General features: G+C 39.6%; 11 protein-coding genes and 1 long non-coding RNA gene across 30 annotated transcripts; 5 read left to right on the plus strand and 7 right to left on the minus strand.

Moving 5' to 3' along the window:
• The first annotated feature begins 1,162 nt into the window (after nucleotides 1-1,162).
• On the plus strand, nucleotides 1,163-9,586 carry smad4a (SMAD family member 4a). 4 transcript variants are annotated; one of them, XR_006106932.2, is made up of 12 exons: nucleotides 1,284-1,635; nucleotides 2,598-2,953; nucleotides 3,058-3,232; nucleotides 3,360-3,389; nucleotides 3,478-3,681; nucleotides 3,911-4,018; nucleotides 4,432-4,482; nucleotides 4,576-4,759; nucleotides 4,920-5,088; nucleotides 5,446-5,584; nucleotides 6,886-7,292; nucleotides 8,275-9,586. XR_006106932.2 is itself a non-coding variant. In XM_088071298.1 (11 exons), the coding sequence occupies exons 2-11, from the start codon at nucleotides 2,714-2,716 to the stop codon at nucleotides 7,095-7,097; spliced, it is 1,512 nt and encodes a 503-aa protein (XP_087927424.1). In that variant the 5' UTR covers nucleotides 1,163-1,277; nucleotides 2,598-2,713; the 3' UTR covers nucleotides 7,098-9,586. The 4 variants fall into 4 exon arrangements, 3 of the variants coding, with proteins under 3 accessions (XP_087927424.1, XP_042364953.1, XP_042364954.1); XM_088071298.1 differs by lacking the exon at nucleotides 1,284-1,635 and adding an exon at nucleotides 1,163-1,277 and having other exon boundaries at nucleotides 6,886-9,586; XM_042509019.2 differs by having other exon boundaries at nucleotides 6,886-9,586.
• Nucleotides 9,587-9,635: 49 nt separating this feature from the next.
• Nucleotides 9,636-32,904, minus strand: rfx3 (regulatory factor X, 3 (influences HLA class II expression)). The gene is made up of 17 exons (XM_042509018.2): nucleotides 32,757-32,904; nucleotides 27,779-27,891; nucleotides 27,549-27,637; nucleotides 22,363-22,621; nucleotides 19,878-19,952; nucleotides 19,413-19,594; nucleotides 19,063-19,182; nucleotides 18,851-18,975; nucleotides 18,617-18,732; nucleotides 17,548-17,663; nucleotides 17,272-17,426; nucleotides 17,080-17,177; nucleotides 16,828-16,977; nucleotides 16,511-16,719; nucleotides 16,271-16,424; nucleotides 15,966-16,008; nucleotides 9,636-15,529 (listed from the first exon to the last, which is right to left on the minus strand). The coding sequence occupies exons 2-17, from the start codon at nucleotides 27,884-27,886 to the stop codon at nucleotides 15,249-15,251; spliced, it is 2,280 nt and encodes a 759-aa protein (XP_042364952.1). The 5' UTR covers nucleotides 27,887-27,891; nucleotides 32,757-32,904; the 3' UTR covers nucleotides 9,636-15,248.
• LOC121959610 (uncharacterized) lies at nucleotides 16,628-121,264 on the plus strand. The gene is made up of 15 exons (XR_015775224.1): nucleotides 16,628-16,761; nucleotides 16,902-17,016; nucleotides 17,564-17,750; nucleotides 18,822-23,821; nucleotides 24,975-25,033; nucleotides 25,731-25,855; nucleotides 26,072-26,189; nucleotides 33,637-33,748; nucleotides 41,323-41,492; nucleotides 42,981-43,051; nucleotides 47,318-47,452; nucleotides 67,486-67,583; nucleotides 73,745-73,798; nucleotides 101,032-101,129; nucleotides 120,665-121,264. It is a non-coding gene; the product is annotated as an uncharacterized LOC121959610 (long non-coding RNA).
• Nucleotides 37,441-59,131, minus strand: glis3 (GLIS family zinc finger 3). 2 transcript variants are annotated; one of them, XM_042509016.2, is made up of 11 exons: nucleotides 58,911-59,131; nucleotides 57,451-57,857; nucleotides 56,377-56,539; nucleotides 55,153-56,290; nucleotides 48,412-48,573; nucleotides 48,186-48,296; nucleotides 45,455-45,584; nucleotides 45,303-45,375; nucleotides 42,001-42,161; nucleotides 41,312-41,485; nucleotides 37,441-41,130 (listed from the first exon to the last, which is right to left on the minus strand). In XM_042509016.2, the coding sequence occupies exons 2-11, from the start codon at nucleotides 57,815-57,817 to the stop codon at nucleotides 41,009-41,011; spliced, it is 2,601 nt and encodes an 866-aa protein (XP_042364950.1). In that variant the 5' UTR covers nucleotides 57,818-57,857; nucleotides 58,911-59,131; the 3' UTR covers nucleotides 37,441-41,008. The 2 variants fall into 2 exon arrangements, with proteins under 2 accessions (XP_042364950.1, XP_042364949.1); XM_042509015.2 differs by having other exon boundaries at nucleotides 56,377-56,542.
• A 15,951-nt stretch (nucleotides 121,265-137,215) lies between the features above and the next one.
• On the plus strand, nucleotides 137,216-315,192 carry unc5cb (unc-5 netrin receptor Cb). 3 transcript variants are annotated; one of them, XM_088070682.1, is made up of 17 exons: nucleotides 137,216-137,885; nucleotides 218,966-219,196; nucleotides 229,071-229,214; nucleotides 236,130-236,233; nucleotides 252,189-252,369; nucleotides 256,033-256,200; nucleotides 256,470-256,634; nucleotides 261,355-261,411; nucleotides 265,174-265,365; nucleotides 267,760-268,122; nucleotides 272,014-272,101; nucleotides 272,259-272,430; nucleotides 276,125-276,358; nucleotides 277,699-277,848; nucleotides 277,940-278,104; nucleotides 279,559-279,737; nucleotides 313,255-315,192. In XM_088070682.1, the coding sequence occupies exons 1-17, from the start codon at nucleotides 137,774-137,776 to the stop codon at nucleotides 313,412-313,414; spliced, it is 2,865 nt and encodes a 954-aa protein (XP_087926808.1). In that variant the 5' UTR covers nucleotides 137,216-137,773; the 3' UTR covers nucleotides 313,415-315,192. The 3 variants fall into 3 exon arrangements, with proteins under 3 accessions (XP_087926808.1, XP_087926809.1, XP_087926812.1); XM_088070683.1 differs by lacking the exon at nucleotides 261,355-261,411; XM_088070686.1 differs by lacking the exons at nucleotides 256,470-256,634; nucleotides 261,355-261,411.
• Nucleotides 315,193-315,263: 71 nt separating this feature from the next.
• Nucleotides 315,264-384,611, minus strand: bmpr1bb (bone morphogenetic protein receptor type 1Bb). 3 transcript variants are annotated; one of them, XM_088070689.1, is made up of 14 exons: nucleotides 384,442-384,607; nucleotides 377,282-377,351; nucleotides 374,481-374,644; nucleotides 337,421-337,730; nucleotides 323,084-323,249; nucleotides 321,950-322,052; nucleotides 321,548-321,650; nucleotides 319,821-319,917; nucleotides 319,584-319,728; nucleotides 318,949-319,141; nucleotides 317,712-318,009; nucleotides 317,422-317,597; nucleotides 317,180-317,310; nucleotides 315,264-316,310 (listed from the first exon to the last, which is right to left on the minus strand). In XM_088070689.1, the coding sequence occupies exons 4-14, from the start codon at nucleotides 337,506-337,508 to the stop codon at nucleotides 316,185-316,187; spliced, it is 1,626 nt and encodes a 541-aa protein (XP_087926815.1). In that variant the 5' UTR covers nucleotides 337,509-337,730; nucleotides 374,481-374,644; nucleotides 377,282-377,351; nucleotides 384,442-384,607; the 3' UTR covers nucleotides 315,264-316,184. The 3 variants fall into 3 exon arrangements, with proteins under 3 accessions (XP_087926815.1, XP_087926813.1, XP_087926814.1); XM_088070687.1 differs by having other exon boundaries at nucleotides 317,180-317,597; nucleotides 384,442-384,611; XM_088070688.1 differs by lacking the exon at nucleotides 377,282-377,351 and having other exon boundaries at nucleotides 317,180-317,597; nucleotides 384,442-384,611.
• Nucleotides 384,612-385,141: 530 nt separating this feature from the next.
• pdlim5b (PDZ and LIM domain 5b) lies at nucleotides 385,142-431,437 on the minus strand. Of its 5 annotated transcripts, XM_042509566.2 has the most exons (15): nucleotides 431,280-431,437; nucleotides 425,021-425,126; nucleotides 412,658-412,809; nucleotides 401,218-401,248; nucleotides 398,047-398,066; nucleotides 397,159-397,179; nucleotides 397,009-397,035; nucleotides 396,589-396,743; nucleotides 395,233-395,260; nucleotides 390,984-391,147; nucleotides 387,853-388,033; nucleotides 387,057-387,237; nucleotides 386,385-386,505; nucleotides 386,174-386,289; nucleotides 385,142-386,058 (listed from the first exon to the last, which is right to left on the minus strand). In XM_042509566.2, exons 2-15 carry the CDS (start codon nucleotides 425,117-425,119, stop codon nucleotides 385,969-385,971), a joined length of 1,386 nt encoding a protein of 461 aa, XP_042365500.1. In that variant the 5' UTR covers nucleotides 425,120-425,126; nucleotides 431,280-431,437; the 3' UTR covers nucleotides 385,142-385,968. The 5 variants fall into 5 exon arrangements, with proteins under 5 accessions (XP_042365500.1, XP_087926854.1, XP_087926855.1 ...); XM_088070728.1 differs by lacking the exon at nucleotides 397,159-397,179; XM_088070729.1 differs by lacking the exons at nucleotides 397,009-397,035; nucleotides 397,159-397,179.
• Nucleotides 431,438-438,547: 7,110 nt separating this feature from the next.
• opn4xa (opsin 4xa) lies at nucleotides 438,548-480,132 on the minus strand. 2 transcript variants are annotated; one of them, XM_042509297.2, is made up of 12 exons: nucleotides 480,091-480,132; nucleotides 476,153-476,198; nucleotides 456,560-456,611; nucleotides 451,179-451,314; nucleotides 443,106-443,239; nucleotides 442,060-442,263; nucleotides 441,776-441,947; nucleotides 440,432-440,593; nucleotides 440,054-440,161; nucleotides 439,796-439,970; nucleotides 439,009-439,140; nucleotides 438,548-438,856 (listed from the first exon to the last, which is right to left on the minus strand). In XM_042509297.2, exons 4-12 carry the CDS (start codon nucleotides 451,310-451,312, stop codon nucleotides 438,683-438,685), a joined length of 1,395 nt encoding a protein of 464 aa, XP_042365231.1. In that variant the 5' UTR covers nucleotides 451,313-451,314; nucleotides 456,560-456,611; nucleotides 476,153-476,198; nucleotides 480,091-480,132; the 3' UTR covers nucleotides 438,548-438,682. The 2 variants fall into 2 exon arrangements, with proteins under 2 accessions (XP_042365231.1, XP_042365232.1); XM_042509298.2 differs by having other exon boundaries at nucleotides 438,681-438,856; nucleotides 439,004-439,140.
• Nucleotides 480,133-480,628: 496 nt separating this feature from the next.
• On the plus strand, nucleotides 480,629-489,752 carry gdnfa (glial cell derived neurotrophic factor a). 2 transcript variants are annotated; one of them, XM_042509963.2, is made up of 3 exons: nucleotides 480,629-482,451; nucleotides 483,391-483,621; nucleotides 486,192-489,752. In XM_042509963.2, exons 2-3 carry the CDS (start codon nucleotides 483,417-483,419, stop codon nucleotides 486,743-486,745), a joined length of 759 nt encoding a protein of 252 aa, XP_042365897.1. In that variant the 5' UTR covers nucleotides 480,629-482,451; nucleotides 483,391-483,416; the 3' UTR covers nucleotides 486,746-489,752. The 2 variants fall into 2 exon arrangements, with proteins under 2 accessions (XP_042365897.1, XP_087927500.1); XM_088071374.1 differs by lacking the exon at nucleotides 480,629-482,451 and having other exon boundaries at nucleotides 483,089-483,621.
• Nucleotides 489,753-489,821: 69 nt separating this feature from the next.
• On the minus strand, nucleotides 489,822-543,890 carry wdr70 (WD repeat domain 70). 2 transcript variants are annotated; one of them, XM_042509961.2, is made up of 19 exons: nucleotides 543,795-543,890; nucleotides 542,274-542,333; nucleotides 542,076-542,159; nucleotides 541,883-541,988; nucleotides 541,571-541,757; nucleotides 540,663-540,722; nucleotides 540,005-540,138; nucleotides 538,652-538,805; nucleotides 535,605-535,681; nucleotides 525,681-525,855; nucleotides 512,794-512,893; nucleotides 512,270-512,354; nucleotides 512,026-512,164; nucleotides 501,953-502,053; nucleotides 500,470-500,549; nucleotides 498,687-498,803; nucleotides 495,220-495,382; nucleotides 494,441-494,571; nucleotides 489,822-490,624 (listed from the first exon to the last, which is right to left on the minus strand). In XM_042509961.2, the coding sequence occupies exons 1-18, from the start codon at nucleotides 543,817-543,819 to the stop codon at nucleotides 494,484-494,486; spliced, it is 1,935 nt and encodes a 644-aa protein (XP_042365895.2). In that variant the 5' UTR covers nucleotides 543,820-543,890; the 3' UTR covers nucleotides 489,822-490,624; nucleotides 494,441-494,483. The 2 variants fall into 2 exon arrangements, with proteins under 2 accessions (XP_042365895.2, XP_042365894.2); XM_042509960.2 differs by lacking the exon at nucleotides 489,822-490,624 and having other exon boundaries at nucleotides 492,845-494,571.
• LOC121960300 (calcium-responsive transcription factor-like) lies at nucleotides 543,831-547,235 on the plus strand. Of its 2 annotated transcripts, none has more exons than XM_088071373.1 (5): nucleotides 543,831-543,977; nucleotides 544,968-545,106; nucleotides 545,195-545,341; nucleotides 545,965-546,069; nucleotides 546,229-547,235. In XM_088071373.1, the coding sequence occupies exons 1-5, from the start codon at nucleotides 543,971-543,973 to the stop codon at nucleotides 546,944-546,946; spliced, it is 1,116 nt and encodes a 371-aa protein (XP_087927499.1). In that variant the 5' UTR covers nucleotides 543,831-543,970; the 3' UTR covers nucleotides 546,947-547,235. The 2 variants fall into 2 exon arrangements, with proteins under 2 accessions (XP_087927499.1, XP_042365896.2); XM_042509962.2 differs by having other exon boundaries at nucleotides 543,832-543,977; nucleotides 545,195-545,342; nucleotides 545,969-546,069.
• A 75-nt stretch (nucleotides 547,236-547,310) lies between these two features.
• Nucleotides 547,311-568,158, minus strand: cplane1 (ciliogenesis and planar polarity effector 1). 3 transcript variants are annotated; one of them, XM_088071371.1, is made up of 50 exons: nucleotides 568,040-568,158; nucleotides 567,552-567,705; nucleotides 567,316-567,451; nucleotides 567,111-567,230; nucleotides 566,584-566,816; nucleotides 566,355-566,458; nucleotides 566,119-566,275; nucleotides 565,907-566,010; nucleotides 565,306-565,488; nucleotides 564,479-564,728; nucleotides 564,194-564,376; nucleotides 563,202-563,989; nucleotides 562,543-562,733; nucleotides 562,325-562,405; nucleotides 562,074-562,238; nucleotides 560,956-561,120; nucleotides 560,643-560,874; nucleotides 560,408-560,541; nucleotides 560,099-560,316; nucleotides 559,849-560,013; nucleotides 559,486-559,630; nucleotides 559,290-559,399; nucleotides 559,050-559,199; nucleotides 558,838-558,949; nucleotides 558,155-558,470; nucleotides 556,958-558,070; nucleotides 556,431-556,582; nucleotides 556,267-556,352; nucleotides 556,114-556,178; nucleotides 555,253-555,523; nucleotides 554,806-555,162; nucleotides 554,075-554,704; nucleotides 553,800-553,981; nucleotides 553,633-553,720; nucleotides 553,451-553,535; nucleotides 552,682-552,816; nucleotides 552,434-552,496; nucleotides 552,245-552,330; nucleotides 551,695-551,932; nucleotides 551,312-551,571; nucleotides 551,097-551,196; nucleotides 550,751-550,930; nucleotides 550,564-550,606; nucleotides 550,316-550,447; nucleotides 550,049-550,226; nucleotides 549,905-549,960; nucleotides 549,662-549,829; nucleotides 548,738-548,874; nucleotides 548,056-548,327; nucleotides 547,311-547,951 (listed from the first exon to the last, which is right to left on the minus strand). In XM_088071371.1, exons 2-50 carry the CDS (start codon nucleotides 567,630-567,632, stop codon nucleotides 547,796-547,798), a joined length of 9,756 nt encoding a protein of 3,251 aa, XP_087927497.1. In that variant the 5' UTR covers nucleotides 567,633-567,705; nucleotides 568,040-568,158; the 3' UTR covers nucleotides 547,311-547,795. The 3 variants fall into 3 exon arrangements, with proteins under 3 accessions (XP_087927497.1, XP_087927496.1, XP_087927495.1); XM_088071370.1 differs by having other exon boundaries at nucleotides 560,956-561,123; XM_088071369.1 differs by having other exon boundaries at nucleotides 550,049-550,229; nucleotides 560,956-561,123.
• Between the last annotated feature and the right edge of the window lie 5,057 nt (nucleotides 568,159-573,215).

Raw genomic sequence — 573,215 nt, forward strand, 5'->3', positions numbered from 1 at the left:
TTCTATGATAACCTTCTGATGACAAGAAGAGACCTATTTGGACATGTAGGCCTATATAAAAAAGGCTTCAATACATGCCATCTGACTCTATACTGCAATTTCACAATTAGTGTATATTACTCACAACATTCCACTATGCATTTTTAACAGGGAATGAATGACAGGAGATATTAATGTGATTGTATAAGGGTAATGCTTTTTAATTTCCTAGATGGTGAGCACTAACTATATTTGACTCACAGCATTGTGCTCCAGCTGTGGGTTCTTATTGCCTCCCCATTCTCACCAAGTCTTTAAGTATTGTACATGTCATCTTTAATTACTCACCAGGTACAGTTTTCACGGCTGATTATTCTGTACAGCTTTCAACCCCCAAAACCAGCCCATGGTGAAATGCTGTGATGTGGTTTCACCAGCTTTAATACCCATATCAATTCAGTGGATAGTCTGCTTAAGGGTAAGTCTCTTACAACCACAGCCAACTACACTGTCAACCTACAATGATTATGAATTTAAAAACAGTTTCAAAAAGAACATAATGAAGGGATGTAGGATGGTTGAACAGACAGGGAAACAGGCACAGTAATACAGGGTACAAGATATGTCGTTTTTTCTGGGTGTGTTTATTTGGATTGATCTATCCTTGTTTTGTTTTAATTCTAGTTTGATTTTATCGAGTTGTGTATGGTGAATACTGTGGCAGAAACAGGACACATTCACGTTTAAAATTAAGCTTTTTTGATTAAAAGTGAAAAAAGGGGGCTTAATAATGAAATTAAGTCCCCTTTTTTCACTCACTTCCTCCTACTCTTTTTATATGAAATACTTATGTTTTTGACTGAATATGTCTATTGTGAGTTTTCTTACTTATATTTTATTTATATTCTCCCATATTATTTTGCATGTTAAGATCTAAACTAAATCATGGGCTTGTTTGGTGCTAGTAAGTAATTGTATGGGGCCACTGAGCAGTTGCTCAATTAACCCACCTGTTAAATCACCACTTTTTGGTCACTGTTCTTTAGAATTTAGGTATTTTGATTATTTGACTGAACGTCATGGGCCCACCTTTTCAGCATTACTGGAACATGCAGTGAGGCAGTTACAAACAAATGAACTGATTCATTACTGTAAAATTGCTATCATTCCGTTTATAGTGTGTAATATATTGGCAAGGGCTTGCAAATCGTAACATTGGTCGGCTTTGATTTTTTTTTCATGATAACAAACAGCAGCGCCACGCCTGTCACAACGTGTGCATGCGCAGTTGGAGCGTGGTGGGTGGAGAGGAATTTTTTGTTTATTTTCGTGGCCAGTTAAGCTGTGTTGTGAAATTATTGTAACTCGTTTATTCGGGTTTACTCGGGAAAAAAAACAAACAGATAAGCGTCTGAGTGTTTATCTAAAGTGTTATTTTTAAAATCTCGTGAGGTAGCGGATTTGGGCCAGGTTAGCTCGCGAGCTAGCGTGAAGTTGATGAGCGTCTTGTAGCGCTACTTAGCTGTTAGCTTATGTGCTAGCAGGCTATCCACAACATTAATGCAAGCTAGATAGCAAATGACATTAAAGAAGCGAACGCCACGCAGTTATCATCTTCTACTACCCGAACTAACGCTTCTGTGCGGAGAAATCACTGTAAGTCTACTATTCGGTTCATTTTTGATTCAGATAACGTAAATGGTGGGAGACGAATGCTTGCTAAATTAGCGTTAGCTGCATACCGCTAACAGTATTCTACGGCAAGTCCAGTGTTGGCACCATTAGCGATACAAGGTTAGCGTTCTCAATACTCCTCTACAATTATATATATATATATATATATATATATATATGTTAGATATACATATTTATTTGATTATTTATTAGTAATACTCGGGCATTGTAATATAGGTCAGCTTGGGTTGCACACTACTGAGGTAACGTTATTGCAAAGAAAGATAATTGAGCTAACGTTACCTGTGTTTTTTAGCTCTGCTACACATCCTGGCTAACGTTAGCTACGTATGCTTTGAAAATGCTCCGAAAATCTTTACGCTAGCCTAATGCTTATTATGTCTCTCCCCTGATATGGTAAACGTTTTATGGAAATTTAGAAAGCACAGTTTTGGTACCATTATAGTGTTTCGTTTCGCATTTTAGCCTAGACTTAATGGTAATATTTGCAAATGACGACCAGTGGGAGTTTCTGCATGAGTGACCGTGAATTGTAATGCAGTGGTTGACAAGTTGTAATGTATACGGAAAGCAAAACTAATCATCTTTATGAATACATGTTCACAGAGTAAAACATTGGAGATGACCGTACAGCCTAAAATATGTATCTGTAGAGGTTTTGGGAGTTGACTGAAGTCTCCTTTCTCTACCAGCTGTAGCTTGTTGCTGAAGGATTTTTTTTTAATGTCATTTGTCATTTTAAAGATCAAAATGACTTCAAAGAGGGCTGAACAATGATTATCCCCTCTCTTTCTACATCTGACATTAAATGAGGGAGATAAACAGATAATACACCCAGTGCCACTTTATGTAAGTCAAAATTAATATTGGTTGGCATATCAATCTGTACTCTTATTCATAAAATACTGCTCTTTCTGTTTCAGGTTGCTAAGCTTTGGCAGCATTGTATCAACAGTACTTCCACCTTGACACTTCAGCTGGTAAAGACATAGAGGATACAACTTGAAAGTCTCCTTGAGGTTGAAACCCAAGAAGCAAGATGTCAATCACGAACACTCCCACAAGCAACGATGCCTGTCTGAGCATTGTGCATAGCCTGATGTGCCACCGCCAGGGAGGAGAGAGTGAAAGCTTTGCTAAGCGAGCGATAGAGAGTCTTGTCAAAAAGCTGAAAGAGAAGAAAGATGAGCTGGATTCCCTTATCACAGCCATCACTACGAATGGAGCTCATCCCAGCAAGTGTGTAACCATACAGAGAACTTTGGATGGACGCCTACAGGTATAGTCACAGATATGCAGTAACATCTGGTTTAATATTACACTCTTTGTAATTGTAAGAGTTAACACTACCTATCTCATTTGATCCTCCTCTCTTTGTTTTAGGTTGCAGGACGCAAAGGTTTTCCCCATGTTGTCTATGCCCGACTGTGGCGATGGCCTGATCTACACAAGAATGAATTAAAACACGTGAAATATTGCCAGTATGCCTTTGACTTGAAATGTGACAATGTTTGTGTCAACCCATACCACTACGAGAGAGTCGTCTCTCCAGGCATTGGTAAGTAAGAATTACAGATGTGTTAGTCTTGCATAGGTCACATTGTTAAAGGTTATTGGGAAATATAGAATGATATTACAGGCACACTGAAGGCACACAAGTTGATGTATTTTCCATGATTTTGCAGATTTATCAGGGCTGACCCTTTCAAGTTCAGGTAAGGATGAGCTGTAGTTTTCCTGTTTGCTTGTTAAAGATTTTATGGATGTGCATCAGTCTTACCTATATCTATTGTTTTCACGTAGGTCCACTCTTGGTAAAGGATGAGTATGACTATGACAACCAGCAATCTCACTCAAGCTCTGAAAGCCACCTGCAGACTATCCAGCATCCCCCATCAAGACCCGGTCCACAGGAGACCTTCAGCAGCCCTGCTCTGCTCCCCCCGTCAGAGGGCAGCAGTTCAGCTTCAACCTCTGCTTTCTCTACCATCAGTGCTGGACCCTCAAGTGAGATACTACAAAGGAGCTACAAATATATGTGAAACATGCTGGAAAAATTTAAAAAATGTGTTATTGTTAAAGTAGGTTTAGGTAATTTTTTTTTTTAAGTGCCTATTATTTAATTTGAAATTTTAAATCAAACTAAGTTACTTTTAATGTATTAAACGTCTGTTTTTAGAATCTTCAAGTTGGCATGAAGTTTGCATCACAACTTTTTAATAATTTGTCTTTAAAGATCCTCCCCCTAACTGGAGCAGAAACGGCAGCTTCCCCCCTGCAGTGCCTCAACATCAGAATGGGCATCTACAGCATCACCCACCTATGCCTCACACAGGGCATTACTGTGAGTAGATGAAAGCAGAACTTTTCTACAAAACTCACTTTAAGCCTTAATAATACTTAATATGCTTTAAAAAAGAAAGGAAAGTAATTAACCTTTCTGAACTGATTTCCTTATATTAAGGTACTTTACTCAATGTAAAGGTGATTTGAAAAATATGTAAAAGTCAAATATGTTGTGTAGATCCAAACTTTCTTATGCTGATAAATATTAATGCATGATATATTTCTAATTATGTGACAAGCTAGCGCAAAATGCCTTACTGTGGTTGAATGTAAGCGCCTCCACCCCTGACCTTTTAAGAAATCTCGACATTTTCAGCACAGGCACTGAATGTTCCGTGCTCCTTTCTTCATAACATGTCACATTTTAAGAACTGGTGCAGATTCAAAATTAATATTGACTTGTTCTTGCAGGGCCTGTCACCAATGAAATTGCGTTCCAGCCCCCCATATCCAATCACCCTGGTGAGTGTAGGGCTGCAGATGGAAGACAGTCTACATACTTAACATAGTCAGTGTAACCGTTATAACCTGAGGTTGTTTGTTGGTTTGTTCCAGCTCCAGATTACTGGTGCTCCATTGCATACTTTGAGATGGATGTTCAAGTTGGGGAGACGTTTAAGGTGCCATCCACATGCCCAATAGTGACTGTGGATGGCTACGTTGATCCATCAGGAGGGGACCGCTTTTGCTTGGGCCAGCTGAGTAATGTCCACAGGACAGAGAACATAGAGAGAGCCAGGTACTCCTCCTCATTCTAATAAAGCATTACCTTATCCCATTAAACAATTATTGTTTACCGTATGTCTCCAGGTATGATAAGTAGTTGAAAGTAATGCAAAGTGTTGGTAAAGTCTCAATTTTCTGACAAACTGCTTTTCCCCCCTCTTTTCTGTCCTCAGGCTTCACATTGGCAAAGGCGTGCAGCTCGAGTGCAAAGGTGAAGGAGACGTGTGGGTGCGCTGTTTGAGTGATCATGCAGTGTTTGTACAGAGCTATTACTTGGATCGAGAGGCTGGACGTGCCCCTGGAGATGCAGTTCACAAGATCTACCCCAGTGCTTACATCAAGGTGAGATAGCAGGACCACAGCCATACAGCACAGACAAGTATGTGTTATTCAAATCTGCAAAGTCCTGATCGCTCTTGGCACTGACTACATTTACATGCACACCAATAATCCAATCATTATGCGATTAAGGCTCTAATTTGAGTAAGATTGGGCTATTGTAAAACCATGCCCTTATCTTAATGCACTTATTCTCAGAGTTGGAGCAGCCATAATCAAGCTAAACTGTACAGAGCATTCTCCTTGAAGTGAATTTTTACCATATACTTCCAACTCTGATGTGCGTAGACAGTCAAAGTGCGTAAGTGTCCATTTACTGTCTTGTCATCAGATTGAAGCGTTTTTCTCATCCCCTGCCAGGTGTTTGACTTACGTCAGTGCCACAGGCAGATGCAGCAGCAGGCAGCGACAGCTCAGGCAGCAGCTGCAGCCCAGGCAGCAGCAGTGGCTGGGAACATTCCCGGGCCAGGCTCTGTGGGAGGCATCGCCCCTGCCATCAGTGAGTGTTTCTACTGCTGCACTTACCCTTCATAAATTGTATTATTATGATTGTTTCATGTCATCGTTTTCTTTGACCAGAAGACTAATATCAGGGACTTTCTTGTTGCACAAGAATGCATAGTGTTGTGCGTGAGAGACCAGCACTGTCTGATAATGATGAAGAAAAGAAAAACTGGGACACAGGCTGTTTTCTTATTAGATAACTGTTCAGTCAGCAGTAACTAAATTGGACCTCAACCATTTGAATTCAGTCATGCTTATGGCAAAAGTGTAGCCTGTGCAACTGTATAATGTAGGAAGATAAAAATACTGGGTCAAGATGTGGTATTAACATATATTCAATATGAAATGAACGTGGAAAATTTAGAAACATATAAAGGGCAGTCTGTTGACCAACCCACAGTGTTTGTTTACAATAACTTAATTGTAGTGAACCGTGCATCATGTACATGAAATGAAACGGTTTGTAAAGTAATTGTTTGAAAATAGAAATATAGCATACAGTTAAACTGATATTGATTTTTTTGGTGGCTGCAATACTGTATGTTTTGCTGTAGCCCCTGTCCTCCGCAGTATATTGCTTAGCTTCTGTGCAGGTAGATTTGGTTTATCAAAGACACAAGCACATGAAATAAGCAAGCAGAAAAATTAGATCAGTTGGACCACCATGCATAACTAAATATCTTTAAACGTTACAAAGTTACAGCTGAAAATGACAACAGAAATGAACAAGTTTGTCGATTTCACATATCGTAACTGAAGTCACTTGCCTATTGTCTTCCTTGAAATTATTGTTTTTGATGCCGTTTTGATTAGGTCTGTAGTCCAGAAAGAACCCAGACCTGGTTGTGGAAAGTATAAATTGGCACAAACGCAGTATTCTTTTGGCTTAAGAAAGTTGATTGTTGGCATTGTGATATGCGTTTGATAATAGAGTTTTGATAATTGCATTTTACACTTTAGGGGTGGGGTGTCTGGTGGCTCAGTGGATAGAGCAGGCGCCCAATATATGAAGGCAACGTTCTTGCCGCAGTCTCCGTGGGATGGACTCCAGCTCACGGCCCTTACAGACTAACATTTACACACTGAACGTGTTCTGTGGGCTTTAGCTCAAATGCAGTAAAACATGTGGCCTGATCAGAGTGGTAGATATGCATATGGCAGTTTTCTCCTTAGTTGTGTCTGCCCTGTATATATTAAAACTTTTACTGCAAGAGCAACTTTGCCAACATGTCTCTGCAAGCTTTGGCCTATAGTGCCACATCGATCTAAAAGTTGCTGCCTGTTATTCCCCTGCAGGTCTTTCTGCTGCTGCAGGCATTGGGGTTGATGACCTGCGCAGGCTGTGCATCCTGCGGATGAGCTTCGTGAAGGGCTGGGGGCCAGACTACCCGCGGCAAAGCATCAAAGAGACGCCCTGCTGGATTGAGATCCATTTACACCGAGCTCTGCAGCTACTGGATGAAGTTCTGCACACCATGCCCATAGCTGACCCCCAACCCCTTGACTGAGTTAAAAGACATGAACTGTACAAAAAAAGAAAACAATCAGACTGTACTTTTTTAACAGACCACTCCACTTATAGGTCCGAAGTGCAGATGGAGGACTGTACGAGTAGGAACAAGGGCATAAAGGCCGGCAGTATACTCCAACCTGCTTTCAAATCCAGCGCTGCAAGCAGTTTGCCAGTATACATGAGGCGCCAGGTCAGTAAGTTCAGTGACTTCCAAACAACAGCTGGAGGAACCTGTAAAGCACACTGGGAGGAGTCGTTGCACTCTGGAAACATGCTGCCACGAGGATGAAAAAGGAAGCCCGTATTCTGGCATTTGTTGTCCAATTAAAACTTAATTACAGCATGAAGTGAACAAAGCTGTGTGTCTCTTAAATCTCACGTGGATTCAAAAATACTCACACACTGATGTGGACTTAAGAATGTGACCACAGCAAGATTAAAAGATACAAAAATCCCATCAATTATTCCATGAGCTTTGGTGTTACACAATAGAAACCACAAGAGAGCGTAGGGTGTCAAAAACAAAAATGATTTATGCTCAGCTGTCATCTTTTTTTCAGGGAGAATATTTCCACATTTAAGAGTGTAAGCTGTACGAAGCCCTTGTAACTATTTAGCAGTCCCTCCAGGATGTTGCTATGACAACCGTTAACTAAATTCATCCAATTGCTGTGAATTTTGCATGACCTTGCAATTTTGTGCAGTCACAACTTTTCCGCAGATTTTACAATATAAAATGGGTAAAATCTCATGTCACTGTAGATCTACACGCAGCATATTGATTTGAGGAGAGCAGCTTGTGGAGATGGTTCTTTAGCGCTGCATCAAACAGCAGCGACAGCTGATCGTCTGCTCTTGTCCGATTCTGTTGGAAACACTGAATGCCTCAAAGCTAGCTCTGAATCAGTATTAGCATCACTGCTATTTTTGCAATTTCACTTGCTGCCACAATTTTATTGATAAGCATAAACATGCACCATAGTTTTTTGAGAAAGCTGCCATGAAATCAGACATTTCAGGCCGCAATAATCCCCCCAAACAGGCCTTGAGATCCTGGAGGGACTTATTTAGTGAGACAGCAAACTGTTAAACTCTAAACCAGTTAAGCTGAGCGCATTGTGATACCTTGTATTGGATTAATACCTGTCTGAACACGCTGCATGTCATTTCAGTTGGAGTATACTGCCGATCCAGTCCTCCTTCGCTGGCTCTTCATGCTTGTATGGCTTCATGTAAGTGGAGTTTTTCACCTCACAAATCAGGACATTTATGTAAAATGCTATTCATTACTTATGTTCTTGTAAGCTGTAATCTTTAAATATTTTTCAATGCTGATGGTCCTTGTTTGATGTTTTTTTGATTTATATACCCCTTTTGAATAGTTGTTTTTATGATGTAAAGAGCATTTGAAAAGCCTCTTTAAGCTGACCTCAGCTTCTCTTTCAACACCATAAAATGTCCGTCATTTTACCACCAGTCAAGGCTGTTACGATATTGAGAAGCAATGTTTATGACTCAAGTTTTTCAGACGCCAAAATTATTAAATATTTTCAAAAGGAAAGGTTATTATAACACATCATAATATTATTTGTAATTGTAATTTTTTTTAAATTAGATGCCCACATAGTGTCCATTAGCACTTTATTAATTTGCCTGAGTATTTTGTCTTGTTTCATAGTCTCATGCGTGGTTACTTGTATCCATATAATTTCTTAGCATAGTTAAAAAGTTATTCTCGCCAATGACCTCGGTGACATCCATTAAAAATGAGCTTCAAATTATCTGCCTAAAAATCCGTTTTCAGTATCAAACACTTATCCACAGCAAATTATACAGGTGTATTCAGTTGTGGCGTAACTGTGGTTTATGAAATTTGAAATCTTGTCTATTTAGGATTAAAACCACAGTTAAACGGCCACCTTTTAAACCTGCAAGTGGTCAATCTTTGATACTTGAAAGTCAAATTTTGGGTGGAACATCACTTTAAGATGGCTCACTGCCACCCATTTTAACTTGAGTATTACTTGGATGACACATACCATAACGTATTCTAGACAACAGCTGAGTAAAGGAGGCAAGGAACGAACTGTGAGAGGAAGTGTAAGCCATATTGATGCCAAATATACATATAAGAAAAGTGAAAAGGTTATCAGACTGCAGTCGGTTGTGTTCCGTCGCTTGTAAAGCTTGGTTTTAATTGTCAACTGAATGATTTCAGTTTTTGCTCAGCACAGTTGATCAAACAATATTTTGGTATTTGGAGCTCTGTTTACCCACAGCTGTCGCAGTATTTTATACTCTTTTGCTACCTTTACAGTAATGAACCACAAAAAAAGAAGAATGCTGTACAATTTTCAGGAAATGCAAGTTCATGCTCATCTTAATCTTTACAATTGTGTCATACATTCTGAATACGTACCGAGTTTGAATGAAATTGGTGTTTATATGTATGAGTATGGTTGAATAAAACTCAATGGGCTAACACTATTGTGTTTGGAATTGGATTAGAGACAAAATTACAAGGACACTTGACTTTGAACAAGAAAACGTTTATTACTGCAAAGACGAGTCACAAATTTTAAGAAAACAACACTAAGAAGCTAGCCTGAGCTGAGATCTGAAATATTCAGAAAACCAAACTACATGTGTCTTTAATAGTTTCTATATTCATCAATACGACACACTAAATGATAATGTCTTTATAAATATAAAAGTCCCCCAATTGTCCTCATTTTTTTATGCAAAATACACAATACAAATCACCCTACACGCATTGGTTCGCTTGCCAATTTGAGAAGAAAAACTTAATGGCACACAAAAAGAAAGTCACATGAAGTTTGTGTGTATATATTATATCAGATACTATACATTATCCAAAAAAAGAGGAGAAAAGAAATCACAAAAGCACTTTAGCCAACATATCTGATAAAATGTTCACCAAAAGAACAAATCAAATAATTAAGACACAAATAAATATACCTTTTTTTCTCAGTTTTTGATATATACATACTTTTGTCTAGGGTGAACCAAAATAAGAACCTTCCCCAAATGCCACTGCCAAATGCTTGTGCTTGCATTAGAGCGTGCTACAGATGGCCACGACTCACTAGACTGTCAAATGGCACTTGAAAACATCCAAATACAAATCTCAAACAGGTCACAGCATTCAGAAAATATCATTTGACAAAAGAAACCACGATCATGAAAAAACAATTCGCAAGAGAGCGGTTTACTTACAGTAACTCTCCTTGTTCATTTACCAGTTCTGTACAATAAAAAGCCGTCTGCAGGTAATCTACCATGTTTAAACTACTAAGTATGTGTGGTGTCACATCCAGTAAATAAATAGTCCAGTTTGAGGACAGGTCTTTATGCTTTCCTGGTGTCTTCTCAGTGGCAGCACCTGTGCAATGAAATATCTGCTCTGATAGCCTCGATCTGTAGCCCACCAGAGACCCAATAGTCACCCAGGCCATCTGCTCTGGCCAGGGCGAAATTAAAGGCACTGGAGTCTGCTCTGGGTCAGTGAAGCTGCCGTTTTGTCCAGTTGAAGAGGCATCTCTTAGCTTTCGCTCCTATGACAAGTTAAGGAATAGCTTATGTCTTTTTTTTCTGGTTTGAAACGGGCTCCTTTGCAAACAGCTGTTACAAAAACAATCTCAATTTTTAAAGACACTGAGAAATAAAGTACAATTATGTTGGCAGCATTAGCATCAGTCCAGTCAGTATTAACCAGGCAGGCTTTAAGATGCAGAAAGCTAAATCACTGTCTGGCACGTGAGTCTGTGTAGAATTTAAAAAAAAAAAAATAAAAAAATAAAAAGTGTGGGGGGGGGGGGCAAACTTGACAGAAAAAAGTTTCTAGCAGCACATGGTAGGTGTGCAAGACCAGAAAGCACTTATGATCCTAAAGCACACAATTAAGATTCAAAGAAAACATTTTATAAGCCATTTTCACTTCAGGCACAAAATAATACAAGTTTACATCTACAAGGGAGCTGAGATTCATATATGAAAAGAAGATCATTCAGAGAACAGAAGGTAAAAATGCACAAAAAGTACCCAGCAAATTCCTCATTCCTCACTGATACACAACTATCCAGATTTACAACATAATTTTAAATTGGAAGTCTCAGACAGAGCCCCATCGCTTTTTACAATGCCATTCTCAAAAACTGAGTGTGTGTTGGAGTCAGTCAAGCGAGCTCGTAGGAATGGGGTAGTTCATTCATGCTGCAGTTATTACAAATTTATGTGCAGCTCTGGAGAATGTAGAAGATGATGTAAGGTTTAGGTTTTTGCATGCATCCATTTTTGTATTGGACATTTTCATTACGGTACTCAGTGTTCCCCAACTTCCATCTGACAGTTTAATACCAAAAGTCAGGGAGCAAGTTTGTTACGGTCACACTGATGTAAACAAAATACCTCAGACCTTCAGCTTTCAGCTACTTAAAGATAACTGACCTTTTCTTGCAAACTTTTCAAACTGTTCTTAACGTTTATAATAATAATAAGAAAAAGACAGATTCGTGGCCGTTTAATTCTTAGATCTGGTAAGCCAGAGATTTTAAAGCAGCAGGCTCAGGGTAAGGCTACAAAATGACATGTGTACCTTAAGTTTAAAGGAGCAGTTTGTTCGGATTTAGTGGCATCTAGTGGTGAGTGTTGCAGATTGAAACCAGCTGAAACTTCTCTTGTGTCATGCGTGAACTTGCGTGTGGTTAGAATTCCTTATTGTGTTCATAGTTTAGGAGGTTTTGACTGGGAGCCAAAATATGCGCAGAGATCTCTTGATCTCCAAAACAAACTGAAGTGGTAATTTAAACCGGTAAAAAATGCTAAATAAAACAATTTCATATGACAAACCAGCACTGTTTGCCTTGTTGCAGATGGGCGGCTAGCACAGCTCCCACTAATGTGTGCTCAACTTTCTTCTCTGATAACCTAAAATTCAGATTTTCAGGAAATTTTATGCAGGAGCCTAATTATGCACTGAGGTCAATTCCTCTCCAAAACAAACGGATCCAGTGATTATAACCAGCAAAGACGCTGAATAAAGCAGTTTCTTGTTCCAAATCAATGACATTTGGCTCGTTGCAGCACCTGCTACTGTGTGCTCCCTTTCGTCTCTGATTACTTAAAACCCAGACGCTCAGGAGGTTTTCACTGGGAACCTCTTTCTCTCCAAAACAATTAGACACAGTGATTTAAACTGGTAAAATAAAGCAGTTTCACGCTGACAATCTGTTTTTCTGATGCTTTGCAGTTTGTCGCGGAGAGGCTGCTAACTACGGTGGTCGACCCTATCTAGAACCAGTGTTTGGTTTGTCCGTTATGGGCTACTGTAGAAAAATGGCGATCTCCGTGAACGAGGACTCCCTCCCTGTGTTGTAAAAACAGCTCATTCTAATGTAACGAAAACACAACAATACTTTTTTTTCAGGTAATTAAACACTAAAGAAAACATACTTTAATTAAATTCCAGTTCTGCCAACATATCCCCCTAAATCCTACACATTGAACCTTTAATTGATAAAGATCGTGTCTTTGGGGATGCCGGGATTTGCTTTTTAAATTCCCAAATGTGTCAGAAATTATTTAACAAAACATCTGAGTCCACTGACCCAGTAACCGAAATGACACGCTGTATTTGCACTCTCCCACTCCGTTACTGCTAGGCATGATTTCTAAACGGACACAAAGAAAACAAGTTGGCAAAGGTCCTGTGCGCTAGTAAGGAATCATTTGACCAGTGATAGAGCCGAAATAAAGTGATTAGAGCACATTCAGTGCCAACCCTTTTTTTTTAAAAACCTAAATCAACCTACATACATGACTTACAAAGAAAAAAAAACAAGCAGAACAAAAAAATCTTCTGGTCCTTCTGTACAGTAGGTCTGCCATTTGCAGTGGTATAATTCATGATTCATTATCAGGACCCATTATAATATGCTGTAATGGGTAAGCATCTAAACCAAAACACAATAAATATCAATAAATAAACATTTCTGCAGAGAAACCGTGCAGACCATTTCAACAAGCATGAAAAAACAATAACAAAAGTCTTTTTTTTAGTAACAAAATCTTCCTATTCAGAGGATTAATCTCAATAATCTCCACAACATAGAATGCTATAACAGTTCAAGTATAGATGTAGTCTAATGAATCCAAAGTTAGTCCCCATGCCTTTCCCATTTCACAGTCTATGAACTAATTACAGAGGAGCTACGAAAAGAAACAATCACATATAAAGCAACAAATATATGTAGTGTATCATCATTATATATACTATACATATATATCTATATATCTCTTTGAATATCACAAAATATCTACTTTTGGTCCACTGTACAAAGATGATCTTTAAACAGGGAACAAAGGATGAAAGCATTTTTTATGGGCTAAAAACTGAAATGGAAATGTATCAGAGGTGAGAGAAAAAGCAATGCAGCTTTTCTCTATCGCGTTGAGATTTGTGCAGTACAGTGGTGTGTGTGCAATAAGGTTTGGTGACTGTGCTGCACGCGTCAAAAGGGCTGGCACCACTGGTTTGAGGTAGGGTGACTGATGGATGTGTTCCAACACATACACACAAGCACACAGACACACAGGCTTATATACACATGTACAGAAAAAAAACAACACAGTGCAGACCTATGCATCCGTGTCTACACTCTCGCACATACACACACACACACACACACACACACACACACACACACTTCACCCGACAACAAAGGTGAATGCAAGAATAGGCCTCAAGAGGGCAGAGTGAGGGCAGGAGCAAGGCTAAAGACCGTGATTCTAATAAGCTTAGCAGAGCTGATCCAGAGAAAAACAACAGGTGTGTCTGTGCCTGCATCCCCTTGGTCTTGACACTGATGAGCCAGCCCAAATCCAGCCAAAAGTCACCAGAAAGCCAAATCTGTGGCTGGGACAATGCAGAGGGGCTGTGGGCTCTCTACAGCACACAGTCAGGACTACAAGGACAGCTGCATTTAAGGATAAGGCACTATGATAAAGCCGAGGTACATTAAATCCCTGACATTCCTTCTGCTCTGCAACATGGCACTGTGGGACAGGAAACAGCTATCGGGTGGCCCCAAAGTGGCTCACTCTCAGCTTCCTCTTGTTGGTTTGTTTTTGGTCCTTTGTGAACTTAAGAAAATTTCATTAAGACAGAAACTACAAATAAAAATAAAACAGGGGAACATGTCCAGTAGGTTGTTTCCAAGATTACAGCTTTCAACCACACTACAGAGCCATCTAAAATGAACAAAGGCAAACGTTATGCACCGAGCGCATTGAAAAGCTAGCACTGAAGAAGTGGTTTTTGTACAGCCAGTCTCCTCAGTCTCATTTCTATATACACAAGTAGCAGCACAGATTCTTTAGGGGTTTCTTTTTCTGTGGCTGAAAACTAGAAGTGGTTGTCAGTTGGTGGCTACCGTATCTTTTTCAATCAGAACAGACAAACTGCCCCATGATCCTTTTTCAAAGTCCTCTCTTTTTTTTGGCTACATACAATTCTCAAAATATTTTGTTCAGCCAGACGTTAATCAGCAGTTGGAATGTTATGTGGACAGAAATCATGCTAAAATTAGGAGGGATAAATGGAAATAAAACAAAAACACAATGATAGCACCATGAGTTTTGGGTAATACCAATTAAAAGAACAGCAAAACTATTTACAATAAATGAAGGTCTTGAGTCAATTGATGACTTTGCTCCGCTGGGACTAGTGACATGGATTTGAGCTCTGAGACATCAGTAGTTTGAAAGAGTTAAGATTTCCTTCAAGACTAAACCCGTCTGAACAGACAGACAGAGGCGTTAACATTTAACAGGTCAAATTAGTCCTCCTCCAGCTGCCGCATTGCGATAGAGCACAGACTTATGGGATCACACCACATCCAGAATCTAAGCAGTCAGACACGTACAGCACATCTTGGCCACAGTATCATCATTTCAGCACTTCCCCCCACTGACCGGGCTAGACAGGGAGAGGACAGCGTGTCCACACAAGTGCAGACAGAGACAATGCATGAAAAAGACGGACACATCTAGACTTACAGAGAGAAAGATATGTGGAGAGTAAGACAGCAAAAACAGGCCAGACGAGGCTGGCCGTGCCCTCGGAGCCTCAAACGGAGGCGTAGGTGTTGCCTGTGGTGCTGCAGTGGCGGATGGTGGGAGTACCGGCAGAGGGGGTTAGGATGTGCTCAGCGTGGTCTTGCGGGGGCTGGGGCAGCGAGTGAAGGACACTAGGCTGGACGACCCCCACCACAGGGTGGGACCCGTCCTCTAGTGCCCCGACCTGGATCACCTGGATCACCTCATGCTCCGATTTCTCTCGCTTGGCAAGAGGTTCCCCTGACTCCTCCGTGTCGTCTTCTAAGTCACTGTCCATCCCACTAGTTTCATCTAGACAGGAGAAAGCATCACATATGTAAACAGGGGTATAGACTCAAGAGCTCAATTAAAGGAATAGTTTGGATTTTTTTTAACTGGGTTGAATGAAGCAGGGTCCATAGTCAGTGTATTACATACTGTAGATGTCAGTTGGCCCAGACCGAGTTAGGAAAAAACAGCTTCAATTTCGTGTCAGAAATTGCTGTCTGACAGTGATGTTATATGTTTTGCTGCTGGCCTGTCCACTGCAGTACGTTGCTTAGCTTCCATGATGGACTGCTCGTTTAAACTGGGATTGTGCCGACTGACATCTACTGCATGTAATACATTGTCTGTGGATAAGTGCCTTTTACAACCCCACTTCAAGAGATTCGAACTTTACTGGAAGGTTTTCTAGAATACTGGTTGATTTCTCAGGCTATAGAGCTTTATACATTTTATCACATACCTTTATCAATGTTAGTGAGGGACAGGGTGTTGAGGCTGTCAAACTGAAAGCAGAGACAAACATCATAATTAGTGTGCGCTACTAGTGATTCACGTAGTTTGAATGTGTTCCTAATTCAAAAGAGATACTCCATTATAATAAGGTAAAACATGTCTTCTGGAGTGATTTTATCAACATACTTAAAATGACCAAACCAAGGTAATTTCACTTCCAATATTTAGTTTATCAGTCATGTACTGTAGTGTGGTGATGTGGTGGTATGGTGGTATTTTAAATACTGTGAAGATAAGATGCCACATTTATACCTCCCCCATGACCCCAATGGGTGTCTCTCCAGTAGCTTGGGCCACACGATGCTCCACTAAGTAAAACATGTATTCGTCGTACAGCAGGCGAATCAGGTGGAAGGAACCAAAGCTGGCAGCGCTGCGCAGGGTCAGGTCCCTGATCACCATCGAGCTGCAGAGACATTGAAAAGCATTGTGAGTGTTTTGTCTCCTGCTGCACACTAACAGACGTGTCTCAGTATTGTTTTTTTTGCAGACCTGTAGAAGGACCACTTAAGCAGGAACTGTCGAGCTGCCCTGGGGAAACTGGGCCGGTGCTCGTATGGCTTGAGCACCTGAGTGACCACATTTTCCAGCCAGGCTGCCCACTGCTCCAGGGAGCTCTGCTGCTGTAGCGTGGCCTTGAAGTCCTGCTCCAAGTGTTGAACCACTCCCTCCTCACACTGGCACACCCATGATGCCTGCTCCTATACAGCAACAAGGCAAAACAGAATGGCGTTATAGAGAAGGTATGGTATAGTACAAATAACAAAAACACCACAGCTGAATATCCCAAAACAACGAGCTGTTCTGACCTGTACGTTGGCAAAGTCAACACGATTGAGATCACTCAGCATCTGGTTAATCTGTGATGTGTTTTGCAAAACAGCACGTGCCGCCTGAGCCAGGTGGTTCAGAGATGTGTATCTGCGCAGTGTTTGCGCAAAGGCACTAACAGCGGCAATCTGTGGAGAGAGCACACAAAAGGCCAGGTGTTACCCACTGTAAGTATTTACACCTTTTAAAACCTTTGTGTAGCATTTTAACCACGAATACTGATAGCTTACCTTGGTCTGGATCATTCTCTGTGGAATGGCATTCATGGCATTATTAAGCCAGCCTTCCAGGCTTTTGGCAAAATTGCGAATGGCTTGAGTCAAGGCACCTAAAAAGCAACAGCAAAAAACACTGAGTTCATGATTGTGATGTTACAAACATTAACGCAGCAATTTTGACAAGTGTTTGCGACTGTGGCTCACTGGGAATGGGTCTCAGGACATCAGGAATGAGGATCTCCACAAGGGCCTGGTACATTAGATGGTCACAGGTGCTCATCCATTTGAGTACAGCCTCATTTCTGCACAGTTCCAACAGCTGTGAACGCGGCAGCCGTGCTTCAATCTCACTTAAGCTGCTGTTGAAGGAAAAAAAACCCCAGATGAGTTCAGCTTGCTAATATGTCTTTTAATCAAAACACTGACAGACTTCATCTATAAAAAAAAATTATAAAAAAATTATCATCAGCTTGACCTCACCTGTTTTCTGTTACAGTGGCACCATCTACAGAGTCAGGGGGGGAATAACGCCAGAATGTCTGCCACAGCTTCTCAATTAGACTGAACTGGAGGTTGACAACCACGTCCAGGATAGCCTGAAACAAAAGTGAAGAATAAACAAAAAAGTGAAAAGCTTTCAGGGGAACTACTTTCTGAAAAACGAGGAGCCTGTTGCCAGCGAGGTCAGTATTTTTTTTTTCTTTGGTTCCTAGAACTATGAAAATGTTCCTCAGGTCTGAAAATGCCCAAAGTCTTTTTTCAATCCTCTTAGGAGCATAGATCCATACATCTCAAAACCTCAGCACATCAACCCACAAAAATCTGCATGGCTAGCCATCACGATGTGAGGAAATCTGTGTGTTTTTACAATTTGAGCGACTGACCCTTTAATCATAAGAGGTGGACAGCTCTCTGTCAGATCACAAGGCCTTGGCCATCACCTGTGTATGACCTCATCCTTAGTTTTCAGACATTAAGCGAGCTGTGATTGAAAACTTCATAAGACGAAGAGAAAATTCTGTTCTAAAATGCCAGCAGTTGGCATTTACGAATCTCTGTCATTATAAACACACATGACCTTTACCAAAGTTTCTAAACTCTGATTCCAACCAAAGTTTAAATACATATTCTTTTTCAAAATCTGTAAAACTTCCATTCAGTATTTTTAGTCTTAAAATTAGTTTCTCATTAAACACAGCTTAAATAAGATTAAATGACTAAATTACTGTAATAATAGATACTAGCAGATATAATAATAAGGAATAAAAACATGGATGAAATTGAGATCAATGAGAATCATAACAGAAAAAAAAGTGGAATAGAATTGAAGGGTGGTCAAGTCCAGGCAGATCAATAGATGAAAGGACAGTCTCAATGCCTGTATAGTCATGTTGATGATGTTTTAACAATGGATACTACAACATCGAAGTAGATTACTTAGCTTTCTTTGAGCATTGAAGAGGAACTTGACCCCCTGTGAAATACACTTGTGTGGAAGTGTGCTGCGGTGCTGACATCGCAGTGAAAATGAAAATGTCCTTTATCTAACCTCACAGTGCTCTCTGTAAAGGGACTGGAGAGCTTTCACATCCTCCGGACTGATGTTCTCTGTATTGCTCTGTCCCAGGTCCAGCTCTACAAAGTCAGGGAGTGCACGCGATGCATCTGTTGGAGCATTAAAAAAAATTAAAAGTTGAAAAATTTGGTTATATTCAATATACTTCAGTGCATCTGATGTGCTGTTGTTTTTACAGACATTCAGATAAAGAGAAAAGCAGCTGACCTAGGAACTGTTGGTGGTGTTGGCTCTGTGCGATGACTGTCTGCTCTGCTGCACCAGGATGGTGCTGGCCTCCACCTGAGTAATTCTCCCCAGAGCAGCCATCAAACTTCTGCACTGGCTTGAACCTTAAAACACATGTTTCACATCACTATCTATACACAGATGTGACTTTTGTACTTCATGTCTAAGTGCATGTTTAGTTGCCTGTGTACCTCTGTTTCTGCTGAACAGGTTGCTGTCTCAGGGCCATATACTGCATGTCTTCTTGGAGTCTATTGAGCGGGGAGTCTGGCTTCACACGTATACCATAGTAATGATATTTGGAATTCCCTCTGCAAGACAAAGTAAACACACATTAGCACACTCTCAATGTGAGGTGTACAGAAAAGTTCATATGGATGGCAAAGAGGGGAACATGAGAAGAATGGATGAGGCTTTTAGAGTATTATGGTTATAGACAAAGGCAAGCAATCAAACTGCAATTGGATGAAAATTTTGAATCCCCAAACTGACAACTTTTCTTCACTTAAGAAAAAAATAAATCTGGAAAAAAAAAGCTAACCTTGTCCCAAGGCGCCTTGTACGGAGTCCCATGAAGATGGAGCGGATGAGTTTGCCAAAAGAGGCTGCATTTACAGGGTCCAGTTTCTGCTCCTGGCAATGGCGCAGATAATGATTGTAGAGGGTGGATCGTGGTAGACTTACGCCCTCTGCTGTTTCGTAATTGTCCAACAGCCACTGGAGCTGCAAAGGAATACATGCTTTTTTTACTCAAGAAATTCACACCCTGCTCCACGCAAACTGTCTGGAAGGACCTCAGACTGACAGTCTGTAATCTTGATGATGTAGCATCATCACACCTCTGCGAAAGCATTTCTACAGCAGCCAGTAAATTCAAAACAATAGTAACAATTAAAATCAGCAACAAAAACAGCAAGCACATCAAACTCAAATGTTTACAGAGTTAAGAGAGGCAGAAGTCTAGCAAAAGTAAAGCGAGGGCAAGCACTCGTAAAAAGCAACTTACATGGCTGTTGAGCAGCGAGCTTCTCTGACTGGATAAACCCTCAGATTTTTGGAGCGTCTCAATCGCCATTTCAATCTGATAAACCATGAAGCACAGGACAACAAAATGTAAGAGGAGGAAATCAAAAACAAAAGCAGGAAAAATAAAGAGATGTAGACACGTTAGTATCCACCAGCAGAAATAAAAATAATCTAGAAAGGATCCCAAAGCAAGCACCGCTAAACCCAAGCAGAGCAGACTCCCTGTCAGTAAAGGAAAATCTTTGCATCGTTGAGAAAAGTGGACATAAACTCAACACGATCAACTACAACATACATCAGTCGTGGGTAACTGGCAGACGTACAACCCTTTCAGATTCCACTAGCACAGATCCACTTATAACAACTACCATGTGCAGAGAAAATGCCAGACTCCATTATAAAACAAAAGGCTAGGGCAGTGTGCCAAGACGATTTAGTAACACCTGTAGTCAAACTCAAGAGTTATGCTGAAAAGCTGCTTCTTGTGCCATGGGAGGGAATCTAATTGGGCACTGGCACTTTTACAAAGAGCCTACTGTCTCACAAAGATACACAGCAACACAGGCTAACAAAACTTGATGTGAAACAACAACATACTGTTTCTGAGCAATGCTGTCCACTGATTATCCATCATTTATGCTTTTGATACATCTCAAGTTGTAGAGATTACCTCTTGTGATTTGGGGTATGTGAAATTATGGAGCAAGAAATGGACTGAATACCTTGGCCATTCTGCAGCAGTAAATGCAGCCGATTTAAGGGCCTATTAATCTTGTCAAAAACATCATTTAAGCTAGGCAAGGATGAGCTGGTATTTTGCTCGAGCAGTTAAAATGCCCTTGCGACCTTGCAAACATTTTGATTGCATAAAAAATGTAAAACATTTATCCTCTGCATAGTCATTAATGGATGTTCTAAACTCTCTGCCGTGACTGATATCCACATAATGTAATGTCAGTTGCCAAGCATCTTTGCTACATTACTGGCAGAAAGCATCATCTTGGTGGACAATGCAAAAATACCTAATGGGGTGTTTAGACTACAGCAGAGGAGTGGGGCTCTTGTGTTGCATGCACCACTTTGAAAGGACTCTCGTGAGGAGATGGTGAGTCCCCTCCCCTTCCTTAATACACCTGTCTCAGGTTTAAGCCCCCCTTTTCTTCTATACACTAGAAATTAGGTATGCGTGATAATATTGGCCTGTCATTGGTATCGGCCAACATACTGATTTCTGCCAATACGACAAACTTATATCTTTATTATTTACTATTTTAATTGACAAATTGAACATGTTGAACTCCAGGTTGAAGTATGTTTCTGATTTTGCTCAATGAATGAATATTACATACATTGAAAAGCTTTGTATGTTATTTCTCCATCTGCTCGTGGGCTGTCACAATAGTAGAATGCCAAATTATACACTGGCTCATCTGCAAAAAATATCCAACATCTTGCATCCCTACCAGTAATACTCAGCCTACGTCCCTACTATAGGGTGCCAGGTGGTTCATCGACCATTTTCTAATTTAAATTGAAAAAACATTAATACACATTGGGAATTTTTTTGTAATTTTAATGTAAATAAGGTGTGAGAGTGCATGAAAAAGCATCAAATACAGCTTGTTTTGAAAAAAAGTGCTAGGGGGAAGACACAGAGGTCCAGGTTAAGCCCCCAAAGTCCTAAAATCCCAAACACCCCTGCCTACACTTGACCTGTGCTTTGCTGCTACGACTCGAGCTGCCCCTTGGCTAAGATGAGTGAGGAGAGCAAATGTAGAAAGGCTGAAAACAGGCAATTCATGTATTATATACAAATACGAATTTAAAAATGTTTTTGTATTAACTGGTCCCTGGTCTTCTGTCATTTTGCAAAAGTGGGCCCACGGGCAAAGCAACATCAGTATCCCTGTTCTTCACCAAAGAGTGCAAACAACAGATAAATGAAACGAGGGATGGAAGCAAAGTCCTGCATTGCTTGAACATTAAATATTAAGGGTTACAGTGTGAACACTGCTGGCAGTAGTTCGATCACTGCAGAGACACAGCCTACGCAGCGCATCGCATACATCAGCAAAGGATCATCACCAGAGATAAAACACACCACCACACACACTCATGGGCACACTTAAGTTACCTCTCTTTAATGTGACATAATATACGTACTATGTGTGCATGCTGGTATTTTGAAAACATGACTAAAATATTGAGTTTAAATATGGAACTCTGCTGGCGTCCTACATTTTGGATCAAACTAGTGCATGGATCAATAAAGTATGACATAAACAGAGCATCTATGTTGATAAGAGGAGTCTATGCAAACTAATAGCTGTGTGGATCTGAACAGGGGGGAGATAGACTCTACTACAAAGTCACGCTATTCTAATGCTCTATCGACAAACACACAAAAAGGAGGCAGGCAAATGTACAGTAGTGAGGGGCCCAATTAGCGGCTGCTGTGGACTTACAGTAGCTGGGGAAGCTCGTGCCGTCTGGGTGGCAGGGTGGGGTGCAGCGTTGTCCATGATGTAAGCCCCAGGACTGGTGCTGATTACCTGACCACCCGCCAGATTCATGTTCATTCCTCCACTGCCCCCTCCTCCGTTGTTGGTCATGCCATGAGATGTCACCACAGTGGACACTTGTGATGAGCTGCCCTGTGTGTCAAAGTAGCTCCCTCCGCTGTTCTGGCTATACAGCTGCGGCTCTGAGTACGAGTAGGTTCTTCTGTTCAGAAGAGAGGTTAGCAGTCAGTCAGTGGGCCTGAAACTAAGGGTATAGTTTTATAAAAATAGCCTAAAGGATTAAGTACCTCATTGCATCTTTCAAATTAAGTTGTATTTTTTTCTTGGAATTAAGTTTTTTTTAAGTCAAAGTATGATTTCTTAGTTGTGTAAGACACCTGTTGAACCTTTATAGTAACAGTAACACCTCAGTAAACGTATTCATTTAACACAATTTCATCTTGTCAAATAACGATGTTTGGTCAGTGGCCTTACATGGCAAAATTTGTCGCACAGGTATCCGTCTGTGTCAGTTTTGGATGCCCAGGGATGGTGTGTCAATTTACACTTTTTAAATATGCATTGTGTCTATAGTAAATGTATAGTCGCTTCTCGCTAAATGCATACAGTCTTTTTCAAAATAAACATACAAATAGGTAAATAACCTTTTAACTTTTGTTTATTTAAAAAAATCTCATCTTTATTGTTTTTATGTTTAGTCTTTCTTTGTACATGTTTATTTTTTCGTGCTGTTTTAATGTTGCTCTGTGGAGCACTTTGGGCTGTATGATTGTATGAAAGGTGCTATATAAATAAGTGATATATAAATATAAAAGTTTGATTCAAAGTAACATTAAATATTTAATTTATATATTTGAATGTTTGCCTTTCACATAATATGTTGACACAAGCCTGGTGCTCAGCTCATGCTTACAGTTGTTTGTTGTATGTATGATTTTGTATACAGTAAATACAAATGTCACAGTAGAAACAACACAAGTGTAAATAACGAAATGCGGGATGGCTGAATTCCATTTAGCTGCTTTGATTTCAGGATCCTGGTATCGTGCATGCTTGCTGACTGTCACTCTCACTGGACTCTTGAATCGAACGGAGCCAATCCGAGCCTCGTTAGTAACACCTGTGCTTTTCCTGCTCCAAGTCAAAATGTCTCCTGTGAGAAAGTCGTATGCTCCAGTGTAAAATGTGCAGTGTCAAAGTTAATCGACGAGTCAACTGTTATTAAAACAACAGTTGGAGTAAGAAGCTCCCCAGCTTTTATGATATTTTTTGTAGATAGAAAACGCAGTTTGAAAAGTACTCTAAAGAGTTCCGTCCACATCGGTTGAACCACACAGTCTATGGTTTGAAGCGACCAGGTACTTTCCTTCACGTCGCCTTTTCTCCTCTTCAGCAGACTCTGGTGAGTTTGTCATAGTTAAATTTTTTTTTTTTTTTTTTAAAAAAAAGGTATTTCTACAGAAACGGCACTTTAGAGTAGCTTTGCATTGTTGTTAACCACACACCCCGGCTAACACGACCGAGCCGACCGCTAGCTTACATGTCAAAACAACACTGATGTGAATCCAATTAATGCTAACTTTATCTAGCTAATGTAAAAGTAGACCATCCGACAGGAAGTAACGTTAATGTCATTAATGTGGAGGAGTAATGGTGTTAAGTTCTTTGTAACGTCCATGATTTTCAGTAAAATAGTAAACTGGTTAGCCTAAGCTTAGCTTTGGTAGCTAAATAATGTTAGCTAACATGGAGACCTGCGGGACCAAACGCATCTCTGCCGATATTACCGTGGTTAACGGGCTGTGGCTATCATGCCAGGCAAGCATCTTCTCCAGCACTAAATTGACATTGGGCATTTTTAAAGGTTGGCTAACTAGCTAAAGTTAACATGAAATCATTGTTCCCGTCGGTGTTAATCTCGTGTTGACGACCTGAAAATATACCTGGTAAGAAAAACCGACAGTACCTATGTTTGGTTTAAGACGAAACCAAGTGGTTATACTCATAGCCACAGAGCAGGTAATATAATGCAGGCTCTTAAGGATAATAGCAGATAATACCTTTATTTTTACCCATCTGCAAAGTATGATAGACTACTAAGGACTCTGTGAGAGGAAATTAGTTTAAACCTCTAGATTAACATATTGCACATTTATAGAGAATTCAGGCTGAAACAGTTATTTTTCTGCTACTTCAGTTAGCTTTTACAGTGAACCTGGGTACAAATACAAAATGTCTAGTTGTCTCAAATTAGTAATTTGTGGTCTGAGTTTTTTTAGACGACAAGTAGACATTTTGTGCTTTGAGAAATTCTGATCAGTTAGTGTTTGCTTGTAAATCATCCCTTGAAACTGTCATAAACGAAAGTATGTAAATGTATAGAAATTTATCTTTTTTTCAAACATAACTTTTCTTCCATGCTCTCAACATTAAACAAACAAAACATTTCTTCCATGCTTGTGGGAAACTGTCACTAAGTCACTATTTATGAAGTGCCATTCTGTAATTGTCACTGCTCTAAACATTTATTTTAAACAGGTATTTATTCATTGCAGATGGAGTGAGACTTCATCCTGCAGTGTGGAGAAGATATAGCTGTCACGTTTTTGGAGAGGTAAGTCCTAACTCTGAATTAGTCCTTGCCTAAAAATATAGTTTGTGGCTTTATGAGGTGGTTCTCCCATAGGCCTGTTTGTTGTACTTTTATTTTCTGTATACATCGTTCACTTTTTATTGTGATACTCCTGGAAGTAGCAGTATTTATATTATGTCACTCATCCACAGTGTTGGGCAAGTTACTGATAATTAGTAATTAATAACAATTACTAATTGCAATTACAAAAAAGTAATTAAATTACTGCATAATAAAAGTAATGTTTGCATTACTTTTTTTGTTTCCATTGATACTTCAATAATATATGTGTTGTTTTGGCACAGTAGAGACAAGACTGTCAAATTCTTTATACTCTGGCCCCATTGCTAAAACGCTGCTAAAACACTGCATGTGTGAACACCACAAGCATGAAACATGCTGCAGTTCGGCGAAGCTGAAGTCACTGACTGCTGACGTGTGCTGTGTGAAACGGGCCCTAGTTGTCTGCTTTTCACGGAGTAATGAGTAACGAACCTATTAGCATTTAAGTAATTGTGACTCCGGTACCGAATATCAGAAAATAATAGTTCGATTTACATTCTTTTGGGCTTTGGCTTTTTCCTCTTTCATTTCTCTAGCTTGAAAAATTTGTTTGAAGAAAATAAATTGTAAAATCATAGTATCCTAAAATACTTATTTCCTTTGGTTTTGTGTACAGGATGGGACAGTGATCTTGCTTCCATCTTCAATTATCCTCATCCACCTGATTCCTCTGGAAGCTTAAGGCTGGAAGAGACCAGGCAAGGTGTCTGCATCCCTGAGGTGGATCTTCTCATGTTCAAGGTTCGTTTTGTAGTCTAGTGAACAAATGTCTTATTAACTAATTAAAATAAATCAATTAATTAATTAAATTATTGATTTTATTATTATTATTCTTTATCTCCAACTTACTCGTGGCACTTTTTGTGAATGTGTAGTGGGGGTTACGATTTTGAACCACAGAGAATTAAGTCATGTTAACTTGTGATTTTCACAGTGCCAATTTTTTTATCCTCCAAGGTGAGCAAACATCCAGGAGCAAGTTGATGCCACCAGTAGCACCACTCAACCCTATCCACTAGCCATTGGGATGAAGAGGAGTAACATCCATGATTTCTTCATTTTTCTGGACAAGCAGGTTGTACCATACAAGTCAACCAACATTGTATTAAGGCGACAGATAGTTTTCCAGAATTGACTGGTAGATTTCACATGATGGTGAACTTTGAAATAAGGGTTTGCAATGAAAAGATAAAGAAATTGTACATTTTAAGTTGTTTTACTATGAGAGGAAGTATAAAAATCTGTATTTTTCTTACATTGAAAAAAATGTGGGATTTTTTTTATTTAATTCAATTTGTATTAAGATATGGCTATAATGGTGTTTATTTTTCCCAAGTTAAGTTTTATTTGTGTTGTTAGGAATATGGTAAAGTAGACAATGTAATTCTATTGAAGAGTAAATTTTACAAAACATTGAAGATGTTGGGTAAGAATAACACTTGTTGGGAGTAAATACATGAGTAAATGGTGTTTAATACTGCAGGAGTCGAGTAAAAATCAACTCTGTGTGGAGTTAATGTTAAGGTTTAACACTCATGAAGAGTTAATAAGAATAAATTATGATTAACACTAGGGATGGAAATTAGCACCAGCCACTAGCCAAATGCTGGTAGAGAGTGCAAGTGGCTGCTAGATTTGCTTCACTCACCTGCTAATAGCACAACAGTAATCTACTGAGCGGCTGGTAGATTTTATAGTCTAACTGCCACAGTGGAAAGTGGACAAAAAAGTTAATTTCCAACCCCAATTAACACTAAAACTCTTGGTTTCAAATGTAAATAACACTTTAAGTGTCATTTTCCTCACAGTGTAAAACTTGATTAACACTTGTCAGTGTTGTTTAGTGTGGTGCAGTGTAAAATGTTAACTCTTGCCAGAGTTAAATTAACTCTGAGAAATCAACAGTATGATCAGTGTAAGTTTTACACTCTGTAGAGAAGGCCCATCTGTCAGTGACTCAATATCAAAATTGACTCGTTGAGTGTTAAAATAACACTGCTGAAAGCACTTACTCTGGCAGTGTGCCTTATATGAGTGTTTCCACCAGTAACTGAGGTCACACAGTATGTTTATTTGTGTCTGTGCAAGCGCAGATGTGTGTATCACAGTAGGACAAGTTGGGCTTGTTAGTCAGGTCTCTATGTAACCCCCCACTCCTCAGACCCAGGAGACCCCCATGTAGCATCAGCACTCAAAAGACAGGCCTACTTCTGGTCATGTTCAGGTGACTGAGCACAATCAAACGCATGACTGCAGACCCCTTGTATGAAAAAACAAAAACGCAAAAAACAAATGCAGTCCCACCAACATCATGTGTTTTTGACATGAATGATGGTTTGAAGAGACTTAAGAGGAGAAAGAACAGGCTGCAGAGACGCTGCACTAATATTTGTGAAGTGGTGTAAGAGCAGAGCCGGGCAGTAGACTGACTCACATGTTGCCATTGGTGTAGACGCCACTGTTTTCCTCCACATACTGCACCTGTGCTGGGTAAACATGCTGAACCTGTTGAACAGTCTGGGCCTGGCAAGACAAAATGCAAGAGTTGCAGATCAATTATCTAATTGACTAAAGGCACACATTGCTCTGGGAAGACACGCACATACAGTATGCACACACGTAGGAACATAAAGATACAAACACACACAAACATGATGGATGTACCTGTTGCTGGACAGGCACCTGCTGGGTGGAGCCGGTAGGCTGGACAGGCACGGTGGTCTGAAGAGGGACAGTGGAGGTGGAGTCAGCGCCTGCTTCAGGGGTCTGCATGGCGCCTAAATAAGACAGAGAAAACACAGCATTACTGTAGATAGATAATGGGCACAATCAGTGAATACACTCTACTGGTATAACTGGAAAAGCAACTTTAACTCAGTTACAACAACATAATAATCATAATGCATCATTGAGCCAATACTCATGTGGAATCAACGTAGAGATGGCTCACAAACATCACTTTGTGTTACCCCCCTCTTATTATAAGAACTGGTAGAATAGTCATAAAATCAGTGACATTACCTCTAATATCCCAACAGGTAAAAATTTAGCCTCAGCATGTTCAGGACATATTGCATTTAATAACAAAAAGACAAATATATCAAAATCTTTGCATAGAGGAAATAATTATCTCATGATTTGGTAAGCCCAGGACATAAAATATCCCTATATGAGAAACTAAGCAAGGCACAATAGAAACCACGACATTTCACCACAAATCAATGCTCCTAAAGCTGCTCAAGAGCAATTCTGCCCGAGCACCTGTTTCTGCCTTGTGGTACTTAATGTACTGAGAGCCTCATGCATCAGTGCCACATGGTCTTGTCTCCATGTTCACAGCCATAAAGCAAGTTAATATTTAACAAACTCCAAATAGATGCTGCTTCTTGTTGCTCTGTCAGTTCCCACTGCTACAGGTTTAGGAGTCATGGATCAGTGCTGAAAAAAGAACAACTGAAAAGTCATTTTCAAGTATCTTTACCAGATATCGTCATAAGTAGTAATTTAAAAAAAAAAAAAAAGCTCAGCACGTCAGAGATCTAAGACTACAGTACTTGCAAAACAAGGCTAAAGTGAACTATTTTGAAGATAAGGATAAGAGTGTGAATAGATGGTGAACCTGTGTTTGTGAGTTAATAATAGTATGGCTACCACCACCCATTCCTTCCAGGGGAAGGCCACCTCCTCCCCATCACAGTTTCCATCAACAAGCCTCTCTTGGTTAATTAAGTTGGGTCTCCTAACAGCTTTGACTCTCTCCAGAGACGGTCTGCCCCTTCCCTTTACCTTCAGTATCATACTGGCCTTTTTCTTGGGAAGAAGGCCATCACTTCATGTTGAGGTGTTGAGGTGATCACCCTCATAGTTGGGCTAAAGAGGAGTCAATCTGTCTCTGTGCACTGAGAGTGTGAGGGACAGTAAGGCAGGTGGCAGGAAAAATCTGCATTTTCTTTAAACATATAGGGCTGCTCTGAGATTCATTAAAGCAAAGCCGTCTGCTTCCAGCATGGCTATTTTCAACACCTTGGGGAGGGGAATATGAGTATATACTATCACTGTCAGACATGTCAGCAGGCTGTTTGCTAGACAGGCTGCAGCCTGGCTTGTGGAAAAATAAACTATCCAGTTCAAATATTTATATTCTACGATTTTGATGCAAGAAACTGTAAATTATGATGATCAATTCCCAAAAAAAGCCTTTGGTTGCAGGCTTCCAAAGTGATATAATAATGTCAAACTCACAGTAAAATTGTAGCCTTCAGCTTTTTTTTATATCCCGATGCTAAAAAAGGATCATGAAGAGAGGAGAATGTAGACTTTTAGTCCACAGTGCAGTTTGAAAGCTAAAGTATACAGCCCCAACTAAGCCCACCTAATCGTGAAAAAGCGCCCCTGCATCACAACACACTCTTGTTGCCTCACCCCAACCCCCTCCACAAACACACGCACACATATACACACACCAACACACCTCCTGCCTCACCATTCAGGCACTCCCTTGTGGCCCACTTAAATGCTGTGCTCCACTGAGCAAGTGCAAGCCCTACAAAGACACAGAGGAACAAAAGCCACCAAGGAGGGCAACATTTTGCCCTGCCTTTTCTCTCCTCTCGCTAACATTACAAGCAACAAATGATAAATAAAGACTGCAAGGTTCATAGTCACAGCTACCGGAAAATACTAACTATCATAATTTGCATTTCTAATGATAAAGGTGGAGTCTGATGGAGCAAGTAAAGAAATAAGAGCTGGTGAACTAGGTTGAAAAGTACACTCTACGCAAAATCTCTCCCTCTGTTGCACACATACATCACATGTAAACCCAGGCAAGACAGGAGCATGATCAGGTGCTATTACAGCAGAAACATAGGTGGAGGGAGATGTTATTTAGAGATGACACAGGGGGGTGGTATGCAAAATGTTTGAGGAGTTTTCAGACTATATAGAAAACTGAGAACGACTTATATTTTTAAGGACTGCTAATGTTGATTTTGATGTCAAAAACATTGCATCAGTATTTGAGATAATGTAAATTGTTCCCAAAAGAGTGAGTGAAAGTCAGTGTTTAGTCTGATTTTATTTCAGGGCAGGACCACAGAAAACAAAATGTGTCAACATTTCCAGATTCATCATGACCGGCTTCGTCATGACATAGGTTACAAAGCTAGTGTAATTGTGCCTGTTCTGTTATTGCCTGATGTGGGGTTAGAAAAGAAAAAAAACAAGGGCGTTTAAGTCTCCTCTTTCATCAACATTATACATTATTGCAGGTAGGCTGGGGAAATAACAAACCAAACATGCTGTATTTAGCTAAGCCATGAAAATGGATGACTGAATAATTGAATTAATCAGCCCCTCTTTAAGTGATTGGAAATGTAACAGGATCCAGGCAGCAGGTGGCATGGTACTATTTCTGTGCTACTGGACTACAGGTTAAGTGGTAACATGATCTGATAACTAGCAGTTCCCAACATCCTGTTTTCTGTGTTATGTGTTGTGGGGGAGTGGGTTTTATATGCCAATAGATCAATATTTATATTATGTTAGGCTTTACCTATAGTACGTGTAAAAATTGTGCCACTGGTGTTTTGATCTAATTGGTTCATCATGCCCACTTGTTACATGAGTAGTTAAGGATTCATAGCTCAAAACTAACCTACAATTGAAAAGAGAACCAAACACCAGGGATGATGATGGACAATTTGATTTGATTTATGTGTGGTGAATAAATAGACAGACCTAGGTGGTCCGGAGTCCCACAACTACTAGAGGTGCACCTGTCCTCCATTCACCTCTCCACACATACACACACCTGTTCTCTCCCCTTACGGGAATCAGAGGTCGCAGCTGCACAGGAGACCCAATGGACCCAGAAATAATTGTGATGCAACATTAAGAAACCAAGTCCACTGTAAAATCTTACAAGTTGATTTTACTTCAAAAATTTCTAGGAAACCGACTGCCTTGAAAAAAGAAAGTACATATCACTATTATCACTTATCACTTATTTTATGTTTACTTTATATCTAATTGTAATTGCAACTTTGAAATGACAGGTTTAATTAAATCAATCTTTCTAAGTTTTAGCAACTTCACTAAACCAAGATTACTGTGCTTTATATCTGTATTCTGCCAGTTACAAACTAGTCAGTCACAGTTAAAGAGAACTCCAGATCTCCAGATGTCATAATTGGCAAAATTCTCTGTCATGACTGATTTAAGTTGGACTAACTTGGTTTACAAATGCTGGTAACACTTAGAAAGAACAATTCAATTTCACTTGTCATTTTAAGTTGCAACAACTTCACAAAATTGTGTAGAGCCGAATTTCAAAAAAACTTAGCAGTTTGATATAAAGTAATTATGAATTACGTTTGAAGTTATTTTTACCATCCTTTTTGCAAGGCAAGCGGTTTCCAAAATTATTTTTGGCAAGAACGACTCTGATTTTACAGTGTGCTTATATGAACCACCCACAGGATTAAAAGAAATAAGTTCACTCTTCTGTTGTGAGCAAAGGGAATATAGCACCTTTGTTTGAATAGATGTGGCTTAGTGTTTTCACCCTATTTAAATGAACCTAAAATTAACCTGGCAAAAATTAAGATCAATTTAAGACTAAGCTTCTTACCCCTGCACAGTGTCATGCTGGCTTGAATACCTTCCCTTTCTTGCGCAGACCAGAGAAAAACAACATGCACACATAAAACAAAAATTCCAAATGTAATATTTACGCTGTCAATAATAATAGCTTTAACGCAGAATGGGTGAATAAATCGACGTTACCAGCCCAGTTATAGATTGTGCATTGCAAATAACGAAACGCTTCGGGGAAAACGGGTACTAACATTGGGGTATTTAAATGTTAAATCGGGCAGGTGTTTTTCCTCAAAGCTGCAAACCACTGCAAAACTTAGCCTTGTGTTATAAACATTGCTTATCACAGCCATCTGATGCCACAAAGAGGGCAGATGGAGAGCTAGCGAAGCTATCTTGCTCCCTAAGACAAAAGGGAAAGTAATGGCTTAGCTATTGTCAATAGCAGTTAGTGTAAGGAGAGCTAGCTCACAGCACTTTCCATTCCTGATCGACGTTATTGATTTAGTGAGATCAAGAACATTTGAACCACCCGAAACATACACTTGCAATATCACCGCAACATTAGCTATAAAAATGGGATGGCAACAGTAAGAGGGCAACGCTGGCGTTAGCAACCTAGCAACAACAGACACCTGCTCCTGCTCCAGCTGACCAGCTAGCATCAGTGACTAGCCCAGACCTATGCTACCACCCAGCATGGTAACTTTCAGCAAATAAGTTACACGGAAACCGGTTTTCAGCCACACACACCCACATTTAGGGTCAGTTTTTGCTACAAAGCAGCCTTTGAGAGGACATAGCTAGCCCCTGCTAACGATCAGGACCTCTCACCGCTGTGGGTATCTACAGGCAACGTTAGCAAGCAGGCTACCACGTCACAAAGAAACACCCTCGCTAGCAAACTACCCCAGCTATTCACCGAGCCTTCATTCAGCAGCAGACAAAACATACACCACAGCATTAATATCTCCTTCATACAGTGATCCGCTGAAGCGAGATCGGACCTGAAATCGGGCTGAAAATAGTATAAAAATATTCAAACCTGAGCTGTGGACTGGTTGATGAAGATGAGGATGGTGGAGGAGGTGGTAATGATGGAGCGAGAGGTTGTTGTTGGTGGGTTACAGTCGCCAGGACTACGGTGACTATGGCGCTTCCTCACTGGGCAACAGTTGCTATAAAACTCACCGGGAGCGCGCAACCTTACTAGGCAGGTGGGAGGAGATTAAAGCGCACTTAATACTGTCTGAACGGAAATAAAACCACACCAAAATACTAATATTTCTCACTATATTCGGGAATATTTTACAAGGATAGCAATTGTACCACAGCCCATGCGTTTAGTCTGATCTATTTAGAGACATTTAATGAGTCAATTATGAATAACATGTTATAAAATGTTATAAGAAAGTAAAAAATGTGTTTCAGTTATGGTTCTTTTATGTTCAAAGACAACAGCTGTAGGCATACCGGTATTCTATAACCAATAGCTTCAAATCTCACAACTCGAACTTCAATATCCTACAGTAAAAAAAAACACTTTATTTTCAGCATAGGTATAGTTTGAGATGCTCTGAACTCAAATATTTCAGTTATTGACAGGAATTATGGAGCAATGTTTTTTTTTTTTAAATAGCACCTTGATTTTCAGATTTTAAGTCATTTCAAGAAAGAAATGTGGTACTTTGCTTTGGAATATTACTAACATTATACCATAAAAAATATGTCATTTTTGTGTCTGTATATAGTCTGAGGTGACCTCAACTGAAATGTACCAGTTAGTGTCAGGATTTATCCATTTAATTTTCATTTCCAGCAACCCCCGAAAAATCAAAGACTTTTCCTCACAATTTAGTGGTGTTTACTTATTAATTTGTCGGACTATAATATTAATGGCTTCTTTGGAATTTTACACTTTGCAGAGTCAACCAGCTGGCTGGATTGGACCCTTCGGCAGGCCAGTTCTGGCCCGCGGGCTGTTTGTGTGACACCCATGATGTAGACAGTACCCTCATCCACGACCCTCATAATGTGGTAAGGGACTGTACTTTATCAGTTTTTCTTTATTTCTTTTTAATATATATATATATATATATATATAGTTGTGCTTACCCTGGAAGAATTTTCAAGATGTGTAGACTACTATTTCTTTTAAAGAAATCATGAGTGATCAGGCAAAACACATTTCTCTTATATTTAATGGGATTCAGATTAAACTATAAGGCATCACAGAAAAGCACAGCCATTAAACTAAATATAATTGTTTCGAAAATACTGAGATAGTCCCCATTCAAAAGTTTGCATATTCTTAATCTTCAACCCTTTAAAACATGGATCAACATCATTTTTCTTGTGCTTCCTGCATAGGCCTTTCACAAGTATTTAAACCTTTAAACAATGAGCAAATTGGTTCGTTTTTTTTTTTTTTAAATAGATAGGAAAAAGGCAATGAGCACCTTCACAAGAAATGTCTTGCAAATGGCAAGAAATGAATAGGTTTAGACAATAATTTAAAATAATAATTAATAATTTCTTGTGTTTTTTGTGCTGATTTAATTAGCTTCCTTATAATGATAATAATAACAATTATAATAATAATTAAAGCTGCATTAAAGCAGCAATGAAAGGGCCCTCGCACCCCCATGCATGTCTGGGTTCCTTGCAGGACTCCGACTGATGCAGTCTCTTTTCTCTGTGAAAGTCAGATAATGCACACAGAGAGTTTGGAACCTGCTGTGAGATATTTCACATGGTGTAGTACTTCCAGTGGCCACTAGGTGGCAGTGGAGGGGACATAAATTTCACGTCACCTTGGTGTATCATTCGTAGACCAAACCCTATATCATGTAAATCCAATCATAATTGTCCCTCAAGATTTACTTCCTGTTGCAAGTAGGTGGCGCTATTACTATTAGTGAACGCCATGCGACGGGAAAACCGTAAAAGTTTTGCCCAGACCTGTGATAACTTTTCATAACCAAGGGGTTGAGAATTGACACATCACATTTGAAATCAATCGGAATAATCCTGTAGGACAAGATTGCAAAAGTTTGAGGCCTGAAATCACCAAAAATGAGAAGAAAATTTAAAATAGCCGACTTCCTGTTGCTCTTGCTCCAAGAGGCATTCTTGAGCATTTGGGCATGATACATCAGTGTACCAAGTTTCACAAATGTAGGTGAAACTACCAGGAGCATACCACTTTTCATGAGTTTTTGAGCATGCTTAGACCTCCAAAAATGCGATTCATTGGGGCTAAAAATGATAATAATTCGTTGCATTCCAAGAGGGTCCTCTCATCGGTAGATGCTCGGGCCCTAATAACTTTATTTATATAGCACCTTTAGAAACAGAGTTTACAAAATGCTTTGAAAAACAGCAAAGCAGAAGCAAGAGGAGCTTCTTGCAGATGCACTATAACTATAAGAGCCAAACAATAATATGCACAATAATAATGCTGAACTATGGCCAGACAAAATTTAAAGTAGAATTAATCAAATGAAATGGAATTAATTAATATTTATGTATATATTATGTATATATATGAATGTATGATTATTTTTATTTTGCTTTTTTACCAATTTATTGCTCATTTCTGTGTCATTTATTTTTGGTTGTTGATTGCCATCTTTCTATGTTTTGCTTAGGTTTCAAAGGGTGACTTTGTATTGCCCCTTTTAGTATTAATGACAGCTTGCAGTTTGGTTTACCTTCTCAGGTGGTAAAGCTTTCCATTTTTCTTGGCAGAAAGCCTCCAGACCCTATAGATTCATGGGCATTCTTGCATGAAACCACACATTTGGGATCCATAACCTTGCCTTTTTGCTGCTGTAGCCACTGAAGTTTCGACTTGGCCCTGTGTTTGGGATCGTTGTTGTGTTGGATGGTCCAAAGGGTTCCCATGTGCAGCTTCCAGACTGATGATTGCAAATGGTCCTCTTATATTTTCTGATAACATGCTTCCTTCTTTCTGCCATCAATGTTAACTAAATTCCCTGTACCTCTGTAGGCCCCCTGTTGTACTTTTCATCATAGGCTTTGTCGACTCCTCTCCAAACATAGCATTTATGGTCGTAACCAAAGTAAAATTGTGGTCTAATGATTTTGTCTTGGGTGTTTTGAGGCCTTTCTAGGTGCTATTTGGCATATTGTAAGTGGGCTGCATGATCATTCATCGTATAAAATAAAAAGTACTGTTTTTCACATGGTCTACTTGGGGCATTGTACATTTATGAGCACAACTGTTTCACGGCCCTCACAGCAGCTAGGAATAATTTTTCTTTCACCTCCCTGAGTGACTGGGAAAATGCATTACCCTACTTTCACCATAAATAACCATATTTAACCATTTCTGGCTGTGATAAATGGTGTGAGTTAGGAGACTTTTAAGGAAAACATGCCTTTCAAACCCGAAATATAACCATTTAAAGTTGCATGTCCTTCCTTAAGGCAAATCAAAAAAACATACTCCCTCCCCAGTGCTTAAAATATTATTTGAAGTGCCTTCCATATTTTGCACCCACCCCTATAAATAACATAAAGTTCATGATAATTTTGGAATGACTTTAATTTCATACTGTGCTAATTATGATTAGACACGTAATGATTGGTGGTGATGCTTGAGCTTCTATTTAAAATGATTTAATGCTTTGCTGCAGTGATATTTGCTTGCGGTGTGAGATTCTGAAGATGAGGAGTTTATTTATGTCTTAGCCATACAGAGGACAAGGTTTAGATATTGTTTAATATGTCTGTCATTTGCACACAGGGGGTTAGAGGAGTCTTCAAGTCCAGCCACAAAGAGAAAAATGTGATCCTAAAGCTGCTGTGTTATTTCATACTGGTCTTTGTCTGGGTCTCAGCAACATCTGGGCGTAGTCTTTTCATTTGATTTTTTTCTGGTGTAATGAATTCAGTTTGCCCCTGAGATATGTTTCTCTTGATGTTTACTTTTCAATTCCACAAAATCAAGCACAATTAAATGAAAACATCAATTGTTTGCCTTCAAGCCACTCACACCCACCTCCAGAGTGTTTTAAATACAGATGTAGGCCATAATCATTTGCATTCATTCAGTCATGTATAGCCTCAATTCTCAGAAAATATTGAAATTCTAGCAGTAAAGGATTGCAAAACATTTCACTTCTCTTCTTATTTCTTAGATTTGAGAGACGTGCATATCTCATAAAATTTTGTCCAGATGAACACACGACTAATTTTTCTGTTTTCCCACCATGTGTTAAAGGCAAGGGCTTGAAAAAAAATGGGGCACTTAAAATTAATGTGGACTGACTTGCCATGCATTAACCCTTTATACATCAGAGTTTTTGAGTGAATTTGCAGCCACAGGTGTGAGCAGTGTCCAGTATTCACAATGGCAGGTGACTGGATAGGCCAAGAGTGAGCTTCTGTCTGTGGTTTATTGGCCATTGTGTTGCATTGGCTATTACATCACTTTCCTACATTGTTATCGGAAAGTTAACCCCTCCCTATGAATACGTATTTCTACCTGAACGATTAAATGTTATCATAGTAAGTGTTACTGGCCTGTTACATCAGCTGCCTCAGGGCTTTTGAATAAGGCTCTCATGTTGCATTTAAGATTATTTTAACGGATACTTACCAGCTTAGCATGAATGGTAATTTTGGCATTTCATTTTTACTGGAAAAATGTAAAATGATGATGATGTGATTTTTGCTGGTGTCTATGGCGTGGTGGACAAAAACGAAGTACATTTGCTTATGATTGTACTTAAGTACAGTTTCTGAGTATTTGTAGTTTATTTGAGTAGCCTATCATTTATTTGGATCTTGTTACTTGTTACATTTGCTTTAAAGTTAGCAGAGGATTTTTTTTCCTTTCCTAAAATGGAAAAGTCTGTACACTGTGATTATGCAGCTCTGTGTGAGGTTTGCCATACCTCAATTCCCTGTTTGATTTTTTTGGGATGACAAAATGATTTATATCATTTCAAATGTTTGCTGTGTTTACCTCGCACAAACTTAATCATGGCCATGAATTCGCCATCCAACCTGAGAAAGCTTGGCAAGGTTTTAAAAAAAATGGAAATAACAAATGTGGTCCTTTTTGTGAATTTGTGTTTTTCTGAGGATTACTAGAGGTCTTGCAGTATATTCAACAAGATTTTCATTCTACAGGTTTTACAAGCAAGTCAGTGCATACAGGGAGTTGTTTTAGAATCATTAGTTTCTGTAAATTTATTGTGACAACATACAATGCATTGAGATAAAAAAGTATAATTAAGACTTAATTTTCTTTTGGAAAGCAAGTATTCCAGTACTTCAACTTCAGTGATACTTTCACTCAGTAACTTTCACTTGTATTGGAGTCATACTTAAACAGGAGTATCAACATTTTGACTCAAGTAATAGAAATGTGTACTTTGTCCACCACTGTGTCTATGCCAGCATGTTACTTTATGTCTAGAATATAATTTGTATTCTGTGGCACCGTAAAGCCTCATTTCTTATGATATATTGTGACACATTATACCTTTATTAAGAAATTAAAGCTCCTGTAATTTGAATATTGTGCGTGGCACTTAGTCACCTTTGCTTGACAAGCAATTATTGACAATAATATTAGAGCCTTAAATTATTGCCACACTACTTGTTATTTTCACATATTGTGCAAAAGAGGTGGATATTACTATATACTATTTATCTATGAAACTGCTACAAGATTAAATTTTTTACCATATGGAACAAGTAGGGCTAAAAACATGCACAACTTGTAAATTGTAAACAGTGACTAAACAAAGCCAGCATTGTTAAGACGCTTCCTACTGCATACAGAGCTTAACCAACCACCTGTGTCCATTGCGCAGCACTTTTTTTGGTAAGTGCTACTAAACAGATGCTTTTTGGAAAAGCTGTTGTTGTTGCTAGGCAACTAGCGAAACCCCCATCTAAAGCATGACACTCCTTTGCTAAAAGAATTATTTCTCAAGTAAAACAGTTTGTCCTTTCAATTTCAAATAAGAAAAATACACTGCTGTGAAGATTTATGTAAGCTTATTGCCTTCAGACTTTTAGTGTGTTATATTTACTGCTATGGTACCATAAAGTAGCTGCTCTGTTGTGCCTTTTAACTTAAATGTAAACGGAGAAAGATAAACTGGTTCACTTGATGAGTATCAAGTTTTTTCTATAAACTGAGCAATTTGGCTTGATTTCTGTCAAAAACATGAAAAGAAAGAAATGACCAATGAAAGGCTAAATAACCTAAAAAAAATAACAAGAAATTAGTTAAAAGTACAAGAAAATTCCCCGAAAATAATTTTTAAAAAAAGACGGTAAAAACAAACACACAAACAAGTAAATGACCCCCCAAAAAGCACTTAAAAATTATAAGTCTGTAACATTTTAAATATGTAATTATTATAATTTGAAATAGTTATTATAGTATAGTAAATAGCCTAGTTTCTCCCTTGCTTTTTTCCCCTAGACGTTTTCCCCTAGCTTAAATTTCTTTTTTGCAATTTGTAGAACATTTACTACTGAGCTTTTCATTGCCCTTTTTGAAAGAAATCAAACCAATTTGCACAGGGTTCAAAGGTTTAAATACTTGTAATAAACATCTGGGAGCAGCACAAGAAAAGTGATGTTATTCCAGGTTTTAAAGGGTTATTTGACAAAAACATTTTTAAATCAACACAAACTACTTGTTACATTATTGTTGAGAGCAGCAAAGATATCAGTCTATCATTTTGAGTGGCTCTTGAGTGACATGACAAAAAACCTTCCATGATTCTCTCATCACATGCATATCTTCTTGATCAATTCATCAGCCTATGTGTAGGGAATTGTAACCATGTGTGGGGAGCTTTAAAAATAAAATAAAAGAGATGTTGGTACAGTCATATCACTAATAGACACGAGATATGACAAATGACAAACAAGGGTACAAATCATTCCAAATATATTTAAAAATAAAAGCACCACAACAGTGTTTTTGCATATTTGAGTCCATTTGCTACAAATTATGTCTACTTTACATTGCTGCTGATCATGATGAATAGTTTTTTTCAACACAGAAACCAGAATAGATGTTGGCACTGTATGTTTTTCAAACCACAGATTTGTCACATTTGTACCATATTATGTAACAGATATGGTGAAGCTTTATGTTTCTTTGTGAGGATGTTGTTAATGTATGGTTATGTTTAGGCATATAAACCACTTGGTTAGACTTAAAAAGTCACAGCTGGAAATGCTGCTGATGTTTTACTACAAAAACAGCTACTTTAAGGTGGCATAATTCCCACTGGAAAAAAACAATGTCTAGCTAACAAACAACCAATTTTGTTGTTTTGTTGGTCTTGAATAGTGGTCTGCAACTTAGCAGGCATCTCGTCTATTTGTCACTCCATCCACCATCCTCTGCTTTTTTTATCCTCATTTCACTACACTTGCAGAGACTTTAATCCTGGTGATAATCATGTCTGCTTTTTTTTTTGCACTGCATTAAAATGCAATAATAACTGTTAAAATATAAAAGCACACATAATCATTGTGATAGTTTACCTATCTCAAGTCTCCACAAGTTAACTGGAAACTAAAATTAATTTAAGAAAACAGTCTAAAAATATACAACAAATGTCATGCTATTAGAAAATCTTGACTGCTATGTGAAGTTTAAGTAATTTGCCAGTAAACTAAAATAGGCAAAATCACTGGTATGGCTACGGCCTCATGATCTTGGCACAGGAGCAATCAGACAACATCACAGTACTATACTCTAAACAACAGGTTACGTCTATGAACATTACAGTGAAGTGGTAAGGCTGTCTTGTTACTATAGTTACAAAGCCACGGTTTCTAAGAAAAACCTTAATAAATGATCCCTTGCATTCTTTGCTTTGATTGCAGTGTTGACTATTGTGCAAAATGTCACCAGAAACTACCTGAAGTAGTTACAACATTAACATTGTTATTCACAAGCTGTATGAAAGTAAACATTAAAATCCTGTAGGCTCAGTCATTAGTATACAGTGATTATGGAGGCAGAAGCCAGAGTGTTGAGTCAGCTAGTACATTTATAGAGATTTAGAGAGAGAGAAAGAAACTGAAAATGTGAGTCAGTTCCTTCCACACCCAGGGAGCAGCATCTTAGATTTTTTTTTTTAATCAATCAATTAATCAATCAAATATTCTTTTGTTTTGCTAAATGAAGCTGCCACCAGGTTGCCATCTAAAGTGTTCTTCCTGTTAACCATTTGACTTAAATGGAACAGGGACACAAAATAGTGCAATGGAACAAAACTCGCAACGTCATCCCTCTGTATAGATGCAGGAGACTTGGCTTGTGCAGTGGTCCATCCCACTGAAAAAATCCCCTCCATGCACTTCTTGATTAGGAGCCCCATCCTGTGCCTGGCTGTGAACATCAAATCCTGCAGATACACACACACACACACACACACACACACACACACACACACACACACACACACACAACACACACCACACACATGGAAGTCCATAGATGCATGTATGGACAGTGAGAGTTGTGAAATCCAATGTCAATAAAGTGCTCAACTGTGAGTAATTTACTTTAGACTATATTTTCATTACCTGTAATGCAGGAAAGAGCTGTTTGTGAGGCGGCCAACCCACTGGGATTATTGACTGCCGGAGCGAGGCTGTCACCAAAGGCATCAACTTGTATCAGGTGACTCGAGCCGGTCTGTGCTGTGATCCCGCCATATTGTGGAGGAGAATATAGCATCTTACTCTGCCCCGAGAACTCTGCAAGGTAAATAACAAAGGCTTACTCTTTTATCCACATTGTAAAGAACTCAATTAAAGGTTATAGAACATTCTGGTAGAAAAGCAACATTAGGCTTCATGAATGAAGAAACATTTAAGACATTTCAAACCCTGTCTTTATCTCAGTGGTTAAATCTAAATTGCGTGTCTCTGAAAACCTTGTCAACATCACGGTGGCTGTCAAGTCCACGGGGAAAATAAGTGATATCTATTTAAAGATACACAGAATGTCACTGCCTGATATTGTCGAACAAGAAAAATCACCAGCCACCTGCTACACATCATAAAGATAAACTGCATCATTAATGTGCACGCTAGAAAATCTGGTCAAACAGATTGTCAGACTACCCAGACATTTGCTAATAGTCTCCTCAGATGTTAAACTTACACTATAAACCCCCTTTTTTTTTTATTTAGAGGAATCTCCCCTCTACTCAACTGTATTTACATCAGTTTGACAACCTCTAAGGAAACAATGGTGATACACCTAGTACCTGGATTGTGATCTGCTACATCGGGAGGCCTGCTGGGCTGCTTTAGATCTCGCTTGTTTGGCAGCGACGTCCCATGGGGAGGATGAGGGAGGCAGGTGGGAGAGCAGGGCCCACACTGGTCCCCAGGGGGGCGCTGCTGGTGAGGGGAGGGATCAACAAACCTGTAATATTTCAGACTGAATGAAATACTCTGTAGAATTAAGAAAAACAACCAAAAACCAAACAAAACCACAATTGTCAATTTGTCAAATATATTTAATTGTCATGTGAAAATAGGTATGTATTTGGTATTCGCACTGTAAAACACGATGCACGCACGCACGTGCGCACACACACACACACACAACATTATTATTATTATTATTATTAATGATAAAACAAAACAATTATCAATAACTTCCTTTTTGGGAAAACATGCAGAAACATCCTTCTGCACGAATGAATCCCAAAACAAGCGCAATAAAGAAAGTAGAGATTTTTTTGAGATGTGTTTCATGACTCAAATTTATGGCTCATTTGAGGGTCAGACTTAGGTTGTTAGGGGGTAGGGTTAGGGATATTTCCCACATAGTAAAAATGATTACCCACTGACTGGAATCAAAAATGACTGTATGCTTTGTAAACTTTTGAAGATGCAGTATTTTTTCACATGTACTGTAGTGAAATGCAATACACTGTACAGGTTTTCCCTTTTTTGTGCCTATCCTCTACACTGTATATGATTCAGTGGATGGTATTCTCCTTAAATGATTTAGACACAAGGTTATACTACAGTTTGTAAACCATCACCATTATATTTAAAACAACTTCCTCTAGATGATTGTGGCGGTTGGCTGCTCCCTGCTTACATTGGGCGAAGGTGGGGTAGATCCAGGTCACCAGACTATCACAGGGATGACACATAGAGACAGGCAACCATTCATAATTTCCTGACCAAGTTAGAGGCACCGATTAATCTAACCTGCATGTTTTTGTGTTAGGAAGCTGGAGAAAACCCACAGTGACACAGAGAGAACAAGCAAACTCCACACGGAAGGGCCCCAGCCGGCCGGTGAGTTCCAACCCAGAACCGTCTTACTATGAGGGGACAGCGCTTCCCACTGCAACACGGTGCCGCTTATTCAATTAAAAAACATTCAAGATTACATTATGATTTTTAGTCAAATGTTGCATTTTAACAATTATCTTCCAAATTCCATATTTCACCCACTTTCACACAAAGGCATGATAACCAGTTAGCCGGCAAATAAAGCATTAATAAATCCATTATACGGTAATGACAAGGAGATAGTTTCACACAGTCTTTGTTAATTAGACACAGACTTTCAGCAAACATTCGCCTTAGATAAACCTGTCATTGTTTGCGATTGTCCTCAGGCAATCGTTTACTCGCTTGAATGGTGCAGATGAGATGCAAAGCATGACATTTATTTGAAATAGCTACGAAAAAGAATGCATAAAGCCCCTCTTTCAGCTTTCTCCATCTTTCCTACATCTGTGTAATGAGGACAGAATTACAGCTTTCATGGATTTCTCTGCCTCACTTAGCATGGTGGCCTCCTGCGCAGCTGATTTACTGATAGTTTCTGGATAGTACAGGGAAAAAGCGCAACCCAAGGTGTTTCAGTTATTGAGTGCATGACTGAAAGATCAATTTTCAGTACTTGGCAACTGATATCAGAAGCAACAGAGACACTATAGAGACACCTTATGATGTATTACTGACTGTAATACTTTCAGGGTGACCATAGCCCCCCTGAACCCCCTTAGGGTCGCCACTGTATAATGGATCAAGACTGCTCCTTCTGTCTTCAGTGTAATCAGCTAAAAAAAACCTTTAACTTCACTGGAAGTCTCTGCTGTTTAAAGCTGCACAGTAGTTCAAGCCCACCGTAAATTATTGCCTCAATCTTCGCACCTCTGTTGCTCATTGTTACGACATTAAAAGAACCAAGGACATTACTTTCAGATTGGTGTAACTCATTTTTAATTACAGTGGATTAAACTAGTAAATGTAAATATTGTTCCGTGGCCATGGGAGCTGACACCCCTGCTGTTCAGTTTGGCCAAATAAAACATTCGCATGTCTACTTGCCAATAACAAGAATACTAAAGCAGCCAGAATTTGCTGACAATATTCAAAGACTGAAAGGGAACCGAAAGGAATCCCAGAAAAGTGTACAGAAAATGGCAACAAGGATTTTTCAATCGATTTAACATCTAAAAAAAGTAATTACAGTGTCTTTCTTTTCCCACTGGACCTTAAATTGTATTTTTTTGATTTTACGTTTCGCTTATTGAATTCCTTAGCCGCTCTTGTCGGTGGCTATAGCATCCATTAATGCGAGTGGTCAAGACCAATGAGCCAAGGCAAGGTCTGCTCTTGCAGGCCAATTGTCTGTCCGGGATCCTGCAGTGAATGCTTTGGCCTACTGCTGATATGAGAACAATCGCAACCAGTGAGGAGCCTTGAGCATCTGGCTGCCCAGAGCCACAGAAATACTTTATCACATGCTTTGAAGTGTATAGAAGTGTATAGAAGTGTAAAGAGATTTTTGCTATGGATTGACCATGGAAATGTGTATTGGCCATCTCCAGACGTGCCCGTGTGCGCGCGCGCACACACACACACACACACACACACACACACACACACACACACACACACACACACACACACACCCACACACACCAACAACAACAAAAAAACAACTCTTTCATGAAGGTACAAAATAGTGCTTTCTTTTAAACTGATTATTCTAATTATGAGCTTATAGTCTTGCAGTCATGACAACCAATGTTTAAGCTGATTGTTTCAGATCATCAAAAGAGAGGAAAAAAAAAGATTTGTGAAACATTTAAATCAGTCATGGTTAAAGTTGTAATGGTGCCAATGGGAAAACAAAATCAAAAGAAAATACAATTTGGCTCGCAAAAGTAAAGCAAACGAAACAAAAAGTAAAGCTAACAGCTCTGACTGTTATGTTACTTCATATGGCGATGTTCCATAGTATTTTGAAAAGAACAATGTGAAAAAGCTTCTAAAAGGCCTCCTAATTTCCCATTTCTGGAGTCACTTGAATGCATCACCTGACCTGGCTGAAGATGGAAGGAGGTTTACTGTAGTTCATTTACACATGCTACTTACAGTGTTCAGATACACTGCTGCCAACCCCCCCCCCCCAAAAAAAGTAGCTGGAATGCCTGTCCTGCTGTATACATACATTTAAGAATAGTAAAGTAGTTTGTATGATTTTGTAAGATTTTAGCATTAATATATATTTTTTAAAAATCCTTAGTACCTGTAATTATCTTGTAAGGAACACAACAGAGCCAGGTGAGGATCGCTGGAGGAGTCTTGTCCCTGTGAAGCAGCTGAGGAACAGGGATGACAAGGGGGGCTTAAGTATCTAATTTTATATCAAACATATTAAAGCAAGGAGACAGGACTTACCCGAATATGACTCATGGGATGCACCAGGGGAAGAGTCTATCCTTGTCAGAGGAGAAAGGCTTGATTGCAGGGGGTGGATGGTTAAACAGTCTGTCAGCGTGTCCTGAGTCACATCAGCCGTAGATTTCATCTAGAGGCGTGGCACATAAACAGTAGTGAACACCATGGGATTCTGGGAGAGTTTCCTTTTAATTGGATTACAATTTCAACAGTATCGTAATAGCTCTATCTACAATCTCTGCTTCTCATTGATAGTGAAGAAGTGTCTTCTACCTTTTTGCCTTGATGTTGTGCAACGTATACGTTTTTTAAAAAAGAATATAATGGCTATAGTAGAATAAATGTAAGCCATATACGGTAATAAACGTGAAACTATCAAGCCCATTTTCTACCATTAGAATTATTTGAAGACAAGACATGAAAGAATGTATGCTTTTTAGGGTTGTTTTACACTATATATAGTTATGATTTTGTGGTGGTCTTGATATAAACATATATATATCAGATGCCCTCCATCTTGAGAAGCATCAGTGACATCACAACATTTATCTGAGTATCAGATGAAAGAAGTCATGCATGTGGGAGACTTTGTAAAATGTCACTTTTTTTAGTAACTACCCACCTTCTTTGTCCGTATCTATGGTGACATTACTCTCACCAAGAGCTAAAGAGCACAATCTTTCGCATGCATGCAAAAAACTCAACTGCAGTGCCACAATGTGAAAGTTTGAACCATAGTCGCCCTGGGTGGCGTAGAATGACAAACAACACAATTATGTGTGGTTTTGTGTGACCTGGCTCTGTCAGTGTAAGCGTGAGTGCAGGTGAGTAGATTTTCATCTGACTGCGCGTACACTTACATGTCAGTTAATGGAAGTTAAAGTAAATTACTTTTTTTCTGTGAGCAGTTGAATTGCAGAGTTTAACAGAGTGGGATGGAGAGTATGTCACAGAGAGAATAATGCTCTCTGTCAGCTAATTAAGGCAAATGAAAGCACAGTGACATGTGAGATGTGTTAAAGTAGCTTTTCTTTTGTATACTGTATGGTTGTAAATGTTGAGGATGTGCCGCTGTCTACTTGCAATCATCACTAATGAGATCTGGTCGAGGTGGAAAGTTATTTTTTGAGTGCAATACCTGCAGAAAAGCTAATGTTTGTGGGCTGCAGTTTGGCATTTTGTATGTTGCCATCTTGGATTTTTGGAGCCAGAAGTGAGCATATTTAGATGAGAGTCTGAGAGTCTGGAGGAGTGGATGAGTGGGGGTAGGGTGGCATGGGATTTCACCATTGCCCCCCCCCCCCAACATGCAGTTTTTCCTCCCCACAGAGGAGGAGAAACTGCAAGTAGTACTCTATGTATTAAAATTTCTGTGGATAAACTGAAGGACCTTATCACAATGTTTTTTTTCTTGTTACACCTTCAAAGTGAATATTTAGACTATTTCTTTAGTTTTTCTTTTTTTTTAGAGGTTTCTGTTATTGACATGATGACTAAGCCTTTTTTTCAGCTTTATTCTATAGGTGGGAGGGGGGGATGAGAGGGGGGATGACAGGCCAGAATTGAACCTGTGGTTGCTTCCGCAACTTTGCCTTTGTACATGGGGCGCCCGCTCTACCAGGTGAGCTTGTGGGTGCCACAACTAAGCCCTTTGACAAGGAATGCAGTGTTAATAGCTGCAAACTTCACAGAAGGACTCTGGCTTTGGGCCCCCCTAAGCCCTTGGGACCCTTGGCCTGGGCCCGGTATGCCTGTTCTCTAGTACATCCCTGGATCTGACTCATAAGCCCTTTTTACATAGAGATCGCACTATAGAGCTGCTATTAAGTCCATTCTTTATGCCTCCTTTACATTTTTACACAGAACCCAACGACAGCGGCATCATCCCTCTCCAGTGTGTGATTATAGACTGCATCCAGCATCGTAGAAATAAAAAAGACGTGATGGCCGTGATGTAAAATACAACAGCATCGGCCTCCCATGTCCTATGCTCGGAAGGTAAGAAGCTCCTGAATCTCATTGTTTTCCCAATTTACTGACATTTACAACTGGGGTTATTCTTCTTTGAGTTGACTGATTTTTCAATCTATTGAGGTGGGTCGCATACACACCATGCTGTCAATATGTCATACCTGTACCATCCATGATGCAATCCTACTGTTTTTACCTCTTGTGGCAGTGAGACAACTCTGTCCCCCCTTTCCACTGTCATACCTAATATACAGAATAGCAAGACAGCATAATGGTATGTAAAAGAAGCTATAGGCTGTGGTGACGCCTCACAGATAACCTGTCAGTCAAAGTGTCTGAGCCCTTAAATTTGCGTTACTTCAAACCTTAATAAAATTTAAACGTTTTATAAAAATATATCCCCCATACAATTGTCATGAATGGGCAAATTGGCTTCAGAGACCAAAATTGTTTTTGTAACAGGGTGTAAACGTGTTTATTTCTGATGTAAAGTAGGACATTTTAGCACAGCGATCTATGGAGATTTACCTACTTATTGAGCCAGCCCCACGTGGCCATTAGAGGAATTACAGTTTTTGGCACTTCTGCAGCTATGTCATTTTTCAGCCTTGGAAGTTGCTGCTTGGCGAACGGTTTATCCTTGAGTTGTATGTATTTGGTATAACATTTCTAAGTAAAATACCATCCCAAGGACAATGGCATTTGCTCTGAAAGAGGACCAGCTTGTGAATTGTATTACAGCATGCACAGTAGTATGTACCTTCTTCCGTAACTGCCTTTCTTTAGTAGAGTGGGATTTCACGTGTTTCCTCAACGAGCTGGGATCAGTGTATCTCTTTGCACACCCGGGCACCTGGCACGTATATGGCTTCTGTACAATCACAGACAAATGAAAACTTAGAGGACTCAACATTAAGGCACGCATGCACATTCACAAGCTTTTAAGTACCATTCATAACTGCACGCATTTGTACAAGGCCACTCACTGTGTCCAGGTGTGTGCGCTGGTGCTTCGCTCTGTCACTTGAGTTGCTAAAGGCCTTGTGACATCCTGGGTGCTGACACACATAGGGTTTCTCCCCCGTGTGGCTTCGTAGGTGAATCTTTAGGTTTTCTAGCCGAGAGAAAGCCTTCTTGCAGCCCTCGAACTGTAACCACATGTAAAGACAGTAAAATGTCAAGTATTTCCACTACATTTAAAACAGGCCTAGGAGGCATGTATTTGAAGTCATTTATGTGTTTGTCTTGTGGCTCCATTCAGTGAAATTTGCAATCAAAGCTCTACAAGCATCTCCGACCTGATGTTACGCATCTACCTGGAGCTATGAGCTTATTAGCTGAAAGTCGCTGCAGACAAAGGCCTGCTGACCTCGATGTGTGGGAGGGAGTGGAAGAGGAAATATAGAAAGCTTTTTCAATAGAAAAAATACTGTCATTTAATCTTAACCAACACTCAAATAAGACCTAACTGCTCATTGCTGTAGTTTCACGGTTGACAGGCGAGCAGCGACAAAGCAGAAAAAGCTTTAGAGGGAAAAGATTTGGTAGAGGCAGGTACATTTTTGTTTTATGGCAAGTTAAGTCACAATTGCAACTTCAGGCTATTATTATTAGTGAGCAGACTGTATTGCTTGTCTTTATATGTGTAATTATTATACAAACACACTGCTCTCCAAGACAATGCCTACTACGCTGCACTTATTTTGTAAATTTGCGCTACACAGTTTAGACGACTGTGCCTTTATTATTATTATTATTATTTTTTTACACTTTTTGGTGCTGGTGTTATGATGCAGTTTAAAGGAGAGGTCTGATTGATCTATTTTTAAAGAATCAGTTACATGTGATCTTTTAATCCCTCAGTAAGGACTTCCTTCTGCCCCAAAATAATGTGACCAAAATTTAAGGGCACAACAAAATAAATAAACTAATCATTAAATCATTATATAAATAAAGTCATTAATAAAACAAGAACAGAAGTAATAATGGGTCATCTCTATGAGTTCACTATTAATAACTCAAATTGAGTGTATATATTACTCAAATAAATATAAAGAGACATGAACACATGAATACATGATTTTTTTCTCACTTGATCTTTTCTGTTTTGTATGCAATCCTGTTATGAAAGAAGCAATGTTGTTACTGTGACATTATGATCTTATGTCGAAACTGAGTGAGGATTCAGCTTATGGGGTTTAATTGCAACAATCTAGAAGTTTTACTCTGCCACTGTTTTAAATATGCTATTACACTTTACACGAATACTATCATAATGTAAGTAACACATTTTTGATGGTTGTGTGTGTCACCAGCAGGGGTCAGTGTTTATACACACATCACTGTATTGTCATTTGTGTTTTGAATCTTGCATCACCTTGACAGCGGCTGGAAGCTATCAATTACAAAACAAGCAAAGTCACTTGTTGCAGATTATTTGGAATACATTTACAGCCAAACTCAGACTGAAGAATGACTCCATTATATACATAACAGCATTATGAAGGCCTTTGTCTTGTACCACTGCTTGGCCTTGATGAAAAATACTAACACTGCCGTGATCCAAGCCAGCAAAACAGCTCTTTTTTTCTTTTTCTTTTTTTTTGCAGTATCATGCAACCACAGTTACCTCAATGCTAAAATATGTCTTTCTTCTTTGGTAAGAACAGGACTTTACTCTCCCTCTTCCTGTTCACAGGGGAGATGGAATGTCCCTACTAAGCCTTATGGAGAAAACAAGAAAATACACAGACCATGTCCAATTTTATCATTTTTTTCCTCTAAAACTAGATTCCTGACATACTGATACCCCTCAGTCATCACTGCCAAAGCCAAATTAAAATGCCCCTGCCCATTAATAGTTCACTAATAACATTCCTCCGCATTCCACAGTGCCTTTCTTTCTCATCACGACACAGCTGTTTCCTGACATCTATTCTTAAGAGCCAGCTTACTTCTTCTGCAAGTGAACTTAAAATAAAGATTTTCACATCACTTTGCTCAACTTTTTTTTTTTTTTTTTTTTTTTTTTACATTAAATGAGTCGCGGTTGTATTCTGGAAATTGTATGAAAGCACAAGATTGATCAGTGCTGAATATGAAGAATTTGACAAATAGACTAAATTGGAAGAAGAACAAAACAGCACAAAATAAGAAATGCTTCTCATAACCTCTTCCCACACATTTCACTCCGGCACTTTTTCCAGTTCTGCTCTATTACAATAAATGCTCCTTCATAAGGGGATAGTTTTCCAAAGCTGACCAATCCTAAATATACTTTAAAGAAATGAATTAACAACAGACCCCTCAGCTAGAATACCACCAAAAAAAAAACAGCACAGACAGAGATAAATAGTCTCTCAGAACCAAAGTGGTTGGACAATTGAGAACCAGCATAAAATACTGCCAAGACTCCGGACTAGCCAGGGGTGGGTAACTGTGTTACTCTCTCTCTCTGTCTCATAAAGCTCTCATAAAGCGCGGAGGGCTTTTTAGTTTGTCGCGAGGGACGTTTGGGCTGAAAAGAAAGCAGCATGGCTCCTCAGTGTAGATCAGTATTACAGCCAGCTTCTGACAGGTCCTGGCAGGTACTCATGCTCTGGCTGAACAATGACAGCCGCAGTCTGTGCCAGCAGAGTCTGTCCAATGCCCAGTTTTAGCCTGAGGTCAGTTCACTCTGAATTCCACTCTTCCCTGTTTCGCAAGTGGTGGCTCTACCCTCTTTGCTCTTTTTTTGTTTCACCTGTTTCCTTATACTGTATATTTTAGCTTTTCAGTCGCTGTCTCTAGTGACCTTCCTCTTACATGAAAATAGTAGTTTTTGCCACAACCACAGTAATCCAAGTGTGGAGCAGTAAACAAAACACATGAACTTTCAAATAACTAAAACCTCACATTGTAGCAAACTGACAGACGTGGCAGGTGTGTGGACTTTACGTAGGCTCAAGTCAGACTTGAATCACAAACCTAATAGAGCTCGGACTTTAACATCGGCTCGTGACTTTACTTAGACTTGAGCCTTTTGACTTAAAAATAGTTAATGTCTTCCTCCATGCCCAAAAATTAAAGGTAAGCTATTAAGACTTTATAGTTTTGATTTGGGACTTGAGAGAAAACACTTGTGACTTGCAAAACAATGACTTGGTCCCCCCTCCAATAATTGGTATCCACATTTAAGAGGACACCATGTGGGACTTTTCATGTGACTGAGAAGGGTGTTAAGAGTTCTGAATCAATATGACTTTGTTTACTAATGCAAAATAATGACAGAATCTGTGATGTGAAAATGCATTCCCCATACTAAAGTATTATTTCCTAGTTTCCTCCAAACAATTGTACTGATGGCGCTTAAAATGTTGTCAGACCTGAAATCTTGTCGGTGCTGCTTTCATCAGCAAGGCTTGAATTACAAACTGCTCGTATGGGAAAAATTTAGTGGATTAGCAGAGAACTAAGGTTTCATTTTCACTCTGGATCACAGCATGAATAATGCATACTGAGAGAAAGAGGATGAAGTCAGTTTTGGCCAACTTTGCCAATAACTGATGCTCACAGGGGCCAATTTTTGTTTGACTGAACAACATCCAGTAGATTTTGAATTGAAAAAATGAAAACACAATTCATTCATTACAACTTAATTGAGTTGAGTTTTTACAATGTGCTTTTAAAATCTGTTACTTTTAATAACAGTGACAGGTACAGACTGGTGAGTCAAGGATATGTTAACAAACCGCTGAATCGTTGTTAAACAGATTGTGAGATGACAGGTACAAGCCTGGGCCTGCCCTACATGTTCACTGTGTAACAGGAGCTGCCTCATTGTTCTGCTGCTGCAGGCACACACTTCATTCATCATGCATCAGTTTATTCACCTGCCAGTCATGTCCTCAGAAAAACTTTGCACTGCATCTTCAATAATTCTATACATTGAAAGGTGTGCCTGTTCAAGAGAAGTTAGCTTTCACTTAATATTAAAGTGCTTTTAGCTTTTCTACCAGTTCTGTGAGATTAAGTGTTTTCTTGTTTAGCATTAAACGCCACCTTTCAGTCTAAGAGGGAGTGGATGTCATGACATACACTAATGCAAACATCTATGGGAGTGCACATAATGTTCGGCTTGACCTGAAAAAAATCACATGATCGAAATGTCTCATTAAAACATAGCGAAGATGAGTCGCGTGTGCTGGCTTTTTTTCTCTTCAGTCAGAATTAGCCAGTACTATAATTACTGTACCACAAACACAATTGGCACTCCGTGCCAATTCTGTTTTTGGCAATGGGATCTGACCATGAATACTTTCTTCATTATTGAACGATTACATGGAACACAGGCCCATCCAATGTTTGCAGCCCCATGGCAACAGAGCGGGCTTCAACTAATAAGTGAGTATTTTGGGACAAAAGGTCGACTGCAGGTATGCATGCCGTTAATTATTGACTTGTTGAAAGCAGTGATGTGAAGCATGTTTGGTGAGGAGTTTGTCAATTACTCATCTGCGTCTCAAGAATTTTCCCACTGGGAGTGAGACGAAAACAAAGAAGGGAGTTCAGACTGGTTTACAATCCATACATATTTTTTATCCATGTGAGCAGTGTGGCTTCATGGAATTGCAATGTCTGTCTGTCTGTCTGTCTGTTGGTTGGCTGGCACACCACTTTGGCCCAACCTTTAGTTAACCATCTAACATTTCATCTAACCCCACCAAGGTTAAAATGATTAGTGTCCAATAAATACCATAGCTACATAATAATAACTAGATTCCAGTCTAGTTGCTTGGCTGGTGTATACGCCAAAAAAGTTTTGTAGCTTCCAGATTCAGTTCTGCAGTATGCAGCCAACTGAATATGCGCAGTAGTGTTTCTCCCGCTGGCTCTGCCTGTGAGTTCCCACTTGTGTCATGGACTTTACAATTTGATGACATCTTTTAAATCGCTTTTCTCAGCTTGAGGTAGGATTAACAAGTATAACGCCACCCTTGCTTGAAAATCCAAAAAAAGAGTCATACCCTGACCTTGTTTGCAGTTTGAGGTGTGCTGTCAGTGGTCGCACAGACTATATTGTTTTGTGACAGATTATACTGTATTGTGCAATAGTGGTCAATGGGGTAAATGCTTTTTGGGCTGCAGGTATTGTTTTTTTTTTTTTTTCTGCAATACTGCAGGTGGCGTCTGAAGAAAATGTGGCTGCGAGGCTGAGTGGCTTTCTGCAAAGCCAATGACATTCCCATAAGCCTCAGTGGCAGAGTCACATGACTTGACTCAAGTCAGACTTAAGTTGCAAATTTGAGAACACTAGACTTGTTTGACTAACATTGATAAAAAACCTTTCATTATTTTTTCTTATTATTCTTCACTTGAGACGTGACTTATACTTGAGACAGATGACTTGAAATGACTTGACTGTTTATCACATGTTTTTTTAATTGTTATGGTTATGTTTTGGTTTTGAAACATGACTGGGTCATTTGTAGTGCAATGCACGCAAACCTGGCAACCTAACTGGACACAGTAGACCAGCAGAAGCCAATGCATGAGGTGGATGTCATGGAGGGGGCTTGTTCAAAAATATTAAAATTCAGATTAAAATATAATATTATCGATGTAAGAAGAAAACAGTGTTATTCAGCAGCTCCAAAATCGGGGACACTACCTCAACAACATCAAAGTGTTGCCATTGCAGTTTTGCAAAACATGGCTTTTTTGAATCACCTGAAATACCACCTCAGGTGAGCATGAAAACTTTTTTTTGCAATAAACGGGAGCTCTTTCAAAGTGGACATGCTTCCATTAGGCATATTTGATGTTTTCAATTTCAGTTTGTGCAATTGGGTGGTTAATGGTAACCAACCTATTGTCTTTGTGAGCATATTTGCAGTCTGACATAAGCACTGAACACAGAGTACTGGTGTGCCTCAGTAAGGCTGTAGACTATTGTTTCTTATATTCTCACAATGCATTTAAAACTAATAAACAAACCAAAGAGGCCTCATGAAATTGCAACACATAAAAAAGAACAAGATCATCAATCTTGGACAAACAAAGCTACTAGTTCATCAATAATCCAGCCTATGAAAAAGCTCCAACTCTCTGGCCACAAATGCAGACCTGCAGAGAGCCAGACTGCGGGGCATCACCTTCCCAGCTCGACGGCCAAGTTTGTCAAACGGTGGCCTGGCAAGCCCTGTGCTGCTGACAGGCCCAGTAGCAACTAGAGAGCTATAGTACCATGCCAGATCTAAAGTGCTAGACATCCTTTGTGCTGATTTAATAACTGCATAATTGAGTTAACTCCCATGTCAATTATCACAGAGCTCTGCTAATTACCCCATGGCTAAAGTTAAGAGGAGAGGGAGGCCATATTTTTGATCTAAACCTTGGCCATGAACAAAGAACACATGAAGGCATTTGCCCTAAAAAAGCTTTTTTTTTGTGCAGCCTGAGGCTTGAAAGCCTTCAACTAGATACTGTGGCTTTGAATGGAACATTGAGAATTGAACTCAGTAAGCCCCTGACATTCATCATGTTCCTGCTTTGACTGCATTCACTCATTTTTTTCTCACCAAGTGGTAAGAAAAGATTAATCTGACAGAGAGAGCTGTGCTATGTGTGTATTGTTAGAAGGGGAGATGGCAGATGAACTTTTTAAGAGGCACAGAAATAAAGTATGAAAAAATACATATAGACTTCTGTTGCATGAGAAGAGCAAGGCTGTGATCTGCGTGGTGTACCGTGCACTTATTGGGTTTCTCTCCTGAATGGACCCTCATGTGGATTAGAAGCTTGTATCGCGCATTGAAGGGCTTGAAGTTGCGTGGACAGCCCACCCAGTGGCATGTGAAATCCTCTGCCTTCCGCTGGTCCACATGTAGTTTCTCTATGTGCCTTACCAGCTCCTCCCTTTGGTCATATACGGCACTGCAGTCCAACCATCTGCAGCAGTGGGCCCCATAGTCCTCCAGCTCTCCTTCTTCTTCCTCCAGCATTGGGACCTGGGGCAGAAAGCTGACCCCATGCCGGGTAGGAGCCATGGGAGGATGTGTATGAGGGTCCTGAGAAGGGGGCTTTATTTTGCAGTGACGTCTAGTGAGTTGGATGTGCTGGTGTGAGTGGTAGGGTGGTGGAGGCCCCTGTGGAGTAGCACCTTCCTGGATGGCAGTCAGCAGGGCTGGCTGTAGTTGTGGAGGAGGCAGCAGGTTGTTGACGGGTTGGCTACAGCTCTCTGAAGTCTTCTCCAGTGCCCTCCCTTCCTCTGGGAGGCACTGCTGGTCCACCACCATGTTAGCCATCTGGCTCTCTAGACCCCCTCCCTCTTCAAGCTTCTGCATACGGGCATAATCTGTGTGTGGGGCCAGAGTCTGCGAAGAGCCTGGTGTGCTGTAGGGATGGGTGTGTGGGATGCAGCTTCCTCTCACACCCAGAAAGTGACCGTAACCTTCAGATTGGACAGGTGAGAGTGTGGGGTGGGAGGCTGGAGAGCTGCGGGAACCATTGATATAAGCCACAAGTGAAGTAGGTGAGGTGCGTATGATTGAGTTGAAATCAATACCCATGACATCCGACAAAGGCGACATGGAGAGAGCTCTCTTCTTAGCACGAGACTGTCTGGGACTTCCGGCATCGGCTGAAAAGAGGTACGAGGGCAGGGAGGCAGAGGTGCTAGTGCCACCTGATATTGTCGTGCCGGACATAGCCGTGCCAGGGGGGAGGCTGAGCTGCTCACCTCCCTCACTGGCCTGGGTGGAGCACTGACCCAGTGGAGGAAGCACACGGTAGCCGTATGACCAGTCCTGTTTGCCACTAAACACTGACTGTGTTTCAAACAGACTGAGGGTGGTGGATGCCAGGGATTCTCTGGATTGTAAGGATCTGAAACAGATTGTTGTTATCCACTTTAGTACCACTCTTAAGGGTTAGTGAGCTCATCATCACATATTGTTATTGATATTGCCCACCTGGCATCAGTGTGGGGAATCTGCACATTGTGAGGATGTGATGGAGGATGCTGTGCAGTATACCGATGGCCTGTGAGAATGGTCATTGGACTACTGGTCACTGTTAGGTTAGCGGCAGCTGGCTGACCAAATACTTCTATTGTAGGTCCAGACGCAGAACAGCCTGCTGGACACAAGCCCAAAATTCAATCAACAGAATATCCAGACACAAAATGAACAAATGTCCAAAAAAAGACACAAAATAATTACAAAGAGGAGCAAAACAACTGCAAAGAGACACAAAATTACCAAAAAAAAGACACAAAACTACCTAAAAGAGCCACAAAATGGCTACAGAGACACAATATTATAAAAAAAAGAATCAAAACTACCTAAAAGTGACATAAAATAACTACAAAAATAGGCAAAAAAGACCATAAAGACAAACAAAAGTATCAAAGAGGACATAAAATGACCTAAAGGAGCAATAAAACGACTAGAAAGAGACACAGAAGGACACAAAATTATCTGAAAGAGACACAAACAACTGCAAGGAGACACAACATATCTATCTGTCAAATCCCCTTGGATCAATTCAAAATGTTATCATAATATTACACCGCAGTCTGGAATACACATTAACGAATGCAAATAAAACTCAAATGCATGACATTAAGTCTGCTGCAGCTAAAGTTTATACAGCAGATTGCAGAATTTCCAACCTGACACTTTCTGCTCTGTTAATCACTAATGAGCTTTTCACCTCCTTCCACTTCTCCCCTGTAGAAAATTTAGGGACAAGCTTTATGCTTGGTTAATTATCAATAAATAAGAACAAGACGTCTGGCAGGAAGACAGTGAGGTCGTGAAGAGCACACTGGGAATAAGTGAAGTATGAAGATGCTAATGGTAAATCACTTGCGTTTTTGTTTACAACATCGTGCTGTCAGACTTATTATTTAATGGGATGTGTGCCCTGATGTCTCACTTAAAATTTAGTCAGTTTCTTGTAGTTCCTGAATGCAACACTATTGAAATACTGTTCCAGAAAGTAAAGTTACACATGAATTTTTTACTTTTTTTTTTTTTATTTACCTTTGAAGCTGTTATTAGAGGAGCAGCGTCCCGTCGGTAAGGTTACTGTTTTAGTTGTAGGATGATGTGTAGGCAGTTGCTGGTGTGGGGATACAGTTGTAATGTTTAGATGCTTCCCGTTGGTGAGCACCTGTCTGCGGAGGCTCAGGCTTGGCAGGACAACATGGCTTCCGCTCTGTTTCCCAGAAGCAAAGGAGTGGATGGCTTCTCTTTTTACTTTTTCCATACTTGATGAGGGACTAAAATCTGACCATTGTGGGGAAGACATGGGCATCCTGATGGACTGGGGCTGGTGTCCTCTGATCATGCTTAGTGACGGGGACACGCTGCATGGAGACACCAAAAGCTGGCAACCCTTTCCACTCATGGCTAAGAAAAAGTTTTCAGAAGCTCATGAGGAAGCTGACCTAGGAAATGATGTAAAAACAACGAAATATGAAACCAAAATAAAAAACTCCCATTTATCGCAAAAAACATTTTCATGCTTACATGAGGTGGTATTTCAGGCGATTGGAAAACAATAAGTGCCAAAATAAACATTTTAATATGTAATTAAAGCAGCCAACACGAAACAAACAATACACAGTCTTTTTACTTTGAACCTCAAACCTACAGAAAATCACTCAACCACTAATAACTTGCACCATGTTTATGCTTTTAAATATACAAATTATATAGATATAACAAAAAGGCTGTGGCCATCAAAAAATATTAAAATATCATCACAATGAGTTAGTTAACCCTCTGAAACTTGAAGCGACCTACTTTTCTTGTGCTACTTTCAGACCCCTTATACAAGCATTTAAACTGTTGAAGCCTGAGCAAATTAGTGTGATATCTTTCAAAAACATGTTAAAAGGGCATGAGTAACTTGGTAAGAAATGTTCCACAAATTGCAAGAAATTATTCTATTTAGAAAATCATGAAAAAAGCAAGCGTAAAATTATTAGTGAACAAAGAAAAAAGCTATGGAAAAAAAGTATAATTATCATAATATAAAGAAATTATGTTACACGATTATTACAATTTTAAAGACTTTAAAGTGGTAATTTACTTATGTTTGTGTTTTATTTAATACAAAAAAAATCAGATAATTTTCTTTTTTTTCATAATTTCTGGGTCATTTCTTCTGAAATTGCTCATTGCCTTCTTCCCACGTTTTTGACGTCAGGCAAAATGGGTTCACTCAGGTTTCAGAGGGTTAACATAATGGCATCAGCATTATAAACATACTTTTAAAGTAATAATTTTGGCTGTAAAAATCAAAACAAAACAGTGTTTTCACTAATTCATATAAACAGCAGCTAAACTAAATTTATCTACTCAGACTTTATCTGAGAAATACTGATCAGAGTATCTTCCAACAGTAAACTAAGTTTTATGACCTTTTGCAGTCTTTTTTCATAATTTTTCATAATACCACTACACTATACCACTATATCAATGGCGCGTTCACTCACCTATTCCTGTCGTTGCGGACACTTTCCCCAAAATGACATGTCAGGACGAATAGCTCCTTCAATCCGCCGATCTGTGAATGTAAAGTGGATGACAACAAGAGATCAGTTTGCGCAGCGCGCAGAGAAGTCAAGCCTCTGAGGAATCGCCGAGTTTGGACCGCGGCAGCGTCCCACCTCACTCCTCTGTTGTTTCCAGGAACTTCTTTTCTTTCACCAGTTAACCCTTTGCCCTTGACTCTGCTTTATGTGAGCGACGTCATTTCAAACTGAGCGGACCTTAACAGTGAATAATTACAGTTTTTTTTTTTTTTTTCTTAGTTAAGGTTCTCCTGTCTAAGTTTAAGTGCGTGTGCGCAAACAAGTGCTCCATGATGCCACCGCAATACTAAGTTGCGCATTGTCATAGAGATATTATTTTTTAAAAAAAGAGTTAATCAATATGTTTAGAACGAAAAACAAACAAATGACGCCGCTTTTAGTTTTTTAAGGCTATTTCAAATTAAAATACCCTTAATCCCTGAGTTTTAAAAAGTGAATGTCTTTTTTAAAGCAATATGTAACCCACAAAATGACCATTTATATATCACTTAGTCATACTGTGTTACCTTAAATTTGTGAAGAGAACTTTATTTTTTTGATGTGCCCCCACAGAAGAAAGTCGAACATGTTGATTTATTAAGAGATTGGGATCCACTTTTGATAACAACATAACTATATCAAAACATCCATTTACAGTATATTTCAACTTTTATTTATCCAGTCATATGCTCAGTACTTCCTAAACATGGATTTTCAACATGTTCTCATCTCAAGTATTCAAATATTGCAGTTGACTTTCATGTCAACATATTACATGCCAGGTATCCCCCTGCATCTGCTGTTGATGATCCTGGACACTGCAACAAAATTATGATGTAAAACATCATGGTTTGACTCTACTTTAGTACAGGAGGCAAATATCAGGCTCCCAGGTGAAGGTCCAGGATTTGTTGGACCCATCCACCACCCCTCCTAGCTTCTTAAATTACATTGTTACTGGCAGTATTTAAACCTTACACTGTCCATATCATACAGCTGCAATTTGGTGCTGCAGCGTATCATATCACTGTGAAAGGTTCTGACTGCATTACAAACTGACACCGCCCAGTGGCGTATCATGCCATTGCAAAAGGTAGCTTTTGGTGTTGGAGTCTGACGCTGCAATCAGTGAGGAAGCGGTGTGGTGTTTATTGACTTTAGAGTGAGAATGGGCTGATATTTTCACTTGAAATTAACAATTTAAAGCTTAACTGAGAGTGATATTTATCTATGCTTTCTTCAAAGTTAGACTCCAATACCAAGGTCTTTGGCGAAGGTCTTTCTTCACAAATTCAAGCTAACACGGCATGATTAATTGATATACAATTGGTCATTTAATAGGTGAAGTATACCTTTAAGACAGCTTCAGGCTATCTGTTTTATCCGAAGCATTAAAAGATGAAGAAGAAGAAGGGGAAAATGTCTATTTTTTGAAAAAAACAACAGACAAACTAACATGAACACTGAACATGTATTAATGGTGTTTATGTTGTATTATAGAATGTACTGAGATTGTTAGAGAGAGAAATTATGATCTAAGAGTAAGGGCTGAAACACAGTCAAATTATAAGCACCAAAACAAAATAAAAACATATTGAAAATGCTGTTCTGAAAAGAGCAAAAAAAAAAAAAAAATGCTGTCAAGGTATTTTAAATGCGATTAATTTAGCTCATAACAAACTGGACCAAATTCAAAATTCTTTAATTGCTCTTTAGTATTTCTGTTGGTTTGATAAGATTTTCCTGCACAATTTCTTCCTATTCTTCATGCCTCTAGAGCATTCAATTGATATTTAAACCCCGTGACTTTGAGTTGCATGAATCTGCTACCTGCTCTGCCCCCCACTAACGCTTTCCTCCTCCTCCTCCCTTAACCCTCCACCTCAGCTCAGACTCCATGGTTAGAGCACTTTTCTCCCGGCTGCTGGAGTGTTTGCTCTGTAGATCCTGCTCCAGGTTGCCATGGAAATCATCGTGTTTATAGGAGGGAGGACGGTAGCTGTTCTTCAGGAACATAACATGGAAAAGGTGCTCTGCTCAACAATTTATAATAATGATTGACATGTTTGACAGACAGCGTACACTACATGAAAATATATATGTAAACAGGGTGTGCCGAGTACTGCGTCTTGAGTCGTGGATTACTAATTGGAGTCTGCAATCAGTCATAATGACTGCTGAGAATTTGCATTGATCAGAGTGATGCATACGTGCAGCGACTTCTCTTGGCTTGTGGGCTTTTTGCTGAATTTTTTAAAATTGGAGGTCAATTAGGATGCTCTTCCTGTCTGTTATTCATAAGAGATACCTTTTAGATTATTTGCTGAATAAGAACCATCATTTTTGTGACAGGAAAACTACTGAATAAACCATTGAATTTTGCTGGCGGTATTTGATGCATTAGATTGATCACTTGAGATTTCAGATAAAAGAAATTATGGTTTAGAATATAAAGCAGCAGTGACCTCTGGTGGGGTAATATTTAATTACTACACTCCCAGTCTGTGGAAACATGGCATGTTTTCAGCTTCAGTACATCAAAGTATTACTTTCTCACTCTTTTTCATAATCTGATTCCTTTAAAAACATTTCACTATCTTTTTAAATAAGTGCTCTACTGCAGGACAGAAGACTTTTCTATTCCCATCTGTCTTTATGGAAGTGTTCCCTCTTTTGCCAGCAGGGGATACTATTAGTACACCAATAGGGTTGCTGCAATCTGTTCAATAGTGCCACAAATGTTCAGATACAGAAAAAAGAATTTAAAGGGAGGGCATGTAAAGATGTAAGAAGGACAAAATGTGATGCTTGCAGAGGTCATGGAGATCACACCGCTCCTTGTTTACATGTTTTATAAAATACTCTACATGCTACAGGGATCTCGCTTGCTTCAAGCAGTGATCCACTGGCCCTGCTGTGATTTGGCCTCCTCCTCTTCCCTCATCTAAGTGAGTCACGGTGTGTTTCCAAATGTCAGAGTGTAACTGGATGGTAAAGCATCCAAGCTCAAGGCAGAGAGAGCCACATCACAGATGTAGCCACTCACTCTTCTTCTTCTCAGCGACCAACACTGACACTTGGAGCAGCGCTTTCATGTTTTTGGTCACATAAAAACATGTACAGTTTTTAAAATCTCTTTATCAAACATTTTCACTCTTTTTCCGACAGACCAAGGCCTCCTCTGCATTCTCTAAACAGAAACACAGAATGTTTTAAAGGGACAGTATACCCCAAAATGAAAAATACATATTTTTCCTCTTACCTCTAGTGCTTTTTATCAGTATTGATTGTTTTGGCGTGAGTTTCTGAGTGTTGTTGTTAATCAACTAATCACTTCAGCTGTATTTTTAAAAGTGGGTATTTTAATTTATAATAAAACACATTTTATAAAGTATTCAGCACGTTCGTCGCTCATCCATGGCTTCTGACAGATCAATACAGTGATATAGCTGAAGGGTGTAATTCGGAAGAGAGTGCTTATGATGAGGTCTGTGGATCATTTTGAGTAACTGGGTCATGATTTCTTTAAAGATACATTGATGTTTAGTTTTTCAAATGTATTTTTTGGCACTTTGAGCACCACAAGATGAATGGCATCTAGTTCCATTATATTGGAGAGAAGGCAGACATCTCTACGAATGATACCTCTAACACTTTGTAACTCACACCAAAACAATCTACATCGATAAATAGCAGTACACGTAGGAGAAAAATTGTGTATTTTTATTTTTGAGGTGAAATGTCTCTTTGAAGAAATTATTTGATGAAAAGAGGAAAGGTAGACTAATAGGTGCAGCAGAGTGGAACAGAAGACCAGATGAGATGTAAGTGTTGACCACTTGAGAAGAGCTCCATTTGTAGCAGAATTAATGCTCTAATAGACTCTCCACCACTTACAGAATCCATTCGCCCCCTCTTGATGACAGCATCAGCACTCCTGGAAGTAGCAAAGCATTAATTCTGGTGTCAAGATGAGAAATCATGGGTGATTTCTCTTTAAGTTATATTACAATAGTCACTTAAGGTAATGCACACCCCGGTGGACCTGTGATTAATTAATCTGCTTTTGATTTGCTAATGACAGTTCAAGTCAAATACAAGGTTAGTGAAGGCTGAGTCAATCCTTTTAACTGCAGCTGCAGAGAGGACTGTGGTGAGTGGAGAAGATATCATATTTATTGGTATCATCCCTCATTATAACGGCTCCTATTAGCCTGCGGCACTTTGCGTACTTACTCACGGCATATTAATAGACAAATACACGCAGGTATCCAAGATTGCATTAAAAGTTCCCCATTAACGTAAAATCACTTGTGTTGTTTTGTAGCTAATAGTATTGAATTAATGTTTTGTATGGCGACTAAACTAAAAAGGCTATAAATAGTGTGCTCTTGGAGATGCAGCACTATTCACTGTACATAAAGTACAGTGGGGAGCGAGGGCCCATCCATCCATCTCCTCCTCTGCTCCTCTACTGTCAGTACCAACACCCGAGATGAAGATGAGTGTGAGAGAGATGGGCTTCTGAGCGTCTTCCATCTCCATCCATCAATCTTAGTTGACTTCTCTAATAACCTTTACAGAGAAGTGATGTCTGATGAAAAAAAAAGAAAGGACAGCAGGGAACACAGGTGCCCATATCTTCTCCAGCAGGCTCCATCTCATCCCTTCCTCCCTGCTGCGTTTTTTCGAACAGGATGACTCTAATAAAAGACTGCTGACACAACAGCCCCCGTGTTTAGAACCGCCGTTAGGCCACGGGCTTGTTTTTAATTTGAACGCATGTTCGGGGTGAAGCCTAAGGGTGTGGGTGCTGTAAGCTCCCTCTTTCCTTTTTGTATATTATTAACACTGCAGCTCTGGAGTGGATGATGAGGCCTAAGTGCTGGTGCGTAATTGCAGGACTCTGCCAAATAAACAGAAACATTTCCCAAGACTTCAATATAAACACATAGTGAAACGAAGTTCGGACAACAAAAGATGCGGATCAAGAGGGAAAGGAAATTTATTAAGTAACTTGAATCCAATTAGATCTGGGTTACTCAACCAAAACATGACATGGCTTAATGACAAAGCATATAAGGCAATAATAAAGACCCAAATTATTGTGATGCTTGTGGAGAAGAGCTTCATATAAAAAATGTATGCCCAACCTTGGACCTTTTGAACATCTTATGTGGACCTTAGCCACATAAAATGAACTTATTGATGAATAACCCCTTTAGAACCCGGATCAACATCAGTTTTGCTGCGCTATGTTCAGATGCTTTTCACAATCATGGAAACCTATGGAACTTGAGAAAATTAGATGGTTTCTTTGAAAACATGAGAAAAATGTCCCAAAAACTGAAGGAAAAAAAAAGTAAAACGTGACATGTAAAAGACCTGAAAATTAAATGTGGGGAGATTATTAGATATAGTCCAAAAGAAAGAAAAAATGACCAGAAAACTGTATTTATAGTTTGTATAACTATATTTAAAAATGATCTTACAGAAAAAAAAAAATCTTTTTCATGTATTTTTTTTCTTGCTTATTTTGGGTCATTATTTGTTAAGTTGTTTATCACCTTCTTCCCATGTTTTTGAAAAAACAAAAAAACAAAAAAACAAGCCAATGTGCTTAGATTTCAAAGTGTTAAAGACATTAGGTGTCACAGCCTACAGTGTTGGAAATTAGCACCAGCCACCAGCCAAGTGCTGGTAAAATATGCAAGTGGCTGTTGGATTTGCTTTATTGACCAGCCAAAAAACCCAACAACAATGGTAACTAGTTGGTATATTTTGGAATTCATCAGTTACAGTGGCATGTAGACAAAAAAAAAAAATAAAAATCCCAACCCTGCTAGTGTAGCTACTCTGCTTTTTAATAGATAAAGTTTTCAAGTTGCATTACTCATCTATTGTATTGCATTTTTTGAGGGCTAAGAGCCAAAGGGGTATAAATGGCATGTTGGGTAAATGTGTCTAATTGAGCCATTTTGAGGCATTTAGAAAAAGCGAATCAAATCGTATCAGGGCAGACTTTGTGATTTTGGTAAATATTGTATTGTATCCTCCGAATAAATATAATATTGTAATGTGATGAAACTAGTGATCTACATCCCTATCTCTTAGTATTTGTGTCTCTATGTAGGCGTTTTATATTTCTTTGTGGTTATATTTAGTCTCCATGTGGTTGGAACGTGTCTCTTTTAGTGGCATTTTGCAGGTGGAGGTCTTTGGGCCCCTGGGAAGGCCCCACTCAGTAATCCATCAAGGCAGAGGAATTTTTAGTAAGTTCGATGAAAGATGAAATAGATTATCTTGATAACGACTTAGAGCCAGAAGGTAAATTTAAGACAAAAGAGATACTGAAAATCGAAAAAAAAAAAAGCCTGCAAACTTTAGGCCAAAACTACATGTACATATTTAGATTTGTATATGTTTGTGTGCCAGCTAAACAGGTAAAGGAGAGGAACTGTGCTTCTTGTCATTACAAATGCAATAAGAATTTCTCTGAGTCAGACAGGTTAAATATATTTCAGCATTTTGAGTCTGATATAGTGAACTTATTCCCTTTTGCTCCAAACTGTCATTTTGCTTTTGAATGCCCCTCATGCTTTACAGTAACAGTTTTATATTTTGTTAAACATTGTGTGAGTGTGGTCTTAGTTTAACTAGACTCATATATGACTTCCTCAGCTGCAGTTAAGTGGTCCAGCACATGCTTGTGGGTTTATGTGAGTACTTTAATAGCAGTGGTGCAGCTTCAAGAGGCTAGTCTGAAATTCTCTGTGTCAGTGTGTTGGTGAGGGCTGACAGGGCACGTAAGACAACCTAGAAGGTCCAGACATGCAGGGTGTGTCATTAGACCCCTGCCTGGAGCCCCCTGGTCAGATCCTCCCAACATCCGTCTTCATTAAAAAGGTTGCTCTCTGAGCAGATGGTCATTAAGAGCACCCCCCCCACCCCTCTTTATTTCCAGCACCCTCTATACACTACTAGGACACTACCTAGAGGACACCCATCATCCCTCAGGAATCCCAGAAAACCTCACCTAAGAAGGAGAAGAAGTGTTGCCAGACAAGGCCACCTGGTAATGATCACTGAGGGGTCTTCATAAATCTTTTTTTGAGATCTTTCAAAATAACAGCTTGAAGTATGGAGATGGCGCATGCAGCAGTATAATCAATATGTCAAACCCTGTGGCAAGAGATAGAGGTGGTCAGAGCGACAACTGCTACAAATGGCCCCCAAAATTTGAGTAATATCACCAGTGCTTTCCTGCTCCCTGTATCCTTTTTCCACTTAAGTGTGTTTGTCCCTGTGTCTTTTATGTGACCGGCATATCAATGTTGTTTGAGACTGCGCTGTCGTTCAGACAGGTGTGGCAGCCGGGGATACATGAGGACACGGTCAGGTTTTTTAAGGAAAGCTGGTTGATAAACACAGGATGTCAAAGTCACCGAGATCCTGTTGCTTCACTGCATTCACCTTTTGCTGATTACAGCAAGACTCTGAGGGAGGGGGGCTTTGTGAACCTGAACTAAACATGCTGCTTTTTTGTGTTTTTGCTAATATTTAAAAATTGCAGCCCATTTGCCTGAAAGATGTTGATATTGTACATTTTTGGAAACCACAAATATGTTACATTTACATGTTATTATGTAGCAGATGTATTGAATTTTTGAGTTTCAGCAATACTGTGGTTAGACAATGTTTTATATAAAAAAAATTAGGGATGCATGATAATATTGCACATAATCAGTATTGGCCGATATTGGCTTTAAAATGAAAAATCAGAACTGGCTGACATGCTGAGTTATTACAAACTGATTATTATATCAACTGATATTTTTTATTATTGAAAAAGTGAACAAACATGTACAAACATGTGACATATACAAAAAATCAACCCTAAGTTTAAGTATTTTTTTTTTTATTTTGCACAATGAATGGATATTACATGCATTGAGAAGCATTGTATTTCATGTCAGGTCCCCAAAAACACCAATTTTGCTGCTGGCAAAACTGCCATGAGTCCCTAAAAACCACCCACATTTGGATGCTAAAGAGCCTTCAGAAATACAGCAACATGCCTCTTACAAACACCCACTTTTGGAGGCTAAAGAGCTGCAGGAAGTACAGTGACAGGTTCCTGAAAAACATTTGTGCTTGGAAGCTAAAGAGTTGCAGGAAATACAGCAATGACTTTCTACATTACAAGGGGTTTTGTTGTTTGTTGGTCTCAATCAGTGGTCTTCAGCTTGGCAGGTGTCTCACCTAAGTTTCTGGCCATTTGCCATCCTCTTCACCTCCTGAAGACAAAGTCAGTTCATAAATTATGTCATGGCAACTTTTTCCTCTGGCGAGTGGGCTTTAAAATTCTTACACCAACGCAAATATACAGCAAAACTTCAGTAAAACAGAGGAAGAGGTCACATATTGTCAGCTGTGATTTGTGAAATTGTAACTCTTGGGTCTAATATGACTAATGTCAATGTTATCTACATTTCAGTTGAGACAGCCTCATCATCAGTATCTCCGGCGGCAGCCACCATGGATCCCAATTACAGCAGTAATCACTCCCTATCTGAGAGCACGGTTTCAGACAGGGTAAAGTATTATCCATCTTCATCATATTCATTATCAGGCAGCAGACGCAGGTGTCCTGGCCTCCCACTGCTCCACACCATTAGTGACTGATAGACAGTGAGACTATAGAGCCTTTACTCCATGGAACACGCCCACATACAGCAAGAATGTCATTTAAACAAGTTGTTGAAATATGCATTGCATTTTCTGATTGCCCACTATCTGTTCTTAATCCGTGCAGTAGTTGTTGTCACAGATATCAGGTAGACAGGCTGCTGTGTCTACAGTACGTGCATGGTCAAAGGTCACACAGCAGGGGGTTTGCACATCATTTTTTTCTCTCCTGATTATCCTCTGCTGTCTCTCTAACAAGGAGGGTCAGTGTGACAGACATATAGTATCTCTGTTTTAGACTACGGCGGGACAAAAAGGTGACAAGGAACGGTGGCGGATAGCGGTGGCATGTTTGTCACCCATCTATCCACCTCATACTGACAGACATGGGTGAAAAGGGCAGCTTGCTCCCTGCTGTAGGTGTATGTTTGGGCACCCTGAGCCATGAATGTGTAGCCTGTTGTGGGTGCTGTGCGGTACTCTCAGTGTAACGCAAATAAATCACCTCATTAGCCTGTTCTCTAATGGGTTATTGTAGCACCAGGCTGACACCCTGTTCCCGTAAAGGCTCATGAGATTTCAAAATTCAAAAATGCTTTTGGGTGGGATCGTTTTCCTATCCTCTGGCACCTGGTCGAGGTCATTCTATTAGGTGGATTGATTTACATATAAATTGAACATGCAGTATTAGGCACCTCCTTAAACTCATCTGTTTCACTACTGTATCCCATTATCTGCCTCGCATACTTCAACAAGCATTTAATTTCATCTTTCATATTGTCTTATGTTTCATTATGTCTCGGTGTTATTTATTAAAATTCATTTAGCTAATAACGCCCACATGCACTGCCCCTTTTCCTGCAATGCACCTATTCTAATGTGTTCTGAGCGACTGTGTGTCCCGGGGTAAAATGGGAAATGTTGAAAATTCACTGGAATATGAAAAGCAATCATATTTTCTGTATCAGTAAGCAGGTCTGTGGTAGCTGGGGGTCATTCTTGCTCTCTGCTGTTGCTTGGGGAGGCATTTTGTAAGAGCCCCCAGGGCTCACCTAGTTAATTAAGTTTTTCAGCTATTAGAACGATGTAACTTGTGATTTTACTGCTCCACAAAGCTAATTCTCTACTACCGCTGAGGGTTTGATAGACGTTACTTCTCTGTTTGATGCCCTGGTTATAGGGAATACATCACCAACAAAAATACATTATGGTGTGACATGATACATCAATTATATTATGACTCTTAATTGAGCTGAAATGATGAGATTATTTGTTGATACATGCCATGAGTAGCATCTGGTCCTTCCACCAGAAATTAGTGTGTGAGTGAAGCGGAGAAAAAGTATCTAAAGAAAGTGAGAGAAACTTTGCCGAGCACATGGAGTTGTCTTGGTGATATGGACTTTGAATACTCTGAAGAGGTGGAAGGGAAGATCCAGATATAGAAAAGTGTGGGCGTGTGCATGCGACTTTATCCACTGCAAAGAAATAAATTAAGTGCTAACATTTGCTAGGTGAGGCATTTATGAAGAGTGAAAAGACAAATTGATTCAAACCTATGCGGAAAAATGTTGTTGAACGCTTTTCTGCTGCAACAGTGCTAATCCTGCACTATTTTTGCACTCCTTGAGCAGAATCGTTTGGGAATTATTTTTCACATTCCTCAATACTTATTCACAAGGTGAGAAGCAAGGCCTCACAATTGAAGTCTTAAAGAGGTATTTAGAACTTGTGAATGCATTTGTGTTTTGCATTGATGAAACACATTCAATAAAATGCAGAGAACCAGAAGTATGTTCAGTATAATTCCCTAAAACAAGCCCTGTAAACTCACAGATTGGTTGTCTTGACTATTTGATGTTTGTCTAGATAAAAACACACTGATATCAACAGTATGCCTGCATGGTTAAAACATCGTGGGCAATGGTCCCAAAAAGAGGAAAATACATGGATACATTTGCATGCAGAATTATCACTCACCTCTGCAGCTCTACAAAGCTTTTGAGCCTCTTTTTTTCCATGTATGATTGAATGGTTTTACCACTCTCATCAACCCCTTTTCCAGCAGTAGCCACTTTCAGAAAATAAGCTCTGATAAATGTTTTGTATGCTGCCTGCATCACAGCTAACAGCAGACACCTAAATACCCAGATTTCAACTACACAAAAGTATTTAAAAGGTCATTATATGTCAGGACCGCACGGGATATATCAGAGATGACTATAAATCAATTAATTCAGCCTTATAGAGTAGATAGAGATGATAAAATGGAGATAAAGATAAGATAGAGATGGAAACATTGGCTGACATGGTGAGCATCAGGCTAGATTTTTGTTGAAATTAGATTCTGTCTAAGAAAATCATAAACAGAATAGCTGACAAGGCATGACCTTGGCAGAGTCCAACATCCACTAAAAATGATCTTCCCTCAGGTACAGACAGAGCTCTCGCTACACAGACCAAATCAATGCAACAATACTCCTGAAGCACTCTCTCCAAAGGACATATGGGGGTCGTCCTCATAAGCCTGCGGCATGCCCACAAAACATATGGACTACACTGGCAGACTGCCATGAACCCTAAAGTATCCTATCCTGAAGTAAAAATACTCATAACTCATATATTACTTTAACACAGACTTGAGTGAAGAAAACAACAGGCGTTTGGTGACTTTCAACCAATTGGTAACTTTCAGATATTTAGAGGAATTAATGGACCACCCTTGTCTGGGCCTAGACTGAAATCACCAGACCAGATTGCAAATGTTAGTTAAATCTAGAACCTCTTAGTTCATTTCCAAATTTTAAGAGGTGTTAGCAATGGCTGCAGACCAAAGTGCTTCTGGACACAATTGAATAAAACTAAAATCAACCAGGGCAATGAAACAACACTACGTGATGGACAAATGTAAACAGACTACAGCATGCAGAGATGAGCTGTGATGGTGTAGCATCGATATATCTGTGAACGAATGTTTTTTACCATCAGAATTTGAAAACAGTAATACAAAAGGAAGTTTCATAACAGCTGCAGCCATCTTGATTGTGTGCTGTAGTATACCCTGCGCAAGGATGCATGAGTCAAAAATGACATCATCTTTTGTGTGACATTTCTGCAAGCTGTCAGTTATCATCTGAAATACACCCTATATTGGATAGATGGTTGTAATTGGTCTGACCCAGGCCAGGTCGGCTGGACATCTGGAAACTAGGAGGGGGACCAGACATATCCGTCATAGAGCGTGTATTACCAACAGGCCAGCGTTGGACAAATATTTAGAAATGACTGGGTTCTGCCTAATTGACATGGTGCTTCAAGTTATTTTTAGTGAAAATGTAGAGAAAAAAAATATGGGCCCACTGTCTGTGTTGCTGCGTATTGTTATTTACACGACAACAAGTAAATGCACTCACTCACTCAGCACCAAGAGCTAATGTATGGACAACAGTCAAGGGGGTTGCTTTTGGGTTGAGAGACGCAGTTCCTAAGTTTTGATGCCAAATGTAAAACTGTGCAAAACATAGTTGGATACCATAAAAATAATCTCTATCAGCCCAACAGTAACTCACATCGCAAATATTGGAGAAAGCTGCGACTGACTATTCACATTCCAAACTTCAAGCAACAATGCATTTTTCACCAATCAACCTTTTCTTTGTTTGCTGTGAATATGGCTTCAGGCTTTTGCTGAGTATAAAAGTGTGGCAGCAGCAATTTCAGATGTAAGTATGTAATCAGAACATTATGTGACTGGCATGCTGTAATTAAGCAGTAACACATGACACTATGTAAATGACTGTACATGGTCTGAATCTGAATGCAGATTGTGTGCTTGATGAATATTCTCTGCAATGCGGCCCAATTTATAGTACACCTATATTACATAAATGTTCTCATGACACTTAACTTATTTTCTTTTGTCTTAAAATGACATTGCAGTGAGATACATCAGGATAGAGCTGGCTTATTCTAAATGCCATGCATAATATTACAAGTAGCTCATAAAGTGTGTGTTCGATGGGAGTTTGGACTGTATGACTTACCTGGTTCACACACGTTAGCTCCATCCTTTTTCAGGTCTGTCTTCTTTTCTTTGCTGAATATCACTGATGAAGCAGTTTCCATTTATACTGTAAAAGGGAGATGCTTGTCAAGGAGACTGAGATCGGTGTCTCTTGACCTCCAAAAATTTCAATCATGCCTTGCCAGTCTGCAGCTAGAGACTATATTTATAGAACAGACTTGAATATAAGACCATTTCTTTATATGACATGCTACCATTTAATGAAAATGTCACCTCAGACCTATGAGTAAACAATTATATTGGCAATTTAGCTTCTGCCATTAACACTCAAGAAAGTTTACTCTTTTTGCATTTCTGGTCCAGTTCCTCTTACATGATAAATATGTGCACGACAAGTGTATTTTTAAGCACATGTTTTTTTATGATGAGGTGACCTTGAGTGTCCAGAAAGGCGCCTATAAGAAAAATGCATTATTATAATTATTATAAATATTGGGCATTACCAGAGGTGTGGACCCGAGTCACAGATCTGATGACTTTGGAATCAAGCTTACAAAATAACAAAAAAAACACCGATACTCATGACTGCACTTGGACTTGAAACTTTTGATTTGAAAATACTTAACTTCCATCAAGCCCAAAGATTAAAAAGTATTTTATTTTCAAAGTGTACCACAAACAAAAAAAACAAAACAAAAAAAAACATTTCATTTTCTGAATCAATTAATGTTAACATCATTAATTTCCAGCATGTCAACACTTGATTCCCCAGATGCACTTTTTTTTTAACCAATCTGAATCGAAAATGATACCAAAGATAATTTCATTGATGTACAAGAACTACAAGGTGGTGAACAACAACAACAACAACAACAGCACCAGCAACAGCAACAGCAACAACAACAACAAAATCATATAAAAATTACAAATGAAGACGCAACAACTTCCAACTTTGATCGATATTTGAAGTTGCACAAACAACGAAAAGTCGAGGCTAACATAACATAATTTGTGAGCTAATACTTAACTAACATTATCTAATTAGCCAGTCAACTTCTTTACAAACTTGTTTTAACAAATAAATACACATTTTAAAAAAGCATTCATTATTGTTGTAAATTCAATATTGGAATTACATTTGCGAAAGAGTGCATTATGACTAGTTTAGGACTCGAACCTCAAAGTTTAGGACTTGGGATTTGACTTGGGACTTGAGTTCAAAGACTTGAGTCTTATTTCTGACTTTCAAAACAATGACCCACCTCTGGGCATTGCAGTATTTATTTAGTGAGGAGTCTGCTTCCCGCTTTGTAAATGAGGCTGGGGGTCTACCTGACAATACTGTAACTTATTCAAAATAACAATGGCCTAGAGAGGACCACTCATCACACAGGCAGTGCTTTTTATTTTCTTGGCTGGGAAAAAGCTTTGACAGTAAGACTGCACTTAGTGTGACTTGATGTTATTCATTGTAATTTTGTACTGTCCCAGTTTGTTTTGTCCCATTATGAATCACTGCGCCTCTAGTTCAAGCCATCTTGTCTTTTGCATTTGGCAGAGGAAATATGCAAGTTTTTCCTTCTTGCTGATTAGTGGTACAGTAAGCTGAGGGAAAAATATTCCCTCAATACATAAATTGAAGAAATGAGACGTGACACACACTGTATTTATTAGAAAATGAGCCTTGGAACAATCCTGATTATGTCATTCTATAAAGATTTAGAGCATATCTGCATTGGAAAGTCTGACAGAAGACAGATAACATTTTCTCATGTATGTTATTAATGAGTCACATGTGGATTCTGGCCCATAATAAATACTGTACAGATCCCAGAGATTAGCCCCACACCTCAAGTTTCAAAGGAAACTGCACATTATACACATACAATACAGTCTGTTACATAATGTTGTTTCTTTGATCAGGGTGGTGCACACCAGATCCTGTGAACTGTGAATGTTAATGTAGGCTGTTATAAGTCAAGGTGTTGACATACTCCTCTACAGCAGGACATCTCTCATCATCCCATCTATCTCTCCTCAACAGAGCGAAGATCCACAAAGCTTTGTCAGCGGAATAACGAGAAGCCACCACTACAAGGTATTGTTTCCTTCCCCTGCAGCAAATAAAAGCAGATTTAAACACCTCTGCAACCCGTCCTTAATGTTAGGCTCTAATAGAAGATGCAAGCTGACATCACATGATAAGTGTCTGAAAACAAATATGATAGACAGACAACCCACTCTCAGTTTTTTTGCTCTGCTAAAGCCAATAATGAGGAGTGTTATCAGGTCTCAGTTAGGCCTCACAAGGAGAAAACTCCTCTGTGCTTTATTAAACTCATATATCAAAGGCCATAGATTACAAAACTTTGCCTGGTTTAGCTCGTCTTTTGTTTACACAATGGCATTAATAAGAAAAACGAAAAGAAGGACAAGTCTTACAGGGATATTCTTGAGAATTACACAAAATAATGGATTTTTTGGGTGTTAGTCAGCTTTGTTAATCTATAACCCACTTAATGGGTGGACACATTTCCATGCAAAGATGTAGCTGCAAGCACACACACATTTATGGTGTTACAGAAGTGGCAGGTAGAGCTGTTGATCAGTACCTTGGATGGGAGTAATAGATCCGTTTAGCGTTAATCAATGTCGCTCACAGGCTCATTGAGCAGTGCACTCAGCATCCTGCTTTTGTGTCAGAGAGCCTTTTAATCTAATTGGACATTAAACTCCTGTCATTATTCCTCATGCTCTGAGACTTATTTATGGCTCTCCTGCTTGCTTGTCTTTTCCTTTTCATTACAGCATGCCAGTCTACATCAGCAAACTCATTAAAGGGAATGAATCAAAGGAGAAAGCTGATGTGTGGCTGAAAAGTGTAATTTAATAAATGTGTGTTGGGCTGCAGTGCTCAGCACATCATTCATGTTGTTTACGGGCTGTAATGTGTTAGCAGGTGAGGGCACTTTAATAATAAAGGGTTTTCACAAAGGCAAACATCAGCGCTGCATTTTAATACATGGACCTGTGGGAAGTGACAGGATTATCAATGCTCAATGCAGTCAGCAGGAATCTTGTGGTGATTGTGATTCAGAAATAAGAAGTTCTCCCAAACATTTTATGTTTCTCAGTCTTACACAGTCTACATAAAAAGCCAATCAAGTTTCATCAAGTTTCTTTATTACAATAACACATGTAACTATAAATTTGGCTGTTGTTGGTATGACTGGGTGATGTGGCCATAAAATAATATATTCCAGGGTATTTTTGCTATACTATATTTTTAACAATATGAAAAAAATACAGAGATTTTTTCATGATTAATTTTAAGAACATACAGCCCTGGAAAATCCAGAGCTGTTCATAAAACATTCATAATGTGTAGGCCACTGATTCCACACTGCTCCTGGCTGATAGTAATTTCGCTTTTAGCCATTGCTGAAGTTGCCATGTGTAACGGTATGATGTGGTGTCATTGATGCCATTATGGCATCGAGTGGAAATATTGCCATTATTTATGACATTCCTGTCATATTGAAAATTATACTGGTATTTTTGTGGACAACATGATATGGCACACCCCTAATTGTTAGTATTTATGTATTTTTGTCTTAAAGTGACATTGTTTGACTTTTTAAAGACAAAATAGGATATTCTTTGTTTTATAGCTGATAAGTTGAATTCATTAGCAATAAAATGCAACCTTGCTGAAATCAGTACACTCAAAGTTTTTGCAGCTACAGCCCTAATTTTTCTGGTATGACAAGTAGCTTATGGCGGCTAATGTTTGGATAGATATTGCTGTGTAACTGACATTGCCGTGTCATTTCAATGACTTGATGACTCCTCTCTTTTGTACTATTGTTATTATCACCATTATCCCATAATTGCCACTTGTAGTCATGGTGGACACTGCTGAGCTAGCCAACTATGTCTGGCTTTAAAGCTGTAATGATGGAGTCTGAAATTAGCACCCGCAACACACCAAATGTGGGTAAATGGTTGGTAATGGTGTGTAAAATTGTCAGATACTTTTGAGTATGCACAGTAGATGATGCTCCCATGAACATCCCGAGCCCCTCTTCAGACATCATGTCATTTTTGTGTTTTTGTATCTAACTTTGTTCTGTCCAGCACTTAGTGTTTAATCACTTTTTGTAGTGCGCGCTGCTAGACTTTTTTTCTGTGTAAAATTGTCAGGCCAGCCACCACTTAGTTACTTTGTAACTTCTATAAAAGCAATGCGTTTGGTTAGAGAACCTCATTATTTTGATTGACAGTCAAACTTTACCAAATTTTAACTTACCATCAATAAAAGATGTGCACACACATGCCATACATGCCTGTTTGTTACTGCATCAACCTCACTTCCTCACATGTCAGTCTCATCTGAATAAATGGCTCCAGGTGTAGTGTGCCAGTGGAGCAAAAGAGAGAGAGCGAGGGTGATGATGGCTGTGCTCAGAACATCGCTGTTGGCGATCAGGTCAGAGGAGAAATTAGTTGTCATGTGGCAGTAAATGTAAAACATGGGTTTCAGTTTGACCACAACTGCAGCTCCTAGCACCCAAGTAAAAAAACAGTGTCTTGCTTGCCAGTGTAGGTGCTCTCATGTATACGTGTACATGCACACAACCCCCCCAAAAAGTGCTCTTTGCTGGTGTGATTTGAACACTGCAATTTACCAGTTGGGAAAGACGTACTGAAGTCTTAACCTAAGTAAATGTAGTAATACTACAAAGCAAAATGACTCTGTTGTAACTTGCAAGTAGCTGTCCTGCATTTAAAATCTCACTCAAGTTAATCTACATAAGTATTAGCATCAAAATATCCTTAAAGTACCAAATGTAAAAGTGCTCATAACGCAGAATGGCTCATTTGAGAATAATATATAATATAATATTGGATTAACAATGGATCAAATGACCGTAATAAAGGGCTTATACTGACAAACTGACAAAAAATGATCACCAACTGCACAGTTACTCTCAGCTTTTAGGTACATTTTAGTGTCTTTTGCTTGATTGTTTTGGCTGTCTTGCCTGTAACTTTGCTGTTTGTGTTCCCTGTTATTACTCTCATGAGTCTTGTTTTTACTGGAAAAGCTCTAAAAAAAAACCCACTGTATGCTACCTGCAAAACAGACAAAGTTGGCCACTAACTAGCTAAAGAGCCATTTGGTGGAGACCAAAACAGATAGAAGGAGAGTGAATATTAAATTTACATTTACCAGGTGGCCAGAGGCATGACTTAAAATGAATGAATCTGTCTGCTGGATGGGCTAACATGTTGGCCATTAACTTAATGAGATAATAATAATATTTTTTGTTGACTATATAGCTACTTCCACTGCCCTCAAGTAGCAGAAGGCTGTTTTAAAGTGATTTATGTAGAATAGTATGTGATAATAGTATTTTCCAAATTATTCTGATTAGGTTTTTCTAATCCTGATGGAAATTGGTGTGTTCTCTGCTGTTTTCAGGCCATTCATCTCAGTATCCTCAGGTAGTGGGTCCATTGTTGTCCACCACAGTGCGGTTGTAAATTTTTAAGTTGTACACGTAGTAACTTTAAGGTGGCATTATGTCTGAGGGGCATCTGGCCCTTGGTTGTGGGTCTGTTACAGACACAATATATTGTTTTAAGGCTGAGGCAGATGAGGCAATGTGTTGAGGAAGAGAGTGACAATTGCACAGCTTGAGGGTTTAAGGAGACTCCCCAGTCATTACTGTGTGCATAGCAGCCAGAGAACACCTCTTCATGGGTGTTTAAGCAAGCACTTTAAATGGAAATGTACTTGACATGTTAAGAGATGTAATCATTGGGTATTTGAATTTGACTCAGTTCTCCCCTAAATGTCTCTCTGTAACTCCCTATCTCCCACCCTTGTCATTCTCTGATGCTTTCTCACCTTTTCTCTGTTTCTCTCATGTTCACGTTATTTCTTTCTCTCACACCACCCACTCGTTCCCCGTTCTGAATTATTTGTGTTGCTCAATGCATCCTTGCATTTTATGATCTGAAGGTATTGTTCTTGATCTGTGTTCATTTCTGAATTGTCAGAATGTGAAGGTGGCATCTTTTATAGTTTGGAAATTTATAGGAATTGTGGGTATTTATTGGAAATTACTAGACTGTAGCTTCTACTTACTAAATGAAGCTATTTTTCTATTTTATAAATAAGAGCACTGAGTATTTCATGCTCATACCAGGCTTATTTCTTGGTTTTTTAGAAGACCTTTGGCATGTTCAGAAATTGTAGGTGAATAGAAAAAAAAAAATAAACGAGTGGGACATTAAAAAAAAACAAAAAAAAAACCTGCATGTTTTTGTGAGGTAAAATTGACTTATAATGAACATGATACTGCCATCTCATTTAGGTAAAGGTTATGTTTAAAAAATATCGCCCATATGTTCTGAAAATATTACCATTTTTTGGATATGTTCATCTCAGATCATAATTGTCTTTTATGGTTTCCTCCAACTTTTTTCTTTACAGTATTTATTTGCTGCTGCATCTCTCTTGTCCTTCATCACAATCTGTTCACTCATTACAACAATTACAGCCTGTGAACATTTCATTAACCTAATATGTCTTGGCTGGGGCACACAGTATTATTGTGCTGAGCCTACTGTTTTCATCGCACTCTCATTGCACTAACCCCTCCCCTCCTGCTAACCTCACCCTGTGCTGTCAACCGAGAAGCAGCAAAATTAATAGTGTGTTTGTCCTATGCCTTCTTCACAAATTAACTTATGAGAGTTACCTTGTATGGCCACTAAAGACGGCATTTAGATTTGTTCTGCATTGTATCAGTATTCAGTTTTTGAACTATGCCCATTGTGTTTAAAGGGACAGTTCACCTCAAAATCAAAAATACATATATTTTTACTTTGACCTGTAGTAGCTATTTATCTGTCTAGATTGTTTTGGTGTGCTGGGTGTTGGAGATATCAGCCATAGGGATGTCTGTCTTCTCTCAGCTATAATGAAACTAAAAGTTACTCAGCTTGTTGTGCACAAAGCACCAAAAATAAAATAAAATAAAAACTAACTACATTTAAAAAAAACTCAGCAATGTGTCTTTCCAGAAATGATGACCCAGTCAAGATAATGATGTGAGCAGTTTCATGTAGGAACTATTTTCTTCTTATATCCAACTACACCTGTCAACCCTATAACCACACAAAATGAAGCATGCATCTACTCACTGACAAGAGTCTCATGCTCGTGACAACCTAAGGTGTAAACATTAATGGCGTTTCCTCGTCTGAGCTGTGCTTTTAGCTAGCTAAGGTGTGCTAGACGCACACTTCTTTTTGCACAGTGATACAGTCGGTCGATGCAGTTTGGTAGAAAGAATGCCGAGTGCTATCTGGTTCAATTGTATTCAAGAGGAGGCAGACATCGCAATGCCTGATATTGTCACCACGCAGCAACTCACACAAAAACAACCTATGTGGATAGATGGCACTACAGGTAAAAGGAGAAAAAGATATTTTTGATTATGGGGTCATCTGTCCCTTTAACAATTGCACACAAGCTTTCCTTGTGCTTTAACATTGTTTATATATTATTTTTCCTCATTTCTTGGCAATGATGTACTGAGGGGGCAGTTTCATTTGGAACAAAAGCAGCAATGGAACAGAGAAGACATGGTTATAGAACAAGCAATTTGTAATCAAAATGTGGGTGGGAAACAAAGCCAGGGGAAGAGTCATATAAACAAAAAGAATAGGACACACTTCCTGTCTGGATCAGAAAAAAGCTTTTAAAGCTGGACATACACCTCTTTGCTCCATGTCTGTTACCTTTTATTCCCTGCCTTTATAAAACACTGTGGCCATGCAGCGATGAATGGAGTTCTTGTGAGACCTTCCTCTTTCTTTTCTCTGTTTTTTTCTGTGATGGCCTGTCATTTGGACTTGGCTTTGCCGGGAACAGTCTGTTCCACATTAACTGCATGAGAGGTCAAACCAGCTTGATCATTAGCCCTTCAAGGAGCTCAGTCTCCCGCCCACATCTTTTGCATTTATTTCAAAGAGCTTTTCATATTCTTGTGCCTTTTCCCCCCATTTCTTTTAATTTTTCTTTCTTCCAAAATTAAAAAAGGTCACTCAGCTGTCTTTGCAACATTTTTAGTTTATCTGTCTTATCTGTCTATCTATCTTATATATATATATATATATATATATATATATATATATATATATATATATATATATATATATATATATAATCCTCATGGAAGTAGTTACACAATTAAATGTAACATATATTATACACAATGTAATTAAAACAATAGATCATCTTAAATAATGCTATTATCATTATTTCCGTCATAAATTCATAAATTTAACAGTATGGCTAACTGCCTGCTATTTTCACCTCCTCGCTGGAAATTGAGCCTGCTCCTTCTGCTCCTTGTGCATGGTCAATCATATACACTTTGCATGGGAAATTAATTCCATTATTAAACATGCTGCACTTCAGAAATTTCAATTACCGACGGCAGCATAAGGAGGAGAAAGAAAGTAATGCATGCCTACTCTAATGCATGAATATTGTATTAGGCCAAGAGAGTAATCATGGCCGATAGCTACAGAAGTCAAGTGTCTAGAGGTCCATTTATATACATGACTTCTGGCCAGATGGTCACCACAGACAACAGGTTCATTTATGAAGTCTACTTATGCAGCCATCAAGAATTGTAATGTATTAAAGTGGTCAAGAGTGTGACAACCAAGAGCTCCAAAACGAAATGGCCACTCTGCTTAATGGGGTTAAGAGGTATAATGGTAAATGCTACATGAGTGGGCAGAGCTCTGTTCCAGCTGAATTAAAACTGCTGACCAGTCTGCTTGTTATAGCACGAATTTGTGATACAGAGCAACGTTTTGTTTCCACAATCTCACCGTCTGTAATCATAAAGTAAATTCAATTCTTCGCCAGAACAAAAAATGTTGAAATAAATGCTCAAGGTTTTTCAGATGTCTTTTGGGAAATTGGCAAAGCATAAACACAAGGGAACAAAGTAGTGTGTTTTGACCCCGTAGAGGACAAACACTTACCACTGTTAATTTTCTCGCTTGCCATTTCCTCATGTTTTGCGGACTTGAGCACTCTTTCCAGTTGGGTAAAATGTCCCTTGTTGCCATCGAGCCATGAGTCTGAGAGGAAAAAAGGTCAAAGCAATTTATATGTGACACATAGAGTTTGATCGCTTTGTCATCGCCTCGGGGGCCAAACCTGCCACTCTCATAAGTACGCCCAGTACACACACACACACACTCAGGCACATACAGAGAGGCACGCACACACAGTAGCATGCACACATGCATGCATAACACACACACAGAACGACCACCATCTGCATGAGAATGTGAGGAAGCAATGGTGGTTCAGCCTGGTTGCATACCTTTGATGAGTCTTTGTGTTGTGTGTGAAACAAGGCAAAATCTTCATGGCGCAGAGGTTGAATAAAAGACTGATTCAAGATTTAAGATATTTTAGTTCATAGATTTTCTAGATTGATCGATTCATTTTGTCAAATTTCTTATGTTTTTAAAGGCAGCTTTTGACAGTGAGTGAAATTAAAAAGAAAAAATGTATTGACTTTTACTTGAAATGTAAATTTTAACCTCAGCACAGATCTAATGAGCCACTGGAGAAAACAGATGTCACTTTTGACAGATAGTGACACCTGGAAAATATTTCTTCAGCAAAGGTGTTTTCAAAGTTGAAGTTTTAAGCAGTTGCAACTATAACATGTAGAGAACTATATTAATCCTGGGAGCATCTGGTGTCAGTTGTTAAAGGAATAATTTGACATTTTGGGAAGGACGCTTATTCGCTTTCTAGTAGAATGAGTTAACTTTGAAGATTATTAGGTCTGTACCTGACTCAGAATTATGCCAATTGTTTTGTTTTCCATACAAGGCTTCTAGTCTGAATGAGGCTCTGCAAGACGTTCAAGTGGCATTCACGTCATATAGTAAACAAGCTAACGATGGATTGTAAATGTGGAACATTTTTTGATATCAACAAAAGCCAGTGACTGTATCATATTAAATTGCTGTGAGCGGTAAATTCATCAATTCTTCACCTTACAATGCAGTCTCTCTCTCCCTTCGTGAGTCCTGCATGTTGCAGCTGAACAGAGTAGTGTGAAAGAGCACTCACTTCGCAGCAAAATCTGGGGACCAAAATATCATCAGAAGTACACTGCACAGAAAAGGACTATTTGACTTGAAGCATTCTCAGCCGACTGAGGGTCTTTGACTGATGATTCGATTCTCCGACTTTCAGGGGCAGCCCTAAGGATTACACCAAATCACTTCATAGCTGCTTTACATTTTAAATTAAATCATATCAGCTCTAAATAATGAAGTCATTAATAGAAATTTAAGATGTTCTAATGTTCATCAACGTAAAAACGGTGTAAAGTTTGGTCTTGTCAATAGGATTAAAAGTGCTTCAGTAATGAGTCCTAAAACCTGGAAACAAGTTAGTATTTCAGCACTCCCGGTTCCATTGTCTCAAAGTCAATGGTTTTTTTTTTTAATTTTTTTTTTTTTTTATTAGTTTTTGGTTAGATGCCTGGAATAAGGTCTTTGGTTAACACAAGCTTGAGAAACTTTCGTGTTTTGTACTACAACATAAAATATGGCAGTAAAAACCCCACTTGTGAATTTTAAACTTTTAATGCATCTTTAAATAGCGTTTGCTAACAAAATACTAAATGAGACTACAGAATGTCATCATGCTGACATTCTGGGGATTGCATGTAGGCGTCAAAAATCATAAAAGGGGAGTCCATTTGTGAAGATTATCTTGCTTAACAATACCTGTAATTGACATAAACATTTGTTTTCCACAGAGTGTATTTTCTGCAATAGTCCAAAAGTCAATGGAAAAATCCTAAAGGCTTTTTGATGAGGGAACCAGGGTGATGGTAACTTCTGTGTCGGCTGACAGAAAAACATTATATTGTAAACAAGCCGTTTCTTGGTTGAGATACTGGTTCAAGCCTTATTTCATCCATCTCTGCATCAGCAGACTGTAGATGTTGACTCCTATAACTCAATTCACTGAAATGTCAAGATACTGAAGGGCAGAAAAAAAATGAAGACCTCCGGTAGGATGGTGGCCATGGTTTGTCTGCTGCAAGTGTACTGTAATAGATGAAATTGTCCAGATGTGTCATTATTTATCGTGCACATCTGCTTGGGTTTTGGGCAACAAGGAAAGGCTTGATGATGGGGAAAGACCGGGGGGCAGTATAGCTGCCTCCATGAATACCCATCATTCCAATTCCACAGTGATTTATGGAGAGTCTTGCCAAAGCTGGGGACAAATGACCTTCACACATACTTATCAGAGGAAGATATCAGTGGACAGGGATTTCTGTATCACATCCCTCTTTGCCCCCAGGACCCCCGTCCAGGCTCTGTGTGTTTGTCTGTGTGCAGGTGTGTATGTGTGTGTCGTTGACTGAAACTGACATTGAGCTGGTCCTCGGGGCAGAGGAGCACTGCTGGTCACATTTCATGTGTGTGAGTCTGTCTTTGTGGAAATGCCAGTGTTTACGTTGTGACAACTACAGATAAGAGTCTCTGCATAGCTAGCATGATGTGGAAGTCTAACTGGCTTTGCAAAGTAGCAACCTAATCACCAGTAAAATGTTGGCATTGTATGTTTCTGCAAACCATCACATTTCCATAAACATTTCCCATTACATTATGATACATTACATTTGTATGTTACCATGCATCTGATATATTGAAACTTTACATTTCAGCAATACTGTGATTAAAAGGTGGTTATGTTTAGGCTTAAAAGGCTATGGTTAGGAAAAGATCATATTTTGGCTTGAAATACCTTCTTTTAATTTCACTATCCTGGCTCGAAACGCAGCAGTGTCAATGCAAAAAACAACCGCAGGCAGGAAACACAGCAGTGTCTTAAAAACAACCACTTTTCATGGTGCTATCCTCAGGGGAAGTGTTGTCTGCATATGAAAATAACCACTTTCTGTGGCACTATCCCAGCAGAAAATTCAGAAATGTCTCCGTAAAAAAACAACTTCTTTTTCTGGTTCTATCCCAGCAGAAAAAGCAGCAATGTCGCAGTAAAAATGGTCACTGTTTTCACTATTATCCCAATGGGATATGCAACAGTGTTTCAAGAAAAAAACAACCAGTTTTCGTGGCATTATCCCCACTGGCAATATAGCACTGTCTTGGCTAAAAAAAACGGTTATCATGGCATCATCCCAGCAGGAAACGGAGCGATGACTCCATAAAAAAAAGAAACCACTTTTCAAGGCACTATCCAAGTAGGAAACAGCAATGACTGTAGAAAACAATTGCTTTTTGTGGCAATATCCAGCAAGAAAGCATGGTGTCTCAATATAAAATTAACCAATTTTTGTAGAACCATATTTGGAGGAAACACAGTGGTGTCTCAGTAAAAAATAATTACTTTATGTGGCACTTTCCCATCAGGAAGGGCAGCAGTGACTCTGTAGAATCAACCACATTTCATGGAAGTATAATGGGAGAAAGTACAGTGATGTCTCAGTATAAAAACAACTGCTTTCATGTAGCTGTGTTTCCATAAAAAAACAACAGCTTTTTGTAGCACTATCTCAGGAACAAATGCAGTGAGGTCGCTGTAAATAAACCAACTACTTTTTGTGACACTATCCTGGCTAGAACAGCGGCAATGTCTTTGTAAAAAACATCTGCTACAACAACAGTGAAAGGTTGCTATTAAACACCCACGTTTGCAGGCGAAAAATCTGCTGGAAACACAGCAGTGACTTGTTGGTCTTGAACAGTGGTCTGCAGCTTTGCAGGTGCCTCACTTTGTTGTCATGCCATTCACCATCCTCTCCACCCCCAGCTGACAAAGTCAGCTCATATATTATGTTAAACATTGGTAGGTGCTATTATGATTTAGTACAGAAATCCATTTGTTAAAGGTTCAGTTTACCCAAATCATGAAGTTATATCTGCTAAAATTTTGAGGTATCTGGAGATTTTTTGCCACAATTCCAACTCAATCAAAATTGAACTGAATGATATGTGGTGCTCAAGGCATTAAAAAACAGCCTACATACAAGCACTTTGAACAGTGCCCCCTCTATTCATAAAAAATCCAAAGACCTTGAATTGAAAAATCTTTTCAAATGGAGGTCTGTGGAACCACTGTAACCATTAATTGAAGTACCATATTTAATGTACCACTCTCTGTTTATCTTAAACCTCTAATTAAAGTTGAAAAGTTCTTTTTGTAACTTTTTTCTACATCTGACCTTTTTTTTGCACAGCCCCCTCTATGTGACTGGCAGCATGTGTGGGTTGTTGGTGTCTCTTGGACAGAAACTCTCGTTTTTGTGTCAGTCTGTTGCTTAGTGATCCTGCTGGTTCTTGGCATAGGAGTGCATGCTGTTTCCCTCATGACTCCAGATGTTTTGTGTCATCATGCCTCTGATTGTTGCTTCTGCTATAGCCAGTCCAGGCACTCTGACTCTTTTCAAAAATGTTTTCATTTTTACTTTCTTCTCTGAGAATATCAGAGCACTTTCATACAAGTCAACATAAAGGATTCACCATTTTTTCTTTCTTTTTAAAAGGCATGCTCCAATAAAGGCTAAGATGGTGATATTTTACAGACATTTTATAAATATATTCCATATCCTATCCAAAGGTAAGTCTATCATTAAAGTTTTTGGACGTTTCCATTCTCAATAAGAAATAATTCTGCCTCTCTTATTGGCGACTGGGTTTTGACTTGCTATTTTATTATGGCATAGAATATTTAATCAAAACACACATCATTTGACCCAAAATCAAGATAGCATCGTGTGCAGTTTTTCAGGGTGTCAAATTACATTTCTTTTATAATTCCTAACAGTACACATCACATTCTCTGAAGCCTACTTTTACTTACATTACCAACATTGTGTGAAATTGTATGCTGATGACAGAACTTTCTCTACTCTTTAGTCCTATGCAGACTAATCTGTTAGCCAATGTATTACTTGCAGCAGTCTCATAGCAAGTATGCAAGTAAACATGGCAAACATGACTTAACATCAGACACTTTTTTATGTCATCAACTATTCCTTTGATGAAACGACATACTGTAGGGAGGATGTGGATGTCTAGTGTTGAGTTCATAATGGATGTGGAAGTGCTGTGAAGCATGCTGATTTTCTTTGGAGTGCTGCCCGCTTTCTCTCTGTGCCCATGTTATCCAGTTGAGTTGTACTCACAGGATGCACCGTGGCCTCGAGCTTTGGAGCCAGCTCGCAATCTGTAGAAATAGTTTCAGCATTTGGTCTATTTTCTTACACGAGCCGCTAGCGAATGTGGCAATTGTCTTTTATGAACAAAGTAAATGATATATTATGATATGAATGATCTGATCATGATAAAATATTAATTCCATGCTTTCACGCAGTTGTCAGTTAAGTCTAAACAGATAGCGAAAGAGATGAGCAGATTTAAGAACATAGATCTCAGGCCTTTGTGTCATTAGAAAAGAGCAAAGGAACAGAATTGCTTGCTAACAGGTGTGGAGAAATGTGCTTCTGGTGTGAACCGCTATGTGGCTGCTGACAGGCCATTTCGTGCCTTAGGTGGCACTGTGGGCAGCTGAGCAACAGTTTTTTGGCACTGGAATTTGCTTCCAGTGAGAACATGGCATAAAGCTACCCTGCAGCATCTACATGGATGTTGAGTTTCTGTTTACATCCAGTGTAACTTACCAAAATGCACTATATATATTAGGAGGCTTAAAAATGTACTGAATTCATTTCTTCTCTCACAAAACATTTACCTCTTTACAGTTTTCCTTTTCCCTGCCTTTGGTGGCACATTGCTGCCTGTCTTGCTCCATTGCCACCCCTTTTGTTTTAGTGGAATATTGTGAAATCACATGGTGATGATATACCTTAAAATTGTCCTGTGTTCTTTGACCTATCCACTACCCCAACCTGTCTCTTTCTTTACTCCGTCAGTGAATTGGTGTTGTGTAGGGCTGTACCTGACTCACAATCACACCAGTGGAATTGAATTTGACTGCTCAATACAAATATCTGACGATTAATTTTCTTTTCATTACAAAGTTTTAAAGTTTAACAGGGCTCCGTTCGGTTTAACAGTAGCAATAATGTAATATTGTTAACAAGCTAATGGTGCTTATGGCAGATTGCAAATGTGCAACATCACTTTTTGCTGACACTAGTTATCAACAAAAGCCATAGACTGTATCATATTAACCTGCTGTAAGCTGTAAATTCACTACTTCTTACCCTTATAATGCTGTCTCTCTCGTCCTCTGTGCCACTGCAGCATGTCTGCAGCTGCAAAGAGTAGCATGGAAGTCAAGAGTACTTACTTCGCAGCAAAATCTGGAGACCAAAATGTCTCCAAAAGTACACTGCATAGTAAAAGAATGCCTGCCTAGTCACGTGATTGCATTCTGTCTGATTACTTGGGTTATACATGAATTACTGACTCATGATTACATTGGTGATATAAGAATTATGGTGCATTACTTTTCATAGGTATACTTAGGAATAGTGCATGAGTACAGCCTGATCATTTTCACTCGCGTCCATGCTGCTTTCTACAGTTTACTAACCCAGTTTTCTAGCGCGTTTGTGATGTTGAACATGACACACCAACACAGAAAGGCATACTTGTCTAGTGGGAATGGTAAAGGAGTCTATCACCTATTTTTTAGCAGATTTTCCCACCTTAAAAACTGCATGTAAGCACTATTTTTTAGTGTAAACCTCAGTAGTCCCCATAAGGACTGCTTAGTCTTCCCCATCCAGGTGATACAAAGCATGGCATTGACTCCACTTCTGTCTCCAGACATCTACAATATTTTTTCAGTCTTTATAACTGCATTAAACGGTGCTGGAAATCAGTGTGTCCCATTTGTCAGGGCTTTTTACTAGAGGCTCCTGACGCTTCAGTCCACAGATCATGAACTCAATTAAAGCAGGCAATTTGTGTTAAATTTATTATGCCAAGGCTGCGCAGCCATTGGCTCAGAGCTCGTCAGGCCTCACCTTTATCACCCTTAGTAGTGCAGCCTGGTCCCAGAGAGGTCTCCGGTCATTTTTGTTATTGTTCCTTTGATTTATTTCCCTCATAGAACAGAAACTGGCCAGAGACTGCCCCACTGCCCACTGAGAATAAAATAAATTACTGCTCTATTATGAGCTCTCTTATCCTCTGATGACAGTATTATGAAGGAGGAAGATATACTGACATATTCAACTGTAGAAACTTGCTCTATGCTCATCTGATAGCAAAATGTATGTATAGAAAAAGCCAGTGGAAGAGGACACATGCTATGCAAAACATTTTTACCTCAGTTTCTATAAAATATAATAGACTGTCATTAATATCTCAGTCATTAAATATTCGTCCCATTATACCTTTACCATGTATTTCCACAAAGTATGCATTAATCATTCTGTATGCACATTTATTTTACTTGTAATTTCACATGTAATGGGCCAACGTTTTGGTCTGAAATAAACACATTAACAGTAATTTTTCACATTCTCTTTGATTGCCACAGGATAGCTTTAGAGGCAGTGCTGGGAAGCAATCTCATGAATACAAGAGTTATTTAACAAATACTAAAACAGTCTGCAGCCCAGGAGGGGAGGAGACTACGGTATTGTTCCATTTCAAGCCTGTCAGTCTGACTGATGACTTCTGGGCCTCACATCATCCCTCTCTTTCTTTTCATTGTATTTATGATTTGAAGTAGAGGAATTACAACACAGAAGGTCTGCAGAGTCTCCTGCATTTATTTTAAATCCTCCTTTCACTGTCAACCGCAGGTAGCCACTTCTTTCGTCTGAAGGACATATGAGTTTAAACTAAAATATAAAAACACATGAAAGAGCTATACAAGCACTTGTGCGTTTTAATCAGTTTTTGTAGTTATGTATGCTCTACAACTTCATAAACATTTCAAAGCATGCCACAGTTAGATCTTTTCCCTACCCTTCAGGCAGTGATTCATGCTTTTTATGCAATTCAGTAAAGGTACTGCACAGAAATCAAAGGCTTGAAACTTGCTTAACATAGCTAAATCCATCACAATGAGCTTAATTTCTGGTTTTGTTTTGCTTAAAGCTTCACTTCCTCATTGTGACCATGCATTGACTTGAAAAGTTTGCAAGTGTAGTGAAATCACAGCCCTGCAAGTTCTGAAATCTCAGAGCTGTTTGCTGAACAGCATTTGATATCTTAACTATGGTGACCCAGAATGGCATAAAATAATCTGCCATATTGAAAGGTATAGAATGCAATATTTTCAGGTACTGTTTTTAGACAGCAAAAGGGGAAGTAAAAGCCAACCACAGATTCACTCCTGTTTGAAGTTTCGCCTCGCTTTTGCATTGCTATTTGCTTTTTTTCAGGTGCCTCTTGAATACCTACTATTTATGGTCTGGCAGCTGATTAGTGCGTTTTCTTAAAAACCTCACCTCACATGAGTGTTCTGGGAGTACACGCCTGTAAACCTACCAAACAAAGAAAGTAACAAATACAGGCAGAGGGCAGAGTCTGTGCAGAAAAATACACCACCACACACTTATAATGGGTTTTAAGTTATGATTTAGAGAGATTACTTCTGTGTGAGTAATTTAAATAGTATAAGCATTTAATGCTGTGTAAACTGTGTAGCTTTGATGCATTGTGGTGACAGACCTCTCACAACCATCTTTCATCTGCATTCCTAACATTTCCAACAAAAACACAACTTTCTTATTCATTGTCCACTATAATCAATTACTGAACATAAATGAGTTTCATCAAGTGATTTTCTTGCTTTAAAGAAATTAATTGATGCCCTCGGCTGCCTGGAAGTTTGTAAAAATTCAATAATCCATCATAGACATTGTAGTTTGCTATAGGAAATTTCTTATTGCATGTGTGATTTATTAATTTTACAACCCAATTGGCTGATTTTTTTTTTTTTTGCACATTGTATATTTTTGCACACTATGAATATGTGTGCAAAAATGTACATTATTTTGCAGCAGATAAGTTGAAACAAAAATGGCTTGGTTATGGTTTGGAAAAGATCGTGTTTGGTGGTACAAAAGCTATTGGAAAAGAAGGGACTGGTCAGTGAAAGACACCCAGGTTTGGTGCTACAAACGGTGTAAATGCCATGATGGTTTGCTAAAAAATAACTGGTGCTGTTGGTTTCAAACAGTGGTTGGTAGCTTGAATGGCATGTATAAAGAACATACCATACACAGCCCTGTCCTTTATTATTATTATTTAAAATTGTTAAAACGCTAACTTAGATTTTCCTTAAAAAAAATGTGCTGAAAATAATATAATGCATTTAATATTTTGCCTTTTATCAACACTCATCATCAGTCACACCTACAATCTTCCCAAAGTCAGTCTGTCCCATGACAGAAACATGACACATAATGATGTGCTCTTTAATTTTTCCCCAGACAACATTAATGGGATGTGATGGTCCATCGAGTTCTTGTCCTTCTAATTATCACCCCTTCAGTCCCTCCTTCTTCAAGCCAAACTGTAATTTGTTCTTCCGAGGGGGAAGCCTGGAAGAATAAATGTACAATATTCAGTATAAAGAAAAAAAACTATCAAACTGCAAAAATACTATTTTGTATATTTTTTTCTCTAAAGCTGTATAGATAGAAACCCAAGTTTGCAAAAACAGGAATGCAAATCAGAGCAATCCCCAAAGTCACAGGGAAAGCATGTACTCTATACAGAGCTGTCAAATGAATGATCACACATGAGCACACACATTTACTTTTTTATTGGCAAAATAAATAGAAGATGTTAAGTCATTTTAAAATACGCAGGCACACATGCATGTTTGCGTGCCAACATGTGTGTGCACCCACCCGTTCACACACACAAACACACATGCAGACTGAGGCATTGCATTAAGGGAGAGACCCATCTGGTAGCTTGTGCAAGTGTAGCACTCGGCGGACCCTGATTTCATTATCTCAGCGTGTTCTCCGTGACCCGGAGAAAAGTGACATCTGATTTACCTCAAGATCAATTTGTATGTAAATCAGTGAGAAACTGGAGGGCAACAGAGGGGTGGCGTAACAAAAGCTGTTTTTGAGTCTGCGAGCAGGTTTGTGAATTTGGTCGACGCAGCGGTCCCCACAGAGACACTAATAGAGCTCATTTAAGTAATAGGACCCTTTGGTCCACAGGGCAGAGTCTCTAAAGAGAGCCCTGCACAAACTATACTGTCACATTACATTCAAGACCAGCATGTTAGTGTAAAATTCATGTTATTTGCCATTTAATGCTCACATAATAGACCCATTGCAAGGACTCTGCATGTCAGTACATTAATAAAAACCTCCACGGTGCCTCTCAAAGTGCAGAATCTGTGACCGTCTTATAAAAATGGATGGCATCGGAGAGAGGTCACATGCTAATCACTCCACTGTCTTGCCAAGTGGTTGCGGCGGCCGTGCAAACCAGACATTGCCGACACTAAAGCCCCTCTGTGTGGCTGTAAAAGATTACAGCCACATTGAGAGGACACATTATGTCTTTGGTGATGAATGTCTCTGCCTCACAGATATTTTGGTCAATTTCCTCCTCTTTGATTTGAGACCTGATCAGGCTCTCCTGAACTTTAATGGTTCACATAAGAAGTGTCAGTCGTTGCCTGGAGGCTTGTGCTCTTCTCCGCCACCTGCAGACAGTATCTCATTAGCTAATATTTTCATGTTATTGTTTAAAATTCCAATAACATTCAATACAATAGTCATGGAAAAACAATTAAATTTATATATATATATATTTAATTCAATTCATTTTATTCATTTCAGTTGATTCAATTCCTGCTGCTGGGTTGCTGGCAGCTTGTTCTCTTCCTCACTACTAAATTCTAAATCAATCTCGGTAGAATAATGATTGAATTCATTTTGTAAATGGGAGAAAAATGTTTGAAGAAAATATTCACTATAGTAGACTAAACATTGTAATAGCTTGAACTTTATTGCAGCTACTATTATTAACATTATCTCAGTTAATTTGAAGAGATAAAAAGAATTATGATGACTGTTATGCATTTGGACATTATATAAACCTTAATACACAATACCAAAAAAATGTCATGATGGGATTACATAAATGTACAGTGTTGCTTCAAGGCAGCATTTTAACAATTTTGTTACTTAATTTTAAGCATAATAACTCATGTTTGTTAAGTTATAAGTAGCCTATTATTATTATTTTTTTCCCGATTGTAAAATGACAGAAAAAGACATTTTTAGACCATTTCTGTGGAGAGAGTGAATGGAGCTTAACCATGTAAGGAAGGCCCCCAAAAAGTGATGCAAAATGGCCTCCAGAGAATCATGTGGCAATATAAACAGTGCTATTGATTTCTTTAAGGCCCTGGTATGGAGCCAGATTTTTCATAGTACTGCATCATAATTAGAGTGTATTGTGTGAGTGTAAATTGCCAAAACTGTGTTTGTTACCTGGAGGCAACATGGTACCGTAGGAGGTTAAGTAGTGACCTCTGTTGACTGACACAGAGGAGACCAATAGGAAAGACTGACTGCAGCAACTCAACAAGGGGAATTAGATTGACTGTATATAACAACGGGTATGAAAATATCATTACAATCTGACTTTAGAAAGGTCGTATGAGGTTTAACCTGCTCTGTCTGATACCATTTCTTACAGATCAAACAGACTTTCAAAAAACTATAACTGGCTTAAAATGTAATATCTGTATTTATAACTCTTTTACATGTGGACGCGTGCACGCACCCACACATCCGCCTTCAAATTGTCATATCAAATATGAGCTCAGGACTGCCCCGCAAAATTGCATCTATAAATTATGTTGAAGGTAGTTTCATTTTATCTGCAAAGCGAAATGGTCTTGCTGGCCAATCAAAATCTGCCAATCCCAGGGACACAGTCATATAAAAGCTCTTTCTATTATTAAATGGGTATATCATCTCTGGCCGACACTGACAGTTTAGATGACAATGGCTGCATCACTCACAAAACACCGTTAATTTCTGGGTAAGGGAGAGTTGCTTATAGAGCTTTGCAATGTTTTGCAAAATAGAAGTTGGTTGGCTTTAGTAACTGAGCTGTCCATGCTTTTTAGTAATAGCAATAAATTGGCATTATTCTTTGAGTTAGTCTGAGTATCAATTATTATTCATCATTAGTGATATGGATCCAGCTTACAGCAGTTGTGAACTAAGAGAATTTGGGAGTAGAAAGAGGCTGTTAAGGGAGTAAAGTTAATTAAGGATGGGAGATTTTTTCCAACATCTCATTTTGTTCATCTCAAAGCTTTTTGATGCACATTTGCTTCATTTAAATATCTGCTATACTGTATATATTGAAGTGCACCTTGGATGTGTGTAATTGTAGCCTACACACATTTTCAGGCCCGAAATGAAGCGCACCCTTTCCTCTACCATTGTATTAGACTGTTCTGTAGAGCCTTACAGAATACAGGCACAGCGGACCATGTCCTCCTCAGGCCATTTAACTCCTCAGATACCACTCACTCTCCTCCACCCAGGGGATGTACCAGTGCTCCATGGCTGCCCTCAGCTGAAAGGAACATACTGTCGCAGTGACGCGCACACACACACACACACACACACACACACACACACACACACACACACACACACAGTGAAAGGGCTGAAAGCTGATGATGACCTATTTCACTTTATATCTTCCATAAATTACTCCATTAACATCTCTGTAACAGTGCTAGTAAAGGCAAAGGATTCAACAGCTACTTCTCAGGACTGACCGAGCACACAGGTTATGGCCCATCACACAAGAGCGACTAGGTCCAACCTCTGCATCGCCTCTCTCTTCATTTTAGTATCTGCTCCCTGATTGAGAGAATGGACTCTGTGCAGTAGCTGCGTGTGTGTGTGTGTGTGTGTGTGTGTTGAACTGAAGTTGCTTCAGAGAGAAAGGAAGTGATTCTCCGTGTGAAAATGGATGGACAGTATTAATCCAAACCAAATAGAACTGAGTTCAACAGAGAAGGATTTTGTCTGGTTTATGCAATAAAAGTCACACACTGTACTTATGTGGAAGTAATTTATTGAGACACCGGTTCATAGTGGGTGGGAATAGGTTTAGAAGTGAAGAAAGATGTGATGGTTAGTATCAGTATACAAGACATAGAGCTGAGAGAGGTTGCTGTGTAGAGTAAATATTTGAATATCTATGGGATTTGTTGCACTCACAAAGATTAAGAAAACATAAAGATACTGGGGCAGTGTATTGGCAAGAAAATTGTGATTTAATTTTTGTCATGAAACAGGGGTTACAATTCAATATGTTGTGATACTTTAAGCAAGGCGATATATTGTGGCTTTTATATGTAATTTTGGGAGAAACAGAATAAAGAACACACTATCATATCCATTAAATGTAAATTAAAATGGAGTTTACGTTTTCAATGCAGTCAGAATAGTTGGATCTGCTTTTGTACTTAATGCACCACAGTCTCTGTTACATACTAATGATATGTTGTTACACTGCAGTCGGGGGTTTAAAGAATAATGCACTGACGTCACCCATTGGTTTGTGAAATCCTGTTTTGAAGCCTTGAGTTCCAAATTTTGGCTGTTGCCATCTTTTTCTTGGGGCCACAAGTGACTATTTTTGGATGAGAGGTTTGAGTGGTGGAGGACCAAGTGGTGGATCTGATTCATAGACTCTGGCAACAGAGACTGTCTGTCGTCTGTCGACCTGTCGCTCCCTTATTTTTTCCAAATTTTGAAATTAACTATAAAGACCAAACCTTTTTGTACCAGATAAACATGTTTATCTATGCTGTAAAGTTGGCCATTTTAACATGAGTTTTTATGGATTGACTGGCTTTTGGAGTCAGCCTCAGGTAGCCGTTCATTATTCACTATTTTGTCACTGTCATAACTTTGCCATATTTAGTGTGCATCTGACATGTCATTTTTAGAATTCATTTTGTAAGAATATGTAGTACTTAATTATAAAAATGCTACATTGTACTGTGTGTTTGATTTTAGTGGAAAACTGTAGAACAAAGAACAAAGGAGAGAAACAAAAGAAGAGCCGACCTATACATTTTTCTCCTCGACACTCCAAAGAATTAATCTCTCAAACTGTTTTGACAAGTGACCCTGTGGGGGGCTGCTAATGTTATGGCAAGGGACCCTATTTAAGTAGCCCACATCTTCGCTTTTTTTTTCCCCTCTCCAAACTGAGTGATCTAATTATTGCATGTTAAATGGGCATCTGGTAAATGGTGCATATAATGATGCGCTTCCACAGAATTAAGTGCCTGCCTGTCCTGCTGCTGGGGCTAACACACAAATTGGCCTTCTTCTGTTCTCTCCTCCCTTTTTCTCCTCTCATCCCTCATTTGAGTTCTGGGGGTAACCTCTCGTAGAGACATGCCTCAGGTTCTCCCTGGATTAATGACAACAGACTGAGGTGAGTTTTGGTCTATAACCCCCGTCACTATGGCTTGGGCAGAGGGAAGAAGTGCAACCAAGTGCAAAAGATGAGTGAATTAAATCTAGTATAAAAGACATTTATATTTATTAGTTATTTTGCAACACTAACAATTATTTAAGTCTGATACTTAATTTGCATGATAATGTAAAGGCACTTATGATTCAGATCATATTGATTGACATTTGAAATATTTCCGTTTGTTTCTGGTATCCAACTTTCTGGACAAGAATTACTGTGAGATCCAGTTTTGTCAGCAGGCCATGCCTCCCCCCCCATCCTTCAGACTTGGCTCTGCTGTGTAAATATCAGCAGCGAGCATCATGTCTGCTCTGTTTCAGTAAAGCCTCAGCTACGTTGCTGACATTTATCTATATCTGCTGCCAGAGAATAACCTTTCTGAGTTATGAGAGGGTGTCCAGGCCTGCCTGTTTAAATGTCGTAACACATAAGTTCATTATAGGGCCTCTGGGGACGAGGCTTAAGGGCCCAGTCTGTGATCCAAATGTAAATAAAAGCGTAGCCCCCCCCCAGCACCACCGCCGACATTCAAAACACCAGACTGGAACCTGCTATCACTACCAAATAGATCGACAACAGCAATATTGATGTTGTTAAAGGATCAGTGTAGCAAAATCACAAAGAACATATTTTCACACTTACCCTTAGTGGTAATTTTGGCACCAGATAAATGGGCACACAGCTGTTTGAGCTCATCACTGAGTGGGTGTGCTGTGCTGTGGCTTTGTGTGGAGACATGCTTTGTCTTTTTGATTTAGATCCATAATTCATGTTTGTGCCTTCAGGGGGTGCTATTTTACCAATCACTATGGAGAATGGCTAAAAAAAAAAAAATCTGCCCTCTCCTCATGATAGAGACAAGAAGTGGCAACATTTTAACTATCTCAGTACAAATTTTTATAGAACTGTTTCTCACAATGAAAATATTAATTAAATTCCTAAAGAGAAAGCTCCACACTTTCCTCCTCACTGCATTATTGTACAATATAATGGCAGTGTTTCCTCTTGCCTGCATGCCCTGCCTGGGCCTCTTAGCTTTTCAGAATAAAACCAGATCACATGACCTTCATCTTTGTGATTGATGACAGGCAGTGAGGGATTTTGCGTATGCTTATTGTCTCATTATTGGACATGACCATTAATCACAAGTCAAATTATACATCATTAAATATGACAAGATGATAGGATAAAGAGTATCAGGGCATTTATTAACATGTATAAAACAGATGCAGTATGTGTTTTTGTCCGTGTGCATGTAGAAGAGAGATTAGATAATAAATGACAGCTACATGCAATTTAAAAAAAAAAACATTATTTAATCTTCATAACATTTAAATACAAAAGAAGAGCAAATAATTCAAGTAAATAGACTGGTAGCAATTAATTTATATTTCAATAAGAGGTTCATACGTATCAGTAAATTCAAGCACTTACAACTGTGCCCATGGCAGATGGGCAATAAAACCTCCCATAAAACACTAAGCATACTATAAATGTTTCACAGTTGTGTTTCTTAACCCCCGGTATGTGTGGTTCATAACTCGGTGGTGTCATTTCCACAAGAAGTTCCAAACTGACCACTTTATGGAATAATTTGTGTTCTGACCCCACAGTATAAGCCATCTCCTCAATCATTCTATCACTCTATGAAACCTTAAAATATACAGCTGACTTATCAAATCATTTGGAATGAAAGTGATATCATCAGAAGTAAATACTTTTCTTTTTTTAACAAAAAGCTAGAGCACTTTTAATTTTTGAACAAAAAGCAACAGCCGGGTGACCAAGCCTGAGTCGTGTGGTGCTTGTCGTCTGTCTTGTGCCATGTCTGGCCTGGTTGGCGGGCCCGGGAGCGACTGGGAAGCGAGTGGGGCCGAGGATGGGCAGACTGGAGCTGTACACTCCACTGCCTCTGCATGCTGAGGACAGCTGACAAACGCTGGTATTAAGACAGACACATCAACGGTCCAAAGTTACGGAGAGGTGAAGCTGCTCCAAAAACCTGCCTGTCCCCCGCTACATGTCTCACCTGTCTCCTGTATGTGCAGCCAAGTCTACTGGCAACATGCTGCATTTGGACCTGCACGAGTGCACAAAGACAAAAGGATATACAAAGCTAAAATGTACACACAAGGAGGTATAGCAGCCTAGTCGCAGTGTGCAGTTTCTGCAAACCAGGAATATGCTTCATTTGCATTTTTCATATGTATCATGTCAATGTTTTTAAAGTGATGTTGAATTTGAGCTGACTTTGTCATTTGGGTGTGCAGGAGATAGTGTATGATGTGACACTTAGTAAGCAGTTGCCAAGCTGTAGACTGCTGTTCTTGACCAACTAACAACAAAAAAGGTTGTGAAAATGTTTGCTGTGTTTCTGGTGAATTTTTAGGCATTAAAGGCCGCTTATCCTGCCGGGATAGTGGCATAAAAAGCATATTTTTTTGCAGAGACATCACTGCTTTTCCTGTCATAATTAAACAAGAAAAGCAGTGTTTTTTAGACATCACTGCTTTTACTGCCAGAATAGTGGCATGTAAAGCAGTTGGGGGTTTTTTTAAACTTTTTTTTTGCTGCTGTTTCTGTTGGGATAGTGGCACAAAATAGTAGATAGTTGTTTTTTTTTTTGCAGAAACATTGCTGCTTTACTGTCAGAGTAGTGATACAAAAAGTGGTTGTTTTTCTACCAAGACACTGTTTTGCCTGCTGGGAGAGAGACATAAAAGTGGTTGTTTTTTGCAGAGACATCACTGCTTTTTCTGCTGGGATAGTGGCATGAAGGTGGTTATTTTATTGCTGCTTTTCCTGTCAAGATAATTGCATTAAAAGCAGATGTTTTTTGTTGTTCTTGTTTTTTAGCAATAACATGGCTGTTTTTCCTGTCTGGACAGTGGCACAAAAGCAGATGTTTTTACAGAGACTTTGCTGCTGTTCCTGCAGGGATAGTGCCCCCTAAGCCAGGTATTTTAAACCAAGACATGATCTTTTCTTAACCATAACCAAGTGTTTTTTGTGCCTACTCCTAACCATGCGTTAACCACAGTGTTCTAACAACATAAAGTTTTGACATATCCACTACATGATAAGGTGCAGATGTAATGTATGCATTGTGTGCAATGCCAGCGCCAACATTTTTTCTGGCGAGCTGGTTGGGTATAGCTACAGACGAGCAGGCAGGGAGGCGGCCAAACACACACACAGTTAAAGAAAAGAGTGGTACACACCAAACAGCCTATCACAAAGTCTGTTAGTCATGGTCCAATAGGACTGTTGTCCTGACCACATGTTCTGACCACATGTATTGACCATATCTGTTGACCTGAAGTGCTGCTTGCATGGGGTTCACTGACTGTGCTGCCACACTGGAATGGATTAGGAGACAGCAGGCCTAACAGCTTGCTTTGGTGCTATCCTGCATGGCTGCCATCCTGCCTTGAGCACTGCAGATGCCACCTCACTAGTGGGTATTAGGAATGGGTTGTGAAAGGTGATGATACTTCACTGCTAGCAGACCCCAGCTTTAAAATAAAATGTAACTGGTAATAATAGCCTTTTATGATGATTATAAAGCTTTTATCATGTAAGGCTGAACTATACTATACAGTGAAGGTTAAATATGAATGTGATACAAGTTATATTATGTCACAGTTCAAATATGCCACATGCAAAAAGCCAGCAAAGTATGTTTTTACCGACCTAATAGATATTACACAAGCATTATATTCCACAAGGGAACGTCTTGTGGAAGAATTCGGAGCTCAAGGTCGTTCAGGTTTACAGCACACACAACAATAACCCACAACAAACAAACAAGTCCAACATAGTAACCGATGCTCCACTCCTGCCTTTGATACTTCCTCATGGGAGTCTGTATGTTTGCACGCACGACCGGTAAAGATGCCTTAGCTGTGAAGGTCACCTTCACTGGCTTCCCCAGGTTTTTACCTGCGCTCCACTAGCGAACATGAAATCCATCACCTGGCACCACCATGGTAATAGACTCATTTTTTTCTGGCGGCTGGTTGTCGGGGAGATTCACGAGGGACACAGGTGTAGTTCCCGCGCAGTGAATAATTGACCCGGTGCCAGGGGGGGAGATGGGGAGGTCATCACTGCCAATGACAAAGAGGACACCCCTGAGCCTGGACCTGTCTTTGTGAATGGGAGGGAGAGGCAAGAGGGCACGGGGCAAAAAGACTGAAGGAGATCATTAAAGTTGGCATGGAGGGGGGAAAGAGAGGAACTTGGATGACAGGAAAAGTGTTATTTAGAAGAAAACAGGAATGGGAATTGACAGATTACATAAAACTGGCTAAGTAGGAAAGAAAAGAGACACAAATGTTAATGGTTAACATGATTTTTCATTTGATTGTTATTATATAGTAAGCTTGCAAAGTCTTAAGTGTGTGAAATTTGTGGTTATTTAGGGTAATTAAATGTGTGATGCCAGCGTGTATAAAGACAGAAGGCAGAATCACTTGCCAAGCAGCATTACTTTATAACTGCCACTGCTGAAGAAAAAAAACAAAGCTGCATCCACCGTTTATTTGATTTAGCACATTACACAAAATTGCAATGGCTAGAATCTGCCTTATGAAAGTTTTATCAGTTCAATTACTCTTTTTATCTCACCAGTGACTAAACATCAAGATGATGAAATTGGCATTTTGTGTTGCACTGTTTATTAAACAGGCAGTTATCAGTATACAGCACTTAACCTTGTACAGTAAAGAAGGAAAAAAAAGCACAAACTTGCAGCCAATTCAAAAGTGGAGAGTCAACACAGTTATTTTCCCAGCAGACCAGAGAGCGGATATTACTCGATGTGTTGTGGATATTAAGGTGCAGTCTGGTCTTACAGTGTATTTACCCACAGGGCACGGGGTCCTTGCATCTACACATGTGATGTTTGAGCTCCAGGGCCAGGCAGAAATCTGTGCATGGCAGCAGAGCTGGCACACCATCTGAAAATGATGTCAGAGCCACGGTGCTGTCCTTCTGTTCACATCTCAGACAGCCTTCTCCTGTCTTTCTTTTCTTCCTTTGTTTTTTCTTTTCTTTTCTTTCATTGTTTTCTTTTTTCTTATTTTGCTCTTTCTTTGTTTCCTTGTTTCTTCCTTTCTGTCTTTCTAATAATGATTAACTCCTTCAACAAGGTTTTAAATAGATATGTCCCTGCGACCCTGCTCAAAGACATTAAGTTCATCTCTTATATAAATACAAATGTAGGTGTAGATTTTGGGTGGGACACAAGAGACACATCCCCCTCAATATTTAGGACATGTGCATTTGCACCACTGCCCGTCACCCCTGCCCCAAGAGGAATTCGATTTTGACAGATTTAAAGGTATTTACACCAGACTAATGCAGAAAAGGCACAAATTGGTGCTTAAAAGTTTGCCAGAATGCAAAAAATTAAAGGTTAGGTGGATAGGATTTAGGGGGATTTATTGGCAGAAATGGAAAATAATATAATGAGTATGTTTTCTTTTGTGTATAATCACCTGAAAATACAATGCTCATGTTTTTGTTACGTTAGAATGAGCCAATAATATCTACACAGGGAGCATGTCCTCATCTACAGAGATCACCATGTTGTACCATCATGTTTCTACAGTAGCCCAGAACGTACAAACCAAACACCGGCTCTAGACAGGGCCATTTGTGTTTTTGCATCACTGTAGTTTGCTGCCTCTCTGTGATGAGTAGCTTCAGAATATCACTGATTTTTGTTGTGTTCTGTTTTTACAGGTTTAAATCCCCAGGACCATTTGTATGGGGAGGAAGAGACATCTGTGGATAATTCAGCTCCTGGCAGAAACCTCCTAAAGATACGGATCAAGAAAAAGGTGAGCACACATTAGCACGCGCTGGGCTAGCGGCCCCTCTGAGACAGCGTCAATAATTGAAACTGCGTTATTAAGTGTTTTTACCAGTTTTAATCACGTGGTCTGTTTGTTTGGAGAGGAAGAGACCTCTGCAGATAATTTGGTTTCTGGTTAGAAAAAAACCTCCTGAACAGTGAAGACAGAAGGAAATCTAACCAGTAGATGTTTCAGCTGCTTGCAGTTTGCAACAATCCTCACAGCTACATGCCACGGGATCTCCCTAAATCTTCCACATTGGACCTGTAATTAAGTATTTCACCGATATAAAGAAGGCCCTCACATAAAACTAAGTCCCAAGTCTCTTGATCCAACTCTATACTCATTGAGTCCACAGTGGGAGGCAACAAGAAAATGCAGTACAGTACAGCCTGTTGTTCAAGCAACAACCTGGGAGCTGGGGGGGTATGAGGTACATCTAGGCACTGGTTAGATTGAGGAAAGTTTACCACTGAACCAATGAAGTGTCCTCTTAAATGTTTGATGCTCAACATTTTCTGTCGGAGAACCCCTAAACCCTCCATTTCATCTGCCCTCCCAAATGTTGTAATATAACCTACGGCTCTAAATTCAAAACCTGTGATGACCTTTGCCTAAACCAATGTCATGAAAGGGCAAAATGCAACAATAATGACACCGTTCTTATTATTCTGGAGGTGCAGGTTTATTGTCGTAGCGAATACTTGTTGAATCATCTCCTTATCTAAGTCAGAGCAGGCCCCTTCTGCCCTTTACCTGCATCTAAACACCTGAGATGCTCCAGTGTGCACTCCAGCTACTGTAAGTAGATAACCGCTCTCTATAAAAGGGCTTTTGGGGAAAAAATAGGAACTATTCAAAAATAATGATAGCAATATTCTAAAAATTACTTGAGCTCAGAATTGCCCCTCTTGATTTAGGAGCCACAATAAAACCTGTGATTAATGGTGCTCCTAAATCCGTCTAGATTTTAAATATTCTGCGACTATTAATCAGTCTGAGAGCCAAATAAAGAGCTTCTCTTCGGTGTTGATCTACACCTTCTGCTGCTGTTCCCAAAGGTGTTATAATATAATTTGTTGTCCTTTCCTCCGTGTATTTTCTAGTATGCTGTTGCTGGAGGGGTTTTTTGGATACCAAGAGTTCTCTCTTGATTAAAACACCGGGTACATCCCTGCACTAGCTTATTCTCACACTGTGTTACATAACATGCTGCCCTAGGTAACTGAAACCTTCCCAGGTACATAATTGCCTTTGATAAGGAATTTGTCTCATCTGTGAGTATTAAAAGAAGTCAGGTGTTGGACATGATAATGAAGTGTTAAAGAATCACAGCTGACTCTCAGAGGGAGCGCACGTTCGCTCATCTTGATATGGAGGAAAAGCCTTGCCTGGCTGCCCAGAAGTCCTTCAGGTATCTGAATAATGATGATTAAAGTGACACAGAGTTTGGGTATTTTCTTTTCAGAGCTGTGTTAATGGTGTTTTTACATAATTGAGACCAAGGTCCTCCACTGCAGAGGCTTCATAATAAAATGTTCAATGTGTGCGGCTTTTCAAGGCCTGCTTTTCGCTCACTAATTCATCTTATTGTTGCAGTATATGTTTTTGCTGCAATGACTCAAATCTTCAGGGAGTCAAGTCTCACAGCCACAACCAGCCCAGATCCAGGACTGTGTATAGGCAATTCTCATGCACTGTTTGTATGTATACCTACAGAAATTAATGCACGAGAATTAATATATAACTGACGCAATCGTGAATCAGTAAGTCATGTTTATCCCACATAATCGGGAAGGCTGCGAACATGTGAAGATTGCGCTGATGCAAGTAAAGTTGGAAAGGTGTACGGGTCAAACAAACACAGGACTCTCCCCCAGGAGACTTGGGTTTATATACATGTGAAACCAAGTGAACTCTGAGTTATTTTAAGGTATGTCATCTTTTACTTAACCTAACCTACGTAACCTAACGTTAAGTATGTTGCATGACAACACCGTTTGAGGGGTGCTAATTTCACTGGATATCACATTCAGAGTACAACGCTGAAAATACAAACTCATCAAATGGCAGGAAATCTTTTGAGCAACAAAGTGTTGTCTGTTAGAAGCAAACAAGTATGATTTATTGTGATAGAGACAGGTCTCTTTCATTAAGTCAATGCCAACCATGTGAAATCAAAGACTCATTCCTTGTTCACTGACTGTGTGCTGCTCTACACCCAGCTCTGTCTCCTAGAAATTATCTTTATATACACCTAATTTGAAATAGAAAATACGTTTTTGAGGAAAACATAATACTGAGCACGTTACATTTACAGTTAACATAATGAGGAAATATTGTTAACCCTGGTAGCCAAATGACCTGGCCCAGCATCGGCCCAAACTCTCATAAAAAATAAGTCGAGCCACACTTGCCTCATTTCACTGAAAATCGGTGTGAATGATGACCCAGAATTGGGCTGAATAAACTGGCCCAATACTGGCTGGTGACAATGCCATCACTGGGCCATTGTCAAAAATGACCTGGCCTAGCACTGGCCCAAAATCAGCATGCCAGAAGAGATAAGCTGGGCTGCATCTAGTTTGCATATCAGCTGAAACTTAAATGACACCCCAGAATCGGGACAAATAAACCGACTCGATTCCGGCTGCCGATGCTGTCATTACTGGGAGTTTACGTATCTGGCAAGTTGCAAAAATGTTGACACTCAATGTATCAGAACAGAGGTAAGTGGGTCTGCATAGTGTCACTGTCTCAATCACTCTGCAGTTATTACCCAGTCATGTATGTGGGCACTCTATAAAGGGAGGTTGTTTGCTGTACTGTACTGTACTTCCACAATTGCAGTTTCATGTTACAGATCAGTGTTATTCTGACACTTTTCGGCTAATCATGAGGGGGCTGCTAACTATATTTGCCAACGTGAAAACACAAATGGTCCAATTTATAGCCAGTGTTTAGTTAGTCCATTGTGAACTATTGTAGAAACTAGTGGCGGTGCAACATGGGGCTCTGTGGCTCCCCTACATCCTTGTGTAGATATGAACAGCTCATTCTAAGGTAACAAAAATACAAGGATTCTTATTTGCAGTGGATTATACACTAAAGAAAATATACTAGGCCCCTAAATCCTACACACTGGACCTGTAAGTCCGACTTGATTTTAAATTTTAATTGTGATCTCGACAGACCTGTCAGGCACTCAAAACCATATTATATAGAAGTGGATTCTAATTTTTCCTCAAATTTATAGATTTCTGGTGCTTTAAAATCTGTTATCAAAAGAAAATAATGGCTCAAAGGATGCTGGGTAGTTTTATAGTAATCTTTATCACACACAGCACTCTTTATCATGTCCTCAGCTGTCTGTCTGATCACCAGCCACTATCTGCACAGATGTGTTGCGACACATACATTTGGCTCTTTTTCTGTGCAGAGCTGCTGGAGACCTCACACTGAGACAGCGTATGAAGAGCACCATCTTAGCTCCCCGCTTCCACTGAGCCACCAGCTGTAGAAATGAGTGAGGCAGGCTCTTCACAATAAGCTTATTCCACATGATTCTGCCAATCCAGGCCTGATAGTAATGCAATCTTTTTTTAAGAGGACGATACTGAGCTGCTGCTCTGTGGATATGCAGCTCACACGGGACAGACAGAACTGGCGCACTGTAAATTGGCCTGATCCTGGCTGCAGCTTTATCATGTTTGGCCACAAAAGCCGATTAGTGGATTTCACCCCAGTCTGGTAGAGCAGGGACAGTGTGGCTGTCTTAGCTCTGCTCCCCAAAGAAGTTTCTGGAAGAATCCAAAGAGCCAGCGCTCTGTGAAGGAACTGGAAGATGTGTGTAGTATCAGGGAAAAATGATGAATGAGGGAAATGAATCATTCCAACCAAACGGATGAAAGTGTTAGTCCTTCAAAGAGTTCACACTGATGTGCCACAACTGACTACTGAGAAATATTCTAATTCAATAACACTCAAATAATGTCAGTGTAGATATGTAGACATGCCTCTGATTATTTTATGGCCCTCTAGGCAGCCACATGTCTCTACACATTCAAAACAGTCTTGAGTGACTTACATGTGATAGATCATCACTATTTTCATGCTATTGCAATTAATCACAATACATATCTACACCCTTTAATCACTCGACATGTCATACGAAGTAAATGTGTCTAAGATATTAAGATATATGTTTTTAGAAGTAAATTTTAAACATCTAATGTAAAACAATGAAAATTAATGTGAACTTCCCTGGAAAAGTGGAAAATGCATTTTATAAACACTACATCATCTTTGGTAAATGATCAGCAACTAGAGAGGTGCAGATCTCTGCTAGGTGGCCACCTGGGCTGATCCCAACCACTCTGCCTTGTCTGTTTTTGATGGCCCTCTATGTAAAATATAAATACATGAGGATTCATGTATTTTTAATGACTACGACATAACCAAAAGTCTGAGATCCGTGTCATTCATAACTGGACTTTAAATTTCCAGTAGGCTACAGCCCAACAAAGTATGCAAAACAACAATTAACACAAATAGACAAAACACAAGGAAAAATGTTAATGCCCACTCACTTACTTGTAGAAACACAAATATTACATAAAATGACCAAATAATAAAAAAAAAAAAGACTACAAAATTGTGCAGGCAAAACTCAACAAAACCGGGTTGCAGCTGGTGGAATTGTTCTTCCAAGCCCCCTAAGTCAAAATGCCAGTGAAGATAACAACAAACGTACAAAAACAAACAACAAATAAACAACAAACAACCACCATAACAAACTAGGTATGGAATTAATCTGCAGATGCTTTGGTTCAAAATAAAAACAAACTTTTCGATGTTTGATTTGAGCGATGACAAAGGCCAAAATGTGGCTTGCTGTTTTTAGTAGAGCCGATTTCCGATTGGTCCAGTAGTTTGCGAGATTAGCTGCAGACAGACAGATGTGCACACTCACACACACATACACACTCACATGCACACGCACAATAGTAAATGTGTTACAGCATGCAAAAACACCAGTATAATCCTTTAAGTTCCCGAGCCATTTCCTCATCATTAGCATGTAGACCACATGCACACACACTTAGTCCCCACTGGCGCCTCAGCACTTGCTTAAAACCATACTTAATGGCATAGGAAAATATGTAATTCATTAGTAAACTTTGTGAAATAGAGTCATAAAAGTATTATTGATTTGCATCTTATTTGTTTGATAACAAAGCATTCCTATTTTTAACCTGTCTCCAGATATAGTCTCTTTGTGGCTACTCCAAACACATCTCAAACTGTTAAATAATACTGCATTTGCATGCAGTTTCTGCCCATGCATTGTAATTCCACATTATAATTAAATTGTGGGTTGTTTATTACTCATTATCTATGTGCCTAAATGGTCTTTCCTTGTTCTTAATTTTAATGAGGTGAAACAGAGTCTGAATCGCCCTTGAACTGGCCCTCTGTGATGGAGCAGCGTTATCTTTGGTGTGACTCAGACTAACATAGTGCGTCTCTGTGCATGAACATGAGCAACAGCTAAGACAGTTAAATTAACTGTGAAAATGCACACCCGAAAAGTCTCCAAAGAGTCTCATTATGTGAAACAGAGAAAATGAAGCTATTTACATGATTAGAGCTTGTTTTGGGTGGTCTTATGTGTCGTGTGCTTTGCAATACCTTTGTCTGCTCTGCAGATTATACCAATAATTAAAAAGATTATTTTCTGACTTTACACAGCTGTATTCCCATCTGCTTGTGCTCCCCAAAGAGCGGCTTTAATTGATAAATGCAATAAATACATTAGCTATTCAGACAGCAATGACCTAGCTCATCTGCATAAAAAGCAATGGTGGTATATTTAACCCTTTGAAACCTGGAGCAACATTACCCATCTTGTGCTGCTTTCAGACACCTTTCACAAGTATTTAAACCTCTAAACTCTGAGCAAATTAGTGCAATTTCCTTTAAAAACATGGGGGGGGGGGGGAGCAATGAGCAACTTGATAAGAAATATTCCTCAAATTTCAAGATATTAGTAGATTTAGAAAATTATTTAAAAGGGACAAATGTTATAATTATCATAGTTAAATATTTAAAATAATGTTACAGATTTATTTTAATCTCTAAGCACCCCTCAAGTCATTTCCTTGTTTTGTTTTTTTTAACAATGTTTTCTTTTTTTGTTTTTTGTTGTTGTTTTTTGTGACTCATTTTCAGGTCTTTTTCTTGTACCTTTTATAATTTCTTGTCAATTTGAGAAATTACTTCTTTCGCTGCCTATTGCATTCTTCCCATGTTTTAAAGAGTTAACCTCATCATTTGATTGTCTGGACTGATGTCACAGTCACATAAACATTATAATTTATTGTAACCAGTCAAATCAAAGAGGAAAGTCCACTTTTATGATCTTATTATGATATTACTTTTTCTACCCTGTCATTGTCTCCATTTCATTTAATTTACTTTCTTGACAGCCCTGTACAAAACCTCATGGATTAAAACTGCTGTTTTCATTGCTGCAATTATACAATAATTGCAGTTTTTTAGTATCTTGTGTATTATTGCCAAAGCTTAAGATCACATCAGTGCAGTCAAAAGCAACACCCATCTTTTATATTTCAACCATGCAGACGGATCTGTCCAACCAAGGCACTTCCTGTCCACATCTCGTCTGCCAACAAATAGACCTTCTGTAGATCTTGTGAGCATTATACTGCATATCATACTGCTGCCAAATATATGAGACTGTCTGTCTTACTCCTACTCTGGGAAGAAGAGGCTACAGTGCTGGAGCACAACAGAAGGGAAAATGTCAACTAAGGGCGTAGGTTTCGTTTCAACATTTTGGGAGACAAATACAAAGTTGGGAGGTCTGGGGTTGCTTCCCCAAATGTAAGCGTAAGATATTTCCTGACTTCTTGTGAAATTTTATGCACCAGTTTGTTCCTTTTTGGCACTAATTCATGGTACTTACTGCTTCAACCTTACATAGTTACTTCATCTTTTTTCTGTTTTATAGCAGATTACAGCCCATGTTTTTGAGAAGTAGTAATACTGTTATTCTTCATCTTTGAAATAGTACTACTATAATTCTTCACCGTGGAAATACTACTACTATTATTCTTCATCTTGGAAATAGTACTACTATTATTTCTCATCTTGGAAGTAGTACTACTATTGATGTTCAACTTGGCAGTAGTAAAAATTCATTAGTTCTTCACTTTAAGATATAATGCTACAATTGTTATTCATACTGGAAATAGTACTGTTATGTGTGTTCATTTTGGAAATAGTACTTGTAATAGTTGATCAGCCAGTTGGTCCACCGTTTTGATTCTGACTCATATTCTTTTTTAAACTGACATTCATGGTTCCCCGAGAAGGAACAACTTGTATTGAATTACCATGAAATTTGGTATGGATACTGTATTTAATGTCCCTTGAGGATCAGTTCTAACGATGTTGTTGCCCTGATTCTTTCTCTATAGCGACATCACACAGTAGCAACTTATATTAAAAAACTTTTCTTGGTTTAACAGCACATTGACTTTTTCAGAATTAGTTGCTTTAATAAGACATGTCCATGTTGCATGCTATTGCAGTCGGAAATGTATCTAGTAAAAGCCTAAAGTGTGTGTAAAGCGCTGAATGTGTGTGTGTTTGGGTGCCAGAGGAACACATAATTTTTACAACTAAAGAAATACACACAGCTTTTTATTATCAATTTATCTTCCATAAAGTTACAAACAGGTCTGCAGCTTTTAATGCTTTTATGTGTTGATGAATTACACTTTTATTTTTATTCAGTAAATACAGAAAGCTTTGAACTGTGCATGTAATGTATGTGTGTGTGTGTGTGTGTGTGTGTGTGTGTGTGTGTGTGTGCGTGTGTGTGTGTGTGTGTGTGTGGTTTTGGAGGCACTCACTAATTTGTATTTGTTTTAGTATTGATTTTTTTCCCTACTTTTTCATCTATTAAAGAGATTTACTGAGCAGTAAATGCTTTTATAGAGCCTCGGTGGGCAGCACATTACAATGCATCATATGATGGCCACTCCGCATTTTGTCATCAACTGGAAGTAAACAGTTACACGTTTTCAGATTCATACACAGTTAGAGGAGTGAATAATTTCAAACACTAATGCAGAGAGAATTACAGAGGAGAATAAGTGTTTCAGCATTGACATGTCCTTGAAGTTGTGCAAGACGTCGCGTTTTGTCGCATAGTGTTAAATTATCATTTGCATCGATTTTTCGTTGCCAGCTACTGAGGTTTTCCAGATCAGCCAAGTCAAGGACTGATTATAATGCTCAGACTAATAGTTTCCTTTGTGAAACGCTCATACATTTCAAAATTATTGCTGCAGCACTTAAAAGAACAAAAACTCATTAAATGATTTGTTTAAACAAGTCAGACTCCTTTTTTATATGCAGTGTCTTCTATTTAGACTTTGACTGATGTTTATCTTGTATGTTAACTCATTAACATCTATTTAACTTGATTGAGTAAGAAAAGCATCTTAATTAAACAAGATAAGATATGTTGTTTTAACATGAAAGGTTTCTTGACACAAAATAACTGTGTCTCCATATCTCTTGTGTTTCCCACCCAGCTGGCCACCAACATTATTAGATGTTGATATTTGACTGAATTTAGGTTGTGATGGCTTACTAAAATTCATTGTCAGTAAATGTCGGTTTAAACCACAGCTGAAAAGTCCTCATTGGGTGAGTGCAAGGGGTGGTGGATGTATCAAAAAACTCCGGACCTTCACCTGTTAGAAAGACTGCATGCATCTAACAAGCACAAACTTTACATTTCCTTTGAAAACAAAGTGTATTTTAAAAAGACACAATGTCTTTCACAGGCTTAAATTGACATGGCATCCCAGAACGCCAGTGCACCCATGATACTTCCACTGAATAGTGCACTGAACTTAAGTCAATATGTGACGAGTTGGAAGTGACAATATATTGCCAACATCAATTTGATGCAGAATACTGATGATGAATGACGTTGATATTTTGTTTGGTTTAATTTGTGTTGTTAGTAACCAAAATCCAACGTCTTCCAAATGTCTCATGCTAGCGTTGTTCCTGCCCTGTTCTTTACCCAAGTTCTTTTCAACAACCTGGTTTGTTTCAGTCTAGTTTTTGTTCATGTTTTATTTGTACTTTGTATTTTTGTGCTTCTTATATAACGTTTTTGACGGGGGCGTTTTAACCTGACGCCGTCCTGCACAAACAACAGGTTCCGTCCAGCTGTGTTCTTAAGTCACGCTGCCCGTTCATGCATCAAGTGGATGCACCACGTGCTGGCATATAATAACGGCACAGCGTTCCATGTGAATGCAAAAGTTGCCTTTTGGCGTTGGGCACTTCCACCAAATGCACTGACAGCGCGGCGGTATTTTATGTGTTCAGAATGACGATGATGTAAATTTTGGCCTTAATGTAAACGGGTGACTACATTTGTCATAAACAAAGAAATTATTGAGAACAAAACCATTTTTTGTAACAGGATGTAAACATTGTTATTTCTGCTTTTAGTAAGGTATTTTAATATGGGTGTCTATAGAGATTTACTGTATTTTTGAGCCAGCCCCAAGTGGCCATTTGAAAAACCTCAGAGGTTGACTTTGGCATTTAGAATGCTGTCAACTCAATTTTCATTCACTCCAAAATGTATTTTCTGTCATGAGTCCAAAGTCCAGATTGACACTCACAGCACACTGTTTGGCTTTAGGTTTAGTCAATCAGGCTCTCTTTTTCTTAATTTTCTGTCTTTTTTGTTTTTACATAAAAGCTGTCATACATTGAGACACATTTTTGATCTGTTAAACTTGTGCTTCTTTTCCTTGTAATGTATATGGAAATATATCATATATAGAAATAGCATGACAAAAGCAATCTCATAACATAAAAGCATCTTATTATAACAGAAACATTATCACTCTTTCCTCAGTGCCTTTCTGGTCCAATGTCACATTGCTGCCAGTTCCTGCCGTGTCACCTCCGCCAAATCATTTCATCACCACAGAATAAGCTTTCCATGCAGCCTGGCTACTTGTTGTACCCGGAGAACGTTAGCCGTGTGTGCACATGTTAAAGATCCTTGACACTGATTGGAATAGAGATAACAATCCATCTGATTGTCTGTATTTTTGCCTCACTGACAATATCCGGAGAGCGTTACAATCCCTCCTCTCTAAATCTACTCCATCCCTGCTGCCATTCAAATGTATGGGCCTCTAATTGATTCCCTCTTGCTGGCTGGTCCCCATATCAGGCCGACTGTCAGCATAGGAGATGGGGAGCATTGAGAGGTACACTGCTGCTTCAGCAGATCTGATGGATAGCACAAAGTGTATCGTCTTCTCCCATACAGAAGACGTGCAGAAGAAAGAGTGTCATTGTCAAGGAACTTTTTCTTTCACTATGCAATATTGTGTTACTCACAGAATGGCTTATTGGATCTAGTATTTCAGTCTACGTCGTCTTGAGTTCATGTCGTCCCATCTGCACTGCAGCCTGCAGTAATTGAAGCCATCTTGCTATGTTGACAAAGCCACACAATGTTTACTGTGGAGAGGAAAGAGGAGCTTTGTCATATTAATCACATAGCTCTATAGATGTGCAGGCTATAGTATGCGACTTTTCTGAACATATTACTGTGCAGAAAAATGTTTACTCAAATGGCAACCTCCAGGCCTAAAACATGAAGCCAACACAGAAGTGCCAAAAACTGCATTTCCTTAAATGGCCACATTAGGCTGGCTCCAAAGGAGAATAAATCCCCAAATGCTCAACTTTTCAGCAGAAGTAAACATGATTATAGCCTGGTACAAAAAACGGTTTTGGTCTCTAATTTCAACATTCATGTCAACTGCGCAGGTGCTTAATTTTTATATTTTATATTTTATAAAGGCTTAAAGTTACACATAATTAAGTGTGGATATGCTTTGAGTGACAGGCTTTCTGTGAGGCATCACCACAGTCTGTGAATCAGATCCAACTCTGACTCCGCCATAGCTCCAACCTCCTGTCCAAATATGATCACCTTAAGGCTCCCAGGAAGTACACTGGCGCCCATTTTCGTCGTAGCCAAAAAGTTGAATTACAACTCCTTAGTTTCAGTGGGGCCCAAAAACCTCTTTCAAATAGACTTGAGTAACAGATATCTGTAAATATGTGGATACATTTTGTTGAACATTGCAACCCCTATGAAATGACCTTTCACTATCAGGATTTAATCCATTCTTTCCAATAACATTTGGAAAGTCTAGAAGAGCCACAAGATTAAATCATTTTATCCACATTTAAGTTAGTGGAGTGCTAAACTGGAAGTAACAGGTTTGGTCGGTGGAAGTCGCTAGTGCAGCTGCTTCTAAGGGCCCAGTGATGGAGAATTAGCTCTGATCATCTGGGTAATTTTATTGGCGTTATTTTAATGTTTTTGGCTTGGGCCACTGAGCAGCTTCTTGAATAAACAGGGTACTTCCTCCGTTAATGTATCCAGGTCTCTTAATGCATCCATGATCACCTCTAAAAATCTGTGATGGCGACAGCCACAATGCCGAACACAGAAGGTCACAATCCAGTGGTGACGTCACAGTGGCTCTGTCCATTATTTTTTCATCTTTGGCTTTAATTTTGATTTATTTTTTACTTTAATTTTAAATTCAGTTGAGTTCATTGTGGGGGTTATGCGAATAGCATCCATGCATTATGCAACATCTCATAAAATCAGTGAGGTATGTGTTTTTCTGAGTAATTTGTATACTAAAGTACCACTTATCATGCACTGGAAAAGGCAATTCTGCGTCATAATCACGTTCATGGAGCATTTAAATTATCTTTTGCATATATACTTTATTGTCATGTGTATTGCTTGGACTTTCTGAACTTTCATTTTTGAGGATTTTATTTGTGTGTTTAGGCAGCTGATTTAAATTATTTAATTAAGCTGAAACATGTCAACATGGAAAAACAACTGCCATAATTCTTAATTTGTAGACTTGTTCCCTCTCGATAATAACATCTGAATAACAAGCTTTTGGGGACCATATAATGAATGGCTGTGACAGCTAATTTTCCCTTTAAAAAGCACATTGCATTATCAAGCATAGTTTGCTAAATGGTACTTAAATAAATGGGAAAATAAGCAGTAATGAATACACAGAATTGGCACAGTGATTAATGTGTGTGGGAAAGTTTCTGTGGAACAATAACAGAAAAACAGTTTCTCCATCCTCAAGTGTCACCTCCTAAGTTTCATTTTATATCTTATATTTTTTGTGAACAGGTGATCCATAGCAGCTCAAGACAGTTACAATTCGTCAATGTCCCATTCTTCCAGACTCTTCACACTGCAGCTGATGCACTGCAGGCTTTATTAAAGTATGCAGAAACAATACCGTAAAGTCTCCACGCAGTGAGCCAAATGTATTCTCATTCTGTGAGCTATAGAGCAATAAGCATCTTCAGAAAGCTTTACTGTACAGCCCTAGTGGCAGTACATAAATTAGCAAGAGAGCGCAGTGTTCACTTTAGGATATTATGCAGAGAAGGCGTCATGGGCTGTCTCTACCGCCACTGCAGCAACATTACTGTGATTAATGCCGCGTTTCACCCATCCCAAAGAAGAAAAGTCCTGAAACTGCCTCTCTTGTCCTTCTACTAATGCACCAGCCAGTCTGACCTAATTGTGGCTCATCTCAAGCTAGAAAGCTGCTCACCGAGACAGTTATTAACTATCCCATTCCCCCCGTCATGAAATCGCAATTGCATCAGAGCATTTAATGTTTAATACTTCCATAAATTTGCCAGCATGTGTCCTATTCGGTTGGAGGCTGAACTGTCGATGCATCTCCACTGTCTCTAACTGTGACATACAGCCGGCCCTCTCCCATCAGCCCTCACTGTGTCTGGCACAGAAGAGGGTGAAGAACATCTATAGTGCATGATGCAGTGAGTGCTCTCTGGCTTCTTATGGCCAAACAATAATGAGCAAAGTCACTGAGTTATTAAAGCTGGGAAGATATGCTGACCACTTCCAAAGACACTGGCATTTAAAGTTTCCACTTTCAAAATCAAGCCAATTCTAATGTTAAGCACAAAACCTACTTTAATTGTTCTCAAATTTAATCTTGAGCAAACAAATATATAAAAATGCAGAAATCATAACCTCTGATTATGAGGATGTCTGTTTTACAACCAGAATTTTTTGTTATTTATTAGCTATGACAAAATACATTTAAATACATCTACAAACCTCAAGGTGGCAGTCCAGCCACTGCCTTACTTCCCACTGAGAAAATCCCATAAACAGTTAAACCTCTAAAAGACTTGTGTCTGCCAACACACGCTGAATCACCGCTCCCAACAAGGCAGTTTAGTGAAGCACATGTCTATGTCCTGACCAAGTCTGTTTTGCTCTCTGGTTTGGAATAACAGCGAGTCTTCAAGCATCAACTAATGTATAATATAGTCTCCAGTGCTCTACACTGCGAATCAGTGGATCAAGCAAAGTGGCAAAGTGTTTTCTTTTTGGATGCTTCCTTCTCTGCATCTGAGTTCCCTTCAACACCACACTCCCGGCCAAACACGTTCTAATCTGTGTCCGAATGCTGTCCAGCTGCCTGTTGTCTCCTGTCATAAGAGGTTGATGAAAGGATCCCAGGCCCATGATGAAAAAATATAACCCATGCTTATATCTACATTTAAGATAATTTAAGAAAAACCTTAATCAAGTCTTGAAGCTGTAAAGGCTGGCCATGTAATGAGGAAATGTCCTGGTGATACATCTGTTTTGTTTTCCAACAAAGGAAACTGGAACATGTCTTCTTAAGCACAGTATATAATAGTCATTTTTAATTTTTGTTTGGTTGCTTGTGTGCCCATGGAACAGAGAGTGTTTGACCTGGCTCTCTTTATACCTGTAGCTCAGCAAATCATATTTACATTGATAGAAAGCATGGACATACACAGGAGCTTTGTAGTTTGGGGAGAAGTGGGGCTGATTACCTGGGGCCCCAGTGGGAGGGGGGCTTCAAAAAGCTCGACATATTCTTATCCCAACGTCAGTGCCCTTCATGTCCATATATTATGCGCTAGGTATTTTCCTGCGTTTGTTGTTGTTTAAAAATACATTTCCATTTTCACAGAAAATGTACTGTTTCTGCTCATTAGATGCATACAGTCTTTTTCAAAATAAAATTACAGTGCAGATTAAATGCCTCGTATTTACGTTTATTTCCTTGTGCCGTGAAAGCACATGGTAAGGATCCTGTCACAATCTCTTATCGTTTTGTGTTGTATTGTGGACTTTGTTTTGGGAATTTTCTGTTTGTGTTTTCCTTGTTTCTCGATACTCATGTTTCCTGTTTAATTTTGTGTTATCATTCCTCATGTGTCATGTTTGGTTTTATTTCCTGTCTTTTTTTCCCACCCTTGTGTTTCACTGATTAGTTTCACCTGTTGTTTCCCTTGGAGCTTGATTAAGGTCAAGAGAAGGTGGGGGGCCTACAGAGACTGCTTTTGCATAGGGGACTACGCCCCTGGGCGTACACATAACATGTATCTTTTAATGTGCTTATGTAGCCATCGAATTGCCTCTTTCAAGTGAGTGTCTGAATGTTTTCATAATACCAGTATTTCACATCAACAATACTAAACCACAGCTCCACAACAACAATACTATCATCAGTGGCTGCACATCCACTTCAATACAGAGGGTGACAGATAGGCAATACACTCTCTCCAAGAAATTTCACACTTTTTTTCCCCTAGAAAATCCAAGCTGGCCTCTCATCTCAATATTCAGTAGGGTCAGACTGCCAAAAAAGAACACACAATGAGCCATCTGGTAAATCGTACTCCTCTCATCAACTCCGTCCAATCTGGAGTCTCGAAAAATTGACATCAATAAGCTACTTTGACCACAGGGTAAAATCTTAAATTGATATTGAACAGATTGTAAAATAAATTTAAAAAAAGAACAGAACAATGGCATTTTTTCCCCTTCAAAATTTATAAATTCCTTGTTAACTTTACAAGGAAAGTACTGTGTTCAATTGTCTCTTAGGAAACAAAAAATATTAAATATTTGAAAATAGCTGCTGAACGGGAAGCTAGTACTCATGCAGGAGAAATGGTGTTTGCTGATGTGTGAAAAGGGGCGATCACAGCCACGCTTGGCTTCACTCCAGTGCTCAGATATCCAAACATGGCGTGTCTCTGTCTATCCGTCTGCATTAGCTGGCCACCATCCTGGATTCCTCTGTTCTCGTTTTAGGGTTGGGAGATTTAAACATGACCCATAATTGGATGCAAAGGGCACAGGAACCCTGTTTTCCCCCGAGCTGGTCCCCGATGAATGAGCAGGCGGACTGGACAAACGAGGGGAGGGGGTCTTTTCACTTCACCAGCATCCACTGGGTGGAAAAAGCGTGACTATGGTGGATGCAGCTGATTTACATTTAGTGCTTTTAATTGCCCACTTTTGAGTCCTATTACTGGAATTTTGTACCTGTTTATGTTGCCAGCCCCGTATGTTCCACTAGGATTTGAAATTCATGTAGCGTCAAAATCGTCAATCAAACTGACAGCTCGAAAGAGGGCTCCAGCTGCCATGGAGGCCAAATGCTTTATGGTTACAACTCTAAATATTGCTTAAATTATAATTAATAGTGCGCTTATAAAGAGGAGTTTATGACCAAAGCGAATAAGAGAAAATAAACAGAGAAAGATTAAAATTCTGTATTTTGTGCTATAATGTCAGTTTTATTCACAAAATCAGGAGAAGATAGGATTTCTTAAACAAGATCACAGACACGCACACATACATAAAATATGCTCATCCGACCCCAAGCCTTTGTAGCTGTGCCGCCAAGTGTTGAGTTTACTGTCTTCTCTCTCTTTGGTCCCTTTGATGTCCCAAGACTCACCTCAAATCACCTTAAGTCTCAACATGCTGTGGCATGAAATATACAGTAGTTAGGGCTCATCATAAAAACCCAAATATTATCCACATGCTTCTCGAACACTCGCATTCTGACTTTGTGTCCTCTTTGTGGGCCCAGTCATCACGGAACAGAAAGCTGGATCAAAAGACTTTTCCTCTACTGTACTTCAGACGCTTGGACTTGTAATGATCATTAGGTCTGCAGAGGATTCACAAAAGCAAGGTGTCATTAAGGGATGTTTCATATCAGCTTTGTCTTAAGTCAGTCTGTGATAAAAGGAAAAAGACAATAACATCATTAGTCTAATGTCAAAGTCTGTTGGGGACTTAATAAAGCCCCTTTCCCACCAGTGAAAAAAACCCCACTAACACCCACTAACATCTGGCTTTTGTCTTTTTTTTTGGTGGGGGGTGCAATTGGCATTCATTCCCAGAACAAATGACTGCACTTGTCAAGAGTAGAGTTTGGTTGGCGTTGAGTTTTGCTGGTCCAGTCCGGTGTAGAAGTTTAAACCAGTTTAATTTCTGCAAACCCGCTTGAACCGACATTTGTCATTATGTCACCTTCTGGCAATTTTTAATGTAGCCTAAGTCAAGTGCACACATAATAACAGCATCAGTAAAGCAGTATGGCAATGTGATTAATACAATATCATTTTTGTAAACTTACTGATTGAGCAACTAGTGTCCAACAGGTCATGTGTGTTTTACTGCCAAACACTGGCGTCAGCAACATGACAGAGATCAAATTGAAGTGGAGGTGGGAGGGGGGAGAGCAGCGCACGCTGTTTGTTTGCTTTTTGGGGAGATGAGGGGAAATATGGTGACATGGATTTATTTTCAGGAGACTAAAAATTAGCCAGTATGACAACAGTTTGGATTGGAAGCCGACAAAAGAGTTGTTCTTACTGGCAGCAAATGCTGTTGTGAGCTAAACTTTTGCGTTTCTATTCATTCCTGTCGCTCGCTTTGAAAGCACTGCAATGGACGAGGACCAGCTGATTCATAAAGTTGAAAACAGGAATTACTTATACAAAACCTACTTTTTTCCTTTCTGTAAAAGATGTCTGAATGCAGCACAAGTCATGTTGATCCAGGTTTAATCATGTATGAATGATGGAATGTGGACTGTGGACTGGAATGTTGTAATTTTTTTGTATTGTTTTGTTATTTTTTTGTGTGCATTTTTATTTTTTGTTTTTGTTGAAGGGAAGAACATACTCTGCCAGAAAGGTCATATGATCAATCTGCATTCTGTAATGTGAGTGGCAGTATCACCAGTGACATGCACAGGCATGCAGACCCACAATCCCTGTGTTTCTATTTCAGTAAACCTCCTTGTGCTTTCTCACCTAAAGAAAACAGCTTTTTAAACCAAGCTGAGGTCAAACTTACTGGCTACTCTTATAACATGACTGATGTCTCTAAATGCAGGCTGTGTACTGCATGAAGGGCTTGGTGACTTTGGGGCTAGTTGTACACGTTGAATGACATACAGCAGATGAAGAGAAAATGTGACTGAACAGTGTTTCCCCCAGGACTTAACATCAAAGCCTCACCAACAGGAAACATGCTTAATCTCCCTCGTCTTCCTCCCCAGTGAGATACTTGCAGCACAATGAGGGAAAATAGGCCAAGTGCACGAGGCCTATAGACGGATAAACATATATGTGCACAAACAAAAGTGAATCCAAACGCGTATACACAGGGAGACCAAAAATATAACAGTCTTCAATAAGTTGATTGTGTTTACAGTGATACAGACCAAGCCTTTCATGTCACTGTTGACTTTTTTGTTTGAAATTTCTACTTCAAAATGCTTCACTCATTCCTCCGAGATTGTAGATCTCTGACAAACCCTTGTGGAGTGTTTACTGGCCCAGTGAAGAAGAAGAATAAATTTCACCTTTCCATATATCAGTGCAGTATCCAGCCATGACACAGTGCTCTGCAGTGAGCAGAGAGAGAGAGTTAAGGACCCAACCCAGCTTAATGGCCTTCCTCCCCTGAAAGGAAGCTATAATTAAAGTTAAGTGAGCAGATGCTGAAAGAAAAGCTTTTTTTGTGATGATAAATGTGGTTTTGAATTTAACACCTCAGGGTAGAGGAACCCTATCTAAATGACCCTGAGGCCCCTGCCACTTCTACAGTATGCCATAATGCTGTAAAGTGCGGTGACAACACCCTCCTCCACTTCCACTCAGCGCTCCTCCCCTCCCAGCCTGCCGGCTAAGGTTGAAACCCTTCTGTTTCCGAGGGGATTAAGTTACTGCACTAAAGTGTAGCAACAATGTCAATGAAATTGAGACCAGTGGTGTTTGCATTGTACCTACAAGACAGATAACCCCAACAGAAGAAAGAGGTGTGGGAAGAAAAAAGAGGGTTAAAATTGCAACATGTTCACTGCCGCTTTATAATTATCATTTTTGTGTTGAAAAATCCATGTGCCACACTGTCAAAATGCAAATTATATGTTTGAAATGGTTGCAAGCAAGCATATATTTGTATTTTAATTTTTTGAGGGGAAAAAGAAATGACAGACTTTTGGATTTTTGCTGTCAAATGGAAATAACAATTGTATGTTTGTTGTAAAAAGCGGTTGTAAGATTATTTCCACCAGTATTGTTGCAGTGTATTGACTGCGATTGAAGCACACTGGACTTTTGTGATGTGAAACGAGAAGATATGTTGCACAATGCACAACGCGACAATGTTTGTGTTTTATGGCAACACAAATAAGAATGTAGCTCTGTTTTTTTTCTATATTTTCTGTTTGACACATGTAATTTAACCTTGTGAAATCTTGAGTATCATCACTTTTCTTGTTCTGCTTTCAGATGCCTTTCACAAGTATTTGAACTTTGGACATTGAAGAAATTGGCTTGATTTCTTTCAAAAACATGGGAAAAATGTCATGAGTAACTTGGTAAGAAATGTTCCATGAAATTAGTAGATTTATAAAGTTATTTTTAAAAAGCTAGTTGCCTTGTTTGCCTTTTAACTTCTCTTATCTTTTCTTTTTTTCTGTTTTGTCATCTCTCTCTCCTTCCCTTGCTCATTGCCTTTTCCCATGTTTTGTAAAGAAATCCAGCCAATTTCCTCAGGTTTCAGGGGGTAAATCCCCTCCAATAAATGAATAAATATGTATAATTTAGTTATTAGATTACCATAATTTTATTAAATTGATCTATTCTGAACACACAACATCTATTACACATTTGGCCACTTGTAAAAGTTCCTGCTTCTGAAGTTTCTGCCATTTTTTTCTTGTTAAAAGGGTTTTTTGGGGGAGTTTTTCGCTCATCCACTGTGATGGCCCAAGGACAGACTGATGTATGTTTTAAAGCCCTCTGAAGCAAATTGTGATTTGTGTTGCTGGGCCTTATAAATAAAATTGAAATTAAAATTCCACATTAGTACATAAGGCAGGATTCAGGTATTGTAGTGCACAGTTTGGATGAAATGCAGTTCATCTTTGCTGCCCTTGTCAGGGCCGGCTGCTGAGGTAAAGTGTTTGATTTCAACCTTTATTTAATTGAAGTTCATCCAGAGGCTAAGAGGACCCTTCAGGGACTGCGAGAGGAGGACCCCCTGCTATAAACAGTGTAACCTGGAGCAGAAACAGAGCAGGGGTCCTGAGATATCACCCGCCTCTTGCCCAGGAGGGACCCCACCAGATCCCGTCTCCTCTGTTTCGGAGCCTGAAGTGAAGTCTGTCTGAAAAGCCTGAGCTCTCCTGCCACAGCCCATCTCAGCAGGGGTCTGGTGGAAAGCTCTCCGGGCTCCAATCTGGTGCAGAGAAACAACAAAAAAAATGCAATTAAATCCATCTTTTGTTTTTTCATCAGCGCCCCCTCAATGTCTGCTTTCTTCTTCTATTATGTGATCAATAACATGATCTTTTCATTTTACTGGTTTCTGCTCAGTATCCAAAGCAAGGACTGCAGGTGTAGTTTTGTCTGCAGCAGTTTTAAATATGCTGCTCTAAAACATCCTGCCTAATTGTTTAGGCAAATGGGATTTAGGAACATTTGCTTTTTACTTTTTATGGCTCTTTTTTATTTGTTCATTACCCAAGCAAGCGTGAGCACAGTGTTTACTCATTGCTGTGCATTAGAACTCACTCCTAAAACTGATTTGTGGAACAATACACAATACGTACAAGGTACCAAATAAATCCCCACCTAATATACAAAATCTCCCATTAACAGTTGCTTACTTTTACATGAATGGAGCAGCACAAACAGCCAAAGAAATATGATGAAGTGAGTCTCGTCTCTCTTTTGGTAGCACATGTTTATTTACAAATTAAATCTTTACCTATCAGGACTGTAAGTGCTTTATGAGCTGAATAATTTACTGTGACTGTGAGTGTGTGATTATGTGTGTGTGTGACCATGGAGGACAGGAGGGGGGGGAGAAAATATTTTGATTTCCATTTTTCCTGCTTGGTTTGCATATTGTTCCCCTCTGGCAACAACCTATTAATGAGACAAGCAGGTCATTCCCAGGAAAGGATGCTTACCGTGCGACTACACACAAACACACATGCTTTTTGCCCTTTTTTATGTTAAGAGTGCACACACACACACACACACACACACAACTATGCAAAGACACACATTTACCACACAAGAAAGGCAACTTCCTCCAGAGAGTAAATCAGCTGTTATTCGATTGATTTGACCTTGTGCTGACAGTTTGTGCCCATGCCTACGTTGCAGCAGTAATAGCTTGCACTTTACTTGCACCAAGGATGTCAAAGCTAGTTCTCTGTGTCGTCCTCTTAGGCTGTGAATTCCTCACTGTTTGTGTTTACATGTCCTCCCCCCTCTTGCTCTGCATCTGTGTGGATCATGTGGCTGATACATTAATGGGGTCTATGCTGAGTAATGGGCTAGGATTGGAGTTTGACACACTGACCCCACCCATCAGTGCCGCTTGCCACTAGGAGCCCCACAGGATGCTCTCTGAGAAATGTCCATAGTGCTTATTGGAATTTCTTTGATGCGTTTCGGGTTACAGAGCAACATGATCCTTGCAACAGATTTGAGGTGAATCTGTCGTGTTGGTTTGAGCATCGTAAGAGACTTAGACATAGACTTTATATAGTATTTTACAGTGGCAACATATTTTTTATCATCCATATTTTCTTGGATTCCTCAAGGCAGTTCACATGTACAGTCAGGATTGAGCATCTCTGAGATGTTGAAGTGGCCCTTTGTTGTCCTGAAAAAGCAAGTTTCTCATGCAATATCATAAGAGTGGAATGTGAAAGGGTGTAATGGATTCCTGTGTGAGCTTTCATTAGATGTCACACACTGTGTTTACAGTAGCTCTCTTAGTCTGACTGCATTACCGCAACCCGGCGATGCTCCCCCCTCAAGCGTTCATAAATCATTGTTAACAGACAGACCTGACATCCTGCTCATACATCACCACGCGGGGCCTTTAGTCCTCCGTAATTCAAACGCTGGATGTACAAACATCCCTGGCTGTGTCATGTCAGTTCAGAACATAGCTGAAACTCACACCCTAACAGAGAACAACAGGCGCGACTCACAGGCGAGCCAGATGAAAGCATCTTAAAGAAAGTGGAGTTTTGCTGCCTTTTCTTCTGTCATCTAGCAGGAATTTGGATTTTTGCATGATCCTGCCAAACTGAGAGTGCCAAATGAGAGTGATTCAGATTACTGTGAGACTATTAATTAGATGGTTGCTGAATGGGAAAGGGCAGTGGAGAAATAATTAGAAAAAAAAACTACCCAAAAGTTTTCTCTGCAAAATGATGTTGAAAACCATTTATTATTTTTTGATTGTAGTGTTGAGTACTGTAGTTTTATACAGTGGAAACTGCTTATAAGGATTTAGATTACATATATCAACAGCCTTTAAGGATCAAAAAGCTTGGCACAGTTTCACCTATTTGCTAACAGCAATTCATGTAGTCCATTTACAGTGTTCATTGTGGGTCTTTTCATACATGACAAGGTATGGAAAAATATTTTAAAATATTGAATTAAATTAATTTTTTTTTCTCATTTTATTTCAATGACACTTTGTCTGGTGGTATGCTTCTGGCTGGTTATCTAAGGCTGTTCCTGCATGCACATTAATCATGCTGAAAAAAGAAAGTATATTTTCTGTCAATGGAAAACTCCAAGAAGCTTATGACAAACTGTCAAAAACGAGCGTACGAGATGAAGCAGCAAAACTTGTAATGTAATGCATTATTACTCCGTTGTTTAAATTGCGTTATAGTTGGTGAAGAGTACATTAAGACTTGTTCAGGGATCAAAACTCAAATTAAAGGACTTGGGAATTGACTTGAGACTTGCCTGTCTTGACTTCAGTACTTCAGTGCAAAGGCTTGAAACTTACTCGTGACTTGCAAAACACTGACTTGTCCTACCTCTGGTGAGAGGTTTGCACGATATATCACATTAGACTGTGTACTCCTGTGGCTTACTTCCAGAATGGCTTCTGTTCTGCATAAACATCAGAGACATTTGAAAAACCCAAAACATAAAATGTTCAAAATGTTTGACAGCTTTATTGAGCTTTAGGTTATTAAAGACATGAAAGATAAATTTTAGTATCAAATCTGCTTTCCCCCTCCTTCCCAATTACATCCAAACATTGCTTGGCAGCCATCTGGCTGATTGTAATCAGAGTGTTGTTCCCGCTTTGCCAACTCCAGTTGTTGCCCAACTGTCACTTCACCTAAAGCAACTTCAATGCTGCTTACTTCCACAGTGATATTAAAGCAAATATTGGTGTGATGTGTGATCTAATGACACGTTGTACTCATGTACTTATAATCAGATCTAAATATAGCGCCACAAGTGAAGTGTGTTATTGAGGGTGAATCATTTGAATCATGAAATGTGTGCAGCAACACTTTAATGAGGACGTTTGGGAGTAGTTCTTTAGGAGTTTCCATCGGTACAGTTGTCCACCATACTGCCATCCTGAAAAAACAGGGTCTCCTCATTGATCACTTATTAGCTGCTTTTAAACCATCAATACCTTTTAAAGCACCACTTAAGATGAGGAACATCTGTCTCCCTGCTGTCTCGCTGAGTGCTGTGCTTGTAACGAGCTCGAGACCAACAGAAGCTCTAATGGCTTTAAAACGTGCAATAGACTTACTCACAAAGCTTAACAAATAATGTGCCATGTAAATAACATTTGAAGGATACTGTAGGTTCATGTTTTTTTCAAGTCTGCCTCACATGTATGGTGAAACTGTTTTTGATGGCTGTTACTATTCTTTCTGCTCATACTGGCCCAGAGGAGATTCCTGTCTGATTCTAACGTAAGAGATGTAAAGTGTAGGTGACAAGAGGATAAAGTAGGTATCCTCCAAAGTTGCACAAAATCACCTCTCTGTGAGGGAATTTCACACTACCAAGACTATAATTTTCTCAGATACCCTCTTCATTTTTGTCTATCCCAGACTGCTGAAACCACATTTTAGCTTCAGCAGTTTATTAGAATACATTTTTACTCAAAGTGAGGGCTTGAGATTTTGTCCACCATTAAAAGGGAATCTCTTTAGGGTCAGTAAGGACTGAAGGAATGATTCTAGTGACCAAAAACTTGGTTTAAACGCAAAAATATGCTAACCAATTCTTTAAGAGGAATGTTCCAGTTAAATTGGATCTTCTTTGAAAGAGCACATCAATGGCATGGAGAGAAAGGAAAAAAAAATTAAAATAATCTACCAAGTGTGCCACTTGGTAGATTATGTACTGTCTATATCAGATTATAAGCCATCACTCACTTTAAAATAATACTAGAATAAAAGTCAGGAGTCAGTGTAGTAGATGTTGAGATATTTCAAAAGATTCAGTCTGGACCAAAGTGGTACACCAACTGACTGACAGACTGACGTTTTACTGTATTTACATTTTTTTTAGTCCTTGTAATACGCTATGTTATGTAATACATGATATGTTGTTACAGTGGAAAAGTCAAATGGCTGAAGACAGATAACAACACTGTTACTTAGCAGTCAAGCATTTAAACACAACACAAAATAATCACTGCTACATATCTTTGCACATAAACATCATGTATTAAGTTAATACAAATTCAATACAGTGTTTTTGAGAGTTGACACAGTATCACATAACATAATATTGCAATACTCAGATGTATCATTATTTTCTTATACCCAAAGTAGCTGAAAACTCAACTCCGTAAAGAGCAATCTGGAAAAATTGGGACAAAATAAGATTACAATTCTTTATGTTTATTAGGTTTGAGAGATGAGATCATTTTTTGAGCAAGGGAATGAAAATAGTTTGTTAAGAGCCACTCTGGTATGTGGGCAGACTCTGGCCTTAAGTTGAAGAGAATTAAAAGGCAAAAACATCCTTTCATGTAACTTTATCAGAGTTTATGAAGCAGTTCTTGTTTTTCATTATCAAAATTGTCCTCCTCAGAATAGTCTATAGGCTTTGGCTACATTAACAATAAGAGGAAATTGAAAGAATTAAAAAATAAATAAATAAACACTGTTTTGCACCATCCTAAACATCACAGAAAATCAACCTCAGTCATCTCTAATGTGATGCTTTTTCTGCCGATTTGCTGTTGAATTTCTGTTGTTAAAAAGTAAATTCATTGCCAGTAAAAATGCCACTTTAGACCTTCATGAATAATTCTCACAAAGCTGTCATTGGACTGGATAATACTGGATTCATACAGTAAATCTTGGTTGGCAAACAGTGGGGATTTTAATTAAATAGCAGATGATCATAATGAATGACAATAGTCTGTGGTCGCGGAGCAGCATGTTTATGCCACAATGTGTCATAAAACATGTCATGAGCGTACTAGAACTAATTAGCTGAGATTGGTAATGTCAGCGATAGCTGGCTAGTGTCAGAATATACTTGACTTAATTAACCCTAACCCATATTTTGGGTCTTGATAGGGAGAACAATGTGTGTAAAGTGCAAAGCTGTCACTGTTTGTAGGAAAAATACACAAACTGAAACAGATTTTATGATTTAGTGTCTCCAAACTGGTGGGTTGTGGTCTAAAAATGAGTTGCATGTCCATCCTGAATGGACCACAAATCACTTGTGAACATGCCAAGATTGTAAAAAAAATTCTGGCACAGAGCTTTTATTTTGAAGTGCCGTGTATTTATTCTTGCAAGATTTTTTTTTCTTTGTGCTCTGTGCCAGCATATTGTTTTTACATTTTGTTAAAACATTTTGAATACGTTGTAATTTATTTACTGTGTGGACCTTTAACTTATGACTAAGGAGAAAACTAGACCCTGTGGCTGAACCAGTTGGAGACCACTGTTATAATTAATAACACAATGTTTTTGGGCTCATATAAGACTGTAAAACAAACAGCATTAGCATTCAAGAAGTTTTCTATCCATTTGAAAAATCCTATTTTATATTATTCATAAAGCACTATAAAAAGAGACACGGTTAATGTGGTCACTCGAGAAGAACAAGTAATTATGATTCCAACGGCAATCGTACTTGCCATTTATGATTCATAAACTGTGTTAGATTGTGTTTATCATCTGTCTCAGAGCTAATGATGAGCGCAGAACATCAAAAATTAAGAAATCATGAATATTTGTCCTCATTTCCTTGTCGGGGCTTTACATTATTTTTAGGTTATGCCCAAAAACCTTCTGCTAAAAGTAGATTTGTATCAGAGATCTGAAATGTCACAGATTACAAAATCATACTGCATCCACATGTTAATTTGGTAGGCAGGAGTGAAAGTACACAGCTGATGTTTTTCTGACATTTACCAGTGGAAAGTGTGTGATGTTTTTTTTTTTACTCTCTTTCTCATATTCATGACAGATCATTCATTAATTTATGCTTATCCACATGTGTGAACTCCTTGTCTTCTTGTTTAAAGGCGAAAAGGGAAAGAAGAAACAATGATTTTTAAAAAATTTTTTGTCAGCCCACCGCTTTAGTTTACAGCAGCGAATTTCACCCACCTCCTCCTCTCGCTGTCCTTGACACACTTACCCAAGGTGGACACGCTGACCCCATCAGCTGGTGCTGTACACGTCCCACAGGGGGCCATAACACCCCGCACCCCTACAGCATCTATCTCCAGCTCCCATGTGCCTCTGTGTGGCCCCCTTCACATGCCTTGGGCTGTCCCTCAGACAATTCCCTCTCAAGGAGTGATTAATGCCTGTTTACTTCAGAAAGGCCAAGCCATTTCCCCGGATGGGAGGTTGGGACTGAGGAAAAGGAAAAAGTAGAAAAGAGGAAATGATGGGGGATGAAACCCATGTATGGACCGCAGACTGCAGGATGCTGCAGCGCTGCACTGTGTCTGGCTTCTGAGCCGAGGTGGGCAAGAGATAATCAGAAGCTTTTATATAGTTAGCAAAAGCCATGCAGGAACCTCTGTGGATAATTTTCTTTAAGGATTTGCTCAGTGTTTATTAACCCTTTCAAACCGGAGCAAATTGGTTTGATTTCTTTTAAAAACTTGGGAAGGAGGCAACAAGCACATGGCTACAAGAAAATTACATAAAAATATGAATGAATGAATAAAATATGAAAAGTAAAAATCAAAAGAGAAAATGACCTTAAAAGGTGTTGAAAATCCAAAAAATATGTTTGTATTTTATTATATATTTTTTTCTGTAACATAATTTTAAATATAATATTATTTTAATTATATACATAGTTTTCTGGATATTTCTCCCAATTTTTAAAAAATAATTTTCTAATAATCCTCCCCTCTTTTCACTAACTAAAAAAGAGGGGACGACTAACTAATTTTTAGGAAACTTTTTAAAAAACAAAATTTGCTCAGGTTTCATACAGTCAACTAGCTTGTGAAAGCCAACCTAACGCAGCACAAGAAAACTGATGTCTATCCAGGTTTAAAAGGGTTAAACAATGAATCACAGACCCTCTGGATCTGCCTTGTGGATATTGTTGTGCTGCTCTCACAGTGAAATGCCACCAGTCTGGGCTGCATGTGTTATCTTTTTTGAGTGAAGTGCTTTAATGAGCCTCAGTTTCACAGTAAAACTAACATAAGTAACTAAGCACAGAGGAACAAAAATGAATGCATCCTACTGTATATAAACATGCAGTTCTATGGAAAAAGGAAAAACAACTAATTTATTTTTTTTTCTCCAGGAATGAACTTTGCACTAGTATTTTTTTGCATGATGCTATCTAGACTTAGTAAATTGGCGGTGCATATGTATGAGCGCTTGGCTTGTGTGTGACCTGCTTATGTTTGGCACTGCGTCTTACATCGTGTTTGATGTTTCTGTGATAAAGAAATGTGCCTGAGAGGGATTATTGAAGTGCTACTACTACTACAACTACTACTACTACTACTACTACTACTACTACTACAGCTAGAGCTAGGCTTACTGCTACCACATCAGTAGCTATAAATCTTTTGGTCACCTTCCTGCTCAGATTGTGATATCCGCTTGGCTCAGATCTGATCTAGGAAGTTTTGGACAGATACTAAACAGAGTGAAAGCTTGAAGCTTTGATCCAGTAGCCACAGCACAGCCGAATAGGGCAGTAGAGAAGATATAAGATGTGTTGAGGGGGGATATCTGGTGCGTAGCACAGCAGGGCGCTCACCTTCCTCCAGGCAGAGTGTTCAGATGAGAAGTCTGAACTATCAGTGGCTGATGCACAGGGTCGAGGTCTGGCTTGTGTCAGCAGTCTCACTTGAGCAACCCTGGTGGTCTAAGGAGCTGCAGTACTCCAACATAATCAACCCCAGCTCTGTTGTATATGTGGTGATAATAAACAACATTAAGGCGCCTTCTTCAGGCTTCTCTAATTGACGCTCAACCGATATTTAATTTTAAGTAACACTGTTCAAACTTCAGGTATATTATATAAATTTCCCTTTTTTTTTTGCCTTGAATCATTCTCTCAGTAAGATACTGTACGTCCCATGTTAAATATTTAAAACCCTATGCTTCACTCTGAACACAATCTGCAACAAAAAATAATGAATAAATAAAACATTTTCTCATGTTGACATGTTCACTGGTTGTGTAGGGCTCATTAATTTTATAAGGTCAGCAAATTATTTTAGGATTATTCCTTGAAACCAAGCATGCATGACACACAAAAATCAGTCAATCATTTATTTGTCACATGAGCAGGGGCGTGTCTAGGGAGTGGTGTGGGGTGGCACGGGCAACCCCTGAAATCTGATTGGCAACCTCAGGTGCCACCCCTGGCACCCCATTATGATTGGCTATCTGTTCAGTCAGTTTGAAGTGTTTGATGAGTAAACTGAATTTTTGTTCATAGGTGTAATTCAGTTTTAAACCTTAAAGGCAGTAATGTGCCAGAATAGTTTCTAGCCTTCCAAAAAGACACAAGTGGAAGATCTGTTTTGATTTGGAGTGGAGCAGAGCTTTATTTCATATTTGTGTGGTGTCACTCAGTTGTGTTGTGACTATTTATCTTTATCTTTCTATCTATTTATCTTAACTAAACTATAAACAGGAATGTAAGACACTGAAATGTTTGTCCAAAGCCAACTGCAGAAAAGTGCCATCAACACTTTCAAAATAGACATAATAGCTGAAATTTAGCACAAATTTAGTGGAGCTCACGGAGAGGCAAACAGAAGCATCTGCACCTACGTCATAAAGAGCTGCAACAATTAGTTGATTAATTGATTATTTAATCAAAAGATGAATAACTGATAAATAATTTCAGTCATTTTTCCAGAAATAATGGACCATTTGCTATTTTTCTTTTTCGTTTATTAAATTAAATAAAGCGTTTGGGGGTTTTGGACTGTTAGTTGGACAAAGAATGCAGATTGACATATTGAGTTCTGGAAAAATTATACTAAGCATTTTTATAGACTAAGGAGTTAAATGATTAATTGCGAAAATAGTCTGCAGTTTAGTCGATAATGAAAAAAGTCCTCAATTGCAGCCCTATACACTGGATAATGGAAATGATAATTGTGTGATTATTTTTTACTTCAAAATTGCAAATGACGAGTTGTGATGATGAGTAATTTCTTATTAAATTAAGTCTCATTACATAACATAATTACAGTGATGGGAAAACACCCTCATCATGCAAAAAAAAGAAAAAAAGAAAGCTTGTGATTGTGTAACTGTCATGTAGAAACACACTCCTGGTGGCAGCAGCGTCTTTGGCTCTGTGTGTTTTACAGGATGACTCACAGCCATGATGGACAGGCAAATCGATATTTTGACTTTGGCCACTGGTTTTTCTCTTACGGGAGGAGCGACGGTAATGGAAGAGGACTGTAAATAAGTGGAAGGTTCTTGACAAATGAATCCATTAACATTTGCCTGTGTCGCCTGGCGAGCAGATTTGCTGTTTTATGGAGCAGGAAAAAAGAGCTAGTAAATCTGAGGGCGCTGTAAGGGTGCAGAGCTGAGAGCAGGCTGGGGAACACATCTCCCATGATGCAGCACTTTATCTCCTTCCCAAATGGCATCTTTATCTGCCTAAATTAAGTTTTGATTCCTTGCCACATACGGAGCTGCAAATCACTTTTAATACTGATATCAAGAGCAGCAGTAAAGTGTGCCCAAAGCGATGGAAAGCAGCTTTATTGTGTGGCACATACTGCCGTCGCCACCATTCACTGTGTCTCTGTGGCTCACAGTTGTAAAAAAAAAAAAAAAAAAAAATCAGCCCCAAACCACTGCTTTGTGTGCAAAACATATTATGCCATTTGTCATCATTCAAATTCCTCTCTATCCTGCAGCTCTGCACACAGAGTAACTTCAGCTATCTACCTGTAACTCCGTGGATGAGGAAGAAGGATACCCCCAAAGGTGACTTAATTTATAGCTGTGATTAATTTCCAATTCCATTTTCACTCAGTGATGTTTATCTTTAAAATTAGAAAGAAGCTGAGGCCTATTTGTGTGTGTGTGGTGATGGGAAGGGGGATGGGTGGTGGTTGGGGACTGGGTCTCACAGAGGAACTGCATTACATAGCCTCTGCATTATCATCAGTCTGCCTGCATATCTCTGTTTGTTTGGCTGCCTATCAATCTGGGTTGCAATCTGTCTGACTGTCTGTCTAATTGATCAACAGCTTGCCGGGAGACACAGAGGTCCTGTGAGCGCTCAGCAGGAATATGGTATGTCTGACATTTGTTTCCGAGAAACACATCCCTTGACAAAGGATGACGAGTATATGTGGTAACAAGACTGAGAGTCTGCAGTGATGCTTGAAGCTCTGTGTGGTTGCACTTAGACACAGGGGTGCATTGAGATAAATGGAAACTCTAGCATGCTAACAATAATGTGCAGATTTTTTCGACAGATATAATGTTTAGCATCATTTTACTTTAACATGTCAGCATGCTAATATTTGCTTATTAGCACTAAACACAGTACAGCAGAGGCTGATGGGAATGTCATTGCGAATTTGGTGTTTAAATAAGAATTATAGTCAATTCAAAATTAAGACCAAATGAAAAGTAATAACCAAAGTTATTTCAGTTCATCCTGAGAGGGACATAAATGCCATAAATGACATACATTTAATAGCAATCCATCCAACAGTTGTTTAGAAATTTCACTAAAATACAGAAATATCAACATCAAGTATCTGGCCAGTGACTCACAAAAGAGGTGATTTGCAGGTGATATTTGTCCTAATTTTATTTCTGGGTTAAACAAGGAACATGTTTTGGAGGATATATATATTTTCAAAATGAAAATAGTGATTTAATTTAATGTTTTAATGATTTAATCCCCTGACTGCTGACTTTGTGTGTTAGCTCTGTGTTCTGTGCCAGCTGGAATATGAAAGATGCTTCAGTTAGGGGCGTTACTAACAGACACGTTAACCGTGGAGATGTGCTGCTTAATACTATGAGAAGCAGCAAAAAATATCAATTAAAATTTTACACTATTTCTGAGGAATTACCTTCATTTAAAAAGAAAAATATTATCTTAGTTTTCTATGTATAAAAATGATCACTTTAAACGTGATGTATAACTGAATTATTTAAACAGCACATGGGCTATTATAGGGTTTAATGTTCAAATCTTGTGTTGCCAGGTTGGGTCAGATTGGGAACTAATTAGTCATATGTGCAGGGGAAGGAGGGGTGTAAAATTGCAAGGTTCTGGTTCAGGAGTGGGTCTTGAAAATCAGACTCGTGCAGGACTCTGCCTACTGGTGGCATAACAGAGGATTGCAAAAGTTATTGGGATTCATTCTGGAAACCAAGAATATAAGTGTAAAATTGGGTGATGGTCCATAAAACTGATGTAAGGGTTTTTCAGAATTAATGTCTAAACACAATTTCATGACAATCTAAGATATTTATGTTTAGGCTAAAGTGGTAGACCTACCATAAACACAGTTAGACTGACATACAGCTTAAAAAAATGTCTAAGAATAGAGCAGCTCTCACAAAAATTTCACCCATTTGACCTATTCTGATGAGACGCAGTTCCCATTCAAACTAACAGCTGCTGATAACAATTAATCCACATCTGTTCTTGAAAAAGACACCTAATGTTTCACGGATTATTGTGCTTTTTGTGAAATAATCTAAATGGGGTGACCTTTGGGTTTTCACATGTCCCCTTTTGGAGGCAATAAAGATGAAATACATACACTTAAAATCCATCTTCTGAGGTGCCTTCCAATTTGAGCCAGCAGCTAAGTGACTCGGACAGTAGGTTACACATAAATAAAGCATCGTTATAAAACATGTAGAGTTCAGGAGTTCAGTTGCTCTTAAACCGGCGCTAAAATGGGTAAGGCGTTTGATTCAAGGGACTTTTAGCTTTCTGTTGATGTTCGCTCCAGACACTCCACTTCCAGCATCTCAGACACGCTGCCCTCCTGGGGTTGTCGCGCACTACAGTGTCAAGTTTCCTGCCAGACTAAAACATCCATCTAGCAGCAGTCCTGTGGGCAAAATGCTTCTTTTTAGACAAAGGTGTGCATGTGAGAGGAGTTATTTGCTGAAAGGGTGCATGTTAACAATCTGGGGGGCATTTACGCCTCAGTATTTCTGTGATATGTATGCTTTTCACTCCTGGAACACACGCCATATCCCTCCTCAAAGGCTGACGCGGGTCAGGACTGAGTGTTTAAGGTTAATGTTTTCCTCTTTCTCTTATTCATTCTGTGCAGAAAGAAACATTTATCACTCAGTCAGACTAGATACCGTTATTGCCAAATAGCCTACTGCTCAGCTGCATTGGAGGCAGTGGATAAGAAATGTAAATGCAATTCTAAATCTTTGTGAAGCAGCTTTAGACCCAAACAAGAGCCAGCATAGAAATGTTATTGATTTAGAGCAATTTTCTAGACAGTAACAGAAAGTGTTTTGCTTAATATAGTATTTGGATGAGGTTCTATGCTCTTATGTTTTGCATTTTTATATCACAATTATGTGTCTAATGTCATTTAGAGGTTAAATGAATTGAAAGAGAACATTATTAGTTTAAATGAATACCCTTTAAATTAAGTTATTATTCCACTGTGTTACAGTTAATAACAAAATGTGAACATTAATTGCGTCCTCCTCGGCTGAGATGTAACTTTAGCTAGCTCAGTGGTGCTAGGTGAGCTAGCAGTAGATGCATTCTTCCTTTTGCACTGTGATACATTTGGTGGGTGTAGTTTGGTAGAAAGTAAATAGTTCCTACTTAAAACTACTCACAACAAGGTCCATAGATTACTTTGAGTAACTGGGTCGTGATTTCTGGAAAGACATTGCTGTTGAGTTCTTCAAATGTATTTTTTGCATGCTGCTACTGCTGGCTCAGGTAGCTAACACTACGGCTCAGCCAAGCATGAGCTTTTTATCCGTGAAGAAATATTCTGCGTGGTGGTATGGTTTACTTGATGAATTTTTAAATGTTTTTGTTGGTGCTTTGAGCACCACAAGCCAAGTGCCATTTATTTCCATTATATTAAAGAGAAGGCAGATGTCTCCAGCTGACATCGCCAACACTCAGCACAAATAGCACTACAGGTAAGAGGAGTTATATGGTATTGATTTTGGGGTAAACCATTCCTTTAAGCAGCCTGACACCTCTGGATGTCACTCGCTGCTTTCTAAATCAGCACCTCAATGGCTCATGAGAGAAGTCGGAGGAGACTGGCAAAACTTGTTCAAGTTAAGAGGCCACAAATAAATGACAGTTCAGTACAACAGCAGTGTGCAGAAGGACATTTCAGAAAGCACACATCATTTAACCTTGAATTGGATGGGCTGCAGCTGCAGGGCTATGCCACTTTCCACTCTAGTCAGCAAAGAACAGGAAAATGAGGCTATGTGAGGCATCACTAGAGCCGGATGACTGAGGAGTGGAAAAATAAAGCGCGAGCTGAGAATCCTGGTTTGTAATGTGACATACTGGTGACAGGTTCAGGATGTGGCCTTCATGGTCACAATGCATTTTTGTTGTTCAGATGAATACATGCCGCAGGATAAGATGTTATTTGCACACACTGCTTCAAGATTTTTTAGGAACATGGCAGTGACCTCAGTTTTCCTCCCAAAGCTTGTGCACTCGTCATATCTCGACCAGTCAGAGCACCTTTGGGACAATGTGGAACGTGTTGATAGCAGCCTGAATGCATCACTACGGAGTCAGCATGGACCGGCTCTCCCTGAGGAACGTTGCAGCACCTTGTTGAATCCATGCTTCCATGAAATGGCAAAAGAAGCTCCTACATTGAACACCCTGTGCATTATGTAGAATACACAATATTTCATATGAATTTGGAGACCCAAACCACAACTATCATTCCCATCCTAGAAGAGTTTGAGTCAAGAATAAAAGCAATTTCCTGCACATCCTGCCTGAAATTGAAATGCCAACAAGATGACAGCTGCCCATTGACATCACCATACATTAAAAAAAAATGGTGATGGAGGGAAGGAGAATATAGCGCTTCTTAAATTAGATTCATATTTTAAAAGTTTATCACGTTTCATTTTGGTGCAGAGATAGTGTCCAACTCATATTTCACATTAATCATGAAGTATCAGGGGCATTGCCTAGACATCTGTCATGCATATGTAATTACTCACGAGCCTTTTATCAGAATCACTGAAACAAATTTCCCCCAGCAAAGCAAAAGTCGTGTGTGTGTGTGTGTGTGTGTGTGTGTGTGTTTGTGTTTGAGTATGTCTGTTAGACTGAGGTCATTATTGATCAGGTTTTGTGACATGCTATTACTACTTCTAAATAACAATTAGAGTGACAGAAACGAAGAGTACAGGACCCACTCGGATAAATTATGCCTTCCTGTTGCAGCGCCTGTGCTACATTAATGACGATTTATGTTCTCAAAACTCACGGAGAGAGGAAGAAACGGAAGCACCTGTTTGCAATACATGGGGGTGGAAAGGGACTCCAGTACTGTACTTAAGTGCCACTCCGAGGTACTTTAAATTAATATATCCATTTTCTGACACTTTATACTTCAACTACACTGCATTTCACAGGGGAATACCACATTTACTTGGTTTGTCTTGCGACTCCTTAAAAAAAGCAGTGTCTAGTTGAGGCTCTTTGCCATGTTTAAGATGTCTATTGGCCCTGACACACCTTATCTCCGGGCTTTAGCTTTTGCAGTGTGTATAAGCGCATAATTCTGGCCGATACACAGGCAACGTGAGGCTTATGCCACCACTAGTTCTTTGATTTGGGTTTGGTGTGTCTGTCCCTTATGAGTTAACATTTCAACCAAAGAGGATAGATTTCCCCTCTATGCATGTTAAATGCTTTTATTTGAATTACAGTTTGAGACCCAAATAAGTCAAATTGTCCAACATGTCATAAAAATAAACAAAGGTTGAAGGGAAATCCAAAAATTAATACAGAACTTTATTTTTCTTCTTTCTTCTTACATTAATCATCTCAAGACCCCTCCTTTTTATTGCTACTCTTTAGAGGGTTTGGAACCACTTGGCTAAACCAACTGTATTTAATATAATAATTTATCAGTCACAGACCTTTTCATTTTACTCAGGAGTATATTTTTACATTGTGGTAGTACTTAAGTAAAGTACTTCTTCCGCCCAGGGTTGTCGTAGTAGGGGGGAAAGTGGGACTGATTACCCAGGGCCCTTGAAAAACCTGTAATGAAAAGTTTGGTTTTGTTTGCATTTTTCTTTCTAAATAATTAGTGCCATAACTAAATTAGAATTGAATGAATAAATCATTTGTAAGGCTGAACAGCTTATGCTGCTCATATCTTTTCCCAAGACAGGGAAATTACAGTTCCAAAAACCAAAAGAAAGACAGGAAAGGCAAAGAAAGAAAACTGACTTTGGAAAAAAAAATGTTCAGAAGCTTTTCACAGGCATTTGAAACCTATGTAAACTGAACTAACTGGTTTGACTTCTTTCCAAAATAATGCAAAAAAACCCAAAACAAAACAAAACAAAAAAACAATTGGCAACTTGGCAAGAAATGTGCCACAAACTGCAAGAAATTAGTAAAAGGTGACAACAAAAGAAAAAAGAAATGACACCACCCCCCCAAAAAAAGAGAGTGAGCAAAATAAAAGATAATTATTAAAATCTAGATAAAAAGTCCAAACGGTATTTATAATTATTAGAGTTACATAATTAAAATTATGTCATGTCATCTATTTTTTTAATTATTAATTTTGGAACATTTTACAGGTCGTTTCCTTGTGTGTGTGTGTGTGTGTGTGTGTGGTTTTTTTTAAATACTGTTTTTGAATGCTAATTTTCAGGAACATTTCCTGTAACTTTTACTAATTTCTTGCTACTTTTTGGGGAGTCGTTTCTTATAAAGTTGCGAATTGCCTTCTTCTTATGTTCATGAAAGAAATCAGGCCAGTTTACTCAGGTTTCAAATAGTTTATGTAGAGAAACCAAATGAAACCAAAATGTAAAATGATTTTATAAATGTATTTACCTTTCTAGCCACAGCCACAGAGGATTAGCAGGCTACTTTAGGCATCACTAACTTCAACGATTGACATGAACATTGAACCCAAGGCTTCCATGAATCACTCAGGCCCTTGATATTAAATAAACGCCATCCATTCCTCGCCGCTGTCCGGGCCAGGTTTTGATACAGCGCCGCCACTTGCAGGAGCACTTGGATTGGCTGAAGGAGCAAGGTAGCCCGCAGAGACTGCTCCTTCCGCCGGTTCAGTCCCGTCAGTGGAGCGCGAGGCGCGGCGCACGCAAACACAAGCTCACACACACTACTCGCCTGCACTCGTGAAAGGTGCGACAGACAGAGAGTGGACTCACCGGAGGACTTTGATTTTGTGTGTGTTTGTGGGACTAACCGGAGCATGAATTTGCCATCAAGACATCGATCCACACCTCTACACAAACCAAGTGAACCTTTCAAGGGAAACGGGGACAGATTTTAATGCAACATCCTTCCTGACGGCGGGCGATGCACACGCCTCTTGTTCCTTAAACTGTCACAGTTTATATGACAGTAAAAACACACAGCGCTGGATACGTTTCCTGCGTTTTTGTTCTGCGCTCGGGTTTTTTTCTGTGAGGAGTGAGATTTCGGCTGCAGCGCAAAACAACGAGCGACAATAGTGCGTGTTTGAGCGCAGATTTCTCAGTGACTCGGACTTGCCTCAGAGCGGAGTTTGACTCCTCATCATGGGGAACGGTGCACAAACTGACAGAGAAGGAGGAAGAGTGCCGAGATCCTCCTGTGAGATGCTGACCTGGCTTTTGCTTTTACTCCTGGTGGATATCGGAGTGGCTCAAGGTAAAGTTAAAAGTGTATTTTTTGACCTGTGAACTTGCATTTGCTCTTGGCAAAGTTGTGTAAACTGCTAAAGGCTACAGCAGGAGGGCAGTGGACAGAAAGAACCACCTGAAGTTAGTTTACGTACGCTCTTAGTAGCACAAAACCCACATTTTGGCACGTTGAATTGAAGAAACAAGGCATAGATTCAGCCTTAAAGCTAGTAGGTATGCAGTATAAACTCCAAATACTGTGGGCTGAATATGAATAAATGGCAAACCATAGTCAAATTAACCTTTCTCTGGGCAAAAAAAGGTGGAGAAAGGGTGAAAAAAATCACTCTTCCGTTCAAGAGATTGAATATTGGTTGTGTAAACCATAACTGGCACTTGTAAACAGCAACAGTCGCACTATCACATCTGTTTTTCAAGGAAATGAAATCAAGAAGTGCTGTTGTGCTCCAGCAGAGCTCCTGAGATACCATCAAAATGAAATCAGACCCGTATTTTGGTTGCTTGTTTTACATCCAACCCAAATTTATCCCAATAGATTGATGTGCGTGAATAAAATTATTACCAAAAAAAAGGCCTATTGAGAATAAATATGTAGACCATTCTTTACTGTATTTATTATGAACCAAATAATTTCAAATTCTGATCTATGATCCAGCTTCTCTGGCTTTTAATTTAATTTCATGTGGACATGTCACACTGCAAAAAAAATCTAGGCGTGATGTTCATTTATTTGCCTTTTTGTCTGTGTTAAACAATAATTTACTGTTTATTAATTCTTGCACAATCATGTTTTAACACACACATAGGAGTTTTAATTCAAAATAAGATCCATTCTTTGGAAACAAGCTCATCCTTTAAAGCTGATTAAGTCCAGCGAAGCTATTAAAGCTGTTAAATAGTCTTGACCTTTGCTCAGAAGACTTTATTAGAACTGAATAATCTGTATGTTTGAGAGTGGTGAAGTTTCGGCAGCACTTTTGATTTTCACCTAAGATATTATCGGTTTTAATATCTCACAGTATATTTAACTTCAAACCACTGGCACATTTTTAACCTTTAACGTGTCTTCCCTAAGACCGCCGACGGTTGAAAGACTCTTTCTGTAAGCCGTAGTAGCTGTGATTTCTGGAGAGCACTGAGATAATGCCACAACACCTGAAGCCATTTACTTAATCTGTTCTCTCCTGAGTGCGATTGTCTGTCAAACAAAGGGAGCTAGGAGGAAGCCATCTGTGCGAGGGTGAACGTTCACTTTGTGTTTGTGCATGTGTGTCAGATGCCGTGGAATGAAAGCTAGGTGGTCTGCCGGCTCTTTCTGGAACCAACTATAGCTGAATAAGGTGATGAGATGGGAGGAAATGAGCGGATTTTCAGTTTGCTGGCAGGAAAGGCTTACAGTTGCAGATTTTTTCAAGGATCTAACATTTTTTTTTTTCAAAGTTAAAGGCTGCTCAGGCAACAGCAACACAAGCTTAAATTGGAGGTCTGAGCACATACAAGACAGGGATGAGGGTCTGTGAGCAACCTTATCTAGCTGCTCCAGACCTTCATCTCGCTCCTACATAGTTAATGAGCAAAAGAGGGAGAGAGAGAATGAAAAACAGCATAGGTCCGATTTCTGAAGGGCAGGGTGAGATGACATAATACCCATCCTGAAACCCCAGAGAGCCCCCTGTGTCATTGACTAGCTGGGAATATGAACAAGGTCCTTCTCTTGTCCATTAAGAAGTCGATACAGCAGGAGAACATTGTTTGAGACTAATTAATGGGCCCCGCTATTTTTGGGCACTGATGAGCTCTACACATTTCCAAACCGCTGGAGAGTCACTTCTTCAGTGTAAAACTACTGGTGATTAAAGCGGCTCACTTACTCACCCGGGCGCCCCTTGTGCAGCTGCATAGGGCTGGGCGATTAGTTGCATTTTATTTTGGATTTGGCTTCCCTTGATTTTCAAAACAAGACAGTCGAGATAATACAATTTTGTGCCGCATGAAGAGTCAACCGATGTTGCTCCCCTTTGGTCTTTTATTTTGTAAATCAAGCACACCCCTTCACCTGAACAGAAGTTTTAGCGCAAGTTGAAAACAGTATTGCCAACTTGGTGACTTTGTCATTATATGCAGTTACCATCAGGGTAAGCAAGAAATGCATTCGAGTATATCATAATGTATTTCATCCCCACAAATGCTGATCAGGACAGTACACGGCCTCTCTGCTGAGTCTCTTCCCTCCACACCCTCTCCTTCAGCACCGGGCGAGCGGCGGGGTAGATGCCGTGGACAGTCCTTCTTGACTGAGTCTTCATTGAGCATTTTTTGTTATTAATACTCCCAGTTTAGACAAACAGACAAGAAAACCAATAACTCTGTTCCGAAAGTCATTCAATACCGTAAACCAGTGGTTCCCAATGGGTCCAGCCAAGAGGTCTGTATTTTTCCATCGTCACTATTTCAAGGTCCACACATTTGTTAAACTACCACAAATAAAGTTTTATTTCATAAAATGTAAACACACTTTGGCTGAGAATAAGGAGAAATAAAACATAGCAAGATTTAACAGAAGTGGCATTTCAGAATAAAAGCTCTGTGCCAGAAATTCCCTTTAATTCCAAATAAACTGTGTTTTTTTTACAATTCCCTAATCAGTTGCGGTCCGTTTAGAATGGACCCATGACCCACATTTAGACCACGACCCACCATTTGCCATTGCCATAAACTAACCAGCAGCGTAAGACCAGAGACTCATTTTGTTTTTTGGAGTAAGATAACTTTAGCTTTGGCTCTAAAATACATTTTGCTGCTTCCCCTGTTCGCAGTCGCCAGAAACACTAGTTACCTCACAGCTCCAGCATCGTTTCCTCTCTCCTTTCACATGTAGCATCCATATAGATTTATAAAATAATTGTTAAATAATCATGATTTTAATATCAGTCAAAGTAATTGTGACTGTTATAATTGAGCAGCCCTACTCCTGCGTATTTTGTTTTGGAGTCATTTGAACATGTTTTGTGTTCATCTGGCTATTGCACTGTATTTTTTACTTCCTGACTTTGCCTTTGAGAGGACTTGCTCTCACCCCCGTCTACAGACAGAAGTGAGCGCTGGGAAATGAGAGTGCTCATTAACCTGCTGAACTCTTGACAAAGGAGACAGGTTGAGACAGATATAAGCTGGGAGCTGCCAGAAAGGTAGCGGGGAGCTGTGTGACAGTAGCTTGATTGGAAAGCCTTGGTGCAAGAACAGATGTACTCCTGGTATTTCCAGCGCTGAGGCAGAGCTGTACAGTATGTGCAGTGTCCGTATCTGTGTGCATGTTGTTTTAAAAAGTTGATGGAGGATGTCAAGTTGTTAGGGGAATATGTGGAATACTTCCTTGTGATGATATGTCTGGTGGGGGGAAGACTGCATGAGATGTTTAAAACAGTTTTTCCTTTTCAGGGGGGAGGTGGATGTAAAAAGAGTTCTACTTGGTGAATCTGAAATTTGTTACCCATGAAACAGACTGACCAAGCTGAAGTTTATTTATTGATTTCACATATTAAGTCTGCTTCATGGTGGAAGTAGTTGAAAAGAAGAGGATACAGATTCACGGAGGGTTTCTAAACCGTCTGCAAATTGGGACAGTTTTGTATGTTAAATGCATGGTCTAAGAGAGAAAATCCCATTTGAAGCTTTCTCTATTGATTTCTTTTCCATTTTCAAGGCTGGCCAATAATATACCTCAACATGTTTATACTGTGTCTGTGTGTTAGGCAGTGAATAGAAGTGAAAAGTCCAGCCCAGGGCCGTGGCCTTCCTGGGATTAGTTCAGCTTTTCCACAATGCTGCTCTTATGTCTCTTTCTCCCTCTTTCACCATGCTCCTGTCTCTGCCGCCTCCCCACTTTCTAATGATGTGTCCTCCGAGGATTGTTTTTTGAGGGAAAAAGTTAAAAGTTCCTTATTATATATGGTTTCAAAAATATTGTGACTCAGTGCACAGTAAGACGCTGCCATTTTCATATGACACTCCCTTTAAGAGCGCAGGTAAACGCGAATGTTATTTCTATCATTATTATTCTAACCGGCTTCCCTGCGGCCTGACAACCGGCTCCTCGGGGGCCGCTAAGATTACAGCCGTTGCGGTCATTCTATAAACAGGGCCCTTATGCACAATGAGCGCATTGTGTGCAAGAAGCTGTACTTATAAATTACCCCCCTGTGATCGCCCTTTGCCAATGCCCATGAGCTGGCAATATGACACACGTACAGTGCAGCAATTTCATGTAAGTGAAGGAAATTAAAATTCAGTAACACGCTCCCCTAGGTGCAGGTGAGGGAAGAGGGTGAAGTAAACAGTGTGTACAGTATGGTTCGACAGTGCAGAGTGGGGTCAGAGGTGCATGCTGGTTGCTAGCTGAGCCACGGACGGGAGCGTGCTAGTGAGTGATAATTACTGTGAAAAGTGGCTGCTGAGTTTTCCTCCCTGCTCCACTTGATGTCATTGTTATGATGGCAAAAAATATACATGGAGCTATTTTGGGGCTGAGAACAGTTCTGCAGTCATGTGGTGGATGAGGATATCTTGTGATGTGCTGGTGGAGGCAAGCGCTGTGGCTGTCATTGTAACCGGGATTTTAGAAATACAGAGGTCATGAGTTTAAACTCACACTAACGCAAACCCACATGCCTCAGAAAGTTTTGACCAGCCAACAAGAAAGTCTTTGAAATATTTGGATTATTTTAGAGTTTTACCAACTGAATCATATAACTTTTGACTTACCCTATCTGTGGACATTACCTCTCTTCATGATGGTCTATATTCTGTTTCAAATCTTACACCTCTCTTATATATAGTTATGGTGGAGAAATTCTAAATTCTTGTCATCAATTTGAGTTTAAATTAAAGCTACAGTTGGCAGCTTTTATAAAAACAACTTTTTGTCATAATACCTGAAACTTTCACCTTATGCTAATAGTAGTACATGAGGCAATAATCTGTAATAAAATTCCTCTGCCTCCTCCTAATGCTTCTAAGGACATTTGCAATAATCCACTGTTAAACAAGGCAACACTAATCATATATGAATCAAGATTTTGTAACTGCATTTCTTATTTTTCACATCCAATCTTTCAGAAACATATTTAAGTGTACTGTTTGCTGTAGAATTAGAAAAAGTTTGCTGCAGCAGCTATTTTTTCCATGATTGCCAGTGCAAACTCTCTCATTTTACAGCTTAACAGTACACTAAAAATATGTTTCTGAGAAGATTTGAGGCAAGAAAAAGGCAATGCAGTAACAGTATCTTGGGTCATCAGCACTGCCTAGTTTGATAGTTTGACTGCAGTTTATGTGCAGTGATTGACATCATTGACGGGAGCGTTACAGTTGCTTTGATTGTTTTTTTTTTTGCACATGTGGTGAATTTTTGGAAAATGCCATTGGGATTACTAGGAGGAGCTTTTTACAGAGATTATCTGTCTCCTGTACTACTGTCAGAATATAGTAACACTTTCAACAAATTTGACAAAAACGTATTTATATAAAACTTACCAACCACAGCTTTCATATACAAGTCTAATTTGTGTATTAAACAAAATGCTAACTCCTCCTTGGGTTGTTAAAACCAACAAACTCCCAGGAACAATACAAAGAACATATGACCTCAGTGTCGAAAAAGCATCAGATGTTTAGGTGCCTTGCTGCCAATGCCCATGCACCAGATGTGAGCGGCTTCCCCAAGCAATTTTAGTGTTTACTCTGCATATTTATGCTCTCCGACCACCCGAAGGATGCTTCTTCCAGTAAAGTAAACCTAAAAGCTTTTTTTTCCCTTTTTCTTTTCTTAATGAGGTTTCTGTTTGAGGTTTCCCCGCCATTTTTATTTGTTACTCTCATATTGCAGGCTAGTGAAACCAGAGCTTTGCAAATAAAACTTGACTTTCCGGGATCGGAATAATGATTTCAGATTCCTGTGTCATCTCTGTTGTCTCCCCTCCTCCCAGAGAGGTGGACGAAAGGACGGGGAAAGAGTTGCAACTATGAGAGTGAGAAGAGGGTGATCGCAAGGACACAAAAGAGGCAAATGGGACAGAAAGATTAGTGGTGGAGTGGAGAGGAGAGGAAGCTGGAGGAGAGAGAGAGAGAGAGAGAAGGGTGAAAGCGAGATATTGGAGCGAGGACGGGGACGGACAGGGGAGGAGAGGAGAGTGTGTCATTAATCACCCTGTGTGACACTCTCAACTACAGGGGAGCTTCACAGTGCAACATTCACTTCTATTAGCAGTCCATTAGCAGAGCCCGGCACAAGTAGCAGCACTTGACGGGCAGGCCTGTGCCAGAATGGCTGACCTGTGTCTCGACACAATGAATACTGCACCACCTAGATCAGTGACTCTCAACTTACGGCGTGCAGGCCAAATCTGGTCAGGATGCCCGTTGCCCCCCCCCAACCATTTCCTGATTCACAATTGGGAATTTTTTTTGTACTTTTGAACTCTCCAGAGTGCATAAAATCCCAGAAATGTCCTAAAATCCTAGAAACATGTTTGGGGCTGCTGCGACTGCCCCCTTTGGCCACCTGTCATTTTGCAAAAGTGGCCCCCCACGCAAAGCAGGTTGAGTATACCTGACCTAGACAGTGTGTCTGTGTGTGTTTGCTCAGAGTTCTTGTGTGAGCATGGTAAGTCAAAGTGCACCGCAGGGCATAAATTGTGGCAAGTTTTGCTTTTTATGCTTCGGACGGCAAATGAAAATAATTGTATAAAAGGTCCTGCTTTCAATTACGCCACTGGATGAGATAGGGCATAATGACTGTAGAGATGATGATGGTGGTGGTGACCTGATTTCCTACCTGTGATATCCCCTCTGCCAGAAAATGGCTCTTCAAAGTTGAGATGGCTGATGCATTAGAGGTACAGTCATTTCTCATTCAAAGGCTTGTTGGCCTCTTACTAGCCGAGAGCGTGGTGATTACAGGATCTCAGCCAAGGGGGAAGGGGGTGTGGACCACTGTCCCTGCTCTTGATCTACAGTTCATTTATGATTAGAGATCAGAGCCGACAGTCAGAAAATCAGGGGTTGGTGGAGGGGGGGCATAGAGCGGAGGACCAGAGCCAAAGGGGGAGAGAGAAGTGATTACGAGTTAAGTGGCCCTTCCCATGCCATTATAAGCAGCAGGGCTGACAGAGCACATCATAAGTGAGTATAAGTACACACTCTACTTCTGCCCTTTAATTTGGCATCATGGCCTCCCCCCTGGTGCTCAACCACTAATGTCCTTCTACATTTTTGTGCTCCCAACAGGAAATCAGTCAAGGACATGTCATTCCAACGCGGGTAATTAGGAGTATGAGTAACTAAAAGAAAGAAAGTAGGTGGAAGGAACTTTGATCCTGATAGTTAACTGTTTTTTTTGTTTTGCTTTTATCATGTTATAGCCCACTAGGGCTGTTGTGGTGAAGGAATTGTTCCTGCTGTGATTAAGGGTGGCTCATCAGTGTGATATGTGGTATTTCCACCATTTTTTATTGTTTTTGCAAATAACTTTTATTTCCTATGAATACAGATTCAAGTACTTTTAAATTAAGCTTTATTATTATGCTATTATTAATTATGTGGTAGCTTTTTTTTGATGACAAAAGATGACACAGTTTTAAAACAAATGAAATTCTTGTTAATTAAATGCATAAAACCAAAGGGCAACAAGGTGCAATAAGAAGTATTTTTTTGTTTTCAGCTGAGAAGCTATGGTCGTATCTTGTTGCTATGATACAGAATGTTAGCATAAGTAAAAATATCATCATGAGGGACGAGTACTTTCTCTGCATGAAGGGAAAGCTGAAGCCTGTAGGGAGAGATGAAGGACTGGCCAGTCTATTTGGATTCAGAAATAATTTCTCCTTGATTGTCGTCGTATTTTTTCTTGTGATGGTAGGTCCTTGTGTTAGGCTATTTGTCCCACCCTTCCTCCACTATGATTGGATGGCTGGATAAAAAGTGGCATTGATGAGTGGCTGCAGCATTTTACCCAAGTTCAATATTTTTCAATTCTCTGCGACCAGAGAAAAAAGGCCAAACATGCAGCACAAAAAAGAAGGCTCACCGCCTTTTTCACGCTGCTATTTGTAGCATACTGTATATATCATCACAATACTGTAGTCACAATACAGTATTATTGCAATTTTAAACATTTTGCATTATATTGCATTGTATTGTGCAAACATACATTGCAAATTATTACCTTTGTTTCAATGGTAAATCATGTTATTTTTTATCTAATCAGATGAAGTTTCAAAGATAAAGTTTCTAACTTTGATCATTTTCATTGCAGCAAAATGTATCTAGAAGACTGAAAAAGCAATTCATATTGTTTTTCAGTGTTGCTGTGCAATAATAATGATTTAAATACTAAAAAAGCAATACCTGGTGTCCATGTATCGCTACAACATTGGCACACGAAATGTTAAGATATTTTGCTGTATAAATCCCCCACCCCTTAGTTTATACGCAGCATTCTCATGAAAAAAGGAAAAAATATGAAAATAGCAGCAGTGCAGGTTGCTTGCCATCCCCTGTGGTTGACGTGTCAATAGCATGGTTTTCCTATATTGCAGTCATTGCAACAGCCCTATCTTTTACCCTTACTCATTCTGATCATTTAGTATTATCTCTCTCATCTGCTTTTCCTCACGTTTGTTATATAATTGCGTGATAATCGTCAGCATAATTTAGCTGATGTAATCATCTGTGGGCACAGCAAAAAATGAACGTCCTGTACTGTTGCCATACATGCTATTCTACTTAGTAAAGAGGATTAGGGTACAAAAAAGACAGAGTTAGGGGGGGATTTGAGATGCTGCTGGAATGCTGCTACTCTTATGTATGCACACAGACACTATAAAAAGCTCAAAGTGCTGATGAGCACTAAAAGGCCGAGTCAGTGGGAATGCTGTTATTTCCCCAATGTCCTTTAAAAGTGTTCCCCGCAGTCTTGGTTCCCCGGCCCAGCATGGAGCATGGAACAGCCTTGCTAGCTACTATATGGCAAGCAACAACGAACATGGCACAGCAAGATAATAGAATCCCAGAGTAGGCCGGAAATTTAGGGAAACATGCCCTGTATGCAGTTTGAAGGTGTGAGAAAATCCTAGTTTATCTCAGCTGTTGCATGTCTACGAACCAAGAGGACCTGGTCAAAAAATTGAGGTGTGCCTAAAAGAAATCTGTAGTTGATAACTATATGTATATGTATGTACGTATGTATGTGAACTGTGGTCAAACTGTTAAAAGTAGGCAGCGCTGAGCAAATATGAATCAAGATTCTGTTACTGCAGTGGCTTTTTTTTTTTTTTACTTAAAAAATGTTTTCGGAAACCTAATTCTTAGCGTACTGTTTAGCTGTAAAAAAATAAACTTGGCCTGGCTGGTGGGTGGTGCTTAAATACATCAGTTGAAAGTATCCAACATGACGGCTGGGTCACAAAGTTTCTCATTTTACAGCTAAACAGTACACTAAAATACATTTTCCAAAACTTTTGAGGCAAGAAATATGCATTGCAGTAAAAAAAATCATTCATATTTGATACAGGTTCATATTTTACCCATACTGATTAACTTGATTGACAGTAGTGTTAGGGTCTCTGATTGGTTGTTTTTGGTTTGCCAATGTCTGATTTGAGCAAGGAAGAGGACGGACATGAGTTTTTTCACAGACTATCGTTCTCATGTACTTCATTCAGAATACATAAACTGACAATTTCTGCAAAAAGTTAGTTTCAAAAAAGGAACAAATTATAGCTTTAAAGGAAAAGTTGGTCATTTTGGTAAAACAAATTTATTTGCTTTCTTGAGAATGAGATGAGAAGATTGATACCACTCTTTGTCTGTACACTGAATGTTAAGCTACTGCCAGCAGCGGTTAGCTTAGCACAAAGAATGAAAACAGGAGGTACAGATAGCCTGACTCTGTCCAAAGCTAACAAACTACCCCTAAGTAGTGAGCTTTAGAGGTGCTGATAGTCGGATTTGGTACTTCCACAATAATGTTTGTCAGAATTTTATGTGTAATTGTACAAACAATACAAGAAATTACTGGAGAAAGTGTAACATTATATTCTACCTTCAGCCACAGCTTCTGCTGATCCCACAGACATCCAGTGATTGAGTAAAATTTAGCTCATCTCACCTGCCTGCCTACATATATACTTCACATGAGTCACATAACTTCATAATGTACACAGAGGCATGAAAACAGTAAAAATGAAGACATCGTCTCTCTGACAGATCATGAGATAACACAAAGACTGCTCTAAAAAGCAGTCTTGAGCACGAACATCTTCATCTCAGGGTGCTCTTTCAATCCTCCACTCTGCCGCTGTCGGGGCACCTTTGATGTTAAAGCATGGCTATATGTTCAGGTCTGATGAGACGGGGCGAATGTACCACTGAGGCGGTAATGAGTGAGATGATATCAATGGTGACTCATAACACCTGAGTCACACACACGGCATGGAGGCTTTGGCAATCACCTGAATTTTCACGTCTCTATGGAAATCCAGCCCGCTCTCCAGAATGGGAATCCAGCTGCTATCTTTCCCTCTGTTCCGAATCTGATTGACAAAGCTAAACCCTTAATCCTGGCTTTGCCCTGTCTTGTGCTCCGAGCCGCAGCCTCACGAGTGGAATGGGACTAAAGCAAATATATAAAAGCCCTTGTGAAGAATAGGAACAGTATTCATCTGTAATAAGTCATTTGCAAAGCTGGCGTGTATTTTGTCAAAACCCTCATGTGGATACATCCACATATTATTTACCTGCAGACTGAAACGTTTACTTCATTCTGTTGTTGAATGTGTCACATCTCTGCATTGTGAGGAGCCGTGGTGGTTTCCAGACGTTGCACTAATGTCTGGTTGGGGAGGGTTGTGGTCTATGTATGTCAGCAGAACAGAGAGAGGGGGAAGGAGGGGGGAAGGAATGGGACCACTGGTCCCGGCTGAAACATGAGAGCAGGAGACCCACGCTCCCCATTTCCTGTCTCCACTTTATCAGCATCTTGCTCTCTGTTATTTCTGCGCTCTTAAAGCATCCGATGAAAGCCTCACCACAGATAAATGTTTGTGCCTTCTTGTTTTTTATGGGGCTCAAATGAGGGACTTTATCCGCCCCCCTCCTCCTTCATTTTCTTTTTTTTTTTTTTTGCTGTGTCTGCTTTGAGATGCCACAAGAAAAGTTATAGCCTCTGGTTTACATTACGGTTCCTTTGAGATGTGCTTGGGACGCCTAAAAGGACAATGCTTGTTCTTGTTCTTCTAAAGGAATACATTTTACAAGGCATTGGGGAAAGGGCATGAGAAAGGCGGATTATTTGACTACAGTACACCACATTTGTGCTTACTTTGCAGGCAGTGGTGGAGGAAATATGCAGTCCTTTTACTTACGTAAAAGTACTAATACTACCCCGTGAAAACACTCTTTTAAAAGTAAGAACCTTGCAAAAGATGTTACTGAAGTAAAAGTAAGTAAGTGTAGTCAGGAAAATGTACTTAAAGTATAAATAGTAAAAAATACCCAATTCTGAAGAATCTAAATTAAAAAAAATCAAAAATGTGTATTAAGATATTGTCAAAGTACCAAATTCAGTAACTAATAACTATTCATTAAAAAAGTCAAAATAGTTGCTTGGTAATTTGCTGTCGATCAGCTAATAAAGTAGCTAGTAAAGTAAAGTAACTAAAGCTGTTAGATTTAGTGAAGTTAAAAGTATAATATTTCCCTCTGAATTATAGTGGAGTAGAAGTATAAAGTGGGATGAAAAATAAAAAAACTCAAGTGAAGTACACATGCCTGAAATTGTCCACTTACATTACATTCCACCATTGCAGGAAATAATTATTTCCACCTATAGATTCATTCAGATCAGGGGAAAGAGAGGTAATATTCCCCTGAAAAGAATCTCCTGTCCTCAACACTATGCACCCTTTCACCCCTTATCACCTTGCACAATATTTTCCTTCATGCTCACATAATTCAGCCTGCTTCTGTTTTCTTAGCTTTCTGTATGAGCACAGTGTTGTCTGTGTGTGCGTGTGTTCTTGTTTGTCCGCGTATGGTGGCACAGTGTGTTCACGCGCGCGCGTGTGTTTATTCAATAATAACAGAGTCCGAGAAAGTCTGTTTCAGATAAATCTGTGTGAATACCAGACCATTCATCCCCAGGAAATCAATCTTTCTCATAATTCCCCTCATTTTTCTTCCATCTGTTATCTACAGAGCTGCCAAACAGACTTTTAAACAGAGCAGACCATTACCAGAGGGCAGAATTAAATGTGTGTCAGAATGCCAGCCTGTAAAGTTGTTGTTTTTACTGAGTTAAATGAGGTGCTAAATTAAAGCTTCACAATTGGTATGCACTGTTGTATGATTAAACCCCCCCCCCCTCCACACACACACACACACACACACACACACACACCATGCACTCCTTTTGACAAGAGCTGAGAAAAGTGCAAATGTGTGCAAAGAGTCAGGGATGTTTTTTAAAAAATGATGCTATTGAAATCATGCTTGACTGTTGGAGGACATGTGATGAATGGCTGTTTGTGTCTGTTTTTGTGTAATTACTCCGTACAAGTCTCAACAAACACTGTGGAATTCATCACCAGCATCGTGGAAAACATTTAGTTCCAGCAGTCAGGAGTGAACGCAAAAGAAGACTTTTAAGAGCGGAGTTAACCATCAGCGCTACTGCCAAACACCCACCAACCCCAACTCCCCACTGCGTGACCTCTTTTCTTTATTTTGGGCTTTTGTTACTGTGAGTCCAGTAATGGTTTGCAACTCCAGATTGCTGTTGGGTGTCAGCACTTTCCTGTGTTTGTACAGCGTGTGTTTGGGAGCCTGTGTGTGTGTGTCATATCTCCACGATCAGTCCCCGGTGACCTAAGTACTGGCAGACAGTGTTTAACTGGGGCAGGCTCAATGGGTCTCATTTAAATGGGGCCCAGACAGAAGCCCCACGGTGAAGGGTTACTTTATGACTCTTAACATGTAAAGCACACTGTCGAAGCGGCTACAATTTGTGTGCTTGCCATAGAAGGCAAATTGTACTGTATTCTTCTTTAAGAGTCTGTCAGGGAACCAAGAGGCGCTGCTAACGTTTAAAAGTTGCCAAATTAGGGGGTTCCACGTTGAGAATAAGCGGCTTTGAATTGTATGCATCCTTCAGTTAATGAATACTATGGAGATGAGGTTGATTATGACAGAAAGCAGTCTGAGCAGCTCTGAAAGTTCACCGCTGTAAATGTCAGAATTATTAATGAGCTCAATGTGTCAGCCCCCGCTTGTCCTACATGATGTTCGAACATAAAAGAATTGAGCAAAGTCGAGTCACATTCACAAAAATTTCTGCAGTACGGTGCATGCGTGCCATCATCGGCTGAAACAGAGCTCGCTTTAACACACTGGGAATGATGTACTGTACAATGAATGCAAATCTTCAACTTGTGAAAAGGATTGGCAGCAGAGGAGAGCTTCCAGCTGTGCGTTTGCCCCTTTCAAGGAGCTAACCAAACAGTAGGAGGAAGGTGAATAATGGATGGTGTTGTGATGAATGCTCTGAAATGCAGAGAGAGAGAGAGAGAGAGTGGGAAAAAATGCAGTTTTTTTCCTAAACCAGGTCAAATGTCTGAATTGGCCCTATTTTGTATACAGATGAGCATTCTCGCCCGAAATTCCTACAGTAAACACAGCTCCTGTTTACTGTTTAACATCCAGGGGCTCGCAATCCGTTCGGGCGTGGAACCCAAAATATTGGTACAGACTTTTACTGTGGCATTGCATGCTGCTATCAGACCTCACCGAGTTTACTAAAGATTAAAATAAGCCCTCAGTGTAAATTTTGGCAGCTATTTTAGATTTAGTCTTTAGAAAAAAATGCTTATTAGTTTGAGTCACATTTTACTCCTCTTTATCCTAAATAGTTATTAGTCACGGGTGGATTATGACACTGTGTGTTCCTATGTGCAGATACGTAAAAGGTCCCACCACATCATTTACACTGGGGCAAGGCATGCAAACTTTTTGGTGGTTATGCCTCTTTTTGTGTTGTTTGTGTCTCCTTTTAGTCACTTTGTGTCTCTTTGAGGCAGTTTAGTGTCTCTCTGAGGTTGTTTTGTGTCTTTTCTGGTTGTTTTGTGTTTCTTTGAAACAATTTGGCATCCACTGAGGTTATTTTGTCTTTTAAGGTCATTTTGTGTCTTTTTTAATCTTTTAGTGTCTCTGGGTAGTTATTTTGCCTCTTTTTGTAGTTGTTTTGTGTCTGTGGTCGTTTTGCAGTGTCTTTGAGTCAGTATATTTCATTTTTGAGTCAGGTGGCAGCCAGAGGTGCCAAAGACACTTTGGGCCCCTGGACCATTCAGTAATCCATCCATGATTTTAGTCTGTTTTTAGTCAACTCAAAGTGCTTAAATTCAATTTCAGATGTAGTCATTACATTTTAGTCAACTGTTAGTCATTACTGTTGGTCATATGTTTTCTGTTTTTTCAGGCTAGTACAGATTAGAAATCAAGTTGACAGGGTGTATCAAGTATTGAAATTTCATTTAGACATATTTTTTTTCTACCGCAAAAATATTTTCTACAATCTTATAAACTTGTATTTAAAGGATGAGTTATGAGCACACACTTAGTGATCATCATTTTAAAGGTCAAAATATATTACTTTGAGACTGCTAGATGAATACTAGATGAGTAATTGGACCCAACTGTAAATTCTGATTTATTAATTTTACTGTCAAGAAGCAACAAATAACATTATTTCACTCTGAATTTTCTCTAAATCTGCAACATGTTGGTCTGGAGGTTTAAACTCATCACAGAGTTAAAACTGGACTTTCAGCTCTGTCAGAGAAAACTGAGTTCAAACTGCTTCAGCAGCTAACAAGCGGAGCGTGCTGCTAACAGCCACAGGTGTAATCTCCACAAATCCATTCAACAGGTCCACCGTCTACAGTAAGGCACACACGGCTGCTTATTTACTGCCGAATTACAGCTCAAAACTCTCACTAACAGCAACCAACATGGTACTCCAATGAGAGGGTTTTGCTGCAGACTATTTACTGTTATTTTCCAACTCGTTGGCGCTCAGATATGATACGGTCATAGAGCCCAATACTAACAATTTAACCATGTCTCATCTTGTCAACAAAAGCAATTCATAATTTTTATGTTCAAAGTTCAATTTTAGCTTTATTGTTTCATCTCATTCATGGAACGAAGGTTGTTGGCGAACATCTTTTATTATGGTTTTTTAATTAACGTTCATTAACACTGCTCAGTACTAAAACAAAAACAAAGAATCCATTTCTGCATTTATTTTACTGTTCAAACCAACTAAACCATTTTATTGGCTGGTACTACAACTACCATCTTTTATATGAATGATTTGCGCAGATGTATTATTTTTATTAGTACATTTGGCATTTTATGGGGATTATGTCGATCAGTTTGGGGGGGGGGAGTAACAGTGGAAGGTTTTGTTGAACTGCTCCCCCTCAAGTTAAGTTAATGGAGAAACGAGATCTGAGTTTGGAAAAAATGAGCGAGCTTAGTAAGATGACAGGCTTGTTTCTCTAATTCCAGACCTCAATAAACTATGACCCCATACAGTACACCAGCTGCACCAGAGTCAGCACACCAACTGTAAACCGATACACCATAATGGCTTGCTGCAGATATGCTCGAGCATGTGCAGCGGAAACCGATAATTCAGTGGTGACACACCACGCATAGGGGTTCCCATGGTTTTTAGGCTGACGTGAGGTAAGCTGATCTGTCAGGTAAAAGCAGAAGGGGGGGTTACACTGGAGAGACATGGAGGGGGGAGGCAGGGTAACCTCTGCTGTGTTAAGGAAGGAGCAGTGCACTGGTAAATCATACCTCCTGATGAGTTTCCTTCAGTAGCTGCTTGTTTAAATCCTACTGCACGCATTCCTTTCCCATTTAGAAAACTGCACATTACTAAATCATGGTATTTTTGTTTTTACAAGTCTGCAAAGGCTTACTAGCTTTCTGCTTTAGCCACGTTTTTTTGTTATCGCTGTTTTTCCATGCCAAATGTTTTATTTAGCAGCCTGCTCTAGCCCGAGACCTCGCCAACAAAAGCAATGATAGCGGCCAAAGGAAGAGTCGGAGAGGAGGAGGTGGAGACAAAAGAATGAAATGAGACTGAGATAGTATAGCCACTCCTAAGCCGTGTGGCTTTTTACCCGCAGGATGAACGGGCCGAGAGCATCCAGGATTGAGGCACATTAACCCACAGCTATTCCGGGCTGCTTTGTGTGGCTTTTTTGTTCATGGAAAAGAGGCAAAAATCTGGTAAACAAACATAACAATGTTGAACAAACCAATGTGTTGTAAGGATCGGGCAGCTTTGAGCATATACATGTTTTCCATCCCCCTGCAATTTCTTGGGAAATTTGACGGGGTAATCTGAGCCTTATTGTGTTGCTTTTCTGTGGAACACCAGATACCAGCGCAACCTGGTTTGGGTTTTGACTGCCATTTTTCTTGTTGGCAGTTGTTTCCACCGTGATTGAATTTGAGGGCGAGTGGCATGAGAAACTCAGGCTGGAATATTTACACTGCAGCTTCCATTTTTGGTCCTTTTGCCGTAGTTTGTTTTAATAAGAGCTTGAGAGAATGCAGTATACCGTCAGAGGAATTTCGACGGGCCATGTCAAATCCAAGGAGTGTCAGCGGTCACTCCGTTAACACGCTGCTCCATCTGAAGCCGGCAGTCATGGAGTCAAATGGATTGGTCAAAGCAGTTCTGACACACATGGGCCACGTAACGAGGGTCAGACGAGTGGGAGGACAAAAGTGATCAGCGCTTTGATGGATGTGTCACAACGAGGGGATGTAGCTGTCTAACATCTATCAGTGGTTAAAGGTTTTCTCTGCTCAGCCTGTCACATCCAACTTTACTCTTCATTTCTACTCTTCATTCCCTTTGGCTCTCTTCTCTAGCTAGAAGAAGCTGTGTATCAGAAGAGAAAAATACTCCTAAAAGAGTTTTTGTAGATGTTTAGTATATCAGGCATACTTAACTTGTTTTGCTTTGGGGGCCACTTTTGCAAAATGACAGGATGCCAGGGGCCAGTGACAGCAACCTTGTGTTCCGAGATTTTTAGGATTTTAGTAAATTTCTTGAATTTCAGGACGTTTCTAGGATTTTAGGATGTCTTTATGATATCAGGACATTTCTCAGATTTTAGGACGTTACTAGGATATTAGGATGTTTCTCAGATTTTAGGATTTTTCTCAGGACGTTTCTTAGATTTAGGATGTTTTTAGGATTTTAGTGTGTTTCTAGGATTTCAGGCCATTTCTAGGACTTTAGGAACTTTCCCAGATTTTAGGACATTAGGGGCTGAGTTAGGACCTCTGTCGGGGGGGTATGGGGAATCTTCCACTGGCACTTTTTCTGGTAAACAAGCTTTATTTTGATGCTGTTTTATGCACTCTCCACTGCTGTAGAGGGCTGCTTTAAGCACTCCTCCACTGGCACGTTTTTATGCACTGTGGCGCCTTATGCATACTAAAAGTACCAAAACAATTCCCAGTATGATTCACTTTATTTTTATTGTGAACTAGAAAATGGTTAGAGGGACACCTGGCACCATACTGGGGGTCAGATTTGCCAAGCGAGCAATACGTTGAGTGTCACTGGTTTACAAGATTATTTGTTACTGCAATTACATGCAGAAAAACTATGTCCTTTTTATCCGGGTGGTCTCTCGAGAGTGAAGCAGACACTTTAATTCAATCAGCTGCAAACAGCAATAATACCCCCCTCCCTCCTAAAACTCACTCATCTCACTTCAGTGATACAATTACGAGCTGCGCTGCAGTGGCCATCTTGTTGTGATTATATGTGTTTACATGGGAGGGAGGTGTTTACTGAGGAAATTCCGGCCCTGTCCTGCTGCCCATTTAGCTACTGGAGGAAAAAGAGCTGCTGTGAGATTTAATTTATTTATCGTCTCTGAAACAGAATTATAATTATTCTCTAACTAGCATTACGACTGTGTCTTCCTGAGTCCCGGTCCCTCGAGATGAGCGGCTCCAGCTTGAGCAAAAATCAGCTATAATGTTTCTGTGTAGATGCATGAGTGAATGTGTTTGTGCGTGAGGAGGGATCTATAGCTTGAGCTCTGCTCTTGCTTCACTTTTTTTTTTGCTTACAAAGCGTTGCTTTGTACAATAATACAAAAATGGGCCATTTGCAGTTTTGTGTTTGATCCACAGTACATCAGAATTTCAAACATACCATAGTTTCCCTTTTTATTTTTCAAAATTCTTTGAAATCTATTTGATTATGACTAATTTATGTATTACATATAGTATGCACTGTTACTGTGGTGAAATTTAGTAAAGTCTAATCGACAAAAGATGTTTCCCTGAAGGAAAAGATTTAAAATTTTAACTAGATAACTGACATTAATAAAACGAAAGTGCCTAATATTATATAAAGAACAGTACAAATAAAACTTGAATGTTATTTGGTATTATTCATAAAATGTCCTATTTTGGGCTGTTTTTTGGCTGTCCTCATGTACTGTTCGTACACGTAACCCACTTAATCATGAGTCAGTTATTTGTGTGTATCCCACGTAATCAGAACGACTCCAATCACTCGACCTATACATGTGTGTTAAATTCGGTACATCAACTTGTTTTTTTTTGATGATTTAACCCCCTTAACCCCAACACCCTAACTCTTACCTTAACTCTGAGGCACATTGTCACAATGTTTCTTTTCATAAACCTAACCTATGTAACTTTACTTGCCTAAACCTGATGAATTTAACTTTATTCTAAGTATTTACATTAAGTCTGTAATGTCATTTGTGGGGCGCTAATTTGTTAGATATTTTACGAACCACTGTATATCACACAAACTGTTGAATAAGGATACGTTGCAGATTAATGTGGGACAATCCAATCCATAAAGAAGAGTAAAAGGGGGTAAGTAGTTTTTGGAGTAATTGCATCCACAATCAGTCTCTTAAATTGCACAAGACTTTTAAAAAGAGCAAATCGAATCATTTGTCTCCCATTTCATATTTTTAAGTACCCATCCACCACCGACCTTGTATCGTCCCATTACTGCAGCATTCTGGTGATAACATTGCCTCACTAATCTTACTGATGGTCACATTGCCTTTTCGGGCCCCAGCACTCTGTTTTATTGGCGGAGCATTATGCACAGTGTTTTGACCATTGTTTACTCCACAACATGCCACTTGTTATCTTCGGCAGCAAATGGCCGTGTCTTTACCAATCATGTCTGGCTTTTGTCTACTTTCCTTTTTTCCACTGGATGAGTAGCCATTTAGTGCAAGGGTCAGGGTTGTAATTGACAGCCACCACTAAACAAATCTGCCCGGCTCGGCGGTAGACCAACCCCACCTCCTGTCCCCTCCCGCCTCTCTAATCTAACTAATGCACCCGTGTGTGTGCTGGAAAGTGAATTAAGCATAGAAAACTCAATACCTGATCCATCTGACAGAGCTGCCCGCGTGCACATTAGCAGTTTCTCTGCAGCCTCTGTAATTGTATTACACAAGTTGGCCGCTCTAACGATCAGGCCTTACACACACTTACACACTTATACACACTCTCCCTGTTGTCGTTAATCGCTGCCTTCGCTGGCCCCGGAGGCGTGCAGCAGGCCAAGAACAGAGCGATCGAGAAGGAGGATGATGAGGCGAGTAGTTCAGCCCTCCCTCAAGGCTGACATGAAATGAAATCTGTGTCTGTGTGTGCGTGTGTGTTCTGAAATTGGTACATTGTGCAGCGTCTTCTTTTGTTTTTAAAGTTCTGTTGTGTTGGACTCTCTGTTTCTGCCTCTTTTGCCTTCTAATCAGTGCCTTTCTGGGCACTCCTGCTGTGTGGCCCCGTTTCTGTCTCTGCCTTTTGCATATCCCTCCGCCTGCTATCGGTGTACTGTCAGCAGTCCTGCCCCATGCCAGAGACCCCAGCATGATAAAATGAGCTTACACGCTCCTCCTCCTCCTCTGCTAATCTCCCCTGACCTATGCAGACCTATGCAAGGTTAGAGAAATATATCTCTGTGAAGTATTTTCACATTATGCAGCCGATAAGTGGATGTGGATGTAATGAACAGTATATTTGATGTAGTAAACACATACCTGCGCTCCTCAAAGACTTTACTGGACTACATTAGTGAGAGGGGAGGACGATGAGGAGGAGAACAAAAGGACGGAGAGGGTGATTAAAGGGGTTGTTGTTGATTTGCTGTGGGTTGCCATGCAAGCGACCATTTTCTCCGGCCTCACTAATGGAGACTTCAGTCTGAATCCAGGGAGAAGCTCTTTAAAATTTTATTCCTTCTAACAGGCTGATTTATAATGATGAGCCCCAGACTCTTCCTACCGCAGCAGGACATCACAAAGACTCCTGGGAAGCGAGGGAACTATATATAGCGAGACCATGGAGGGACTGGCTACAGGCATGGGAATATCCAGCAGATAGATGGTGAAAGATGACCTCCCTGCACGTCCCAGCCCAAGGCTGACGATGTATAGACACACTGTGTTGACCAAAAGACCTCCCTGACCTCTATACAACCGCCAAACGCCCCCCCATATTCCCAGCGCCCAGGGTCCAGTGATACCTGCCAGATGACACCCCATGATCCCTGAGAAGAGCGCCAGTTTGTGTGCATGTGTGTGTGTGCGCGTGTAAAAATCCCTCTGGGAGGACTTGTCAGAGAGTAGGTCATCAGATATGTCTGTGTTTGTGTGTGTGTGTTCCCCTCTGTGTGCATGCACGCTAAGGTTCGTTTGTGTGTGTGCACGCACATAACGGGAGGAACAGGGAAGAGCCGGGATGGGCAGCTTTATCATGCTTATCTGAAAGGTCACTCCGTCATTGTCGGACTGCACTTTACAGAACCTCCCCGTGGTCACAGCAGGGCACACTGATCCTGGAGAGACAGAAGGAGAAAAGGGTTGAAAGAGATTAGGTTGAAATGTTGTACCAGTTTGAAGGAAATCTCCAAAAGTTTGTGAAAGAGAATGCAAATAAAAGTGCATGGTTATATTATCAAAATGGCACCCGTAAATCTTTTGTACTTCCTCTTTGACTCTTGATGATGTATCATTATGTTTTCTTTCCTAATAAGGCATTTATAAACTTGAAACAGGCTCCATGACATTGATTTTACTTTTATTTGTGATTTTTTGCAAATCTTTTTAGAGAGAATAATTACACGCTCATCACATAGGTGCAAGCCGCTCAAAAAAAAAAGAAGTACATTTTGGAAAAAAGTAATGCCTGCTTGCTTACTCAACAAGATTTTGATCCTATTTGGGTATTTCTCCTGTCAAAATGTTTGAAAAGTTGAAATCATATCTATATTTATAGATAATTCACACCAATAGGCTGAAAAGCTCAATGGTCACAGGTGTAGTTAACCATTTCAATCACTCAGGGTGGTAAAACAATTAACTATCAGCAAATTAATTCAATGAATTACATAGAAAATATATAAGAAAAAATGCAATAAAAAAGTACATATGGCAAAACAGTCATGCAAAGGCCATACTGCAAAATATCAGTCATATAAAATATCATATCAAGGTTATCATCAATATTTCTTGCAAAGCTTTAACATTTCCACTTAGGTTTTTCAAAGTTCAGCATAAAAAAAATGTTATGAGTTTTTCACACCACAGAAAAATGTGTCACTTACCACCTTGCCAGTTTTGAATTGTTAAAATAGTCACAAAGTACATAAAATTAGCTTTCAAAGTTGTGACAAAACGACTGGGGGCGTGTCTGCTGAAGGAGCTGAAATGAAAAACAAGCTGCTGCGAAGCGACAGACTCTTGTTACCAGCTAATTCGAGCTAACCTCATAGCACGAAACACACATCACCCGAGCCAAAGAATGAGCCACCGTGCAACAGCAGCCTCTGGTTTTAATGTTAGGTTAGCACAAAGCACACACCCACAGCACTGAGTAGTATCTGCTGCGTCAGGAGCCGATTCAGGATAAAGACTAAAAGGTATGATAGTGATTACTCTTTTGCTTGTGTTTAAATGATTGTGGCATTTAAAAAATGGTTCATTCAAGTATTTATTAGACTGAAAGAGCTAAGGGAGCTTGTTAAAAGTGGCATTCTCACCACTCACACACGGGATGAATGTGACAACACCGATGAAGTGCGCTCAAATGTTAGTTTTTATAAAGTAAGAGACGTGATGAGGATGTAATTGTGCCATGATTTCAGGCCTGCCTGAAGAAAAAATGAAAAATGTCCTGGACATAAAAATGGTGGTAAACTGTTTAATGTCATAACTCAACAATAAAGTACTACAGTTCAGTCTTTTGACATGTTTGACAGAGAAAGTATTTATTCATGGGGCCACGTCGAGCTCACCTGGAAGAGTATGTGCCTCATATCTGCAGTGGCCCGAGCTCAGGTCCCGCCTGCGGCTCTTTGCTTCATGTCATTCCCTCTCTCTCTTTCCAGTTTCTAGTCTCTCTCCAGTTGCACTGTCAGAAAAAAAGCCCTAAAAATAATCTTTAAAAAAAAGAAACAAAAACAGGTCAGTAAAAATACCCCCATTGTGTGAAAATGAGGAAAGGGAGAAGAATTTGGGGAAAAATGTCAAAAAAATAAGTGTGAGCCTCTGAAGGGGTTAATTACGTTTGGAAGCACAATTATCACTGGAGTGAAAAAGGTGTAGAGGTAGGAACTCGTCCTCCTGTGTCTACTGTGCACAAGCCAAATCTCTGAGCGACACTAATCCTTCTGGTTCTGCTGGTTATCCCTCCTCCCGCCATCATCCCTCAGCAGGTACTCCCTCCCTGCCAAAGTTCCTCCTCTGACACCCGTTCCCCTGTTTTTCCCACCTCATCCGCTCCTCGCCCGCCTCTCTCCTCCAGCGCTCTGTTTGTTTTCACTGTTGTGTCTCAGTGACATTAGCCACAGTAATCCAATTGAAAGCTCCTCAGACCCGGAGCCGGGTTCTGTGGGGTTGAGGCGTTTCCATGGGGATCGCATGGATTCCTAATTAAGCTCATTAAAGCTCGTTATTAAAGCTCGTTAAATCTCACCCTGACACGGTGGCGCAGCTCCTGGTGTCTAACTTTACTGATTTGTACACTAATACACACTCTCAAACGTGCACACTCACACGCAGAAGTCACCAGTATAATGCAATTTGGTGGGTGTAATTAAAGCTCTGAATAAGCCCTGCAGTTTCCCCTAATCCTTACTTTGAACGGAATGGAAAGAATTTTGTGAACAATATCATTTACATACCCAAACAACCATTTGTGCTCGTGCAGAGTTGATGTGAGCCTACTGTAAGTGGGAATTTAAAAAGAGCTAGAAATACCGCCACGCGGTTGTGTGCCTCCGCACACCAGTCAAGTTGCACTTACAGTTTACTTCCATGTCTGAAAACATGGATGCCTCACACACATCTTTCCCCCGCTAGCACAGAAGAGTTCAGCACACTTTCAAGGTGGACAAGAGATTAGATTAGTGTCACCGGTTCAGTATCTGACCAAATGATTCCCCTTCTGTTCCTTTCTTTTGAGTAGTGGCCAGAAAACACTTTTAGCAGAACATTATGATGTCACAGTTGACCTTTGACCTCTTGGATATACAATGATAGAACTTCATCATCATCATTTTATTCTATGAAACATTTGTGTGAAGTTTGAGCATGTGAAGTCTTGAATTATGACCTTTTTATGAAGTCACCGTGACCCAAATCTTTGACCTTGAACCACAAGATTCAAATTAGTTCATTCTTGAATCCAATTAAATGTTTGAGCCAAACTTGAAAAAATTCCCTCAACGTGTTCTTGTGATATCACTTTCACAAAAATGAAACAAATGCAAGGTCACTGTGACTGTGACCTTTGACCACTGAAATCTACATGATTCATTCTTGGGTCTACTTGAACGTTTGTGCCAAATTAGAAAAAAATTCCTCAAGGTTTTCGTGATATTGTGTTCACAAGAATGAGACAGACGAGGTCAAAGCCACCTTGACCTTTAACCTATGACCTCCAAAATCCTCCAGTTCATCCTTGTGTCCAAGTGGATATTTGTGCTAAATCTGAAGAAATTCCCTTTAGGCGTTCTGGAGATATTGTGCTCACAAGAATGGGTCGGATGTACGGACGAACAGATGGATGGACGGACAAACACATATTTAATGCCTCCGGCCTCGGCTATTGCCAGTGCGGAGGCACAAAAATAGTTCCCTAACATTACTGAGGACAGCATATCATTCAGAAATGATATGTTTGCACCATGGGAGATATTTCGGTGAAGTGGAAGTCAGGGGCGTAAGGAATGCTTTATTTTTCACTCAGACACACACACACACACACAGAACCATGTCAGCTTGTGCCCCTTGACCTCAACTCTGAGTTTACACGTCAGCCCCAAATATTGTTCTTTGGCTACAAGGGGGAACAGTAAACCATGATGTTTTTTGGGCTCTTCAGGGGCCTGAGTGTGTAAGTGTGTGTGTTGGTGTGTTTGTATAGAGAGCGGGAGAGACTTTGCTCACAACCTGAATCAGCCCTTTGATGCTGACTGGCCTTGACATCAACAATGTGGCCTTTCACAGCCCTTCACCCACCTCTGAGGAGCTCACCAAGAACACACACACGCATCCAGTCTCTCGCTCTCTGTCACTCTCTGTTTAGTTTTGTAGCTTTTTGTGCCCATTCACAAAGAAAATGGCACTTTCGCTGGAAAAAGAAAAGAGCGTGAAAGGCAGAGGGGGGAGATTTTACATGGATTGAGTCAAAAATTGAGATCATCAGATTCAGCGAGAGACGGCAGTTTTGCATTTTCCCAGCAGAGCCAATGAGGCTCAGAGATCTTGTTAAGTCCTCTGCAGAAATTACATTGTAAACACTAGAGAAATGAAAGGATATTGAGCTGAGCATGAAGAGTGGAATCGGTCAGGGCCAGAGGGACACATAAGACAGTGAATTTTTTAAGTGCCCCCTCACACTTTTTTTTCCATTCATTCTCGTAAAGTATCTCCGTCTTTTTCTCGTCATTCTCTTGACATGAAAGGAACAAAACCCTTAAAGAGTCTTTTTTAATGTATCCTGTGTCACAATGGCTGCGGTTAAACAGTCAAGTCTGCAAATTAAGTCCATTCCAGATGAAAGTTGAAACACTCAAAGGGAGGCACTGAAATATGGCCTGCCGAGGGACATCCATCATTGACATCACTGCTAATTTTGGTGACATACTCGGCAAAACATGCCCAGCTGTGTGTGAAAGAAATACATGAACTCAGTGTTTCCATGTGACTTTTTTCTCTCTTTTTTTCACTCCATACTTTTCAACAGCTTACAAAAGCAGACGCTTATATCAAACATGTGTTTCTGTAATGTTCCATGTGTGAAAAGAAATGACTGCGATTGCACTGACAAATGATGTTTCCAGTTGTGCATCAGTCGCCGGTGAAACATAAATTCTCTAATCTTTGTTGACTCTAGGCGTGCTCTGATGGAGCTGTTAGCATTAATTAGCATTAGCCGTCCAATAATGCAGGCCCATTATGCTGCTGTGGGCCGAGAGACATTTAAAGAGGTTGATACAGTTTGACAGAGGTGAAGATCTGCTCCCCGGGGTTGTGGCCCTCTGCACACTATAATGAGATAATATGAGTGTGATGATGACGCTGACCTCGGGTGGGTGCTTCCCAACTACTTCAGTAAATGGAGATACTGCTATTTAAAGTAAAAAAAAGACAGAGTCTTTTGAGGTTGTTGTTTCCACTAACTTCTCTTCAAAACCAGCAAAATTCTAGCGGTTAGGACATTAACTCTGTCTCCTCTGACGCTCTGGAGTTAAACACATCTCACAGGGCATGCTATTTCCTGAAGATGAATAGTACTCTGTGATGAGGAGAGCTAAATGCATCCAGTCATTTCCCCTGGAGCACGAGCCTGTGTTTAGGTGATGGGTCGAGCTGAGGATGTGGGCAGTCGCAGTATGGACGCTTCGGTGCCTGGCTGCCTGCTTCCTCGGTCTCTTTGCCACGTGGACGCTGGGGCCATTAAAGCCGCTGTTTGTCTTTTTGTCTCAATGACTGTGGTGAGGCCCCAGCCAAGTGACGAACCTAAAGATAACTGGAGCCTGATGAAGAGTTGTGCTGATTGATCTGGAGTTCATAGAGGATTCTCTTCTCCTGATACAGAACTTTTACTGCCCCTCGATGACCCTCAACGCTTTTGCTTTTTTAATAACCATGCTGTGACACCCTAGCTGCCTTTAATAATCCATTTCACTTGCCAATTGCCTTGATTTTGTGCTGTAGAATTTGAGAGTGAGAGATAAATCTTGCCTACACCTCGCCTAAATATAAGAGGCTCCATAGATGGTGCCCTTTTTTGGACATTTTAAAGTGAATTTGAACAAGTTTCACACACGTCTGAAAACATTTGCCAGATAGGGATGATCTAATCAAAAAAAGGAACATTTCCAGAATGCCATTAAAGGCCATCCTCACTACTGTTGCAAACATTGATAAGATATATTGTTATATATTGATTACACTGAATGCTTCTGAATAGGTTGCAATACACTCCACTGTTTTCTGACATCTTTAGATTTGTTTTACCCTGTATACCAGCTTTTTCTCAGCTGTAATTCTCCAGGATTTTGAGCCGTTTTCTTTCTGCAACTGGAAACACAGTGTTGATTAGGGGAGACCAGGAGACAACAATTTTTGGTTTTGATGTAATTACTCAAAAACCCAGGAACTATTTGGATAATTTTTTTTATGATTTAACATGTATAATCCGTACTTGTCTTTTGGATAAAACAAAAATTAGTCATATCGGAATGAAAGGTTTCAAGGAATCAGTGTAATCTACAATTTTGCGACCGATTTTTTTACAGCAGATGTGCATTATGCGACGCCTCCATTGATGACATATCCTTGATTAAAATGGTTTTGCACAAAAATGGTGGAAAGAAGGAAAAAACCTGCAAAAACATCTGAATTTGGAGAGGTGATGCAGAATGATAAAAATGTTCGCACCCACAAACAAGATAAAAAAAAAGCCCTTTCAAATGCTGTATACAAATGTGTCTTAAGCCCCTTTTGTGTAAGTGGACATGCTAAATATCTTAAATGCTAAATAAATGTCACACACTTCCGCACCTCTGTTGGAAAAAAATCCAGGGAAAACACTGGGACATGTGGCCAGGGTACATAAAAAGATGATGAACAATAATTTTTCATTTACAGAATTTGTAAAAAACAAACAACAACAAAAACAATTTGAATCGTTCAGTGTATAATCAGTCAGAGGCAGAGTGATTATTAAATTAGTTAACACATCCATTTCCCACTTAGAGCACAGAAATTACAGTAATGGCTACAGTGGACACACAATCCTTCTGCTGCCCACTGATGATGTAGGGAATCTTGTTTTCTCAGCCTGTAAGCACTGGGTCAAGTCAGCGGCTGTCAGGGAGCCTTTGAGCTCCACCCAGCTGCCGCCTGCCTGCATCCGCAGCTTCAGTGGTCAAAGGCTCATATTCCAGTCTTTCTGACTGGGGTGGTTTGCTTTGATAGTCAGGCCTGTTTACCGCTCCATGTCCTGGGGGCTAACTGGGCTCAGATCACCCTCAAATGAACTGAGCAGTGAGGGAAATATTCAACACAGCTGTGCTTACTCTGAGGGCCGGGGCCAGGAGAGACATGCTGCTACGCTTTCAGGTACAGGGCAGGTCTCGCCTCTGAAGCTGTCTTCAGAGAGCCTGTTTGCATTTATAAAAATGTTTGCTTGGATACGAAAATAAAGATTTCCCCGATGGCGAGGGATGGGAACGTAAAGAGAGAAAGTGAGCTGGATGGAGATAAAAGATTTTTTTTAACAGGTAGGAAAGCAGCTAACCCAGCGGCTGCTAGGGAATATAGCAGCAACTCCGCAGCAAATCAAAGGTAGTGGTTGTCTGAAGACTCTAGCGGGCAAACCTTCCTTGAGTAAATCTAGCCAGTCTCTCCGTAGAAGCTCAGATTAAGAAAAACGGTGGTGTGGATGTCGATACTGTGCTTTTTTTTCCCCTTAGCCGTATGTCTTACGCAGGCTTGATGCTCAGTCCCAGCTGTATAACAGTCCCTCATCCTAGATGTCTTCTTTCCCTATATGCGCGATGGGGAAATATTCTTCTCTTTTCTCACTCTGTCAAGATTTCTCTTCGCCAGCTTTGTTGCTTTGACCAATTTACCATCTCTGTGTGCCTGCACAACACACCCAAGGCTGGCAGCAGCTATGCAAGTGGCACAGGGAGACTGCCGTGTAATGAATAGTGGGCATGGCTCGCTATTTGGCAGGAGAGGATGGGAGGGGATCGCATATGCTGTTAACTTGGGCAGAGTCAAGAATTATGTCAGGTAGTATGGAAACAGTGTTAGCCTGCCAATAATCAAAGCTCATCATGTTTTCTGAACAGTTCTGGTTTAATATTAAATGGCCTACTGTGGGGTGGTTGTCACTCATATGCTTTTTAAATTTTTTTTTTTTTTACCATGAGTAGTATGCTCCAACTATCATCGTATTCTTAATTCACCAGTGTGGCCTTGCAGATTAATGCATATGCCTTCCAATGTTTGTTTTCCCACTTAAGGATTCATAATGTGGCTTTGTAGAATGGCTCCCTTATTCTCTCTCACACACTCTTGCGTGCACACACACACACACACACACACACACACACACACACACACACACACACACACGCACACACACACACACACACACACACACACACACACACACACACACACACATGCACACACAAACCTAAATGTGAAATGCCACATGCAAAATACCAGGGATACTCAACTTGCTTTGCTTTGCTGTTAATAGAATTTTAGGACATTTGTAGGCCTTTTAAATGTTTCTAGGATTTTGGTATGTTTCTAGGATTTTAGAACATTTCTAGACATTTTGGGTACTTCTTTATGCATTAAGGCACCTTATGTACACTAAAAGTACAAAAATATTCCCAGTGTGAATCACTTTATATTAAATGTGAATTTAAATACGGTTGCGGGGCCACGCAGTAACCTATTGGGGGCCAGATTTGGCCTGTTGGCTGTAAGTTATCACTGCAATATACAGAATGTAATTTATGCACCTACAATACTATACAAGAGGCTAATATCAGCTTCTGGTGTATAGTATGCTCCTGAGCTGCCACCATAATACATTTACAAGATATACATTATGTCTAATTAATGCAAAACATGTTAACAAATGCAAATGTTTTGAAATTGGATTTCATCCATTTTTTTCCACTGAGCTTTCCAATGCGAACATACCGCCTTGCAGAATATGGAACAACTGTTGTCAAGAGAAGTGGAAAGTCCTGAGCAAGCAGTGAGCAAAAACATGTTGTGTGTGTATCCACACTGCCCACTGTGCTGCTGGCGCCCAGGCCGGCCCCCCGTTTGCATGTGCATCCTGCACCCCTCTGCTTCACCGGCCCTCCCCACGTTTCTCCATATTTCCACTAGTTCTTTCTGTCCAAGCTTCGCCTAGTGTGAGTTCTGGCATGCCGGCCCTGCCCTGCCCCTCTCCGCTCTGCTCCACTTCCTCCCCCTGGCTCGGTGGCCTGGCTGCCCGGCGGGGGCAGCCTGCTCACCTCCGGGGCAGCTGGCATGCCTGATGGCCCCATTCATCAGACCTGAGGGCGAGAGTTGGGGGCCCATGGTGGAAGGAGGGGTTTGCATCGTGGGCCTTGTTGTTGACTTTATTGGGATGGTTATTAAATAAGCCATGATGACAGGGGAGGTAGAGGAATGCTTTCAACTCCCTCTGCAGGAGATGTCCTACACAAACCCTGGCACTGGATAGATGTCGACAAGGACGGAAGGAGGGAGGGACGGAGCAAGGCAAACAGTAATTTTGTGAGCCTGAAACTCAGGAGGGGGGAAGAAAAACTGGCAGAAGGATATATTTACCAAGACAGTGACTTTCAGATAATGAATCGAGGATTTGAGGAAAAATGGAGCGTTAGGGAAATAAGCAGAATTTTTAGGGTGAAGGGAAAGATCACAGTTTGTCTTTTTAAAGACAGATGACTTGCCCCTGGCGAAGGGCTGGCGGGCCGCAATGTTGAGGCTGGTGGCTGAATGGCTGATGACTGAATGACAGGACCCCTCCTGAGATTGGCCATTAACACACACAATTCGCACACACATGCACATACACACACAGAGTCTATTGAGTGTCCCAGCAGGGGAGAAGACACAGCCTCTGGGCCAGGGGCCAGGGGCCAGGGGAGGGATCCAAAGGGCAGCAGAGGTCTTTGCACAGTTTCAAACACAGCCAGCAGTTAACCATTGGCATGGGAAAATCCAGCCCTGCGCCTCCACACCCTCAGCTGCATTCAAGCCTAACAGTAGCACATCGTTTTGTGTGTGTGTGTGTGTGTGTGTGTGTGATTCCCTTGACCCTCACCGTGCTCCACAGCTGTTGAACAAGGGAGGAAGAGAGCTGTAACACCAGACTGAAAGAGAGGGACACACAGAGAATGGACGGCAGAGATGAGAAAGCTTGAATGTAGTCCCTGGGGGCAAAATGAATGACTCACTGACATCCTCTTGGCTAGACTCAGAAGTCCGGTTGCTCCGAACAATACCCGAAAAAAGTTTCATTTCACTGCATTTATTGCCACATTTATCATTCAGTTCTTTGTAGTAGACTTTTATGCTAATTCTCCGAGGACCTTCTTGTATACACCATTACCTGAGCTTTACAGTAATATCTCAGGGTATTTTTAGGGACCATTGAGTATGTGTTTTGCAGAAGATAAACACCACTTATCTTTGAAATGCAGAACAGGGCCACAGACTCTTTTAAAAGAATGCATGACCGTAAGAATCATGTTAAAATTTGTGAAAATAGGGTTGACTAAAGAGAAAATCTGAAGTGTTGCCATAGAAAAATACTCATTAAAGCTCAGCCTGCTATAACCACACTTATTATTTACGTGTCTACTTGGAGAAGACCCGTCAGCCAATCACAGAGCACATAACTGTCAATTATTTTAAAGTAATTCACAGCAATTAAATGGCAAGTTGAGGGAATGACACAACCTGTCAGGTGCCAAAAATATGGAAGAATTAAAGAAAACAAAGAGATTTAATTACGGTTTATTTAACTGCAGAAAAGATAAATACAATGCACATAAAAATAAAGTCATCTTACAAGTTTTTCTTATCTTCTAAAAAGGGTATTTGACAACTGTGTTGTTTTTTACAACATCACTTTGCTTACTAACATCTTAGCATACCAGAACATTGTTGCTTCTCATATTACAGTCGGTGCATTAATTGGACGCCTGCCCAAAAAACACATGAACTTTCTGGTAAACTAATACAGTGTGTGTTGCTCCTCCTCCCTCCCACATCTACTGAAATTCAATTTCCCTCATGTTGCCCCTGCTAAGCTCATGAACTGTAAGACGACAGTGCCTCCATAAGTCAGTTTATAAACAAACACAATAATATGTTAAGCATGTTGTCATATTGCCTATTAGTCATGCAATAAATGTTAGATCTGTTGGTGTGACTGTTGACGCAGGTTGCTGATGTAAGCTGCTTTTAATTTTACCAGAATATGCCATAATGACAAATGCTGCTGGTTTAGCTGGTTTGCATAAAATCAAACCAGTTTAAGCTGTACACACCACACAGGACATGCAAAACCAGAAATCTACCCAACTCTGAAGGCAACTACAAACTAACAATTTGACATTTTGAAGTTAGCAATTTCAGTCCTCTAGTTAGTCTCTGGTCTTGTCATCTGATCATGTTCTCACATTGTTTTAGTGAAACAATTTGGTCAGCTGAGCCACTGTGTTAGAGAGACTGCTGGCATGTTTGTCAGGGAAACTAACAAAAGTAGCTCAGTTGGAGCCAAGTTTCCCATGATAAAAACTACATGCGTACTTGCTCATTGCAAATAAACAAATACAGCTGCCAGCATAATGAATTGCACTTCAAAATGTGCACATGTTTAAGAACCCGTCTCCTGTTCTGTCTTTAAAATGTGCTTACATGCATGCATGCATCCTTGACTGCTGATATTTCTCCTTCCCCTCAGTCTTGTAATTATCTTGTCAATTAACCTGGAGTGGAAGGATAAATGACACTCACATCTCCCTCACAGTTTCCACTGATGCCTTCTGTTTTTCCTGTCGTTTTAAATCAATGCACAGTGGCCTGAGACTGATGCATGTTTTGAAAATCGGGAGGTATTTAAATATGACTTTGCTGATAATTTCAAGGTTGCTTTTCTCCACTCAGCTTTTCTTTGATACCTGGTGCTGTTTTGTTGCTGTTTTTGCTTGATTTCAATCCTCTGATTTCCCACATCTTAGTGTGAAAATGAAAGTTTAACTTTTACTTTGTAAACTTTTCCTCCTCTTAAATCATACTGTTAGTTTTTCTAACGTCACAAAGCTGTTATATATTATAAACTAGCATTCTATGTCAAAAGTAAAATATTTTCTGTACAGTGAAGTTTCCACCTTCAAAACCAGTATATATTTCCCTCCTTAGTCTACTGTGCGCTCATCTCATGTTTTACACCTTGATGAAAGCAGACACCAAAATGCTTGTTTCATCCAGTTCAGTGAATCAGCCAAATGAATATAGACTTTTCACCCTCATTTACTGTAAGTTATGTATGCTTTGTGCTGGATCTGCAGCAGTCCGTGTCACATCTGCATAAGCTCAGCAGTGTAGACTGAGTAAATGAGCCCGTCTAAGCTTCATTGTATTCGGGGGAACGGGGACAGTGTGCAGTCACATCTGGGCGAGCTAGCCACAGTGATTGTTAGACTTGTGCAGGATCCAAGGCCCTGTGCACAATTTCCTAACCTCAGCAACAATGACAACCTCCCTATTGGAAACCTAAAAATAGTGTGACAAGAGACCAATAACTGTCTTATTCATTTTTAATGACACGCGTGAAATGAAATGGCATATGGTTTGAGGAATTGAAAAAAAAGAAGCTCAGATAGACTTTTGAATGATGAATGGCACATTTTATCCACCTGTGTCCAATGCGCCAGAAAATTTTTATTCTGAAAAGCATGGATGAATTTTTTTCTCTCTTGTACTTCAGCGTTCACAATAACATTTTGTGAGATAATGTTGTATTTACTAACTGTTTCCAAGAGAAGTCTCAGAATAGAAATGGACAAAAGTGCTCGTACGGTCAGTGAAGGCAGATAGTCAATAAGGGAAGATGGGCTTGGCAGCTTGCTTCTCCCCCTCCTCGCTAACTGACTCATTATTCTGTATCAACTCATTGGATCTCTGCTGTCAAAACATGTTTGTTTACAGACAAGCCACTGCTGACAGATGTGAGACGCATTTAATAGGCAATCTAGTTGTCAAAGTTATTCCATCAAGGATAAAGCAAGAAGCACAAAAATTTTTAGCCTAACATGTATCTACTGTTCTAAAATGACATAACCTGTGGTGTCTGTTGTAGAGGGGATGAACTAAAGACAGTGTTTGGGTGTTTTAAACAAATTTTGATAAGATTTTAGGATACCAAGCTGGTTAGGATCTGCAGGGGAATCGATTTTGCTTAGGGATGAGAGAGAGTTAAATAAAAGCTTAATATTTCAATGTCACCTCATCCCCATTTGTCATATTTTCTTAGGCAGAAGCCCCCTGATCGTTACTAAAATGGTGCTGGCGATATTGCATCTTGAAGCAGAAGGAGTTGATGGTTAGGGTTTGGGCAACGAAACTAATTGGTGATGGTTAAGAAAAGCCTGGGGTTCAGGGTTAAGGGTCAGGGTTATGGATAAAGGTTAGGATGTCACTAATGACACACTTGGCTTTGAGCATAAATGTGGCAGTAAAATAATGGTTGGCAGTTAGATTTAGGCACTGAAACTACTTGATTAGGTTAGGAACAGATAGAGGTTGTCACTGAAATAAAGTGTCTTTGAGGACTTTGAAAAGCGCCATATAAGTTTGATCCATTATTATTATTTTTGTTAAAATACATCTGGCTTTGAGTGACACAAACGCAGCTAGAAAAGCAGCTGTGTATCGCTACAAACCATGTAGCAGAAATGCAGCTGGAAAAGCAGCGGTGTGTCGCTACAAAACACCCACATTTGAGTGACACTAATACCCCTGAAAAGGCAGATATGTCACTAAAAACACAGTATCACATCAATGTTGTTTGTGTGTTTTTTGCACACCAGTCTCGTGGTCAAAGTTACGTGGACCAATCCACCTCTGCTTCCGCCCACCCTGAGCAGACTTTCACATTCTTTAAATTACGTCAGTTGCCCTGAGCTTCAAATAATAATGTGGATGCATTTACATTGGAGGTGGTGGAAAGCCCCAAGTGTCTTACACAGATGATACGGAGGCTCTATAAGCAGCATATATTGATGCATTTGGAGTGAGACCAGGCTCTATGTTTATATATGCATCTGTTTTTTCACTTTCTTGTATGTGTACTTTGAGAGCTTCAAGAAATCAATGCCTTATATGCGTAAACATGCATGATCAATAAAGCTGATTCTGATAAGAAGGGACATGACCCCCTCATGAAGCCTTATATCTTGTGGTATGCACGATAACTTGATAATTTCATCACTGTGTGTTATTAGCTAAGTTGATATTAATGCGTATAACACAGGAATTGGCATTCACAAGGTATTATTTTGCAGAAGAAACACTTTATTTAGCCCCCTCCTACTGAAATTACAGCCTTTGCTCTGCCAGTGATGCACACCACCTTCGTAATTGGCATTCTAACACTTCAGAGATGAAATGCCGACACCTTGCCCCCATGACCCTGCATAACAAACGCTTACTACACGTCTCACACTTCGCTAAGCACAACCACTGCTGGACGTGCGAGCATGTGTGGACCAAGAGCGCGAGAAAAAGACAGGAAAAACAGAGAGGAAGAGATATGATCTGTCCATCTGCAGCGTTGTTGGTGGATCTGTCCTACTGGTGTGTATCTGCAACTGCTCACTCGGCTGAGCACTCAATCACTGGGAATGGTTTGTGTGAGCTTCTGTGTCTGTCTTTGAACAAGAGGAATGGGAGTGTGTGTCAATACGTGTGTTGCAGGGTTACCCATGCAGGAGCTGATCAACACGCCGAGTGCATTAACACCAGCGCTTGTGTGTGTGTGTGTGTGTGTCTTTGCAATGTGGGTCTGCACGCCCATCCACACTGCACTCTCAACACAAATCCTCCAGGTCATGTCACTTGTGCTTGGAGTGAAGCTTTCGTGAGCTCAAGCTTTTAATTTTTTAGAAGCTTGTATGCCTGTTAACTTAACCTCCGGGTGACCTTGGTGATGTCAGTCCACACGGGCCGCCAAGCCCAGCCCCTTATTTTTTCCGCTTCTCAAGCAGCTCACAAAATGTCTCCGTAATGAATTCAATGATAGGAATGGGACTTAATTACAGCAGCAGCATGAAAAGCCTCAGTCTTTGCATAGCACGATATTCCCAGCAGGGCAGATTAATGCGATAGGGATGGGTTGGATAATGTATTGTGCTGCGTTTGCTATCCTGGTCTCTTGGGACACCTTCTAACACGTTAACAAGCTTGTAAATATTTTTTCATTTCCAAACCGTATTCCTGTTGTAATTAACAGTGGTTCGATAATTAACAGTGGTTCGATAATTAACAGTGGTTAATTATAGAGGGTTTGTTAAAGTTAATGGTAACATTTGAAGGTCTGCAGCACAGCCCTTGGTTGTCCTCTTTTTTCTTCTCCCTACTATTTTTTGTGTGATTTTTACAAATGCAAAGATGGATGGAGAGCGACAGGAGAGGAGAGAACAAGAGCAGCAGGAGCTGCTAATGTAAATGCAGATGAAAAGGATCACATATTTCTCCAAACAGAGAACACATGCTGGTGCTGTGGCCTCTGGTTCTTGTCTCTGTGGAGAGCCAGCGACAGCATCCCCCTGAACTCGTCATGTCGTACCGGATCAGAGTAAAAAAGAAAGTAAGGGAGAGGGAAGGAAGGAGGAGTGGAGCGATTGCATTTGACATTCAGCCCCCCTCTCTCCCCCCCAGTCATCCATTTAACCCTGCCACCGCGGCTGGTGCAATATTAATGCTCTTAAACGCAGATGAGGTGAAAATGTGTCTGAAGGAGCGGATCCCTGTAGGGAGGGCAGCTGCATGCATGCACGGGGTTATGAACACACACACACACACACAGATACTGCACATGTTAGAACCCTAGATTTTCCAACACACACATGCACAAGTAATACTAATTCATTTAAAGATATTTACATTCAGATGGCCTTTTCAGCCAGATGTATGGATGTGTAGAGTCTCTATGCTACACATGATCTATCCAGCAGCCAGCCTGCCTAAGTGTTCGAGCAGGCTCTTTTCCTGCTGTTTGAAACTGAAACAGGCTTAGCTGAGATTTAGGGATCAAGGTGTGTTTATGTGAAATCCTAAACCGGCTCAAATGTGGGCTATTCTGCCAAACACCCTTGAATACTTGCTCGTGTGGCCGGGCCCTTTGCACTCGGTGTGGAATGTTGATCTAAGAGGAAGAGGAGGCAGGTGAGAATTGAGGGGTGAGGGCAGGAAATCGATTTAGTCCCATGTTACCTGAATAATGAATAAGGAGCTGTGTCCAGAGAGTGGAGGGCTATAACTGGAAGGTGTACAAAGAGATAGTTGTAGGAGTGTGTGTTTTGGGTCTACATTGCTTTGAGTTTAGCTTGTTTTTTATGGGGGGAGTTTGAGTGTGTATTTTCAATTTGTGTGTAAAAAAAAACCTCAGAGGAAGTGCCAGAAATTGCAATTACATGTTAGTGGCCCTGTGAGGCACAGCAGTGCTTTGTACTAAATGCTAACATCAGCTTGCTAACATGCTCACAATGACAATGCTAACATGCTGATGTGTTGCAGGTAATGTTTACCCAGGCCCCCAGGAAGTGTACCAGATTTGATCCTATAAGGATAAAAACTCCATTAAACTTTTTTGGCATGGAGTAGGAGTACAGGTGTTACTTCTTTCCAAAAGGTCTTTTTTCCATCCTTACATGGCGAAAAAGACATGTATAAATCAGTGGATACATTCTTTTGCACATCATATCTGCTGCGAAATAATTTGTTATAACTATAAGAATTTGATCCATTCAGTCCTATTAAACTTGGAAAGTCTAGAAGAACATGATTGAATAATTCATTTCAAATGAACAACTTCCATAGGAATAAATGGGGCCTCATTTACAACACTGTTTTCAGCTCTCAGCTATCTATCAGTGTCAACCTGACTACCATGTGAGCTGTCTTAGTTTGTGACCATGCTAGCATTTGCTTATGAAAAAAGTAAAAGTAAAAACAAAATAAATTTGATGTTGATGTCATTAAAAGTATTTAGTCATACAGCAAAGTATTGGACGACCAAATTGTATCTTTGAAACAATTCATCTTAAGGGAATATGCTTTTTCCAAATTTCACAGCAATCCATCCATTAGTTGCTGAGATAGTTCAGACAGGACCACAGTAATTGACCAAAGCTGAACACTAGAAAAGCTGTTTAACAATTTAAATATTGCCAATAAGCTTTTAGGCAAGGCTCATGAAGAAACAAGTGTAGGCTTCTTAAAGTCAAAGATTCAAATTATCAGTCTGAGTCAATTTTCATGTTGTACTTCTGGGACATTTTGGTCCCCGATGTAGCTGCAGAGTGGGCATTCCTCACTTTGATGCTGATCTCTGGTAAAGGCAGCTGCAAACCAGACCCGGGTTGAATTTGTGTGAAACAGAGACAGGAGTGAGGCTTTGCCCATTCAGGCTTCAGTAATTTAATGTGATACAGTCACTCACTTTTGTTTGATACCTACTGTTGGCAAAAAATGGTTGTACATTTCTAATCTGCTGTTAGTGTAGTTAATGTGCATCGGCTCAGAGGTTTAACTTGGGTTGTAAACAATTTGTCACTCACCCTGAATGTCCCGCCAAACCCTGTTTAACAGTCAAATATTTGTATCGAACAGCCAAATCTATTTCGAAGCACATAATTCTGAGTCTGGAAATCAGAGAAAGATGTGCTAATGTCTGATGGGGAAAAGAAATGTCTGTAATACACCTTTGACTTTGTTCCTACTTCCTTTTGGAAGTCTATACTTTTGTATAGACAAAGTATTCAGTGCTGATGTCAATAAAAGGTTATGAAAACAGTTTCTCAGAGTTCATAGATATTTGCTTAATTATTAAACAGCATTTACATGGAAGCAGAACTACAATCAGGATTACATGGCGCTTCTGCACAGTGCTTCAGGGAGTAGCATAACACGCTCCTTCTGTCAAAGTGGGCCACACCTTTCAGCCTCGTGTCATCCCTCAGTCTTTACCTCATCTCACCCCTAGCAGGCTGAGTAACAGTCCCACATTGCTTTTGAAGCTGGACAAAGTGGCCACAAACTGCCCGCTGGATGAGCTTTCTGTGTTCTCCAAACTTCGTTCAGCTGCTGCAGTAACAGCGAGTGCTCCCAGCCATTTTATATTCTGTTTTATTCTGTGAAAAAGCGTGTTTGAGGCGTCCCGGGGATTGATGGAAAGAGTCGCGGCGGTGTTGAGGGGAGAGGGGAAGTGGCAAACAAGAGAAGAGGGCTTTGGGGAGAGTGAGCTCAAGACAACTCTGTAACGCTCTGCAACCCTAACCGCCGCTGCAGAAAGAGCAAAAAGTTATTCTGTACCCCAAATGCTTACCATTAAGTCCCTCTGAACCTCTGGGAGCGTTCTGCTGTCACCACCGCCCTCAGCTGGCTTTTAGGGGGTGTTCTGCTTGGATCTGTTATTGACATGTGGGTTAAAAAAAAGTAGCGCAATCAGTCGTGCGAGTGAAATGTAACAGATTTGAACTCCTGACACTTCTGGAGTGTGAAGGGAGGGGATGGAAAGACTTTCAGATGGGTGGGGTCACCACTTTTGGTCATGCCACTGCACTGGATGAGGTCAGCTCCTTCAGCTGCCCACACCACCTCTCCCACACTGAGCGCTGACAACCACACAGTACAAATATTCACTTTCCACCCCAACTCCTGAGAAAACACAAAAATGAGAGACTGCCTTTTTTGAGTATTGCCCTGTGAGTGACCTTTCCCTTTTCACAGCTACTGTACTCACACATGTTTCTGTCACAATTACTTTCGCATCACAACGCAGACAAAAACACATGCATGCGCACACATACGTTCTCATGAGGATGTTCCTGCGCAGGCGATGGTGATGGGGTGACAAAGACAGGGCTAATATTGGCTCTTAATATTTGATGTGCTGAGAGGAGCTTAGTGTGTGTTTTTCATCAGGATGTCTCTGCCTCTCTCGCTACGTCTCGGGTCAGAGATTGTAAAGAGACTTCAGATTGCTTAAAGAAATAGATGGTGCCGTGTAATCTACTTACATCATTGATTTATCTTTTTATCCAATTGCGCTTCCTTTTGTAACCGTACTCCAGGCTATGTCTCTTCATAGAAAGAAGAAGCAGCATCTTAAATGTTTATCGACAGAATCTCTACGTATTCAATTAACAGTCTGTAGGTACTGTACAGCAGCTTTCACTATGAATTGTGATGTATGAATTTGCAGCTAGGGCTCCCCCCTTTTCATGGAAAGTTGTCAAAAATTCAAAGATGTTTTTTTTTTTTCCTTTCAAAGATCCCAGAAGACACAGTATTTGATGTCATTGTTTGTTGCAGGAAGGGAAGCAGTGTGTGCTGTAGCCCAAATAATTGGTGGAGGATTCTCAGCAGGGGAAGGTAAACTGAAAGTGACACCAGGGTGGAAGGCTCGGCATGATGCCGTCTTCCTTTCAGCACTTCAGCTGAAAACTACAGACCCTCTACAGTTCCACGGGAGCTCAAGTGAGAGCTCCCTGACTGGAGGAGCAGAGAGCCTTTGGCAGACCCTAACGCTGATTCCCCCCCCCTCTCCCTTCCCATTAATCTTTTATACCCAGGGCTAAATATGAGCCGAGTTGATGTGACGCTGCGTCTGTGTCGAGGGCAGACTTGAGTAGAGGAGGGGGCCTGTTGAGGTTAAGTGCTCTGGTGTCTGCGACTCAGGGGAGAAGAAACGGGGAGAGGCTGAAATTGAGGGTGGGAGAAGAGGACAACTGAAAGATCATCCCATGAGGGGAGACCTCAAAGCCCGAGTACGGTTTTATGAGTTTGGCCTCTGTGCCACACGTGTGCACACTCACACAGATACATGTGCAGGCACGTATACATACAGGTGGTGAGCTGCAAACAAAAGCTCTTCTAATCCAGACAGCTCTCATGTTTCTGTCTTTAAAGATCTGCCGGCTCCTCTCAGAAGGGGGCAGAGGCATAATATTGGGGCTATTGTAATCCAAGAGAAGTGTATACATTTTTTAAAAATTCTCACAGCAGAGGTTTTGATTTCTAGGCTACTGCAGCTCTTCATGGGGTGCTTCCACAGAGCTGTTTTTTTTTCAAAGCTCTGTATGATTCTATTGTTGGTGAAATGTGAAGGGGATTGGTGGGGATGCAGTGTGGCGTACAGTAATTCTCTCTATTTTGTCTCATGCTCTGCACCTCTGTGCGCACGCAACACAGCGAAATCCCTGCTGCGATGTTAGATTATATGTTACAGGATGCAGATTGAAGCCTCCTCGTGTGCATGTGTGCGCACATGGAGCAGCCTGATCATCATATCAAAACAATAATGAGACGAAAAAGTCAACATTGTTCTCCGGCACGCTCCATTAACAACAGCGGAATCCATAATCGAATTCATTTTCAAGCAGCTTTATTTAATAAAGTGGGATAGGCCTGGTACCTCCATTACCATAATGCTACTTAACATTAATCTTGGTCATTAAAGAAGACTGACACAATCCCCTGGTGTACTAGTTGTAGGAATTAGGGATGAACTGAAGGAAGAGAAGTGCTTATAACTATAATAATGTTTTTGCCCCTGTTTTTTAAATAGGGAGTCGCTGCAAAAACCCAAAGATACTTAATGTATCTGGAAGTATTGATGCTGCTTACTATGGTTTGGAGGTGAGGTTTTGATCTGCTGCTGTGGATGTAAACAACTCATTAGGAAGAGTGCAGGATGCCTGCTGACTGGCAGGGACAGCAGGGGTTCTGGGGATATCTGGGAACACATCTCACTATTGCTATCTCTATCGCTCGCTTCTCTATTCCATTTCCATCCGCTCATCAGCCACCGGAGGCCTACTTTAGAGATGTCGGGGTATAATTGTGTCTTACTCACAATACCCACCTGTTCCATCTCTCCGCACTTTACCTGGTGATTGAGTCTGAACCAGCTATCAACTCCCCCTGTTGCGCTTCCTCTCGACGTTTTAGTCATCCTTTTCATCCCACCTTCTTACCTCTGCCTTTTACTCTCTTGCTGGGCTGCCTCCTCTCACACGTTCTTGCTCTCTTAATCAATACCCCCCCCCCCCCCCCACAGATTCTCCTCAGCATTCTGAATTTCCTTCCACTCTCCGTGTCTCATTTTTCCTTTGAAGACAATGCCAGATAGTCTTTCCTCATACGAAGCCATTCATTCGGCTCCATCACTCCAGAGACGTGACCTCTCCACGTACCTTTTTTTTTTCCCTCTCCACCTACGGTATCTCTCCATCGCTCCTGCGCCTCCAATTCTCAATTGAGTCACATCTCCTTCTACAAGCTTAATAACAAAGAAATTGCATGGTCATCCAGTTCAGTTGTCTCGGCAAGGGATCAGTAAACAACTGTTATTTGAGGACTTTAATTGCTCTGGCACCTTTAAGTAGAAAGGTTTTGAATTTTGCATTGTGGTTTAGTGCAGCGTACAGAGGTAATATCCCAGGCAGCCCTTGAGCAAGTGAATTTAACCTAACGCCAAGGGAAGATCCTTATGACTTATTCCTGCTGTTCTCACAGTTTAGCCCACCAAAAGTGCAGTTATGAGCAACACGGTGCTTCAGCTGAGGAGCGGACTTACAAATCCATTTTGATTTTTGCTGTGATCAATACCTAAGCAAGGCAAGGCGGCTTTATTTATGCAGCACTTTTCAAACATTGAGGCAATTCAGAATGCTTTAGATAGGCAAAGGAAAACAGAACAACATTCAAAGACTAAATAAAATCAATTAAAGGTTTTCACTGCTGGGAAGATGGTCTTTTTGTAAAAGTATGCTGTCTATGCAGTAAAAAGATGCAAATGGTTTTGGCACTGGTGCTACATGACCAGAAAAAACAGAGAAAAAAGGGCTGCGGCATTTGCTTTTGGTCAAGAGGTACAAAATCTACAACTACTAGAATGCACTGTGCTGCACCAAACCGTTAAACACTCCCGCAGGGAAACATGCTGCAGCCACATACCTTTTGAAGCCTACTCAACATTTCCCCACAAACTGTGCCCACCACCAGTGCAAGACAAACCAACCAACACAATGGGTAGTTGAACTCTGCTACACCGTGACGTTGCAGTCATGTACATGTGCTTGGCTGTTTTGACAAAGGGAACAATATGGCAGCAGGCTGTTAACAAACTGTCTCAAATTACAGTTAAACGGTACATGAAAATATTTTTCTAAAACCATTAAAGTCCAGAAATAGGCAATAATAGAGTCTTTGTTCAAATTAGATCAACACTGCTTAGTTTTACTGTTTTTTCCCCATTTTTATAATATAGGACACAGTATGGTGCCCACTTTCTATTCACAAATTTCAACTGAACAGTACACTAAAATATGTTTCTGAAGACAATTTAGGCGAGAACTACGCACTCCAGAAAAGTTATATTGGGATATCTTTGTTTATCATCTGGCAGATTTGAGCTGATTATGTGTTCATTGTTGTGATACAAAGCTGGTTGAAAATTGGCAAAGTTTCCCCATAAAATGAAATATGAAATTTGGTAAATACACAAATTAATGTTTTACCTGAACTTTTGCTCAGATGAAAGTCATTCAAAACCATTGTCAGTGCAGTCTAAGTGCTGTGATGTTAGAGATATATTTAAAAGGCCATTTACCTTTTCAAAGGGTTGTTATGTTGACTTAAAACAGCTTTCTCAACAATTTCTTCAATGAAGGGAAGATTAGAGATGGGTCTGTAATTATTTCATATTGCAGGATACAGGTGACCCTTGTTAAAGAAGAGGCTTAACAATGGCAGTTTTCAGAGATTTTGGAAAAATGCCTGATAATTAGTGCTCTCACTGTGCAGAAAGAGTTGCCATTGGTGATTTATGGATTGCAAGTGATAGTTCATGCATTCTGATGAGTCCACTGATCCATTAGAGAGGAGTTTAATATGTGAGTTTTACAGTGATGATGCCAATACTTAAATCTGGGCTTCTTGAGGAGAACATGAGGTAGGACTCAAAAATTAGTTTTAATGTTACTTCACATACTGATTATCATAACTTTTATCATTATTTTTGCTAATATTAGCCTTACAATGTTAATAAGACTCAACATGAGTTAACACTGACTTTAACTGTGCTTTTTTGACTTAGATTTATCTTTTTTTTTCAGCCCAATAGATCTCTTTTTATTCAACAGTGTGTTTAGTGGAGTTGTCATCTGTCTTCACTTCTTCCAGCCAGTCAGTTAAGCCGGGATTAGTGTCTCTTTGTCCCCCTGACTGGCATCGCAGAGTCTGTGACAGACCTGAGAGGCACCAGAGTCCCATCAGATCAACCACACTAATTAACTGTTTAAAGAAACTGGGGGCGAGAGTCGGGAGAAAAGCTTTCAGTCCCCTTCAAAAAGCCATTAAAAGGGAAACTGGGGTTGGGGGGGGGTTGTCTAAGTGACACGAGAAGGGTGGCGTGCTGTTTTATCGATGGCCTGGAACCTGAGTCTTTTGTGTATGTATGTTATGTGTATTTATGTGGCAGGGAGGGGAGATTACAGGGCTCTGTGTTTATGGTGCGGGTCGCTCAGGAATGAGGAGCTTTTTGAAGAATCCCAGACGTGAGCAACTTAACCTTTGACCTCTGTGAGCTCAATCAGAGATCGCAAACACAGATTTAAGAAAGGAAGAATACAGAGGGGATCAAACAAACAGCTAAACATACTTAAGGGAAAGTCCTGGACCATTGCTTCATTGTTAAAGCGTTTTTAGGCTATCCAAGACGAAAGATAACCAACATGAAAGAAACGTGGTGATATCTTTGGTCGTGGCTCTAAATCAGTGGTCCTGCGTCACACAGTGAGTGAATGAATGAATGAATGACTTTATTTCAAACCAAATATTAAAACAAATTATGGTAAATTAAACAAAAGTACAGTGTCCGAAAAGGAATAGGTAGATGTAAAACTTATATATTCCAACACCTTTCTCAATTTTTTCTTTTTACTCATATGTTATGTCAGCAAATTCCCAAATTTATTTACAGCAACAACAATCATCCCCAGTTTAAGTAACTGATTTATGTTTGTGCTTTTAAACCATCACCCAACCCATTTCACAAGTCCACACTGTACACTGAAATGCTTAAGTTGTACTAACACATTTTTCAAATGTTGCCCATAAGCACGGTGGTGTTGTGGTTAGCACTGTTGCCTCACAGCAAGAGGGTCCCCAGTTCAATCCCAGGGGGCCGGGGCCCTTCTGTGCGGAGTTTGCATGTTCTCCCGTGCCTGCGTGGGTTCTCTCCAGCTCCCTCCCACAGTCCAAAGAAATGCAGGTCAGGTTGATTGATGACTCTAAACTGCTACGTGTGACTGTGAGCTTGAAAGGTTGTCTGTCTATGTGTCGACCCTGCAATATTCTGGTTACCAGTCCAGGGTGTGCACTGCCTTCTGCCCAATGACAGCTGGGACTGGCTCCAGCCTCCCCGCAACCCTTGCGAGGACAAGCAGAATTATTTCTTGCTATAAAAATTATTATTGCAGTTTTAAATTCCATGAGAGAGGTCCAAGGATGGCCATTGTCACAGTGCCATCAAACACAGCTTGGGATAAAATTTTGAGTGTCAGAAATGTGAGATTACCATTTGACTTTTACTGCTGTTACGACTTTTGTCTACTTACCAACCAATAGAAATAAAACAGGAAATGGCGCACTGATATATGCTAAATCCTACTCAATGCTAATAAATACTTCTCCTTCTTGTTGTAAAATTGGTGTGCCAAGTTGGCCTCTTTTCCCCAGCCATAACTGTGTTCATATTGTCCTCCTTCTCTTCTTCAGACTTTTTTTCGACACATAAATGCCACAATGGCAAGGTTTCTTACCACTACAGCGGCATAGATCGATGATACACACTGATGATGTTTTGTTCTTGCGTATTGACGCTGATGGACGCATGTCATAGCCTGCGATTCACTAGGCAATGTCATCGTACAGTCTGCATACATCAAACTTGATGTGGTACTCAAGTTTATTAGATCCAAGCTGCACAGTGTAGCTTACACTATATTTATGGGATTGCTAAAACTTCACAGTTTGAAGGATGCTCAACTCCATTAAGCTCCATGATTGACCTTCAGTCAGTGAGTCAGCGTTTTGTTTCCGCTCCAGCATCATTGGATGAGTTTACTTCTTGAGGCTGTGCATATGCTGATACAATATGATCACATGCCAAGCTGTTTCTAATGCAGCCAGTGGTTTTGCATTAGTGATTAGTTCTGTAGTATCTGATTGAAGTGTCTTTATAAGGTGTCATCTGTGTTGTCACAGGCTGCACTAATGAGCTAGCATAACTCTAGCATAACAAACACAGACCCTCATGGAGTTGTGTACGCGATGCGTGTCACCTTTTCCTTCCCGTCCTTCCTCTGCGTGCAGTGCATTTGTGTTTGTGATTGCTGGCATTGTAATTAGACGAAGGGCTATTATCCAGTAAAGATGTTTTCCCTCATAGACCAGCGACACACTCGCCTTGAGGATTTTGCAGCGCTGAGAGTTAATAATAGAAACGTTCAGGTTGAGTAGAGGCAGCATTTCCACAGGGCTTCGTTTAGTAATAAAAAGCCCCCCGTCAGTGTGCAGTGGACATTCTCACACACGTACTGGCACACACAGAGAGAACATTGCATACCCTGTCAGAGACTCGGGCTTTGACATCCTCAGCAGGTAAAATCACATCTAAGTCATCTTTATTTCCTTACAAAATCACCATGCCACCAAATTATATCATGCATCATATGCTATAAGTGGCCATATGGTATTATCGCTGCACAGCAAACACACTTAAACAGATGCACAGACACAGAGCAGAGACATAGCCATGTAAGAGTCGCAGGGATGCCTCGGTGTGATGTATGATCTTCATTTCCCCCCCATGGGCCATCTCCAGCTCAGCATCAGCCATAACAGACAGAGGAAATGAACACTGGGGAATTTATCTCCCATGCTGGCATTGTTTCTGCCTGGTGAGCTCTGAATTAACACATTTATTAAAGTGCTGGGTTGAGACCTCCACTTATTACAGGGCAGAACTGCTGAGCAGGGACTGTGTGTTATGTGTTTTGTAAAAGTGCAAATTGAAATGAAAGCTGTAGATTAGCGAATTAAAAGGTTGGAAAATTAAAAGGAGGCTATCATCTACGTGTTGGCACTGAGGGCCGGAGAGACAATTGAAACGCACACACAGAAAGAAATGGTGTGTGATGACTCATTTTGATACTGTTTGCTTGTAGGGGTGGGCGATACATTGTGTATACCTGATGTATCACGACTTATTCTACGAGCGATATATAAAATGACTGTATCATGAACATCGAGTGTAAATTTTTACATCCGTTTTTTTCAAACGTACTCATTCCCTATACAGACACTTTCTCCTAAACAATAGTGTGTGAAGTGAGGTGTGCATTTTTGCATCTGCAGGGCTCCAGACTGTGACTGTTTGGTCACATTTTGCAACAATTTTACTTAATGAGTTTAACGATAGTGTGAGCAGATGATGCATTTGCTATTGTATATACAGGGCGTCAGAAGGCTACGATTTAGTTGCATTTTGTGACCATGGAGCACCAATACGATTAGCAAATGCTATTATTATACTGTATGGGCTGGAGACCTGTTAGTTTGTTTCCGGCTCACAGTGAATAAATCCTCACCTTTACACTCACCACTGTAACAGTTTGTAGCAAATAACATGAAAACATCCAGCCCGAGACAAGCTGGGTGCTTCAGAATAAAAGCACCAGTGGTTCCGCTTTGATTCATTAATGTTACTTATTTAACTTTATTACCACTGTAACTGCTTTACTTTGCTCTATTGTAACTGTAGTTCATTTTAATAATTTTGTATTTTACAGTGGCGCAGAGTAGTTTTACAGTAGCTTACAGAAGATTTATAATATCAAGATATATATTGTGTATCGCAATATTGCCTAAAAATATCGCAGTATTATTTTTAAGCCATATCGTCCAGCGCTGTTTGAATGTAATGCTATAGTCTCAACATACAGGTAAATATTACTTTTCTTCCTTAGTGATTTGGAAAACTCTCTACCATTTTTCCGTATGTATTTTTTTATCTTCTTTGCAAAGTTAAACAGGAAGTCACTGCTGTCAACATTTGTCACTTCAAAGAAAGTTGTACTGACAGACACCCACTGGAGGGGATTGCAAAGGTCTTAGCTTACGGGATTGTGTATGCATGGAGTATTTCGTGTCATTTCTGTCTTTTTTTTTTTTTGCACAAGCTTTTGTTTTGCAGCTACATGATGGATTTAGTCAAGCTCCATTTGAAACTGACACATCACTGTGAATTTTAGCAGAATTTGGCTCAAAGAGGGAATAATAAATGAAGAGTCAGTCCAGTTTGGGCAGTTAGATAATCTTGTGGCGGGTTAGTGTCTATTTGTGGAAGTAAATTGGTTCTAACTATTATACTGAAAGCTTGCATAAAAGAAAGTAGAGCATGGCTGAACACATGGGTTTAAACCCCTTAGGCATCCTGGCCAATCACAATCACCCTCACACACAGGCAACTCATTCAGGGCCCCTGATCTTTGTGAACACTCATTCTTTAACCCTTTGAAACCTGAGCAAATTGGCTTCATTTCTTTCAAAAGCATGGGGAAAAAAGGCAATGAACAACTAAAGAAGAAATGACCTAAAAGTTAGTAAAAAATACATTAAACTTACCTCAAAATTATTAAATATAAAAGAAAATAAAAAAACAACATCAAAGAAATAACCTTAGAAAAAGTTCTTAAAAATTATAATAATTTCATAACATAATTTTCAAGTTGATTTGAATTTTCTAAATCTCACCAAGTTGCTCCCTGCCTTTTGTTTCTGAAAGACATCGCACCAATTTTCTCAGGGTTCAAAGGTTTAAATACTTGTGAAAGGCATCTGAAAGCAGCACAAGAAAAGTGATGTCACTCCAGGTTTCAAAGGGTTAATTGGATGTGAGAATCATTCAGTAGCTCTCTACCAAACAAATGTCAAAATTCAGCCGACGTTTGGATCGAGAACAGAGCAGGAAATATCCCTGATTCATGATTGCATCGCCTCGTAAACTCAGAAAGCAGATTTGCCAGCAGTTGAATACCAACTGCACTGATCAGACTCAGATGTGCGGACTGTGAAGCCGTGTAGGCCCAGTGGTATGAAACCCCTTCTTGGTCTCTTTGTCTCATTTCCTGTTGTGTTTCCTGCTCTTTTTCCTAGCTGCTCCTGTCTTGGGGGCTAGAAGGTAAAGCTTTGATTTGATGCCTGAGCAGCAGTCTTTAACTTTGCCCTCCAGCCTGCTTTTCTCCTCTGCCCTGGACTGATGTCTCAGGGGCATCTCATCTCCTGCCTCCCTTCATCCAGCCTGCCTCCACCTCCTACCCCTACGGCTGCCGCTGCAGTCGACTGGGCTAATGGAGCCACTTACTGCCCCTTTAAATCTTAACGGTGCTGGTTAACCCTTTATTGATGTTCTGAGACCCCTCGGCTGCCTGCAGGCTGACCAGACTGTAAATCTACTACCTGGGCTTGATCAGCTGCTCGCAGGGATACTTTGACTGAAGGCAGGCGCGGTCATTAGACACCAAGAAAAAAAAAATACCCATAACCATTTGTCAAAAACTCAACTGTGATGTGTTTTTGGCAAACCCTTTGTTCTGCTTTAAGGCCTGCAGCCACTCGAGATGGGACATGCTGAACATTTTGTGGTTTGCCAGTTTACACAATGACACAAAACAATTCAAAGTGCTCGACTCGGCTGGTGTGCCCTTATATCTGCATCTACTTTAGCTCTAGCTCCAGGCATGTTTTGTTTATTCCTTGTGAACATGCTTTCCACGACGAGCTGGCAATGATGCGTTACAGATGGATTCAACCCTTGTGTCTCCATACATCAAACGGATCAGCCTCAGTGGCAATGGGTAATCTGATCACAAAGCTAAGATGTATACACATTAGCTGTAATCGCATGAGACCCATTCACTGCAATACGAGTGAGAGCTAAATGGAAAAAGATGAGAAAAGAGGGAAGAATGTGTGTAAGAGCAGTGGTTGTGAGCGAACAATGACAGGCATCTAGATCATGCTTCTCGGATCATTTCACCTTCCATATTGGAGTTTATGGTTTGTAGACTCTACTGCAGTAAAGAACACATTTTCTGAGGCAGATGTTAGCCTCTGATTGATTTCCTCCTCGCGATAGAATATCTCACAGATGCTCACTCTGTGTTCCTCCACTGTTTGTATTACAGAGACAGGCTAAAGCCTTAAAACCATCTGCAGATCTCCCCCGAGGCACATAGAGCTTTATGTAGTCTGGAGTGCTTGTCCAAATATCTAATAACCCATCTTTGGTCTTTAGGCTACATCCCACCCTCATCCCACCCTCATCCTCCTCATCTCCCCTTTCCCCTCTAAGCCTTTCAATGGAACGATCCACCTCTGTTGGTGTTCATGTACCCTGCGAGTATATTCACATGACAGGTGGCCTCAACTGTGGCCCAATAAACTCCACACGCCTGCTTCTCTTCCTTTTTTCTCCCGCTTCGCTCCAGCCCTCCGCTCTAAAGGCCAGCCGTATCCTTTTACCTCAGGCGAGCTCGGTCTGATGGTCTGGGACATGTTAGCCAGCTGCCAAATGAAAGGGGATAAATCACGCAAATGAAAACAAATAGAACCAGGTCTGCTTGACTCTAATTAAAGCCGGTCCCCCTCCCTCTGTAAACTCTACTGTGTTCTACATAGTTGATGGTGCTCCCGGAAACATGTGTTCCTCCTGAATTCCACCATCTCTGAAGCAGAGCCATGTGTGGCTGCACAGGGGGGCAGGGGGGTGACTTCCAGGAGTGCTTATTCTTTTTCTTTCATCACATCTTCGGCTCTTGCTCTGGAGAAACATTCTTCCCAGTAAAAAACAAAGATACTAGTGACTCCATTCACATGCCATTTAAACAGAGTATGTGCTATAAAATACCGTTTGAATTAGGGCTGTAATGAACCAAAGAAAATCTTAGTTGGCGGAAATTCTGCTCTTCAACCGATGGAAATTCTGCTCTTCAAATCTGCACATTATCTCTAATTGCCACACTGAGTACACTTTACCTTGCAGTGTCCACCAAAGCGTTTTTTTTTTTTCCTGTGCTTCAAGTAAAAAAAAGAAAGTGATCTCCAGTGTAATATTGTCTGAAAATAATCTGCCCACTACAGCTTTTTCACCTGAGCTGCGTATGTCTCACCACTAAGCTTTGAACAGGATTGACGAGAACAATTTGACATACTGGACACTACAGAGTGTTCCAGGGATGACGTTTGCTGTAGGCCAATGTAGAATTTAGCATCGCCCTGTTTCCCTTATCAAAAAGCCTGTGCAATTTTTCCAATGAATTTTGGATTGTTGCAGAAAATAAGCTCTGTAGCAATTTGACAGGTCACGTGACTTAACGTCAGCCTAACAACAAGGTTAAAACTGTTAAAAAATGTTTAACTTTTGGTAAAACACTAGGCTTGTCACTGTGACCAGCTTTCCAATCACAGTGGAGAAGGGATGGGACAATACCACAAAGACGAACCGTCACAGAGGACAAATTCAAGTGTTAAAAAGCAACTACTGCCATTTTCACCTAGAAAAAGAAACACTTTGGTGGACGCATGCTCTAAAGTAACAGCAGCAATTGTCCGACCAATGAGAATTTGGCAGGACAAGAGAGTATCGACCAACCATTCAAGCAACTGAGCACAAGTTTACAGCCCTACTTTGAAAATACTGCAGTTTATTTATATACAATTGGAAATATATACTGTGCTAATTTGTTTCTTTTTCTGTTTTTCTCTCCCACACTCTTCCTGCGCCTCGTGACTCCACTGCATATAGGTAAGCCTATTCCTAAATGTATATTTTTGCTACATTATTCCTCATGTATAGTAAGAATCATCCAGAGCATTCGCAAAGTTCCCTAGTATGAATTAAACATGCATGCACCAAAAAGCTGCTGCTTTGGTGGTTGAACTTGCATAAAGTGGAGAGCCAGACTAATGAGCGCTGGCTGGCTACTAACTGAATGAGATACATGGCATGTGTTACTCTGCATCACTCACACTTTCTCATTTATATTATAATGTCTGTGTCAGGGTGACAATTTTATTTGTAATGGCTCTATTCAGGGAGATGGGGATGCTAGCTGTAACTGGTTTATGAGTGTGTGTGTGTGTGTGTGTGTGTGCACGTGCGTGAGTGTGCGTGCGCGTGTGCACATGTGTGTGCATGTGTGCAAATCAAAGGCTACAATCGGAGGAGGAATAGATCAAGGATGTTTTCGACTTCCTTATCTGTCCAGTGTGAATGAGACATAAATTAAGCTTTGTGGACTGGGTTGTATGAGAATGAGATGGTGGTTTAGAGTTCCCTTAAAAACACCTTAGATAAATTGAGCGCATCATTATCTGTAGCCCACTGAAAAGAAAATAACAAGTCGCAACTCTCCCGTAATCCTCATCATCACAGGACTCAGAGGTTCCTCTCCACTTTACTGTAAATCCTAAGAGTAGCTCAGTCATCGTACAGTGGGAGGCAGAAGTGCCCTCAAGCAACGACGATATCTGCTCTGCCAGAATGTATCTGCGCAGGGAGAACAGGAAGGCTCACTGACCCATGGACCAGTTCAATTAGCATTCGCCAACGACACCTGCTCTCACCAGCAACACACGGCTCACGGTGTGAGCGTGCATGAGTGTGTGTGTGTGCGTATGGGCTGGTATTACTGCACATCGACATTAAATATTAAAACATAAGGCTGGGAGTGCACTGGGGTAGACCTCCTGTTCCCCTCTCTCATCAAAAATAAAAGGACAGCAACTGTAAAGTATTTGGAAGATGGAAAAAGGAGCAGGCTGGTAAGAGAAAGGATTTTACTATAGCTGGATGAAAACAGCAGGGGGAATCCAGGCGAAACAAGTGAATTATTAAAAAAAAGATTAAAGTAATGATTAAAGGAGAGACATTGTGGACAAACTGTGAAAACTTTTGTGCTGCAGCTCAGTGTGTGTTTTTGAGGTTTAGAACAGTAGCTGTAGACTCTATAGCACCTGCTGCCAAAGCGGTTCAGTTTTAACTTGCAGTGGTGAGAAGAAAAGACAGATAGAGTGTGGTGAAGTGAGGGTCAAAGGTCAGAAAGTGGAGCCACCCAACTCGTAATGGCTTTAACCTCTGACTCCCAGCCGTGTCCTGAGTCATCTCTTAATGCAGTGTGACTGACAGCTCTGCGGCGCTTCACATTCTTACGTCTTTGTCTCTAGAAGACAAAAGAGCAACACATATCAGTTTAACTCCAGATTAAAATACTGAGCGTTCCTGTTTTACTTGTGCATTTGTTTTTGTGCCTTTTCCACAATCTTATGATTTAAATTCAGTAGTGGAATGCAACCAAGTACATTTACTCAAGTAATGTACTTAAGTATAAATGTGAAATACTTGTACTTGAGTATTTTCTTTTCATGCCACTTTTTACTTTTACTTCATTACATTCAAGAGGGAAAAAAATACTTTTTACCTTCCTACATTTATCAGAAAACTTTAATTACTTTACAGATTAAGATTTTTGCACAGAAACATCAAGTATGATGTTTTGTAATAACTCAAATTCAAACAGTTTACAAAAGCACAGCTGCAACAATTAGTTTGTTAATCTATCAGTTGATCAAAATAATTTTTTTCCCCCTTTTTTTTAAAATCATTTTAATATTGCTATTGTTTTCTTTATAATTTAGAGTTTTTTGGGGATGTTTTTAAAGCCGGTCCCAATTTTACTTTCACTTAGGTAACATTTTCAATGCAGAATTTTTAATTGTAACAGAGTATTTTCACAGTGCGAGATAAGTACTCTCCCTTAAGTGAATGCACTGCATACTTCTTCCACCACTGTTTAAACTGCACTGTTACAATGATGCAAAATGCTTAAAGTTTACTTCCAGGAAGCCCCCTACTGTAGAGCGTAGCATTTGTGCTTCCTTAGAGCCAACAGCCACAGCTTTCTCACTAATGGAACCGAGGAGGACTTCAAACGTGACTAATTGTTATCTGTTTGTTTGTTAATGTGCCTCTTGTTTGGTGCTGTTGGGAACAGATGTGCGTGATGAGCTTTGTGAAGTGGCGGCGATATGCAGTGGGACGAGCCTAATCAGTAGCGCAATTATAAGTTGCGAAGTACATCATCTGCATGAGCTGAGGAGTAAAATAAAGTTGTTGTTGTTGTTTTTGATTTGCTGTACATGCTGCATCTTGAACTGGAGCCTGAGCGCTAGGCTCAGCGGAGGAAACATTCAGAATAACTTGACGTGGGTGTGTGTTAAAGAACATCTGGCCTTTAGCCTGACCAGCCAGTAAAAACTGACAGGAGAGGAAGAAGGAGAGGTGTGTAGTGAGTGAGATGGGACTGAAATTAGGATGAATCTGTTGTTGAGGGATGAAAGGAGGTGATATACTCCGTGACCTCCTACCTGACCCTCTGTGGTGATGCCTGAGGCTATGACCACAGAGTGCACTGTGATAGATGCATCCAGCTTTACATTGATGGTCTGTCAGCACCTACTGGATCTATGTATTGTAGTGTAGGAGGTATTCAGATCATCTTTGTTATTTTTTAAATTTTTTTATTCAGAAATAAACGCTGCTAACGAACAGCCCAGCTCCAAAAATATAAAATCCACATGTGGCAGGAGACGTTTTAATTGTGGCGGTCATCCATATATGTGTTGGAAACCCTTGAAACACAGCTTATGTTAAGTCATTACACGTGGATTTCATACCATAACCCCTTAAATGCACACCAAATCATTTCTTTCTTTTTTTCCCCTCTGGGCAACCTTTGATTACCCTTTTAGCTAATTATTTTGTTACAAATGAATACAGTTGTCCATAAAAATATGTTTTTCATGTTTGCAGCAGATTGCAGATGTGATCATGCTCAGGGGAAGCTGTGCGTGTGTGTGTGTGTGTGTGTGTGTGTGTGTGTGTGTGTGTGTGTGTGTGTGTGCTTGAGTTCAGATCCTGTCCAGCAGATCACACAGTGCTTTGCCCTTTGGCACACTGCGGTCTGGCATCAGGTCCTTGATGGCACCTGAAATGCACAGGGTCTTGAGGTTATGTTAGACTGGCACACGGCTTGGCAGCAGAGGACACAAACTCCTGTCACTGCTGCAGAATAGAAGCACATGAAACTGTGGGGTCTGAAATGGAAAACATGAGGCCTCATATCATTTAGGTCAACAGAGTCATCAATATTTGTCAAATACATGTCCCCAGAAGCATTATTGCATTGAGATGTTTGGGTGTGGTCTCATTAATAGCATAATATGAGATGCATGTCTTTTGTTCAGCTCATCCCCTGATGACTTCATAACGCATCTGTTCCTGCAAATAGTCAACTCACAATGTTATTGCAGATGCTTATTTGCTTTTTAAATTCCTCGTCTTGCAAACATAAAGAAAGCTGGAAGAAAAAAAAACAAGATTTATGTGGATTTGTTTGCCATTGTGTCTTTCCCCCACCTCTACCTCCACCTTCCTCCTCTTTGTTTTGTCACAACCCTCCATTCGTACTTCCTTATCAACCTCTAAGGAGAGTCTTTTCTGCTTATAAAGGGTGATTTACACTTTCATAATCATGCATACCTTTACCATAGGTGTCTGCATTGTATTTTTCCTTTGAATTAGACACGTGGCCTCTGCATGCAACAAAAACATTTAATTGGCCTGCCTGGTCTTCATTATTTTTCCTCACAAAATGGTAGAGGCCATGATTTTCCCCTCCTTGGGATTTGCAGCGAAATTTACTTTTGCTCATGTAGAAAAGAGTTGTGTAAGATGTTTTGGCTTCACTTAGAAGGTTGAAAAGAGAAGAAGTCATGATGCCACATCATGGCATATCAGTGGCATTCAACACATGCACAGTGATATCTGGTCTGCAGTTGCCGAAAACATCCATAGCTGTTGTAGTATCATAGAACAAAAAAGTCTGTAATGTAAGACCATAAACAAGTTCTTATAGAATACCTCAGGGGTGACGTTATTCTATAGGTCAACCCAAAGCTAATGACGCCCGGTTCCCTCATAAAAGAATATGGGATTTTTCAACTTGATTATGGATTATTGCAGAATATCAGCTCAGTGGAACAACAAACAATTATGGTACTTACATGTTTTGTTCAGCAAGATAATCTTCACAAATGAACACCACTTTCAGGATTTTTGATGCCTAAATGTAATTGCCAGTAGTAAAAAGCTATTGTTAAGCTTAAACTACACTACGGTCGCTATCGCTACGAGGCTGTGAATTCATGTTCGGTGGGACTCGATGTGATGACGTTCTGTAGTCTCATTTATCCACTTGTTACAGCCACCTTTTTAAAAATGCATAAAAGCTTCAGAGTTTGCAAAGGGGGTATTCACCAGTGTATGTGTATTTTGTTGTAGAACAAAATCTGAAAGTCTCTAAAGGCAGTGTTAACCACAGACCTATTCCAGGCATCCAACCAAAAACACATGAAAAAAACTCAGTGACTTTGAGACAAAGGAACCAGAGAAGCTGAAATGATAATTCATTAGCGGGCTTTAGGACTCATTACTGGGGCTCCCTATATACAAACTTTCTATTGTCTCAGCCACCTAAAGTGCGAGTCCTATCAGGTCGAGTGCACCTTAGGATTCTAAAAAAACACACTCAAAGAATGTCTGGCGTCACCATCCCTTAATTTCTCTGCTGTAACCCTCCAACACTGCAACTCCAGTAACATTGCGTATGTCTCATACCCTATAACTCCCATGGGGTCAAAGAGCGTGTCCCAGTCTCCATTGACTAGCCTTGCTTTAGGAGAGCAGTCATGTATTCTATCTTTATTTTACCGCCTATGGTGTTGGTACCAATCATAAATATGAAATGTTTTAAATGCTATTTCTTGGCCTTTTCTAAAAAATAAATAAATAAATAAATTCACACCACTTCAGTTTAGTTTGTAAGCTGGAGCTGTGACAATAAAAGGGTGAAGGCCACCCTGGACTGTAGGTAATTTTTCAGCACCTACAGCAGTACAACAGGGAGATACAATTCAGGCTTAAAATGAGGCTTTCCATGTGTAAGGAAAGAGCTCATGTTCTTCCTCTCCCTTCCCTGATTACAGTAATGGAAAACCCAAACTGAACCTCAGCAGAGTCCAGATTCCTCCAATGAAACACAAATCTCTGCGGGCTGTCTGGTCACACATTTAAATTGCTTTTTTTTTTTTTTTTTTTTTTTTAGAAGCGCATGACACATTGGAGCTCAACACACTTCACACCACTTGTGTGTTCTGAATGCAGAAAGGACCCTCTGCCATATGTAATAGAGATATTGAAGTATGTGTGTGTATCACGCATTCTTCTCTGTTTGTGCATGCGTGTATCAGTGTGCATTCATACCTCTGTCAACATACGTACATTGAATACACATGCATTCGTTTGCATGTCCACATAGTGTGAAAAGCTCTCTTTGTGGAGTGCAATATGTTGAGTGTGTCCCCAGCAGTGTGTAGGAGATAATGGCGTCAGACAGAGGCTAATGTACAGTCCTATAAGCAGTAATAGATCCTGTGGGGATACAGAGCTGATATGAAACTTGTAGGCCACTCTTATGGTATATTGCCTTTAATATGGTGCTGTTGACATATTGCACAGCGCATGATAGGAAAGAATGTTTAGAAGAACAGCAGGAATATGACATGACTATATTAAAAAAGCATTAGGAAAATATGACCCGGGCACTAGGAGATGTTCAGTGCGGAGCCGCAGTCCTCTTGTCAGTACATGGAGGATCATTTTTGGATGTTAATAGTTTCAGATTATTCCAGTGTGTAGGAGATTGGATGTGATATGATGCTGATTTTATCAGTCTTCCCTTCAGAACTCTGTCATTAATCTGATTACACATTCTTTATTACCGCTATTATTAACACAATGTCAGAGAAACAGATAAAATAAAAAGCCCTTGGTATTTTTTTGTTTCAGAGGACACTGGGATCTTTATTGTCTCTGTGATTAAAGCAAAAAAGTTATGATAATGTTTGGTGTAGTCGGGGACAGTGATGCTCAAGACCAGATCCACCATTAATCATTCTGTCAAGAACGGAGGGAGGCAGGGCTGGCGAGGGAGGATGGTTTGGAGGGGGGTCGGCATAGGGGGCAGTGACAGTTTGGCAAGGTGATGTGAGCTGAACTGCTAGCCTGTGGAGAAGTCCCCCCCTCATTTCCCCCTCATATCACACCATCTCTCCCTCTGAAGCTGCGACTCTGTGTCTCTCTGTCACCTTTTTCTCTCTTACCAGCCATGTTTTCATCTCCTCTATTAAGGCACTGTGTTTACCCCCTGGTGTGTATCTCCTGGGCTCGACTGTCACTCACACTGCGCAGAACACACATGCCATGTGGAGATATTGAATGTTAAGATGTGTGTGTGTGTGTGTGTGTGTAATAAATGATATGTGGCTACAATATTTACACACAGTATATTTAGTATATATATGTGGGACAGTAAGTAAGTAATGCAAATTTATTCAGTCTCTTACCGACCTAAATTTACTCATATAGCAATTTTAATAATTGTCCATTATCTGACAGTACAACTAGTCAGCCAACAGCCCAGTTTTTTTGAAAGGCCATATTGTAATTAATTAAGTTTGAAACATTATTCTGAGTCTGCAGCCACGCCAGTGGCTCTGTGGGTCTGTACAACTGTGCTAAATGCCGTCAGCACGATCACATGCTAAAACACTGATGTTCAGCAGGTTTATTCTTGAACCTATTTACTAATTAAAACTCAACACAATGCACAGCTGAAGCTGCCGATAAAGTCGAAGTCTAATTTTGAACGAGGTTCTAGATGAGAAGTCAAACCCTTCCAAGGTCATAAGAAGTTGCTTCTAGTAACCATGAATATTGGTATGAAGTGATCCATTCCAACACTGTCTCACTCCCAGCTTGTCCAAAATGAGCACTTGGTCAGTGGCCCTACAGAGGCCCCTCCAGCATTGATTTTGGACGCTCAAGGACAGTTTGCCAATTTAAGCTCATTACATGAATTTTGTCTTTTCAAAGTAAACTTTGATCGTCACAGGAAAAATTCATACTGTCTCTTTTCAAAATACCCTTAGCACCTAGGTGAAACACTTTGTTTTTAAGTTTACTTCTTTAGGTATGGGCAACAAAAGCACATGGGTAGGTTTAGAAAAATAACATTGTGGTTTGAATTAAAATAAGTAGGATTTTTTACTAATGTAATGTAATGTCACCTGACATACATCTCTTACACCCCAAGACACATCCGACATGTCACATTACATGCATCACTAGCATAGTATGCTACATACATATATAGCACACTATGTTGTTTTTAAAATAACCCTTTTGGTTTCACATGGGACACAAACAGCGGTCTCATGGGCGAAAGTCTGTAGTTTGTTTTACCCATCCATCCTCTCCAGAGCAAAACTGCTAGCATGGTTAAAAATATTGTTGGTGATATTTTGAGGTATATGTATCTTGTACTGATTGCAGGTCATATCCAGAATTATTTATTATTATGTCAATATTTGTATGTGTTTATCTTTATGTGCATGCTAGTATGCTGTACAGGCATCACGTTACCTAATCACAGTAAGTTCACTCTGTAGTCAACTTGTGCTTTTTCGTCGTTACTGACTAATATGATCTGACAGTAAATGTCACTGTGGCAGCTCATCGTTGAAGCTGTCAAGTGAAAGCCTTTTATGTTTTAAATTCAGTTCAAGGATTACATGCTCTTTAATGGGATGAGGAAAAAACATACACACCCTTGATTCATTAAACCATATCAAAACCGATTAGACAAATTTAAAAACACATGGTCATCAAACTAAAAATGACTAAAAACAATACTGTAAACTCACGGCTTACATGACGAGCTGTCATGTAATTACTCACACGTTCTGACAGATGAAAACAGTGACAAGAATTTGGAAATGGTTTCTTTCTTTGGAAGAGCTGTTGTGAATGTCAAGTATACTGCATTTAGCTCACATGGGCCAAGGGAAAAAACAGCCCACTGTGATCTGCGGAATCCTGATATGAGCTGGAAACAGCAGTGGTCATTCCTTAACACAACCGCAGGGATAATTGGTTTTTAGGAAAACATCCTTTGGTAGATTTTCAAACATTCGGAAAGGTTCATCTCTGTATGTGTACGCTTTGATCTGTCAGCTTGATTTCCCTGTGAAGTTTCTTCGTGTATATTGTGTGTCTGCATTAGTGGGAGCCATTGAGTATGCTCTCCTGGGTGGGCATGCGTGTGCAGTATACACGTGTGTTTGCGTGTGTATTATTTCATGTCTGAAGGCCATTTGTGTAGGAGTGTGTAACAGTGACATCAAGGGCTCGCCATAGACAGGAACCTCAGGGAGTTGCATCAGCATGGCAGCCAGACACGCTCTTATCTGATGTGGCTGTTATGTCTAATTCAGCCTTTGAGCCTTATGTATAGAATCTAATATCTAAATGCCCAATATATATAGTATGGTAGTCATGATTAAAGGAAAATATAAGCATTTTTTTCTCTTTCTGTCTTCATCTGTCTTCTTGTATCTTCTTGCCCTGGTTTACTGTTGAGGCTTCTGTGTCAGTTGTGTTTTAAACACCTGCTTTGAGAACAGAGATCAGTCATGTGGAAAAGCCCAACAGAAGCCTTCAAGGGCTGCGGATCACAGGCAAAGTCAAATATTTGGGTATGGAGCAGCAGGGAGGTGCACAGAAGAAATCTTTTCATCCCTCCTCCCCAGATGAGGATTTCTGCAGCTGTCAGAATTCATCTTAGGGTTTGGGGGGAATGAGTCCCGGCAGGTGACGGGGTGAGATACATACACCAAGAAGGCTGATTACAATATCCTTCTGTTTGGCCAAGCTGTTTGCCATTGTTGGGGTAAAGGGAAATATCACTGGATTTAAAGCTATGATATTTCTTCTTTACATCTTACTTAAGCATGTTTATTTTATATTAGCTAACATCTTTCTCCTTTATGTTGGTGCCAGAGAGAAGAGAGAATCTAATGTACACTTTAGTTGAACACAAATTTGTTTGAAAAAAAAAAAAAAAAGCCTGCACGCTTGTGGTGTTCACATAGACAACGTTCTTGCTGCGGTGCTGCAGACCTATCTGGTGCTGTAACTACTGTATGTCCACATTTAAAAGCCAATACTCCTCAAATTTATTGAGCTGTGCAAGCCACTACGTTGTCAACAACCCAATCATGCAGATATTTCACAATACAAAGGCTTTTGTCAGTAAAGGAGGGGACTCTGATGACAGAAATATTGTCAGAGGGCTTTTAATTTAAAAACGGAAACAGGAGTTTGTGGAAAGTTTGTGTTCATGGGTAAATATTTATATTTTTTCATGCTATTTTTTCTAAACCGCGTGCATCACATGGTAAAAATCAGTGAGACTCATATTGTGATGTACTGCAGCTAAACAGCAGCAGAGCTCACCTGAGCAGTGCTGTTCATGCTGGCAGTATGGCTGCTCTAAATTGTCAACATGGTGCTTGCTGGAAAAAAAAAAAAAAGTTTCTGTGATGCAAACACGCTGCTCACACAGGCAGTGGGTGGGCATTACAGTACTTACATTTTTACTTTTGTGTCACTTTTAATTTAATGATTAGAGACCATCTTATGATGAAATCTCTCCAGTGTGAAGTAAGGGTAGTAAAGTAACGGGGGACTCTGACCTCTCCCATCTTCAGACTTGACCTTTATTTTGATTTCAATTACACATCTGTAAAGTTTCATGACTGCATCTTACACGGTTGCGATCTCATTAATAAAATCTGTCCTCAGATGTACAGACGGACATGTAAACATCTGGCTCAATACTCAAAACTATTTCTGTGGTGGTTCATGCTACAGTTGGTATCACCAGGACCACATTTTGCCATGATGACACATACATACAACCAAGCAGCCTTTGCAATGCTTTCGTGACTGGTAACAATACCAGTACAATTTAAGTCCAGATTCACTGTTTCAAAGGTATATGTAACCACAAACCTGTCGCTGTACAGTTTGCTCTGTCTCTGAGTTGACTGGTAAGACTATGGTAGGCCTTGGATTAAGGCAGGGAAAGTGAAGAGATGAGTTTCAAATGTCCACCTGAGGGCCTGGCAGATAATTCTTTGAGAGAGTAAGAAGCACTCAGATTGTCATTATGATACTGTACTGTAAGTGGCTTTAATGCAGACAGGTGGAGAATACAACACCTGAGAGCTGAATGTAACACTGTAGAGGAATAGCATGAATATCTTCAGTATAAGGCAGCACTTTTAACCTCACTTTAAGTGCTGGTGCCTGAAATAGAGGAATCTTGAAATCTTACTCATCGGTGATAGAAAGAGTGTGAGATTGGTGCACTGGCAGCAACAATGAGGCAACTGTATCAGATTATTGTGTGGGAGAGAGAGTGAAACTTTATAAATGGTCATGAGATTTTGTTAGTCACCACAGATAAAAGAGGCCAAGATGCTGCATGTGATCTGTGTCTCGTCAGCCTCGCTGATGTCTTGAGAACAGATTTGGCTCGAAAATGGGTGGAAACACAGAAGGCTTTTGTAACCAATAAAAATACATTAGGAAGAACTTGAGAACTAATCACTGGCACTATTTCCAAATGGACAGCCAATTGAAAGGGCTGCATCAGGATTTACAAGATCACTTTATCTCAGTTTTTTAAGACCTCCCTGAACTTGACAAGACTGAGCCTTTGCCAAAAGAGCACTTTGGGGATCTTTCAGGAAGAGCCGCATATATATGCTGGGAAAAAGGACACGAGGGCAGCTTGAAAAATGGTGGATGGATGCATTTTTACTCTCATTATCATAGTATATGTTAAATGCTGACAAACAGAAGGTATGAAAGGAAATAATCTGCATTGCTACACCTTGTACAAACCTCATTTCTGCTGCTTGTATCTGCAGCGAGGTTCAGTATGAAAACAGGATAATTGGCTGAGTTTTTTTTTTATGTCTGTTGCCTGCTGTCATCTCTCTGCTCCAGTATTTTAGATATCTGCCACTGGGGAGTGTCAAAGAGATGTATGCGGTGGAGATGAGAAGGGGCAGCCTCCACTTTCTAGACGGTGGAGCTATCGCTATCTGTGGCTATTTATCTGCATTTCCCTGTGGGTGACAGGGAATGTGGCTGAGCTCGGCTCTAGCTGGGCTCCGTCCTTGGAAGTGGGTGAGCAGCGGACAGGCTGGGAGTCAGACAGATGCCCTCAGCTTACCACAGATCATTAATGCATGAGGAAGATGGAGATGGGCAGTATCCTGTTCCACTGGAGAAAAGGTCACAGTCAGTGGAGACTGCAGAGGAAAGACAACATGAATTGAGAAGTGCAGGAGGATGTAAAGGATAGAAGTAAGATAAGTAGAGGAGATGGAGGATAGAAAACTGGACTATGAGGAAGAATTGTGAGGTGTATTGTTGGTATGTCTACAGTCATTCACCTTATCTATATAAATGCATGTTTTTGCATTACACAAGAGGAGATAGCAGCATTTCTGCTTCAACATTTCAATCAATAACTGTTTACATGGACTACAGGAACCAACCTACTGACTTTTTTCCAAACAAGACAGTTTTTAATAAAGCTGTTCACATGGGATGTTAATAGAACTAGTCCATTCATATTCACATTCACATGCTATGGAAGAAAGCCAAATCAGTGATGGCAGATGGTCCCCTCCACTCCAGTACTTCTGTTGTGTTGTGGCTTCATGCAAATTTAGCAAAAAAACACGATGCTTTGAGCAATTCTTTTCAAGGGTATATATGAGAGTATATTTTGATGGAGAAGCATCACAAGGGTGATTCCTTTGGGAAAAACCACCATGAAAACATGGAGAGTAAGTCCTTAAGAGTGGTTGTAAATGATAAATAAAAAATGAAAGAGACACAGAGTTGCATGTCTCACTGGGACAGATTTTTTGGTGTGCATTGTCAAGCCAGCATACCAAAAGTTGCCAGATAGAAATTAGTGGTTTGATAAAGGTATTCGTCCATCCATTTAACCAAGGTACTCTGGACGTCCCTGTCCCAGCAACATTTTCCACCCCCTCCTGGGAGATCCCAAGGCGTTCATAAGCCAGATGAGATATAAAATCCCCCCAATTTCCTCTGGGTCTGCCCCGGGGTCTCCCATCAGTTGAAAGTGCCCAGAAAACAACAGGAGGCACCCAGGAGGCATCCTGATCAGATACCTAAATCACCACAACCCCTTTCACCACAAAGTAGCAGCGGCTCTACTCCAAACACCCTATTGATGCTTGAACTCCTTACTACTTACCAGCCAACCAATGGACGACTGCTTGTGTCCACAATCACAGTCTTGTATTCACTACCTAAAGCTCGGGACCACAGGTGAAGGTCAGAATGTAGATGGACTGGTGAAATAAAAACTTGGCCTTCAGGAAAAGAATAGGTAAAGAACAATAATATTGCAGTAGTACATGACAAAATGATACATAGGAAAGAGAGAGAAAGAAAGAGGGGGAGGGAGAGATACTGGGAGAGATGCACAGCAACTATAATCATAACAACAACATACCATAACAATAGTAATGGAAATATGACTATTAATAAATGTAGTTTATGATAGTATGGATGTTACATGCATATATTATAGTATCTGTATGTGACAATAAAAATCATATGTGTATAATAATAGTGGAGGCATGACTAATAATGATGGCAGTGGTAGTAGGCGGTGGGCAGGACCACGGCATTAGCGCAGTCACGACCTATGGTCCAGGCACAGTCGTGATCCAAGAAATCTGCGAGACAAGGGAGCACAAAGGCTCTGCGGAAGGAGCCGAGTTAGTGATATGCAGTAATAAGACATGAATATTTGCCAATGAAGAGAGAGAGAGAGAAGTAGAGATGAGTTCAGTGTATCATAAGAATTCCCCTTTTAGATCTTCCTTATCTCTGAGTTTGGGATGGAGTCAAGTTGAGATACCTGGGATGATGTCACTGGAGTCATTTTCTTTTTTTTTCTTTTAAGATTATTTTTTGGCTTTTGCCTTTGTGGTTTGTAGGACAGCTTAAGCGTGATGGGGGAGAGAGAGGGGATGGCTTGCAGTTAAGGGCCATAGATGGGAGTTGGACAGCGAGGACATGGCTTATATACATGGGACGCAAGCTCTACCAGGTGAGCTACCGGGCACCCCTTATATAATATAATATAATAAGACTTGAGAGAAGACATTGTGCAATTGTTTCCGTAGGCTGTGTAGTACTCCCTGTGGCCATTAATTTGACTTTGACATGCAAAACTGGCAGTGTCCCTTTAATGTCGAAACATTTTAGTCACGGTAAACATGTTTCTCAGAGAGCCTCCACCTCTCTCCTCCTCCATCTCATGCTCCCTGCGAGAGTGACAGTGATGAACCATTCTGTGATTGCAAACAGTTCCACACAATACACACAATATCCATTATTAAATTTTTCCAATTTTCCCGTTCAAGTTTAATTTTGCAGAGATGAGCTTTTTAAGCCGTTGGTGCGAATTTGTCTTTTGAGTTCGCTCATTCCATATGAGTTGCTGGAATCTGCTCTGCTCAAGCGTGGCTGTGTAAATGGCTGTTGTGGCTGGGAGGTCAGGATGTTGTGGCTAGCTCTGCCTGTCTCTCCTCGGCGAGCCTCTGTGTGTCAACGGGGGGCCCATAGCTTGCTTTCTGTTGCTGGTCGGTAAAGGTAACGGGTGGGGGAGTGCTCAGGGACAGGGTGGGGTGGAGGGGGTGCGCATACTTGCTCCTCATTGCCCCTCCATTATATGTGGTTGACCTATTTCAGCAGTGAGCAGCAGAGGAGGGGAGAGAGCTGGGAGGGGTACATGGCAAAATCACAGGCTGACAGAAGTCCCCTGGTGAGTGGAGCTGGGTGTGTGATTCCCTAATGCAGTCACCCCCTCCCAAACACACTCACACAAAACAAACACTCACACACTAGCTGCCCTCCATCCAGCCAAGTGTTTTTGTCTCTTAACACATCCATTAACAGGTGTGAGGTCTGTGTGTGCATGTGCACATGTTTATGTGTGTGTGTGTGTGCATGTGTATGTGCATGTGAAACAAATCTGAGGGAGTTTTTGTGTTTCTCTGTGTTAGACAATGGATCAATATGGCTGCACTGTGTAGGCTTTGGCAGTATCTATTTTTTCATACCTTAATACCTCCCTGAAATTTCACCAGGGTATACAGCGTATGACAGAATTTGACAGGCAAGTTTGCTACCTTGCAAGCTCTCTTAGCGTCTTCAGTCTAATACATAAACAATGTAAACTCATAAAATGTCAAGATATGTATTCATACATCTATTTTCCTTATTAAACACAGAAATACAACCACACACCTTCTGAATACAAGCTGTTCTTTTTAACCAAACTAAGACCTGCGTATTTGCTAGCTTAAGTGCCCTGTTAACTTAAAGTAAAACACACCTCTTTAAAACTTGACAGAAACAAAATAAAACTCTTAACTAGTTAGTAAGTTAGTTAGTGTTGTGAAAATATGCTGTTTTTCCCTGTGGTCTCACTGCTGCTGCTAGCCAGCTGTTTACACTCCTGTAACGTTATCCCCACCGTTGAATTTTGCCATATTTATCAGCTCAGCAGCCTGTTCCATTAAAAACTGACCTCTGGTGGTGCTTTATCTTTACTACTTACAATACATGCACAAAACAGCATATCCATATCAGTTTAATAGCAAGAGGAGTATCTCTGTTCTTGACGGTATTGAAAACCATACTGTCAGGATTTCTAAATACCCTGGTACGCCATAATACCATGATACAGCTTAAGGTAATAAGCTTCTCGGAATACACTGGCAGTTATATTATGATCAGTGAGCTGTTGTGCTCCGTATAAAAGTATTTACATTTGTTATGTATTTCCACTCAAAGTTTTTTTCTTTGAAGCTTGTCTGTATGTGAAAGTTGTTTGAGTGTGTGGATCTAAATACAAATATGATTGCACCAAAAATGCAATGAGAACACGGCCTCCTTCTGACGTGGTTTAGAATGCATGGGACCACAAATGAAGAACGGCCTCCTCTTGCAGTATTTTTCTCTGCAATACAAAGCTTCCAAACACAAAAACAAAAAGTCTTTACTGGGGGCAAGTTTCCATCTTGTTTCTCCTTCTCTCTATCGCTCTGATTTGTAACACCCTACTTTAGTTTACAACTTGGTTTTTCATTGGTTTTTTTTGGGTAGTTTTAACCAGTACATAAATTGTCTGTCCACAGTAAAAAAGAAAAAAAAGAAAAGAAATACAAACAGGGTGTTGGGATCTGATCATAAGTGGTCACTCAAGATATCTACGAGATGCACTCTGGCTCCAGGTGTGATATCTGTCATCTATCTCAGCCGGATATAGAAACAGTCCGGATATATCTGATGCTCTGATACCGTGGTCATAGTGACAATATCTGTGTTTATGTGTGTTTGTAGGCATGCCCTCATTTGTCCTCTTTTGTCAGTGTTTATTATACCATAAAGAAGCGGCACAATTACTGTACGTTTGTCAGTACAACCCCTCTCATCCAAACAACAGTGCACAGGAGCCAAAGGCAGACAGGGCAGTGATATCAGAGAGAAATGGCTATTTGGCTTAGCAAGAATGCAATCGATGATCCAAGCTGGATGTGGTGTAGTGTGCTGTATAAGAGCCAATGTGAATATAATACCCTATCCAATGTGTAATAGAATCTATGTTGTCATTCCTCTACAAGCCAATATTACAAGGGAAAGGTTCTGTGTGAAATGGGCTGAGACAACAGCTTTTTTGTTGTTCTCGTTGAAGCCAATATAGCAAGCCTGATATGTTGATTTGCCAAATTCGGCACACATACAGTATTTTGTGGTACAGGACTTGGAATTTTGTTACTCTACTCTGTGAAACAAACGGCTTTCCACGCAAGGAAGGCCCTGAAATTAACCAACTGCATGCAAACTCACTCCCTGAAGTCCTGAGTTAGCAGGTAGAGTCTTGCTACAAAACAACAAAGCCAGCACCCTACTGCAATCGTACATGTACCTACTGTAGCCCATGTGCAGCTACCAGCATGTTGCAATCCCCCTTGAATGCTTACAAAGCCTTTTTCATTTTAGGCGTAAGCCCAGCAAGCATCCTGGCTACCCGTGAATAAACATGCAGGAAGAAAACAGTGGTGGTAACAAAAAACAAGTGGAAAATTCTACACCACAACACAAGTGTGAGGCAGCCAAAGACATTGCGATCCCTGCTGAATTCCTGTGCTGCCCCTCTCATTTGACTGAGCTCAGCAAATATGCCATTAAATGTCCTATACAAGGGAAATACTCTTTAATGCACCTATTTGAAAGAACAAGTTTGTCGCAAGAATGCAAACCTGATGAGATGTATTTCTATGATTGTGAATGTGAGCTGAATATCAAGTGTTTTCAGGAGTGCAGATACTGTATGATGAGTTGCATTAATTATTGTTTTAATTCATGGGAAAATATCTCTGCAGCTAAACCAGATTGGCCTGCTACATGTTTGCAAGAGTAATGACTCCTCACCAACAGCATCAAAGCATCACAGGGTGATTCTTTAACTGTCGGATTTTTTGTGTCTGTGCCAGAAATTAGGAAAAACAGAAACACTTTTTTTTCTCACTTACCTGAGATCAAAAGGCTTATACAAAAATTAAATAATAGATCAGTAATTGTTATATAAAAAGTGGGCTTTTATGTGTGGCTTTTGATATATTTCCTTTGTCTCTGAGTCAGATCTTGGACACTCAACCCTGCTAATTTTGAATTTAAAACTGATCTTAGATAAACTTAAAATACAAATGACACATAAATACCCATTTTATGAAATGTACTATGTTCCATGAGATATATTAGTATCTAATTTTTTTTTTTTTTTTTTGGATTTGCGAAAACTTTTCAGACCAAAATGGACCATAGTTGAAGAATGACCCTGTAATGTGTGAGATGTGGAGACGTTGTGTGAAATAATAGTAAATATATGGAGTTCTGTTTCCTATGAAATAACAATATTGATGCGAACCAGTTTTCAGGCCTGTGAGAGTACCATTAAAATGCATTGTTTACACTGTAAAAGACCATCTGATTTAATAGCGACAGCTGACAAACTTCGATGAGCAGTCTGTTGAGAAACAGTCTGATTAGTGATTAGCTTGTCAGGGTGTTCTTGACAGTAACATTGGCTAGCTTCATCTGTGTTTTAGCTACAGTGAATTGCTCCAGTATTCTCAACAGGAATGCTGTCATGTTTTTTTTGCAGCCCCATCCAATGCACTCCACACAGTAAGTAAAGAATTAGCATGTTGTACAACAGCGAGCTTGTGTAACAGTATTAAGATTTTAACAGCATTACAGCCATATCTAACACTTGAGCTGTTGGGCTCAAAGCAGCATAATAAATTGCTGGAAAAGCGGATAGAGTTTGTGTTTTTTTTTTTGAGTGTATTTGTGCATCTGAAGTGCCACATACATGTGTGTATATATATGTGTGTGTGTATGTGTGTGCATGTCAAAACCCTCAAGGCCAGATATAGAGTCATGTCTATTAGCTGGCTATTGGGGCTGGGGTCTTGTTTTATTATCAGCATCATAACAGTGGTGTGTGTGTGCCCTTTAATATATCACCTCCTGCTCTCCCTCTACTGATCCCGAGGCTAAGATTTACGATTCTGTGTTACATCTGCCGTGTCACATTAATTCAGCCATCACACACAGACACATGTACACACACGCAAACACATACCTCCCACCTACCCCCACACGCACACCCACAGTTACACCATCAAAGCCTGCATTAGGGCATACACCCATGTTTGGTGTATTACGGCATACAGTAAATCCTGATCTTCTCATTTCCCATCACATCTGAGGCCTTTAGTAGATGGCTGCAGGTTCCGGTACTCAGCTCAGCAGCAGGGTTGGTAACACAGGACAGGATACAGTTCTCAAGAGAGAGCATTTAAAGAAAAAAAGAGAACTTCCTGAAGCGCTGTATATGCCTTTTCATGATTTCCCACCTTGCAATTTGATTGACGAGATGGCGAGAATGAGATTTAGGAGGTTGATGTGAGTATGGAGGCAGTGTATTTGTGTGTCTCTCTCAGGGGATTAAGCAGGCAGCCAGATTCAGTGACAGACATGGAGAATAGACTGTGCTCTGGGGACTGTGTCTCACACATTTTGACACACTTCCAGTCTGTAGTGTCCTTCAGATAAAGTGCTGCCAGGGATTTTTTTTTGTGTGTGAAGAGGGTTGGACATTTGAGTGCTTCAGGATATATATGTGTGGAGTGTGTGTGCATATGTAGGGGGTGGCACATACTCCTCTGAATAATGACATTCCTGTATTGAGAACCCATGACAATGTGACAGGATAATTGCAATTTCTTGCTGTCATTTGGAATGACGCTTATTATCAGCATCATCCATACAGTACATCTATGCATTCATGTTCACGTGAGTCTATCTTCTTGGGTGTATGGAAAAAATGTACTATTCCAGTAAACATACTCTATGTATTTCTGCCTCTGCTGGTGTCACTGCTTTGTGCATCAAGAAAAAGTATCCAACTTAAGTAAAAGTAGCAGTATTATAATACTGTAGAATAAAGGTCCATTCATTTTAAAAGCCCTGAAAGTTCTAAAACTTTTGGTTTTAAGTAAATGTGTTGCCATGATGCCACACTATGTTAACATTAGCTCATGATGACTGGGGGAAAAATGAAACCAGCAGCATGTTTTTTTCAGTTTTAAGCCGGACAGTTCAGTGCAGGAGTGATGCAACTCAAATCAGCTGAGTTGCAAAAGGCAAAGTAGCACACCAAGCATGTTGCATTTAAAATTCAGATACGAAGTTGGACGACAGGTTCATCTTTGTTCAAGTCAACCTTATTATAGCACAGAAATTAGTCTTAGTTACCAATTTGCATACACTAAGGCAAGGCTAGAGGAGACATAAACATAAAACAGAAAGATGTTTAAAAGGTGAATATATTATAACACATTAAACACACAAAGGACTTTTTTTTTGTTTTTTAGTTTAAGACATTTACACCATAAACTGATGCTGAAAAGAAACAAATAGCTGCATAAAAAACAGAATGGCAGAAATCAAGTTATTGCCCACACCCAATATTTGTGTGTGTGTGTGTGTGTTTGTGTGTTGAATTTATTTAAATTGTCAATTCTGTTGGATTCTGTTTGATTTCATTGATCATGAAAGTGTACAAGAGGGATAAGGCTCTGTTGGAGCAGAAACATACAGAGGGTGGTATATTTTGTTTATCCAGCTGTAGCTGTGATTTAGTGCATTTTGTATGACTTTAAACACCAGTTAAAAGACCCTGGGCAAAAAAACAACAACAACCAAGTAAACTGTACTTCACACCTCTGCAGCCCTGTGTAAGTAAGGCTGATGAGCTTTCAGGGTCGTAATTCGACACAGAAAATGAATTAGTTATTGCTATTTTCTGCAATATTCAACCCTCCTCCAGTCTGCAGAGTGCTTGCAATGCTGGTGAGAGATTTTGCCCATTGTATCTTTGAATGTAGTTTGTTGGCACATTTAGTGTAAACCAGTTTGAGTTTTTGTTTCACTGTGTGATACCTTATCCAGGAGATTTGATATTGATGTAGAAGTTAAACTGAGGAAACCCTACTCAGGCAGTGTCTTTTTTTGGGACTTCTGTTACAGTCAAGTTTGAAATTTACTAAAATATCCTGTCAAATATGAATGCAACACATATTTAAATTCACATTTAATTGTCTAAAGTTTATTCTGTTTGTAAAATGGCGAAGGAGCTTATTGCGAGCTCATATTTCTGATGAGGTAGTCTTGTGTTCCTACTGTTGTCTTTCTGTTTGTATGTTTTGCATTCTGATCTTTTGGCCTTTCACTGGTGGCAGAACGGGGCTGCCCGCTGCTCGGGGCCAATTAGCCAAAGTAGAGGCATCGCATCAAGCCATTGGGCACAGTGAGGGGTCAGGGAGTGCGACACGTCTCTTCTGACAAGAACCGCTCCACTCCACAGCCCGCTGGTCGGTATGGGGTAGGGTGATGGCCCTGTCTGGCTTTGGGCACCCAGGGGTTTGACATGTGACAAGTGAATGGGCATGCCAGTTTTTGCTAAAAGGACCAGTCGTTATGACTGCAAGTGAAGTCAAGCAAGAGGCTTCTGTATGCAATGACTGCCTTAAAACTGTATTAAAGTGTTTGTGCATCAGTGAATGTGTGCGTTTGGCAAGCAGTGGGTGGGCCGGGAGGCACAGGGGCGTGACACGTATTCATATTGACACCTGTCATTGAGAGCTTGAAGCATAAAGACAGCAAACAGAAAACCGGCATGAAGTTAATTAGGGTTTGCATTGGGTGTGTCTGTGTGTGATGCCCTGTTTCTACCTCTTCAGAAGGTGTTAGGTCGGACCCCCCACTCCTGCCTTGCACTCCTTTCCCTCGCTTGTCTCTCCTGTGGACTCAACTCAAAGAGCGATGTCTGTGCCGCACCGCACTGCACCGTAAATTAGTCCCGGGTGGTGACATGGTGCTTGCTGGGTAATTTGGACAATGGGGCGTTTGACAGCTCACCCATCACAGCTACAGCGCCCCAGGGAGCCACTACTCCTCTTGAGCTTTTCTCTCTCTCCTTGTGCTCTCCTCTCCTCCCTCGGTGCTGATGGAGTGACTCTCTAAGTAGCAGCATCATTCTCCAATCAACCACTAAAATGGCTTTTCATCCAGGAGGGAGCAAATCGGGTGGGGGGAGAGGGTGTGAATATACAGTGCAGAGAGAACGTTGAAAAGCCATAACTGCTGGAGAGTGAGCAGAAAAACATTTAGACAAGCAGCAGGAAAACAGAGATTGTGAATAAGAACAATAAAATAACATCCAAAAACAGTATAAATAGTAAAAAAAGATTTTACTTAGTCATGCATTTTTGAAGCTTTTTTAACATCTACTTTAAATATATATGGAAAGACAATCTTATATACATATTCTTCACACTTACACATACATTTTAACCAGTTGATTGAATAGTGTTGGTGTCAGTCCAACTTTGCTTCTATTTTTGTATTTTATAAAGATCACTCACCCATATCAGAGTCCGCCCAACCTCCCTACAGATTTCTCTCCTCTTATTCATGGATTAAAGTAGGTGTCCATTCACCTCTGGTTATCCCATTTATTGAAATAACTTAATATTTTCTTTTCAATTAAAGAATACCTATCATGCTGAGTCTATTCTGAAAACCAGTGTGTGGTTTGTCCATTCTTACTGTACTTACTGTAGAAACATTGTGTTGAAACATGGTGAACTCCACAGATAAGGACACACTCTCAATGGAGATATAAACAGTTCTTTTAAAGGCAACAAAAACAAGATTCTTGTTTTTAGTTTATTATACACTTAAGAAAACATACTTTTAAAATTATATCCCATTTCTGTCAATATATCCCCCTAAATACCTATGCCATATCCAGTGCATTCAATTTTTAATCATAGATCATTTACTTAGATGGAATCACAGCTCGTTTCCATTTTCCTCACACTTTTCTTCTTTTCCGTTACTCAAAGAAATGTATAACGAGTCTTTGCATAAAGCACATTCTTGCAGCAGGAAATGCTTTAACTTTTAAATATGTGTGGTGTTGCTATATCGGCATGAGATTAATTAAAACTTCTGTTTTCTAATATTGATGTATTTTCGGGGTGAAAATTAGTTTAAAAAATGAAAATGATCCTTAATTATCGTGATGTTTTGACCTTGCCTTTCCTGGCGCTGTGATATGACTGGACAGACAGCGGCCAAGGCCTAGCATGACCCTGGCAACAACCAGCTGCCTCCTGCCAGAGTGCAGCCAGAGCGGACCAAATGAAGGTCAGGGAGAAGGACCAGAGAGAACATGTAAACACCCCCAATGAAAGACAAGACTGGCTGCACAAAGACAGGCGCAGGGAAATTGTGCTGTGCTCTGAAATTGATTAATTGCTCGTCTGTGGAAAGTTGCTAATTTCTGAGGAAAACATAAAACGATGCCACTAGTATTTGCGACAGTGGCGTCAATATAATACCACTTGGAGACGCTGGGTGGGCGTAGAATTGAAAAGCTGGAAACTTTTCCCTCGCAGGTCAACGCAGGAGATGGATAAAGAGGGATGGGAAAGCACAGGGAACCTTTTATCACATGGATGTCCATTTCTTAGTAGATAGATTTAAAATGCTTATCTCCAGGCCCGCTCCTCAGCACTACCACTGCTTTCTTTTCAGCAGTGTGTTTGCACTTTACCGCAGTGGGCTAAATCAATTTGTGCAGATTCATTTTTCCAATTACATCACATACTCTGGTAAAGATAAGACCCATGAATTGGACCACTCTATAATGCCCTGATTGAATTATTCATTCGGGTTTATTTGGCGGCTTTAGTGTGCAAGAGGGCTCTCTCCAGGTCATTGTGATTCTGCCCTGCGATGGAATGACTATGAGCTGCGAACTGATTGGGAGGTTAGTGTTGGAGCCACCTGACTTTTAACTTTAAGGACTGTCGGCTTGTTTTGTCTTGACTTCTCCTCCCCTGCTTGGTTGTGTGATGGCAGAATTCCCCAGAGATGAAATATGAGTGTGCTTAGCACGCCCCAGCAGAGAGGCTCAGATAGGACAGGGCGAGGGAGGGGTCACTGGCCCCAAACACTAATCAATAAATACCTGCTGCAGCCGAGTGTTAGATGGGGCCCTGCAGACAATGTGTGTAGACACATTAGTGTATATAAAGCACTTGGCTGGAAAGAGACATTAGAGTGGATGTGCACCTCTGCTCGCTTTGCCTGTTTTTCATGGAGCTTCTAAAGGATTTTGCTTTTAAAACAACAGCCATACATATTGATTAAAGCCACTGGGATGTATGGGGCCAATACTAACAAGTATTGACTAGAAGAGGTCGTTACCATTGATTTATGTTCACTCAATATAATGGGTAGGTGTGCTCAAAGCACATTTATAGGTAGATCTGATTGACAGTCTATTTATCCTGCTTCAATTGACATGACAGTTGAGTGGTTTGTTATTCTGCTTGACCACTCAGCTGCAAACCATCTCTTGTCCTTCCCCCATTGCGGCATAGCAAAACATTGGCTGGTAAAACTCCCCCGTTGTCTGCCTATCTGGCCAGCCACTTACCGATCTTTTTCTCTATCTGGAGTGGGAATGTATATAAGAATGATGAGGAGGAGTGAGTGGAAAGAGAAGTGAAAAGGGAGAAGGCAAGGGGGGGACAGAGAGGAGGGTGAAGACGATAAATAGGAATAAAACAGGAATGAAGAGGGGGAAGATTTATGCCACTGTTCATCCTCGTTCATGCTTGACTCTCCCCTGATTGAAGGGAAACATTGGCCCCACTGATACAGCGCTTTCCTTGGGACAATAAATCTACGCGAGTACAGATAGAATAGAGAGAGCTTATCTTGCACCGTGGTGTCAGAACCCAGCATTCAAAAGCTGTTATCGCAGATATTCACATACAATATATGGTATAGTGTGGTAAGAAATACAGTCTTACAAAAAGGCAGCGTAGGAGTATGGTACAGGAAAACAGGTGATAGATCCACTATAGTACTGTATAATATATGGAGCGTGTATGGAGTACAGTGTAAAATGTGTATCTGTGGGGATGCATTTCTTTGTAAATCCACATCACTTCTAAGGCTATATTCATGTTTTTTTGCTCTCATGTGACACAGTTATGATTTTTTTTTTAGATCTAACTAGTTTGGACACAGAGATTAGATTTTTTTCCAATCCGTTCTGGGCCCCTTTTATATGTGGTCCTAAATCCAATACAGCTCTGATCATGATGTGACTGTGTGAAACCCTTCACATCACGACCCCAACACTCCTGACTCCTCTCCTGGCCACACCTCTCTCTCCACAGAGTCACCAGCAAGAGCTGCTGATAGAGCTAGTAGACCAAAAGGCCATTTCTCCAAATACATGCTACACACTCCCAAATAGAAGCACATAGCTAATGTTTATGCAGACTGACTTCAGCAGACCTTCCTACCAAGGAGATCATTCCAGAGATGAAGCTTTCATCACTTTGTCATTCTTTTTTTTTTGCCAAATGTGATGTTTTTTGTTGTTGTTTCAATCTGCATGTTTGTGGCGTTATAGGTTGAATTTAAGATATTTCAAGGCAGAGATCCATTCGCACATGCACAAAATACTTTATTGGAATGGAATGGAATATGCCGTTTACAAGACCCGTATCAAATTATTGTCATAATCTGAATAATAATGGAATATTAGTGTGCATGTAAATGTGACCACTTGATGTTAGGTATAAGTCATTTCAAACACAAATGTGAACAGTTTATGTAGAAAGATGGAATCTGGGGAAATAAAGGAAATTGAGAATTATGACCTTTAATGTTAACATAGCCTAACTGTCTGTCTGTGTCCCTACCTCTATAAATTTCTAGTTATTGCTTGATTTGGATGGAAGACCCTATGTCCAGTTTGACAACACAGATGGGCTCACATTGTTGGTGAATCAGTACCCAATAATCCTGTGTGTGCTCTGCCTTGAAATGCTCAGTCTAGAGAAATCTACAGAAATCTTTCGAGGGCTTGAGTTGGCACATTTCCAAAGCATCTTTCACGGAAAATCAGCTTTGACCTCCTGCTGACACATGACGTCAACAACATGTAAAATTACCAGCATGTATGGTCTGAAATGCATCGATTAAAAAGGCAGCTGAAGCCTGGGACGTTGTCATCGCAGTGTGGACACTGACTTCGATGTCTAATGCGTTGTGGATGCGCCGTCGTCAGTTTTCACTGCTCTCAGCACAATAGATGTCATTAATGTGAGTAAAGTATTGATAGTCCAGTAATAGCAGTGTACTGATTGCTGTGGTGAGGAGTAATAGTGCATCAGGAGGTATCGCTGTAGCTCATTTTAAGGTATACTTGAGATGCATTTGCTGGATGATTCTTTATATAGCCAGCTGGTGCTCATTTCTAATGGAAACTATTGATGTAAGCTAGTCATTAAGACCCTGTAGTGTCCAAGATTCAGCAAGATGATTGTCACCCAGACAATGTTAAAGGAAAACACTGTTAAAACAAACTTGTAGAAAAAATATGAGGTGCACACTGTAGGAAACTTTGGCTAATTGGACAGGTCGCATGGGTCTTGGCGAGCTGTTTACCATATAATGAATAGACCAGAGTGTTACAGGGTGCAAACTCTAACCTCATGCTTTTCATGTGAATTTCTGTGTGTCTGGTGTAGGTGTTGTGCACCTCACCATGCAACAGTTTGTGTATTTATGTAACACAGATACTCTTTTTTTAGCTCAAGATGTGAGCTCGGTGGATGTCTTATCTCTGACGCTGAGCTTTGATATGTAGCTGTGCCAGTGTTAAGGTTTGACTTTGATTTCCTCATGTCCAAAATGTAATCATACCTTAATATTGCTTCTCCCACAGCTATTGGATGTGACTCAAGCCAAAGAGGGGCTGACTGCCAAGACCCTCTCATACCTTGCTTCACTCCCGCTTGTATGAATTTGATTTATCCGTCTTTAATGGGTTTTTTTCCAAACTGGTTTGCCCCCTACCTGATGAATTCATTGTCAATGGGAGAAAGGCACATTTCATTTAGTCATTAACTTATTTTTTGAGGGTAATATCCAGCTCATTTATCTCCGAAACTTTTTGTAGTTGGGATGTGGAACTGATCTAAAATTCAACTAATATTCAATTTGAGTTGTAAAATATTCACTAATAAGACTTACAATATGAATTAGAAAAACTCACCCCAATTACAGAGCAAAATACAATTTGAATAAAAGTGCTGCGAGGACATATTTCATTAAATTTTAAACACTCAATATGGAGGCAAATTTTCTGATTAAAATCAAGCCACAGAATTACAAATGCTCACAAAAATCCATATTGCATATCAAACGGTGGAGGCATGCCATATTAATGTTCCTATTAAAGGGATATGACACTAAAAAAGGTAGGGGAAAGTGTTTCATAATGCATATTTGATCTGTATAAGTATGGTAATATGTTCTGCACTTGTTGAGTGTTAGGTTTGTGAATATACACACTGTCACTGTGTGTATCCACAAAGATTGCATCATCTTGAACATGGAGATGCTGAAATCTCTAAACTATTTTATCATGAACTGTCTGCTTATTGCATATGAATGAAGACAGTAGGAGGGGGAGCCAGAAAAAAGTAATGTTTCTCTTTGAGCTTCTTGTTGCTCACAGTATTCTGCTCACCAGGGAGGGAGAAAGAAGGTGCTGGGATGCTGGATGTGTTGGGTTTGAGGAGGAGGGGGGTGATTGGAAGGAGTCAGGGTCTTTCATTTTGTCACGTGGTGTCTTTTTTCATTTCTGGTCTGATTTTTCACTGGAGGGCTAGTTCCATTCACTTGAATTTATTATTTCTTGCACTGAGGAAGTTGATGAATTCGAATATCTGTGAGCGAGTTTGTGTGTGCCTGTGTGCGCATTAATGCCTGCGCAGGCGTATGTGTGTGTGAGCATGTGAGGCGTGCGTCTCTCTCTCTGTGTAAGGGAGCAATGCTTTCATGGCTGTTTCAGATCTCTCTGCCTCACAGTTCGACAGAGCAAGGGAGCCAGGAGGGAGACAGAGATGGAGAGATAATGGGAATGGAGGGTGAAAGAAGGCTAACACAATCTTTAATGAGTTTCCTTGGCTCTCTTTGCCTGTTTCTGGGTCAGGGTCCCCTGGCTGAGGATGTGGGTGGACTGAGGACTATGGAGCACAAGAGAACAGACTAAGCCAAGGTCTGCTGAAATAGACTTATGCATTAGAGAGTCATCACCTTTGTAAAGACATAAACGCTGAAAAGTTCGACAGTATCGCTTTAACAATTTGTACATTCATACTGAAATATAATGGTCTAGGGGTCACGGTCTGGTGATTGCAGCCGCACACAAGATACATGTAGATTGATGGACGTAATGTGGAATCAAGGTTCACATGTGCAAGGTCTGCAAGGAAACTTTTAGCTGTGCGCTGTTAGCAAACAGATCGGCTTGCAAGTCAGCCACAATGTGGAGGAGCGTAAATGAAATGTCGGATTTGGAAAATCCACCTGCGAATTCCAGTGAGCTAGAATACAAGAATTATGTATAAAGGCCCAGAAACACCAAAATCACATCAAAAAACTAGTGGTGCAGAAGGCCAACTGATGCATCACTGCACGTCAAAAGTGTCTCAGCTAAGAAGTTGTCCTTAAACACACTGCAGTCAATACAGCCAATGACCAACTGCATCTGTGCCTCCATGAGAGGAAATAACTCTCCAAACCAGCAGGCGGCGTCAGCTGCCTTGTTCATTAAAAAGGGAAAAGACCGACAGGATGGATTTACATTGCTTTTTAGCCAGTTAGCACATAACCAGATGTTGACAGAACAAAGGATATCTACTGTGCGCTGGCTGACTGTTGGCCTGGTGTGTCAGGGCCCTAAGACAAGGAGGGTGTTTCAGTGTCAGTGTCACTCCACCGTTGTAGGGGCAACACATTAACACTCTTATGCCAAAAGCGCTGACTAAGGGGCGCTGTTTTACAAGTACGGAATGAGAACAGGCTGGTAGGGGATTTGACTTAAAAACACATTCGTACAGGTAAACAATCGTGAGGTGGTTATTCTCATAAGAGATGCTTTTCAGTTTTTTTTTCGTGACCTGTTGCCTCATGAGAGAGTGTTTGCAAGTTGTAATATACATGTTTGAAATGTTCCTCATTTTTATAATGAAAAATAGTTTAACAAAGATGCCAGTGAGCAAAATGTTACCTCAGTCCCCAACAAGGAGATTTTGTCCGTATTTGACAACCTCCAGTGACGTAGTTCTGATTACATGTATATGACCTGACTTGTCTTTGGGAGGAGGAGGAGGCAGAGGAGGAGGAGGAGGAGGAGGCGGACGGGATGATGGATATGGCTGCCAAGCTGCAGACCACTGTTCGAGACCAACAAACAACAAAACCGCTTGTTTTCAGCAAGACATCAGCGGCATACACAAACATACACAAACACTTTCATAACAGCACACAGACAAACCCTCTTCCCTCGTGATGAGGACGGCTTTTGGTCATTTTCTGATTGGCTCCCCCTGCCCTTTCATTTCCTAGCAATCAACTTCAATCTGTGGCAGGTATGAAGGGAGAGATAACATTAGAGAGACATCGTGGGGAGATATCTGCTCAGCCGAGACATTATTTAGTGCTCCCGAAGCATCCAGGAGGCAACCTCTGTCAGACAACAAGGCTCCAGCGTGTCCACACAGGACAGGGAGGCGGTTAGATAGAAGGACATGGAAGAATTACTGATGGGCTGATAAACTCTTTTGTTATCCGAACAGTCCGCCTTCCTGTTTCTGTTCTCCTGTGCTATGTTTCTGTCCGTCTGCCCAACTCCATTTCGATGTCTCAATCTATGTCTGTCTGACTGAGTTACTTTCACCGTCTCACTCTGTTCCCCCTCGCTCACCTTCTGTTTCCCACTGTATCTCTGTCTCTATTTCTCTACCTTCTTTCTTTCACACTTGTGAATAATTGATGTCTACCGGTTCGATGGTAAGAATAGAACAGTTCTGGAGGTGACAAATGGGGTGGCGAATAGGCTTCATCCTCCCTCTCTTCAAAGAGTTAGAAAGTTAGCCGTGCTCGCTTGTGGGCGTGTGTGCCCATATATTTGTGTGCTTGCGATGTTTTGTGGCACTGTGAGCATTTTGTTCACGTTTGTGTGTGAGCGAGTGCGTGTACACACGCAGTTGTGTGTATGTGATTTAAGACAGGGAGATGAAAGGGAGTTGTAATTACAGGGAAGCGTATCTGTCTACTGCAGAAGTATCCGAGGAATGGCACAAACTGGGCCAAAAGCCTGAGGTCATTAGATGTGCTGCATGTGTGTGTGCATGTGTGTGTGTGTGTGAGAGAGAGAGAGAGAGAGAGACAAAAGCAAAGAGTAAGAGAGAGAGCAAGAGAGAAAATGGGAGACAGAGAGAGATCAGCTTATAACTTCAGTTCCTCAGAGTCAACCTCTGAACTCTGCTTCTCATTATTGGCTCTGTCTCTCTCTCGTTTCTCAGCAGTAGCTGGTTGTGGTTAGACCAAGCAAGGGCCGATTTCTGTAAATCCATGCAGCCTTATTGCCTGAGAGGAATCGCAGAATTTCCTGCGCTCTAAAATACACTTGTGTAAACATTCCAAAATATCAAATGATAGGGATTTCACTGTGTGCTGTGCGAATGGATAATCCCATGCAAAGACTGTGGTTATAATACACTGTCCCACTGTCTCTTGTCTGCTTTCTTTTCTCTCCCAACCCATCCTCTCTCTCTCTTTCTGCCTCTGTTCTCTTTCTCCCTTCATCTTTCCTTTCATCTCTTCCTCCCGCCCTCCATCTCTCCTTCACAGTGGAGGATGACTTCATTGGTCTCGGCGATCTGCCGGAAACCTTCCCTTCAGACCCGCCCGAGCCGCTGCCTGTGTTTTTGATGGAACCAGAGGAGGCCTACATAGTCAAGAACAAACCAGTCAACCTGTACTGCAAGGCCACGCCCGCCACCCAGATCTACTTTAAGTGCAACAGCGAGTGGGTGCACCAGAAGGAGCACACTGTGGAGGAGCGGGTGGACGAAAACTCTGGTCAGTAAAACGGATCAGCTACATACACATTCAAATCTGCATTTAAATCAACTGTCTCCTGAAAAGTTAGATTCATATTTGACAAATTTAATCAGCAAAGGACACAATGCACAGGTTGTTTCCTACAGTATTCACTACTGGCAACTAATCCATAATAAGTGTAGTTATTCTTATGTTTAGAGACTCAAAGCAGTTAATCATGGATTAGTGAAATAACATTGTTGTGGTAAAATTTTGGAAATGTTACACAGGATGCATGCATTGCTTTTTTACATTCACCCCGACATCCACCCTTTGACTTCTGTGCAGTAAAAACCGATCACACTTTTCTGCAAACCCAGGATATGTTACATTTGTGTGTTCATATGTATCATATGGTCATTTCTAAAGTGACACAGTTCAGATTACACATATATGACCTTCAGGAGGGGGAAGGGGAGGGTGGATGGAGTTACACCAAGGTTAGACAGCCTCCAAGCACCAGACGGCAGTGAACTGCTGTTTGAGACCAACAAACAAAAAAAAGCTCGTATTTTTAAGGGCACATAAGAATATTACTAGCCATGTTTTTTGCAATAAAAGCTGATTTTGTGCCTAAACATTTACACCAGCATTTAAACATAAAGAAACATTGAGTCTGCCACATATGAAACATACAAGTGGAACATCTATGGTTTGCAGAAACATACAAGCCAACATTCATTCTAGCAATTGGGCTGACAAATAAGTAGCATAATCATATTTCGCAGGAGGTTGGGTTGATATAAACATACATACATACATGCTCGCAAAAATGGCTTGACGCAGAGTTTCTCAATTAGGACATCTTTCCTCTCTCTTAGTGCACTAGCACCACAACTTGGGTGTGTAGTGTGTGTGTTTATGTACATATTTGTCAGCATCGAGAGGAAGTATAGGTAGTGAAGCTCCAGCAGGGTTGTTTTCAACAGAATTCAGCCCCCGAAGGCACCGGAGCCATTACACACAACAGCCCAGCACTGATTGGCTGCATTCAGCTGCTGTATTGGAAATTGAGTTCTTTCTGTCGCCCACAGGTACCAATCACATCGCATTTACCCTTTTCATCCCACTGTTTTGCCACACACACACCTCTGCATGCTCACACAGATACACTGACAGCTGCTGCTTTACTTACATTTAAATGTTTAGGCACGTAAGCACACACCCGCATATTCTTCAAGGGTTCATAAGCATTCTCTTGCATGTTGTATCTGAGATGTTTCTTGAAAACTGCCTCTCAAGTGCTGTTTTACTGAACTCTATGAAAAACAGGACATTGTTGCAAGAGCAGCCACAAGATACAAAAGCTGATACACGGTATTGAGAGTTGTAGCCAGCACAGATATAAAAGAAGTATTGGAAAAACAACCTGAATCCCAACCTGAAATCCTTTCATTTTGACCTAGTGTACTTTAGGAAGAATACACAGATCTGAGGATGTGTTTCATGGTTATGATTATGACAAAGCAGAGGGCGAAGGTACCAGTGGCTTTTAGCCTTTGTGTCAGAGGGCTTTGTGCTAAAAGCATCAACATGGAAAACAACCCACACATCACAAACGCACCCACTCTACACAGCTATATCCACAGGCTATTTACTGCACTGATATTCATTCATTTATGCCCTCGCGCCCCACACACACAGCACAGCGAGAGCCCAGTGGATGTGTGTAGCCTCTCTCAGCCCACTCCATTGCTCTCTGATTTCCCCAGATTGACAGAAAAGGAGCACCGATAGAAACTGGCCGGCCTGGTCAATACCACTGATAGTGTAGCCTGAAGAAATTGGATCTCTCCCTCACTACCCGCCTCTCTCCCTGTGTGCCTCTCCATCCCTCTTGTCCTGTCACTGTCTCACTTTCATGTGAGTGAGAACTTCTGATCTTATAAAAATAAAACCAAATGAGAGATAATTACATTAAGAGAAAGTGCAAGAGACTGAAAGAGAGAGAGGGGACGAGCCTGCAAATGTCATCTATTGAACCTGATGGTTGATACGCTGGTATGACAACTGAGGTGCTGAGCATTTTAGACAAAAAACTTAGATCAAGGATTGTCAAAATTTTAATGACTGGGATAACAAGGATACTCAACTTAAATTGCCCTGGGGCCACTTTTGCAAAATGTCAGGAGGCCAGGGGCCAGATGCAAATGCCCCACACAGGTCTGATGTATGCTGGGGCGTTTCTGGAAATTTAGGGCTTGAAGGGGCACTTTATTTTTTCCTTGATAAAAACACTCTATTTTATGCTTTTCAAATGCATTCTAGCACTGTATTTATATTGAGAGTCAGAGAAAAATTAATTTCATTGTGAATTAAAAAAAGATTGGGGGGGCCACCCTGCATCCCACTGGGGGCCAGATTTGGCCTGCGAGCCTGCTAACCACCAACATGGTAACAATAGTTGAGGGTTGTGATGTCAGGTGACCAAAATTCATTGTTAGGACCACATGTAATTCCATCATCAATTTGACATAGACTATGTTAGTATTCTTGTTTTAGTATTTTTTTTGGTCTTAAATTGTGTTGTTTAGTAAACATTATCAGATGTCTTCTAAACATCTCATGCTTATGTCATCTTGACGTAACAGGTATGGAGGACGAAACGCAATATCTGCAAAGCATCATAATGTTAACCTCCACACAACAAATTCAAACTTCCTTCGTCAGCCCAATTTAACGTCTGTCTGATGAAAGAAGGGGGATGTGCCCCCCCCAAATAATCATTTCTAAGATTTTTACGTCATAAAAAGTACTTATCTGTAAGTGCAATTTGTACAGCATCAGTAGATGCAATGTTCTCCACAGCATGTTACGACTCACCTGCATCTCTCCACTGTGGCTTTTCAAGAGACCTCACACAGGTGTATTTCCTGTTGAAAAGCTTTTTAAATCAGTGGATGTGACACCCAGTGAAGCACATGACACATGAGCAAATGACGTAAGTTTTAAATGCAATCGCACAAGGAGAACCATAGATTCGCATGTAGAAAATGTGACTTAGCAGGAGGCAAAAATGAAAAGCGTGAACAAAGAATGAACAAAGCGTGATGGCAATTATTTTTTTCTCCACAGTGATGATTTAGCTTCAGAGAGTCACCCCGCAGTCATCTGAACACTGTAGCATTTGCCTCCCAGTGTTGAGGGCAGGTTATGTGCAAAAGAAGCATTGATCTGAGCAAATGAGCATCAAATTAATTCTAAGTAGACACAGCAAGTGTAATATACACCGGAGACAGCTTGTCACTCTCTCTGAGATATGAGTTAGGAGATCAAACAGGAACTCTCTTCATCTGGCCAGATAATCAGCACAGTGACCAATGCCTCCTTTTCTGCCTGGCTGCTCCGATCAATAATGTTAGCCAGTGCTAACACTAAGGAGCTAGGCTGGCTCACTTTAATGATCGCATTAATAATGAATCATCTCCAATGAGGCGCCCTGGTTCAGCCAGCTATTAATTGGACCTATTGTAGAATCATTTCTGCTGCTAATGGCCACATTGACATGTGTGAAGTAGCCCCTCATTGCTGGCCCTGACATGGGCTGCATTTGCTTCGCCCCCTCTTGATTGCAAATTGAGAGGGAGTCTGTTTTGTTGTTATCATTGTAACGTTATACAGTGTACTAAAAGCAACTAGCTGAGCAAACATATGAAGTCACCAGATGAGGTCAGCAGGATCAGCTCAGAGTCCTGCTCTTCTGCTCGAGTGATCCTTCTGATGTGTTTCAAGTGCAACACATCAGTGGAGTTTAATCCTGATTTACTAATAGCAATGAAGTCATGAATGACTCTTGAAGTAGACGTAAAGCTAGTCGTCATTGCCACTTGAGGCTGTCTTACGGTGCGGAGGGCTTATTCTAACATCAGACAGATAATTCACCACTAAAGATCCTTCTTCAGAAACAGTCTGGAGCACAAACTGAAAAAATATTTAACTGATTCTAGCGCATGTTTTACACCCTCGGAGAATTCATATCTTCTTATTGTTTCCACTATTGATTTTCGCTCTCCTACTCTATGTGTGATGTTCTCTCATCCACTGTATCCGTCCATGACATCCTCCAACTAACAATACACATCTCCTCAGACACGTTGGCATACAGTGCAGACGACACATACACACACACCCTTGGACGCATCTGGACACACACACACACACACACACACACACACACACACACACACACACACACACATGCATGCAGAAGGAAATGCGCACACAACAGACCTGGCTGTTCTTCTGCCTGTCGGCACACTGTGTAAATTTTACATGAGAGCTAAGCTGGTGTGTGGGATGTCACTCTGCTTGGTGTGTGTGCCAGAACGAGGAGGCTGTGTGAATGCACTGAACCTGAAGGAAAATGGCATGTTCATTTTTTAACCATCCAGTCTCTTTGCATTTTTCATTCAACCAGAAATTCAGACACGTACTGTGTAAAGCTTCTCAAACTGTAGAGCAGATCCTGCACCTTTGAACAAATTGTACTCATTCAGAAGAAGTAAAAGCCATAAAGGTACAGGTTGCTAACATAAACATAAAAACTCCTAATATATTGTCAGTCTCATGTGGACATAAATTGCAATATCGATAAGTATTCATTACAATTTTCATTCCATGGTAACAATTTGTATTACAACAGTAACAATCATTCTGATGCTTTGTGAGATGGACTCTCTCCTGTCGCAATGTCTTTGTCATGCAAACAACACTGAATGAAATGTTTTGGAAAATTATACACATAGCAATTGCTTTTTTCCTCCAAAGTTAAAGTAAAAGGTAAAAAAGATTATTGCCAGAATTAAAAAAAAAAAATCTATTGCAGTGAGCCTGCAGAATCTGGAGACTACACTGATTTTTCAAATTTCAATTTTCGATTACTGGCAATGGCTAACAGTGTGACTCAGAAATGTCCTTTTTATCTCTCATTCAGCAGGTAGTGAACCACTATGCAATGAATTAGATTTCAGGCAAAGATTAGGTTGCTGATTAAATGAACATTGGGACACCAATGAGTCATTGATCTGTATGTCTGTGGTTCAAGTCCGAGGCAGTGCATCATAATGATGTCACATCAACAACACATGCTGTTGTAGGTAAGCCCTTTGTGTAAGCTTGGATAAAATGAATGAATAACATGAAGAGTAACCTGTTAAATATACAATACGTAGCTCTAATGATAGTTTATTTGTTTGCTGGGGGGAGTTTTTACAGAAGCATTGTTCTATAGTCAGCATAAAAACACAGCTGCAGTTAATGAAAACAATAATGAGGCAGTTTGATTACGTTTAACACTAACAGAAGTCTGAATTGTTATTACTTTTAATGCTTGCCACAAGGCGCACCTAAATCAAACCTACTAAATTGTTTTAGCTGCTGCTGAGTTTTCCTTACATGTCACATGCTCCAGCTCTGTAATGTAGCCAAGCTTACAACTTTTAGTGATTTAGTATAATAACGTTACATCTGACAGATTCCAAACGTCGCCTACCGAAGAAAAGGAGAATTATGTCTCCTGTTATTAGTAGCTGATCTTTTCTGACAGCATGAGTGGTGTAAATTTGGTACAAACGTTCACATGGACTTAAGGATAAACTGATCAAAGGTCAAGGTAGCCTTACAAAATGTGTTTTTGGCTATAACTCAAGAATTTATACACAAATAATGACACATTTTCTCACAAATGTCTAATAGGATAAAGTGATGACATAATATATCCAAAAGGTCATCAGTCAACTTCACTGTGACATTATAATGTTCTGTAATAAAGCTTTTCTGGTCATTATTTATTGTCATAACTCAGGAACAGAAGGGGAGACATCTGGTCAGATACTAAAGCAGTGACTCAAATCTTGGGTACCCACCTTGAAATTGTGCAGATTGCATGGATCTTCTGGGCTGCTGGAGGGAAGATGTGTGTTAAGTGTCCAATTTTTATAGACATTAATGTAAACTGTAAGTGCAACTTGACTGGTTCGCAGAGGCATGTGTATGAAGCATCCATGTTTTCATGGATATACAGCAAATCGGCGGAGGTGTCTGGAATTCTGCAGCCTTAGATTCAATCACCATGTGATGTGATGTGATGTTGGTCATTAGCCCCAACATCAAAAGCTTCGCCTGTTGTTGTTTCTATGGTATCTGTAGTTAACTTACATTAAGCCCCCTCAATCTCTCAGTTGTTTTCCAACATTAAAAACTAGTGGAATAAGGAGATACTCAAACAAACACAAGACAAATACTGGCTATCATCATCTAAGAATAGTTTAAGTTACTCAGTAACCAAAACATTATGTTACACTTATGTTTGGACGAGCTCCAGTTTAGTGTTTTGTACTTTTGGCCTTTTGACAACACATTAATTCCACAACTGTCGCCTGTTTGAATTGGCATGCAGCATGCAGCCCTTTTAATTTGTGTCTTCTCTAGAGACACCAGCCGCACCATTGTTTGTGAATCAGCAGGCAATGGTGTTCACTAAGGACTGAGTGATGGGGATGTTTGAGAAAACTATATATACTGGTTATTTTTCAAATGAACTTCAGCCGTTTGAATGTGCAAAACCAAACAGTATCTGTAACAATAAAAAGATGTACACATCCTTGTTGAGGTAAACAAATTGCTCACATTAGTAAGTCATGTGACAATGACTCAAAGCATCCTGACAGTTGCAGTTAAGAAATGGTAAAAATGGCAATATGGTCAATACTAGAGGCAGGCTGTGTGACTCAGTAAAAGAAGAGTTTGCACAACTCATTAAACTTTGTATTGGATGTACTATGACTGCAACAGTGGTATCCCAGTTTCTGTCATTATGTCAGCTAAGAATAAAAAACACCCACAGAAGAAGTCATGGCCAAAACTGGGTAACTAAATAGTGAAAAAGCTGCCGGATCTGACAAATAGGGGTTCGTAATGCGGACAACGAGATCTGAGTTATGGTAGACAAATAAAATAAATCTGTGGATGCATTCTTCCTGGTGGTAATGGTGCACTGCAGGGAATGTTTCCTAGACGCACTGTACAAAAGGCCCTTCAGTAGCCACTGGCCATAATTTGGATGTCACAGTTCACTTTCTCATTATTGCTGACCAGGTATGTGAGCACGACAGTTCCAGGAAAATGACATCAACTTAACTTTTTTTTCCAGTGGGCTGCACAACCCCCACATTTACCCAAAAGAGCAGCACTTTGGGGATGAGGTGGCATTGAATATTCACAGCATGATCTCAGCATGTCCTCCTGAAAAATCTGTAGCGCTACTGAAGCACTATCTAACCAATGTGTCCTGTAAACAACTTGAAATTCGGCTGGTTCTGGAGGTCAGCAAAACGTCAGCGGTTTGGTAGAATACATTTTGACTGACATGAACTTAAGTCAACGTGTTTGAGCTATCTCTACCATTTGGTTTATATTATATTTACTGTCTAAAGCCATGCTTAAGGAGACAGTTTAATTGTCATTTTATGGTAAAGCTAATGATGGTAAAATAATATACATTTTTTTAATACATTTTTTGTGAAGAAAAAAAGAGATAAATATCCACTGTCAAAACCTGTATTCCACTATATATTTGAAGAAGAAAATATATCAGTATGATTTTTTAAACCATTTTTGACAAAATACTGTTATGGTAAATATCTAGATTTCATATGCAAAAATGATACTATTACTGATAATGCTACTAATTCCATGGTCACAAATTATTTAATTTGTTGGTACACTATTACAAGCATTAAAACAGAACATGATTTGTAATTCATATTTTTTTTCTTTCTGTTTTGTCCATTACCACAAAAGAATATATAAACCATTTGGTAGAGGCCTATATTTAACAACTATGGGGTCTGTTAAAAAAATAATGGTAATAAATAATAACCATGTGTTTTGTTATTATAGATGAGGAAATAAGAAAAATGCAAAAAAATTCTACATTTTCTTTTCTCTCGGGACATCAAAGGCTTAACATGTCTATAATAATTATCGTATATTTGTATCAACTCTGCTCACACTGGGTTCAGATACGTGAGGTATATTAAATTCTCATTATTACTGAAATTTGCAATCTATACATTTCTTATTTTAACAAAGGGATTCATGATACCACATTGTCTTAGAAAATATCCCATTCAATCAAAAAAAGATGATGGATTGAGCTGTAAAAAGGCATGATATTGCATACAAAGCATCTGCAGCTTCAGTGAATGCTCTTGGACCACATAATCTATACATATATGCATGCACTGACTCGATTCCTATGCTCAATGTACACATCCTGTAGCAGCAGCCACGGCGTAATCTGCTCTAGAGGGGCAGCTGTTGGTAGAGGCATTTGTTTTGGGGATGATTTGTTTGTCTGGGTCCTGGCACCCAGATGAGCAGTAATCAGAGGAGTTAGCAAACAGGATTGTGGTAGCCATGACGCTGAGAATCCTCCCCCACAGGGCCCGGACCCAAACAGCCCAGCGCTCTGGCTCTGGAATCGGGGCCAGACTGACAAACACACACACACATGCGGGATGCGGGCACAAATACCCTGTGTGAAAGCATGTGATGTGGTGGATGTAAACTGTACTGATTGGTTTTATGGGCTCATGACATGAGCATCGATCTCTTCCAGGTGAGAAAATAAAACATTTCAATGTGTGGTTTGTGCGAGGTAGTGTTTATGATTTCATATGCCCTCTCTAAATTCAGAGGTTTTTGTGGGTCCATGAACACAGCACAGGCGGAGCACTCCATGAGTTGACTTTTGGGTTGAATAACTGGTCTATTGATCCATTCAGAGCTGATCAGATCAGATTGTAGAAGTTCAGCTGCTATAAGTTAATGTGCTCCACACTCCAAGAGTGTGCTGATAAGAATAGCTCAATTTACAGTATATTTTAACAGCGCACCTAATGAACACTGCAGCCTCAAAAGTAAAAAAAAAAAAAAAAAAAAATTATTTCAATGTGGACTACTTTAGTCAAGGTAGAATTCATTTCCATTTAATTTTGATTTGATTCGATTTCACTTTATTGTCATAAGTAATTTTGAACTTGTGTTCCAGGACGTCAACTGTTTCACATAAATGCACACACATACCAAAAATACAAAAACACTTAGCCAAAGAACAAAGTTGTACAATAAATGCTTCAAATCACCACCGACATTATGAAAAGTGGATGGAGTTTATTTGCAGTGATATTTGGCAGTATGACTCTGTTCTGGGACCTCTCTGCCCTTCCTTGTGCCTACGTGGAAAGTCTTAAGGCAGAGAAAGCATCTCTTTGTCCTCCAAGCACCCACATGTAAAGCTGAAGGCAGAGTGAGCACACCTTTCTGCCCTCCAAAGTCACACAAGGAAAGCCTAAGGCAGACAGAGTGAACCTCCCTGCCCTTCCATGTGCCTGCATGGAAAGCCTACGGCAGGGAGAGCAACAGCAAAGACCCCCAGAAATGATAAGCCAGACACAGCATGAAAAGGAGGAGCTGGGGTAGAGGCGGTTTGTAAAGTGACTTGCAGACGAAGTAGCAACTGAAATGAGGTTTACCAATTGATATATGGAAAGGAATCATGTGATCTATCAGCTGACTCCCTTCCATCAATCACCTGGTCCATCAGATGATTGGGCTGTAGGTGGGATGTGAATTGAGCTTGACAACATGGCCTGTCTGAACTAACCTACAGTATGTTCAATCTGTGGTGTTTTAATGGTGGTGATCCGCCACAAATAAATGAATGTGTAGAAAATCCTAATATGATTCATTTTGGCCTGTTTTTGATACCTCATTTTGTTCACTTTTGAGATGTACTAACACTCTCTTTATATTTTCCATTCCTTCCAACCCTTTATGTGTTTCCTCACAGGGCTGGTAGTGAGAGAGGCCAGCATAGAGATCACTCGGCAGCAGGTGGAGGAGCTGTTTGGGCCGGAGGACTTCTGGTGTCAGTGTGTGGCCTGGAGCTCTGCAGGGACCACCAAGAGCCGCAAAGCTCATGTCCGCATCGCCTGTGAGTATCCTCCCCCACCTCCATCCTGCTCTTCAACCCATTATTCAGTCTTTATCATCTCTCTCATCTTTGCTTTCTTCACCAAACAAAATCTCTTGGCTGCCAAGGAAATGCGTCTCACAGACCGACTTGTGTGTCATGACAGATTTACAGATTCTTGAGATAGAAGAAAAAAAATGGTTTTACTAACACAAGGCTCAAGTGTCCCTTTGAACTTAAGTTGGTAAAAAGCCGGCAGAATGTGAATCCTTATGTACAGTATAAACCTGGAGGAACAGTGCAGAGGAAACAGTGTATACACAGCAGAGAGGCTCCGGCGCATGTTTATGCCAGTGTTCCCTTTTTTTTTTTCGCTTCTGTAGGTGGTCCTCATTTGTTCTCAGCCTGTGAGTTTGTCCTCCTACTGAAATGCATAACACAATTGTTTCCAAGTAATGAGAAACATTCTGTTGCCTCTAAAGTTTGGGCTCATTTTTTAACCGTTTTCCCAACGGATCTGCCAATCAAAATTTAAAAGTAATGAAACCCCGGAGGAGACGGTGAGGAAAGCAGAGTTGTAAGAGTAGTTAAAGCTGTGACATCAAGGCAGCACTTCTGCAACACAACACACATTACATAACACAACTGCTTACACATTGTTGTCAAAACTCCACCTGGAGGGACTTCTTTCATAGTATCAGCTAGATCATCACACTTCCAACTCCTGTTGAAGTCATTTCAAGGCATCGTGACTGACACGTTCTGTTTTGACTTGTGGCAAACAGACCAAAAAAATGCAACACCCACTTGCAGCTTGTATTGTAGTGCATCAAATATATCGCTATCACTGCTGGATAGGGCTTGATAGGGATATCACTTGAGCTTAATGTTTGGCTGGCAACTCGGTGCCACTGTCAGAATGATTTCATTTTCACTTTACAGTACAGTGGAGAAGCACAGTACGGAGTCAATATCTATGGTTTTCACTTGATCTACCCCATTTAGAGGCAGTTAGCAATCATATACCTGTCCCTCTCAATTTTCATCTCACCTAATTCTCATTTTCTCCCTTTACATTGCTGTCTCCGTAACTCTTGTCTTGTCTCCCTCTGTTTTCTGTACAGTTTCTCTTTGAATTCAATGTATTGCCTCTTTTTCAAACACCGGTAGCTCTTCTCATTACTGCCTCTGTTATACTAGCCTGGTGAATCAGAATCATGCCTCTCAGTCTCCCGCCGAGCCCACTCCCGCTGCTCCACCTCCTATAATCACCCATGATGAGCAGCCTTCCAGCACTAACCTATCCCTCAAATCACAATGGACCCCTCTTCCCCTCCCATTAGCTTCTGCTGAATGGATTAGCTCCTTCACTGTGCTCTCTCTTCAGGCAGGCTTTCTTGTCAGAGCCAGGCTCTATCCTGTTAGGCTAATGGAAACTGGGCTTGTTTTCCTCTCCTCTCCCATCATCTAAACATATACAGTTTAATCAGACGGTGACTCAGAGCCAGTGCTGGCGAGTTAAGAGGCTCTTGTGTTGAAGAACTGGCTCTCAGACTTGCAAAAAAACGGCCGTCGAGCTAAAAGTATTGTCAGAGTTTTTGTGTTTCTGTTCGGAGGGAGAGAGAATGTGTAAATTCCCAGTGATTGCCTTTTCTTCTTGTGACCTCCACAGAAGCGTTTTGATTGGCCTCCATAGTTGGGGAGCAGTGATTGCTTGCCCAGAGAGAGGCAGTAAAAGCATGTGCACAGAAACAAATTAAATAAATGAATCAAATCAACTGAAACGCCTTTCAAAAGATTGTTCGAGGGTAATGTTTGCTGAGAAAGCTGGAAATTGATTTTCTTGTTTGTTTGTGGCCTTATAATTTTACGAGTACAACATAATAATAAACCTCAGCTTGTGGCTTTAGTAATGATTCAAACTTAAATATGGTAAATCTTCATGGTCATTCTTAATCTAGGTATGTATCAGTGCCCAATGATTTACATTTGTAAGTTTAAGGCCAGTTTAATTTAGCATGACAAGGTAGATGTTAAAAGGTAATGGTTGTCACATGTGTATCCTTCTGAGAGCGAGCGAGGTTGGAAGTGTTTGTCTACTGAAGAGGGAATGGTGTGACTCCCACAGGAATGTCGACTCAGCTGGTCCCACACCCTTAAATGTCCCACAGTACCGTTCAGGGTTACAAGAAGTGAGGAAAGGAGAAACTCCAGAGTGGAACCAAAACCAACATCCAATAAATTATACAGTGCAGAATAATCCCCTGCCTGCCACTTACTGTGCTTCATCAAGAGTAATGCCAAAGGTTTCCTAATCATGATGAAAATAACAATACAAGCATCGGGTGTTTAATTTTAGTTTAACAAGCTTTAGTTGATCTGCTACAAGATGTATGAGTAATAAAAGCATGAATATTTCACATTGACTCGCAGACACTGGTCTATGGCATTAATACAAATATTGTAATGCGGGTAATAGTGGGGGTTTTTATGTTCTGTACAATAATGCAATCACTTGGTGGTTGTTTAGGCAGTGAGTCTCTGGTTTGACACTGAAAGAATTTAAAGAAGCATTGCATTTTGGGATCCTCTGCATTCATGTAAACATGTTTCATCCAATTGCTTTGTTTTAAGGAGAATTTGTGGGTCTAAAGTCAGGCCTATACCACATTTACTTGAAAACTAAGCTTCTTCTACATTTTGGCCTTTCGTCTGCATGCAAGTTGTGATCTAATTAACTGAAAATAGACCTTTTCTAAAACTCCATCCAGAGTGAAGATTTTCAGAAACTCCATTTTCATCATTGAAGTATAGATAGGGAAAACAAGAGTTTTTGGGTAATATTGTCAAAGAAATCCTTTGTGAGGCACCAAAAATGACGTGGCATTTTGTGCAGTGGAAGACGTGAACAAAACACTTCTAATTTTGCTAACAGAACTTTCTGCATGTCTGCACATAATCAAACAATTACTCTTCCACTATATCCACTAATTAGGCATCAGAATGCGCTACGCCGTGGCTGTAATCCTAGATTTGCAAAACTCTTGTGAGCCGCTTCTTTTGTGGTTTTTAGTGTGATAGCACGTTGGTTAAGGTCTTGTTAGGTTAAGGACACAAAAACACTTGGTAAGCATTAGAAAAAGATAATGGTTTGAGTTAAAATCTAGCAGCAAACTCCAGGTCTGACAATTGAAGCCAACGTGGATGTTAAAGAAACTGCAGTTCATTGAATGGCCACTGGAGGGGGGCTCAGGAAGTGAGTCAATGTTAAAATGCCCAATTTTACAGCAGAAATAAACATGTATAGCCTACAGCCTGGTAGAAAAAATAGTCATGGTTTCCCTGACAACTGTTATGCATAAATAGGGGTGTGGCCGCTTTGAGAGGCAGGCTGTCTGCGAAGTGTCACAACAGTCTATGGGTCCTCGCTCCTCCACGGCTCCACCCTCTTGTCCAAATGTGATCACCTCTGGTTCCAAAAAATATCTGTGTACATGTGGACTAGGACTTACTTTTTTTACTTCTTCTCAGGAATAACACACTATACTGTGGTCTAAAACCAGTTTGGGCCAAACCATGACCTACTATGGACCTTACCAGGGACACCACCACCAGCAAAGTGGCTGCTATAGGCAATATGGTTCAATCTAAACCAATACATAGCATGCTGCAGTACTGCACACCACACTGAGAAGGAAGGCCAGTAACAAGTGAAGTTTTGCAAACTCTCCAGTAACTTTATATGGAGAAATCAAATTTAATTTATTGGGTATGGCTGTAGTGTATATACTGTACTGTATATCATGAAGTGTGTCACAGTGTAGAAGAAGGTTTGCCTGATTCTCCTCCTCACCTGTCAGACTGTGACTACATCTTCTTTTATCTCTCAGAGGAAGTTTGAACTAAGAACATCTCTACACTGTAGTTCTGACATCAGAGCCACGGTACAATGACTCTTACAACTTCAAACGACAGTACCCCTTTGAGACATAGTTTTGCTACCTCCTTTCCTTTCTGTTCCATCTTAAGAAAAACAAACTGTTTGTCCTTGGATCAAATTCTGTAATGCTACATCCCAGAATATGCGCCCCTCCAGTCATTCCCTCTCTTAATTTCATACCAGACTTTTTTAGAAATTGCTTTCACTTCAGCACTCACGGTTTCAGCTTTTTATAAAACACTGAAATTTGCGGAGTTATGGCACATTCCCCTGAAGACACGCATACTCACAGGTTGAATCGGGACAAGGGATCTCATTGAATTTGTTATTTTAAGGTTCATTTTTCAAAATAAAAAATGAACCCTAAAATTACTATAGGTATTCTTTGGGGCCTGCAGGTGTAGCCTGATCATGTATTCTGTAATAAGAACATGATCTAGTTTCTCCTGCAGGGGATGTGGAACAGTTAGCTGAACAGGGAAATGTCTCTATTCAAGTATAATGTCTCCTCGTGTAATCGCTGCTGAACAAAAGGAGGCAAGTGATGAAATCAGTAAATTGAACCTCTGTCTTGATCAGGTTTTAGAGATTCATATTTTTATTGCATGTAATGATGCCTACGAGAAACCACAGTGAGAATGCTCTGTCCTTACAGTATCCATTCATACACACACTTCTATCTCCCCAGACATTGAAGAACAGTTATTTACTATGATAGATGTGTGTGCTGTAGCCTAATACATTTCTACAACCATTGTGCCCAAGAGTATTAGACGTATTGTGTGCAGTCTGTTCTGTCTTCTGAAGCACAAATTCTGCCATACAATCTGTGTCACAGCACATCTCAATGTGCTTTCAGTCTACAGTGTCCTCACATCTAAAACTTGAACTCAAAACCAATGTGGTATCGCAGAGCTATCTAATATAATAAATATCTTCTTTTATGTTAGCACGCTATGTCAATAAATGTCCATTACTGTATTAATAGTGTTTTGTGAAGAGGAATTGCCATATCCTTTCTACAGATTGAATCGCTGAACCGGGGTCATTTCTGGGTTTGTTTCCATGGACACAGTTAGTTGTATATAACTGAAGAGCTGATTGGTATCAGATACTAAGGGATTAGAAGTAAACAGACTCTCAAAACATGTCTTACTGATTCTACAGTTTTGTTATGCCTCCACGCCAGCAATAGCTGTGGCCAGGTGTCCATTCGTCTGTCCGTCCCATTCCTATGTATGCGATATTTCAGGAATGCCACAAGGGAAGTTTTTCAAATTTGGCATAATTTTTTACCTTTGTTGACAATGAGTTGATTAGATGTTGGTGGTTGAAGGTCAAGGTCACTGTGGCCTTATCTGTCATTCTGGTGATATAATATATCATGAATACCTTGAGGAAAATGTTTTTAAATTGGCGCAAACATCCACTTGGATTCAATAGTAATCTGATTAGAGTTTGATTTAAGGTCAAGGACACAGTGACCTTGCATTCCTCACATTCTTGTAAAATTGATATGTTTAGGGATGTTCTTTAAATTTGGCACAAACATCCATTCGGACTCAACAATGAACTTTTTAATTTGGAAGTCAAAGTACAAGGTCACTGTGCCCTCATAACACAAGTTTTTGGCCATAACTCAAGAATTCATATGCTAATCATGACAAAAATTCCCACAAATGTCTAATAGCATAAAATTATGAAGTGATGACATTTTATATCCAAAACATTGAAGGTCAACCTAACTGTGACATCATAATGTTCTGCATAAATCTTCTTTTGGCCATTACTTAACCTCATAACTTTCACAGAAGGTGAAGGAGACAAATGGTCAGATACTGGATTGGTAACACTAATCTGAGTGCCCTCCTTGAAACTCTGCAGATTGTATAGTTCTTCTGTGCTGCTGGAGGGATAATGTGTGTGAAGCATCTATATTACTATGGACATTGTAAACTGTAAGTGCAACATGACTGGTTCGCAGAGACATACAACTGGGAGGCGGTAGTTCTGTATCAAACAGTCTTTTAACATGACTTGCTTTTTTCAGCCCTTAAAGGTCTGACGTTGACTTGAAAGATTCGCTATAATGTCTCATCTTGCAGTTACAGTATAGCATAGATATTAATTTCAACTTGTTTTGTCTCCTGTTTCAGTCATGCTTGCCTTCATTAATGGGGTTTGCTTGGTTTAATGGCTGCATAGTTGCAAATGTCAGTTCATGCCATATCTGTATGTAGAGGCTATATAGGAAAAATGTGTTATTTAAGACCATGCTGTGTTGAATGTGGTTACTGTTTTATATTGAATGCATCGGTAAAAAGGCTAAAGACTGTTTGTTGCCAGGAGTATTGCGAAGGCTGTGAAAAAGTATCAATGAAGTTTGGAGGTTTGATTGTGGATTTGATGCTTCAGTAACTCCAAAGTTCCCAAGTAGCTCTATAACTCCCCATAAAGTCTTCATCTCTCTCCCTCTCTCCTCTCTACCCACCCCTCTCCTCTGTTGTTGCGTATGATGCCTGCTGCTCCTGTCTCAATCTGTGCAGCAGGTTATGATATATGTCTAATGGGCTTTGGGTTCCAGTGTAGCATGACACCTTCAGTAATCCTGCCCTGTCAGCTCCACTATCCCTGCCCTGCACTACTCCATCAGAGCTCTCACGGCACAAAAATATTGGTTTTTCATTGAAGGGCGAGTGATCACCTTCTCCCTATCGTTCCTCCATCTACTTCAGCCAAGTTTATCTTGTGCTGAAGAGGAGATGGAGATAGAGAGAAAACATAAATCTCAGTTACTATTTCTAGCATTTAAATACTCACTGCTGTGTTTTGGTTTTGCACTGAGACAGTTATTATTGATGAGTTTCCCTGCCTTTTCTTGGATGATTTATTGTTAGTATACCAATACTATATTATTGATTGACTCACGTTTAATTTAATATTAATCATAGCTCTCAAAGCAGCCTTCATGACGTGCTTTTGTTTCTTCTTTGTAGACTTGAGGAAGACATTTGACCAGGAACCTCTTGGGAAGGAAGTGTCACTGGAACAGGAAGTGTTGCTCCAGTGTCGCCCACCTGAAGGAATCCCAGCTGCTGAGGTAAGCTTCAAAGACATTTCACTGAGCAGGTACTCTGTAGTTTTTAGCAGGGCTATACAGAATATTCAAAGCTTTAAGGCTTTCTTTTTAACGTTGACATTTAAATTTTAAATCAACATTTTTTTACATGTCTATTCATTCAGTTAGAATCAGGCTGTATGTATAGAACAGATGGGTCTCCTCCTTCTTCCACTGTACAAAAATGGAGTGAAAGTATCCTGGATATGGTTGCTGCCATCTTGTGCTAGTGATGTAATTTGGAGCCAGAGTTGGCACAGACACAATCTCTGTGTTATCAAGTTCTGCTCATACGTACACCCGTCTGACCAATGGCGAGAAAGGCCACTGAACGCAGGCACACTGATTGACTCACAGTTCCAAATGCCAATTAAACAAAACTTGTCAGAAAAACAAATGCTTGAACATACATCAGCTTTTTTTGAATGGTGGCCATAAGTGAAATTACACCATCATGGGATGCTAGGGAGCCCAGAAAGACTTTTTCATACTGACTTACTTTGGGAAAGAGATGTCTGTAAATCAGTGGATACATTTTTGTGAGCATCAAACCTCCGCAAAATGACTCATTTCACTGTCAAGATTGAATCCATTCAGTTTGATAACATTTGGAAAGTCTAAGAGAGCCGTAAGATTAAATTATTGATCGCCATTCAAGCCAGCGAGATGTTTAACCGGAAGTCAGCCGCTCTGCCAGAGTGGGAGTTACCCACTCTGGCACAGTGTGCTTTCTCTGTGTAGAGAGTTCTCTATGTAATGCAGAAGATCTGGGTACTTTCATACCGTGTAAATAGAGCTTTTTCATCCGCCACTGAGCAGCTCTCATAGGAATGAACGGGGCCCCGCCTCCATGGCTGTAACCAGGTTTTCGTAGTACAACCTTTGGTCCATGTCCCATCCCATATTACTTGTTCTTCAGTTTATGGTTTAAACTGCACAGTTGCAGACAGGACAAGATTATCTGCTGTCCTTTTGGCTCCCATGCTAAAAACAAGCTGCATTATGCTAGCAGCAGATCCACTTGTGGAGCAGCCAAGCAAACAGCACCGTAAGTTATATTTGTTCATTAAAGAAAGTTGATTTTTAAAAAATGTTGACGTCCTAAAATATGAAGACAGACATTTGAAGCCTAAATCCTTGATAGAAGCTCTGAATGTAAAACATAAAGACAGATGTTCACCACAGCCCCAGTTGTTTGGGTAATTATACTTTTTGTTTGAAAAGATAAGTTCTTATAGGCTCATATGGTATATGTTCACTACAGATACGCAGGCAGTTGCGATTATCCAGACTAAGCCCAGCCAAAAGTTCTCGCCTCAAATCCAATAAACTGGCTGCCCTGAGAAGAGCTTTATGTGAAGAGCTTCAGTGACTATTTCAGAGTTGGTTTCTGCTGAAATGTCACCATCGTTTCTATTTGGGAAAAAAAAAAAAGATATATAATGGTAAACTAAAATTTCCAACTCCCACTTAATTGTATGTTTAGCATATGTATTTATTAGCATGCATTATATTTTTCAGTGTTAACAGTCATTGGTTCTGTTCTTTCATGCCACATCAAATGGTGAAAACTGTGTTGATAGTAGAATTTTTCTCATTTTTGAACTCTGCTCATTTCAGAAGTTGTAATGAAATAACACTGAATAAATCTGACACAGTCGGGCACACAGATAAGGACATTTTTCCACCACTGCTTGGGCTATTTAAGCTATTTGGGTATTTCCTGAACATCGGCCAGTCACTGCAATTTGTTCAGAGGAGAGAAAATTGTAATTATCTGCTGTGGGGGAAAAAGAATAAAACCAGTTGTGTCCCCGTGTTACCTTCACTCAGCCACTATCGGCTCCCTGCTCTACTTCCTCCCTGCCCGACAGTAGAACACTGTTACAGCTGCATTAGAAAAGGCTCAGTTGAGATTGCAGGAACATAAATAGAGGATGAAAGGATGGTTTGATTGGGGGGGGGGCTTTTTTTTTTTGTTTAGTCGGGGGTGTTGGGACTGAACTCTGTAAAGGCTTGTGATTGACCTGGAAAAGCCGAGTTAAGTGAGTGGAACTGCACAGCATTTATCCCTGCTGAAAGTGCTGACAGGCTAAATGGACGAAAGTTTGGGACCGGCACTCGGCAAACTCTCCTTATACAATCCTGGCTTCAGTGTGATAGTGTTGCTGTAACAGCCATACAGTTCTGGTGATTCTGCCGCCTGTCTGAGGTCGCTCTGTCAATCCTGGATTGGCTCAGTGCAGCGATTAAAGACTCAGCTGGGGTCCAATCATGACACATCTATGCTTTCTGAGATATGGAGTTGCTGTGGCAACCAAGATGTACAAAGAAGAAGGAGGCTTGTCAGCATTAATAGCGTTTGCAATCTGGCAATAGGTGTGCATTTATGTGAAGTCAAGTAGAATCCCATTACTGAGCTAGCCATCTATTCAACAAATGAGAGGAAAAATGTTGTGTAGTTAAATGCGTCAAAGAAATATTCAGTATGAGTTCAGAAACTTAGTATGATGAGTGACATTTTTAGCAATTCACCTCTTCTGAAGGATAAAAACAAACAAATTGTTTAAAATTCTCCCTGCATGCTTCATTTTCTGTATTTCTGACTAAGAGCAGTGATTGTTTTCTCTGTTTACTTTTCCTCCTATGATCGAGTTGAATTTTGTGTGTGTACAGAGGCGCTTTTTCAGCTTCTTTAATTACTCACACTTACCTTATGGCTACAAAAAAAAGACAACAGTTCCATTCCACAAGTTGTTTATCCTCTTTTTTTTTATCCTGAACTCAAACACAGCTGCCTCAGTGGGAAAAAGGACAAAACTGAATGCTGCTTTTTCATCTGTGTTTGTCAGGCCTTTTCTCACACGAGGCCGCCAGAGAAAAAGCCTTGGAAAAAGCAGATGGGCTAAGTCTGTGGTTACATATGAATCTGCAGAAATGTGCAGCAGCCCTCGTGAAGGAAAGATCTGTCATATTTCACCCACTCTAAGACAAAAAATAATATAGAGGGGATGAGAGAGGCTGAAGGGAGAGGGAGACGAGCTGTTGAGGTTTGTCGGGGTTGGATCCAGTGGGTTGTTGTCAGGCCTCCAGTGGGCTGTCACTTCGCTCTGTGGTTCCTTTACAGGCCTTTGCCTAGTGAGGGAGAGGCTGGCAGGATGGCAGGCTGTGGCTGAGCCATAAAACCCATACACTTACAGCACTTTTGTTAAATCGTGTGGACTGTATGTGATGGACATTGTGCTGTGTGGCAGGCTTCCAAAACCATTCTGTCATGAAAAAGACAAGCAGGACACACAGTCACATCCCCGCATTTCCACATGGATGTTCACATGCCGGAGTACCAGCGAGGGCATTAACACGTTTGCATGCACATGGACACATGATAACATGCTGCCAACAACTCAACTGAGCACTGAAAGTCTATTCATCTATTCTATAGAGTGAACATTGTGATTGTGGCCAACCAGCTGGCAGAAAAAAAAGATTTACTGCTGATGAACAGGAAGAAGGACTTAGGCTTTTGTGCTTCTCTTTTCAAACTAGAATAAAAGAGTTTTATGAGGAAAATCTGTCATTTGGGTTCATATGCATTATATTGTCATTACTGATGGCACTTAAATTACAATTTGTTGAATCCTATGTGTCTATCCCATTGGCTAGCTAATTGTCGCCATTCTGCAATGCACTCATGTACAGGTTACTGTGTTGTAGTAAAAGCGTAGCACCTATCCTTTATTTCTCCCCCGGTTAACAACGTTAGCTCTGTCAGCACTGTTGTTCAGTGCTGTCATTACACAGAGATCCCAGGTTAGGGTTGCAATGAAGACTCTTCGTTATGTGGGCTTTGATTTTTTAATACAGAACTAATCAAAAGGGGATAATGCTGCCCCAGTGTGTGATTTAAGATAGCATGCTGGTGTTCCGGATGCAAAAGAAGCATGATGGGTGTGACATGTCATACAACAGTATCCTGCTCAGGTGACATATAGCATGCATGGCAGGCAGGCTTTCTAAACCGTTCTGCGATTTTTATGGAATGGTGAGGCTATAAATAATTGAAGCAGCTACAGTGACGTTACCTATTGGTTTTTGGACTGCCATTTTGAAGCCTCAAGTTCGGCATTTCGAAGGTTGCCATCTTGGTTTTTGTCGAGCCAAAAGTGATCATATTTCAATGAGATGGTGAGGCTGTAGAGGAGCAAGGGGTGGATCTGCCATGTGCAGACAACCTTTGAATCATAGATGTACTCTGAAAATCGTATAGAGCTCGTCTAAATGATTGGAAGAACTGAAGCTTTCTGACACTTTGAGGTTGTTCATATTTTTACCATTTTAATGAAGATATTTTGAGATCAGCTATAATGCCACATTTTGGCGGCAGTTTTTAGATGATGAGTTTGCAAAGTAACTCACCCCCCCCCCCACACACACACACACACACACACACACACACCACACACATGCATTGTCAGAGTTAAGAAGCCCACGTTCAGCAGAATCAAAGTAAGTCAATCACAATTAGGTTTGATCTCAGATTACAAAGTGGAACTGCGCTATTTGATGTTATCCAGTGTCAGTCTTGTGTTCCCTCTTTGTCTTCCTGCTTTTCAGAAGATTTACATTACAGGTTTCACGATGGTTTACCACAATAATAACATTCTGTGATTCTATTTAAGTGGTTATGAGTCTTTGTCTGCTTTTTGCAGCGGCTGTTGCCCTGAAAACTAAATATTATGCTGAACAATCAGGATTGCTTCTGCGATGATGCAGCAACTTTTCACAACAGAACATAAGAAAGAGTTCTTATTTTAGGAGTTTTCAGATTTGGAGTTGAGTCTGAGGTATCCTGGCCCTTATTTTTGACAGGCTAGTCACACTTGATGCATTGATTTTCTGGTGTACAGATAGTCCCTGAGAAAATGGGACACACACACACACACACACACACACACACACACACACACACACACACACACAAAGAAAACAAGCAGCCGGCATTTATTTTGGCTCTCCTTGCGACCATTACCAATGGAACTTTGGCCTCAGAGGACTGAAAAACTTTGAGTGAGGTTTCTGAAATAGCACAAGGATTCAGTCATCTGAATGTCTTGTATGGTCTGAATACATTAGACACTCACCAGGCTCCCAAAAAGTCATTGTTACATGTTTCCATTGCCGTGAATATTTGATATATACTTAATCAAGAGCAGAAGGAAAATGTAACTATTCTTGGAAGTAAGGGAGAGGGAGTGATTTGGCAGGAAAGGCTTGGGTTTCTGTGTAATGTGGTCTTACTTGCAGAGTGCTGTCCATAGATAGAGTAATAAAGGTGAAGATGGGGATAGAAGACTTTTCCCTGGCTCAACACTGATCTTTCTTTTTGAATACCTCGACAACGCGCTTTCATCAACATCTTAAGGGCCTCTACAGAAGTAACAGTGGCCTCTTTTCATACTCGAGAACATGTGGCAGGCTCATAAAATTGACTTAAATCTCCCTTGTGAAAGAATGCAGCTTTATTGTTCCTTTCTTTATTTCTCCTCCCATGCCCTCCATCTCCATCTCCACTTCAGAGCCCTTGTCACAGCCCCGAGAGAAAGACGAGAGTTCAGAGGTGAGGCAGCACCATGAGCTGCTGAGCCTGTTTCCATGGAAGCAGGATTTTAATTCAGGCATCTCCTTAGTCAGCCGGGGTCCTGCCGTGTTATCATGGGTAACGAGTCATTGATGCTCTGCAGGGAAGAGGCCCCGCTGCCATGATTAAGTCCATTGGCTTTACTGAGAAGAAAGCCTGGAAACACAAAGATCTTTACTTCACACTCCCTCATCTAGAGAAGTGAGAAAACTAAGTCAGATGAATTTAGACAGCTGGGACAGCAGCCAGAGCCACATTCAAGGGTTTCACATGGAGTTCTGTGAACCCATAGGGACATAGATTTTGTTATTTAGCTCAAATTATGTCCCTTCACTTTTTGTTTTTGACTAAATGTGCTGATAGCGACTCTTAGCATTGAGTGTTTTGTTATAAAATCGAATCTGTCGCAAATATCTTCACTATTTCACTTTATGGTGATCCAGCATCCACCTTTTCCGCACATTAGACCATGCAAATGTAAGTGATTACTGTTGATTTTAGGTCCAGTTCCACTTAATAGGCGAAGTGAAGGCTTAGCGCAGACGGCGGCTCGTCAGGTCACCTTGTCAAAAAATAGCTGAGTGCTTCCTCCCGGTCAAAATGCTGCATAGTGTAGTTATAAGGGGGGCCAGGGATGTCAAGAGTAACAACACTTCAGTGCCCAGTGAAACAGGAAGTGCATTTTCATTAAGGTTACCCATGGGAGAGAAAGTGTCAGGAGGCCAGACCAAATCCCTCTGGCAACCAAGCTAAGATTGCCCTTCAGGCACTCAACTGTCAATCACGGCAGTTTTCCTGCGCAAAGGCTGTGATTTACTCTAATAGCCCAACATTTGTGAGCTCTGCTGTCCTCTGTAAGTCACTGCCCTTTCTACTGTTACCACCGATGGGTCAGGCCTTCACAAACATTTACATATAAAAGTTTAGCCCGCGAGGGTTTATCTGTTCATATATTCTGTCAGACCACCTGTGAGAAAGAAAAGAAAATATTATTCATTACAGGATAGTGACAAGAAACACAGCTTGGAGCTCTAGGAGGATGCAAAGACTTAAATTAAACCAAAAACAACTTCATGTACCAGAGGTGTAGACTCGAGTCACATGACTTGAACTAAAGTCAGCCTTGAGTCACAAATTTGATGACTGTAAACTGTATAATTGCTCTTGAGCGTTTTGACTCGAAAATACTTATCTTTATCCAAGCCTATAGAATAAAGATTTTCAAACAGTTTGCATTGAATCAGATAATTTCCCCCTCTTCGAGGTAAACTAACATTAACACTGTTAATTCCAGGAAAGTCAACACTGTGTCACCCATATTCACGCAGCTCTCATTTGTATGTGGGGTCTGTGTCGGTAGGAAATGAAAAATCAGGCCTATATGGTATTGTCAGTGGGTTCCATAATGGTCCCTTGCCAATTGCCTACATTTGGCTTTATAGTTTATATAAAATAGGCCCCACATGGGTTATGCCAGGGCTACCTGGATACTAAGTGGGCATGGGCCCAAAATGGGCAACTTATCTTGTAAAGTAAGTAAATCCACCTATGGCATGACAATTGGCATGGGACCACTACAGAATCTGTGGACAGTCCTGTATAGTGCATATTTTTCAGCCCATTTACTACCCACATGGGCCCCAAATGCAAATGTTGGCTGTGGAGTTTGTTTGACGCAGTCCGACCGCACCTTAACAAATTGCAGGAGACAACCATGAAAGAACATTAAGTTACTGAGAGCCAGTTTGATTAAACAGATATATTTTACTGTTATTCGTACAAAAACTACACAGTAATCAACAAAAAATGAATTGCAGAATGCAAAATGAATGGTTAAAGACATAGCAACTTGCTATTTTGTTGAATATTTGTGGTCCACAGCAAACATTAAATCAAGGCTTATATTAACATTTTAACATTTATTTAAAAATAAAATCATATTGGCATGAGAACACATAATGACTTATTTAGGACTAAAAACTTAAAGTTTAGGACTTGGGACATTACTTGGGATTTGTCTATCTTTTTATTTTACACTTCACTTGGGACTTGAGTGCATTGACTTAAGACATACTTTTCATTCATTCATTCATTCATTCATTCATTCATTTTCGGTAACCACTTTTCCTGGGCCACAGGGGTCTGGGGCCCATCCCAGCTGACAATGGGACAGGCTTGCATTGCACTGACTTGGTCCCACCTCTGACATGCACTATATGGGCTACAAGAACAATATGTGTTTTAGCTCCCTCTTGCCATTGTGTTTTGAAGCACTCACCTGCTATCACAGCTTTCTCCCAAGCCCCTGAGGCAAGTACAGGTTTGTTAATGGTTTCAGAAAAAGCATAAAATGATGAAACACAATCTGGAATTGTAGGTAAAGTGATTTGTTGAATGCCATGTGGTATTTTCATATAACACAGGAATGAGACATACATGGGGAGGACAGATTTTGGAGTAAACTGTGTCTTTATCACTTCAAAATTATTTTTGAGCTGTTTGCACGTAACTTCTGAATCAGTTTAAAGTTGTTTTTTTATCCTTCCTCCTGAAGGTTGTATTGTATACCGAGAGCGTTCTGACCTCTATCAGCGCACAAAAACCCTCTCCCTTGGTGGAGTTATCAACTGAGCTTTTCTAAAGGCCAGAGGAGACTCAGAGAGACCAAGGACTGCATGCACATTGTATATCACACAGTTCTCCAGCTTTCAAAGTTGCAGCTTTAGTAATGATTTATACTAGTTTATTATTTGATATTTCATATAAAATAGCATGTATGTGTGTGTGTGTGTGTGCGCGCGCGCCATGCCTCTATGAAGCCAACGTGTACTTGTCCACCCACACTTGAATGCATCAAAAGATTTTGGCTGAAAAACAAAATGTACAGTATAATGGCAGAAATCCCAGAGTCACATTATCAACGGAATAGAATCAAGCATTTCTTGGACCCCAGATGATTTCTATACCAAATTTTAAACATTTTTTATGTCTCTGTAACAAAACAGAGAGGTGAAAACACAAACTATTCCCAATTTTATGTTACCCACACTGTAGGCGGTGAGTGATTATAGGAATCATGTTTCAAGAGGCATATTAACTGTTCAAGGGAAAATGGAGAGAGTTGAGTTGCAGCAGTGAAGTGACTGGCTGTCCTTGGAGTTAGTTTAAGAAATGGCCATTCTCCTTCAGCAGACTGTGGAGAGCTTTAGGCAGGACTGAGCTGGGAGAAGTCATTATTCCTGGCTAGAGTCTCAGTGATCCGTCTTCTGTATGGACACCTGAACCACTCTAAGTCCACCTCTGTTACCTAAACTCACCCTCTTTCCTTCGTCCAATCCCCAACCTGTCCCAGCTCCTCCACATACACCCTCATAAACACACAGATATCGACTAGCAAGTAATACAGGCATACACATGAGAACATTTTTTCCATCACATCTCAAGATATCACACCTTGGTGCATCTCAGCTTCTTAATATTTATACATCTCACATTTCCATTCTTGTCATGCAGGCAGCTGCAGAGCATATGGCTTGTTGTCTCGTAGTGAATGATTGAATAATCAGTTTGTAACCTTTTGTGGCTCATTCTCCAGGTGTGTCATTCAAGCCTGCGGCGGATATATGCTGTGAAAAAAGGGGAATGAATAAATTACATTGGATAGATAGTTAGACTTCATGTGGAGAAGCAGGAGAGCTCATAATGACTTCTCTGTAGAGGAGTCTCACACATTTCTGTGGAACATTTTTTCTTTCTCCCCGTTCTTCCTTTTCACACCCCTCTCCACCCCCACACTCTGCTCTACGTTCTATTTCTGACACAACAGCGATGAGTAATGAATGGTTTTGCCTTGCACTGGTTCTTAACAAGTGAGTGGATTGTATACAGTGTGTTCTGTATATTGGGCTAATTAGTGTTGTACTGGCACACCCCGGCAGAGCACAGAAACATCCCACTTGATGGTTGAAGCCAGTTATGTTTGTTTGTGGAAGAAGTGGCAGTGGAGAGACATTGAAGCTGAGTCCTCACTCCCAACTCGTCAAATGGTGACGCTTAGTCAGTGGCCCTCAGTGCCTGATACCAACATAGAGAGGCAATGTGTGAGACATACCAAGCCATGTCATTATTAGATAGTCTGAGCAACTGACTTATAAAGAGGGAGAAAGCCAGCATATGGCTGGAGGGAGGAGTGGTGGATGGGTCAAGTTAACACAGAACTTTCACTCAGGAGGCAACTGTTTGTGTCCTATGAAACTAAAAGTCAGTTTTGAGTTGTGCCATATGTCACATTACGTTCAAATGTACTTATTTTAACCCAAACTATGATGCTACTATGCATCACAAAATATATCACAAAATATGCACTCAAACCACTCACCCCCAGACTCCACAGCTCCTCATCACCGTATACAAATACCATGGATGTTAACATAAATACATTCCATTATATGCAGTCGACACAGATAATTAAAACAAGAAAAAACATAACACATAAACCTTTGCAAAATAAGGAAGTACAAACAAATACATTTTTTTCCCATGCATAGACTAATGCTGTGTTCACACTACCAGGGACGACGCAACAGCTCAACCAGCTAAATTATTGCTGAGTGTTGCTTAAGCGCTCGATAATGTAGTAAGGTCATCGCAGGCTTGTGTGTGTCTAATACTTGCCACAAAACACCTAAATTGAACTTCATCTAGTTCATGAACTGAACGTCATCAAGTCTGTATTTGATCCAAAAAAATATCTCTGCTTTTTGTCAATGTCAGAGCCCTGTTTTAACATCATGTACATAAAGCTAGCATAGCATCAGCTAATTTAGCTGAATGATGAGCTAAATAATGTTATTTGTCCAATTGTCTATTGTCTAATATGTGCATACAATATTCCAAAACCTTTATAGGTCATTTTTTGAAAGTTACAACTATTTCTGTAGCCCATTCTTGGACAGAAGGCTTCCCCCCTTATTCTTTCATCCACAGAGAACAATCTGTCTGCCTATCGCAATAATAGTTTGGATCCAGTTTCTAAGGGGTTTGTGTAATCCCATTAGCCAAACCAAGTACTTTTGTCACTTGAACATAAAAATAAACTGTAACAAGAGGAAACTCATATGCCAACCTTAAGAGTCGAAAACTGATGCAAGAGGGTTACCTAAAGCATCATAGCTTTACATGCAGGGCCACAGTGAGAATGTGTTGCAAATTAGTCACCTGGATCAGGATGTAGATCACAATGGTGGGTCCCTTAAAAGCCCTGAAGTGTAAATGTCTATGCTGTGCTTCTGCATCTTGTATCAACATGAATTATATCACAATAAGGACACCTCCTCCAAGCTGTATATCTCCTTTTTTGATATATCTCCTTTTCTAATATGTCCTTATTATTTTTCTCTGATATGTCCTGATCTGTGAATTTCCCAGAGCTCAAGAGATGAAGAAGCTGTCTTCTCTCAGCCAGATCTCTGTCTTGTTTGTTTACATCTTGCTTTAGTCCTTCCCATTCCCCACACACTCATTCAGTCTTCACATTTTTAAGACAAAATCACCTCTTTCTAACCTTTTTTCCTCCCATCCTGTTTTGATTCTGTCTTGTCCCTCTTTGCCTCTCAGTGATGATGTACTGTATTATATATATTTTGGCACACTACTGACCATCCTCCTGCGGCACATACACTTGCTCTCCTTCTAACTCATCCATCTCCTTCTCTGTCTTGCACCTACCACTCTTTTAATCTGTCTTCCTCTTTAGGTTTAAGTTTCCATTATACCATCTTTCTCTGTCTGTCTCTGTCTGTCACTTGGCTGTCTCCGACTAGACGGGAAGACTCCCTCTCTTTATGACAGCTGACATGTGGCAATTTTCCTTCGTTAATGACAAGAAATGTGCCAATTACCTCTCCGGATGTTTCACTGCCAATCAGACGCTAACGAGCTGCGAATATGTGTGTGTATCTGCATGTGCGTGTGCTAGTTTGTGTGTCTCTCATGTTTGAGTCTGTTGGCATGAGAGAAAGTTGGACAAGTGCTATATGAAACATTGTCCTCTGCAGAATTTTAAGCATTTGAAATCTTTTCACAAGTGCGGGTGTAGAGACTAGCTTACCTTTTCATCTCTGGTTTTATTAATGAGTCCTAATTATAGTTGTTACAGAATAAATGATGGCTGAACTGTTGCTCACTTTTGCTCTCTCACACACACGTTCCCACTTCTGACATGAGTTTCCACCACTTTCTATCCCTTGTCACTCTGTCTCCCTCCCACCCCTCCATCTGCGCTGAAAAGCTCTTTTGTTCAATTTTTAATTACCTTCTCATATAAAAGTGCTCTTGACATCTGAACGCAGCACGTTTGAAGAGGCTGCCTCTGTGATTGGTGCAAAATTAGATAACCACCTCTTTGTATCAGCTGTCAATCTCCATTCGAAGAAAAGACCTTATACTTACCAAAGGCCTTTGCTCTGTGCACACTGATGTAAGCTCTAATTAACAAAATATTTATGATGTCAACAAAAGCCATCATTTCTCTTGTTTGCATCATCTTTATTTGTTTTATTGGACTTGTGTTCCCTTATTTTTCATCATGACATATTGAACAAAGGACAGGCAAAATGGCATTCGGATCACTGTCAAATATTTGTTCTCGAAACACAAGAGCCTGTCTCTTTGGTCATGTTTGTCTTATTTGTTATTTTCCTTCAGTATTAAAGATTAATGGTGATATTGCAACACAAAAACCACACAAAAATCTACATAACCCATATTCAGTGAATAGTTTGATTCATTTACTGTAATTACTGTCCATGTAATGGTGTAGAGGCAATGGCTCATCATTGCTTTTTATTTTTTTGATTACAGTTTTGAGATCAAGATAATGCACAGGTGTTATTTATCTTATAATATAAATGTGAAATGTATATTATAACTTTATAAAGGATATTTTCAGTGTTGAATTCTCAGGGAGAAAATGTCACCAGAGCTCCAGTTTAGTGAGTTATTAAACTCTTCTGGTGCTCCAACACTAAAAGTTATGACAGATGTCCAACTGCTACCTCACCAGATGTCAAGGCAGATTTCTTGCAATAAAATTAAAATAGAAGCCAATTTTATTTATTTATTTGGATCCTCATTAGCCACCACCGGGGTAGTACACACAAGTAAACATTACATCATAATATATAAATATATATATATATATATATATATATATATATATATATATATATATATATACTGCAGACCACTGTTTGAAAGCTACAAACAATTTAACCAGTTGTGATTTAGCTAGTCGTTTTTGTGTTCCCAGTGATTTTTTAGGCACCACAAAGGGTGTTTTGTAGAGACCCGTTACTGTTTTTCCCAGCAGGCAAAGTGCCACGAAAAGCTGTAATTTTTTACCGAGACATTGCTGCATCTCCAGTGGGGATTATGCCACCAGACTGGTTATTTTAAGCCAAAGGGTGATCTTTCGGTGTTTTTTGTGCCTGAACCTAACCACACATTAACCTCAGTGTTGTAAAAAAAGTGTAATGTATCCACGGTTTGTAGAAACATACAATGCGAACACTTTTTTCTTGCTTCTGGCTTGAAAGCATACCCAGTTACCAAAGAGTATCAATGTAAGTTTTTTGCAGTAACTATCTCCAGTAGCAGAAATGGCAGATACTGAAACAACAGAAGTAACTGTGGGAAACAAATGCAGTGTGCCCTTTGTTGCTGGTAGTTGCTAGGCTTCGAGGAAAATGGAAAATGATGTGGTTATCTATCGCGAATGCGGCACCAACATCAATACAACTCTGAAACTCTAAGGGGAGGGGAAAGTTTGAAAGGTGTTTGTTTCTGCTTTAAACCAAGATTGAAGCATTATTTTCACCATCATTCTTATTGAATGTAGGTTTAATATCACAAAAACAAGTAAGACCGACACCTAAGAGAGGACATTGTCAACAGAATGACAGTTGGCAATTCTGTGCAGTTTACTCACAATGGCTCTATTCACTGCCTAAATGGTGCTAAAGCTGTAAAAGTACAATTAACGGATTAGATATTTTGTTCTTGTGTCTTCTTACTGCAGTTCTCATTGACTTGTATAATAATAAATTAATCCTCCAGTTATAAATTAAATGCAATCTACAGATAAGCATGCTTTGTGGTAAGAGTTGCAAATAATGCTGAAGCATCATTTTGAGGAATAAGAATGATGTATAAGAACAGTCTTTGACAGATATAATGTGTCTCCTATACATCGCAACTGATGTCATGCAGCACTTTATTGCATTGTATGAGAGTGAGGTTTGATTCCGGTTAGTAGACGGCTTGTGAGGGAATCCCATCCTTCCTGGCACCGTGAAATTGATTCACCTAATACATCTTTATGGAGGAAAACACTCATAAGCAGCAAATCAGCCGAGAATATACATCACACTTACAGAGGTTTATTGTAAAGCTCTGCTTGTATTAAGTTTGCATCCAGTGTTTGCTCAGATGTACCTTTGTCATGGTGAAGAGATTTCTTATGAGCTGCAGGATATACAGCAGGGATACTCTACTTGCTTTGCTTGGGGGCCACTTTTGCACAATGACAGGGGGCCAGGGGCCACTCGCAGCAGCCCCATACCTATTTCTAGGATTTGAGGACATTTGTAGCATTTTAGGACTTTTCTAGGATTGTAGGACATTTATAGAATTTTGGGACATTTCTGGGATTTCAGGATGCTTCTAGGATTTTTCGGTGTTTCTTGGATTTTACGATGTTTCTGAGATTTAGGACGTTTCTGGGACTTTAAGTGTTTCTCGGATTTTAGGATGTTTCTTGGATTTTAGGATGTTCCTAGGATTTCAGGACATTTCTTGTATTTCAGGATCTTTCTAGGATTTTAGGACATAAAGGGCTTGGCTAGGACCTCTGTCTGGGATCCTCTACTGGCACTTTTTTGAGAAACAAGCTCCATTTTGGTGCTGTTTTATGCATTCTGGCATCTTATGTATACTAAAAGTACAAAAACAACTGACAGTGTGAATCACTTTATTTTCTTTGTGAATTAGAAAATGGTTGGGGGCGGGGTCACTCGGCACTGGGTCTGGGGCCACATCTGGCCCATGGGCTGCAAGTTGAGTATTGCTGATGTGCAGCATGCATTGATTTAAAGGAGGTTGGAAAATGTCAAATAATAGTGTGGTGTTGAAAATATTTTCTTCTAAGCCTCTCTTATGTGTTCCCACTGGATAAGTGAGCAGGCAGCTGAGGTGTGACGCTGATGGCATCTTTGATAACTGTCATCTCAAACTAACACAGATAGCAGTAAAGCTGGTGATGCATGTAACTCTGTGCATGTCACAATCAGCCCATCTTTGCTTTTCACAAACTTCTAACAATGCTGGTCTTACAACAATGGCCAGTGTGTTGTTAGTCTCTGCACCACTACTAGCCGTTTCTGTGTTGTTTCTTACGAAATCTAACAACAACAGTGAGCCCTCACAGTGTTTTGTCTTGGCAGGCCTTATATCAGGTTATTGCCCCACTTTTTTGGAGATACTTTATCTCACAGGAGAAAGACCCCCTTTATAAACATCCTACTTATCTTTGCCTGTACTGCTCCTTTGAGGCTTATCTCTTATCATACGCTGCTCCTCGTGGGATATCACAATACACAGGAAGTCAGCTATTTGCCAGGCCTTCCCACCACTGGACAGCTCCTTTGAAGAAAACCAGAGACCCAGCAAATATTTTTGAATCAAAGTGGCCGCAGAGTGTGAGGCGGCACGTGTTATTCTTTTCGAAACCTTCCAGACCTTTACACCCTCTTGAAGAGAAAAAGGATATTGGTGATTTACAGCCAAATAAAGGTTCTAACTGGTCTCCTGTTCTGTGATAGTGCCAGGAGTTCAATATCAGTATCATTCAGAGAAATGGAACTCATAAGGAAAGGTCACAGAGACTCTCAGCTTCAGGAATTGTGGAGAGTTTTCTTTTCTCTGTTGTCTGACAGTGCTGCTGTTACTGTAGTGCTTTGTTCTAGGGGGAGAATAAAAAGAGCATGATAGCTATTGACTTTTTGTAGCAGGACCTCAGAGACGTAAACAATTGTGCTCTAATCCCGACAGTCACCGCTGTTTGAGAGGTAAGCGGGGACAAGAAAAACTATAGCTGTTTAAACGCTTTGCTGTGATTTTCTACAATTTAATGAGGTCAGCCTGTCTTATATTTTCTCTCAGCTTCGGTTTAAAAGATTTTCTGTTGTCTCTGAGCTGTCTGTCTTTAATCTTTTTTTTCATGTTGTGCTACCTTCTTTTCAGGTGGAGTGGTTAAAGAACGAGGAAGTTATTGATCCTGCGGATGACAGAAACTTTTATATCACCATCGACCACAACCTGATCATCAAACAGGCCCGTCTTTCTGACACTGCCAACTACACCTGTGTCGCCAAGAACATCGTGGCCAAGAGACGCAGCACCACCGCCACCGTTATTGTCTATGGTAAGTTACTGTCTGAAAGGGATAACTCTTTTTCTCTTTTTTGAAGTGGGGGTGTATGGGATATACCTGTCCATGGATAGTATAAAAAAAATACATTGGATGTCAGTCAGCACACCCTCAGTTTGAAGAGGCAGGCTGGACGATTGAAATGTACTGCTGTGGATGAGTTTTGAATTGATTTTTACCTGAAAAAAGAAAGTCCCACCTAAAAAAAATAAATATCAGTTTAAATGTTCGCATTATTTAGAATATTTTCACTGCTTTACCTTAATGTCAGACAGTGATTTCCAAACTGAAAATGTAATTTTGCTCTTTACATAGCCAGAATTAATTTAGAGAGACAGTGATTTAATACACACAGTGTTCAGCGTGCTAAAATTAGTGGGTTTTTTTTTCAAGGAGTCTGGTGATTCTGGTGAGAGATAGATGCAAAACTAAAGCTGGCCTTCACGTCAGAGCAAGTTTTTTGATGGAGAGGTGAAGTGGTACAAATACTCTTAATATAAAGATAAAAAGAAAATGCATCCCAAAGTGCTTTACAGTAAGGGCATTATAAGCACAGAGTGCTTCACATAAAAACAGACAGAATGAACATATTCTAAATAAAGCATTTACTTAAAAACAAAAAACTAGAACTGAAATTAACCTTTTTAGGTAGGACTTTTTTTAGGTGGCTAAAATGCGTTTTGCTGCTGATCTCCATCCATAGCAGTACATTTTTTAGCTTCTGTATCAGTCTCCAGTCTGTTTCTCCAAATTGGGTGTGTGTCGACTGACATATATTGAATGTAATATACTGACTATTGATGTCAGTGTAATAGTACCCCATACAACCCCACTTACAAAAAACCCAAACTATCCCACAGTCAATGAGATTTAACATCAGTGTCACATTTCCTGTGCTGCACTCATCCTCCTTACTGGCCACATAAAGCAAGTCAAACACTAGTGCAGAAGAAAAGTGTTGAAATCCCACAAGAAGGCAGCTCAAGTCAAAATAAAAAAATTTCAAAGTCACTCTGCATAAAGCAAATCCTTCTCTCTCCTGCGGCATGTAACATTCGCTCATTTTGTTCCTGCCGGAAGGTGTGCAAGGAATGAAAGATTAGTGATTTTCTGAACTGTAAGTGAGGTGCTGATGTGGCTGAGCCGTACTTAAAGAGACCCCGCTGTGGTTCCACACAGACTCACCCACTGTTTTTCCCTAACGTGAGCTAACGTGACTGTTATTGCACAGCACGGCTGTGAAGTTGGGACTTCAACGCCTGCTGGAGGCCGTGCATATTCAGAGTAAATGAAGAGATGTTGCATGCCTGTGGATGGATACACACACAAGACAAAAGTGAACAGATGCTTGAAACTGATACTTTCACCACGATTAAGTTTCAAATCTGCAATTAGGGCTGTCCTGAATATTACATATTGTCTGTATTGTTATTTGTTCAAAAAAGTTTTGGTGTGTTTTATGCAAGTTAGCTTTCCATGTGCCATGTGATTTTGGAAACATTTTAATTAAAAATACAACAAAACATAAAAACAATACCTTTTGTCTCAAGTTTGCACAGCAAATGCACTTTGATTAAGGTTAGGGAAAGACTGTAATTTTAGTTAAATGCTAATGAAGGTTAAAAAAAAAGAGTGGATACCTTATTGCAAGATGGCCCATTTTGTTGAAATGATCTCAAGTTTTGTGAATGTGTTATGATTTTACTATTTTGTATCAGTCTGATTTTATTCAGCTAATGTTTTAATTACTTTTATTATTTTTGCAATGGATAAATTTAGGCATGTCAGTGCAAATGTTCTTATGTATGATGTCCTCATGTTTGTGGCTTTATGATGCAGCAGCTTTGAGTCCCAAACAAATTTCCCTGTAGAAAAAAAATAAGGTATACTGTACCTTACAAAAAGAATCCAAACAAAACACAATAAGCAAAAAAAAACCCCAACAAACAACCCAAAACACTTCTGAATCCCAAACTTGAAAACCAAAGAACTCCCCAAGAACGAGTATCCGAATGGTTAAATATTCAGGTCCAGCTGAACTATAATTTCCTCATCACTTTTCACCCTCTCATGAACATTGCCAACAATGTGGTTAGTGGGGATCAATGTAAGTGTGATGTAGAAACACAAATTGTAAATCCAAGATAGCAGATTTTAGGGGTCGCTGTCTGTGCGAGGCTCCCTTGTCACTGACGCGGTCTATTAGGACCAAGTGTCGAAAAACTGCTTTGATGTCAGCTCATCCTTGAGAGAAAGTACAACAAGCCACTGCGTCTGTTAGTGCTGTCCTTGCTTTTTTACTCCAAATGGGATTCTTGCACATTTATGCATAGTTGTACTGTATGAGAAAGCGCTCATATTCCCACATAAAGCACTTAAAGAAACCCAAAGGATAAGTTGTCTCTGATGCTAGTGATGAAAAAGTAAGAAGGACAGGCAATCTGTTTTTAGCCCAGTGGTTTCCAACCCAACCCGTTACAAGGACACTGGAAACAGGAGCACGAGTTGGCAACAAAGGAGAAAAAAAAAGGGTAGAGAGAATGAGAGAAAGAGGCAGGGAGGAGATAGATCCATAATCCATGGAGGAAAGAAAGCAGACAGTAAAGAAATGTGCAGCTTTGGCAGTCTTCACCCTAGAGTCCAATATTTTGGGCTTCTCTCATAAGCATGTCACATTTGAAAGTCGGAGGCTCCAAGGGGCCCAGTTTCACCATCTCAAATGCCACAGACTTGTTCTCAGCCACAAGCCCTGGTGTCACTCTGCACTGGATTTAGTCGCTGACAGAGATGGATGAGAGAGGGAAGAGAGGCATTAGGAGGAATCAGTGAATGGAAAATGCAGTAATCTGACCAGAATTTACTGTCTGGCTGGATGGCAGAGTAACGACCCGAGATTTCAGGGTCAAAAACACAAAAACTCAAGATATACATTTCACAATGGGCAATGCATCGAGATGCCCGAGACTCGAGGGACTCCAGTTAATGGGGAAGAAGCACTAAAAACAAACGTAATGAAATCTAAATGTAATCTTTTTCTGTGTCTCTCTGTGCTTTGACTGCATTTTTTATATCTTATTTAATTTGTTAAATAGATTTCTTTTGTTCTATTTATGCTTATTTCCTTTCACCCTAATCTATGCATTCTGTTGATTTTATGTCCTTTTTTGTTTTTTGTTTTTTTTTAAAAAAAGCACTGTTTAACTCATTTTTAAAATGAAATATAAATCTGAGAATGAGGTGAGAAAAACAGTCTAAATGACATTTATTATTATTATTAATAAATTATTACTGGAATGGGCTGATGGCTGTTGTGCTTTTTTTGTTTTGCCTGTATTGACCTTCAGTTAGGCCTAATACAGTTATTGTAACATTACATGTTGTCTGTGTGAGATGACAGTATAGAGAATGTAGCGAGAGATAAATTATGTTCGGGAATAATATTGTTTGAGGGGTGAATTGGTGAGGAGTTGGTTTCAATTTTGATTTTAATTTTGGTTAGGACGGGGGTTAGAAATAGTAGGACTCAATTATATGTTGATAAATTGCTAGAGTTGTTTGTATTTTGTTTTTCTGTCTTTATTTTTTTGTCTTTCTCTCTGTGAGTCAATAAAAGAGAAAATAAATAAATAAATAATGTTTTATTACCATGTGTTCCAGTGAATGGCGGTTGGTCAACATGGACAGAGTGGTCAGTGTGTAACAGCCGCTGTGGCCGTGGTTACCAGAAACGCACACGCAGCTGCACCAACCCGGCCCCACTCAACGGCGGCGCCATCTGTGAAGGGCAAGGCATTCAGAAGCTGGCGTGTAATCCTCTCTGCCCAGGTATGGCCATTTAATTACAATACACCCACTAAGCAGTGGGTGGAAAGGGCATAGGTGCCCAAAAAACGAAATACATAAAATATGATAAAACTCAGTGTTTGCATATTTCGCTCTGTTTGTGCCTCCACCCTTACGCGTGTGTCTTTCTCCCACTCTCACTGTCTCAAATCATGGATCCGCTCACCCACTCATGCACTTGTTTGTCTTCATCTCCTCATTCGCCATTTCGCTCACTCTACCCCTCGTCTGTCCTGTGTGTTGTATGGTAGTGGATGGCCTGTGGACAGAGTGGAGTAAGTGGTCCACCTGTGGGACAGAGTGCACCCACTGGAGGAGGAGGGAATGCAGCGCTCCAGCGCCCAAAAACGGGGGGAAGGACTGTGAGGGCATGGTGCTCCAGTCCAAGAACTGCACCGATGGGATGTGCATGCAGAGTGAGTACCCGACTAATCCTCTGCTACTCTCTCTGACCTGCCAACCAAAGAAATTGCTTCACCCTTTGACCATGAGTTTCACTCCGCTCTTTCATCAACACGCTGTGTTTCACATCCCCGCATAACGCTCTCACCCTGTCTCTCACTCACTCCGTTTCGCTTCGCTCATACATAAACAACAAGACATGCTAAAATGCCTTTTTCTCTGTCTTCTTTATTTACACATTCATAATGCACAAAAGCTGTTGGATAAAAGTGACATAAAAGCAGAAACCACTGCACATCTTTTCTCTCTGCTGCAAATATAAGTATATGTTAAAAAAAGACATGGCCACATGGGGAAGCCTCTAAGTAATTATCCTTGTCACAAGCTAAGCATTTGGGAGATATATTTAAAATAATAATAAGTGATTATAATGTAATTACGTAAGGGGGGTCACATCTACTAGGCTGCTTTGATTACTACCTTAATTTAAATCTCTGGATTCTTTAGGTCCAATGAGAGGAAGCACGAGGCCACAAAGTGGCACAAGTGTAGACGTGCTCCTATTCCCGAGCTGGCAATTACATGTGTTGGAAAGTGAGGAAACATTGTATATAATAATCACAATGATTTCAAAGGATTCAGCAGCATTTCTTTCACATAAATCACAATTCTTCAATTGGTTTTGCTGTTTTGTTGCTAACAAAAAAAAGGCCACAGCCAATTTGTGGTGCAGCCAGATATTTTTCTGCAGGCAGCAAACTGTTTTCTGCTTCTCTTTATTCCAGCAAGTTAAAAACAGACACGCACTTTAGTTTAGCCAACAATCCTGCTCCCTCTCCCTTATAATACATTCACAGTTGCTGTAGTTGCTCTGATGCATGTGTGTGTGTGTGTGTGTGTATGTGTGTGTGCTTTTACTGTAATTTTAAGGCAGGAATACTCAGCTTGCTTTGCTTGGGGGCCACTTTTGAAAAATGACAGGAGGCCAGGGGCCTGTTGCAGCAGCCTCATACATGTTTTTAGGATTTTAGGTTGTTTCTGGGATTTTTCGGACTATTCTGTATTTTTGGATATTTCTAAGATTTTAGGACAATTCGGGGATTTTAGGATATTTATAGGATTTTTTTGTCGTTTCTAGAATTTTGGGACATTTCTCTGATTTTAGGTCATTTGTAGGATTTCAGAACAGTTGAAGGATTTTATGAAATTTCTCAGATTGTAAAACATTTCTGGGATTTTAGAATGCTTCTATGATTTTGGCACATTTCTAAGAGGTGAGTTGTGGTGGGTGATCTTCCACTGGCAAACAAGCTCTGTTTTGATGCTGTTTTAGGCACATTATGTATACTAAAAACACAAAAACAATTCTCAGTGTGAATCACTTTATTTTTATTGTGAATAAAACAATAGTTGGGGGGTCAGCTTTGGTCCATGGGCTGTAAACTGAGTATTACTGCTATATAGGGCAAAATATTTGATACCTTGAACTTCCATTAGAACAATTTTCTTTTCAGTACCTATAATGACAAGAGAAAGAGGATGAGATGGAAATAGCTGGAACAGTAACTGAGTTAAACTCTGTGTCTGCTTTAATAAAAATCCTCTCCAATAAACATCTTTGAAGGTGTTAGACCCACACACTGTCACAGATGCCTCCATCATGTGTATAACCCACTACAGATGGTGATGGTGACACTAATAATATAACAGAGGCTTGGCTGCTGGATGTCTAGAATTTGATACAGCTGGCCGTCGGCGTATGCAGCTCATCTGAGATTTTGCCGCACTATAAGGGTTGTAAACTGCTATCTGCAGTATGGTGTCGACATGATGTACCATAGGTTACGGTTGACATCACACTGGCGGTCAGTGTGCATCTTTAGACCCAGCTGGCTGATGAATGTTGTCCAAAGGAAACATGTGCATATGTATGGAGGACTGACAGGAAACTATGACTTCAGTGTTCAGCGGTTTAATTTAGCACCAGAGGGATGCATTAGCTGATTTTATAACCAAGGTCATATGTCTATAGTGTATTGAAACATCAGGGGGCAATCTACAAGAAAACCCACTCTTATTTGTGTTATTCATCTTATAATATTTCCCTTTGTGGCACAACATACGTTCACCCCACACTCCCCCACCCCCTTCTTACCCTCTGCGACGCAGCCTATCTCAGAAGCATTAGTTCTCGGTAGATTGATGGCCAGTTTGCAGAGAATATAAAGCCATAATGATATAGATTTAGGATCATTTCAGGGATTGATTTTTTTTTGGAAGCTAAGAGGGTGAAGCCACTTATGTCAATGCTAATGACCATTTCCACTAGCATTTAGGAGAACGGCCCATTATCTAAAAGCTCACATTATGGCAAATATGATTGGGAATGGAAGTTGTGTGCAATCTGAACTCACCTCGGACTGCTGATCTGCTCCCTCCAGTGCAGGGCTGGGATCTGAGCAAACACATGTCTGTGGATTCCGTTGCAGCTTGATCTTATTTTCGGTTGTTTGAATTTATTTAAATCATTTCAATTGCAATCCATCGCAGAAATCTGGGAGAGAAATTTGATATGAGCAGTGCTTGAAATAGAACTCGGGTTGCTCCATCACTGCTCAAAAACACAACTGACCTGAGTTGAAGAGGAAAAAGTTGTGTTATAATTTACTTTGCAGCTTGTTTATCACATTTAGACTGTTGGGGAGTTTGGGGGTTGGAGTTAACAAAGTTATGCGTCTACAGATTGATCTAGAGAGGTTGCACTCTGCCTGTTTAGATGGAATTTCCCAACTCTAACATGAGTATAGTTTTCACAGTTCACTGCAGCTGACCTGTCTAAATCTCTGTTTTGCGCACCCTCTGTGGTCTGTCTTCCTTGATTCTGATCCAGACATTTGGTAGCCCTCCTCTCAGACATGACATTTTCTTGACATATTGATGTAGAGAAAGGGGAAAGCAAACTCCTGCAAGGGCAAATGCTTTATTGCTATCAAATAACAGAGTCCGGAAAGTCCTGACACTCAGGTACACTTAAGCCCTCCAAGAACATGACGTTACTTACACTATAGTGAGAAGTTTTGATTATGTGTAAATATCTTTAATCAGCAATTTCAGGGAATGTATATTTACCACCAAGCATGGACGGAGCACTGAATGGGCCTACTGGTCTCAGGCTCAGGAGCCCAAAGTGTCCGAGGGCCCCCTGGCCCTCACCTGCAAAAGCTTCTCAAATTAAAATGTACCAACCAGGAAGAGACTCAAAATATCCACCAATAGATGCAAAGTGGGTAGATACAAAAAAAAAAACTACAAATAGACAAAAAAGGCACAAAATTATTTCAAAGACACACAAAATAATAAAATAGATACCAAATGGCTGCAAAAAAAGATATAAAATAGACATAAAATGGCCTCAAAAGATGACCACAAAGAGACACAAAACAACAAAAGATGCATAATGACTATAAAGAGACACCAAACAACAACAACAATAAAACAAAGAGGCAAAACTACCACAAAGTCTGTCTCTTGCTTCTCTGTCAGAGAGGCAGTGGGGCCTTTTGGACATTTGTGCCCAGGGGCCCACTGTCTCATAATCCACCCCTGCCACAGAGGTAGAGGCAAAAATGAAGCTTTCGCTATTCTAACGATGACATCATGTTTGCCAGAGGTTGGAAATCTGCCACTGTGGGAAGTAATGGCTGAAACACAGACAGTGATTTCCTGTACTACGAGTCCCCTTCCCTCCCCAACTCTATGTTGTCAGTAAGGAATAATCTTTGTCTCTCTGGGGCTCTGAGGTTTCCTTTGGAGCCCACCCACTGAAGCATGCTTTTACTCTGGCTACACTGTAGACTGACGGATGAATAGAAACTCTACAGGATGGGTTCAAATGGGCCATCAGTTAGACTGACCCTGACAGTCACCTCCCCCTGCTCCGGCCCGGCCTACCCGTTGCCTGATTACATGAACACACCAGCCCCATCTATCAAGCCATTGATTTTCCTGTCGGTCCACTTGTCTGCCTGTGGCTCTCTCGCTCTCCAATAAGGACTTCATTGTTTGTATAGTTGTTTATGGATGTCCCAGGGAGGCTGAATATTATGTGCCGTAGTGTACTATCCCTGGCTGCTGTTCCACACTGCTTTTCCTTTCAACGTTCAACCCCGGACACAACAACCAGAAGCCCAGCCGCAGCACAAAAAACATCTGTGTTATTTTCTCCAAATCTCCGTCCTTCAACCTTTCTCCATTTCCTGCTTCCCTAACATAATGGTTCCTTTTATCCCATGCTCTAACCTCCCCATCCACCTTCCAGTGACAGATGTAAGGCTGTTGGTTCTATTGACTCTGTTGGAGCCCACGCTTTATCAGACCCTCCATTCCCCCCTCACCTGCCAGCATCTATCCTGCTGCTGCTGAGGCACTAAGCCCAGTTGATGGATCACGGCACTCCCTCACAGAACCTCCATGTTCTCCCCAACCCCTACTCCTCTCATCCATCTCTATACTCTGTACACAGATCTGGGAGAGGAGGGGCCAAATCAAGAAAGATCACTTCCCTGTGTCATCACTCCTACTCATGAGTTTGTTGCTGTCTCATTTGTTGAGTTTGTTTTTCTGTTGGCTTAAATTTGATTTTCATCATCCCACTCCCATCATCCCTCCCCCCTCCTTCCCTCTTTACCTCCCCTACTCTCTCTCCCACCCACAATCCCTTCCTCTCTCCTAAAGGTACCTTATTTCAGAAGTCTTCTGAGGCAAAAGACAAGAGTGATTTGGGGAATTCATGTGAGTTGTTGTTTTATTTTATCTTTTTTTTAAAAAAAAACATTATTTCTACATTCATTTTCATGTCTGTCTCTGTCTCTATTTTTTTATTTGCAGGTTGTGCACAAGGAAATTGCACTCATAGTCCCTGATAAATCATTATAAAAACATTACTTTTTTGGAAGAAAAATAAAACTGTAAAGGTTCCACATTATGCTCATTTTTGGGATCATACTTGTATTTTAGGTTTTTAGAGCATGTTTACATGCTTTAACATTCAAAAAATTCAATTTTTTTTTTCACATACTGTCTGCCTGCATATACCTATGTTCATTAGGATTTTAGGATGTTCCTAAATTTGGCAAACTTGTTTATTTCTGTTGTCATTTCCAGTCTTAACTGTATAGAGATATAGTTATGGGGTTATAGAGTCTGCCATTTCTGTTGTGCTTATTTTGTGAGTGTTGCTAACATCTTTGATAAACCAAATCTACCAGCACAGAAGCTAAGCAATGTGCTGCTGCAGACGGCGGCTGCAGTAACATGTATTTTAGCCACCTAAAAAAATGTATATCAGTTTAAGTGTACACTATATTTAAATATTTGCTCCGCTTTACCTTACACAATTGCTGATTGAGGCAGCAGTAGACCAGCAACTCGTGTAAAATTACTTTTTTTCTCTCTCCTTTTTTTGTTATATAACGCCTTCAAACTGTGGTCGGTAAGGGCTGTCTAACGGCAAGGTAAAGCTGTGAAAATATTCTAAATATAGTGTATATCTAAAATTATGTTGGCCTTTTTTTGGGTGGCTGAAAATAGTCAATTAAAGCAGAGATTGCTCAGTGCCATTTGATTATATGTACGTGATGCGTTTTCTACCTTGAGGTCATTAGTTAATATTGCGATTCGGTCTATTCACCTTCTTACAAAGGGACCCATTTATAATGTTTATGTTTAAGTTTGAAACGGTTTATATAATAGCCTATGGTCATGACATCACAAATTCATGAAAATCCAGATGGCTTGTTTAAAGGCACAGTTTCTGAATATGGGCTGTGTGTTTTTCTCTGTGAATTGAGCCTTTTGATGCTTTCACAGTATTTATACAGCACCTATACCTGCTTTTTTATTAAATAAGACATGAAAATCTGACTTTTTACGAAGTGGTATTTTTTCATGAAAACATCAAGCGAAACAAGAGCATGTTTGCTATTGTTTCTATCATTTTCACCTTTGTTTCATTATTCTGTATTTTTCTTTGCAGATAACCTACTCAGGCCTTTTTTTTTCTTGATTTCTGCTCTATCCTTCTTCATAATGCATCTCTGCTATCCAGCTGCCTATATACTTGCTGTTATTTTGTCTTACTCATAGCTGACGATGCTCTTTACCCCTGGTGTTCCTCATGAACTTCAGCCCTTCACCACTTTGCCTCTGAGTGAGCTCCAGCACTGATTCTGGCAAAGACTTTAACCCACTGTGTCTTTCTTAGTCTATAATCTCTTATATTTCTTCCCTCTCTGTATCTCACCCTCCCTCTGTAAATCACTGCGTCCTCACAGAGAATGAAGTGTTCAATAATCCCTTTCATTTCCATTTCTTGTACTTTTTCCCTCTCCGACAATGGCTCATGTTCAAAGGGATGTATTAATCTAAGTGATACATTTTAATGCGTACACTTAGCAGGTTGCTGCCTTTATCATCAAAGCGTGGATGGAAGATTGTTCGACTGAGGGGATATATGTTAAATAACTGCGGGGAAGCTTGGCAGAGGAAGCACGGTGAAATTACATTTGCAGACTTTCATCATTGGCTCCCCTGCTCTGTTTTCTGTTCCTGTCTGTGTTAGAAGACGGATTAGAGGCCGAACATATATGAGGATACATCTTGACACTCCTCTGTAATGGGATGTCTGAGTTAAGGATAAATTGAAAGGGTGAGGCCACACATGTCCTTCCTGGGGACGGAGGGAAAAAGAGTATTCGCCTGCCTCTATAATTGTGGCCATTCAGTACATCTTAGCCTAACAAAAACTATTTTTTTCTTAATTATTCTGTGACTGAAAGGGAATGCCCCGCTGAAGGTCATATTTGATGTCATTTCAACTAAAAGAAATGAAATAAAATGGATTTTAAACAGACTCATTGCAAGAATTGTGTGCTTGTTTAATTAGATTTAAAGATCTATTCATCCATAAAAATAAACCTCAAGCAACCAGAGAAAAATACGCTCTTCCACTCTTGGAGTCCAAGAATGCTCTAAAAAACACACAACTTATGGCTTTCAGTTGTCACAAAATTCTCCCTTCTCTTGCTTTTCCTTCTCTTCGCCTCCTTTGTGCAAGAGAACACAAGAGACACAGATTGAGTGCCATCTGCATCCCAGAGACACATGAGGCTAATTTACACAAATGCTCGGCATCATGCATGCTCTGCCGGTGTTGTGCATAGATCTATGGCTGATGCTGCCATCTACTGGTGCAGCCTCTGTGCCATTTACATACTCAAATGACCTCAAAAACAGAAATGTCTCTCTTATAGAAAAACAACTTTATTCTCTCATAAATAAGAATGTGTTTATAAACTTTGGTCTTTGGCTTTTTTTCAGAGCCCCCTTGACATTTACAGTGTGTATTCATACGTCGAACAATGCACACACGCAGGCTCACACATGCCTTCTGGCATTTCGCTGCCTCTAAAGAAGAGTTTCTCCCCATTTGTCAACTTGGTGACAGTGAAGGACATTCTTTAGCAAACACTACAGAGAGTTCAGACTGTCAGTAGGCATCCATTAAAAAGGTCTGATCGGTAATGAGTGCCTGTCTGAGTCTACGTTCCCAACAGCCACTATATCCATGCCAGGCCTGCTAATCACAGAGGTTTCTCCAGCTGGAAAGTGGACAGAAAGAGACTCTGGGAGGGAGATAGAGATGAAAGACAATTTGAGAAATGCAAGCTATGTCTAGATCTTATCTGCAGTGTGTAAGAACAAAGACAGAGACAGACTCTGAACTCCAACACAGAGCACGGTAATTTGAAGATGAAAACATCTATATCTTCGTCTTCACAACTTTTGATCTCGCTTCTGAGCCTGCTTGTTAGGACAGTGTGTCATTGGGTTGCACTGGAGCAGCCTTTCCTATTAATTGCGTCGCTGTGCACAGAGTTTATCATTATTATATTTATTTTTCTTGTTTCTAATTATCTGTATGATGCAAGTTATACAACCCTTTCAACACAAAATGGCTTCTCATAGCCAATATTAATGTGTGACTTTGTGAAATCACTGGACATAATTAACATGGACACGCAAGTCACGGCTCCTTCATATGTGTAGCAGATTTCTTTTTAAGTAAGATGCATTTGTGTCTTTACTGTGTAACATCTAGCAAAATTGAACGTAGGATGGCAAAGCTGAAAGCAGAAGAAGACTTAAATTTGTGCATCACACTCTACAGTGCATGCATCATCCCTTTTCAACTTTGACAATTAAGCATGTCCTATATTATTTAATCAATGCCCAGATTATTTGCCACAGTGGGCACGCACACAAAAAAAGACAGGAGATATACTGTATGCATTTATTTCCCTGTAGATCTTTATTAATATCCGGCTCAATTTTAAACCAGGATATTAGTCTGCTGATAATGGCTTCATCACAACTCCTGCATGCTGAAGAAAGAAAGAAAGCTGTTGATGTGAACTTATGAGATCTTAAATGACTATTTTTCCTTCTGCCTTTTGTCTCTTTTCCCCAATCCCCACCCTCCTCCTCCATCTCCAGTGGCCCCCAGTACAGACGATGTAGCGCTGTATGTGGGTATTGTCATAGCGGTGATCATGTGCCTGGTTATCTCTGTCGTCGTGGCGCTATTCATCTACAGGAAGAACCACCGCGACTTTGACTCTGACATCATCGATTCCTCTGCCCTCAATGGAGGCTTCCAGCCAGTCAGCATCAAGACTGCCCGCAAAGGTGGGGCACAGGATCTGTATTGTATCTATGTGTTTGATTTTTTGTGTTTGTTTGCCTGCATGTATGAGTCTGTGTGTAGATGTTTAAGTCTTGTGTTCATATGCATACATGTTTTTCTGTCTTTTACATCACCTGTGAGGGAGCTAATGAACATCAGATGGTATAAGGGCAGGGGGGCTATGAGGATAAGGGCCCACAAAGATACTCAAATGTATAGCTGTGGATGTGGGGAAGAGCCAATGAGAAAATTCCTATGAACAGGGTCCTTAGTTTTGTGCTATGCGCTTGCAGTAGGGTTTCAGTTTAGATTTTAAATGCAGATACTTAAAGGTTAACAGAGTTATGATTTAAATCAGTAAATATCTAATAGAAGCACTAGTAAACAAGGCAACAAATCTGACTGTTTGATCTTAGCTTTTGTACTTGACAGCTGTTGATAGGCAAGGTAAGGCAGCTTTATTTGTATAGCACATTTCATATAACAGGGCAATGCGAAGTGCTTTCCAGAGCAATAAAATATAAAACACAATAAAGGATAAAGATATATAATAAGATATATTTTAAATAAAAGATTTTAGAGGTAGAAAATAACTACTGAATGATTTACGTTTTTAAAAAAACATATGTTTTAACTTTTACCTACAAGTGGTCTGTCAGGGCTTGTCTTGCATGATCTTAGAGTTTATTCCAGGTTTGTGCTGCATGAAAACAAAACTCTGCTTCATCATGTTTAACTGATGATACTCCGTGCTGCATGCTCCATACGTTTGACTCAGCTGCTCGGCCAGCACATGTGTGTTGGTGATGATTTGAATGTAAATGTGCCCTTTTGACTGCAGGAAGCCTGTGAGAGAAACACAGACAGGGTGTTTGTGCGGGCGAGCTGATGAAACTATTAAAATGCTTGTCGTTGTGATGGGAGTCCAAACTATGCCCCTTCATTAAGGCATAATAAGGCCAGTTGGCATGTCGCATAATAAACGCTAATTAGATTTGGGCTGGTGACGCACAACTTAAAAGGAAGACTGGTGAGGTGAGGACAAGTGGCAGTGAGATGGACGCAAAGACCATTATGTTAAAGGACATAATTACATAAGCTTGTTTACCTGAACCAAACAATTAGATAATCTTAAGTGATTAGTCTAGGTTGGATATTGATTGTTATTGTGTCCAAGTCTCAAACTTCATCTGATTTCTCTTTCAGTAAATGTTTCAGGGGTGCCCAGTAGCTCATCTGGTAGAGCGGGCCCCCCATGTACAAAGGCTGGGTCCTCACTGCAGTGGGTTTGACTACAATATCCAGCCCTTTGCTGCATGATATCCCTTCTCTCTCTGCCTTTCATGCTTAATCTCTTTAATCAATAAAGGCAAAAGCCCCAAAAACTAATCTTAAAAAGGTATGTTTAAGAATAATTTTAAAATAATGAGGGTGAAGACAGGAACTGATGATGACAGATAAAGAAATCAAAACCCGACTTTACTGACTGACTGTCAGCGAAGTAATATAACCGTAGGTCTATTTAAAGCTGGGTGATATGGAGAAAATCAGATATCACAGTATTATATTCACTTGATATTGATATTGTCATGTTTCGTGCTTTCACAAATTACAAATTACAAAGATTTTTGATAACCATGAGTAAGATTAGTCCAGAAAAATATATCACTTTACTCTAATGTAGCCTATAACACCAGGAAAAAAAACAACACTTATGATATTATCATCAAATATCATCCAAAATTTTAGACAGAATCTAATCTCCTATCCATCAATATAATACGATGTTGAGCCATATCTTTAGACATAAATAAAATACTTCAATAGTGCAACTTATTATCCAGTAAAATTATGTATTACTGAACTTCTCATACTGGCACCAAGAACATGGTTATGATAAGAAATCACTATTTCGTCCATCTCTCATCTAATTTGAACAACTTTTGTGACGCACGGTGACATCTGTATCATGTAGAAACTTGGTAATGTTTGATAACAGAGAGGGGTCGGAGGTAGCTGAGAAGCTGGACGGCTCCCACTGCCATCGCTCCACCCACTCAGCCCAGCTATTGAACATTCATCCTTGTACCTACTGGGTAAACTGAGCGTTAGTGATGCCATCTGTTACTCATGAATCACAGCTGCGCCTATAACTTCTCTGACTGAGTAATGTTTCTTGGTGGTGAAGTGGACTTCCCTAATGAGCGAAAAACAAATGAGTAAAGCCAGGCAGCAGTCATGCTGATTGCTGCCAACACTTCATTACCTCATGGCTATTTTGGTTTGGAGTTAGTTTCTCACCAATTTTCACAGTTGGAAAGAGTATATGACGACCGCAAAACTTCCCTTAAGACATTTATGCAGCCTGACTGATGTCATTTTCTTTTCTTTTCCAGCTGATCTCCTAACAGCACCCCCTGACCTGACTTCAGCGGCCGCCATGTACCGAGGCCCTGTCTATGCCCTCCATGATGTGGCTGACAAAATCCCTATGACCAATTCCCCTCTGTTGGACCCTCTCCCCAACCTGAAGATTAAAGTGTACAACTCCTCAGGCTTAGTGACTCCACAGGATGACCTGGGAGGGGAATTTTCCTCAAAACTGTCACCGAAGCTACCGCACTGCCTCCTGGACAACAGTGACAGCACGATGGGCCGGCGCACACAGACCCAGACGTTGCTCCGCACCAGGGATCCATCCTGCACTGCACTGGGCTCCTTCAGCTCCCAGGGGGGACACCTTATTGTGCCCAACTCAGGTACTACAACAAAAAATGAGAGGAAATGTTTACAAATGTTTGTATTTTGATCTGTGATTCAGTACATGTTCAGATGTTTAACCAGGCAAAATCTGCTGCGTATTTCAAAATATCCAGAAATAAACATAGTCTAAGAGGAGAATAAATTAGCTCTCATTCTCGAAAGAGGGCTCTGCAAGTTCCAGCAAATTCATCCTAAAACTCATTAGCTGTCTTTTGTCTGTTTTGATTGGAGCTGCATGTTTTCATCTACCCAGTGGCTCTCTTTTCAGGTGCTTTGTGAGCTGTCATCAGCGTTTAGCGAAAGTAACTCCATTTGTGTGTGTGTGTGTGTGTGTGCATGTGAGAACATGAATATGTGTGCGTGTGCACATATTTGCATACTGAAAGGATTAACTCTCCACAGCCTGACCTGGAAAATAGATCATCCATCAGCTCTTCCCTCTGTGCTCTTTATTCATTCCTAATAGGTGATGACAGTGATGACATTCTAAACTGTTTTTCTTAAAGATTCCCGAAATGGACACGTGAAACTCCAAACCATCCTTGGTAGGGCATAGTAATCTGAAGTCTCTGCCACGCAACCTCATGGTGCCACAAGATTGCAGGAAGTCACTGCACTTAGCCAAGAACCAGCATGGCACTTTTTAAATGGAGTAAACAAACAAGATATAACATAAGCAAGTCATAATGCACTCTCCACCATATGTAATGCCATTTTAACCACAGAGTTATAATGTAATAATTACAAAACTCGACCCCCACATTTCGCTTAGTGCAATTCAATTTTTGTTAACACTGAGTCTTTTTTTCATATTTAATATTTGTTGATTTTATAAATGATGGGAAATGAATTTATTTGTGACAAACTTTGAAGAAAACATACTCTTTGGGTTTGGAGAAAGGTATCAAGTATTTTCAAGTCAAAATGCTCGTGCCCAAGTGAGGTCACGAATCACTGGTGTTAAATTCATCACCAAATTGCAGGTCTTTTTTTTTTTTTAATTTTTCAAGTCAAGTCTAAAGTAATCAAGTTTGTGAGTCTGATTCAAGTCCAAGTCTGAGACTCAAGTCCCCACCTTTGTTAATGAGTGAACTCTCCAGGTGCTGGTTGGCGGATTTTGTCAGACTAACTGTTTCCCTTGTTTCCAGAGGTGTGAGAGTAATATCAATCTTATCACAAACTCCGAAAATGAGTTTTTGAAAATGCTCACCAACCTGGCCTGAAGAACAGTATAAATTGTTTTCCAGATGTTTGAGATGTGAGCTGCCTATTCTGTGCCTCACCAACTTTACCAGGAGGACCTTTACACACACAGATGTGACCCTGAAATAATATGCTAAACCATATGCGACCTATCAGTGTGTTGACAGCTCACAGTATGACAAGGGTTGATGGATACCTAAGGTGTAAGCACTGGAGGTACTGATGTAGAGGTATACTGTTTCAGGCAGCTTACATTAACCATGCTGTCCTCACTTCAAACACATGTGGGCTGTTTGTAACATGCCGCGGATGCATGTTGACAGGCACAGACAAACTAGCAGGGACATTAAAGGATACACCGACTTCTCAAGTTTCTTAAGTTTTCCTCTTTTCGTTTTGATTCCTGTAAAATGTCCTGAGCTGCTAGTTGTGTTCAGCCACCTCATCATGTTACATAGGCAGTGGGAAAGGAGAGCACATTTGTTATTTGATCTGTTCGTGTGTCTGGGTAATGAAATATTTTGTGGCATCGTCCGTGTGGCTGTTTGGTATTTTGCATCTTAAAAATGCATTTCCCTATCTCTTTGAAGCTTTGCTGTGAGGGAGAATGGCAGTGTGCGAGACGTCCCTGTGGCAGAGTTGTGATTGCTGTGCTAGCTAGCAAGAGAAGCTGTCTGTCACCTTTTGAAAAGTTCAGTACAAGGACATGGGAAATCAATGAGCTATCTGAGAAACCCCTCCAGAGAGAGAGACAGAGAGGGAGAGAGAGAAAGAGAGAGAGAGAGAGAGAGAGTGTGTGTTTGTGTGTGTTTGTGTGTGTTTCTGTATATGTGTGCATTAGGGAATGTGGGGGGTAGGGTCCTTAAAAAACACATCGGACAGGACATCATATCAAATCAATCTGAGATGGAAAAATTTAAATCATGCTGTCTGCAGCAATATGAAAATGCTATGAAGAGAAAAGAGATCATTGATTTTAGAAATGAAATGTCACACCATTTCCTGATGCCATAGGAGAAGGCAATAAAGTGCCATAGTTTTTATATGTGGGTCTGAGGGGAATTGCGATTATTACTATACTTCTCTTACAAAAATAATTATCACGTTTCACTGAGACTTTTTCTGCTCTTTCCTGCCACAGCAATACATTAAGATATGTACATTTTGTATGTGGAAGACTATTTAAGCCGTAGTTGGTAACTGTTATGAAGTGTGTGTCATATCTAATGAAACTTTCTCTATATCCTAACGGAGGTACACGTGACAGAAATGTCTCCTCCTAGTGCTTTTAGTGGCACTAGTAAGAATTCACCACACATGAACAAAAAAAAAGCAATCAGAGCCGAGGAGTCTAGACAGCTCTTATCAATTAGAGTGCCTCAGGGATGACATTTTTTTCTAGGCCAAACTGAAAGTTAACATTGCCCTGGTTCCCTTGTCAAAAGTCTATGGGATTTTCCTATTGGACTTTGGATCATTGCAGAAAATATTCTCTGTGGTAAACAAATGTTTGTGATACACATTTTGTTCAAATATGAGCACCACTCTCAGGATTTTTAAAGCCTAAATACAATCACTAGAAGTAAAAAGATATTGCTAGGCTAAAAAGAACTGCACTATGGTCGTGTTGCCACCGCTCTAAGACTTTAAAACTGTGTTCGGCATGGTTTGGTATGATTGCATTATGTAGTCTCATCTAGCCACCTTCTAGCAATCGTCTTTTCCAAGACACATAAAAGCACCAAAGTTTGTGAGTGGGGTATTTACTGATGTATTTTATGCTGTACAACAAACCGTGAAAGTCTTAAAGCTAGTTTTAACAACAGATCTTATCTAAGGCTTCTAACCAAAAAAACATTCAAAACACCCATTGACTTTGAGACAAGGGAACTTGGGATGCTATAAAATGGTAATGGATGTCCAGGTTTCAGGGCTCATTGCTGGGGTACTCATTATGAATGGAGATTGTGTTACTGCATTGCCTGTATCTCACTTTAAATGTTTTCAGAAATGTATTTTGGTTTACTGTTTAGCTGTAAAATTAGAGACAGTCGTGCTAAAACCAAGCACTACCCACCAGCCAGAGCAAACTTTCTCATTTAGCAGCCAAACAGTACACTAAAATGTGTTACTAAAAAAACATTTAAAGGCAAGAAATAAGCAATGCAGTAACATAATCTTGATACAAATTTGATCAGCATTGCTTAGTTTGACATTTCTCGTGCAGTGATTGATATGATTGACAGCTGCTTTACACTTCTTGGCTCTGATTGGTTGTTTTAGGCACAGTGGATTCTTATAAATGCCATTAGGAGCACAAGGAGGAGGAAGAGAACCATTTTTTTCACTGATTATCTGTCTTGTGTACTGCTGTCAGGATATGATGAAAATTACAACAAATATGAAAAAAAGTTATTTTTTATAGAAGTTAGTAACTGTAGCTTAAATAGCCTACAATTCACCATTTGAATATACATGTAATTCAAATACTTTTTTTTAGTTTTTATGATGGCCTGATGTCTCCACTGTTCTCTGACTTAATACTTAACAAAAGAAACTTACGAAACACAATCATGACATGCACTGACAAACCCAATAGTTGCAGAGACTCATCTGGTCTACCTGATAGCTCACCACTCTTATATCTGCCTGTTTGTGTGTCTGTCTGGTTTTGTGCTCCCCAGGGGTGAGTCTGCTTATTCCAGCAGGGGCCATTCCCCAAGGCAGAGTGTATGAGATGTATGTGACGGTTCAGAGGAAGGACAACATGAGGTATAGTACGCAGCACTGGCCGCCACATCACTGCCCCAGAGCTGTGTTTACCCCTGTCAGCTCTGCCATGTCACACATACACCAAGACTTCTGTCACATTGCCACTAAACAGTGTTTGCGTGTGTTTGTATGTGTGTTATTGTCTGTGAACCTCCAGGCCCTCGGTGGATGATGGCCAAACAGTGCTGAGCCCTGTGGTGAGCTGTGGCCCCCCCGGGGCCTTGTTGACTCGGCCAGTCATCATCACCATGCACCACTGTGCCGTGTTTGACGGCCAACAAGATTGGCTGATCCAGCTCAAGAGCCAGTCACAGCAGAATCACTGGGAGGTGAGATATGGAATGAAAACTGTGCGGCAGATGTCTGTCAACATGGTCCAAGGTTGAAAGTGTGCTTTTGGCAGTCATGTTAAGTATTAGAATGATGTGTTTGCCACATAATAAGATTGATTGTGACTCAGATGTGATTTATTCATTAAATAATCCACATTGCATTTGGTTGGTTAGAAATTTGACTCAGCAAAGAGCGAAGGGGAAGGGTATGGGGAAAAACAAAATGATTAAATGTCATGGGACGATAGATAGCATGGAGGAGGTGAAGGGGATCAACTTTCCTGACTTTGTTTGTGCAGCTCAGCACTCAGAGCGAGCTGCTGTTGCAACCAGGTGCTGAAATAGTAAACCTCTGATAGCAGTGAACGGGCAGGGACTGTTTTTTCCCCGGCCTGCTTTCACGTACCTTTATGAATGACTATTTTTGTTTGGGCATGCCGTGTGTGTGTGTGTGTGTGTGCGTGCGTGTCTGCGTGTGTGTGTGTGTGCTGCGTTTGTGTTTTTGGAAGCCTTGTGCCTGGAGGCTCCATCATTAACAGTGCTGATGATGATAAGTTGGGTTGTTGAGGGCAGCAGTGTAAATGTGTTCTGCTTATCCCCTCTCTGCTTCCCTTCCACACACACACACACACACACACACACACACACACACAGAGTATCATTTATAGAGCAATGCTTCCACCCTCACAACAAAACAAACGGTCCATTTTCATCTCTCTCCCCAAATTCTCTATCAGGAGTACATGTCAGATGATAATATGACGGACCATGTTGTAGGCAGTTATTAGCATCTTTTTCTTACCTGCCAAGGGAGCATTTCTGGGTAAGCTTTCCTTGTGCTTAACGAACTCTCACAGGAAGGATTGTGCTGAGACCTTTTTAAAGTAGAAGGTGCTCAAAATATAAAAGGGAGCCATGATCATTTGTGTAGCGGCAGGGTCTAACACAAGTGGAATGAAAAGCAGTAGGAAGGCAGTACAGAACACAAAATTTTTCATTTTCTGAAGAATTTTGATTTTATTTCATGTGGGCTCATGGTCTAAATTAATAAGGTATGAATTCAAAGAGGGCACTGCTCTTGGAAAGGGTATTTAGGAAAATGTTAAAACACGAGTTCAAAGTCTGTGGTGCGTTACTGCACAGGCCAATCACGTATTGAAAATCCAACTATTTAGCAATATCCTATGTGTAATTTGTTGCCCTCTGTCAGCTGATTATTGAGAAGTGGCTTGAATAACATCACTTCTAGGACGTTTTTGCACAATCTGCGCTGCTGATGTGATGATATGACTTATGGAGCAGAGAAAAACTGCCAGACTGGCCCCACATGCCTTTGTGACATTGATAAATTACTTTGGGGCAGCCAATAAAGCTCAGTGTAAACTGAGTATTTTTAAGGAGGAAATAACTATTGATCAAGGACGACATTGAGGGGAGACTGTGCGTGTGTGTGTGTGTGTGTATGCTGACAGTCTGAGGCAATGTGGAAACAACAAATTGTCTCACCGGTCAGTCTGACTCAGGTTTATATCCAAATTACCTCACAGCGGCTTTCTTTTGCTGTTGTCTAGGGAAGTCCTCCTTGAAAAAGAGGTATTTTTGTTTTGTTTTTTTGCAAGTGACATAGAGATACATAACACAGAACAAGTGACAAATGTATATTGCAATATAAATTAAGACAACCATTTCCAACATGGAAACAAACAGCGCAGCATAAGACCAATGGGGGAACTGGACCAACAAAGTGAGACAATAAAAGGTTGGTTTAGATTAGCCTAATTATTTACACCTCAAACAGATAAAATTGAAAAGGGAAAAAAATCAAATTAAGTTTAAATTACTACATGAATAAAAAAAATTTAAAAAATAGTCCTCTAGCTTGAAGCAGGAGTGTAGTGAATGCTACACATTCTCTGCAATATAGAGTCACTTTTAACTGTAAATATTAAGGGGAACAAACTTTATTTCTGCTTTTGGAGGATCTGAAGATGTGTCTGGTTAATACAAATGCTGAGGTTTTCAAAGATCCATATTTCACTTATTGAAGGGGACATGCACCCCCCGGTGATTACACGCTTGCTATTGATTACATCTCTGACCTGTCACAAATGCAGATGGTAATATCCAAGGCGATGGCAGCTTCTTTTATATGAGCTTGTCTTCCCACTGAGACTAGCCTCCATGTGGCACGTATGAAATATTGCTTTATATGACAGGCTCTGTCAAAATGTGTATTCATCACTGCAGCAGAAATAGGATATATACATATATATATATATATATATATATATATATATAAAACCACCTAGTAAGAATAATCACTGCCAGGGATGCCACACCTCTTCCTTGTCAAACCACACACACACACACACACACACACACACACACACACACACACACACGCACATGTACAGTGTCACTGAGGGAACACGGTGTTGATGCTGATGAAGACAGCAGGTCATATAATGAGGAACATGTGGGACTTTCTGCTTCAGTAACTCTCCTACAAAGATTTATCCTCCCACGCCTCTAAGGGGAAAAAAAACCCTCCGCTGATGAATGCAGTCAAAAATTTGTGAATAAATTGTGCTGTGTGAATATGTGTGTGTTTACATGTTGCATTGTTTGTGCCTGCACACATACGTAAGTAGCGAAAGCCTACTTTTCCACTGTGTGCTCTAATTATCCCCCAATAAGGAGCCCCAATGCCAACCCCCAGGAGCAGTTAAAGAGTCTAATGATCAGCCATAATACTGCTGTTAAACGGCCTAGCTCACAATAAAATACTGTAATTCCTCTTCTGTCTCTCATAATAGGCTGAATTAATGCCAATGTGCTGCTCACAGGAGTGTTTGGATTAGAGCGAGAAAGACAGAGAGAGGAAGCAAGATCAGGAGAGATCAAGAGAGGGCGAAAGCTTCCTCCGACCAGACGGTCCTAATGAAATAGAAATATGTCCTGGCATTAGCGATATTACAGGGGTCAACTATAAATGATCGGGATACTCAATTTTGTAATACATCACACACACAAAGGCAGGGCGTTGGACATAAGTAATTCATACTTGCTGAGTGTAACATTTTTGGGAATAAGCTGATGTGAAAAGGTCATGAACTTTGACTGTCCTTTCTCCCTTAAATTTACATTTAAATTCAGTTCAGTTTGAATTTAAATGTTCCGTAAAAAATGTAATGAATAAATTCAACCTGAAACTAGACAGCCAGTTATTCTCACCTCTGCTTCCAACTAAGCAATTTACAATTTGACAACAAAAATGTATGACATGCAAGTAAACAAAAACTGAATAAACATATATTTACTTCTCAAAAACTGATTGGATAGTCCAATTTCTAGAAATAAAAAAAGATGTGATTAGATGTAGAGGAGCATGTTGTGCATGCTGTTTTTTTTTTTTAAAAAAAAAACAAAAAGGCATCAGTAAACTTTTTAATCGGCTATCATTGGCTATACTTGCCAACAAATGAGAATATTTCGAGGCTATAGAGCCGGAGTGACCACATTAGCAATTCTTCTTTTGTTACCATCTCTTCCTTCTATATAATGGTATTACTTCCAACCACAGACCACATGTCCACCACACAATTATGAAACCCATGACTATTTCTGGGTTTTTTTAGCTTGTTAATGCCCACACCTTTGTCACATTTTCTTTCTTCCTGTCCACATGTAGGATGTGGTGGTGGTAGGAGAAGAAAACTTCACTACGCCATGCTATATCCAAATGGATGATGAGTCCTGCCACATCCTGACAGAGACACTGGGTACCTCCTGCCTAGTGGGCCAATCTCTCAGTGCTGCAACCACAAAGCGCCTCAAACTAGCCATCTTCGGCCCTGTCACCTGCCCCGCCATGGAGTATCACATCAGAGTCTATTGCCTGGACGACACACAGGATGCACTCAAGGTAAATACACAGCAGTTTGTGTGTATCCATTCATTTTATGTCTGTTTGCGAAAGGTTATGTAGCAGAAATTAAATGTGTTTGTAAGCATTAATGATGTTTGTGAGTGTGTCATTTTGACTGAATTGTTAATGCGTGTGTGTAGGCAAAGCCGGCAGATGAGCTGTGGGAGGCTGAATGTGAAATCTTTGTGTTGGTGTGTCACAATAAGGGGAGACGAGGAAGCGTTGCCGCTCCTTGAAAGATGTAGCTGCTGCACCAACGAAAAATAAGCCACCTTTATCCCTCTACTCTACTGTTGTCTCCCTCTGTTTAATACCTCTATCTACCTACATAGAGGCAAGATAAGGAAGGATTATTATACTGAGCAGGGATATTAAACACGGTTATTAAGTTTGGGAATGGGTAATGAGAAGTGATAGTGATCCCGCTGCAAGGACATTGAAGTTGGTTTCAGATGGCAGGTCCAGATTTAGATTCATGAAGCCCAGAGGGAAAGTGATGAATATACTATAAAATATTTCATTTAGAATTTGCAAGAAACTGCTGTAGCAAATAACAAAAGTTTACTGCAGCACAAAAGAAGACAAAATTGTTTTAAGGTCAGTTTGTGGAGATTCATATAAAGAGATTTTTTTTTTGTTTAAGTGGGGTTATGTAAATTTATCCATGGTCAGTGTATTAGATGCAGTAGATGGCAGCCAGCATGGCCCCAGTTGGGAGAAGCAGGCTGGAGTCCGGCACTGAAGCTAAGCAATGTAGTCTTGAAGATGGGGGTCAGCAACTACATGTATTTTGGCCACCTACAAAAAGTCGTACCTTTAAAAAAAAAAAAAAATCAATGTCAGATTAAGTTTATGCTATAACTTTCATGGTCATACCTTTCTTTAAACGGGGTCACTGTTAATGGCCTCAGTTATCCATCTATGCTCTCGTTAAGGCCACCTGACTCCATTGAGAAAAACAGGAATTTTAGCTTGCTGAACTCAGGTGCCGCTTCATCAATCAGTTAGTTTGTTTGTGTTATTGTGTGACTTTGATGAATCCAAACTAACCATTTAAAACACTAAAGTCACACAATAACACAAACAGTGGTAGACTAGCAGCTTTGTGTTTTTAGCAATGTTAAATCAGTGTTTTTCTCAATGGAGTCTGGCTTTGAAGACGGTGATATTACAGCTTCGGTTACCCATTGAAAGTCATTGTCTGAAATTAAAGTAAAGCAGTGAAAATTATTTCAATATAGTGTAGGTGTCGGATTCAAAGACTAGACTATGGATATGAACCTGCACATAAGAAAATCGTAATTCTTTCTTTAACATGTGTGTGCTTGCTAATGTAGGAAGTCCTACAGATGGAGAAGCAAATGGGTGGGAAGTTGTTGGATGAACCAAAGACTCTTAACTTTAAAGACAGCACCCACAACCTGAGACTTTCCATCCATGATGTCCCCCACACATTGTGGAAGAGCAAACTACTAGCCAAGTACCAGGTAAACTAGTCATGCATCCTTTCACAAAGAAGACAAGCATTGTCACATGACAGCACAGTGAATTTTTTCAACCTTTTTTACTTCTCTGCAGGAGCTTTCCTTTCAGCAGGTGTGGAGCGGTTCACAAAGGAACCTCCACTGCTGTTTTACCCTGGAGCGATTCTCTTCCAGCACTGTGGACCTGGCCTGTAAGATATGTGTGCGCCAAGTGGAGGGAGAGGGACAGATTTTTCAGCTGGACACTACACTGTCAGAGGTAGGGTCAATAAATGTAGCCTAAGCTCTTGCATTTTATTTGTAACAAGTAAATGGGATTTTTTCCCCCCTAAATCAAAAGTACATGTATGTCCTCTTACCTGTAGTGCTATTTATCAATCAGTTTGGTCTTTCTGCAAGTTTCTGAGTGTTGGAGATCTTGGCTGCAGAGTTGTCTGCCTTCTCTCGAATGTAATGGAACTAGATGGCACTCAGCTTGTGGAGCTTGAAAAAAACATTCAAAAAACTAATCAAGCAAACTGCATGAACCCACAAAAAAAGCATGCATCATGGACGAAAGGCTTGTGCTTGTGAAAGCGTGAGATGAAGAAACATTGATGGTGTCCTCCTCACCTACACAGTTATGTTAGTTTGCTCAGTGGTGCAAGCTGAAATATCAGGCTTTCCTCTGCGTAGTGATACGGTTGGCTGGTATCGTTTGGTAGAAAAAAAAAAAAGGTTTTTACATAAAACTGCTCACAACAAGGTCTGTGGATTACCTTGAGTGAGCGGATAATGATTCCTTGAAATAGACATTGCTGTTGAGATCTAAAAATATATTATTTTGGAGCTTTGAGCACCACAGAGTGTCATCTCGTTCCATTATATTGGAGAGAGGGCAGAGATTTCCACAGCTGATATTTCTAACACTTGCCAACTCACACCAAAACAATCAAAATTAATGAATAGCACTACAGGTAAGAGGAAAACTATGTATTTTAGATTTTGGGGTGAACTGTCCCTTTAAAAGAGTGATTCTCCTTGTTTAGACATAAGCAATGCATCACAAAAACGATTAATGAGAGTTTGAACCTTCTTGTCACCTGAATATCTCATTAATCATGCATTTCCATCACCATATTGCGGTCCTTGTCTCTCTCCGTTGAGAGATATTTGAATGAATTTCCTCTTTCCCATGTTCCTCTTTTTGCAATATTCACAAAGACTGACAGGGTAGAAGACAGGAAAACTCGACCCTACAGCCTTCATATGGTCCTTCCAATGACAGGCCAGTGCAGAGCAGAGGGGAAATAATCACCCTCTAGTCGTGCTGCACTTGTTTCACAAAGGCCATCTGGCCAAGAGGATAGAGCTTGAGGGATGGTGAAGCACTCAAGCTTTGTGCTTAGTAATGAGATGAATTACTGTACATGCAGTGCAGAGCTGTGTCCCTGCCTGGCCTTGGTTAATTTGTCTCTGGGTCTTGCTCTGGTTTCTGTAGCCAGACCTCCAGCACTTAATCCTCTAGATGTGATATATTTGAAAATCACTCAGCTTGCATCAATGAATGGATAGCAATAAAATGAATAGTTTTATGCGACCTAGAAACAGAAATTTTCTGTGCTACAAATCAATTTGAGCTATATCATGCTTCGTTTGGTGGGAATGTTGTTAAATTATGTCCATGCTGGAAAAACTACCACACTGCTACAGTCTGTGTTTCTCTCTTTGCAGGATTCCCAGAGTATTGACACGTCTCTGCTTGACCCTGCCAGTAACATCACTACACTGGTGGGGCCCAATGCTTTTCGTATCCCTGTCTCCATCCGACAGAAATTGTGTGGCAGTCTGGATGCACCACAGACCAGGGGAAATGATTGGAGGATGCTGGCCCACAAACTCAACCTTGACAGGTAGGTAGAAAAACACGGCTGTCTGAGAGAGAACAGGAGAGAGACAGTGACTCAGATTTAGGCCCTTAGTTGTAACAATTTGGCCGCAGGACCAGGCTGTGATAAGACTTAGCTTATTTTTTAAGGGAAAATGAAACAGATGCCATAAAAGAACTTGTTTTAGAAATTAATATAGACGATCTCACTATTGCAGTTTTTTTTTAGTGGATACTAAACCTGTAGGTAGCTTTTCTGTTTTTATTTGATTTTTTTCTGCGGGAATGTGACTCATTTTAATAATCTGCTGAATTGGGATTAATTGAGCTGGGCTGAACTGAGACAGACAGAGAGAGAGAGAGAGAGAAAGAGAGACAAAGATAGAATGATGCTTCTATTTTCAAAACACCCCCCATGTGTCTTTGATAGTCTTGTGTGTGTGTGTGTGATGGAGATACAGTGTGTGTCCATTTATAAGGTCCCAGCTCGGCAGGGTGGCCTTATCATATACAGCAGCTGCAGATTGACGAGACCACTGACAGAGTGTGGCATGAAGGAAAGATAGTATTAGGAAGAAACTTGAACCAGCCTCTCATTTAAAGTGATCATACATACTGAAAAGTAGTGTAAACAAAGAGCTAGTAAATTTACTTTTCTAACATAAAAATCAAGATATTTATAGTTGTTTATTTTGAATATTTTAAAAAAGGGCGACACCTGTGTGAAAAAAATATATTAAGATATTCAAATATCCTTTGCAACATAAATACACAGAAAGAAATTTTAATGTATTTGTCGACTGAAAAAGATTCTTGTATGTAATCACCGGTTTTTTAGATATTCTCCTCACTTTTTTCTTATATGTATTAATTTCATTTATTTTTTCATTGTGCTTGTCTTGTCTTTGAAAGTGACATAGTACAGTATGTTTAATGTGTAATGGCAAATCTTTAAAAAGTCATGCATGATAAAAAAAGAAAATCATAATATAGTATGTCATCGAAAGTGACACCAAAACATCATAGTATAGTATGTCAGCAGAAATGTCACCAAAACATCATTGTATTGTATGTCAACAAAAATGTCACCAAAACGTCATGGCATAACATACCCACTTATTATAGCTCGTAAAGACGGGCCATAGCATAGCATGTTGAAAAAAGGGCCTGAATAAGGCCAAAAAGTCATAAACCAGTATGTCGAGAAAATGGCCAAAAAATTTTTGACCTGCCTCAAAAATGGCTGAAAACCACTTAATATAGCTTGTGAAGATGCGTCATATCATAGCAAGTTGAAAATAGGCCAAAAAAACGACTTAAAAGTCATAAACTAGCATGTTGAAAAAATTGCCAAAAACCGCATAGATAGTAAGGCGAAAAATCTCAAAATTTGACCTGTCCCAAAAATGGCTGAAAACCACTTATTATAGCTTGCAGACACGCGCCATAGCATATCATGTTGAAAAAAGGGCCAAAAAACCACTTAAAAGTCATAAACTAGCATGTTGAAAAAATGGCCAAAAACCGCATAGTATAGTAAGGCGAAAAATCTCAAAATTTGACCTATCCCAAAAATGGCTGAAAACCACTTATTATAGCTTGCAGACACGCGCCATAGCATAGCAAGTTGAAAACAGGGCTCAAAAAGGGCCAAAAAGTCATAAACTAGCATGTTGAAAAAAATGGCCAAAAACCGCATAGTATAGTAAGGCGAAAAATCTCAAAATTTGACCTGTCCCAAAAATGGCTGAAAACCACTTATTATAGCTTGCAGACACGCGCCATAGCATAGCACGTTGAAAAAAGGGCCAAAAAAACACTTAAAGGTCATAAACTAGCATGTTGAAAAAATGGCCAAAAACCGCATAGTATAGTAAGGCGAAAAATCTCAAAATTTGACCTGTCCCAAAAATGGCTGAAAACCAATTATTATAGCTTATATACACGCGTCATAGCATAGCATGTTGAAATAAGGGCTCAAAAAAGGCCAAAAAGTCATAAACTAGCATGTTGAAAAAATGGCCAAAAACCGCATAGTATAGTAAGGCGAAAAATCTCAAAATTTGACCTGTCCCAAAAATGGCTGAAAACCACTTATTATAGCTTGCAGACATGCGCCATAGCATAGCATGTTGAAAAAAGGGCCAAAAAACGACTTAAAAGTCATAAACTAGCATGTTGGAAAAAAGCGCCAAAAACCGCATAGTATAGTAAGGCTAAAATTCCCAAAATTTGACCTGTCCCAAAAATGGCTGAAAACCACTTATTATAGCTTGTAGACACACGTCATAGCATAGCACGTTGAAAAGAAGGGCAAAAAATACCTAAAAGTCATAAACTAGCATGTTGAAAAAATGGCCAAAAACCGCATAGTATAGTAAGGCGAAAAATCTCAAAATTTGACCTGTCCCAAAAATGGCTGAAAACCACTTATTATAGCTTGCAGACACACGCCATAGCATAGCACGTTGAAAAAAGGGCCAAAAAACCACTTAAAAGTCATAAACTAGCATGTTGAAAAAATGGCCAAAAACCGCATAGTATAGTAAGACGAAAAATCTCAAAATTTGACCTGTCCCAAAAATGTCTGAAAAACACTTATTATAGCTTGTAGACACGCGTCATAGCATAGCAAGTTGAAAAAAGGGCTCAAAAAAGGCCAAAAAGTCATAAACTAGCATGTTGAAAAAATGGCCAAAAATTCGCATAGTATAGTAAGGCTAAAAATCCCAAAATTTGACCTGTCCCAAAAATGGCTGAAAACCATTTATTATGGCTTGTAGACACACGCCATAGCATAGTACGTTGAAAAAAGGGCCAAAAAAACGACCTGAAAGTCATAAACTAGCATGTTGAAAAAATGGCCAAAAACCGCATAGTATAGTAAGGCGAAAAATCTCAAAATTGACTTGTCCCAAAAATGGCTGAAAACCACTTATTATGGCTTGTAGACACGCGCCATAGCATAGCATGTTGAAAAAAGGGCTCAAAAAAGGCCCAAAAGTCATAAACTAGCATGTTGAAAAAATGGCCAAAAATTCGCATAGTATAGTAAGGCGAAAAATCTCAAAATTTGACCTGTCCCAAAAATGGCTGAAAACCACTTATCATAGCTTGCAGACATGCGCCATAGCATAGCATGTTGAAAAAGGGTCAAAAAACTATTTAAAAGTCATAAACTAGCATGTTGAAAAAATGGCCAAAAACCGCATAGTATAGTAAGGCGAAAAATCTCAAAATTTGACCTGTCCCAAAAATGGCTGAAAACCATTTATTATGGCTTGTAGGCACGTGCCATAGCATACTACGTTGAAATAAGGGCTCAAAAAAGGCCAAAAAGTCATAAACTAGCATGTTGAAAAAATGGCCAAAAATTCGCATAGTATAGTAAGGCGAAAAATCTCAAAATTTGACCTGTCCCAAAAATGGCTGAAAACCACTTATTATAGCTTGCAGACATGCGCCATAGCATAGCACGTTGAAAAAAGGGCCAAAAAACGACTTAAAAGTCATAAACTAGCATGTTGAAAAAATGGCCAAAAACCGCATAGTATAGTAAGGCGAAAAATCTCAAATTTTGACCTGTCCCAAAAATGGCTGAAAACCACTTATTATAGCTTGCAGACACGTGCCATAGCATAGCAAGTTGAAAAAAGGGCTCAAAAAAGGCCAAAAAGTCATAAACTAGCATGTTGAAAAAATGGCCAAAAACCGCATAGTATGGTAAGGCGAAAAATCTCAAAATTGACCTGTCCCAAAATGGCTGAAAACCACCTATTATAGCTTGCAGACACGTGCCAAAGCATAGCACGTTGAAAAAAAGGGCCAAAAAACTATTTAAAAGTCATAAACTAGCATGTTGAAAAAATGGCCAAAAACCGCATAGTATAGTAAGGCGAAAAATCTCAAAATTTGACCTGTCCCAAAAATGGCTGAAAACCACTTATTATAGCTTGCAGACACGCGCCATAGCATAGCAAGTTGAAAACAGGGCTCAAAAAAGGCCAAAAAGTCATAAACTAGCATGTTGAAAAAATGGCCAAAAACCGCATAGTATAGTAAGGCGAAAAATCTCAAAATTGACTTGTCCCAAAAATGGCTGAAAACCACTTATTATAGCTTGCAGACACGCGCCATAGCATAGCATGTTCAAAAAAGGGCCAAAAAACCACTTAAAAGTCATAAACTAGCATGTTGAAAAAATGGCCAAAAACCGCATAGTATAGTAAGGCGAAAAATCTCAAAATTTGACCTGTCCCAAAAATGGCTGAAAACCACTTCTTATAGCTTGTAGACACGCGTCATAGCATAGCACGTTGAAAAAAGGGCTCAAAAAAGGCCAAAAAGTCATAAACTAGCATGTTGAAAAAATGGCCAAAAACCGCATAGTATAGTAAGGCGAAAAATCTCAAAATTGACTTGTCCCAAAAATGGCTGAAAACCACTTATTATAGCTTGTAGACACGCGCCATAGCATAGCATGTTGAAAAAAGGGCCAAAAAACCACTTAAAAGTCATAAACTAGCATGTTGAAAAAATGGCCAAAAACCGCATAGTATAGTAAGGCGAAAAATCTCAAAATTTGACCTGTCCCAAAAATGGCTGAAAACCAATTATTATAGCTTATATACACGCGTCATAGCATAGCATGTTGAAATAAGGGCTCAAAAAAGGCCAAAAAGTCATAAACTAGCATGTTGAAAAAATGGCCAAAAACCGCATAGTATAGTAAGGCGAAAAATCTCAAAATTTGACCAGTCCCAAAAATGGCTAAAAACCACTTATTATAGCTTGCAGACATGCGCCATAGCATAGCACGTTGAAAAAATGGCCAAAAAAACACTTAAAAGTCATAAACTAGCATGTTGGAAAAAAGCGCCAAAAACCGCATAGTATAGTAAGGCTAAAATTCCCAAAATTTGACCTGTCCCAAAAATGGCTGAAAACCACTTATTATAGCTTGTAGACACACGTCATAGCATAGCACGTTGAAAAAAGGGCCAAAAAACCACTTAAAAGTCATAAACTAGCATGTTGAAAAAATGGCCAAAAACCGCATAGTATAGTAAGGCGAAAAATCTCAAAATTTGACCTGTCCCAAAAATGGCTGAAAACCACTTATTATAGCTTGCAGACACGCGCCATAGCATAGCAAGTTGAAAAAAGGGCTCAAAAAAGGCCAAAAAGTCATAAACTAGCATGTTGAAAAAATGGCCAAAAACCGCATAGTATAGTAAGGCGAAAAATCTCAAAATTGACCTGTCCCAAAAATGGCTGAAAACCACTTATTATAGCTTGCAGACACGTGCCATAGCATAGCATGTTGAAAAAAGGGCCAAAAAACTATTTAAAAGTCATAAACTAGCATGTTGAAAAAATGGCCAAAAACCGCATAGTATAGTAAGGCGAAAAATCTCAAAATTTGACCTGTCCCAAAAATGGCTGAAAACCACTTATTATAGCTTGCAGACACGCGCCATAGCATAGCAAGTTGAAAACAGGGCTCAAAAAAGGCCAAAAAGTCATAAACTAGCATGTTGAAAAAATGGCCAAAAACCGCATAGTATAGTAAGGCGAAAAATCTCAAAATTGACTTGTCCCAAAAATGGCTGAAAACCACTTATTATAGCTTGCAGACACGCGCCATAGCATAGCACGTTGAAAAAAGGGCCAAAAAACCACTTAAAAGTCATAAACTAGCATGTTGAAAAAAATGGCCAAAAACCGCATAGTATAGTAAGGCGAAAAATCTCAAAATTTGACCTGTCCCAAAAATGGCTGAAAACCACTTCTTATAGCTTGTAGACACGCGTCATAGCATAGCACGTTGAAAAAAGGGCTCAAAAAAGGCCAAAAAGTCATAAACTAGCATGTTGAAAAAATGGCCAAAAATTCGCATAGTATAGTAAGGCGAAAAATCTCAAAATTGACTTGTCCCAAAAATGGCTGAAAACCACTTATTATAGCTTGTAGACACGCGCCATAGCATAGCATGTTAAAAAGGGGCCAAAAAACGACTTAAAAGTCATAAACTAGCATGTTGAAAAAATGGCCAAAAACCGCATAGTATAGTAAGGCGAAAAATCTCAAAATTTGACCTGTCCCAAAAATGGCTGAAAACCACTTATTATAGCTTGTATACACGCCATAGCATAGCATGTTGAAATAAGGGCTCAAAAAGGCCAAAAAGTCATAAACTAGCATGTTGAAAAATGGCCAAAAACCGCATAGTATAGTAAGGCTAAAAATCTCAAAATTTGACCTGTCCCAAAATGGCTGAAAACCACTTATTATAGCTTGCAGACATGCGCCATAGCATAGCACGTTGAAAAAATGGCCAAAAAGGCACAAAAAGTCATAAACTAGCATGTTGAAAAAATGGCCAAAAACCGCATAGTATAGTAAGGCGAAAAATCTCAAAATTTGACCTGTCCCAAAAATGGCTGAAAACCACTTATTATAGCTTGTAGACACACGTCATAGCATAGCACGTTGAAAAGAAGGGCAAAAAATGCCTAAAAGTCATAAACTAGCATGTTGAAAAAATGGCCAAAAACCGCATAGTATAGTAAGGCGAAAAATCTCAAAATTTGACCTGTCCCAAAAATGGCTGAAAACCACTTATTATAGCTTGCAGACACGCGCCATAGCATAGCAAGTTGAAAAAAGGGCTCAAAAAAGGCTAAAAAGTCATAAACTAGCATGTTGAAAAAATGGCCAAAAACCGCATAGTATAGTAAGGCAAAAAATCTCAAAATTGACCTGTCCCAAAAATGGCTGAAAACCACTTATTATAGCTTGTAGACACGCGCCATAGCATAGCAAGTTGAAAAAAGGGCCAAAAAACCACTTAAAAGTCATAAACTAGCATGTTGAAAAAATGGCCAAAACCGCATAGTATAGTAAGGCTAAAAATCTCAAAATTTGACCTGTCCCAAAAATGGCTGAAAACCACTTATTATAGCTTGCAGACACGCGCCATAGCATAGCAAGTTGAAAAAAGGGCTCAAAAAAGGCCAAAAAGTCATAAAATAGCAAGTTGAAAAAAATGGCCAAAAACCGCATAGTATAGTAAGGCGAAAAATCTCAAAATTTGACCTGTCCCAAAAATGGCTGAAAACCACTTATTATAGCTTGCAGACACGCGCCATAGCATAGCAAGTTGAAAAAAGGGCTCAAAAAAGGCCAAAAAGTCATAAACTAGCATGTTGAAAAAATGGCCAAAAACCGCATAGTATAGTAAGGCGAAAAATCTCAAAATTTGACCTGTCCCAAAAATGGCTGAAAACCACTTATTATAGCTTGCAGACACGCGCCATAGCATAGCATGTTGAAAAAAGGGCTCAAAAAAGGCCAAAAAGTCATAAACTAGCATGTTGAAAAAATGGCCAAAAACCGCATAGTATAGTAAGGCGAAAAATCTCAAAATTTGACCTGTCCCAAAAATGGCTGAAAACCACTTATTATAGCTTGCAGACATGCGCCATAGCATAGCAAGTTGAAAAAAGGGCTCAAAAAAGGCCAAAAAGTCATAAACTAGCATGTTGAAAAAATGGCCAAAAACCGCATAGTATAGTAAGGCGAAAAATCTCAAAATTTGACCTGTCCCAAAAATGGCTGAAAACCACTTATTATAGCTTGCAGACACGCCATAGCATAGCATGTTGAAAACAGGGCTCAAAAAGGCCAAAAACACATAAAAAAGCATGTTGAAAAAAATGGCCAAAAACCGCATAGTATAGTAAGGCGAAAAATCTCAAAATTTGACCTGTCCCAAAAATGGCTGAAAACCACTTATTATAGCTTGTAGACACGCGCCATAGCATAGCAAGTTGAAAAAAGGGCTCAAAAAAGGCCAAAAAGTCATAAACTAGCATGTTGAAAAAATGGCCAAAAACCGCATAGTATAGTAAGGCGAAAAATCTCAAAATTTGACCTGTCCCAAAAATGGCTGAAAACCACTTATTATAGCTTGCAGACACGCGCCATAGCATAGCAAGTTGAAAAAAGGGCTCAAAAAAGGCCAAAAAGTCATAAACTAGCATGTTGAAAAAATGGCCAAAAACCGCATAGTATAGTAAGGCGAAAAATCTCAAAATTGACTTGTCCCAAAAATGGCTGAAAACCACTTATTATAGCTTGTAGACACGCGCCATAGCATATCATGTTGAAAAAAGGGCCAAAAAACCACTTAAAAGTCATAAACTAGCATGTTGAAAAAATGGCCAAAAAACGCATAGTATAGTAAGGCAAAAAATCTCAAAATTTGACCTGTCCCAAAAATGGCTGAAAACCACTTATTATAGCTTGCAGACATGCGCCATAGCATAGCAAGTTGAAAAAAGGGCTCAAAAAAGCCCAAAAAGTCATAAACTAGCATGTTGAAAAATGGCCAAAAACCGCATAGTATAGTAAGGCAAAAAATCTCAAAATTGACCTGTCCCAAAAATGGCTGAAAACCACTTATTATAGCTTGCAGACACGCGCCATAGCATAGCAAGTTGAAAAAAGGGCCAAAAAACCACTTAAAAGTCATAAACTAGCATGTTGAAAAAATGGCCAAAAACCGCATAGTATAGTAAGGCGAAAAATCTCAAAATTTGACCTGTCCCAAAAATGGCTGAAAACCACTTATTATAGCTTGTAGACACGCGTCATTGCATAGCATGTTGAAATAAGGGCTCAAAAAAGGCCAAAAAGTCATAAAATAGCATGTTGAAAAAAATGGCCAAAAACCGCATAGTATAGTAAGGCGAAAAATCTCAAAATTTGACCTGTCCCAAAAATGGCTGAAAACCACTTATTATAGCTTGCAGACATGCGCCATAGCATAGCACGTTGAAAAAAGGGCTCAAAAAAGGCCAAAAAGTCATAAACTAGCATGTTGAAAAAATGGCCAAAAACCGCATAGTATAGTAAGGCAAAAAATCTCAAAATTGACCTGTCCCAAAAATGGCTGAAAACCACTTATTATAGCTTGTAGACACGCGCCATAGCATAGCAAGTTGAAAAAGGGCTCAAAAAAGGCCAAAAAGTCATAAACTAGCATGTTGAAAAAATGGCCAAAAACCGCATAGTATAGTAAGGCAAAAATCTCAAAATTGACCTGTCCCAAAAATGGCTGAAAACCACTTATTATGGCTTGTAGACACGCGCCATAGCATAGCATGTTGAAAATAGGGCTCAAAAAAGGCCAAAAAGTCATAAACTAGCATGTTGAAAAAATGGCCAAAAACCGCATAGTATAGTAAGGCGAAAAATCTCAAAATTGACCTGTCCCAAAAATGGCTGAAAACCACTTATTATAGCTTGCAGACACGCGCCATAGCATAGCAAGTTGAAAAAAGGGCTCAAAAAAGGCCAAAAAGTCATAAAATAGCATGTTGAAAAAATGGCCAAAAACCGCATAGTATAGTAAGGCGAAAATCTCAAAATTGACTTGTCCCAAAATGGCTGAAAACCACTTATTATAGCTTGTAGACACGCCGCCATAGCATATCATGTTGAAAAAGGGCCAAAAACCACTTAAAAGTCATAAACTAGCATGTTGAAAAAATGGCCAAAAACCGCATAGTATAGTAAGGCGAAAAATCTCAAAATTGACCTGTCCCAAAATGGCTGAAAACCACTTATTATAGCTTGCAGACACGCGCCATAGCATAGCAAGTTGAAATAAGGGCTCAAAAAGGCCAAAAAGTCATAAACTAGCATGTTGAAAAATGGCCAAAAACCGCATAGTATAGTAAGGCGAAAAATCTCAAAATTTGACCTGTCCCAAAAATGGCTGAAAACCACTTATTATAGCTTGCAGACACGCGCCATAGCATATCATGTTGAAAAAAGGGCCAAAAAACCACTTAAAAGTCATTAACTAGCATGTTGAAAAAATGGCCAAAAACCGCATAGTATAGTAAGGCGAAAAATCTCAAAATTTGACCTGTCCCAAAAATGGCTGAAAACCACTTATTATAGCTTGTAGACACGCGTCATTGCATAGCATGTTGAAATAAGGGCTCAAAAAAGGCCAAAAAGTCATAAACTAGCATGTTGAAAAAATGGCCAAAAACCGCATAGTATAGTAAGGCGAAAAATCTCAAAATTTGACCTGTCCCAAAAATGGCTGAAAACCACTTATTATAGCTTGCAGACACGCGCCATAGCATAGCACGTTGAAAAAAGGGCTCAAAAAAGGCGAAAAAGTAATAAACTAGCATGTTGAAAAATGGCCAAAAACCGCATAGTATAGTAAGGCAAAAATCTCAAAATTGACCTGTCCCAAAAATGGCTGAAAACCACTTATTATAGCTTGCAGACACGCCGCCATAGCATAGCAAGTTGAAAAAAGGGCTCAAAAAAGGCCAAAAAGTCATAAACTAGCATGTTGAAAAAATGGCCAAAAACCGCATAGTATAGTAAGGCGAAAAATCTCAAAATTTGACCTGTCCCAAAAATGGCTGAAAACCACTTATTATAGCTTGCAGACACGCGCCATAGCATAGCAAGTTGAAAAAAGGGCTCAAAAAAGGCCAAAAAGTCATAAACTAGCATGTTGAAAAAATGGCCAAAAACCGCATAGTATAGTAAGGCAAAAAATCTCAAAATTGACCTGTCCCAAAAATGGCTGAAAACCACTTATTATAGCTTGCAGACATGCGCCATAGCATAGCAAGTTGAAAAAAGGGCTCAAAAAAGGCCAAAAAGTCATAAACTAGCATGTTGAAAAAATGGCCAAAAACCGCATAGTATAGTAAGGCGAAAAATCTCAAAATTTGACCTGTCCCAAAAATGGCTGAAAACCACTTATTATAGCTTGTAGACACGCGTCATTGCATAGCATGTTGAAATAAGGGCTCAAAAAAGGCCAAAAAGTCATAAAATAGCATGTTGAAAAAAATGGCCAAAAACGGCATAGTATAGTAAGGCTAAAATCTCAAAATTTGACCTGTCCCAAAAATGGCTGAAAACCACTTATTATAGCTTGTAGACACGCGTCATTGCATAGCATGTTGAAATAAGGGCTCAAAAAAGGCCAAAAAGTCATAAACTAGCATGTTGAAAAAATGGCCAAAAAAATTCGCATAGTATAGTAAGGCAAAAAATCTCAAAATTTGACCTGTCCCAAAAATGGCTGAAAACCACTTATTATAGCTTGCAGACATGCGCCATAGCATAGCACGTTGAAAAAGGGCTCAAAAAAGGCCAAAAAGTCATAAACTAGCATGTTGAAAAATGGCCAAAAACCGCATAGTATAGTAAGGCAAAAATCTCAAAATTGACCTGTCCCAAAAATGGCTGAAAACCACTTATTATGGCTTGTAGACACGCGCCATAGCATAGCATGTTGAAAAAAGGGCTCAAAAAAGGCCCAAAAGTCATAAACTAGCATGTTGAAAAAATGGCCAAAAACCGCATAGTATAGTAAGGCGAAAAATCTCAAAATTTGACCTGTCCCAAAAATGGCTGAAAACCACTTATTATAGCTTGCAGACACGCGCCATAGCATAGCACCTTGAAAAAAGGGCTCAAAAAAGGCCAAAAAGTCATAAAATAGCATGTTGAAAAAATGGCCAAAAACCGCATAGTATAGTAAGGCAAAAAATCTCAAAATTGACCTGTCCCAAAAATGGCTGAAAACCACTTATTATAGCTTGTAGACACGCGCCATAGCATAGCAAGTTGAAAAAAGGGCTCAAAAAACACTGAAAAGTCATAAACTAGCATGTTGAAAAAATGGCCAAAAACCGCATAGTATAGTAAGGCGAAAAATCTCAAAATTTGACCTGTCCCAAAAATGGCTGAAAACCACTTATTATAGCTTGCAGACATGCGCCATAGCATAGCATGTTGAAAAAGGGCTCAAAAAGGCCAAAAAGTCATAAACTAGCATGTTGAAAAATGGCCAAAAACCGCATAGTATAGTAAGGCAAAAAATTCAAAATTGACTTGTCCCAAAAATGGCTGAAAACCACTTATTATAGCTTGCAGACACGCGCCATAGCATAGCAAGTTGAAAAAAGGGCCAAAAAACCACTTAAAAGTCATAAACTAGCATGTTGAAAAAATGGCCAAAAACCGCATAGTATAGTAAGGCGAAAAATCTCAAAATTTGACCTGTCCCAAAAATGGCTGAAAACCACTTATTATAGCTTGCAGACACGCGCCATAGCATAGCAAGTTGAAAAAAGGGCTCAAAAAAGGCCAAAAAGTCATAAACTAGCATATTGAAAAAATGGCCAAAAACCGCATAGTATAGTAAGGCAAAAAATCTCAAAATTGACCTGTCCCAAAAATGGCTGAAAACCACTTATTATAGCTTGCAGACACGCGCCATAGCATAGCAAGTTGAAAACAGGGCTCAAAAAAGGCCAAAAAGTCATAAACTAGCATGTTGAAAAAATGGCCAAAAACCGCATAGTATAGTAAGGCGAAAAATCTCAAAATTTGACCTGTCCCAAAAATGGCTGAAAACCACTTATTATAGCTTGTAGACACGCGTCATTGCATAGCATGTTGAAATAAGGGCTCAAAAAAGGCCAAAAAGTCATAAACTAGCATGTTGAAAAAATGGCCAAAAACCGCATAGTATAGTAAGGCGAAAAATCTCAAAATTTGACCTGTCCCAAAAATGGCTGAAAACCACTTATTATAGCTTGCAGACATGCGCCATAGCATAGCACGTTGAAAAAAGGGCTCAAAAAAGGCCAAAAAGTCATAAACTAGCATGTTGAAAAAATGGCCAAAAACCGCATAGTATAGTAAGGCAAAAAATCTCAAAATTGACCTGTCCCAAAAATGGCTGAAAACCACTTATTATAGCTTGCAGACACGCGCCATAGCATAGCAAGTTGAAAAAAGGGCTCAAAAAAGGCCAAAAAGTCATAAACTAGCATGTTGAAAAAATGGCCAAAAACCGCATAGTATAGTAAGGCGAAAAATCTCAAAATTTGACCTGTCCCAAAAATGGCTGAAAACCACTTATTATAGCTTACAGACACGCGCCATAGCATAGCAAGTTGAAAAAAGGGCTCAAAAAAGGCCAAAAAGTCATAAAATAGCATGTTGAAAAAAATGGCCAAAAACCGCATAGTATAGTAAGGCGAAAAATCTCAAAATTTGACCTGTCCCAAAAATGGCTGAAACCCACTTCTTATAGCTTGCAGACACGCGCCATAGCATAGCAAGTTGAAAAAAGGGCTCAAAAAAGGCCAAAAAGTCATAAAATAGCATGTTGAAAAAATGGCCAAAAACCGCATAGTATAGTAAGGCGAAAAATCTCAAAATTGACTTGTCCCGAAAATGGCTGAAAACCACTTATTATAGCTTGTAGACACGCGCCATAGCATATCATGTTGAAAAAAGGGCCAAAAAACCACTTAAAAGTCATAAACTAGCATGTTGAAAAAATGGCCAAAAACCGCATAGTATAGTAAGGCAAAAAATCTCAAAATTTGACCTGTCCCAAAAATGGCTGAAAACCACTTATTATAGCTTGCAGACACGCGCCATAGCATAGCAAGTTGAAAAAAGGGCTCAAAAAAGGCCAAAAAGTCATAAACTAGCATGTTGAAAAAATGGCCAAAAACCGCATAGTATAGTAAGGCAAAAAATCTCAAAATTGACCTGTCCCAAAAATGGCTGAAAACCACTTATTATAGCTTGTAGACACGCGCCATAGCATAGCACGTTGAAATAAGGGCTCAAAAAAGGCCAAAAAGTCATAAACTAGCATGTTGAAAAAATGGCCAAAAACCGCATAGTATAGTAAGGCGAAAAATCTCAAAATTTGACCTGTCCCAAAAATGGCTGAAAACCACTTATTATAGCTTGCAGACACGCGCCATAGCATATCATGTTGAAAAAAGGGCCAAAAAACCACTTAAAAGTCATTAACTAGCATGTTGAAAAAATGGCCAAAAACCGCATAGTATAGTAAGGCGAAAAATCTCAAAATTTGACCTGTCCCAAAAATGGCTGAAAACCACTTATTATAGCTTGTAGACACGCGTCATTGCATAGCATGTTGAAATAAGGGCTCAAAAAAGGCCAAAAAGTCATAAAATAGCATGTTGAAAAAATGGCCAAAACCGCTTAGTTTAGTAAGGCAAAAACTCTCAAATTTGACCTGTCCCAAAAATGGCTGAAAACCACTTATTATAGCTTGCAGACATGCGCCATAGCATAGCACGTTGAAAAAAGGGCTCAAAAAAGGCCAAAAAGTCATAAACTAGCATGTTGAAAAAATGGCCAAAAACCGCATAGTATAGTAAGGCAAAAAATCTCAAAATTGACCTGTCCCAAAAATGGCTGAAAACCACTTATTATAGCTTGTAGACACGCGCCATAGCATAGCAAGTTGAAAAAAGGGCTCAAAAAAGGCCAAAAAGTCATAAACTAGCATGTTGAAAAAATGGCCAAAAACCGCATAGTATAGTAAGGCAAAAAATCTCAAAATTGACCTGTCCCAAAAATGGCTGAAAACCACTTATTATAGCTTGTAGACACGCGTCATTGCATAGCATGTTGAAATAAGGGCTCAAAAAAGGCCAAAAAGTCATAAAATAGCATGTTGAAAAAATGGCCAAAAACCGCATAGTATAGTAAGGCGAAAAATCTCAAAATTTGACCTGTCCCAAAAATGGCTGAAAACCACTTATTATAGCTTGCAGACATGCGCCATAGCATAGCACGTTGAAAAAGGGCTCAAAAAGGCCAAAAAGTCATAAACTAGCATGTTGAAAAATGGCCAAAAACCGCATAGTATAGTAAGGCAAAAAATCTCAAAATTGACCTGTCCCAAAAATGGCTGAAAACCACTTATTATAGCTTGCAGACACGCGCCATAGCATAGCAAGTTGAAAACAGGGCTCAAAAAAGGCCAAAAAGTCATAAACTAGCATGTTGAAAAAATGGCCAAAAACCGCATAGTATAGTAAGGCGAAAAATCTCAAAATTTGACCTGTCCCAAAAATGGCTGAAAACCACTTATTATAGCTTACAGACACAGCGCCATAGCATAGCAAGTTGAAAAAAGGGCTCAAAAAGGCCAAAAGTCATAAACTAGCATGTTGAAAAAATGGCCAAAACCGCATAGTATAGTAAGGCAAAAATCTCAAAATTTGACCTGTCCCAAAAATGGCTGAAAACCCACTTATTATAGCTTGCAGACACGCCGCCATAGCATAGCAAGTTGAAAAAGGGCTCAAAAAAGGCCAAAAGTCATAAAATAGCATGTTGAAAAAATGGCCAAAAACCGCATAGTATAGTAAGGCTAAAATCTCAAAATTGACTTGTCCCGAAAATGGCTGAAAACCACTTATTATAGCTTGTAGACACGCGCCATAGCATATCATGTTGAAAAAAGGGCCAAAAAACCACTTAAAAGTCATAAACTAGCATGTTGAAAAAATGGCCAAAAAACGCATAGTATAGTAAGGCAAAAAATCTCAAAATTTGACCTGTCCCAAAAATGGCTGAAAACCACTTATTATAGCTTGCAGACATGCGCCATAGCATAGCAAGTTGAAAACAGGGCTCAAAAAAGGCCAAAAAGTCATAAACTAGCATGTTGAAAAAATGGCCAAAAACCGCATAGTATAGTAAGGCAAAAAATCTCAAAATTGACCTGTCCCAAAATGGCTGAAAACCACTTATTATAGCTTGTAGACACGCCGCCATAGCATAGCAAGTTGAAATAAGGGCTCAAAAAAGGCCAAAAGTCATAAACTAGCATGTTGAAAAAATGGCCAAAAACCGCATAGTATAGTAAGGCGAAAAATCTCAAAATTTGACCTGTCCCAAAAATGGCTGAAAACCACTTATTATAGCTTGCAGACACGCGCCATAGCATATCATGTTGAAAAAAGGGCCAAAAAACCACTTAAAAGTCATTAACTAGCATGTTGAAAAAATGGCCAAAAACCGCATAGTATAGTAAGGCGAAAAATCTCAAAATTTGACCTGTCCCAAAAATGGCTGAAAACCACTTATTATAGCTTGTAGACACGCGTCATTGCATAGCATGTTGAAATAAGGGCTCAAAAAAGGCCAAAAAGTCATAAAATAGCATGTTGAAAAAAATGGCCAAAAACCGCATAGTATAGTAAGGCGAAAAATCTCAGAATTTGACCTGTCCCAAAAATGGCTGAAAACCACTTATTATAGCTTGCAGACATGCGCCATAGCATAGCACGTTGAAAAAAGGGCTCAAAAAGGCCAATAACTCATAAACTAGCATGTTGAAAAAATGACCAAAAACCGCATAGTATAGTAAGGCAAAAAATCTCAAAATTGACCTGTCCCAAAAATGGCTGAAAACCACTTATTATAGCTTGTAGACACGCGCCATAGCATAGCAAGTTGAAAAAAGGGCTCAAAAAAGGCCAAAAAGTCATAAACTAGCATGTTGAAAAAATGGCCAAAAACCGCATAGTATAGTAAGGCAAAAAATCTCAAAATTGACCTGTCCCAAAAATGGCTGAAAACCACTTATTATAGCTTGTAGACACGCGTCATTGCATAGCATGTTGAAATAAGGGCTCAAAAAAGGCCAAAAAGTCATAAAATAGCATGTTGAAAAAAATGGCCAAAAACCGCATAGTATAGTAAGGCGAAAAATCTCAAAATTGGACCTGTGCCAAAAATGGCTGAAACCCACTTATTATAGCTTGCAGACACGCGCCATAGCATAGCAAGTTGAAAAAAGGGCTCAAAAAAGGCCAAAAAGTCATAAAATAGCATGTTGAAAAAATGGCCAAAAACCGCATAGTATAGTAAGGCGAAAAATCTCAAAATTGACTTGTCCCAAAAATGGCTGAAAACCACTTATTATAGCTTGTAGACACGCGCCATAGCATATCATGTTGAAAAAAGGGCCAAAAAACGACTTAAAAGTCATAAACTAGCATGTTGAAAAAATGGCCAAAAACCGCATAGTATAGTAAGGCAAAAAATCTCAAAATTGACCTGTCCCAAAAATGGCTGAAAACCACTTATTATAGCTTGCAGACACGCGCCATAGCATAGCACGTTGAAATAAGGGCTCAAAAAAGGCCAAAAAGTCATAAACTAGCATGTTGAAAAAATGGCCAAAAACCGCATAGTATAGTAAGGCGAAAAATCTCAAAATTTGACCTGTCCCAAAAATGGCTGAAAACCACTTATTATAGCTTGCAGACACGCGCCATAGCATATCATGTTGAAAAAAGGGCCAAAAAACCACTTAAAAGTCATTAACTAGCATGTTGAAAAAATGGCCAAAAACCGCATAGTATAGTAAGGCGAAAAATCTCAAAATTTGACCTGTCCCAAAAATGGCTGAAAACCACTTATTATAGCTTGTAGACACGCGTCATTGCATAGCATGTTGAAATAAGGGCTCAAAAAAGGCCAAAAAGTCATAAAATAGCATGTTGAAAAAAATGGCCAAAAACCGCATAGTATAGTAAGGCGAAAAATCTCAAAATTTGACCTGTCCCAAAAATGGCTGAAAACCACTTATTATAGCTTGCAGACATGCGCCATAGCATAGCACGTTGAAAAAAGGGCTCAAAAAAGGCCAAAAAGTCATAAACTAGCATGTTGAAAAAATGGCCAAAAACCGCATAGTATAGTAAGGCAAAAAATCTCAAAATTGACCTGTCCCAAAAATGGCTGAAAACCACTTATTATAGCTTGCAGACACGCGCCATAGCATAGCAAGTTGAAAACAGGGCTCAAAAAAGGCCAAAAAGTCATAAACTAGCATGTTGAAAAATGGCCAAAACCGCATAGTATAGTAAGGCGAAAAATCTCAAAATTTGACCTGTCCCAAAATGGCTGAAAACCACTTATTATAGCTTACAGACACGCCGCCATAGCATAGCAAGTTGAAAAAGGGCTCAAAAAGGCCAAAAAGTCATAAACTAGCATGTTGAAAAAATGGCCAAAAACCGCATAGTATAGTAAGGCAAAAAATCTCAAAATTGACCTGTCCCAAAAATGGCTGAAAAGCACTTAGTATAGCTTGCAGACATGCGCCATAGCATAGCACGTTGAAAAAAGGGCCAAAAAACGACTTAAAAGTCATAAACTAGCATGTTGAAAAAATGGCCAAAAACCGCATAGTATAGTAAGGCGAAAAATCTCAAAATTTGACCTGTCCCAAAAATGGCTGAAAACCACTTATTATAGCTTGTAGACACGCGTCATTGCATAGCATGTTGAAATAAGGGCTCAAAAAAGGCCAAAAAGTCATAAAATAGCATGTTGAAAAAATGGCCAAAAACCGCATAGTATAGTAAGGCGAAAAATCTCAAAATTTGACCTGTCCCAAAAATGGCTGAAAACCACTTATTATAGCTTGTAGACACGCGTCATTGCATAGCATGTTGAAATAAGGGCTCAAAAAGGCCAAAAAGTCATAAAATAGCATGTTGAAAAAATGGCCAAAACCGCATAGTATAGTAAGGCGAAAAATCTCAAAATTTGACCTGTCCCAAAAATGGCTGAAAACCACTTATTATAGCTTGCAGACATGCGCCATAGCATAGCACGTTGAAAAAAGGGCTCAAAAAAGGCCAAAAAGTCATAAACTAGCATGTTGAAAAAATGGCCAAAAACCGCATAGTATAGTAAGGCAAAAAATCTCAAAATTGACCTGTCCCAAAAATGGCTGAAAACCACTTATTATAGCTTGTAGACACGCGCCATAGCATAGCAAGTTGAAAAAAGGGCCAAAAAACCACTTAAAAGTCATAAACTAGCATGTTGAAAAAATGGCCAAAAACCGCATAGTATAGTAAGGCGAAAAATCTCAAAATTTGACCTGTCCCAAAAATGGCTGAAAACCACTTATTATAGCTTGCAGACACGCGCCATAGCATAGCACCTTGAAAAAAGGGCTCAAAAAAGGCCAAAAAGTCATAAAATAGCATGTTGAAAAAATGGCCAAAAACCGCATAGTATAGTAAGGCAAAAAATCTCAAAATTGACCTGTCCCAAAAATGGCTGAAAACCACTTATTATAGCTTGTAGACACGCCATAGCATAGCAAGTTGAAAAAGGGCCAAAAACCACTTAAAAGTCATAAACTAGCATGTTGAAAAAATGGCCAAAAACCGCATAGTATAGTAAGGCGAAAAATCTCAAAATTTGACCTGTCCCAAAAATGGCTGAAAACCACTTATTATAGCTTGCAGACATGCGCCATAGCATAGCACGTTGAAAAAAGGGCTCAAAAAAGGCCAAAAAGTCATAAACTAGCATGTTGAAAAAATGGCCAAAAACCGCATAGTATAGTAAGGCAAAAAATCTCAAAATTGACCTGTCCCAAAAATGGCTGAAAACCACTTATTATAGCTTGCAGACACGCGCCATAGCATAGCAAGTTGAAAAAAGGGCCAAAAAACGACTTAAAAGTCATAAACTAGCATGTTGAAAAAATGGCCAAAAACCGTATAGTATAGTAAGGCGAAAAATCTCAAAATTTGACCTGTCCCAAAAATGGCTGAAAACCACTTATTATAGCTTGCAGACACACGCCATAGCATAGCAAGTTGAAAAAAGGGCTCAAAAAAGGCCAAAAAGTCATAAACTAGCATATTGAAAAAATGGCCAAAAACCGCATAGTATAGTAAGGCAAAAAATCTCAAAATTGACCTGTCCCAAAAATGGCTGAAAACCACTTATTATAGCTTGCAGACACGCCATAGCATAGCAAGTTGAAAACAGGGCACAAAAAAGGCCAAAAAGTCATAAACTAGCATGTTGAAAAAATGGCCAAAAACCGCATAGTATAGTAAGGCGAAAAATCTCAAAATTTGACCTGTCCCAAAAATGGCTGAAAACCACTTATTATAGCTTGTAGACACGCGTCATTGCATAGCATGTTGAAATAAGGGCTCAAAAAAGGCCAAAAAGTCATAAAATAGCATGTTGAAAAAATGGCCAAAACCGCATAGTACAGTAAGGCGAAAATCTCAAAATTGACCTGTCCCAAAAATGGCTGAAAACCACTTAGTATAGCTTGCAGACATGCGCCATAGCATAGCACGTTGAAAAAAAAGGCTCCAAAAAGGCCAAAAAGTCATAAACTAGCATGTTGAAAAAATGGCCAAAAACCGCATAGTATAGTAAGGCAAAAAATCTCAAAATTGACCTGTCCCAAAAATGGCTGAAAACCACTTATTATAGCTTGCAGACACACGCCATAGCATAGCAAGTTGAAAAAAGGGCTCAAAAAAGGCCAAAAAGTCATAAACTAGCATATTGAAAAAATGGCCAAAAACCGCATAGTATAGTAAGGCAAAAATCTCAAAATTGACCTGTCCCAAAAATGGCTGAAAAAACCACTTATTATAGCTTGCAGACACGCCGCCATAGCATAGCAAGTTGAAAACAGGGCTCAAAAAAGGCCAAAAAGTCATAAACGAGCATGTTGAAAAAATGGCCAAAAACCGTATAGTATAGTAAGCCGAATAATCTCAAACTTTGACCTGTCCCAAAAAATGGCTGAAAACCACTTATTATAGCTTGTAGACACGCCGTCATTGCATAGCATGTTGGAAATAATGGGCTCAAAAAGGCCAAAAAGTCATAAAATAGCATGTTGAAAAAATGGCCAAAACCGCAGAGTATAGTATAGTAAGTGCTTAAAAATCTCAAAATTTGACCTGTCCCAAAATGGCTGAAAAAACCACTTATTATAGCTTGCAGACATGCTACCATAGCATAGCACGCTGAAAAAGGGCTCAAAAAGGCCAAAAGTCATAAACTAGCATGTTGAAAAATGGCCAAAACCATAGTATAGTAAGGCAAAAAATCTCAAAATTGACCTTGTCCCAAAAATGGCTGAAACCACTTATTATAGCTTGTAGACACGCGCCATAGCATAGCAAGTTGAAAACAGGGCTCAAAAAGGCCAAAAAAGTCATAAACAGCATGTTGAAAATGGCCAAAACCGTGACAGTATAGTAAGGCGTAAAAAATCTCAAAATTTGACCTGTCCCTAAAAATGGCTGAAAACCACTTATTATAGCTTACAGACACGCCATAGCATAGCAAGTTGAAAAAGGCTCAAAAAAGGCCAAAAAGTCATAAACTAGCATGTTGAAAAATGGCCAAAACCAAGATAGTATAGTAAGGCAAAAATCTCAAAATTGACCTGTCCCAAAATGGCTGAAACCACTTAGTATAGCTTGGTGACATGCGCCTATAGCATAGCATCGCTGAAAAAGGCAAATAAAAAACTACTTTAAAAGTCAAGTAAACCTAGCATGTTGAAAAATGGCCAAAAACCATAGTAGTAAGTGCTAAAATCTCAAAATTTGACCTGTCCCAAAAATGGCTGAAACCACTTATTATAGCTTGTAGACACGCGCCATTGCATAGCATGTTGAAATAAGGGCCTGCTCAAAAAGCATAAAAATAGCATGTTGAAATGGCCAAAAACCCAGTATAGTATAGTATTAAAAATCTCAAAATTTGACCTGTCCCAAAAATGGCTGAAAACCACTTATTATAGCTTGTAGACACGCCACATTGCATAGCATGTTGAAATAAGGCTCAAAAGTAAAGGCAAAAGTCATAAACAGCATGTTGAAAAATAGCCAAAAACCGTATAGTATAGTAAGGCAAAAATCTCAAATTCGATGGTCCCAAAAAATGGTATAGAAAACCACTTATTATAGCTGTAGACACGCCATTGCACAGCATGCTGAAATAAGGCTCAAAAAAGGCCAAAAGTCATAAATAGCATGTTGAAAAATGGCCACTTAAAACCAATCCATAGTATAGCAAGGCTTAAAAAATCTCAAAATTTGACCTGTCCCAAAATGGTTGAAAACCACTTATTATAGCTTGTAGACACGCCGCCATAGCAGCAAGTTGGAAAAGGCCAAAAAAAACCACTTCAAAAAGTCATAAATTAGCATGTTGAAAAATAATAAAAACCGATAGTATAGTAAGGCATAAAAATCTCAAAATTTGACTCTGTCCTGTACAAAAATGGCTGAAAAACCACTTATTATAGCTAGAGAAAGACACGCCATAGCAGCAAGTTGAAAAGGCTCAAAAAAGGCCAAAAAGTCATAACTAGCATGGTTGAAAAATGGCCAAAAACCGCATAGTATAGTAAGGCAAAAAATCTCAAAATTGACCTGTCCCAAAATGGCTGAAAACCACTTTATTATAGCTTTCTGCAGACATTCTGCCATAGCATGCAAGTTGAAAAAGGGCCAGAAAAACCACTTAAAAGTCATAAACTAGCATGTTGAAAAATGGCCAAACCGCATAGTATAGTAAGGTGGTAAAATCAAAATTTGACCTGTTTCAAAAATGCTAAAAACTTATTATAGCTTGCAGACATTGTTATACAGCATAGTTGAAAAGGGGCTCAAAGGCCAAAGTCATAAACTAGCATGTTGAAGAAAATGGCCAAAAACAAAACCGTGACCTGTATAGTAAAGGCAAAAATCTCAGCCTGACCTGTCTCAAAATGGCTGAAAACCACTTATTATAGCTTGCAGAAACTAGCATAGCAAGTTGAAAAGGGCCAAAACCACTTTAAAAGTCAATAACAGCATGTTGAAAAAAATGGCAGATAGTAATTGGCGGTAAAAATCAAATTTGACTTGTCCAAAAATGGCTGAAAACCACTTATTGCAAAGCTTGTAGACACGCCATATGCATAGCATGTTGAAGGTTGAAAAAATGGCTAAAACCGCATAGTATAAAAGGCAGGATTTGTTCTCAAAATTGACCTGCCGGTAGTGAAACCATTCATGTGAAAAACAGTGTTGCAAAAGTCATTCATAGCATGTTGAAAAATACCAAAAACCGTGATAGTTAGAAATCCTGACCTTTGTCTCAAAAATGGCTGGGAGAATTATTTACAGACACGCCATAGCGCATAGCAAGTTAGAAAAGGGCTCAAAGGCCAAAAGTCATAAACCAAGTTGTTGAAAAATGGTCAGAAAACCCAAATTAGTAAGGTATAAGGTGTCTGTGCCTGCTGAAACCACTTAGTATAGCTTGCAGACATGCGCAACGTTGAAAAAGGGCCAAAAAATTTCATAAAGTTATAGCATGTTGAAAAATTAACGCATAGTATGGGCAGGTACCTCAATTTATCTGTCCCAAAATGGTTGAAAAACTTATATTAGAAGAACAATTATAATTAAAATTGAAAAGTTTTGGCCGAGCTAAAGGGGCTCAACAGAATAGAAAACAGCAATAAAAATCATATAAATTCATGCTGATTAAATGGCAATAAAAGTTCAGATTTTATTTTCATACAAATTTTATTCATTCATCAAGAGACAGTTTACAAAGACATTAATACTTTATACATAGAAAAATTTGATAACCACATTTTGTAGTTACATCCGCGTAGGGTTTAAAAAATTTTGTTCGCCTGTCCAAACTAAAACAGATGAAAGACCATTAATAGCTTGTAGACATATGCGCGCCATTGCATAGACATGTTTATAGGGTTCAAAGGCTGTGTCATAGCCTGAAAAATAAACACATAGGTATAATCAGTTACATGCAAATAATCTCAATACGCAATGAACAGAAAATATCAACTTAATGTAGTGTAGGATAATGTTATTCATAACCCAGATTTTTGAATTGATTCAGGGTCAGGGGAATCAAATGAATAGGAAACCATTGTAAAAAGTAAGAATTATATTAGATAACAGGAAATATTTGGCTGTCATTATATTTCATGACAATGACCTATAGATAAGGTAGTAGGAAAAAGGGTCACATAACCAGTATTTGACATTTTATAAAAGTTGGGCCTTTGGCACATTTTCGGACAGGTCAAATCTTGACATTTTTCACATTTACGGCCAGCCATACTTTTATGCGGCTTTTTGGCCATTTTTCAACATGCTAGTTTATGACTTTTAAGTTGACCTTTTTTGAAAACCCTTTTTCAACGCCATACATGCTATGGCCAAAACCACTTAAAGTCTGTAAGCTTATAATAAGGTGGTTTTCAGCCATTTTTGGGACAGGTCAAATGGCAATAAAGTTGAGATTTTTCGCCATTTTACTATACTATGCGGTTTTGGCTATTTTTTCAATATGCTAGTTTATGACTTTTTAAGTCGTTTTTTGAGCCCTTTTTTAATCCGGCGTTTTTGTCTATGGCGCTGTCTGCAAAACATCAATAGGGTTTTCAGCCATTTTGGGACATTACAATTTTGAGATAACTTTTTCATTATACACAATGAAACATCGTTTTTGGCCATTTTTTTCAACATGCTAGTTTATGACTTTTTGACCTTTTTTGAGCCCTTGTTTTCAACTTGTTATGCTATGAAATGACCAAGCTGTCTGAAATTTATGCAAGCTCACATAATCAGAAAAAGTGGTTTTACAGTTAAAATTTTTGGACAATGTCAATTTTGAGATTTTTCACTTACTATACTATGTTTTTTAACATTTTTCAACATGCTAGTTTATGACTTTTTGGCCTTTTTTTGAGCCCTTTTTCAACTTCCATGCTATGCTATGGCGCTGCGGTCTGCAAGCTATAATAAGTGGTTTTCAGCCATTTTTTGGGACAGGTCAAATTTGAGATTTTTCACTTACTATACTATGTTTTTGGCCATTTTTTCAACATGCTAGTTTATGACTTTTTGGCCTTTTTTGAGCCCTTTTTTTCAACATGCTATGCTATGGCGCTTGTCTGCAAGCTATAATAGGTGGTTTTCAGCCATTTTTGGGACAGGTCAAATTCTTGAGATTTTTCGCCTTTACTATACTATGGCGCGGTTTTTGGCCATTTTTTTCAACATGCTAGTTTATGACTTTTTTGACCTTTTTTTTTGAGCCCTTTTTTCAACTTGCTATGCTATGCGTGGTCTGCAAGCTATAATAAGTGGTTTTCAGCCATTTTTGGGACAGGTCAATTTTGAGATTTTCGCCTTTACTATACTATGCGGTTTTTGGCCATTTTTCAACATGCTAGTTTATGACTCTTTAGTCGTTTTTTTGAGCCCTTTTTTAATCCTTTAGTTGGCTATATGCCGTGGTCTGCAAGCTTGTAATAAGGTGGTTTCAGCCATTTTGGACAGGTCAAATTTTGAGATTTTTTTGCCTTTACTATACCAATGCGGTTTTTGGCCATTTTTCAACATGCTAGCTTATGACTTTTTGGCCTTTTTTTGAGCCCTCTTTCAACTTGCTATGCTATATGCGCGCTGCGGTCTGCAAGCTTTATAATAAGTGGTTTTCAGCCATTTTGGGACAGGTCAAATTTTGATTTTTCGTTTTACTATACTATGCGTGTTTTTGGCCATTTTTTCAACATGCTACGCGTTTATGACTTTTTAGTTTTTTGAGCCCCTTTTTTCAACTGCTATGCTGCGAAAGCCATAATAAGTGGTTTTCAGCCATGGGACAGGTCAAATTTCTGAGATTTTTCATTTACTATACTATGTTTTTTGGCCATTTTTTCAACATGCTAGTTTATGACTTTAAGTCGTTTTTGGCCCTTTAATAATAATAGGTGGTTTTCAGCCATTTTTTTCAAATTTTGAGATTTTTGCCTACTATACTTGCGTGGCCATTTTTCAACATGTTGCTAGTTTTAGGTCTACAAGCTATAATAAGTGGTTTTCAGCCATTTTTGGACAGGTCTTCTACTATACTATGCGGTATGTTTTGGCCATTTTTTCAACATGCTAGTTTATGACTTTTTGGGCCTTTTTTGAGCCCTTTTTTTTCAACATGCTATGCTATGGCGCCAGGTTCTACAAGCTATAATAAGTGGTTTTCAGCCATTTTTGGGACAGGTCAAATTTTGAGATTTTCATTTACTATACTATGGTTTTTTGGCCATTTTTCAACATGCTAGTTTATGACTTTTTGGCCTTTTTGAGCCCTTTTTCAACTTGCTATGCTATGGCGGCGTGTCTGCAAGCTATAATAGGTGGTTTTCAGCCATTTTTGGGACAGGTCAAATTTTGAGATTTTTTGCCTTACTATACTATGCGAATTTTTTTGGCCATTTTTTCAACATGCTAGTTTATGACTTTTTAGCCTTTTTTGAGCCCTTTTTTCAACTTGCTATGCTATGGCGCGTGTCTGCAAGCTATAATAAGTGGTTTTCAGCCATTTTTGGGACAGGTCAAATTTTGAGATTTTTAGCCTTACTATACTATGCGGTTTTGGCCATTTTCAACATGCTAGTTTATGACTTTTAAATAGCCTTTTTGAGCCCCTTTTTTCAACTTGCTATGCTATGGCGCGTGTCTGCAAGCTATAATAAGTGGTTTTCAGCCATTTTTGGGACAGGTCAAATTTGAGAGATTTTTTACTTTACTATACTATGCGGTTTTTGGCCATTTTTCAACATGCTAGTTTATGACTTTTTGGCCTTTTTGAGCCCTTTTTTCAACATGCTATGCTATGGCGTGTCTGCAAGCTATAATAAGTGGTTTTCAGCCATTTTTGGGACAGGTCAAATTTTGAGATTTTTCGCCTTACTATACTATGCGAATTTTTTTGGCCATTTTTTCAACATGCTAGTTTATGACTTTTTGGCCTTTTTTGAGCCCTTTTTTCAACTTGCTATGCTATGGCGCGTGTCTGCAAGCTATAATAGGTGGTTTTCAGCCATTTTTGGGACAGGTCAAATTTTGAGATTTTTTGCCTTACTATACTATGCGAATTTTTTTGGCCATTTTTTCAACATGCTAGTTTATGACTTTTTGGCCTTTTTTGAGCCCTTATTTCAACATGCTATGCAATGACGCGTGTCTGTCTATAAGCTAAGTGGTTTTCAGCCATTTTTGGGACAGGTCAAATTTTGAGATTTTTCGCTTACTATACTATGCGGTTTTGGCCATTTTTTCAACATGCTAGTTTATGACTTTTTAGCCTTTTTTGAGCCCTTTTTTCAACTTGCTATGCTATGGCGCGTGTCTGCAAGCTATAATAAGTGGTTTTCAGCCATTTTTGGGACAGGTCAAATTTTGAGATTTTTAGCCTTACTATACTATGCGGTTTTTGGCCATTTTTTCAACATGCTAGTTTATGACTTTTAAATAGTTTTTTGGCCCTTTTTTTCAACGTGCTATGCTATGGCGCGTGTCTACAAGCTATAATAAGTGGTTTTCAGCCATTTTTGGGACAGGTCAAATTTTGAGATTTTTCGCCTTACTATACTATGCGGTTTTTGGCCATTTTTTCAACATGCTAGTTTATGACTTTTTGGCCTTTTTTGAGCCCTGTTTTCAACATGCTATGCTATGGCGCGTGTCTGCAAGCTATAATAAGTGGTTTTCAGCCATTTTTGGGACAGGTCAAATTTTGAGATTTTCACTACTATACTATGCGGTTTTTGGCCATTTTTTCAACATGCTAGTTTATGACTTTTTGGCCTTTTTTGAGCCCTGTTTTCAACATGCTATGCTATGGCGCGTGTCTGCAAGCTATAATAAGTGGTTTTCAGCCATTTTTGGGACAGGTCAAATTTTGAGATTTTTCGCCTTACTATACTATGCGGTTTTTGGCCATTTTTTCAACATGCTAGTTTATGACTTTTAAGTCGTTTTTTGGCCCTTTTTTTAACGTGCTTTGCTATGGCGCGTGTCTGCAAGCTATAATAGGTGGTTTTCAGCCATTTTTGGGACAGGTCAAATTTTGAGATTTTTTGCCTTACTATACTATGCGAATTTTTTTGGCCATTTTTTCAACATGCTAGTTTATGACTTTTTAGCCTTTTTTGAGCCCTTTTTTCAACTTGCTATGCTATGGCGCGTGTCTGCAAGCTATAATAAGTGGTTTTCAGCCATTTTTGGGACAGGTCAAAATTTGAGATTTTTCGCCTTACTATACTATGCGGTTTTTGGCCAATTTGTCAACATGCTAGTTTATGACTTTTAAGTAGTTTTTTGGCCTTTTTTTCAACATGCTATGCTATGGCGCTTGTCTACTTGTTATAATAAGTGGTTTTCAGACAGTTTTGGGATAGGTCAAAATTTTGAGATTTTTCGCCTTACTATACTATGCGGTTTTTGGCCATTTTTTCAACATGCTAGTTTATGACTTTTAAGTCGTTTTTTGGCCCTTTTTTCAACGTGCTATGCTATGGCGCGTGTCTACAAGCTATAATAAGTGGTTTTAAGCCATTTTTGGGACAGGTCAATTTTGAAATTTTTCGTCTTACTATACTATGCGGTTTTTGGCCATTTTTTCAACATGCTAGTTTATGACTTTTAAGTAGTTTTTTGGCCTTTTTTTCAACATGCTATGCTATGGCGCTTGTCTACTTGTTATAATAAGTGGTTTTCAGACAGTTTTGGGATAGGTCAAAATTTTGAGATTTTTTGCCTTACTATACTATGCGAATTTCTGGCCATTTTTTCAACATGCTAGTTTATGACTTTTTGGCCTTTTTTGAGCCCTGTTTTCAACATGCTATGCTATGGCGCGTGTCTGCAAGCTATAATAAGTGGTTTTCAGCCATTTTTGGGACAGGTCAAATTTTGAGATTTTTCGCCTTACTATACTATGCGGTTTTTGGCCATTTTTTCAACATGCTAGTTTATGACTTTTTGGCCTTTTTTGAGCCCTGTTTTCAACTTGCTATGCTATGGCGCGTGTCTGCAAGCTATAATAAGTGGTTTTCAGCCATTTTTGGGACAGGTCAAATTTTGAGATTTTTCGCCTTACTATACTATGCGGTTTTTGGCCATTTTTTCAACATGCTAGTTTATGACTTTTAAGTCGTTTTTTGAGTCCTTTTTTCAACATGCTATGCTATGGCGCGTGTCTACAAGCTATAATAAGTGGTTTTCAGCCATTTTTGGGACAGGTCAAAATTTGAAATTTTTCGCCTTACTATACTATGCGGTTTTTGGCCATTTTTTCAACATGCTAGTTTATGACTTTTAAATAGTTTTTTGGCCTTTTTTTCAACGTGCTATGCTATGGCGCGTGTCTACAAGCTATAATAAGTGGTTTTCAGCCATTTTTGGGACAGGTCAAAATTTGAAATTTTTCGCCTTACTATACTATGCGGTTTTTGGCCATTTTTTCAACATGCTAGTTTATGACTTTTAAATAGTTTTTTGGCCCTTTTTTTCAACGTGCTATGCTATGGCGCGTGTCTACAAGCTATAATAAGTGGTTTTCAGCCATTTTTGGGACAGGTCAAAATTTGAGATTTTTCGCCTTACTATACTATGCGGTTTTTGGCCAATTTGTCAACATGCTAGTTTATGACTTTTAAGTAGTTTTTTGGCCTTTTTTTCAACATGCTATGCTATGGCGCTTGTCTACTTGTTATAATAAGTGGTTTTCAGACAGTTTTGGGATAGGTCAAAATTTTGAGATTTTTCGCCTTACTATACTATGCGTTTTTTGGCCAATTTGTCAACATGCTAGTTTATGACTTTTAAGTAGTTTTTTGGCCTTTTTTTCAACATGCTATGCTATGGCGCGTGTCTACAAGCTATAATAAGTGGTTTTCAGCCATTTTTGGGACAGGTCAAAATTTGAGATTTTTCGCCTTACTATACTATGCGGTTTTTGGCCATTTTTTTCAACATGCTAGTTTATGACTTTTAAGTCGTTTTTTGGCTCTTTTTTCAGCGTGCTATCCTATGGTGCATGTCTGCAAGCTATAATAAGTGGTTTTCAGCCATTTTTGGGACAGGTCAAAATTTGAGATTTTATCGCCTTACTATACTATGCGGTTTTTGGCCAATTTGTCAACATGCTAGTTTATGACTTTTAAGTAGTTTTTTGGCCTTTTTTTCAACATGCTATGCTATGGCGCTTGTCTACTTGTTATAATAAGTGGTTTTCAGCCAGTTTTGGGATAGGTCAAAATTTTGAGATTTTTTGCCTTACTATACTATGCGAATTTTTGGCCATTTTTTCAACATGCTAGTTTATGACTTTTTGGCCTTTTTTGAGCCCTTTTTTCAACTTGCTATGCTATGGCGCGTGTCTGCAAGCTATAATAAGTGGTTTTCAGCCATTTTTGGGACAGGTCAAAATTTGAAATTTTTCGCCTTACTATACTATGCGGTTTTTGGCCATTTTTTCAACATGCTAGTTTATCACTTTTAAATCGTTTTTTGGCCCTTTTTTTTAACGTGCTATGCTATGGCGCGTGTCTACAAGCTATAATAAGTGGTTTTCAGCCATTTTTGGGACAGGTCAAAATTTGAAATTTTTCGCCTTACTATACTATGCGTTTTTTGGCCATTTTTTCAACATGCTAATTTATGACTTTTAAATCGTTTTTTGGCCCTTTTTTTCAACGTGCTATGCTATGGCGCATGTCTACAAGCCATAATAAGTGGTTTTCAGCCAGTTTTGGGATAGGTCAAAATTTTGAGATTTTTCGCCTTACCTTACTATGCGGTTTTTGGCCATTTTTTCAACATGCTAGTTTATGACTTTTTGGCCTTTTTTGAGCCCTTTTTTCAACGTGCTATGCTATGGCGTGTGTCTACAAGCCATAATAAGTGGTTTTCAGCCAGTTTTGGGATAGGTCAAAATTTTGAGATTTTTCGCCTTACTATACTATGCGGTTTTTGGCCACTTTTTCAACATGCTAGTTTATGACTTTTTGGCCTTTTTTGAGCCCTTTTTTCAACGTGCTATGCTATGGCGTGTGTCTACAAGCTATAATAAGTGGTTTTCAGCCATTTTTGGGACAGGTCAAAATTTTGAGATTTTTCGCCTTACTATACTATGCGGTTTTTGGCCATTTTTTCAACATGTTAGTGTATGACTTTTAGGTAGTTTTTTGGCCTTTTTTTCAACGTGCTATGCTATGGCGTGTGCCTACTTGTTATAATAAGTGGTTTTCAGCCAGTTTTGGGACAGGTCAAAATTTGAAATTTTTCGCCTTACTATACTATGCGGTTTTTGGCCATTTTTTCAACATGCTAGTTTATCACTTTTAAATCGTTTTTTGGCCCTTTTTTCAACGTGCTATGCTATGGCGCGTGTCTACAAGCTATAATAAGTGGTTTTCAGCCATTTTTGGGACAGGTCAAAATTTGAAATTTTTCACCTTACTATACTATGCGGTTTTTGGCCATTTTTTCAACATGCTAGTTTATGACTTTTAAGTCGTTTTTTGGCTCTTTTTTCAGCGTGCTATGCTATGGTGCATGTCTGCAAGCTATAATAAGTGGTTTTCAGCCATTTTTGGGAGAGGTCAAAATTTGAGATTTTATCGCCTTACTATACTATGCGGTTTTTGGCCAATTTGTCAGCATGCTAGTTTATGACTTTTTGGCCTTATTTGAGCCCTTTTTTCAACGTGCTATGCTATGGCGCGTGTCTACAAGCTATAATAAGTGGTTTTCAGCCATTTTTGGGACAAGTCAAAATTTGAGATTTTTCGCCTTACTATACTATGCGGTTTTTGGCCATTTTTTCAACATGCTAGTTTATGACTTTTAAGTCGTTTTTGGCCCTTTTTTCAACGTGCTATGCTATGGCTCGTGTCTACACGCTATAATAAGTGGTTTTCAGCCATTTTTGGGACAGGTCAAAATTTGAAATTTTTCGCCTTACTATACTATGCGGTTTTTGGCCATTTTTTCAACATGCTAGTTTATGACTTTTTGGCCTTTTTTGAGCCCTTTTTTCAACGTGCTATGCTATGGCGTGTGTCTACAAGCCATAATAAGTGGTTTTCAGCCAGTTTTGGGATAGGTCAAAATTTTGAGATTTTTCGCCTTACTATACTATGCGGTTTTTGGCCATTTTTTCAACATGCTAGTTTATGACTTTTTGGCCTTTTTTGAGCCCTTTTTTCAACGTGCTATGCTATGGCGTGTGTCTACAAGCTATAATAAGTGGTTTTCAGCCATTTTTGGGACAGGTCAAAATTTGAGATTTTATCGCCTTACTATACTATGCGGTTTTTGGCTAATTTGTCAACATGCTAGTTTATGACTTTCAAGTAGTTTTTTGACCTTTTTTTCAACGTGCTATGCTATGGCGCTTGTCTACTTGTTATAATAAGTGGTTTTCAGCCAGTTTTGGGACAGGTCAAAATTTTGAGATTTTTCGCCTTACTATACTATGCGGTTTTTGGCCAATTTGTCAACATGCTAGTTTATGACTTTTAAGTAGTTTTTTGGCCTTTTTTTCAACGTGCTATGCTATGGCGCTTGTCTACTTGTTATAATAAGTGGTTTTCAGCCATTTTTGGGATAGGTCAAAATTTTGAGATTTTTCGCCTTACTATACTATGCGGTTTTTGGCCAATTTGTCAACATGCTAGTTTATGACTTTTAAGGTCAAATTTTGAGATTTTTCGCATTACTATACTGTGTTTTTTTTTGCTATTTTTGAGACATGCTATATTATGTCATCAAAAATATCACCAAAACGTTTTATTATAGTATGTGGTCTAAAATGGCATCAAATGTCCTAGTATAGTATGTCATCAAAAGATATCACTAAAAGGTCATTGTATTGTATGTCGTCAAAAATGTCACCAAAACCTCATTGTAAAGTTTGTCGTCAAAAACATAATCAAAACGTTATAGTATAGTAAGTCCTCAAAAATGCCACCAAAATTTCATAGCCTGTACAGTATTTATTCAAGAATGTCAGCAAAACATCATAGTTTAATATATCGTCAAAAATTGCACCAAAACCTTACCAAAACATCATAGTAAAGTATGTCATCAAAAATGTCACCAAAAGGTCATAGTATAATTTGTCATCTTAAACTATGAAAAAGTCATGTGTTGTCCAAAATAGTTTTGAACGATCATAGTATAGTGCGTTATCCATAAAATCTTAAAACTGTCATACTTTAGTATGTCCTTCATATGAGAAAGCCATATTGTTGTATAACTAAAAACGTTATAGTATGTCATAAAAAGCCATAAAAACATCAGTGTAGTATCTCAAAAATAAATAATCATAGTACAGTGTGATAAAAGGTTGCATTACAGTATGTCATAAATATTTATAAGATATATTAAGTCACGTAAAAATTTGTATTATACAATGGCAACAAAATGTCATTTGTCAATTTCATTTTTGTTGTCATTTGTAATAGAAATTTTAAAAAATAAAATAAAAAGTCATTGCAATATATGCCATGAACACATCCTAAATTCATATTAGTATGTCATAAAAATGTTGAAGTGTTTTCTCTCATAAAAAATGTTACAGTATAGTATGTCACTAGTTTAATATGGCAGAAAACTGTAATCGTATTGTCATAAAAAAATTCACGGTATAGTATGCTTTTAAAAAATCTTAATATGCTATCAAAAGTCATCAAATTTTGTTTGTTGGTGTCCAGATCCTCCTAGAGGGCCATGTTGTACAAGGTGTACATTAAAAACTGTCCTCTTTCTTATTTAAATGGGGGTTTGTGAACTTGGAACGGTAAATATGGCAGAACTTAATAATGTCGAAAACATTTTTTGAAACTATGCCAGTCCAGCAACCATTTGATGTCGTCTTACTTACGTGAACCCAATTCATCTCTGCTAACTATTTAACTCCTTTTTCTCCCCCATTCCCCATTTGTAACATCTCAATCATTCACTTAGGTATCTGAACTACTTCGCCACTAAATCTAGTCCTACGGGAGTGATCCTGGACTTATGGGAGGCCCAGCATTTTCCTGATGGCAACCTCAGCCGCCTGGCCCAGGTACTGGAGGAGATGGGACGCCATGACAGCCTTGTTCCTGCAGCAACTGAACACTGACATCTGCCCACCAGGGACTGTGACATTCCAGGGAGCATGAAGAAGACATGAAAAGAAAATTAGAGAGGGGGACATCGGAAGGCAGGCGAGTCATTTGGCATCACAATGACAAATGCACACACACACGCTTACAGATACTGAGTGTTTGTGTGTGTGTGTGTGTGTGTGTGTGTGTGTGTGTGTGCGTGTGTGTGCGTGTGTGTGTGTGTGTGCGCGCTCACACTCAGAGAAATAAGAAGAAAGACACAGCTAGGTCTACTCAGCCGTGACCCACTTAAACATTGGCAACAAAAGGTGTAAAAATTTGGAGAGTAAACAAGTATCTCTGTCATTTTTCTCTGGCTGTTCCTCTCTCTTTTTCTGGTGCAACGACTTGTTATTTTTGGATCTAGTTTCCTTGGAAACAGCTGTCCGGTTATTTGGATGGACTGTGCAGATTTGTGGATGATGCTCTTGCCATAGACAGCAGTCTATGTGGGAGTAGTGGGACGCTATCAAAAGTCAAAGGAGCAAGTCTTGGATCAGAGGAAGCATCGCTCACTTTCCAAAAGCAGTCTCCATAGCAACTCCATGGATGAGTATGTGTTCTGTGATAACATAGTATTTAATAATATGCCTATTTATACATATCTTTTTTTCCTTTTTTTTTGTATTTTATGCTGCCTGTTATGGAATATTTTGTCCTCACATTTGTTTCCACTTCCATTATGTTCAAATGTATCATAGCACCTCCCGGTGGACTCTTGCAGTAATGACTCATTTACATGTACAGGAAGAAATCAATGATGTAACCATTTTACAACTTTAGTGTTGCTGTCGTAACTACTATTAATACTTTTTATTCATGTCATGTATAATTATTGATTTTCGATAATATGTGCTTCTTTTACATTTTTTATCTTTAAAATATTTTTGATAAGTTGCATTGGTTATGATTTTTCTTTACTTTGTTTGCATGTTTATTATCAGGTCTAATCTGCTAATTACACCAGTCTCTCTCCCCTAAATAGAGGGTGATCAAGCCAATTATCCCCAAACTGACTAAAATTCATGACTGATGATTTGTGTAATGTTCAAGATGATATCATCTACATTATAGAGATCAGGCAGAGAGGACAAGTAGATACTGTAGAAAAGGGAATCAAAGAAGTATATTTTTGTAGGACCAATGTACTGAACACAACTGCTTTGTACCTGATAATTGACATACAGTGTATGAGGTTAAATTTAATACAGAGGGCGATCATCTAAATATCAGACGACTTTTCAAAAAGGTGTCATATCTTGTGTTCAGAACTTGAGTGACTTTCATGTGTGATTTTGGAGAATTTAACTCAGATGTCTGTGTTTGTACATTAATGACAGAAGCCATCGATGTTATGATGACACCGACTGTGTGCATAAAACTAGCGGTAATTGTAAATGCAACATTCCTTTGATGGAGCTGCACTTGTTCTAAGTGTTCTTGTTTCTTTATTTAATTATTATTATTATTTTCTTTTAATTGCAGTTGTCCTAGTTTTCGTAAAGCCGTCTATGCAAACTTTGCATCTTTCTGAAACAATCGTTACATTCTCAGTGGGCTAGCCTTTTGCATTTCCTAGTTTTTCTTAAGCTTCATGATTATTATTGTGTATAGTGAGAATGTAGCCTGTCTGTTTCTGGCGCTCATGATGTTCCTCACAACTGCTTGCATTTCATCTGTCAATTTATGTACAAAGTGTAAGAAAGAATTTTTAAGACTAATAATAAATTATATTTATATGCAACATTGAAAATAGCGCACGACGATCTTATTTGTTTGCATTGTGATATTAATGACATAATTATTACAGCAGCGTTAAACACATGCCTTCGTGACGCGCACTCGTTTATTTGGGAATGTTATCCAGATCCACTCATACACTCTTATTAATCACGTATGTACAGATTAAATAAGGCACATGCCATAGTGGTAGAGTGGACGGGACATATTCTGTACACAGATAAATCAATACAAACACATTCTATCATCCAGCAAGACAATAATTATCAATGGATTTCAGCTCATTATGTACAAATGAATTGTGAGTGGAAAGAAGATTCACAAATTCATCAGTGACATAAATGTTTGACACAGAGGTCTAATTTTAACATTAAAATAAAGTGTTTTATCTTACCTGTTTCTGCTGGACATATATTTTATCATTAATTTAGTCTTACCTTTATTCTGTAATAATAATAATGTTAATAATAATAATAATAATAATAATAACAGTATCATTGACAATGAGGTCACTGACCATGAATTACACATTTCTTTGGATGAATGACAGTCACTCTGGATGGATGACACGACTGAGTCAAAAATGAAACAGGAAAGCAGCTGTGACAGTACAAAAGACTGCACATAGAATACTGCTGTATGGCTTTAGAAGAGCAGAGCGGGAGCCCCCACCGCTAAGAACTCATCAGAGGGATTTTTGTGCTCCTCTCCTGCAAAGGGTCCCCATCCGCCTGTCCCCCTGTACAGTCTGGACCCGACAAACACCCAGCTTTCACAGAAAGCACAACCTGAACACTCAGTCTGAGGCAGAGGTGGATCAGACAGGGGAGTGCAGATCTTGCCCGACATAATAAATCTTTTAAATTTTCTTGCTCCGTGTCGAGCGTTATCTCCATCACTCACTCAGTCTCTTTTTTCCCTTTCTTCTTATTGGCCAGTGTAAGTGGCGCTGTGACAGTGGCAGTGACAAGTCTTGGTGATGAGAGAGTCTCTTTTAGCTCTCTGTCACAGTTTGATGTCCTGGGTCTCTAGCATCTTTGCCAGGGTCTTCTTCACCCTCAGGGCTGTGAGGCGAGAGGCCGGGCTGTGAGCCCAGCACTCGGACATCAGTTTTCCCATCTGCCGTAGACACTGAAAGGACATACATACACATACATACAAATATAACAATATTTTCTAGAAGCGGGTTTGCAAGATGTGGTAAATAGATTTATTGATTATTAGTCATTTGTTTAAAGCCATTAAAAATGTCTTTTTATCATGTAGGAAACCCATGGCTCACTTTTTAATAAACCACTTGATCTGCAGTTATGAATATGGAGAATATCTACCAACCAAATACATTTTTTACAGGTTAAATGGCTTATTTCTGCTCTGTGACACATTAACCCTATCAAACCTGGGTCGTCATCACTTTTCTTGTGCTTAATGGAGACACCCTTCACAAGTTTTTAAACCTTTGAACAAATTGATGCAATTTCTTTCAGAAGCATGGGGAAAAGGAAATGAGGAACTCAGCATGATGTCTCCCACAATCTGAATAAACAAGCAGATGTACCTAATTATTATAAATATAAATATAAAAATCTTTTTAAAGCAGTTTTTAAGGTAATTTCCTTCACTAATTTTTAAAAAAAACAAAAAACAAAACACAAAATGGAAAAGTTTGTTTGTGTGTTTTGAGTTTTTTTTGTTGCTCATTTTCAAGTAGTTTTCATGTATTTTCTTTCTAATTTCTGGGTAACTCTTTCTTAAGTTTCTCATGGCCTTTTCCCATGTATTTAAAAGAAATCAAACAGGTACACCCAGGTTTTAAAGGGTTAATAAAATATATATCAAATAATATTAATAATATTAAATATTAATAATAATAATAATAATAATAATAATAATAATAATAATAATTATTATTATTATTATTATTATTATTATTATTATTGATAAAGCCAAATGAAGTCCTCTTACAATAAAAAGTTGGTACAGAAAAACATTTAGAATACCTCATCACTGCTCCAGCGATTAGCAAATGAAGGTCTTTGTTTCTTAATGCAGACTACTTCTCTCATGTCCTCATAGGACGGATCAGTGGGTACAAGGTCATGATAGGGCAGCTGATATTCCTCCACAATACCTTCAGCAAAACAAATGTGTGTTGGAATAAGAAGAATCATTAAGAGAACATTTAGAAATGTATAGATTATATTTACATTTTTAAAAAAAGAGTTGCATTTGCTGTTCTTACCTCCGGAGATGCAACGTCGAGCCATTTCCCAAAGGATGAGGCCAAAACTGTACATGTCAGCCATTATAAAAGACTGGAAGTAGGTCCTGTTCAGGGTCTCTTCCAGCACTTCAGGTGGCATGTAACGCTTGGTACCTACTCGCAGGTTGGGAGGGATATCCACCTCATTGGTGTCACTAAAACAAGGATTACAAACAGAAATAACTAAAAGGTATTTTATGATATCTTCAAGATGCTCAAAATTGTATTTAAAAAAAAAAGTGTTTAACAGTCCAAACTGGATGTTTTACCTGTTAAATTTGACAGCCAGTCCGAGGTCTGCTATACAGCAGAACCCGTTCTTTTTTACCAAGATATTTTTACTCTTCAGGTCTCTGTGTGCGATGGCCGGTTTGCCCTGTGTGCCGTAAATCTCAGTGTGCAGATGACAGAGGCCTGATATGGACGAGTACGCCAGTTTCAGGAGAGCCTTGACATCTAAGGTGTTGGACTTGAGGTAGTCGTATAAAGATCCATTCTCGTGGTAGTCTGTAATTAGGTAGAGCTGAGTCCATGAGCCAGTTCCTTTAATATCTGCCGCTATGAACCCTGGAGGTTGGTAAGAAGGGATGGCAGAAATGAGAAACATGCTTACAGAAAATAACACAAATCATACCAGTTAATTTTGGGAATATCTTACTCTCTCCCTGTGAGTGAACCTTTAAGTTGCCAGCCGAACATGTTTTAGAGTGGGCTATGTAAAAATACTCTGCTATGACTATTATTTTGTTTGATATGGTTTTACCACATAAATAGGGTGAACAAAGAGAGTAGGCATTGGTGGCTGAGTGGATAAAGCAGGTGCCCTTTGCATGAAGGCAGCAGTTTTGCCGCAGCGGCCTCGGGTTCAATTCCCGCTCGGGCCCTTTTACTGCATGTCGTCTCCTCTCTCTTTTCCCCTTTCACACTACTGATCTGTTCTATCTTATACAGGCTAAAATGCCAAAAAATAATCTTTAAAAAAAAAAGGGGCTGGAAGCAGATCTGCTCTTTCTCCCTTATTAAGAAATTCTGGCTCTTTCCTGCGCCATCACCACTGCTACTAGGTTTTGCTTTTGATTTCCGCACATGCATTCAAGTATTTTCCAAAGCTAAAATGAAGTGCACAGAGTGGTCTGGCTATGCAAGACTAGCACTCGGTTGACAAGTGAAGCAGAATGTGCCAAGATGGCTGGTAGTAGCGAAAGAGGAAACTTCTGAGAGATTTAGTCATACATTAGTGAGTCTCAGAAGTCTGCTACCATGATGATATGTGCTACCCATATTAGACAGGGATTGACTTTCATATGACGTACCTAAAACCTCAGATTTTAGGTTAGTGCACATCACCTCCTTCAGCAGAGGAAAATCCCTTTTTTGAATGAGTTTGTGTTAAATGGAACCTGTGTTACTTTACATTTCCACTGTACAGACACACACAGACACCAATACAAAAATTCTGTACTCAATTTAATTTCTGTTTTACACACTCTCTTTATATCACCTTACCCAGTATATTGTCATGTCTCATCAGGAAGGTCTGATATATTTCAGTCTCTCTGAACCAACTCTCTTCCTCTGTGGTGAAGAAAACTTTAACAGCCACTCTCTCTCCTCTCCACTTGCCCATCCACACCTCTCCGTATCGGCCTTTCCCAATCTGCTTCACCATGTGGATCTGCTTTGCAATGGTGCGCTGAACCTAGAGCCAGGTTGTTGTAAAAATATAATGAAGAACATGAAGAAAAAAATGTTATTTATTGTAGCATTTCCTTGTAAAAATGAGTTTATTTTTGGCCTCGATGTACAAAAGTTGCTTTTTTCAAAATTAAAACCTTTACAAAGTTATTCCGGACAAATTGTGACAAAATAGCAAGATAAGCTCCAGAAGTTTTACATGTGTGAATAGCTTAAATGTAACGCAGAGACTTTATTACATTTAAAATAAGTAATTATTTTTATAGGAATTTTCCTTATATTTAGTATATAGTAATATACCATTTATGCTTAAAGAACTTTTCATACTAATAGCATAAAACTGATTTTATCCATATCATCCAGTCCCAGGTGAAGATATGAGGCAATGCAGTACTTTTCTAACTATTCTGTGATGTTCAGGCAGGCGTGCACTTATTTCTTCTCACCAGTAGAGGGAGTCCTGACCCAGAGCCAGACCCGATGCTGCGGGAATGCTCTATCAGATCCTTCAGGGACTCCCCAGGAGGGATGTAGGTCTCCTCCTGCTCCAGATCGATACTGTAGCGTGGTCGTGACTCTTGCCGCTTATATCTGCCACAGAAAAGTAATGGAGTGTTTAATAACTGCAAATCAGGCAGTGTGAATGTGTTTGTCTTTGCATGAAATGTCTTAAGGATTCTTACCTGAAGTAGCAGAAGACAAGGATGAGACCAAGGATGATGCTGCAGACTGTGATTGAAATGAAGAGAGCCATGTACTGGATACTGCTGTCAACATAATCTAAAAAAATGGAAAAACAAACAAACATTGTCATGTCATATATTATTTAACCACCTCTAAATGTGAATGATCATGTTCTAAGTGTGATGGAAAATCTGTACATTTAGTAATGATGAATAAGTGGTGACAGTCATTTGTTCACTCTTATCAGCTCAAACATCTTTCTAATTTTCATTGGCAGGGACAAGCTCCTTCTCCCCTTCCCCCCTCTACTCCTTCCCTGCACCCCCTTCTCTCACAGCGTGAGATCGATCACATCCCCTTCCTGAATCCCACAGATCAGCTGTCACACTGACATCGCTACAGAAACCCCAGAGGCCTGAAGCAGCTCTGGGACTCTAGACTTTCTGCCATGCTCCTGCCAATCAGACACACACAAACAGACGTTTGAACACAAGGGGATACTTTATACACACACACACACACACACACACACACACACACACATATACACACTTAGATGTGCTAGTGGACAAAAAAACTGCATGGAAAGCAAAGTGCCCTGCAAGTTTTAAGTTAAGGACAGCACTGGCTTCAGCCAAACATTTTTGGAGATAAAAAATGGTGTAAAGTATAACTACTACCAAAGTGCAACAGTACTTGCTGTGCAATCAGGTGCATTCGCTTTAGTTTTTACCAATATTTTGGCTAACTAGCTTGTTTACAACCCATCTGATTCACCAAACAGCTTTTTTCTTTCTTGGTTTTTGCCATGTTCTCAAATCTCAGTGATTGCTTTGGTGGGTACGGTGTTGTCATTGCTAAAATAAATAATGGCAAAAGCTGTGCAAATAAGACCCAAGTTTAAAAATATATATGGCATGGCAAATTGTCCTTAATTTCTCCCCAACATTCAACAGACTTGACAACTCACTTTCAGTTTTATCCCTAAACAAAGTTGTTTCAATATTTTGGCTAAACTGTTGGCTTGTTTACAACCCACCTGATCACCTTACAGCTTTTTTCTTGCTTTGTTGTTGCTATGCTATCAAATCGCAGTGATTTCTTTGGTGAGTGTTATCATAGCTGATAGAAATAATGTCCCAAAACTACAACAAAGTTGTAAAAAAATAAATAACATTTTGGAATTGTTTTTTCTCTTGGATGTCCAACAGACTTGACAAATCAGTATATTGCTGTCTGTTTGAAGGTCAAAATGAAGTGCGAGGCAGTGTGAAAGTGTATTGGTGAGTGTGTGACAGTGACAGAAAGAAAGAGAGAGAGAGAGAGAGAGAGAGAGAGAGAGAGGAGGAGGAGGAGGAATGTGTGTGTGTGTGTGTGTGTTGGTGTGTTGCGGAGTAACAGATGGACAGATATCTCACATCCGTCCCGAGGCAAGAAACTCAAGCAGGCCCCGGGGAGAGGCTGTCCTTTTCATTAGAGGGTGAGAGAACAAGCCGAGCCTGCAGGCTCTGTTTCACCTGCCTCGCTCTCGCTCTCTCTTCTTTCTCTCTCTCCCTCTGCCCCCCCGGAGCCGCATGTGCCACTTCACTCCAGCACCACACTGTGGTTTGTAACAATTTAAACTGCCAGTACCCATCACCACCCAGCGTGGCCTGAATGAGCCGGTTCTAAAATGGGGCAGGATTTCAGTGTGTGAAAAACCCGTGTGAAAAAGCGTGCGTTGTACCTGATGTCATGAGTGGAGGAAGTGTGGGATGCAAGTCTCTGTTGCAGTAGTCCTGATCTGTGCAACACTCGAGAGCTCTCCTCGAACGTGCATTCCACGAGTCCTATCACACACACATAAGACACATGCATTTCAACAAATCACTAACAAAGCCAAAAGAGTATTTACAGCCACAATTATTCCTAATGAGGAAGATTTACAATAAACCAAAGGTTTTTCCTACTGTGTGTAAAGATAGCAGGGCTGGGCAAGTTTGATTTAAACAGGGCTTGTAAAGAGCTGTGCTGAGTAAAGGAAAGCTTGTAAAAGCTTAACAACGGCTTATGAAGAAGGACACACACACGGACAAGTGCAGGAAAAGGCAGAAATACACACACATACAAACACACACAGTTCACTTACTCTGCACTGGAACTCAGAGCCGACAAGACCCAAACAACCTGCGGTGAGTACAGCCAGACCCCCCTCCTCCTCCTCCACCATGGTGAAGCAATAACCATCAGTCCTACCAAAATGCACATACATCATCATTTGGGTAAACATCTTCTGGGAGTATTTTTATCATTGGCTACATTTACACTCAAACTCATATTCCACTGTTATTCGAAATGTAACACTATTCTGGATTTGATACGGGTCATATAAACAGCATACTCCACTTTGACATTTTCCGAATGTCACATTTTCCGATTAGCACGTGGGATATGCAGATATTATTCAGGTTTTAGGAACATTCTTTGGACATGTGGACAGTGCATCAGCCTCTTGCCTGTTTATGGTCAGCTCTTTGTAATGTACACAAACCCACGTGTCAAGACTTTGCAAGGCTGTTGTAGAGATGCATGTCCAACATAAAAGCCAACATTTCTGGTCAGAAGGAGAAACACACCTATTTTTTTACATTATGAAAGACCTGGATATGACAGGTTTTTGGAGATATATATATATATATATATATATATATATATATATATATATATATATATATATATATATATATATATATATATATATATATATATATATATATATATATATATTATATATATATTATTAACAGAAAAAAACATTTTTTGCAATAATGACAAAAACCAGATAATTTTGTGCATTTAAACAGTCATTGACTTCATCATCCTCATAGGTGTTGAAGTTGAATAGTAATTATCAAATCTGAATCCAGTATTGAAAGTGTTTACGGAGTCTAATATGCTTCAAATATATTTTCATTTCAACTATTACAATAAAGCTGTCACTATATTCATATATTCATTACAGGCGCCTACCTGTACATTTCTGTAACATACAGCACATGCCATATGCATGAATGTTAATGAATGTAAATGGCTTGGCTAATGAATTGTTGGTAAGCTGCATCTCAAGTGGCTTGAGGGATCTCATTAAAGAATATAGCAAAGCAAACGTGTCTGTCTAGTCAGGTAATTAGACGTCTCTCTGTTAATTACTTGTGATGTCTTTTAATGGCCATGAGATATATTTTTTTATTAACGGCATAATTTTGTGTGTGCTTCACCGTACATGCAAGTGTTGTTGACAGAGTCGTCAGGGCAGTGGTGGTAGCAGTGACACCAAAGCATGTTCTGAGCTGACACTGTGGCTGTGTTGCTGCTGCTGCCCTCCTCCGCCTTTTGCTGCGAAGCCCCCTTCCATCCGTTTTTCTGCAGCATGGTGTCCAACATGTTGGCTGTGCACAGAGAGAGAGAGAGAGAGAGAGAAACTGGACTGAGCACCACAGTAAAACATCTGGACACTCCTCTTTCTCCAGCGAAGCCAGGGGAGTAAAACTTAAGTACACGTACCTCAGGAAAATTAAATAAGAAATAAATCAAAGGATCCAAACAACATTTCTGCTCATGTCCAGCGGGTCTTTTGAATTATATAGTTCTGCCTGCCTTGGCACCGTTACCATGGCAATGCTATCCACAGAATGTGTGAATATGTGCTGCTGAAAGCAACCCTGCTGTTCTGGACTCGACTCAATGTACCTGCATGAAGTCTGGAACCAGAATAACAGTAGAAAGAACTCTTTGTGCTATGTGTGTGTAGCACAAGGCATGCTCACGCAATGCATTCAGTAGGCAGAAATTGCAAAACTTAGATTTATTGGGTGTCAGTCAGTCAGAATGATTATTGCTATTTCTTAAAAAAATGTTGCATGCTATTTTAGAAGTTACATAGCTAACTTAGTAATCCTGCTTGGCACAATACTTCTTCATGGACTCCAGTTTCTGAAGGCAGGTGTCCAACTGATGGTCATTATATATAAAAGCTGACATTCTCTGTACGTTCCCATGAATAGTGGGGTGTTTTATTCTTATGTCCCCACGCTGGTGATAGCTGTGGCTGGAGGCATTTTGTTTTTGGGTTGTCCGTCCATCCCGTTGTCATAAACGTAATATCTCAAGAACACCTAGAGGGAATTTCGTCAAATTTGGCAAAAATGTCCACTCACAAATGTCCTGGTTAGAATTTGATGAGCAAAGATCAAGGTCACTGAGACCTTGCATTTGTCTTATTCTCAGTGAATGCTGTATTTCAAGAGCATTTTGAGTGATTTCTTTAGATCTGGCACAAACATCCACTTTAAGTCAAGGATAAACTGATTTGATTTTTTTGGTCAAAGGTCAGGGTCACTGTGACCGAGTCTGTCTCATTCTCATGAACTTGAGGTCACTGTGACCTCACAAAAATTGTTTTGGCCATAACTCAAGAATTCATATGCCAATTATGTCAAAATTTCCCACAAATGCCTGATAGGTTAAAATGGTAAAGAGATAACATTTTTTATCTTAAAGGTTTAAGGTCAACTTCACTGTGACACCATAATATGCAGCAATCACATTTTTCTGGCCATTACTTAAAATTGTTTCTCCGGCACAAAAAGGGAGATATTTGGTTGGAACTGGAGACACTAATCCTGGGTGCGCACCTTGAAACACTGCTGATTGTATAAATCTTCTGTACTGCCGCGGGGGACGATGTGTGTGAAGCATCCAAATTTTCACGGATATTGATGTCAACTATTGACAACTTGACTGGTTCACAGAGACATACACCTGTTAGGCAGTAGTTCTAGTTTTGGTTCATGACTTGGGAACAAGTGATCACTTTGTGTACTGAACTCAGTCGAGTGGCATTTAATGCTGGCATGTGACTTTTTGTGTTATAAAAAGTATTATATTGTTTTGATTTTGCATCACATGTACACTGTCACTTGGATGATTTTTTACAAAGTAGTTTGTAGTAGTCTGTAGTAACACTAAATACATCACTGTAACATATTACAGAGAATCCATCTAACATATCTGGTACAGTTAGAAAAGGTTCAGAGTTTTATAATATTATTAACAGTATTCTTTATGTTAATCGCTTTCTACCACAGATCAAGTCATCCAAACCAACAATAGAATTTGTTATCAACAGAACTGATAATCCGGTCAAAATGGTTTAAGTAAACCTGTTGCACTAGTAAATGATGAGACTGTCATTTCTTATAATATACAGTATAAATTAACAAATATGCAAAACAGGAATAGTAAAAAAATAATGTCATTTGTTCTACACATCCTTCCTTTTATCCAATCTGCCTGCACAACAGCAATCATCTCCAAGTGGCACACAACTGTTGACAGACATTATTACTACTGTATGTTACTGGATATATGGGATGATCTAGTGTTTATGTTCTGAGGGGAGGAATAACATTTCCAGCAGGCAATAGATACAGTTGAACTACAGTACCAAAGCAAAGTCATGCCAAGTGCAGTAACACAGTGCAAGTGTATTCACATAAACCAGGAGCAGGATAATTTTATTGCTCTGGTCTTACTTATCCTAAAAACTGTTAACTGCTGCAGGTCCCACTGAATCCTGAATCAATACAAGGTCATGCTTTAAACAAAAAGGGAATTCCATCTTTTGGTATTAAAATGACTACTAAATATTCGGCCGGGAATAACTGTACACATATATGTACATGTAACTGCTGGATTAAGTGTTGATTATGAGGGAAAACCTAAACACAAACTAGTTTTAAATCATGAACTCATGAGCTAATATCCTGGAAAAATAATAATTAATATCAGTGATTTGGCATTTAATTATTTCATTAGAAGAAAAATCCATTTTTCATTCATAGTACACTAATAATATTCACAGTCAGATGTTTAGACACGAGTTTTAAGTGTTTGATTAAAAAAATGCCAAGTTTAAAATGTGACTCACTAAGACTGATGATAAATACAGTAAACACGATGTGAAACCTGTTTTATCCATACTATCAAGTTACTGAAGGTTCATACATTCATCAACAGATAATAAAACCAGTTCAGACAGCAGCTCGTCCCTGAAGACCTCTGTGGTCAGAGAGCTGAGCTGTGTTGTGCCACACTATATGGATGTCTTCCTAACTCTCTCTCTCCTGCTCTTCTCTCCTAAAATATTCACATCATTTAGATTTCAAAAACAGTGAGATAAGTTATTTATCAGCATTGAAATCCTGAGTTAGTTTGCAAACAAAGGACGTTCACAGTAAAATTAACTATGAAAGTCGAGATACCACAGGTGTACATCCCCACATTAGCTCCATTCATCCAAAAAATCCCAGAATAGCTTCCTTACACTGTGGATGGGCTTTTCTAAAGTAGGTGTAAGTAGATCTAAGCAGTGCAACAGCCTGAAAGTCGACCAACCATTGAAAAAAGGACATGAGTAATCCTCCAGGGGACAACGTGATGAAAAGGCTGAATCCTAGTGTGGTACAGTATAAACACAGTGACTGTTCTTTAAGTGGGACTCTGTGTCCTTCCATGCTAATCTGTGCTACCGTTTCTGTCAGAGGGGAAGTTTGCAGAGGTGTTCTGATCCTCCCTCGCAGTGGCCTTGGTTTTTCTGTGAGTGTGCATGAAAAAAACAAAACAAATGACGGGATGTTTCATGAAGTTGTCAGGCCTTTAGATACATTCTGTCCATATCAGCTTTACCGGTAAGTGAGAAAGCAGACAAGAGCAGGTCACTTTCAGACAGAAATGTTACAGAACAGCTGACGCAGGGAGAGGACAATCCTAAAATTAGTCAGAGTACCACCTTACAAATAATTGTAAAATGCACCAAATTTTGTTTTTGTAATTCTCCCTATTGTTTGAGCTTAATGAAACCATGGGGTGCACAGTATAACATGAATTATACAAAGCTGCAACATATCTGATTGCATAACATACTCACAAGAGTATTAGTGGAAATCATTTACTGTCATGTTTGCTCACAGAACTTTTACCTTGAACTGATATAAAAGGTATTTAAGTTGGCAGAAGATTAATGTTAATACATAAAAGTATGCAGTTATTTCTCTACAACTTTTAGAAACATAAGGCTGCCATTTGTGTAGGCAGAGTTTGTTATGCTTGTTATACAGGAGCAGCTTTACTACAAAATCACTGTGTGTAGACTATTAAAGAGGCTATAGGATGTAAAGCCAGCAGGAGTCTTAAGAGAGCGTAGGAGAGAGGGCAACTTTGTTACGCTTAGCACAAGTTCTACTAACAGAGAAGTTTAAAGACTTGATTGATGAAGAAGAAAAATCCAAATAAATAAAACCACCTGATTTTATGGTTTTCTTGCCCTGTAAGTAAACAGACTCAACATATATGAATTGGGTATATAAGATAAAGATTGTATTACTATCATTATTGTTGATACACCACAGTATTCTATTGTTTTTTACACACACACACACACACACACACACACACACACACACACACACACACACACACACACACACACACACACACACACACACACACACACACACACACACACACACACACACACCAAACCGACTTGCTGTGTCAGCGAGGGGCACACTCAAGGTCACCCCGAAATCTGATCTGCATCCCCCACACATTCCACAGGCTGTTCCTCCAACTAGACACATAACGCACAAACATGCAATGCACACACACACTCTGTGGCTGGACTATTAATTACTTGTTTTTAGTTTTAATTCCAATTTTGCCTTTCAGCGATGATAAAAACAAGGTAATAGAGATAAAACAACGATCGTGGTGCATCCTCTTTCAAAACGACGGTCTCATTTTGTCTGGCCGCTCTGCCATCCAGCGCACCGCTTTCCTTTACAGCAGGATGCTGTCACCCCTCCAGACTCACGCAGCCAGACTGTAACATGCACTTGAAGCAATTAAAAATAACATATGAGAGAATGACTCCAGCTGGAGAACTTTCAGTCACAATTTGTTGCCGTCCGTCAGTGGCCATGTGTCTACCGGCACTTCCACACCAGTTTCAGCTTTTCCAAATGTATCTGAATTAGTGATGACAGTTCATGTGATTGTGCAGTCATCATGACCATGTTTGTTATCTCTTTTCATTTCTGGCTGAACACTATCAGCGTGGTCTGAAAAACGTCCTCCTTTTTCACTTCCCGCCAAGTTTTCTGTGGTGACAGAGGTAGCATGACTGTTCCTGTGTGTTTGATGATACTAATGACACATGGGAACTAAACTGACATTGAAATTTCCATGCCAGATCTAGATATCTAGCCAACAGCTACCACTCTATCATTTTGTATATTGTTTATATTGCATTTTATAATATAGTTTTTCCCTTTTTTGATGTTTTAAAGTTGTGGCTGTCTGTTACTAAATGTTTTCCTGAAGTTAGTCAGGATGCAACAAAAAATGAACTTTGACCGTCATGAACTGACTTATTATTGAAGACATATTTAACATATTGTTGTTCAATAATCTACAGATTTTTTTCAAGGTTATATGCACAGCACATTTTTCTGCTGCACAAGCATGTGTCAGACAGTATCGCACACTACTGAATAATGCAGAAATAAGGTACAACATCAAACTGCACTTCACTTAAAGAATATAGACAGGAGAAATAAGAAAGGTAACCTGTACGTAAGAATGATTTATGTCTGGAATACGGCCACCCACATTGTACAAATCCATCCTACACACAACCAACAAGCTAAGCATCATGGGATCTTGATGCAAAAACAAAAAGTAACCAAACAAAAACCCTTCATTGAATTCATATCTTAGCTGTATTAGCTGATTAAGCTTATTAATGACTGTGGCTTTTCAGTGAAACACAGCTCACAGACTGACTTTATTTTTAGACACTGATCCTCTACTTAATTTCCATACGGAGAGTTGGCAGCATTATTAGGAGGATATAGCACTGGCAAGACATTAGTGTCTTCTTATATTTTTTTTACTTGCACTTGAATATTTACTAGTTCAAGAGTTCAAGAATGATAATGGAGGTCATTTTCAGGCTGGAAATGAGTATGAAGCCAAAAAAAAAAAAAAAACGAAGAAAATATAGAATGGAGAAAATCAAATATCCCAATAATCTTTTTTTACCGAATATCTTGATATCAATATTGTGACAATATTGTAGGATTTACTACTGGTGCTTTCATAAAATATTGAGTTATTTGACAAATTATCATCAGTATAGTTGATATAATGACTAGGTGGGCAATGTGAACAATAGAAAAGCTTTGACAGTCGGTTTCTTTCAGAAAAATTGCATCACTTTATAGTAATGCTGCATTTAAAACCAAAAAAGACAACAGTTATGTCATATTACGATATCCAACATCCAAGGCGATATCTAGTCTCATATCACAATACTGACATAATATCGATATATTGCCCAGCTTTAGTACAATGTACCAAAAACATGCATTACATTTGGTGAATGTTTCAAAGACAGAGGATATTTGAGGATGTTTTAAAATAGAGTCAAGAATGAGTAAGGAGTTGGGCATTTTGGAGAATGAGCTGTGTTATACGGTTGAGTATTGTTTGGGTTTTTTTTCTGATACCATTGCTAAAATGATACTTTTTAAACTGTACTCTACTTTTTTTAAAGAAATCACAAAAAGAAGAGTCTACAATGTTAATTGTTAAGGCAAATTTAAATTTGAAAATTGAACATGATATTAACGCTTAAAAGTTTGAACTTAAAAATATAAATATGGATAAATACAAAACACTATAAAGAGATTCACAAAATAACTAAACCTAACCAAACTAAAATAATTAAACACTAGATAACAGTCACACTATTAAGAACAGCAAAATACAATTTAAGTTTGGATCAATGATTTGATGTAAAAGTTTTAATTGAAAATGTAGGCAAATTTGTTCCTCTGATTTGCACTCCCTGTGTGTTTGCTGTTGTGCACTATGGAGGCATTTATCTGAAATTGGGTCCCATGAAAACAATAATTAATTTGACACAGACGGATAAGGGCAGAATTTCCTCTAATCACCAAATCTCATTCCTGACAGTACTCTGGAATTGAAAAGTTTGTGATATGACCCGTACATTAAACTAAAGTTGTAATCTAGACGGACACTGGCGATCAATAAATGTACTGCTATAAAACTGGGTTTGGTTTTTCCATCGAGAGATAACTGAGAAAATCAATGTAAAACAGAATTACTGCCATTACAAGTTTGAGAAATCTTGATGCGGGAATTTCATGTCCCGGAAAATGAAAAAAAAAAGAAGAAATCTCTGCACAAAGTGTTCCAATTTCAACCCTTGTTTCACAAGAGCCGAGTTCATGGAGCTACAGCCATTTAATCTGTGAGCTGAGACCTTCACACTGAGTGTTCATCACAAGCGGAGAGGAGGACATGAGCGAAAAAAGGGAGATAAGTTACTCCAGGTGGCTATTATAAATCACCTCCTCAAAGGAGACATCTTCCCCAGTGTCTCCAGAGTGCACTCTGACCCCGAGGGGGGTTGCAACCAACCTGCAAAGAGGTCATACATCCTCCTCCACCCAACACCGCACCCTCATCCCTCTTAACCCCCTACAGCCTTCAAAGAACTCTGCCACAGAAGGCACACACACACGCACACACACATGTGCACACATCACACACACACGCACACACACAAGGGGCACATTCCAAACTCTCTCCTCCGTCTCTGCTGGTACACTCACATCAGGTCATCTGTTTCCACCAAGCAGCTTCCAGCAACCTGTTCTGTGTTTACCGGCCGTGACCAGACTGCCTTTGCGGAGGAATGAGACGGTCACTTTGAGGCTCCCACCACCCGCAGCAGTAATGCCACAACAAATTTATGGAGGGGAGACCTGTCTACCGTTGACCCTGCTTCACATTGTACCCTAACTCAACCTTCAGAAAAACTACAGCTCAACTGTCAGACTCACAATGTTTGCTCGGAGAAAACTTTACACAAGGGTGCGATTACAGCACAGAGCTGCTATATCCACAACAAAATACTCAGCAGACGCATAGACACATTGACTTTTGCTATATTCCAATAAATGCCAGAAAACAGAAAGAGACAGACACGTGTGTTGTAAAGGCAACAAACTAAAGTGCACTGAGATTTATTAACATGCTGATGTATAGGGCTGAAAAATCTGGATAATATAACATATTAGATTTAGTTTATTGGACTAATATAGCAATTGCAATACAGCAATTGCAATATGATTCACAGTAATGGAGGTTACAGTTATTTTTGCATTATTATGCCATTTTCATGGAATAATACATTAACCCGTTGGAACCTGAGCGAAGAGACTACTGGACTGTTTCTTTCAAAAACATGGGAAAAAGGGAAAAAGGCTATGATCAACTTGAGAAGAAATGACACAAAAACTAGCATGAAGGTTTTTGTGCTTGAAATCAGCACAAAAAAAGTGTATTGCTTTAAAAAATGTGTCTAAAAACAACAATAATTCTGCAACATCATCTCTGGCTTTAAACAAAATCTAGATATACTTACTTATTTCCTTTTTATTCATGTTTTTGAAAGATTTCAAACCACTTTACTCGCACGGCTTTAAATACCTGTGAAAGGCACCTGGGCACAGCACCAGAAAAGTGATGTGGATCCAGGTGTAAAAGGGTTAAAACAATCATGGTGAATTTTTTTTGCAAGGATTTGAACCAAATTAAGACTTCTGTAGTGTACAATTAGTTTTGGGCCAGGACATCTCTGCAGCATCACAATACTTAATTTAAAACGGCATTTTAATTCATATTTTTCCTTTACTGAATATTGAGCCTCCTTCGATTTTGCAGTGATCTACATTGTAATTCTAGTTAACTGTTCAGCCCTACTTATAAATCACCAAAAATCCTGCATATGAATGGTCTTGCATTTGAAAGGGTAGAAAAAACAACAAATGTGATCTAGGAATATACTTCGCTAACCACATTATGAGGAACTTACATACAAGTTCATTTCTTTAAAAACATGCATTTCTCTGAGAAATAAGTGTCTATAGTTATATATAGTTATATATAGTCTATAGTTATTTATAGTATAGTTATATAAAATTTTCTGAGGTCCCAGAGAATCTCTATGTAATTGTGTGAATACTTTCCTTTCACTTTTACTTCCAAATAACAATGCAGTAATTTAACCTACCAATAAAAATGAACATTTAGTTAAATAAAAACAATGTTTTCTTACACAGCTGCCATAGAGAGTACATGCAGAGCTGGATAATGCTCACAAATGCACACACAGACTGACAGAAAGAACAGGTGTAGATGCTGGCATGTAATGACACCAAGGCTTTGTATTAACCACAGTGTGGTGTGCGCGTGTGGCACTCATCCCAACACACTATCTCAGTCCTATCTTCTTATTTATTACTGTCTGGTTCAAGATATGTTTTTAATACTGTCTGTCCACAAGGCTCATCAGTTCATCTCACTGCTCATCTATCCATCCATGTGGTCTGGACTTACTGGAAAAAGCCACAAGCCACTGACTAATGCTGGGCTCCATTACAGACATATTAAGAGAATGCAGCCATAGCACCACCACAATATGTCATTTTACCCAACAATATTACCTCTGCCAAAAAAGCATTTTTTTTTCTCAAGGCTGTTCAAGGTCTTTATAACTAACAGCAACGAGAAAGGACTTTTATTTTGTGTTGATTTTTGCGACTCCTATGGACAATAGTGGTAGGTTTTCTCAGAATGAAGACTGCATTTCCCATGAGTACCAATGCCTGTTGTAAAGACCTAAATTCAGCAAAAATTAGCTGGGGAAGCCAGTTAAGACAGAAATTATTTTTAATATATATTTTTTTAAACACAGCTGGATACATAACAATTAAGTTGTGTATCTATTTGTTGCATTGTAAGATTAATGTTAATAAATGTAATATGAAGATGGTGCTTCTATGATCCTTTCCATTTGCACTAGGAAATCCTAATTTGCAATTTCTCTGCTAGAGATTTCAACTGTGACGCCCCCTGAAGTTGGATTTCTGGAAAGTTAAAGGAACCTGACTGACCATGACCTCAAAATCCAATATGGCTGCTCTGTGCATCAACAGTAGTGAAAGCTGAAGCATTAAACAATTTACAATTTCACACACAGTCCTGTCCAACCCCTATCTGTGGACAAGTTGCTACAGTGTTTTTATGGGACATTTATAGCATAGCGCACTGTTATCAACTGGTATTGCTAACATTTTGGTTTTCCAACTTGTTGTGCTGGAGTGTGATCAACGTCATTATGTGATGTCATTTAGGGCTCATACCTCCAAACTCAGAGCTCAATTGAAAGCAGCATCAGTACCATTGATAATGTTGTGTCTTTATACATGAAGCTCAGAAACAGGGCCAACATCCTAAGTTCTGTCATAAGCCAGTTGTGTTAAAGTAATATCCAGTGTGACCTCCGTCATTTGCAGTGTGTGCTCAGGTGCAAGCTAACAGCTGAAGGCATAAAGGTTCCTATTCATTTTTCATTCTTTCGTTTCAACTTCACTCACTCAATTAGCTAACAATTATCTGCCATTGTTTCACAAGCCATCTCAATGTGAAGCCTCAGCATTGAAACAGAGGGAATAACAGACTCCAGCAGAGCAAGTTAGTCATATTACATACCTGTCTAGGAGGAAGAGGGCCAAGTCAGGATCAGTTTTGAATCCTTTCAAATCCTGCAGTTCTCTCCATCTGCTAAATGATTGATCAAGGTCAACTCCTGTTTTTGCCTGTGCTCTTTCAACGTTTTTCTTCTGTCAATTCTTTTTTTCTCTTTGCTGATTCTACCCCAGTATCGGCCATAACCACGCAATACAACGTCAAAAATAAAATTCTCTAAAGAAACGTATCCTCCTTCTGTCTTTTTAACTGCCTACATTCTACTCACATCAAAATTTTACCAGAGAAAATGTAAATGTAGACTCCTCTGGTCTATTTTTGCAGGATATCAGACCCACAGAGAGGCATTAAGAATTTAGAAATTGCCAATCTCCTCACTGATGGTCTTGTTGCTTATGCAGGTCATATAAAGTTATCATTAAAAAAAATTGAGACTGTTTGATAACCAGTTAAATGCTCCATGTAGCTGCAAATGTTCAACACTGCACTGTTAACAACAACAGTATTATTCTATACTCATGAATTTGGAAAGATCATCATTCAAAAGCTGCTACTTTTAAAATCTGCACTCTAGTACTCCCTGAACTCACAAAAAGTAGCCCTACGCATCCAAATCTCACCAGGCAGATATACTCATGTGATGCACATGAATAACTATTGCACAAACACACACACACACACACACACATGCACACACATGCACACACGCGCACACACACACAGTATATTGCTCCCATGCCTGACCGCTGGAGCAGCACATCTGCCTGGGGATCAAATTCTGTGTGGGGGAACCGTATCCACATCCTGACAGGAAGCAGCACACAGAAGGCTGGAGAGGCCTGGTCCTGCCGAGGACCAACTGCTGCTGTTTTGTACTTCTGGACCACTGCGCTACATTACACTCTGACCTTATTCCACAACAGTCCACACAGATGTCTTCCCAAAGTGTAGCGATTGCTACAAAACACTTTCTGTTTCAAACGATTCAGCAAATGTTTTATACATAGAGTTAAAAGCATCATCAACACATAAACTGATTCTGTGAGGACCCAATAAAACAATTTCTCCATTACGTTCTTTCTATTTTAGGCACAAATATAATGACCCTTAATGAACGTCACAATCGTCCTGTTTTCTCCTATCCTAAATTCAAACTGGAAGATTTTCTAATTTGCAACAAACCTACTTTAAACTCCTTCACACTAGTGCAACTCAAGCAGAGCTACAGATGACAAATGGTTGTTGATAAACACAAAACTAATATACCCCCTCTACAGAGATACACTCCTACAGAGACACACTGACATTTCCAGATATTCAAACATCGCTGTGAATGAAAACACACACTGTACTTGGAAAACAGCTCCTCAGAGAGCCCTGTTGATTGTAAATGTCTGTCCAGAAGACCAGAGGATGGTTTTAGTGATATCAAGTAAACTTTTTGTGGTCTTCTGTGTTTTCCCATCATGGGCTGAAATTGAAAAAAAGTTCATAAACAGCTGGTCATTAAATTGTCCATTTTGGTGGCTGTTTGGTAGGTGACATCTCACCTTCTCAGAGAGTACAGTGAGAGTTTGGACGTTCTGGGAGTTGTTGCATTTGCAGGAATGACCCAGACATGTTGACTTTTCATGGTCACTGAGCAGCTTTTTGCTATAAACACTGGACAAAAGCAAAACCAAAATGTGGATTGGGAAAATGAGCAAAACCAAAACACATTTTTAAAAATGTAACCATCATAAAAGTATATTATCAAACATACAACCAAAATCTTTTTATTTTAACTGCACTAAAAAATGAGAGCCAAGGCTCATCTACTCTCTGTGAACCTCACCAGCCTATAGAAACAGGTGGCAAATTGACCGTGCTGCTTAGATTTATGGGCAACCTCCCACATGTTTTACTCATTTGGGAGACCTTTAAAAAGATCTGATCACTGCAGAAACCCAAAAAGCAACTGGCGGCTCAAGTATGTGAAAGAAAGTGGACAAAAGGAGTTAAAATTATGGAGCCTGCCACTGCAGAAAGAGCTTATAATATAGATCTTTCCGGAAATGGCTCATAGCTTCTGTCTGCACTGACAGGAACAAGCAGAAACTGTCAGTTTAAAGTCAGACTATTGGGAAAATAAGAGTCAGTGTCTGAATTTCACTCCATCTTCAAACAACCTTTCTGTATTTGTAGTGCTCAAACTTGCTAGACTAATACTGGATGAGAAGTTAAACACGTAGCTCAGTCTGCACAGATAACAATGAGGCAAATTCTGTGAAGAAACATTCATCAGCAGCTGAGGTATTTTGTGACCAACTGCGAAAGTTACAGCTAGCTCTGAAGTACCCAGTCAGGCTGGGATTTTACAGCTAGTCTTTATTTGTGGCACAGTTTCTCCAAAGTATCTCTCTGTGCCAGGATTAAAATTATAATCCAATTAATTGTATTAATATAGTTACCTGCTTTTTGATCCTGCTGTTCAATTTTCTTTTTAGGTTTTCTGGTTAACTAAGATTTTTTTAAAAAAAAAAACATATCAATGATAGGTCTGTTGATGTACTTTTACAGCTTGAGTACTATGGACACATACATAGACAACACAGAAATGAACACCATGAGTATATTGTAACTTAAGTATACCAAGAAGAGGCCTTGGCAGCATAAATTAAAGAAAACTAAACCATGATTTATTATTTAAGGGTAATCTAGTTGCAGCAAAGACTCATATGGTGAAATTTAACAGACCATCTCTTTAAAGCAATATTTATAAACACTGTGCTTTGTGTGTGTGTGTGTGTGTGTGTGTGTGTGTGTGTGTGTGTGTGCGCACCGACAGTGGCTTTACAGCCTTACTTGCAACTGTGTTTAATATGTGTTTAATAAAGTGAGTCTCTGCAAAGATTAAGCTTTTCAATATTAAAAAAACATAATTAAAAGTAAAGCTACATCTAACAATCTAATTATTGAATTATCAATCAATGTCAAATCAATCAATCACTCTTTTTAATTGATTAATTGATTAGTCTGTAAAATGTCATAAAAATCCTGAAAAAAAAAGTCCATTGTAATTTTCTAAAGGCCAGGGTGATTTCTTTAAATGACTTGTTTTGTTCAACCAACAATTCAATACCCAAAGATAGTTTGCCATATGAGACAAAGAAATGACTTCTGTTAATAGTAAGTTGCAGACAAATTTTCTGTTGATCAACTATTTTTTTTCAGTTATCAATAATTTATCTGTGTTTATCTTAAATAGTTAATGTTAGCATTTTAATATGCGTACATTAAAGGGGGAGATAAAAATCCCAAACTTCACTCATACTAACACTCACGATGTCTCTCTCCATTCTGTGATGACAAACCGAACAAATGCACAAGTGTCATCTTCTTGACGCTGGGAGCCTGCCGACCCTCCCCGCCTGTCACAACCTTACGGGGCACTGTGACACTGTTGGCATTCATCGTAAAAGACAACTGGCTGTCCATCTTCAAACAATTCAAAACATGACCAGGGAGGAGGAGGAGGAGGAGGAGGAGGAGGAGGAGGAGGAGTGTTGGGGAGGGAGAGGACAGGGCAGATAAATGCACACCCGCTCTCATGGTAGCCCCCTGTGGAGATCATGATAGCTTTTGCTCATCGTAAATACCGCGGGTAAAAAAATAGACGGATAACCTCACAGCAAGCACGATCAACCTGTGACCCAACAATATTCGCAATTAAATGTGTGAAAAAAACATGCATTTAACGCCACAGAGCACATATACAGATACGAAAATTCAAATGCAAAAACTTTGCTTCTTGCAGCTTTACATCACAGTTTAGCCAGAAAGTGACAAAATAAAAACAAACACGTGAAGGCCTCAACCTTGCAGGAGAATAGTAGTAGCATCAAAACACACAACTGGTGTCCAGTACAGTACTCACCATCAGACCCGCGACTCAGTGATGCCAGTCCGGTCACCAGGAGAACCGCCTGCCAGGCCCATTTCTGAGGCCGCCACACAACCACCATCACTCCAGCACCAACCCCAGGAGCCCAGCTTCTTCAAATCCCTAAGCCACAGCGAACCCGCCCGTGCACAGAGGTGGGGGTGTGTGTTTTATATCCTTCCGTGAAAGGCCGCCAGTCCGCTCTCTGCACAAGTGTCTCTCTGTGAATGACTGCCACTCTGCACTCTGAGGAAACTTCCCCGCAGCCGCCCCGCAGCCTCCAGCACTACTCCACACTGACAGCCTGGGAGAGACAGACAGAGAGAGAAGAGGGGGAGAAAAGAGAGGGGGGAGGAGGGTGTTACTTAGTTTCTCTCTCACTGTGCTATTTGTCCAGCCCTTTCTGTGACCGGTGCACTTCACAGGGAACAGCTGAGTATATGAACCCATGTACAGCCTCTCTCTCTCTCTCTTTCGCACACAAACACATTACACATCACTCATACACAGAGAGAAGAAATAAAAGGGCCGCGGATGTGAGTCGAGGCTGAACGAGGTGTGAAAGGCAGCAGTGAAAGCATTATGAGCTATTGCTACAGGCATACAAACACACAGCATGCCAAGAGGGACATAGAAACTACAGTAAGACTTGAGGTGTACAAACCTATAGAGGACATGTACATATACTTTGGTAAAACCCTCTGGTATCAAATCCTGCGAGGCAGAGCAAGTAGTAGCTGAGAAGTATTTAATACACCAAAACAAGAGGAGCAAAACTTGTATTTGTGGCTGGTGTGAATAGGTCAATGTGGGTTATCCAGGCTGGCTACGCAACCTGAGCTTTTATGTTCCTTTCAATGCTAAAAAATGTTTAAAATGAATTACGAGAACGGGTTGTTGCACTGGATTTCCAAGATTCTGTCAAATGTTTCCAGTTAGCATCACCTGTTTCTGCAGGATTACACTGTCAATTTCAGTTGTAATATACAACACATACACACACAAAATGGCAAACAGACTTGCGTAGTGCCTTTCTAATCATTCAACCACTAAAAGCGCTTTCACACTACTTGTCACATTCAACCATTCACACTCGTTCATCAGGGTTCCTATGGCTTAAGGCAGGTAAGATTTAATACTTTTTAAGCCTTTTTAAATGTGTATCCAAACGAAATTTAACATCATTTTACATAAAACAAAGTTGAAGAATGAAATAAAACATTGATTTCCATTGTCCCAAACTTAAAAATCTGTTTGCATTAAATACACTGGGCCATGTAGGCAACGCTTTGTGCTGATGTCAGCTATGCTGCAAAATCTTGCTCAAATAGCCAATTTTTATCCAATTTGCCCTTTTTGATGTTGTTTAAAGTACAGTGAATGTTTGCTGGCAGACAGTGTAAGATGAATGTTTTTGGTTTCCCTATCCTAACATGATATTAATGTGAGAAGCATTGGGTATAGTGATTATAAAAAAAAGGTATTACTAATTATACATTTTAATACAAATTAAGGCCTTTTAAGTCCTTTCAAGGATTAGCAGGAACCCTTTTCATAGGCTATAATTCAAGGTACCACCTGCAGCTCAGTTTTAAACATTCAAATGCACACACTCATAGCACAGCCAGCAAGACAGAGCAATTTGGGGGTAAGTTTCTTGTCTAAAAGACACTAAGACATGCAGACTGGAGGCGAAATATAGGAGAAAAAGAAAACTGAGTCGAGTTTAACAGTACAATCCTACATTACAAGTCTGCATCCTTGGATTCTCCAAAAAGATGAAATTAGGATTCTCCAACATCCACCCTTCTTCAAAAGGACAAAAAAGACTTCAAAATTAAAAATCTTTAAATTGCACCCTTAATCTGTCTGATAGTCCAAACATAAAACACAACAAATCAAAAAAAAAAAAAAAGGATACAATCCACAATGACACAAAAAGCAACCAACCTCCTGACAACCCCGTCTTCACGTACGTAATGTTTATGAAACTAGAGCTGCAGACACAGGTGTCGTGTGAATGGTGCAGACCGGACATTAATCTGTAACCAAGAGTCTGGTATTAAGGTTCAGACATAGGCTGAAGCGCGCTCAGTTCCTCATGTGAGTCTGTGTGTGAAAGGGGTGAAAACACAAACACTTGTACTGGGATCAGGCCATCACACGTCAGGTGATTAGAGGTGATTAGAGCTCACACCTCCAGGCACCGCCACAACTTTGCAACTTCACCCTAATCCAACACACACATGCAAACATGCAATACCGCAGAAAAAAACAGTAATAACAATAGGGACGCATTCCACTGGTGAAAGATTTATGTGGGTTACAAGTTAAGAGGATTAAGTTAGCTATTAGACAGATTACATCAAGTCTACTAAAGCACCTACACAAATCATAAACATCTTAGAGATAGCTGAATTTCCACACATGTAGGATTCTTGTGCGTTAGAGAAACGATTTCCTGAAGAAAGAGGTGTTTATCCATTCCAAATGGTTAATGCAAAGCAAAAGAAGTCCCAGTGGTGTTAAAGTAATGATGGAGGAGGGTGAAACAACAACAACACCCAAATGGGCTTCTCCACCCCACACCTGTCCCCTCTTAAACTCTAACTGGGTGGGAAGACCAGCTCCCAGAAGCCACTTCTCCCCTCCAGTGCTCCACTGGCCCTATAGCTGTCACTCCTGATTTGTGCAGCGCTGAGTATTACATGTGATAAGTCAGCCTATTCTGGAGCACGAGTGCATGGGGAGCGATGTGAATGGGTCAGTGCACCTCACACACCCTTCTGCGCTCCATCAAACGCCCAGCGTGGAGCCTCCCTGTATTCTCAGACAGCCCACTCAGCCCACAGGGACGGGGGGTCCAGGGGAGTGAGCGGCTCTGTAGGTGGGGGTCACTCCACTGCATAAAGGGGTTGAAAGTGGGGCAGAATGGCTGGAAGACTTGCTTTCAGTGGAATTAACTCTTCACTTCCCTTAGTTTTTCTTCCCCTCCCTTTCCTTAGAGTTTTAACTGCAGAGCCCATTTGTCATCACGCACATAGTTACAGGATGATTAATACTGCCGGAGAAGTCGGTCTGTCAGCACCTCAATCACTCTGTGAAACCACAATGTTTGTTGCAACTGGAAGGAGAAATGCAAGTGCCAGAAAATCATTCAAAAGCTGCAATAAAGGGCCACTTCACTGATTTTACAAATTAAGATTCAGTTTGCTCATCATGGGGAGTAATGACGTTTAATGTCTTTTGTGGCTCTACAATTTCAAGGTTCATGTAACTTATCAGTCAAGGGGAGAAAGATGTTTCTGAGTTGTATAATGGATACTGAACATGCGGATTCAGCACAAGGTACTGACACTGACTGGCCTACTCAAAAACGTGGAGGAGCTCGTAATATAATAATAATAATAATTATTATTATTATTATTATTATTATATCATATATAGGAAGATTAACAAACTTTTTCAGTATATTTGTGTCCAGTAAGCAACATCTATTAGACATAATGGAGAGATCCACAGACCTACAGATCCATGGTTTCAGCTCTAAAACTTTCCTCATCAATCTGAAAAACTCCAGCTCAGTGCTGCCAACCACATTTTTTTTCTGCTATTAGTAACACGACAAAACTCTCTGTTCACTGTGCCTTTTTTGACAATACTTTACTATGGCAGATGCTCAAACTCAAAACTCAGTGCTTCCAACAGTACCTCAGAGACTCAAATACTTGTAAAAATACATAAAATAAATAAATTATAATATCCTCTGAGGAGCCGTGTGCATGCCACACAGTTCCCTTCTGCACTGCAAACACTACACAGATCAAAGAGAGCATAATGCCTCTTCTCTTTGAACAAAATTTGGGTAATATATTTTTTTAACACATGAACACAGCCAGAAGTTATTGTGCACAATGTAAATCAAGTACATCTTCATTTATTATGTGACTCATATCAAAATAAGCTTTCTGCTGGCACTGTGTTTTCATTCATGGTGTTCCAGCTTTGACCAGAAGCCCACCCCTTAGCCTGTACTTTTAATACAGTGGGCATTAAGTGGATTTGGAAGAGACTAGGAGGGAGGTGCGGGTTGTAGTTTAGCTGTGCGATTATTTTCAATTTGTTTTGCAGACTCTGTATCCCCCACATTCTGCCCTCCAGCAGTCAAAGATCAATTAATGCAGCCTGGTTGTTTGTAATAAGCTGTCTCCATTTCATAAGGCAAACATTTTCTTATGAAATAGAGACCTTACAATAATACTAGCAGTAGTGTTACAATGCACCATGAAAATGAGCTACGTTTTTTATTTCAGAAAAGGACTTTAAAGGAGCAAACACACCTTTCATCACGCGGCAAGAGGAATGGGATGGATGACTGTGAAAAATCACCACTAACCTGTGAAACAAAAAGCCATGGCAGAACACAGATGATGAAATTACTCCAGGCAGAGACAGAATGCGAATCATGAGCGATGTTCCAGCCGGGGCCAAACTGACCCCCAGCTCTGTGAAATTAGGAGGATTTTCAGCGGCTCAGTGCTAAAACTGCTGTCATAGAACCCTGGAAAGCAGTTTATTACCGTAGCAACACAGCTGTCTACCCCAGATGGTCCAATCGAGGCACAAGAGCGGAGAGAGCGTGACACCGACTTCATCATTTTTTCATATTTTGTACTATGAAGCAGAACTACTGCTGCAGATTCAATTCGATTACTGTCATTATCGATTTGTCAGATCAAAGAACTAATTAATGGATTAATCATCTAGTCTTACAAATTTAGTTTTAACTCCCAAAAGCCTATGGCAACATCTTCAGATTGATTGTTTTTATTCCATCAACAGCCCAAAATTTCAATAATTTTCAAGTTACAGTGATGGTGGAAAACAGCAAATCCTTATGTAAGAAGCACAACTTAAACTTTTTTAAAATTGTTCAAATATTTCAGTGATATAGCAATTGTTTATTTACCGTTTCAGCGTTGTGTCAGACAATATAGACCAAATCACAAACTTTAGGGTAGAAAACCCTGACGTTAGGTACATAAAATGAAGCAGCACTGAGGAAACTTAAGTGGACATGATATATTTAGAGGGTTTTGCATATATATATGTTAGATATTGTCAAATTCCCACACTTTCAGCCCTCTCAGGAAAAGAAAGACCCTGATGAATATTCAAAATTCACACAATAGTAGGGCCAAATCACTCTGCTGAGATTGACGCTTTGAAGTCCCAAAGAATGCTGAGGGGGAGGAAAAACGTCATTCATAAGGAGTGAAAAGGCTGTCACAGCAAGATTTGCCCTCCTTCCCCTCCCTCTGTCTGTCACGCTGTCTTATTCTCTCACTCTGTCTGTCTCGCTGTCTCTCTCTTTCATAATGTGACGACATAGTGAGAAATTGAAAAATACTGACACATCAACAAGATCACTTTGAAACATTTGTGTTTCCTGCCAATATTCATGTTGTAAGCCAGATAGCTTCTGGAAAATTCAGGAAAACCAGGAGTACATATTATGGTAATGGTTGCACATCACTCAAAAACTAATCTTAAAACGAAAACAAAGTGCTTATATGAGAATCTATCACGTTTCACTGTTTAATTCAGGATGTGACCTGTCTGATTGAAGAAAGCTGTGCTCGTAAACTCATAACTCCAGACAACAAGGAGTCAACTTGATGGATCCACATACTTGAATTGACAGCATTGAGACATGCATAAAGATGCACAGCGGGCAGGTTATAATTAACTTTGTTGCAACTGCACAGTTTCTATGAGTCAATTGTCTGTGCCAGGTAGTAAATGTCAAATCTTTTGTGATACCCATAAACATTTCACTTAACGCTACTTGTAGTCAGTCAAGAAAACTAAACCCGGAAATGGCATGTCAAGCAGCAATTCCAGACATTATGTTTTCCATATAGTACACACATTCCCACACTCATAGAAAGTGTATGCAAAATATATGTAAGTCTACTGTATATCACAAAATCTATATAACATAACATTTTCTAAAAAGGCAATTGACATTAAACATGAAATGACTAAATGATAAGTCTTTTTTAGTTAATCCAGTGAATTAAATACCTGAAATAAAAAGGTGCTTCATCACATTTAAGCCAAAAAGCATGTAAATCCAGTAACACCTTAAAGTAGCCCAACTACTTGATTTGTGGGACTGCAACCTAAGATTATCAAATGGCATAAATACTGACAAAGCTATACCAGTCGACAACTCTCTATCCTTTCACAATATATATCATCTCCCTGCACTGGCTCCGTGACCCACAACTGATTTAATTCAAACAAAGCCCACCATAATCCACACAACATCATCTCATCCCCTCTCATCAAATTTTGGCACTTTAAAGAAGCCTACAATGTGACTTTAAATACCACAAGGTCGCCTTTTGTGCAGTATCTTGATGAAGAAGGATTCAGCAGTTTGTTTGGCAACAAAACAACTTTGAAAACCTCTTGGTTGACTTTACTTACATGAATCGATTCACATGACCAGTGACTGATATGTAATTTCATTAATGATGGGACAAAATAGCTCAATGTTGACTTCCCACATGACACAAACACCAGTCTCCTGGGTCAAAGTCCTATGCTTTTTGGACACATTCGCTCTTACTCTCACCCACAATAAGTGGACTACTGTGCTCTTTACAATAACGTCCTTTGCTCTGAATGTCTAATAATGGTGCAAATGGTTTTACATACTAGAGTTGGGTGTAAGACCAGTGCATGCCATAAAGTAGCTAAAGTAGCATCTGATGCTGAGGACCACTGACCAATCAGTGGTCTGAGCCACTGACGCCATGGGAGTGACTAAAGACTAAATTAAGACTAAACCACCAGAGGCCTCCTCCTACCTGGTGTCCTTTTTAATTGAGACACTCTATTCAGCAGCCTCTGCTCATCAGGCCATTCCCCACCAAGCACCAAAAATGTGTGAAAGGAATGTCTCTCCATTGCCCTGCCTCATTTTTATATCTGCTAATTTCAGTCAGAGATACGTCAAGGATGGCAAATGATTCTGCTCTTTTGGTGAGCTCTTCAAAAGTTCAAGCAGCAACAAGGAATCTGCTAATATTTAAACAAGCACTTTTAAAGCAGTTGAAGTGGTACAATTTGAAGACTGAAGTTACTTTAAGGGGACTGGGAAACTTACTGGGAAAGGTGTTGACTTATAGTTTGCAGTGTGAATTGTAATACTATGAACCCAGCATTTATAAAAGCTTTAGTGTGGCTCAGACTGATAATTAAAATCTATAGGAACATTTTACTACGCAAGCTATGTTTCCTTTTACAATAATGTCTCAAACTGCTTCATGATTGTTCCTCAGGAGAACAGCAGACAGACCTGTTGCCTTGCAAATACCAGAAAACATCTAATTCTAGTCTAATTATACAGCAGTTGTGTAGACTATTTTAAAAGACAGTTAGGGTCTGCTTGCCATACATACTAGTTATAATAGTTGTACAAATACATTGTTACTGAACAGTTTAAGAAAATATTTTCTGTTTATACAAGTTTGGTAAAATACCCCTAAGGTACTGTACTGAACAACTACAGCTGTGGTCCATGATAACAAAATAGAAGCTCAAATATCTGGCTAGCTGTATAATCTGAACAGATTTCCTCACAAACTCTATTTTTTCCTTCTACACACCGATGTAGCTTCTTTTTGAAAACCTTATCGAATCACTCGGCAGGACAAACATGTTGTAATCTCTTTATATCGGACTACCAAACACAGAAGCTAACTGAAAGGCTGTGATTACAACAATGCACAATGCCCTTTCTGTGGACCTACTGCACCTGAAACACACCTGTGGCTCAGGTTTCACCCATGGGCACCAGTGGTTACAAAACAGCCACACAACCTTACAGATGGATTCCATGTAAAGAAGTGTCTGTCTGGCTCTGGAGGTGCCGTTTTTAAGAAAGTTCTCTGTGATTTTCCACGACCGGGGCAACAACACACAACGGCCAAGAACAGCAGAATGAAATCCTTCCCCTCTCCCTCTCTCTCCTTCGCTTTCTCTCAGTGTCTCTACCACTAAAGGTCACTGGGCCAGGTCTTGCTGGATCTCTTCTCACTAAACCTCCTTGTTTTTGTCAGCAGGCCTGGCTGCTAGTGGGCTGTGCTTAAGTTAATTCCCTCACAGCTCTGTTCCCATTCATTTTCTGGTCACTTGATCACACTACAGCACTCTGGCATCTTACATAATAGTATGTACTCACATATTGCAAACACACACCAAACCAAAGGCAACATTTTGCTGAAATAACACTGTGCGGCAGTGTGAAAACCTATAATTAATCATTCTGAACTGCTGCAATGACAAAGACATTTCGAAGGGGGAAAAAAAAACACAAGTCAGTAGGAAAATGCATAGGCTAACGTAGTGCACATTAGGATTACACATTGTCATTTCTTAACATTTTGTGCAGAAATAATTTGGAAACCCAAGCTCTTCTTGCCAAGTCAACCAGGAGCATTTAATGAAGGGATTGTTGCAGAGTGTCCGCTGGGCTGCATCGAGCAGACACCGCAGACCAAAGGGTCTAATTAAGGGGTTCCTCTGACGGTCAGACAAAGCAGACAGCAGGGGTCAAGACACTGGCCCACAAACTGGCTGTGACCCTCACACCTGCCTGGTTGCATTATACTGCAACATGTCCGCACACAGTGGACACGCTCACACCGACACATCATTACTGAACTGGTACCTTACCACACACACTGACGCAGAAATAGGGAAAGAGAAAGAGACAGAGGGAGGCAAGTGGACCTTTATAGGCAAGTGATGAAGTGACGGGGTGTTATTTCAGAGCAGTGCAATCTTAAGCATGGCCCACACTGAACGATTTTTCAAATCTTAACAGATGTTGAAAATGTGAGACCCCACACATTACAGCATGACAAATTTAACTGCTTTTTTTTTTCATTAGTGTGAGGAGAGCAACAATTTGGCCAAAACAGCACATCACACACTATCAGATTCCATTCACAACCAGATTCCTGGCTCTGAAAAGCGGAAATCTCATAAATTTCTCACGGACAACAAGCAGGAAGAAATAGCTGTTAGTTTTTGCACTACTTTTAACAGAATATTCACACAGAAAGTAGATGAAGTCATGGAGATCTGTGATCATGGACCGTATGTATTACTGCATGAGCTGGGGTTATAGGTCTAGGGGTATAATGACAATTTATTCTAGACTGATATATATCGAGTCAATGATCAAATATTATCAAAAACTAAAAACATTGATACATATCCTCACCTTCAAGACGTATCTTTATTTTGAAATGTATTATGGCTTGACTGTGTCACCATTTTTGTCAAAGCACACCTCCTTCCTAAACATCGAACAAGTGCTGTTGGCCTGGAGCCGGGCAGATAATGGCAAGAGACCAAGAAAAAGACAATGGCAATATCTACTGATATCTTATCATATCGACTGCAGTCTCCTCAATTGGACTAAATTAAAATCAAATTGTGGAAGACTTCAAAGCAAATATTGCATCATTGTCCAAAGAATCAATATCATATTGTATCATGATAAATGTGATTTACACCAAATCCAATCTGATTTTGCATAAAAAACCCATGAGAACTGCTGGACTGCTGATGATCCTCGAGGTTTCCCACTCACAACCGGATATTGGATCCTAAATTTAGAAATTGTTCGTTAATTATACATTATTTGAAATCAGTTCGGCCCGGATCTACTTTTGAGTATATCAGAGATGGAAAAAAGAAAAACCTCTTAACAAACCTCACAACAGAGAAAATTTTGGCAGGAATATCTAAAGAACCACTAAAAAAATTAGGACTTTGCTAATTTTGTTTGATTCTCACACAATGTGTACAAATATCACCTTATATCTTAAAATGTATATGAACATACAGAAAAAAAGATCTTAAGTGGGCTACCTTCTTCTAAAGTAAAATTTGCATGTATTTCTTTTTTTTTTCTTCTAAGCCTTTTCCTAGAGAGAGCTGTTGTGACTTAGTTACTGGTGTTACACACAGGACCTTGACATTAACCCATAATAAGTGAAGCCTGGCAGGCTGATCGGGGCCCCATATACCAGTGTGTCAAAAGTTCATGCCCTCCTTCCACTGTTCACACTGCAAAAACAAGAAGATCACCCAGTGTGAGCTATAGCCCCGCCACTAACAAGACTGATTGCTACAGAGCCGCTCCACCTGTCTCTTGCTCCAATTAGTCCTGCAAGCCACTGAAGTGCTAAATAACCAGCAGGGAGGGAAGTGATGGGACAGCAACGGGGCCAAAGAAATGGAAAAAATGCAAGAAAAACATGAAACGGAGGATGAGCAGAGACAAAAGTTTAGCTACTCATTTAAGTTTCAGTTTAAAAGAGGGCATATTTTTAGAAAAAAGGAGAAGTATTACGTTCAGATGGGGGGGAGTTAAAATGTCCCAGGTTTAGACCGTTCAGAATGAGGCAAGTCACCCCGAGCGTTTGCTTCCTCTAAGGTTCACAGGAGGCCGTAATTATGGGAAACTGCTCGTGTATTTACCATATCACATGCTCTTTAACAAGCACTAATTGTGTGTGTGCACTGAGCGCGTGCAGGAATGTCGTACCAAAGCTGCAGGAAATGTTTAATGAAGAGAGCAGAGTTGGACGACATGGTTCGTGTCAAATCTGTCAAAAACAATATAAACCAGAAAGTGTGAACCTGAGGTGACTGGGACAGACTGAAAGATGAACGAGGGTGGTCACTAAATGGTCAGCTTTTTAATTCTCGTCTTTGTGACAAAATCTATAAAAAAAGGTTTCAGCTAAAAAGTCAGTTGGTTGTCAGATCAATTTCTTTCAGTTTAAAAATTCAAATTTCAAATGTTTACTGATTTTAAGTAAAAATACAAACTTAATTTGATTTCGACTTGTTCAGATTTGATGTACCAAAGTTATTCCATCCAGCAAGGCTGTTCCGTGGTTAGGAAAGCACAGAATTTTTCAAGTAAAATAAATAAGAGAAAATTAGAAACCACAAAGTAAAAAAGGTGCTTTTCATATTACTGATCATTTTCATCTGACTTTGATTTTTAATTGGATGAAGAAACATAACCAATACAGTCTCGTCTCTTCCCTTACTTTTATGCACCGAAATACAAAAACTCTCAGTCTCTGGCATCGTCAGGGTAAAACAACAACCACAAAATATAAAGACTCAGTGACTGCATTTGTTATTGTGCTATTCCAGTAATATTCCAAAATGACAACATGCAAGGCTTGAGCAGAAATTGTAGATTGTATAATTTGTAAGCCAAATGAAAAGTCCACATTTCTGGTCAGAAGTAGAAGTGCCTACTTTTATACAAGACTTGGACTAGTTTTTGGATATGTGCAAAAATTGCAATAACCTTTTTAAGAAAGTTATTGAAGGAATTAAAAACAAAGGCTGTGTTCGCACAGTCGAACAAGTCTGCCAACGGTGGGAAACTGAAAAAATCCTATTTTGATGCATTACAAGCAGAATGGTACAAGAGGCTCCAGACGTGCAACTTTCTCACATTTTGACATAATAAATTACGTGCCAGAGCAGCTTCTGCACGGCTGCATGCAAACGTGATTATTCATTTTATTTCATGTAAACAGCTTCAGAGAAATGTTTTTTTTTTTTCAGAATAAGGCAAAAAAACCTAAATATTTAGTGCATCTAAACATAGTCACTGATCCCTTTACAGGTGGAAACTTAAAGTTCATCAGTCCAACTGACCACCCACAGTATCAGCAGTCTGACCAGTCTACATAACCAACTGCAACATTCTCCCTCACTGCAGATTGATACGCGTTACAAAAACACTCAGTGTGATCGTGCAGATTTGTTTTCATTCACCCTCTTTGATTGAAGTGTTTTAAGAGTAATTACTGTTATCTAATGGTGTTTCAATGCCACAAAAGACATCTTTTTTTAATGCCAAAGTAATTGTTTTTATTTGATTAACATATTTATTGAAATCCTCAGATAAGGCAAACTGCACAAGAAACAATATGGGCAATTTGCTCTATATACTGATAGAAAATCTAGAGAAATAAAAAGCCTGTATGTTCTTCATCAGGGCCTTTTGCACACTGGATCCCTTTTAACATTCTCCGTCACTGGCTGTAATGCATGAAGGAATGGATACAACTCAACCCTTGGAACAGCGATTGGACTCCATTTACGCACCTCTCTACGGCCTAGTTGACACAGACAGGTGGGGTTTAAATGGCAAATTAAGTGCCTGTGGATACCCTCAGAAAGACTCTGCTCATTAAAACAGACGCTCCTGGTCTTTGTGATTAATGGTGTTTGGATAAATTTAGCTTTACTGCTTTATAATTCGGAGGGAATTAATAGAAGGGGCCGCTCCATTGCCTCTGGTCAAACTACCTGCTCTTGTTGGAGTGTGATCGAGAGGGAGTGCAGGGCGAGAGCAGAGGGAGGGAGTCTTCTGTGCATACTTTCCATTTGCACCCACACCCCTCCCTTGGCTGTATTGCTGAAAGCTCTTTTGTGTGTTTGTGAGCAATGTGAAGGCTACAGTGATACAGCACACACCTCAGATCTTTGAATACACATTCAGTTCCAACATTTGTACTTAACTTGGTAGCCCTTTTGTCCATCCGAAGGAGGATTTTAGTCAGAGAGGGGATTACAAAATGCAAGATAAAGACTGACCTCAATTAAACTGAAGATGCACTGAGAGGCCATAAGCACTCAGACAGCCATAAAAGACAGTGGAACAAGGAGAAAGATGAAAAGATACAAGTACCACAATTGCCCATAATTAGCACATGACTGCAACTTATTAAAATAAAGTACTTATTAAAGTGAATGCCTGAATAAGTAAATGAAATGGGGTGTTAGTTTTCGGGACAGACAAGGACACACAGTATTTGTAATGTACGAGTCTCACAGCTGTTGATACTTAAGGTCCTATTTCCATGCTGGAGCAAATCAAGTGCAGTGACCTTTTGCCAAGGTGGATTGTTTTCCATCTGTGGCTGCTGATGCCACATTGTACTGGAAGCACACCAGAGGTACAAATTGGGTGTCGCGCTGCGATTTTGGAATCCTGAAATACGCATGAAGGCAAGAACAAAGTGCAGCTCAATGTTATTTTGTGCTTAATGGTTCTAAATTTGTTTCTTTTTGATCCCAGTAAAAACTATCTGCACTGAGCTACATTAATAGATGATTATCCGTCAGCCAAAACCGCTTGTATGATATATGAGATGTTTCCATTTTAGCTGATTAAATCCCCACGGCAACATTTCATCTGCACCCCCTTGAGGGATGTGCCACACATTTTTAAGGCGCTGCAAAATTGCAAAGTGACCTCTCCCAAGGTGAATACCTTTGTTGCAGTGACAAAATGCACTTTAAGCTCTGTGAATTCCAACACATCAAGAAGGTCGAACATGATTAATGTATAGTTTATACGGTGTAAATCATGAGTAGTACAGTAACATGGATGGTAACACATCATCCTGATAATGCATTAGAGTCAGTTCACAAGAGAAGTTTCAGCACATTTTTAACTTTGGTTTTCTATCGTCATTAAAAAAAAACTGCAGTACATGTAGCTACACAACAAAGACAACTAAATTTTGTGCAAAAATAATTTCATCTGGCATATGGTACCATGCTACATTATGGTGGATATGGTCACAAGAAGAACAGTGTAAATCTGCAACTGTTAATTATTTTCATTATCGATTAATCTGTCATTTCTTTTCAATATTAATCAATATATCAAAAAACAGAGTCCAAGATATCATCTTTAAATGCCTTGCTTGTCTTACCAAAGGTTGAAAATTCAAATCTATTCTGTTAACATTAATAGAAACCAGAGAAAAGAAGTAACTCCTGACATCTGAGAAGCTGCACCCTAAGAATTTGGGGGTTTTTTTCCTTAGAAAAAGACTACATATGATTAATTATCTCCCAAAATAGTTGCCAGGTAATTTTCATTTCATTGAGTAATGGATTAATCGAATCATTTTTTCATTTTTGCAGCTCTAGACGACATCTGAACCTCCCAAATGTGATGTCTGGTGTGATGACAGGTCAAACACACTTTGCTTTTCAACCTCAAGTGGCCAATTCAGCTATTTTTTTCCTCTATATATGCTATTAATGCTCCACAAACCTAGAATTACTGCCTAACAGTTCTATGCCTCTGCACACTGGTCAAGTTTCAGTTCAATTTACATCCATGTCTGTCCAAACTCATATATAACCAATATAGATGTTGCCGCAGCCATACAATCAGCACATTTTCAAGGTGGGCATCCAAGATTAGTGCCACCAATTCAGTATCTGTTTGAAAATCTCTTCGTCTGTGAGTTACGATGCTGAATAATGGCCAGAAAAGTGTTTTTGCAGAACATAATGAAGTCACATGAGGATGACCTTTGACCCTTTGGATGTAAAATATCATAACATTATCATTTTTATTCTATTCGACATTTGTGTTAAATTTTGTCATTTTGCTCAGATGAATTCTTGAGTTATTGCCAAAAAACATGTCTTGTGAGGTCAAAGTGACCTTGCCTTTGACCATTGACCACAAAAATCTAATCAGTTCATCCCCAAGTCCAAGTGGACTTTTGTGCCAAATTTGAAGAAATTCCCTTAACTCAACTTAAAAACACGATGCTTCTGGCCACAGCGGTCCCCATTGGGGAGGCACAACAAAAACTTCATAGAAAAAACGAGTGAATTTGTATAAAATGACCCGCTTTCACATGACAGAAATCAGTCAAAGTTGAATATAAAATCTAATCATTACAGTTACGGAGTCTAAAGACAGACACCCTGCTGACGAGCTGATCTCACGACTCCATCCAATGACAAAAACAAATGGCTTAAATCTTAACAAATCTTCCTGTTGTTCGTGCCAACAAAAAAAACACACAGATCCACATAGACACACACATCCATCACAGCATGATATACATGCTTGCACTTTTCACGATTTCCCCCCAACGCAGGGTGAATCCTGTCCAGGAGAGACGGATTTGCAGATGCCAACAAAATATCCACATTCAGCTGTTACTCCGCTCATCTTAGAGAGAAACACTGTTGATGATGATCACCATAAACACAGATCTTTTTGTTGTCCATGTCTGTCCCGCGGTCAATGAGCTCAGATAAGCAAGAGCAGATGTGGATGTTTGGATGCAACTGCTCTGCCACTGATACGAATGAGGGAGTAGCATGAACCTTGGACACAGTCATCATTATATAGCAGGAACGCAGCTTCTCAGCAGCAGAAATTCAAGTTCGGCCCCCGCAGATTTTAGTTTTGATGCAGTTTTATTGGCTTTAATAGACGTTACAGCTACAGCTACACATAAATGTGTGTAATAAACATTCAGCTGTGTCATAGTTAGTGTAAAAAAAACAAACACTGGCCTTTCTTTACAATGCAACAGTGCCATTCAGTTGTGCTCAGCTGCTCACAGTTTACAAGTCAGTAATCTGGAGTTAAGTATGAGGTCAAGTAGAGGTCGAATCTGAAGTGTAACTCGAGTGCAAAATCAAATCTCCATCCCGTGCACTTAGTCTACAAGCTGAGAATTTATACATCGACTGCATGAGGAAATAAATCAATAATTACAATAAGCATACGCCAAATTCAATTTATCTATTTTGTCTTGTGCAGGAATCCAACCTGTTGCTTTGCAAAAGCAGACGAGCCTTCCATGTTTTCTTCGAGAACGGTCTGAGTGTTAAACCGTCTGTTCCCCTGGCTGATGGGAAACCCGAGGGCTTTGCAGTCTTGGCAGGGAAACCCTGTCTCTGGTTGGCTGGCTGACCCTGAGCTCATTTGTCAATCAGGTGCCTTTTCCCCTAATTAGGAGAAACAGTCCAACAGCTTGGGTTGAGCCTCAGCAGAAACATGTCATTCAGTGGGAAAAGCTATGGTTTACAATTCTCTGCTTCTCCGTACTCCCTCTCATTTGTCTATCCCTGCGCAATACTGGAAACACTGACACCTGTTTTTTTGGCTTTATAGCTGCTTTGAAACTAATGTTTAACAAAAACTACACTGAACCTTCTGATTCTAAATTACATATTTAAACTGCACAAAAAAACACTTCACGGTCCTGCTGCGCACATGAAAATAAATGTGTCTGTAGCGGAATATTTATTATTTCAGGCACCGCATTTGTTTTTGAGCTAAAAGAATGTAGTCACAAAAAATATCCTTTTATTACGAAGTCTAACATAATTTGAAACATTCATATCCTCAGTGTGGGAATAACAAAAGACACGCTTGATGTTCGTGATGGACCGTCTGTGAGGGAGTAGAGTGCCACATGAGATACACAATAGTTTGTCTTAATAGTTCACATCTGGGCAAAATTATGGAGCACTTTGGATGTAATTCATGTGCAGCGGTGTGGAAATTACCAGAAAAATCATGCGGTCTATGCACATGTTGCGCTTAAGTTTCAGACTAGTGGAGACGTCACACAGCGGCTTCTTCTTTTGTTCAATCATTTAAAAATCTATGGGATTAACAAACTATTTTTTTGCTGAAAAGAGATCTTTGCTAGAAAAATGCATCGGTATAGTCTCCGCCAAATGGCCAGGTGGTTGCCCTTGCTGATCGCAGCCACTCTTTTTATTTCAACACTCAATTCTTGTAACTCCAGTAGACACAGCACATCACTGTTCAGAGGCAACCCAGAAATTAAGATTAATATGCGCCTCCTCTTTTTTTGACGGAGTCATGGCACATTACAAAGAGCAGCTAATAGGCATTACACGTGAAATATAGGTACAATGTTATTATGAGGATAAACCTTTTTTTAAAAACTAAAACTATGCAAGAAATCTTCAATCCATGTTGTTCATTACTGGACTGAAGAATATCAAGTTTGTCTGTATAGGCTACGGCACAACAAAGGAAATAAAAATAAAATTAGAGCAAAAAAGAACTGTTTAACCTACTTACTGATAGTAGAAGCATAAATATCAAAAAAATATGACCAAATAAATAAAATCTCTAAGTCTACAAAATCAGACAGGCATGTGCAGACAAAATATTAGGCTATTTGGTCCAGTAGTTTGTAAGACTGGCTGCAGACAGAAAGATACACACACGACCGAGGGAAGATGCCTTAGGAGGATGACAACTGCTGGTACAATATGGTTACTTATTTAGATACAAACCAACAAGTTAAGAAATTTCATACAGATTTGGATTACCAGCTATCAAGGTACCAATAACTATACTTAAACTCGGTGTGTCTGCAATATAATTGTGTTGTGTGAACGTTTATTGTAAGTGCTACTGCTCTCATTCTATCACTAATAGCTTATTCAATGGTATCCAGACATACATTATTAGGCATTCTAGCGCATGTAAATCTCTCTCCCTGGAGATGCGAGCACATTAGATTCGGAGCTATCAGTAGCCTTTCCCCCTGACGTTGTTGTTTGCTCTCATCCAATGATAGCCCAATGAAAACACAGGAAGCAGCTCAGAGAGCAGTGGGGGTTGCGATCGATGCCTCCGTGTCAGACTATAAGCTAGGTGATGTCTTAACGTCTGCCCTCTTCACTTCTCAACCCCCTCTTTCTCTCTCCAAACAGGCCCGTCAAGTCTCCCTCCGCCGCTAATGTATCTGAATGCAGTGTCATCCAGGGCCGCCTTGCAGCAGTCGATAAATACTGGAAATGCTATCCATCTCTGAAACATCACTCCTTCACTTACTGTAAGTGCGCATCACTGTGGGCACCATCCCCACACTGCTGACAGGGAGGAAGACAACACCAGGCGGCCACAGCTATGACCGAGCACCATCAGCTGCAACCACAGACGTAGTTTTCACTACTAAAATTGCAGAGAACAGACTGCGTGTCTGAATTGGGCTCACATTTGTAAAATATGAGCCGCTGTTTCAAATCATTCCTGGAGTAAAGGATAACCTATAAAAAGCAGACCTTATGGATGAAGTATGATAATGTGTAGTTTTCTCCTCATATCCTCTGAAATTTCAACATCTCTTGGCTTCAGGGTTGGTTTTTATTACTTCTGGGCAAATGACGAATCCATCAGAGCGATCTGCTGGCAAGGACGGCTAATTTTAGTCTTCCAAATTTAAATAAGAGTCCTGCTGGAGTAGGTGGATGAACAGCGACTGAAGGTGAATTTGAGTCATGCGTGAAGTAAGGAGCAACTCTTCCAAACGTATTAAGCTTTGGAACTTATTAACTATATCTTTGGCAAGACATTTTGATTATAATATAATCTAATATAGATTTTCTGAGTTAATAAAAACACTGTCAGAGGTCAGTCATGAGTCTCGATTAACTGATCTCAGATCGAGGGAATGAGGGAAGTAAATGCAAAGCCCCGAGACTGTCTGGCAGGGCAAGACCAGTCCATCAGCTTGGCCAGTAGATCTAATGTTTAATATAATTGCAGATATACAGTATTGGTCCATGTGTATACATTTGCTAATATGCAACAGGAAATTGCAGCACAAAAATGCCAAAGATGCACTGGAGGTAATGTACACACCGTTTTTCTAATTATGTATTTTGATCACTAGAAAACACTTGTAATCTATTCCGCTCAACATTTTAGTCAGAATTCTCTAATATCCAAATTTAAGGGAATGTTTATGGTATCTATAAAGAATACATATTATTGGCTATTAAGGAAAGCAGATTAAACAGCCAATTAAACAATAATAAATTCAAACTGCCATTAGAGCCGCAAGGATTAGTCAATTAATCAATTAGTCGATCAAAAGAAAATTAATCGCCAACTATAGTTGATTAGTGAGCCCATTATGAATAATGGGCACATTAATTGATCACAAAAATAATAGTTAGTTTCAGCCCCAACTATAAATTGCTGCAGAAATCTTTAATGTTTGCTGGTTCCAGCTTTTTAAATGTGAGAATTTTCTGCATTTTTCTGCATTATTTATGATAGGAAATTAGGAGTTCTGGGCAAAAGAAGCAATCTGAAGAGGTCATTTTGGGCTGCGAAAACTTGAGATTGCTTTTTTCAAATTTTTTTCAACATTTATTGACTTAACGATTAAATGCGAATACATTGGTTGATTACAAAAAAAATCATTTCAGCCTTAACTACAAAAGCTTTCTCTTTTTAACCAAGGCTTTGTGTGAAAATAGAGTGTAAAATATGATGTGGATTTTACTCCCGCAGCCTTAATGTTGTTTAAGTGGGAGGAAGAGCATTAGCAACAGTTTGGTGATTTATTGCTTTACTTAGAGACTGTACAGTAAGTCCATGGTAGACTGAAAAACATTTCCTGTGAGAAACTTTTATGACTCATAATGTTGCTCAGTAAGACTGAGTTGAAAGTTGCTTAGATCAATTAAATCTATGATTCACACATCATGATTCACCTATTTGGTTGTTCAGACTCCTTAATACATCTGATGAGATGCCACTTTCTGTACTTGATTATGTCAACGTCTCATCTAAAATATCCATCAAAATATTTCTTCCTTTTATCGAATCAACACTGTAGGCACAATTTTTGCTTTCAGCACACACTAGTAAAATCTACTCCATAGAAAAAGGGTTGATTTTCTGAAAATAATTGTATTCTGTTGTTTTCTGCTCTCTTGACTCAGGCTATTGGCTGTAAAGACTGGAAACTTGTTGGCAAAAGTATCTCATTAGACCATTTCCACCTTCAAACCTGCTCGCTCTACACACTTTTGGAATATACAACAGCAATAAGAAGTCTTTATTATTGTGATCACGATTACACAATTTAATATGGGCTCAAGCTACAGTGCAGGAAACTATTATGCATTCATACTGCAAAAAGTACACGCTACATCAGTGGAGCAGGACTAAAACATGCAGAAAAAGTGTGAAGAAAATTTAAAAGCAAGTCAACTTCATTGGAGCTGCACAGAGAACATGTTATTGGATAAGCAATATCACATGAGAGGGAATGATGTTGCGCTGTGTATCATCACAGCTGTGATTTGTTCGTAAGAAAATAATCACAGCTGTGATGATATACAGCACAACACACGACCTCGAGTGTGATACTGCTTTTAGAGTTTTTCTGTTCTTCACATTTTTAAAATGAACATAGGTTCTTTTACCCTTTGCTCATGCAAATAGTGAAGAATAGGTGCCCTCTCTCCAGCTCTAACAAGAAGCAGCAAACCACGTAGACGGTAAACATGGAGGGGACTCAAGGGAGGTGCAAGAATGTGAACAAGTCTCGATTCTCTTGGACTGTGGAAAAGGAGGAAACTGGTGGAGTTGTGGGGTGAACAAGAGTCTGTGTTTAATTTGGCATTTATCTGATTCACCAGCACTTATTTTAGTAAGAAATCTTAATTTTTTAAATGGTTCGCCACTCAATTCCCATGGTCTCCTCGCACTAACAATAGTGCAGCTTACCAATGAAGGCTGGCAGTGAGATGACGTGACAAAATCCAAATCATAGTTTATATTTATGAATTACACTGAAGCCAAACTGAAAATAATGCTGTCTACCTGGCAGACTTATTCTTTTTAACTGGAAGTCAAATAAAGCTCCATTTTTTACAGTGGTTAAAAGAGGTTCTCTCTTTTCTGCCTTTAGAAAAACTATGATATAAAGTGTGCAAAGCCTGCAAGAACTTCCCCTTAACCTGGAAACCTTTAGAGACTTAATTGAAAACGTTTCCTTTAGTTGAATGGAATATTTACCTTGTGGTAACCACAGTATTTGAACAGATTCTATGTGCATACAGATGCACTGTGTTCAAAAACATATTTATTACTTGCAAATTGAAATGGGATGTCCCCTGTCTGTTTTTGTTTTTCCATGTTCTGTTTTTTTTTCCTTTTTCTTTCCTCTTTTTTGAGCCTTGACAGGGAGGGTTGGGCCAGGGGTTTATATTGACATACATTTTTTAATTTGCATTTTTTTTTGTCCCATTGAAGTGTTTTCTATTACCTGAAAAATAAAGTTCATTTATTTATTTATTAAGAATACTGTCTACATGATGCCTTTTGTCTTGTGCTTCTAGAGTTTTGTGTTTTTGTGGACATGTAAGGAATTGTTCGTATGTCATATTCATTAGAGTGAGTTTGCTGCAGGATGAGAAATACACTCAAAAGGAATCTAGTTGTAGTCTTGCAAATAGCGTCACAGCAAGATCTCCAGCCGTTGCATAATGTTAGTGTGTAACTAAAAACCCACATTGTCTTTAGATGTGAGAGAGTGTCAGACTTTTTAAAAGCCTTTTCAAAGTCTTCTAGTGTATGGTAAGCATTAGAACTTCATGGCGCTGAGTCAGGCAGCTGGGCACACTGTGTTTAAATCCTCATCAGAGCTTTCAGTTTTTCCTTTCCTTTGCAATAAAACAAGCTCTTGTTCAACTGCATTTGCCAGGTGACTTCTCGCTGTGTCTTACTTCTTACAAATTCCCATTATTTAACACCTTTATTACGTGTGTCAATTTCAGTGATTTCTACCTGATTCTTAACTGACCTGACTTCCACTGACAAGCACAATAAATCAGCCCCCTTTCCTACAATATTTTGAGTTCACGTGGCCTCCACATTCGGTATAATTAATGGCGCCAAGGGTCCTGTGAGAGAGGGACCAGCTGCGTGTTATGTCTTGTCACCAGTCCCGCTCTCTTTGACACCTTCGGCTACATCCCTCTCTTCCGATGCCAAGAATACTGGCGGAGAAGTGCAGGGTCTGAGGACTCTTTGTGCCCACCCTCAGAGAACAAACATGATTAAGACTCGACAACGTGCCCCGTTGCCCATCCCCAGAGTGCAGGCAGTGCCAGCGTCTGTAACTGGAGAACAGAGAGCAAAACAGCTGCTCCCAGTCTATCCTGCATCTGCCACAACTGTGATCTCATGGAACAAAGCGAGAATGCAACCACACGTTTCGACTGGGTGTTCAGTCACACTCCAGCTATTGTCCTCTCTCTTTCACACACTCTCTCTCTCTACCTTTTTTCCTTCTGTCACACTGATACACGACAAGATGCATAACATGGATATTCATCTAACATTCCCAATCCATCATCGGACAGTGCTCTGATGTATTTTTTCTTTTATATATTTAACGTTGCTGTATTGTGAGACCTGGATTCTTTCATGACAGACATTTATCCTGTAAAGCAGTGGTGCACCCCAGTTGGTCACCAAGGCCACTGGTTGAGTTCTCCCAACTGATTGATGGGGACTTTTTTGGGTAACTGCTGTCCCGCAGACAGGTGTGTCAAACAAGCTGGCTGCATTTACCATTTAAAATGAGACTGCCTGTTTACTGAGAGACTTCAACTCTTTCTACTAGGTATGTGAGAAAAAAAAACCACACAACATTGCAGATATTTTTGCATTGCTTGATATTTTGTATGGCAATACTGTATCAATGCACGGATGCTAAATATTGATTTTTTAATTATATAAATGATTAATATTCCAATTATCCAACAAAATATAAAACTTTTGGTAGCCTACTAGAATAATAAAAGCATATGCTTTTTTGTTCACTAGATACATTTTACCACAAAAAAAGACAAAAAAAAAAGAAATAAGATGAACAGACTAAAAACTTTGTCTTCTTTGGATAAAACAGATTATATATATAAAATAGGCAACAAACTGTAATATATCACAATATAAGTTAATGCAATACTTAGCATATCAAAAAAAACTTCTAAAAATCACAATATTATTGTATTTTGCCTTATGCATCATGATAATATCATATCATGAGGCCTCTGGTGATTCCCACCTCTACTCAATACACATATTAAAGGGGCACTCCAGTGTTTTGGTAATGCACCTTGGTAAAGATAGGGGACTTGTGAAAAACAGAGTTTTAAAAAACTGTTGCAGCTGGGGCTGAACAATATATCGATATTGTGATATTAGACTAGGTATCATCTAGATTTGGGATATCATAATTTCACAAGTGTTATCTTTTCCTGGTTTTAAACTCTGCATTACAGTAAGTGAATGCAGTTTTCTAAACGTAATACTGTTATTTGCCTTCTTCCACCACTCATTATATCCTCATTATCAATGATTCTTTATTCCTCATCATGTAATGTCTTCAAAAAAACAAATATCGATGCAATATTGATAGAGGTATTTGGTCAAAATACTGTGATATTTGATTTTCTTCATATTGCCTGGGTATAATGCATTATTTTATTAAGTGTGATTGGGTGTCCTTTTTTGAGCCTGCAAGGTGCGGACACCCAGTGGAAATGAAATGAACTGAGACACAATATGAGACTGAAAGTGCCGTAAGTGTGATCACTCTACTGATGGACGTCTGAGACAGACCTAAGTCATTACTGCTGCACAGATGGAATTTTCCTGTTGCCAAATATCTTGTTGTGATCACTTTCATTTCTGGTGTTATATTGTTATTGCTTAGGGGGACAGATGTGAGTGTATATCTGATGACTTCAACCACAATCATTATCCGTGCATGATCTAATCTGAAGTGTTTCTTAAACTTACTGTCATTCTCCTACTTTTTTGTCTTCCCATCTCTTCCTCTGCTAAAGAGACTAATAAGATATACACCGATAACAGTTTTTCACCAAGGGGCTCTGTTAAGGGCTAAGAATCTCTTTATCTTTACCAGGAAGTAGTCTAGGGACCTTCTTAGAAAACATCCTAATTCTAAGAATTTTCTTAGAGTTCAGTCATTCAGAAACACAGCAACTCTTTGTACTAAGACGCTTTATGAATATGGCCTCTGGAATTCATTCAGAGAAACTGACTTGACTGGTAAACTATGATCTGAAAAAGCCTCTTCAGACACACAGAGGACACACAACTTTAAGAGAGCAATTAGAAAGACGCATGTATGTACGAGATGCACAATATCCAGATTGCTATTGCATTAAACCCATGTTTGGCCACAAATAAGAACATTATTGCAAAAATCTCAAGGGTCTTACGTTAACTAAAAATACACTGTTTTTCTTTAAACAACCAATGGCTGAAGTTAATTTGTCTTGGACAGAACCCAGTTGCTCAGAAAGCATGAACTAAAAGGCCAACATTTATGGCTATATAATGATCATTAGAAGCATTTCTGTGTCTTTAGTTGATCCGCTGCCAAATACACTAAAATTCCTTTCATTCCAGGAGTCAAAGCTTGTACAGTGTGGCTCTCAGGGAAATTACAACAGAAAGAAATCCACCTCAAACGGACTCACTCTAATTCTCATTCACAGATCCGTCAATACTCTCTGACACTTTCTCAATGAGGCGTTGAAAACTGCTTTTGACAGCACACCTGAACACTGAACACCGCTGCTACATGGCTGCAGTCTACTGATTGTCTACTGATGATGGCTGGTTTGCAGGGTACTAGTGTGTCCAATAATTCTTGTGCAATGACACAAAAGCAGCAGACAACAACATACAGTACAGTGGGGGGGGTTAAATCTGAGCTTGTTTATAGAGACTCGTTGGCTGGCTGCTTTAGCTAAATTAGCTGACTTCTCCCTCTAGTGCAGTTTACTTTGATTAGGACAGATGGATGCAGTGTGTTAGTCAGCAGTGAAATTTCCACACAGGCTTTACATACAAGCTAATAATGGTAAGACTTCTGGGACCAACAATTAAACTGGAAAACAAAATGGGCGATTCTGTCATTCTCGACCCAACATAACGACTCCACTACGAGCTGTAAAATCTGCCACAAATTGGCCTCAGCTTGGACTCACTTCTAAAGTTAGATGTGGTGGAGCGTGCAGCCGGTGTGGCTGTGTCAATGTAGGTATGGCAGAGTGTCAGTCCACCAGACAGCCCGTCTAGTAGGATCAGTACAGGATTAGGAAAAAATCCCTCGCTTCAGACCTTGTTTTTAAGTGTGTGCAATCCTTACGTGTTGAAGGTTTTGCATCATAGAGCCAGGTGATTCCAGAACTTTCCAGCTTGCCTGTCAGACATTCAAATACATGAAACATCTGCTTCTATCCATCCCATTTTAACCTAAACTACAAGGCAGAAAGACCAAACACAACAGCGTTTTGAGAGGCAGCACTTTGGATGCAAGTGTGTGTGTGCATGTGCGTGCTGCCGATATCTCGCAAAAAAAAAAAACAGCTTTGGTGCCACAATCGCAGCTAAAATGCTGCCAAAAAACACATTTTGGTGTCACGATTGACCCTTGAAATGCCTCTGATGTCTTGCAAAATCACTGTTTTGTTGCCACAGTTACGACAGGAAATGCTGCAGATGTGTCTCAAAAAACACAGTTTTGGTGCCACAGTCACTGCTGGTATGTCAGTAATGGCCCACCAAAAAACGCTTGTTTTTGTTGATATTTGTGTTGAACGGTGGTCTGCAGCTCCTGTCATCTCCTGATAACAAAGTCAACTTACTAATGTAAGAAATGTACAAAGCAAACATTTTCTTCTAGTGACTGAGATGGTCCATGCAGAAAGTGAAAGAAAATAAAACAGGAAAACTGACCCACACTGCTTCTTTGACATCACAGTGGATGAAGTTGACTTTTCAGGCTCCAGAGACTTGAAATAACTGAAATATATGATTGACAGAATGACTGACACTTGGGAGAGCATGCTCTGAAATACGTGGGAAATATCCATAAGATGAACCCGCACTAAGCTGTATGGTTTTGTATTTTACATAATACATGCAGTGTTAGAAGGACGTGATCCTGAGCAAAGGATTTCTGCCTCACTGCCTTTGTGGTTTTGTTTTTTTTTTAAATGGTCACAAAACAAAGGTGGACTTTGTCCTTGGTTTCTGACTTCTGTTCTGAATCACTCTGTTCTGGAGAGATAAAGTCACTTCAATAAAACATGCTCACCAGATAGCTTTTAATGTGGCTCTGGTCACTGCATTTCCTTCACTAAATCACCCAGAAAATGCAAACCTTACAAGCAATAATACATACAGCATGTCAGCTGTCTTTTGCGGGGGATTGTTTGCACCCTTTCCTGAAAACAAGGGGAAATAAAATGTGAGCCGGCCCACACATACTGCATACACCCAAATAAAACATGCACACTTGGGAAAATTCATAGACAAAACAGTATTTCTTAATTGACAACAGCGGCTTTTAAAACATGCATACCGTCTAACCAGACTGCCTTGAAGCCAAATTATTCTCTTTACTCAGCTAATTCCAGAGCTTTTCAACTTTAAAAACAACACCGACCAACTATCTACAAGAGGGGAACACACATCTGCCTCATCTGTCAACACATCATAACAGAGCCAATAACAAACTCTGCGCTCACAGCGAGGTGGCAGAGAGGTCAGTCAACTGTGTATGTGTGCGTCTCAGCAGAGAGAATGCGTGTCTATCCACAGCAAGGATCTGCTCGCCAGGTCTACGCTCAGGCTCCCCCCGCTCCGACCCCCTGGGAAACCGAAGCCACAGCGGGCAACCTGAAACCCCATGATGTCATCCTCAGAGAGCACGGGCTACCGGCAGTCAGTGAGAAAGTGTACAAAACCCAAAGTCAACATCACACAATTACTGGGGTTAATTGTATTTACAGTTGAGCAGCTGTGGTGGATTACGGGGCTCGCCGATAAAGTACGGCGCATGTTTAAGGAGGGGCAAAGAGTCCTCGGGAGGTTTGTGAGAGGAAAGCTCAATTGACAAAGATTTTACATTTAACTAAAAATCCCACACTGGCTCTTTCAGTTTCTGAGTGTTGAAGCAGAGCAAGGATCCATGTACTGTGTGAGGCTGAGAGTCTGCGGGTTTTAATTCCTACCTACATTAAGATTTGACTTATGTTTTCATAAGCTAAACTTAGCTTTAGCCATAGGGGTGGATCTGATCAGTAAAATCCCAATGCTCTAGTGCTTTGTTAGAATAAAAACATACACATTCTTAACTTTCCACGCCACGACTGCTTATTATATGAAAAGCCTGTTATTCTTTATGCCTATACAGTGTCTCCCACAGAATGTAAGTGTATATGTGGCAATAGCTGATGACTGGGAACCTTGGCAAATTTGCTTGTTTTTTTTTTTTAAAAAAAAAAAAAAAACATGAGAAGGCAATGAGCAACTAAAGAAGAAATGACCAAAATATTGGTGAGAAATTAGTTAAAAATAAAAATAAAAAATATATATAAGCTGAAAATGAGCAAAATAAATAAATTTAATTATTTTTTAAAAAAAGGAAATGGCTTTAAAAACAGCTTAGAAATTATAATAATTTTAAATATAATCATTTTAAATCCATTGTTGTGATAATTATAAACAGCTCTCTGGACATTTTCTGGTACATTTCTTGCCAAGTTGCTCTTTGCCTTTTTTCTTGTGTTTTTAACAGAAATAAAACCAATTTGCTCTGGGTTAAAAGTATTAAATACTTGTAATCCAAATGCAGCACAAGAAAAGTGATACTGATCCAGATTTCAAAGGGTTCTAAAAATCAAATTGTGGCAGCGTATGTTTTAGTTATGGCAGCCTGCCAGATTTAAATGAATGTGTAGGAGACCCTGCTATATCTATATTTGTTATGTTGCTGTGATACAGTACTCGTTGCATCTTTTTTAACACCGTTTGTTTCAAAGGGAGATAAAAGTGTTTGACAGGCCATATAGGAGACATACAGAAGTTGGAAATTGACTGCGTCTTCACAAGGACACAATGAGTGGCCCCAATACATTTTTGTGATTATATGCATCTTGGTTTGGTGCACAGCCAATACAAAGCCTTGCAAAAACACTTTAAATAGCAGAAAAGTTGACATCTAATAAATCTTTTTAAATACAAATCATATGATCATATTGGTTTACATGAGAAAGTAATCAGAAAAAGTGCTTCTTTTTAAATATATTTAAAGACTTGTCCCTAGTTGTAGTCCTCTTTCATTGAGTGGTCAGTGTATCTATTAGTACCTTGGGTTCAGTTTGACTGTTTGTCAGGAGTATTACGGGAAAAAATACAGACTAATTCACATCAAACTTGTGGGAAGAGTGTAACAATGGCCAGGAAAGAATTCATTTAATATTGGACAGGATCCAAATCATGGGGCAGATAAACAAATTATATTTCACTTAGATTAACATTGCAAGATGGGGTATTTGTCCTTGGCAGAGGTCTATTTTCTCCAAGTCCCCCTCTAGCTACAGTATGTAACTGAGCTATATTTAGTATAATTGAGAATTTTCTGAAGGTGAAAAAGTCAATGGAAAATACAGGTAAAAGCATCCTGAGAACTAGTGATAAATAGCACTAGATGAGGAAACAATGTGATCTGAGGGGAAGCACTGGCAGCTAGACTACCATCATTTTGCGTGTGTCTGAAGAGAAAGAGGACACAGGGTCAGACATGTCATCACATGCTGTCCTTGATGGATGTTCATTTCCTCCAACTCTTCAGGTTTCTTTAGAGGACCTCTGTTCCTGTTCAGCTTTATCTAAGTGTGCAGGGCTAATATAAGGCCCAAACCCAAAATGGGGGTGTGAAACCTGGATCCTTAAAGCATCTAATGTGTTTCAATTCATGTTCCTCCAACCTTAAACTCACTATTTTGAGTGAATAAGTGCACTCACACAGACAAGCATGGCAAAAAGCATCGTACTATGAGTACTGGAATGGTGTACTCAAAGCAGTTAAAACCTTCAATGGTCACCATCTAGGCTACCTGGTGGACAAGGAGGGACCACCACACTTGTGAAAATGATGACGCAGTTGAAGCAGTTGCTCTGGTGAATAGGCAAACAAGCCAGCAGATATTTGATGTAATGCTCTATACAGTTGCAGTTTGCCATGAAGATGATGACAGAAAAGAAGATGAGACAAGGGGAAAAAAACGACAAAAACGAAAGGACGGAGAAGAAGATGAGAAAGTAAAAAATATGACAAAGTAGAAGACAAAGAACGTTACAAAGACAAAGAAGACGATGAAGACAAAGAAGAAGACGATGTCAAAGAAGAAAAAGAGGAAAATGAAGACAAAAAACAAGACAATGGCAAAGACAATGAAGAAAGAGATGGTGTCCAAGGAGACAATGAAGATGAAAATGGCATCGAAGATGAAGGTGCAAAGAAGAAGACAAAGAACTAAAAGACAAAGAAGATGGTGATGCAGATAAAGGAAGAAGAAAACAACAACAAAGAAGCAGAAAACAAAGAAGATGGGGAAGAAGATGACGAAGAAGGTGACGACAAAGAACAAGAAAAATGTCCTAATTTATGGTAAGTGCATCCTGGCGAAATTCACGCACTACTTAAGTAAGAAGCCTACATAGTGTACACACTGTATTACATGGAAGTATACAAATGGAAGTGTCCTACTTGAGACACAGAATAAACTACTCTATTCCTATCAGCTCCATGAGTTTTACTCCCGAGGTATTATTGGAACAAAAAGCCTAAAGGTGAAATACAGTCATCAAACAGTGAACCATAGAGCAGCCAAAGCAGAGCAATTATGACAGGACAACCTAAACTGAGCTTTGAAACTTAACCAACTGACCCTTCGTTCTCTCTTAACATGTGTTCATCATTAATGCCAGGACACTGCGGGAGGAAAGCTTTTGGAAACTGACTTTTTCTCAACATTTTTTTTAGACTGACTGAGAACTGGGCTAAGTGTCACTGAAATGTCAGGATGATCTTCTACAGTGCGTTTATCATTTTTTAGCGCATGCTGATCTGCAGTTTTGACTCTCTTATGATCTGCTGAGCTTCTATCTGAAGGCTCAGCGTGAAAGAATGTAAACAGTCATGGCAAGTAATTACAGACTCATTATGGTTCCTGTTTGTTTATGACAGTCATCTGCGGTTCTTGGCCTTCAGGATGAAGTCGTGATTGTTAATTTGTTCTTTGTGTTTCACAGCAGGAAACTTGCATCTGATTGACAATTGACCGCCAGCGGCAATTTTACAGTTGCCTGACTGAACAAACCCACTCCTCCATCTAGATGATAAATTTCATGTCACACATAACCCATTCTTCTTCTGTATAAGATGAGCATGTCATGTTTTCCTCTTCACACAGTGCATTAACCCTACACCCTCGCTGGACAGCCCTGTGATCAAAGCCTGCCAAATTCCTTGGTGATGATTCCCCTTTTGGGTCCAATGTCAGGATCAGAGACTGGAGCAGGGAGACAGCATACTCCGTCAAACAAGCCACATAACATTAATTTGCTATGCCAGATCTATTGCACAGGCACACATGCATTGTTGTGCACGCAGACATGGACCAAAACGAAACACGGAGACAGCTGTCCTGTCACCCTGTGTCTAATATAGACAGACAGTGGGTGAAGAAACGATTGGACGCAGTGAGACATCCAATCATCTCACAGGGGGTTGAGAACATCAGGATGATGATGAACTCCGTTTGTACTGCATCCACAGTATTAACTTGTGTCTAAGGATGAGAGAAATACGGCCTGCTTGGGTTTCTGCAGTAACATATCAACTGAAACAAAAGATCCAGAGCAGTTCAAGAACTGGATCTTCAAAGTCTTCAGAAGTCTAATTTATGATTTTAAAGATAGACGGTGGTTGCATTTCAATGCACATCAATAAATTAAATTATAGCATGATTTAAGAAATACTTAGACAGTTTGGATAATACACATCACTTTCTTGCTGAGGGGTAGACGAGAAGATCATACCACTTTCAGAGCTAGGGCTCAGTTCAGAATAAATTTCATCCGATTTCGGCCAGCGCATTTAATCAAGTCTAGAAAATGGGTTGTTTAAAAAGAAAAAAGGATTCTGAAATCAAGATTTCATCAAGTAATCTAGTTCTGGATAGGATCTGGATCAAAAGTATGCATTGTTCAAGACCTTTCATACCTTAGATAAAAAAAAATAAAATTAAAAAATGCACTGCAGCATGGAAACAGGAATATCAATTAAATGGTCACTGAAGCAACCCTTGTAAATTTCTGATTCATCTGATGTGTTTCTATTAATGAATAGATCTGAAACAATTAATCAATTAGTTGTCAACTATTACATTAATCACAAACTAATTTGATAATCAAATAATTGGCTTAAGTAATTTTTCAAGAAAAAAAAATAATTCTCTGATTCTAGCTTCTTAAATGGGAATATTTTCTTGTTTCTTTTCTCCTCAGTGAAAGTAAAATAATTATTGTTGGGTTGTGGACAACACAAGACATTGAAGGAAATCTTCTTGGACTTTGGGGGACACTAATCAACATTTTTCACCAGTTTCTGACATTTTATGGACCAAATGATTACTTGATTTATTGAGAAAGGCCAAAGGTGGCTCTAAATATTCAGTTTGTCACAAAAAAGAGGCAGAGAACAATATTAAATAGTATCTGAACAGGACTACTCAAAAACCACGAGGTCTCGACCACCAGGTTGAGCGCAACTAGACTGAAGAAAATGAACAGTTAGGCTTCTCTCTCTCTCTCTCTCTCTCTCTCTCTCTCACACACACGCACGCACACACACACACACACACACACACACACACACACACACACACACACACACACACACACACAAACACACACACACAGACATTTTATGTGTCATTCCAGATATGTTTACACAGACAAAGTTAGATCTCAGAGCAGAAACCCTGGGGGCTTTGTCTTTGCCCATGGATCCCCCAAACCCCCTCCTTCTATCCCTCTATCCTTCTATCCTTTCTTGTCCTTCTGAACTCTGCTGAAGGTTCAGTTTTTAGGGACCAAACTTCAGCTTGGCCCCTCAGGACTGTCTGTCTCTCTTTGCTCTGTTTAACTTGGTTTAGGCCAATTTACTGCCTGCAGTCACACTGTTACCAGTAAACCGTCAAGCCACCATGAGAATGTTCCCACAACTCACACATAGATGGTTTTCATGATCCGCAGCTTACACCGACAGCGAAACCTTATAAAACAACACTGAGGAGGACTTATGTGATCGCTGCCAACAGGCTTTAATGACAAGTGACGATTAGCTTTACTTTGTTGTTGACGTTGGTTTGATGTGATGCCTCATCATCAGTCAGTCTTGAACGCCTTGGCTGAGTCCCAACCAAATCTGCCTCAAGTAGTCCGCTCAGTCGCCACCGGCTTGTCCGCACACAAAGAGCGGCCAAAAAAACTCCGCCTCCTCTCTGTCCGAGCCTGTCAGCGCGACTGAGGGCCTCCTGTCTGTGATTGATGACCGGGGTTCTGCATATTTCTGAAGCCGCCGACACGTGTTGGCTCTGTTGGCTGGGAGTCATCTCTGCTCTATTTAGCTTACATTATTCTTATTATTTCTTTGACCAACCCAGCTGTTGAGTGCATGCGTGTTTGCGCGCGTGCACTCGTGCATGTGCGCAGGGAGGGGTTTTTCCATGCCCTCAGTTGTCCAGGTATGTGTAATGAAATCTTGAGTTCTGTTTTGAAAACCCTTGGAGTTCCAGCCATTTTCACATCTGAGGTTTTTCTCTCAGCTCCCTGCTCTCCCCCATCTCTCTCACCCACATGTACTCCCATGGAACAGTCCACCCAGGGTTCCTCACTGCTTAATTTGCAGTGTTTTCAAAAAGCAAAATAAACACAGTTTTTAAAAGGTGGGAACACCCACCATCTTGACCATTTTGTGTCCAGAAGCAGAAAACAGTTCTTAATTGTGCAGAAATTGTGTGTGTGTGTGTGTGTTTAAATCAAGCCCTTTCAGCTCAAACTTGAATCAGGAAACCAATAAAGCCACAAGATGTTGGCACAAAAGACGCTTATCTCCCAATTTCTTGCCAACGAGAGACGTGTGCTCAAAACTGGAGCAATTGTTAATTAAACTTGATCTTTACGGGAAGCACAAGGGAACTACTGTTGTGTTGTTCAATGCCGCACTACACAGGTGGAGAAAAGGAGGAGCAGCTGTTCGCCAACACAAATGTGAGCGCACCCATGCAAACACACACCTCGTAAAATTTTAGGGAGTGAACACAAACTCTAAAACAGAGCCATGATTGTGATAAAGGGCTGTGGTAAATTACAAACTACTGTGGATGACTTGAGGTGCAGATTAAATATTGTTGACATATTTCAATTGAATGTAATGTTTCCCGAATATTAATGTTAAGTTATCTAAAGCATTACTTACTGGCAAGTCACTCAATTTTTTCTTATTCCTCAAATTGAAATGACTGACTATGTCATTTTGGCATATGTTGATGTGACATGATGAGTTTCGACAAGCGGAGTCAGACAGACAGAGATGAGCTAAACCAGCAATGAACGTTCGTGTCCTTTCACAGAAACTGGAACAGTTTGACCACACAGGACAGGCTTACAGACTCTCTAGCAGGGTGAGGAAAATGTCAAGTGTGTAGAAAACTTTTAAAATTTGGTAAGACGATCCCCAAAAGTCGACTGCCAGATATGCTAAAGAAAACTGAGTAGGCCATAGATTTACAATAAGCTTGCCAAATCACCAAATCAATGGTCTTCTTGCAAAGAATTCCTTTTTCTAGCTATTATGGCAAATGTACAACCTGCATGCTAACAAAGTGATAAATTGTCATGTTATTTTAGGTGCACTGAATGATGTCCTCATCTCTCATTTAACCCCAGCTGAAGCTTCAAATAATCAGGGATAGGGATGCACAATATTGACATTTTTGCCAATATCTGATATGCCCATATGTAAAAAATAATTTGGCCGAAACCAATATCCATATATCCACTTCTTTTTCAAACCCAATTTTAGTGATCATCAAATATCTTCTGTATTGAAATTAACAACTTTAATTGTATTTGTTTGATAGTTGTATTTGTCTGTCTGTATTTATTGTTGTATCTTTGTTTAAAGCTGCCATTTTGGCAAAGTCACTCTTGTAAAAGAGATTTTAAATCTCAATTAGTCTTTCACCTGGTTAATATATATACATATATATACATATATATGCATGCATACTCTTATTGTGATAGCCCACCAGCAGATGGAGACAGGAAAAACAATGATTTTCAATGTATGTTATAGTCATTCATTGTGCAAAATAATCATGTGAGCCGATTCCGAAATTGGCCAATACTAGTGCTAATATTATCCTGCATCCCTAATTGGGGATATTTTTTGCAAGTTTCAATGCAAAAAAACTGATATCCAGGACAGCCCTTGAAATAATCCAATAAATAACCTGAATTATGTATATGACTTGTAGTTATTTTGCTCTGACACGTTGAAGCATCTTGGCCAGAGCTGAGAATCAACTTGGATGCCAAATCTGAAGGCAAATGTACACAGCTGACCCTAAATTTCAACGACAAATGATACACAGAATGATAGCACAGAACCGACTGGTCATGTGCACACACACTCACATACAGTCATTCAAACAGCACAGATCGAGCAAATTTTACAGATTATCCATTTTCAATGCTCTGTGAACAGATGTGGTCGACTGCTTTTGGCTGCAACAACGAAACCCACTAAGCCTTCCTCAAACATCCATGTGGCAAAATATGGCCAAAGCAAACAAGAGATTCGACCAGAGGATTCCCCAAACCAAAAAAAAGCATTTCATCCCCTGAAACTGTCTTCTGATCCTCAAATCGTAATCTGTGTACGCTGGCATGCCAACGTGCACTTGTATGAGGCCATTCATGTGTGACTGCAGCTCAATGTGTGCTGCTACGTAGAGGTAATTAACAGCTGTGTCTGCTCTTGAACACCTGCAATAACAATCCAGGCTGTAGCAGGTTAGCTAGCTGCTACTCTCTCACTTTCTTTTTATTGTAATCTGATCTAGGCTCTCCTTTACGTAAAGCTCTCTGAGCCACCGAAGAGGCCAGACTTGGAGAGACAAAGAGAGAAGCCGGTCTCTTCTCAGGCTGGACAGAATCCGCAACTAAAGATGGAGGACGATTGAGTGATCGGTGTGGCTAACTCGTTTTATCCCCTCAAAGTTGATTTATAAAAAGGCTCCACATGCCTGCATTACGTCTTTGTTTGAACTGTAATGTCACACATCTATTTGCAGAGTTGCATATCAGTATCAAGGTATAAATAATAATGTTTTGTGAGTCATATGTGAAATAATACAGTTCTACAGTCCAGACAAAGCCATCAAAAGCAGTCAGCAATCAGCCACTAAATGTGCTGTTTTCCCACATGGTTAATTGAGGCCATGAAAAAAATCTGTTTTTGAAGCCTTTAGGGATGTCATCAGGCCTCTATATCACGGATGTATGAAGAGTACTGGATACAACATTGGAGGCAGGGCCCCATTCATTCATATGAAAGTTGCTCAGTGGTGCGAGAAGCCCAAAAAGCTCTACTTCCACGGTGTGAGATTACCCAGATCTTTTGCTTTGTGAGGCCCATGGAGCAAACGCACTAGAGACTTTTGGTGGCCAAGCAGCTAACTTGCAGCTCCGCTAACTTGAATGGGAAAACATAATTTCATCTTGTGGCTCGTCTAGACTTTCAAAATGTTATCGGACAGAATGGATCAAATCCCAACATTAAAACAAGTCATTGCATGGGAGTTCTGACCAGGGAGAGGGAATGAATGAGTACTCGTTTGAATGTCAGTATTCATTCAACATATAAAGACCCTGCCCATCCAACATGTGTACATGATTTTTACTTTGTTATACTGTTTAAAATAAGTAAAATCTTATTTAAATGTAGAGCAACGTGCAGTGTATTGCTCTGCTCTCCCTCTCTTTCTTTCACTCTGTTTATCATGAGACTAAGCTGTTTCAGTGTCAGTGTGAGCTTGTTGGGACCGTTAAACAGCTCGCTGTCAGATGTTTGCTGCTGCTGCTGTATTAGCTCATGCTAACTGGGGAGACGATGATCTGACTTGGAGGAGAGGGGCTGGGGGACAGTCCTTACATGAAATATTTACGGCAGTGGCAGAGACATTACAAACTTTTCTCATGTTTGTTTTCAATTTTTGGTTCAGTTGGCTCATTGAGTCCTGGTTGTTCAATAAATGATTTTCAATTTTCGACCAATTTACATTCCTTTTACATTAGATTTTCTTTTGCAAGTACTCAATAATAATTTAATGCAAGTACCTGAATATGAAATTTAATTAAAATGCTGATCCCTCGTTGTGATGCCAAAATAATTTATCCAATGATTTACATATGACTTTTTCACAATGTAAGTCTATAGAAAAAAGTTTTTTGACCCCATGGAATAACTTGAAGGGCACAGGCATTGTAATTCCACATATAACCACTGTGTTGAATCGGCTTCAAAGCTCTTTGGGGCTTGCTCTGTATTCCAAACAAAGCCGTAATAAAAGTAACTAAATCACAATTACAAACACTGCAACCAAGCTGGGTCCTATGAGGCTGAATACCAGTTACTGTAGCAGTATTTCTAGCTACAAAAAGAGGTTTAACCATCTGCATTTTGATATTTTCTGTGTAACACAAGGCACCTCACAGAGCTCCAAAGAGGACAAATTATCTCTCGCCAAAACTGCAGGAAAACTGGTCAAAAATAAACATTCAAAATGCCACTGGGGAAAGTCTGAAAATTCATGACAACTCGTGCCAAAACACAACCCGCTTTAACAACGAACAACAGCTGTCACAAGTTGAAAGTACCCGCCAGGGATGTGGTGGTGTGTATACAGCAAATAGAGGTTGACAACTACTACAAACTGACATGCAGGCTTCAGTAACATGACTCACCTTTTGTTTGCAATAGTAATTCAGTTAATCCGATGTTAAAGTCCTTTTCATGACGCATTGACGTGAGTTTGTCACCTGTCACCTGTTTTGACTGGATCTCTAATCCTGTGACCAAATGCCAGAACCTGACAGGAATTGAAATGTGATGTTGTGTATGTATAGGTTGGTTCTAGACAAAGCAGTGCGCCATTCGGAGTCGAACGTCACGACAGAAGCTGAAAATACACTTAAAGGATCTCTCGGAAAAAAACTGTAATGGCAGCTGAGATAACACTGCTTATAATACTCCACACACTCCATTTCATCCTGTTGTTCCAGGATGTGCTTGAGTCCTTAATTAACAGATTAGCGTTACATTGATAAGAGATGTCACCCAGAGGGCGGACTCACCTGATATGATCTATGCAAACCCAGCTTCTTCTGGAGTGTCAATGCAGCATCCTCCTTATCCGCCTCTATCCTCCGGTTCAAAATGCAAAGCTCTGATGTCAGCACATTTCCCAGCAGACGGCCTCACAGATATGACTCTAAATGCCCTCTGCCCTCTCCCGAATCTGTTGGGAGAAAAAAAAATTGCACATATGAAACCCATTTTACAATCTGTCATCAGAAACACAGAACTGAGCAACAGGAAAAACACGAACAAGACAGAAATTGACTTCATCTGTTTCCCCATCTCCTCCCGCAGTCTGAGTGGCATTCGCTGTCACTTGCTATTTGGCGGACAAGCATGAGGCTCAATTGCAGAATCAGATATGGGGCAGAATTAGGTCTACGGTAGAGCAGACGTGCAAGAATTCAGAACAAAGCTCTTCAGATCAGTCTGCTGACAGATCAAACTGTCGGGGGAGATCACGTTGATATGTTTTGAGTGTGGTGAGACATAGAGCCCCTTCTTTAAGCAGATATAAGGAATTATGAACTTTAAGCAAGTGTCACAGAACACACTCTGGTAACCTTGAGCCAATATTGTATCAGCAAAATAAGACACTGAGTCACAGCTGGGTACGGTGCTGAACTAACACAGTAAAGAGTGTTGAATCTCGGACTTTCCCTTCCAGCTGAAACAGGTACAGGGATTCTGGGTGGTCTTGCTGACCTGTCTTTTCTTAATAAACCACCAAGTTACAGCTGACATCCTGCCTGCTACCTGTTTGTCAGACATGTGAGTGGAAGTGAGAGCAGGAGAGACTGTGTGCAACATTGTTCTTGAAACATATGCATAAAAAATTAAGTCAGCGGCCTTCAAAACCAGTAATAATATTTGCCTAATATTCTTTTGTTTTCTGTCCATCTTATGTTTTTCACATGCATGTGCACACTGACTCACACACAGCTGTCTTTTATTTGCCAGGATCCAGCCGCAGATGGTGATACAGTGTGAACTTTAACACACAGATTCTTGACATTCTTCACTGGTGTGAGTTACTCTCCAACTCAAACCGGTGCTTTGCCTTGGCCCTCTTTGCTTTCCTGCCAGCAGGTCACTGTCACACAAAGAGTCCGAGCAGGTCTCTTCCAACACATACAGGCTGCTATTGTCCTCTCTGAAGCAGCAGCAACTCTGTGTCTCACAGCCCTGCATGGGTTCGCCTCCCAACTGTGCCGAGCCTCTATGTCAGAGCTGTGTCAGCATATTCTGCTGTTTATGATGGGTCCTGTAGTGGCACGTTCATTGCTTAATGTAAAAGGAATGCTAATTAAACGATGCAGCACGTCTGCTCAGTGTTGAAATCAGGGGGCAAACATATACAAATACACAGTGTATCTATGAACTCACTAGAGATGATATCTATGTGTTGCAATGCACTTAATGCATCTGCTGAAAATATCTATCTGTTTTGTGTCTCTTTGATATCATTTTGTGTTTTTTTTGGTCATTACTGTCTCCTCATATACATTTTGTGTCGCCTTGAGGTCATCTGAGTCTTTTTCTACTCACTTTGTGTTTCTGGGGTCATGTGTGTCTTTTGTGGTAATTTTGTGGCCTTTTTTGGATCATTTTGTGTATCTTTGTTGTCCTTTTGTATCTTCATGTGGTTCTCTGTGTCTCTTTGTGGTTGTTTTGGTCACTTTTTGTAGTTAGTCTTTGTCTCTGCTGTTCCTTTGCATCTCTTTAAGGTCTTTTCATGTCTCTTTTCAGTTGTTTTGTGCCTCTTTATAGTTGCTTTGTGTTTCTTTTCAGTTGTTTAGTGTCTTTTTGTAGTCTTTTTATAGTCTTTTTGTAGTCGTTTTGTGTCTCTGTGGTAATTTTGTGGCATTTTTGGATCATTTTTGTATCTTTATTGTCATTTCGTGTCTCTCTGTGGTTGTTTTGCCCATTTTTGTACTTATTTTGAGTCTCTTTGCATCACATGGTAGTCTTTTTCTGGTATGTTTTAATTTGAGTTACATTTTGCAGATGAAGGCCAGGGAGGCTCCTGACACTTTGGGCCCCTGGGCCTGGGCCTGTGCCCGGTGAACTGGTTTAGCAATCCATCTATGGTCAAATTGCAGTATTAATTACTTTTATAAGAATAAAATCCTTTGCTGGACATTGTTAGCTAAAAATGTTTTATATTTCATACACTCAAGCAGATATTCACAAGCGCTCCACGGCTATGGTGAATTACTCAGGTGAAATCAAAGCTCCTGAGAGTTTCTAAAATTTACTACACTCTATCATATGTTGATCTCATTCATTTCCGGCACTCCAGTCAGTAGACGGAGTCTGTGTCTAGCCTGATACTTTAGTGGAGAAAACAGGATTCTATTATAGTCAGTGTGGTGTATTTTACATAGCCATCCACATGCTCAGCAGAAAGTCAATTAGCTCGCCACTTTGGAGGCAAATTGCCGCCCAGACGGCACTGCAATCAGAAAACACATACACATACGTACGTACGTACGTACACACACACACACACACACGATCAGCCCTGCCAAACAGTACCTCTACAGCAGAAGAATCAACACTCAGTCTATCTTGATCAATACAGCTTTTAGCTTTGGATTTCACTTTCTTCACAATATCATCCATTTGGAGCATCAAGTGAAACCACTCCAAAAAACATTTGAGAGTTTACACTGAAGATTTATCAATATGTCTCAGTTTTACAATCAAGAAATTGCAGACAAACATCTTTCAATTCATAGGAATTGCTATAAAGTTGAAAAACAACAGATATAGAGTGCCTGAGAGCTGGACTCACCATCCAAACACAAGACATCAGAAAGCATCCTGTCACTGTACCCGACCACAGCTCCAGCACTTGTCTTTCTCTGGAAGAAACAAAGTAGAGTTATTAGAAGGAGCTCATATGTCTGCCATCTATAACTGAAAGGATTGAGACTAAATTTCAGGTCATTTCCCCACTTTGACTTTCACCCAATCATGCAAAGTACCCCTTATCCTCTTCTGTTCTTCGATCTTCAATCATCCCCCCGCTCATCCTGTACCTCCTGCTCCGTCTTTTTTTCCACCCCTTCTCTCTCTCTCACTCTCTAATAACAGGATGTCGGCTTTCTCTCACATGGTCACTGACCTTCCAGGCAAAGAGCAGAGCAGCTCGCAGCTTTAAGTAATTCCTGTTGCCTGCATTTGTCTCTCATCAAGATGAAACAGTGAGCAGGGCATGTGTACTTCGCTTTGGTCGCTGAATTAATTGTCAAAGAGCCAGAGGAGCTTACAGGTAAGAAGAAGATTGAGCCTAAGTGGAACAAGATCAGCTGCATTACGCCTGTATTTCCTCACTGATGGGAGCCAGAGTTGGTACTCTCTGTGATCAGTTTATCTCAAAGTTGAAATTCAAACTTGAGTTAAATTAAAGAACTTTGGCCACTAAGTGATGGTGTGTAGAGTATCTCTGTTTCCTTTTAAGCAGTGGTTCCCAACTGGTCCAGCCACACTGCCAAAAATTAGCAAATCAGTAAAGAAATTTCCTGAAAATTATTTTTTTTAAAAAAAGAGAAAAACAACAACAAGGAAATAACCAAAAAGCAATTGTTAAAAATATATGTATCTCTGTCTCATAATTTTAAATATATAATTATAATAATATAATTTTAGTTTTCTACATTATTCTCCAGGTTTTTGATACAAAAATTTTTCATTTCATTTTTCTTGTCACCCTTTATTAAACCTCTATCAATTTTTGGGACATTTCTTCTCACTTTGCTCATTGCCTTTTTTACATGCTTTTAAAAGAAATCAAACCAATTCAGGTTTCAAATGTTTCAAACGCTTGTGCCTGAACGCAGCACATGAACTGATATCAAACCAGGTTTCAAAAGGGTCAAATTAAAACCAAGAACGTGGCAATAAAAAAGTGACTGTACTGAAAAAAACAGGCTGCTGTGATAAATGAAGTCCTTAACAAAATCCGTAGGTCTGTACTTCAAACCGGGGACCTGGCACCCACTTTTGGACCGTGACCCATCAGTTGGGAACCACTGCTTTAGAGAGCAACAAGATCTGTCTGGAAGAAATGCAAGCGCAGGCTTACACTGAAATTGTGTAACTGTATCTTTCCTTTGCCATATTTTGTGGGTGTGTACAGAAGACAGAGCACAGAGTGTCAGTGTGTGGGAAGAACAGCAACCACAGTCACATATCTGAGTGAATGACAGATGGAAAAACCATATCTGTGATACGAGATGCTCCTCTATCAGTGAGTGTGTAGAAGAAAGGAAACTTCAGAAAAAAAATAATACAATGTCCTTGCAGCTGGAAAAGACATTGAACAAAGTCTGCTTGGGACTTAATCTCTGACAGCTTGTCTTTTGATATAGTGCAGCTCCACCTTTCATCTGTCCGACAGTCACCGCGCTCACATTACGAGACAGACTGCTTTAAGCTGGAGTGTGAGGTGATAAGCGCAAAAACTTTAGTGTTACTTTTCTTCCGCTTTCTGACAGAAATCTGCTCCAAACCTGAGCGCTCCTCAACATCTTTCAGACTCAAGGCAACCCACCCCCCCTTCCTCACATACTTGGCCATTTACCTGTCCAGTCCCCAAATACTGCTCCCGTTGAGCTTGTTAATATGCAGCAAATGTCTCTGCTCTGATTGGCTGGACTCATTTCCTGTAATTATAAGGGAGGAAACTGGGGTGAGGGGTCGCAGCTTGCTAAGTTTAGCCTCTGTGGACAAAGCCAGACTCAGACCAGTATCTACCTTGATCTAAAGTGTTAATGCTTGTGTTTATGTGCATCAGACAGTGAATGACAGTGTGTGTGCTGGTGTTTGAGGGTCTGTAACACAGGCAGCAGTTTCCAAGAGGCGCTGGTGCAAAAAAAATGTCCTCAGTTCAAAAGATTTGTGATGGGACAAGTGGTGCATTAACCTTTATGTTTTTGTTCTGATTTTTTTGACAGAAGACCCATTTTTGTCCATTTTAGTGGACAGGGGATCTATACGAAGCAGCAGGTCAACGGTATATGCCACATACAGGTGGTTTACGTCATCTGAGAGATACATCTGAGATGCAGCTCAGCACAGTCTTTCGGGTTTTCCTAGTCACAAATCAACAATAAAACAAAGTGTTTTGGTTGATGGCCTATTCACTTTAAAGTTTGTGTTTAGGGGCCTAGAATGTTATGATGGAAGTACACAATGGCCATTTTCCAGCTTTATTATGTCTCATACATTGATGTAGCAAGTAAGGAGTTTATACTAATTGTAACACACTTTTTGGTGCTAAATTTATGCATTTCTGACCATTCAATAATTGATAAAAATGGTCAAAAATCCCTCCAAAATATCCCATTAAAATACCAAGACCCTGAGGAACACCACTGTAAAATCCAAGCTGTGATTTGATGTCAAAAACATCTGACATTTAAAATGAAATTTAAAATTGCATTTTTTGGTGATTGGATAGCGAGCACCTCTGTTATGGAAACTGCTGCTGAGAACCCCTAATTGCAAAAATATGTATGAAAGCCAAACAAAATGGCCCCCAGGCTCTAGTTTGTGGCTGTAGAGTTTCACAAGATGTGATTATCTCAGAAGTCACATCAGGCTATTTCATACAGTGATGTACGTTTCCAAAAAATTGCCCATTACATTTAAATTGATCCTATGGGGTGGTACATCATCACAAATGAATGACATTGGGCTTTTTGCAGTTCCAAGATTGACCCCAGTATGCAGAAATATTTAAATATAGCTGACAAAAATGACACATTTATACTGCATGCCAAAAATTGCATGTTTTTTTGTTTTTTTTTTTACCAAAAATAGCATAGGAATAACATAAAGTGGACATGTATGTGAAGATGAGATTTGTGAGTAACCACAGAACACATTTTCATTCAGATATCTTGAGGCGAGAGGTAAACGGACCTCTGTGAAAATGCCATTTTTTTCCTCAAAAATTAGCTCAACTTTGGAGATTTATTTAGGCCCCTTTCCTTAGGTCTTCTGTGATATCAGTATCATCACTCTAGCTTTAAAAAAATGATACAGCCTCTCAAAGACAGGCTGCGTTAAGAGAAGACTATGAAACGTATCTAAACTCCTACAATCCAATAAATCAAACAAACACTTCTGTGGCTACTATCCATTCGTGTTTTCTGTCAGTTGGGCAGTGTTTCATGATTTTTTATGCAGCCCCATTTCTATCAAGCCTACATATTTTGGAAATGTGTGATGTCTCATCATCCTTCACTTTTCCATTTGTGGTAGTTTCAATCAGCCACGGACAGAAGTCCATTAGCCAGCCCACAAGTGCACACACAGAAAGTGCTGTTCACATCTTTTTTTTTTACCATTAGCCAGCGTTACACCGCATACAGAGCTGTCTGAGGACTCTATCTCACAGGCCTGCCCTCATGCTGCTACCATAGCCGGGCCTAACATTTCACTCACACAAGCACACACACACTGTGTGTTAAACAGCAGTGCCAGAGAGCCCAACAAGCTGAAACACTTGAGTCTGTGGTAGACCACAAAGCGCTGCCTTGCCATCCACCCTCACTTGACATGCCATCCTCATCGTGTCAGCCTAATGACGGGCGTTCCTCCTGCCAGCGACAGAGCCAGGGCAAGGACAGGATGGTGGGTGGTGGTTTGATCGCTCTGTGTGTGTTTAATATTTCCCCAAGAAACACTCACTCAGCTCTGCTTCAATGTGCCTCTCTGTCCTACAGAGACTCAGAGGGAGGTTGGGGCATTCAAAGACAACACCGCAGACCTGCATAAGGTGCAGCCGGTTATGCCCGGCTCCCTCTGCGCTCTGAGATGCTGATGTAAACATCAGGACTCCAGTGACATCAGCTCTGGTTCACTGACGGCCGTGATCAACTGCAGAGCACAGAGAGGTTTTGTGCCATGCATTCAACAGTCAAATATTACCATTGACGCCCTGCCACTATACACTGACTGGCCGTGGAGTCTTAAACTCTCTGCCAGACATCAACACACGCATAGTGGGTTTTCCCCACACTGGATGTATTTAACTCCCTCTACAATTACCTACATTACCTGAATCCTAATTACCAAGTGAGAATAAGAATCATCAAATCATATCACAAAGCTACAGTTTAAATTTCAGTCCTGATCGTGGAAGCAGAGGTTGAAAAAACAATCGGACGACAGGGCTTAATTAGTAGCTTTACATGATCTGCAACAGCAGTAGGAGTGGGACCAGTTTGAAAAGACAAATCAACTTTATCCAACCAGGAAAAATGAAATTTAAACACCTCTTATTACATGAGAACTGGGCAAACTAGATCTGATGATGAAGAAGATGTGATATCACAGAAAGCTCCAGAAGAGTTACTAAATGGACCTTGAGATCGTTGAAGCATTTTATAATTGTTTCCTATTCATACCAAGGCACCAAAAACTTCATCATTTTTATTTTACCTAGACAGGCCTTCATTGGTCAACTATTTGCAGCTCAAGAATTCAATGTAAATTATTTAAAGGGGAAATGAGGCCATTTTCAAAATTTATACATGTTGGTCCTAAGGTCTAAGACAGTGGTTCTCAAACAGCGGTGCAGGGACCTCCAAGTGTCCTTAAGGGAGCTCCAGGAGGTCTCCAGGAAAATGTGGAATAGTTAATTTTCAATATTAAATTTGCTAAAGAAATGAGCCCAATGTAAGAAAGAGTCATCAGAGTGACTATTCTGATCACAGATTTCACATCCTCCACCGTTGTATTGTCCTGACCTTTAAACCCTGTCACTTACTCAATCGCATTTGAGGTGACTGGAAACAATGTGTAAAAAGTTGACAATCCTTACAAGATAACTATAGAATTGTCATAATCACAGCTAACAACCAAAATCTTTACAGATGGAGGTCACTGAAGGGAAATCAAATGAAACAGGGGTCAGTGGCTAAATATGTTTAAAATTAAGGGTCCTTTACACAAAAAAGTGGAGATAAACTGGTCTAAGAAAGTCCAAAAATATTAGTAAACATGAACAACTGTCTCTCAAATCCCTGCTCCATAGAGAAAGAACTGGGAGAGATGTTAGGGATGAGACTGCGAGCATCTTTAGACCTGCTATCAACACGCGTTTCAGTGATTCGAGCACAAGTGACAGTGGAGACGCATTGCCGTTCACAGCCATGTCTATCATGCGTCTCCAGCTGACCACTTGTGTTCAGATTTCGTTACTGCCCCGCGCACAGTTATTACATCGACACTTTTGCTAACTGCTCAGTAGCATGCTTCAAACCAGTGAGTGTGTCAGTACAGCCGGAAACGTAACTGCCAGCAAAAGTCAACACAACTCCTTCCATAGGGCAAAATGTTGGATGGTCATGCAAAAATTGTCCAACTCGACATCAAAAGGGTAACTTATAGAGCATTAGAAAGCTGTCACTAAAGACAAAAAAAAACTTGTCCTGCACTGGTGATGTAGAACTTGTCAGGGACGCATCAGGATGCATTAGTGTTTACACTATAAAAGATATGTGGTCAAATGCATCCCAGAGCACCTCCGCTAGTGGTCTGAGTGAAACAAATCACTATGCGTCTTGGTGCACATTTACAATTACATTTAGCGCTGGCCACTTGTGATCGGATCACCCAAAATGCATGATCTTACCATGTATATAGGGGATGACCAATATTAGTAGTTCAGGGCCGATACTGATTATTAGTAGTCAGTGAAACTGATAACCAATATTTGGAACTGATATGCATTTACAATAAAAATGAAAATCTTTCTGTCAATAATTACTATTTCAAATATAACTAACTCCAACACATACTTTGTTTAAATGCCTTTAGCAAATGTTTCATCAAAACTGAAACTTTCAAAACATCAAACACAGCAAGTTCCCACCAACATTTTTCATAAAAGCAATTGACAATTTAAACAAAAAATGAATAAATAAAAATAGCTCCTTTAGGTTTTATGAATTAAAAGTTCCTCCCAAGCAACTTTCTCTGCACTTTTTAATTGATTAATTTTATCAATGATCATTAAAATAAACACTGATACAGATAATCAGCAAAATGCCAAATACTGGCCAGGCCAATAATCTTAATAATCCCTTAATAAACGGTATCAATGTGTATCAAATTAGGGCTTCTTCAAACAACAGCTGAGAACCACTGGCCCAAGTCAGTCCAAAACTATACAGAAAAAATAAACCATCCCAAATCCCAAAATTAAAGAGCAAAAAATCAAATATGTGACTTCAAGGTGGGGGACTGCTCCACTGACAATGGAGTTGTAAAGATGTTATAGATGACACGGATGACATTTTCTGTTTCAGAGCTGAGAACACTACAACAGAATAAAGCTCTTTGGAAATAGAGAAAATAAACAACTGGAAATACAGAAAAGTAAACAAACATTCAGGCTCCCATATATTGTCTATGGAGCAGCTCCAGACTTCACACTTAATGGCATCGCAATTTGAGGCTCACTTCTCTGTTTTCTGGCTTTGACACTGTTTGATCTCTCCTAACCGAAGAAATAACACATTGCAAACCTCAATTCAGGCGGTGTTTCCCCCTTTAAAACGCTTACAAGCTGAGCTACTGCTAATCGTAATGCATTTTAGCAGCGATATTCTCCCTTAGATCAGATGTTATGATGTCCTGAGCTGCGATCACTGCACCAGTTACTGATAAGCATCATCATCTTCGTGACTATCATCATCACAGACTCCGACAGTAACACTGACGGGGGTCCAGCTGCTTCCAGCATCAAACTCAGCTCAACCAGCAAACTAACAACTTCCACTGATTTCACAGCATTTGACAGCAGCGCGTAAAACAAATGTCCCCATCCCTCCGGTCAGTGAGGAAAGCTTGATAAACACAACCGCAACACTTTAGCAGCACCTCAAACCACGCTACTTGTGTTTTAGCCTACTTTAAAAAAGGATAGCGTACGCTTACCGTCTCCTTTTCGCTCCAAAATCAGCTCGACGAGCTCCCAGTTTGTCTCGATTTGAACTCTGCCGTGTTTTGTTTGCACGTGAGCTTGTGTCTTGCAGGGAGAGTTTTCCAGGAGTAGCATGTTTTGTTTGGTGCTGTTCAAAATCTCGCGTCATCCTGCAGCACAGCTCCCACCCCCGACGTCTTGGAGAAGTGCACGTCAAGACGCTTCAGGTAAGTTTCCCTCCAAAAACTGACCCAGTTTACACAAGGTAAAGCCCATGCTGGTGCCCGTATACCTGCCTGATTAACTTGTCTGAATAATTACTGTCACAGATGCAGATTTAAAATATACATATCAGATAATGATGTGGAAGAGTTGCTTTTCAGTGTAATAATAAGTTAAAATAGTGTTATGGCACTCAATGTTAAATCCTTTTATTTGAAATGAAAATAAGTAGTGTTTATGGGGTGTCCAAGGGAAAATCCATTGCAAAAGTAAATACACATGTTTTTTTTTTGGTGTTTGTTTGTTTTGTGCATGACAAAGAAAAATTAAAAAAAAAAACATATTAGCATTGTTTTGTCGTCATTGGACAAATCCCATCATACAGTACAAAAACAATCAGTGAGGACAAATTCCAGATTACAAACACAGCATAAATACTGTCACACAGGAGGGTTCAGTTTCTCAATATTTAAGAAAAACAATGACAAAGAATTTAAATGATATGCATTTTAATGACAGAAAATGAGTGAATGAAGTACAGTTTCATATGGGTTTTCGCTGGAAGCATGCTTTGCCACCTGAACTATATGCATAACAAAATATACATAAAAAACTCAAAACTATTTTGGAGTCCTCTCCGTATCTTATACATCATCTTTATGCATTAACAAAGAATCTTGACCTTTTTAATTTATACAATGCTGTACTCACTTTTTGGGACTTTCATTTACTTGTAATGGCTACATATTGCTTACTTTAAAACAATAAAAATAACAATATAATATTAAAATTTCCCATTTTTTTTCTGGAGGCCAGATGTTTTTTTGTTGCCAGAACAAGTTGGCAGAGCAATCCTCGCTTGCAAATAAATATTTTTTTACTTGATGTTATATAATTATAATTTATAATGTAAAATATGTTTTGCTCATTTTACCTTACCACATTGATATTTTTTTCTAATATGTGACCCATGAGGGGCTCAGTAGGTCATTACAGTTAACTATCCTATTCTGTGTGAAACAAAAATGCACCCAAAGAGCTAAACACACCTTCAGCACAAATAAAAAGCTCAGCACAAACACGTGCACAGAAATTGAACTGGCAGGGGGTTAACAGTGCACTGAAATGCACTCCTGCATATTCATCTGTAAAACTGATATGGCATAACAATACTAGAGCAAAGATATAGCTTAAGTGGAACCTCTGACTCAATGTTAGTTCTGAGAATAATCCTGAAAATATTTAACATCTGACTGAAATATAAACTGCTGTAAACTGGCGCTGCTCCCTGATCCCGTGCATATTCATGGAGGAGCAGGTCAGATGTTGACAGTGTGGGCATGTTTCTTGCACAAAGGCTTGTCTTTTTTAGAGAAGAACGCCTGACCTTCCAGATTAGTAGAGCAGACCTGTGGAGAGAGTCACAGTTAAATACAGGAGCTTTGTGATTTACACAATATTCTCAACATTTTCTCATTTTTAACTGTTGTTGTTGCTGGGAGTGAAACTGTCGCCGGGACCTACCGCGCACACAAAGCAGGTGTCATGCCAGGTGAATCCTAAAGCATCCAGGAACTTGTCGCCCGCCTCGATGGGGAAGTCACAGCCATGGCAGCAGGCCCCAAACAGGTTGTAGTAGTCTGAGTGAAAAGTACATTAATGAAATATTATTCTATTTGCACACTTGTTTTTTTTTTACAACATTCAATCTACAGTTTTGGGTTTCCTCCTGTACCTTTTTCACAGTATGGCTGTCCATCTTCCATGTGAAATGTGTTGCCTCTGATTGGCTGTTGGCAGGCGACACAGACGAAGCAGGACACATGCCAGGTCTGTTTCAGGGCATTCATGATTTCCTGCAGAGAAAATATATAAATAAATGATAATCCACAAACCTTTTTGTGAGCAGTTTAGTGAAATAACAACTTTCTCTCTACAGAACTACACCCTGCCAACTACACCACTGAGCTAGCAAGTGTTACAGCTCAGCTGAGGAGGAGGACCAGCCTCTCACACTGCCATCCAGTAGATGCACACTTCCATCAGCACAGTGATTAGGTTCGCACATGTAGTTCAGCACAAAGAAAATAGTTCCTTAATGATTTTTCAAATGTATTTTTTTAAGCACTTTGAGCACCACAAGCCTAGAGCCATGTAGTTCCCTTACAGCTGATATCTCCAACACTCTGCAACGGACACTAAAACAATCTAAACTGACAACTAGCACTAGAAGGAAGAGGAAAAATAAGCAATTTTTGTTGGGGGTTAGGGTTAGGGTTAATTCATGCCAGCCACTGCTTTTTTGTTGTTGTTGCTGATGAAGAACAGTGACTGATGTTTACAGGAATAGTTTTCAGTACAGGAAGACAAAGGCAGAGAACAAAATCCCCTCAGTTTTGTAACTCACCCCCAGAATCTTATGGTTGCAGCGGCTGCAGGTTGGAGCTAAGAACTCCTCGTAGCAACGTTCGCAGTACACCTGGCCCTTCTCCTCCACAAAGCCACCGTCTACCAGGGAGGAGTGGCAGTGAGCACAATTGAATTCCTCAGGGTGCCATGACATGCCCATGGCCACGAGGAATGGCCCCCTGTTAGGAATAAGCAAAGTTATTCACCTGCTAAAGTTTTTAGGGTTTCAACAAAAATCCTGCACTACATACGTTGTAGTATTTTGTACTCTTACTGAAATATGTCATCACTGCAACACATTCTCATTTTCTCTTAGCTGCAGAAAGCCAAAATGAATACATTCAGAGCAAACGTGTTGCAAGTAAATAAACAATGCAAAGTCAAAACACAAATGAATGCAACCCTGTCCTGTCCTGTATTATGTTGATGTATGTTCAATAAAAAAACAAAAAAACAAAAAACAAATACTCAAGTAAAAAAATCAAGGTGCTCTGCTTAGAGCTCCGCCCAGAGGCCTGCAGAGCTTCTGCTGTTTTTCTCCTGCATTTGTTTTGGGGGTTTTGTGTTATTGACTTTGCATCATTTCTGTACTTGCAGTGTGTTTGCTGTTATTGTATGTGTTTTTCTGAGACACACATTTTTAAATGCAGCACATTTCTGTCATTCTATTTGTTTCTGAATTTTGCATGTTTTTGAATTGGCATCATTTCTAAAGCTGCAGCACATTTCTTTTAATGGAAATATTTTGGATCTTCTCATTATTACTGTCCAAGCAGTTTTTCTGTTTTATTTACCTGATGACTTTGTTGCACTTGTTGCACATTGGGGTGCGTGTCCCGGCTGGGATGTGCTCCGCTCTCTGCACCAGAGAGTTGAGGTCCTGTGGATGTGGCTGTGGGGTGGGGCGGTCTGGACCTTTAGGAGCAGGGTTGGTAACTTTGCCAAATGAAGGAGCTGCTCCACCCTTAGGAAAACCTAAACCAGCAAGGAAAATAATGACTCAGTATTGAAATGGAAAATGGCTGAGTGTACTCGATAAAGTATTAGTCAAAATATACTTTCCACGAATTTACGTTTACATGCCATAAAGCAAACCATGAATACATTGCTTGTGATATTTATATATTATCCGCTGATTCGCTATTTTCTAACTTCTTGAGCAAAGCATATGTGCACATTGTAGGTATGTGTCGTCAGATAATGAACGGGAATGGTCTGATGATCTCTAACCTCCACGCCTGAAGTATGAGACAGCTGGGTTGAACAGAGCCATCCCACCCAGCACAGACAAGGGATCAATTTTTCCCACTGAGGGGAAACAACACATTCCCAGAGTCAGAGGAGACACCTGAAATACCCCCCCCGCTTATCTCAAAACATATGGAGAGGATGCACAATTTTCCCCTTCTGCCTCTCTCACAGTGCAAAGACACATCCAAGACTGAGGTCAGTGTTGCGCGCCCTCAGAGGGAGCGCCCGAGGGTGGAGGAATTGGGGACAGAGACACCATTGAAAGAGAGCACCAATATCAAAGACTTAGGAGGTCAGAGGACAAGTGCTCCCTAAATTTCCTTGTAATGGAGAGCAAACAAACTGAATAAACAGAGTGGGGCACTAACAGGGATGTGAGAAGACTGTGGGAGAGAGATATTAGAGAGTAAGTGTGTTGGAGAAAAGTACAGACTCCAGATAAGCATCTGAAGAAGATTCTCTCAGTGTTTTTATCAGTTAATAAGTACTGAGTGAATTAATTTTCTGTCATGGTTCATATGAAGAGCTGCTCTTGATATAAACAGCATTAGCCAATTTCTAGTGACATTATCAAACATAATTATGCCTAAAATATCCAATATGCCAAACACTTTGTGAGCAGGGCCATATTTTGTCTGAGCATGGAATTTAAGGGGTTTAGCAATCTGGAAGGACTGACTACGTACAGTCCAACAAACAAGTTGCATCTACAGTTTAAATCCATGTCTGTGAAAACATGGATGCACGCAAGATCTAAACAATCAGCACCGTTTCAAGGTGGGCACTTAAGATTAGTGTCACCAGTTCAGTATTCCCTGTATAATAATGGCCAGAAGAGTGTTTTAATCAGAACATTATGATGTCACAGTGAAGCTGACCTTTGACCTTTTGAATATAAAGCGTGATCATGATTTCTTGAGTTACAGCTAAACGCATGTTTTGCAATGTCAGTGTGACCTTGATCTTTGAGCACCAAATTCTTATCAGTTTATTCTTGAGTTGAAGTGGACGTGTGTGCCAAATTTGAAATATCACCATCTTGAGAATGAGACGGATGCAAGGTAGCAGTGACCTTGATCTTTGACCACCAAAATCTATTCAATTTTTCTTTGATTCCAAGTCGATGTTTGTGCCAAATTTGAAGGAAATTCTCTCAAGAAGTGCTTGTAATATCATTTTCACATAAATTAGACAAACGTGGTGACTTTAACCTTTTACCTTTGACCACCACAATCTAATCACCAATTTATTGTTTTTGGACGTTTATGCTAAATTTGAAGAAATTCCTTTAAGGGGTTCTTGAGATATTTCATTCAATAGAATGGGATGGAAGGATGGCTGGATGGACAACACGAAAACATAATGGAGGCATTAACAGCAACAAGTATCCTGTGACTCTGTATTTCTCCACAAGAACTAGTGTTAGTATTTAGAAGAATTTTAGACTGAATTTAACCGTTATTCTTTTAAACAACTGAAAATATGACTGCTATATATAACTGGATAAGGACATCAAATTAAATTGAATGCAGTACTGATGCAGGGATTTACGCTGGAGTCAAAATATTTTTCAGAGGCAGAATATGGCCTTATCTGTGTGAAAGCTGGCACCATGAGGTGGATAGTGACAGGCTGTCAGCTGGGCGAATATATTCCAAACGAATCCTTTGGCAAGAGCAAAGATTGAGGGCTGAGCCACATTAAATAGGACAGAAAGTGAAACAGACGTTTGTGAGTCTGTCATTGCTGTCTCGCTGTATAAGGAAGATAAGGAGGAAAAAAGTCAGCATGAGGAGACAAACTGTATCAGAGCAGGACTGCACATCTCGGTTTGGTCTTTTCTGTCCCTGAATTCAGAGACAGCGGGATGGAGAGCAATGAAAAGGAGTCACTCTGAAAAACTATATATATGGACTTTATTAAAGCCCATACATACAATTTTAATGAGATTTAGCATCTTCATAATGATTTTTTTTTTGTTCCCAAGGTTCTTGCAGTTAAACAGCCAGAATTATTAAGACGTGTAAATAAATGTAGAGGTCACATTCCACATATCCAGCCCAATTCCACATGGCCACTATGAGATATGTGCCTGTTTACTTGAACTCAAGTATGTGTTAATCTGATAAATAACTTGGCCAACAGAGAACCAACTGTGGCCTCTTCAGCCGTCTCCCTGCGGCACCTTTCAGCAGCCGTTTCTTAAAAAGGCCTCACGGGAATATACGTTAAGAGCACATAGTGCATCTGTTCATGTATGAGAGCATACTTGTGTCTTGGTATTGCTAATAATGACCCCTGACTGATGCCTTTCAGCAAATATTTACCGTGACCACCTCGAGGTCTCGTGGCAGGGATTGCTGGATTTAAAGAGCAGCCTTCACACAAAATAAATACATAATTCTCATATCCACAATCTGCTTAACTATGGAAAGGCTAATAATCTGAGCTCATTAAAAGATACCTCTGGTTTTTATAGAGCTCATAATCTTAAATGGCTTAGTGTCAGGTATTAAAGCTGCAATAAATGTTATGGCAGAGGAGCTGTGATTTTAAAGAATGGGGCTGCCATCTGTAGGATAACAAAAGCAACTACACAAAATAATTTGTGCGGTAGTATTTATGTGAAAGTGAACAAAACAGAAGTAGGACAGGATTTCTGAATGTAGTTTACCTGGTAGACCTCCAGGCTTGAAGGAAGGCTTGTTCTGGGTGGCTGGGCTCTTGAACGCAGAAGCAGGGGCCACATTTCCATTCCTGGGTGATGCTGCAGATTTGGAAAATGTTTTTGCTGCAGGCGATGTGTGTACAACAGGGGTGGTTTTGTCAGCTGCATCACTAGAAAACAGATGTTAATATTTCATATAAATCACAACTCATTAAAACACACACACAACATCTTCCACTAATGTCAACAATGTTTTCTAAAATAAAGCTCTGAAACTATGCTGTTCTCTACAAAAATCTACAAGAGTTAATGTTCTTCTGTTGGTCTAATATTCAGTTGAAAGTATTGAAAATCAAATTTTGTTGGTATTTTTAGGGATGCTTGTTGTGCATATAGAGCAGCTGAGATTACTATGGTATGAATTGAAATGTAGCAGATTTGTCAGCTAAACAACAATTTCTATGGAGATCATTTTGTGCCAATATAAGAAAGAAAGAAAAATCAGAATTTGAGAGAAAATAAAACTCCATGATGCAACAAAATACCTCAAAAGTAAAGACTTGCAGACAATATATTTGTAACCATTGGCATTTTGGGTTTTTTTTTTGATAATATGTCCTTTTGTTTAAAATTCCCTCTTCTTTATTTCTCACTGATCAGACCTTTGACCCAAATGTCAGATTTTAAGTTATGCTGCCAGCTCTCTCCCTCCTACCCTGCATGTGTTATGTCATTTTAAAATAATAACATCAGATGATTTTTGCCTCTTTTTAGGTGTCAGGAGTCAAAATTGAAAAAAAAAAAAAATCATCCTCCACACTGATGTGTTACAGTTTATGAATGATTAAGGCAGTTGGAGAACAATTAGATACAAAATAAGACGTGGGCTATACATGTTTTCCTCATGTATGTGCAGATTTTTAGGCATTCTGTTATCTCAAATGACTTGAAAATAATGCATATGTAGCTGCTATAAATGGGGGAAAATGTCCCCAGAAGAGCATGCCCCTGGACTCCCCTAATTTTGGGCTGAGCACAAATGTTTACTGTGTCTGGCTCCACCCCAGCTGTCACTTTTCTTTTCCTCCTATTTCCTATTTTTGTGCCGTGTGCCTACAATCCCTGAATAAGAACGAAATCTAAGAGAGAGTGGGACTGTGCCACCAGTTCAGCTTGACCTCCAGTACCAAGTAAGGCTTAGTGTGATCTGGTCAACTGCACGTTCTTACACTGCAGGAACAGACATTTACAATCAGTTGGGCCTGGTGACACATGCAAACAATTTAGACAATTATGGGGCACTTTCAAATAAGGATATGCAGTATACTGCCCACTGTCCACATGGTCTGTCAATTACTGACACGTGGAAACAATTATGGATGATGATGCTACAGTATCTGCCGTACTTGTAGCTCACCCTCCAATCATTTCTGGAGATAACTAGTTGTATAATCTTGTAGTGGTTATTACTTTTATTATCCTGCAACACTGAAGACAAAGACACTTTGAGGTTGTGGTAATTTTGTTTCCAATGGTAGAACAAAATGTTAAGCGCAACAATACATTTTAGAAGGAAATAAGAAGCACCAGTCTTTCTAGTTCTGCCCACCCAAGTTTCACAGCTTTCATTTCAAGCTAAGAACTTGCGGCAGGCAGCAAAGAGCTCACACTTAATACAGGCTGAAAATTAAAAACAGAAATTTCTTTACTAGGGAAGATTTAATACTTATTTATACAATATTATATTAATTTAATACAGTTTGGTACATATGATCTCCTTCTATAATTATACAATATTTAGATTTCTTAGTCTGCTGTCCAGCGGCATCCTAAAGATTACAAACGACACGGGCGCCCCGTTTATAGAGGCTGTGTCATCATCGCAGCAGCCGCAGGTTTAACTCCAACCTGTGGCCCCTTGCTGCATGTCAGCCTCCTCTCTTTCCCCCTTTCTTTTACATGGACTTTAACCTTTCCTTTCTCTAATAAAGGCAAGAGCCAAAAAGTAATCTAAAAAAGAAAAAAAAGGTTACAAACAACAAACAAAACCACCACTGTGGGGAACATATATAGGTGTAACGGGGCTCAGAAGATCCCAATCAATTGGACAAAGATGATTTCATTCTGCAGCGCTGCTGCAGCTCAGATAGACCTGTCGAGCAAGGGATGTGCACCAACAGGTTAACAATTTCCAACCCTGAAGCGGTTTGGGTTTCAGTAACAGCACACAGCATGTTACTATCATCAGAGCTTCTTGTGCTGTCAAACACAGACTTATGATTTTGTGTTTCATCATGCATTTGATCCTGTCTAATGTGTTCTTTTTCTCTTATCCTGCCTGTTGGGTGTTTCTGTTGGATTTACATGAGAAGAATCATGACTGCAATCAGCCACTGGTTTTATATCTCACATGTGAGTATATTTAACAGCAACCATGGAGACTGCTTTGGTGTCTGTGTCTACAATGGAAATCACAAAAAACCTGATCTCTTTTAATGGACATTAGCTATGTGTTTATTGCCTTGAATGTTAGACTTTTACGACTTTGAATGATGCATTACAACGCCAGTGAGGCTATTGATTTATGTGACAAACAATAACTTGCAATTGCACCAGAGAGAAATACATCAAATGATTCTTATGATTGAATTTCTAGAGAGCTACTGCAGATAAAATTCAAATATGTTCACTACAGGCATATTTAAACCTCTGCTCTTCATTGTGAAGGTCATTATCAGAGTTTTTTTGCCTGGCAAGAAGAAAAGAAGAAAGTAAAAGATCAAGAAATAAGCGACAGCAGAAAATAAAGAAAAGTTTATTGAGGTAAAATCATCAAAAGTTGACAGATGAAATTACTTTGGTTAGTGTAGAAAATAAGGAAAAAGACACACACACACACACACACGCTCAGAAAAATAAAGATTAAGATAATAGGAAGTGTGCAGAGTGGAGAATCAGACATAAATAATATGCTACAGAGAAGTATGCCCTGCAATAAAGACTACTATAATGTAGCATTTTCAAGCACACATCCATAATTACTTGCATGCATGCAATTAATTTACATTATATAGAGAGCATAATAAAATGTAACAATTTTTACAACAAGAGTTTGAAGAACAAGTTTTTTTATTCACTTTTTAATTTTTAGTTTTAATTAAACTATGAAATTGGGACATTTAAGTCAAGTTACCATATAGAGTGTGAATATATATGCCACATATGTTTAATAATGGTCAAAATAAAATAAATAAAATATTAAATAAGACAAAACAAAATTGTCACTGCTACACATTTAGCACGCGTGCAGAAACATCATGATGCCAATCTCTCAGCTTGTTGTACTTGTGTCCTATAACTTCTGGGTCCAACTTGTTTGTTCTGATTTGCCCCATGTGACAGGAATAAAAGAGGGAAAAAGAGGGAAGTCGGAAAGGTTAAGATTGTAAAGGAAAAGGAAAAGATAACAGAAGAGAAACCACGTGGATAAATGAGAGGAAAAACAGCAACGGCACCAAAAATTACTACGCTTAAAGAGGAATATAAAATATTAAAGTCCTTGCAGATGTGTATTAAATTTTGAACCAAGGCAGATGTGTAATATGGCTTTTTTTGGGGGAATAAATCTCAAAACCTCACTAACAGAAGGAGAGCTGGGATCGCCTTCTGGCAGGGCTGCTATTACCCACAATACCACTTAATTACCCACAAGTTCCAGTGAGTGACACACTGATTGGTTGAAAATGTGGTACGGAGGGCACACTGTGTTTACTGCAGATTAAATCGATTTAAGACTGAGAGCAGCAGTAGCAATCACAGACTACTCCGAGTCTCAACACGACTGTCTTCCTCTGAGAGCTCTCGCTGCGGTTTCCCCAAATTAAGCCTTAAATTAAGCATGACACTGTGGGACCATAAGATCAGGAAATGGGGGATTAACTCTGAATCACAGGCTCCTAGACATGCTTATATGAGTATTTCAAGGGCCAATTCTGAACATGAAACCTCTATGATCATAATTATTATAAAATATTATTATTATTATTATTATTATTATTATTATTATTATTATTATTATTATTATTATTATTATTATTATTATTATTGTTATCATTATTATTGTTGTTGTTGTTACCAAATGGATGTCATAAATTCAGTGCATACTAAAAATACTCAGATGAAAAACAGAGACAGAGAGAACACCCACACAACCACATAACAACTTTGATTACATTAAAAACCACCAACCACTTACTTCTTTCCACTGTTCTCGGGAGCTTGCTCTGCAAAAGTGAAGAGAAATAACAGATGGAAATGAAGTAACAAAAAGCACAATAAAAGGTCAGTGAGAATATACTGTTAAAAATAATGCAGCTCTGTCTCTGCTCTAATTTGTTCTGGTCAGGGTAAGAACTGAATGAGCAAGTGTAATCCCTGCAATCTAGACCCTGTTAGGACTTTGTGGATCTATGTCCCTCAATTGTTCACAGCTGCAGACACACCAGGCAGATTGAATATAAATCAAATGCTTAAAGTACATCGCATATTCCACATCAGTCTGCTAACATCATTTGACAAAATGAGAGACCTGGAGAGAAAAATCTCTCATCTTACTTCATTCTAATAACTGAGTTGCTGTGAATGACATTTTGCATCGGTTAAGCAGATCTGCCTATGGATGGAGAGAGGCCCAAAGCTGCAGCAGCTCATGTAACCATCACTGTCACTTATAGTCAAAACAGTAAAAATAGATCAAAATCATATGGTGATGAAAGCTTTCTGAAAATACTATGACTGAACACACTATAATAACAATATAATAATCTAAAGAGGCAATAAGATTTTGATAAAAGACGTAAGATTATAAACTAGTAATAATATTTAAATAAAAAGAAGGCTTCTAAAGAAAATATCTTGCAAAGGATTGCCCTAAAATTGGCAACCTCAAGCTTTTGGTGGTTTTTGGATCTAAAATGAACTGACAGCAATACCAAGCTAAGCCTTAAAATACTCCAAAAATTCCTTAAATTATATTCAGCCAGTTACAACATTTAAAGTTCCAGTATGTAGGATTTAGGGGATATACTGAAAGAAATGTAAAAAATTTAAAAAAAAACAAACATTTTTTTAGTGCACCTTTTTGTTACCTTATAATGAGCCTTTTATATCAAGACAGAGAGCTGGTCCTTGCTATGGAGATCACCATGTTGCCCTGCCATGTTTCTACACTAACCCAGAACAGACAAACCAACGCTGGCTTTAGAAAGCCATTCACGTCTTTCTGTTTTCTCGTTTGCCTCCTCCACAACAAGCAGCATTGGGAAAACACTGATTTGTAATGTGAAACTGCTTTATTTTGTGTTTTTACCGGTTTAAAACACCAGATCTGTTTGACTTGGAGAGGAAGAGACCTCTGCGGATAATATGGCTCCTGGTTAAAACCTCCTGAACACTGAGAACTGACGCAGTTCTAACTGGGAAAAGTTTCAGCTAGTTGCAATCATATATGCAACTAAATTCCCCTAAATACTGCACACTGTTCCTTAAAAAGACAAATACAGGCACAATAATAATTTCCTACAGAGTGCTCATCAGGAACCTTTATACTCACCCTTTTCAGTGCCGGTGAGCTGGGCCAGGATACGGAAGGAGCGGGACTGGCAGTTGCCGGTCCGTGGGTGCCAGTCCTCTGTGTCCTCAATCAGACGCTTCTTGCTGGCATCGCTCAGAGGGGAAGCACGGTCGTCTGGCTCCACATTAGGTTTCCTGTACAGTCAGATCGACCAAGAAATAACGATGTTACAGACATGGAAGGCGACATGTTTCAAATATGTATTAATGAGATCACAAAAAAAAAACCAACGTTTCAGGTTTTACACACATGCAACCTCACAAACATTCATAGTAACAACCAACACACAGTACACATATATATGTACTATACAATGAGTGCTCCATATTCAATCAAGGGTGCAGCTTGTAGATAAATATGTCACAGTTTGACCTGGTTGCTGTTAGATTTCACAATTACCTCCTAGGTCTAGCTGGAGGTGGAGTTCTGCAGGCGAGCAATGAGAAGGCAGTGAGAGAAAAATGCACAAAGCAGAAATGAACAGGAAGTCAAAAGTCACATTAACTGCTAAGTAAAGTGTATGACTGCACTATTCTGACCTATACTTACTTTAGACTTCTCTGAGGCTCACTATTAAAAAGGAAAACCACAAGTAGAAGAGTAGAGGTCAGCCAGATGATGAAACTATGTGAATCTTACTTAAGAATTAATCTTAACTGATTAAGTAATTTGATGGTGAAATGAAACACACTGTCTGCATATTAACAGTGAGTGTTTGAGGGATGAATGTGACAGTGACCACATCTCACCACAAGGTGGGGGTAATGAGCTTTGAAACTAAGGGATTGGCTTTTCTTCCTAAAATAATTTCAGGGTACTCAAGAGGGCAATAATATTTATGTTAAGTGTTTACATGCACAGTTTAGTTCAAGGGCTGCTCCAAACTGTGAGTCAATTCAATGTCAAAAGTCCAAGTGTGTGCAATTTTTATTCTGTGTGTGTATGCACGTGTCAGGTGAGTCAAGGTGAAGGATGATCGAAGACAGCACGAGTCGGTCTATTCTTAGCAAAGCAGAGCATACTCTGCAGTGATTTGTCTGGCCTTGGGTAAACACGCTGACAACAGCAGCAGATGGAGATAGACAGATGCAGAGCTGGGTGACTTGAGCAGCAGAGTGTGCCGACACACTCAATGCAGTATTGAGAAACACAGCCTGATGCCACTGAAAAAACAAATGAACAGTATGAGCTGACCCCCGCTGCGGGCCCTGTGGGGTCTCTGAGATAGATTATTAACTGTATTTTTTCGCAGTTTGCCGGGACCTTGAAATGAGCATGTACTGTGAGTGGGATGAGCACGAATGTGAGGTTTGTGAGGGTTTGCTCAAAGAGGTGCAAGCATGCCTTTGGTAATCATAAACCAGAGAGATGTGAAGGCTGTAATCACATTCCACATGGTTAGAAAGCAGCAGATGTATTATCATTCACAGCACTAACTTGTCTGTCTCCTCTTCCTCCTGTGGGCAAAGAAGGGGGAAATGGAAAAGGACTGAAGCAAAGAAGAAGTATGACAAGAGCGGTTTGAGAAATAAATCACAGTATGAAACACATGCCCCTTAAAGGTCCAGTGTGCAGGATTTGGGGGACATTGGTAGAAATGGAATATAATTTAATAAGTATGTTTTCTTTAGAGGGTAATCACTTGAAACGAATCGTTGTGTTTTTGTTTTCTTAGAATGAGCAATTTATATCTACACAGAGGGTGGGTCCTTGTCCACGGAGTCCACCATGTTGCATGGTCAGGTATCTACAGCAGCCCAGAACAGACAAACCAGACATTGTCTCTAGACTGGCCCTTTCATGTTTTTACTTCACCTGAAGGTTACCTTATGTGCTAGGAAAGTTAGGGGTGAACGGAGGGTATTTAGTTGGTTGTAATCTACAACTTCACCACTAGATGGCACTAAGTTCTACACCCTGGTCCTTAAAGCATTGAAACTGGCTGGATATAATTTTAGGAATTTTCTGAGTAGTTTAACTAAACTACAACAGTGGCTCTGGAGATAGAAAATTAACTTTTTTTAAGTGAAACAGCTTTAACCAGTGTTTTTACCAATTTAAATCACCACGTCTTTGCGTTTTGGAGCAGAGGAGACCTCTGTGGATAATTCATGTCCTGAACATCTACATCTAGTTATCAGAGAAATAAGGTGAATCCTACACACTGTTCCTTTAAGTAAAAGGCCCTTCTGAGAGATTGTGCATGAAAAAAAGTCACAGAAACCACAATCAAAGCATGCAGGTCAGGAAACAAACACACACATGCTGCAACAAATACACTCCACCTCTTCAGCGAAGAGTCCCACACCTCAGGCAACAGAAAGATTGAAGAGATTACACAGTAATGTTGTGCATCCTAATTACACTTAAACCCTTGGGTTTTTTTTTTACTTAAACTATTATAAAAAAACTTAATCCACATGATGTATGACAGTGAATAGCTATGTTCTGTGTTCCTCCCATTTTGACATTTCGCACAGGTTATCTGACCAAACCCAGAAGAAAACAAACATTCCCGAATAGACAGTTTTCACAGCTTTAAAGCCAATTAAAAACAGATCTCTGTGACCTATTTTTTCAGGTGACAAGAGAGTAGAAAATGTGTGGCAAATCACTTAAACCTGGCTCGGTCTACTGTAACCCAACCTGTGAGCCAAATCCTGCTGATGAAGCCCAGTCCAGCCAATCGAAGGTCTGTCCCTGCTCCCTAGAAGCGCCGAGCTGCCAGGTTTCTGGCTAATTAGAAACAAGTGTTGCATCAGCAGCGCCTGTCGGGCAGAGCGTGTGTTTGGCAGTGCTGCGAACCACACTGTCAATTATATGTGGATATGCAGGCAGTAGCATCAGTTAGCATGTTGTCTAGACTCTGTTCCCTCTCCAGTTGCCCTTTGGAATATTTAAACAAGATGTGTGGTGTGCTTTGGATTTTCCTTGTATGCAGCTGTGTGAAAATGTAGGCGACGGGCTGTTTCAGTGTTAGTTTTTCAAATTAGACACATATTTTGGGCTGGTATAGGGCAGTGGCTCCCAACCTTGTTTTCCGAAGGGACCTCTTTTTTTATCACTGAGTAAACTGACAACTCCTGTGACATATTTTGTTTTATTATGTTTAATGCTTAACAATACCAATACAGAACAACTAATAAACTGTACAGTGAGAGTGAAGGCTCTCTGAAAGTACCTTGTGTTCAGATCCTTACTGTGCTTTTGTAATAATCAATAATTGCAATAATTTGATCTTTATAGTACTTTTACTATCTTGGTATCTCTTGTTATATGTACATGTAACTCTGTTCGTCATAATTTAGGTAGCTATAGACATTTTTTGTTTTGGAAACAATAAAAAGCATGATTTAAAAAAAATAAAGTTTTCTTCATAACATGAATGAAATGCTAAGACACGGGCCTACTCTTACTTATTTTTTAAAATTTCTTACACTCCTTAAAATCAAGATTGTCTTGCAGCCCACTCGGAAGATTTGGCGACCCGTAGACCCATAAATTGGGAACCACTGGAATAGGGCAAGAGGTATAGGAAGAGCATAATGGCTTATTTTTTTTCTGTGATGTATACTTTTAGGTAGATTGTAAAGCAAAAAATGTCCACAATGCTGTGGCCTCTTTGAACCAAAACTGCTTCTGAACCTGCTGACTTAAGCACACAGTGTATTATAAAATCATTCTATAATATTTTGCGCTTGCACAAACATGAAGAAAACACGTGGTGACTGGGTTTGATGGATGGTACCTACCCATTGAGGTGCTCCGACAGCCCCTGGCTCTCCAAAAGACCTCGCTGCTGTCCCATGACCACCTCACAAGCATTGGAATTGGAGTAGAGGTTGATCGGTGTGTTATAGACAGAGGGCTGTGGGACATTAGGGTGGGAGGAGGTGGCTGTCACTCTGGCTGGAGAGGAGGAGTTAGATGAGGAGGAAGAGGCAGACGGGGAGGTGAAGGCAGAGCGACCAGGGCTGGCCCTGGGAACTGAGTTGGCTGGAGCTGAGTCCGAGGCAGGGAGGCTCGACTTGAGTAGAAACGGAGGCTGTGGCGGTTGAGAGGGGGCAGCTGGCTTGAAAGCGGATGACAGTGAGGGAATGGAGGGGGCAGCCGGGGAGGAAGCTGTGATCGCACTGCTGTCCCCCCCAAAAGGACGGGCTGTCTTGTTGTATGCAGGGTTGGGCTGGCTTGATGGCTTGGTGTATGAGGTGCTTGGAGCAGGGTGAGTGATTGGGACAGGCTTAATGATTTCTTGAGGTTCATCCTGGATAAAGGTGGAGACACACAGCATGCAGCAAATCCACTACAAACTCATGCGTGCAAAAAAGCAATACCAAAAGCACTGCACAACAACCACATCAAAATCTGGTGTTTTTTTACACTTCTGCATGAATGAAAGTCATGCCTGTGACATACAAGTTTAAGAAGTGCTATAAAACATGGCCTCTCAGGTCAGCTATGCATGCAAAGCCAATCTGTGTTCTGACTTAATCTCAGAAGGGCACAATAAGCATGCTCACTTTGAATAAACTGATGTAATATCAATAAATAACATGGAATTCAAGTAAACTTTAGTCAATATACAGTTTTCATGTGGAATTTTCCTACCTTAGGTACTCCATCTTTAGGTGCACTGGGTCTGTGAAGACAGAAAGAAAATCATAAACACGCTGCACACACATTTCTGTACATTAAACTGGGGATGATAACTTCTGTGAGAATCAAATCTCAGCTTCAAGCATGGACTGAAAAAAAGGTGAATTCAACTGAGTTCAGGGCCACACTTCAGAGATGGTGATATTCTGTCAGATATGACGTCACATCAGAAGGAGCATTTTTCTCAGGCAAACACTGACCTGATTCTTTATTTTACAATACTTGTTTCTTTAACTTTTTTTTGTCAGAGATATATGATTTTGTCTTTGATGTCAGAGCATTCATAAAGAGAATTTAAAAAAATACAACTACAGAACTGTGTCTTAATTACATCATTTTAAACAATAAATAAATGACAGCACTGCAGTGTTTACACTGATTATTCAGGAAACAAGGTTCAAGCTCTGGAATTTGACTTGTATTGTACTCTGAAATAAATGGAGATGAACCGCAGCCTGGAAAGAACAAAATGTTCATAGCTGCACACTTTGGAAGATGGTTAACAATAATTATATGTAATTTAAGTTGCTAAAACATGCAAAACTGCCAGTAAGTGTGAACACGCTGTACTTTAGGGTGTGTGTCCGTGTGCACACTGATGTTACAGTGTGGATTACATCTGATTTACACTTATGATTGAAGCAGCTGTCACACTTTTATCACCGATGGGAGATGGGGCTGGTCTGTTTGTCTGTTCTCTTGAGATGTCCTGGACAGAAACCAGCATATATCCAGCAAACCTTTCATCCCCTCCTTTAATATAGTTCTTAATACACACAAGCCCTGTGTGCCATAATAAAAAAGCAAAGAAAACACAAAGATTAGGATAGTATTTTGTATTAACCCATATCATAAGTGCATTGCACTCTATACCCTCCTTCGTGTCACACAAAGCACATGCAGGTCCTCGTCAGGCAACTTAAGTGTCTTAAAATTAGTGATTAAAATGATTAGTGAAGCATTAAAACTTAAATTTAGAGAGATGTCTTTATTTACAACTGGCCTCGTGCAGGAAGCAATACACACAAAAAAGTCCTCTTATTTTTGTTCATATCCACAATTTCTTCTTATTTTTTCAGTAAACATTGATTTCTGAGATTCAGCAGTGTTTCCTCTTCTTCGTTGCTCATCTTTTAGGTAAGAAACTCTTAACAAGGTAAGAGAAAAATATCTCATTTCTACAGTCCACAAATTGTTTGTCCAAAGCAAGGAAACATAAGGATTAAATTAAAGGAACATAAAAAAGCATAAATATCATATAATCAAATTCCTTTTCATGGAACGCTTGGCTTGGGAAATGCGTTTTTTGCTTCAATTTTCATGTCAACCCATTTACTTTTAATTTTAGTTTGCGTCCCTCTGCTGACACAGTGTTTACAGCATCACAAATGTTTTGCCTTTGCTGGGATTTTGATTTTCCGGTAAAACCAGTGCAGACGTTCTGGAAAAATCTCATGTTTACTTTATTTAAGTTTATTTAACAGTACCTCCATTCCACTACTGTTTGAGTTCTTCTAAATCCTTACAGCATTTTTTTGGTGGCATTTCTCCAGTTGATGGGAATGTGCCAGAGCACACCCAACACCACACCTGCCCTTTCATAGTGTTTAGGAGGTTACGTGTGCTAATAAACAATCAGCAACTTGCCTCTAATTTATCATCAAAGGGGGATCACATTAAGAACACCCGGGTAATAAAATATTTGGTTAGTTGAGAATGTTTGCTGCATCTGGAGTTGACTTCTCTTATTTTTTCTCTTGACAGAAAATGTAAAGGAAACACAAGAGCAATTTAAGAGAGGACTGCTGCATGAGGCCCAGTGTGCCCTATATTTGGTCTGGACAGTCAGACAATGTGTCCTTTTTTTGCTTGTTAAAAAACAAAATACAAAAAACAGACAGTGAGTCAGCAAGGCAGGTTCCGGACCAGCAGCTATGGTATGTCCGCTGGCGTCCTCCTTTTCTCTGCCATATTAGGAAAACAGTCAACAAGCTCTCAAGCATTTCCTTTCTGACTGAACTGAGACGCAACAACTGCAGCTTGGCATCACGCGATTAAAGAGCTCCACCCTCTGTCCAGATGTTGATGTCATCTGTGCCCATGCTTGCGTTTACTGTTTCCACTTAGCAGCTAATATACAGTATGCTTATTTTCCGACGTACTTGTATTATTGGACCTGCTTATGGAGAAGCAGCAGGCTATGCCAAGGAAAGCAGTAAAAGGTCTAAAGATCAAAAGGCACATTCCATTACAACGTGGACCCAGTCTACAATGAGCCAGTGTGTATCTGCCATCAGCGGCCCGGAGAGGGGCAGCTGGGCGGATTCACTTGCTATCATTCTTTTCCCAGAGCAAACTGAACAAACACTTGCTAGGGTGGTCCTGCGAACATCTGTTGAGCTCAGCCCCTCTGTGCCGTCCCGCTCCCTGTCTAGCTGGACCTGCTTTTGTTCTGCTATGACAAAGACGCAAACGCTGGGTGAGTTTGCTGCCGCATGAGCACATATTTACTTTTTAATGTACATGTATGTCTATGTGTATGTAACTGGTTAGTATCACTACACCAACTGGTCTGACACTCTGACGCATTGTGTGTTCTTGACGACATGTAAACTGTATATGCAGTTCTGCTTTGCAATGTAAAGATGAGCTGATTTTTTGTACTGTGCAACTGCAAGAATATTGATCCCTTTGCTGTGCTCTATTAAATCTGTAATGCAGTATTAAATAGTTTATATGTATCATGCAATGTAATATTCTATGGGTTGTGGCAACATATTCTCACTCCCATCTCGTCAAACAAAGAGGCTTAGTCAGTTGCTCTAAACGTCAAACTGTGAGACTTTAGGTCCCTTCCAGTGTCAAGATTGTAAGTTTAAGGGTGGCGTGCCACTTACGGTCATTACATGCATTGTGTCTTTCAAAATAACTTTTTAGGAAATGTACAGTTTCACTCATTAAATGCAGTCTAAGGATTAGGGAAAAAGGAAAGGGGAAAAGTGTAGTATCAGGATGTTTTTGTTTGACAGGCCTGTATTGATACAATGACGCCAAGTATTTATTGTTTTTATTATATAAGTTATTCATTTAAAAAACAAATAAAAACCTTTGGTAGCCTCTAAGAATAATGTAATCAATTGCTTTTTTAGTGCACTAGATACTTTTGCTGCAATAAAAATGATTAAAGTGAGATGAACAGAACAAAAACTTTATCTTATTAGGTAATACAGATGTTGACAAAGTTGTTCTTTGGGGACATAATTTACATTTGAAAACACATCACATTATATTGCAACACATTTTAATAAAATATTCAGAATATTGCAACACGTTTAAAATCGCAAAAATATTGGAAGTATCATAAAATGTCGCATCATGGGGCCTTTTTAGGTTTACTTCCTTGGGTTTAGGCAACAAAAGGTGTAGTTAGGCTTAGAAAAACAGGTTTCTTTCTTGTCATGTAAAGTCATGGGAAATGTCACAGGCGTAACATCCAACACATAACAGCATGCTATAACTCGGCCGACTTTTGCTTTCACATGGGACATAGACAGCAGTCTCCTAGGTCAAAGTCCAGAGTCAACGTGGAAGTTTGGTCCCTGATGCCACCAGGGCATCTTATGCTGCCTTGTTGTGTTGGTTCCGAGGGCCACTAACCAAGCATCTGTATCTGTAGTTAGGAGTGAGACTGGGTTGATAGTGGCTTGTGTGCACAACCCCTAATTTAGAGGCATTTCTGATCTTGGCTATGTTAATATTTGCATTTTTTCTGATCCATTAGACTGCATTTCTTGTATATCAAAGTACAGTTTGTGCTACTGTATCTGTTCATAACACAGAGAAATCCTGCCCATCCTGGTTTTGCTCAAGCAAGAACAGCCCAATTCAATTGGTTCCTCCTAATCTAATCAGGATGCAATGTTTTATTAGATTACAGATGCTGATATCTCAGAAATTTATTTATGGAGCAAATTTAAAGACTACATAGCTTTCAAAAAACTAAAAAATGAGTGCAAGATATAAGTAAACATTATCTTGAAAGCAAAAGGGTATGTGGAAGAAGAAAAAAAAAGTTGTTGAGCACGGTTTTCATCAGCGTAGGCTTGTCTGTGCAACCACTGTCTCTCACACACACACACACACACACACACACACACACACACACACACACACACACACACACACACACACACACACACACCCACACACACACACACACACACACACACACACACACACACACACGACTCTAGAACGAGAGAAAGAAGAGGTTAACCGGGGGAATAAGCCTGAGGGCAAAGCAGACTGACACATTTCCACCCTGCCCGTGTCTCTTTGAGGGCCAAGAGAAACAGTCTGGCACATGGCATTTGACTGAATGATGGAGAGGCTAATAGACACGGCTTTCTCACCACAATACACACATGCACACACACACACACCAGCAAACAGACTCCCATATCCAGTTTTTAACATGGAGGGAAAACTGCTCGAATATGTATAGCCTTTAATTTTCTCTGCGCTGTTTTCACTTTAATTTCACACACAGTTTCTTTTGGAAAACTTCCATTTAACATCTTTCATGATCTTCTTACTCCAAGCATCTGTCACCATCTTTTGCTTTAATATTTAGACACAGTTTTGTTCACCCCCATATTAAAGTGGGCTGGGAGTCAGAACTGGGTACAGATATTATATGATATGTGGGAGGATGGAGATGAGTTGAATTCACACGCTATTAATGTCAAGCGTAGGTTAAAATATTCCAAGACCTTGTCGAACAAGACCTGCCCTCTTATATTTAACGTGCGTGATAAATGTTAAAACTCTGTGGGAGACCTGGCAAACACTATCTGTTTTTTCAGATTTACCGCTGCATGAAAATTTGAGCCAAAGCGTGGAGAAGAAGGAAAACACAGAGGAAAAAAAAAACATAGGAAAGCAAAACAAAAACTCCGACAGAGGGATGTGGAATTAACGGGTGTGGAAAATAACTTTTCTTTCTGTATATTTCTGTTTTTCTGTGCAGCTGGTCTATCCGCTCAGTGGCAAAACTCACAGCTTGTGTCTGGCACATGGCCTCTCCAGTCTCTTCTCACTGCTCCCTCATATTTCACCAAGAATGAGCATCTCGAAGGAGGGATTTTTCGGCTTTTAAGTCGAGCTCACAAGGCCATTTCATTAGGAAAAAGTCTGAATAAATGGTTTTAAAAGAAAGGGGATGAGATTTAAAACTGTGACAGGGCTAACAATGACAGAAATGTGACTTCTATTTTCAGAGTTAACACTCATTAACATGTTACTGGGCAGCCTGTCAGTTGCCTGGATACTTGCCTGTGTCTGTACACGTGTCAAGTAGGAGCCCAGTGCACTTGTCCATATCACCAGTCACATGCATCATAGTGATGGAGGGTATTCATAGCATTCAGTTCCATGTGCCTTGTCATTCCCCTCTACAGCGCTTCACTGTGATAACTCTCAGGTCATGTGTGCTCGTCTTGGCAAGCAAACAGCGGAATAAAAGTAAACCACAGGACGAGTCAAAAGATACTCAAAATTGCATTTAGCAATCAAGACCAAATCAATGAATAAATCAAGATGGTAAATGAAGTGAGTTCTCCTTGAGGTCAGCTCTCTGGATGCAGCGAACCACAACAGAATAAACTGCAACTCCAGTTAATATATCTTTTTAATGCAGGTCCAAGCTATGCAATAACAGGCCCCCATCCTTTCTTACTTTTCTTCCGACCACCACACCACATCTGGCTGAGGCAGCCAGGAGTCAGCGGGGGCTCTAGGCTGTATTGGATTGTCCTCCGCTTAACCCTGTTATAACCACTCCATCAGGCTTGCTGGGTCATGTATGAGATATCTGTAGATTTAACCCACAGCCGCCTCACTGACTGGTGTTTAGCTACAGTAAGGGGACTGTGGGTAAAAAACTCATCTGTATTACATAATGTAGCTAAAGCACTGTCTGTATGTGGGACAAGCCAAAAGGTATATTTAAAGGTTCAATATTGTAAAAAGTCAGATCTCCATGTCTTTGCAATATAAAGCAGGTGTAAGTGCTATATAAATACTGTGAAAGTCTCAAAATGCTCAGTCCACAGAGAAATGCACACAATCTGACATCATATTATACTTGATTGACTATACATGATTTTTTGTTTCTTTTTGATGACATGCTATACTATCACTTATTAAAAATGGCATACTATACATACTTTTTTAAAATTAGATGCGACCGTAGTGTAGTTTGTTTAGCCTAACATTAACTTTTTACTTATGGAAAGTGCATTTAGTCTTCCAAAATCCCCAAAAGTGATTTTAATTTGTGAACAAAATGCCATCTTGCCGAACAAAACATGTAAGTATCATAAAAGTTTGTTTACAACAAAGCTTTTTTTCTACAGTAATAGAAAATCCAATGGAAAAATCCTACAGGCTTTTTGATGAGGGAACCAGGGCAATGCTTACTTCCACATCGGCATACAGAAAAATGTCATCTTTTGGGGCATTGTGTGACTGAGCAAAGATGTCAAAAACGCAAATGTGGAAGACCTGGAAACACTGACTTATCAGAAGAGACAGGGCTCTTTCTGGAGGAGGGGCTTAAAGACACAGGCGCTATAACAGAGCATCTAAGACAGAGGGTGAATACAGCTATATTTGGAGAGACAGTATGAGAAGATTTATTTGTTTTTTTGGAGGGGGCATTTAAGCATGTAAACATGTTCTAAAAGAAACCCAAAATACAAGTATAAACCTAAAAATGAGCACATTATGGGACCTTTAAAACAAGTCCGCAGTTTTGGAAAATCAAATCTCAAATTACAAGAAAGGAGAGTATGCGATCAAAAGAAGAAAAGCTAAAAGAGATAATGTAAGAAGATATTTTCAAAGGTCTAAGAGTAATTTGTTGACCTATGTACAGGAATTTCCACTCATCATTGAGTTAATAATCTGTTCTGTCAGGCAGCATTTCATCTGCTAGACTGATACAACCAGTAACACTTTCCAAAAGCTTCAGGCCGTGCCATTTCCCCAGAAACATCATGTCTTCGGAGCACACAAAGCAGACAATGCACAGAATCTGAGTAACTCTTGGGCTGTGGGAGCTGACACAAATTCTTGTGTAAAACATCATGAAGATGGTTGGACTGCAGAGCTAGGGGTGCTGATATGTATTATCTTTGAGGTTTTGGAACCAGGTGCAGCCAGCCACAACCTCTAAGGAGCGGGTTTTCATTGCGCTGTGCTGCATATTTCAATGACAATAAATAAACATCAATTATCATACTTTCCTAAGGCTACTTCCCACAGCCGCCTGCATGGTGTAACTGACTGTCAGCAACAGGGTTCCACTGATAGTAGAAAAAGTATTGTACTGCAAGTACATTAAAGGATGGATGATCAGATTTGAAAAAAAAAATCATTATCACAAGCAATATTAACAGTGTGTGGTAGTCATTTCTGTATAGGAACTGACTTTTTGGGCACCCAGTCTGTTCTATTCATCAAAGTCACTGAGTGCTGTCAGACACTGTTTTGACATGTTTTCTTGAGACCACAATCTTGGCAAAGAAAACTTGGATTCCCTCTCTGTCACAAAACACATAGCAGCTCTTTGCACATTCGACTCATCTAGACAGTTGACAACAGCATGGAGAAAGTACTTTCATACCCCAAGTCCATTTCCTCTCAGTAAACATGTTTCCCCTTACCTAGCAACAAGGAAATAACTTATTATTGGCACCAATAACTGAGAGTGCCTTTTTGGCTCGATGATAAACGGAAAGACTGCATGCAATAGCTAAAAGATTTTAATTGGATGCTTCTCTAGCTATTGGAAACATACTATGTAATGGCGTCTGATAGTCATTTTAGAACCACTTCTATTTAATGTACACATGTAAATCTACAACTTTCTGCATTCTCTTTCAGACTAAAATTTAAACATTTAACATTATCTAAAGGTCTAGTGTGTATGATTTAATGGCATCTAACAGTGAGGTTGCAGATTGCAACCAACAAAGATTTCTCTCTTGTGCAAAGCGTCAAAGAGAATTATGAAGGCCAATGCAAAAATGTGAAAACACAAATGGCCCCATCTAGGCCCCAATATTTGGTTTGACAGAGTGATATTGTATGCTGTAAAGCCCACTTATTTGATTGGTAATAATGGGCTTTATAATTTAAATTTATTTGAATGAATTGAATAAAGATTCAAATAAACAAAGTTAGCAAACAGCACCCTTGATATATTCCACTAAATCCAACATACTGGGCCTTTAATGTGTGATTTGCCGTTTGATTACGGCATACGGTAGATAGACTTCATTATCTCGCCTGTGATACTAATATCAGTGCATCTAGCTGAGCTCACTCATGTGGACAGAGCTGAAATACGTGAAAAGTTTAATAAATAAGCTTAAAGATAAATAAATGTAGGGCTGTTGTGGGGTTTTGTTTACACATCTACATGTGCTTCTAGTTTCGATGCACACGTTTTTCTTTTAGGTAACTACCAAAGAATGTGAACTATGACTGAGTGACATAATGGTACTAAACTGTCGTCACATTAATCACGTCTTGGCATTCTTGGAATGTTATTACAAGAAAAGTCTTATCAGTGATCATCACAACCATAAATCAGATCGAGAGCGTGGATGGAGAAAGTGATGTGGTGTTCTCGTTAAAAAGTGTTAAAAGGGCGGGTCCATCTCATCATTCTTTTCTTTGTTTTTCAGATGAAAACTCCGACTAAGCTGCTATCAGCAAGTGGTGACGTAGGTTACAGCGCTGATGCTGTCGTCTCCACCAGTTGATTGCTGGCACTGTAAGCAGGGAGAGTTAGGAAAGTGTTTGGCGGATTTGAGCTTGGAGGTGGAAGATGCTGATATTTTATTCAAAAACTTAAGTAAAAAAACAATATCAGTTCATGTATACACTATATTTAGATTATATTACCACTTTATCTGGTTGTCAGAGCCATTTTCGACAAGTAACTTAAGTCATTATATCGCCTTCTTCAAAGTTACCAGACTCCATTGACAAAAATAGTCCTTTACTTCACAGCACACAGGAGTTGCTGGTCTTCCACTGACTCGATTTTTTAGTTTGTTTGTAATATTGTGCGACATATAGAACCAAATTAATGTGGCATCCATGGCAGTGTGTGGATATATATGTATCAAGGACATATTGCAGAAATCATATGTCATGTCAAATGGGAAATGTTTTTAGAAGGGCTTGGAAATATAGCATTTTGATGCTAAAACATGAATAATTTGACCAAAATTTTAATATTCACATTTAAATATATAAGGAACACCATTGGAAGGCTGTAGAATTTTATAAAAAACTAAAAACTAAAAAATTAATAACTGTCTAATCCCACTTTCCTCAAACTTCTTTGGACTAATAATAATTAATTCTCAAGTCCCAAGTAAAAAAGTACAAATGTTTATCTATTTTAATTAAAAAGTGCCATGTATACTATAAACACAGTAAACTAGTTTTAAATTTCTTCTTTGCGTCCCTGAAAAAGAACATGCAATATCAACCATCTTCTAAATAATGCCGCCAGAAATGAAGCAAACTACATTGTACATTGTGTATTACTTGTAACGAGGAAACCTTTGTTGTTTAGTGGTTGATTTTAGTTATAGTTTACAAGTACTGCACAACCAGAATGTTTGATGTTTCATTGTGCGTCCATTACCCACCGTAGATTACATGCAGCTGTGGGACAGGGCTATTTTAGGACAATTTTCCCACGATTAAAGCACACAGGCTCCTTTCTCCTTTGATGTGGTGATGGAATGACAGGACATGCAAACCAGGCTGTGAGTTTTTTCTGTCAACATCTTTTACAGCCTGGAGAGTGTGCGTGCTTTGCCTTCATTTGTTTGTCCGTGACGCTAAAGCTACTCTTCTTTACGCTCGGCTGCAGAAAATGTACACTGTTTGGCTGAAATTCAATAGAAGGGATCTCTCTTGTTTTGATCTTTGACGTGAAATAAGACAAACAGCTTTTCCACGTTACATGTTCTGACCTGAGTGAACTGAACATGGACATTCAGTGCAGCCTGTGAAAAGTAGTGTTAAGTCTGAGTCATTTCTTTGTATTACAAAACCATCTCAAAGTGTCCCTATGGGTGAAACTTTGGCCCTTTTGCAGATGGACTATAAAAGTTCTTTGGACTGAAACATTTCCTTGGTGGACAAATATAATGGCAACCTCAGCCGAATCCCTGTTTTCTTTTCTTTGAAGCATATATTGTGGCTTCATGGAGGGCTATATTAGGGGGGGGGGCTTTCATTTAAAGTGCTTCACTGCACTACAGCTTTAATACACTCAAGGGTGCCAGAATACCGGGGTCTTCCTTTTGTCTAATGGAAGAAACACAAGAGCAGATACACAGGCAGGAAGCACGTGTGTAAACCATTATTTGGGGATGGGAAGATATAATATACAAAAACACTCACAATATGTTGATTATGAATTTGCATTACTGCTATAATAGTGAATGTCGTGTACAGCAGCACCGAAATACACTGCTTGACAACCAGCTACAAAAAAGATTCTGCAAAAAAAGGCTGCACCAACTGCAAAAAAAGATCTTAATCAAGCTTTGACATATTTCATATCAAAATATATAATGCCATTTTCACAGATATGTGTCTTGTCTGTGATGCAATAAAAATATGTTTCTGTAATGACAGATGATTCAGAGGGTTATTTGTTTTTGTGTGTGTGTATTGTGTAGTACTGTTCTGATAAGGTATTTAAGTCCACACATTTTCACCGGAACTTAACCATCAATACTATTTGCATTGAATTTGTTTAATATAATCAAATATGTAATGCTACACTGCAAACTGTACAATGGTCAGAACACAGGGGGGTCACCATAAATCCAATGTCGTGCCTGCCAACCAGTTTTCACTAGCTATAATGCAAATGACAAGATGCATAAAATAGTGCAAGAAATTTCAAGCTTCAGTCAGTCTTTTTAACGTTCCCAAACTTCCTGCGGGACGGTGACATACCATCTGCAGTTGCAGAAACAATCAACTGTTTTAAATTAGCACAACAGGAGTTCATCTGTTTCGAATAATATAAAAGCACAAACATGGCAAACAAGCTTTCTATTGCCAATTAAAGATCTTTTTGTTTGTCTGTTCACCATCCTGTTAAAAGTAGCGTCATATATGCACAGCATGGAAACTCTTGGCTCTGTGCATGTTCTTCAAACAGGCTTAAATACACAGCGGTAGGCAAAATCAACAACGTATGCATTCCATTGCTGAGAGAGGAAATCCATAGATTATGTTGTAGAAAGTGCCTGCTCATGTGTTTATCGTGCATGTGTGCCACTGTTACCTCTGTAGAGTGAGGCTGAGATTGTCTGTGCAGCCCTTTATCTTGTTCTGGGCCTCCAGGTGATTCATGCCATCCGTGGAAAGGCCGTTAATGGACAGAATGATGTCTCCAACACTCATCTTGGCTTTGGCTGCCTTACCTCCATCAGTGAGCTGCAATGACAGACAAAACAAAAAAAATAAAAATGAAAAAGAAGCTCATCATGTACATATTTGCACCAAATAGAGAAGTATTTACACAGAATTAACTTTGATTATGCCTCCACTGCTGTGTTAATATTTGCAGCTCTTAGGTATGCATGTGCCATTTAATAAAATGAGTTACAGAGAGACATTTAAATTAAAATGTTGTCTTTGCATATTTCGAGGATGTTTTTGTAATCACCAAGTGTTGTGCTTTCCTTTCCGTTTCCTGTCTTATGTAACTGTTGTCAGATAAGATAGGCATCTTATTCTCCTCAAAACATCACAACATCAATGGGACAGGATTCTACATCCACGAAAACAAGCTTCAATGTGTTCTGCCATAGATCAAAATGGTTTTTCAAAGTCTGAATATATACTATATATCTCACTTACAAGTATGTTATGCATCAAGATACAAGTAAATAAATATTTAATTTGATGAGTAAATAAATAGGTTAAAAAATCAAAAGTGAAAGTTCTCATTAACACGCAAATTTAGATGATGATCTTTACTTTCAGAAAGAGTAGTCCAGGGCAAAATAAATCAGAGAAATATTATCAATATAGCTTACATTTAAACTGATTTAGATTTTTTAGGTGGGATTGTTTTTAGGTGGCTAAAATAATAATTTCACTGCTAATAATAATTTGACTGCTGCACCCTTTCCACAGCAGTACGTTGCTTAGCCTCTGGGTCAGTACTCCTGTCTGCTTCCCCAAAATGGGGATGTGCTGACTGCCATCTATGGTAACACACCGACTATGAATAACTACCTACACTAACCCATTTCAAAAGACACAAACTATGCCTTTACAAACGCTTTGAAACTTGAAACCAGCGCAGGGTTTTCTTTGCCTTTTGTTCCATCTATTATTGCAGTGCTGAAGGTGTTGGTGCAGTTTGTTTGCTCTGAAGCAGGTTTTCCTTTGGGAGTTTAGGTACATGTTTATGTACCATTTGCCCTGATGGAGCCTCCCCAATAGTTAAAAATTTTGCCTGATCACACATTCTATGCCTTTGCAAATTGAGCATGTGTAAAAGTGCTATTTCTACATTTTAAACTCTGCTTATGTATTTTAAACAAAGCCTATAATATGTGGAAAGGGTATATTTGTATGCTTTCCCAAGCTAATTAAAAGTTAAGAAAAGTTCAATTTTTTTTAGTGAGAAATGTACAAAGCCACACTATTTAAAAATGTGGGACCTTACATTGCAGCTTTTACTTAAAATATAGCAGCAAGGGGTTAAAGGCTTAAATTCCAAAACCTTCTGTATACGAAAGAGTAGTGCATAGGTAGGGTTGAGGTTTATCAACTCCTCTCTGGCTTTCCACCACGCTGTGACTCGCATTTAACACACAGGAAGCAATGAAAAAAAAAACATGACGAAGGGATGACTCTCTACCAGGTGTGTCAAATCGACCAGTGATTACGTAACGCTCTGCACACCTCATCAATCTCTCAGCACACTCAGAACCTGAAACCTGTAATTATTCATGAACAAAAAAGAACTCCATGTACTTTATTATATTATGGTGCTTTTGTTAGGATCATATCTTTATGTCATCTCTCAGCTGTGGGAAAAAAAAAAACAGAACTGCCTGAAGCCTCAAACTCTTCAAATAGGAACATGAGAAGCACACGTATGTGGGAGCGCAGGTGAGATCTACGAATGTGTTGAGGGACAGCAAGGTTTAATGAAGAGAGCGTGAAGCATGATGAGGGGGAAAGTGATTTAATCTGTCAGCTCTACTGTGTGATGAATATAAAATTGGAACTTAAATGTCAAGTTAACTGTGTCCCCACTGCCATCTACAGTACATTTCTATTAACCAATAAAATGCAAATGCATGCAAAAGACCTTCCACTTTTCAGTCACACACACTTGTGAGCTGCTAGGAATCAAAGCAGCCCTGGTTTAGACAGATAAACACAAAACAAGACATTCACTCTCACCACTGCTAAAGAATGCATTCAGGTTAGGTAACTCTAAAAAGACTTCCTCTTGGTTTTAAAAAAAGGAGCCAATGAGACGTAATGAATGCGCCATTGTGTTAACCCTCATAATAAAATAGGGGAAAAGAAGGGGGAGGGAAAGGGAGAAAGAATGAGGAAGTGACAGTGGCGGTGGCAGTGACCGGCACATTTTCTCTGGAGCCGTGCTTTCCTTGCATCATTATCAAGCAGATCAGTAGCGGGAAGTGCAGAATGCATAGCTGGAGCTGATGTATGCATACCAGCGTCCTGGAAACGTATAGTGCAGCCACATGCTAAGTGTTACTAACAAAGGGAAGGGTGCGCAGCTTCAACTGACTCACTCAGAGTCCGGCAGAGAGACACCTGCCATGTGAGTGTGTCCTGACTCATTTACTTTCAATAAAATCCTCATTGCTCCTCAAGGCAGACGCCAATAAAAGGAGTGTAGGCACTCTTCAGAGATCGCTTACTCTCTGCTGGAGGTTAATGGCAGAAAAAAGCTGCTGAATTGTTGAATGAACTACTTTGAGAAATGGAGCCTTCTTTCTCAATCCTCCTGTGTCTCCCTCTCTGCGCGACTGTTTGTTCGAGAGGAAGAGAGCGAGTGAAAAGGCCTTCTGAAGTTCTCTCCATGTAGGGACGTGAAAAAAGACAATACTATACGGCTCTATATATGGCAGCTCCTCCAACACTATTTCAAGACACAAAGAGAGGGAAGACTTTTGTAACATTTGTAGAAAACTGTGTTCTTACAGCATTGTGTTAAGTCTTAGGCCACCATAGATTTGTTGTTTTAGCAAAGTTGTAATGGGGATTTATATGAAGTTATTTTTCAGTATCTTTATTAAGATACAAACAAAGAATACAGAGAAGGTGTACAATGCATTAAAACATCAAAAAGTCAGAACAAAACTTCAGACTGAGGTCAATATTTAGTGTGAAACATGGAATCGTACAACCATAACAAAAAGGTCTCTTAAACAATCAAAATTGAGCTTTGGACATGTCTTGAATGCAACCTGGTGTAAATACACCAGAAGATCAGTATTGTAAATCTCATAATGTCTGCCTAACAGTTCAAGACATATCAAGTAAAGAGGGAGGTCACACTAAAAAGTTGTAACTTTAGCCCGTTGAAGTTGTTTTATTCTGACATATTTGCATTTTTAATACTGTATACATATTTCCTGTATGTTCTGGTTGTATTTTAGTAAAGAGACTAAGACTACCGAGAAGTAGTAAATAACAAAGTTCAAGGCAGCCTCAGACTTTTGCACAGTTCTGTATATGTGGTTAATGTTTAATGCTGCAGCCTCCACTGGAGAGAGAGCACTTCATGAACTTCTCTCAGTCAAATGCTGTCTTTTTCACACGGATACAAAACAAATAGATGTCACAGTAGGAATCCCCGGCATCCGTGCTCTATAAATATAAATCAAGAGAGGTCTGAAGCACTCGTGATGGAGAGCAGACAAGTAATGAACTGGAACTTTGGCCGTTCTACTCCGACTCTCTCAGGAGAACAGGATGTTTTAGCAACATTTTTCAACCAAATGCTGTCAACCACATCACATCATGTAATTTGTGCACTTAATCAAAAAACACAAGTGACTATTTTAAACCCTGCGAGGTCATATAGAAAAAGCCATCCAAGGCTGTTTCACAAATGCAACTATAGGGCTTTATGTGAGTTTGGCAGAGGAAGAGAAAGATGTTTCCAAATGAATGAAGTGTCTTTCCAACTGCACTTACATGAATGGGATTCCAGCCACATAATGGTGTGGCTGCTATGCTGCTGTGGTCTGCTCCACACTGCTGATTTAACTGCTGTGCAGTTACTGGTAATGACTAGTTCTTCCAAAACTACACATGTTAAGTTCCTCTGCTCAAACACAGCATACTGCAAAATGCTTGGCAGATCTATCTGAAGGCTTATGGCAAATCCCATAGCACACTGGAGATTATGATATTAGTAGATAAAAGGCCTCTTAATTTATTTCTGGTCTAAATGTCTTTGTGGAAGAAATCCATCTTCGCCTGACTGTAAAGAGATGAAGAGAAATGTGAAGGGATTTTCAACCGGACTGACTATAAAAACACAAGAAGTGGAGCAGAAGCCTTGAAAAATTAACAGTCCATTTCTCCCATGTGTCTTTAATCCATCTGTTATAAGGCCAGAATCAAATACAGTCACAAAAGCAATCAAAAAAATCCAGTCCATTCCAAAATTTTAGATTTAGATGTTTACTCAGTAATTAACTTATCCCTAATTAGGCAATAAATTAATGAAAACAATAAAGCATTCTATAAGATTAATTATCAGTGAAAACAGATTCTGTTTAGACAGAAAGCAGCTTTTTTAAGTAGCTGATTCGGCTTAATTTATGACCTATAGTGCCTAGCCAGATCTATATCTGGTTTGGTCTCTGTTCACTTGAGTAGGTGGCTGCCAAAACTCCTAAAATACTTGAATTCTTCTCCAAATAGATCAGTGCCGTACTTGTGTTTTGTCAAATATTTTAAATTTCACACACAACTTTTTTTTATGGGAGAACAAACACATTTAAGGTGAAGTAAGAGATTTAAGCACCACAGCACCAGTGGGATACTCATCATGTTCCATGCTGGTGTAATTTTCTGCCGTCAGTGAAATTATGGAGCAAGGAAGCGGGCTGTGGTCATTTCACTTTTGAGAAGTCATGTTACAGGAAGCGTCTTGTGGTGAGGACTGAAGGCCTGTGAGATGCATGTCATGTCTGTGTAGGGTAGAGCACCTTATATGGAAAAGACTTGGGCCTAACATTAAGTCATCACAAACACAGAAGGCTAAAGCAGCTTGAGTCACAGGCAGGACTGCACCCATTCAACCTGTAAAGCTCATCAAAAAGAAAGCGTCTACCCTGCAGGATCGCTGGGATGAATCTGTGCAGCAACCTGCTGGGATAGCACCAGCAGAAGCTATAAAGTACATTTTATTGTCTTTTCTTTTACGCTTGCACACCTGCAACACCTGCAACACCTTTCATAAACTGTTCAAACAATAAACAGGAGGAGAGAGGGATATAGCAGTTAGGGAGGGGACCAAATAGCAAGTTGTCTTTTCCTCCAAGCCAAACATCGCAATTAAGGGTACTTGAACAGAGTTAGACCCGCGGTTGTCATGGTTTGACCCCGGTCTCTCACTACATCAATCAGGCTCCTAGAAAACACAAGATCACGAGCAGACCTACGTACAAGCGCTTAGTCAAATCGCCATGACAACGCAAACAAAACAACACAAAGCAGTACCACCCCGGCACTGAATAGTGAATACTCTTTAGTCAGGTCAGAAACAAACCCCAATGACGAGCTCTGCTGAGGCAGATGATATGAAAAGGCTTTCAGTCGTGGTGGGGCTCGAGCCAAGTGCAAGTGCCGGTTTCCACCTCCATCCATGATTCATTCAGTTCTCCTGTGGGGTTTCAATTGGGCTTTTTTTGGAATCAGTCAAACAGCATAATGATTGTTAAGTGGTAAAATGTTCTGGCAGTGTATTAATGACAGGACTGACACAAAAAGACTACTATTACCCTGTTAAAAGCACACACAGTGTCTCTACTTTCCAAAAGCTGTGACATGCCAGTGGAATTTTAATACATATTTTGCATCATTGTGATATTTTGTATTTTCAGTGAATATGGTAAATGTAAAATGGACAGCATCAGCAGTGCAACTTAAATATATATATACCTCAACCACAAAATGACCATTCTTTACTCAACATGTATTACCATGAATTCATGAAGAAAACTTGTATTTCTCACAAGCCTCCATGATGAATCCATAAAAAGAGAACATCCTTCATGCATTGAAGTAATAAGGGTCCACATTTACCATAAGCGAAACTATATCAAACATCGGTGTACAAACTCACATACAACTCATGTAGTATAATGGGAGCGTGGACAAGTTGCATTCCTGGGCCTGCACAAGAGCTTAAACTCAAGCAGGTGCTCAGGTACACTCAGGGTGCGCTACTCCTGGGCTGAAGTGTTTTTTATTGTAACGTTTAGCAAAAATGCATATTTTAGGGAAGCACTGAGCACACGACTGTTGTAGTTGTATGAGAGCTTGTAAACAGATGTTAAATATAGATTAGCTGGTTATAAATGCTGGTTATAAAGGATTTCTGCCTGTTTGCTGTTTTCTGGATTTTCTGTTCACTGTGGAGGCGTGCAAGAAAAACAAAGTACTTCACAAATTCGAGGTAACATGCAGAGAGTAACTGATATACAAATGGTCATTTTGCAGGTGAAGTATTCCTTTAAGCCAAAAAACTTTTATATGCAGTCATTAGTAAAGTAATTCAATAACTTGAGAGAAATGACTTGTAACTGTAACTATTTTTCAGTTAACTTGCACAACACTGCAAGTGGCTTTCACTGATGATTAAGTCTTTAAGTCAGTTGGACTAAAAATGTAGCACAGGTTGTAGTCCAACCTGCAACCAGAAAGACAGATCCCGCTGTGCCTGTGAATTTTCAGCACATTCCTCTCTCTTATCAAAACTGAGAGAAAGTCGATTGTTCCTATCTTTCATCAAAATAAAAAAATACTGTGAGCGATCTAAATCAAAATCTGGTGACGGCTTGGTTATTCTTTATAGCGCTGCCATATAGCATTAGAGAGATTGAAAGCAGATGCCCTCACTACAACTGTAGGCCGACAGCAGGAAGATCATACTGGGATCAAACACACACTGCAGATAACAGTTTTCTACTAAACCCATCTGCAACCTGAGCACCTCTTTACGACCCTGCACAGAATCGCAGGTTATTATTGTAAATATGCCCTGTGCAGTGTATATTCACAAATCTATAAAATATGGTACTATCAAATTTCAGTACCATGTAAAAATGCTCCAGAGATTTTAATACCAGAGACAGATAAAAAAAATAATACAAACTGTTTGACAGCTTTGCAGCATGGACCACAAGTTATCTGTGTCAATAGTTTCCTGAAATGTCAGGGGAGTTTTTAACTGCCTGATTTTATTTTTTCTGGACCGGAGCTCAACCAAAAGTTATGACTCAATGTCACTCAGATTATTCTTTATCCAATGAGCTACACAAGCTACTAACTTTCTGCTGAACTAATTGTAAATCATTGAGAAAAACACGAGAGGCATTTCCTCTTATGGCAGAGACTCTATTACTTGAACTTCAGCAGTTGCTATCACATATTGTTGTGCATCATATATGAATATATGATACTCAATATTACCCCTTTCTTACTATTACAATAATCTGACTATGCAGCTGATTCAGTTGGAGGACACTCAGAGATGTATTTTGGTTTTATGTATAAATCATTTTAGAATTTGTTGTGTAGAAAATGTTGCATGATGAGGTCATGTTTTCGAAATGTTAAATCACACATGTTCACTTAACAATAATACACCACCAATCAATAAGTATGTCTTTTAAACTACTGGTATTTAAGGTGTAAAATTATAATTTTTTATTAGTGGCACATAGCAGTGAGGATTGCAGACTGCAACTGAAACTTCTGGTTAAAATTCCTTCAGTGTCCATTATTCAGGAGGTTTTTACCAGCAGTCTGGTTATTCACAGAGTTCTCTTCTCTCCAAAATAAATAGACCCACTGATTGACACCTGTAAAAACACTTAATAAAGCAGTTTTGCCTTACAAATCAGTGTTTCACCTACACTGTTTGGCATGTCGTAGACAAGCTGCTAGCCCAGGACCTGCTAATGTCTGCTCACCTTTTGTCTCTGATAACTAAAGATCCAGAAGTTCAGGAGGTTTTTACCAGGGGTTTTTACTATCTGCAGAAGTCTCTCCAAATCAGATGAACCACTTACTGAATAATGCAGTTCCACATTAAAATATCGTGTTTTCCTGACACTCTTGTAGCCAAGTGGCTGCAAAATATGGTGACGTGAAAATGTCAAAACATGAAAAAACGCAAATGGTCCTATCAGAGACAGAGTTTGGTTCATTTATTCTGAGCGACTGTCGAAACATGGCGGTGCAACATGGCGATTTCCGTAGACGAGGACCCGCTCCCTCTGTAGATATAAATGGCTGATTCTAAGGTAACAAAAACACTATAATTCTTATCTTTAGGTCGTTATCCTCCAAAAAAACATACTTATGTTATATTCTCTTTAAATCCTACACACACTGGAATTTTAAGAACTACTGGTGAGTAAAGAAACTATTTAATCAGATCAAAGAATGCAGTAAAGGGTGTTTTAAACTGAATTAATACTTGTAAAAAGAACAGCCGTTTCTCATTGGAAACCCACAAAACAGAGCTCTAATAATAAACTCAAGATACTATCATCTCTCATAACATATTCTTAACAGATAACATTATAAATATTGTTATTATTTAGCTAATAATTTTGCCAGTCCAATGTGGGGCTGCCTATATCGGATCCTCTTCTCTTAAAACAAATGCTCACAGATCCCCGTTTCCCTCTAATGTTGATGTCGGTTGCCCAGATACACCACCATCATCACATTCCTCTTCTTTGAGAGTGAAAGTAGCCGCACCATATTAACACATAATGGCTGTGCTTGAAAGAGAAAAAAAAGTCTGGAAGCTTAGAGCCTACTGCAAACACAAAGCTAAAATTAGTTTGTGTAATGTTCACTCAAAGTATCACATGCCACTAAAACAACACCCAAAAGGCCACAGAAGACAAGAGGGGGAAGTGAGGGGTCAATGGAAAAAGAGCAAAATTTTGTTGTGCTGACCCCAAACTGACCTCCTACAAGCAGACATTTAGAAATGAGAGATACTGTTACTTAGTCATTATTTCATACTTGGTCTTAAATTACTATTATTCTTACTATTATTTATATTCCAAACTTTGTTTACATAATATCTTGCTAACAATAATAATAGTCTGGTGAATTTATGACCAAACTTTTCAACTCAATTTACTGCGTGTAAACACATTTAATTCACTCCTGTGTTATGTTTTGTCTGTTGAGTCGACATTTTCTGCGGTTTCATGAACAATTTAAAACTAATCTTTAATGTGAGTCTTTCCTATGTGGAAACATATCAAGAGATGCCTAAAAAGGAGCTAAGTAACCAAAGATGATGATGGAAAGAGTCTCGGGAAACAGGAACACAGACATCGGCACACATATTCGTCATTTTAAGCCCTTCCTCCATACGTCATCATTACATTTTATTGAGTGGTCCCAGTTTTAACCAAAGTCCCAATTAATATCACACAATACATATGACTGATGGTATATGCACTTCATCTCTTACTTTAATTTAGTGATATTATGAGGCCAAAGCCAAACTCCTAAAAAAGGCTTCTGGGTAACAGGCTGTGGTCATCTTGTAAGAAAACCAGCCTTATATATGGTACCGTATGTAATCTTTGGATCAGTTACATATGGTACGCATATGTAAAGTCATTACATCATTACTGCATGGCAATCGCATCCATCTAAGCAAAATAAATACAAGCTTTAATGTGAAGGCATATTATTTACTGCAAAGTCGGTCTATTTAGCATAGTAGGTTTCTAATGAACTTTAAAATGGGCCTGTGATCTACATGATTTCCTCACCACTCAGCTAATGAAGGAACTGAAGTAAACCGTTGGCAGATGTTTCCATATACGTACCTTATACTTGCTTACTCGTCCCTTTGTAAATACAGTTACCTCTTTAACTTACATTATAGACACAGACAGATTAGAAGAAGGAGTACTGATTGATCTAACATCAGATTTATGAAAATGTATGTATTTTACGCTAGCAAACATAAAGAACACATGTTCCACATTCACTATATTGGCTGTGCTTTATGTGACATTAGGATTTGGAAGATAAACAGACAAAAGGGGAGACTTATTCCTGGCGCCCAGACAATACCAAGAAATCTGAACCATTTATGGTGCCATTCACTGGTCATGCGCTGGGATGAAAATATGTCACAGGAATGACACTAACCAACAATGTGATGGAATGAAAAGCTGTGAGAGTCATGTTGCCTGGCTCAGCAGTGCAGCGGCATGCTCCAGACCGCTGATGACTCAACACAGAACTGCTGGTGGACACACATTGTGTATTCAAAACTTTTGTGGTCCATGAGTAGCTCTCCACAAAACCCACAAAAAAATATGTAGGAATGATAAAAACTACCACATTACACGCATTTATGATTATAATAGATTCAAGGCTTTTGATCGTTTTTTTTTTTTTACATCTGTCCCAACTCACCTGTTTCATTTTATTTTTAACTCTCTTGTAAAAACATGACACGGCACATCCCTTCAAATATCAGGGGTCAGGGGCCCATCTGATTTTCATTTTCCAGTGAGTTTTATACACAAGGAGTGTGCATGTTGCACCATATCAACAAAAAATCACTGCATCGTTTGCACGCATTCATTTATTTGTGGCAGCCCGCCACAATTAAAACATCTACAGGATTAAAACAGATTTTCTACATTTGGAGCTAGACCATTCATTAGAAGCTCTGCTGAAACATATATTTACTGTTAATCATTGCAGAGGCAGCGAAAGTTGCTGCATTCTTCCTTCCCTCCCCTGCCGTCAGCTACTGTTGCACATACACTCTAATTCTGTGGGAAACACTGCACTGTCATCAATTCACATGTCTTATTTCTCATGAAGATAAGCACATATAAGTCTAAATAGTAGGAATATATTGTAAAACAGGGGTCAGTGCACCCTTGTTTTTGCAAGCCTTTCCAAGTGCAATTGCACTGCGATGTCAAATATGAAGGCGTATTTTAAGCAGATGTCGGTCTTATGTTTTTTCAACAGCCAATGCCAAAACTGAAAGAGCAACAGAGGCGAAATGCCCCATTTGATGTAATTTTTTTTCTATTTTCCTGTCTCGAAAGCCTTGGAGTTTTTAATCTTTATTTAATCTTATATAAAAAAAAAGTGCTCCAACATCCAATCAGGTGACAAGTGTGACAGTGCTTGATTCATGTCTTGTTTTTGAGATATGATGACAATGTGTCTACTGACAGCTACATGCCACCACCACAACATGCTGTCCTTCATTCCATTATTATCACAGTAACAATGCATAAAAATAGTCTGAGCAGCTATGCTGGCCTTTTCATACTCTGTGGTTATGGTTCCGCTTGGGAAGAGCCACTTCTTCTCTCCAAAAAAAAACTCTTAAATTTCTGTAACTGATCCTGCCGACAACAATAAATAAACAGAGTCACTGACCTTGGCCATGACATGGAGATTACAATTACATAACAGGAAGTGGCAGGAGCTGAATAACACTGCTCATTCTGCAGCAGCCAGAGATGTGTCAAGGCATTGAATACACTGATAGAGGACATGCTGACCACCTTTAATACTGTTTCTCAAGAAGCAATGTTAGCATAATTGAGACACCTCGGTTGCAAAAGACTGCTACGTGACAGTGTAAGGGCAAGCTGCACTGCAGGCGTCTTGTAATTTGTGCAATAATCACAGTGTTCTGCACAAAAATCCCTTACCCCATAAACATAAACAGTTTGACTTTGTGTAGGCTGAGGCTGGCCTGTCTTATAAACACGTCTGCTTTTCAATGAGTAGGCCAGCCAATCCAGCTGTCCTTCTCCCAGCTGAGGGCTTAACAGGACCTGTTCAGCCAGAGCCAAATCCCAGTTTGAATTTATGTGACCCAAAGTCCCAAATAGTTATTACAGAACCATCGTGGCTTTCTAGAGTTTCACTCAGATGGAGCGTTTAAGGACAGGTTCTGATTATTCCACTGCAGTCTCCTCTGCCTGAGTAACACTCAGGAGAAAGGCTGTGACATTTAGCAACATCCAGCCTCTGAATGACCAAAATGACAGCAGCTGTTAACAGTTACCAGTTTAATCCTCCAAATACATCCCCAATGACTTTTTTAAACTGATGGATATTGAGGTTACAGTTCAGTTATGTAACATTATGACAATAGTCGTAGCTGGGGGTAGGTCATGACCGTGAGTGGCTGAGTGACAAAGGCCATGAGCTGTTACAGAAGGTGTCTAAATCTAGCCGTGAGTGTCACACAGGAGATGAATGGCACACACGCTTTCATCACTGACTAGGCCAGAGGTGGAGTGAGCATGGACAGCATTCCTCAGAGGTGACTGTCATGGAGTGAAGGGTACAAGAGTGTCGCCCGTGTGTGTGTTCAGCTTACCCGTGAGATGGTGAGGGGGAGACAGAAGTCCTTTCCTCCTTGCAGTCTGAAGCCCCAGGGGGCGGGGCCAGCCAGGGAGACGCTGTAGCTGCTGGTCATGATTCACCTAGAGATGGACAGGAGGATAGATATTTTACAATCAATTGTGCAAGGAAAATACCAAACAAAAGACAGACTCCTTGCGGACAGAAAATGATATCATAAACACACACAGGAATACAGCAGAGGAGAAAGAGAATAACAGGAAAGAGAGGATGGAAACAAACAGTGTATCACGTCATGTATAACTAGTGTGCAGTTAAAAAGATCATTACTTTCATTCTTTCCTTTGTCTCCAAATAACATCTCACATGACGAGTTGGGGCTTCAACTTTATCACACTGAAGCTATCTAAATTCAAGTACAACACTATTAATAGTCCTCTCCTGAAGCTCCTAGCTCTGCGCTGACAGCTTTAGAGCAGGTCCCTGGTCCTGTAAGCAATGTCATTTGTCACAATGGGGGAAGGAAAGTGAGTTTGTAATATATGATGTTATAAATCATATCCAAGTGCTAGTGGACAGGTACGCATGACTGGCAAAGAGATTACCCATAATGATTTGTGTTCATTGCAGGGTTTAATGCACATCTCAGAATGGATTAGCACACATGGCCGTTTGACAAAAATCTTTCAGCGATTTTCATTGAACATTTTTGCCTTTTAGGAAAAACCTTGGTGGAGTAAATAAACAATAAAGCTACAGTTGGTCATTTTTATGAAAATGTTCTCATATTTTCATCATTTTCTCATATTTGCAGAAACTGTCTCTATATTCTAAACGAAGTATGTTTAAAATACCCTCAGACACATATTTAAGTGTAGTTTAAGTGTAGTGTTTGGCTGTAATACAAGAATTTGCAAACAAGAAGTTGGAAGTGCACTGTTTAGCTGTGAAGTGATAAAGTTTGTGACCCTGGAAACAGCTGAGCCGAAACTAAGCACTGCCCCCAGGGTAGACCAACTATCTCATTTTACAGCTAAACAGTACACTAAGATATGTTCCTGAAATTGTTCAAGGAGAAATTTAGGCTTAGCAGTTAAAGAATCTTGATCAGCGGTGCTTAGTTTGACAGTTTGATCCCAGTTCACAAGCCGTGGTGATTGAAAGCTGCGTGAACTTGTCGGCTCTGATTGGTTGGTTTGGTCATACGCAGTAAGGCCATTAGAAGCACTACAAGGCAATAGGGAAGGCAAAGAAATATGATTTTTACAGAGATTATTTTCTCATTTGGTACTTGGTGGCAGGTTCATTTTTTTTTTCAAAAAATAAAAGTGACCTCCTACAGCTTTAAATGGTGAGCATAAGCACTGACTTTCCTTTGTTTACCTTAACGAATCTCAGATCAGTGACTCGTGTCAGTGGAGCTGCACTTTGGACCTACCGTATGATTTCAGTGTGCTTTCACTGAACCCGCTGCTTGTGAAAGATACATTCTAATAAAGACACCCAGATTTAGACAAACTATGTTTTATATCTCTATACAACACAAGGTGGGTTAAACAAACAACCACAGGTAAGTGAAGCATTTTGAAAATTAGGCACCCAGTAGGACCTGGTCTTATGAACAGCCCTGTACCTGCATCATCCTTAACACTCAAGCCTGGGGTTTAATGGTGATTAAGAAATTGAAAGCTTGATATAAAATATCTGCTAAAACTCCATCAGTCATGTACTGAGCATTGGCCTTTCCTCTGTTGCTGGGCCTGCGGGGTCAGCACAAAGGCAAGACACACCCTGGATGATCAGAGACTTGATAGAGCTCAGCTTTAATCACTGCCAACACAACGCTTCAGTGGAGAGCAGGTTTGCTTTGCATTTCTCAATGGCTAAATGCACCATCTTCTACATTACCTCATGCATGGATACAAATACCATATCCTGATTATACAAGTGTGCATTCAAATCAAATGGACAGTTCCAAAAGTGAGACACAGCGTAGACAATTTGGTACTACAGTAGAATATTTCATGCACTATTGAGTTTCACTGGTTTAAGCCCTGCGTGTCATGCATTCCTTTTCCCTTGAAAAACTGAAGCTGCAAGCTATTTTTTGGAAGCGAGACTGAGGTTAAATACAGTCACATGCTAACATTTAGCGCATTATGACATGTATTAGGTTAATGATTGAGGAAATTGGTATACCATATTTGCAGAGTACTTTAATTTACTCATCTGGTACGGTATGAGTATTCAACTAACAGGCTGTGGTGAATCTGTCTGTATGAGCCTTTGCGCACAAGATCAGAAAAAAACACAGATCATGTGGAAATGTATCACCTTTGCCCTGCCCAACAGGAAGGGTGAATGTTGACATGAAAACATGACATGAAAGGCTAACGCATTAGCATTATATGTCACATACCGTACACTGCAATTATATGGAAAAGGGGGAAATGTAGAAGCAAAGCTGAGTCTAATTCGGGAACAGACGGGTGCATTGTCCGTGGTTATCAGAATTTACTTTAGAGGGAAACTGAGAATCAAAGGAAGCTAAGACTGATAGTTCTGATGTAATGAACTAAAGGTCTGACGTTTTTGTTGAACCAATTGGAAAACACTTCAGCAGCTATCATTTAGTGCTGCTCTACTTAACGCAGATACTCAAATGTCAGTGTTACAGTTCTAAATTATTATTTCTGGCTTTGGTGAAGAGGATTTCACTTTTTCACTTAAAATCCATTAACGGGAGAACATGTGTGAATGTGACTAAGAAATTAAATGTTTCAGTGCGTGCCTTGAAAAAGAAATGTCCACACATTTGCGTGCTGGGCAGTGAAGAGAAAACATACTTTCCTGATGAGTATTTCATGAATAATAATGCCTTGTCATCCCAGAGGCATGTCATTTTGTGGTAGTAAGTCATGCTCCCGTCACAAATTCCCTCTGGGGCCCAGCACCACCTGCTGCAGCCCATCACCTGGTCAATTGTACTAGACAAACTTCAAATCAGAGGGTTGGCCGATACACTGTTTCACCATCTTGCCTGGAGGGAAACAGGCTTTTTGACGCAGTCAGCAGAGGAGCCAAAGAAAAAGGGTGTGGGGCGGGTGGAGAGATGGAAATAAAATCACGTGTGAAAGTGATAGGGAGGAGGTGAACACCTGGAAAGCAAAGAGCACATAGCTCTACTATTTATACAACACACTTTCACAATCAATCTCAAATACACACGTGCACACATGTAGAATGTGCAGGTCTATAATAAGAAAGCAACCAACTAAAGACAGCTGTCTCCTTCTTCAAGGTGACCAAGGGTCGAGGTGAGCCAAGACCTTTATTTTTAGGGAAACTTCAAGGCCTTGCCCAATGTGTTTTACACACATTGTCACCAAGAAATTAAACCCACTCTGCTTAAACTCATAAACTTTCAAAATTATTTGGAAAATATCTTTAAATAACCTAAATAGAAGAAACTCAATAGCATCTTTGACACTGTTGCAAGATTTGTCTCCCATTTAATTTAAGTCTACACCCCATTGAAAATCTTGGGGTGGCACAGGAAGGTGATTATGTTGTAGAAAGGTAGATGTTAGTTAAAAACCATATGAGTATGGACAGTTAGGGAGTCACAGCAGGGATTCCCACACCTTCATTTATAATCCACGGCCCACCACGATTAGAATATTTGTCACCACAAATAGATTTTCTATATCCGGAGTCTGAACATTCATTAAAAGCACAGTTCAGTTTTTCAGTGAACCACACTCTTGGAGTGCAGAGCATACTCTGAGCACAGAGCAGTAGAACGTCAGGCACATTGAAAGTGAAACTTAACCACTCATTCTGCTGAGTGTAAAAGTTTGCATTCACTCACAGCAGCCGCTCCTCTCATCCATCGATCTGATCGATCGGCTCTGACCAGATCGACATATCAGCTATCCACACCGCCAGCCACAAACTGCTGCTGAAGAAAAAGAGAACAGATGGAGAGCTCCGCCTGCACTGCATTCACAGAGCTCCAAGAACCTCAAACTTAAGAGAGGGGCTGATACAAAGGGACACACATTTAAAAGAGAGAAGAAAAAAAGTTTGCTGTTGTCATTGCCAACCACCATAGAAAATGGCAGTTGTTCCTTTGCCAAAATTTTTGCCAAAGTTGGAGCTTCCCAGCAAACGACTTTGACGACTTGGTTGATAACAATCAGTGCCTTAGGTTATCTAAGGTTCACAAGACAACACCGCCTTTGTGCGGACTTAAAAATGAGCACACCACAGCCTTTTAATCACAATATTGACCCCCAATTATTTTCAACGGGAGGGGGGCATCAGTTGTCCGAGAGGGGCCGTGGCCCCCAAAGGTCTACACATCTGAACTGGCAATGCTGACAAGAAAACTATATTTTCAGAGGTGACAAAACGAACATAAAAGCTGTAAGTTTTATTCAAAGATCTTTGAGTCAAACCTCACATGCTCTCATAACATGAAGCACTGAATAGCTCTGTTACAACTATGACAGTTGTTCACACCAGATTCTTTCAGTATTAGATTTCACAGCCAACTGGGACATCTCAGTAAAAGCTACAAAAAATGCGGATGGTGAAATCTGGATCACACTCAAGCCATACCCTCATATCAGTAGCTTTTCCTAATATGGAGTGAACAAACATTAGACTCATCGCATGTCCCTGCTTGTTTTGCAATCCCTAATGATATCATGCATAGACATGAGCAGACACACCTTTCAGTGTTCCCAAACTGAGGAAAACAGTTGAGCTCAACACAAGCATTTTATCAGCAACACTCACATAAACCTCCCTGCAAGCTGATTCCAACATAATCCTAGTTATTTTCCATGAGGGCCTTATCTTTCAAGTTCCTGTCATAATGGCACTTTATTGTTATAAATATTTCAGCACTTTCACACCAAAAACAGGATTAAGACACAATCCTTTCAGGGCAGCACAAAGGGACATACTAGCCAAGTTAACAGACATTTATCTGTTACTGTAAATGTTATTTTAACTTGCTTGATCCAATTAGTAGGCAGATTATCCAGATAGTCTGATATTGAATTTAGATGATATAATATATGGAGAGAAAATTGGGGTAACTTTCTAGTCATAGCTGAAAAAAAATGAAATCCCCCTCACAGCAGAAAAGCTTTCTTACAGTAATTGGCAATCAAACACGGGTCAACAGGGTTGAATTAAAGAGCCATTCAGTAGCATGCCCTCTATGACCTCCCCACTGTGTGTGTCAAAATACAGCTGCGTTTCCTAAAAGTAATGTTTAGTTATGGGAAATGAAATGTCTCAGAGTTCTGGTGAACATAAGAGTGACTGATGATTTTCAGACGTCATGCTCTTTTCACAAGCCTTCAGGAGACAACATTTCCTGCTGACATCATCCCAGGACGTGTTGACTCACAGTGTGTGTTGTCGCTTTGTCCTGCACCTCACTACTGTGCTGTATGTGACTCTTATTATATATTATTTTTAAGTCCCAATTTTGATATGAATAAACAACCACAGATCAAATGTTTTTGTTAGACTATTATAAAGACTTTAAAAAAAACCTGTTTGACTCTAAAATGTATAGTTCAATATCTTTAACTTAGTGTCAATGGGACAACTTGTTCCAACCTGACTTTATGGGACCTTTTGTGGATGTGGTTTAAGGTAACCTGTTCTTCTAACATGTGACACATCCTTATATTAAGTACATTTATAACAACTTTACACTTAAAAAAATGTCTACTTTGAATTCACCAAAGTCTCTTAACTAAGTGTGCAATATAAAATAATTTTAAAGTGGAAATATGTTGTAGTTTTAGTTGTAGTCATGGGACAAGGTGATAATCCTAGAGGTCCTCCTCAATCTTTTGTTTACTTTAGGGACTGTACATTAGCGTCTGTGCAATTCAGCACGTTTTTTTTTTTTGTCACGGAAATTAAACTTTGTTGTGTCGCCTCAGTGTGTGTGTGTGTGTGCGACATAAAAGACGCGTGACAGTGCACTTCCGATAGAACTTTATCTAACTTGTCAATTCTCTGTAAAACAAATGTGAAACTATGACACGAGCGGCAAAACAAGTCGTTTATTTCTTTTTTTTTTTTTTTGTAAAGTTTTTGAGCGAGCGTTAAATATTTCGATGCGCGTTTAATTGCAACTTTGTAACAGACACATGAGGCTGTAAAATAATAACGGTAGCACGAGCAGAGAGTTTCCCTGTGCCGCTGTTAGAAAGATTTGGTCGGATGTAGTGTACAGTACTCACCTCGCGTTGTGAAGCCGGGTCTGGTGTGCAGAGAGAAGCGTGACTTCAGTCCGTCTGTTCTCAGTTTCGGAGTCAACTGGACTGAGCGGAACTCAAACTTCCGCATATAAGAAGCCAGCCTCATCTGGCTGCCGGTAGGAGGGTTCACTGCATGGTGTGTGTGTGTGTGTGTGTGTGTGTGTGTGTGTGTGTGTGTGTGTGTGTGTGTGTGTGTGTGTGTGTGTGTGTGTGTGTGTGTGTGTGTGTGTGTGTGTGTGTGCGCGCGCGCGCGCGTGTGTTGACTAAAGGCAACACAGCAGCATGCATGGGCTTGTCAGATCACTGAAACAGAGCAGGTGAGTTGTAGTCGAGTTAACCAGACCGTCCTTTTGTTGCAGTGCTAACGTAAAAGCCAACATGCAAACTCAACTACAATATGCAATAAAGGACTAAATCAAAACACCAACTGTCTGAAAGCTGATAAACCCTGTATTAAAAAAAACGAAAAAAGGTTTTGCTAATCTGACTTGTATGGAAAGCCCTTAGGGAACTTTATTAAAATAAAAAAGTGAGCTTGAAAAGAAAAAAATAATTCAATTATAGCTTCATAATCCCCCCACATATTTATGTGTGATATGAGTAAAGATTAAAATAAAAAGGCAACAGTCCAATTTGCATTTTCATTATTTCCTGATCATATGACTAGAAAGGTGTTTGACACCTAATTCAAAGATGATTTTCTAGTAATGCTCATAGTTTCAAAAAGAAAATCAAAACACCATTAGAGATTTTATTTACAAGGACTTAACCTGCTGTGCATTTTCATCAGTTTCAGGGTTACGGAAAGTCCAACTGTTATTTTTTTTCCTGTTTTTTATTAATTTAGTTAGTTTTGGACAAAGACGGCATCTGAAAGTGTGAGTAGTGAGATCCTCTTGCTTGGTTTTTATAAGAGGTATACGTTTCCCTTATTGTAACCTTTGTATATATAAAAAGGAAAATTTGGTTGATTTAGATAAATTAACGTTATAGGCATAATAATACATTTTGGTGAAGGACATCTTTTTTTTTTGTCCTTATTGTTTTGTTTTTGCACAGGAAAAGTAGCATTGATTGCCAAAACCAAAAGCCATCATAATTCTTTCTCTCTGTCAGTACTGTAACACCTGAATGTGTAAACTCTCAAATTGGCATGTTTCATAAATGACAGCCTCTCTGGAGCCCCTCAAAACCACATATTTTTGCAACACGTTGACTGAAACCTAAACGGCATAGTTTGTTCAGAAGTTTCTCTTAAATGTCTCCATATTTGATCTTCAGAAGATCCTACTGAATATAAAATTTTACTGTTTTACATCTGCCCTGTTTTGGATTAAGCTTATGAAAAATCAAGGCGTTAAAAACAATTGCATTGGTATTTTTGAGTGAAAGAATTTAGTGTCACTCAAGTGCAAGGTCAGGTGGTTATGAAAGAAATATTTAAACTGTTGACAGGGCATCAGCTTGTCTTGTTGCATCAGTGGATCACAATGATGTCATTCTTTCCACTAATGCCTCCCACATACAGGACTGACAAGTCACAAACCACCAGCAGACACCAGTTATTTGTAAAGTGTAGAGGTGTGTTAGAACAAAACTGAAGAAAAGAAATATACAGTATGTGGAATATGTTAATCACAATAAGTAACAAACATAACTTTACACAGGCTCACCAACTAGGATGTAAAAATGTTTACTTCATGTTATTTTGAGATTCTTGCAAGATTTTGCTTTTACTAATAATGCAATTTCTCTTAGGGATAAATAAAGTGCTCTATTGATACCATGCAACCCATGTCACATGACCTCCTGATAAGTTTATGTTTCTTGAGCAAATAAAGCACTCTCTATATTTTCCTCTCCCATATTTATCAATTAATTAATTACTCATTTCGAGTAATTTGTTCTTTGAGATTGACATAGCAGAGTGTTTCCTCATCTGCATCAAGTGTCTAGGGATACTGTCAAGACTTGTAATTTCTGGCTAATAAATGAGACTTGTTGGAACAGATTTACTAGACCTATTTCCACATCAACCCTTTGAAACCTGGATTGACATCAGTTTTCTTGTGCTGTGTTCAAACGCCTTTCACAATCATTTAAACCTTTGAAACATGTGCATGTTGGTTTGTTACCTATCAAAATCACTGAAAAAAAAGCCAATTAGCAACTTGGCATGAAATGTCTTGCACATTGTAAAAGGATTAGAAAAAGGTGACCAAAAAGAAAAATGACCTGGGAAAAAAACTGGGGGGTATTTTAGGAGTGTTTTTACTTTGTCTTTCCTTTTGTGTCTGTGTGTAAAATTTGTTTTTTCATTATACAGTCACTGTGTTATGATGGTGCAGCAGGTTGCAGTGGTTACCCAGATTTTAGTGGTGTAGTGTTGGTATGCTCTCTAGTGGTCAGCACAGTAAGTACAAGCTTCACAGATACTGTGGGTTTAAAGCCACTGTCTAATTTATGGCCTGCAGATAAGAAGTGTAATGTTTATCCAGTCCTCCTCCGCAGGTTCATACCTAAAGATTTGTCACTCATCTTGTCTTGTTGTCTTGTTTCTTGTCTACCTAGACATGGCATGTCGCCTGAGGCTTAGGTTTTCAACTCAAGGAAGTGAAATTAATGTTACTAATTCTGAGAAGTGTGAATTGTAACCATCGAAAGTTTTATTTCAAACAAAAGACAATGTTACTAGTCAGTGACAATAGTATTTTATCAGTGTTCCCTACATTCCTGGCTTCACAATAAACATTATGAAACACCTACGGGTAGATTAACAATAATTGAGAACATGTATGCTGCCCAGAGGATACAGATTAGTTGTCCATTGATTAATTGATCAACAGAAAATTAATTGGCAAGTATTTCCAATTAATTCCAGCAATTAATGTGTGATAATTTTATGCTTGTCTTTGTCATAGACCTAATATAAATATATTTGGATTTTGTTTGTTGTTTGTTGGACAAAACAACATTATAAGACATTACATGGACTGTAGAATTATTATTATTTATTGATTTATTTTTTATGGTTTTTCAGGGTTCCAGCAGATCCTTAATAGGTTTTAAAAAGCAATACATTCATTTATCTAAAAACAAAGCCTTAATTAGCATTCAAATGTCTTGAATCAATCTTTCAAAAATCTTTAAAAATGCTTAGACATGGGAAGTAGGATGTTGACTTTGTTTAATATTGAACTGTGAAATCACAAAATAATGGGTAATATCTGTTTTTTTACTGAATGCCTCTCACAATAATGTCACGCACATCAGGATAAAAAAAGAATATATTTTATATTTAAAAACATTTTACATAGATCAACTGACTTTTTAATAAACATTACATAAACATTTGGATAAAATTGTCCCTAATCCTGAGTAATTTGTTTTTTTCCTTCAGTTTACGTCATAGTAAAACTGGACTTACATATAATACCGAGTGGTATTAAAAACATCTTAAAGAGTCTTAAGTCAGCTTGCCTTCAGCTGTAGGAACCCTGTTTTTTTGGACATTTTATAGAATAGAATTAATCAGCAGATTAATAAATAATAATACAAAATCATCATAATCATAATCAAAAGTTACAATCACACTTCTTCTGTTTTAATAGTTTCTTAGTTTCTTATCTGCTAGTGAAAGTGAAGCAGAGCAGTTCCAGAGTTTTGGCAGCAGGAGAGGAAAGCCCTAACTATTAGATTACTATTAGATAACTGGACAGTTTTCACAGTTAAAACACTGCATACGTATTTGGTTGAAAAAAGCCCATAATCCCTCAGTTAGTAAAATATGATTATAATTCACAGTTTCAAACAGGACAGGAATGCGCTCAGGGTGTCAGCACTGAAGAGTATTTTGTTTAACATTTACTGATTCATCACTTAAAATTATAAACATTACACTCTGATGTGTATTGCATCCTTTTGTTTTTGCACTGTAACATTTTTTAAATAAATATTGATTTATCATACAAAGCCATGGCATATTCTACAGATTACTATTTACTATACACCGCCAGTGAAGCTAGATGCTTTTAGATGTCTGAATTCTGCTGCATAGTTCAGCAGGCTTCTTTCAGCTACATGTGTGTCATGTCAATATAAGGTTAGAAACTAATGGGAAGCCCAGTAGAAAAATCCCCCTGTGCAATGCGATTGAACCACTGATGTGCACCAGTTCTTTATGTAAGGCTGCAGTGCATACCTTATGATCATCTTTACATAACTGGATAAGCAAAGCGCTCAGGAAATCTTGGAATTAAAGTTCAAAGACATTTCAATCGGAGGCTTTCTGGACGTTTGAATTTCATGGAAGAACACACTTTAACTGTCACACGAGATAAATGGACTCATCCTTTAAGGCGATATAATTACATGAGCATTTAACTAAAAATGAAAAAAAAAGAGATGCATTATGTAGAGCAGCAACCCCCTGGTAATAGAGTCATACATTCAGATCCATATTATTAATAGGCTTCTGTCATCCTGATGTCTCAGATGGTCAACGCACATGCGTTGTGTGTCCTGGTTTTAAATCCAGCGTGGAACATCTGTTGACGTCATCCCCTTTTCTTTCTCCCCACCATGTAACTCTATTTACTCTCGCTGCTCTGTAATGTGTGCAAAAATGTGAACAATCAATCGGAAAATAAGTGGGGTTTGGTGTGATAAAATATGAATTAGAGAAAAAAGATCCACCTCCATCTGCTTCCTGACAGCACGTTTAAATAGATTTACAAATAATTATATGGTCATTATATACTTGCTCTGCAGGCTCTCACATATGACAAATATTTTTGTTGTCATACTTCTATTAGGCTATGCTAGTAATGCATGTGCTATGATGCATGTATAAAACATAATGCATGAAATGTTTATCTCTACGCATAACTCTTTGTATCAAAGATTTATTATTTGTGTAAGTGGATGGCCATAATGCTTTGCACCACTGGGAAAGTAACAATGCATTAAAGAAAAAACTGTTTTGATTTCATAACTGCAGCAAGTCATAAAGACACATTTCTTTGAAGTAGAGAAAAAGAATATTTAAGGTGTTTTACACTTATGATTAAAGTAGTAAAAAATCTCCTTAATGTTCCATGATGTAAGTTGTATCATAACATACAAAGATTTTTGCAAGCTCTAAGAAGATGGTGCACTAAATATTTTCAGAGTTATATGAAATGTTAATTTCCCTCAACAAATATGCACACAGTAAGCATTTTAGTTGCAAATATAACAAAGCAACAAGAGCATCCAGTACTGACTATTCAAAGAAGGAAAAGGAGCAAATTTCAGTGATCTTTGCTGTATTTATACTGTTCCTGACAACATGCTGCATTAAATCATAACAGATGATGATAGAAGAAGATGTGAGTCTTTATGACTTGCTACATCTGGTAGCTGAAATGCATTATGATTCATTTTGGTTTGTAAAATGCTTTAAATCAAATATGTAACATTGTTTCCAAAGTAGCTGCAATGAATGAAAGTTTTGTGTTGTATGATGCATAATCGCCCCCGCTGACAGAAATGGCTCAGCCCCTGAAAATACACAAGTGGGCCCTCCTGAAATCTGCTTTGCACACGCACTCTATATATATTTGATTTTTCTTGTGGTGAAAAGGAAGAAGAAGAAGAAGAAGAAAAACAAGAACAAGAACAAGAAGATCAAGAAGATGTGATGCTTTACTAGCTTTCTAGAGTCTAGTTAGAGCAGGAGTACTGGAATATAAATATTACGTTAAAATAGAGGATTTGGATGCTTTTTGAGATGTATGTAAGTATTAAGGCTTGCCTTTTTCTTCAAAAGACTTGAAAATCACCTTTGCAGATATGTTAATTTAATGAACTGAATATAGTTATTTTATTTAAATAAATGAGTGTTGAAAAAACTCAAACTCTCTCTCTTTCAGTCAAAAATTTCAGTAAGGTTTTTTTGCAATGGTTGCATACAAAAAGAAAAAAAAAGAAAGCGTTATGAGGTAAGGGGGGTTTCATTATGAAACATACATTTCACTAAATGTAATGGCGAATGTTTTGGTTCAAAATAAAATGAGGTTATCCTTGATCACATTTAGGATGAACATGATGTTTATAGTGTAAGTGTAGTTTAAGTTTATGGAGAAGTGGGACATTTTTTATCAGTTGAGATTCAACAATTCAACCGTTTCGCTGTCTGTAGAAGTTTAACAGATTATCTATATTGTGCATGTGACAGTTCATGAACATACCTACATATTCTTTGAATAATTAAGTTGAACTTGAATGTTTTAATCAACATATGCAGAAAAGGCTGAGTGAATAGGTTAAGTTCAACTAAATTATTTTGAGAATATGAAGTGAACTGTCACATATTCTCTATAGATAAACAGCTAAAGACAAAGCAAAACAGTTAAACTGCTGAATCTATAAACTATCTGTTGGTGGACTATCCAAATAGTGTTGCCACACATAATATCAGCAACTTTGACAACATGATAAACACCATGTAATACACACAGTAATGAGTTCTACAGTGACTGGTTAATGCATTGTGGACATAAAGAACATGCATTTAGTGCACATAAACATGGCATTCACAAGAAAAAGTAACTTCATTTTGTCATCTAAATGAGCCTTAGTTGCAAAGTAAACAAAAGTATAAAATCCATTTCCTCACAAGGAAACACCTTGATAATAAATATGGTTGTTTTTAATAAGTTGTTCAATTCAATTTTATTTATAAAGCCCAATATTAGAAATCACATTTTTCCTCAGAAGACTTTAAAGCATATTGCATCCCTCTGTTTTTTGTTCCAATGAAAACAAACAAAAGTGCATTATATTTTAAACCTTTTTAAAGGTCATTTGAAGTTTAGGTTCCACTGGTAAGATTTCCGTTGTTTCATTGTGACAGTATTGATAGCTTGACATTGACAAAAACAAGGGAAGCGTTATTTTGTATGTTAACAGCAAGCCTGAAAAGGAGAGGTATTAAAACAGTCGTGTGTATACGTTTGCACAAAAGCCTATGAACAAATGGATTTTGTAGCACTGAGGTTAAAGTTTTAACATCTGCATGAAAAGAGTCTTAAACAAAAAAAAAAGTTTACTTCGCTGTGTCTCAGTCACACATAGCCACATAGATAAATAAACATATTCTACATTTAGCTCAGAAATCTTCAAACACTTGAGCAATCCATCCAGAGGCTGTAAACCCAGCAACAGTTCTCTCTGGTGGCTCTGTGTGCTTTGCGTTTCCTCACACTTACAGCCATGGTCCACAGGGCCTTTCTGTGAGTCGATGATTGCTTGGGAGTGCACACTTACAATATTGTCCAGACAGTCTGGCTGGACAAGGACCTGCAACTCCTTCTCATCTTTCTTTTTCTGTACTTGCTGTGCCTCTATTCGTGTTCGCTCTCCTTTTCCTGCTCATCTTCTTGTTTCTTCTGTTTAGCCCAACTTTCAGGATTCTGCTCTCTACTCCTCCCCAAAATCGGGGGCATTACTGTGCTGACAGACTCAGGCGATAGGGTGTGATCACATCTGTTCAGCGAGCCTTGCTCTGGGATGTGGATCTAAAATAGAATTTAAATTAAAAAATGATTGACATGTCATCATCTTGTTTTATCAATACATGATAGTGCTGATATTTTATGCCTTTTTAGCCACTGAATTTTAAATGATTTGATTTTAAAATCAACAGATATAATGAACGCACATACCCTACCTGTTCCTGACTGTGGCTTTCCCTTTCCTTGCTCTGCTTTTGCTCTTTGTCCCTCAGAACTCCGAGGGAAAAGCTGGATCTCAGACAATGACTTTGGTCAATAGGGTCCAGCTCCACATCACTCCAAACCTGCTACAATAACAATAATAATAATGATGACTTAATTTATATAGTGCCTTTCAAAACTACAGTAACATAGTGCTCCACACACAAGAACTAATGAAAGAAAACAAGAAAACAATCAAATACAAATTTACAGTCAGCAATTAACAAAAACAATAAAACTGCCAAAAAAACCAAAAAAACAGACAGATAAAAGTGCACAAAAGATACAAATAATATAGGAAACAGATAAATAATTAAGAAATTTGAGGAAAACATTCAAAAATCTACATTTTCAGAAGACAAATATGCACAACAATTGAGAGATTTAGTTTAATTTCTTAGTGAGACCCCTTTCTCTCCTATATTAACTCTCTAACTTAACTCTCTTGGTAATTATTTATTGTTTCAAAGGTATGGACACATCAAGCAAACCCGCTGTTGTGAGGGCTTTTGAATTTTTATTTGCATGGCTTTTGGTTGTTCGCATGTTACCATACTTTTCCTCCATGCTTGCCACACAAAAAAGGTTTCAATTCTGCCACTAAATCCTACACAAGAGACTTAAAATGGACGTTTTACTTTCTGTGCATTTGATTTCTAAATTCTCTAAACACACCACTGACTGTGCTTCTTGTTGTGTTTCATTCTACTCCCCAAAACCTAGTGTGGAAGCCAAACTCACTGTGTCTGTAGTAGACATGGAAGACACTCTGTAAAACTTGCTTTTGGAGACCGATGACTGTCTGCTCAGCATCGAGTCCCTGAGGGAGGACTCACTGTGGGACACTGATATGCACTCCCTTCTGGGGGCCTGGGCGAGGAAGTGTAGACAGGGAACCTTCTCTGCCATGGTGTCCCTGTTAAAAATAATGATCTCTCAGCAAGACCTCTAAATTCCCCTCTGGCATAGGTTACTGATTGGCTGGCTGACTGCACTCACCTGTATTTTGAGTGAATGATTGCGTAGATAAAAGGGTTATAGATGGCCGAGGCCTTGGCTATAACAGCAGGGACGGCTTTGGAATATGGACTGAGGGCGCTTCCATATCTGAAAGGTGTTAATAAAGAGTAAATTACCTGCGATGAAACTTGCACTGTAGTTTGAGCCTATTGCATAGCATTTCATCATGCCTGATATAATGATATTCTACAAGAGGTGGAATATGGGTCATGGTTAACGGCTGAAATGAATAACATATTGCAACCAAGCATCCTGTTTTATCAGTATATGCCACCGTTTATCAAGCTGTCTAATGCAGTTTGACCATTACGACAAATTATTGCATCATAAAGAGCCCTTCTCACACTGTATATTTACCCAGCCCAGGCGATGAGGGTGACACATGCATAGGGCGACCAGGAGAGCACAAACACTATGATGACCACAAAGGCAATCTTGGCCAGCTTCCATTCAGTCTTGATGGACTGCTGCTGGATCAGGGTCGATTTCCTCACCTGATACCCCAACTTCTCAACATCTCTGTTGGGACAGAGCGAGGGAATAAAGACATTTTGTAGTCAATAGAAAGGTCAATTCAGAGGCTGCATAAATGACATCAGCATTGTCCCTCAAAAATCAATGTAGTGTTTGCAGACAGTCAGTTTTAATTGTGTTACGTATGCAGGAATGTGGAACCAAAATAGACACAAGGAGACACATGCAGCACGGCAACACGGACAATGATAGCAAACAGGGCAGGCAGGCAGGCCGGCAACATACACAGGGTACATTTGATTTTTTTAATATGCAGGATTTTCCAAAAAGACTCACAAAAAAGAAATCCCTCTCAATCATCTCTTATGACCCACTGTAAGTATGCAGGGTTGTATTAATCTGCAGAGACTCTGCCTTCTGACTGAATTTTCTCACTTTTCTCCTTATTTTGCTGTGGTTGGTACATTCTTTGGCACAGACACCAAGTGAGGTCGAGACTTCGAAAAACAAATTGTGAGCAGGTGTCAGACTGTAAGTACCATGCATCCAAGAGGAAGCTACAAAAATCACAGACACAGGATAGGAAAAAAAAGTAAAATATAGCAAGGCAAAATGCAAAGCGGACAAGGTTGGGGTCGGCTTTGACTGCCGCAAGTGTTTGCAAACAGTAGCCTAAAATTCCTGCATAATATACCTTGAATGATGGCAAAGGCAATCAGTTTCCACATTAAATGGAAAGAAAAGTTGAATATAGTTAAATATCAGTATTGTACTTAAAAATGCAGTTTAACTGACATTATTTTGATTTGGGTACTGCCCTAGTATTCAGCTTTGGAGGCTACCCGTGAAATGGCAAACAGCCACAGTGATATGCAGAGGGGTGAATTTGCTAATGTGTAACAGCTGCAGAGTAAGCACATGGTTGGCTACTGGTGGAAAGACAAGAAATGCCAGGATCTGAGAAAAAAAAGCAAAAAACAAAAACATATAGACATGCACAGAGAGGAATTTGAAAAGGAAAGAACCAGAGGGAGATGCAGAAGCGACAATCTTGTGATTACATGTAACAAAATGCACTGGAGTAATGCATGCAATATTCTGAACTTCAGTGGTATAATTATGTTTTATACAGTTAAGTAGACTTGCTTTTAATAGTAGCATTACAAGTAATTCCAACGTGTTTAGTGCATTGAAGTGCTGCATATTCACCTAGGTTAATGCATTCACCTGCTTGCATGGCGGATTGCCAGGAACATGCACAGATAACAGTAGGATATAATGCCCAGAGGGATGAAGAATACAAAGCAGCATAGCATCAAAGTATAACTTTTATTGGCAGGAGTGGATGTCACATAGTCCCATGTGCATGAGGTCATCAGGCCCTCTGGTATGTATGAACCTTGAAAGGAAAAAATTACAAATACAGACAAGAAGGATGTATAAGGTGTAAAAGTATAAACAGAAGGTAAGGTGAATCAAATAGTTAGGAGCTGAAAGAATAAGTAACTTACTCCACCCCAAAAGAGGTGCTAGACTCCAGGCTAGGGAATACAGCCAGACCAGGGCAATGATGAGACAAGTGCGTCTCTTGGAGGTCCATCGCAGGGCTTGCAGAGGCTTGGTGATGACTATGTAGCGGTCTACAGAGATGGCCAGAAGGTTGATCATGGAAGTGATTCCAAATAAAGCTCCACAGAAGGCATACATTTTACAGCCTGTGGGGGGAAGAAAAAGAGGAAATCATTTTATTCATATATTTTTCTCTTCTGATTGGAAGACTGTGAATTACATGAGATGAATAATATGAATAGTCAGGACAATGCTATTCACACTATTCATATAGCCATGGGCATAGGTTTGGTTTAAGAATTCACGTGAAATGACTTCAGGGGATAAATGCTACTACATCTAAATGCTATGATCCTTTTTATCGCATTTTTACACACATTTGTTATGTCTAATTATATGAGCAGCGGCCCCAGATATTGCACAATGGTAACTCTGTGTCATTAATGTCTACTAGCAAACAACACAAAAATACCTCAAAGCTGATATTATAGTTTTAACATCTACATGATATTATAGATTCGAAACTATGTTTTCACAAGCTGCCGAACAGAAAAAAAAATAAACTTAAGATATGAGGCATGAGCAGAAGGTGAAAAATGGGAAAGCTGTGGGTTATTTACACTCAGCATGCCGACATGCAGCAAGCACTCATCTTATTTGGCAAGAAAAACTTTAAAGGCTGAAGCTAACTAAGCTAAATAGTGCCTGGTTTGGGTCTTTGTTAGCTCAAATGATGATCTTACCTGGTGATTCAATGAAACAGTTGCAAATATCATAGTATGTCACGCCTGACCATTCAGTGGGTTCATTTCTCACACATAAGCAAGGTAAGGAGAGGGGACACTGAGATAAACTGACAATATTAAAAAAATCATTTCTCATGTTTTTAGCTTGCTACAGGAGTCCTGTTAGTACTTCAGCCCTTGATTACATATTGTGGCACTGCTAATCTGGGTAAATACTTACAATCTGAATGTGGAAAAAGTACCTGTTTCACCAAAAATCCAGCCCTTGTAAAGGGAGTTCACAAAGAAGATGGGTGACTGTGTAATTGCCATGAGGAAGTCACTGACTGCCAGGTTCATGATGAAGAAGTTGGGGGCAGTCCGCAGCTTCTTGTTACTGCAACACATCAGGATTGAAAAGTCTCAAATTAAAGGTGCTCAGTATCCAACAAGACAATATGTTGTTATTGACACACATTAGTTTAAGATAAGATTAGAAAAATGTGTTGTTATTATATATTGTATTAGATGGAAATGTGTCTTTGGTAGTTTGGCAACACAGTGTAAAAACAGTAAAGGGTAGCATAAATACAACGTGGTCAACAGCAGCATGGACAGGGGGCAGGGGCGGGGCTTATTTCAGGATGGTCACAGAAGAGGGGACAAATGACTTCTTGTACCCATTTTCCTTGCCAGCGGGACTTTTAGTCTCCTACCAGATTTACAGAATGTCATAAGACACCAAAACGGTTGATCTTAAGATCAGAGTACAAAACATGGCTTTATAAGACAGTGACAATTTTTATGTTGTGTTCAGTCAAAGTCCACATACTAACACTTTAATTTATTGCTACATATTTTTTGTGTACATCAACTGGCTTTTGGAACCCCTCTAAAATATGCTGATATACATGCATTTTCCCGTGACCTGGACAAGTAACATAATTGTCCAGGTCACTGGACCCCCCCACCAGACTAATACAATGTTATTCTATGTTGTAACTAAACCATACTGTTAAGATAAATGTTAAGAGTGTATTTACAAAAGATACTAAATTTCAGGTGTTAAATTAAAAACCAGGGGGAAGTTTCATTGTATTCATTCATACTTATTGTTTGCGGTGTACAGACACGTTGAGGCGCAGGGATTCACATTTTTGCCAATGCAATAACCATCCAATAACTCACAAATCCTTGTCTCCCTCTGAACTTAATTCAATTCCACCTCCCTTACCTTGGGGGGGATCAATAGCAATGGCACATCTATACACCTTCTTTCAATAACACATTACTTTCTCTGACCAGGGGCCAATACAATTTAATTACAATAACCAGTGCCAATGCTGATGTTTTTTGCAAGATGCACAGTTCAACAGCTACGCAACAAAAACAAACCACAATTGCCCACCGCACCCATTGCCCTCTTACATTATGCCACAGTCAGATCAGCCTAGTGGCGTTTCCTCCGAATCAGCAGCAAGGAATACAAGCCACTGCTGTCCGAGTCTAAGTGCAAATAAACGACACAACAGTTAGAAAGCCAAAAATTTAACAAATTCTGTGACACCACAGAAAAATATCAGCCACCTCTATCAATGATTGCCATCATATTTGCCTACTGGCCGACAAGATGTTCCTCCAATAAATCAGTGCATCTCTACAACACTATAATACTGTCACATAAAATGGAAGAAGAAAAACACACATTCAGTGCCAATGGATTCAGAGGATTCAATTTCCTCCCTGTGTTAGCAGCTGTTATGAAAAGAGTTAGTCAAAGTGGACACTTCATATATAGAGAAATCCAATTACAAATGACCTTTAAATTTAGTTTTCTTGTTGGAAGAACAATAGGGAAAACCCAATAGGCCAAATGCCAACAGGATATCCATAAAATCAGCAGTATTGACAGTATACTCAATATTGCCTCAGACACAAGTTTCTACTTCCTGAGAGGGTGCAAATAAAGGCAGCAAGGGGATTTCTATAGTCTTAAAACATCTGTGTGTCTCCTATAACTGAACACCCGAACAGCAAGGTAAATCTCCCATAACAAAGCAGTACCTTTATGGATTTTTTTAGTTTTTCTTTTATGATTCAAGTCGAGCTTGTGAACAAGCTCAGGAGGAAAGTTAATTTGCACTGCAACATTACATTTGTTAGCTAATTAACCATTTTAAACCTGAGAATATTGGCTTTATTTCTTTAAAAAAAACATGGGAAGAAGGCAAGAGCAATGAAAGAAATGACCCAATAACAAGCAAGAAATTATTAAAAAAGAAAAAAAGAAACACAAACATACAAGGAAATGACTTAAAAAAGTGCTTAAAATAATTTTTAAAATGTAATTATGATAATTATAAAAACAAATTTTCCCTAGCTTTATTTCTTTTGTGTGGAACATTTCTGATCAAATCACACCATTTTTCTCAGGATTTAAAGGTATAACTCTTTCAAACCTGGAGCAACATCACTTGCTGCGTTCAGACGCCTTTCACAAGTATTTAAACCTTTGAACACTGAACACATTGGTGCAATTCTTCCAAAAACATGGGGGAACAGGCAAAGAGCATCTTGGTTAGAAATGTTCCACAAATTGCTAGGAATTGGTAGATTTAGGAAAATATTTTTCAAAAAGCAAGGGAAACAGTCTAGAACTGAAAAAAACTAGGGAAAAAACTATGTTTCTAATAGTTATAATTACATATTCAAAATTATGTTACACAATTATCATATTTCAAAAGCACCCTTTTCGAGTCTTGTTTGCCTTGTTCTCTTCTAAACTTATTTATTTATTTATTCATTTATTTTACTAATTTTCAGGTAATTTCCGTGTACTTTTTAACAAAATTTTGGGTCAGTTCTTCTTTTGTTGCTCATTGCCTTCTTCCCATGTTTTTGAAAGAAATCAAGCCAATTTGCAAAGTTTTAGGAAAAATTCTAAATCTACTAATTTCCTGCAATTATTGGAATGTTTCTCACCAAGTTGCTTACTGCACCAATTTTCTCAGGGTTCAAAGGTTTAAATACTTATGAAAGACATCTCAAGGCAGCACAAGCAAAGGGATGTTGCTCCAGTTTTCTGTGGATTAGAAATGTCAAGCCCTTTTCCTGAAAGCAACTCCTTATATTTTCCCTAAAATCTCCCTTAAATCAGCTCTGTCTGGATAACACTGGCCTTTCCTGTTGTCCGGAAAAGAACCAGACACAACATGCAGCCGAAACAGATGCACATAAAATCCATTTCTTCCGTGAAATAGCTTATCAGCCATCAGTAACAAGAAACAAACTGTTAGCATGTCCAAAACAACCTAAACAAATGTTATTCACAAAATCTCACTTCTGGAAAACCCGTGAAGCACATTTGCTTGTAAAATTTTATGAAAGATAATGAGCGGCCAATACGGAGCCCTGAGCAGATGTTGCTTTCTCTGAGGCTGCGGGTTGGCTGGCACATATGGTCATGCTGTAATGCACCGTAACGGTGTGTACTTGATAACCTTCTGTTAGCATGCCATAGCTCATTGCACATACCTCAGATTGATTTTTGGCAACAGTCTGCAAATTGTAGTTAATGCCTTTTATACAGTGAAACAAGCCCCCAGACACAGTGTCCGGCTGCAGGAAGGGCTACACCTGTATGTGGTTATTTACTTTAATTAGTGAACTAGGGAATTCTTGGAATCACAAAAATCTGGTTCCACCTTTTGTAAATACAGGATTCAGAATATCAAGTATTTATTCCAGCCTTTGACGTCTTTCATGTGTGAAGTATCAGTGTGATCTGTTTGAGTTATCTGTTATATGTTTTCTGGATATCTTAATCTTTGACCAGTGATCATATAATGGCATACCTAAATATTTATTTCAATAATTACATCAGCTCACTTAAGCCTAAGGGCGCTGTCCTCCTTATTTTGTCCATTGACTGCATTTTAAAATCTCATCAGTTGATCTTACTTGAAATAATCTTTGAAACTGATCAACTTGAAAAAAAAAGAGTAAATATAACTATAATCTTAATTTATTTACTTCATATGTAAGTGTAAAGTCTACTTGAAATTTTGCTGAATTTACTTAATTTTGTATAGTTGTTGCAACTTCAAAATGTCAACTGAAATGACCTTGTTCTTTCTAAGTGTTTGCACTTAGAAAGAACAAGGTAACTAGAAACTGCTAACTTCATCACTGACAAGTTACTCCAGTTTGCACTAGTGACTAGTTCACTAGTTTGCGACCAGCAGAATACATATGTATTGCACAGTAAACTTGGCTAACTGAAGTTGCTTAAACTTAAAATTCTTAATTTAATTAAACTTGTCTTTTAAGTTGCAACGACTTCACAAAATTAACAATTAGATATAAGGTTAACATAAATTAAGAATAATGGTTATATTTACTGACATTTTTCAATGCCGTTGTTTCTAAGATTTGTTTAAAAAGTAAAATCGACTTGTCAGATTTTATAGTGTGTAAAAGGACCAAAAAGAGTTAACATTCCACAGGCAGATAAGTTGGAGTGTATTTGTGTGTTTATATGCAGGTGAGTGGACATGTACTAAAGTGTGACAGGAGTGGAGATCGAGTGATGCAACATCTGAGATAGCCATGTGTCACTTGAGGTTGGCCCCTAATGCAGAAAACATGTCAGACGCAGGACTCTATCTAACACTTTCCTCCACTGCATCCAATGGAAAACTGTGCACTCAGCAGGAGCCACAGAGTATATAGAATATAGACACTGCTATAAATGCTTGATTCACAGTAAAGTTATTCATTTCAACTATATTTTGCTTCTCACATCCTTTCAAATCAAAATGTATGCAGAAATTGACATCAGAGTGTTAAATTGTTTCTTCATGTAATGGTCAATTTTGAGATTCTGGGCTGTTTTTCAGACTAGTGGAAAGAAAAAAATAGACATTTGGACGTTAGTTGTCATTTTTGTTCTGGGATTTTATTAATTAGAGCATTATTACTTATATAATGTCTCTTTTTTTATATCCAAAGATAACATTTCATAAAACTTGCAATAAAAAAAAAATGTCTTATGTAAGTGGTGAACTGGAAGCACTTCAAGGTAATATCTATGTTTATCTTTTTCACCTGTAGTGTCTAATTTTTTTGTCTAAAATTGTGTTGAATATGACAATACAAATCTTTAAAAGCCATTTTCTCAAAATGAGTTTTTTTTTGTCAAACTCTGAGCCAGAAATTTCCACTTCAGTCGCATATATACTGTACATACACCAAATGTTCCAGTTTTCACCTGAGGTGTCTCATGTAAAAAGAGGTTTTGCCATCAGTCAGTTAGAATGGTGGTTGAATGTGTGTGTTCAATACCAAAGTGTTGCTTCTGGCAATATAAAAAAGAAACATTAGACACACTATCATCACGCTAAGCTCACACAGCCCTTTTCTTCAGGTTTTAACACCAAGTAATGAAAGCCAGTGAACACTACCTTCATTTTAGATGGAAAAAAATGAGGCTAGGCAGACATGTTATGCCTGAGGTTCTAAACCTTTTGCAGCATAAGGCTTACTTCCGGCTGTCTGAAATTTCCAAGGACTGCCTTCCTATAATTTTTAGCTCCTGATTTGACAGGATTTCACCACATGATTCATCACACTGTGTTTTTGGCCCAGCATTGCTGCCTGCGATTATGAATCTGAACGTAATGCATTCATGGATATATTTGTTCACCACACGCTTGGGAGATTTTACTGCCTCAGGGGTTGTCTCCCGCATCACTTTGATTGTTGCTATTCAAACACAACTGGTCATTGAAATCATGCATCTTAATTTGAGGCTTCTTATTTATGTAAATTATTGAGCATGTTTAGATATTCAAATAACTAGCTTGGTAAATTATTAAAACAATTTTTAATTCTATGTTGTTTTTTTTTCTTTTTTCTAATTTTATCTAACCATTTAACAGTACCTCACTAGCCCGCAAAATGGTGCTGAAAGGCCCACCAGTGGGCCGCAACCCACTAATTGAGAATAGCTGTATAGGCCACATTATCATGCACAATCTCTAGAACATTTAAAAAAAATGAATAAAAAAATGAGAGATTTATAGGGACAGCCTATAAAGGGGGACATAGTAGGTGATTGGATTAGCCTGAGCTGCAGTACTATTATTTAAGCTTCCTTGCCTTCTTTATGTGCTTTGGGTGCTATTGTAGTGTTGACTGTATGTTAAAAAAAAAAGGGAGAAGCTGACTGAATTATTGAATTTATGCATCGATTTATCCACTACAGTTAGAAAAATCACTGAGCTGTTTCCTGCTATTGAATGCCTGCAGGCTGGTGTGAAGACCTTCCTGCCTGTGCTTGTGACATCTGTGCTTCCTAATGCAAGAACACATTGTTTCCCACATTCTGTGCTCTAAATCTCCGCAATGCCCAAATACTGCAGAGCATACTGTTGTGTTGACTTTAAGTTTGCTTGGCTAGAAGTAGAAGTAGGCAATCATTTACATATATATATATTAATTATTATATTTGCAACTTTGGCCTGTTGAAGTTGTTTTATTATGAAATATTATGTATATTATTATATTATATTATTGCTATAGATATAACACTCTGAAAGAAGCCACTCTGCAAAGTAAGTTTTTTTTATTTTGATACTTAAGTAGATTTTGTTGATAATACAGTACCTCTGTACTTCTATTTATGTCAAATTTTGAATGCAGGACTTTTAACTTGTCACACAGTAAATTACTTTACTATGTTAGAGTACGATTCTGCAACTTTTACTTAAGTGATTATTTCACTCCCCAAATGAACATTTACATATCAGATACTCATTCTGTTATGTTGAACTCATCAAGAAATGTTGTTTTTCTTGTAAACCTCCAGTGAACAAACAATACAAAAACAATGCAAAACCATAGCTACTGTGTTGAGCGAGGTAACATGACTGTTTTCATGACTGGAGCACTGTGCCAACCCTGCATTCACAAGAATTTGCTCATAAGGCCAGTTTATGTGCAAAAATGAAAAATCCTAACTGGGGCTTTTTACAATATCAAATAATGTTGGTTTATTTTGGGAACTATTTCGTTTTATTGACGATGAACCTCAACTCCAGATTTCACTAGAGCATTTTATTTTAACTGTGGATTAAAATGACCTTCTAATAGTTTAGAGACATGATAAGAAAAATGGTTATTACAACCTAACAATATTTCCCCTATAAAGTCACAAGGGATTTTGCATTGGATTTTGGATTATTACAGAAAAAACTTCCAGTAAATTTCCAGAAAAATAAACACCACTTTTATAATTTTTGAAGTGTAAATGCAATCACCAGAAATAAAAGCTAACATTGAGCTAAAAACAAATTACACAACAATTACAGGACTCTGATGTCGCTATTACAACAAGCCTGTAAAGCTGTGTTCAGTGTGATGATGCAATGTAATCTCATTTAGCCACTTGTAAACACCGCTGTTTTTCTGATATGTAAAATCTTCAAAAGTCACAAGGGAGGTATTTACTGACCTATTTTCTGTTGTAGAGCAAAATGTCAGATCTTTTCAGCTTGTGTTAACCGCAGAACTTATTTAGGGCTTCTAGCCAGGAACCCGCTCAAAGAACCCATTGACTTCAAGACGAGGGAACCAGCAGTACAAAAATGCTAACTCTTTTCCAGGTTTTAGAATTATTATTGCTCTGTACTTAAGGCAACTGTTATCTGGTCCATTTGACATCAACAACAAAAAACGACCAGTAAGAGCTAAATAAATTACTGATGGCTATTTAAGAAGCAACTATTTTAGACATTTTGAAAATTAATGTACAGGAACAACAGTTGTGCTTAACAACAGCTATACGTATTAGGGCCCTTATAAATGTTTTACAATAACTCAAAGTCAACGCGCTGGCTTTGTTTGTGCAAGCAGCATATAAGCCAGCTGTACATTGACATCATGCAGTATGCCTTATGATGCTTCACTTCCTTATGTTGTTTTACTGGCACTCATGAAATTCATTTGTTCCATCTGTTTATCAGCATCCCAACTCAAAGCTTGGTAATGTTGTGGGAAAACATGGACAAATTAAGGCTTTGTGTAAAATCATAGAACAATTATAAATTTGGTCTTCCAAACTAATTTCTAGCCAAAGGCTATAACAAGGCTGTTCAACAAGGATGCAGTGTGAATAGAAGAAATAATATATATATATTTTTTAAAAAAAGTAAGATTACAAGTAAGAATTGTTGTCAGGTAAACAATGAGTTGATTTTAGATTAACCTCGCCTGCACAGCTGTTTGGCTAGAAAAGACTAACAGTGACAGACATATTTTTTCAACACTTCACTTACCAGAAAAAGGCATACATGACCAAAGCGTTCCCAGTCACACCCACTGTTCCGATCACCAAGACAAAAAAGGCAACGATGTAGTGAGCGTGGGCCTGGACATCCACCTGCCGATAGAATCCAAGTTCCACGTCCATTTCTGAGGCAACGCACACACAAGCACACACACACACACACACACACACACACACAAACATGAAAGCGTCACAATCGAAAGGTCTGTTTTCATGTACAGAATGTCCTACTGACTTTTACACAAACCCATCCCTCTGACCCACTAAACTCTCTACATTATGTAACAGTGCTTATCATGACCAGAAAGTAAAATGTCTGGAGGCAAAACTATAAAAACATCAGATGTGTTGGCATAAAGCGTCTTTACAAAACTGTCTTTATTCAGTTAACATTCCTATACATGAACATTGTGTTTAGCTGAATCAGTTTACATTACATTCATTATGCATTTTCTATCTGTCTTCTAACAGTTGAGCAATTATTATTTCTTATTTGTTTTTATGATTATATCAGTGCTCATATACTGAACACACTCACTATTTTCCTGAAGCACTGAGGAAGTATTCAGTTCCTTTAATTCAGTAAAAGTACTAAAACCACACAGTGAAAATACTTTTAAAAGGAAGAGTCCTGTATTAAAAATGTTACTTAAGTAAAAGTAAGCGTAAGGAAGAAAATATATTTAAAGTATGAAAAGTAAAAGTATCCAAATATTAAAAAAGAAAATTAATTGCCAGAATACCCAATTCAGAAGAAGAAAAAAAAATGTCTCCCAAACTAAATACTATTTAAAAAACAATCAAAAAAGATATCAACTGAGTTTTTTTAAAGTAGCTGCCAAAGTAACTTATTCAGAAAAAAATTAAAGACTCCAAAATTCAAATCTATTTTAAAAAAAAGGGAAATGACTTAAATGTTTATCATAATAAAACTCAAAATCATTTAAAAAAGGAGAAAAACTACAAGAAAATGACTTAATGCCAATTAATTAATTTATTAATTGACTAATTATACTACTAATAAGTACAGTACCTGAGTAAATGTACTTAGTTACATTCCACCACAGTGCTGAAGGAAATCCCCACATTTCCTCCCAGCTCACCGCTGATGTTTTGAAGTTTTACTGTGAACTCACTGCATTTTAAAACAGGAAATGTTGGGTTTTGGTGTCACTCCAACAAAACTGGACAGTGTATCTGTGAGCTCTGAGGAATCATCAGAGCTTTTCTAGTGTCGAAACCAGCCGTCAGTTTGCCTGTTTGGTTGGTTGGACAATACAGTCTGTGCATCATCTGGCTTTCAAGCTGTATAGGGAAACATTCAAACTACTTTCACACAAAATAGTGCTAAAAGCCCGAAATCTATACATCTGAGCACTGTTTAGCCCCGCTCACAGCATGGCTCTGTGGATGGCAGGAGTCAGGAGTCTGACTCTTCTTGTTTGTACACTCTTCTTATCTGGGTGAGATCTATAAACTATGCACAAAAATCATGCATATACCATTCACTGCACGTAGCTGATATTTAGTGGCTGAGAGAACGTGTGCACCTCATGCATACAGACCAGACGGAAATTAAGTTAAGAGATATTTAGATTCTGCTTCATTTTATTTTAAACAAATCACAGTATCAGTTTCAGTGTGATTTCTTTTGAATCTACAGAGCGATTTGCAAAATAACAATAAACGCCACCTTTCTAAACTTGATTAGTTAACAAACATGAGGCTCAAGCACATGCAGTTTTACAATGATTAAGATTTGACAAATTATTTTTAAATGAGTATTTAATGTTAAAAAAAAATGTTATAGAAATTAATTATAGAGACCAAAACTTTTTTATGGCTAAGCTGTAAGCATGTTTATTTCTGCTGTAAAATTGGGCATTTTAACATGAGTCTCTATGAGGACTGATTCACTTTTGGAGCCAGCCTCAAGGCAATTCGAGGAACTGCAGTTTTTTTGCGAAGGCTGTAGTTCAACACATGGTCATCCCAACTGGTCACATGGTGCCGCTCTGTCAGTGACCTTCCACGTCTACTTCCAACAAATGCATATGGTGGGATAACACAGCCCATTACCGTGATGTCAATGAATGCACATGTGGAGGGATGAGGCAGTATGGTCCTTATGTTTACACAACATTGTTGACTGTCGCATGGTTGGGATTAGGCAAAGTCCCAGATGGTTAGGTTTAGGCAAAAGAGCCACATGGTAAGGTGTGGAGAAAAACACATACATGCACACAGGAAACAAACTCCAGACTCCCACACGCGCTCCTTATATTATGTGGTTACCAGCAGCGTGATTACCTGATGCTGTTCTTGTTTCATGTGCATCAAAAGGTTCTATCCAGCCATATTCTCAAGTGCCATCTGGCCATCCTTCAGCACATGACAGCATTGCCAACAGATCTGTGCGAGTACATTTTCATCTGACGCCAAAAGCCACATTCTGGTTGGACACAGAAGGTGGCTTTTTGCGTCACCCTTATACGCTGAAAGCTCTGGCAGAGTCGGGCTATTTGGTGAGTTTGGAGTGAAAATGGGCTGGTATTTTTCTGTGCTGGAGGTGACCGCTTGAGCCTTACACATAGAAACAAAACTCATTCTTGCTTCAAGAACTTTAAACTGTTTCTGCTTCACACTTTTCGGGGTGAAATGCCTCAAAAAGTCAGCTAGTTCACCTTATCCACTAACTTGTCATGACAGATTTATGACTTCATTTTAAAATAATTTACAGGTCTTATAACATATAGAATTGTGGAATTATGACAATCTGTTCTTTTATAATTTCAATCATTAAACCTTGCAAACTGTAAAACAAGTCAGCTAAATATTAATTAGAAGACTTGAGGAGAGCAAAGGAACAGCCATAACCTTTCTGGTCAGAGTGAGATCTGCACTCAGTATTATTGAACTAAAAGGCTTTTTATGACTTTTTATGAGGTGATTTGACAGATAGCCACAATTTGCATTTTTAGAGCACAGAGCCAACAAATGACAATAGATTTGTTTATTTTTGTCACCAACAACTCTAATACGGCAACATTGCATTTAAAAAAGGATGGCAGTGTGACAGGCAAGATGTCCAGAAGTGTAACGGTTTTTAATCCGTCAAAAGTGCCCATGATGGCTGTGCTGTACATGACTGGGAAATATTTATCCAAAAGGTGATTAACTCAAGGCATTTCTGATTATGAAAATGGCTGTAAGGACTTCCACATGCTACTCCATGCGGCCAATGCTCAGCTGCAGCACTGATTATAAGAAGATTTCTATGTTTTGTTAATGTGATGGACTCAAGAGTGCACGTTGAGTCACGCAATTTTAACAGCGTTCATCATCCCATGTTAACCCACTTCCTGCCACCCTCTGATCTGCATTATAGAGAGGAATTGGGTGCCAGTGCAGCACAATGCTCTCTGCCACAGAAGATGCTATAAAACATCTACCATGTCTCACATTAATAATTTTGTTTGAGAACATGTTATAAATCATATCTGCTGTTGACTCACAGTGCAAAGCTGGTTGATGGTACTGAGCTTAATCCACCAGAGTAGAAGTGAATCTGACTCATAACACATGTACATGAAATGCCGTAGCATGTTGCTCTGACTAAACTGTATTGATAGTGCAACATTTTCTGTCCTGGTGTAAAAAATTAATAGAATAGCATGGATATTTATAATACAGTGCAATGGCTGAAGTACACAGAGCTCTTACTGTGCACAGTGAAGCCTTGTGCGTCAGAGAGACCCTCAATCACCTCTTACTTCCCCTCATTTGGAACAAGCATTGTCTTTTATGAAAGGCTAAAGTGTTGTGAATCAAATGCGTATCTGATTTAGAGTGACTGTGTTCACAGTATAGCTGAAAAGCACTCTTTAACATCTTCTCTGGGGATTTCATAGTAACTGGGATGGATGCATCGAATGTGTTCATGTTACTTCAGAGATTTCTTAAGTCCGTGTTCATGGAAAGCAAAAATGAAAATGAAGAAAGCCCTTTCTGCCCCTGCTTTTACAGTACAGGAACCAAGATGGCACCCATTTCCTGTTCACACATTCTTGTATTACAGCTAAACAGTGCACAAAAATCTGTTTCTAATGTCATTTTCAGCAACAAATAGGAACTTGGTTTAGAATATTCTGGGTGGGGGTCATTTTTGCCTTTTATTGGTAGGACAGTTGTTAAGTATGAAAGGGGAGAGAGAGGGGAGCGACATGCAGCAAATGGCCAAAGCCAGAATCGAACCCACCACCGCTGCGGCGAGGACACAGCCTCTGACCACTCTATGAGCCACCAGGCGCCCCAGCATAATTAACAGTTAGATTGCAGTGTGGTCTAAGTTTGAAAGAGAAAGGTGTGGCTCTTCCGCTCATCAGCTTTTATACTTTTTTGTTTCTGTGTAGCTCAAGCAACAACCCAAGAGTCAGCAAAAATCGAACTGCGAAATGCGTCATCAAATGGATTGGAGCTGAGGGATGAGCAGAGAGATCTGGGCACTGCTAAGATGGAGGGAAGTATACCATTGTTCATTAACACATAGTGCCAACATTGATGTGATGCAAAGCTGATTGAATATTGGCAAATTAACCTTTTCATTGAATATAAAAATACACTGAAAACACTTCAAAGCCATTTTAATAAACTGCAAAATGACTTAAAGAAATTCTCTTAATGAATGTACTGCTTAGCATTATCCATTGTTTAGCTGGAATTAACAAGTGTGTTTGTTGGAGATTTGCCTTTTTAGTTAGTTATCCTTGATAGCTAATGATAAATATATATAATATATATATATATATATATATATAAATATATATATATATATATATATATATATATATACACATAATGTTATATAAAGGATGTAATATTGGTGCAGCATGTTTATGCACGGCTTCAGCTGCGGACAACTAGGAGGGAAACTAGGGGTGTGGGGTCCTCCAAAAGAAAATTATGAGTGTCAAATATTTATCTCTTGCATTCTGGTAAATGTTTGTGCACCTATTTTTGCATTTTCTGCATCAATTCACGGTGTAACTGAGTTTTGCCAAAATAAAAGTCCTCTGCTATTTTCATATCTCTAAATTTCTAAGATGATCGACTAGTATCATCAATAGTATAGATAGGTATAAGAAAATCTTCAATAAGAATGTTGCTTTAGCAAGAAAACCACAGATTTTTCTTGCAAATGCTTCACCTAACCCCAAGATATAATTAAAAAAATAAATGAAAACTGCTTTTTTTTTCTCTTAGAAAGTTTGGTTTATATGGTAGATCTTCAAAAGATTAACATATCATGGTTTACACACGTGTATAAAACTTCAAAATATACAGAAAGAGAGTGAAAAAGTGTTACTTTACCTCATGCAGAGAGTGAAGCCCCTTCTCCTCGTCAGGGCACCTCTGTATTGGACTGGAAGAGAGGATCACAAACACAGAAGCCGTACAGCATGTAAAAGTGCTGGAGAGAAATCCGCCAAGTATAAATGGATATGGTTGATGACTGTTTCTCTAATCCCCAAGTTAGATGGAGATTCTCTCATACACTGCAGCAACAGTGAGCTGCTGCTGCCAGTGCTTGAGAGAATATGAGAATAAGGAGAAAGACTCATAGAGAAGCGAGCAGCAGCACATTGACCCATCCCCCTGCTGGCTACCCATCACACACAGCTCTCACATGGCATAATGCATCGATCAAGCCAGTGTGTGATGTGTGTGCGTGCATGGGGATGTGCGTGCTGTTTGTGTGGGAAGGTGGGAAGAGGCTGGTCTGGTCATATTAAAGACATTTTCAGGAAACAAAAAACTCTTGTAAATACTTTTTAAAAAGAAACTGTGCTTCAAAGAAAACATTTTTTGAAAAACCAATTGTCTGTCGCACAGTTGCAGCTTCCCCTAATGAATAATGATAAATGTGTGTTGTGCAAAGTAGTTTTTATAAGCGTTGATTTTACATACAGCAGCACAATTGTATGTGAGCAGCAGATGCTATAGCTGATTACAATGGACATAAGAAAGTGACTGAGTCCAGCTGCTGCCGCTTCACATAGGGCGTGCTTTGAGAATTGTGGTTTTGAAAAGTGCCAAACCTTTTAAATACAGTATCAAACATGTTCACTGCTCATCCTTGTGTAAGGTGAATCTTGAGAAAAGCACTCAGATAAAAGCCTCCCAATGTTTATCGTCCCATGCACAACTGAGCAGACAGCTGCAGCACCCCCGCCCCCTTGCCCTCAATTTTCGTTTTGTGTGTTAAAATCTGGTCATTTTGTTCGACTTTCACAGCACCTTCAAAGGAGGCCCAAAAATGCAGCGACTTATAAAACAGGCTTTCTCTGTGAAGATTCAGTCTGGATACCATCTAGCGAGAGGAGGATAACTTCTGGGTCAGTGCACTTGCAAGGGAAACAGACCTATCAACACACACTAGTTTCCAACCAGTTAGCTACACTTAAATGAATTCTGACATGCAGTGAGGCATGTATTAGTTTTGCCTTTCTGTTTATTTGTTTTCTATGTTGTTGTTGAAGCCTTGTTCAATCATTTGCTGTGTCAAACTACAGGATTGTGATGACCAGCTGATCCATTGGGGAGGGCATTTAAGATCATGGATACAAGGCTTAACTGTTTGCTTTATGTAGCGAAAACAAAAAGAGCTTTCAGTGATGCTGTATACTCCATCAGATATCTGAAATGTATCCCAGAGAAGCATGTACAGAAGGAGGATAACAGTGCAAATGTAAAATAATAACAGTGCCAAGATCAAAGGGTAAAAGAATAGCGAGGTAGATTATTGCACAGGGACATGTGTAGGGGTAGTGAGTTATTTACTGCTTACTGTTTGTTGCTGTTTATATTTCTGATGGCCCAGGGAAAGAAGCAGTTCATGGTGGTGCAAGCTCTGATAGACTTGTAGCACATGCCAGAGGGCAACAGGTCAAACAGGTGATGTGCTGGGTGGGAGGGGTCCTTGATAATATTTTTGCCTCTGTTGTTCTCATTCTGCAGCACAGGGTTGCACAACAAAACGCAAGTGGCAGTCCCTTTTATGCAAAAAAAAAAAAAAAGGGTTTTTTTTTGTGGAGCACTGCATTATGTTTCCACAACTATGCAATTCTGCCACCGTGGGTCCTAACTGTGTATTTAGCAGTAACCACCATACAAGCGCAGTGCATAGTGGTGGTAATTTGCTAGCCAGATATACATACTAACAGGAGTAACATGCACACATGGCCACAACAAAAACAAAAAAATGAGAAGCTCGGAAAAAAAAACCCCCAAAAAAACCCCCTCCCACAACAAAAAACAGAGAAGCTCTGAATACAGCACACAGAGGGGGCGTTACTTCATTCTCTCATTCTCTGCTCAGGACGACATTACTCCATTACTGTATCTTTACATAGCAAATAGTTGTTTGCTGCTATATTAATGTTCTGAATGTGGTACACAGGTCCTTTATTAAGGTAGGCATATTCAATGCACTTAGCGCCCTGCTCCTCCAATGCCCAGAATACACTATGTACCAGAGGCTGACTGAGAGAGAGATTTTCTACTTTTAGGCGCAGCTCCAAAAACAGAAAATCAATATAAGGCGGGCAATCTATTCTGGCGGGCTAACACGAATAAATGAATGTATGGGAAACCCTGATCTCAGAGATATTGTCGATCTACTTTAACAATGTTTGAGAACCAAGCATCATCGATGTACACATGAAGTCCTCCCTCCCTTGTCTTACTGCACCTATGTTCTGAGGGTGCAGCACTCACTCTGCCCTTCAAGTGCTTGCTCCGGGATATTATGATGAAGCCAGGTCTCTGTGAAGATGTGGTCAGGATGTGTGAATGGATGTGAGGATGTGAGAATCACTGGCAACAAGGTTCTTGAGGACATGTAAGAAGTTGTTCTGCAAAATGGTTCATCGCAAATAAGTAGCATGATAGTACTGGTTGGTCCTCAAGAACCACCAAGAGATGACCATACACTAGCCCACACTCATGTCAGCTGTCTCAGATCAGAGTGCTGTCTGTTTGCTCCTTTTGCCTGAAGTGACCCCCACCACAACAATCAACAATCCAATTACCGTCAAGATAGTCTGTCACCTCTTTCCCTCCCTCTGAGGTGTGAAAAGGACAAATGCATTTCACAAAATACGCTTCAGCACAAAAGCTTGTATGTGAGAATTAGTCTCCCCTTAAGGGGTTTTGGAGACAAGCAGTAGTCTACAAAATAAAATTCAAGAGGATCTGTAGGACCACCAGCACACATCTTACCATGAACGAGAATCTGGTGGGGAAGCCAAACACAGATAAAGGTAATGAATTTACAAGTAATGGAATCCTGAAGTTCTGTTTTGGTTCTTAAAAAATGCTTTTATGAACACAGTGTATGAACATAATTCAGACTTCTGTATTCTGATTTTTGCTCAAAAGCCTCTTGTCTTGTTTTTTGGCCAGTGACTGTTACAGGATTTACAAAGGATGTCTTGAACCACGGCATTAATGCCAAAGATTCCCATCACATTGACCAGCAAAGTTTGTTGATGCTGTTTTTTTCCTCAGTTCAGTCCACTTTACCCAATTAGGTCAATGTTTTTGTCAGATCCTGTCAGGGGGAAGACAGGCCTCTGAAAAACTAAAGTGGTGCTTGTTGTAGCCCTTGTTGCTTCCTTTGGGGAGTGATGACATTTTGGTTTTATTTTAGGTCATCAGTTAGGCCAAGCTTCCTCAGGCACCGCTCCTGGTCACCAGAGATTGGCTTCCCAGTCAATAGGTCAATATGTTGTCTAAGTGAGTGTATTTCTCTGCATGTCAAGAGGTTTAGTAGTGCAAACAGGGATGAGGTTACAGAACAGCGTGCGGTACCATTTAAGAATAGCTCATGACTTTGGGAGATGAAGTCAAAAATTGCAGAGATCTAAAGTGGCCCCAGGTGTACTTAGGCAGGGATCCCAAGATATCTGTCACAATCTGACACTAGGAGGGCAGAATTACACCAGATGTCCATAGGATGTTACAATGTCAAGTGCTGGTTGTGCTATGACTCCATCATGTCTACATCACAGGTTCAAGAAAGTTCCAGAAACTGGGTGTATGACCACCTGCTTTTTGCTGACATATTTTTGTGATTTATACAGAAAAACAGAATTAATGTAAAATGTAAATAAATATAAGGAATATAAGGATTCACTTCAGTTAGCAGCTGTAGCAATTCAAAGTCAGCTGGCATAAACCCCAGGGGTTTCATACCACCCCAACTCCTCAGCAGATCGGAAAACTTTCTGTTGCTACCATTACACCGGTTAGCCCCGGCGCTGCCACTGGCCACTAGCTCGCTGTGACCCCTGTTGCTGGGGTTTGCACTGACTGAGTTTGAGTTGCTACAGATGGTAAAGCTAACTGAAGGTCCCTCTCCAGAGCTGCTGCTCACTCTCCTTCTGGTCAAATAGTCTCCTAGCAGCGGGGAGTGAAGATGAGAGACAGCAGGGTGTGCAAGTTAGCTCATTCTTATCTCATTTTTCATGTTAAATAAGATAAGATGAGACCATATTTAGTAAAAAAAAATCCTTATTATCCTCCAAATCAGCTGCATCACCAGCCTTAATTGCCACCTTTTCTTTTACTTTTCACTGTTGAAAGGGAATTTCATATAGGCTACTTGTGACCCAAGCATGAACACACAAGACTTCTGTTGGAAATTGTAGCAGCAATTTGTGAGTGTCAATCATTCAGTCAAACATCCATCTGCATCTAAGCAGCGCTCTCAAATCATTTATAAAAAGGACCCCCTGATTGGTGTCACATCTCCATTTTCTTTGGAGAGGGTTAAGATCTCCTCTTAACCCTCACCTCACTTGACCTTCTGTAGGTAGTTGACTCCATGCACAGGCGTGATCGAGATGGATTAATTCCAACAGAGTGTCCAAACACGTGACGAATGGCAAAAGTATGACTAGTCACCTTCACAGTATGCTCTCGTTATATTGATTATTTTTCGACATTATATAAGCGTCTCAGCATCAGCAGCAGTGAGGCAGTGGATTGTTAGAGGTACACACTGAAACATTCAGGGCAGTCGTTAGGAGAAAAGTATTATCTAATGGCTCAGAGGATCAACTACTCATGTATATTAAGGGCTCCTGTAGACCTGTCTGTATGGATTACTACAGATTTAGTTATAGCTAGTGGCCCAGCAACTCAGGAATAAAAGAGATTATCGATGAAGCTAACCTCAGTGACACAGTGAACTGTGTCAGAGGCTGTGACAGAGCTTAACTGAGACCTTAATGTATTATGGTGGTATGGACCTTAATGTATTATTGTGAGGAATTTCAGTGCTTTGAAAAAGACCCAAGACATAGAGTGAGATCACATATAAGATATTAAATCTTTCACCGGTGACGATTTATTTTGTCTTTTCAATGGATCCCTATATCAGTTAAAGTCATTTTATACACTAGTCTCAATTATAACTCAAGATTTCTGTCATCATGACAGTGAAATTGATTTGTTTCATTTTTTTGCATAAAGTAAAATTAACAATAAATACAAATAGGTGTGAACATGATGACACCTGTGCAATGTGATGTAATCCAATACAACCACTGTACACTCAGTACTGCTTAGTGAGGCTTACAAATGTTCAACTTTGTTGAAATCTGTCTAAATTGAGGTCCATTCACTTGGTTCTACCTCTGACAATGCCTTACAAAATCTGCTTTTTATTTTATTATTTATTCTTGTGCAACTTAAAAACAATACGTCACCTTACCACATCTGTGTAAGACAAGAGAAAAGCTCAAAACTAAACACTACAGTCAGGTATAAAAATAACGATTATCCTGAGGGAAAATAATTTTAATACTGTATCTGTATCAGCTGTTGGCAGGACTAAATTTGCAGTCTGATACAATATGTTGAAGACTTGAAGTCGTCAAACCCAGAGGATGTGTGGTTGTTGAAACTGTGAGGTGATGACAGCACATCAGACACGGCTCCATAAATAAATAAAGACACCAAACGCCAACACTGTTGCAGGTCATGCATGCCTCTGTCTTTCATAGTCTTTAAAGTGTTCTGGCACACCTTACTGCTTCCTTCTGGTGATGTATTTGTTTCATGTCTGCTTCCTTTTCCTGTTCTCTGTCGCTGTGGTATTGTTTCATGCAGATTTATTTGTCCCAGGAACCCGCTGCACTTGCTCTCCAATATCCTTATCAGAGTGACGGTGGTCACATGCTGCATAATGTGCAATGCACCTCCTGTGTTCCTTTTGATGGCCACTACAGCTTTCAGTACTAAGCTGCCTGTGTCTCAGCCGAAAAGTTGCCCTTGAAACACCACAAAGACTACAGCCAAAAGCCAACAAGCTTGTACAGTCTTGGTCTGCATGAGAGGAAATAACTCTCCATAGCAGCAGGTGAAAGTAGTCTATATTTGTCATTCAAATAGGAAAACCGGAAGACTGACAGAATGGATTGTGGTAAGCACATTAATACACAAAGAACAATATCTGGTATTTACCATGGGCTCGCAAACAATAACATAAATAATCACAGACCAATTTCTGCATAAGACCTCCATGGCTAGAAAATAACTTCACCTACAGTTCTGTTCACGTCCCCCTGACTTCAGCCCTTTGTTTGCTTTCCTCTCTACCGTATCTCTTCTCATACTCTGAGCTGAACTGTCAATAAAAATGATTTCATTCACTGACGGGCACTGCCATCGCCGATACCAATTTAACAATCAGCCGATAAAAAACAACAAGGGCTGACTTGTGCAAACCGTGCTGGACACCACCACAAAAACTAGGTTAAAATACTTTCACCGACGGCCCAACATTGACTGACAGCCACTGATGGAACATAACTAAGTACATCTACTCTGCATTGGGTACTTTTAATACTTTAAGAACTTTTTCCTGAATGTACTTACATTTACTTAAATAAAATTTTCAGTGCAGGACTTGTAACAGAGTATTTTACAGTGCAATCTTTGGACTTTTACTTAAGGGTCTGAATATTTCATCCACCATTAATGACAGCCAGCCGGTGGTTTTGTGCGTCAGGGCCCTAAATCTCAATGGGTCTGCACAATAGAAATCCACAAACCAGGGTGTGGTTTTACAAGAGGCTCGTCCCTATCATTGTTCAGAGGTGAGACCAGTGAGAGTTAAATAGTAAGTGTTGTACGTGTGGATTTGGAGGTGGATGTGGGTGTTTATCTCGGAGACTTCAGTATTTTATCAGACAAATGCTCACTGCACAACTGTGATACTCTTTTTTGTCACTTACAGACAAGTCCACGAAATTTTTATGACGTTAGCTATTAGATTTGAATTCTGATCAAATTAAACTTTGAATTTTTACAAATTTACAAAAAAATGTTTTTAAAAAATGAAATATTTATAGTAATGTCAAAAAAACTGTACTCTTATGTTTGTTGCTGGATGAATGTAAATTCATGTTTCATTGAATCTGAATACGCTTTACTTTGCTGACAACCACCAGATGGCGACATAACAAATTTCTATGCTTGTAGAAGACAAAATGCTCATACATACTGTATATCCCCCTAACTCCATCCTATGAGCAGCAGAGGAATTCTTCCATTTCTGAAAATATGCAAACCTCTCAGGCTTCTCATGATGAAGTTAGCAGCTCTCTGGGATATGGAGCCGATGCATTTGGAGTAACTTATTTCATGTTAAATAGGTGGCTGATGTGATATAACCTTCTGATGTAACAAGGCCTTCTGAAATTCATCTGCACAACTGCTTTTGCAAGCTATTGTGTGTCTGGAAGAGTACATTCGGACAGGGTAAACTCTGTCTGTGTGTTTTGGTTGCATTTAAAAGAAGTAAACGTAAAATAATCTTTAAAGGTAAATGGACAAGGAGGTAATTTATAGCATAGAATTTCATGTTGTGGTCTCTCTGTTTGGCTGTAAGTGGCCTATAGGGGTAGGATATTTAACCACTGACACAACAATTATCATGTTTTAGATGTTTTAGGTATCATATGTTAAGTTATGATCAAGTGGATTGCAAATAGATGTTACACATGATCTATGTTTTCTACATGCATCAAGCAACCAGTGGAAGAAGAGTACTTAGACCCTTTACTTAGAGAGACAGATACCCCTAAAATCAAAAATACATATTTTTCCTCTTTCCTGTAATGCTATTTATCAAATTACGTTGTTTGTTATGAGTTGCAGAGTATTGGAGTTTTGCCCCAAGTTGAATATAATGGAACTAGATAGCCCTCAGCTTGCTCAAAGCACCAAAAAAAAAAAAAAGTTAACTATAAGCCTACTTAAAAAAAATGATAGGCCATTTGTTATAACTAAAGGTGAGCCATTCTGTTACAGTTGGCATATAAATAAGTTATATATCATATCGTCTGCACGTGACCGTAGCTTGCATCTACAGTAATTAACAGCTTGTCTTTTCACCAAACATAGAATTAGAGCACTTGGATGAGTGTATTTGTGTACGATCACGGGTTGCAGATCAGGGATATTCATGGCGCTGCAATGAGGCATGATGCTCTCGTATTGCGTATAGAGTTTTGTTCTATTTTAAATATTTGAATAATAAATTTAGTATGTGTACCTCATTGCTCAAGACAACTAGCACGCTGTTAATCCAATACTGTTAACCACACTGAAGTCCTTTGCGACCTTGAACAGGAGCCCAAAGGTTATGGAACCGTTTCAAATTAACGACATAGTTATGCACACACATGCATGGCCACTTATGCATCTGAAGCTGTATCCAACCACACACACTGGATTCATTTGAACAGCAAATGTCTCTCATGTCTCTGTGGTTTTCTGATTATAGGCTATAGTATCAGACATATAACAGATATACTGTCTCTTTGGTGATCAGAGCTACCCATGTCAGGATGTCATGATGAAGAGATGCCTTAAATGGAGCTTTACTACCACCTAGTGGACTGGGGGTGCAGCACCTCCTGCAGATGTACAGTACTGAAGTGGAGGAGCAGTTGTAGGTGGTCTAAGGTGGGCCTCTCCAGTTGTAAATAATGTTCTGACACGTGTGTGACCACTCCGGTGTCTGCGACCTGTCACCCCTGAAAGCTCAGCTTTACCACCTGGGGGTGGACTGTTCTTGATCTTGCGGCACCTCCAGCAGGCTGGCACACTGCTCTCTCACTCCCAGTAAAGAACCCCAAGGTCCACTTTATCGCGCACACACATACAAATATATGTGTGTGTGTGTCTGTGCGTGGTCCTTTTAGAAAAACAGCTCCATTACAAAGGTATTTGACGTGGAGGTCTTTGGGACTGTGTAAGTCATCTCAGAGCTTGGAGCAGCTCATGTTTCTAAGTGTTACTTTTATATCCTGGCTTGTTACAGAGTTTGTTTATATTTTAAATACCTCAGTCAAAACAGGGTCACTTTGAAAGTCAAAGCATATGCACCTCTGTGTAAATTCTGTCTATTATGGTTTCCAGTTGTTTAAATTTCTGTGCAGTGTATCTGGTCAGCTGTCTTGTGTTTCACCTCCGTTGTTTGATCTGTTTAATTCTGAGGATGCACAATTTCAGCACAGTGCAAGTGAAGGCTTGTCTGTACATCAGTGTAAATAGGACTCAACACAGTAAAACTGGCTTTAGTTATTGCTTATTTTGGGCTTAAGCACATCTGGGGTGTGTTATGACTAACGCACTCTCTTCCCCTCAGATCCTCACACACATACACACACACACACTCCCTTTCTCTTGCATTGTGCAAAAGATAACAAAAGTTGTCATTAAAGCTATGAAATTTCTTGATGTCCTACATACAACTGGGAGACAGCTGGTGACAGACATTGGATGATATAAAAACCAGGTGTGGTATTCAGTGAGCACTCCTCAGGTGCGTCTTTTCAAGACCTGCACGATGAAGTTTGATATCACTGATGAACGCCTACATCTGCAGCATCATTTTTTTCCTCATCCACGACACATCAGACCCCCCACTCCATTCACTCTCACTGCCTTACCACCTAATGATCCTCAACACCCACCAGAGCAATCATATGCACCCCTTTGATCAGCTTTATCCCCCACTTTAGTAGTGTTAAAAAAAGATACAGCACCAACAAAGGGCCAAAATGTGGCTCCCTCCCACTGCCTCTCTTTTTCATTATCTATTCTCTTTTATTCCCTTGTCCGCATGCAGTGCTGAACAATGCAGCGCAGGCGGACAGGGTGGAGGCTCATGACAGGATTGGTAACATGATGACACACCAAAGGCCAGGTGAGTAAAATCCCCCTCCACAGCGGGACATGTGTCACAGTCCAGCCGCGTCTCCAGCCTTTTTTGTGGTCTCGCATCTCCCTTCTATGGCTCTCTCCCCCTCCGGCCGTAACGATAAAGCTCCCATCTGCTGTGGGGACGCAGTCTTTCTCTCTCTGAACTGATCCCTCACAGCAGTTTCCCCTTTGTCAGATATGCTGATCGCGTTTCACTTTTGACACCTCTGTGTTTTACACTTGCGACAGGTACGACGGTTCTTCTGTTCTCCGAAGAAATGTATTGGAAACGTGATAGTCGTCTCTTTCCAAAAGCTTTGCCCTCTGCGCCCTTGTCCCCCTGGTGGAAACAGTATTTTTTTAAAGCGCAGAAAAACAGTTCTAAAGGAATGCCTGAGTGTGTTGATCCTCACCAAGAGTTGGATAATTGACCCTTCGGCTGACCTATAATTCACCACAAAAGGTGCAACTCTGAACTTGCCGCACAAAGACTAAATGAGACCCTTTACAGTCACTGTAATCCCTTACTTTAAAGGTTCAGTGTGGATTTAGGGGGATATATTGGCAGAAATCAAATATATTAAGTATGCTTTCTTTAATGTATAATCAACTGAACATGAGAATAGCAGCCGTTTATATCTACACAGGAAGCAGGTTCTCATCTACGGAGATGCCATGTTGAACTGCCATGTTACTACAGTAGCCCAGAATAGACAAACCAAATACTGGCTCTAGAGCCAGCCATTTGTGTTTTCATGTCAGCAACAGTGGTTAGAGCCCCTCCGCAACGAGCAACAGCGGAAAACACTGCTTTGTTTTTACCAGTTTAAATCACCAGGTCCGTTTGTTTCAGAGAGGAACAGACATCTGAATAATTCACCTCCAGGTTAAAACCTCCTCAATATCTGGATCTCAAGTTATCAGAGAAAAAAGGTGAGCACATATTAGCAGGTGCTCGGCGAACGGCCTGTCTCCGATATGCCAAACAGTGTGGAGAAACACTGATTTGTAGCGTGAATCATCTGGTGTTTTTACGGCTATAAATCACCGGGTCAGTTTGTTTTGGAGAGGAGAACTTTGTGGATAACTCAGCCCATGGTAAAAAACCTCTCAAACTTCTGGATCAGAAATAAGATGAGCACACATTAGCAGGTGCTGGGCGAGCGGCCCCACTGTGACAAGCCGAGCAGCACTAAAACATTTTTAAAAAACACTGATTTGTGACGTGACACTGCTTTATTCAGTGTTTTTACCAGTTTGTCTGGTTTTTTTTGGAGAAGAAAAGAGTCTTTGGATAACGCCATGTTTACACTGGATGCAGAAGTACGGTAAAGCGCATTTTCCATGGAGCGCTACCCGCTTCCTTTTGGCACCTATGTGGAGCAATGGGACTCTTCCCACCGGGCATACCACAGCCCAGATCTCTGCATCAGGCTCAGGATCTGCAGCAATAGCGACGTCTGCTTTATTTTTTTCTGCAAGCTGCGAGCAAATCTGGCAGAAAAACACATTTATAATATATTCTGAGCAGTATAAAGACAATATTTGATATGATATAAAGGATATTATTATGATAAATGATAAAATATGCATCCCATGCTTGAGTGGAGAAGCATAATCTCTTGCTGACCAGCTTGGAGAAATGCGCTTGTGTTGTGAACAGGCACATGACTGCTGATGGGCACGACACTTAACATATCGGGACACTTCCGCGTCTAGTGTGAAGCCACTGTGTTGCAGCTCTCACTGAAAAACTGCCTGAACAATGAACACTGAAAGAAAACTGGTAGAAGTTTCAGCTGGTTGCAAACTGAAATTCTCACTGCTAGCTGCCACTAAATCCCCCCAAATCTTAAACACTGTTCATCTATGTATGCATGATTGTAGCATCCACTCTGATTAATTACACGTATGTTTATATGGATCTGCCTGGCTGTCTATCTATCACCTGTCTGGCGACCCATGCAGCCATATATCTATCTATCTGTCACATCCATCTGTGAGGCTGTCGCTCATCCATAGTGTTCTCAGCTGTTTCAGTGTGTCAGCGGTGTTGCTGGTGATTCTACACACAAACTTGCACATGCCAATTGTTAGTAACATGAACCGAGTCAGCATCCTAACCTGCAGTGAGATCGCCTGTCACAGGTCAAAGGGACAGCTGTAGTGTTTTCAGACTCTGGCTTAAACTGATAAAGTGTCTTGGAATGGGAGTGATGTGTGATATGAGGCCAGATTATCTTGTTACAGTCATGATAAAGTTCATATGTTGTCATGTGTCTCGCCAACCTCCAAGGGACTGTCACCAGCACCATATGATTTCATGAATAAGAGAAAAAGTAAAAGTGCGGTTTTAATGGATTCACAATTGAAAATACAAAACTGTTTTACGAACTTGATATTTTTCTTTTCAAAGTCCAGACAAAAGTATGCCCAGAGCGCTTTAACATCTGACACCTGAACCTTGACCTATGCACCCGAGTGTGCGTCTCCAGATACTTCAGCTATCAGGTGGACTCAAAACAACGAATGAAAAGAGTTTAAAATTTTCTCTCCACCCCGAATGACTCACTGCCCTGTTGTGCGCACATCAATCTTGTCCTTGGAGCCAAACACCTCAAATAAACCTGACCTCCATATTCTGATAATAACAATAACATGCAAAATTATCACAGCATCCTTATTCCTAATCATCAGTTCCTTATCAGCAGTTCACACTCAAAAGTGTCCTTGATACTCCCTGTATAATCAGACACACTTTTGCAAGTCAAAATGTATTCTGATTAATTAAGTTATTTAAAATGAGTTAAATATTTCTCCATCTAGGTATTAAATGGGTTTAGCTTGGATTCAAATAGCATGCTTACTCTCTTATTAACAGGATACAACGTCCACCAAGGTTATAATAAATGGCTTAATTAGTTCATTAACTGATATCATAACAGTTGATTTAATCTACAATCCAAGGATCCTCCCACAAAACTAGTAGCGGCTATCGCTAATTTATTTGACCTTGGAAGTAAATAAACACTGCAAGTCAACTTTCCCATAACCCCTACTCCCAAGTGAACTGATTAGATTATCATGGTATTACATCCAATTGTCTCTTTGTAAGCTCCATTCTGCTTGTTATTGTAAGCCTCTTGTTATGTGCTATTCATGAGACAAAGTTCAAGGTTGACTCACCTCTCTGTTCATTACAAGAGCAACTGAGCAGCGTTTGTCCAGAGGTATGACGGGACAACAATGTGTGCTAATACTAAAGCCTGGAAAGTGTTGGAGTGGTAGTGTAATTTATTAGTAATGCGGGGAAACGCTATATCCTGTTAAGCATAATCATGAGTCATATTTCTCAGGGCTGGAAAAGTTCACCTCCTTTTCATCCACATCTGTCCTTAATGGATTTGGACTGCCTGGCAGGGCCAGTTTATACATTTTAACATGGGTGGCCCCAGTTAAAATCTGAACTTCTAACCCTTGCAGTGTGAGAGCCATGTTCTACACAGAGGTGTGGATTTGTGTGTAGACAGCTTGTAGTTTTGGGGTGTGAGTGTGAGTGTGTGTGTAAGCATTATTGTACAATGCAGGATATAACTTAAGCCTGGAATGAAGAAGTCAGTCGATTTAATGAAAAAAGTTTACTTTAAAACAGTACTTTACCAACTATAACCCAGACTGATATGGGTTATGAGTAAGTCTCATGTCTGTGCACTCAAGTCACAAGTTAAAACAGGCAAATCTTAAAGTCAAGATGGGCAAGTCGCAAGTCCTAAACTTTAGGTTTTGAGTCTTAAATGATACATATGCGCTCTATGTACAATATGTTCAACTTACAAAACCTATGAATACTTTTTCAACTTTACTTTACTTTTTTTTGCCAAAATTGTTGGAAGTTGTTTACAACTCCAACTGTAATTTTGGATAGGCACGTTTTGCATAGTGCGATTTTTTTTTTTTTTTTTTGGACCACCAAAAGTGTTGTAGTGTTGCCAACAAAATCAATGCATTGTTAGCTCTTCATGGTTTTCCATTGCAACTTGATTGGATGTAGTTGGTTCAAACAAAGTGGATCATCTTAGGAATTGGGAAAATTGTGAAGTGTGAAAGTGTTGATTTGCTGGGAAACAGCATACTTTTTAATCATTGGGTTCTGAAGGAAGGTGTTGAATTCCAAGTTGGGTTGAACACATTTTTTTATTTTTTCAAGTTGGGTCTACTTGAGTCACAGCCCAGTCAAAAGAAGAAAATGGTAACATTGTACAATTGTGCAGACCATACATGTTACATTTGCACGTTTCATATGTATCATATAAAAACTTCTAAAGTGATAAACAGTTCAATACTGGAGCATAGCTCCAGTATTTTCTTTGGGTGCATTCCTTGTAAAGAGGCCCATTGAATTGTCTGTTGCAAATTCATCCAATCTGAAGTAAGCTCTGATCTCCGCCTGCAGAGGGGCTGAAGCGCAAGAGACTAACTTCAACCTTGTTTCTACAGTGACATAGTATCTGAGCTGACTTTGTCATCGAGAGGTGGATGTGACGCCTGCCAAGCTGCAGGTCACTGCAGGTCACTGTTTGATACCAACAAAATTGGTAGTTCTTAAACGAGTCACTGCTGTGTTTCCACCAGCTTTTTAGGAAGCAATGTGGGTGTTTTCTAGCAGCTTGTTTCTGCCTTTCCAAAACTCTGGACTGTATTTGAATCTGAAAACAGGATCTTTTCCAAACCCTAACCAAGTGGTGTTTGATCCTAAACCTATTCACATGTTGACCAAAGCTTTTTTGAGACGTTAAGTTTCAACATATCCACTACATAATAACTGAAAATGTAACACAAAATGTACAGTACCAACATTTTTTTCTGGTAATTGGTTTGCAAGTCCAAGTCATGTGACTAGTTCACATCTCTGATTGGGATGACAATCTCAAATTGACTCAATATATAAATATGGAGAATACATTAATTATTCTTACGTATTGACGTTCGTAATTATATACTTTCTAACTTGAATGTGTAAAAAAGCATCAAGTCGAAGGCAAAAAAATTAACATAATGTACAATATTTCTACATTTTTAATGTATTAGTCTCCAACAGAAATGTTCTTAATTGCCACTTGTGTAGCTGGAGTTCTTTTCAGACTATTTCCCTTCCACATGCACCTTGGAAGTAGGTGAACTTGTGCCAGAAATTCCTAGCCTGACTTCAGAGACATCTCTGGCATTTTGTTAAAAAAACACTTGCTCTTAAATTCCGCACCTTTGAAGCGGTTGAAAGATGTCGTTTCTCATGTTCGGTCACACTGGACTAGCAGTTCCTCCTGGCTTAAGTTTTTGTGCTAAACTAAACACACCCAAGACCCAACTCTGTACCTACTAAACACAGGTATTCTTCTCATTTGACTCTCAGTAAAAGATAAATGAATCTTTCCTTTAATAGGCCAAGGTCTAGACCTGTTACGGTTATATGAATTTAGTATAACCGATTTGTGTGCACATCATGCTTAGAACCATAAAATTTACAAAAAGAGAAAGGAAGTAAACAAAGGAAATGCTTTTCTCTTGCTGTGAATGAATCAGTGTATCTGCTAATTAATCTCAGAGTAAGATTCCTCATCACATATTTACAATTCAAGCACTTTTCAAGGTGACCGCACTACGTGATTTACATCAAAGTGACCATGTGGTCATGCAGCTCTGATCAACTGTCCGGTCTGCTGAGAGAGACATAATATCCTCTGGGTATTACTGACAGGGAGCATGATATGAGTGTGTATATGCCTCAGTGTGTATATGCCTCTGTGTGTGTGTGTGTGTGTGTGTGTGTGTCACTGTGCCTGTGTGAGCATGCACATTTACACACAGGCCCACGTGTATGAGTGTGAACGTGTATGTGTGTCACAGTGTATTTATGTAAGCGGCTGACATAAATACATCAAGGGGAACACACAGCTGTCTAGTACCATGTTTCTCAGGGGTTAGGACCTGAAATGGACTGTGGGACTGTTTTTGTGGGGTCACATCATTTTAAGTTCCTTTCAGTGAACTTGGTTCCAGGGGTGCGGCTGCACCAGGCTGTCATACAGCGCTTTCTACAACAAATTTGCAACAGTAGAGGAAATGGGGGCTTAGCGAGTCCCACTGCGCAGCCACCGGATGGCTGCAGTGAAAGGGACCTGCTCTGATCTCAACACATACCAGGCTGGATTAGAACAGGGAACCAGAGCAGAAACAGGATCTGACCCTCTCTGCTATCACTCTCTAACCCTGCCGCTTCTTCCCAAAGACATCCTCAACACTTCCTTCTCCAATTAGTGTGACCTTGTTATGTTGGAGACAGGGGAAGCTTTGTGAAAGTCAAGGCTCCTGCTTCATGCACCGCACTTTTAGCAGAGCTGTCCGGCGAGCGGGCTTGAAGGCTAGAGGTTATAATCAAAATAGCTTGGTTGAAGTCTGTAAACCGATACAGAACTGTAAAGCAAACGGACAACAAGAAACGTAATTGTGTCCCTTCCCCAAGGGAGCTTTTCATCTTCACTCAGTGGTTGTGATCAGCACTTAGCCAGCCCTGTTTGTTTAGTAACACAGTAGGAGGAGGCCCAGGCGGACACTCTTTGAATGCTAAAAACCGTAAAGCCAGCACAGAGTCTGACACGGTGCCACCTCAGGGAGGAGCGCCGGTATCCCACATGTCCACTCTTCGATGAGGGGCGCCACCAACAGCTGCCTAAAGTCAGGGGTCAAAGTCATGCCAGGTAGATATCAGCAGTCAGGATTACAGGCAGTGAAGGATGATGAGGGGCTGAATTAAAAGAGTTGAGCAACTCTATCAGCCCAACAACAGACCACCCTTACCAGCATAGTGCTGTGTGTATGTTTGGACATATGGCCCACCCTACAATACATTACACACACACACACACACACACACACACACTTCCTCTGAAATTCCTTATTTCAATCCATCTTTTGTCAAGCAGACAGCTGAACGTGCCTGGAGGTTTTCAGGGTTTGGGCAGTTGCCAAGATGTGCATCTCAGAGTCCATCTATGCATCCCACCTGTCCAGCCCCTTGCACAGAGGGAAATATATTCCCTAAATCCTTCATCAGTATTTGTGAATAGTGAAAAAACAGAAGACGCAGGGAGCAGTGTCGTAAATGCCTACACGTCTATAACTTTCTCAGCACTCTCCTCTGCATAAAGGACCTTGAATTCATCGTCTCCATCATGGCCCAATGAAGTCACTGGTCCGTGGGAAAGAGCTTACTTGATTCCCATTTGCTCAGGGGTGATAATTCACCCTTGACCAATAATAAGCTACACACAGCATGCAGCTATAGCAGGCTATTGCGATGCAATGACAGGTTAAATCTTTATGTAGCGACCCGAAGAGGAAAACAAAGTTTTCAACTTTTCAAATTAGACCATATAGTTGACTAAAAGGCCGAATTACCGAATATCCGAATTACCGTGGCAACCTCATTCCACCATTCACAACGTACAGCAGGACACAATGTACATAATGTAAATATATATAGTGAAAGCGTCTAGAAGGACATATGGGTTTTTAAATGGCTCCCGTCTCGCTACACATTTAGTATCTGTGTCTGAGAGATTTAACCTTCCTTACTTCCTCCCGTCTATTTATAACAGTGTCATAGTCCTGCCTGCACTTTGATAGTACCAAGTGATCTCATTTACACACACTCGCTCACACACACACACACACACACACACACACTCCTGCTAGCACATACTTTTGCACGCATACAATCTATGTGCGAACGATGCCAACAAATACTCATAAAATGTTTGAGCAATGACTGAAACAGATGGAAATACTGCTCTGAATGCCACAATGGCTGGGCATTTGGCATTGTGCCATATCTGAATTGTAGCATGTCCTAATGGATCAGCTGAAAGCTATGTGAATCTTTCAGTATCTGACTACCTGCTCTCTGTCTCTGCGTCTCTGTGCCAAGGGTGATCCGGGGCTCAGTGCCCGCTGACAGCTGAGCTCACTCTGGCAGACAACCGGCACTTCTGCACACAACTACATGCAGAATACAGAATGAGAGGCCGCTGCCGTGATCGGCATTAAAGCCCAAAGCATGGCAAGGTGGAGTTTGAGCTGTTGTGCATTTTATGGATACTATAAAAGGAAAACCTTTATAATTTGATGCAATGTGAAATAAATGAAGTTCATAGCTTTAATGATGTTGAGATAGATTTCAGTATTTTGTAAGACATTCAGTTTTCTTCACCCCTTAATATGACAGAGGGTTCACCCCACAATATAAAACGATCTAATACAACATCCACACAAAATTAGGATTTGATACATTATTTATAACTCGGTGCATTGGACTGTATCATTGTCCTGGTGTTTCTGTCATTGTGTCTATCTACTGTTCATCAGACTATCAATAAATGGATTAAATCTGTGCACAGTAAACTCAGTGTTGCAATTCACTGTAATTCAAAGTCTCCCATAGTGGCCAGATGCTGATGTTAATGAAACAACAACTACAAACACTCCCACTGAACAATAGACATAGTTTAAACATTGTCTCCAAGCTTTAGCCCTGTTATACACCAGGATATATCAGCTACATCTGGCCCAATTTTAGACCATATTTTGAAATAATCATTAAATATATAAAAATATGTAAATAATTAACAAAAGTACTGCATACCCCCACTTTTAAATGTGAATGTTTATTTTATGACATATTCAAAGTTTACTCTTTCATCTAGGTTAAGACTAGAAGTTCTAAAGTACTAAAGTAGTACTAAACTTTCACTTTTTTAACCTTGAATAAGCAAAATCTAAACATCCAAAGATAATGAAATCTAAGTACCTAAAGAAAAAAAAATTGAAATGTCTAAAGACAAATAAATCTAAATGTCTAAAGACAAATAAATCGAAACTTCTAAAGACAAATAGACTTATAATAGAGAATTAATAAATGTCTTTTCAATGTTAAATTGGTCAGTGGGTTAACTTGTGTAATGTATGTCAATACATTAAGACTTATTTGAATCTATTAGTTGGTTTGGCTCCTTGTTTGTGATGACTAGTTTTAAAATGAACTTTTCTTTTAGCAGGTTGGCTGAAGTTGGCGTGATTGGCTGTGGTGTCAACTGGAATTTAATGTTGTGGCTGGTCAAGCATGCTTTATTTTTTAACTGCTTTATATGTTGTTGAATAATTTTATATTACAGCTCATCACATTTTATATCTTGGAAATCTATTACTAAAAACCCTACTCAAAAAATCAAATACATACACGCTTGCATGTGCCCATGTGCACTTTGCTACAATTGATTGTTTTTTACCACATGAACAACACATCGATACAGGCAGCCATTTGTTCTCATTTGAGCAAGAGTTCAACAAGATGCTAAAAATTTACTCAGTGACAACAATGACCACACAGAGTTGCTGCTGCTTTAGGTATAAGGCACAGTCACTGTCATAGGACTATTTTGACTTTATGGTGTTTGTGACAGTGTATTATTATGGTGAAAATATTCAAGTATAAACAGACCACACTTTGGCCATGAAGGGATGCAGCTGGTCTGCAGCAATATCTATGTGTTGCTTTTAAAATTGTGCCCACTTGGTAATATTTGGCCTAAAATGTGAAAGCAAAAGATTTCCCACCCCAGTGTCACTAACCTGCACTGTGCATCCTGATCCAGAGCAGATAATCCCGCACGGTCTCCTGTAAAGAAACATAAAGGAAAACAACAGAGGCATCAGTATAAACATCTCACTTCACAAAGTATTTATCATTGTTGTTGTTGTTGTTATGTTTTCTGTAACACCTTTATGAACAACAGGTAGTTGTGGGGCAAAGACTTTTCAGTGTGAATTAACCCTCAGAAACCTGGGGTGCCCTCACTTTTTAGTGCTGCTTCAGATGCCTTTACCAAGTATTTTAACCTCTGAACCCTGAGGAAAAACTGTGGTTAAGAAATGTTTCACAAATTGCAAGAAATAATTAGATTTAGACATTTAAAAAACAAGCAAACAAAAAAAAGCAAGGCAAAATGTCTAGGAACAAAAGGAAAAAGGCTAGGGAAAGACTATAATAATCATAACATACTTTTACATATTTGAAATTATGTTACAAAATGACTTTTATTTTAAGCACTTTTTTCAGGTCATTTTCTTGTTGTTTTTTTTATTTCTTTATTATTTTGTTTGTTTTTGAAAGTAATCAAGCCAATTTGCTCAGGTTTTAAAGGGTTAATAGACTGGACCTTTCCATATGAAATTCGATTTTTAAGTAAACTGACAGGCAAAATACTGATGAAGTTGTACCCTTAGAATCTCTTGAGATCTTAGAAACTCAACATGTTAATAATCCAAACTACAATGATGCTTTAAGTGAATTGTTGTTTGTCTTCAGTTGATGTTTATTGCATCGTCCTCCTGAGGGACTCATGCATCGTGTGTTGAAATCTTTTACTCATCAAAGAGAACATTGTGAAGTTGGAACGAAACATGTTAAACAAGCCTACAGATGTCCCACTTTTATTGCATATTACATGCAACAGTGACTCATACAATCAAGGGGCGGAAAGTACATTAGCATAACCATGAAGAGATGTCAGTTGTTACCCTGAAACACAATGATTTAAACAAAACAAGTCTCTATAAAAGATACTGTAGCCACAAAAATATAGAGAAAAGTGATGCGCCATTTGTTTCATATTATATTTTACTATTCTATATTAAACGGAAACAGCTGCAGTGATGTGAATTGTTTGTCTGAGTACTGTTATATGTTCATATAAACTCTGTGGGGAGTCATTGTTATTCCTATCTGAGGGCCTGTCATTGCTCTGTGGAGGCTTGACATCAAAAATTGAGGTGCTCGTCCCATCAGTGGCACAAATAATGAAAGAGGGCTCTTCTGTGTGAGTGACGCGTCTCTTCCTCACACCCCATGTGGTGGTGATTCGTTCAGCTTACTCATGTTTCTCCTCCAAACAAATTAATATTTATTATAGTCACTCAAGTATTCAGCTCGGGGGACTTATGACACCCCCCGGACCGTGCGGTGCTCTCACATAAAGGAACTCTGTGAGATGGGTCTATTTTCGGTGACCATTATCCTCTCAACTCTGCCTGTATGAGACAGAGGAGGGTCACAGAGGAGTCCTTTGGTGACACTGCTGCAAGATATCAATAAACAATATGGCCTCTGTCTGTCGTATCTCTGAGCGTGTTGTGTCCTAGCCCAACATGTCATATGCAGTGACGTGTAACAAAATCTCTTATGTAAAATCTGCAGTCATTAATTAAATGTATTTAATGCTGCCAAACAAGTCATCATAATAATGAGGAATGAGTAAAGTCACAGTGTTGATGCATCGGTTTAGCAGATCCACCACTGTCTGCTGGGAACTAATGTTTCCAATACAGTTACTCTGCTCTCTACAACAGGGGAGACCGGGTATGGTTGTAACAACGCCACTCTCACCAAGAGGGAATGACTTATCATATAATATATTTATTGTATGACTCCCTCCTTCCTGACCTTGCATGTGACAATTCATAGCTGTGTGAATAAGTATATATATATTTTACAGTCCAAACACTGATATTCGGGTATTAAGGTATTTTTTGGAACAACTTTAGATTTTGATTAACACTGATACAGATAAAGTTAGAATTATTTAACTTTGTAGAATTAGGGATTAGTCTCTTAGGTAAATATGAGACATTTCATCTTTGTTCATTTCAAACTATGCTGTTACACCTAACCAAACAATGACTGAAAGGCACAGGGATGGGTGTAACACCTTTTATAAAAGTGTTTCAACTAACCCCATTTAGAGTTATCTATCTTACCTCTATCTTCAGTGCGCTAGGAGAGTTGGTGAGAAAAACTGACAGGGGTGTGCTTGTGCATGTACTAAATTATGCATCAGATGAGGTGAGGCAGGGAGACAGTAGGGTCTGTCCCCAAATAATACTGTATTTGCCATGCGACGGTGAGCAGATACTGCAAGAAAATAAAAAACCTCAGAGAAAAGGATGAGCACAGCCGCCCTTTTTCGGTGCTCACAGCAGTCAAAAAGTCTTGCGGTGAGCAGATGCTTCGACTGGTTACCTGACTGAGGCAGCAGTTATGTAATTTCTAATTTGTCACTCCTACTGTTACAACTTAATCCAGTAGTGTAGCAAGCTGTAATGATGGAACTCCTTGTGTTTGACATCACTTGGTGAATATTGTGACATAATGTTAGAAGTAACATGGAGATTTTTTTGTTTTTTTGTAGTGGACAAATAAGGCTACCTTGTGCCAAAATTTAAGAGCTCTAACACTTAAATTCAGAGATACAGGTGCTGAAACAAAAAGTGTTACAATTATACCCAGTCTCCCCTGGGATAAATCAATAACTTGTTCAAATGTACTAAATACGTTTGAAACCAACAATTATTTTTTTATTATGATTATTCTTTTTTTATTATTTTTCCAATTAATCATTTGTCTATGAAATGTTAGATAGTGTAAATGAGTTTCCTGAAGCCCAAGGTGGTGTCTTCATATTGTGTATAATCTTTGTAATTCTAATTTCATGAAAAATAATCATTGTATCAAATCTGTTGCTGATTAGACGTTTCTGGTAATGAATCCGCTAATCTTAGTCAATTTGTTTCAGCTCTAATAGTAGGAACTTTTTGTTATTCCTTTACAAATGCAATTTTTGATGTATGAACATTAATGCAGTAATATAAACATAAACTGAATAACACATTTATAAGGTAAGTGGAATGAATTACATGCAGTATAATATTGCATCTGAAATATATTGTCTGTGCATGAATGTATCTATACAATCATGATTTTATATATTGCAGTTGTCATATATTAGTTGTAACTATCTGTGTTCTGTTATCCTTGTCTGCACATACTACATACTATATATCCACAAGGATGTGGGTTTTGTTTGAACTTCCAGGGGGACACATATAAAACGAGGGGTTTGGAAGTCCTCATCAGAAGAATGTTTTTTAGGATCAAACACTTTATTTCTTGCATCCTGGTGAATTTTTATGAACTTATGAATGATTTTGAAATTGGAATGTCTTTAAAAATAAAAGTCCACAGCTACTTTCATGTCCTTATTGAGGGAGACAAATACAAATGTTCTAAATACTGTGGGGGACATGTCCCTTATGTCACCCTGAAATCTACACTTATGTATTTCTATATATTCCCATGTTCAGATAAAGTAGCCATTCTATGGGGGCTTGATAGCTAAATCACATTAGGAAGAAAGAACAAAACATGTAAGACATTTGTTAAATACATGAATGTAGTTCTGTTTTTACCAATGTTCTAAAAAGATGTGTAATTGTACATGTAAGTAAATTTGACATCAGACAGAGCTGAGTACAGCAGTCTCTCAGCTTCACTGAGCTTCTCCTGATGAACTTTAAATAACCTTGACGAACCACACAGAGTTCGAACAACACTCTGCTCCGCTTTCAAAATGACTCAGTGTTTTATTATAATGTACTGTATGCCAGTTCACATTACATTCATGCCTTTGAGCTTGTTTATATAAGTATGATATCCTTTCATTCATTCTTTTTACCTGCTTATTCCTGTTCAGGGTAAATGGGAGCCTGGAGGCTATCCCAGCATGCACTGGCACGGGAGACATCACAGAGAGCTTGTCTCAGAACAATTTCATATTCCTGTTGAGCCAAATGAAAACAAAACAAACAAATGGTTTTTCATTGCATTGGGAGAAATATGTTGAGTGGTTATAGTGTGGCTGAGTTGTCCACTTACTCTGTGATGCTTCAGCGATGGAGACGGCACAGAGAGTTATGAGCGCTGATGTGAAGGGTCGCTGCAACACCTAAATCACAGAAACTCATTTTCAGTTATGACAGAACAGCTCATCTAAAGAACATACAAAACATCCAAGTGACTAACCTAAAAGTTACATCAGAAAATTTGTATTAAATGAAGAAACCAGACCTTTAAAAAAAAATCATTAGTAAGATAGTCCAGTTAGAGTAGTTTAAAAGTTGAATAGTAACAGCAGGATGGCTTATTCTACACACTGGAGAGACTTTTTGCCTTTGTATGAAAACAATTAAGTTGTGTGAAATGATGTGAAAATTAGGACCAAGTTACCATACATAAATAAAAAACAAATTACATAAAATCAGAGGATTCTCCCATAACAAACAAAACATTGGTAGCTGTCAGTTCAATACAAAGAAACCATGTGAGAACATGACAGAAAGGAATCCATACAATGAGGACTTGGCTCAGTCCCATGCAGATACTTTAAGAACGGGTAGGGCGCACATAAATGCTTGAAAGCAAACATGTATTGACAGGAAGTTTCAGCCCATGAGCAAACAAATATGAGCTTTGAATAACAGATAAGTCAGAGTGGATTTAAAGTGTCAGCGCTGGGATTTCTACCCTTTTATTGAACAGCCATCTTTTGCAGCATTTCATGTGTTAAATTAAAACCAGAAAGCTTCTTGGAACAGCAAGTGTTTGGTTGTTGGAAGGAGCCGGTCTTTCCTGGCACATGAACACAAAATGAGTTTGATTCTTAAAGGACTGAGAGGAATCCAGTTTTGCAGAAGATGAAAGGCGGGTGGAGCTTGTAAATCATGAGGGGTGATGGAAAGTCTTTCTCAGGTGCCACATCTTTAGCTACTTCAGTCCTCCCTTTGTGATGACTTTGCCATGTTGCCTCAGGCTCACCTCGACAAGAATCTGCTTATTGAATGACCAAATGATCCAAGGTGTGTAGGAGTTACATTTGTATGTAATAAATCTGGAGTGGAACACAAGTAGGTTAACATGACCCATCAAAGTGCCAAGTGTGCCCTAAATGTACCTATTTACAAATATGTTCTAGTAAATAGCAAGTGAAGTGGGACCCTTAAATTTGAGATGTGTGTAGCCATCAGACAGAACTTGACACCGGTGCGCAAAGAGAGCGCGCAGATCAGGTTAGAAACATGCATCGCAACAGAACATCTCCAAATCGCATTCCGCATACTGAAATCTAATCCGAGGACATCAGGATGTGTGACATAATCCGCAAGACATCTGAAAACTGCGCTCCTCCAAACGGGGCTCCAGGGGTGGTTTGGACAAATATGTGGACCTCTGTTTGCTCATGTGGGGATATATAAAAGAGGGGCGGACACCAACTGCCCCAAACGTCAGAGCGCACTTAACTATAAATCTCTCCAAACTGCCCTCTGCGCCCGGTGCGGTGTTCTGCGCAGACATCTGTCCGGCTTCAGTCCAGTATGAGGACAGCGCGTGTGGAAACTCTTCGAGCTATATAGACACTATCGGTCCCGGAGGAAATGGAGAATAAACACCCCCATGTGTGTTGTTTACTATGTCAAGATACTGTCAGATGTTGGCGATTATGAGCATTTGACGCAGCTGTGGATATAACGGCGCTTTAACTGTTTTGTCAAGACGCAGACGCGAGCTTCGTGCGCTCTGGGAAACAGATATTGTGCACCTTTTTTTCGCTGGAGACGCTGATGTCTTCATTGGAGTCCTTTCAGTCGGAGATGGTGGAACTCTCTCGGATTTCCAACGTGGAAACGTAGCATCCAATTAATCAGCGACTGCAACTGTACCCCCGTAAGGCGCAGTGGCACTTGGTCCGCTCTCTTCAACACCTACCTTTGGACTCCAAAGTGTGGAAAGACGCATGGTTTGGTTTGCTGCGCCGGATCGGAGTATGAAAAACACACCTGGTGCGGTATTTCAGCTTTTTTTTTTACTATCAGGACATAAATCGATTTTGAACCTCGTTTTGAGGATTTTTTCGGGTTGTCGCCGTTGGACGATTCATGCAGCTGATTCCGCTTGGGACACTAAATGAATCGCATTTTCGGGTTTGGATTTTAACAACAACAGCTGAGCGAGTTTCAGGTCTGCATGGGCCATATTTAAAGTAAGTAAAGCATTATACATTTTCATCAATTTGAGAGTGCAAAATGTCTTCATATCCTCAGATTATTTGTGCGCAACGGAAATACAAACTAAGTCAAAGAGCAAATCAAAATGAAGAATGCAACTTGTGCGTTTGTAATGACAGTTGTTGGGACTTTCTGCACAGCATGTTTAAGCCCAGTATTTATCCATGCATAGCTGTTTAGGTTTACTGCAGACTCAACATGCCATTAGACAGAGTCACGTAAGCTTTGGGGATCGCCATCTGGCCAAGTCGCACCATTATTTAGGCTATCGTTGCCAACACGCTTTGGTGCGTGCTTTAACCAACGCATTTGTGTGTGTGTGTGTGTGTGTGTGAGAGAGAGTGTGTGTGTGAGGCGCACCCTCCGTACCTCATTTCGAGTAGCAAGAACTGGCCTGATATCACAATGTCATCTTTCATATCTGAAAAGTCAGTAGTGAATAAATTAGCAGCAGACTGATAGTTTTCACAAATGTTTGTAATTTTAAATCCACTTTACGCACAATTTTGCTTATATTTCTGTCTATATATTTTTTTGTAATACTGACCCTATCAAATACATAATAGGAAATTTTTCATTGTGATTCATTTATTTAGAATTTTGTGGTAGATTTACTCTGACATTCATATTAACAACAGACTCCACTATGAGACAAAGTGAAGATCAAAGCTTCTTGACATGATGACACACAGTTATTAATACAGAATGAGTCACGCTGTCTCAAACTCTTTGATGACTTCATTATAAACAAGTATTGGCCCACACACTGATTGGACTGTGACTGTATTTAGATGCGTTTATTATTATTATTATTATTATTATTATTACTACTACTACTACTACTATGGCGTGCATTTCTAAGCAGTTTTGTTTTATCTTCCTTTTTCAAATCAAATATCCTCTCATTTTTGCAGCTTTCTTCATAGGAACTGAGTCTAAGATGAAGTTATGGGATGTTTTGGCCACGTGTTTGTTGCTCCTGAGCTCTGTTGCTACACGGCCTCTCTACCAAAACACTCAGCCAGCCAAGAGGACTTATTTCCCCAGCAGCTACAGTGATTCTGCGTCCCTGTCTGTGGAGGACGAAAAGCCGACGTTCCAGCGAGAAAACCGCAACCTGCAGGAGATCTCCATGGAGGATCAATGTAAGGCGCGCAGCATGTTTTGACAAAATCTTTAAAGATGTGCAGTTCCTTGAATGACTGATAATTGGCCAGCATGAGGGTAACATTATAGGATTTGCGGTGCTATGCAAACCAGTAAATTAAAAAAAAAAAAAAAAGCAAAAAAAAAAAAAGCAACTAAGCATTTAGTCACAGAAAAAAAGGAAAATCTTTTCATGTGTTAACTTTGGACAGTAGCTCATACTGTCGGTGGCATTTTGTTTTAGGGCAATTCAGACGTGATTCTTACACAGTTGGTTTGCTGGCCAAGTAATTTACACTAATTATACTTGAGAAACAGCAGGTAAAGTGATAGCCAGTGGGCTGAGACAACAGCAGAGAGTCCTACATTGATAAGGCGCTCAGACAGGCAGGTTATCAGGCGGAAGATCTTAATTTGTGTTTTATTGCTGCTGTGGGTTACATCACACTGATGTCAAAACAAGCCAGCAGCATGAATAAGAGCATGAGCAGCTCCGATCCCGGAGGTCACCCTCCACATTTTCTCCCTTTGTTTATGTTCACCTCCTGTGACATAGAGACCCATGACCTTTACCCATCTTCCAAAAGTCAGAAATCATGGCTTTGTGGGGACCAGGTCGCAGGCGTTACCAGTTGAGAGAGGCGGGAAAACACTGGAAAGTTGGAAGGATCAAGTGAGAGTTCTGTGTTTATGTTCATTTTAACGGCAACGGTGGGCAGGAATTTATTTTGTTTGGATCAATGTGACACTGTATCGTCTTTGCACAGAAGTAGACACGGCCAAGAACTAGATAAGGAATGGAACATTTGGACAAATGTTTGTCCTGCCACCTCATATTCTTGTTTGGGCCGTGGTGACATCATTGATCTGCTTTGTAACCCAAGACCATTAACTATGCACAAATAGTGTAAACAACACCATAGCTCCAAGAAGGGATGATTTGCATGTAGCTGCAGAAAAGTGCACTTTTCTCAAACATTTTAATGCTGCAGGCAGCAGTGCCACAAGACTGATATTCAGCCAATCACTTTGCAAAATTATGGCCCAATTTGCACCATGAATCACTCGTTTGCAGCCATCGGCCCAGTCTGTCAGCAGGTGTACACTGTAGCCACCCTGTCTGTCAGCTGACACACAATAGGAGGTGTCTAAATCAAAGGGCAGGTGTGTCTAAACAGATTGGCTCGGGCTCACCTGATACACGAGCGGCTGCCCAATCAGCTGTGGAGCGCAGGCGGATCAGATGGCCCATGCGCTTCCAGAGGAACAGGTATGACAAGAGAGATAGGTGACACTGCAAAAGAGAGGCTGTTAACCACACCACCTGCCAGACATCACACCAAGCCGCCCTGACTCTTTGACACACATCCATAAACTGACAGACGCATGCAGGTAATGTAATCGACCAATTGATTCATTTCAGAACAATATGTCTCCATGATCTTCATACTTTACATTCCCTGCTGCCAGACCTGCAGGCGTTGGAGTAGACTCACTCCATAATAGAATCAACATGTAACACAGGAGGGTCCAAGACTTTCAGTCAGTCCTCATCGCTCCTCGCAGCAGATGGCGTCGAGCTGTGCTGGTGCATGTTTCAGGTTTTGCACAGACTACAATCTGCTTCATCTAAATGACTCAGAGCATATGATTTCCTTTTATTTGGCCTTTTGAAGTCCTGGTATGCTAAAATTACACCCATGAAATATTTAAATAACTGAAAAACTATCTCACCATGTCTCTCTTGGTGGTGCAGTTTTCTCTGTGCTTACTGTATCAATACGGGCAAGTGACGTGAGAGCAAATGGGGGTTAACTTAAGCTTTATAGCTGAACAACCATTAACGACTCAGGTTCTATGACAATGAAACTAAATGTAGGCAGCCATTAATGCAAAATCAAATACGCCTGCATCCCAGCATTATAGATGCACACATTTTCTTCCTGTCTGATTGCAACAATTCTCAAAATGTACATTGACAACACCCTCTGACCTTCAGTCTCCAACTTATCTCCCAACAGCCATCTTGAACAGAGTGAAAGCTGGGCACCTGCACGTCCACGAGAACATCTCTGGGCTGCTTTTCTGCATTCCTCCGCCTGAGACTAATCTATAAATCAGCATGCACCGTTTCTGATCTGCACATTTCACAGTATTTATGGCCATTGTCTGCATTTGTGTCAGCACATATTCTTGGACACTTTAGCGTGCATATGCTGGCTGACCATAAGCATGAACTCACAATAACAACAATGTATATTATTCTCTTTTGCACAAATGGGTTTTCAGTCTGGTTTGTTGATGTGATTGATTTGGTAGATGCTCTTTTGCTGACAGCTCTGATTATGCAGTGTTTTTATAACTTTTATATAGTATTAAAAATGATATGTTTTTTTTCCCACAGGGATGTTTAAAGTTTTTTCTATGTGCTCATACAGTCTCTTAAAGCGGGAAATCATTGATTATCATGCTGTTGAGCTGACATTTCAGAAAGTCCATATCAGTGATGATTTTTATTATTATTTAATACTACTTTTATAGGTGAATCTGTTCCTTCTGTATCTTTCAGATGACATCACAGGTCCCTATCCAGAGCAGTTTGATGATGTAATGGATTTTATTGAAGCTACTATTGGCAGACTCCGGCGATCGTCAGATTCCAGCAGAGGATCTAGGGGACGGAGGGAGCAGAGACAGAGAGGAGCAGCAAACACAGGGAGAGGGGAGAGGAGAGGACACGGCGACAGCAGGCGTGGTCGGGGACGAGGGGGAACTCGAGGCGGCAAAGGAGGACGGGGCGAAAAGGGGAGGGACAGGATATCAGTGCAAACACGAGGCTGCTTGCTAAAGGAGGTCCATCTTAATGTGACGGACTTGGGGCTGGGCTACCAGACTAAAGAGGAGCTGATCTTCCGGTACTGCAGCGGCCCCTGCGTGGAGGCAGAGACCAACTATGACAAGATCCTCAACAACCTCACACACAACAAGAAGCTGGACAAGGACACGCCCTCTCGCACCTGCTGTCGACCGATCGCTTTCGACGATGACTTGTCTTTCTTGGACGACAATGTTGTGTATCACACACTGAAGAAGCATTCAGCCAGGAAGTGTGGGTGTGTCTGAGGACGTTACAGTGACCAGCATCGGTGAACTAAGGATCACATTTACAAGCTGGCGGGATCTCTGTTAGAAAACAGCATACAAGGTCGAAGATGGAGTGTGCTGTTTTGGCAGTGGTCGTCAAAGATAATGGAGCAGCCATGAAAGAGACAAACTATTCATCCAACTTTGACAGCCCATGCTCAGTTCTTCAGATTTCCTGATCAGGATTTGACTGTTCAGACAAACGCAGAAATGCTGGAAGCCTGTAGTAATTTGTAGGAGAAATGATACTGTTACACTTCCAGATTTGCTGACTGTGCAGTCTACAAAGGTGAGAGTGAAGAAATCTTCTGACAAAGTTGGCTTGGTTATTCTCTGGCAGAATTCATTTTCCCAGGAACATCAGTTTTTCCATAGCTGGCTCCTAAGACTCCAGATGAACACAGAGATTTGAGGAGTATATTCAGCTGCAGTCTAAATCACTTTCACTGCACAGTCTGGATGTTGACATTTACATTCAGAGCCAAAGGATGACAAATACCACACCGGAGCTCAGCAAAGACTTTTTGGTGCAACGCATCTACAGAAAATCCAATCATATATATATATATATATATATATACATACATATATATATATATTATACACGTGTGTGTAAGAGGTATATTTATTAAGATGGGAATTAACTTATTGTTATTTATTTCAATCCATTTTATGAATGAAATGGTAATTTTTCTTATTTATTTAAAAGCTTTGTTTGTCCTGGATGGTGCCAATGTGGAGCATTTTCTCAAGCAAAGTCAAAAAAAGGTGATCCAGAACTGTGTAACACTCACCCACACATCCTAACGATGCTTATTCGCTTCACTTAGATTCCAGAGTTTCCCGATTAATGACTCCAAAGGATCATCATAGCTACCAAGTTAAGGGAGCGTAGAAAGAAACATAGAGGAGGGGACCAATAGAAGATTTTCAATTGAAATGATCTGTTGTTTTGGAGCATTTTGAGGGATAGTAGGGAAGATTTTTTAGGGGATATTTCACCTCGTTTTCCCCAATGTGACCATGCTGCCCGTTCTCACTTCTAATTCGTCAGATACCGTTGCTTTGTCAGTGATGTCTGTATCAGACACCGATTCACAGATGCACATTTCACAGCGGTTATGATACACACTGGGCGGCGGCAGATTCTGATGCAGGGGGCAACCACTCAATTCGTCAAATACTGCAGCTTTTTCAGTGGATCTCAGTGTCAGACACCAATGCACAAAATCGCCCTTTGTGACACTATTATACACACTTTGCAGCAGTTTGTGACACCACTGGCAAGTGCTATAGAATTAAGAGAAAGGAAGTCCATATCGGGGCGGTGGGAAGGGGAGTTGTGCTGGTCAAACATGCCATGGACTTTTACTTGGGAGACTGCTGTTAGTTTGCAGTGTTAAAGTCAATGGGGTTATTTTAATAACAACATAGTGTGCTTGTCCGCTAGAGTGACATGACGTAACATTACGTTAGTAACAACCGTACTTATTTTAAGCAAAACCATGTTTTTTTTTTCACCCAACTGCATGCTTTTGTTACCTAAACCATAGACGTTTGCTGCATAAACCTAAGGACTTAAAAATAAAGTGTTTTACCTGTGCAGTGAGTTTTGAAAAAGACTGCATGTATGTAACAATCAGAAACTGTGAAAACGTAAAAGTAATTTGAAAACACACAATGCATGTAGCAAGCTTAAACTGAGATGCCATCTGTGAACATCCCAAACTGACACCTAGAGCGTCATATTTTGACATATAAGTCTACTGACGAAGCAATGGTATTTGACAAGTTAGGATGAAAATGGGTTGGACCATGCTAAGACAGGGGGGAAATTCATTTGTTGCTCTCTCAGCACATGACTCTTTGCTGCTTTTTATTTTCAATTTAGTAACCCCGAGTAGATTTATCATCACTACATATTTTAATTACAATCTAAAATGAACAGGAGTGAGAGTAGTGGTCTCTCTGAGGATCTGCAGGTGCCTTTGAGGATCCATCCTTTGAGTCCAGAAGCTGCTAGAATGCCTGCCTATCAGCATACGTTACCCGAAACCTCACTCTGGCCTCGCACCAAGTCTGAGCAAAGGCTTTGCAGCGGTTACTGTCCCAATAGGCTTTAAAGTTCACAGGACTGCTTGTGTTTCTGTCTCGACTCTGACAGACAGGTCTTACTCCCTGAAAGGGGATTTGAAAATGATCCTCTAACATGAGTCTTAACCAAATATCCCCGTGGGCGAAGGCTTATTGATGAAGGCAGTTTAAGGAAGATCTGGCCACTGTAGCGGCTGTCATCGTGCAACAGATGACATTATTTCAAGAGTAGACGTTTGGACAAAAGGTATTTTGGAGCTACGGAGGGAGGACGATGGGTAGGCTCAACATGCTTTCTCCATGTAATCGCTTGTTCAGCCAAGTTTATTCCCATACACAACTATACATCCAGGAAAACTCTTTAAAAGCATGTTGCTGTGCCCATCAAGACCCTGCGAGGGGATCGTTTTAAGTGGAACAAAGAGAGCCCTCGGGTAGGTCTTGATGTTAGCACGGATTAGGGACCAAGGTATCTGTGCCCACCCAGCAGCAAGCAAGCCAGCTTTACTGTGTAATCCCCCTGCACACAGAACAAATCCACTGCATCAAGCTGAATTTAGGCCAAACACTACATAGAGAGGAGAAAAAACTCAAGCTTTTATCACAGCATACCTCATCAATTGGATCATCTTCCCCTTTAACTACTGATTCGTGCATAAGCCTTTCCAGATGAGAATGTGCAGTTAGGAGACTTCCCAGAAGTCTCAGAGCACCCAGCTACTCGCCGATACCATACATTAAAGTGTGTAAACTGTGACCATGAGCCCTCTCATCTTCATGACTGTTTGCTCAACTGTTCCTCAGCGATTAGTCCTCTGGTTTTCATGCAAAGGTAAACAAGCGAAAGGTAACGATGCAAAGGAATCCTCAGTGTTAATATCAGAAGAAAGGATTGGATTTCATTTTCACTCCTTGTCATGTTAACACCTCTGTGAAAAAAAACCCCAACTGTCATGTCGTCTCACTTGTTTTGTGTTACAGAACCAAAGCTCTCTGCAAACTTTATTTTTGTACAATATTCATTTTATAACTTTTTACAGAATTAAACTTGTTTCTATTAAATGAGCGTGTCTCCTTGGTATTCTGCCATGTACAATAATGCTCCCATGCCAGATGGTGCTAATTTGCCTGGGACGTGTTTACACAAGCATCATGTAAAATTGAGGATGAAAATTTGGGTTACAAGGGGAGAATTGCGGGGATGGTTTGAGAGATGGCCTCAACAGTGTGGCGTGCATTCCTGAGCGCTAGCCTAGGGTTGTACAGTAAACAAAAGCTAGCCGTAAAGCGCCACTGAGCTGTATATCAAGGCGCTCAAGAATGTTTCCACTGTGCAGAGAAGATCTGTAAATGCTGATGAGAAGATGGCAGGAGTACAGAGAGCATTAAGTAGGGACACAAGGTGTGCTTACAGTGTATAGCGGACATACCACAAGAGCTTTTGGGGTAAGTCCAAGTCAAGTCTCAGTTAAGTTAATGTCAAATCTTTCAGCCCTTATTGAATTATTTTTTAAATCAGAGCTTTTTTTCCAAAAAATGTTTTTGTCTCTTCAGTGCTGGGTTCTGATAAAAAGCAGCTCTTATCAATAATATTATGGATCAAATGAATGTGAAAGGGGTCACTCTACAGCTCTCCTCACCTCTACAGAGCGTTTCAGTGTCGTTCAGCTCATTTTGGTTTTACAGCCCACGACGTTCATGTTTTGGTTCCATTTCACCTCTCTCCTCAGCACTGCTCTCAGATGTAGGCAGCTGCTTGTCACTCTAAAAACCCCAAAAGGCAGACAGACAAAGTTAGTGACTTGTTGGTGAACACAGTGGAGCATTTAGCAGCTAAAGAGCCCCATATTTCCCTCAGGAGAGAGTGAATTAGGAGTTAAATTTAGCAGGGGACCATGAACATGACTTTAACTGACAGATAAAGTTTTTCCGTACGTGCTGGATGTATAAATTAACAATTGTGTTGTAGCAAGTTCACCATATCAACTTAAAGGTGCAGACAGCGATTTGAATCCAATTTTCTTTTTGTCAAATGTTGTGAAAATCTCCATGTTCTGCTAGCTATTATTTCTGTGTGCACGGTTGGCTGGCTCTGTAAATGTCAAACAAAGAGACTCAGACTGACACACACACCGGTATTCCAGCCAATTAGCAAAAGGAGGAGTTCGGGTTTGTGCACAGAATAGGGGGAAAGCTGTCGGTTCATAGAGAAAGCAGCGAGAAGGACAGTTAATGATTAATTTATCTATTAATTAAAGAAAAAGATTTAATTATTTATTACCAAAATATGTACCTATAATTCATATTTCAAAGTTATGTCTAAAAAACACATCAGCTTGTATAAAAGCGGAAAGAGAGTGATGGGACTCAGCTTTGGCAAGCATGAATAAGTTTATATCAAAAAGCAAAATCAGAAACCTCTGAGAACCATCCATTAAAAAAGAGAGGTTGATAGTCAGTAAGCCTTATTAATTAAATTCTCTTATTTAGTATAACCTAAACTCATTGTTTCTGATAGCAAAAGCTAAGTGCCGTCACGCTTCGTCATATTTTGGACAATTTCTTTATCTTATGTTATACACAAGTGTAAGTTATGTATGATAATTACATATTGTTATTAATTAATGATTAATAATTAAATTGCAGCACTGTAGCTCACTACACATGCTAACGTGCTGAACTCCACAGGGCATTGATAACAATCTTTCAACAGAAATGCTGACTCCACCTTTTATATTGTACATCTTCAGTAGAGAACCAGTGAACCTGTTACGAAGAGCCCCAGACAAAAAAAAGGGAAGATGGAAAAACAACACATGGGGTTTGTTGCCAATCAGTAAAATGTAGAATACCATCAGCTCTGTTCTTCAGTCCACCAATCTGTGGTCTTCTTGTTTATTGTTGTCAAGTTAAATGGGATTTTTATCCTACATGATATCTGGGGCTGACAGAAATTGGTGGTTGCTTGCGGTCGAAAAAAAAAAAAAAAATTGGGACTGTTTCTTGGGTAGAAAGATATTCCTGAAAACGAGTCACATTGTGTTCTGTGTTATTTCTTTGTTATATTTTAAACAACTAGGACACTGCATCTGGTGTTTCTCAAACTTTTTAAAGCTTAGAACAGCACAAAAACCAGCATTCATCTCTGCTACTGTAAGAAAAAAAAAATTTCTTTTCCATTTGAATGAACTGACCCTTTGACAGGTCTGTATCTTCAAATGCCTGCACCTGGAGGCTTTGGTTTCAGCTCCACACACAGCCTCTCTTTTTCCACGTGCCAACTGGTTCATCACACACTGGTGGAGTGAATCAAACAGCAGTCACTCCTAACCTCCTGCTGCTGACTGAGAACCCTTCTTAAGAAGAGCCTGACGTCAGCCTCTCCCCCACGAAGCCTATCTCCTCTCAACTCTCCACTTTAGTCGCTCTTAAAAACTTCAGTCACTGTTTTAGTCCTTCCATATTTCTTGTTCTGGTATTTCTCTGTCTCATATTCATTTTATGGCCATAAAAACTTTGCCAGGACACTGACACATGCGATTGTCTGCTTGTAACTTTGGTTGGCTAGGGATTTATGACCGCTCTACAGTTTCACTGATTGTAAGTCACAGAGTAGAAACACCAGCTGAATGACTTTCTGTGTCGTCATAAAGGCAGAAAGTAACATCCGATATCAGTGTTACTGAGCATTGGGGCTAAAAAGCACATTTCTAATGAGAACCTCCTTGTCACCTTGCCGGTAAAATTCCTAATTTATACGTCAATTTTCTCTTGTTAAAAACTAGTTTTAATTTGAGAAGAAAAAAGACATAGTTTGTTGTTGTGGGCAGAAGTTGCATTCTCGAAAGATGAAGGACACATTCATGTGTTTGATCAGATCTGTATGTTGTGGTTTTCTCCGTCAATTGAAATGTTTTTGACACTGTACAAGTCTCTCAAAGAAACAGGTATTTCCATATTATTATTGTTTTAACGCAAAAATAATGCAACAAACACAAACTTTTTTTAATTTAAAATGTTTAGACATAAAAGCAATTAGAGCAACTCTAAATATGAATTTTGTACTGGAGCTTGAGAGTTAAGCTTAATATTCTACATTATGAGAATAGTTGTGTGAGAGGGTGATCTTAAAGGAATAATTAACTGCACAATTACTTTGTCTATCACTTACTCACAGCATGTTACTTTGTAATGTTACAATATACAACACACTGCCTGAGCACGCTCAGTGGTACATGAGACTGTTTGTATTGACGTGTTATAATGTGCAAAATTTTAGCGCTTTTTTTAGTGCTGATCATACCACTAGATAAATAAGACTTGGATTATGCTGTATGAGTTGTGTCAGAGTTTGTAAGTTAGCCAAAAGTCGATGTAGTTTTGCTGTAGTTAAACGCAGAACCTGCTTAGTTCAATTCATGAAAAATGTTTGCCCTTTTAGATTCTCTATGCAGGAAAAACATGTTCTTCACCAACTGAAGCTAAAAAACGGTCATCTATTGATATACATGTTTATTTTTGATGAATTATTCCTTTAATTCAAGGTTGCATCTTATAGTCTTCCTCGATATCTATTTACTGACAAAGATTGTGAGATGTGGTTTGAAACTACGGGAAAGTTTGTGGGTGGTCCTTGATATCATTAAGATTGAATTTTTTATCATAACTTTTTATTTATTTATCAATATTAGAAATTGCAGTACTTGGCAGTACATTTTACCAATTTAATGACTGTAAAAAAAAAATTTAAAAAGTAGCCTGTAAAATCTTAAAGCAGTGAGTGAAAGCTCTGGCTCTGGCCAGGACTGGCTGTACGGTACTGTATATCTGCAGGTTTGAGCCAGTGCCTCATAAAAAAATACTTGGCAGAAGAATTCCTTTGATCAGCTGGTGAAAAAAAAGATCTAGCACTTCACATCGGGTAAAATATATCACTATTTGAAAAGAGAATACAAATCTCTGTATACAGGTTTTGAGGTGAAATACACTCAGTAGGAAAAATCTAATTTAGCACATGATTAAAGTTTTGTATATAAAATCCTACAAAACTGCACAGCTTTAAAAAGTGTAAACCCGTCAAAACAGAACAGAATTGGCTGCAAGTTTGTGTAACTTTTTGCAATTTACTTTTTTATAAACTAGCAAACTGTTCTTCATAGTTGATGAACACAACCAGACCACAAAATCTGGATACAATTTATGGGGCATTAGCAAACTAACAAGAGATGTGGGAGGAGAGGACAATAGAAACGATGAAAATAAAGTCTACATTATCAAAACAGACATAAAAAGCAGAGCTCTTCCCGAGGTTGATGAATTGCACTGAGAGGTGCATAAAACTGAGTAAAACTATATTACGCTTGCACAGTAAAAATGCCTGCACATTTATGTGCTGCCTCTTAACACAGAAGCACGCACATAAATACATGTATGCAAACGTTAAGAGAGGGAGGACAGAGAATGTGCAACTTAGTAACCTAATTGATGCACTTATGCACAGTTTCCGACAGTAACTCCGTGTTTTCAGACTGATCCTAAGACCTTTTGGTTATGGTGATATATATACAAACGCAAGCCCACCCTGTCAGCTATCGTATATAAAATGAGCTGCTGTTGAGTTTCCTCAGATCTTGCGTTTCTTCCACTGTGGTTCCTTGTCAGCTTCCTCATCCTCCTCTGATTCCTCTGCAAACACAGGCTCCGGCTGAGTCCTACAGGGAAGCAAAAAGGGTTAATGATTTAACTTTTTTTCAGAGCAAAGCAGTGAACTGAAAATTAAAATATAAAACCCAGACGATAATACCCAGAGACACAAATGCAAAAGTTCAATATTGGGATTTTGGACACTGATGTTTAATGTGACTCCAAACAAAGCAAAGACTGCTGTGATAGTGACTTTGGGGAGCTCTGCAACCAGGCTAAAGTGGCGTACTTTATCAGATATATCTACTGTAATGTATATCACTCATAAATTGTGTTTAACTAAAGATCGCTTCCTTGCAGTCTGGGAAAGAGCCTGTTTGATTTGGCTCACAGCTTTTTGTTCCACGTTTACATAGTTGTCTGTGTCTGATAGTAATCTAAAGTCGTCCATTACTCTCCTTTCTGTAGTGTGAAGTGTGTACCTGTAAAACTGAACGACTCTTTAAACATTTATGTGTCACACCGGTAGGAAGAAACTCAATCACAATAGCAAAAGCGGCACTCCCGATACTCGTCTTACACTGTGTGCTAATGAGAAAAAACCCAGAAATGAGAGAAGATGAGCGAGGGAGGAAAAGACAAACAGTAAGGTGAACAGGGAGCACATAAATCATTCAGAATTTTTTTAAACAAATGAGGATAGAAGTGTTTCTTACTGCGTGTAGGCCGGGGCAACCCAGTAAGGGTTATCTGAAGCTTCCTTGGCGTGACGTAGGATGGCCTCTCGTGGGTTACTGTCATCTGTTTTATCTAAAGCAATATTCTTCACAATGAATGAAGACAGAGTTCCACCGTGAGCTGCAACTCTCCCTCCGCGACCTGTCAGGACACATGATTTAAGTATATAAAAAACATGACTTTTTAGTGCAGTTTAAAGAACGTGTAAACAGATCAGAAAACACTAACATTAAAGAGACAAATCTGTAGAATTAGAAAATTCCTCGGTTTGGCACCCTCTGTGGCAGTAGCACCATTGCAGCAGTGTTAACTTTTAGAAAATCTACAACTAAATATGTTCATCAAAAACTGTATTTCCATAAGATGAGACAGGGACGTGGCTGTGCTGACGTCATAAAACACTTTGTGACTAGATCAACATGCAATATTTTTGGATGAAAAAGATGCAACCAAAAATATAAACTGTATTAAATCTAATTTTATTTTTTTCTACAATGAGAGAGACAATATATTACAATTTTAGTTTTTAGTTGTATTTTCGCGTCCTGTGCTGCACCAGCCCTAACAGGACTACACTAACAGAACAAAGTGAGCACAGTTAGGAGGACGCTGAGTTACTTACACAATCATTGGTTTTGGCAAGACTGGGATGACTGAAATGTTCAATATAATCTGATGACTGAAACAGACTAAAATGTCAACAGTTTTCATTGACTATAACTATACTGATAGTTATGGCTGATAATAATTAATCAGGACATTTGACACAGGACTAAAACTAAAGGACTTTGCACACCAAGTCCGTAGTTTTCTTCCAAAATTGTCGCATGTTTTGAAATAAATATAACCTTAAATTGTGCCAATGGTTTTCACACATCGACTCCGAAACTATCAACCATCAAAGTTTTCGAGACAGGCTCAGTTTTCTGCATTTTTTTCCCCATCTGTCAAAGATGAGGAAATCAAGCTGTCTGACCATAAAGCAGCAAAGTCAATATGACCCACGGCCTTTTTGAAATTTTCCGCCATGTCACCACATTACGGCGCTATCTTGACTTGACACATGACATATACTTATAGAGTCAATATATGTCTTTCTGCTAGTATGTAATCAATCTTCTTTCAGCCACAAAGCGAAAAACATAGTTCCTAAAATGCTGAACTGTTTCCTTGAACTGTATGATCAGCTGGACAATCACAAATGTATTTTAAACATTAAACACACCTATCAAGAATTTTGTCTCAGTTCATTGCATTACATCACACTGTGTTATATTTCTTTATAAAATTCTACCATTACGCTTTAACATAGCGGGATGTGTAAAATGCTATGCTGTTTTTCACGGGTTTTCTTTTTCGTTATTGGCATATCATTATCGTATCAGTTTTTTATGACTTTGGGTAGAATTCTGTTTTGTACACATTCTTGCTCCAAAAAGCATAAAAGCTTGGCTGTGTTTGACTGAGCTTAATGGAATTTTTTTTGGGAGGGAAAAACTCGCTGCCTTCCAGAAAGGACATTGTTACGGTTGTCTTAAAAGATCAAGGCTATGATACACACATGCATGTGTGCGCACACGCTTACATTCCCATGCTTAAACACACAGGGATTTCCTGCTTTAGCAAGGCAGTGAGCTTGTTTGGGGGATTGAGAGGCACCTCTTTCCATTGCTTGTAAGCATCCAGCCAGCCACCAAACATTATCTCCCACTTATGCAAAGTCATTTCACACAGAGGATAAACAATATAACGACAGCCTGTCATCTTAAAACCACTGGCCTGCTTTCAAGTAGTTAACCTTATCTTTATGAAATGGACCTACATTTTCATTTGCAGACTATTCAATTTATTTTTCTTGTCTTTCTTTCAACCTGTGACGTTACATGTTTTATACTTCTATGCACAATGAATCCTATTTGTCATTTAGCAGCAGTGTCAAATGATAAATTATTACAATTATTATAACTTTTTAATTATAAATTGAAGAATAATTTTCTTTCACAACAGAACTTGTAAAACACAGAAACACAGTCATACTGAATATATCAATAACTGCCGTTTAACACACATTTCATTTGCCTTACGGTGCTGTGTGTTTCTTAGGGAGTTCTGTTGTAAAATGGACTAAACGTCTTGCTTCAAAAGATTTTTTTCTGCCAATTAATTTTTTTTTTTTTACATTCCATGTCTAAACCAGGCCTCCAGGAAGTCTGCTGGAGTTTGAAGTTTGTTTGAAATAGTGGCCAAACCATGTAACTACAGCTTTAGGGTCTGTCACGTAATACTATTGGGCCTGAAAAGGACTTTTTTTTTTTTTTTAAGAATAGATTTTTAATGGGAAAGAGAAGTCACTGGATACATTTTATTGAGCTTTCAACCATTCCTTCTGATGACATTTCAAAAGTCTAGAAGAGCTGCAAGATTAACCCTGAGCAAACTGGCTTGATTGAGTTAGAAAACATGGGAAGAAGGCAATGAACAACTTTAAAAAGTAAAAGAAAATTACCTGAAAATTAGAGAAGAAAAAAACAAACCAAAACAAAACAAACAAACAAGAAAATAATTAAAGATCCCAGTAATTTTACATCAGAGAAGTCAAGCTTTTTTGGCTTTATGCCCCACTGAACGGCTTTCATCCGAATGAACGGGACTCCACCTCCGACGCTGTATCAAGTTCTCTTTATACATTCATGGGCTAAAGACTTTAAACACGTTTTCTTTTTTAATCTCAGGAAATTGCGCTGAATTGTAGTGTGGAGCCATTATACAGTTGTAGGTAAACAGTTCTGAAGGAATAAGTGAGTGGAAGAGAAAAAAAACAACCAAACACAGCAATGAGCCAGCTGGAATACAATGAAGCCGGAAATGTTGTCTGGCACCTTGGCTTATTGGAACTAAGCTCAAACTGCATTCATGATTGTGCATAGGTGTGGCAGAGTTTTGTGAAAGTGTGTATTACAGTAACAATACAAACAGGTTGACCACTGGTTGCAGAGAAAGTTCACACTGAATCATTATGTCCCAAAAAATATGAGTCAACAGCGGCCACAATGAATCTTTGAGAGGCCAATTGGGAGCAGAGCTATCTGTCAACGCTCGACTTCAGCTGGATTGCATAATACGGAGCAGATCAACAACTGTGGATTTGTACATCTGTCTTAAACAGAATCATGTATTCATCCAAGTAAAGGACATGATTAACAACATGCTTTAAAACCAGCAGGAGAACTGTGGCTGTACCTTGTTGCTATATAAATTCACATGACAATGTTTGTTGTGTGTTTCTGCTCATTAGATTGCTTTGTCTCGTCTCCCAGGGACACTCATTATACACAATATTGCCTAACTTTCTTGTTACTCTCTTGTCCATTTTCTTGTTACTTATTTGTTTATTCTGTGTTGTTAAGGTTTTGCACTAATAAAAGCAAAAACATAAGCACTTCACCTGGTCCGGACACAGGAGGTTCAGGTTTGTGGGATTTCTTTGGGTCAAGTCGGTCCTTCTCCAGCTGTTTCCGTGTACTCCGCTGCCGTGCCTCTCTGAACATGGGTAAGGCATGAGCTGGAGACACACAAGGTAAACAAGGATAATCAAGTTGCTTAGGTAACTGCAAGATCACATAACAGTGCCGCACAAATAAGCAGGCAGGGCTCCTGGCAATATGTTCAGTGTTTGAAGCTCACGTATAGTGCTCCGTCGCTAAATGAGGACAGAATGAAAAGCTGAGATATGGCTGTGTTTTTAAACAGAACGTGCAGAAACACAATCTCACCCGCTACTACTGTACACCTTGCGGAAGACACGGAGCATTTACGTGAAAATACACACACCTGTTTGACCTACGGCAGAATCTCTCCTCTTGTGTACTCTTTCTGCCATAGTGCACACCAACATATTCATTATATCCCCGTGTTTAGATTCAAACAATCACTCTGCCACTCTTCACACTTTTGTGAACACTATCACAATAAAAGGCCCCCAGCACTTAAATCCATGAGTGTGCGAGTGAACGTGTGCATGAGTACGTGTGAATGAGTGCCCTTAAAGGTGTGTGAGAAGCAGGGCGTGCGTGTGTGTGAGTGAGCGTTTGTGTAAAGTGAGTGTATGCTCTGCTCTTATCCTCAGGGGTTACAAAGAGACACTTTAGTAAAGGGTTAGATAAAGTGATTTTCCATTCAGGAGCGCTGTCGCTGTTCAGTGTTAATTCTTCTCCTCCACGCTACATTAAGCAAAAAGGTTACTGTTAACAGATTCCCTCGCTTTTCTCAATGGGCCATCACTTGCTTCCTGTCCCCTCTAATTTTCCAGTGCCAGGGCATCAAGTGCGTCACTCACCGCTTGTGGCAGTCAAATGCCTGCCTATTTCACACCCTGTTGGCATGGCAATGAAATCACATGATGCATCTGAAGAGGCTGTGGTAGCCCAAACAATAAATTGCATCTGAATTGGGCCTTAGCAGCCAATCAGGGACGACATGTCGGCAGCTGTTCCGTTCGTGCAAGTTCATGACTCCAGTCTGAGGGCAAAGGAGTGCGAGGCACGCACAAAAGAGATGACAGCCTCGTGTGTTTGTGATATGACAGGATGACAGGTAGCAAGGTGCATGTTGTGGATCAGCAGGAGATCACGCCATCAGAGGTTGTCCTTAGCGTGATCCGGTGTGACTGCAGACCACATGGCTGGCGCGTGGCACAGTGCCCTGGGGCTGTCGATCCACTCACCGGCACCCTACTCCATCAGCTAATGGGCCTGTGAAAGCCCTGAACACTCATTCTTTGCAAAGCCCCCGCTATGAGATAGTGTTTGAATGTTTCCGTGTGTGATAGACAGGAGAGAAGGGAGCCAGAGGTTGCATGTAAACCAGGATTGGTAATATAGTTCTTTATGTCTAAGATGGAAGATGCTTAGAGGATGGTTCACTTTTCATATCATGCACTTGGAGGATGGCTCGCATTGTTTTGGTGATGTATCTCTCTTGTTGTTTAAACACACAGCGCCATACTGTATAAGGAGAAAATGGGTTAAAGGCTCAAGGTGGACTTATCTGCCGGAGGGCTTTGAGAAAAGCACTTCACTTTAATTGCTTAAGTAATTGTTTACTGATGAAAAGGGGATGTGCGGCAGGGAATTAAATTCAACATTTATTGAGTGGCAAATTCCATAATTCTCAGAAGGTATGGACAACAAAGACCGTGTGAGCGTGTGAACAGACACGGAGGAACTTACGTGTGATGATGTAATCTTGTGTTAGCGTCTCTGCTTGTTTCTCTTTCCGCTGGCTCTTCACTACACACAGCTTAGCCCCTCTGGAAAAGAGACGGTTGGTTAAAAAAGAGACTATTTGAACGTATCATAAGCCTTGTTTCCACCAAACAGTTCAGTTCAGTTTGTTGCATATTAGAATTGGAGCGATTATTTATGCGTTTTCATTGTCAAAAGCTGTGGATGGTACCAATAGAATAGCTCCATTTCGTCCAATTTTTTCGTCAATCTTCTGTTGAGGTACCTGACACACTGATCCAATACTAAAAGGTGGAGCTAGAAACACTGCAGTCTGTTGATTAGTCGAAAGAGAAATCATTACTTTTGCTCTACAAGGACTCAATGCACAAAAACGCTTTTTTAAAAATATGCCATGGATGGCGGCAGAGACTCTGAACATTCCTGCCTGTTCTTTTTTGTTCTGAAAATGTCAGCATGCAAACCAATTCTGGGGACAATCGACAAGGTGCAGATGTTCCTCTGAGAGGAAATACAGCAAGAGCTGGACAGAGCAGTGATGCAGCTATTACAACAGGAAAAAAAGAGCCTATATTCAAGAGTATTGTCTGCAGTGGAATCACTAACAGAACATCTAAAGGTTAGGTATACAGTGCCTTGCAAAAGTTTTTACCCTCTTGGTGTTTTTTTTCCTATTTAGTTGCATTATACTGATATTTTTGTGATGGACCTACATAGGTGATAAAGTGATATGAAAAAAAATTTTTTTTTCTAATTTTAAAAACAACTTTTTGGATTTTCATCTCACTTCACTTATTTTGATCATTTTGTGTAAAAAAAAAATCTATATAAATAACAGGTTGTAAGTAGGAAACAAGGGGTGAATACGTTTGCAAGGCTCTATACATCTGTACCCATTACATACCACTTTCAATATACTTAGTGTTCTGTGGAAATGTTACCAGATAAAGAAGAAAACAAGAGATCAAAGGTGAGACTTTTTTCTCTTGTCTTGTAGAGACTTAAACCAGCAGTGAATTTATTGCACTGACAATTTCTTTCATGTGTGTCACAAAGCTCAATTGTTGTCTAAGGAGAATTAAAAGTTGTGATTAATTTAAGTGTATTTACATATACAGGGAACAACAATAAATGATTCAGTTATGTTATTTGGTTTGACTGACACAGAGACAGATGATGACCTTTGCAACTGCATGCTCATGTTTATACTGTGTTTACGGCATGTTGATTACAATGCACGCATATGTTATCCATGAAACAGTATGGCTCTTACATGTGTTTTTAATTGTTTTTGTTCAACAACAGCCTCTTATGGCATGGCGGCAAGTTAATTCAGGCTGTGGATACACAGACAATAACTGTTAGGACAAATTCCTTGTTCCCTTCAGGAGAACAGTTTTTTTTTTTTTTTTTTTTTTAAAGAAACGATAACACCAGCCATATTTCTAAAGGTGCAAACCAAACATACCTGTGGCTTTTAACAGGGTCATAGTAGACTTTGGCCAGTCCATTCCCAGTCCCCACCATTATCTGGTTAAGTTTTGGGTGCCACAGGCAGCGGACAACGCTCTGGAACACAGACAGAAAGAAACAACAAGATACAGTTAAGTGTTTTTTGTACAGTGACTGAAGGTGGGACATGTGAGGAAAGGAGGTCATGTTTTAAAACAGCAGCCCACAGCAGGTTGTGAACAACTTTATCTCCTGTGGTTCAGATCTCCAAGGATGTTTCTGCTTCTCTGCAAACAAAAGGTAACAATCATATTTGAAGTATTGTGAGTGTGTGACCCAGGTTGGTTGTGGTGCAGTGGGGATCAGTCCCAGCGTGCTCTGCTGCTCTAGTTGACTATATTTGGTTGTTGGGATGAGGGCTGGATCCCTCAGTCTGTGTGTGACAGATGGCCCTGTGCCAAAAGGCAAATGTGACCACATTTATCCAGAGGTGTGTATGTGTGTGTGAGAGAGATAGAGACGGAAAGCAAAAGGGGGCAGAGGGAGAAATACACACACAGTTGTTGGACAGTGATGAAGATCCCTGCGTTCATTCTGTGATATTTGAGCCACAGTAGAGAACTCCCTGCAGAAGTGACTCCTCTCTTCACACACATTATTAGAGCATCACAACCTCCTGTGATGACTTGTGTTTAAGAGTGTCATGTATTCTTGCATGTCCAGTAGTTGTACAACATTTTTTGAGGGAGCATTTGTCTTTATGTGGATCAGAGTAGGCAATCTGGGGGGGTGGGGGTCTGGGACAGGGGCGTAGGATGGGGGGTGGGTAGGACTACTACTGGGATGTCCAGATTCTGTGACGGTGAAAGCTGCTTAGCGCCCAGCTGTTCAGCTTCCCACCAGGATACCATGAGAAGGAGTCGCAATCACACACACATACACGCACTCAAGAGGACAGACACGTACGAAGACATGCATACTGCGTACGTAGGGAAAATAAAAGCCTGGCTAGTTGGTTTAACATCAATATAACAGTGAAAACTAACAAAAATAAATAAACAAATTGTTATATGAACAAAATATACCAACAATACTCTGTATTGAATAAAATTCTCTCACCATATAAATAAATGAACTTATTAACATAATTATGTTCCAACATTTTCACGCAAGTGTGTAACATAATTAGGAGTTTTGTGCCTACGGGGAATTAAAATCATTTGCAATCTGCTTAAATTTTACACGAACGTCATGCATATCTAAACAATCTGACCAACTGCTCAGTGGTGTGTAGCTCACGGGACAGATGAGGGTTAATCTGTTCCACCAGATCATGAGCCGGCTGTAATTGATAGAGATCTGGAAAATGCTTTTAACAGAATGTGCTTAAAGGGATACTTTGGCGATTTTCAAACAGCTTTGCATCATAACAATGTGCATAGTATTAGTAAATGAATTGTGGTAAATTTCCCTCCATCTTACCAGCGCCCAGATCTCCCTGCTCATCTCCCAGCTCAATCTTCACTGCTTCTAAGGTTGTTGCTAAAACTACAGATTGTACGTTCACGTTTTTTTATGCCCACCATAATGGACACAAAGTGTATAGAAGTGGATTGAGAGACAGAACCAACCTGTCTGTCAAACTCAGAGCAATTGGTAAATCCAGGCAGTGCTGATCAATTACAGACCAAGATTCTGATACTGTATTGCCAATTTAAACACATTTAGTGCACTGTTTGGCTGTTATACAAGAATTTGTGAACAAGAAGTAACACCATACTGTGTCCTGTAATGCAAAAACAGAGGTTGAAAAACCTGAAATCAAATGGCAACGCTAAGCAGTGCTGGTGCTTGGTGAACCAAGACTATTACTGTGTTGCAAATTTGTCACCTAAAATGTTTTCAGAAACATATTTTAGTGTACTGTTTAACTGTAATTCAAGATTGTTTGTTACCAGCCAGCCACAATATTATTCCTAGGAAAAAGTAGAAAGGCTCGCATTAAGTCACCCACCAACTGGAGCATTTGTTGGTTCAATGCACAGTGCAGTGCATTCTGGTAGTTGAGCAAAAAGAGAGTTCCACAGCCCTTTTTCTCTGGTCCTATAGCACCAGTTTTAGTAGTATTTGTGTATTTCTACTGCATCAACAGCTCAGTTTTATGAAAAGACTCTTTCCAGCAGCAAGGTACTTCTATATTAAATAATTCTGACGTGTGAAAATCCACTGTTTTTGTCCCGAGGGAGAATGTGTTCCCATAGAATGCACTACACTTAAAAAACATGCATCAACATGTATGCAATTGACGTCTACTCACTGTGGATTTGCTTCAGTGTAAATGTGTAATGGCTTATAAATTGCCCCGTCAGGTTGCTAAAGCAACACGGTCAGTCCCTACATGCGAGCAAAGGCAGAGACGACAGCTAGGAATTTTGTAACACTCTACAGGTACTGTCAAAGCTCCAGGAATTCACGCAATACATAGTATGGAAACACAACACAGCATGACCCAAATCAGGCAGTAAACCAAAATAAAAGTGACACCACAGCCAGGTAACTGCAGCTGAGCCAAGTTCAGAAAACAACCTCTTCAGACCCAAACAAATCAATCTGTCAGCAGTGAAACAAGTCAAACAGAGAGAGCCTAAAACAGACCAGTTCAGTGGGGCCCACCACAGCTGGATCCACTGAGGAACCCAGAGCCAAGCAGAGCTCAGTCCAGTCCAACAGCAAAACTGCTTTCCAGATATTCAGAGCAGCATGTTTATACTCTAGGAACCCCTGTTTACGCTTCACGTCCACAAAATTACATCACATCATGAAGGAGGAAACTTTAATCAGTCAGTTCTTCAGTAGCAGCCTTCTATGTCCCATCAAATTAAAATACCAAAGGCTGATTAGACGTAAATAAGACAACAGCGACTCGCCCAATACGTACGCTGATTATGAAATAAAGTTATGCAGCACTAATGGGACACAACAGTCACAGCTGTGTTCCTTGTTTAGTCGCTGGTGAGTGGATCCTAATGTGCAATGCTTCTGACAGACTTGGCTACACAGGCCAACTGAATGTAGTAGGAGAAAGGAGAGCTCTAGACTTAGCACCTCAGCTGCACACTGAATGGGCATATATCCGAGAAGTCTGTAATTACTATGAACTGCCTTACTGGAACAACTGGCGTTTGCAAGATTTACTTGGGTGAGATGCACAAGATTGAACAGACTTAAGGCCTCCCGTCTACCTTTCAAGCTTGGCTGCTCTTACTAAGGATGAAAAGACCAACCATTCGTATCAAAGGCCTCCCTGAAGAGCATGGCACAGGCAGCAGCGCACTGTTTAAGAGCCATCAAGCATAAGATGGTCGGTGTAGCATGGGCAAACAGCAACTCAAGGTGACCCCAAAATAGTTCTCCCTCTACAAAAAAACTCTTTCCAGGCAGAGAAACATCATTAAAGGGGGAGTAGGCAACTTCGTTTGCCAACATTTAGAAAATATCTCATAATAAACTATATATATTGTAAAAGGACAGAGACTAGACAAACTAGACTTTCTCTTTTTTGGCATTTTTAAACATAGTAGATTCAAAATTTAAACAAACATAATTTCAGTTAAAGTCCATGACTTTTTCAGGTTTTCCATGACTGTGGGAACCCTGAATTTAGCCCATGAAGGGAGACTTTGGCCAGTCTATGGTCATTTTAGAGAGAGGGTGTGTGTGTTGTGCAAATGCAGATGTGCACATCCCTTTGATGAAAGCCTGATACAATGGCAGATAATTCTGCAAACTTACTATTCAGAATTTGCAACAACTGCCTGCACTGCAATGCAACCCCAAAAAGACACACAGACTTGTGAAAAAGAAAGTTTGACAATGAGTGACATAAAATGTGTCAATATCAGTGAAGCGCTGAAGTGAAATTTTGCTAATAGCTTAGTCTACTGCTAACAGGAGCTAAAGGCTCATGGCTGAAGCATCAAGTTTAATTTTATGTAGCCAACATTAGCTAACTTTAGAGCCTCACTCCCCACCACAACAGACCACCTCATTGGAGAGAAAGCTGGCAACAGTTAACGGCCACAACAACCCAAATCCAGACCGCGTAAACCCCAGCTCTGGGGAACCAGACAGCCCAGACTCCCCGTCAGATAAGCAAACTTTTTGTTGCTGTCGTTACACAAGTTTGACCAGGTGCTGCTATTTGCCAGCAGCCTGCTGTAACACCCTGTGCTGGAAGTTTGCACTGAATTTGAGCACCTACAGCTGCAGACAGGGGGAAAAGCATTAGCGTGGAGATGAGAGGAAATCAGGGACAGAGATGCAGCAGGTTCTTGCCATATACGCAAAGTGTACATGACCATTAAATACAAAGTGAGGCAAGAATCAAACAAAAGATCCACATACTGGATTAAACACAAAGTAATTTTTAATTGTGCAATGTTTCAATCTAACAAAGATCTTCTTCGGGCATTTTCAAATCATCATCACAAAGCAGATGATGATGCTTGCTCTGCCTTGTGATGATGATTTGAAAATGCCTGACGAAGATCTCTGTTAGATCCAAAAGTTGCACAATTAAAATTACTGTGAGATATTGATACAGTGTGCGGATCTTTTGTTTGATTATTGCCTCAATTAGATTTTTTGCTCCAGCACCTGGAAAAGTTTTTTTTGGGATGTGCATACTCTCCACCTTGCTTGTTCCCATCATAAAATACAAAGTACCAGAAGCTGAACATGCATGCAAGCTATAAATTTAAATGCATACATACATACAGTGCACAGATACTTTCACCCATTTACAGAAAGTTCCCGAGGGCTGCAGGTTTAAGTTCCATTTGACATCCAGCCAAAAGCTCAGTGCTTTGATAGTCAGCATGCTCACCTGGTTCCTGCCCCTTTTTGATGGACTAAGATAAGCTTAAGAGTGTCTGAAGTATTTATCAAACGGGCCTAAAACAGCCTCCGCTCCCAAGCGTACCCCAGCATCCAGGTCTAGGGTTATGTAGACTGTTTAGTTAGAAATGATTGGTGGCCCTTCCTTTCACTCGCCTGCCTGGTACGCCACTTTATAAAGACTGCACTTAAATTCTCGGGCCATCCGAGAAGCAGACGGCTGATGTAAACATAGTAAATAGCACATTCATCAGGTTCACTGAGTGCATGTCAACCAGAAATAACTGATCTGCTGCAAAACTAAATTTCACTGCATCATTTTTATTAAATCAGGCAAAGGTGCACGCACAATTTGGCAAGTGTGACTGTGGTTAAATCAGACTGATAAGAGCAGTGATCAGTGGGGTTGGAAGGAGAGGCCGAATCCAGAGGAGGAATTTTATGAAAATGTTCAAAAATGTATATGCAGGAAAATATCATGGAAGGATTCAATCCAACAAAGTAGGGCATCAAAGTGGTCTTGGCTGGGCTATTCATTCTTCTTTTTTTCTCCATTTGCAAAGTAATTGTCAAAATGCCAGAAAAATAAACTAAAATGTCTCTGCAATTTTGCGATATTACAGTAATTGATCTCAGTTATCAACACATGATTATTACTGCATTTAAAGGGCTAATTAGATTTTCTTTCCATCAAATTTTAGAAATATTTCTAAAGAGCAGGAATAGCACAATTTTCCAACAAAGCATGCATTTTTTTGAGCTCCTGCACCATCCATAGGGGCCACCCAATCCAACATGTTCATGCACTAACAGAAGCTTTAATGTTCACAAAAGCAATTAAAAGACGTTATATGGCACTGCTAAAATATGTGAATGGCTTCAAAGGATATTTTTTTAGACTAAATTGGCTGCAGTTCCTTTTGGAGGAACATAGCATTATTAAAGTACTTTAATCAATACCATATAAATGTTGAGAGGTTACAATTAACACAAATAAAATCACTGCCAAGGCGATTGGCAGCCTGTACCAGTCTCTCAGTCTCTAGACTGCATTGTTTTTTGTGGGACTGCGTAGGATTTTGTGGGAAATCTGCTGGATTTCTGTGCAGCACAAAGGGTGTGCAGACAGGAAGAGGTTTTGCTGTCCTTCCAGTGAAAGTGAGCTGAGGCTTTCAGGGTTTCGCACAATGGTGGATGGTGGAGCGAGTGAAAGGCCAATGGAAAAATCACTTCCAAATGTTTACCCTCTTCAGTAAAGTGAAAGAGAAGACAAACGTCCATGGATGGATGCAAAGGAGGAGGGTTGTTAAGTTCTAAACAGACTCTTTGACCCTAAGTGTCTGGGCTCTTTCTTTGATGCTGCCTATAGTGATATCTTAACCCCACTGAAGTGGGTGCAAATGTTACAGCTGATTCTGTTTATAAAAGTTTACGTAGACTCGGCAGGAAGACCTAAAATATATATGATGCTGAACAATGTTTGGTCCAAATGACAGACATCCATTTATTTAAGAATTACATTGTGCGGACCATTAATCTATTAACATTTAAAAGTTAAGTGTATTTTAATTGTAAAACACGATTGAGCTGTCAGGTTTGTGAAATGGCATCTTCTAACACTGTGGGACCTCTAGCTATCCAGATAACAGGTGTGCGTGACAAGTATAGTAGAACTATGCCTGTCACGACAACTACGTTCATTGTTCCAGAAATAATTATAATTAACAATATTATTTTAATTCTTAAGTATATTCAGATATTTGGATTGGAATATGAAACAACCATTTAACATATTTAAGAAATATATATAAATAACACCTGCTAATATATTAAAGAAAATATATATTAAATCACAGTATCTTTATAAGAATAGCCTAGAATTATTCTGTCTGGATATGATACAAAGTTTGGCCAACAAAAACAAAACCAGGTGCAGAATAAAAAAAAAAAAAAAAAGAATTGATGCACCCAGCTCAAGGGTAGGGAAAACCCTGCCGCTTATTCTGGCATCATGTTGACTAAAATGTTGATGACATTTTTTTATGTAAAAACACAAGTAAACAAAGCAGGTAATATTAGGATCAACAAAATCATCAAGGCCATGTCCATATATCATACAATAAGTCGATAACCTTGTTATTGTGACAGCACTAGATGTAACATCATCTACACAAAAGGGTATCTTAACGTGCTTTCAGTTTTGAGAAACACTTGCACAGACAACAGTGCAACATTACTGTGAGACAGAGATTGTTGTTGTTCCTCCTGAATGACGGACACTGACAGTGAGTACATTGATGCTAAAGATGCTATTCTTGGCGCTTTTAGTCATCAAAGTAAACACAAAAGTCAGTCAATTCTATTTTCACGCAGCATCGTGCTTTATTGAGACAAGCTCACATTTAACTTTGAATTCATCTGTAATTCTTTTATATAAACTGACAGTTTAAATAACACCAAAGTGTCATATTTCGATAAGGAAATGACAGATAAAAACATTTAAAAAAAAAAAAAAAATGTAAAGATAAAATCTCAGATAAATTGGGTCAACCAAAACACAGACCGCTCTCCTCTCCCCTCAGTCGGTGCAACTGTGCAGCGGGGTGTGCACTTAGTGTCAATGCTGTGCCAAGGTTTGCGAGCTAACAGCAGCTGGCTGGCAGGACAGGGGGATGCACGGACACACAAACCCAGCTTTTGTCTCTTTCTCCCTCTCGCAAACACGTTCACTCAGTGGCCCATGTGTCATGCCTTAGTCAGGGAGACCAAGTTAGAAGCCATTAGCCTCTGTCAGACCTCACTGTTATGACTACAGACGCATAGTGCTAAATCTGTTGAAAAGGAGAGACAGAGGAGGAGGAGCAGGAAGCAACAAAAAAAAGGATTTCTACTGAAGACAGCACCTCTGCCCTTCATTTCAGCACCTATGGCGAGTTGCCCTCACCAAATGGATTTCTGAGAAAGCAGGATTAGTATAAAGTACATAGCAGGCTAACGTGTTTGACAGTGCAGTGCATGTGAATGGAACATGCCGATTGTTACCGTAGATAATTTAATTTCAAAAGTAACTCAAAGGCATATAAAAGCATCAATAGCTGTCCTGCCAAAGGTTTGTGGGAATGACTTGCAGTAAGGAAAGGTCACATTACTCTTCTCTCTCCTAGCTTGCGTCTAACCATTTTTTAAAAAACTTTCCTCCTCCTTTGCCTTCACTCCCTCTCATAACTCATTCTCATCTACCTCTGCATTTTCTTCAAAACACAGCTAACGTCGGTCTTTCATCCAGGGTGAAGATGAAGAAAATACATATTTTTCTATGGTGCTGAGATACGACTGGCTTCAGACAGAGTGATTTAAAAGGAAAATGTTTACTCACTGCCACGGGACTGCACCATTTGGTATTTGATTTACAAAAAAAAAGAAGCTAAACCAATTTCTCTTTCTGCATGAAGTGATATTAATTGAAATGACATTACTGTGGAAGATTTGGTAGTTTCTAGGATTATTACTCCATAATCATACATAACAGAGGCTGCTAACTATGCAATTCTGGATCTGTCTCTATAAATTCCTGTGGTGTACAATACTATAAGGATGCTGTTAGAATATAACAACAGGGTTCCTAAACATTTTCCATTTACAATTATCTACTCCTTCAGACTCAGATTTCCAGCCTGCTTGGTAAACCATGTTTGACCTCTGAGGACAAATAGCTAGACGCTTATTATGTAAATATATGGTTTTAAAATTCAACTGTATCAACATGTACATGTATGATACATTTGGACTATGTATGCTACAATGTTGCCAAATAACCACCAGAGGATTATGGTTAGGTACTGCAGCTCACACAAATCTAAAGACCTTTTGTGTATAAATGGATATCTGCATATGTGCGCACAATCTGTAGGTGGCGGACAAGATTCTGGTATCAGAAGTGTTTTGGTTTCCATTTGTAGTCTACGTAGTGTTGACCAATCAGGTTTGAGGGGCAGATTAATTCCATGTGGAGAGGCCGAACGCTTAAGTCATTTTACAAGGTTCCTATAGCTTAAAGAAAATGGGGTTTAAGACTTTTAAGACTCAAGGGTTTTTTTAAAGCCACTGTGAATGGAATTTAAGACCAATCTTACAGTAGCCAAAACTGAGGGGAAAAATCATAAAGCTATAACTGTTACCTAAGATAAGGAAGGCTGGTTCCCAGTATTTACTGTCAAATTAAACATGACTTTTTGGTGATGTCAGTTCAAGGGACATTCTTTAATATTGTGAGGTTTTACAATGCAGCATCAGAAAAACGACTCAGAAAAATCTTACATTTTAATACCAATTAAGTCCTTACTTTTAGATCAATGAATTCTATGCCTTTTAAGACTTTTTAAGAAACTGCTGGAATCCTTTTTATATGGAAGCCTTTGATAGGAAGCTACAAACTGATACATGACACTTGCTGCTGCTGATGGGCGTGATGCGCAAGAAGCTGAAGTTGAGCTGACTTCAACGTTCTCAGCGTCAACCAATCATATCTTTTTGTGTCTTGGTATTTTGTTGTGGATCTTGCGTCTGTTTTGTGTCTTCTCATTTTTCTATCTATAAATGATTAATGTCAGTGCACACTGTCCCTTGATAAATAAAATGAAAAAAGTGTATCTGCATTTATAATGCAGATATTTATTTATAAAGATTCACTGAAAAGACCAGCACACAGAAGAGGAAGTCTTGGTCAAGATACCTGCTGGCTACCCTAGATCAGCCTGGAAATCGCTTAAGTCAAATTCCATACTTTCCTATACTGTGTGGGAATCCTGAAATAAATACGACCAAATTAAATAATAGTCCTAGATTATAATCCGTGTTAATAATCCTGTGTTGAGTTAAATAGGAAGTTAAATAAATCTCCATATCAGACCAGTCAAATCTGTTTGGTTGTCATAATGGGGCCTTTGGCTGCTGTTGTTGTGTTTTCAGGGAGCTATAACCAAATAAAAGCATTTTAAGGCTGCATTTTTTTACTTATGTGGAGGAGGAATGACATGCATATTGGTTTGATTATGTTTCATTGTGGATTCATTACGTTTCTTTTCCACTGCGCATTATTTGGGGTCATCTTGGTTTGCGTCCAACATATCAGCCAGTTGAAAAACATCTTGCAGTGAAAGCAGTTGTGGTTGTGGAGACTGAGTCAGAACTTACTGCATTGGTGACTTCTATTTCATAGACCCTCTGAAAGGAAGCTCGGTCGAAGAAAACCAGCTTCCCATTTCCCTCCTCTTTCTTCACTGAGGTCCCTGTTACAAGAAGCTTGTCATCGGGGCTAAAACAGCAGTCGGTCCTAATTTGGAAAATTACACAGACACATTATTCTAAGTTCATATCATACATGTTATTTAAGGTAATAATACAAATTGTGATTAAGACGACGGGTAAAACTTCTCACATTGTGAAGTAGTTGGTCAGTCCAGTGGCTACATTTACAGGATTCTTGAAGTTGCGAATATCCCACATCTTCAGAGTGTCATCGCCTTAAAAAAAAAAGATGGAGACAACAGGTAAACTGTAAATTGTGAAATTTACTAAACATAAAGTCCCCACAGTAAAGCTGTCTTGGAAGTTATTTACTTTGACTTTTCTTAACTATACAACAAGGCTGTGAGAATTACCTTTCATTTACTTTAAGCTGAGTGAAGGACTCTTAGAAAGAGTTATTCCTGTTTGTCTTTGTGTTGGAAACTTCCTGACAAGATCACATACCAAGGAGGAACTCAAGTGTTTCTGTATATAGATCTCTTGTTTCTCTTTTGTGTTTTGCCGGTGGTGGCATCCCTTATTTTTGCACAGGAAGAGTGAAGTGAATTCTTCCCTCTGTGCTGAGCTGCTGATGAATGCAACCTCAATGTGTACAACTGCTGGCTGCAGGATTTGGATGATGCTGTAAGATCAGGGTCTTTTTTTTTTTTTTACCTCCACGTGAAGCGAGAGTCATGCCATCATAGGAAAAGGAGAGGCAGGAGGTGTCTGATCCTGGAATGTGTGCTTGCCGACAGTGGAACTTTGTATGGACCTGGGAAGAAAAAAGGACTAGAATTACCTCGGGGCTGTTGTTCGCCTCCACAAACCGGTCAGGTTGCAGTTACACTTCACGTCCATGTCTGTCCTGAGTCATGCAGCCATGACAGTTGACAATGCTTGAAATAAAAATGAATGTTGCTGCAAAATGCCACATATTCTTCATATTCAGCACAGAAGATCTATACAAGGTTTAATCTAAGATTAATGACGTCATTTTAGTATTCAACCAAATGTCTCCCCTTTTGTTGCTGAGTTTTCATGTAGAATAATGTTTTTTTCCAAACATTATGATGTCAAAGTGAAGTGGCACTTTGCTATTTTGGATATAAAATGTCATCACCTAATCATTTCATTCTATTAGACATTTGTGTGAAATTCTGTCATAATTAGCGCATATATTCTTGAATTTTGGACAAATTCTTATCAGTCCATCCTTGAGTCCAAATATTTCTCTCCAGCTGTTCCTGAGAATTTTTGACCACAAGAAGGGGACTGACGGATGGACAACGTGAAAACATTATACCTCCGGCCATGGCTATCGCTGACACAGAGGCATAAAAACAATGCATTTCCTATAGTTTATACATTAGCAGTGATGTGTAACACAGCTGGAGCAGCAGAGTGAGATGTGAACAGCGATGACCAGGTATTGACCTGTGACCAAGACTAAATGCCCTGTCATTATTAAACACATGAGCTTGCTTTATGTATGAAACTAAAATTCTAGTACAGGTCATAACAGCAGCAAGCCCTTCCTCTTTGTGTCTAATATTAGTAATGTGCAAGTGACAAAAGTAAAAATACTTGAGCAAATACAGAGGCGAATTTATTTATATACACTTGGTATGAACCACAGACAAGCCTCAAAGGGCATTAGAGAGACAGAGAAAACCTAGACAAGATGTAATTGATCATTACTTACAGACCAAAAGGAATAAATAGTGCAGTCCTGGCGCTCTCTGCCTTTTCCATAAACATGCTGCCTTGGTCACTACTCCTCATCAATATTAAAAAGAGCTCTTACAATTTCCTGATATATTTCAGTATGAAACTGCAAACGCTTTGCTTCAGTAGCAGACATTTCACTTTGTCACTGCGGTAACAAAAAGACCTTTTCATTCTCTGTGTCTTCAAAACAACACACGGTTTTCATTTCCTCCATGAACACTATTCAACTTTGAAGCTTTCTACAACTTATGCAATACCAGCAACTTTACACACTGTACCCACCGCACTCTTAAGCTACACTATAGACCACAGAGATTTACCTTGGCAAGTTTAGGTGCCTGTTTGACAGATTTTGATTTTTCCTTTGCTCCTACCTGTAAAAGCATTATAATATTCCAACCAGTACCAGAGTACAGTTAGCCAGCTTATGACGCACATCAGACACCCTTTTAACTGCAGCACTGGGCTATCATCACCCTTTTGATTCTTTCTTCTTGCCATTAAAGGGACAGTTCCCCTAAAAAATAAATATTTTTCCTTTTTCCTTATTTTGCTGAGTGTTGGAGACATCGTCCGCAGAGATGCCTTCTCTCAAATATTATGGAACTGGATGGCACTCTGCTTGTGGTGCTCAAAGGCCAAAAATGTATTTCTTTTTTAACTTAAAAAACAAGGTCTCTTTCCAGAAATTAAGACCTGTTTACTCAAGATAATTTGCACTGATAATTCAAGTGGTTTCATGTAGGAACTGTTTTGCTTCTACTGAACTACACCTGCCAACCATATCACCACGCAGATGAAAAGAGACAACGCTGTTGAATTTACCATTCATTTTTTGTGCTCTCAGCACCACAAGCCAAGTGCCATCTAATTCTACTCTATTGGGGAAAAAAGATTGCTGATAGCTTAGAAAACTCCAAAACTCAGCAACTCCCACCAAAATAATCTAGACTGATAAACAGCACTACAGGTAAGAGGAAAAAAATTTATTTTTCCTTGAAAAAACCATGAAAAAATGTATTTTTTCCTCTGGGGTGAACTGTCCCTTTAAACAAGTGTTATGTCACAAGTGTTGACCAGTAACATTTAAAGCATTACATTAAAATATTAACAACCACAATGTTTAATCACAAAATATACATTTTGGCCTCTCAACAACACATGTGCCTGAGGCACAGAAGACGACAATAAAAGTGAGCGAAGAAATAAATTAATAAACACACTTTTCTCCCTAAATCAGTTCAAGGGGAACTGAGCCTTCCATAGCTGTATATCTTTTGTGGCTTTAAAGGAGCTTTGTTAAGTCTGGGAAAATACAGGGTTATCTGATGATAACCTTAATCATGTCATCAGGGTTATCTGGGCTTGGGGTTGGATTGTGTTTGAAAGCCAAAGGCATTTGTAACATAACAATAACAATAACTACTATTTAACCGAAACTGAAATAAAATTAACCTGCAACTATTTTGACAATCAATGTCAAAATGATTTGCTGCTTTTCTTTGTTTTATGTGATGCTAAACTGAAAATCTCTGGGTTTGGAGCTGTTGGTCTTACAAAACAAGAGCTTCAGGACAGTGTCATAGGCATTGTTCATTATTTTCTTACAATTTATACAGCCATTAAAAAAAGTGATTAATGAAAAACAAAGAAAATACATTTACAATGAACTGAAGTCATAAATACGAGTACATGTAATACTAAAAGAGAGACGTTGCACATATAACACATGACATATCAGCTTACAGTGGAAAAAGAGAGGTAGTTTGCTCACTTAGTATTGCAGCCCCCCAGGCAACATTTCCACCATGGTCTTCATCAGTCAAATCATGTGGATAATTCTGCCCTTGTAACTATTTCCTTGGCATGTTGCTGTATATGAGAATGCCATCTTACTCAACTTGGCAGTGATGATCAGCATGCATCACTGAAAACCAAGTAGGCTAAGTGACATTTCAGTCGAGGTCATTGTATGGAGGTGAGAACAGACTGACTACAAAAGCAAGAGGGAGTGTAATCTCATCTTTGTAGTTCATAGGATAAAAGCAGGTAATGAGCACTTTTGAACCATTTCAGAAGAAGCATTGGTGGTATTTTAGGTGGAGGTTTGGAAACAATTCATAATTACATCAGACCATATTTAAAAGTCATCCAAAATATTCCTAATTAATCCCAGCCACTGCAGCAATGTTCCCCTCTGCAAACAGAAGCATTTTAACATCTCGTGGAAGCAGCTGTTTTCAAGATGGCCAGCCGTGCGATGTACTTCCTCAGCCCTCACTCTGAACAAGTGGTGTACTACTGTAGTGCAGAGAGTGTGTGTGCCAAGGTCTGCAGCTCCAGGCTGGAAATAACCCAGCTCAACCCCCGCCCCGCACACACACAGACATAATTCTCTCTATCTTTCTCACACATACATACAAAGGAACAGCGAGAAGAAAAGCTCTCACAAAGTACACAGCCGCCTAAAAGGTGGACAATGAACAGAAGTAAAAAAGGAGATAACCAGTAAAAAAATACAAATTCATGTTACACTTGCTAACCTCAAGTGTATAAAATGGTCTGTGTTGAAGTCAAAAGTTGTAGCATTTTAAAGTTTTGATTTGTTTGATTCTACAGTTTTATAAATTAGGAATGCAACTACTAGTAATTATTATTTTTATTGTCAACTTTTTAAGGTGCAGACTTCACTGTGTAGGATTTAGGGGGATATATTGGCAGAATTGGAATATAATATAATAAATAGATTTTTTTTCGTGTGAAACTGTATGAAAGTAAGTTGTGTTTTTGTTAACTTAGAATGAGTTGCACCACAACAAGATAGGACCATTTTATGTTTGCGTGTCAGCTACGTAGTTAGCAGCCTCTCTGCGAAGGGCAGTATCAGGAAAAAATAAATAAATAACATGAAACTGCTTAACTCTGTGTTTTTACCAGGTCCGTTTGTTTTGGAGTGAACAAGACCTCTGCTGATGATTTGGCTCCTGGTAAAAACCTCCTAAATGTCTGGATCTTAAGTTATCAGAGAAAAAAAGTGTGCACACATTAAGAGGTGCTAGGTAAGTGGCCTGCATCCGACAAACCAAACACCATAGGAGAAACACTGATTTTGTGTGTGAACCTGCTTTATTCAGTATTTTCACAGGCTTCAATCATTGTGTCTGTTTGTTTTGGAGAGGAGGCGACCTCTGTGGATGATCCCGCTCCTGGTAAACCCTCCTGATGTCTGTATCAGAGAAAAAGGTGGGTACACAGCAGGTGCTGGGCTAATGATATCACTGTGAAGAGGCAAAAAGCCTGTGAGAAACACTGATTTGTAATATGAAATTGCTTTATTTAGTGTTTTTACCAATTTTAATCACCTGGTCTGATTCCCCCCCCACCCCCCCCACCCCCATATTTACCTCCCACTACCTTAGTTTTACCCGGGTACAGCCAGATTACAGAGATCGATCATTAAAAGACAGTGGTGACGCAATAGTCTGGGAAGTAGGCTTGCTAACACTCAAACAAACATAACCTTGGTTTATACAGCTACATTTTCATTAATTCTAAACGGAATGCAAATAAATCAGTGAAAAGAGAATTGCAGCAATACAGGCTTTTGACTCGGAGAGGTGGATAAGGAATTTGAAGTGAGCACAGAGTGTGGAAGACAGATAAGATAGAGGAACACTGGCGAAGAAAGAGCGGGAGAGAGCAGAGCGTGAGGTGAATGAGTGATGTGTCCTTACGATACAAGAAAGAAAAAAGGCCATACTTCACTTCCAAAGTAAATGAAGGGAAGTTATTAACTTGCACGAGACAGATAACACTGTTACCTTGAACTGTAGATAGCACGGACTCCACTTTTTCAGGCCATGGCCATTTAGCCTCTGTAGTCTCTCCAGGGATAATTTTCTGCTTCCCATCATCATTTTACTCATATATTACCTCGGACTTAAATCCATTCTCTTCATTTCTTATCCTAGATTATCTTCCTATTCTTTTATTCACTGCCTTTAAAAATTGACTTGGTTAAAAATAAAAGTCAAGAGTTCAATTTAATATAAAAAGTACTTTCTCTAATCTTACAGCGGGTGGGGAACAGGGAGGCCACAGGCTATCTCAGGCCTACTAAACAGCAGCTGAAGCATAATGTGTAAGGCTTAAACCCAGTCAAACACAATACTTTACCTTGAGGGTGACCAACTGAGCTTTGAAAACTGACTACTCTACGTGATCAGCCTTAAACAAAGATATCTAGAGCTCCATTTTTACACAATCACAATGAACACTGTCACAGCTGTGCCATGTGCACATGGATAATGAGAGCATTTTCAAACTGACAAAGTTCTATTCATATAACTGCGAGTGCATCAGAGCACGGTAGCACAAATAGGTTGGGTTAGTTCAGCGGACTATGAACAGAAGGGTAGGCTGATGAACCATTTTACTGTAATTATCTTAGCTGTTGCATGAAGCTCAATGATGCACCATAAAAGTAGATCTAGTGGAGAGGCGGGTTTCTAGGAAAACAAGGCTAGGTCAAAACAGTATATGGCTGGACTGTTTATGAAATGGTTGTTACGGTCCAGCCCAAAAATTCATGTAAATATATGTTTGAATATAGAGCTGTACACTTAGACACAGTCACACAGCAGAAGGGACCGGCTCTGAATGAAGCATTAAGTTGTTAATATTACTCATGTATTGGCTTGCTAGTTAGCTATTTAGCTTGCTGATTTCACCACACAATCATGCTACACTGGTTACAGAAAATGAGGAATACAGCAATATAGAACTGTCGGTGTCCACAGCTCTGCCAGCCTGTCAACACCATCGACTTAAATAAGGTCAGTGCCTGTTTAATTCAAAAGAGCAATGGCCAATGGGGATACAACAGCACTTAGGTAAACAGTCACTCTGAACAATGGCGCAGCTCCATCACTCAGTCACTCTATAACAGTGTCATCTCAGAGGTGCAGGGTTGAAATATATTGCATTAATATACTGCGAGGAGATGGTGCTGAAATCTGCTTCACATTACTCCAGAGAGAATTGCAAAGATACATTAGTTTTTCTAAAACATCACCCAAGAGCATGTTTTTCCCCATAGCCACAGGTTTCCTAAGGTCAACTAGTAAGAAAGCTATGAGCTCTTGTTCGACCCGTGATGAATCATTGCACAAAGTTTGTTTTTTTCTCTCTTTTCATCTGACGTCTTTCTCTCCTAGATGAACACCATCTGCTGTTAACACATGCTGCGTTTTAACTCATTTTTTGTGTATTGTTATGTTACACTGTTTTCAGTGCCGGCTTTGTTTGCACTGAAAAGAAATGTTTTCTGCATTTATACATTTAAAAACATGCTCTGGTCTTAAAGGACAAAGGTGAAACAAGAAAAGGGGTACCATCATTCAACTCTGAAGTAAATTATGAAAAGAAAAACAGACAATGGTGATAAGTGGGCAATAAATTCAAGGCAGAAAAATAATAAGAATTATTTCATATTTTAATCTTGATGAATAATCCCAGTCAGTAGAAGTGGTCTGTTCAATAGGTAGCTTGCGGTTATTCTAGCTGCTTATGCAAACATATACCCCTACAGCTATTTCTGGATCATTTACTGCTGTTGTGAAAGCTTGAGTGTTTATTTACTATCCTGATGTTGGCTGGCATTGGAAGATGCCACGGTGTTCGCTTCCTGTGATAATCTACACAGCCGGCTTGTGAAACCGGATTCTCGTACACAGTTTGAAACTTCTCTCGCACCTTGTGACTTCCTCTGTAAACTGTGCCCTTCTCATTGGCCTAAACACGCAGCAGGATTGTGAGCCTATTTCCACTCAGATATGCATGTATACCAGTGATTTATCTATGGTTTATTTGATAGAGGTAAAGTACACAGACAAACTGAAAACAGCTGTCCGATGTCATAGCGTCAAGAGCAGATAGTTTGCAACACTCGTGGATGAAACCAAGATTAGAACAGTGAGGTAGAAAGAAGGAACACTAAATACAACAAGATATATTTAAACACATTAAAAACATCACATTTAAAAACTACACAAGTACAGGTTTCTTGCTGAATTTGGTAGCTTCTTCCACAAGGTGAAATTCGCATCAATCTTTAAGTGACAACACTTTTTACCATCAGAGTAAAAGATGTTTTGCAGAATTGAACCCTACAATTATTACATGAAGCTGCTCTGCTAAAGCTCTGAAATCCTATGTGCAGAAAGGTTTGGGAGCAAGTCTGTTAAAATGTACAAGATTGTGAATACATGCATGCATAATGCATATGCATGTGCATGCACATACACACTGAGCCCTAATTCACATCTACACCCATTCAGCAGCAGGAGTTGATAAATAGCTGCAGGAACACAGCATTAGGTTTCATCCGCAGAAGACTATGATAACAATCTACCACACAGCCAACTGTTACTAACCACACTATCTGGGCATCGTTATAAAAATACTGCAAGCCGGTGCTGCCTTTCCCCAACCTCCATACTTTTATAACCGCACACCTGAAAGGCTTAATGATGCCCACTGTGCAGTCAGTTGTAACATCTCACTCTGACCTCTGTTACTTTCTGCGGATCAAGTGGCCAAACTGCAGTCCGGAGCAGCTGCTCTGATCTTTCATGGAAATCAACAAGTGGTGATGGCGAAGCCGCGTGTGTGTGTGTTAGCAGATCACAGTAGAGCGAGTGTCCACATAATCCGAGAGTGTGTTCCACTGAAGTGACTGTATTCCCTTACGGCTAAACTACAAACTGCAAAAAGTAGGACTGTGTTCGTGTTGACTCTTTGATGGTCTTTGTTCTGGGTTTACATGGGTGACAAAAGCATTAACTTCATTAAAAGCAAGTCTTGAAGGTCATTTTTGTGACTTTTTGTCCTCACATGTAGGTTAAAGGTGGGATGATTGGGCTGTGTAGCAATGTAAGACATAAATCACTATGGAGGACTGAGATCCGGTGTAAATGTTTACAATCGCGCTATCTTTAGCCTGGTGGACCAGTTTTATTGCATTTCAAACGCTTCCATGACATATTCATAATTAGAGTTGTGCATGTACTCCAGCCAGTTATCAGATCCTGGACAGTTTTCTAAACATTTTCATCGGACTTAAATAAGATCTTCTGTTATTCTCTGTTTATAATCTTCCACAGCTCCATCTTTGATGACCCACAGAGTTACACGTTTACAGTGATGCTGTGCAGAGACACATTAGTGTGTTGAGGGTCTTATTAGGCCAGTAACTACAAATGATGTGCTTGCCAGTGGTGGTGGTCAATTTATGCAGGTGTCAATAAACTGCATTTAACACAAAGAATGTATAAAAATAATCAAAGTAGCCAGAGTGATTTCACCGATGGTTTTTATACTCCTTTTTTGAAGCCTCAAATTTGGCATTTTGGCTTCCATCATCTCTGATTTTTGACTCCAGAAGTGAACAAATTTGAATGAGAGGGTGAGGCTGTGGAGGAACAAGGGGTGGATCGAATTCATAGAGTGCAGTAATGCCTCGCAGACAGCTTGCCCCACAAGGTAGCTGTACTGTGTAGCTGTGATTATGCGTAACTTTAAGCCTTAATAAAATGTAAACAGGTGAGTTATTTTGAGATTTACCCCTGCACAGTTCCTGTGAATAGCAAATCTGGCTATAGCAATCGAAACCATTTTTTTTGTACGAGGCTGTAAACGTGTTTTTTTTTCTGTTGTAAAATTTGTTGTGTTAACATAGGGATCTATGGAGATTGACTCACTCTTGGAGCCAGCCTCAAGTGGCCTTTAAAGGAAGTGCAGTTTCTGGAACTTCCCTTTTTGACCTCTGTTTTCAGCCCTGGAGGTTGTTGCTTTGATAAAGACAAGGCGTTGACTGAAGTAAAATGAGCCTGGAATCTTGAATCATTTTATGAAGAACAAAATGAGCTGAAGGCAAGACTCACAAAGGACCAAAATGAATACAAGACTTCCCACACTTCGAAATCTCTGGACCAATTTAAAACTTCTTGGGGATTTTTGGTTTATCATGATTAACGATCGATTGCGGTGACAAAGCCAGCAAAAGCAGAAAACAAAAGAAAGTTTACCACATCGACTTATGATAACACTCCCCAAACAGAGTATTTCATCAAAACCACCTCTTCTGGGGTCCCACTTTGAAGTCTGGAAACATCCAAGTCCACCAATGACATCATAACATTCCCCAGGTCTCTGTGGTAATGTTTTCGAACGAAACGGCCTGCACCCTCAACGCACAAACTTTCACAGAGCGCACACTACCTGGCAACCATTTAAATGCAGTCTTGTAATCCTGGCACCGACCCCTCTGGTCCGAGCATGCAATCACTCTCTGTGGCAGTCCACTAAAAGAGACCTCCTTGACCCCCATCATAGGATCAATCAACTCATGTCAGGGTTCAAGAGCACGATGTGTCATCCTCAATAGCTTCTCTTCGAGCTCAGCTCTAGATCAAGGTCATGTACATGATTGATTGTGATTGATCTGCCTGCATATTCCGGCCATGAGTAATAGTGGCGATACAACAGGAGATAGGCCTTGTTTAAGTGGGGGAGAGAAGTAATAAAAGCATTGGGAGGTCAACTCCTTTTTAGGCTTGTGGCTGAATTCAAGTCAGCAGCACAGGTTGCTGATTAGGGCAGAGGGCACCAACTAAATTCTTGAGCCATTCAGACAGGACAGGCTCCAGTGGTCAGGCAACAGACATGACTATTGTAAGCTGCTATGGGACGCTGGGTAAATATTTAGTTTGGAGGAAGAGGAGTAATAAATTTGGAGAGCTTTAACCCAATAACTCAAGGCCTGCTGAACGGTGGGATGATGGGTGAGTGGACAACATAGTTACGTGGAAGCAAAACAATTCATACGATAGGAATCCACCATCTAAATACATTTTTTTGTGTCCTGTGATTACAAAGTTGACTGTTGGAGTAATTATCATGTAGCCTACTTCTCATTTGACTAATCTGGATAAGCCGCTCTGTCCAATCAAGCTGTTCCAACTCACTAACTGCAGCTTAATTGTCACTGTCACTATTCTCATATGAAATAACAGAAGCATTCACCCTTGTCAACATATGGCATTGGAACAAAAAAGACATTAAACAAAAATGTGCCAAAATGTTGGAGGCAGAAAAACAACCTCTCATTACCAACAACCTCTCATAGATGAACCAACTGCACAAAACTTGTGGTGTCCACATACTGGTTGTCTAAGAAAGTATTTAGCAACATCTGTATGCAGCCCTCCATCAATTTTATTTTCTGCCTTAAAATGCAGGTTTATAGTGTTTTAGGGCTCCCAGGTGTGTATCCACAAAATATTTCTTACACCATGGAAAAAGAAACTTGTGAAACCATGTTTGCAAAAGCCATATTGTAAAATAATACCAAACTGGAATGATGCCTGTATTATGCCGTCTGTGAAAATGCTGAATTATGAATACTGTTGGTCCCCTAACCCCCCCTATTCCACAGGAATGTACCTTCTCCCACCTCTTTTTCTCTTCTTTACATCTGGGTTATGGAGGTGAATTCTGTACGTGAATGAGCGTGTGAGCAGTCAGCTTCAAAACATGCTCATTTTGCTGCACATGAAGTAAACAGAGCGTCACTGTGACAGCCTTTAAGAGGAGAGACTCATGAGTAAACAGGCAGGCATGGGTTAAGGTGTAACTATGGGTCATAAAACAGTCGAGAGGCCCAGAAGATCTCGATGAAAGATGGAGGAGATGTATTCTCCAGCCTCGAATGGAAGTCATTTTTATCCACAGTGACGATTTGTCAAATAACTCAAGTGAAAAACAGCCAAATAAGTGTGAGCAATGCTACTTAGGAGCCAAGATCAACTATTACTTCAACAATGTGAATCCTGAAGAATGGTATGAACACTTTGATCCCTTAATTACCTAATTAACTAATCCTGGAAAATGTACAGAGGGAAATTGTGATTGGGCCTCCCAGTAAGTTTCCTGTTACTCAACTCAATCATCATACGTCAGTTAATTCAGTTACATAATCAGCTATTTTGAGCAATGCTAGCAGCGTTGCTCTAGGGAAGACAATGTCAGTGTGACATCCAATCGACAACTTTGGTCCAGAGTGAAATACCTCAACAACTGTTAGATCACTATGATGATCCTTTAACATGTAGTGCCATCATCAGATCAAAGTATAAATTTGTCCAAAACTTTGGTTTAGGATGAAATACCAGCACAACTAACTGTATTTCTACCAGGCTGAGCTATAAAAGTGCTAATTAGGGATCGTTAACAGAGACAGTGGATATGAGGAACATTATAGCTGCTAAACATCATGTTAGCATTAAGCTCAAAGCACCACTGTATCTATTATACCATTGAACAGTGTTAGCATGGCTATAGACTCTTGTTTCTTGTGAGTTTCACTGAAATGAGAGCAACTCTGGCCCAGTCTCACTGCCATGTACCTGGTTTTGCCTAGTTCACACAACACAACTTAAGCCCTGACTTCAAAGCTCGCTGACAGTTTTTGGAGCTCCCCGACAAAAGCCCAAGATCAGAGGCAAATCGGCATTGACTCAGTGCTCAAGTGCTACATGAGAACTGATCAAAGACGCAAGCCGAGATGCTCATTGATGTATCCCAGAACCAGATATCGAGCATGCTAAATATCTGGCCCTGTCAAGAACTATGTCAGCAAGCTATAGCCATTGATGTATAATAATAACCACAAACCGAATGCCAAGATGGCGCCTATTCACTCCAACTGCTCGCTAACCTAAGTTTCTAGTTTATGTGCTTACCTCCATAGTATGCGGCTCACTGAATTTGCAGATTTCCTGCAGACCCAACCTACGAGAATTTACATTGTGATGACATCACAGATGTTGAATTGTTTTTCTTAACATGGGGAAAGTTTTGCCAACATAAACCACAGTAATTCATAATAGAAAGAGTCGTAACTGTTCTTGTTTGCAATTTTGAGGTGTCCTGTGAAATGTTTTACAGTTGGTGGGCCTATGGAGGTCTTTTACATTGGTGGGTCTATAGGGAAAATGCTTTTTGGGGAGCAAATCCACAAACTCCCACTGCGAGAAATTAATAGCAAGGCGGAGCGCCTTTTCTGAGGGCCTGGCTGCAGCCATTGAGAGCACAAAACAGAGTTTGCAAGCAAACAAGGAGCATTCAAAGGTTTGTGTGTTTGTGGTTGAGAGGGAGAGAGAGAACACTATAGAGAGAGGGGATGAGAATGTGGAAGGTGGACCATTGCGTGAAATGTTTCAGAAAGTTATGAGCCTAAAAATGTATTGAGAACACTATTTTGTGGCAGTCTGACTTTGATATTTTGTAGTAAGCACTGTCCCTGACCCCACGTTGTAGTTCGACCTGCTCATCAAATGAGGGGAATTCCCCCTGGGAAACATCTTGTAATAAGTAACCCCCTGTCACCGCTTGGTCATGTAGTGAAAAAAACCACAAGACTTCAAGATTGCTTACAAGACAGCAAGTTGAGTAGTGTGAAAGATACAGAATTCTGACAACTTTGTAAATCCTATATTTTTAACTAGGCATTAGTGTGATAACACTGTCAATACAGGTCAGGCATGCTATAATCATTTTCTCAACTACTTCCTGTTTGGACAAATGTATTTCAAAGCCAGACATTTTAAATTCAGGTCAGTGTTGGTGAATTGTTGAACTCTGACCTCCCTGGCCTCTGACCAGGCGACCTGAGTCTCATGACTCTGTAGGCCTTAACAAAACAAACATCTAATGTTTACAACCTACTGCACATTGAGGTGGTTAGTATGTGTGTGTGTTCTAAGACTCACGCTGAGGTTTCTGTCCCAGATCTGGATGGTGCCATCCTGACAGCCGGCTGCGATGAGCTTCCCATCACGGCTGTATGTGCAGCATGTGGGGATGACCTTCTTCCCCTGGTTGGAACGTGGTTTAAACACAGATTTGTGCTGCTTCTCCGAGTTCAGGTCCCATGTGCGCACAGTGCTGTGAACAGACAGAGAGTTTAATTTATCCTCACACAACTGCCATGATGTCCTCATAAAATATCTATCCCTCAAAACATACTTGGTCATCAACACCATCCTCCACTGTCATAAATCAGAATCAGATAGAGATACAGTGAGCCTCAGCCATTCTCATGGACATAAGGTTAGGGGTTAGCAAACAGCGAGACGTAGATCGGTCTGACAGGCGTGTCTGAAGCTTTCATGAAATCCTTTAACAAATTACACAACCTGTACCACTTAGAAGAAATGATGACTTTTCAAACAATTTTCAAACAATGACATTTTGTCCTATTTGCTCATAGGCAAATAGGCAAAAAACTTTTTATAAATGCCTTTCAGCATATGTTTATTTAAATGGTGCAAAAGAGGACTAACATTATCCTAAGAAAAAAGAAAAAAAAGATTGTGAGAGGGTATAACACCTGGCACGTAACCATCAGATAGTGCTGTGGACGGGGCTTTGAGCGAGGCCACAGAGTGGTGACTGCAGACACAGAAAGGCAGCCACATCAGAGCCAAAGAAGCACATTTTTCAATTGCGATAACGGTAAAAATGCTGAATATCACAGGTGATTATCTGCCCGGCTGATACACAAACTACGTCTGAAACTTCAGTGTTCAAAAATAGAAAATAAATCATGGCATCAGATGTTTTGATCAAGGCTGGCCAGAAAACCCTGTTGCATTTAACTTTCCTATATTATGGCAATAAGAAAAAAAGGATGAAGTTACCCGCACAAGCCCTTGGAGCAAGAAGATTATTCAGATAGTTACAAGGGTTGTAAGTATTTTTGCAAACTCTGAATTTCACAGGAGAGTGGAAAATAATTGGAGAGCTCCAAGTTGTGTAGTTTAAACAAAGTGAAACCTTTGACCCTGTTGGCATGGCTTGGAGGATGTCCAAGGATGGGATGCTGCACAAAACTCATCCCTAACTAATCTAAGTGTATAGGGAAGGCTGCAGTGATTAAAAAAAGTTTATAAAAGGAGGAGAGATATAGAAACTGATACAAGAAACAAGTGATATAAAAGTGATATAGTGATCTCTTGAGCCTTTAACCTCCACAATTATTTGCGGAACTACTTGACTACACACAAACATGTTTAGCCCACCTCTCACATACCCACACCAACTCTGCCAGACAGAGCGTGTCCAAATGTGTCTGTGACCCACTGCTAGTGAGCATCATGACCTTTGGGTCATGAGGTCATCAGAGGAGTATAAACATACTCCTCAGGGGCTGCTACTAACAGCCAGGCAAGGATTCCTCTATGGCTGGCTACAAAGTCACAGACACATACACTCAACTGTGTTTGGATAAGTCTAACAATGTGATACAAATGCCAGCTGGAGGCATATGGTTTCAGTGAGAACTGGCAAGGGTCAAATAAAACTCTGTTTGATGCACAGTTGTGTTTAAATCCACATAAACCAAGCTGTTCATAAATCAAAAAGTCTCTTCCTGGAAAAAAAAGACGCAAACGCTAGGTATATAAAAAGGGTTCCCCGGGATAACCTGGGGGCTACTGCATTGTGCAGTAAGTGTTTACACGAGCAGATTTAAATGTGGACGTGTGAGAGAGAATGAGAAAGAGTGATGGCCATAGGCTGGATGACAAATTGGTCCACCTGCTGCCTCACACAGACATCTCTATTGTGTTTACAGAAGACTATAGGCGTCTGTCAAGCCAATAAAGACAGCATAACCTTTCACGTAGCACACAAAACCTGGAATGCTATTTATCGTAAGGGCTCTTTCCAAAACATGGCACTGCTGGCTGTCAGGGGGACAGAACAGAGAGATTGGAGCCCACCAGTGTGGAGCCAACCCTGAGCACAGGGCGAAGACTGCACACCCTCACCTGTCAGGAGCAAGATACAGAGCTTGACGGGGAATGGAAAACTCGGCTCTAATACGTATGTAGCACTATAAATTTGTTAATCAAACTGTAAAAACCTCAACCATTCAGGCAACGGAAATCAACAGAGGTGGTAATAAAAATTAACTGCAGCTAAACCTAATTAAAGTTGCACCTTTTACTCCAGAGGGAACTAGAAGAACAATCAAAGAGCGCATACCTGTACCAAGGCCAAATGCCTTATGTCGCAATGTTAATTCTAAATAATTTCTGTATCCTCCCCGTGGTTCGGATCTGCTCCAAAACTGAACGGGTTCCTTCTTGGCCCATGCTACACCATTCCAACAAGTTTCATGGAAACTGATACAGTAGTTTTTCTGTAATCCTGCAAACAACCCGACAAACTGCATCGAAAACATGACCTTCTTATTAGACATCAGGGGAAGCCTTAAATTGGATTTTAAAGGGTTGTTAAATTGCTGTAAATTTTCCTAGGAAAGTTAAGTTAAGAGATGTTGGAAAGACAACTAAAATATAAAAATCATTCCTTTTAATGGTGAAATTATTTAATTAATTATAGATAATTATAGTCTGACATCGGCAGCCCACAGAGAGAATATGGAAGCCTGAGGGGAAAATTATTTTGGAAGAGAGTGCAATCTTAAATTAGTCATTTGATTTAATTAAGGTTCAAGTTAACTAAATTGTTTATGTCTGCTTATGATATGGTAACAAGTTTGTTTTGCATATGACATGGCCTTTAAAGCCTGAGCAAATAATCCCCATTTTATTTCCATTATTTCTTGTTAATTGCCACACATTCCTCTTAATTTCCAGAGAAAGTTTCCATCTTGAATATTCCCAGAATTTTGCAACCCTAATCTCAAACCTTATACACTCAGAGGAGGTGAATGTTTTGGGAAAGCAACAGCAATGAAAGAGTTTGAGATGTCAAAATATCCACATGCAACATGATGAAACCGCCAAAAACATTGGAGGGCAATACCTTCGCCCCTTCCTCTTTCCTATAACCTTGTTTTCTCTTCAATCAGCAGCCCCCTTTTTCCCGAACAAACGCTTCACAGACAGAGGGGTGAATGTAATAAAATGAGACCCATACAACCTCAGTCATGCGTGTGCACTTTACGAGGTAGCGCAGTCGTTCACACATCAACTGAGGATTGACAACTCCCCGGGCCCCAGATTTTATCTGTCCGTCAGGTTACAGGCTTGGTGGGGGAGATGGTTGCCAGGATCGCTTTCCCAGATGATGAGATAAGGAAGAGAGAGGGATAAGAAACGTAGTACAAAAGGGTACGTCTTGTATGAGGTTGTTTATTGCTGGAAGTCAGATGATGGGGATAGGCTGTGTTGCCTGATGACCGGTTGACTGACTAACTGGGGCTCTGTTATGAGAAAGGCGGATTAAGAAGATGGTCCATCTTGCATCAGAGCTGAAGACGATAATGTTGGGAAATGACAAAAGAATTTTGGGAGGAGGCTTACACTCAAGCAGGGGAAAAAAATTAAAATAACACTCTGGTCTAAGCACAGACACACTGTGGGTACAGTAAGAAAGTGATTTAAATTATTCAAAACATTATTAATGTGGCTCCAAAGTAGAAAATCAACCTAAAAAGGCCTCTGCAGGTCAGTTGAGACTACACAGTAAAGGAACAAAATGCTTGGAACAAACTAAAAGAAGTCAATACAGCTCTTTAGATTTAATCAATTAATCTAGATAAGATACCTTTCTCATCATGCCTCGGACATACTTTCTGCATTCTGTGGACAGCTACGGACTTGTATCACTCGTGGTCCCAAGCAGCTCCATTCAGGCTACAATTAAGGCTCTGCATCAGTCTGGGGTCCCGTGCGTGCGCATTTCACCAATCCGTACTCCATTCCAGCTGGTCGCTAGGAGCTCAGCGCCATTTGACTGTCTTTGTATTCCTTTAAAAGGGTTACTACAGCTTAAGATAAGGTAGATTTAAGACTTTAAGACTTTTATGACCAATTTTACAATAACCAAATTTGAAGAAAAAGAATAATCAACAGTCGTGCTTCAGCAGAAGGGGCCATGGAGTTGAAAAAAATAGAAAAATATAGCAAAAAAGTAGCAAGGATTTGAGGAGATACAGGCTGCTGCATCTATATGCGCTGCTGTCCACTGGAGTGTAGGACAAAAGATTTTGTGACTGGAGCATTCACATTCTGCATTCTACTATGCATAGAGTTTACACGATCACAAATTTTGGCCTGCACGTGGACATCCACAGAAGACTCAGCACGGACAATGGCGGACATGGGCAGATGGCAACATTTACATCAAGCAGCCCAAAGCTAAGCTTCAGATGTGGAAAGTATGAAGCACCCTTAAGGAAGTGGCCCCATATTTGGTTCAATAAGAAAAGAAACAAACACTGCACTCACACACTAAAGAACTAGAAGTTACTGTCAGTCAAAAATTCAGGCATGACTGTATATTGAACCAGAAGGATAAATGCACTCCTTAAAGTATGGTATGTGCGTTCTTGGGCAGGATATGGAACACTGGCGGTGTAAGGCGGGCAACAGTTGGAGACGAGCTGGACTGTGGATGAACCTGATGTGTTTAACTGTGTGAATCGCCCCAACATGCTCACATACACTTTGTAATGTCTGTCCGCACTCCTCATCCCTGTTCTGTCACGCAGATCACACTTAATAATCCAGGAGTAATGCCCTTTCCCCTCTAAAGCAACCCTGCGGGAAACTATCATAAAGCATTTGGCTGAAAATTCTTAGAAACAAAAAATAATTGGGACATAGTGGATATAAAAGATAGAAAGAAATACTAACTCATAAAAAACTAAAAAAGTGCCTAAAACATGCAAAAAACATCATCCATAAGCAGGATTTATGCAAGCACTAGATCATGAATCTTCCTTGTGCGACTCTATTTTTGCGGCTGCTCTCCAATGACAATTCCTTAATGTGTCACTGTACTGTATATCACATCACATCACATGGTTTGAGCGTACAATGACGACTAATAGTTTGTTCCTAAGCAGTTGCCATGTTGTCTTCAGGGTCTCCTTGCATACAGCTACGCATCCACCTCCAGCTGCAACCCTGACAGCAGGCCAGCACGAAGGGAATCCCTGGCATTCAAACCTCCTGGAAACATTCCTCAATTGTGTGTATTTGTGTGTGCGTGCACATTTGCAAGTGTGTGTCACGACCAAACAGAAGTAACATGTGGGCCCAATTAGAAAGTCGCCGTTTGTCCTATTCTCTGCTTCCCTGGCTGAAATTTCAGTCACAAAAAGAGCACAACATGAATTTTTGATCGTTCTCCCAGGGCGCTATAAAACTATGCAAAGTACAACCGAGAATCAGTAATGTCATGTCCTTGAAGCCACTAACGCAAAGCTTTTAGAGTTTGTTAACAATTCTACGATGTGCAGTACGGTTTGTTAAACAGAACTTATTCAAGCTTTTTTTAAGCTGCTACTGTTTAGGATTTTGTTCATTAGAAAAGGCTGCAGTTTTCATAATAAACCGCTAACACAAAAGTCCCAGCCATATTTTTAGTTTACTTCAAGTTCAATCCTGCCAAAGAAAAACTTCCACCGGGAATACACCCAGCACATATTGCCTTCACTTTCTGAGAAGTAAATCTGCGGTTTTCAAACAGGTGTTCAGTCTTTCAGCAAAGACTTAGTTAAAGTGTCTCAGTGCTTAATGCTCATTTTCCCTCTTGGATCAAACATGAATAATGTTGGAAAACATTTTACTGTTCAACAATCACACAATTCTCAAACGGAATGACAGAGGAATTTGAAATGTTGACACTTTCACACCAGTTTGAGCACAACTGCTTTTCACTGACGGACTTGAGTCGTGTGTAGTTCTGTTGAAGCCCCCTTTCAACTCTTAGTATAAAAGGACAATCACAAACACCCTGCTGCTGCATTACTGAGCTTCATCAGTGCCTCCCTCTCATCCACTTCCTCTCAGGGAAAAAAAGTCCTGCTCAATGAAATAATTCAAGGAGCTGGGAGGCAGTTGTCATGAATGAGATTCCATATAACAGGGGGGACCTTTAATTAAAGAGCTGGGCGGTCCAGTGATCATGCTTAATAACCTATTGAAATAAACACAACAAAGACTCTAACTAGGCTGACGCAGGGAGAAAGACAGAAAACCAAGGTGTAGGTCTGATGTTTGAGGACACACAGCCAGTAGCAGACACCCACTGGCACTATTGGCCAACTGCTGGTCTATTCCCAAGAGGCCCATTCACCACAGTCTGACCTCTGTAGACTCCATAGTTGTTTAAGGGGGCCAAATACAGCTAAAGAGGGATTAGCAAGAGGCCACAATTGAATTTGATATGCTGACAACAATGTCAATCAAGCAAAAAGACTTTCAAACACAAATCAACCAATGAAATTAGCAATTCAGACCATAAAAATTGAAAGGGGGCTCTTTTTAATACAGAAATTCAAAGTTTGGGTCTGTCATGCACACAGAGATTGCAGAGGAAGTCCTCATTAATTTAGTCCTGTGGCAATTTCTGGCTTAATGCACAGCCAGATGAGCTCTGCTCTGGGGATCCCAGGCTGTACTCTCAAAGATGCTAAAATTTGGCAAAGCTAAAAAAAAAAAAAAAGGCATGCTAAAATTTTAACTGCTTCAAGCTGGAATAGGCAATTTTCTTTTGGCTTAATTGGCCAAAAATCCCATAATCAACTGAAATTCAAGTGGACTTAGACAAAACTAGTCTTTGGAACCTCCAAATGCTCTGTTTTCAGGCTTTCGACAATCTAGCCTGTGACGGGAAACTTTGATTATTTACATGTCATTTCAGAGACAGGGCGTTCCTATTGGCTGTTCTACAAATTCTGATGTGCAGGCAGCATGTGTAAAGTTATTATTGGTATTTAAATAAATACATATGGGACTCACAGCAGCAGTTTCAAGAAGTTGTAGTTATTGGCTTGTGTTTGTCCTCGAAAAATATCCAAGAAAAAAATGTATTTGTGAGAAAAATACTGTACAGGTGTGCAACTCTCATTGCATGAATTCAAATACTGATTTACAGATGTGCCAAATTTGACCATGACTTCACATTTTTTGATACGGGTGTGTGAATGTGCTTTGCATCATATTCACTGCAGCTACTGTTGCAAAAATGTGAGCTTATGTTTCATCATTTGTGATTTTGTAGTATAGGATTTTTGCACCTGCAATGAAGAATTTGAAAAGCTATAACTGCTATGTTTTCATTGTGGAATAAAACATCTGAAAGTGTTACTAGGTGACTTCAAATTTACAGATACACATATGTGACTATTATCTGTGACAACAAATTCCACTGTCCAGGTGCTCAGCTGTTTTGCTCCAGTAACACATTCATAAGCATGTCCCTTCGGTGAAAGCCTGATTCAATGGCAAAAAATCCAGCAGAGCAACTTGCCATTCAGCATTGAAAACAACTGCCTACACTACAAAGTAACCCAAAAAAGTAAAACTGACTGATCAACAAGACAGTCTAAAAATAGAGTCTGAAAATAGATAAAACATGTGTCAATATCAGTGAAGCATTTCAGGGATGGAGAGCTAATGTTGCTAATAATTCAGCCGTCTGCTAACTGGAGCTAAAGGCTTAAAGCTGTGGCTGGCAGCAGCAGGAGATGGACCCCTAGTCAGTGGCTGCAGCACCCTGGTTCCAGACAGCACAAACACCATCTCTGGGGGACCAGACAGCCATGACTCCCTGCCTTAGTAAACTTTCTGTTACTGCCTTTACACAGGTTAGACCCGGCACTGACACCTGGCGCTGGCAGGAGGGAGGCAGAGGGATCATGAAGTGGCTAGCTAGCGAATTCTCAACTCACTGTGGTCTGACAAACAGAGAGAGAGAGAAAAGCACAGGCAGCGAGGGCTGAACGATTCTCTACAATTAAATAAGATTAAATAAATCAATGTATGGGAAAGACTGGGCTGTATGTAGGCACATGCATATGCCCATAGTTATCTGGTGGGTGTAGCTTAGGACAGAGAGGGAAAGGGAAGAGCTGCAGGAGGTTTATTTTCAAATTCTGCTGTTTTTTTTGTTTTTTTTTTGCCTCTTTCAGATATCTGCCTGCCCCAGCTTTAACTCTGAAAATAAAGAGTCACCAGAGGACAAAAACAAGGACTAATGTAACGTGATCAGTGTGTTTGGCACCTGGCATCAACATTCTGTAGGAGTTTGGAAAAAGGGAGTTTGATTAAAGAAGTGTGAAGTCTGAGGGGTAGCAGTTCGACCAAGAAAATCAAATACAGCACGTCATCACCAAGTAGCCCCTGAATTGCACGCTACATTACTTAGGCGCTGACAAGCAGAGGTGCAATATGAGAAATTTGACATGGGGTTACATGGGCAACATCTTTCACCTGTTAATCACTACAGGCAGTCCCTCCTCTCCCTCTCCCTCCATCTCTGAGACGCAGGTTGCTGTGCTGACCTGCTCTGCTGCTGTGAACCCTCCTCATATGCAGCTGCTCTGCCTTTGAATGGTTCCCTGTGCGCTCCTCTCCGCTGTACTCCTGTGAGCTGGCCAGGGGCAACACCCAGTGTTAACGTGCCAGGGGAGGATTTCCAGAGCCTCAATAAGAGCTAAATAAACCAGCCTCCACATCTGGGAGAGCAGTAACACTGGTAAACACTGGGCTGCGGCCTGCCCACAAAGCTAGGCCCTTGTTTCCACTTAATGATGATAGCCCTGGATTTCTGCACTGCTGCCTGTCACACTCACTTAGACTCATCACTGTGCTCTCACTCAAAATCACACGCTCACAAATATTCACTCACACCTTTACACACGGCAAAGGGTTACAGTTTCTGCAGTCATACAGGATTGGTGCTGCTTTTGGGGAGGCAGAAGACTGCTAGAGCTCTGATTTCTGAAGTGAAAAGATTAAAAATATGTGTGTGAGACATCTTGTTATCTCCAGCAGTGTTGCTCTGGTCCAAATCACTGCATACAAATAAAAGGCTGCTTTTGGACTACTTCCAGTATAAAATGTGCCATGTGTCAATGCACAGCTGTGAGGCCAAGCTACTCTTTCCAGAGACATAATCTGGACTAGAGGACTCCCTGCTGGTGACAGAGGATGAGAGCAAAGAAAAATCTAAGCCATGAAATACACAAGTTGTTTGCACAGTAAGTGATGATAACAATCAGCCATAGTGTCTATAAATGTATCATTAATTATGCCACGTCCAAAAAGACTTTCACCTGACACGTTAAAAGGATATTCTGGTTGTTGTATGGTAGTAAAAATATTTTTATGCACTTTCCTAGTATGAGAAATGAAATAATGACACAGAATGGACAAAAGTTCATTATTAACATATAGAAACAGCATACAGAGGCAGGTTATAGCATGCCATGTCATTACTTTTAAGCACTGTGTGTTTCCAATTCCATCCAGTGAATACTGCTCCCTTACAGACTTTATAATAATGTATCGGCAAAAATGGCAAATTCTAGTGGTAAACCAACATATGTCTGATATGCTTGTGCATGGTGTAACTACTTTGGTGACCATTTCTCCTCCCGAAAATGTAATAGATGATTGTATAGGTTTATGTGTAACAGCACAGCTACAACAAAGTCTGTCACTCACTCAAGCAAGGAAAAGTTGTTGTCATGTTATAACATAGTTATATTTATCGTTTAATAAAATATTTAAATGTAATGCCATCAATGTTAGTTTATCCCTGGACTATCGGAATTGATATAGACTATAGATATTTTTCAAAGTATTGTATTGATGTTAGAGATTCCAGTATTGTGACAACACTAGAGCTCACACTTATTTAAAACTCACCCATCATTGGAGCAGGTCATGAACTCTTCTTTTATCTTGGGATGCCAGCAGCCAGAATTTAGCATAGCTGTGTGGCCCTGAAAAGAGCAGAAAGTTCAAATTAACAAACCACACACTTTTAACCGGCACTAAACTGTTGCTGGCCAAATCCTGTGGCAAGCTTCCAGCTGCTTTGAGGTGAAGCGGCACACACGTGTGAATCATGTGGTTTATTGTGAGTCCAGTTGGCAACATGGACTTTCACTGCTGCCGTACAACTGTTACAGTTACAACAGAAAGAGCTGGTGGAACCTTTAAAAGGTGAAATGTCGCCAGGAGGAGCCAATGACGGGGAATGCAGTAAGATGTGTTTTGCAGTCTTATTGCACACAAATTACACGCAAAGACAGCTGTTGTTCTTCACTGTTAAATCTTGAGCCAAAACTGCTGCGCCAAAAGGTCACCAGCTGATTATTTCAGGGGTGCTATTACGTTTTGTGACGCTGCATTTTCTGAGTTGTGTTGTGTGAACAGCATGCCAACAGCGCAGCCTGTATCCACAGAGACTCAGTCATCAACTATGCAAACCAAAGTTCCTAGAAGGCACCATGGTGTGGCCTGATCTGAATGCACCTTAAAGGTCTCTCCTATGAGGGAAGGATCTTTTTGGCCTTACAATTTTATCATTTTGTAACTTTGACTTTTGGCCTTTCTTGACATACACCTTGCCCTACAACTGACCTGTGAACTGAGGCAGTGCAGCACGCTGTGTCACAGCTTCAAACAGCAATCTCCTGCAGGAGTAACTTTTAGACGTTTCCGCTGCTGGGGTAGTCCAGCGGAGAATTATTCATAACAAGTGACTTCAAAGGGGAATAACCTTGAGCGAGGCCTCCCCCAGTGCCAGGTCAGAGAGGAGCAATTCAGTCAGTGTGCTGCAAAGAGGCTTCAGACATGACGTGCCGCTATTTGACAGGATGCTCAAGAAAAGCAGAGCCTTGCATGAGCAGAAGTTGACCGAATGACATTGGTATGTGTGCATCAGGAAGAGAGGCCTGCCTGTTCACTGTCAAATACTTTAAACACACCATTTAAGCAATTGATAAAAGGGAACTGCCCATGTCTTAAATTTTATGGTAAAATACACACTCACTATATGATGAGGTTACAGCTCAAATGGGCTGTGAATGACTGCTTCCCTGCTCTGTGCAATAACATGCATTACAAGAGCCTGATGAAGGAGCCGCTACCTTCCTAAACAAACCTGATTCCTCTTCCTCAACAGTTTAGGACAACAAATTGCCAATGACTAAAGAGAAACAGACTGATGTTAATACTTACAGCAAGCCAAAATAAAGGAGGTAAATGACAAACAGCAACAAGAATAGAAACTTTGATGATAACAAGTGACTAACTGGGGACAAAACTGGCATGCAAGGATGTAGTTTTGAGTGGCGGACGTACAAAAGCCAATTTTGAGCATCAAACACTTCATTTCGTGTATTCATATAATGTGTACCTTCAATGCATCATTTTTTGTGGAATTGTCCTTGATTTAATCAGAATAAAAGTTATCTGCTACTTCTATATATTTTTTTTTACGATGGACGAAGGACCATGTTCTAAATATTTGGGGAGGGAGGGGTCCCCCAGAAATCTACACCTATGCTGACATGCTCCATTTGTTTTTATTGCAGCTGCATTTGAACTAGTGTCTATATTTGTTAGGTTTAGGTTTTTATAAATCAATAAAGCAAGTTGACAGAAAATGCATTTTGATTTATCTGGCTAATGACAGAAAAAAGTTCATTTATGAAGCAAAATTGCACAACATTTTCTGGTTTCAGCTTTTATAAGATGTGAAAATCTGAAATGCTCAATTTCTCTGTTTTTCTCTATTTGGATTTCGGACTGCTGGAAGGACAAAACAACCAATTTGAAAATTTTGCTAGAAAACTTTTTTACTTTTTTCCTAGATTTTATAGAACAAACTATTACTCACACAGTGGGATGAGGTGAGAGTCAAGTTATTGTCAACAGTAGAGGCTCAGACTTAATTATCACATGAGACACAGCTAATCGACTGGGACACTGTCAGCGGGCCAAAAGGCATTTTCATTGAACCAAACTCTCCCATCAGCTCCAGATGGGGCTGAGCAGGACAAGAATGTAGGACATCCAGGAAAACACTACTTGCAATCAATGGGCCTTCACTTGTTCAAGTAATTCATACAGCTGGTATAAACTATGTCTAAATGCACTGCAGCTGGCACGGATGGTTAGTGACCACCAACACGACTTTCTCAAACACAGTAAAACCCAAACATGGACAATTAATTAGGATCCTCCTTTGTAGAGGCAGGTAAATGCAAGAGATGAACCGCGGCAGTCCTAAAAGCATGTGGTGGTCCTCTCCCCCTGAGAGTGCCTCTGGCTGGTCAATACAACACAGAAACAGAACAGCTAATGGCTGCACCTTGCTGTCATTAAACGTTGGCAGAATCTACCCAATAGAGAAAAGCATTGCATCCAGCCTGTGTTTGGAATTAGCACTCATTTTCGGGCCTGTGTTTGCTATAGAAAACATTATTGCCTGAAACGTATTTAAAGCAGCTAAAATCAATATTTTTATAGTATCAAACTACAGAATGAAAACAATGTAAAAAGGGTTGCTCACAGTGATGAACCTACAGAGCATTATCACCTGAAACTATCATCATGAGGAAGTCATACAGGGAAAGAAACACTGATCAGATAGGTTTTAAACAAACATCCAGGTCTGCCAAACTTATTTGGAAGAGAAAATGTAAGAAACATTTGCAAACTGTCAAAAAAATCTGTCTTCATTTACAGGTTTCTTGGTTTAGTTTTTACCCAGCATCCTTGCAGTTGTATGCTTTTTCTGTCTGAATAAAGTGCTTAAAAATGGTAGGGTATGGTTAAATCTTTGGTTTGTTTGCAACCTGGCTGTGTTACCAGATCTCAGCAATTAGTTAGGTGAGTACTGTATTATCACAACTAAGTGAAACAATGGTTAATAAAAAATGAAAATATAACCCTGACTTTACCTTGGTTTTGGCCATATCCACAATGTACTGGTCTCCCTTCACACATTCCATGACATTGAAGCCGTCACGGTCCAACACCTTGGCTTGTGCATTGCCAGAAACCACCAAGATGACATCACCAGTGATGCTGTACTGCAGAGACTTTATCTGATGACTGAGGGGACACACACACACACACACATATGCACAATAAGTGTCTTGGTGCCTGTTTGCAGGCCATCTATGAGCTGGGATTTTATAAGACTTCTGTTTCAAAACATTTTTATACAAGAAGATTTTAAATCATTGAAAGGGTTCATGGAAATCAACAACAGCAGATATATGTACAGTAGCTAATAGTAACAGAACAACAGAAGATGATGTGCATGTGATGATTGGTCTCTGATAAATGGCACGCAACAGACACTCACACACAATGATAGAAACAGTGAATGTCATTTCAAGGCAAGAAATTGAATAATAACTATGATAACTAACATATCACACACAAAACATAATGAAACATATTAAAGGAAAACAGACATAAGACAACAACACAATAGCAATAAACATAGTAACATATGCATGTAAAAAAAATCACTGCTTATTAAAATGGATATGCAATTTTTGTAAGAAACACATACGATTCTACAATGCAGAGCAGCGCATACAAGAGGCAGATAACTATCTGGACCACCCAAACCAGAGTGAGATTAGCAATTCAGGTCAGTATCAAATAGCATTAACACAGCAGGTGGTAGATGGGGCACCAATATTTCTGTACACAGAGCAAGTGAGGCTAGCACCAATGCTGTTTTTAATTGGGTTTTTTGGCATCTTAAAGGGCTCTCTACATAACACCAAATGCTCATTTTCCTCACTGATTTAGTTTGACTGAGCTCATGAGTTGCCTTTTTGGGTCAGGGAAGCGGAACAGTGGACCTCAGCCACACAGCTTTCTATAAGAAGCCCAAACAGGCTACTGAATCACACTGCAATCAAATTAAATGTAGCGTACATTTCTGTTAATAAGGGGAAGCCCGCTCCAGCTCAGCCCACTGGTTCCCAAAACCAAAAAAGAATTCGATCTTTGATGATGGCTTTGGTGAAACAGAGTATAAACACGTTCAGACACACAAACACACACACATATCTCAGCCATCTGCTTCTGAAAGGCTCATTTTGAATGAACTGAGAGGATGTCACAAAGTTAACATGAGGCTCAATGAAGCTCAACAAAAGTGTTTGTGTGTGTGTGTACACTTTGGCACACATAAATGCACTGAATGTGCTGGATGTTTGCATGACACAAATTAACCACATGTTAAGCAACTGTGTTGATGTTCCATGCTGTTTTCTCAGAAGTAAACTCACCACTCGCAGGGCTGGAGGGATCTGAAGGCCTGAAGAGCCTGGTCCATCCCGGCAAAATCCCAGAACCGCACATCATAATCGTACCCGCCACTCACCAGACGGGCTCCAGAGGGGTCTAAGCCAAGAGCTGATACCTGAGGAGACAATGACCTTATTTAAAATTAAAATATGATTTATGTACCTTTCAGAGGCCAACCAAGTGTACAAGTTTGCATCTGGTCTAAGAAATATTTGACAGTGCAGTTATAGGACCTCCTCTAAAATGCAGCAAAAATAAATAAAAAAACAAATACTTAAAGTTTGTTCTTGTGTAATGATTGAATTATTCAGAGCTAAACTGTTTAAAAATTGCATTCAGGGTCTGGATACCAGATTGGGTCTATGTCTGACACACAGAGAGCTCAAAACTTTTTTTTTTTTTTACTGCAACAAAATATCACAGGAAACAGACCTAAAATTCAGCACAAAGCTAGGGAACACTGGCTGAAGCAGATCTCCAGATGTTTTAGCGTGAGCATAGTGTAAATAAATTATGGTGTGGCTTATAAGCCACTTAGGATGAATATAGACCCTCTTATTATCCTTTCAAACAGAGAGTCATTGAATAAATTTCCATAAAGCCACATAAGCAATAACTGCTGAGAGAAGAAGTCCTTACTGTCTTTGTGCCATGCTGCAGAGTGATCTCATGAGTGTCTGGAATCTTCTTCACTGGATTCTAAGAAGGAAAGTTGAGATGAATATAAGAGAGAATGAATGAGGTGTGTATTACAGTGTGACATTTCATTCCAAGATTCCATTACACATGACATTTTAAATTTAATAGTCAGTTTGACTAAAAAGTCTGGAATCACCTGCAAATGACGGACTGGGCACAGTTACACCGTTGGATATAAAAGTTTAGGATCTGAGCTATTTCACTGTTAATATTATTTATGTAAAAACCAATGACTCACCACATTTTTGAGTAATGTAAATTTAAGACACTGATATGTTTCAGGTGGTACAGACATTTTGGTGTGAGAAACAAACAGGAAACAACCCTGTAATTACTTTTCAGTAACTCAAGTTCATAGTTGTTTTATCCTGAAGTGTGACACTAACCACTGTATATATTTTCTTGTGCTGCCATCTAGTGGTGAAATCTTAAAAGCACCCCATGATGCAGAATTAAGAGGTGCCTTGATCAGTCAACTGTTTTCTCCGAAGACACTGACATGTCAATAGGAAAAAGCACAGGTACAATTTGTAAAATCACTGATGGTTGAATTCTATTTTGCTGCTTCGGTTTCAGGGTCCTAGTTTGTTATTGTACTGAATGCTTTCTTGCTGAGACACTGTAACAGCTTACGGGGACACTCAAAGAAAACTCAGCATTAACATGAATATTAATGTTAGTAGTAAAACCTTTGCTTTTCTTGTTATCACTACTCAAAATGTCTGCTGTGAAAAAAAGCCTATTTGGGGCAGCAGAAAGAAAGATTGGATTATTAAAAAAAAAAAAAAGAAAGAAACTCCACAAAACCACCTGTAATGCCTACTGTTAATAAGTTATTTCAGACATACATCGTCATCATCATCCTCTTGTGCCTCCTCTTCATCATCATCTTCATCACTGTGAGCCGTGCGGCCTGGTGGACGTCGCCCAAGCTCATCATCATTCTGTGCTGAATATTGAGGAGGTAGTGGAGGCCCAATAAGCTCTGAGTCTGAGTCTGAATCGCTGTCGCTGCTGCTCTCACTCTCCCTTTTTCTAAAAGGAAATTAAAGCATAATTGCCAAAGCTTTTTTTATGCTTGAACGTCAGACATGTAACTAACCTCTGAGGCTTAAGCAGCCTGACCAAACTGTACACCAAACAAAAAAATCCCTGGTTACCTGGAAGTAGCAGCTGCAGTTTTGTCTCTCTGAATTTGGGCTGATGACTTGACTGATTTGGAGCTCTCCCCTTCCTCCTCCATCTGACACTCCTTCTCACGCTCCTCTGAGGAAGCACCATAATTACAGTACAGTTACACACACCCAGGTGACAGAGTGACAACTAAACTGCTTATCATGATGGTAAACCTACCTAATACACGCTGACTCCTCTCAACGGCTGTGCGACGGGTCTGTTCAAAAATGGCATCCAGGTCAAATGTGCGAGCCTTTTTACCTGGAAGGGGCAAAACAGAGCTCATTTTAACAATTACCAGCACAACCCATAATGTCAGTTCATGACCAAAAAAATAAATTAAATTATTAACCATCTGTGTTGGACTGTACTTACCAAACCCAGAGAATCCCATGACGGATGCAATGTCTCCATCACCACTCATCTTACTCGATGCTGCAAAAGAGCAGGTTGCTTTATAATAACCTGGATTATCTTGTTTAGGATGAACACAAGTGAAGCAGGACACAGTGCTATTGGTTTTGTTGTTTTCTTTTTAACCAGGTTACTGCAGCTTAATGCAAGGTAGATTTAAGACTTTTTAGACTTTTTTAATGCCTCTTGGACTTAAGTTTGAGACCAATTTCCTAATAACCAAAATAGAAGGTCAATTTATGTTGCCCAAATGTTTATTATAACATAAAACATGACTTTTATTGTCCAGTGAAAACTTAGATTTATCTACATCAAATCTTGGAAAAAAAACTTTCGAGTGAAACACATGGAAGACAATGAACATATTACATTATTGTAAAAGTATGTATTTGGTTAACCAACAGAAGTGGGAAATATCTGGCGTTTCTGATTTTCTTGGCAATTTTGTGTTTCTCACTCCGCATGTGAGATTCCACTGCTTTGGGTTAGGGTTAGTCCACTGTGACAAGTTTAAAAAAGAGGAATTTATTAAATTATTTAATGAAAAAATCGATTCTACCAAAGATTTTGAGATTTCACTATGCAACATCAGAAAAGAAACTATTCACAAAATCCTACTTCCCATGTCTGAGCATTTTTAAGACTGAAAGATTAATTTAAATCAGTTTAATACCTATTAAGACCTTCTTTTTTTTACCAATGAATTTAGTGCCTTTGAAGACTTTGTGAGGATCCACGGGAACCCACTTTAAGCAAAGCAGCTTTAACTCCAGATGAGGTACAGTGACTGCTTAGAGTTCATCTTTGCTTAAGGGGGAATTGCTCTAATGAGATGAAAAATACTACTACGACTTTGTTAAAGAAAAAAAAACATAAACAACAAAATACAAAACCTGCTGTACCAGAATTGATGTTGCCTTAAACGCAAATATTCTATACTATACTACATACACACAGATATAAGTTTCATATAACTGACCTATGATCAACTGTACCCGCGAAAAAGCTTAGATAAAATGCCTTTAACTTAACTTTGTGGGTGTTACCACATATTTGTCGCCTAAATACTTTCCTTTCATAACGTTGCTAACAATACTGTATCATTTCAGTTTGAATTCAACACTATATTTAACACTGGAAAGCTTAAGAGCACCGATTCTATCTCGCCTTAAAGTCAGTTGCAGCTTTGCTACAAATAAAGGAAATTTAAAGCACCGTCAATCTGCAGGTACATTGTTTTAAAGGTTAAAATTATATATAGGCTACTAGAAACTGAACAACTCCTGGGCAGAGAGCATAAGCTAACAAATGAGCTAACAAAACTAGCAACGACGCCAGTGTATTTTCACATACTGGTTTAAGGAAGCAGGCAGAAAACCTCAAATAAACTACAAATAAAGTCTAATATATCTGCAAATACATGCAAGTCATGTGAAATAAATATAATGAACTTAAAAACGTGTAACAGCAAAACGATGCTACCTTCATCCACTTTGTTGGGCTCCATGTTTTCAAATACGAAGATTACCTTCGACCTCCGGAAGTGCTTTCTTCTTTTCCTTCTTCTTCTTCTGTTGCTCTTATTGCGGTAGACTCCGAAGAATCCCGTGATATTAGGACCAAGCGGCGATGCTGTGCATATTCATTAGTTTCCAACTATGGCGGGTGAGTTACAGCAGTTTTGTACAAATAATTTAGGTTTCTACATCTCACGCCAACATTTGCATGTCTTCACATATGCCCAGTAGCACGTGCCATGAAGATATTGGATGAAATTGACAGGCTAGCTAACGTTTGCTCGTTGTTGAACAGGGGCGTAGCACCAAATTCCTGGGCCCTGTGCGTAAACTGTCTCTGTGGGCACCCCGCCCTTCTTCTATTCATCTATGTCTCTCTCACACACCATATGACTTTTTTTCCCCACAAAGTCAGTTTCCTATCTTTCTTTCTTTCCAGTGTATATGGGTGCCATAGCAACAAAGAGATGATGTTTTTCTGTAGGCCAACCTGGTAGCTAACGCCCCCCCCTGGTCCCCGCCTCTAAAAGCCTACAGGATTTTTCCATTTGGATTATTGCATAAAATGAGCTCTGTGGCAAACAAACATCAATGATTATTACACTGTTTGTTCATCAAGATAATCTAAACATATGAGTGGTTTGGCTTGATGCTACTGTCTTTTTTTTTTAGACACAAAAAAAGCTTTACGTTTTTGGGTGGAGTATTTACTGATGTATTTTGTGTCATAGAACAAAATATGAAAGTCCCTTCAGCTTGTGAGAATCATAGACCTCATTTAAGTTTTTTTTTGTTTGTTTGTTTAACCACAAACCCATTTAAAAAAGAGCATTGAGTTTGAGAGAGGTGTTGAAATGCTTACGGATTTGCCGGTTTTAGGAATCATTACTGGGGTTCTTTATAAGTAGTTCTTTTGTTTAAAGACAAATTCTAGTGCAGGGAGGAACTAAACCATATTGCACCTTCGAGGGGTCAGAGGGGCCTCAGAGAGCTTCCAATTTTTTTTTCTTTTTTCCAAAGTTCTCTGTCAACTGATTTTTTCAGCCAATTTTAAATTTGATGTTAAAGGGTGTTAGTGGATTAGATGTCCAGTGGGAAAGGAGCTCAAGTGTGTGTGTGTGTGTTTATCATTTTGTAGATCCATCTTGGTTACCTTCATCATTTCAAATACTGAAGAAAGTCAGTGGCTATATTTCTGGAATTGTAAACTCAGAAGAAGAACTGGAAAACCTGCTTGAAAACCACAAACGAGCCACGCTGACTTCTTTCAACACGTGGTATGTATGAAATGGCATTTTTTGTTTTGGCTTTTTTCCCCATTTGGTTTGGCTCATTTGTGTAAACGGCCCTTTCTTATGATCCTAGGTCCCGTGGCTTGAAAGACTCTAGCAAACTGAGAACACTTTGGCAAGTGGAGGACTACTCTGACGATACTCCCCTTTGTGTTACAAAGAGAGTCATTCTGACCTGTCAACATGGCAAAGCACCTTCTAAAAAAACTTCTACAGCTAAGGTACTTTGACAAATATAATATCGTTAAGCTATTGACTAATGACCAGTGTTGAAGAGGCTGCTTTTTGAAATGTAATGGGTTACAGATTACCCTCTTAAAAATGTAATAAGTTACATAACTATTTGAACTACTTAATCAAAGTAACTTGTTACATATGACGACTTTTCAAACAAATGTTTTAAACACGGCAATAAAGCTGAAAATACCTAAAAACATAAATTTGTCTCAAAGACTTTGCTGACCCCCATTATTCAAAAATATGCCAAAATTGGGCATTACTGCAAGGCAAAAAGATGTAAAGCAACACAATAAATGTTTTAGTCAACATATCAATTTTTTACTGATTTTTTTTCTAATAAGTATAGTCTAGTAATCACCTATATTTTGATAAGTATCTGTAATTTAATTACATTACATTTTTCTCAGTAACAGTAACTGATTACAATCACATTTATTTTGTAATATAATTACTGTCACTATATACTCCCCAACACTGATAATGGCTTTCTGAATTTGAATACTTTGACATCAGAAACTCAAATTTACATGTTTAAGATTGAGTTTTGAATATTTTGCAAATCTAAGTTTGTGCTGCTGTGCTCATCCCCGATTATGTTGCCTGGCAGGATCATTCTCTGGAACATGCAAATACCAAAAAGAGGTCCCGTGTCCAAAGAGTGAAGAAATTGGACTGTCCAGCAAAACTCTTCATTCGCTATGTGAAGAGGTGAGTTTTCTGTTTTCTGCTTTAAAGCCTGATTCTGTGTGTGAAACTGAAAAGATGAATTTCTGTGAATTTCTGGAGCACTTAATCTTGGTGTACTGTGAGAGTAAGCATGGTTAAGTGTGGATGTTTTGCAAAACTTATGTTTTTAAATTGTTTTAGGTATGACACATTTAGTGTTAAAGGAGACGGCTCCAGAGCCAGAAAAGAAGATGCCATGAAAAGGCTGAAGCAAGAATTAGCCCGCACAAACCCACCAACTACAACATTTATCCATGTCAAAATTCCTCTTGCTGAAGCTCACCAAAACCACACCACTGAATTAGGATGTTGCCAGTCAAGACGTATCCACCCAAAAGTGAGAGACAAAATCCATGAGATGGTAGGACGGGGGATTACCTCTGTCGAATTTGTGAAAAGAGCCTTGAAGCAATATGTGTTGGCAGATCTGTGTGCACACGACCTGTGCAAACCCCACGAAGAAGACAAGGCCTACTTCCCATCTAAAATTACCATCCAGAACCATATCCACCTGGCTATAGTGTCGGGCCATTTCTCCGCTCTTGGCCAGGAAATCATGGTGGATGGAGACGGAGATGACGAGAGCGTGGCTGATGGATACATAGAAGACGAAAATATGGTGGATGGAAACGAAGGAGGACGAAAAGATGACATCGTGGAGGGATACAGAGAAAAGAGCACATCCCAATGCATCAAATCAGCAAAACTTGCGTTCAGAAAGGAACTAAAAAAGTTAAATGACTATTCTTATTTATGTGAAGACCTGGAGACTTTGGAAAGATCAACTGAAGTACTAATTAATCTTAGAAAATCTTTTGCAACAAAGTGTAGGGGAGAAAAAATAAAGACAAAAAGCTAAGTAAAAGTAAAGCATTCCTGTAATATGCATAGGGTGCGAAGAAACGAGAATGTGCATGAGGGACACAACAGTGTTTGCACACAGAGGTTTTTTTGAAGTCCTCAGAATTGACACAGGGTTATTAGAGCGTTTTCAAAAGCAGATAAATCTTTGTTGTTTTAGATAAAGATTGTTTAGGCCAAAGCAAAGTTTAATGAAAGTGATTCAGAAGAAAAGTGGATCTATATCACTTTATTTCAGTTTTGTGTGGGTTTGGTTCATATATAAAGATAATAAAGATCTGTTTATACTATGTATAAGTTTGATTTTAATTAAATAAAGACTGGTAAATTAGTTGAAAGTTTATAGATTCACAGCAAAATCATTTGTATAAGGCAATAAAATAATTTGAGCTATCACACATTATTAGAATTACAACAATAAGAAAAAATGGCTTTGAAAGGCTGAAATCCACATAATTAATAATTGGGACGGTCAAGTCTGTACAAAAATAAATTATAAATGTAGACAATGCACAAATGGCACAAACCTAAACTTTCAAGAGGACATCATTGCAGATGTCAGTGCAACAAATATTGTATTAAAAATTCTATATGAGAGTGATTACATCACATCTGATTTATTGCAGCTTTACCAATAAAAATAAATCTGGCTTGATGGTTAATATCACTGCTTACCATATCAAATTTATTTTAAAAATCTATATTATAAGTTTAAATGCTTTAGTATATTATAATCACACTATTTTCAATAGGCACATACAATATTGGAAGAGTTTTTTTTATAGTAATATAACATCTACTTAAGTCACAACGTGGTGGTGTTGTCCTTTCCTCGAGACACTCCAGCTCAACCGTCCTCTTCAGCCACCAGCCTCTCGATAGCGGCCCAGTCTATTTTGCTGAGGTTGCTGCTGGCGGTCTCAGAGAGGTTGTCCAGCCAGTCCATCGCCGACACACTAGCTCTGGCACCAGCACTCTGCTCATCCTGCAATCTGGCCAAAACCTGAGAAGTGTCGAACAATGAATGACGCTGGACATTAAACTACATCATCTAGTTACATTCCTCGCATATATAAGATGACGTGATAAAAAAAATGTGATTCTTACTATGTTAGACTGGGACTCCTCTTTGTCCAGCAGCCTATTTAGTTCAGAGGTTGGCTCCCAAAGGTTCCCGTCATCTCTCTCTTCCATCCTCATCTGCTCCCTCAGGGTCCCTCTCCCTACAGCCGCCCCTCTTGAAGGACCTTTGTTTGGCCCTGTCTTTCTCAGCTGCCCGACATGCCGCTCCTCACTCTGGCTGTCTGTTTGGCTCTTTGTGTGTGCTAGCATGCCACGTCTGGTCACCTGAGACAGACGGTCCCTTGGCAGAGAGGTCACTAAATCGAACGAAACATTTACAAAACATAAAAAAGCTTAGTGGATGTTAGATGATGATATTGTTTCAACAGTAGTGTGAAAATGCATCTACAGGATGATTGTCGCACTCATCATCTCAGTAAGCATGTTATAGAGGACAACCACATTGCTGCCGAATAACCCGTTAATGAGGCTTATCCTGATTATGATCATATTCCAGATATGGTGTTTACATGAGCACAGAGAAATCAGTTTTTTTTTACATTCTGCGCATACACCCAAGTTTCTTTGAGAATACTCAAGCTAGCATTCAGGTTTCTCATGCAGGGAATATGTTGATTACATGGTCAAACATAACAAACAAAATACTCCAAAAAGCCGATCATACACAGGTTATTCATGTCTATGTAAACACACTCACATACGATACCTGGTCTATGTAGTCCGAGTCTCCTGCGGTAGTCCTCTGAAGGCCGTCCCTGCGTCTCAGCAGTCCATGGACGAAAGTGAGCTTGAGCCTGTCCTGACTTAAGACTTCTTTTATCATTTGCAGACACACTGCCTGCTCTACAAAAAAAAGATATTGCCTGCATTACCAAATTATCTAACCGCAGATGTTTAAAATGATGAGGTTTGGGTCTGCACCGAACCTGGTTGTTGTGGAATAATAAATAAAATTTTTGTTCTCAGGGTTCCTACAGCTTGATGCAAGGTAGATTTAAGACTTTTTTTAATGCCACTTGGAATAAAGTTTAAGACCGGGGTTTTCTCATAAACAAAACTGAAGAAGGACATTTTCACTTTGCAGAAATGTTGACATAAATTGTAACATAAAACATGACTTTTTTGTCCAGTGAAAAAGATACATTATCTACAAAAAATAACCCTTTTTAGAGTGGAACACATGTAAAACAATGAACCTATTTTATCAGCATAAAGGTATATATTTGGGTTACAGTGGGAAATATCTGGCATTTCTGGCTTGTTTTCAAGATGATTTTGGGTTTCTCAATCTGCATGTGAGATTCCACCCCTTGGATGCCCATCATGAAAGGAACAAGGAATTTATTAAATTACTTAGCAAAAATTTAGATGTTACCTGTTTGGTTTTGTTTTTTACTTACAATGCAACATCAGAAAAAAGATTCATAAAGTCCTACTTCCCCACATCTAAGCATTAAGACTTTTGAAAAATTAATTTAAAACTAATTAATACCAATAACGGCCTTATTATTAGATTAATAAATTCAAAGACTTTTTTAAAGGTCTGCTGGAACTCCTGTTCAAATGCTAGATCAGAGAACGATTGTAATTTAATGAGAAAGACTGATCAGATTACTGTTGCATCAGATACCTGTGAGTGCTTTCAGGCGGTGGAACGGAGTTGGGTCTTGTAGTGAGGGCCGCTGGACTAACTTCAGTCTTTGAAGAAATGCGCAGGGTTGGAGGATTAATGGTGAAGTCATCAGCCAAAGAACAGGCATTATGGATCCTCTGGTTGTATTGCTCCAGCAACATGAACCTGTTACATCAAATTAGAATAACAGTTATGAATATGCATGTTTCTTGTGCACAGACAATGTTAGCAGGTACATACTTTTCTTTTTCCTCTCTGGTTCTCCAAACGGTTGCTTGATTCTTGTTTGTTGATTTCTGCTGGGCCAAATAACAATGTGGATATAGTATTTTAAAAAGCTTACAATGGAGAATCAATTCTTGTAAAGAGGAAAACATATCTCACTGCTGTTCCAGAGGTAGAAAAGGGTTTGCGCTCCTGCTCCCTCAGGCTCTCTCTGTGTTTTTGATAAACAGTCAGTCTTTCCCTCTGCTTCCTCCTCATCCAGATCCTTAACTCTCTCCTCTCATCCTCTAGGAGGCCGCGTTTCTGCGACATCCTGCTACTTTGCTGCGGCTCCAGCCTGCTAGGGGATCACATTACATCTCAGCTCAGTGATAAATCACAGCTGTTTAGATAGTCAATTTGACATTACTGAAATTTAGAAGATACCTGCTATGGTGTGAAGTCTGTGAAGTGGACAAATCCAGGTCAGTCAAGGATATGTAGCCTTCCCTCACCAACTCGTCTAAGATTTCTGCCGTATCAGATAACTCAGTCTGACCCAGATTCTCATCTGCACATCTAGAAATGGGACAGGTGGAGGGCAGGGGATTGTAAAATAGAAGAAATTGCAGTGAGGCAAGCACATCCACAACAGATTTGAGTCAAAACAAGGTTTTAAGACTTCTTAAACCTACACAGGAGATATTCCAGATGCCTCAGTCAGCTGATCGTTCTTTTCTATAGAAGCACAAACAGATGAAATTGTAACTTTTAACACTGATAGAAAAAAATAAACATGTATCTGGATATACAAGAATAAAGTCCATCTATATTTCTATGTTGATTTCTATTTAACTGAAAAATGTTTGATTGCATCTTTACTTGGAGGGGTGTGAAGGTAGGATGGACCAGCTTGGTGATCGGGAGAAGTGGAATAACGAGAAGATGGCCTCCTTTCAGGAGCCCAGGAGTCATTATGAACCACACTATCTTCCTCCGGATTTTCTTCTTCCTTTTCACAGGCATTCAGCTCAGTTAAAGTGTCCAGTTGTGGTAACCATGCTGTTAGAAACAATTAATGTCTTTTTAAAACAAGAATAAAGTATTATATAACACTCAATGAAACTTTCAACTTTGTTTTTTGTATCCAGGTTTCAAAGACTTGGAATGTAATTTAAAATGTAAAAAGTTTTGGTTTTTGTTGCAGAATAATAGTTCTAGGTCATACCTCCCTGTGGGACAGACAGTCTGACTGTTTTTTTCACTGCCGTCGTAGTCCTTGCATCAGGAGCTGAGACTGGTGTGAGCTTTTCGATGGTGTTCACCAGCTGCACAGAGAATGATACATTACATATGTTGTCACACATCAAAGCTAACTTATGATTTTGGGTCTCATTAATAATATAAGGAGTATAAATACAAAAAAACAAAAGGCTTATATACCATCCTGGAGTTGGAAAAGTCCATCTCCAGATAGTCTGCTATGTTCTGTAGAGCAGCCAGCTGAGCGTCCAGTTCTGACAGGCGGGAGGAGAACCAGACTGTAGGAGGTGTGGATGAGGCACTGTGGGGTGTAGCCCTCTGTGTCTTTATGGCTTGACAGATTTCAGAGTCAGGCGGATCTAACATGTCTTGCTGAGGGATTCTCTCTGGATTCCTGTTGGGCTCACTGTGGCTGAGTGACGGTAGCTCCTCAGGGATATCTAGAATGTACAGGACAGCAGATATTCAGAGCAAATTTTACCACTACTATTTGTGCTTCACCACTGATCACAGTAAAAAGACATAACTGCATTAAACACTTTAATATGAAGACATTTAAAGACCTGCTTGAGATAGCAAGTCGAGATCCTCTTGAACTGTGACTGAGGGTTGTGGATCATCAGCAGCAGAAGCACTCCTTATGACAGAGGTAGCAAGTAAATGAAGCTGAGCAGAAGTGGGTGAAGGAGGGCGGACGGAAGGAACATCCTGTGCTCCTGAGCTAAGACCGCACGTCAAGTCCTGGTGCAGGGCTTTGTCTTCTAGATCCAAAACACTTAAGAACTGGCGGCCACCCAGACCCTTAGAGACACAATGACAGAGAAAAAGAAGTTAAATTAAATATCCACCAATTACATGAACCCCTTGCTCAAATGTAAATATTGTATAAAAAAGGTGTGATTGTGCAAAGAACATAAATTAAAATATGAAGTTAGGAGACCATGATCACTACAAATGCCATAATTATGTGCCTTGTTGGTCCATTCTCAAGATTATACGACAGTCAATGAAGCGGCAGGAGGGTAAGTTTGTGTTCGCAAATTCAAATTTCAACATACAATAATGAGTGAGCGTGTTTTGTATTTTATTTTAATGAAATGTCTGGCCTCTTACCAGATTCTGCTCTGATCTCTGCTGCATCTCCTCTGTTTCTTGAACAAGGCGCTCGTTCAAAAACTGCAGATTTCCTGGAGTGTGTGCTGGATGTAGAAAACACACACAAACACACAATGCTCAACTCTATATTATGTCCACAACAAAATGTGTGTGGCATCCTTGAACCTTGATTTCAAATCCACCTACATTTAGGGCTACTAGCAGTCACAGAGGCAGAAACAGCTTTATCCACAAGTTTAGGAGGACAAGCTGAAAGAAAAACAATTAAAATGTTATTTGTTGCAAAACAGAGATCCAATTTAGGTTATTTCTCATTGATACATAAAAGCATTTCATTCCATTACAAATGTAGCCAACAACTTTGTAATAACATTACAACTGTGAAAAATGTCGCAATATTAGCTGTAAAAATCCTGACCCAAACTCCGACTCACCTGGGTCTGTGTTGGTGAAAGCATCATGGCACTCTGGGGGTCTTTTACATGTGGAAGCAAACGCATGGAGCTCAGCTGAAGTGGACTCGGCCCTGTCCAACAATCTCTGACCAGTTAGCAAAGAATCAAAGGACCCTGGGAGTTAAAAAGGAAAAAAAACAACAATTCATCAACAGAATTGAAAACACAACACCGTAATGTTCCAAAATGTCAAAAGATGCAATTCATCAGAATGTGCCGAGCCATTAAAGAGAGCATGTATCTTTCTGTCCTCTCTTTGTGATTTGTTGTAATTTTTGACATATAATAAAAACTCAATAAGAATTCATTTTTTTCCATTAGTGCCTGAAGGTAAACCCTTTCTTTAGTGCTAACAAATTAAGGAAGAAGTATACCTCATCAGAACTGTGGAGGTCTGTGTCAGATATCAAACTCTCTGAAACACTCTGACATTCACACCAACGTCAAGTATGATGTTGTTGTGAAGTTCTCCTTATTCATTCTTCAGTCAAATATTTGGTAAAAGCAAGTGCAAAGCTATGATTGTCTGCAAGGAGCAACTGTCAGAAAATATGCACTAATATCCCCAAATTTAAATATATAATTAAAGATATTGCTTCTCCCTCCTCTCTATGATGGCTAACATTTCACTCCACCCTCTAGAGAGGACACAGGCAAAACACTGAATATAGCTTGCTGCTTTTTCTGGTGACTGGACCAAAACTCTTAATGTATTTGTTAACTGATGAAATATGTATTTGAAACTAACCAAACTGAGCAAAATTGGGAACATCTCTTGCAGTGGTGATCTCCTCTGCGGGCGCAGGCTCTTCATTTAAAGGCTCATTTGTTGGCTGTGGATATATTGGAACAAAGAGATGATAGTGGAGTTACACTTAAAGATTAGCAGTAGCACAAAATTACTACTTAATAGAATCAATATTGTTCTACCTCAAGTGTGGGAATGACAGAGTCATTTGGTCTGAATGTGACTTCTGCTTTTCTTGCCCTCTCCGCTTTCTCCTCTCTCCTCTTCTGTCTATAAACAACATAGAAAGAGTATAGTGAGTAAAATAATCAGCTTAAAAAAAGCAAGATGAAAAGTAGTATGCAATTGCCTCTTGCTGGAGTTGGAGCTGGGAGAAGTTGTAGCTCCTCTAGCGCTGTCAGTAGATGGGTCTACTCTGAGCAACCGCAGTCGAGTCGCCTCAGCATTCTGCCTCCCGATCCCTGAACTCGTCAGCTCCTCCACTGACATGAGACGCACCATTTGGCCTGAAGGAGCTGCCTCGGGAAACGTCTGTGGCAGAGACAGATATTTGTACATAAACTACAATGCAAGATTTAATGATACCTAATTTTAAAATCTTGAAATAATGGAAATATTGCTTGCCATTTTTGGTTCAGGGTCTAGACGTAGAAGCTTGATCATAGGTGCTTCTCCCCTTGGAACTGAAACAAAACTTGTGGGCCTGGATGGAGGTGGTAAGGGTAGTTTGGGGAACGTTGTGTTGCTGTGTGGAGCAGGCTGAAAGTGCAGCAGACGAAGGTCTTGCACCAGTGCAGGTGTGTGAGGTGGCAAAGCAGGAGGAAGTAGAGGAAACCCTTTCTCCCTGCATCTTTCTGACGTCTGACTCTTGGGTTGAGAGTTCCTCAGAGTTGGATCACGTGGAGGATTAAAATTGAGTAGCCTTTTTGGAACCGAGGCAGTTTGGTTATTGTTTTTAAGCTTATGCAGATGGAATTCCATAGTTGCAGAGGATGCATTGTGAGGCGTCTGAGAGCCTTGGGGATGGTGTGGGGCACCCTGCTGGGGCAATGGAGGACAATGGAGCTGCAGTAACTTCAGGCCCAACACCCGGGGAGCAGGATCTTTTTGCATGCTGCCATTAGAAGGCAGTAATACAGGGGCACTGTGAAAAGTGTGACTGCTGTCAGCAGTGGCCAGAAGCCCCTGTGAGGGTGGGATTAACCTCCTGCTCTCCTCTGGTGACACTGCTTGAATAGAGAGTGGCTGCATTTCCTGAAGAAAAAATAAAATATATTCAGCGTGTTTTCACAGGGACGTACTTATAGTGTGGAAAGAAGCACAATGCAACAAAACTTAAAGCACTTAGGCTATACCTGATAACTTACACCTGCACCATTAGCAGTGGAGGTGGCATGATGCTGGCCGCCTGTTGCAGAGGTTGTTCCTGAGTTCTGGACGGCAGTCTGGTCTGCAAACATACATGCAGGGGCCTGATTGGACTGAGGATGGCTGGATCTTGAATTTGGCACAAATGCTTCAGTCTGACATGGCACAGAAATTGTGTTTTTCGAAGGTAAGGCACTTGGTTGAGGGATGAAATTGGCCACATAAGATGGTGGCACGTTCAGGTGTGATGTGTTAGACTGGGCCAAAGAAGAGTTCTGGTGGGCAAGTTGCAGGTTTGAAAACGAAGCTCCCAAAACCTCCATCAGGCTCACGTAGTTGATATTCTGTAATGAGGGACAAAAATGTTTCAGATTGGAGTCAATTTGAAGTCTGTTGTATCTCCAAACCTCTCCTTTTGGCTTGTCTGTTTTTACCTGAACCAGTCTGAATAAATCTTCACCCAGACGCTGTTGCATTTGCGGAGTCTCAGTGGATAGTGGCGGATTGGGAGCTGTGGACTCTTCAGTGGGGGCACGAGACGTGGAGGTTTGTGGCTGACAGCTGGGAGGATCCACAAGTGTGTTGGGGAGCAGCACTCCAGTTGAACCAGAAGGCTCTGCATGGACGTCTGCCTCAGGTTGGACAGTAGGAAGAGTTTGGCGTTCTGGGTGTGGGGAATCTTGTAGGCTCTTAGCAAGACTGTGGCTTACACAACAAAAACAGGCCAAATTCAACACCCAGTGTCAACAATGATTTTGTATGTTTTGGCTGGCTGACGTTTGTAGAAATACCTCAGCAGGGATAATGTTTCATTCTGATCTTATAATTTCATAGTGTAGGGTATAAGACTTTAACACATTCACATTTGTTCTTGCAAAGAAAATTCATTTACATGACCCCTTTAAAATCTGAGCAAATTAACTTGATTTCTTTCAAGAGAAGACAATGAGCAGCGAAAGAACGAGCCAAAAATTAGCAACAAATTAGTAAAATATAGAAGAAAATAACCTGATAATTTGTTTAGAAAAAGAAAAGAAAAAGAATTATACAATACAGATTTTCATAGCTTTTTTAATTTTTACCTGGCTTTTTTAAATAAAAAATAATTTTCTAAATCTACAAAATTCTTGCAATTTGTCAAACATTTCTTACCATGTTGCTCATTTCCTTTTCCCCAATGTTTTTGAAAGAAATGGCACCAATTAGCTTGGGTTTAAAGGTTTAAATACTTGTCAAAGGCATCTGAAAGCAGCACAAGTGGCGTCGCGCATGGTTTCAAAGGGTTAAAAACTCACAGAGAGGTAAAACTGGACGTGTCTTCAGCGTTTTCAGAGCTGTCCAAGTCTGCAAGTCTTAAACTCTACAAAGAACAAAAACAAGCTATTTGTGTGTTTTGACAGTGATGACAACACAAATAAAGAATGAGAATCCTGAAGGATAATATTCACCGTTTCAGGTGTGCAGATGTTTCCAGAAATGTTCTCACTGGAAGCAGAGGACGACACTTCCGGGCCTTCACTGCCACTGCTTTTGCCTACAAGCATTAAACACATCAATGCACATTCTTTGCTTTACGGCAACTCTGATGATCAAACATAAGTTAGCATCATACCTTCTTTTTCAGGTGTAACATCTAAATCATCAAGCAATGGTTGTTGTGAAGTGGACTGTCTCTGCTGAGCCTCACAGATCAGCAGATCCTGGTCATTAGGAAGAGGTGTCCTGTGAAACGTCAGTTCCTCTGGCTCATCTGTACGAGAGCCACTGTAGGGGAAAGAAATAATATATGGATGCAGTATGTTGTTTACATTTACAGTTAAACGAAAAGAAACAATGCTGTTTTGTATGAAACTGTTTTTGAGATGTAACAATTGTCTACAGGTATCAGATATTTAGAATTAATGCTTTTTAAGACTTTTTCAATATTATCTTTAACCAAATTTAAGACAGATTTGGGGAGAAATAATATTTTTCTTAATTAAGCTATGCAGCCAACTATAAAGGTAAGTAGTATACATCTGGTCAGGTGCAAAAGTTGGTTTATTTTTGCTGATACATTTTTTTCAGTCAGCATCAAGTATCATATCACTGGCATGTGTTGGCGTAAAACCACTGACAACAACAACATGGTGCACTCACATAGACAGATCTTCTTGCTGTAGACTGTGATCCAGACCAATAATGGGAGTGTTGGCTGATCCAGGGTAGCCTGTATCCACACTGCTCTCTCTATGAAGCTTCCTATCCGCCTCAGGTTGCAGCACTGGGGCTACAGTCCACTGTGTTTCTGGGACTTGGATGTGGGCACTGTAGCGGTCAGCCCCGAGGAGAGCGATGTACCTGCGCTCCAGCAAGCTGAGGGAAGTGAGTACGGCAGGGGCCGAGGCTTTGACACGGATCACTACTCCTTCATCAGCCGTTCCACCATCCCCTGCTCCCCTCTCTTTCTTCTTTTTGCCATGATGTCCTAGCAGCACCCTCCGATCAGCCCAGCGTACCATCCACTCCAGCAGCCTGCCCAGCTTTGGAAACTGAGCCTCTAGTTGAGGGTCCAGACCCTGCTGCAGTTCATTCACCGCTTCACCAGAAGTTGAGGAGCAAAGAATCATGCTCTCTGATGGCTGCCCCGTGGGAAAGGCACTTCGAATGGGGCTGGTTTCAGAACTAAAGCACCCCTCCTTCACTTTTTGGCCTAGATGCACACTTTTTTGCTGTCGGAGCCCAAACAAACCTTTTTGCCTGCCCTCTCTCAGCCGAGGAAGAGAGCTGGCAGACAAGCCAGCTCTGGATTCGAGGGCTTCACTCAAGACGGAGGAAGTCTGCATATCTGGTGTTGCACTTTGTTTCGCTGGCTTGTAGCAGCAGCCGGCTCTGAACACTGGAGGATCACTGCCCTGGTGTTTTCTCGCTGGATGGTGCGCATCTCTTTGACGGCGATGGATAGTGGTGAGCACATCAAAGGTGAGAGAATGTAACTCTCTCTCCTTCAGCTGGGAGGAGAAGCCCTTCAACAGAGGAAGTTCACTGCCTGAGTCCCCTCCATCAGCACTATCCTTCTCTAGCACGTAGCTGAGGAAGAGCTCAAGGAAATTTAGATACTCGTCATCTTCCAGCTCAAACTCCCAGGTGCCAACCACTGGTAGAGAGGGCTGCTCAGTCTCCTTGGCATCACACAGGTGACTCTCCTCCTGAATCTTCACAGCGGACTTCTTTGCACGTTCTCTGTCTCTTGTATTTTTTGCTTTTTCGCTCCTGAAAAGAACACAGCACAGAATAAGCCACAACACAGATACATAACACTTCAGCGTAAGGGTACTGCTGTTCCATACTGGCTACCTTGTCGTGGCTCTGCTGTGCATTTCAGGAGAGATAGTCTCAGATGTATTATCCACCGTGTCTCCGTCACTGTAAACTGGGGGGAACCCAAAGTCGGTTAAGGTGCTGGTGCTCAGAGTGGTGCCCAGTGAGAGTTGCCTCAACATGGCCAATCCATGTTTGCTTCCCTTGTCCTCCTCCTCAACCTCTTTCTCCCACAGATGGAGCTCAGGGGGGGCCAGGTGCCTCGTCAAACGCCCAAGATGTTTTCTCCTCTGCCTGAATTTTTCTTGAATGACAATCATCATCAACTCGTCCACCTCCTCTTTTTCCCCCTCTAGCAAACAAACAAAATAACATAGAGTGACATTTACACTAGATTTAAAATGTTTAGGAAATGATGGATAAAAAGAAAAATACATCAATCTAAATGCAGAGTTTTGGAGAAATCAGTCTCAACTATAATGGAATTAGAGGGCACTCAGCTTGTGGTGCTCAAAGTGCTAAAAAATAAATCTGAAAAACTCAACAGCGATGTGTCTTTCCAGAAAAGCAAATAGTGGCTTGCTGCTGTATTAAGGCTCTGAATGTCACATACATCTATTTTAAATAAAAATATCAATGTCCAAAAAACCTGCAGTCCTACAGTATAAGTGCTGTATAGTGCTTCAAAGCAACGTGTTAATAAACAAAGGTGCTTTTACCGATTACACTGCATTGCCTCAGTCTCTGCAGGAGTGAGTTATACTTTTCTCTCAGAGGGACTCTAACAGACTCTTCTTCCTCTGGGAAAGCTCGTACCAGCGTGTCTGCCACCTAAGAAGAACAAGCAATGATGTGAAATGTACTCACTCAAAGTCATTATGTGTTGCTTCAATAAACACTTTTTTTGTAAAAAAAGACAAGAAATAGTCACCAGAGAGAGAGGAGGAAGTTCAGACACAAGGCTGAGCAGTATGTCCTGGAGGATCTCCTCAGCATTGAGGAAGCCAGAGAAAGGCAGAAGGCGGCAGGCCCAGCGCAAAGCATCGACACAGGTAGATCTCACTTCTGAACCACCAGGGATCTAAGCAACACAATTAGACGCAGATATTTAATAACACAATAGGCATATTCCTACATAAACATGTCACACAATTAAACACAAGTGGAATACCTGCTCATCTCCACCATGCTGTCTGGCTGCCTGATACTTCCTGCAAGAAATGGAGAGCTGATCCCTGACATGAAGCATCCAGCATAAACCACACAGCTCCCTGAAACAGACTTGGAGGGGAAATATAGATAATAAGTACTATTTGAAAGTGCATAGTTTTTATGATACACACAATTCACTATGAGAGGCATCTTACTGATGGTTTTAATGGTGTCAGGGTCAAGGTGACGGTCTTTATTCGGCCCCCGTCTGAAGAATCCACTACGGGTGACGAACTTCATCAGGCCCTCTGGGAAAGCCTCTTCTTCAGTGGCTGATGGATAGGAGTACTTCCTCTTGATCTGAGAATAATAATAATATTTACTACATTATTGCATGATGAAACAATTAAAGTGTAGTAAAATAGAAAAGATTTGGTATTTCTTCAGAAAAAAAGTCTTTTAGAACAAACTGTGCAATGCATTAAATTGTAAAAAAGAATGTAAAGTATATCAGCCACACTTGGGGACTTTTAATACTCTTATTAAACTCGATAAAACCCTTCAGGCCCAAAAAGTACCTTAAATAGTATGTGTCTGGCATGGCGCAGATGGCTGATGTACCACTGGGCAGCGGGGTGGCAACAACGTGCAGATCTCAAAAGTAACAGCAATTTTTGGAGAACTGCAGACACTTTGTGACGTGATGCAACTTCTGCAAACTGCCCTCTTGTCCCTACTGGGTCCTAAGCATGAGACACACACAACATTTAATTATATAATCTATCTATATTTACATGCTGCATGTAAAAGTTGATCTATGTTATGTACCTGTGTGTTGGGAGAGGGCTGAGGGCAATAAAGAGGGGGGGAAGGCAGATACAGCCCATTTGGCACTAAGGCAGGCAGGCAAGAACACAGGTCTTTGGCTGTGTCCAGCAAGGAAGACAAGGGTGAGGACACAACATTCACTCCAGCCATGACTGAAGCCTTTAAAATCTCCTGTACTGAAACCTGTAACAAGTCCCGGTCTTCTCCTTCTGAAGGTTCTGGTAAAAAAGAGTTGAGACAAAGCATAGATCCAAATCAAAGGGGTTGTCATGCATTGTGGTCATCTTACAGTTTTCAAATATCACCAACCTGTAAAGCTCTTGTCACCATCGTCATATCCGTGTTCTTGGGAGGCAGACTTGCCGAGAAGACAGTCCAACTCAACCTGAAAAATGCTCTCTGGTTCTAAAGCTGTTGGGAGGTGAAGCTCTCTCCTCCTGAGCCTGTCATAAAAGACGTCATTGAGATGTTCATGACAACAAGCGTGTTAAAAGTTTGAAATTGAATTTATGCTTGTAATTATAGTGTATGCTTTCACACTGACCGAGTGAAGTCAAAGTGGTCAGCGCAGTAATTTGTATAGGCCAAGCTCAAAGAGGCCGCTGTCTTCCAGTCCCCAAGATGGTAAGCCAACCACACAGTCTCAGGAAGCAGACCCCCTAATAAGAGCAAGTCCTGGGCGTAGTCAACTGTCCATAACTCTGACAGCTGCTGTTGTCGCACTGCTCTAGTCACTTCCTCCTGGCACAGTGGCACCAAGCGTCCAACGCTAGGAGCTGAGAAGGGACACATTACCAAATAGCAATATAATATTCGTGAATTTTGTGTAAACTGACAAAAAATTATGGAAAACAAACCATGAGGTAGATGTAGTGGAGGCAGGACAGCAACATGGTGAGGGGGCAGGATGTAGAGGGGTTGGTTGGTGAAATATGAGGCCATGAATCTCCCCAGGGTTTGAACCACGGCGCAAGCAACATCACTGTGAAGGTCCATTGGCAGCCACGGGCAAGGAAGTGTGTCTGCTGCAGAGCATAAAGGCAGAGCTAATATGTAAATTAAGCAACAGTGAGCAGGTTATGATTGATGAGGCACATCAGTTATTTCTAAAACAGCTGTCCCGAGACTGAGGCCACTGGCGATGCAGCAGAATGTGCCATGTCAACCTGCTGATGATCATGGAGTAAGACCCAAGTTTCTTGCACATGGATTCATTCATTCTTTGCAGACTGATTTATGCCAAAAGGCTTGACATCTTCCCCATTACCCCAATCATAATTCAGAAAGATAATGGGTAGGGGTTTACATATTATTGGCCTGGCCAATTATTGGTAGCGATATTTGGCATTTTGCTGATTATCTGTATCAGAATTTTGTTTTTATGATTACCAATTAAATTAATTAGTAAAAAAGTGCAAAGAAAGTGTCAGCGTGGGAGGAACTCTTACTTTGTAAAACCTTAGGGAGCTATTTTTATTATTTTTTTTTTTTTATTAAATTTTCACTTGACATTTCAGTTTTTATTATACATTTGCTAAAGGCATTAAAAGAAAGTTTGTGCTGAAGTTTGTTATATTCCAAACTCTAAATATTGACAGAAAGATTTTCATTTTTTTTGTAAATGCATATTGGTTCCAAATATCAGTTATCGGTCTCATTATCTACTAATAATCAGTATCAGTATCGGTCCTGAAAAACCAATATTGGTCAATCCTTATAATGGGAATAGATAAAGCACATCAACAATAAGACAGGACATGTCTCCTTGTCCCAAGGAGTGTTTTTTTTTTTTGCTAATAAAGCCTTTACAGTGAGACATTCAAAGTTTACTTAAAGGCCAGTATGACACACTGTAACCTTTTGAGTTGCCTCAGCATCTCATGACAGATGATTATGTGGCGTCTACTTGATTTCATGAACTGACTCAAACATGGAAACCCTCTAAAACACTGAGGTATTGTTGCCGGTGGCTGACCTGTCATGTAGGTCATGTTGTCCTTCTGGTGTCCAGCCCTGCGCAGGATCAATTGAGCCATGTGGTCCCCCAACTCCTGGGCTTCTCTCAGACGATACTGGAATAACAGACTGTATAGGAGTGCGAGACAAGGCCGCATCTCCTTGAAGACGCTTGGATCAGAGCCTAACAGAAAGATATAAGATTACCCTTTCAGATTGAATGGCGCCATGTGGAATAATTATATAGAGAAAAAGAGCAGTGGTTCTTACTTCTGTTGCTCTCCTCACAAATCTGTGACCGCAAAGTATCTGCACTTTTTAGGTACGAGCCACACAGGAAAAGATGTTCACCTGGAGGGAGAGAAGTGAAATACTAAACAACAACAGTAATCATTCAGGTTTGTTTTGTTTTGATTCAAACTTCCCAATTTATCTCCTGTAACTGGTACAATAATTATGGTTAGATAGACAGTCATTTTGCTACAGACCTGGGTAACTCAGCAGTGCAGGTCCCTCCTCGAGTTTCTCTCCTGTGGCTTGCAGAGCTGTTTGTATCTTGGACATGATGGCAGACAGCTGCTGCTGTTCCTCCTCCCAACCGTCACATCCTTTAAAGCTTTTCAGTTCCACCATATACTGCTGGGTGATTTTGTAGACCCACTGCCACACTCCTAACAACCTGACACAAAGAAATCACCAATCTTGTTGGACTTTGAGATAGTGAATAAATAATGAATGAATGAATAATTTTATTTTGGTTACATTAATCATGCGAAACAGATTATTTCACAATTTGTTTTTCATTTAGTAACCAAAACAGGAATAGGCGTTAGTCCAAGGCCTATTTTTGCCTATCCTAATTCAACCAAAGGATAACCCTGAATAACAGCAACCCAAAGAAACAAAATAAGTGAGTTAAAAACAAAATCAGTTATACTGGTTATATAATATATAATATTATTTCACACTACAATCATTATAATCATTTTACATTATAATTTGTAATCGTTTTACATTACATTCCAGCCAAAACATGACATGCAGTGACAAAAAGTGACAACAAATAATTGCCCATTTAAAATATATATATATATATATATATATATATATATATATATATATATATATCCAGAGAGATGGTCTGTACCTGCTGGAGGGTCGCTGGGGACAAGGTTGTGCCTGATGTACAAAACTGGACTTCTCTTCCTTCTCGTTCTGTAACAGACGCACATAGTGTGCATCGGAAGGCCAGAGCTGTGGTAGCTCGGAAAGAGACTTCTTTGCTGCAGAGAACCAGACAGTTTTTTGCTGCAAGCTGTAGGTGGAATCAATAGAATCAGAGACCAGCTCCAAAATAAGCAGGACTGAGGACAGACTGTGAGATGATAACTGACAGTGACCAGTCTGGTGGGACTCAGGGTGAGGGGTCAGCAGGAGGCGAATCAGCCGTTTACTGAGCTCTACCACCAGCCCCAGGCAGTGTGGCCCACCTGAGTGAGTGCTATCCCAGGGAAGAAAAACCAGAAGGGCTTTGAGAAGGGGCAGCAGGCGAGTAGAAACCGAGATATTCTTTTTCACTATGTTCTCAGAACTGGGGACCAGATGGAGTAAAGCAGCAAGCCGCACCACACAGCAGAGGGTATGCTTCAGCAGACGAGCTCTGTTTTCTACAGCAGTTCCTAGAGATATGCTGAGAGCCCATGTTGTTAACAGCTTAGTCTGGATTTTTTCAAGCTCACGATGAAGATGACGTGTCTTTCTCCCCATTTCAACAAAGTCATCCTCATAATCTGGGCTAGTAACATGTCCAGTGTCAGTCTGTGTGTCCAGAGCATGGAGTGTGTCAAACATTGAGGCAAACTCTAGACGGCCGCCATCCTCCACATGGGAACCAGCAGGAGGTCCGTCTACATCAGAGTCATCCTCAAAGAACGTCTAGGAAACCACACAAAAACAGCAGGCTAAAGACAGCTACGAGAAGTGAAGAAAGCAACGAGTACAGCAGCCATGACATATTATCACTCAGGATAATCACTTGAACTATAACTTGATTTTCACCATTATCAAAATTGGTGTATAGCCTACACACCAAACCACAATCCAAAGCTAAGCATTTCTAACTTATACTATTAAACCAACCTGTACTTTCTCAAGAAGCTCCTTGGTACCACCCAGTGTTCCCTGATCCTGTAGGAAAAGTGGCAAAGTGGATCCATCTGTGGCTGCTGAAATCACAGAGTCTGCAGTGTCGGGCTGACATGTGGTAAGGCTGCTGTCGAGATTCATGCACGATAGGGACTCCAGCCACGCCCTCACATGTATCTGAAAAATATAAATAATGACATGTCAAGAATAGTCCTGCAGAAAGTACATAGAAAAGCCAAAGCTGAGTATTCCAACTTCCAGGAGTCTCTGGTTTACCACCTGTGATTTATCGAGTACCCGGCTGGCCTTCTCAAGATCTTGGCATGTGTCCTTTATAAGTGTTTTCAGCAACAGGGTAGGAGAAGGCTTATCAAGCACCCTCATAACTGTTGCCATGTAGCCATCAGACACAATGAGGTACAACAGCCGTGGATGCCAGGTCACAGAGTAGCGCTGCCTCAGGACATCCCGCACTGACAAGCTAGAGCTGGAGAGAGAAGCCTCCCCTTTCCCTGCAGATACTGGCGCCCTGAAGAGGAAGAGATTTAAAAAAGACTCTTATTTCAGACATTAGATTAGTGCTGAAAGGATTAACTTATTAGTCGAATGGCATTTATCAACTTTTTTGATCATCAAATAATCTTGACAGTCTATTTACAGCCAAAACACAAAATTCTCTCTTGTTTAAGCTTCTCTTCTTCAGGATTTGCTGATTTCTCTCTTTTATATCACTGTGAATTGAATATTGTTGGGTTTAGACTGTGATTTGGACAAAACAAGACACTTGAGGATGATATCACTGGCTTTAGAAAAAACTAACAAACATTTTTCAGCATTTTCTGACATTTTCTAACAATTAATCGGGTAAGTTATCAGCAGATGAATCAATATAGGAAATAATTGTTAGTTGGAGCCCTAGATCAAACATAATAAAACATTACAAGGACTCACACTAGAGTTATACTTTAATTCTTGTGAAAAAACAGAGAGGCAAGGACTTGGCATTGTGAAAAATTAAAGTGCAGCAATAAAATGCAAAGATGATCACAGATGAGAGATTGTAACAGGAATGAATAAATAATAGGCAAAATGTCTCATATGTGTACCGGTAAGTGACGAGAGGGTGCAGAGGTAGGAAGTGTGCGCGACCAAAGTCAATACTGCAACCACGGCTTGTTAGAGTGAGAAGCCCCCCAAGGCGAGATAACATAAGAAGGGAGCCTCTCTTCAGAACACAGGCCAGGAAAAGTCCACCTGGAGACCAGCTTACACTGCCCACCCAGTACGACCTAAAAGAGAGGAAATGTAAAGTCCATTTCTACATAAATACACACTGTAAATGAAAGACTTGAAGTTAGAGTAAGACAAAAAAAAAACTCTAGAAGGCAATCTTTTTCTGGTGTTTTACATCTTAGCGGTCTTGATACAACTTTACAGATACTGATGTCTTTGCTGGTTATGTTAGGAAGTAATCATCCTCTTTTTATCTGTAGACAGTTTGAAAATGGCATGCTGAATGCACACACGCTGTTAACACCACTATGTTTGTTTCAGGTAGTAAAGACTGAGTCATAAATCTTCGCCAGCAATATTTTAAACAGTGTGACTTAACAAATGTTGAGCCCCAGGTTAAGCCTCTCATCGGCCAACTACCGCACGATACCAACTACAACAGCTGTTTCCGGTTTTTGTTTATGCATACTGTACCTTATGTATTTAGAGGGGATTTCCAATTTCTTACTTCCACATCCTCCAAGGTCACTTGATATTGAGACAAAATTCTGTGTGCTCACGAAGAGGACCTGTGTAGCCTGTATTCAACAACAGAAAATATTAATCATGATTGACATTTCTAAAGATGGATGGAAACAGAAAGAAAAGTCATATAAAGATGTGTAAAAAATAGAGAGAGACCTCACCTGAGGCTTTCTCTGGTTAAGAACAATGGCTAACAGTTGGCCATCTGGGGAGAAAGCTGGCACCAAGGCCCCTCTGGATTTCAGTGGTTGGCAGGGCGGAGTGAGATGAGACATGGGGTATGTCTTGGTGGCCCACTGTATGCTGTATCCCAAAGACCTACAAAGATAAAGGTGTACTTTTAACCACTTTAATACCCAAAGACAGTTCAGCCTGTTGTATAGACCTGCTCACTCACCCAACTCTCACATGACCTTCTTCCCATTGAATTTTCAGGCAGGTGATGACTAACTTCTTCCCAGATGTGAACACAAAGGCGGTTAAGCAGGCATCACCCATAACCTAAGGGAGTTTGGAGAAAGATAACATAACCTATTGACCTATTGAAAATGAAGTATGGAGTTCAGGTCTTTGGAATTGTGCAAATTAGTGAAACACGACACAATATGTTAAATATGTATACAGACCTCTGTTTTGATGAAGATGGTGTGTTGGGATGCTTCTTTGTCTTGCAAGGAAGGCAGAATGGAGTCTTCAAGAGGTTGTATATGTGCCCAGTGTCCTCTGACTGTGCCATCACGTAACCCTGTCAAATCCCTGACATCCATACACTCCCACAAGAACACTTGCCCCATAATGGCTACCAGGAGCACACGCATCCCATCCCCGGAAACCTGGAGTGACAGTCGTGTGGCATTCCCTGTAAAAACATAAATACATAAATCAAAGGATTAAAGACTAAATATTTCATTTAAATATCAAAACCTGAATTGGGATATTCTACAAGAAGCTAAAGTAAAAAACAGAAGACAAAAGATCACCTTACAAACACCCAGCCACAATCTGCTGCCATTGTTATATCCAGGACAAAATATGTAAGCAAATATGTGGAACACACACACACATCTTCCAAGTGACCGTATGTTAAGGTCTCATAGTAAAGCAAATAGCTACAGATTTATATATTCCTGTTACATGCATCTACAGTGCTTACCTTGAAAAGCAGTCATCATTTGAACTACTTCAGGGACTGATGCAGTAGTCTTCAACAAATCTTTATCCCTGTTCCACAGAAACAGCTCTCCTGAGACCAAAAGTCCACAAAGCCACATACCTGAAAAACAATGAGACACAAGTAATTTATTCTCTGAATTGACAGGCTACTTGTATTTTGCATTGAGTTTACACAATAAACTCACCATTGTGGGATGAAGCCATTGTCACCACACTGTTGAGCAAAGGATGAAGTTTAGGAGTCTTTTTTTTGGTGCGTCCAGACACCATGTTGATCTCGCTGATCCGTTTGTCATCTAACAGGAACACAGACTCCTTCTCCTAAAGAGGGACACGACAGAGACAGAGACTCACAGTCATGTTCTTCAGACAAAGATAGCAAAGTTTAATGTCTGTGGCTGAAATACTTTACAGTCCTCACCTTCCCAAGCCAACAGAAACGAGGCCATGGTTTCTTCCGTTTGATGCTGGATGATAACACAACCTCCAACTTTAGCTCCATGTTTAAAAGACACCATCAGTTCTTACTCTTGTTAATACACCGAGGAATAGCTCGAAGAGATTGCAGGATCCCACTAGACAAGCAAAACGTTACAGATTAGCCGACAAGCTACACCTTTTTCCGCTGCAATGTAAACAATCACATCAGCTAGGTTACTAGTTAAACTATTACTCTTAAATGTGTATATGTTTACAGCTATATGCGACATTTAATGACAATCTTAACGCATCGCGTAATAAGCTATTGTTACCTGTTGTCTGAATAAACAAAAAACATCACCCATGTTAACCACACCGTTGACTAGCATTAGCCACCTTGCTAATTTTGTTCAGAGCATCTGTCCCGAAAAAAAGCCCTACTCGTGCACTTCAGCTATATATGTTGTATTCAAATGTTCAAATACTCACATCATTTGGTCGCGGAAATGTTGATATAACTATAGTATTACACGTTTTACCGCTGCTAATCTTAAAATATTTCGAAACTCCCTCCGCTTCAGTACCCAGTGTTGTTTCCCATGATCCCCTTGGAGGAAGCTTCAAAGCGTTGCCGTAGGAACGTAGATTTAACTGACGTAGCCGACGCCCCGTGGAGAGGAAACTGTAAATGTTGCCCTCTGTTGTGGCCCAAAACATCACAAAAACAACTTTAACCTAATTTAAAATAAACGTTTTATTTAGTTTGCGGAGTTTAGTTAGCATGATGTTTTCCTGGGAACAGATCAGCTCCAAAGTCACTTCTTATTTTTGGTGTTGAGCAACTTTTCTTGAAGAAGTAGCCATCACAGTAGCCTATTAAATGAATTATGATACAGTTTATGTCAGCATTGAAAATATATGTTACTGTGATCCTGTTTTTTTCTTTATTTTGTTTTGTTGCTGTTATTATTAATATTATTATTATTAATTTTAGCATAAACAGCTATCTTGAAATTCAATGTTAGGTGGAGTCCTGTTACAAGTCCTCTGGGGGATTTTTTTCATCCCACCTGTGCAGTTTTATACAGTTTTGTTTTGTTTTTCTTTTGTTTTATTTTATCATATGCACACATAAACATCTAGTCTGACTATATTTATGGTCGAGAATTTCACTAAACAGAATCTTGACAATTTACAGGACTTTCAGCCTCAACTAAAATGAAATTTTTGTAACTTAACTGACTTGGTAGCCTGAGGATTGATAGGGCATTTTGTTGCCACTTCATCATGTGGCAACACTTCTTGAATCGGTTATGGCTTTGTTTACAAGGTCGTGGGGGTGGGTTTTTTGTTGTTTGTTAGCTTTTTTAATTTTGTTTTTTGTTGACAAAACACGAGGATGGGTTGCAAATTTTTAATCTATTTTTTTTTTTTTTTTTACCAGAATTTAATCAGCTAAGTCCTGTTGAGATCAACAATTGCCAAGGTGCACTGCACATTCACAGATGCTTCAGAGTATTGCTGCACAAGTATACTTTTGCCAGCAGATGGCAATCATACAACATATAGCAATATAAGTACATATACCCAGCATAGTAAAATGTTTGATTTCACATGAAAGCCGGTTTAGACCAGAGCAGCAGAGATCACTGTGGTAGATAAACTATGGCATAAGAGGCTTTTTGTACTTTGCCTCTGGGCTATTGTGGATATCTCTTCACAAGGTCAATTTCCTCCGAGGAACATGGAGGCCTATTAACTGTCTGAATGTTTGTGTGCACTAAGTGCTCCTCTTCAGTATTAACATGCTTTGGGGTTGTGTGAACTCTCGAGCAATAAGGTCTCTTATTGGCTTGTTACAGAGAGTTATTAGGTTTGCCCTCAGCCCCTGCTGGTATTTAATTACCCTTGCTCTCTTTCCTTTTCATCATGATGAAGACGACAGCAGCCGATAGGTGAAAGAGGAGACCTTAATTGGTTCATTTGCTTCTGCCTGTCAGGCGCAGATGGAGCACTTTATTACTGTCACTGCCAGGTACATTTTGGAGAGCTTGACATCACATGAGGGCATGGTGACATGGCCAAAAAAGAATGATAATCAGGATGGGAATAGTCTGAGAGAAAAAAGTTACAGACCTATAAAGACTTTGTGCATTCGTAATATAAGCTCACCCACTCTTTTGTGACCAATTTGTTTTGTTGTATCAAATATAAACAAATGATGCTTATGAGTTTATTGTTTGGGAAAATCTGGCTGTAGGTGAAGGATTTGAACTATTCCTTTTTGTATACTGGTAGCTGCATTTTTGTGTATTTTTGTGTACAGGTTTACAAATGTTTGCATATGTGCATAGACTTCATCGGAGGGTCAGAACTGCAGAAATATTCATTGGTGCCAGCGCTCCCTCCATCCAGGAGTTCAACACCTCCTGGTTCAGGAAATTGGCAGGTAAAAACACTGCAGACCCTTCAGGATACAAACTGTGTCAACTTCTCCTTTCTGATAGGTGCTACAAAACACTTCACGCCAAATCTACCAGACACAAGAACCGTTTCTTTCCAGAGGCCATCAGTCTGCTAAACAGTTATTAGTTGCAATCAATAACCCTGTGATACCAAACACCCACTGTTTTCTGTTACTACTATTATTATTTCAGATTACAATTTTACCATGCACATTTTCTGTCACTATCAATATAAATCCTGCAGGCTGGATATATTGTATATAAACATGAACATAGTTCACACACTCAGGTATATCCATTTATTTATTATCGTATAACCTACAACCTTCAGAACACTTAAATTATATAAAGATCTTATATATTTTTTGTCTCATTTTTTGTTAGTTAATGCTGTCGCTTCATATATATATATTTATATGTATCTGAGTATTATTATTGTTATTGGGTTTTTTCTATCTGATATTGTCATTGTATATTGTACTCTTTTATTTTTGTATTATTCTCATTCTTTGATTTTGCATACCTCAGTGGCAGACCTTCAGGGCAGTTAGTTGCCAACTTTGCTCATCGGTTTAATTGTTGGTATTTATCTTTATCGTGGTTCCTTTGTATGTGTAGAAATTGCCTGATTTTATTTGCCTAAATCCAGAATTATTTTAAATCCAGGATCAACCATGTAAAGCACTTTATAACTTTGTTTTGTAAAGAGCGTTGTGAATAAAGTTGATTATTTATCATATATTTACATAATATTTATATGAACATAATTCTTTCACATACTTGTGTTCTTAGTCCTTTCTATGTTTAGCTTTATTTTCTTGTTCCTCGCTGTTATGTCCATTAAAATATAAGAGCAATGAAAACAAAAGTCAAATTCTTTCTATTTGTACTGTACTTAGCCAAAAACGTGATTGTGATTCTGATATAGTATGTTTCTCTTGCAAAGTATCAGCCTATTCTTGAGATATTATAGTCCATCTGCATGAGATTAATCATGTGAATAGCTAAAGTCTTGACTCTGTGTGTCAGGAAAAGTCAGGAAAAAGTCTTTATGCAGGTAAACATAGCATAACTGAGGCATGTATGGCAAGAACATTCAGTGTATAAATGTATGAATAAAATGTTTTCAAATATTACAAGAGCTTTTATTCTGAAATTAAAGTCAAACGCATCTTGGTTTGAATTTGCAAACTGATATAGACCACCTATCAAGAGAGAAACAATTAAATTAGCATAAAATACCATTAGCTAATTGCATCACTATATGGAAGTCAATAGGTTTTTTTACTAAAACTTTTCTCAATTTGTAAATCACTGATCATGGCACACGAGTAGTTTAAGGCTGTAGGATGTCTGTAAATCTCCCAACACTCTTTCTGCATCGAAAAGAAAAAGAAAAGTCTACTCTGTAATTACTCTATAATTACTATTTATTTGAATGTTGCCTACCTCTAAATTAGCATGCCCGCGCATAAAGTGGTGACAGTTGGGTTAGGATTTCTGGATAATCCTTTTACAAACTGAACAATTACTGCATGGATCTGTATGATGTTTGCATAATGCTCTCCAAGCACATGCAAACAGTGAACTCCTTTTAATTTCCGTAAAGTGCATAGCCGTCACAACAACATGCGATCAACTGGAGAACAATAATCCATCTCCGTCTTCAGTGTTCAATATGGGGACATTAGTTGGCATGGTAACCTCATTTGCCATCTGCAGGCTTCATTCATACTGAAAAATGACACTCAGGAAGCTGTAAAGAAACAATTCAATATTCTTTCTCACAGCAGTGGTGGGTCAGAGTACGTCTGCTGTAATTCTCTGGGTGTGCACTCCATTGTGTCTCTCAGAAAATAAACACCTTTATGTGAATGGTTGAATTTGTAGTGATGGTTTCCACCACTCACGTTTGTTTGATTTGTTAGTGTACAGAGTGCTGAGTGCAGCCTTGTGTGTTAAATATTGACAAAATGATGTTTAAAGTCTAACTTAGCATTTGAGGATGAAAAATGCTGAAATAAATGCACTTTTTTTGCTTTCTCAAGAGTTACATGAGGAGATCAGTGCCACTCTCATGACAACTGGTTAAAAAAATTACACCAGAAAGCTAGCTCAACTTAGTGGAAACAGGGGAAAACATCAAAGGTCACTGGTAAATATGTTCAAAAACTATGGTGTAAAATCAATAAATTGTGGTTTCGCAGAGGGTTATGTGTGGGAGTGATGAAGACAAGCCAACAAATTCTCCCGGCATGAAACTACCATGCCCATTTTACACTTATCTATCTCCTTATCATCAGTAAGATGAGAAGATTGATACCACATTAATCTAATTCTTAAGAAGACATCAAATATTCTCAAAATGCCTCTAACTGTTCCCGCAGAAGTGAGTGCAGCTGTGTTAGCTCATCAGACATACCTAAAGTGGAATTGGGGTCAGTAGGCCTTTTTCACAGCTGACATTTTGACCTGTCATAGCAGAAGAAGCACAGGTGTTACTTGTTTTCAACAACAAATCATGACAAGCTCTCATTCAGAGATATTTCTAACCTGAAAGACAGGGTGTGCACAATATGTTATCTGTATGCTGTTAGGCCACATTAGTCATGAAATAAATTATTTGAATTTAAAAGTTTTGTGTATATTTCTAAATATATATTTTGTCTCTGAAGCCTCATGAGTTAAACTTCTACCTGCCATACATGGTCGATTTTTACAGGTTTCTATAATCGGAAAGCCTCTGGGGTCACAGTGTATAATCCATGATCTTTGTTGAATGTCAGAGAGGTGCAGATTAAATGTTGTAGTAAATCAGGAGGCTATAGTTTGTGGTGTCACTGTTGCATTATATTTAAAATGTACCTAATATGGTGTCTCCCACTCCCAAACAGTGGTGGAAAGAGTTATTTTCTTTACTCAGCAGCAGTTTGTGGAGTCTGAGTTGCAGAGTGGATAGTTGATCCGTCTCATTTGACCTGGTCAAATCCATGGATAAGAGGAGCAGCATCAAAAGAGGCTAACAAAAGTCATCTGTCAGGCCCTGCACAATTAACAATTAAGGATTATTTATACTGCACCTGACATTCTGCTGCTTCATCTGTGCCCAGAGTGTGCTCTGTGCTCCGGTAATGTTTCACAATCAATAATAGAAAAGTATATTCCAATTGCACTTCTAATGAATGGTCCAGCTCCAAAAA

Source organism: Plectropomus leopardus, chromosome 20 (genome assembly GCF_026936395.1).
Source record: "Plectropomus leopardus strain MGB_pleo_1.0 chromosome 20, ASM2693639v1, whole genome shotgun sequence".
In the NCBI taxonomy this organism is placed as follows: Eukaryota; Metazoa; Chordata; class Actinopteri; order Perciformes; family Serranidae; genus Plectropomus; species Plectropomus leopardus.

Bases quoted from the DNA above. Each gene is read 5' to 3' on its own strand.
- rfx3 (XM_042509018.2), bottom strand. From the start codon at position 27,886: ATGCAGACCCCTGAAGCAGGCGCTGACTCCACCTCCACTGTCCCTCTT. The intron at 16,009-16,270 runs GTATAAATGTGG...CTCTGCTTTCAG, and splicing joins CCATTGGGGTCATGGGGGAG to TTTGACAGCCTCAACACCCT. The intron at 15,530-15,965 runs GTATGTGATAAA...TCTCCTGTCTAG, and splicing joins CCTCACTAACATTGATAAAG to ATGAAACTAGTGGGATGGAC.
- opn4xa (XM_042509297.2), bottom strand. From the start codon at position 451,312: ATGGACGTGGAACTTGGATTCTATCGGCAGGTGGATGTCCAGGCCCAC. The intron at 442,264-443,105 runs GTACTTTTTCCA...TTCCCCCCACAG, and splicing joins CTGGATTTTTGGTGAAACAG to GCTGTAAAATGTATGCCTTC. The intron at 441,948-442,059 runs GTAAGTTACTTA...TTTCCTTTCAAG, and splicing joins AGCACCTCTTTTGGGGTGGA to GTTCATACATACCAGAGGGC.
- wdr70 (XM_042509961.2), bottom strand. From the start codon at position 543,819: ATGGAGCCCAACAAAGTGGATGAAG. The intron at 512,355-512,793 runs GTAAAAAAAAAA...TTTTTTTTTAAG, and splicing joins GACTCTCGCTTCACGTGGAG to GCGATGACACTCTGAAGATG. The intron at 512,165-512,269 runs GTGAGAAGTTTT...TTTCCAAATTAG, and splicing joins CTGACCAACTACTTCACAAT to GACCGACTGCTGTTTTAGCC.
- bmpr1bb (XM_088070688.1), bottom strand. From the start codon at position 337,508: ATGGTGGTTGTGTGGCGGCCTCAGAAATGGGCCTGGCAGGCGGTTCTC. The intron at 319,729-319,820 runs GTAAGAATCCTT...TTTCTGTGGCAG, and splicing joins CTTGTCTTCTGCTACTTCAG to ATATAAGCGGCAAGAGTCAC. The intron at 316,311-317,179 runs GTATTCTAAATG...ATGTCCTTTCAG, and splicing joins ATCGCTGGAGCAGTGATGAG to TGTCTACGGCAGATGGGAAA.
- LOC121960300 (XM_088071373.1), top strand. The intron at 545,107-545,194 runs GTATGTATGAAA...TTATGATCCTAG, and splicing joins CTGACTTCTTTCAACACGTG to GTCCCGTGGCTTGAAAGACT. The intron at 545,342-545,964 runs GGTACTTTGACA...TTATGTTGCCTG, and splicing joins AAAAAAACTTCTACAGCTAA to GCAGGATCATTCTCTGGAAC.
- smad4a (XM_088071298.1), top strand. From the start codon at position 2,714: ATGTCAATCACGAACACTCCCACAAGCAACGATGCCTGTCTGAGCATT. The intron at 3,233-3,359 runs GTAAGTAAGAAT...ATGATTTTGCAG, and splicing joins AGTCGTCTCTCCAGGCATTG to ATTTATCAGGGCTGACCCTT. The intron at 4,019-4,431 runs GTGAGTAGATGA...TTGTTCTTGCAG, and splicing joins GCCTCACACAGGGCATTACT to GGCCTGTCACCAATGAAATT.
- glis3 (XM_042509015.2), bottom strand. From the start codon at position 57,817: ATGAGTGGAAAGGGTTGCCAGCTTTTGGTGTCTCCATGCAGCGTGTCC. The intron at 48,574-55,152 runs GTACACCACGCA...ATGTGGTTACAG, and splicing joins AGAAACCCAATAAGTGCACG to TTCGAGGGCTGCAAGAAGGC. The intron at 45,585-48,185 runs GTACATACTACT...CCACGCCTCTAG, and splicing joins AAAGGCAGTTACGGAAGAAG to ATGAAATCTACGGCTGATGT.
- gdnfa (XM_088071374.1), top strand. From the start codon at position 483,321: ATGGCGTGCATTTCTAAGCAGTTTTGTTTTATCTTCCTTTTTCAAATC. The intron at 483,622-486,191 runs GTAAGGCGCGCA...TGTATCTTTCAG, and splicing joins GATCTCCATGGAGGATCAAT to ATGACATCACAGGTCCCTAT.
- pdlim5b (XM_042509564.2), bottom strand. From the start codon at position 425,119: ATGACCAGCAGCTACAGCGTCTCCCTGGCTGGCCCCGCCCCCTGGGGC. The intron at 386,506-387,056 runs GTGAGTTACAAA...TTTTCTCTGCAG, and splicing joins GCAACCATAAGATTCTGGGG to GAAATCATGAATGCCCTGAA. The intron at 386,290-386,384 runs GTACAGGAGGAA...CTTTTCACTCAG, and splicing joins ACAGCCATACTGTGAAAAAG to ACTACTACAACCTGTTTGGG.
- unc5cb (XM_088070682.1), top strand. From the start codon at position 137,774: ATGGGGAACGGTGCACAAACTGACAGAGAAGGAGGAAGAGTGCCGAGA. The intron at 268,123-272,013 runs GTACTACAACAA...TGTGCTCCCCAG, and splicing joins CCTTATTGTGCCCAACTCAG to GGGTGAGTCTGCTTATTCCA. The intron at 276,359-277,698 runs GTAAATACACAG...TTGCTAATGTAG, and splicing joins ACACACAGGATGCACTCAAG to GAAGTCCTACAGATGGAGAA.
- cplane1 (XM_088071369.1), bottom strand. From the start codon at position 567,632: ATGGAGCTAAAGTTGGAGGTTGTGTTATCATCCAGCATCAAACGGAAG. The intron at 555,524-556,113 runs GTGAGTTTTTAA...TTGTTGTGTAAG, and splicing joins ACGTCCAGTTTTACCTCTCT to CCACAGTCTTGCTAAGAGCC. The intron at 548,328-548,737 runs GTATCGTATGTG...CGTTCGATTTAG, and splicing joins ACTCGGACTACATAGACCAG to TGACCTCTCTGCCAAGGGAC.